The 531,672-nt window shown below is 32.8% G+C and overlaps 9 protein-coding genes across 12 annotated transcripts; 3 read left to right on the top strand and 6 right to left on the bottom strand.

Annotated features, from left to right (window-relative positions):
* Window positions 1-13,405: 13,405 nt before the first annotated feature.
* LOC140445633 (dopaminechrome tautomerase-like) lies at window positions 13,406-44,491 on the top strand. The gene is made up of 8 exons (XM_072537843.1): window positions 13,406-13,697; window positions 19,079-19,294; window positions 27,066-27,250; window positions 33,531-33,626; window positions 39,167-39,410; window positions 41,672-41,853; window positions 43,562-43,753; window positions 44,077-44,491. The coding sequence occupies exons 1-8, from the start codon at window positions 13,685-13,687 to the stop codon at window positions 44,242-44,244; spliced, it is 1,296 nt and encodes a 431-aa protein (XP_072393944.1). The 5' UTR covers window positions 13,406-13,684; the 3' UTR covers window positions 44,245-44,491.
* Window positions 44,492-53,401: 8,910 nt separating this feature from the next.
* LOC140446566 (uncharacterized) lies at window positions 53,402-160,217 on the top strand. The gene is made up of 20 exons (XM_072539130.1): window positions 53,402-53,554; window positions 71,589-71,777; window positions 77,593-77,783; window positions 77,868-77,963; window positions 79,614-79,851; window positions 85,409-85,584; window positions 91,983-92,171; window positions 94,766-94,983; window positions 102,394-102,754; window positions 107,782-107,970; window positions 110,562-110,779; window positions 123,163-123,358; window positions 123,545-123,689; window positions 126,973-127,155; window positions 128,575-128,765; window positions 130,448-130,543; window positions 141,660-141,897; window positions 148,523-148,698; window positions 149,748-149,936; window positions 159,940-160,217. Exons 1-20 carry the CDS (start codon window positions 53,539-53,541, stop codon window positions 160,162-160,164), a joined length of 3,720 nt encoding a protein of 1,239 aa, XP_072395231.1. The 5' UTR covers window positions 53,402-53,538; the 3' UTR covers window positions 160,165-160,217.
* A 3,438-nt stretch (window positions 160,218-163,655) lies between these two features.
* Window positions 163,656-316,744, top strand: LOC140445628 (dopaminechrome tautomerase-like). 3 transcript variants are annotated; one of them, XM_072537834.1, is made up of 8 exons: window positions 186,659-186,946; window positions 214,019-214,072; window positions 219,058-219,210; window positions 229,252-229,524; window positions 231,751-231,897; window positions 309,791-310,158; window positions 314,026-314,269; window positions 316,327-316,744. In XM_072537834.1, exons 3-8 carry the CDS (start codon window positions 219,078-219,080, stop codon window positions 316,659-316,661), a joined length of 1,500 nt encoding a protein of 499 aa, XP_072393935.1. In that variant the 5' UTR covers window positions 186,659-186,946; window positions 214,019-214,072; window positions 219,058-219,077; the 3' UTR covers window positions 316,662-316,744. The 3 variants fall into 3 exon arrangements, with proteins under 3 accessions (XP_072393936.1, XP_072393935.1, XP_072393934.1); XM_072537835.1 differs by lacking the exons at window positions 186,659-186,946; window positions 214,019-214,072 and adding an exon at window positions 163,656-163,827; XM_072537833.1 differs by lacking the exon at window positions 214,019-214,072 and having other exon boundaries at window positions 186,664-186,946; window positions 316,327-316,743.
* LOC140445629 (15-hydroxyprostaglandin dehydrogenase [NAD(+)]-like) lies at window positions 238,108-258,923 on the bottom strand. The gene is made up of 5 exons (XM_072537836.1): window positions 258,734-258,923; window positions 245,294-245,420; window positions 243,624-243,730; window positions 240,421-240,758; window positions 238,108-238,428 (listed from the first exon to the last, which is right to left on the bottom strand). The coding sequence occupies exons 1-5, from the start codon at window positions 258,830-258,832 to the stop codon at window positions 238,281-238,283; spliced, it is 819 nt and encodes a 272-aa protein (XP_072393937.1). The 5' UTR covers window positions 258,833-258,923; the 3' UTR covers window positions 238,108-238,280.
* LOC140445631 (15-hydroxyprostaglandin dehydrogenase [NAD(+)]-like) lies at window positions 266,785-280,903 on the bottom strand. Its single transcript, XM_072537838.1, has 5 exons — window positions 280,728-280,903; window positions 273,230-273,356; window positions 271,589-271,695; window positions 269,087-269,424; window positions 266,785-267,013 (listed from the first exon to the last, which is right to left on the bottom strand). The coding sequence occupies exons 1-5, from the start codon at window positions 280,824-280,826 to the stop codon at window positions 266,866-266,868; spliced, it is 819 nt and encodes a 272-aa protein (XP_072393939.1). The 5' UTR covers window positions 280,827-280,903; the 3' UTR covers window positions 266,785-266,865.
* LOC140445630 (15-hydroxyprostaglandin dehydrogenase [NAD(+)]-like) lies at window positions 288,751-306,882 on the bottom strand. Its single transcript, XM_072537837.1, has 6 exons — window positions 306,737-306,882; window positions 301,073-301,187; window positions 295,189-295,315; window positions 293,548-293,654; window positions 291,046-291,383; window positions 288,751-288,979 (listed from the first exon to the last, which is right to left on the bottom strand). The coding sequence occupies exons 2-6, from the start codon at window positions 301,169-301,171 to the stop codon at window positions 288,832-288,834; spliced, it is 819 nt and encodes a 272-aa protein (XP_072393938.1). The 5' UTR covers window positions 301,172-301,187; window positions 306,737-306,882; the 3' UTR covers window positions 288,751-288,831.
* Window positions 316,745-323,842: 7,098 nt separating the features above from the next.
* On the bottom strand, window positions 323,843-370,016 carry LOC140445627 (15-hydroxyprostaglandin dehydrogenase [NAD(+)]-like). Of its 2 annotated transcripts, XM_072537830.1 has the most exons (6): window positions 369,799-370,012; window positions 356,703-356,829; window positions 350,247-350,353; window positions 339,212-339,415; window positions 329,059-329,183; window positions 323,843-324,206 (listed from the first exon to the last, which is right to left on the bottom strand). In XM_072537830.1, exons 1-6 carry the CDS (start codon window positions 369,898-369,900, stop codon window positions 324,053-324,055), a joined length of 819 nt encoding a protein of 272 aa, XP_072393931.1. In that variant the 5' UTR covers window positions 369,901-370,012; the 3' UTR covers window positions 323,843-324,052. The 2 variants fall into 2 exon arrangements, with proteins under 2 accessions (XP_072393931.1, XP_072393932.1); XM_072537831.1 differs by lacking the exon at window positions 339,212-339,415 and having other exon boundaries at window positions 369,799-370,016.
* A 17,205-nt stretch (window positions 370,017-387,221) lies between these two features.
* On the bottom strand, window positions 387,222-485,950 carry LOC140445626 (uncharacterized). The gene is made up of 7 exons (XM_072537829.1): window positions 485,749-485,950; window positions 429,856-429,920; window positions 400,849-400,949; window positions 400,477-400,564; window positions 394,383-394,456; window positions 392,200-392,353; window positions 387,222-390,831 (listed from the first exon to the last, which is right to left on the bottom strand). The coding sequence occupies exons 3-7, from the start codon at window positions 400,927-400,929 to the stop codon at window positions 390,719-390,721; spliced, it is 510 nt and encodes a 169-aa protein (XP_072393930.1). The 5' UTR covers window positions 400,930-400,949; window positions 429,856-429,920; window positions 485,749-485,950; the 3' UTR covers window positions 387,222-390,718.
* Window positions 485,951-494,595: 8,645 nt separating this feature from the next.
* On the bottom strand, window positions 494,596-530,909 carry LOC140446888 (alpha-tocopherol transfer protein-like). Its single transcript, XM_072539472.1, has 6 exons — window positions 530,690-530,909; window positions 527,586-527,748; window positions 524,476-524,722; window positions 516,146-516,256; window positions 503,926-504,028; window positions 494,596-494,846 (listed from the first exon to the last, which is right to left on the bottom strand). Exons 1-6 carry the CDS (start codon window positions 530,832-530,834, stop codon window positions 494,698-494,700), a joined length of 918 nt encoding a protein of 305 aa, XP_072395573.1. The 5' UTR covers window positions 530,835-530,909; the 3' UTR covers window positions 494,596-494,697.
* Between the last annotated feature and the right edge of the window lie 763 nt (window positions 530,910-531,672).

The raw sequence follows: 531,672 nt of genomic DNA, 5'->3' as shown, positions 1-531,672 counted from the left end.
TACTTCAGTTACTTGTACCGGGTGGTCCAATAGGCCGGTCTCTCGGCTATATATCAGAAATTATTCATGTTATAACCTTAGGAGAAAAAATTCCTTAGTAAAAGTCGCCAAGAAAAATCGCTGGAAATAACTTTCAAGTTTCTGGGTTAACCGCTAGGGGCGTAACCTGCGAAGAAAAATTTTAAAACCAGTAAATTAGAAAAAGGCCTAAATTCTGCACAAAGTTGTTCAAGTACTTTTTTTATTTTTTCAAGTAAAGGGTGGGGGAGAGTGGGAAAGTATTTGTGGATAAATACCTATAACTTTGGTTTGGATCAATCGATTTTAACAAAATTAGTGTCATTAGAAGGAGTGTGAATGAATTAATTGACATCTACTATAAAATATTTGCATTTAGTTTTAATTGTCATAGGTAGAGGGTACTTTCGAATAGAAAAAATTAAAATTTGTTTTTCTTTAAAATGTTTAATAGAAACACCTATTTATTGTATATTATAATAGAACTGGATTAAAATCGTAACAAAATGGCGCAAACCGCATTTTACATGTTTAAAACGATTTCTTAAAAGTTACAGAATAGATCTGATTGTATTGCTCTTTTTTGTAATTCAAAAATAACATTTGGCAGCTGTACTGGAACCCCAAAAAGGAAGACCATATCGAAGATGAGACTCGAACAAAGAAAAATATTTTATTTTGGAAGGTGCTTAGTTAATTTCCTTCGAAACAGATCTTATTGCATAGCAGGCTGAGGTTAGTTTCTTACTTAACAAATCGATATGAAGGGACCATTTAAGGTTGCTTCCAAGAAAAAATCGTGGATGACAAATGGGATTCTAGATATGATGGAAGAGAGGCGAAAGATCAAAGATCAGGATAGGACATTATATAAAAGAATACACAAAGAGATACAAACCAAACAGAATGGCTAAGGACACACAACTGAGAGAACAATGTGCGGCAATACAGCTGTTACAACAGAAACACGATTCATTCAACATGCACAAAAAAGTTGAAGAAGCTGCAGGCTTATACAAGCCTAGAAGAGTTGGATGTTTGGCAGACAACCAAGATAATCCACTACTAAGTGTCTAAGAGAGACTAGACACTTGGAAGAAATATGTGGAAGTAACAATCGCAGATGAAAGGCAGATTGCAATTGAAGACATATAATGCCAAACAGGAATCCCGATTACCATTGAAGAAGTCACGGCAGCTATTAGAAAAACTAAAGATGGTAAAGCTGTAGGGCCTAAAAATATATATATCTGGAAATCTAAATGTATATATATATATATATATATATATATATATATATATATATATATATATATATATATATATATATATATATATATATATATATATATAAGTTATAGAGCGACGCCTATGGGTTTATTCAGGCCATGGACTCAGGAGTGCTGACATTGTCAAAGACATTGAACTTAGGAGTGCTGACGCTATGTTTCATAATATAGTGAATTGTATAATTGCAAATGTATATTTTTTATTTTAACTAATATTTTATTCAGTTTAGAATCTGATTTTATTGTAATTAGTCGTTTTAGCTCTAATAAATTCTTTTTTAAAAAAAGGACTTTTGGCATTCCCAAATTTGAGTGGCGCAGTCAGTAGGATGGTCAAACGGGTTTAACGAATATAAATTCGGTTCGTTTCAACGATTTATTGACCTTAATTCGGAAGTGTTATATTCCTGTGGGTGGATTGTGTTAAGTTGTTAAGTGTTAAGTGGACTTTTCGAGTGAATATCGAAGATACCTGCCTAGTCAAACCTTCTGAGTAAACCAGCTTACATGGAGTGGACAATTCTTCTCTGGTAAGTGCTTATGTCGTATAGAGAGCCTAAAATTCTAATAAATTCTGATTCATCAGACTCAGATTCTGACTCAAAACTCCCTATTAAAGATAATTTTTGTTCTTATTCCTCCTTAATAAATAATCGTACTTTTAATTTAAATTTTTACTCAAAAAATAAAATAAAAATGGCAATCCCACAATTAAAAAAGGAATATCTTGACATGATTCCAGATTTCCACGGAGAAAATACATTACTTCCTAGATTTGTGGAAATCTGTGAAAAATTGATTAATAAATTTTATAATACAGTTGATTCAGATGATTTTCAGAATGAATACCTTATGTCTAGCATATTAGCAAAAGTAAAAGGTGAAGCTGCTATTAACATTTCAGCATGTGTAGTTAGGACATGGCAAGATCTTAAAGATGCCTTGCTAAATACATACGCTGATAAAAGAGATATTTATACTCTTAGTATAGAAATGTCAGAATTAAAGCAAAATAAAGAAACTCCCTTTGAATTCTTCAATAAAGTCCAACATCTTTTGAATTTACAAATATCTTTAATTACTACACGTTCTAATGACCAAGAATTATTAATTTTATCAAACTATTTTAGAAATTTAGCCCTACGAGTATTATTACGTGGTCTAAAAGAACCACTTGGCACCTTCATGCGAACTAAAAACCCTAAAGATTTAAATTCTGCCCTAAGTATTTTAACTAACGATTTTCAAATTTATTTAAATGAAAATAATTCTTCACAATCTAGGCAAACAAAGCCAAATTTTCAAAATAATCGTAATCCAAGACCAAATCTTAACTTTCGACAAAAATTTCCTCAAACGAACAGATCCTTTACATTCAATGAACCTCGACAAAGAATTCAAGCCCCACCTATAACAAACTCCACACAATTTCAACAAACAAGACAACCATTAGCATCAACCTCTTTTTCAAATAATAACAGAGGAACTAATATTTTTACAAATAACAGAAGTAGTAATGTCTTTAAATCAAATCCAAATCAAAGATTTCAAGCCCCAACTCCAATGAGTACCACTAGTCAAAATACTTTTAGACCAACAAATTTTGGAAATCAAAGACGCTTCAATAATACATTTTCAAGTCAACCACAAAATATCATAGCTGAGGAGCTACATAATATTGGCGATACCGAGGAAGTTGAATTAACTAATGAGAATCATTTTTTAGAGAACAAAGCCTCGGAAAATCCATAATTACTCAAGTTGAACTTTTAAATCTGATAAATAACGAAAGTGAATTGCCGTACATTGTATTTCCTGAGCATAATCTTAAAGTACTAATAGACACTGGGAGCACAAAATCGTTTGTAACCCCAGAAGTCGCTGAAAAATATTTTAAAAATTCAATTTTTCGTAAACCCTTTCAAATTTCAACAGCACTTGGAGCAAAACAGGAAAATTACTGTACTGAAATTCCCTTATCGAAAATTTTTAATACTAAACATAAATTAAATTTAAGTTATTGCGTTTTTAAATTCCATGACTATTTTCACTGCTTATTAGGCCTTGATAATTTAAAAAAATTAAATGCAAAAATTGATTTGGCCAATAATGTTTTAATTACTTCGCAGAGTAAGATAAAATTAAATTATTATAAAGCCGGGAATAGTGGAAACACGAATTGTATAGTAGTGCCGCCACGAACCGAGCAAGTTATCAGTTTAAATGTTGAAAATATAAAAAATGGTGATGTAATTATACCATATACACAAATCGGTAAATTAGAAATTTCGGAATGCCTTACGACGGTAGAAAACAATAAGGCTATTTGCACGATTTTGAATTCTTCTGAATCTTATTTTAAATTGAATGTAACTTCCCCAATCATGGTGGAAAAGTTCGCTGAATACGAACAAATTTTAAATCCAAATTTTAATTCCATAAATGCTGAAGAATTCAAATTCGATATTTCTAAAGTTCGAACAGATCATATGAATTTTGAGGAAAGAAATTCAATATTAAAGTTACTAAAAGAATATTCCGATATCTTTCATGTCAAAGGTAATCAATTAACTTTTACTAATAAAATTAAACATACAATAAAAACAACAAACGATATACCAGTATATTCAAAATCCTATAGATATCCAGAAATTTATAGGAAGGAAGTGCAAAATCAAATCCAGAACCTGCTGGATCAAGATATTATTAGACCTTCAGATTCCCCTTGGTCCTCTCCTATATGGGTGGTCCCAAAAAAATGGACGCCTCCAAGAAACCTAAGTTTAGAGTCGTAATAGATTATCGACGTCTTAATGCTATCATACTTGGTGATAGATACCCTTTACCTAACATTAGTGACCTATTGGATAAACTTGGACGGTGTCAATACTTTACGACACTCGACCTCGCTTCAGGGTTTCATCAAATCGAGATGGATGAACGCGACATTCAAAAAACTGCATTCAATACAGAAAATGGTCACTACGAATTTTTGCGAATGCCTTTCGGACTCCGTAACGCCCCAGCGACATTCCAACGGGTTATGGATAATATCCTAAGAGGTATACAAAATGAAAAATGTTTGGTTTATCTTGACGATATAATTATATTTAGTACAAGTCTACAGGAGCATCTAGTTAATTTAAAAGAAGTGTTTCAAAGATTAAGAGAATCAAATTTCAAAATTCAAATAGATAAATCTGAGTTTTTAAAAAAAGAAGTAGCATATTTAGGTCACATTGTAACGCCAGAAGGTGTTAAGCCGAACCCAGACAAAATAAAAGCGATAAAAAATTTTCCAATACCCAAAAATACTAAACAATTAAAAGGATTTTTAGGACTTTTAGGTTATTATAGAAAATTTATCAAAGATTTTTCTAAACTTACTAAACCACTAACTACTCGCCTGAAGAAAAATGCTGAAATCAATGTAAGTGATTCAGATTACATCCATTGTTTTGAAACTTGTAAACAACTTCTCATAAATGAACCCATATTACAGTATCCTGACTTCTCCCGTCCTTTCAATCTCACTACAGATGCTAGTAATTTTGCGCTAGGAGCCGTACTTAGTCAAGGAAAGATTGGATCCGACTTGCCAATTGCTTATGCAAGCAGAACTTTGAACAACTCAGAAATCAATTACTCAACAATTGAGAAAGAGTTACTGGCAATAGTATGGGCTGTCAAATATTTTCGACCGTATTTATTTGGACGACGCTTTACTATTATTAGTGATCATAAACCACTACAGTGGTTATTTTCATTGAAAGATCCCAACTCCAAACTAGTAAGATGGCGCTTGAAGCTAGAAGAATATGATTATGAAATCATTTATAAAAAAGGATCTTTAAATACAAATTGTGATAAATTATCCAGAATAGAGTTAGACGTCAATGAAACAAAAAATTTGGAAAACACAAAAAATATTTTTGAATATATGGAAACACTTAATGAACAAGCTCAACAAGATCTTAATAATGAACCAGATACAGAATCGCTGATTGTTGAAATAGATGAAGATAATAGACAAGAAGAAAATCCTGATGACGGTGAGACGATACACACTAATGTAGAAAATCCTACCCCCGGAATTCCTATTTCCGAAAACCCTGTAAACACGGGAATTAACCAAATTTTTATCTCTGAAGTTAATTTTAATCCTGCTAGTCCCACTATAATCAAATTATTTGATAAAAGACAAAGAATTCTTGTCCAGTTCTCAAAAAATAATTTTGAGCGTGATGTTATTGATTTTATTAAAGAATATACCATACCCAAAGTAAAATATCACCTTTATTTTGAAGACCCAGTATATGAGAAATTTAGCGTTGTTATCCAAAAATATTTTAAAAATTCTTAAATATCATTTATTAATTGCACTAAGAAACTTATCGATGTTCCTATAAACGAAATTAAAGAAATAATTCAAAACTATCATGAAGGTAAGCAAAATCATAGAGGTTTAGATGAAACGGATAACCGAATTAAATCATTATATTATTGGCCCAATCAACGAGCTTCTATACAAACTTATATTAATGAATGCGAAATATGCCAAATAACAAAATATGATAGGAATCCCATAAAGCCAATATTTAGCATTACTCCCACAGCAATTAAGCCATTTCAGATTTTACATTTAGATTCCATAACTCTTGAAAATACCAAATTTCTAACGATAGTCGATTCTTTCTCTAAATATGCCCAACTTTATAAACTTAATTCTGCTCAAGGTATCGAAGTAGCAAACGCTTTGATTAGATTCTTTACACATCATAGTATTCCAGAACAAATCATTTCAGACAATGGTACAGAACTAAAAAATTCAGTCATTAAAGACTTATTAGCATTACACAAGGTAAAAATCCACTTTATCTCCTCCCAGCATCCAGAATCAAATGGTATAGCTGAAAGATTTTATTCAACTATTATAGAACATATCAGGTTACTAAACAATCAAAATGAGTATAAATCCGACCCAATAGAACAAAAAGTAAACTATGCATTATTAGCTTACAACAGTACTATCCACGCCGTAACAAAAATGAAACCCCATGAACTAGTCACGGGACATTTAGACATCAACTCCCCATTTAACATTGACCTAGAGCAACAATTAATTAATAATTATATTTCTAATCATAAGGATAAAATGAAATTACTTTATTCTAATATTAACAAAAAACTTCAAGAAAATAAAGCAAAAGTTATAAATAAAGCAAATGAAACACGCGAGGAATTACCAAAAGAAATTCCTACCGAAGTATTTGTGCGAAACAGACAAATAAAAGGAAAAACTAAAAATAAATATCAAAAAGAAAATATTAAATCCATTAATAAATTTAAGAAAACAGCAAAACTCATTAAGCGGCATAAAAATACTACCGAAAACATTCACCTTTCAAATGTAAAACGACCTAAACGGAAAACTTATATTTTTCCAGGTTCGTCACAATCGGACATACAACAGCCGAAATAAAAGATATCACCCACAACCTAGGCATTCTACCTATAAAATTAGGAACCGCAAAACTCCAAAAATCTAGTCATACATTTTGTAAATTTTTATAATTTAAAACCACTTGTAACTGAATATGACAACCTGAACAAGCAATTTGAGTATCTTAAAAATAACATTTCTAACAGCGAATTCTTTAGATCAGAGACGTACAACTAAGTTAATATTATTCAATATATCAAAAATAGCATACAAAGAATCTCTTTATTTTACAAAACACAATTACCATTTGAATTAAAACACGAAAATATTTTAGATTTTGAATCCATTCTGGAAATCACCTGTAAAATAGAGGAAAACCAAATTCAATATTTTCTGACAATTCCTATCGATTTTGAGAACATCTTTGATCTCTACTATTTATTACCTATACCCACACAAATTGAGTCAGAATTTGCAATAATAATACCTAATACAAGATATTTGCTAAAAAATAAAAATACAATAATACCTCTCAACGACATCTGCACCCACGGTAAAATTTTCCAATGTCCAAGCCGTCTACAAAATAATCAAGAACACATATGCGAAAAGGAAATAATCTTACAAGAAAACTCCAGTAATTGTCAATATATTAAGGCAGACATCCAAGGCAATCACATCGAAATCATACCAGAGATGAACCAGTTTTTGGCAATATTTCCTATGGAGGAAAAATTAACTTTCAAATGCTCTGAAGGAATTCAAATTAAAACACTGACAGGCATCTTTCTGATGGAAAATACACAGTGTACAATCCTTTTCAGAAACCAAGAATTGTTGTTCCAAGATCGAACCTTTGGACAACCAATATTAATCACCGAGCCGAAATTAAAGTTTAAAGAGTTAAGCGTTTCACCTATGAAAATAACTTTGAAGAATTTAAAATTTGAAAAAAATCCCACAAACAGAATCACACCCATCATGGAACAAAGAGAAAATTACCACATTCCCAGCATTTGGACGATCATATTATATCTTGCCATCGTTGTAATAATCATCTACATTATCTATAAGAAAATAACGATAAGAACAAGAAAAGAAACCAAAAGAAAGGAAGACATAAGAATGTCAAACATACAGGACCCAGACGATTCCAGTTCGAAAATCCACCTCCCACAAGGAGCTTCAATCTAGGGAAAGAGGAGTTATAGAGCGACGCCTATGGGTTTATTCAGGCCATGGACTCAGGAGTGCTGACATTGTCAAAGACATTGAACTTAGGAGTGCTGACGCTATGTTTCGTAATATAGTGAATTGTATAATTGCAAATGTATATTTTTTATTTTAACTAATATTTTATTCAGTTTAGAATCTGATTTTATTGTAATTAGTCGTTTTAGCTCTAATAAATTCTTTTTTAAAAAAAAGGACTTTTGGCATTCCCAAATTTGAGTTATATATATATATATATATATATATATATATATATATATATATATATATATATATATATTTTTCAAATGATTTTTTCGACCGTACTGTTTTAAATATTGATTTAGAGTATCAGCAATCGGTCAGTTTCCTGACCGATTGCTGATACTCTAAATCAATATATATATATATATATATATATATATATATATATATATATATATATATATATATATATATATATATATATCTGGAAATATATATCTGGAAATATTTCCCAAAGCTTTTGGATTCCGCGAAAAGCTTAGGCACCCGAGAAGCTGTATTCGCTATATAAGTGCTTATCCAGAAATGCAGGGATGTCAACTGTGATGTACATATTTTTCTTATCTACTACAGAAAGGCATTTGATAGAGTAAAACATGACAGGCTCATATCTATCTTAAAAATAGCGGGCTTGGATGATAGAAACTTCCGAATTATATATAAATTATATTACAACCAAACTTTCAACAATAAAGTGGATGACCAGTTGACAAAGGCAATCTCCATAGATAGAGAAGTGAGACAAGGATGCATTCTGTCTCCAGTGCTATTTAACATGTACTCGAAGCGCATACTCGAGCAAGCACCGGGACAACCAGAGTAAGGGGTCTTAGTTAACGGAGTGCGTCTAAACAACATAAGATATGCTGACGACGCAGTAGTTTTTGCAGATAGCCTAGATGGTTTACAAACAATAATGTCGCGCATATAAGATATAACTCGAGAATATGGGCTGGATCTCAATACGAACAAAACAAAATATATGGTAGTTAGTAAGCGCAAAATAATAAATACACATATGTCAGTAAACCAACAGCCAATTGACAGGGTAAACAGCTACACATATCTTGGTACTAACATAAACAGTCAACGGGACCACTCTACTGAAATAAAACAACGCATAGAAAAAGTAAGATCAGCGTTCGTCAAGACTCTTTTCAGAAGTCACAATTTACCACTTGATCCAAAATTTCTATCATCAGATGCTATGTATTTTCTACATAGCATACGGAGTAAAGGCAACGCCCTCGGAAGCTTCTAAACGAAAGTTTGAGGCCTACGAGATGTGGTGTTACAGGCGCATCTTACAAATTTCATGGAAGGATCGTGTGACTAATATTGAGGTCCTACGTGGAATGGGCAAGGAATGCGAGATCACTAACACAATCAAAGAGCGCAAATTAAAATATCTTCTAGAAGAATATCTTGGCTTCAAAACCCAAGGAAGTGGTTCAATAGGTCTACAACCGGACTATTCCGAACAGCTGCAAGTGAAGTTAGGATAGCTATGCTGATCGCCAACATCCGGAACGGATAGGTACCGTAAGAAAAGAACGAAAAAACTTATCGGAAAAATTTAGCTTATCATAAAAATTATAACTAAAAGCATGTTAATGCCTAACTCTTAATGCCCTTTATATGGTATCAAGATAAATAACGCTAGAGAGGATATCTAAATAAGACATGCAAATAATATGTTGAAACTCCAACGGAAAATTGACAAAAACCTAACCTAAAAACGACAATAAAACAACACACCCTCCACGATATCTCAAATGACAATAGACAAAGGCTCTTAGACCTAGCATCGGCTAATAATATGCTTTTACTTTGTTCCAACATAAAAACATTTATCTAAACAGACTTGGTCTCTAACGGTAACTCTACACGAAACTAAATTTACTACGTAGTTGTCCATACTAGACATGGAAGTAATTTTCTGGATATGAGAAGCCTCAGGAGAGTAGATAGATACACCAAACCATTACCCAATGAAAGCAAAAAAAATCAGGCTAAGAATATCATAACAGAAACTTAAAACAAACGAAGAATTAAAACAATGAAACATCGAAAAAATAAAAAATGAAGAAAACCGAGGAAATTACGTTCAAGAAATACAACACCAACTAAATATATTAGGTCAAAGCAATGATGTGAATAGGCTGTGGAAGCAAATGGACAAAACAGTTACAAACCCAGCTGAACTAATAATGAAAAAAAGTAGGAAGAGAAAAAGAAAATGGTTCGATTAAGAATGTCAAAAAATACCTACAAGACAGACAGAGAAAGCAAATCATTCTGATCCAATATGAAACAACAGAAAGTAAAGAAAACTATACAATACCACGACGAGAAACAACAAACTAATTAGAGAGAAAAGGATATATTAACAACAGCAATATGAGGAAATGACAAGGAATCGGCATGTGTCAAACAGCATTTTACAAATCGCTATCAAATAAAGAAAAATACTTCTAACGCGAGCAAAATACTTCTATGAAAGACTAAAATCAATTCTCTTACAACAAATTTCCCAACAACAATGCAACTTCGTCCTAGGTAGAGAAACAAGAGAACATATTTTTAATATTCGTCAAATTATCGAAAAATCTCGAGAGTTGAACATAGAAACATATTTATGCTTTGTTTACTATTCCAAGGCATTCGATACCATAAAATGGGATAAAATGTGGCATATATTTAGAGAAATAGAGAATTGAGTACGCCAGAACATCTAATCTATTTATTACAAATACTATATGTAAATATTACTGCTAATGCAAGAGTTAATAAGGTGGTTTCGAAAAACTGCCAATTAAAATCTGGAGTTCCACAGGAATGTAATATATCCCCTATTCTATTCAGTATATATGGAGAACATATTATGCGACAAGTTTTTGAGGAATGGCAGGGTGGAGCAACGATAGGAGGAAGAAAAATCAAAAACCAAAGAACTCGAACAAATTATAAATAGACTATGCTTCAGAAACTTGGACAATAAAGAGTCGATTCAAAGCGTATAATGGCATTTAAAATGTGGGTACCGTAGAATGTTGCGCATACCATGGACCGCCCATCGCACAAATAACTCAATTTTAGCAGAACTTAACATAAAAACTAGACTCATCACAACTATCAACCAAGATATACTGAGATATTTTGAACATATAACTAGAAGAAGAAAAGGCATGGAGCGAATGATAGTTGAAGATAACGTAGCGGGTAAAAGAACCAGAGGAAAATCTCCAGTACGATGGTCGGACCAAATCAAGGACATCACTGGTTACTCATTCTCCGAACTAAAACAACACGCACAGGAGAGAGATGATTGGACAAAAACAGTTAAACAAATTACATGGCGCCACTACATCCTTACGAAGGAGAAAAGGTAGAGGAGGATCAAATAAAGAAAGAAGTTTACTGTACGTACTCCAAGTAGACATTTACATTAATTAATAATGAAATATCAACAAAACGAAAATAAAGTAAAAATCTTTATCCATAAAACGGGAGACAAAACTAAGTGCTCCAATTATAGAAGAATCTCCCTATTTACTATATCGAACAAAATCTTATCGAATATCGATTGACCAGGGATTATTGGCAAAATAAAACACATAAAAAGAGAATGGTTCAATGACGAGTGTAAAAAGGCCATACACGAAAGAAACGAAGAATACAAGAAATATATGGAAAGAAGAACCAGAGAAAGAAGAGCAAGTTACGAAAATGGACGATGAAGGGTCTATAAAATATGCCGCATAGAAAAAAAATACGAAAACGTTATTGTACAGAACATGAAAGAAAATTTCTAAATCAACGATATAAGAGAAGCATATCTAAGCAATTTAAGAGAAGGATACAACTCTATGCTGAAATCAAGAAGGGCAAATAACCAGTGATCCAAAAGAAATTAAATAAGTCTGGAAAACCTATTTTAAAACTCTCTTATGGACGCAAGAAAATGAAGAGCATATGGACCAGAATCACATTAAGGAATCACCAAAAATATAGAACCCTCGATGATGGAAGAGGTAAAACAAGTAATACGAGCACAAAAGAATAACAAGGCTCCAGGTATTGACAACGTCCCCTCTGAGCTATATAAATTAGGTGGCCAACTCCTAGTAGGACAAATGCATATGCTTATGAACTAGATTTGGAAGAAGAAAAAGATCCCTAGCGACAGGAGAGCCGGGATTATAATACCCAATCTATAAAAAATAGGTTAAACTGAAGTGCGAAAATTCTCGCGGCCTAACCGTTTTGCGCACAGCTTACAAAGTATTTACTTACATACTAACAAACGACTTTAGCAACTAACTCAAAATTTTGTCGGAGAATATCAAACCGGTTTCAGACAAGAAAGATTTACAACTGATCTGCTATTCAAAGTGAAACAAATTTTAAGCTAATCGTGGTAATATGATATTGACGTCCACAAAATATTCATAGATTTCAAACAGGCCTACGACTCAATTATTAGACAAAAGTTATATCAAATATTACATAGCATCAGTCTAGTCATAGCATCCGACTGGTAAAACATACAAAATGAGCTCACAGAACTTTTCAATAGTCAAAGGATTAAAGCAAGAAGACTGGCTGGCACCAACACTATTCAGCCTGACTCTCGAATATGTGATAGACAGCTGAATATAGAAAGAGGTAATCTCCTAACAAATAAATCATTACAAATTGCCGCCTATGCCTATGACATTCGTATTATCGCCTGTCTACAGGTAGGAGGAGGTCACTTTAAACACCTTTTTAATTAAATTAATACATTTTCTGTTCCTAATTGAAAGTTAATAACAAACTTAATATTTATAAAAATGTATTATTGCCATTGCATCTAAAAAAATGGAGGTATCCTCGAAATTATTTTTTTTTAGTTTACGAACAAATACCAACAGACAAAAAAGTTGTAAAATAGGTATTTCATTCTACTGACGTCCCATTTTTAATCCAAAATGATACTATAAAAAAGTTGGGGAAGGGTAAGGTTTGGAGACCCTTCTGAAATCTAAAAAATTTAAGAATAAAAATGTTCGCTACTTCAGTTTTATTGGCCATGGCATGCTCACACATAATATAAATTTTCATAAAAAATTTTTAAACCATTTGGCAGCAATATTAAAAAATTCGGTTTTATTTTTTAACTTTTAATAGCCCGTAATTTTTTTTGGGTGAACTTTTGCATATATGTAAGTTAGACAAAATACACTTCATCCCTAAAAATCTTGGTATAATTTATAACCAATCTTTTTGGGACACCCTGTACACAAGTTCATAAATGGTGCAAACATATAAAAAGAGAATTTCATCCGCGATTATCTATTAACTACATTTCGCTAATTATAACTACATAAAAGTTGTATTTCCACTATCGTCATTCGCTTCTTTCAATGCAAATAAAAACAAAAATCTGAAATACCGAGTTTCTCACTGATAAGAGAACATCTTCCTACCACGTTCGAAGAATCATTATTTTCCGAATCCCGTTTCCGTTTATAAAACCTTAAACAGTTTCGTTGAATAGTCATTGTTTAAATAATAAAATTTGCGAACAAACGGGCAGTGAAGCTGCGGTATATAAAAATAAAAATTGTTAATTAGTTGTATGGTATTGTTAGTGCTTTTTATTGTTTAAGCGAGTGATAACTAAACTGCAACGATGGGTACACTAAGTAAGTTAATATTATTGTCCTTTATAATAATAACTATATGAAATATATATACCGAGATATACTCCAAGCTTTCGACATCGTCTTCGCTGTCTTCTTCAGAGCTTCCAAGGTCTCAGTCTCCCGAGTACTCAGACACTACTACACTGATCACTTATCAAAGCATTACTGGTAATCGCTCAAGCCTTCATTTCTCCAGCTTAGGACAGAGTTGGCGCTATCCGAACTCTGAACCTCCTGTCAGCTAGGTATGACGGGAGAAGACATGTCATCGCCTAACTATAACCATATTGGTTCATTTTATATAGCAGGCCTTCATGCCAGACTCTGTCGAATGATTTATTGACATCTAGAAAAGAGGCTGCTGTATATTTCTTTTCGTTGAATACTTTTGTGATATATTCTGCTAGACGCGGTACCTCAAGTTCACATGAGTGTTCGGATCTGAATCCGAACTGTTCTTCAGGTATTGTTCCGATTTCTTCTATTAGTAATGTGGTCGGGTCCTGGAGCTTTTTGGCGCTAGTAGGCTTGATCAACTGTCTTACCTCTTCAGGGGAGGTGTGGGTAATATATATGTTGCCCCTTCTCCTTTTTATTGTCCTGTATCTTCTTTCCATCTTCTTTCCACTTCTTCTGTGAAGTCGATATTTTCACCGGGATGATAATTTTTCCTACATTCTCTTTCTAGCGTGTTTTTAATAACTTCCGCTTTACCTTCTTCTGCGTATACAATTCCATTTGTTCCATGTAACAATGGAATTGGTTTTTTATCTTTTCTTAGTATTTTAGTTAGCTTCCAGAATATAGATATATTTGGGTTTAGTTGCTGGATATAACAATCTCATTTTAATCATCTAATAAGGCAGATAAAATTAAATTATTAATAGTTTTTTTGTATTACCAAGTAACAAAATGTCATCGAATGCCATAGTGTGTGGACTAGTACGCATTTCGATGCGCATCGCCCCGCCTCGAATTTTCCCATTGGCTCTTGACCTGGAAATCCCCATTTATCGCTCGAACAGCGCATATAAATATTGGCGATTTTCAGGTCAGCCAGGTCGGTCCCTCACGGGCTCTCCGAGAGCTTAGTGCTCTTGGGGCTCTGCTTCCTGCATCTATTTTCTATACTCTGTGGCTGAGAATTGTTTCAACTTAACTTGGTGTTTTTATTTCGACGAAAAAATTGTCATGTAAGAAATATCTTGCCTTTTTCAAGGCAAGAAACCGAAGATAAATATTTTCCAAGTTCATAACCCGAAAATGGACTTAAGTAGAGGAGCTCTCGACAGTATATTCAAAGCCCTCTACAGAGCACCCGGGGATATCAGAAGGTGGTTAGACCCTTATTTGTTCCCCGAGGTGACGAAAACAAAATAATTTTTGTTTACATAAAGTACCTCGATAACTGTGGTTATTTGTACCAAAATAGTTTGTTTAATTTGTATTTTAAGAGAGAGATAGAATTTCCATTAACCTTTGGGTAGTGGCGTCACTGTGTGAGAGACCGGGTATACTGTTTTTTAATGTTGGTATTAAACAGGTTATTGTAAGGAATCGAAGGTTTCAGTACCTTTATGTACCGTTGTGACTGACGGTTAGTCGTCGTGTGACCATTACAATGTAATAGTGTGCTATAGTAAACGAGCTTTCGAGTGTCTCAGACCGGCGCCACTAATATCGATACAAAAATATTCCGAGGTAAGCTCTTAGATATTTGTACATTTCTCTAATTCTAATTAAAATATTGTTAGATTTTAGCAATGGGCGATTACGAGCACGGAGCACAAGCTTACTTGCAGAAACTTTTAAAAGAAGTATGACTAGATAATAGTGATATTGAATCAGTGGCTTTCGAAGATGAATCAGTGAAAGAGGAACAGGACATTGAGGAAGTTATAAATTACGACAGCGAATCAGAACAGGAGATATCAGATGCAGATGAAATAGTTGCGGTTCGTCAGTCTGCCCTTACTATATAGGTATGTTAAAAAACTAGAATATTTATTAGCAAGTCATGCTAAATTTTTATTGTGATGGGCAAGAACCGTACAACTCACTGAAAGAAGCATCCGCCAAGAACCACTAGAACAAGACAGGATAACATAATAATTCGCCCTTACCAGGGCCTACAACAAGTACTAAAAATTTAAAGGACGCTGTCGGAATTTGGAATTATTTTTTGGATGGCACGATATTGGGTATCATTGTGGAAAATACAAATAAATACATAGCCTCCATTCTAGAAAACTATTCGCGAGAACAAAATGCTAATCTCACTGATGAAATGGAAATTCGTGCTTTTATAGGACTCTTGTATTTATCTGGGCTAGGTCACTGTAATCGTGCAAGGGCAGAAGATGTTTGGAGGAGAGATGGTTATGGTATAGAAATTTTTTATCTTACGATGACTCTACAAAGGTTCCGATTTCTTCTTCGTTGCATTAGATTTAATGATAAGGAAACATGTGCAGAGCGATCAACAAATGACAAGCTAGCTCCCATTCGTGTGGTGTTTGACCATTTCGTAAAAAATTGTCAAGATGGTTATAATCATTCATCATTTGTTACCATTGATGAGATGCTCTATGTTTTTAGAGGAAAATGTTCGTTCCGTCAGTACATTCCCTCAAAACCTAATAAATACGGACTCAAGATATTTGCAGTTTGTGATTTAAAAGTATTACATTTCAAAAATGGAAGTCTACGTGGGATCCCAACCCGATGGCCCATATAAATTTTCTAATAACCCTAGTGATGAGGTTTTAAGAGTGTGCAAACACATTTCTGGTTCACGCGGTTACTTGACAATGGATAACTGGTTTACATCAGTTCCACTTGTGGAAAAGTTGCTTTTGGATTACAAAATAACTACTATTGGAACGCTAAAAAAAATAAAACAGAACTACCAGTCGAGTTTTCAAACCCCACTAAACATCCAATCCATACTAGCATGTTTGGCTTTACAGAGGATATCACAATCGTTTCTTATAATACACATGACATTTTTTTTTCAATAACTATTCAAATCATTGTTCTGTTTAATGTAATAAAGTTTAAATTATTTTTTTTGCTACAACGTCTTAATATATTTACCTATTCTAAATTTCTACAAAATAAAAAAGAAAAATCTTCTATTTCTATTTTTTAGACACGCCTGGTCTATAAGACTGGGGCAACTAAACTTGTAAGAATCTAAAGCGCCACTACCCGAAGGTTAACAATATAAATAACATATTTGATTAGAGTTTAATAATAAACATGATTGATCAAAAATTAAATTATTATGCTGAACTTGAACTATATTTATTAAATGTATTTCATAAACAATAAACAATGAGTTTTTATACTACAAACTGTTACATTCTTATTCAGATGGAATATACTTTTCTCATGAGTGTGTAATCACTAATAAAATTGTTATGTTTTTTTGCGATAACTCTATGGAAATCCACTTCTGGTTTTTTAGGACCTTCTTATCATTGTTTGTATGACATGGATCAGTATTTCTAAACCATGATAAATGACGTCTCTGCATTTTGCTGTAAATAATTCACATTCCAAATATTGTGTGGCCCAAATCCATTTTTTACCTATCATGTTGTTTAATTCAAAGTAGAAAGGTTACCCTACCCTACGTTAAGATAGGCAAACTGCCCTCACTGCCAGAATTCAATTCTTATCATTTTTTTACGTTCTATGTGATTAAAAATACTGGTCAGTGCTCTTTTAGCCCAACATCCACTCCCCTCACCCCTTACCGCTAAAAACTTCAATTTTTCGGTTTTATTTTTTTTAACTGGGTAGCAATTAACTTAGAAATTTTAAAAAATTCACACATATAGTTAAGGCTTTTACAAAACTTGTCTATTAATTCTAGACCCATAGGTTATATGTTGTACATAACCTAAAAATGCATGTTTTTTTGAAAAAAAGCGTATAACTCTTCAAAAATCCGAAATATATATATATATATATATATATATATATATATAGACAATAAAGATGAAGATGAATAAGAAAACCTCAAAGTATGCAAATAGTATAAATATATAATATTATACATGTAACAGTAAATAAACTATGCAAATAAATGACCGGAGTGTTAAAAAAATACAAATTTTATGAATTCACAAAAAAATGCAAATAATACATAAAAATGCAAGTTGCATATTATCTGCCCTTTAGTCAGTGATTACTAATAACCAGTGCTTACTATTGTTTTAGTTGTTTGTGTTTAGATTGTGATATTAAATTCTTATGCTCCTATTTTAAATCTGTAGACTAGTTTTTGCAGACTATCTTCATCTTGCATATCAATATTGCGTCGTATGTATAACAGATTATATTTACTGTTTTGTTTCCCATTCTGTTTCCTCTTCCTTTGTTGACGCTTTCGATGATTTCATTCATGATGAAATTGATGAGCATAGGGCTCAATTATTCCCCCTGTCTTAATCGCTGCCTACGTCTACAAGTTCTGTAAGTTGTCCATCTATTCTGACTTTCATCGTGTTCTTTTGGTAATTATTTTTGATAGTTTTATAATATTTAGGAGATATAGGGGAACTTCTCTATTATACAAAAGATGGATTACGTCTTTGAGTCTAACAAAGTCTGTTAAATGCCTTTCCTTACTTTAATTGATTTTTTGATTGATTTCCCATACTTTATTGATTTTTCAGTAATTGGCTTTATGACGAATATTGCGTGTGTACGCGAACTTCCAGTTCGAAAGCGCTGTTGTTGTACGACAGATTTCCGCGGTTAGTACAATTAAACCTAGAACTAAGATGAATACTATTACAAGAATAAAATTAATTTTAAACTCAACAGTCTTCCGGGTTGAACCGCATCAATTATCATTGCCCCAAGCTTTCGACATTCTCTTTGATGTCTTCTTTAGTGCTTTCGAGGTGTCAGTCTCCCGAGCCCCCAGACACTACTACACGGATCACTAACCAATGCATTACGTAAAATTTTTATATTTTTATTGTTGTTTCAAAATCGGTGGCTTATTAAGATGTAATTTATTTGTTTCGTACTTTTCTACCTAATTATCCATCTTGAGGGCAGGTATTTGTAATGATGAAGTTATTTTCTTTTTTTTTCTTTCCCAAACCAAAGTTTCCGGTGATTATTGCGTTATTTTTTGCCCTACTGTAGCTTTAAAGTCTCGCCTACATATTGCTGTTTCATGCTTCTTTGTTATTTTTTATATTTCTTTTATTTGATGGTAGAATTCTTCTTTTTCTGCTCATCTACTCATGTGAAATCAGCTTAATAAACAGTATAGTTATGCCATTAAAAAAACGACCAAATAGTTCTTGTTAAATAGAACCGATTTGACCTTTTGTTTTAATGTTTGTTGTTTATTTTAGAGCAAGGACTTTTGCGCTTTTTGTTGACGATATGTCTTTCACAAACAATTTTCAGCGCTGTATCACCGTCATTATCGGATAAATTTCAAATATGGTACCAATTTAAACAACTGGATTTCGAGTATCCAAATTTTGCGAAAAGGAAATCAGATATAGCTGCTCGCGTCTTTATTCCAGGAAAACCAGCTCCGATTGATACCGATGTCTATTACCCAGGTAAGAACATATTATATTTTGTATTTCATAAAAAAAGTCATGTTTTTTTTGTTCTTATTCATAATTCTTTATTAAGAAAAATTGATTAATATAAGTTGTAAGATATTCTAAGAAACTTAAGGGGGTATGTTCACGCCGCAGTTAAAATGAGTGGCATTGAAATAAACTAACGTTTAATAATTCTTTGAGTTGATGGCAGCACGTACATCATTCTTATATTTTGATTTTCCCGACATTTAATTCTCTGAACAGCGACATTGTTACTAGCGATTCCAAGTACTGGAACTTACTATCGGTACAGTTCGCTCTCAATCGGCAGTATTCTTCAATGTAAGTTGATATTAGTTATTACATTAGTTGAAGTTTCACAAATTCTAATTTTCGGATTGGATGATTGGATCATTTGATATACCTTTAATCATTTACCTTTAAGGTTAAGTTGCTGTTTTGATTTTGAGTGTTGTTCTTTTAGTTTTATAAACATTTTAAATAGTGTATACCAGACTTGTTTCCTAATATTGAATATTTTTTAACAATCCTAAGTACTGAAAATAGATGTAAACACTAAAAAGTGTATTTATCCTACTATACACATTTTTGATTAATTTCAAACATTTACTGATTTTTCAAATTAAAATTTAATAAAAATAATCATATTTTTCTTCATTTTTTTTGTGTAGGTAGTTATGAGAATAGGCAATGCTAATGTAATATAAACAAAATTTTACTAATCTCTATGATCAATAACAAATATCTTTTTATAATGATTTTATGACCATGGTACTTCTACTAAAGAGGCTTTTTGATAATGTACCTAAGGGTGAATTCTCACTACATTTACATTTCTTGTACTTGCTCAAAAATATTTATTTCAAATTGATAAAGAAATTTGCAATTGTTTGAAATACTAGTAAATAATGATCAAAAGGGGATTATCCTAATGCCCAAGTGAATGAAGATTGAGTTAGTATTTATTTATAAGAACAGTATTTCTAAGGAATCTAAAATTTTTTAAGTAAGTTGAAACACGGTGTCACTAAAATAACAATTTTTTTCATATCGAATGTCAACAGGTGAAATCTGTTCCTAGGGTAATTTCACAATTTCATCTCATTTCTAATTATTACTACTATTAAATTATTAATATTGTTAAATTTCAATATTTTTTTTACTTACGTAAATATTTAAATGTACTGACAAAAATTAATCGATGATTACATAATATTGTTTTGTCTGTAAAAATTAAATTTGCCAGAAAGTGAATAAAACTGGAATTAGTTTTAGATAAGTCCCACGTGACATGCTAAAGCTTATGGAATCTATGTATTATGTAAAAACCAGTATTAACCCCTAGTAAACATTTCGAGACATTTTGAGCCTTGTTTGACTTTCAACCATGATTAGAGAGTTATCAAGTAAAATTTTATCCTTCCGTTATTTTGACACGTAAACGCTATTTTTTTACGGTATAAGTTTTAACTGATATGTATTTTAGAGTTATCAAATGGTCGAATTGGTGCTTCACGTTAATAGTTGGCAGCTGTCAGTCAAATGTCGTTTGTCACAGCAAAATGATTAATTTTTTTTTGTTTTATTTCACCCAAGGTATATATTTTGTCTGGTTTTGTACATTTTGGGTTTAAATTTTGTTCTACAGAAATATGGAAGATATTTTAGAACAAGCAATATTAGTTGAAGCAAATGACGATAGAAGATTTAATAGTAAATCATATTTTAAATAGTAACATACAAAATGTACATTCTGTGTTCAATTTGATAGCTTAGAGCCTGAGCAAGCCAAATAGTATTTTCGGTTGCAAAACAGGACATTCTAGAGGGTTGACTCCTCGCACTTCTTTTATTAGTAAAAGGTCATCAGTAGACTTCGGCAAATATGCAAATAAAAATGTAGAAAATATGCGCATAAATATGCACCTGTTTACCCGAAAATATGCAAATATTTTACAAAATATGCATACAAATAAATAAAAAAATCGTAAAATAGTAACAATTTTATTTAAAAAAAAAGTGTACATAACTAAATATTTCCTACTATTCATTAAGATTTACATTTATTTTAAGTAACTACATTATTTTTAAGTATGAATAAACTTATTTAGAATTATGGTAACAATAAATGACCAAGTGGTGTTCAAAATTTTCTAACAAAAACTTGTGGCTTCTGTCTGAGTACATATATTTATATATGGAAAAACTTCGTTCAACATCAACTGATGTAACGGGAGCATTTTTCAAACTAACCAAAACATTTGGTTCTAAATTAATTGTTTCCGAAATATTTCCAGCTAGAACACTGACTACTTCAGAAAGAATATGGTAACCTTTATTTTTTTCCATAGTAGCTTCAAATTTTTTTAAAATATCTTTTCCAATATTACCTCTAACGTTCCGACAACATGACGCAAATTCTTTTATTAATGCTGTACTTTCGAACAATGACAGTTTTGGTGATTCTAACTGAGTAATTGTTTTTTGAACAAAACTAAAATTTGATTTTATAAATGAAAGTTCTTGTTGAAGCAAGTTACTCTGAAAATTTTGTTTAGAATCCAAAAGAGATTGGGAACTTTCATCTGTTAACGTATCAATTATGTTCTTTATTTTAACAAAATGATCTGCATAAAAATTAGCTGCTTCTAACCATGTTCCCCATCGCGTTAAAATAGGTTGTGGTGGAAGAGGAATGTTAGGTAGCATTTCTTTATAAAGTTGAATTCTTATAGGAGATTTAAGAAATACTTTTTTGACACTGGATATCATGGTATTTACAAGAGGAAACTTTTTTCGTATTTCCTCTGCAACTCTGTTTAATCCATGCGCTACACAAGTAACATGTATTAAATCTGGGAAAAATATTTTTAAATTTTGTCCTGCTTTCACCATATAAGGAGCAGCATCCGATAAAATAAGCAGTAATTTATTAGAAGGAATAGTTGTCGGAAGAAAAAAAGTTGCTAATGTTTCTTGTATAAAACGCGAAATTGTCAAAGCATTTGTTTTCTCAAGTTGCTGGCATGAAATAAGATGAGATTTTGGTAAGGTATCTTCTTTAAGAACACCAATCAATAAATGAGCAATATACTTTCCTGAGGAATCAGTGGTTTCGTCTACAGATATGTTAAAATAATTATCTGCAATTTCTTCCTTAATATTAATTAACACCGACGAGTATAGTCCGTTCACATTATTTCTTCTTAGAGACCGATCACTTGGAACATTAAGTTTGCAATATTTTTTTAGGAACGAACTAAAATTTACATTTGCTAATTTTGAAAGCGGTATGTTTGCAGACACTAATGCGCGACACAAGTCTTCATTAAAAGTTTCTTGTTCATCTAATTTTTTTGAAGTAGATTGGAAACATTTAGCCATTGAAGTTTGATGTTTTCCTCCTATTTTTCCTTTTTTTGCAATGTGTGAAGCAGTTCTCACATGTTGGTCTATCTGAAATTTCTTCTCACATGCTATCTATAAATAAAAATAAAAACCTTTATTTTAACCCAACCTTTAAAATATAAAAATATACAAGGTGTTTTTGGTTAATCAAATAACTGGTTTGGAAAAAAAAAACACTCGCTAAGTGTTTTAAATGCAGTATTAATCCACAAATTAGTTTTTGTTACTAACCATTAGTACATCATATAACTTATTTTAAAATTCAACAAAAGTTTTTTTTTGTTAATTCAATTACAATAAAAATAATTGTGTTTTAGAATAGCTGACTTCATAAAAAAAAGTAAAGGTGAAAAATTTTTCTAAATACACACCATTGTATTGTACCATGGACAATTTTTTCTCACTAAAGGAAGCTATTTTTCATTTAAAAACAACCTACGAGTACTAAATTTCAAGTAAATACGTTTATTGGTTTTAAAGTTATTGTTGTTATTAACTAAAAGAATTTAATTTTTTTTAATTTTAACACCCTGTATCTCGAGAAGTAAATAAGTTTGACCCCTCATTAACTATATCGTTTTTTTCAATTTTTCGAGAAGTATCTACAGTCAAACGTTGTAAGTGTCATTTGGAAACACCCTGTATGTATGAAATATTAGATATTTAATAGAAAATATTAGATACTTACAATTTTGCCACAGACTGAACAGTAGATTTTTCCCATATCCATAGACAGCTCTTTATAAGGTTTAATCCAAGTTGAAGCACTGGTTGTTTTAGGCATTATAAAATCACAATCTTCCTTTTTGTTACGCACAACGAGTGTTTACGCTTTGAATATCAAAACAAAAATGATTTACAAATCTGAGCATCAAATTAGAAATGTTTAGGTACCTAATTCAATAAACTGGGAGATTTTGGAAAATCCCTAAATTAGGAACAAAACTATTAGCCGTTTACCTGCTGTTAAGATACAATAAATTGTAGATAGATTTGGGGATTAGATCATAAAATGCAAATGAGCGAACCCTTAGCGATTATCCAATAACTGAATGCCTCAGTGACCGAGACTTTCTAAGAATGTTGAGGGCTACTTAAATTGATCTTCTTTGAAATTGTAAATGTTTTGTACCTGTAGAGATTACGTACTTAGATCATTTCTTGATTAAAATGACTACAAAGTTTTATACAAGAATTGAAATAAATTGGTATGTTTAAAAATTTTCAAATACAGTATAAAAATCTGAACTTTTATGCACTTTATGCAAACTTTTATACAAATATGCCAAAATATGAAATATTTGCATAAAATATGCACAATATGCAAAATATGCAATATGCATATTTGCCGAAGTCTAGTCATCAGTGCTTGTAAAACGCAGCCTTTTTGTCTTTTTCACTATTTCCGTGTTCATAATTTATAAATATAATGAAATATAATGAAATGTTTTATTTGTCTCGCAGATGCTTAACCAAGAAAACACAAAACACGTGTTAACTAATGCACATTGCACAGAAATAAAATTACAGAACAGGAACTTCAATCTCCGAGTCCCGAGTCTTGACGAATTGGTGCGATTCGCTGCTAACGTTGCCGCATATTAAACCCGATATTCGACATACTGTAACGGAGCCCGTAAACGTTAAAATCACTTACGTTATTCAATTTTCATGCTGCGCATGCTCCATTGTTAAAATAACGTTACAGTATTCTCACTCTTTCACTTGATAACTCTCTATTATAACGTCACGGTGCCAAGGGTAAAAATAGTGTAATTGTATTGTTAAAACACTGTGATATTATACAGTCATGATTGAAGGTTACGAGACCAAAATGTTTACTGGGAGGGGCCACTTTGCTAAACAAAACCACGTGATTCGTATTTTCATGATAACCATATACCTACAAAACTCGTTTTCATTGTTTTGCAAATTTTTCTTAAAATCGGCAAACGCCCATCTGTCGCCATTTAATACATCACTGCTGCCTTCTATTAAATGACACGTAAACTTATGTTTCCATCTATTAAGTGACAGCCGAACTAATTTCTTACTACTAAAATGACAACTTGTTACTGTAGTATCAAAAAAATCCCTAGTTTGCAGATTTTAATTGTAATTTTAATAAAATCAGGAAAAAATACAAAATGAAAAGAATCAGAAAGTCACAATACAATTTTTTAATTTTATTATTGGATTTATGTAAAGCTAACTGCGATATAATTAAAATATGATTATTTAATTTAATTTAATCAACAGTAAAGAATTCAAGGCAACTACAAGACAATTCAGAAGTCAGAATGGCGACCTATTAACAACAATCAAAGATGTATTGAATAGATGGGTGGAATACTTTAACCAGGCACTTAATATAAAGGAAGAAGAAGAAAACCTGGAAGACGAAAGAGATGAGGTAAGGGAAACAGACGAGAGGGAAGAGGAACCACCAGCGATTCCTGAAGTTAAAGATGCAGTTAAAAAAACTAGCCAGAAACAAATCACCCGGAATAGATAATCTCCCAGCTGAACTATATAAAGAAGGTGGCCATAATACCATAATGGCCATATTGGCACTACAGCAGCTTATAAAAGAAATATGGACACATAAATCCCTCCCCAATTTTTGGAATACTGGAATACTTTGCACCATACACAAAAAAGGAGATATCCTTGAATGCTCTAACCACAGTGAAATTACGCTGCTAAATGCAGCGTATAAAATATTTTTCCAAGTACTATGTCATCGTATGGCACCATATGCAGAACGGACAGTAGAAAAATACCAGGCTGGTTTCGGAGGTGGTAAATCGACAATTCATTATATTGCAACCCTGAAACAAAATTTATGAAGTATGGCATTGAAATTCATCACATATTTATAGACTACAAAGCAGCTTACGACTCTGTCAATAGAAGAGAAATATTCAAAGCAATGAAAGAGCTAGGAATACCAAATCAGTTGGTAAATCTAACATAACTAACTCTTAAAAAAAGTTGAATGTAGAGTACGAATTCCGGGAGAACTGTCTAAACCTTTTAAGACAAATAACGGGCCAGGCCAGGCGCCAGGGAGACCCTCTCTCCTTTATACTGGTCAATCTGGCACTGGAAAAAGTAATACGTATGTCACAAATCACAACCACTGGTTCAATATATAATCAATCAGTGCAAATCCTGGTCTATGCTGATGATATCAATATTGTTGGAAGAACGAATAACACTGTACGAGAGGCGTATGTAGCATTAAAAAAATCAGCTACAAAAATGGGTACTACTAATAAACACCAACAAAACGAAGTATATGAAAATAAGCACGCAACCACAAATACTGCAACCACTTGTTATAGAAAAAGACGTCATTGACGCAGTGAACGAATTTGTATACATGGGAACGCTCTTTAACACTGAAAATAATACTACCGCAAAATTTGCACGACCTATTATGGGCTCAATCTCCTCCTTAAATCCACAATTATATCAAGAAATACAAAAATAAAACTCTGCAAAACAATAATACGTCCAGTCCTAACATATGGTTCAGAGACCTGGACTCTATCAAAAAATAATGAAAACATGTTAGGATATTTCGAAAGAAAACTACTAAAGCTAATTTATGGAGCAGTGAATGACAATGGAGTGTGGAGAAGACGATACAACTTCGAACTATATAGAATATACCAGGAACCTGATATCGTAAAACATATTAAGATAGGACGTCTGAGGTGGATAGGGCATGTAATGCGGATGGAACAAAATGACTCAGCTAGAAAAACCCTCCTTCATAGACCTATTGGTCAGAGAAGAGGAAGACCTAGAACCAGGTTCCTTGATAACATCGATGAAGACATGAGAAATATGGGAATAAATGCTTGGCGGAGAAAGGCGATGGATAGGAACAACTGGAGAGAAATTCTTGAGGAGGCTAGGACCCACGTAGGGTTGTAAAGCCAGAATGATGATGCTAATGGTTATTTAATAACGAATTATTAGAAGAACCGATGATTGAATAACCCAGAACTGAACGCAGCTTATTAAATGATTAAAATATTAAACTGCGTTCTAGAAAAAAAAATGACAACGTGAAAACCCGGAGAAGATATTAGAAATAACAATGGAAAACACCTTATACAGATCTTTAAAAAAATGCGAATTTGTATTAGTTTATACGTATTTTCAAAAGGATGACATTTATAAATATAAATGAATATAATCAAAAAAATAATGGAAATAATAATAGACCCAATCGTGATACAACAAAAGCGAAACCTATTTGTTAAAGATATACATGTTTAAGTAAAACCAGAATGTGGATTTAACCAACATCTCTGTTAAGACATCATTTTTTTATTTTCAGCTGGAAGAAATCCTGTAGTATTCGTTACGATCCCAAGATTCCAAGATGGTATTCCTGCTACGTTGGGTACCGTTGTTCTTGATAAAAGTCGAAATCCAATTATTAGACCTTACCCTGATTGGAGTTGGCATAAAAATCCAAAAGATTGTAACCCATCAAGAATTGCGTCTGTATACAGAGTAATGGTGAGTATGCAGTATTAATTTAGTATATTTAAGACCCTTATCTTCAATAGTCGTAACTAGTTTCTTTCACTTTTTCCTGTCCTTCACTCTTGTTCTCTCCAGTTGCTTGTTCCTATTTTTTCCATGTCATTACGAACGTCATCAAACCCCTTCCTTCTGGTCTCCTTCTTCTTTTCTCCCTGTATTCTCCTGCTTCTAGAACTCTTAGGACGTTTCTTATTTTTTGGCATTAGTAAAGTATGTCCTAACCATCTAACTCAATATGTCCTGTGTTATTTTGGGTCTCTTATAATCTCCATTTTTTTTGTTTCCAAAGGAAACAAAAAAAAGTTTTTATTTTTGTTTTTTGCGTTCAGGTTCAGGTTAACCATATGTTAGGAGTGGGCGTATTATTGTTTTGAAGAGGTTTATTTTTGTATTTCTCGATATAATTGTGGATTTAAGAAGGAGATTAAGCCCAAAATAGCATCTGTTAGCCGTGCAAATTCTGCGGTTTCTCTGCGGTAGTATTATTTTCAGTGTTAGGAGCGCTCTCAGGTATACAAATTCGTTCACTGCTTCGATGACGTCGTTTTCTATAACGAGTGATCGTAGGATTTGTGGTTGCGTGCTTATTTTCATATACTTCGTTTTGTTGGTGCTTATTATTAAACCCATTTTTGTAGCTGATTCTTTTAATACTACTTACGCCTCTCGTACAACGTTTTCCGTTCTCCCAACACTATTGATATCATCAGAATAGGCCAGGATTTGCACGGATTTATTATATATTGAACCAGTGGTTGTGATTTGTAACATCTTCTTCTTCACGTGCCATCTCCCCTAAGAAGGTTGACAACCATCATGGCAATTCGCACTTTCGATGCCGCTGCTCTAAAGTGGTCAGCAGAAGTGCAGTTAAACCAAGCTCTCAAATTATTTAACCAGGAGATGCGTCTTCTTCCGCGACTCCTTCTACACTGTATTCTTCCTTGCATTATTAATTGCAACAAGTTATAACGCTCGCCCCTCATGACATGTCACAGATACACTTTGGGCCAAAATTAACCGGCCACCTTAAAAATGGGTAATTTTTGATGTCTTATATCTCTTAAACCTGTTGTCCGATTTAAGTGATTTTTTTAATATATTATAGTCTTATTTCTTGACAATATCGTTATAATAATATGGTTGCTAAACAGGTAAATTTTCATTGTATACCGGGTGTACGAATTAAACTGTGTTTTTTCTGAAAGTTTGCATCACCCTGTGCAATATTCTAGCATTTATAAAATATTGAAATTAAAACCTAACTATGGCTTTATGTTTTCTCAACATTTTGTATTTTGATTTATTTGCTTATGTCGTATAATAAAAAAGTTAGGTAGTTTAACAACTAGCCATGTTTTTCATCAATATAGACGATTTAACTCACCAGAAAAATTAACCCCACTACCTTTATTATTGTTTTGTTTACATTACCTGTGACAGTTTCTTTCCTAAATTTGTGTCATTGAAGGATTTTTGACATATAGTCGTTGTACGACATTGTTGCAAATTAAAATTGTAATTTTATATCATTGTGAGCGAATATTGTTTAAGTTGAAATTTTGGTGCTTATTTATTGTTTGTGATTTTAAAAATGCCACTCGTTCCAACTGACGCTGTTAGGGCAGTGGCTTAAGTTGATGCTGGTTACATTCAACGTCATATCACTGGTATACTCGATGTACCCAGAAATACGATACAAGATGCCATCAGACGATTTCGGGAGACATGATCGTACAACCGCAGGCCAGGTCAAGGCCGAAAACGATGCACTTCAGTTCGAGATGACCGCTTCATTGTCACTAAAGTATTGAAAAATCGCTTTTGCACCGCCCCTGAAGCTCGTAGGTCTCTTTTTGAGGTGAGAAACGTTAGTGTGAGTAGACAAACGATTAGAAGAAGAATGTCAGATATAAACTTGAGGGCTTTTCGTCCAGCTCGCGCACCACAACTGCTCCTATAACACCGTCGGGCTAGACTTTATTTTGTGCGAGAAGATGCTAACTGGACTATGGCAAAATGGAAGAATATACTGTTCTCAGATTAGAACAGAATAGCTCTAAACGGTCCAGATAGACGCCAACGTGTCTATAGGCGTCAAAATGAAAGGTTTGCTGCATGCGCTATAACCGAAACAGTGACTTACCGAGGAAGGTCAATTATGATTTGGGAGGGTATTTCTTACTAAGCGCGTACTGATCTTGTTGTGTTCGGTAGAGGCAGTATGAATGCCCAAGTATACGTGCAAGAAGTTCTCCAAGACCATGTCATGTCTTTTGCACCATTCATTGGTGATAACTTCAGACTAATGCATGACAATGCACGTTGCCATACAGCAAGATTTACCTGTGAGTACCTTAATGACCTCGGGATTTAAGTTCTGCCATGGCCAGCACACAGTCCCGATCTTAACCCAATTGAGCATATCTGGGACAACCTTAGAAAACGGGTAAGAGGTAGAGTACCAGCTCCTGCAATCTTTGAAGAGCCGAAGACAGCTGCGGTAGAGGAGTGGCACAATATCCCCCAATCTGATATCCAGGATAGCATGAATGGATTGCCAAACGGGCTCCAAGAAGTCCTAAGGGCTAGAGGCGGCAAAACCCATTATTGATACCCAATTTTTTTCAATTAGACTTTGATTTTTAAAATATTGTTAATTTTTTTCGAAGATTTTATTCATTGGATTTTTACTGTTTAATGACGTTTTTTTAAAAAGATTAGTTTTTTCTCTTCCGCGGAGATAAAAATTGATAAAAAACATGTCTAGTTGTTAAAGCACCTAACTTTTGTATTATCCAACATAAGCAAATCAATCAAAAAAAAAATGTTTAGAAAGCATGAGGCTATAGTTATGAGGTATTCCACAGGGTGATGCAAACTTTAAGAAAAAAACACAGTTTGATTCGTACACCCGGTATACAATGAAAATTTACCTGTTTAGCAACAATATTATTATAAAGATGTTGTTAAGGAATAGGGCTATAACATATTAATTAAATCACTTAAATCGTACAACAAGTTTAGAAGATATAAGAAATCAAAAAATACCCATTTTTAAGGTGGCCGGTTAATTTTGGTCCAGAGTGTATTGCAATTTTCTGACTTTAATTGTATTTAAAACGTCTTTATCTTTTCCCATTCCTCTCAACACCTCGACATTCGTGACTGTATCCACTTCTGTAGGCCCATAACTCGAAGGCTTCCAATCTGTCCGAAACATCTTTCTTTAAAGTCCAAGCCTCTAAACCATATAATAATACGGAGAACACCTAGCTCAGAAGTCTTATCTTTAAAGAAATGGAAATGTCCCTGTTGCAGAGTACTTTTTTCAGTTTGTTGAAAGAATTCTTTGCCTGTCCTATTCTTGCCTTAATCTCTTCTGTGTACTCATTATTTTCATTAATTATTGTACCCAGATATTTATATTTTTCAACTTTTTTAATTTGTTCTCCATATATTGTTATGTTTTCTTGTCGCTGTTGGGTTTTGGTAATTTTCCATAAATTTTGTCTTTTTTGTGTTTAGGGACAGTTCGTTTTCTTCACTGACTTCTACCACTCTGTCAACCATTTGTTGTAAATCCTCAAGATATTCCGCTAATAAAATAGTGTCGTCGGCAAACCGTATATTATTGATTGGTCGACCATTTACTTTTATTCCCATAGTTAGTTCTTCTAGTGCTTCCTGGATTATTTCCTCTGAATACAAATTAAACAAAGTAGGAGACAGGACACTGCCCTGCCTAACGCCCCTCTCAATCTGTATTTCATTTGAAAAGACGTTGTTCTCTTTTATCACAGCGATCTGATTATAACAGATAGCACTAATGATTCTGATGTCTCTCATATCTAAGTTTTTCTTTTCAAGTAATTCGATAAGACGGTTATGTCTGACCTTATCGAAGGCTTTGTTGTAATCCAAGAAACACATATATACTGACTGATTAACATCCATGCACCTTTGCACAAGTACATTCACAGCGAACAGGGCTTCCCTTGTTCCCAGTGCATTTCTAAATTCAAATTGTGTGTCACTTACGTCCTGCTCAAGTTTGTTGTGTATTCTCCGGTGTATAATTTTTAAAAATATTTTGAGCGTATGACTCATTAAACTTATTATTCGGCGGTCTTGGCATTCTTTTGCAATTGGTTTTTTTGGTAGTGTTATGAATGTTGACATCAGCCAATCTCTGGGAATGATTCCTGTACTGTATATTGTATTGAATAACTCGACAAATATTCCAATTTGCTGTTCTTCTATTAACAGTATTATGTCTACAGGTATTTCGTCAGGACCTGTTGCCTTGTTGTTCGTTGTTCGCTTTATCGCCTCTAATACCTCATCTTCTGTTACGTCTGGGCCGTTGTCGAACTTTGCCTGCTCTAGTACTATCTCAGTACGTTCGTCTTTAAATAGCTCTTGAATATATTCCTGCCATCTTTTAAGCCTTTCACTGACGTTTATAATTATTTTGCCGACTTTATCCAGCAGTATGTTTGAGTTTTTCTTAATATTAGTGCCTGTTATTTCCCAAATTTTTTTATGAAGGTTTAAGTTATCATGTTTCTCTACCAACTATTCAATCTCTTCGCATCTGTCACTATACCATCTTTCCTTTGCATCTCTGATCATTCTCCTTATTTATGTGTGTATAATATTATACATGTTTTTGTCTTTGGTTTTATAGGATCTTCTTGCTTCCATGAGATCCAGGATCTCATCGGTCATCCATTCATTTTTGTTCTTAATAAGCTTAGGTGTTAGTGTTGTCTCACCTGTGCGTATAAGAGCATCTTTTAATATATACCATTTCCTGTTCGCATCTTCAGTAGGAATAATTTCTATTTTAGTGAGCTCTTCTTTAATTTTTAGTGTGACTTGCTCTTTTGTCGATGGATCTTTCAAACGGATACTTGTATCCTCTCTACTTTAGTTTTAGCCACAAGCTTTTTTAGATTAATTCTAAACCTTCCTACAACTGGGTTGTGATCTGATCTCACATCAGATCCGGGGTATGATTTTATTGATTTTATAGAATTTCGGTATCGTTTGCAGATGAGAAGGTAGTCAATTTGTGATATACGTATTACTTTTTCCCGAGTCAGATTGAACAGTATAAAGGAGAGAGGGTTTCCCTGGCGCAGCTCATTATTTGTTTTAAAAGGTTCAGACAGTTTCCCCTGAATTCGTACTCTACATTCAACTTTTTCAAGAGTTAGTTTTGTTAAATTTACCAACTGAGTTGGTATTCTCTTTCATTGCTTTGAGCATTTCTCTTCTATTTACAGAGTCGTAGGCTGCTTTGTAATCTATTAATATGTGATAAGTATCAATGCCATATTCCAGTGTTTTTGCCAAAATTAGTTTTAGGGTCGCAATTTAATGAATTGTAAACTTACCACCTCTGAAACCAGCCTGGTATTTTCCTGATATCCGTTTTGCATATGGTGCCATACGGTGACATAGTACTGTGGAAAATATTTTACACGCTGCATTTAGAAGCGTAATTCCTTTAACAAAAAATAATAAAAACATGTTAGGGTGTTTCGAAATAAAAGTACTAAGGCAAATCTATGAAGCAGTGAATGACAATGGAGTGTGGAGAAGACGATAAAACTTCGAACTTTATATAATATGCCAGGAACTTAATATCGTTAAATATATTAAGATAGGACGTCTGATGTGGATAGGACAATACGGATGAAAATGACCCAGCTAGAAAAATGCTATTTGATAAACCCATTGGTCAGAGAACAAGAGGAAGACCCAGAATAAGGTTCCTTGATAACATCGATGAAGACATGAGAAATATGGGAATACGTGCTTGGCGGAGAAAGGCGATGGATAGAGACGACTGGAGAGAAATTATTGAGGAGGTTAGGACTCACGCAATGTTGTAAAGCCAAAATGATTATAATGGTGATGATATAATCTCCATTAGCTCCTGGTTTGCTCTTCTGCACTATTTTCCGTTAGCTACCCGTATACCCACCACCAAAAGCTTTTCTTAGTGTGAGTGATTGATAAGTGAAGGAGATTGGTGGTTGCGTCTTGACAGTTATTCGCAGTGTCGACCGACTTGCGTAGGATTGCGAAAAAGTAACTAGGATGATTGCCAACAGGACACATGAAGAAGAAAAAGGATATTTTCATACTTTCTGTGCTCTAAATTACCATTCATCACTGTTATGTTTACTATTTTATCTGACTGTATAAATAATGAGATGTATATTATTCTTATTTTTTTTAGATCGACGAATGTAATAGACTTTGGGTATTAGACAGTGGAAAAATAGGAGATCAAGTCGATTGTAATCCTCAACTTTTGGCTTTTGATTTAAGGACAGTAAGTAATAAAGATTATTTTAAGGCAATACACTATTTGGTAAATATCCTATAAAGTAGATAAACTTTCAAATAATGAAAACGTAACAGTCTTTCATATTTTTGCTTTTGTTTAGAATAATACAATAATATAGTTACAGTGTTCTTAATACCACAATTGAGTAGCTTTGATGATACTTTGAAATTATTAATAAACAAAAACAAAGACTGGAATTACAATTAATCTTGTATGAGAATGAGAATCAGTTTTACTTTTCAACTGGAATATCTGGGTAAAGTCAATGGAAAAGGCGTACCATCTCGGTATAGAAAAAGTATAGAAATTTCTACTGCGTTATGGTTTTTTATTAACATTTAAACATAAATAGCGACTTTTTCTTTCATTTCAATATTGTGAAAAAACTACGCATTTTAAAATGAGGTATTCAAAATTAAAAAAGGTTTATAAACAAAAAGTTTTTGCAAATTAAACCCAAAAATTAGCATTTTATTTAATTATCTATAATTATTAAAATAAACACTGAAAATATTTTAAACAATTCTATAATAGGAGTTTTTTTTGTAGTTACTATATGTGCAAAAGATGGGCTCGATCTATTAAGTAGTTTTTAAACAAATCTATTTGACCTTTCTTTTGATTTACTAACTTAAACAAGTTTCCACAATGTTAATTTAAAAATTCTCTCCGCTTCTGTGGGTCTTACAAAAAACTTTATTTTTTTAAAAGATGTGTTTTTCATAAACTTTCAGATGGTAAATTTTAGTTTTTTTGTCAAGGTTAAAATGGCGCAGATAATTTAAATGTTTATAAGACTAAAAATGGTAATTTATTCTAAATCAATTATTTGTAAGTGAACAATTAAAAAATAAAAGAATTTTTTAAAAACAAAAAAATTTGAGATCTTACACAAAGAATGAGTCCCTTCTAGGTATTGACAAAGCACTAGAAATTTAAAAATGACCTTGTTTTTCTCAAATGGTATAAACAAATATAATTAAATTACGTGACCCATCGGGCCCATCTTTTGCACATATAGCAACTACAAAAATCTACAAAAAAAAATATTTTTATTGTTTATTGTAATACTTATACATAATTGAAAAATGCTTTCGGGTACACTTTGCAATAACTTTTTTGTTTATAAATATTATTTAATTAAGACAATCTCGTTTTAAAGATCAAGTATTTTCAAGAAAACTATCTGTTGAACGAGTTCATTTTCAAGTTTGTTCACAATATTAAAATGAATGAAAAAGTCGCTTTTTCGCCTTAATGGTAATAAAAACCTATAACGCAGTAGAAATTTTAATAACCACATGATGGTAATTTTTCAATTTTTAAATGCTTTTTTTCTTGTGGTGGTTAGACTCTTTGACGCAACGGGTGCATTCGCGATGTGTTGTGTAGTAAGTGGCGAAGAAGGCGCGCGTGGTGCTGGATTATTCGACATGTCGGTTTATTGAAGTGCCAAATTAGTGAAATTCTACTGTATTAAAAAATTAACTAGATATTCTATATTTTCTGTGTTAGTAAAATTCAAACACAAATGGGTATTTTATTCGAACATAGATTTGTCATTTTGAAACCAAAATAAGAAAAAAAAACAAAGCAGTAGATTGGATATTATAACCCTTTGTTGCTAACCTATGGTCTCTGAGACCGAAATCACCAAAATTTGCCGAAAATTGCTGATCCGCTTCGATCCAAATGCTCTACATTGCAGTAGCTACTTAAAATGACGTTTTCTATTTAGTGTAACAGCGTCGTTGACATAGTGTGTGCATTTTTCCCGCTTAAATTAAAATCGGTCTCTGTGACCGAGGTTAGTAAACCTGTTATTTTTCTATTATAAAATGTTTACAATAGTTCTCTCTTTGGCGTTTGTTTTTAGTGCTGCAACTTTGTGTTGCGCACATTTTTTATAACGATGGGAGATTATGAAAGAGAACAAGAGAGAATTCAAATACTATGGAATAAGTTAGAGAATCAATCTGACAAACAACAAATACAAGACGATGACGATAATGAGAGCCTCGTTATTGACGAATTGGAAACTCATGACCACAATACTGAAACTTAGGAAGAATTTGAAGAAAATAGTTCTGATGAAATAAGCATGTTTCCTCTCGAGTAGCTGTACGTTCTTGTGTCCAGAGGCTTGTAACGCAAGTGCCTGGCGTGGTGCCTGGCGTAAAAGGAGTTGTAAAACAAAAAACAGGAGCCCTCGAATTGAGTTTATTTTTTACGCTGAATTTATTGGAAATTATCGTCGAAAATACCAATAAATGTATTTTATTAAAAGAGTACGCTTAGACCTATAAAACAGCCTGCCCAATAGACGTAACTGAGCTAAAGGCATTTCTAGGAGTATTATACATAGCAGCTGAGAACAAGAGTAACCACCAAAATGCCGCTGACCTTTTTAGAACCAAATGGTAATAAAACTACTCGAAAAGAGTTCCAAAAATGTGACAAACTAGTTGCAATAAGAAATTTTTTTGACGTCTTTGCTTATCTGCCAAAGCATTATTCAATGTCCAACTTTACAACGGTAGACTAAATGCTGTTGGCATATTGTAGGTAGCAGGTTGTTGATTATTTTGATGCAGATGTGGGTTTTGGGTTTATATATACAACAAACTACGGAAATATGACGTAAAAGTATATGCTCTTGAAGACACGAAAATGTTTTATATCTCATCAATGGAAGTATACGTCGGTAAGCAGCCGAATGGACCTTATGAAAAAGATACTGTTTCCTCATTTAAGCGAAACTATAAGAGGTACAAAACGTAATGTTATCATGGACAATTTTTTACCGCTGTAAATGTGGCAACTAAACTTTTGAATGATTACCAGTTGACAAGTATAATAAGAAAAAATAAGAGAGCGATTCCTCCGGAGTATAAATATTCGACGACCAGTTAAAATAAATATGTTCAGCTACCAAAATAATTCAACTTTTATATCCTATATTCCGTGACGTAATAAAAATGAATTACTACTCTTAACTATACACTTCTCAGATGGAATTGATGAAGAAACTCAAACGTCGGAGATCATCAGAGAATATAATAGAACTAAAGGGGGAGTAAACGTCGTGGATAAACTGTCAGCTTGTTATAACTGCTTTAGACCTATCTGCCGCTGGCCAATGGTTTTGTTTTATGGTGTAATGAATATAGTTGGCACAAATGCATTCATAATTTACAAACGCATTAATATAGAAGATTTATAGAAAGATTTTTTTGAAAAAACTTGGATATGATTTTCTAACCGATCATATAAAACGAAGAGTTTAACAGGACACTAGTACTAAAAAAATTCAATCAAGACTTTCAGTAATATTTGGCACGCAAATTCATTATCTGTATTCGGAATCTATATTCAGAAAAGCATTAGACGAGGTTCAAGGTGGAATCAAAATTAACGGAACCAGCATAGACAACATCAAGTACGCTGATGATACCGTCCTAATAGCAAGCAACGCACAAGAACTACAAAATATAATAAATGCGGTAGTTTGTTATAGCCAACTGTTCGGTTTATATCTAAATGTTTCCAAAACTAAAATTCTAGTATTTTCAAAGATACCAACAAACGTACATTTGTATGTCAAGGGACAAATAATAGAACAGGTAATTTCCATAAAATATTTGGGAGCAAATATCAATATCCAGTGTAATCCAAAAAAAGAAATCTTGTCAAGAATCGAACAAGCGAGGAAAACTCTCATGAACATGAAAACATTTTTTACAAGATCAGACCTTAGTCTAGAGCTCAGAATTTGAAACGATCAGATTTTAGGTTTTTTCTGTTTTGCTGTATGGCTGTGAAAATTGGACAATGGACTCTAAAACAGAAAAAAGAATAGATGCATACAGACAGCTGCTGAGAATTCCATGGATACAAAAAGTTACCAATGTTGAGGTACTTCGGCGCATAAGTAAACAAAAAGAATTACTCAGCATAATTAAAGAGAGAAAAATACAATACTTGGGTCATGTGTTGAGATGTTAAATATATGAATTAATTCAAATCATATTGGAGCAAGTAAAGTTCAGTGCAAAAGATCAGTTGGAAAACACCAGAACTCGTGGCTGAAAGACCTGAGGAGGTGGTTTGACCGCTCATCCACAGAAATCTTTTGTGCAGCAGTTTCCAAAGCTACAATTGTCATTTGGATCACCAACCTTCGAAATGAGAGGGCGGAATAAAAAGAAGAGATTAATTATCATGTTGTTACTGCCCAAGTAAAAAAATCGTAAAGCCCGTTACTGTTGCTACAAGTGCCCCTTTATGTGTTTGGAGCATTTAATACCCTTTTGTGAAGAATACAGCCGCCAGGATGATACCGCAGAGCAGTGGCGCACCCAGGGGAGGGTTTGGGGATTAGAACCCCCCTTAGGGCATATATAGTAAAAAATATATAAAGATTAGTAAGAAAATATAGTTTTTCTGTCACACAAAATATAAAAAATCCAAAACGATAATTTAATAATTAAATTACCTGTAACGACCTGTACATGTGAAACGTTATTCTCATCGCTGAAAGTACTAAAGACTTATTTAAAAAGTTGTATTAGCGAAGAGAGACTAAATGGTTTAGCATTGATGTTTATCCATCAGGACATTCAAATAGATAAAGAAGACGTAATAAACCATATGGCTCTGAAGCAACGCCGTTTAGACATTTTATTATAAATTTAATTTGTTTACAAATTATTCAATACTCAGTGGAGAAAATATTCAATAGATAGTGGAGAGAAACATAATGTATAGAGAAATAGGTATGAACCCTGTGACTGTGAGAGAGATGATTGTGAAGATGATGGGAAGTAAGGAGGGATGGAATTATGTTTACAGTGACATCCGAACAATAATTAAAATGAACGAAGAAGAAGAGAAACACCCACCGGACCAACGGCAAAGATAAGATCTAGAAAAGAGAAGGGAGAGTTCCAAAAATGTCGTCAGTCTTACAGCGGCCATCTCATTTTCGGAGTACGGTACTTGCGACAGTAAACTGGGCACAAGTAGGAAAGGGTAGGATAGGATAGGATACGATAGAGGCAGGATAACAGATACCTGAATAGTTGGCACTGCTATTTTTAGTACTTTAATTTAAACTAAAACCCAAATTTTGGAGGTAGCATAAAAAAAATTTCGGTGCCTAACCAATCCCTCCGCCAGGAAAATTCTAGGTGTGCCACTGCCGCAGAGATCGAAGAGTAGTTTTATTGACATTTAAATTCAGGTGACAATATTTAGTTTGCTACAAAAACTAAATTTTGTTTATAATATGTTTATTGTACTCTTCTTAAATTATTTTAATTAATTATATGTAGAAATGCTTCTTTTTTAATTGGTTTCCTTGTTTATTAATTTGTTTATTTTTAACATTCATCCCACCGAGTATAATAAAACCATAAAAGCATATAAAAAATCGTGTCAATAATATGGCAATCTTTTTATAAAAAAACTAAAATCCAACAAAAAATTGTCTAAACATTAATGAAACTTTTGGCTTTTGCTTTTAGAATCGACTGATTAGTAAATACGAAATACCAAAGGATCAATGGACCATAAACTCAACATTTGTAACACCTATCGTTGATATTATAAGTAGAGAAAATTTTTGCGAAAATACATACGTATATATGGCTGACTGTATCTGGGATAACCCGTCCATCGTAGTATATGACCATCTCAACCGGAACTCGTGGATAGTTCAAGATGAAACTATGAAACCTGATCCAAAGTTTGAAAAGTTTACGATTGACGGTAAATAGTTTTGTATATTTTAATTTTAATTCTTTATATCCAATATACTTGAGATCGTGTAGTAGCAAACTAGCTATATTAACCGTTTTAACAAAAATTTAAAAAAAACGCCATCAAAAAAAATATTATGTCAATAACTTTGTTTATTGAAAGCTTTTAATGAAAATAATACCAAAACATTTTCATCCATTTCATCCATACAGAAAATCACCAAGAAAAAATTCAATGTAGAATCACTGGAACGACTTTATAAGAGAAATGTACCCAAGGAGACTAGCACAGAAGATACAGCTGAAACAAATAGACGATATCGAAGACATAAACGCGAGCTGGGAGAAAATGAAAAACAACATTGAAGAAGCAGCAACAGAAGTTCTAGGAAAACGAAGTTATACTGAACAAGAGAAACAACAACAATACACCATCGTTCAGAAAAGAAATAAAAGAGAAATTAAACATCAAATACTCCAGAATCCCGAGACACCTAGAGAAGAATACGAAATAAAACAAAGCAGTTGGTAAGAGGAACAAAAAATTAACACTGGGAACAGTTTAAAAAAAGGATGGAAAGCGACTTCTACGGTAAACAAAAACAAATATGGAGATTCATACGTATCTATACGATTCATTCATATCAAGAAACCAACGGAAAGAAATGGCAGAATTGAAGGAATACAATAACATACCAGCAAACGAATGGGAAATATACCTGACGGAACTGTTTAAAGGAAAGGAAAATAATAATCAACACAATAACGTACTTGAATTAAGACACGAAATAGAAATCAGTTTTCAGGAAGTAGAGATAGCCATAAATTTACTTAAAAATAGAAAGTCACCAATACCAGACGGAATAACCAACAAGCTTCTTAAATACACAGGAGAAAGTATAACCCTAGAGATGACAAAACTTATACAAGATATGCACTGCAAGATATTAGACTCATGGAGAAATAGCATAATGATACCAATATTCAAGAAAGGAGATAAAGAAGATCACAACAATTATAGAGGTATATGTCTACTCAACACCTCACTTAAGCTTACTACAACAGTCCTAACCAACAAAACCAATAAACTAAAAACTTTATCACATGATCAACAAAGATCCAGAAGATCCAGAGTAGACGCCGTATTTGTACTGACAAATTACAGAAAAGGCCATCGAGTACAATAAACCAGCATATCTATGTTTTATAGATCTAACAAAGGTTTCCGATCGCATACAAGTCAAAGATATCTTACACCTACTGTATAAAAGAAATATACCAATCAATATTACACAAACCATCAAAAACATCTGCTTACATAATTGAATACAGGCAAAGGTAAATGGAAAGCTAACACAGTGTATACCAGTACAAAGCAGAGTCAGACAGAGTGACACGGTGAGCCCACTTCTCTTTAATATAACAATGGACCAAATTATACAAGCAGTACGTGAAGGTTATGGTTACAGAATGGGGAACAAAAAATCCAAATATTACATTATGCAGATAAGGCCACATTAACCGCCGTGACAGAAGACGAGTTCCAAAGATTAACACATATCTTCAATACAACAGCCAAGAAATACAATATTATAATATCACCAGAAAAAGCCAAATGTATCTAAATACCCACTACGATGTAAAATCGAAATTGTTGGGAAAATAATAAAGCAAGAAGCAAGGGTTAGATATCTGGGAATAGATATAACTAGTTATGGAGATGTTGAAGAAGAAGTACGACAACAAAGCTTAAAAGCAAGTAAAGTGGCGGGATCTCTTAATGACACAATCTGGAACAACAAAACCTAAGACAAGACACAAAAACAAGAATCTGTAAAACAGCAATTAGGCCTATATTAACATACACGGCGAAGACAAGACCTAACACATCTAAAACGAGACGACTACTAGAAACAACTGAGATGAAAATACTTCGACGAATATCAGGGAAAAGTTTGTTGGATAGGGAGAGAAGCGAAAACATAAGAAGAGCATGATAGGAGAGCAACATAGAAGACATAAAGGGTTGGGTGACAAAACGGATATACGGAAACAGGAGTGGAACGAACACATTAGTAGAATGGCAGGGGATAAGATAGTACGAATAGCACGAGATAAGTCACAAAATGGGCGAAGAAGTATTGTGATCAAGAAAAGATGGTGCGATAATTTAAACAATTTATAAGGCTAATATTAAAGAATAAACAGGCTTTAAAGCCTACATACAAGAAGGAAGAAGAAGGAGAAGAATAACTTTGTTTTTATTTGCAGGTACATCATTTGACTTGCTGGACGGGATATTGGGAATGTCCCTTACTCCATTTATTCCTGGACTTGGTAGACGACTTTTTTATCACGCCATGAGTAGTGATACAGAACATTATATTAAAACTTCCGATCTGAAAAATAAGTATTTATGGGAACTCAAAAGACCTTTTCCAACTCTTTTTAAGGTGAATATTGTTTATATATGTTTTCAAAATTAAGAATATTACAACACATATTTTGGTTAATTGTTCGTGTTGTTTATAGAATAGAAAAATTAGCAAAACAAACCATTTTTTTTTGCTAATTTCTCTATTCAATAAGATATTAATATTTAATAAGAATAATATTCAAATTTTTTGCAAAGATTAAACGTCATTTCTTACTTCTAAATAATATACAGGGTGGCCCTTAAGTAATTGTAGAAAAAGAAACAGTAGATTCTACAGTTTTAAATATTACGATTTAAGTCAACTTTTTTTAATAAAATGTTATTAAGAAAGATACAGGGTGTTAAAGTAGAAATTTAAAATTTGATTTTTCGCTATAACTTTCATGTTTGAAGCATTAATGGCATAAATTTACGCTTAACTTTTTTGCTTTTCAAGTTAGCCCTATTTTTGTAAGTAAAATATTAAAGATACATTATTTTAACAAAAAAAAGGTATACTTCTTAATAACCTCAAAACTTAACAGTTTTCGAGATAATCGCATTTTATATTATTATTAACTCTTAGTTGTGATATTTGTGCGGTAAAGCACAGAATACCTGCGAATAAGCATAATTATTAGTTCATTTTTATAAAAACAACTCACAGATGTTAATGTAACATAACAAAATTCTTTTTTAAAGCTGCTTATTAGAGCGTTTCTATCTTCTTCTTTAGGTGCCGTGTCCGTATTCAGACGTTGGCCGTCATCATGTTTACAATTTTCTGAAACCTTTCTCTATCGCTTCTATAAGCTTCTATACTGGCTTTATATTACATTTTCGGTATAGTAAAATTCTAAGGCGAGCGTCACGGAAGCAGTACGGCGAGATGGCGTCACGAAATACCAGTCTTCACATCGATTTACTACTCTCCATCAATTCGTTTCTTGTGATCATATATTTTTTATGGTTAGTTGGTAATAAATTCCTTTTAAACTATAATTAAATTTTATTTTTAAACATCTTGTTCCAGCCATAAGATCTAGCCACTCGATCGAGCATTTTTCAAACCAATAAAAGCTTATTATGAGAGCGTTTCTGAGAGCTGGACTGGTTTCCATCCAGGACAGGTTCTCTCCATTTACCATGTGGCTGGTCTCTTTTCCACAGCATTTGCAAAAACTGCTACTGTAGATATAGCAAGAGAAGGCTTTCGGTCTACAGGAATCTACGCAGTAGATAAAAATATTTTTTCGGACGTAGAAAAGAAAGCAGAAAAAGAGAAGGATAGGAAAGCATTACTGAAAAATCAAAACATCAAATCTCAAAGTGCGAAAGTTTGTGCAGCCAAAAGAAAAGTTTTCGACGAATCATCATCTGATAAATTAATAGTAGGTAGTCTCTTATCAAGAAAGTATTGATTCTTATGACATTCATTCTTCCGATAAAAATGGAGGAAAACATTGAGGTTGTACCAAATATTTTACGTGATGATTTTGTCGTAGTGAAGGTTTTTGGAAAAAAATCATAGAGATTATTTGTCGCCAAAGTCTGCCAAGTAAATGATGATGGTTATGAAAGTATATTTTTTTAATTAAATTTATATACATTAACCTACTACATAGCCTCCTGTCACAATAGTAGTATTTTTTGTTTATATTTAAAATTTGATTTTAGTTGTCATTTTATAATCAAGTTTAAAAAGTAATAATATCAAATGATTTAAATATCTCTTTTCGTTTTAGACTTATGTTGGAACAAGAAAAACACAAAGTGCTGCAGAGGCAATTGACAGTACCGGAGTACAGTATTTTGGTTTAATAAAAAATATTGAAGTTGCATGCTTTGCCACCAAAGGAGAGTACGGCATTCCGGGAAACTATACAGATATTGTAGCGAATAATCAACAAACATTGCAATTTATTGGTGGTATGAAGGTAGGAATCATTTTTACTGTCATGTTTAAACTATTAAGAATTTGTTTTATAAAAGAAATATATTAAGGCGGATATTTTACAACATTGTTCTGAAGCTTTTTTTGTGGTATCTTAAAGCAATAACCATTTTAATGGGAATATGCCACAATTGAAGTTTAAAATAAGTGTATTGACATTTCAATTCCCACTTAGGAAATCGTTTTCAAAATACAAACATTAATACATTAAAGAAATTTTGCTTTTTGGTGAAAATTTTCCATTTTTAATAATTTTGGTGGGTATGTCAAATTTTTTAAAATTAAAAAAATTATTTGTCTGTACAGGTCAAAAATAACCCGCATAATGGAGACGAAGAGTTAATTATAATAACATCCAGATTCCAAAGAGTAATAACGGATACAGTAAAATCAGGGGAAATTAACTTTAGAATCCAAAAAGCTTCTACTTCGAACCTAAAAGCCGGCACAAAATGCGACCAACATACTACCTAAGACTACGGGGACACCCAACGTCACTCCAGCACCAGTCATTTTTACTTTTATTTATTTTTATGATTTTTACATTTTTAAAAAATTAAATAAAATGTTTTGCATATAAAATTATTTATTAATTTTATTAACTCTGTTAATAGAACTACAATATACGAATAATCAATTATATAACATGGATATTATGAATAACTCAATGAAAAACCTCTAGTTCTAGTCACATTGTCTAAACATCACTTACATGAAGGACACACCCCTTTGTAATATGAACATGTTTAAATAGGCGTGTTTATTGTTACGTACCATATCAATAAAAAAAAATTTGTAGTGAGAAAATATTAAGAAATAACTTTTTTTATTTATAATAGACAATAGATATATAAAATATAATGTGTATATATATATATATATATATATATATATATATATATATATATATTATAAGTTATCGACCCATAAATTACGAACTAAGCTTTAATAAGGTAATGACCCAAGTCCAGTGAACTGAAGAACGCTGATTAAGACAACATACGTTCTGAATGTTATACATTGCACTTTTAATATTATATTTTATTCTGTATAAAAATCATATTGTAAGTTAGTCTAGATTCTGCTTTTATTATAGTAAAACGTATTGCTACTATGCATAGGATGGTCAAACGGGCGTTAATGAATATAACTCTTGATTCGTTTCTACGATTTTTTTTACCATTTGAACCATATTCTAGAAGTGAATTCCAGTTGGGCGAATTGAGTAACCTGACGAGAAGATTCGTACTTCTATACCGGAGGGACTTTCAAGTGATAATTGTAAGTGTCTCTAGATCCAGTTCCAAAGCAAGGTATTTCATGGACAAGATCGCTACATTACTGTAAGTGAATTAATGTCATATAGAGAGCCTAATTTAACACTAGATACTGATTATTCAGAGAGTAGTAACTCAGATACAGATTCTGACTCAATTTTAACTAATTTACATTTTAATAGTAATAATAAAATAATTCCAGAAATATTAAAATTAAATAATAAATTTAAAATGGCAGTTCCATAATTAAAGAAAGAATACTTAGATATGATTCCAGATTTTTATGGAAATCATACATTACTTCCTAGATTTTTAGAAATTTGCGAAAAACTTGTAAATAAATTTTATAATGCTGCGGATGTAAATGATTTTCAAAATAAATATTTGATGTCAAGTATAATAGCAAAAATAAAAGGCGAAGCCCCAATTAATATTTCTTCTTGTATTCTTAGAACTTGGCAGGATTTAAAAGATGCTTTGATAAATTCGTATTCAGATAAAAGAGATATTTATACTTTAAGCATAGAAATTTCAGATTTAAAACAAGGCAATGAATCCCCACTCGATTTTTATAATCGAATTCAACACCTATTAAATCTTCAAATATCTGCTTTGTGTACAAAACCGAACATATGGTTGAGATTAATATTCTCGGTAGCGTTTTCCGGAATTTAGCATTAAGAGTACTGTTACGTGGGTTAAAACAACCTCTTGGAACCCTAATGCGTACAAATAATCCTCCTGATTTAAATTCTGCATTAACATCCTGACAAATGATTTTCGAATATACCTCGAACAAAATAATTCTTCTCACAGTAAACATCCCAAACTTTATCAAAATAATAATTATTCATCCAGGCCAAAATCTAATTTCCGACAAAACCAACAAATTATACATCAACCCCAAATTCAATACACACAAAGGAATCAATTTTCAACACAGAAAAACCCTATACATCCTCTGAATTCTCAATATATGAGACAATCTTCTTTCCAAAATAATCCTAGTACAAGCAAAAATTCAAATTTTAATGGAAACAATGATGCTTTCAAGCCAAATCCGAATAGAAAATTCCCAAACCCTACTCCAATGAGTACAACAACTAATAATACGTACAGACCAACGCAAAACTTCCAAAATAGGACTCATTTCCGTATCCCCAATAATTTTGCAAGCCAAAATAAAAATATTATCGCGGAAGAACTTTATAATATAGATAATATAGATTGTCCTGAAAGTCCATCCCAAGACCATTTCCTAGAGGAGCTAGCCTCGGAAGAAAACCACAGCATGTAGAATTATTAAACTTAACTAACAAAGAATGCGAATTGCCGTACATAATTTTCCGTGAACATAATTTAAAAGTTCTAATAGATACCGGGAGCACTAAATCTTTTATTACACCAAAAATAGGTGACAAATATTTTAAAAATTTAATATTTAAAAAACCATTTTAAATTTCTACTGCTCTTGGAACTACCAAGGAAAATTTCTGTATCGTAATTCCTTCTTCTTAAAAGCCGCTAAAATTAAATTATCATATATTTAAGTTTCACGATTATTTCGATTGCTTATTAGGATTAGATAATTAAAAATTATTACAAGCAAATATTGATTTAGTAAATAATTTACTAAAAACACCTACTTGCTCAATTAAAATGTCCTATTATAGACCGGCCGCTGGCAGCACGAATTGTAGAGTAGTGTCTCCACGTTCCGAACAAGTAATTAGGTTAAACATAAAAAATATAGAAAATGGTGACGTAATTGTACCTTATACAAAATTAGGAAAATCGGAAATTCCCCAATGTATTACAAGAGTTGTTAATAATAAAGCCCTATGCACTATTACGAACTCACCAGAGTCCCATTTTAAAGTTAATTTAAGTTCACCAATAGAAGTTGAAAAGTTCGATGAATACAAACAAATAAATCATCCCAATCTTAATTCTATATATAACGAAAAATTTAAATTTGATATTTCTAAAATCCGTACCGAACATATGAATACCAAAGAGCGGAATTCCATTTTAAAACTAATAAGAGAATATTCGGACATCTCTCATATTGAGGGCAACCAATTGTCTTTCACTAATAAAATAAAACATAATATAAAAACTTCTAACGAAATTCCAATATATTCTAAATTATACAGATATCCGGAAATATATCGTAAACAAGTCCAAAATCAAATTCAAGGCATGTTAGACCAAAATATCATCAGACCGTCTAATTCTCCATGGTCCTCACCGATTTGGGTGGTTCCTAAAAAACTCGATGCCTCCAACAAACCTAAATCTCGCGTTGTAGTTGACTACCAAAGTTTAAATACTATCACTTTAGGAGATAGATATCCACTTCCAAATATTACTGATCTCTTGGACAAATTAGGGCGTTGTCAGTACTTTACCACGCTAGACTTAGCATCTGGGTTTCACCAGATAGAAATGGCAGAAGAAAACATCCCAAAAACCGCTTTTAACACCAAAAACGGGTACTATGAATTTTTAAGAATGCCATTTGGACTTAGAAATGCTCCACCTACACTTCAGAGAGTAATAAATAACATATTGAGAGGCATACAAAACGAAAAATGCCTTTTCTATCTAGGTGATATTATAATATTCAGTACTAGCCTCCAAGAACATCTCATAAATTTAAGAGAAGTATTCCAGAGACTACGTGAATCCAACTTTAAGATATAGTTGGACAAATCTGAATTAAAAAAAAAGAAGTGGCCTACTTAGGTCATATTGTCACTCCAGACGGAGAAGAGCCAAACCCAGAAAAAATAAAGGATATAAAACACTTCCCAATACCTGCTACAACGAAACAATTAAAAGGATTCCTAGGACTATTGGGATATTATCGAAAATTTATTAAAGATTTTTCAAAAATTACAAAACCCTTAACAATGCGACTGAAGAAGAATAACGAAATAAATATTAAAGACGCAGATTATGTTGATTGCTTTAATATTTGTAAAGATCTTCTTACAATTGAACCTATTTTAGAATACCCTGACTTTACGAAATCATTTAATCTGACAAGAGGTGCGAGTAACTTTGCAATAAGTGCAGTTTTAAGTCAAGGAAAAATAGCTTCTGATCTACCAATTGCTTATGCGAGTAGAACATTAATGGTTCAGAAATAAACTACTCTACGATCGAAAAGGAACTCCTCGCTATAGTTTGGGCTGTTAAATATTTCCGCCCATACATTTTTTGTCGTCGCGTGACTCTCGTGACAGATCACAAGCCTCTTCAATGGCTATTTTCATTAAAAGATCCTGGATCAAAATTAGTTCGCTGGAGATTATCTCGAAGAGTATAACTATGAGATTGTTTATAACAAAGGTGCTCTAAACACAAACAGTGATTGTCTATTAAGAATACGATTAAATGCAAATGAAACTCAAGATATAGAACCCGAAACACCTCCAAATTTCTTCGATTATATAGAAAATTTTAATGGAACATTATTAGGAACCCCAAATAATGTAGATTCAGAGTCTTTGATTGTTGAACCCGATGAAATAATAAATGACCAAGATGCCAATGATGATTTCCATGATAACGGCAGTGTTACAATCCATATAAACAAAGAAAATCCGATTACAGGTATACCTATATCAGAAAGCTCGGTAAACACTGGAATGAATCAAATTATCATTTATCAAGTTAATTTCGAACCAGCAGTACCATCTCTTATAACACTTTATGATAAAAAACAAAGAATTCTTGTACAATTCTCAAAAAATGACACTGAACGCGACATAGTTAAATTTGTAAAAGGATATATAGCACCTAAAGTTAAATATCATTTTTACTTCGAAGATCCTATATATGAAATATTTAGTAACGTCATACAAAAATTTTTCAAATCTTCGCAATTATCTCTTATTAAATGCACCAAGAAGCTAATTGATATCCCACCAAATGAAATTGAGCAAATAATAAAAAATTATCACGAACGAAAACAAAACCACAGAGGATTAGATAAAACAGAAAGTAGAATAAAGGCCTTATATTATTGGCTGAATCAAAGAGCATCTATCCAAACCTTTATAAATGATTGTGAAATTTGCCAATTAACAAAGTACGACAGGAAACCTGTCAAACCCATGTTCAATATAACACCTACTGCATCTAAACCCTTCCAAAGAAGGGTTTAGATTGTATGTACACATAGATTCGATTACGTTGTACACATATATTTGATTACGTTGGAAAATACAAAATTTTTAACTATAATAGATTCTTTTTCTAAATATGGTCAACTATACAAAATTAATTCAGCTCAAGGCATTGAAGTAACGAATGCATTAATCCGATATTTTACTCATCACTGCATACAAGAACAAATAATATCTGATAATGGAACCGAATTAAAAAATTCAGTTGTCAAAGAACTGTTAAAGATACAAAAGGTAAAAGTACATTTTATAAGCTCTCAACATCCAGAGTCTAATGGAATTGCCGAGAGATTTTATTCTACGATTATTGAACACGTTAGACTACTAAATAATCAAAAAGACTATAAAAATGACCATATTGAACATAAAATAAATTATGCCTTACTAGCCTATAATAATAGCATCCATTCAGTAATAAAAATGAAACCATACGAGCTGATTACGGGAAATATAGATAATAATTCTCCTTTTGATATCAATATCGAGCAACAAGTTTTAAATAATTATATTTCAAAACATAAAGAAAAGATGAAAATAATTTATTCTAATATCAATAAATCTTTACAAAACGTAAAAGAAAAAGTAATCTCAAAAGCTAACGAAAGACGAGAAGAATTGTCTGAAACAATAAATTCCCACTAAAATATTTGTGCATAACAGACAATTCCAAGGTAAAACAAAGAATAAATACAATGCTGAAGAAATAAGCAAAATTAATAAAAAAAAGAAAAATCGCGAAAATAGTTACTCGACATAAAAATACTGCCGAAAATATTCACTTTTCTATCGTCAAACGACCTAAAAGAAAACCTTACAAATTTTCAGGTTCCTCGCAGAGCAATCCAAATAAAAGATGTTACCCATAATCTAGGCATACTACCAATCAAATTGGGACCTAAAAAACCGGCAAGACCTGCAAAACTCTAGCCACACATTTATCCATTACTACAATTTAAATCTGCTTTTAGAAGAATATGATAGCTTAATTAATATACAATATGATCACCTGAAAAATAATCTTTCTAATTGTAAATTTTTCAATAACGAAACAAAAAATTATGTTAATCTAGCACAGTACGTCAAAAATAACATTGAGGAAAAATTTGAAAATCTAAACATACATAGGTACATACAAAATTGCAGAGAAATAAAAGAGGTATAATCAATGGGTTCGGTTCAATTATTAAAGCTGTAACAGGAAATTTAGATGCCGAAGATGGCGAAAAAATTACCTTTAATTAACACTTAAAGACGAATGAAGCAAACTTGCAAAGCCAAATCAATAACCAGTATTCGCTAATTCACGAAATTATCAAGAATTTTAATGAAACAATTCAAAACATACAAGGAAATGAAATTAATTAAAAATCAAAAATTTTGGCAATAAAAAATATAGTAGACATGTTTAACGAAATTATGATAACATACATCCTAATACTCAATACAAAGGAAAATGTCCAAAATTCTGTTACATTTTGCAAACTAGCATTATTAAGTCTAGTGAATTATATAACGAAATCCAAAAAAATTCATCACATTATAAAACACAACTACCCTTTGAAGTAAAATGAAGAAAAAAGTTTGATAAAAGAAAAGGGAAAAGATATAATTGAAACGGGGGTGTTTGAAGAAGAAGTATGCGAGATGGAGAAAATGGAATTAATTTCCGAGTTAGAAGCTGTAAAATTTGAAAAGAAGAAATTGCAGATGTTGCTGGAAATGAAAACTTATGACAAAAAAAGACTTATGGATCGCCTAAATAAATTTACATTTATAGAAGAAAATTTAAACATGAAAATTGACAGATTGTTAATACTTTTAGCAGAAAACTTACAGAAACAACGATCTCAAATACCTGATTTATCTGCGCATACCAAAGAAAATATCGGTTACAAAAACTCACAAACAACATACAGGAAAGCTTTTTCAGGATCAGCTAAACTTGAATGTTTAGCTGATCTGGTAGCGAATGAAGCTAAAGAGAACTTAGATCAGATCAGTTTGTAGTACCATCCTAAAATGGGATCAAAGTGTTGTTGCGAATTTGGCGGTAGTATTAAATGGATGAGGGAGCTGCTTGAGAAAGATATGGCTTTGAGACAAGAACGGGCTTCCCAGAAAATTGAATCTTTACGAAAAGTAAAAGAAGTAGATTAGGATAAAATGATAACAAGAGAAAATTTTTTTTGTTTGAGAGAAAATATTTTTTTACTGCACTTATAAAAAAAATTTGTATCTCAAAACAACGCGGGGATTTTGTTATGATTCATTTTATCAGCCAAAGAGAAAAATAAAAATAAATACATAGACCATTTAAATAAATTTTCAAGACATCCTGGTAAACAAAATTTATGTATTATATTACGATAAGATTATATTAACAGAAAATTTTGCTTGTCAATAACTGATTTTTTAAAACACTCGCAGGTAAAATTTTTTTATATAGAATTAGAAAGTCCATACTCATTATAATCTTTTCATTGTTTGTATATGACCTAGGATTAAGATATTGAAATCAACCTTTTGTTATAGAAATGAATTAAGTATTTTTAACTAAAGAGAAAGCCAAGTTTAAAGCAAAAATTTTAGTTTCTCTGGAAACAGTAATGGGGTTTTTTTCTTAATGATTGTAAACAAAATAAAGCTTTTTGATTGGACAGTTTTTGTTTGAATGGGAGAATTGATAGTTGATATATGAGAGAAACAGGCAGTTGTCATTTGACCATCGAAAGGAAAGGTCGCGTCTCGATAGAGGGTGTGTTCAGGAGTTTGGATACCAGCATTGTGAAAGGAAAGTTAGCAGAATTGCGGAAGGAGATTACAAGTAGATGAAAAGATATCCTTGGATCTAAAGTGGGAAGTTTCTGGAGTACGTAGGAAATAGTTTGGCGGCATCAAGTTGACAGAAAGAGGTCCTTCTGTCATTGAGAAGTAGCTGAGTGTTTTGGAGAATTAAATTTAAAGTGTTAGTTGTTGGAGAATTAAGTCAGGTGTTTCGTACAGTCGCTGCAGGAGGATTGCAGATACGAAAAGAAGAAAGCCGAGGCGAATAGTGGCAGATCACATTGCTGTGGAGCGTGAATGATTCTGGGTATGGTCCAAATACAGGACAGGAAGGAAAGGTCAGTGATTTTCTGTTCAGAATTAAAAATTTTGTAACTGTAAATGAGGTTTGTTGACATCATTGTCGCTACCATTTTAACTCAAGAGTAGACTTCATGGGTAAAATGTTTTAAAGTTTTGTTTTTGCAATAAAGTAAATATTGAAAATCAGAAAGATAAAAAGTTTTAAAGATATTCTTTAAAATTCGCTTTAAATTGGTTTTGTCTTCAAGAAGACTTAAAATATTCTTTTTGTGTAAATTTTATTGTATTCTTTTACGCTGATTGATAAGATAACGGCAAAATTTGATAATTGTTTTATTCTTCTTTAAATAAAATAAATACCAAATTTTTGTAACATACCATTTTTATTATTATCCTTTTTTCTCTATCCCGACAAAGGACAACTAGGAAATCTTTGGAACCCACACAATATAGGTTAATATAAGGAGATTTTTCACCCTGAGAACAATTAAGTTATGTTTTTGATTTGCTAAATTAATCAAGTAAAAAAATTAATAATATAATAATATATATATATATATATATATATATATATATATATATATATATATTGTAAATTAATAAAGAGGCAATAATATACAGAAAAAAAAGTAGTAATATTTCGGCAAAACAATACCTTTCAGATAAACACTGTCATTAATACTAATTATTTCGTAAAAAACGTGAAGGTGATCGAAGATCATTATGATATCGAAAAAATTAAATGAATAACAATGGAATAAATATAAATAAAAAACCATATAGCAGTTCAATTTAGAAATAATCTACAGACAGAAAATGTTCAACCACATTCGAAATTAGTTAATATATGGAATGATAATTACGTAACAAATCTAATATTTATGCAAATTTATTGTGTTCCAAATCATTGTCTATTTTAAGAGTTTGAACTTATAGAAGAAAATAACAACCTTTAATAAAATTTGCTCTGCGGCAATGCAAAAATATTTTACGAGGAGAGCTATTGTTGGCAAAGCACTTAATATTCATCATTTCGATCTTATGTTTTTTTTTATTTGTTGAGAATTCCCTGACAGGTAATACAAGAACCAGAATCTCTTTATGTAACCTTAGGAGGCTTGCTTGAAACAGGTCATAAGTATTAATATTCCTACGTTAGTTGTGTTAAAGTGAAAGAAAGAACGGAAGGTAATTGTGTGTATTTTGAAATGTTCTCTTGTACAAGTAAGTCAGTGGCTATATTATTTTTTTAATTAAAGAAATGTGAACAGTTACCAAATTTTTTTATTAATACACATTTTAGTATTTTAAAAAATAGTGTCGTGATTTTTAAATGTCGTGATCGAAGTATGGTGAAAGCGTTAATCTTCAAAAATAATAAATAAAGACGAACCAAAATTATTCGTTATAATTAGGTATTTGATAAGTTTTTCTATTTAGACCAGAGAAATAAGCAAAGAAAGTACCCTTTTGAGACACTGAAACGGCCAGGCAAACGACAGTTGTTTTGAGTAGTATGGACCTCTGTAACAAAAATCTATTTCTCCTGCAGTCGATTTTTTTTACTTGATTAATTATTAACAAATTAAGGTCAAAAAACGGTAAATTTTGGCTTTTTTGTCTATCAGCAAATAATAAAACACATTTCAAACAAATTTGAGAAGATAAGAAATTTATAAGTCATACAAAAACCTTCAAAATGGCGTTTTCTAAACGTTTCTATCCTATCTGTTGCTTAGAAAGTTGCAAAATAAGTAAAAAATTTCGGTTTTTTATAAATGTTAATAACTTTTTTACAATAAATTTATAACTTTTATATTAGATGTAATGTTGGGTCTTGTAGTGCTTAAAATAATATTAAAATTTCAAGTCTATCAGTCAAAGAGTTTAATAGTTATTTAACCAACAAGTGTATTGATAAGGGCGATTAACAATTGAGATATATTAACGCGCGAGCGAAGCGAGTGCGTTAATGTTCGAGATTGTCAATCGCCATTTTAATTCACGAGTTCGTTACAAAACTTTTCCGTCGACCGTACTTTTCAGAAATAAAGATATCATAGTTTAAATATTTATTTACTTAACGATAAACAACAATTTTTTCAGCTTTCATTGACTTTATTCAAAGTTTCCTTAGTGGTAGTTTTATTATAGTAACCATTAATATTCGAAATGGTACAATTACTGAAATTAAAGGAAGATATTGATAAATGATTATCTGCTGTATAGCCTTTTGACAAATTTATATTTAAGTCTTCTTGGACTTTTGTAAATTCTGTGATAGAAGAAGTTAAATTCTGGTGGAGTTAAATTAAACTCTTCGTCAATATCCATCCTTTGATTTTTCAAATATACAGAATTTTAAACAATAAAGTAAATAATGACATACAATGACAGATAGTACTAACAGCGGCTACTTCATTTTAAATTAATTTTTTAGTGGGAAATAAATAAGTATATGTTTGGTTGCCTACACCACAGGTCACTGCCAATCACAGAGCGTTTAATTAATTTATGCAAGCAATGTATGTTGTGTTGCCTATAATGAAAACGTTCATTAATAGAAAATCATTCATTAATAGGGGTCATTAATCAATGATTTTGAGGGTGTTAAAATTGATCATAAATGGACGGTCGACGGAAAAAGTTATTAAATTTGTTTACCCCAAATTAAATTTTTTTGCAACAATATAAGAAGGAAAATTAAATGGGTATATTAAATATACGGATAGTTTCTAAAAGAAGATTTATTCAATTAATATTATTCCAAAAAAAAACAAGGAAAAATAATTTTAAATATTGTAAAATAATTTGGCAAAAACATGTCAATTTTTTTCTTATAAACAATTAGAATGACTTTTTAACCATTGACTGCAAAAAACTGATTTTTTCATATTTTGACAGAGCGAACTTTTTTACAAATTTAAAAGAAAAAAAAGTTGACCTAGGACATTTTTGGGAAGTTAGTGTCTTTTTTATAAATTGATAGCAGCTTTGTTTATAACAATTTAGACATTATTAGTCTCATCTGAAAGAACATACTTTAAGGTTTTAATGTAAATAATTCGAAAAAGATTGCATTGTAATGGAATCGTTCACAAATCTTCAAAATTGTGGTCCTCAAAATTGGCCGGCTTTGAAGCTAGTGAGAGCGCAGGAGCGGGAAGGAGCTGTTGACTGCATCTCTTTTTTTTGTTTGTAGATTTTGTTGTTTCTTTTTTTAATTTGTATATAGTTTTTGCGTAAATTACGAATATGTATTTTTTAATTATTATGTTGGTAAATAAACTATCTAATTTATTTAAACAATTTTTTTTCAGTTTTTGTTTCTTTTTTAGGAATATTTGAGGTAATATTTATGAGTAATATATATATATATATATATATATATATATATATATATATATATATATATATATATATATATATTTTATTTATATTTTATGAAAAAACAAATTATCCTATTCAATTATTTTTAAAAATATTATTGGTTTATGTAATGCTTGGATAATAAATAAGCCCAAATAAACTAGGTTTTATTCTTGCTAAGCATGGTAGGCGTGTGGCTTTTGTCGAAAAAGTTCGATTTCAAGACGAAAATGATTGTTATGATATTTATGTAAAACGTTTACTTTAAACGTAAAGAGCAAATAAACTACTAAATAGCCGAAAAAAAACAATTTTGGCGTTTTTCGAGGCCATTTTTTAATAGGTTGGACATCAGATGTAAAAAAAACAAAAAATACAAGATGAAAGCTTAAGTCAATTCGTTTAAAAATGCTCAATTTCATTTTTATGTTATATTGCAAAAGTCGGTTTAAAATATACATAAACAAATTGATATACCGTTGAGTTTTGGAATATAATAGACTTAATGAACGTCCAAACTTTAACGTTTGAAACACATTTCTTACCACAATCTTAATCTTATTTTAATTGGAAGAGTATGATGCTGCAATATTACAGTAAGAAGTTAACCCAAAGGTACGCAACCACAAAAAAATAGGTACGCAACCACAAACACTACGGCCACTTGTTATAGAAAATGACGTCATCGAAGCAGTTAACGAATTTGTATACCTGGGAACGCTCGTCAATACTGAAAATGACACTACCGCAGAGATAAACCGCAGAATTTGCACGGCTAATAGATGCTATTTTGGGCTTAATCTTCTTTTTAAATCTACAGTTATATCAAGAAATACAAAAGTAAAACTCTACAAAACAATAATACGCCCAGTCCTAACATATGGTTCAGAAACCTGGACTTTAACAAAAAGTAATGAAAACATGTTAGGATGTTTCGAAAGAAAAATACTAAGGCGCATCTATGGAGCGGTAAATGAAAATGGTGTCTGGAGAAGACGATACAACTTCGAACTCTATAGGATATACCAGGAACCAGATATCGTAAAACACATAAAGATAGGACGTCTAAGGTGGGTAGGCCATGTTATGCGGATGGAGCAAACCGACCCAGCTAGAAAAACGCTCCTTGATAGACCTATTGGTCAAAGAAGAAGAGGAAGACCCAGAACAAGATTCCTAGATAACATCGATGAAGACATGAGAAATATGGAAATACGTGCTTGGCGGAGGAAGGCGATGGATAGGGACGACTGGAGAAAAATTCTTGGGGAGGCTAGGACCCACACAGGGTTGTAAAGCCAAAATGATGATGAGTTAACCAAAAGCATACCACGGAAACTTGCTTAATCTAAAAGAAAGATTAAATAGTTCAAATGCAATTGAAATTTTTAATTTGGTCAAAAAATGTTATAAATAAACAGATTCCCGTGGTAAAATTTGGGTTAACTTTTCACTGCAAAAATTTGTTCATGAATGTTTTGAACTGACATGCTATATCAAATCAAAATGGACTAAATTTTCACCTCATATTTATTTTTTATTTTATGTATAACCTATTGAAAAATGGCCTCGAAATAACGTTAAAAACAGCATTTTTCGATATTTGTAATTGTTTATTTGCATTTTAAGTTTAAAGTAAGTATTTTACGAAAAAAAAAATACAAGAATAACGTCTAAGAATAATTCAAATTAATAAAAGAAAGTAATTTTGACACGAAAAATATATTTTTTTATAATTTGTTTATAAAGTGTTTATAAATATTAGTAGTACTTTAAAGTACTAAAAGTACTTTAAAGTAGAAATAATTGAATAGTATAATTTTTTTTTATAAAATCTATCGTAAATAAAATATTTACGAAGTTTATTAAAGAAGTATATATTTATTATAAATATTTATTTTTTACAATAAAAATTACCTCAAATATTCCGGAAAAAAGATTAAAAACTGAAACAAAATTGTTTAAACAAATTAGATGGTTTATTTACCAATCTTATTATTTCAATAGTACATATTCGTAATGTACGCAAAAAGTAAATAAAAAAATTAGAAAAAGAAACGTCGAAATCCATAAATAAGAAACAGAGATACAGTTAACAGCTCCTTTCCTCTCGTGCGCTCTCACTAGTTTCAGAGTCGACCATTTTTGAGGACCACATTTTTAAGCTTCATTTACGATTCCAATAAATTGCAATCTTTTTAGACGTTTTCACATTAAAACTTTGAAGTATGTTCTTTCAGATGACTCTAATAAGGTCTCTTAATTTTTATAAACAAAGTTGGTATCAATTTATAAAAAAAGGCACTAACTTGTGCTTTGTGACCAAAGTGTCCTACGTTAACTGTTTTTTCTTTTAAATTTGTAAAAAAATTCAGGCTGTCCAAATATAAAAAAATCCATTTTTTGCAGTCAATGGTTAGAAAGTTATTCTAATTGTTTATAATAAAAAAATCGACATGTGTTTGCCATATTATTTTGCAATATTTAAAATTATTTTTCTTAATTTTTTTTAATGTAAATATTAGAACATAACAATAAGTCTTTTTCTTTCAGAAACTACCCTTACAATTACAGTTTTTTTTAAATAATAATAATAGAATAAATCTTCTTCTTTTAGAATATATCCGTATATTTAATATACCCTAAATATTTAATTTTCTGGCTTATATTGTTGCAAAAAAAATTAATTTGGGATAAACAAATTAAATAACTTTTAAACTTTTTGACCAATTGATTTGAAATTTTAATCTTACTTTAAGCACCACAAGATCCAATATAGTGTGTAATATAAAGGTTATAATTTTATTTTAAAAAAAGTTATTAACATTTATAAAAAACCAAATTTTTGACTTATTTTGCAACTTTCTAAGCAACAAATAAGGACAGGAACATTTAGAAAACGCCATTTTAAAGTTTTTTATGTTAAGTTTCGTCTGTTCTCAAATTTGTTTCAAAAGCTGTACTTTTTGCTGATAGACGAAAACAGCGAAAATTTACCGTTTTTTGACCTTAATTTTTTAATAACTAATTGCTTATTTCCCTGGGCTAATTAATATAAACCTATATTAAGCAAACCTATACGTTTGCTGCAAAAATTTCGGCCTTGTTTTTTAATTATTTAATTTACTGCGAAAAATGCAATTTTTTCGAATTTTCCCTACTATTAGAAAAGTATCTAAGTATTTATAATTTTTTCCTGATGTTAATGGCTTTGTTTACAACCAATTATCTAGTATTTATACTTAAATAAAAACATTTTATCTGTTAAGAGATAGAAAAACCTTCAACATTCATATAACTTCAATGGACTACATAAGGTTTCGAATTTTTTGTGTGTATTTGTCCCATAAGCAGATGGAAACATTGATTTTTTAAATTTTTTGAAGAATAAAAAAAACCTTTGGCTATGAACATTCATTGTGTGCAAGTGGCATTATTTTTTTTATGAATTTTTGAGGTAAGAATATCAAAGTATTAAGATGTTTACTATGAATGTTCATATTTCAACTTTAATTATTTTTTTTAATGTACTTTAAGGTATTTTGTTGTTATATTCATTAACCCACATATTACTGAAACTATTTTTTTAATTTTATCTTTACTTAAAGGAAATATAAGGAAATGCGTCTTATTTAACAAAAAAAAAATACTAAAATAATAATTTTTGCATTAGCTGTCAAAATATGTCATGATCTTTTAAAAGGACAGCAGTAAGAAGCAATATATATTAAAAAGTAAAACTTTATTAATACAAGAATAATTACAAAGTATGGAAATCCTTAAAACATTGTTTAGGGTGTAATGGTATTTTACCTTTTTCGCACAAAAATTGAACCTTTTTCTTGCAAAATCCGCAGCGAGATTATTTTTCTTAACAAACAATTAAATCGTTCATACCATCATATTTTGAATGTAAGACCGTGTTGGGATTCCGTCTTGTTGGGCCGCGTTGGTATCTTTTTTGTAGGTTTTCCGAAGGTTGCAAGCTATTTGCTTTCTAAGTTTAAGGTGATCAAGGCTTCCCCCGTCTTTTCGGTCCAATTGCCACGCGTTTTGAATAACCATGTCAATTCCATGCACTATTAGCGGAAAATATCATTTTTTCCCTCTTATAGAGATCCGGTAAAGACTAATGTTTTGGTCACAGTGGTCTACGCCACCCCAAAAAAATTGTATTGCTTTATCATATTTGGTTGAGAAGCAAAAATGTGTTTCTTCTCCTTATGGGAAAACCGTTTGACTAGGTGATGTGGTTTTACTGAAAAAAAGTAAGATGCAATTGTAACAACACTATTGTCATGCTAGCAACAAACCACAATTCCTGTGTTTTTATCTAATCTGTAATAGTAAGTTTCCCTTTCCTTTTTTTTTTCAGAGCTGTTAGAACGAATAGGGGGCACTTTAGTGTTCTATTGTCCCCTGTTGTACCTGTACCGAAAAGACCTCTAGTTTTTAACTCATCTAGTAGATGCATGGATGAGAAAAAATAAGGTGGAATCTCGTTTTTGGCCAGCGTGATTGAAGCACATCTGCATAAGACAAAACAACCGACGAACCAAGACCCAAGTTTTTGTATGAGGCTGGTATTTGCACTGAGTTGCCTTGATACGGTGTAAACCATACAATATAACCTAGACGGAGAGTACCCATCCAACGCTTGTAACCCCAACAAATAGGTTTGTTTTGTATAAATTGTTTCGTAGGGTGCCTTCCGAAATATGGTACCATAGCTTCATCTAGACTATGTTCTTGTTCGAAAAAATTTTTATTCAATGCATCATATAATGGTCGTATCTAAGCAAACTTGTCTGTTTTGTCCAAACTATTATTATTACACGCATGAAGAATTTTCATTATATGGGAAAATCTATCTCTTGATAGAGCTCCAGCGAACACATATCTTGTTGGTAACATCACGTAGCCACTCACAATAAGCACACGCACAAAACATCCAATTTCATTATCTGTAACATCACTAGTCAAGTTTTTTTGTGTCGCGTATATATTTGTATATGTTGTTATCATATTGAATGGGTTGTCGTCAAAAAAGAGCCCGAAGAGCTATAATGGCGTGCGATTTTGTTTAGGTCCGATTTCTGGTCTCCAGTAAACATCTTTAGGATGCTGGTACAGATCACCTATAAGCCATTGTGCAGATTCTAGTTTTTCGAGAGTAATCGAAGGTTTTATTTCTTCTTTGAGTAGTGTGGCAAGAGGACGTCGTCGTCGTCGGAATTCGACTCTTCTGCACTCTGATCTTGATTATCGATAATAACCTCCACGTCATTTCTCAGCTAGCTTTCTGGTACATGGTCTATCATTATGACATCCTCTTCTCTTGAATCGTAATCTGTTTATTTCTCAATATTATCATTTGCATTGTCTGGAGGAAAAATAATTACACCATCAGGAGGTGTTGGAATCTCATCTGTCTCAAGATCTGCAATTAACTCATCCAATTTTAACGGTTTCCTAAAAAGTCTCCATTTTGTAGTGCTTTTTACTACTGTCCTTTTAAAAGATCAAAACAAAAATGGCCATACACAAGAAACTATCAAAAAACTCAAAGCAATATTTGCACTATAATTACACGTAAGTAAAGCTTACATGACTAGCAAATCATGTAAAACGCCCAAATTTGATTTGTAATTAAAAAAAACTTACCTCCAATTAGCAACATCCATGTATAATTAAAAAACAAAACGAAACAATGCTATGCCGGTACATAAACAAACTCTTAAAGCGAGCAACTGATGCAATATCTTGATCGATATGTTTGACAGTAAACCCCACAGGCGCCATCTATCAACGGTAAGTTGAAGTTATCAATTTAAGGGAAATAGATCGATTGCCTTTTAAAAGGACAATAGTAGTATGTGAGTTATTTAAAAATAAAATAAATCATTGAATTTATCTACGAAGTTAAAAAATATTTAAATTATTGTTTTATTTTTGTTTTCGTTGCCAGTGATTTTATCCTGTTAAATACTAAAGATATTCGTTTTCTTATAGGTTAAATTGTAATATAACATTCTGTTATATTATGAAACTTTTCTATTAACCCCCCAAAACCTGACTCCCTTAAAACTTATTCAAAAATGTTTTCCTTTTCAATTTGGCAATAAAATGGATTAAGATACAATATACTTCAGGCATTTTTGTTTCAAATATACCTAGGTGGTCGTAAATAGCTGTCTAAATATTCATACGCTAGGCTTTCACAACACCATGTTTTTATTAGAAATTATACAATAATAGAAACGAAACTAATGAACTAATGAACGTTTACAAAGAAAACTTAAAATTATAAACAAATAAATTTATCTCAAGTGGTACAATTTAAAACAGTTAATGTGAAGTCCAACATTACATTTGCTGCAAATAAAAGGCACGCATTTATGGCACCTTGCACAACGTCTCTGTGTTTGATTTTTGATCGGCCAATGATTCAGTCTGTCATATCGAACTTCATCAAGGACATTTGAGGTTCTTTGAGGTGTAGGAGTACGAAGATCATTCATTTCTTCAAGTAATAGCAAGGAATTGAAATACTTATCTAGGAAAATTTCACTTCCTTCAGGAACATATCCTAAAGCCATCCTTTTTGTAACAGAACTGCCTAAAGATATATTAGTATCTCTTTGGCTTTTCCCCTCATATAGTTCAAACTTAACGCAGTATCCATTAGGAGTATTTAAACACCAAAACTTAAACCCAAATCGAATGGGCTTTCCCCTAATGAATTGTTTGAAATGATGACGACCGTAATAGGGTTCCATCGCCTCATCCAGAGACCATACAGTAGGTAACGGGTTTGCATACAATTGAAACTTTGATGACATATGCTTCAAAAGGGGTCTTACTTTTCTGCATTTATCCTGTGGATCAGTTTCGTTGTTATCACTAAAATGAAGGTATTTAAAAATAACCAGAAACCTATCACGGGACATAGCATGTGACACAGCCGGGTTGTAGGTGTCAGCCGATTTCTCCCAATACATTTTTCGATTTGGAAGTTACACATATCCAGAAAGCAACAAAATAGCCAAAAATTTATAGAACTCTTCAGGAGCAATTGTAAAAGATTCGTTTCCATTTTTGTACTTCGCATATTTTTGGGACTCTTCGCAAATTTGTTGAACAAATTCCAATGGCCAGAAAAGCTTAAAAAATCAATTGGGCGACCTCCTGACTCGATCATATCATTTATGGTTTAAGGTCGATTTTGAATTTGATTTTTTGTTTTTAAATTAGAATCCTCTGGCAACTCTTCTACAAAATGCAAGGGTTTCCACGAACGTCTTGTTTTTTCGACTTTCAATTTTTTAGGCTTAGGTATGCTAATCCTCTTCTCATTTTTGAAGTAGAGGGTTCCAAATTCAATTCCATCCTTTCACGGTCGTGTGTAATTATTTCCACCTGAGAGCACTCTGCTAGTAGACAAGGGCCCAATAAATTTACGCTATTAGTATTCACCAAATTTTCTTCCTCTGGAACTTCATCGGTATCCGTGTCTCCGTCGTTTTCAGGGAGAAACAATGTAATGTCTATTAATTGTGCACCGGCAAGTTCATCGTCACTGTCGGACTCTTCCAGACACGCTATTAGCTCTTCGGTAGTGAGTGGTCTCCTAAAAAAAAAACAAATATAAAATTACAATGCCTAACTAAACTAATGGTCATAAAATCCTAACGTATGAATTTTCATACGCTTAATTTTTGAATACCCTCGGTAACACAAAGTGATTCTGTATACCACTAAATATAAACAGTAGTGTAATATAACCTCTAAATGAAAAAATAAACAAAGAATCTGACTAAAAACATAACAACTTAGCAATATTTTTGTATAAAGACTTACCTCCTCTCCCACTTTTGACGGAATTTAGTTGTCACGTCGTCAGTTTGATTTGATTTAGAAGCCAAATTTTTAACTAAATACACCAATTAACCGGTAAAATATAAACACCACACGTTGTTTAATTGATATTTGACACGTATGTGTCAAAATGGTATGTTTTGCGTATGGATATTTAGACGGTAGGTTTTGAAGGGTTAAATTGTCATAATGATTGTTTAAAAACATGTTTTTGTAATAATTTTTGAGTTTATTTTTTAGATCTGAGCATATAATGTCTAGTAACATGTGTTGAAGATATTTAGTATTACTGAATTTTTGAGTAATGACAAAACAACTACTATTAACTATTTAAACTACGAGAAAACGAATATATTTCTTCTTTTAGGGGATAAAATCACTAGCACTTAAAAAAGATTAAAACATTTAATTTAAATATTTTAAATAATTTAAATATTACTTCGTAAATAAATTCAATGATTTATTGATTAATTTTGAAACAACTCCAATAAAAACAACAACAACAACAATATACCTTGAAATAAAGTAAAAAAATAATTAAAGTTTTAATCATACAATAACATAACCTTAAAGCATGAACATTTAGAGTAAATATCTTAATCCTTTAATATCCTTACGTCACAAATTCATGAACAAAAAATAATTGCACAGAATGCAGTATCTATTTTGGATTGGGTAAATCGTATATGTTTATATATTTTTTGCTTTAATCGCTTCGTAATATTATTAGAAATGATAATTTTACTACGCGGACACTTCAAAATGTGGGCTAAATATTTTATTAAACAGTTTGTGAAAAAAATTTAAATTTTTTTTTCCTTTTTGTTGCTATATCTCGGCCGATAAACAATTTAGAAAAATTTATGAAAGATTTGTGAAGTAAAAAATTTTCAATTAAATTTAACATTTAAATTATCTAACAATATTTAAAGGGTTTTTACCCAAGTGTTTAGTGGCTCAAAATATGTACATCCAGATAGAACTGATGATGGAATATTAATTCCGAAATCGTTTTGTGATCTAGCCCGATAGGGTGTTTTAATATATACCTTTTATAACCCAATTTTTAAATAATTTTTTTTGTGATACATGGTATACAGCCAGATACAGGAACTTAGGGATCCTTGTGGATTTTAATTTGAAATAAGTTTGCGGTGAAGGGGTATACGAATTTAAAGAATGATGGGAAAATTCAGTTTCTAACTGGCCATCCCAATAAAATATATTGCCTACCTACCCAAATTTCAGAGAATATCATCGGGAGCCCATTCACGCAAACCCTTTTATCCGTAGAGTGCTTATTACCTGCGAGCGGGAACCAGTTCATTATGCATCCTTGACTACCATATTTATTTGGGTAAATAGCAACTAAAAGGTGGTTATTTTTGTAAGGAAATAAGAATAAAACAAAAAGAAAATTCATTAGCGTAAAAATAAAGCAATTGATGGCATCAGTATTGAACAAGTAATGGAAATAAACGGTGCCGGTTCGGTATGCGGTCTACCGTCCAATATGCGATCTACGGTAGTTTAGCTGATTCGGAATGCGGTCTACGTATTCTTCAAATAGGTACAAAAACAAATTAGAGAAACTATTACAAACTCATTATTGGTCAATTAGGATTGCAAAAACAAATTAGGGAAATTATGACAAACTCATTACTGGTCAGTTACGTTGTGCTAATATCAAAACTTTTAATGACCTATTTTGGTATAAAATGAGCCTCAAAATTAAAATTGATTTAGTTGCAAACAAAATGTTACCAAAAGAGTTTTATAGAACTGTCATTTCGAGCGAAGCAGAGGCAGTAGCATTTCTACGAGTGAACGTTTGGTTACAAAATGTTGAAGACGCTGGGCCGTGCCACTAATGTGGGGCAGAAATGGAAGAAGAGCGAAAACGAGATCGGGATGGTGAATATAGACCAGTTCTCCGCTACCCAAAGAGAGGATGCCCGACAACAAAGATCAGTTAGGCATGGCAACCGTTTTTTTCATTTCACCGAATTAAATGGAAAAAGTAACTTCAAGTTAACTTTATGTGAAATTTTGGAATTGATGTTCATGTTCATTTTGGAACTCGATTTTGACACTGTAATGAAATTAACAAAGAGAGGAAGAGAAGCTCTATGCGACTGGTACAACATGTGCCGAGAAGTCTGTTCCTCTGCGATGTCAGTGAATATCCATGGAAAGCTTCGAGGTACGGTAGAAGACGAAATCCAAATTGGCGAAGCCAGATTTGCCAGATAAGATGCCTTAATAACATTATATGACGAAACAGACACATTAACACTAAGATAAAGTCAAGAATTTATAAAGCCAGTGTAAGACCAATAATGTGCCAGTGTAAGTGTAAGACATATGCCAAAGAAACAAGACACAGCCACAACGCAAAGGCTATTGGAAACGGCAGAGATGAGAGTACTGACAAGAATTAGAGGAAATACAATGAGAGATCGAAAGAAAAATTAACACGTTAAAACAAAATGTAACGTACAGTGTATAAATGAATGACACGTAATAAAAAAAAATGGGATAACCACATGAGCAGAATGGGAGAGACCCGTGTCGTCAAAATAGCAGTGACAAGGTTCCATAGAGGTATTAATCCGCCAATAAACAATCAGAATTGCTGATAAAGAAGACGAAGAAGAAGTACCATAAAGCTAAAAGAAAATACATACAAACAAATAAAAATCAAAAACCAAAAATTTATAGCAACAAAACAAAATCTATTTTTTTACTAGAACTAAAGAAGAACTAAATTAAACTAAGCTGATCCCAAGTTAAAATTTAAAATAAAAGACCATTTATAACAAAACACCGGATATATTTTTTTTTATTTAAAGACAAAGTCGCATCCACGTAATGGTTATTAGCGACGGATCTGTACAATTTTACAAGAATAAGTATATTACATGGTTACAAAAAAGATTTTTTTACAAAATAGTACTAAAAAAAAGTAAGCAATTTTATATAAAAAAAGGTAAATCTATGGAACACATCGATAGCTTTCAAATAATCTATTAAATTTTTTGAATAACTATTTTGACCTAACACAACTGATAAATTTGAATCTATATTATAAAGAGCTTGCTGATGTTTAAATTTGTCACATTCAAAGATATGTTTTACTGTTAAGGTTGAATTGCAGCGCTCGCATATTGGTGGGTTACATTTTGAAAAAAGATAAGAGTGTGTGAGTCTAGTATAGCCTAATCGTAATCGGTCAACTACACTTTGTTCATGGCAATTTTGTAAAAAGGTTTACTTTCTTTAACTGTGTTTTTAATTTGTCGTAGTTTAGACGATGATATTTGCCATTTCGTTATGCCAGACTTCTAAGATTTTTGCCTTTATAGAAAGCTTTAAGTCTTCTGGACCGCACTTTAATATTATTTCTGAGTCCACACTAGACACTGCACTACGCGCACTTAAGTCTGCTTCTTTATTTCCGAGGATGCCCACATAAGAAGGAATCCATATGAAGTCATCTGTTCTTCTTTTTTCTTGACATGTGTGAAGTTCCGATTGGATCATTTTTTTAATTGGTTGTTTAGGATATACTCGTTGAATTGAAGTAATCGAACTCAGAGAATTAGAAAGAATCATCTCTTTGACGATATTGGTATCATTAATAAACTTAATTGCTCGATAAAGAGCGAATAATTCGGCTGTGTATATGCTACAGTGGGGAGATAGTTAAAATATATATTTACTTGAATTGATCACAAAAGCGACACCAACCCCATTGCTAGATTTTGAAGCATCTGTAAATATTTTGGAGAAATTTTCATAAGTTTGAAGTATATTTGACAAAATAGTTTTTATTTTTGAGGGACATATTTCCGACTTATTATATTTGTTCAAATATACATTACACTGGGAAATATTGATTGACCAAGGGATATGAGGATCGGTAAGGTTTGGATCCAATATGTCAAATGTAGGAAAATCAAAGTTTAATTTCTTACAATATGTTCTAATTTTTTCATAGTATGGTTTTCTTAGTTTTTCATTATAACAGTATACCGAGGATTAATGTATTAATGTCAGTTGCATTCGCCTGTGGTAAAGGGATGGCTCACCAAGTTCAGCGTATATGCCCTCAATAGGTGTACTCCTAAATGCTGGTAGTGCGATTCTTAGACCATTATTATAATAAGCGATGCATTCATAATCGAGTTTACACCTGATTAACGATTTGGATACTGATAATATTGTATTTTGGTCGTAACCCCATTTCCTCGTTGGTAATGTTTTTAAAATATTTATTCTCTTATGGCAAGTTAATTGTAATTGCTTTATATGTTCTCGCTGTGTCAGTTGATGGCTAAATGTATTCCTAAAAATTTATTATGAGGATCTACTGTTATTGGTTTCCCGTATAATGTAAGATTTGACGCAGTACTTGCATTTGCTGTTTTTGCAAAAACCACGACTCTTGTTTTTGTAGTAGAAAATTTAAAACCAGTATTCAGAGACCATGTTTCCAGTTTATTGATAATGCTTTGTTATTATTTTGTCATACTATCTATATTTTTTCCTTTTGTAAATACCACTAAATCGTCAGCATAAATCCGTGCTTTTAAAGGTTTTTCTATGTTTTTCAAAATATCATTAATCGCTATTAGGAAGAGTGTTGGGCTAAGAACAGACCCTTGTGGTACTCCATTTGTTAAGCAGTGAGTTTTCGAGCCCGAATTGTAAACTCTTACCCGAAAAGTCCGATTGGTTAAAAAATTGTTGATGAACAATAAACAGTGTCCCCGGATATTCCACTCATACAACGTTTTTAGAATCCTGTGTTTCCTGGTAATATTATATTTTTAAGTCAAAAAATATCGCGGTACATTTTAGTTGCAAACGATTCAATAATATTGCTTTCGAGTTCCATAATCGTAGATCGATTCTGCCTAAATCCATTTTGTTCAGTAATCAGTAATCGATTTTGTTCCAATGTCCACATTAATCTACTGTTAACTATTTTTTCTATAAGTTTGCACATGGAAGAAGTAATTGAGATTGGCTTGTACGATTCCACACTATATCGTGATTTTTTGTCTTTTAAAAGAGGTAGGACGTAGGAATTAGTTCATATTGAAGAAAAATGCTGCTGCGTCCATATGAAATTAAATATGTCAAGTAAATGATATTTGGCTGAGTCCGGAAGATGTTTTAGAAATATGGTTGGGAAATCATCGGGTCCAGGACAAAAATCTTTAAGGCTTGAAAGTGCTGAATTAAGTTCTTGAAATGTAATGAGACTATCAATTGCTACGTTAGGATTTTCAATATTAGTAAGAGTATAGGTATCAGATGATGAATTTATAGAATCTGCACGTGTATTTTTGTCATCTGAGAGGCTTAAGTAAAAATCCGCTAAAACGTTTGCAATATCTTCATCTTTGGATACTATTTTATTTTGTACTTTTAAGTGTTTAATAAAAGTCCTCTGCGGAGTACCACAAATTTTTCTAATTTGTTATCCAGACTTCCTTGGAGCTAATTGTGTTATTTATTTCCGATACAAACTTCTGCCATGAATTCCTTTTTGCTTGCTTTATAGTAAGCTGAGATTTGCCTTTAATTTTTTAAAATTAATTCTGTCATGCAGTGTCTTGTGCTTCTTATTTATTAAAAGCTGATTTACTATTTTTTATAATCTCTTCGCATTCTTTAGACTACCACGGTACTGGTGTACGTCCCTGTATTTGTTTCGTTTTACCAATATACAATATAGCACCTTTTAAAATTATGTCATTAAGTGATTTAATGGTCTCTTCAATATCATTGGTTATTTGGGCCCTAGATATGTGACTATCAATATATTGAGAAAATTAATCCCAATCTGCGTTGTTAGTTTTCCACTTTGGAATAAATTCTTGATGTTTCTGCGCATGGTTGAGTTTCGTAATAACTATGGAAGTGATGTGGGTATCTGATCAAGAAGTTTGCGGAGGTCTTCGTAACTAACTTGTATGTTAAGAGGCAACTAAATATTACAAATGTAGAATTTTCTATGTAGTTCTGAAATCTTTACCGCAATGGCTTCGAGATCTGTTATGAGTGGAAAGGCTTCATGGTCTATTGAATTTTTAACCAAGCCACTTCTCCACTAGCGCGATTGGTGTTCGTTCTATCTTTTCGAAAACAGTTGAATTATTTTGGTAAGTATATATTGGAAAGAGTAAGGTTAGTTTCTTGTAGGCGTATTATTTCTAGAAAGTATTCTGATTGAATGATTTGTAACATAGCTAGGCGATGGAATAATCCATCAATATTCCACTCTAGTATAGAGTTAGAAATTATGCATTGAGAGAGGATAATTCACTATCTGTAATATCGTTACCGAGGTAGTGTTGCAAGTTATTTTTAAGACGGGTGAAACGATGTTTCGTAGTTTGGTCGGATATGTATAGATAAGATATGGTTAACAGATTTATTAGACCAAGAAAATCGGATGTATATTCCATTGACAATTTCTATAGGTGATTGACTGCCTTGGATATTTTCAATTAGCATAATGAGTTGATCATAGTTTAATAAAAGTGATGTGGAATTTTCATTCATGAATTATTTAAGAGAATCAGAGGTTGGTGCTGTGCGTTTGGATTTTTTTGATTTCTGGGTTTTGATTTTGTGGGATATGGGCGGGGGAGTAAATAATTGGGTATTTGTATTTAGATTTTTGATCGGGGAAGATAATGTTTCGTCAATGCTTCTTTTCACGGAACAGGGTGAATCTTTTGTGGTTTCCAGTTAAGCTTGTGGGCCCTTTTCTTCCTGTGGTTTTACAGTTAAAGTTTTAGTGGAAATGTTTTCATCGGCAATTGTAGTTATTTTCATTTCACTAGGCGATTGTAAAATTTCTGGAATAAAAGGATTAAAGATGGTTTCGGAGTAGGTGTAATATTTGGATCACCTACCGCAACTTGATGTAATTGGCTATCAATATAGATAGAAGACTGCGAATTTGGCGTAGAAGTAGGATTCGGTATAGTTGAATTTTGGGCCTGAGTGGTTGATGGTATACTGTTGATGTTTGAACAATTGTTTGAAATATGCCCTAATTGCTTACACGTATAACAAGTCAGATTATCTTGAGATATGAAAATTCTGTAAGAGGTGTTTTCATAATTTATTTCAATAGAATCTGGGATAGTGATATTAGTGTACTGACAAATATCTGTCTTCTAAGCTTAATATTTTATTAAGGTTTAAGCCCATTTCTTTTAATTCTCGGATAAGTACATCATGGTGAATTGTTGGACTGACGTTGGATAACACTAGCCTTTCAGCAGGCGTTATATTCTAGCTCGTAAGATTTCTCCTTGCACTTTAATAGAATCATATTTCTCCATAAATTCATCTACGCTGAATTTACTATTTATATACATACATATTCTATTATTAGATAGTCGAGAAGATAATAAAATATTTTTTGAATTAATTAAAGTGCCTATCGGGATTAAATAATCCTGAAGACGGGCGTTATTTATAGCACTAAAAATAATTGCTTGATCTTTTCACAAATATTGTATCTCTCTGCCCCAGCAAAACCAAACACTGGTTGTTGTTTATTATTGATAAAATTATAATTATGTGCGATTGATAAACCATCCAAAAAACTAGTAAATCCAATTTAGAATGCGTTTTTAAGTTTAACTAATAAAAAATATTTAAACTTACAGTTTTAAATAATGTTGGTAAACTTTAACTGTAATTTATAACGTTTAATATTCACAGTTTAACACAAAAATATCAAGAGCCGAGACAAAAGGCTTGTTTACAACTTTTGTCAGGGCCGAACTCTCACCGGATATAATTATATACCAACTATGCAGGTAAAATTGTTAACCTTCAGAAAACATAATTCTGAACTACAGAGGTCAGCAGTCTCGCCTTAAGAATTTATACCAGGTTACACAAAAATTTACCAACACGATATTTTTTCTGAAATTAGTCAACTTTAGTAGAAAAATTGTGTATTAACTTTATTTTTTAGGGATAGTTATAATTGCCTTCTTGTGTAACGTAGTTTGTTCTACACAAAAACGTGATTTTTCCACTATTTTTGAATGGACCCAACTAGAATTTGATTATTCATCATCATATGAGAGAGACAAAGATATTCTATTGGGAAATTTTTTGCCTGGAAAGCCAGCTCCCATCGATGTTGACGTTTATTATGCAAGTGAGTACAAACTTAAGTAATTCTACGTTTATTTGCTTATAGTACAACTTTTGAAGGACGTTCGTTTAAAAATCCCTTGAAAAGTGGAACAGATGGGCTAGATAAATAAATCTTGACATTAAATAGTGTCTGAACTCACCACCAGAACACACCAGAAAAGTGTAACGAGATTTTGTTTCATAATGCTCTTGTCGATTCTTCTAGTCCGATATTTTTCTTTTTTTTTGCATGTCTGTTTGTGAGCATCCTATGTCCCATCCAACGTGCTCTTTGGGCTTTTATTTTTTGTAATATGCTTGGCTGATTGTAGAACTCCATTACTTTCTTATTTGTTATTTTTTTCCATACGTCGTCATTGTTCTTTGCTCCTCCATATATCTTGCGTAATATCTTTCTTTTCCATTGTTCCAATGTTTTTGTATTTTTCTGACTTAACTCCCAAGTTTCGCTTCCATACATAACCGAAAGTTGTACAATCGTTTTGTAAAGTCTGTAACATTTTTTTTTATAATTAAAACAGTAAATAATTTTTAATCCCTTTACCCCTGTTGCTGATACGCTCATGGCCGTATCCGAAAATAAATATGCTGGTGGGCTCTCTCATCCTTAGCAAATTTTATTGGTACATACCGACTATCACAGAGTTCTTAAAGTAGGGATAGGTCGTACTCATCAAAAGAGGCCGAAGTACAATATTTTATGGATGAGCTTTTTTTCGGTTCCAGGCGGGTCCTTTTTAATAACTTTGGTACACACAGACGTAAAAGCTCTTTATAGTATCTTTCTAAAAGAACCTAATTCAAAAGGTTGTATCTTTTCTCACGGTTCCCAACTACAAGAGACCCGTTACTTAACTAGAACCTTTCTATGTTCGGGTATCTTCTAAAAATGGAAAACGCCTGGCTTTCTTTTAGGCAAATTGTCATTTTTAAGTGATGGATATCCCACTTTTTTTGGAAGCTGGATAACTTTTGAGAGGAAGAAAATCACTCTGGGCAGGACAGTCTTCGAGTAAAGACGCTTGCTTATCTTACCGTTCTCTCTGAATTTTTTCTTTAAGTGTGTATACACTTAAATCTTTGAAATATCTTAATCTAGTACCATATTAGATTAAATATTGTTCTAAAGTAAATTCATTTTGATTAACTTCAGTGCTTGATACTAGTAAAGTATAGTAGAATCAGTGAAATGGTGCAGCAGTCATCGAGATTTATTGTAAGTTATCGTAATCATATTACCTTCAATTATCTGGGCGAATAATATTGTAATAATATTACCCAATCCTGGACGAATCTGAGTCAACCATTTCTTCACTTGTAGTTAAGAAAATTTACTACCAATTTATCAATCCAATTAAAAGAACATTTAATTCTTTTCTAAGAACTTTCAATTAGTTATTAAGAACTTTTCACAAATAATAGTTACGACCATTCAATATTTAGTGAGCACAGTTAATTAAACTAAAAACAGTGCGAGACAGACACTTAACTTACAACCAAGTGAGGGTTGGTTTCATTTTTATACTGCAGAATTCTTGTAATCTTTTTGTATTCTTTTGAATTTAAATTTAATTAATTTTGTTATATTTGCTATAACTGCTAAAGTTTGGGGTCAGAAAATCATCATCTGCAGTCGGACTATTTAGACTAATAAGAGGTATAGGAACAGCTGTATATCTATCAAAACATACCCGGGGGCAGACATAAATTCTGATCATGTACCAGTTGTAGGTAATTTCAAAGTCAGAATAAAGAAGGTTACAAGTAAGTCGATGAAGAAGTATGATGTTATAAAACTGAAAGATCCCAATGTTCGACTGAAGGTGAGTGAAAACCTCAATACAAAATGCATCACAGAAAAAAAACAAAGAAAATCTCCAAGAATATAAGACAATACATATCGTCAGAAAAAGGATAAACTAAGCCAAAAAGAAACAAAAAACAGAACAATGTCAAAAAATAGAGTAGTATATCAGAGTCGATATGATAACTTCAATGTCTATCGAAAGGTGAAGGAAACAGCTGGAAAGTTCTGAAAACGAAACAGTGAAAAAATAATAGATGATAAAGGCTTTCTTGCTATAACCAAAGAAGATAACAAAAAAGTATGGGAAGAATACTTGGAGAAACTTCTCCATGACCTTAGAACAATACAAGAACCCAGCATTGAAGAAAATTCAGGTCCCGAAACCCTACCAGAAGAAATAACGGTAGCCGTCAAACAAATGAAGAATGGAAAGGCACCGGGACTTAATGACATTTGTAACAAATAGCTCTTTCGAAGCGACAGACTCAGTAAAACACAGGTTGAAATAAAAATAAATCTATTAGTTTCAACGTATATACAAAAATAAAAAAATAAAAAGTATTCTATGTCCCTGTCTGGATCCCGCGAGAGTGAATTTCCCGGCAGACGCCTGTAAACAAAAAATTATTATTACTAACAAAGAAAATGGAATACGCGAATTCAATCGCACGCAGACTTGTGCTCGCTTCCACTTCAATCCAGCGGAAGCTCCAACCGCACTCGCAATCGAAATGTTCGGTTGTGCAGATCCACGCTATACGGTAACGTTCAATGCACGATACCCACGGGTTCTGCTTGATTGAGGACAGAGTATAATCCTCAGTACGGAAGTCTCTCTCTCTGTTTCGGCTCGCAGATTCAATACACCAGCGAGCCAGGAAGCCTAGAGCATTAGCCTTCAAGACTCCTCTAATTCCGCCAGTCGCTCGCCTTAAATAGCCGCTCAGGATCCCACCTTGTCGTGTCGTCGTGGAAATATGTAAGGTAGGAAAAATACCAGTAGAGTGGCTCAAATCGGTGTTTGTACCATTTCCCAAAATACCAGGAGCAAAAGTTTTTGAAGACTATAGGACCATAAGCCTAATGAGCCATTTTCTGAAGATGTTTTGAAAAGTCATTCACAAAAGAATTTACTGGAAATGCGAAGAACAAATTGTGCCGAATAAGTTTGGATCTGTGAACGCTGTTGGTACAAGAAAAGCTTTATTTAGCGTGCAGGTATTGTTTCAGAAATATAGAGATGTCAGCTGTGATGTTTTTACATGCTAGATTGGCTACAAAAAGGCTTACAATAGAGTCAGGCATGAACAGATAATGGAAGTGCTGAAGAGGACATAGATTGACGGAAGATACCTAAAAATCATAACTAACTTGTATTGGAATCAATCAGCGGTGCTTCCAATAACTGGAGAATATACAGATCCGGTCAAAATCTTAAGGGAGTGAAACAGGGTTGCTAATTTCACCACTGATATTCAATCTGTACTCGGAGCATATTTTTGAAGAAGCTCTAAAAGGTATTGATGAAGGAATCTTAATAAACGGAGTCAAGCTCAATAACCTGCGATATTCAGATGATACAATAGTGTTTTCCAATAACATAGAATGGCTGCAAAACTTAATAAACAAAATAACGGAAACTAGTAGAACATAATGTACTGGTTATAAACAGCAGCAAAACCAAGCTAATAATCATCAGCAAGGAAAACATAACTGGAGCAAATCTGTAAGTGAACCAAATGAGAATTGAACGTGTCTCACAGTACAACTACTTGGGAACTATAATAAATGAGTCGTAGGACAATACTCAATAGATTAAATGTCGCATCGGAAAGACAAAAAGTGCATTCTTGACCATTAGGTCTGTGTTAAAGAGCCATGACCTCACTTTAGAAACAAAAATAAGGCTCGTTAACTGTTACGCGTACTCAGTACTTCTGTACGGATTAGAAACGTGGACATTGAAGGCGGAAACTCTATCAAAACTTTGAGCTATTGAGCTATGTTTATACAAAAGGATCCTGAAGATACTATGGACAGATAAAGTCACCAATGAATAACTACTATGGAGGATGAACACAACCGCAGATTTGGTCAACATCGTGAAGGGCCGGAATTGGGATATATAATAAGAAATCAAGGCAGATATGAGCTACTTTAGTGCATTTAGCAAGGTAAACTTAAAAGAAAAAGGGCCTCAGAACGAAGAAGAATATTCTGGCTTGCTAACCTGAGAGCATGATATAAAAGGACCTCAACACAGCTATTCCGTATAGTAACTAACAAAGTCATCATAGCCAGAATGATCGCCAACATTTGGAACGGAGAGACACCCTAAGAAGAAGGACTTCCTTTAGTAATTCTGTTTTTATTTCAGCATTTTCTTCGGCTCAATCGTCACTCTGAGTTTCGATAAAATTTAATTTTTTAGATATTTCTATTACTTCTGATTTTGATCTCGCAATTAATGCTATATCGTCTACAAAAGCGATAACTTTTTGTCTCTTGTAGTATATTATATCATCTTTCTACACCTCTTTTTCGTATGATAGCTTCTAGGGCAAGGTTAAATAAAGTTGTGACAGTGGATCTCCTCGTCTTAATCCTTCTCTTACCGTAAAAGACTCGAATATACTTCCTTTTAGGATCACTTCATTTGACGTTTCTTTTAACTTCATTTCCATTAACGTTGTAGGTAACTTCAATAAGTTTGGTAGGTATTTTTAACAGATCTATTGCTTCGTATATATTTTTTAATCGATTAAGTCGTATGCCTGCTTAAAATCCATAAACAAAACGCACTAACCTAGATTTTGTTTGTAGCTGTTATACAATATTTGTTTTATCGTAAAAATCTGATTATTGCAGATCTGCTTCTTATAAACACTACCTCATATTCACCTATTATTTTAGATTTAAACTCTGTTCAAATATCTGTTAGCTGTAGCTGTTATACAATATTTGTTTTATTGTAAAAATCTGATTATTGCAGATCTGCTTCTTATAAACCCTCCCTCATATTCACCTATTATTTTAGATTCAAACTCTGTTCAAAACTTCCAGTTGTTTTTTTATAAAGCCAATATCTTATATGCTACATCTAATAGAGAAAGTCCTCTATAATTTTATTGATCTCCCTTTATCTCTTTTTTTGTGAATCGGGCATATGGATGCATTTTTCCAGCTTTGTTGTAACTTCTTATTTTTCCAAATCCATTTTATTAGGTTGATTAGTCGTTGGAGTAATAGCGGTTCACCTTCCTTATAAATATTTTTCTGTGATACCGTTTTCTCATGGATTCTAGTTATTCTTCAGCTGCTTTATTATTTCCTTTATCTTATGATCTGATGCTTTCTTTATTTCGGCCTCATTGTTGTTTTGCTTTGGTCCGGTTTACGATTGTATTTTATTGGAATTTTCCTCTAGGTTTAGCAGTTCCTCAAAATATTCTGTCCACCACTCTAGTTTTCTTGGTAAGTCGCCTATAAGCGTGCTTTCTTTACTTTCGTAGAAGCATGATATGAAATAAGTATGAACTTTTTAATCTCTTTGTTTATCATATGGTTTTCCATATCTTGTAACTTCACTTCCCAGTATTCTCGTTTCTTTTTCTGCAGGTCTGTTTTCCTTTCCTCTTTGTTGCTTCATAACTTTTCCCCATTTCTGTTGTATTCAGTATATTTATTTGCATTTTAACTTTTCTTCTAGCTTCTAATTGCCTTTTATTTTCTGTATCAAACCAATCTTTACTGTTTGCTTTGTTTATTTTTTCCTACTGTCTTTGCTCTCCATTCCGTTATTACCTTCTCTATTTGTGTCCATTCTTGGTCAGTATCTTTATTTACAGTTGTCTTTCTAATATTTTTGTTATTTCTCGTTTTAACTTGTTTCTGACCTTTTCTTCTGTTAGTTTTTTATATTATAATGCTTGTTTTATAGTCGCTACTACTATTGTTTTACCTTATATGATATATTTTAATTAGAAGCATTGCTTTTTTTTATTTTTAGGAGAATGGGAAGGAAACAAAATATTTATAACAGTTCCAAGATTTCAGCATGGAGTCCCAGCGACACTAGGTACTCTTTCTGCAAAAAAGTTTAATGGAAATCCAGTAATTAAACCGTATCCTAATTGGAATTGGCATAAAAATCCAGAATTGTGTAATAGGGAGAGAATTATTTCCGTGTATCGAGTTAAGGTAAGTATTACATCTGTAGCATATTAAGCAAATTATAATATATACCAGTTTGTTATACTATAGATTATTCATATATCTTATTAGGTTGATGAATGCGGAAGACTCTGGGTTTTGGACACCGGAAAATTATTAGAAACAACAATTTGTCCACCACAGATATTGGTTTTTGATCTACAAACCGTAAGTACTTATTGTTAAAGACACTTGATCTTGTACACTAGACTTTGTAAGTAAGTTTTGTTGTGCCAGAAATTTTCAGCATATGTCTCCTGTAGAACATATCGAACGTATCTTTGCTCTTCTGTCGATTTTCTGAAGGATCCAATGTTTCAATGCTATATATATATATATATATATATATATATATATATATATATATATATATATATATATCTGAAAAAACTGGTCATATGATAAATATTGTCTCTTCTTCTTAGTACGCCGTTTCCTTTCGAAGGTTGCCGATGAAAGTGGCAATTGTAGTTTTAAAAATGACTGCTCAAAGATTTCTGCGAATCTCGTCTTCAACCATGGATTCTCGTGTCTTCCTACTGATTTCTTGTCCTTTACCTTCTAATATTATTTAGAGTAATCTTACCTCTTAGAATATGACCCAGGTATTTTATTAACCTTTGTTTGATCGTGCTTTGAAGTGCCTCATCGTTGGCAACTTTTTGTATCCATGGAAATTTCAGCATCCATCTATATATACACTATATATGTATACATCTCAAATACATCTATTTTTTATGTTTCGTATTCCATTGTCCAACTTTTTATTCAACGATTTATTAAGTTTGCAGGTCTTGTGCATTGATTTCTATTAAGACGGTATTATCTACGTACCTTGTGTTGTTTATGCCAGCTCTGTTAATCCTAATCCCACTTTGGACTAATGTTTCTTCCAATAAGGACGTAGGTCCAAACCGAAAAGACGACTCTTACCACAAAAAATAAATCAGAAAACAATAAAAGCCTGATTTAGTTTTCAAAAAAATACAAAATTTGTCCTGTCAGTCTATATAGCCTGGATGAAAATTAAACAGACCAGTACCACAAATAGGCTTATAGTACGTGTCGGCAGAATTAGTCTGCTGCGGGTGGCATGTGCCTATGTCAGTCCTAGGACTGTGTCAGCTGCCGCTCTGTGCGTGATCACCGGCTGCGTTTTCTTACATATGCTGGCAGGTGAAAGGGCCAGGATTCATAGTCGTAGGGGCGGAACATTGGAGTGTCTAAAAGTTTAATAGAGAGTGATGTTTTATTCAGAGATAAATGGTAGAGAAAATAATGAGGGATGAGTGGTTGTGGACACAGATTCACAAATTCATCAGAGAGCTACTCTCTTCAAAAGAACGAGAGGAGAGGGAAGTCACAACAGAATTCTTAAACGAGCGAGTAGCATCTCGATGTTTTGCTTTAACCGGCCCTTCCATCCTGATGTCTGGAGTGACAGAGGAGAGTTTTTTAGTTAAACGCCTACCGTCTCGGAGTGGTCATAAAACAAAGTTTCGAAGGTCTAACCCCGTCGAGCATCTCGTCGTGGCATAACTGCGTTAGTGTATTAGGAACCCAACAATACCTGGGTGTCACAGATGTTTGTATGCATATTGTCCTTCTTCTCTTTAAATATGTAAAAAAAGTACCACAAATAGAACCACAACGATAGAATCCTCATCTAAATATTAGCGTGTGGCGTAGAGTTGGGAAGGATTGTTTCTGCAGCTCGAGACCATGGAAGTACACTTCTGGAAGTGCAATTAAAAACATATCATAAAACTGCAGAATTACTTTGCCGCATATAATATTAAATTTTTTAATTTGTTTTAGGATACACTGCTTCATAGGTACGAAATACCAAGTGATCAATATGAATCTCGCTCTATATTCGTTACTCCAGTTATTGAGATTCTTAATTCACACAATTACTGCCAAAACACATTTGCATATTTTGCAGATTGCCAGGCATATTCAATTGTTGTTTATGATTTGAAGAATGATAGGTCTTGGAAAGTAACCGATAAGACCATGTATCCTTATCCTGATTACGGAACTTATAATGTACAAGGTAAACATCTCAGGTATTTGGTTTGGTAAACATTAATAGAGAGCCTGTATCAATAGATGAACATAACATATTTACATTTTAATTAAAAAAAAATCAAATATATTTTTAGTATTTCTTTTATCTTTTAAAAATAGTCTTTGAATTTATCATTTAAATGTTCCTAATACTTAGTTTATTTAGCCTTTATTTACATTTATTTTAGTTTATTTATACTATCACTATTTACAATAAAACGTAATTTATATCCTCGACTTTTATGCCCATAGCTTGACAATAACTACGGTCCTTAGTTTTTGGTCTCCAATTTCTCTTTTACCTGTTCTTTCCTTTTTTGTGTTATCTATCTTTTTCTTAGTCCTTCCACTCTGCTTTTGTAACCGATCTTTGTATTTGAGGAGTCAGAGGGAAAACAATCATAGTCCACTTTTGGTCGAAATTGAGATGACGAAGTTTTCTAGTAATGAATACATATTCTTTCGGATGATACGGAGTAAAATGGAAAACATTTACAGTGCTTTTATTACAAATGTTAAATGAAACTGTGTACTGGGGAAGAACCATCATAGTCCGCGCGCAGCTAGGAAATTACCGTCAGGGTCCTAAGGCGCCAACCTTAGTTTAGCGACTTCGTTGGTGTGTTCTAGTTTACCAGTTGATTCTATTTGAGCAATAGTAAAGTAGTGAGTACATATTGATTAAATGGAAAGTAGTGGTAGTGATTGTAGTGATGTAGATGTGGGGACTGCTACTAAAAAAAAAGAAGAAAAACCGTTACGTTATGAAACTTCTGAGAGCTACCACTCATAAGCTAGGGCCAGATTCTAAGTGCCACCGTTTTCGTTGTTTTGGAAACGTCAATTAAGCCGAAAGACATGCGTTTTGACTTAATTCAATGAACTTGCTAACTACGATGATTAGAATCGGTATTTAGGTGGTCTGATAACCGTTCTCCCAGTTATGTGTCGATAAATTCGAGTGGGCACAGGGACACCTAATCTTGCTTCTTATTCCTATTGTGTTAGGAGTGGACCTGATGGAGACTTTTGCGATATGCAAGTATGTTTTAAAGCATTCTTATCCATTTATGGACATTCTGCTTTCCGAGTGCAAAGAATTCGAGAATCACTGGCCTTAACTGGCACTGTACCATAAGACGCTAGAGGAAAACACGGAAATAGGTCCCACAAAATTTTTGAAGATACTATCGTCAAAGTGACCAAATTTATTGGTTTCATCAAAGGAAGAAAATCGCATTACTTCCGGAAAAAAGTAAGGAAACTTATCACCCTGAAGAACTCAACATTACTATGAACTCAACTTTACTATGTACTATGTTACATACTATGTACTTAGAAAAAAATCCCGATAATAAATTATTGTGCGACAAGTGTCGCGAAATTTTTAAAACAAAGTTTAATATTGCATTTTCCTAGGAAAGACACCTGTAGCTACATTTCGCAGAAAATAGATGCCAGCAGTTATGAATATAAAACCCAAATCTTAAATTACCAAAATAGCAAGCATGCCCTCTTGTTGATTCAAAACGGTTCTTTGTACGTAACCTCTACTAGAGTGAAGTATGCATTAGTTTTAAAATTACCACAACTTGACAAAGATTTAAGTACCTAGAAAAAACTTTCTAGGTATTCTAAACTATTCTATTAAATCTTGGAGAAATTACAAGAAAAAAACAACGAGAAACAACTTCATCTTACGAGAAGTGAAAAATTTTATTCTGTGAAAAGAAAATATCAAAAATTGTCGTCAAAAGTAATCGATACCGAAGCCATAATCATAGACTTCCAACGATGTCTACTATAAACAGCAACTTAATTTTAGTTTTAGTAGTACATGTACTTTAATGTACATGTATTGGTCGATTCTACCTCTGTTTTCTAAACTTATGACGAATTGGTAGCAAAAAGGGGGCTAACGATGTGTGTTCGATGATTTATCACTTTGTGGATAACGTACTGTCATCTCAGGTTCAAAATTTGATAATATTTTGCGACTCTTGTGGAGGACAAAATAAAAAAAAAACACAGTTTTTGCTTCCTTCATTCTCTAGGTTTGAGTTTGTGAAAGTAATTTTTCCCATCAGAGGACATTCCTATCTAGATTGCGACCGGGACATGAGTTTCATTAATGACAAAGCTTATATGGAAACTCCGGATGAATGGAGCGCTGCTACCTCTAAACAGAAATAAATGTTAGCGGTGTTCGGTTGGGTAGGACGAAGAAAGGTCTTTAGTCAATACTCAAAGATCGGGAAGCGGTTGACAGAAGCGATCGATTAAAAATAAACTGCAAGAACAGGGAGGACGGATCAGTACTCTGGATCGATACTTCTCGTCGCTCTGCACGGATTTTTATACTCTCGGCCGTATCGATGGCTATCGATAGTAATATTCAGCTATTGGTGGGAGTGCTGGTACACAGAGAGGTATAGTACATCCACTAATAATTTTCCAACATAAACATGTCTTATTCTGGTATCAAAGAGACCGCCTTTCAAATCAAGGTTGTCAGACATATTTCCTAAAATTCCTAAGGTTATATTTAAAAAATATTCTCTATTTTCTATTCGTTATTATTCAATTGCTAGTCAACGAACGACACTCTTAAAAAATAATATGAACTTATTCTCAAAAATATATATATATATAAATTAATTAACTAGGTACTAATATTTCCATGGACTCTTCACTAATGAATTAAAGCAACCGTGAACTTTGTATATATTACTTATATTCTAAGTAATTTTCGAATATTGGCAACATTGTAGTCTGGAGAGAATTTGAACGTTCGACGTTGCCCTGTTGGTGAATTTAGCGGTAATACTTTTATAGATATAATGATCGACTTTTAAGAAATCAGACAACTTTTAAGAATCCAAGTTCTCAAAAACGGTTTCAAGAATTGTATTATTTTTTCCCAAATTTCATTGATTTTATACCTTACCTGGAAACATGAAAAATTGCAGATATATTAATAATGGTATTAAGGTTATATTCACTAATTTTAAACTCATGCATTATGGCAACAGCGCGAAGCGCAAACCAATAAATTCTAATGAACACCTGTTGTCTGCTATGCGATACCCTAAAATATTTCCTACTGCAGAGGCGGGGGCTTATAAGGTATAGGTAATATAAGTTATAAGTAATATTATATTTTTCTAGGATGGCATTTTTTAAGATGCATCAACTTCTGTGTTATCAATAAATAATGACAATTATGTTAATGACAGCTCTGAATTAAAAAATAAAGATTTGCACGTACAATCCCAAAGAATAGTTTTAAATATGTATGAGTGTTTGAAAAAAGAAAATATTGGGATGGCTGATAATGCAATTGTTTCGAGAATTCATGTATTAAAAAAATCGGGTATAAGACGATATATACAATTATTAAATTAGGCACAGTTACAGATCATTCCTTAAAACGAAAGCGACCAAATAAAAAATTGGGTAGGATTGACACTGCTGCAAAAGACGTTATTCAGCGAACAGTTTACAATTTTACAGGCACACTGACGATTCTTTTCAGTCCTTCTAATTAATTTCTTTACAGCTATCGCGATGCATCTTGAACACTAGTATTCATTATTATACAGTGTGTCGCATTTAAGATGAAGACAACTCTATATATCAGCTACTAAAATACATACAGATTTGACATTTTGCACAGTCATACATGTTGTTAGTGCACATTTTTTTAAGATAGTCATCTGAAATTTAAATTTTAAACGCGGCTTACTGCGAATCCACAAACAGGGTAAATTTTCGATATTTTGCTTCGCGTTAGAGAAATCGGAAAAACTTATTTGGAAAAGTTGTTCCACTTATTGTAAACGCACATACCAAATTTCATGACAAAATTCGCAATTTTAGTTTTTCAGTATTATTTGTAATCTCGATCCTAAATCTACAATTGGCTGTCTAAAGATGCATCTCGGGACAGCCAACTGTCCGTTTTAGAATCCTGACTACAATTGAAGAGCTTATTTCCAAAGTGTCTTACATCCATATAATGAAATCCATGAAATTACAGATTTTCATACAAATTTAACATACAAATTATACAATTTTACAATTTTCATATGCACTTTTAAATGGTAAATAAGAAGTTGTTTTGGTACATATAACTTTATTCTAGACTTGAAGAAATCTATAAAGTTTAAAAAAGAAAATTTAAAAAATCGAAATTTTGGATTTAAGACACTGGAAATAAGCTCTTCAATTAATGAAAAAAGTAAAAGTGCGAATTTTGACATAAAACTTTGTTACGTGGGGTTAAAATAATATTTGGAACATCTTTTCCAAATAACTTTTTCAGATATCTCTAACTCGAAGCAAAATATTGAAGATTCACCCTGTTTGTGCATTAACAGTAGGCCGTGTTTAAAAATTAAATTTCAGTTGACTATCTTAATTGCTGGATAGACAATGTTTTAAAATTTTCTGACAGAATGAGCCATTATTTACAGATAATTGTAAAAAAATATTATGGTTTATGTAAAAACTAAATAATAAGTCCAATATTCTTATAAATCACTAAAATTAACAAGCTTTAATTTGAAAGAATTAATTTGTTATTTATTCGGTGTTGTGAGCCCGCTCCCATTTGAAAAAAAAACTGATTCTGTCCTTTGAAGAGTCCTATTCAAAAATGCCCCGTTTAAACAAATCGAAGGTTGAAGGGTGCCGGACATTTTTGCCGGAAACAATTCAAATTCAAAAGATCACCTTTTTCTGCTACGGAAAATATTGCTCCGATTTCTCACCAAAATCAATGTTGATACTTTAGTTTAGATACTCTTGAATCTCAAAAATACTCATTTACATATTTTTCAAGCCTCGAAAATGCATATTAGGTATCGCATTTTTCGGATTTTAAATCGCTTATATCTCCAAAACTATTAACTTTTGAGAAAAATGACATAGATCTTATTTAGAGTCACCCAAAAACCTAAAAAATATTTTTTGGAGCACAAAAGGTGATATTTTGAATTTGTTTAAAAAATTGTTTAAACAATTTCTGCCCAAAAATTGAGAAATTTTCCTGAATATAATTATGCAAAAATTAATAAAAATTATATGATTTTTCTTGAAATATGCGTTTGATAACTGATCCCTTTTCTTAATTTCCACGCCAATGGTCGGCATCGACATCAAAGAACCTCAAAAGCCGACGCTTGGCAAATTGACAATGGAAAAAGTATAGCTGTTAGAAAGCGATGACGGCGTTCGGCGGCGTTATCGTTACAGGTTGTTTAGGTAGATCTTTAATCTTGTCAGTGATTGTGACAAGGACAGATAAATAATAGATCACTTAGCTCACCCATTACTAAATCAAGGCATTAATATAAACTTTTTTTATCCTTATAGAGATTAAAAATCCTATAAATATTTAAAAAACTCATATAATGAGGTCTATATTTAGGTTAATTTAGTGTTATAAATATAACAGTGCAAATAATATATTACCATATTTTATTTAAATAATATTTTCATAATCTGAAGATAAAAACATAATTGAAATTAAATAATTTTAGGAGATTCTTTTGATCTTATGGACGGTATCTTGGGAATGAGTCTGTCACCAAGCTCGGATGGAGGACAAAGAAAACTATTTTATCATGCAATGTCTAGTCCTACTGAAAACTGGATATATACAGCTCACCTTAGAAATGAAACCTTATCCCGTATCCCACAACCTCAACTATTTCATGTGAGTATTGTTAACAAAATTATTGATAATCTTCCATATATTTAGGGATTTAGTTTTATTCTTTATGTTTTCTTTTTCCTTGTAGGAAAAATATTTTGTAAAAATAACTAAAATACCTTATTCATGTCGTATAAAATTTAATGCGACGAAAATATGATCTAGGAGTAGGTACAATAAAAAAAATACTGGAGATAAAAGCCAAACCCGAACCAAAGCACAGACAAAAGATTTTACAAACAAAATATTTTAATTCAATTAGGTGTCTCCGGGCCTTAGGGTCACTGGGAATCCAACTACTATAAAATATTCATGTCGGGAGCCAATAAAACCTGTCAAAAAGGCGTAGCAATACTGGTACAGAAGAACCTGGCAAAATGTGTATATGAATACCTTCCAATAAATGACCGCCTAATTAAAATTACTCTCGATGGACAGCCAACAAAGATCCATGTACTACAAGTGTATAGGCCAACATGCAATGAAACAGATGAAGAAGTGGAAGGGATGTACCAATTATTAAATAGTAACATCGCTAATATACCAAAAAAAAAACAGTCATAATATTGGGTGATTGGAACGCAAAAATAGGCAAAACAACAACAGAAGATCTGCTGAAAGGAACAGTTGGTGAATTTGGAATAGGTGAACTAAATGAGAGAGCAGAAAGGCTAATTTGTCATCGACACTGAACTTAGTATCATGAACACCATGTTTAAGCATCATCCGCGAAAACTATCAACTTGGACTTCACCGGGGGAAGATGTAAACACTAAATAGATTATATTCTTGTCAGCAAACGATGAAAAAGTTCAGTAGTTAACGTAAAGACAAAACCAGCGGCTGATTGCGGAACAGACAATAAACTGTTACAATCCGAATTCCGTCTCAAATTTCGTAAAATAACTGAAACAAATAAAACAATTAAATACATACTTAAAGAGTCTAAAAATACAAAGAAACACTAAGACATAGTAACACACCAAACATTACTGGCGATCCCAATCAAACATGGAAACATACAAAGACGTGGATTATAGACGCAATAAATATTACAAACCCCAAGGAAATCCCAAGGAAAGAAAAACACTGGATGACTGATGAGACACTGAACCTAGTAGAAGAACGAAGAAAAATTAGAAACAATGCTTCAAATCCAACAGGAACTGAAAACAAGATAGCAAATGTAAACAGACGCATAAAGTCATCAAGTAGAAGAGACAAAAATAATCATATTAAAGAAATATGCAAACAACTACAAGAACACGCCGACCGTCAAGAATCTAGAGAACTGTTTGCCAAAGTAAAATACTTAAATAAAGAGTTCAAACCACAAACGTAGATAATTAAAGATAACTTGGGAACGATCATTACCAATCCAGAGGCCATAGCAGCGACATGGAAATAATATTGTGAAATGTTGTTTCATAGTGACCATGAAGACGTGAATCCAGAAGAAATAAATGACGAAAAAGAACCACATATTTTAAAATCGGAAATAGAAACCGCAATTAAAAAATTAAAAACTGGAAAATCTTAAGGAGAATCATGGTGGAAGCACTTAAAGAACGGGGAGACATAGAAATTTAAGTAATGTTCAAACTGTGTAATGAAATTAGGAACACAGGACAATGGCCAGATGATTGGTGTAAGCTCACTTTCATACCCATTTATAAGAAAGGCTCACCAACTGACTGTAATAACTACCGCACTATAGCAATGATCTCCCACGCAAGTAAAGTTCTGCTAACTATAATTAACGAGAGATTAAAATCAATACTTCTACCACAGACTCCACAAGAACAATGTGGATTTGTCTCTGGAAGAGGCACAAGAGAACAAATTCTCAATCTCGGACAAATTATAGAAAAATCTAGAGAATTTAATCTAGAAACATATTTGTGCTTCGTCGACTACTCGAAAGCGTTCGATAATGTAAAGTGGCATAAAATGTGGGGAATACTGAGAGAAATGGGTACCCCCGAGCATCTAATATACCTACTGAAATAACTGTATATCAACAACACAGCAAACGTAAGAGTCAATAACATTCCGATAATTTTTAACTAAAAGCCGGTGTTCGTCAAGGATGTATTATCTCTCCCACGTTATTCAATATATATAGCGAACACATCATGCGCATTGTATTCGACGAATGGCAAGGAGGAATATCAGTCGGAAGCCCTAAAAATCAGTAATTTCAGCTATGCTGACGACACTTTAGTACTAGCATCATCAAAAAATGATGTTGAATATATCATGAACAGACTAGATACTATTAGTCGTGAATATGGACTTAAAATGAATGTACAGTGAAATGGTAAGCCGTTTCAATTACTTAGGTTGTGATATCACAAACAATGGTGGACGCGAAGAAGAGATACGTCGACGCCTTATAATGGCCAGATCAGCAACGGTCACACTTACTAAAATCTGGAAAGATACGGACATAACCATGAACACGAAACTGCGCCTAATACGGATGCTTTCTATCGCTACCTATGCGTCAGAAACTTGGACCATTAAAAAGTCTGACTCACGACGTATAATGGTCTTTGAAATGTGGGTATATCGTAGAATGATGCGCATACCCTGGACAACACATCGCACAAATGTCTCAATATTGACAGAACTCGATATGAATACTAGGCTTACCACAATATATATATATAAAGAACCCGAGGAAGATCGTCACTTCGATGGTCAGACCAAATAACCAGATATATATATATATATATATATATATATATATATATATATATATATATTTTCTTATATATATATATATATATATATATATATATATATATATATATATATATATATATATATATATATCTTAGATATCTTAGACAGTGAAGCATGTTAACTTAATTATTAATTATTTCATTCAAAACTTTTTTTTTGCTACGTCTATTGCTACTAAAACGACATGATCATCGTATCATCGTCCCTAAATTGTCGGATGCCTTTTTTATCTTCTAAAGGCAGTGTCCCATTAAGGATGCCTTGGCGTGTGGATGATAGATTTAGGGTGGAAGGCTACATCTGTACTCAGACCTCCCAAAGGAGTCGTGCTCACAGATAAAACCATAGCACCATGCCTACCAACTTAAGTCCACCTCCTCAACCGGACTACTCATCGGTATATCACGTAAATATCTCGTCATTTCTTACTCTCTCTCTGTATCTCTCTCTCCCTCTGTCTCTCTCTCTTTCTTAGTTTTGCAGTACACTCCTCTCTAGTATTTCCTTCCGCGCATTTCATCCAGCCTGGAATATTAGAACTTAATACCCTCGTCCAGGCCGCCCTATGTTCGTTTTTCTATTCTTCCTGATACTTGTTTATACTGCTATTTCTAGTTACTATTTTCTCCTGCTCATCCTTTCTGCAGGTTTTTGCCCTTTCCTTAGCCATCAGGTAGATGGGTAACACCTCTGCGATCACTTGCATTGCCACCGTTGATGTTGTTCTGTATGCACATGCTAACCCTAGCGGTACTTTCCCTTGGGCTTTTTCTAGCATTCTCCAATATTTTTTGATGTTAATTATTTTATGATGATACTTTCATTAAAATTCTTCTTTTGGCAGTTTGCCTCGTATCTAGAACTACCCCCAAGTACTTTACTTTTTGGCAGGTAAAATCCTTTCTCCCTTCAATAAAAAAACTATATAGTCTCTGGCCCTCGGACCCTTAAGGATCATTGATTGAGTCTTTTCAGCCACCAGTATGAGGTCGCTGCTGTCCAGCCACGTCTTTACTTTGCTGAGATCTCGGTTGTCGGATGCCTGACGCTGCTATTGTAGCTTTAAATCTCCAAAATTGCATACCCCCTTGTTGATACGAAACGGTTCTTTGTATGTAACCCCTACTAGGGTGAAGTATGCATTAGTTTTGAAATTACCACACCTTAACAAAGATTTAAGTACCTGGAAAAAACCGCGAGATATCTTTACTTCTGTGTCATACACGAAGTGAATAAGACTGTTTTTAACATAAACCAGTAATTTTATCTATCTATCTAATTTGTAAGTGTCCCGCTAACATAAATTATCTATTATTATTACAGGCCTATGGATAATACTTTTTGCCTTGTTGTTGCGGCACTTTTATTGTTGCATTTGATATACCTGCTGCGCGGCACGTGCAGTATTGTGCTATAAGTAATTTCACTCAATTACAACTGTTAGTACAGTTGGCTGATATCTTCCGTAGATAGATAGATAAATTTAAAGAGTTGGCCTTTTGGCCTATTCCACTGCGACCTTTTTAGATCTATTGTGGTCCTCTAGTCCTAAATAACATTTTCTAGCCTGACCCTTTTTAAAAAGTCTAATAGCTTTGAGACTGTACCTTCCATGTAGCTATCTGTCGATGGATTTTCTTCTCCTAATGCAAACAACCGCACATTTGTCAGACTGTCACACTGACATAGAATGTGCTCTGCTGTTTCTGCAGGTCATCATCTGATAATCCCATCAGCTTCAAGTGCCTAATTAGCTTACCTGTTAGAAGACCTACTATGGCTTTGTTGACTGTTTTCCTGGCTTTGCTTATTAGGTCTGCCGTAAATTTTGGCCTTGTAGCCGTTCTTGTTACTGTCTTTGCAACGCCGCGAAAAGGGTTCCGGTCCAATGAATGGCGTTGCTGAACCGTGTTTGGCCATTTCATCTACTTTTTCATTATCTTTATGATCGTCGTGCCCTGATACCCAGGCTACCGTAACCTTGCTACGGTCTCCTAGTTTATTTAGGGCACTAACACAATCCCATACTAGCTTAGAATTGACCTCTACAGAATTGAGTGCCTTAAGTGCTGCCTGACTATCTGTGAAGATGGCAACTAAACGAAACGTTCTTTCCTGCCTTTCTGTTTCTTCCACGCAGTGATGGATTGCCGTTATTTCCGCTTGAAAACTGTCACATCCTTAGATAAACTTTCCGGGAAATATATCTCTTAATTTGTCCCTACTATGCCGGCTCCGATTTTTTTGAGCCATCCATGTACCAGGTAGCATCAGCTTGTATGGTTACATCTTCATTGCAGTCTTCCCTGCCTAGTATCTTAATTGTAAACTTATTGTTAAAGCTATATCTCGTAGCTGTTGTATCGATAGGTTGCCCCATCATAATATCGGCTTTTAGCTCCTTGGGTAGCTTTCTGTTGTCAGCATCATGCATCTGGCTTATATGTTGCTGACTACTGATCACTGATCTGGCTTTGCCCTGTATAAATATATGCAGTGGTGGTAGATTCAGCAGGACTTCCAATGCTACTGTAGGAGTTGTTTTTATGGCCCCCGTAATACAGCCTTTGTGTATCACCTGGCAGCCTTATTGCTTCCACTTGCTGCGTCTTAGTCCACTACTTCACCGAGCCATAGGTTTAATAACCCTTGTGTATCACCATAGAGTCATTTTGGGTTTAAGTCCCCAATTCTTACCGCACATTCTTTTACATCTGCCTGTATTCCATGTAAGCCTGTGATCAAAATACATCCCATGGTATTTTATTTCTTTGGCAAATGAAATATCTGTGGTAGTTTTAGGCCTTATAGTGTTGTTTTTTTTTTTGGCGAAGTTGACGATTTGTGTTTTCTGAGCATTAACTATCAGTCTTTCTTGTTTACAGCAGTCGTCAACTATATTTAGGACTGCTTGCATTCTCTGAGACACCACCTGGGCAAACCTGTCCCTGACAACGATTGCTATATCGTCAGCCTATCCTAAACAGTAAAAACCTTCTACGCACAGATTTCTGAGGAGATCTCTATCAAGGTTGCCCAAAGTAGAGGGGACAGAACTCCTTATGGACAGCCTCCACCTAATTTTGCTTTGATCGTTGCTTAACCCAGAGTGGATATTAGTGTCCTTTTCCCCAGGGATGCCCTTATCCATCTGAATATTACCGCAGGTGCGCCTCGTCTACTCATAGCCCCTATCAAAGAGCTGGTAGTGACATTATTAAATGCCCCTTCTATATCTAAAATAGCGGTTATTGCTATCTCTTTGTCTTACATTGACTTTGAGATAAACCTATTTAGATCATCCAACGATCATCTTCCGTAGTACTATAATGTCCTTGTTTCAAGCTGGTATCTGTATGTTCCCTTAAAGTGAAAGCCTCTTACATCGACGTCGTGTGATAACAATTTTAAAATTTAGTATTTTTAATATATAATTAAAGGATTATTTGACCTTGCTATATGGCTAGTTCCAATTAATTTTAAGATGTTTTCGTTGATGATGTTTTCAATTACTATTAAGACCGAAAACGTTATGAAATTTTTAATCCTTCTGGATAATTTAAATATTATAATTAATATATACCATTATAGATTAGACGCTTTTACTTTATTTTATATAGTAATAACTAATAAGTTACACTTCTGTATTTTAGACCTTTAGTGGAAAACGAAGAACTCAAGCTGTTGCTGAGGCGATTGATTCTAACGGTATAATGTACTTTGGATTAGTCGGTGAAGTTAAAGTAGCTTGTTTTAATACCAGGATAGGAGACTATGGTGGTCAGGGTTCCGGAATAGTAGCAGATAATCCTATAACTTTGCAATTTCCTACTGGCGTAAAGGTAAAACACATATTTTATTTGTTAAAATATTTTATTATATTTTTAATTAAGTTTTACATTTTGAATATTAATTATAAATTTGTAGCAACGAAATCTTAAAGAATTTAAAGCATACATTAGATTAAAATAGAACTCCCTAAAGCAAGTGTAGACTCTTCTATATTTATCAGCGAAAACTTGTATAAGATCATTTCTACTTAAGAACTAAATTGGAACTATTGCTGTTACTGTGTGCTACTCAAACAAGCCCACAAATTGTTGTATTTATATTCCACTTGATTATAAATTATTAGTAGAAGAATTAGATGATTTTAGTTGTAAATATCTAGCTTCGATTAGAATTGTAGGGTATTTTTATGGACACAATATAATATGGAGATCCCATCGAACATTTAGTAGTGATAAAATTATTGAAAATATTATTGTAACAACATGCGTTTACTAATCTATACATTAAGCACATATTTTATCATATCGTTTATGTTGGGTAGTAAATAATATATATTAAATTATTGAAAAACAAGAATAAATGCACAACCAAATTTAAAAAGCTTTGGTAAGTTAGCAATCAAAAAATCTAAAATCAAACAAATCCTTTCAATTCGATTCCTAGGTGTAAAATAATAATCACAGGTTTTTTGAAATATTAAGTGAGAATATTAGCAAATAAAGTTGTTGGTCTTAGATTGTTATTTGTTGATTGCAATTGTGTCTTAGATGCAAGCTCATTTTAGTAATGCATTTTTAGATAATTTGGTACAATAACAGCCAAACCTTTCTAATCCGCTTAGATTTTGGAATATCTGAGATTTTGAAAAAAAAAATTCTCGAAGAATGTATAATATAATTTTTTCCAACCAATCTTCCATTACTTTTAAATTATTAGAAGAATGGCAAGGAGCGAAGTAATGAAATAAAGAACCAGTTGGGTATGTCCACACTGGTGTGATTTCACTTTCAACATGTGTTTCAACGTTCCTTTAATCATTCAAAAATTCAAAAAGCGTCAACGTATGCTTTCGCGTGTACGCTTAGAGGCAAGCCATTTACCTGTCCACATATAGTGCCTTTCAGTCTAGTCACGATGGATTAACGTGATGCTATTTTGCTAGGAGGACTTTATCATCATCATCATCATCATCATCATCATCATTAATCTGTATGCGTCCATTGCTGGAGGTAGGTCTTCCTCAGCTCTTTCCATCTGTCTCTGTCTTGTGCTGCTTGCATCCAGTTGTTGCTAACATGCTTCAGGTCGTCAGTCTAATTAGTTGGTGGGCATCCTCTGCTCCGTATTGCTTCTTGCCTTGGTCTTCATTCTAAAATACGTTTTGTCCATCGGTTGTCTTATAATCTGGCGACGTATCCTACCCAATTCCATTTTAACGATGCGATTTTTTCGATAGCATCTGTTGTTTTTGTTCTACGACGTATTGCTTCGTTTGGAATTTGGTCTTTCAGAGAGACACCCAACATCTGGCACTCCATAGCCATGTGAGTTCCGCGAATCTTATTAACTACCTTTTGTGAGTGTTAATGTTTCCGCTCAATAAGTGAGTACAGGTAACCCACATTGGTCAAAGATGTTCCTTTTGAAACATATTATGGGTAGATCCGAGTTAAATACATAGTTTAATTTACCAAAAACTGCCCAGGCTAATCCTATTCGGCGTAGAAGCTCACTTGTCTTGTTATCTCTGCTTAACCGAATTTCATGTCCTATGTACTTATATGATGTAGTCTGCATAGTATCCCTTTCATCAACAGCAATATTTCGATTTATTTGCGTCTTGTCCATACTAATCTTTAGTCCGACCTCCAAGGAAGCGTGATATAATTTTTCAAATAATATTATTTCATCATCCATATCGATCGGCTATAAGGACAATGTCATCTGCAAATCTCAAATAACTGAATTTCTCTCCTTTATATTGATACCATGCTCGTTTAGATGTGTCTTCTTACAAGTATGTTCTAAAAGCGTCGTAAATAGCTTTATAGAGACTGTCTTCTTGCCGTACTTCTCGCTGTATACAGAATTTATTTGTTTCTTGTTCAGATAGTCGTACGCCAGCTGTGCCAGTTTGCTAGATATGTTTGATTATGTTAGTGTAGCGATGTTCTATTTAGCATTCTGTCAATGCTTTTAACATTTTCTGATGGCTTATGCTATTGAATGCTTTCTCGTAGTCGACAAATATCAGTGCCAATGGTTTGTTGTATTCTGCAGACTTCTCTATCAGGTTCTTTATCACTAGGAGGACTTAGTACTGCATATTTGGTGTTAAACCTTTTGGTGCTCTTTTGAAAAGTGTGATATCAAATTTGTGATCTTATTTCTAACCGCTTTCTCATTAATTCCATACTTTTTAGCTAAATCTTGGTAAGCATCATTCCTTTTATTTTTGTTCGTGTAAGACCGTTTATTCGTTATTCATCTTACCACGACACTGCGGTGGAATTATCTGCGCTATGATAAACCGAGTCCAGGACTGGCCAATAGCTTTGAAATCACAGCTTCTAAGTCTCGTCTAACTTAACTAAATTCATTTATTTGTTATATTACATGATTATCTTTTCTCTTTTTGTTTTAGGTTGTGAGAAATAAACGTGGTGATGACGAATTATGGATTCTAACCTCTCGATTTCAAAAAGTTATTACAGAAACGCTTAATACGAATGAAATTAACTTTCGAATCTTGGCGGTAAAAATTAAACATTTAATACCAGGAACGCAATGTGCCCTAGGAACCTTTAAAATACAAAACGGAGAAGGATACAACCTATTTATTAGAGAATATAATGCACCTAGGTAGTAATTTTACGATATACTCACATATATTTTTATGTATCAAGTAAAATAAAGATTTTAAGACTGAATGTACGGGTTTTTATTAATCATCTATAAAACACAAAGATATAATGTACTTAAATTTTAACTGTGATCTTATTGTCCTTATTTTTTCTTTATTCGAAATTTACGATTTATATACGAAATTTACGTATTTACGATTTTTAAACTATATATATATATATATATATATATATATATATATATATATATATATATATATATATATATATATATATATATATTATAGTATTCTTCTCCTTCTAAGAAATCCAAAAGGAAAATGTTTTTTTATTTTATGATATCCAATATGTACCTACCCGATGAAGCTCTGAACCATGTATGTGTGTATGTATAGCGTTAACAGGAAGTTTAGGCCCATTACTGCGTGGATAGTTTCCATTGTTTTCTGTTCTTAGCAATCAGCTTCCAATTTCTGATTCCCATCTCTGTGAAATCTTCCGTCACTACATTTCTCCATTTCTTTCTTGGTCCTTTGCCCTTTTTTGCCCTTAGGTACTCTCCAACCAACATTTTTGACTAGTCTGCTACCTTGCATTCTTTCTAGATGTTTAAGCTATTCTAGTGTTCGTTTTTTTACCACTTTTGTTATTGTAGAGTTAGCAAACAATCGGTATACTTCTGCATTAGTTCATCTTCTCCATTCTCCCTCTACTACTTTTCCATCAAACATTCTGCGAAGTATATTTCTTTCGCATGCTTCCAATCTGTTCTGTATGGTTTTGTTCATAGTTCATGTCTTGGCAGCGTATAGCATTGTGGGTCTAATTATAGTTTTGTATACTCTTATTTTTATATTAAGGAATATATCTTTGGCCTTAATTATTTTGCTTATGGCTCCAGCACATCTTTTGCTCTTGGTCAGTCTCAGGTTGACTTCAATCTCTTCGTAGTGATGTAGATGTGGGGACTGCTACTAAAAAAAAAGAAGAAAAACCGTTACGTTATGAAACTTCTGAGTTACGATGATTAGAATCGGTATTTAGGTGGTCTGATAAACGTTCTCCCAGTTATTTGTCGATAAATTCGAGTGGGCACAGGGACACCTAATCTTGCTTCTTATTACTATTGTGTTAGGAGTGGACCTGATGGAGACTTTTGCGATATGCAAGTATGTTTTAAAGCATTCTTATCCATTTATGGAAATTCTGCTTTCCTAGTGCAAAGAATTCGAGAATCACTGGCCTTAACTGGCACTGTACCATAAGACGCTAGAGGAAAACACGGAAATAGGCCCCACAAAATTTTTGAAGATACTATCGTCAAAGTGACCGAATTTATTGGTTTCTTCAAAGGAAGAAAATTGCATTACTTCCGGAAAAAAGTAAGGAAACTTATCACCCTGAAGAACTCAACATAACTTTACTATGTACTATGTTACATACTATGTACTTAGAAAAAAATCTCGATAATAAATTATTGTGCGACAAGTGTCGCGAAATTTTTAAAACAAAGTTTAATATTGCATTTCCTAGTTTTTCCTAGGAAAGACACCTGTAGCTACTTTTCGCAGAAAATAGATGCCAGCAGTGATGAATATAAAACCCAAATCTTAAATTACCAGAATAGCAAGCATGCCCTCTTGTTGATTCAAAACGGTTCTTTGTACGTAACCTCTACTAGGGTGAAGTATGCATTAGTTTTGAAATTACCACAACTTGACAAAGATTTAAGTACCTAGAAAAAACTTTCACTATTCTATTAAATCTTGGAGAAATTACAAGAAAAAAACAACGAGAAACAACTTCATCTTACGAGAAGTGAAAAATTTTATTCTGTGAAAAGAAAATATCGAAAATTGTCGTCAAAAGTAATCGATACCGAAGCCATAATCATAGACTTCCAACGATGTCTACTATAAACGGCAACTTAATTTTAGTTTTAGTAGTACATGTACTTTAATGTACATGTATTGGTCGATTCTACCTCTGTTTTCTAAACTTATGACGAATTGGTAGCAAAAAGGGGGCTAACGATGTGTGTTCGATGATTTATCACTTTGTGGATAACGTACTGTTATCTCAGGTTCAAAATTTGATAATATTTTGCGACTCTTGTGAAGGACAAAATAAAAAAAAACACAGTTTTTGCTTCCATCATTCTCTAGGTTTGAGTTTGTGAAAGTAATTTTTTCCATCAGAGGACATTCCTATCTAGATTGCGACCGGGACATGAGTTTCATTAATGACAAAGCTTATATGGAAACTCCGGATGAATGGAGAGAAGTCCACCGCAACAGCATAGTGAAACCGAAACCGTTCCAAATGGTGAACTGTGGGAAAGATATCAAATTTCTGAATTGAACTAACTCCAACAAGTATCCCAAGGAATGCCCAATGCCTACTAGACCTATTTGGGTGCCATAATATTACAACTCCGGAAGTTACTAGCCACAATCATCCCGAATCTTTGTACAACGGCCCACTTCCGAGCAAAGCTGCTAAGTTACAAGATCTTCTCCACTTGACCAAATATTTGGAAAAAGTAAACTCTAGAAAGTTATACACTGATTTACAAGGTACTGAACAGGAGGGAAGTTCGGAGGAAGAAACATTTTGTGACGCAGAAGCTTGAAGGTACTGGGGAAGAAAGTTCATGCTCCATGCCGGCACACTCAATTTTTTGTATGAGTTTCGCAAATAAAATATTTTTTTGTCTTCTCTTGATTTTTTCTCTGTAAACATGTCAACGTACCACTGAAAAATTTACCGATTTATGAGGTTGAGTTAAAACAATAGGGAGTTTTTGTAACTACCTAACGTAACGTATCTCCCTGTACGTAGAGAACTAACGTATCGAAGAAGATGAACGTTAAATTGAGAGTTAAAGTTCTGCACGCAACGTAACGATGGTGTTGCCCTCATCGAATTAGTGATTAACCAATAAATTGTCAGTGCCAGTCTTGTCCTTGTCATTTAACCCTATTTTTGATATTCAAAATAAATAAAAAATATTTTTTTGAACAATTTTTAATTTTTGAGATGGACGCGATATTAAATGTAGGTGCCTTTATTTATGATGAAGAAGACGAAGACATAGAAGATGCCCTTCTTCTCCACATCTTACACGACTATACGGCCGCTTTAATTTTGATACCATGTCTGATATAAAATGTTAAAATATTTTTCGCTTTTGGATTAAATTCCACCTTTCTGGATGGTCGTAAGAGTTCTTGCCTATGACTTCCTTCAACAAGAACAAATCATCCTCATTGCTGAAGTGAAGTCGTTTTCTACTGCTTTATTGCCATTATTTATAAAAATCAAAACAAATATAGGTACTTAATCACAAATGTGAAAAAACACGTACCATGTGTTCGGGCATTCGGTTACCTTCGGCTCAATAGGGATGCGTATGAACGTAACTTACCAGGCCGTTACGTTAGGTAATACGTATCTAGATACGTTAGTTCAATCATTAATGCGCATACTTATATGTTAAAAAGATACGTTACGTATCCGTATTTTGCTTGCACAAAAACTCTCTTAATTTGTTTTAATTTAAAACATTTCGGTTTTCATGAAAACTGTTTTTGTGGACTCAGATTGTTTTCCCCTGACCCTGAATTATTAATATCTTCGGTATTCTTCCTTTTTGATCCTTTTATATGTCCTAACCATCTTAATTGATGCTTTAACAATTTCTGATATCGTAGACTATTTAAAAATACTGATGACCTCGGCATCGGTTCTTCTTCTATATACTTCCCCCGTGTAATACCTCAAAAAATTCTCATCATTTTTCTTTGTCATACTCATTTATTCAGTTAGACATCAAACTTAGTAAAACCCAAGTTTAATTTAAATAAAAACATATTCAAATAAAATAAAAAACAAAATAAAATTGTTTTCTATAAAATAGGTAAAATAAAAAAACGAATCCTTTTAACTAAACCGAATGGATTTTGATACCTGGCGCTGCTACCTCTAAACAGAAATAAATGTTAGCGGTTTTCGGTTGGGTAGGACGAAGAAAGGTCTTTAGTCAATACTCAAAGATCGGGGAGCGGTTGACAGAAGCGATCGATTAAAAATAAACTGCAAGAACAGGAAGGACGGATCAGTACTCTGGGGTCGTATTTTCGAATTCGTTCGAGCATATTTCGCATACGAAATTAGAAGAAATTCGCTCGAAATCCAGTTTTTTATATTTTCGAATAGTGCGTATACGAATTTTTTCGTATACGACGACACGAATGGGTATGAACCATTCGAATTTCGATGCTAGTATACGATCAAACTAATTTTTGTCATTTCAGTTGTCACTGGGCCCGTGTACGTCAGATAAAATTTCAGCTGATAGTTTTTAATCGTTGTTTTAGATTGAACAATACAATAAAATTTACATTAATACCTACCATATTTTTACATTGAACTTTGTTTTTAATGGGTGGTTTAAATAATTTTTTAATAGAAAGAAATAGTTAACTCCCTTGCCGAGGCGATAATATTAGCGAAACGAAGAGGCAAGTTTACCAACCGATTCTTAACCATCTAGAGGACTATTCGGATGTACAATTTCAAAAATTGTACAGATTAACAAGGCCCCTCACAATGGAGTTGGTAGAATGGCTTTTTTTTGTTCGGCCGACACTGAACCACCATATTTCATGCCCTTTTTTACTTCTTGTTTTAGATAACAAATTCACCATAAACTAGGTTAAGTAAAACTGCCAATTATTCTTCTTTTTTTATTATTTAAGTTTTGGTTGTTCGAATTTGCAGTGTTGCCGGTGCAAATTCTTTTAGTATACGTATAAAATTTCGAAGGACGTTCAAAAATACAGATTCAAATTCGTATACGAATTTTTTCTTTCGAGTTAACTCGTATACGAAAAAATTCGATTGAATTCGAAAATACGACCCCTGGATCAATACTTCTCATCGCTCAGGGCCCTGATTCTATTTCATTTCGATGTCGAAATTTAAAAGCGACTACGCCATGACAGTCGCAATCGCTAGCGATTCTCATTCATTTCGATTGTAGTTAAAACTGGGGATATTTACTTTATCATTTTGATACTGCTGAAAATTTGGGTTGGCCCTGTTGTTTATTGGCTGCACTACGCTTGTTGAATGTTTGTTTTGTTTACGTTACGTGAACGTCTTTTTTTTCTTGTTTGAGTTGTTAAATCATAAATATTGGCCATTCTCAATTATATTTTGAATTGAAAGAAAAGATGTCAAGAAAAAAAAAGGCGATGTGGGAGATCCTTAAGTTATAACCACTAAGATTTGACTTAGTGGTTATATTCTAATATATTTTTAAATTTACTGCAGCTTAGTAATACTAACCCTAAACATTTTGGGTATCCTAGAGGCATAAACACCTTCTTCCAAATATGGTTCTAATACCCTTATTAAATAATTTGCAGCTTGTTTATTAAGCCGGAATTGCTGCCTAAATTGAGCATCACTTAGTGAAAAAGAATTTTGAGTATCCCGTAACATTCTTCTTATCCTCCGTTATGAACGTCGGATATCTAACCTCTCTAATTCCTCCAAAACTAGCAAATGTCCGTAAAACACAGCCATATTGATACTTTTTGCCTCAGTTTTCCTTGCAAGGATCAAAACACCGCCTACTTAAACTGAACCTAAGTTCACTTCTCCCAGTCCAGTCAGTCATGTCAGATTAATTTAGACTCGAAATGAAATTTCAACCACTTTCTTGTGGTTGAAATTAATTTCGATAAGTCGAAAACTAGTGACGTCGTTTGGTTAGTTCAGCTGAAATCCACAAGGTTCGCAAAGTCGCATTTCGACGTCGCCATATTAATTTCGACATGTTTTGAGTCGAAATCTCAATTAGAATCAGGACCCTGCACGGATTTTTATACTCTCGGCCGTATCGATGGCTATCGATAGTAATATTCAGCTATTGGTGGGAGTGCTGATACACAGAGAGGTAGCTGTTAGAAAGCGATGACGGCGTTCGGCGGCGTTATCGTTACAGGTTGTTTAGGTAGATCTTTAATCTTGTCAGTGATTGTGACAAGGACAGATAAATAATAGATCACTTAGCTCACCCATTACTAAATCAAGGCATTAATATAAACTTTTTTTATCCTTATAGAGATTAAAAATCCTATAAATATTTAAAAAACTCATATAATGAGGTCTATATTTAGGTTAATTTAGTGTTATAAATATAACAGTGCAAATACTATATTATCATATTTTATTTAAATAATATTTTCATAATCTGAAGATAAAAACATAATTGAAATTAAATAATTTTAGGAGATTCTTTTGATCTTATGGACGGTATCTTGGGAATGAGTCTGTCACCAAGCTCGGATGGAGGACAAAGAAAACTATTTTATCATGCAATGTCTAGTCCTACTGAAAACTGGATATATACAGCTCACCTTAGAAATGAAACCTTATCCCGTATCCCACAACCTCAACTATTTCATGTGAGTATTGTTAACAAAATTATTGATAATCTTCCATATATTTAGGGATTTAGTTTTATTCTTTATGTTTTCTTTTTCCTTGTAGGAAAAATATTTTGTAAAAATAACTAAAATACCTTATTCATGTCGTATAAAATTTAATGCGACGAAAATATGATCTAGGAGTAGGTACAATAAAAAAAATACTGGAGATAAAAGCCAAACCCGAACCAAAGCACAGACAAAAGATTTTACAAACAAAATATTTTAATTCAATTAGGTGTCTCCGGGCCTTAGGGTCACTGGGAATCCAACTACTATAAAATATTCATGTCGGGAGCCAATAAAACCTGTCAAAAAGGCGTAGCAATACTGGTACAGAAGAACCTGGCAAAATGTGTATATGAATACCTTCCAATAAATGACCGCCTAATTAAAATTACTCTCGATGGACAGCCAACAAAGATCCATGTACTACAAGTGTATAGGCCAACATGCAATGAAACAGATGAAGAAGTGGAAGGGATGTACCAATTATTAAATAGTAACATCGCTAATATACCAAAAAAAAAACCAGTCATAATATTGGGTGATTGGAACGCAAAAATAGGCAAAACAACAACAGAGGATCTGCTGAAAGGAACAGTTGGTGAATTTGGAATAGGTGAACTAAATGAGAGAGCAGAAAGGCTAATTTGTCATCGACACTGAACTTAGTATCATGAACACCATGTTTAAGCATCATCCGCGAAAACTATCAACTTGGACTTGAAGATGTAAACACTAAATAGATTATATTCTTGTCAGCAAACGATGGAAAAGTTCAGTAGTTAACGTAAAGACAAAACCAGCGGCTGATTGCGGAACAGACCATAAACTGTTACAATCCGAATTCCGTCTCAAATTTCGTAAAATAACTGAAACAAATAAAACAATTAAATACATACTTAAAGAGCCTGGAAATACAAAGAAACACTAAGACATAGTAACACACCAAACATTACTGGCGATCCCAATCAAACATGGAAACATACAAAGACGTGGATTATAGACGTAATAAATATTACAAACCCCAAAGAAATCCCAAGGAAAGAAAAACACTGGATGACTGATGAGACACTGAACCTAGTAGAAGAACGAAGAAAAATTAGAAACAATGCTTCAAATCCAACAGGAACTGAAAACAAGATAGCAAATGTAAACAGACGCATAAAGTCATCAAGTAGAAGAGACAAAAATAATCATATTAAAGAAATATGCAAACAACTACAAGAACACGCCGACCGTCAAGAATCTAGAGAACTGTTTGCCAAAGTAAAATACTTAAATAAAGAGTTCAAACCAGAAACGTAGATAATTAAAGATAACTTGGGAACGATCATTACCAATCCAGAGGCCATAGCAGCGACATGGAAATAATATTGTGATATGTTGTTTCATAGTGACCATGAAGACGTGAATCCAGAAGAAATAAATGACGAACAAGAACCACATATTTTAAAATCGGAAATAGAAACCGCAATTAAAAAATTAAAAACTGGAAAATCTCAAGAAGAATCATGGTGGAAGCACTTAAAGAACGGGGAGACATAGAAATTTAAGTAATGTTCAAACTGTGTAATGAAATTAGGAACACAGGACAATGGCCAGATGATTGGTGTAAGCTCACTTTCACACCCATTTATAAGAAAGGCTCACCAACTGACTGTAATAACTACCACACTATAGCAATGATCTCCCACGCAAGTAAAGTTCTGCTAACTATAATTAACGAGAGATTAAAATCAATACTTCTACCACAGACTCCACAAGAACAATGTGGATTTGTCTCTGGAAGAGGCACACGAGAACAAATTCTCAATCTCAGACAAATTATAGAAAAATCTAGAGAATTTAATCTAGAAACATATTTGTGCTTCGTCGACTACTTGAAAGCGTTCGATAATGTAAAGTGGCATAAAATGTGGGGAATACTGAGAGAAATGGGTACCCCCGAGCATCTAATATACCTACTGAAATAACTGTATATCAACAACACAGCAAACGTAAGAGTCAATAACATTCCGATAATTTTTAACTGAAAGCCGGTGTTCGTCAAGGATGTATTATCTCTCCCACGTTATTCAATATATATAGCGAACACATCATGCGCATTGTATTCGACGGATGGCAAGGAGGAATATCAGTCGGAAGCCCTAAAAATCAGTAATTTCAGCTATGCTGACGACACTTTAGTACTAGCATCATCAAAAAATGATGTTGAATATATCATGAACAGACTAGATACTATTAGTCGTGAATATGGACTTAAAATGAATGTACAGTGAAATGGTAAGCCGTTTCAATTACTTAGGTTGTGATATCACAAACAATGGTGGATGCGAAGAAGAGATACGTCGACGCCTTATAATGGCCAGATCAGCAACGATCACACTTACTAAAATCTGGAAAGATACGGACATAACCATGAACACGAAACTGCGCCTAATACGGATGCTTTCTATCGCTACCTATGCGTCAGAAACTTGGACCATTAAAAAGTTGAGCATGAGCACAAATGTCTCAGTATTGACAGAACTCGATATGAATACTAGGCTTACCACAATATATATATAAAGAACCCGAGGAAGATCGTCACTTCGATGGTCAGACCAAATAACCAGATATATATATATATATATATATATATATATATATATATATATATATATATATATATATATGTATATATATATATAAATATCTTAGATATCTTAGACAGTGAAGCATGTTAACTTAATTATTAATTATTTCATTCAAAACTTTTTTTTTGCTACGTCTATTGCTACTAAAACGACATGATCATCGTATCATCGTCCCTAAATTGTCGGATGCCTTTTTTATCTTCTAAAGGCAGTGTCCCATTAAGGATGCCCTGGCGTGTGGATGATAGATTTAGGGTGGAAGGCTACATCTGCACTCAGACCTCCCAAAGGAGTCGTGCTCACAGATAAAACCATAGCACCATGCCTACCAACTTAAGTCCACCTCCTCAACCGGACTACTCATCGGTGTATCACGTAAATATCTCGTCTTTTCTTACTCTCTCTCTGTCTCTCTCTCTCCCTCTGTCTCTCTCTCTTTCTTAGTTTTGCAGTACACTCCTCTCTAGTATTTCCTTCCGCGCATTTCATCCAGCCTGGAATATTAGAACTTAACACCCTCGTCCAGGCCGCCCTATGTTCGTTTTTCTATTCTTTCTGATACTTGTTTATACTGCTATTTCTAGTTACTATTTTCTCCTGCTCATCCTTCCTGCAGGTTTTTGCCCTTTCCTTAGCCATCAGGTAGATGGGTAACACCTCTGCGATCACTTGCATTGCCACCGTTGATGTTGTTCTGTATGCACATGCTAACCCTAGCGGTACTTTCCCTTGGGCTTTTTCTAGCATTCTCCAATATTTTTTGATGTTAATTATTTTATGATGATACTTTCATTAAAATTCTTCTTTTGGCAGTTTGCCTCGTATCTAGAACTACCCCCAAGTACTTTACTTTTTGGCAGGTAAAATCCTTTCTCCCTTCAATAAAAAAAACTATATAGTCTCTGGCCCTCGGACCCTTAAGGATCATTGATTGAGTCTTTTCAGCCACCAGTATGAGGTCGCTGCTGTCCAGCCACGTCTTTACTTTGGTGAGATCTCGGTTGTCGGATGCCTGACGCTGCTATTGTAGCTTTAAATCTCCAAAATTGCATACGCTCTTGTTGATACGAAACGGTTCTTTGTATGTAACCCCTACTAGGGTGAAGTATGCATTAGTTTTGAAATTACCACACCTTAACAAAGATTTAAGTACCTGGAAAAAACCGCGAGATATCTTTACTTCTGTGTCATACACGAAGTGAATAAGACTGTTTTTAACATAAACCAGTAATTTTATCTATCTATCTAATTTGTAAGTGTCCCGCTAACATAAATTATCTATTATTATTACAGGCCTATGGATAATTCTTTTTGCCTTGTTGTTGCGGCACTTTTATTGTTGCATTTGATATACCTGCTGCGCGGCACGTGCAGTATTGTGCTATAAGTAATTTCACTCAATTACAACTGTTAGTACAGTTGGCTGATATCTTCTGTAGATAGATAGATAAATTTAAAGAGTTGGCCTTTTGGCCTATTCCACTGCGACCTTTTTAGATCTATTGTGGTCCTCTAGTCCTAGATAACATTTTCTAGCCTGACCCTTTTTAAAAAGTCTAATAGCTTTGAGACTGTACCTTCCATGTAGCTATTTGCCGATGGATTTTCTTCTCCCGATGCAAACAACCGCACATTTGTCAGACTGTCATACTGACATAGAATGTGCTCTGCTGTTTCTTTTTCGAGGTGATAGAACCTGAGCAGGTCAACATCTGATAATCCCGTCAGCTTCAAGTGCCTAATTAGCTTACCTGTTAGAAGACCTACTATGGTTTTGTTGACTGTTTTCCTGGCTTTGCTTATTAGGTCTGCCGTAAATTTTGGCCTTGTAGCCGTTCTTGTTACTGTCTTTGCAACGCCGCGAAAAGGGTTCCGGTCCAATGAATGGCATTGATGAACCTCGTTTGGCCATTTCATCTACTTTTTCATTGTTTTTATGATCCTCGTGCCCTGGTACCCAGGCTACCGTAACCTTGCTACGGTCTCCTAGTTTATTTAGGGCACTAACACAATCCCATACTAGCTTAGAATTGACCTCTAGAGAATTGAGTGCCTTAAGTGCTGCCTGACTATCTGTGAAGATGGCAACTAAACGAAACGTTCTTTCCTGCTTTTCTGTTTCTTCCACGCAGTGATGGATTGCCATTATTTCTGCTTAAAAACTGTCACATCCTTAGATAAACTTTCCGGGAAATGTATCTTTTAATTTGTCCCTACTATGCCGGCTCCGATTTTTTTGAGCCATCCATGTACCAGGTAGCATCAGCTTGTATGGTTACATCTTCATTCCAGTCTTCCCTGCCTAGTATCTTAATTGTAAACTTATTGTTAAAGCTTTATCTCGTAGCTGTTGCATCAATAGGATGCCCCATCACAAGTCGGCTTTTAGCTCCTTGGGTAGCTTTCTGTTGTCAGCATCATGCATCTGGCTTATATATTGCTGACTACTGATCACTGATCTGGCTTCGCCCTGTATAAAGATATGCAGTGGTGGTAGATTCAGCAGGACTTCCAATGCTGCTGTAGGAGTTGTTTTTATGGCCCCCGTAATACAGCCTTTGTGTATCACCTGGCAGCCTTATTGCTCCCACTTGCTGCGTCTTTGTCCACTACTTCACCGAGCCATAGGTTTAATAACCCTTGTGTATCACCATAGAGTCATATTGGGTTTAAGTCCCCAATTCTTATCGCATATTCTTCTACATCTGCCTGTATTCCATGTAAGCCTGTGATCAAAATTTATCCCAAGGTATTTTATTTCTTTGGCAAATGAAATATCTGTTCCTTTCAGCACCGGTAGTTTTAGGCCTTATAGTGTTGTTTTTTTTTGGCGAAGTTGACGATTTGTGTTTTCTGAGCATTAACTATCAGTCTTTCTTGTTTACACCAGTCGTCAACTATATTTAGGGCTGCTTGCATTCTCTGAGACACCACCTGGGTAAACCTGCCCCTGACAACGATTGCTATATCGTCAGCATATCCTAAACAGTAAAAGCCTTCTGTGCACACTTCTGAGGAGATCATCTATCAAGGTTGCCCAAAGTAGAGGGGACAGAACTCCTCCTTGTAAACAGCCTCCACCTAATTTTGCTTAGATGGTTGCTTAACCCAGAGTGGATATTATTGTCCTTTTCGCCAGGGATGCCCTTATGCATCTGAATATTACCGCAGGTGCGCCTCGTCTACTCATAGCCCCTATCAAAGAGCTGGTAGTGACATTATTAAATACCCCTTCTATATCTAAAATAGCGGTTATTGCTATCTCTTTGTCTTACATTGACTTTGAGATAAGCCTATTTAGATCATCCAACGATCATCTTCCGTAGTACTATAATGTCCTTGTTTCGAGCTGGTATCTGTATGTTCCCTTAAAGTGAAAGCCTCTTACATCGACGTCATGTGATAACAATTTTAAAATTTAGTATTTTTAATATATAATTAAAGGATTATTTGACATTGCTATATGGCTAGTTCCAATAAATTTTAAGATGTTTTCGTTGATGATGTTTTCAATTACTATTAAGACCGAAAACGTTATGAAATTTTTAATCCTTCTGGATAATTTAAATATTATAATTAATATATACCATTATAGATTAGACGCTTTTACTTTATTTTATATAGTAATAACTAATAAGTTACACTTCTGTATTTTAGACCTTTAGTGGAAAACGAAGAACTCAAGCTGTTGCTGAGGCGATTGATTCTAACGGTATAATGTACTTTGGATTAGTCGGTGAAGTTAAAGTAGCTTGTTTTAATACCAGGATAGGAGACTATGGTGGTCAGGGTTCCGGAATAGTAGCAGATAATCCTATAACTTTGCAATTTCCTACTGGCGTAAAGGTAAAACATATTTTATTTGTTAAAATATTTTATTATATTTTTAATTAAGTTTTACATTTTGAATATTAATTATAAATTTGTACCAACGAAATCTTCAAGAATTTAAAGCATACATTACATTAAAATAGAACTCCTTAAAGCAAGTGCAGGCTCTTCTATATTTATCAGCGAAAACTTGTATAAGATCATTTCTACTTAAGAACTAAATTGGAACTATTGCTGTTACTGTGTGCTGCTCAAACAAGCCCACAAATTGTGGTATTTATATTCCACTTGATTATAAATTATTAGTAGAAGAATTAGATGATTTTAGTTGTAAATATCTAGCTTCGATTAGAATTGTAGGGTATTTTTATGGACACAATATAATATGGAGATCCCATCGAACATTTAGTAGTGATAAAATTATTGAAAATATTATTGTAACAACATGCGTTTACTAATCTATACATTAAGCACATATTTTATCATATCGTTTATGTTGGGTAGTAAATAATATATATTAAATTATTGAAAAACAAGAATAAATGCACAACCAAATTTAAAAAGCTTTGGTAAGTTAGCAATCAAAAAATCTAAAATCAAACAAATCCTTTCAATTCGATTCCTAGGTGTAAAATAATAATCACAGGTTTTTTGAAATATTAAGTGAGAATATTAGCAAATAAAGTTGTTGGTCTTAGATTGTTATTTGTTGATTGCAATTGTGTCTTAGATGCAAGCTCATTTTAGTAATGCATTTTTAGATAATTTGGTACAATAACAGCCAAACCTTTCTAATCCGCTTAGATTTTGGAATATCTGAGATTTTGAAAAAAAAATTCTCGAAGAATGTATAATATAATTTTTTCCAACCAATCTTCCATTACTTTTAAATTATTAGAAGAATGGCAAGGAGCGAAGTAATGAAATAAAGAACCAGTTGGGTATGTCCACACTGGTGTGATTTCACTTTCAACATGTGTTTCAACGTTCCTTTAATCATTCAAAAATTCAAAAAGCGTCAACGTATGCTTTCGCGTGTACGCTTAGAGGCAAGCCATTTACCTGTCCACATATAGTGCCTTTCAGTCTAGTCACGATGGATTAACGTGATGCTATTTTGCTAGGAGGACTTTATCATCATCATCATCATCATCATCATCATCATTAATCTGTATGCGTCCATTGCTGGAGGTAGGTCTTCCTCAGCTCTTTCCATCTGTCTCTGTCTTGTGCTGCTTGCATCCAGTTGTTGCTAACATGCTTCAGGTCGTCAGTCTAATTAATTGGTGGGCATCCTCTGCTCCGTATTGCTTCTTGCCTTGGTCTTCATTCTAAAATACGTTTTGTCCATCGGTTGTCTTATAATCTGGCGACGTATCCTACCCAATTCCATTTTAACGATGCGATTTTTTCGATAGCATCTGTTGTTTTTGTTCTACGACGTATTGCTTCGTTTGGAATTCGGTCTTTCAGAGAGACACCCAACATCTGGCACTCCATAGCCATGTGAGTTCCGCGAATCTTATTAACTACCTTTTGTGAGTGTTAATGTTTCCGCTCAATAAGTGAGTACAGGTAACCCACATTGGTCAAAGATGTTCCTTTTGAAACATATTATGGGTAGATCCGAGTTAAATACATAGTTTAATTTACCAAAAACTGCCCAGGCTAATCCTATTCGGCGTAGAAGCTCACTTGTCTTGTTATCTCTGCTTAACCGAATTTCATGTCCTATGTACTTATATGATGTAGTCTGCATAGTATCCCTTTCATCAACAGCAATATTTCGATTTATTTGCGTCTTGTCCATACTAATCTTTAGTCCGACCTCCAAGGAAGCGTGATATAATTTTTCAAATAATATTATTTCATCATCCATATCGATCGGCTATAAGGACAATGTCATCTGCAAATCTCAAATAACTGAATTTCTCTCCTTTATATTGATACCATGCTCGTTTAGATGTGTCTTCTTACAAGTATGTTCTAAAAGCGTCGTAAATAGCTTTATAGAGACTGTCTTCTTGCTGTACTTCTCGCTGTATACAGAATTTATTTGTTTCTTGTTCAGATAGTCGTACGCCAGCTGTGCCAGTTTGCTAGATATGTTTGATTATGTTAGTGTAGCGATGTTCTATTTAGCATTCTGTCAATGCTTTTAACATTTTCTGATGGCTTATGCTATTGAATGCTTTCTCGTAGTCGACAAATATCAGTGCCAATGGTTTGTTGTATTCTGCAGACTTCTCTATCAGGTTCTTTATCACTAGGAGGACTTAGTACTGCATATTTGGTGTTAAACCTTTTGGAGCTCTTTTGAAAAATGTGATATCAAATTTGTGATCTTATTTCTAACCGCTTTCTCATTAATTCCATACTTTTTAGCTAAATCTTGGTAAGCATCATTCCTTTTATTTTTGTTCGTGTAAGACCGTTTATTCGTTATTCATCTTACCACGACACTGCGGTGGAATTATCTGCGCTATGATAAACCGAGTCCAGGACTGGCCAATAGCTTTGAAATCACAGCTTCTAAGTCTCGTCTAACTTAACTAAATTCATTTATTTGTTATATTACATGATTATCTTTTCTCTTTTTGTTTTAGGTTGTGAGAAATAAACGTGGTGATGACGAATTATGGATTCTAACCTCTCGATTTCAAAAAGTTATTACAGAAACGCTTAATACGAATGAAATTAACTTTCGAATCTTGGCGGTAAAAATTAAACATTTAATACCAGGAACGCAATGTGCCCTAGGAACCTTTAAAATACAAAACGGAGAAGGATACAACCTATTTATTAGAGAATATAATGCACCTAGGTAGTAATTTTACGATATACTCACATATATTTTTATGTATCAAGTAAAATAAAGATTTTAAGACTGAATGTACGGGTTTTTATTAATCATCTATAAAACACAAAGATATAATGTACTTAAATTTTAACTGTGATCTTATTGTCCTTATTTTTTCTTTATTCGAAATTTACGATTTATATACGAAATTTACGTATTTACGATTTTTAAACTATATATATATATATATATATATATATATATATATATATATATATATATATATATATATATTATAGTATTCTTCTCCTTCTAAGAAATCCAAAAGGAAAATGTTTTTTTATTTTATGATATCCAATATGTACCTACCCGATGAAGCTCTGAACCATGTATGTGTGTATGTATAGCGTTAACAGGAAGTTTAGGCCCATTACTGCGTGGATAGTTTCCATTGTTTTCTGTTCTTAGCAATCAGCTTCCAATTTCTGATTCCCATCTCTGTGAAATCTTCCGTCACTACATTTCTCCATTTCTTTCTTGGTCCTTTGCCCTTTTTTGCCCTTAGGTACTCTCCAACCAACATTTTTGACTAGTCTGCTACCTTGCATTCTTTCTAGATGTTTAAGCTATTCTAGTGTTCGTTTTTTTACCACTTTTGTTATTGTAGAGTTAGCAAACAATCGGTATACTTCTGCATTAGTTCATCTTCTCCATTCTCCCTCTACTACTTTTCCATCAAACATTCTGCGAAGTATATTTCTTTCGCATGCTTCCAATCTGTTCTGTATGGTTTTGTTCATAGTTCATGTCTTGGCAGCGTATAGCATTGTGGGTCTAATTATAGTTTTGTATACTCTTATTTTTATATTAAGGAATATATCTTTGGCCTTAATTATTTTGCTTATGGCTCCAGCACATCTTTTGCTCTTGGTCAGTCTCAGGTTGACTTCAATCTCTTCTTTCTTGGATTTATTATTATTTACTTTAAGTTTCATTTTAGAGCTTTTCCGAATCAGTCTTTTTGCTATACTTGCCAGTTCTTTTCCATTTCTTGCAATAAGAACCACATCATCAGCATACGCTAAGCATTGATGCTCTTTGTAGAAAAGAATGCCGGATCTATTTATCGCACTAACCCTCACAATTTTTTTTAGAACTATATTGAATAGCAAGGTACAACGGGGAGACCCGTCTCCACGGGTCTGGCGAACACCTTTTTTCACTTCGAATTCTTCTGAGACTATACCGTTGCATTTCACAGCACAAATGGTTTGTCTAATTGTTATTTTTACCAATATTACTATTTTTTCTGGCATTTGAATTTTTTTTAGCGTTTCTATTAATTTGTTTTTGTCTATTCTATTGTAGGCGGCTTTGTAATCAATAAAAAGTACTTGTGGTGAAATGTTGTATTCATAGCAATTGATCAGGATTTGTTTTAGCATAAAAATTGAATCCGCTGTTGATATTCCCTTGCAAAATATACCCTGGTATTCTCCAAGATTCTTCTCTATATATATTTCTAATAGTTTTTAAGTAGTAAGGCGAGTACTCTGTATATTACCTCTAAAAAGGATATTCCTCTATAGTTTGCGCATTTAGTTCTATCTCCCTTTTTGTGTATAGGAATTATAATGGACTTGTTCCATTCTTAAGTCATTTCTTCGGTATCCCACTTCTAGTATTAGCTTGATAAGTTGGTTTATTAAAGTTTCTTCTCCATATTTTAAGTTCTCTGCCACAATGACACTCTCCCCGGAGCTTTTTTGACTTTTCATAACTTTTATTATATCTTCAATTATTTCTCTTGTGGGCTTTGGTATTTCTTCTGTTACTATTTGAGGTAAAAAAAAGTAAGAACTAAATAAGAATACCAAATGGGAGAAAATCAACTTAAAATAATCTGCTATGCAGACGATGCAATAATACTCTCTCAAAGTGAAGATAATTTACAACGTATGCTGCACCAATTTAATATAACCGCCAGGAAATCTAACATGTTAATTTTTCCAAAAAAAGACAAAATGCATGGTTACAACAGCAAATTTACCAAGATTTTAATTGGAGTCAGGATAGTCATTTTAAAAGGTCAGATAATAAAACATGTGATGGAGTTTAGATATCTAGGCATCACATTATCTAGCTACATAAAAGCTCGAAACTGAAGTAGAAGATTAAGTGAATAGAGCAAGCAGAGCTGCAGGCTGCCTGAATGAAACAATATGGAGAAATAAAAATATCAGGAAAGAAACGAAAGGCAGAATTTACAAAACGGTCATCAGACGAATAATGACATCTACAGGAGAAACAAGACCTGACACAGGCAGGACAAAAAAGGTGTTAGAATCAATAGAGATGAAAACACTTTTCAAAAATTGGTGGTAAGACACTATGGGACAGAGCTAGAAGTACAAATATACGACGTAGATGCAAGGTGAAGAACATTAAGAACTGCGTAAAAAATAGAAAAGTAGAATGAAATGATCATATAAGCAGAATGACAACACATAGAATAGTAAAGACGGCAAGAGACGGTTCCCCAATAGGAACACGATCAGTATGAAGACCACGAAAATAATGAAACGACAACTTTCTGGAGGCACATAGAAAAAAATGTCTATATAAAAAATAAAAAGAAGAAGACTATTTGAGGCTTAGGAACATTACAATTTTCTTCAGTAGTCACTCCGTTATTTAGCATATCTTCGAAATATTCTTTCCACCTTTCACATATTTGGTCCTCGTCCACTCTCAGGTTTCCTTGGATATCTTTTACATTCATTGTTCTTCCCTGATACCCAGTTTTAATGTATTTTGCCTCTCTGTAAAAATTATTTATTTAGTTTTTCTTGTAATTTTCTTCAATACGCTTTACTTACTAACAAATATTCATAGCTATTCATGCTCTTCGATGTTGCTTCCTTTATAGTGTTTGTCATTTTTAAGAACTAGCTATGAACCATAAGTTTTCAAAAAACATAATCCAATAATGGCTATGGGAGATTTTTATACACTAAAAATATTTACTGTTCAGTAGGACTTGGTAGTGGACTTAGTAGTCTATGCGGTAGTACTTATTTCCCGTTTCTCACTTATTATTTTCACATCTCTGATTTTATATATTGCTCTGATTTTCATTTAAGTCTCACAAAAAAGAGAGGATGCTCCGAAGTAGCTTATTCTTTTTAACAGTTTCCTCTTTAATTATTCATAGTCAATATTCGCATTCAAGCCATATCCCTTCAACACTCAAGTAATCAGTTCCCTTTTTCTTGTTGATTCTCTTACCCAGTATTATGATGTGTAGAAGGTTATACCTCTCTGGATGTCTCATTACATGACCGAAATATTGAAACTTTCGAATTTTTATCGTTTTTGTTTGTTCTGTGCTCTTTTTCATTGGATGTAAAACTATTTCGTTTCTTATTCGATCAACTCAACTTGTCTGTAATACTCTTTGATAAATAATCATAAAGGTTTCCAATTTTTTCATTAATGTCTCTATAATGTCCAGCTCTCCATACCATACAGCAATGTGGACAATATGTAGCAGCGTATTAATCTGATTTTAAGGTTTAACGTAATATCTCTATTAATTAGAATTTGCTTTAATTTATAGAAGGCGGCTCTGGCTTTTTCAATGCGTATTCTTATTTCTTTATTTATATCCCAGTTATCGTTAACGTTTGCGCCCAAATAGGTAATATTGTGGACTCTTTCTAACTCTATTCTGTAAGTTGGATTTGTAACTCCGTTTTGATGAAAACCATAAGTTTTGTCTTAGAGGTATTAAGTTTTAGCCCATATTCATCACATGCTTCGGTTACCCTATTTATAAGTCGTTGCAGGTCTTCTTCATTGGAGGCAATAAGTACCGTGTCGTCCGCATATCTGAGATTGTTGACATTAATTCCGTTGATTTTAATGCCTGTATCTTCAACTAAGGCTTCTTTGAAAATAAATTCGAAGTAGATATTAAAAAGTAGATGCGATAGAATAGATCCTTCCCTCACTCCACGTCGTATTTCCACTGCTTCTTAAGTGTACTTCTATTTTGTTATAATTTCTTGAGTGCAGTATTCTTAGGAAAATTTTCAGTCCATGACTCATCAGACTGATAGTGCAATGATCGCTACACTGTTTGACATTTATTTTTTTCGGTATCATTACAAATGTTGACAGTAGCCAGTCTGTGGGTATATGTCCTGTTTCGTATATTTTATTAAAGAGGCTTAGAAGAGAATGTTTACCCTTTACGTCGAGTAGTTTGATTATTTCGATTGGAATTTCATCTGGACCGGTTGCTTTCCTATTCTTTGATAGCTTTATAGCTCTTTCCATTTCATCGACTGTTATGTTTGGACCAGTCGATATATTTTCGATTTGAATTTCTGTTCTATCGTCATCAAACAGCTCCTCAATATATTCTTTCCACCTCTCTAACCTGTCTTGTTCATTGACTATAATATTTCCTATTTAACAAGTAAACTACTTGCAGTTGATCTATATGTTCCAGTTATTTCTTTCGGCTTTTTGTACTTTTTTAACGTGTCATTGTTTTTCTGCAGTTCTTCTATTTCAAGACATTTGTTGCTGTACCATTTTTCTTTTGCGTCCCTTTTCTATCTCTTGTGTAATTCCATGACTATTATATTGAATAGTCAGTGTTTATTCGGTTAGTCGGTTGTTGGCATTTTACTTTTTTAAGTTTGAGTTTTATGTCACTGATTAAGAAGGTATGATCTGAGGGGACATCGGCTCCAGGTAGTATTTTACTTATTTTGATTGAATTTCGGTACCTTTTTGTAATTTTTATATAATCGATCTGATTTTTTATGATCTTCTCTTTAGTATCTGCAGGTGACTTTCAAGTATATAAACGACGCTTGGGTAGATTGAAGAATGTATTTGTCACATTCTTCTAGATTGTTTACTACGCAGAATTCTACAAAACGTTCTCCCCTGTCATGACGTTGTCCAAGTCAAAAATTCCCTACAATGTTTTCTTGTCTACCTTCTCTTACTTTTGCATTTTGTTGCCCCATTATTATTGTAATGTCTTTATTTTTCAGCTGACTCATTATCTTCTTTATATCATCATAAAAATTCTCTATCTCATCTTCACTACTGCTGGCTGTGGGCGCATAAACTTGGACCAGATTTGTTGATAGCATATCTATACCGTGTGATTAGCAATCATACGGCTTTATCCCTTTATTATTCACAAATTCCCTTCATTCTATGTATGTGGCATTTTTTTTACCCTTTTTTTAATAGCCTTATTAGTGGTACAGGGTTAGTTGCCATACTCCTCCGAAATCGCTGCACCGATTTTTATGAAATGTTACACATATATTCGATAGATCTAAGAATAGATCGTTATATATTTTTCATCAACCTCACCCCTAAGGGGTAAGGTGGATTCATCTCAAACGTTTTTTTGTTTATTTTTTGGACAAAATCATTTATTTTTATATTTTTAAGATGTGGCTTTAAAAAATATATATAACTTACCCTTTTTAATAGCCATATTTATGTCATAGAACTAGTTGTCATACTCCTTCGAAATGGTTTGACCGATTTTTATCAAATTTTATATGGTTAATCGGTATATACCACTCTGAATTTTCTTCCAGGAAAGTTGTTTTAGTTTAAATCAGTTGACACTGTTATAAATGAGGATGACGTATTCAAATATTCTACAGAGTTTTTGAATTTATTGGAATTGCCTGGAATCCCACTTAACAATTTACAATTAAAATTAGGATCACTTGCCAATATGCTGCATAGCATTAAATGATCTCGACTATTTACTACAATATAAGGTGACTGACTGAAAAGAATAATGAATCATATCATTAAGGCAACGATTATTAAGGAAAAAACTTAAAGTAGATCTTATACCCGGTTGTACCCTTGAGTTTGGCGTTTGCATTATAAAACAATGAGTAGCAGTATGAGAGACAATAAACAAGTCACAAAGTTTTCATGTTTCGTGAATTAACAATTATTCGCGTGTCAGAAAATCGTCATCGTTGTATATTTATGCAACACAAAAAATATTAAAACATTTTTATCAGATAGCTAGCTTTCTTTGTATATAATATGTTTTTTTTTGTTTTATTTTCGATTAAGTTTTTAGACCAATTATTTAATTCTAAGGCGGTACGGAGTTGGCCGGGTCAGCTAGTTATATTCAAAAATTGTGATGACACAAGGTCGATGGGAGATAGGATATCACTTTAAGGAAACATAGATTTTCCCTTTTCGAAAAAAGAACAACTTCGTCCAACGGTTCATCATCATCATCCTGCCTCAAAAGCCTACTGCTGAACTAAGCCTCTTCCTCTTATTTCCAACAAAGTCTATCCTGCGCCATTCTTATCCAGTTTTGATTTTTTCTTCTTAAATCGTCAGCCCTCTTGTCTTTCCTTGGTCTCCATTCCAATAAGCTCATTTGTCATTCACCTCGTCATTTTAGCTATGTGTCCTGTCCATCTCCATTTTAGTCGTTATCCGTTCGATGTCGTTAGTCACCTTGGTTCTTCTCCTGACCTCTTCGTTTTTTATGTTGTCTCGCAGAGTTACTCCTAACAGATATATATATATATATATATATATATATATATATATATATATATATATATATATATATATATATATATGTGTATATATATATATATATATGTATATATATATATATATATATATATGTATATAGTAAACTCTTAAATATTGGGGAAATCTGCAAGAAAGTCTGATAGATAGATCTGCAGATTTCCCCAATATTTAAGAGTTTACTATATATGTATATATATATATATATATATATATATATATATATATATATATATATATATATATATATATATATATATATATATATATATATATACAAGGTGGTCCAGAATTATGTACATTAATTTCTAGAGCTCATAGTACGTCCAAAAATAAGGGTACTTCTTTATGTACACTTTTTTAAAAAACTGAATAATAAGGGAGATACAACCCTTTAAAGGGGTGAATTATTTTTTCAAATATCTTCCAAACGGTTTTGAATACGGAGTTCATATTTTGGGAGTGATTATAAGACATTAGGATAATTAATTTCATGTCACCACCTACCACATCCTATATTAATACAGGGTAGTTTTGGAGGGTAAGTGGGGATTATTGCGTCACATGTTTTTTAATATTTACATATTTTAAAAAAATATTTTAAAATCGTTTCCTTAGACTTTTTTACGCAAAAAAGGTGCTCTTGTAATATTTCGATAGATATCACCGTTTTCGATTTATTTAAACTCGAAGGTATACATGTATTTTATTGTAATCGTTACATTTCTTAATATTCATCAAGTATGCTTTGGAATTGACACTTGTGTTAGCAATAATATTACAAATTAATGGAAAACTTGATTAATACTTAATATTTAATTAATGGCGAAAATATTATTTCACAACAACTGTTCAAAATGTCCTCCATTTTGTTGAATACATAATCTAATTCTTTTATTTAGCGAACGCATTAATCCGTTTAATGTTACTGGATCGTTGTGTAAATCGGTAAATACTTGTTCAATTTTGTCTCTTAACTCATTTACTGTATTAATTGGAGTGTTATACACTTTTGATTTCAAATAACTCCATACTGTAAAGTCCATTGGATTAAAATCACAACTACGAGCAGGCCAATGAATCGGTGCATCCGCACCCCGACCTATCCACCTATTAGGGAAATGTTCATGTAACCACCTTCTACAAATTCTTGTGTAATGTGGTGTAGCACCATCATGCATGAAAAACATGTTTCTTCGTACTTGTAATGGAATATCTTCCAAAATATCATGTAAAATATTGTCTAGAAAATTGTAATACATGTTACCATTTAAATTTCCGGGAAAGATGTGGTATCCTATGAAACTATTTCCTAAAGTAGCTGCCCAAACGTTTATCTTGAACGTGTGTTGGAAGTGAGTTTGCATTGTAGCCCTTGGATTTTCTTCAGCCCAGAAGTGCATATTTCTAGAATTGAACATACCTTGTCTTGTAAACATGGCCTCGTCTGTAAACAGAATGTTGCTTAAAAAATTTGGTGCAGTTTCAACTTTATTTTGCAATACTTGACAAAAATCAACTCTAAGTGGTATATCGTCATGTAATAATTCCTGCACTTGTCGATAGTGGTAAGGATGTAATTGCTCTTCATGCAGAACTCTTAAAACGCTTGGATGGGAAATATTCGTTCTTAATCCTAACCTGCGTGTACTTATTGTGGGGTCATTTATTACAGCATCCAATATTTGCTGTTCAACGCGAACATTTCTTGCTTCTCTACGACGACCAGCATCCTTCTTTGAAGACAACCGGTTTCTCTCAGTCGTCCTTCAGTACTTACAAAAGTCCTGGCATTGGGAATATTTCTGTTCGGATACTTTTTTCTGTAGCGTCTTACAGCGGCAGCAGCATTTCCCGAACATTCTCCTAATACTAAAAGTATGTCTGTCATCTTAGAATTTGAATAGTGTGCCATATTGCGGGTAAACAAATTTAAAAATATAGCAAAAGAGACGTGTTAAACAAATTTCACTGTCGAGTACAATAAAAGTGTAGATAAAATAATTTAATTGTTATTAAACGTCACTGACAATTCATAGACTACTTGAGATTAAAGTGTTGTTGCTAACACAAGTGTCAATTCCAAAGCATACTTGATGAATATTAAGAAATGTAACGATTACAATAAAATACATGTATACCTTCGAGTTTAAATAAATCGAAAACGGTGATATCTATCGAAATATTACAAGAGCACCTTTTTTGTGTAAAAAAGTCTAAGAAAACAGTTTTTAAAATATTTTTTTAAAGTATGTAAAAATTAAAAAACATGTGACGCAATAACCCCCACTTACCCTCCAAAACTACCCTGTATTAATATAGGATGTAGCAGGTGGTGACATGAAATTAATTATCCTAATGTCTTATAATCACTCCCAAAATATGAACTCCGTATTCAAAACCGTTTGGAAGATATTTGAAAAAATAAGAATTTCAATTCACCCCTTTACAGGGTTGTATCTCCATTATTATTCAGTTTTATAAAAAAGTTTACATAAAGAAGAACCCTTATTTTTGGACGTACTATAAGCTCTAGAAATTAATGTACATAATTCTGGACCACCTTGTATATATATATATATATATATATATATATATATATACAAGGTGTATATATATATATATATATATATATATGTATATATATATATATATATATATATGTGCAAAACGTTCCTCCAAAGCTTTAAACAGTAAACGATGTAATTGCTGATGCTAGACCTTCCAGGCCTTACAAAGTGTTAGATATGAAAGAATGTACTTTTTTTGATTTCCATAAAATATCATCAAAATGTATAGATACAAATAAAAAACTTGGCATTACTCAAGCATCGTGGTTACGTGTGACGAAAGAAGATCCAGGATCAGTAGTGTACAAGAAAAGTTTCAGTGACTTAATGGGATGGGAGAAGTGTCGTGTATTGAAAAAAGGCGTGAATGTCCAAAAGTTAAAGTCAACGGAGCTCTTAGTCTTTCCTGGTGTTCAGCAAATAAATGGAAGTAAGAAAAATGACCTTCGCGCCATGCTAGAATTCATTAACCAGAAAAATAGAGCATTTTTCACCTCTATTTTAGATTTTTAATCATATATTATTTCTGTGGACTTAGATCGTTTCCATTTTTTCATTCATTAACAGCGGTACAGACCTTGTAGGTCCCTGGCTTCTAAAAACTTGGTTATGTTTTCTCTCTCCAATTTCTCACGCCTATTTCTGACAAGTCTTGCTTTACTGATTCCAACCACTTCTTTTTTGGTCGTCTTCTTCTTGTTTTCCCCATTTCTCCCTCCTTCAGTATTGTTTTAACATTTCGATTCTCTGACATTCGTATAATGTGACCTATCTAGCTCTTTGGGCTCGTATTTTTGCCGTAATTGCTGGTTTTCCATACATTCTCATTATTTCTTTTTTCGTTCGTCTTCTCCAAATATTCTCTGTCGTCTTTATTCCTCCGAAGGTTTTTCTGAGCATCTTTCTTTCACAGATCTCTACTTTCTTTTCTTCCTGCTGGTTCATAATCCACGTTTCACTGGCATACATCACTGTGGGTCTGATTATTGTCTCGTAGACTCGCAGTTTAGCTGTTCTTGACACATTTTTTGCTTCCAGTAATGTATTTAGTGACTCTATCGCTCTACTTCTTTTCATTTATCTATTGTCTATCTCTGTTTCTTCTTTTCCCGTGTTCGTTGAGGTTACACCTAACTATTCAAATTCTGACACTTTTTCAAAACTGTAAACAGACTCTGTCCCATTAATTTTGATATATTTGTTTTATTTGTTATGTCTCCTCTAATTTCCATATATTGCGTTTTTGTTTGGTTTATTATTAATTCGTCCAATCTTTTCACTTCTTCTTCAAATTTCTGGAAAACTTTCTCTAAATGTTTTTTTTATTCTTGCTAGTATCAGCACATCATCCGCGTACGCTATGCACTGTTCCCTGCTATTGAAAATAGTCCTGTTTGTGCTAATATTTGATCTTCTTATGATTTCTTCTAATACTAGGTTAAATAAATTCGTTGATAGCAGATCCCCTTGTTTTAAATCTCTATTCACTGTGAACTATCTTGAAAAGCTTTCTTTCACTGTTACCTATTCATCGTGTTCCTAAGCATCATTCTCACTAGCCTTATAAGCTTTTCTGGTATTTCTAATGTTCTCATGGCCTCATATAGCATCGTTCGATTTAGAGAGTCATGTGCTTGTTCAAAATCGATAAACAGTATATGTAATCCTAAGTTTTGTTGGTAGCTATTCTTTTGTATTAATTTTAACATACTTATTTAATTAGTAGTTATTCTTCCTGATCTAAAATCTCCCTGGTATTCTTCAATCACTTTGTTATTATATTTTATTAATCATTTCCTAATAATTTTTTTAAGTGTTTTATAGACCTCTTCTAATGGTGCTATACCTCTATAGTTTTCGCACTCCGTTTTATCTCCCTTTCTTTTATAGATAGAAAAAATAAGAGCACTATTCCATTGTTTCGACATATCTTCCTTTTGCCAAATTATTAGTGTCAAGTGAAATATCCTTTCCTTTAATCTTTAGGCACCTTCTCCTGGGATATTTCTCCTGCACTTTTGTTATTTTTTAGGTCTCTTATTATTTCTTTGGCTTCATTCAGAGTTGGTTTCTCGCACGTTCCTTCTTCATCTTCTTGCCAATTCTCATTTTCCTCAAGTTGCCCTTGTTAGTCTGTATTTAATAGATCTTCGAAATATTCCGCCCATCTGTTTAATTTTTATGTTATTTCACCTAGAAGTAAGCCTTCTTTGTTTCTGCAATACTGTGGATTATTCCTTGTAGTTTCTCTGGATTTATTCACTTCTTGGTAGAAATTCTTTACCCGTTTGTTTAGGTAAGCTTCTTCTATGTTTTTCAATTGATTTTCTAGCTGTTCTCTTTTCTTCTTTCTGCAAATTCTTTTCACTTCCCTTCTTCTTGCCACATAGTTTTCGATCGCATTTTGGAACATGGGTCTAACATTTATAGGATTTACTTCTAACATGGATCACTATATTCTTCTCTGTGTGACTCTTAGTGTGGTACACGAGGTTTTTGTTAGTTTAAGTGTTTCTGCTGCGTCTGTCAACACTTGGAGGACGCAATTGATCAAATACTTTTCTCTTTATGCATGTGGGTAGCTCACTTTTAAAAGTTTCTCTTTAAAAGAGACTTCTAAAAGTCTCTTTAAAACTTTTAAAAGTTAGTTTTTCATATGCTGCCCACTCAAGATCGATTCTTCTCTTTATTTCATGGGTCTGATTCTCCCTAACAATCATAATTTCACGTCCTAGATATTGATATTTGTCTACGAGTTCTAATTCTTGCTCAACAATACTGATGTTCTGGTGGGGTACCAAATTTGTCAATATTTTTGTTTTTGAGATGTTTATATTTAAACCTACACTTTCTGTAGCCACAACGAGTTCCTGTACCATCTTTTTTGCCATTCCCAAGTCCTCAACTATAACTACAATATCATCGGCGAAACGTAAGTTGTTTAGATATTCTCCATCCATTTTTATTTCCTTTTACAGCCAATCCAAATTCTTAAAAGCATGATCCAGCACAGCATTAAAAAGTTTAGGTGACATTGGGTCTCCTTGTATAACCCCCGCTCTATTTTTATGCAATTAAGCGCCTGAAGTATTTTACTTAGCTCAACTGTGTCAAAGGATTTGCGACAAATATTATCACTTGAGGTTTATTGTATTCCACGACTTTCTCTATAGGGTGTTTATGCTGTGTAGATGGTCATTAGTTTTGTAATACTTTTAGAATCATGCCTGATCTCTTGGTTGATAAACCTCTAACGGTTAGAACGATTAGAATCAAGCAACTAAGAGCAGCCAAGGGGTTGAAGGTAGAACGGATTGGGCAGAAAGAAAAACTCCTGGCTGAGAGACTTAAGGGAATCGTTTCAAACACCAGAACCTTCAAACATAATATACGGTACAAGACAAAGAAACGTATCGTACGATGATTGCCAACCTTCTATAGAAGACGGCACGTAAAGAAAAGATCCAGTAGATGATTTAAAATACCAGTTCCCGCAACATACTTAAATACTTTTATAACCGTCTCCGCTTAATATTACTTAATATTCTGAATAAAGATACTTAAATATTTTTACACTCATTCTTTGCTTTTTATCTATTAGTTTGTAAATACATTAAAAATTCATTATACTGTTAATTACCAAAACAAAGAAAATATTAATGAAGTCCATAGTCTTTTATTAAAAATTTTAGACAAGTTACATTCAAGTAGTAGTGATATATGGTTTAAAATGGTTTACTTACAAGGTACGTAATTTTAATTTTTTTTTTGTTTTTGGTGGGCAAATTTAGATGAATTTTTGTTTTCGAAGCAATAACTCAAAGAAACGTTCCTTATATTGTGGTTTTCTCTAATTGGAGGAATTATTTAATTAAGAACTGTAATTTATTCTCATGTCATTTAAGATGCTGATTGCAATATTGGTTTCACCTTGTTTATTGTCATTTTCTTTGTTTTTATTCATATGCACAAATTATATTTCTTCATAGCTTCAAGCCAATAATTAATGTCATGGGGCAGTGGGCAAAAGCTACTTGCCTAATTATCGTCCACTAATCAAATCAAATTAAATTCTTTATTTTCTTTCTGACAAACATAGTTTGTATAAAATTAGTCATAAATATACATTGCTAAAAACTAAACACTAAACTAGACTAAACAAGACATGAAATGAATTTAAAAGCTAAATGAAATACAGCTAATATCTAAGATCTAAAAAATTCTTCGACTGTATAAAATACTTTTTCACATAAAAATTGCCTAAGATTCCTTTTAAATAGATATTAGATTACTAGATACTGGTTTTCGTCCATTTTCTTCTTCTTCTTTTTGTTTAGATATATTCTGTCTGTTTTTCGATGTGCCTCCAGTAAGTTGTCGTTCCATCGTTTTCGTAGTCTTCCTACTGATCATCTTCCTATTGGGGAACCGTCTCTTGCTGTCTTTACTACTATATTTGTTGTCATTCCGCTTATATGATCGTTCCATTCTACTCTTCTAGTTCTTACCCAGATCTCAATGTTTTCCACTTACATCTCTGTTCCATAGTGTCTTACCACCGATTTTTCTAAGGGTTTTCATCTCTGCTGTTTCTGCCGCGTATGTCATTATTAGTCTAATTGCTGTTTTGTATATTTTGCCATTTTCACAAAAAAAACCTTTTTCCCCCAGTTTCAAACCTTTTTTCATACATTTTGGTTTCATTAAATTACAACACTACCTTTTTGAATCTGAATTAATTTTCGGACCTACAGATTTGTTTAACTGCTATCAAGTTTACTAAAATAGTTTGATTTATTTTTTAACAGTTACAAAGATTATAACGTAATTTGTCAAGAGATAAGTATTGTTTAAAACACAACAATTTGGCCCTACTCCATAGGCAACCACAGTAACTAACTTGTATCAAATTAAAAACAACTACGTAGTCAACTAACAATACACCTCGAAAAATTATTTCTTCTGTCTTATTGTCAAAAAATTATTATTCGTGATTTTTCTGTTACAAAAAACTCACTTCTTTGTTGAGTAGTCATCTGCGTGAACCATCCGCAGTAAATCCGGTGTAATTATCATAAAACTCACTAAGAGATCTCACTCATCTCACTCATAACCACTTAGAGATAAAATAGGACGGTTTATTTTTACCTCCAGACAGATACAAAAAAGCTACAGACAGCAGGTATTTATCCAACTTATCAAAATTAAAAACGTTTCGAAAATAAACATCTTCCATTTCTACAAATTAATTTCAAGACAAATGTATTCATTAAAAGCAACAACGTTATTGTGTATTAGTTAAACTCATTTTGTAATTTAGTTAGTCAGTAATAATAATAATTGTAATTATTTCTCCCATTTGTTAATAGTAGTTATAAATATTTATAAAAACAATTCAAGTGTTTCTATTACTTTTTTTATGGTGATCCCCCTAGCAAGTAACAAATTTACTTATCGAATATACAGAGCATGTCTGAGGAAGAGTTACAACAGTAGCTCTGGTCTTGTGTGAGTCATACTACAGACATTGCCTGCACAAGTATTGAGAAACATGTAGATATCATTTATTTTAATTAAACTAGGTTCTTTTGACAAATTATTGTTCCAAAGCTATTTTTTTGTGGAATTTTAATACAATTTACTATTTTCATTGGGATTAAGCCACAATTTTACTTTAAAATAAGTTTGTTTTGACGTTTAGATTTGCATTTCTGAAATGTATGTGTAGTTCGTGTATTGTATTTGTGTGTTGGGTGTTGCATAAGAATTTTGTATAATTGACGACTATGTGTTTCCAACTTTCTTAATCCGCTATTGTCGGTATGCTCTTGTTGTTGACAGCTTCTTTTAATATTGGTAACCAAAGCCTGCTACATTCTGCTGATAAGTTTGCTTCACATTTTTGTTTATTAAGTATAATGAGAGCTGCTTCTTTGATTTTTCTCTTTTTATGTCTGTTTCTTTCATGACTATTGAAGCATCTATCCATTGTACTTTGTGTTCATTGTCCTCGGCATGTTTGCATATCTGTGATCTGTCAAGGTCCCTATTTTTGATGTATATTTCATGGTCATTTATCCTGACACTTAATGGTCTTGCAGTTTTTTCCATATAAAAATTGATTTTCATTGATCTTGCATTTATTTTATAGATGCAGTTTTTCGATCTGTCTTGTGTGTTGTTAAGTTTGGTTTTGGACAGGATGGATCTGAGTGTATTGGCTGTTTTGAAAGTTGTACTTATTTCCTTTCCTTTTTAGTTTTTTTGATAAGACCTTTACATGTGGTATTGTTGTCATCTTTGAATCTCTTTTCGTGTTTCTGGATTGCTAGTGATGTTTTGTTGTTTACTTTCTTTAATTTTGTGAAATTCCTTAATAATAAACGACAATTGGTAATCATTTTTCGTTAAAACCTTTGTAAGTAGGTTGTTTTTTACAGAAATGCATTTTTATTACAACAGGTATTTCAGGCTCTATCATATAGTGATTTGATAATTTTTTTTGATGTGTACGTTGTGGTTTGAGTGGTAATTTAAATATCTGATGGTGTGAGTTGGTTTTCTGTAAACTTTGGTTGCATATCCTGTATCCCCTTTTGTGATTTACACATCCAGAAAAGAAAGTGAATTGTTGTTTTCTTTTTCGATGGTGGATTTGATTGATTCTTCATTATTGTTGATGTGAAGATGTGAGGTTATGTTTTTTTTCATCCCCAAACTTTTTTGCCAAAAGCATGGCCAAGTAAGTTAACTGTCAATGTTACAACAGTTTCCTTTATAAGTGTTACCTACAAAATTAGGTAACACTTATAAAGCCTTTTGGTTTTATAAGTGTTACCTAATTTTGTACCTATGAGAGTACTAATAAACATGGTTAAAAATGCAAAAAATTGTATGTAGTTATTGGATGAAAATAAGAAAAGGTTGGCGACCCGTGTTTTAGAAAATAGAGTTTCAAGGGAACGATATAATAAATTCAAATCACTCTTGTATAAAACACTTTTTACTTTTCTTCTTTACTTATTCTAGGTTTACTTTCGCTGGTTTTTTTATGTGACACAGTTTTTTCTAAACAAGAATTTACTATCGTTTATCAGTGGAAACACTTGGAATTCGACTATTCATCAGTATATGAGCGGGAACGGGAAATTCAACGTGGGAATTTTGCACCTGCTAAACTGGTTCCCATTGACGTAGATGTCTATTATGCACGTAAGTAAGACTAAAACTTTAGCAATTTATGAATGAATTAAAACGTATCCATTAATAATACTAATACATACAGTACGTTAAGTTTTATATTAGATATACATCCTATAAATGGCAACACTGCTCGCCGTCGACTTTCCACGAACCTCCGTTTGCCCCTCACCAATAATTTGTCAGTATACCGTAGTGGTTTAAAGCAATAATAGCGTAGATTCTGGACAACAGTTTGTAGATTTTTTTTCTGTATTTTTGAGGGGAGACCAATTCCTGGCGTACAGTCAATTTATATTGTTAAAAATTTTGGGAGTTTTCATTTGGGAATTTTCACCAGAAAAAATTAAGGAAAGGCAATACCAAGATACACAAATTTGTGCAATAATCGAGGTAGATACAACACGTTCAAGTAGAAGGATTGCTAGAGAGTTACATGTTAGCAATGTTACTGTAATGAAAGTATGAAAAAAAGCACGGTTACAAGAATGTTAAATATTTGAAAACACAGCAGCTTTATCCAGACGACTACTTTCGAAGAATGGAGTTTTGTGAAACTCTAACGAAAGCTAATAAACCAAATTTTATTACAAACATTTTATTCACTGATAAATCTTTTCTGTTTAGTCAGTAGGGAGACACATTCCTTCCATTTCGAGGTATTGGGCACGGGAAAACCAGCACCGAAGTGTTATTTACCTAATTTAACGTCCTCAAAAAGTTAACGTCTGGACCGGCATTTAAGGAGACCACATAACAGGTCCATATTTTATTGAGGGCAACTTGAATAGTAGAGTATACCTTGATTTGTTACAGAACCATGTTCTTCCCGCTTTTCTGAATCTTCCTGATATAATCTGTTTGGTTTCATTAAGACGGCTGTTAAGTTTACAACGCTCGAATAATAATTAGGGAGTACTTAAAGAATACTTTCCCGAATCGAGTTATCAGTGGAACAGACGACATTAAGTAGCCTGCGAGATCTCTAGATCCTATATCTCATGGACTTCTTTCTTGTTTTCTAGAAATTTAAAAAGTATAATCTTCAATCATCCTGAGGCTAGAGCAAAACATTTGGTTTGCAAAAGTTTTTATGACAGATTGGAGTACTGTTCAGCCGTAGGTCAAATATTTGAATCATTTCTGTAGGGCATAAAGAATTATTTCTTATTTTTTATTAGGAATTCTTTTTATTTTCAAGATTAGTTGATTAATTGATTTGTTTACAGTAGTAAGTTCGGCTCCGTAGAGCGACTGCACTTTAACAAGAATTACCGTTTTTGTGTAAAATGTCTGTTGATAATGTTTAGTAAATATTAAAATGATCCATTCAGATATACTAGGCCATATCTGCACTATATCTTTATCGTTTAAGTATTATTGTTTTAAAATGTATGTCTTTTCGTTTTTCTTTTTTTTTTTATATTTTAGGTCATTTTCCTGACAACAAAATTTTTATAACAGTTCCCAGGAATAAGCCAGGAACGCCTGCTTCTCTTGGTACTATCTCCGGAAAAAAGATTAACGAAAATCCTGTAATTACACCCTATCCAAACTGGGACTGGCATATAAATCCAGAAAGTTGTAAAGAATACAGGATTGTATCAGTATTTAGAGTGATGGTAAGTACTCTTAAATAGTCAGTGTATAAAATTCAGCAAACCAAAAATATTGTATACGTCAAATAAAATGTTCTAAGATCTGTATTTTTTTTGTTGTAAACATAAAATATATTCAAACGTTATTTATTATTTACAAATTAGTTTTTTTCTTAATTTAATATAGATCGGTACACCCTAATAGTGTTTAAAGAAAGCACACACATATACGTATTCATAAACTTTTTTACGTTCCATGTACATATTTTGAGTTTTTGTTCTTCCTTTTTATCCCCGGGAAAGCCCTCAAATGTTCCTCTGTTGGATCTTGAGATCTCAGTCCATAATTAGTAATGGTTATTATGTGACCACTAATTGACATGATAATTGCTCTTGAAATCAAATTCCCGAATCCTATTATACCATATTTTCTGAAAATGCAAAATGTTACAATTTAGTGATCGATTAATGCAAAATCTTACGATTTCTTAATAAAATTATTAAAATGTTTTTCATAGTTTGACAGTTATTACTTTTATATTATTAAATTACTCTTATGCGCATGCATAATAGTAACAACCGATATACAAGGTCAATTTACAATACAAACAAGAACGCAACTGTGTCGGTGAAACTACATAAAAACACGGATCATATCCCAATCGGCAGAGGAGTCCGACAGGGTGATACCTTAACTATGAAGAGAAAGGCCTGAACATTGACCAAACATAGTTTTGTTCTCGGACAACTTCATGGAGATATGTATAAATGCTACATGAATTCAGGTAGTGTGTGCCAGTGTGGGTCTTAAAATAAACATCTCCAAAATAAAATTCATGACAAACCTACTACCTTACGGAAATATCGATATTGGAAAAAACGAAGTAGAGCTGGTGGAAAAATACATATACCTTGGACACGAAATAATGATCACAAGAGACAACCAAACATGCGATCTACGAAGAAGAATAAACTTATCATGGGCAGCCTATGGAAAACTCAAAGATATCTTTAAAAGCGATATACCAAATTCTTTAAAACGTAAAACATTTGACCAATGTGTATTGCCGGTGATGACATATAGTGCCGAAACTTTGTTTCAGTGACAGCTACAACTTCTAAAACGCTGCAAATAGCTCAGAAGAAAATGGAAAGGTCAATGCGAGTATATCGATTCGTGACCGAGTTAGAAATGAAGACGAAAAACAGGAGTTATCGATGTAATTTCCCGAATTGCCATACTAAAATGGAACTGAGCCGGACACGTCGCCCGAGTCAGTGATGAAGACGAAGAGATTGCTTGAGTGGAGGCCTCAAAGGCCAGTAGTGGACTTAAAGGGCTGGGTGATGATTACTCTTATACCTTTTTCATCTACTTCTAAGTCTTTAACGATCAGTACACTATTTTAGTGTGTACACCATATCATAAGCTTTGTCATAATATACAAAGAAAATTGCAAAGCAAAATTGGTTGGTTTTAATATTGAGTTGTCCATGGATCTCTTCCAAAATAGTCAATAGAAGACTTTCTCTGAGGATTAATTGAACCATTTTGTAAATACTGTGTTTTCTTTTCCTAATTTAACTAGTTTTAATTTTCATATACCTTCCCTATGTATATGAATAAAGGAATACTGTACAGATACTTCAATACTATAAGAATATCCTTAATAGACAACTAAAAGTTATTTAATAATTTTATATAGGTTGATGAATGCAGCAGATTGTGGGTTTTGGACACCGGAGTATTGGGCCAGAAGATGGTTTGTCCGCCACAGCTATTAGTATTTGATCTAAAGTCGGTATGTACTCGTATTTTAATGGCAATCATATTTATTTAATAGTATAGCAATAAATAAAACATTGCCAATTTTGAAATGTATATATATATATATATATTATTGTGATATTTACAGTCTTGGTGCGCCAAGCAATAATTAGCTAATTAATTTTTTTTTTTTTGATTAATTAAAATTATCTAGATGATATGATTATGACTCTATCACAATTTTTAATTCTTTTATCTCAGGGTTAAATTCGTGCTTCAATATCTATGCTATTACATGTGAAAGGTAAGGTCCAGAGAATACCGGAATAATAAAAAACACATATGATCTAACACTATATATTGAAATAAATAATGAAATAATTCACACTCAAAAGTTTTCAATAAACAAATCTCATATAATGATTCTCAAAAATTTTGTTCTACGTACGTGAACAATCAAAATTAATGGTACAAACAATATTAATTGAAATCTCAAAATTTCCAAACTATTCTAACTCTCCTAATCAAAATATTTATATCCTTTCTAAATTAAGTGTAAAAATTGTGTTATCAATAAAAGAAAAAACTGCAGAAAACAAAATATCTCTCTCTGATGATGAGTGGTCCAAATCCTTGTTCCTTGTAGACTGTATTATCTCCTCTCAACCGCTCCCTATGTAATCAGCAATCTTACAACAGATTGTTGCAAGTATATCGTCCTTAATGATCTCCTTCAAAAGCAACAATCATTCAAATTATGATAGCCTTTCTCCTCTCGATAAACTGAATCTCTCGTTGGCCCGAGTGAAAAATGACTCTTGGAATATCTTCTCTTTACGATAAACTGAATCTCTCGTTGGCCTGAACAGTGACTCTTGGAATATAAGTAGGAAAATATGACTTACAATATTTTGCTGCTTCAGCTACTGTCAGATACACTAACTCCACAAAACTCACTAACATTCAACACTACTGCTTGCTACTTCTTTGGAACCACCAGAGAACAATCACTGTTCCTCTCTAGACTTGGAAAATCAACTGATGCTCTCTTCTCTCTGCTCAATCTCACTAAACTTTTTCCTACATACTTATCCCACCTTTTTCAATCTCCGCCAATCAAAACTGTGAAATAGTTGAGAAATTTATTTTCAAAATCTGTCCAATTTTCAAACTCATCTTCCTTGCTTTCATACCATAACGCTGCTCCTTCTTTCAAATGGTTTCTAATTGTTTCTTTGCAATCGTCAAAATATCTAATATGTTGTAATTTGGTTTTCAAATTTTTAACAAACGGTACTGGGTGTGTTTTCTGAATATCTCCGCCAAATTGTATTTTCGCCTCGCTTGTTCCATGGATGATAACTTCTTTTCTCTCTACCCCTCTTAGTTCAATTTCTGCCATTTGTTTTTCATTTTGCTTTAATCTTCTTTCTACTTCCTTCCTGTCTTCTTGTAGCGCCATTTCAAATTTTTCTTCTAACTGTTCTAATTCCTTTTTCTGGCCAATCTTGATTTCCTTCATCTTATTTTCTACTTTCTTTTCTTGTTCTCCCATTTTCTTTTTAATTTCATTAATCTCTTCTATTTGTTGTATCAGTTCTTTCTTTATCCCCTCAACACATCCTTTAATTTCCTGTTCATAGTTTTCCAAACGCTGCTCTATATTGCTCATTGTTTGTTTTGTTTCTTGTTGATTTCTATCCATTTTTAGTGATGTTTCTTGTTGGTTTCTATCTATTGTTTTTGCTGTTTCATTCATTATTTGTTTTGTTTCCCTTTGATTCTCTTGTATGGCCTGTTTTGTTGATTCTTGTATTTGTTGTGTCTGTAATTGCATTAGTTGTAATATTTTCTCTATTCCTGATAATTCTTTTTTCTCCTCAACTATTGTAACATTTCCTTCATTATCCGATCCTTCTTCAACAATTGTTTCCTCTTCTCTGTTATCCTCCTTCCTTTCTTGCATTTTGCTTTGACTCCTTGTGGTCGACATGTTGTTTCTTGTCGTTACTGTTTTTGTCCCCGCCAAATGTGAAATTTTACAACACTCTATATGTTTCAGAACACGACAATATTTCTCCCCAAATGTATTAAATTTTCACGACAAATATCAAATATGCAATCAGTAAAATTCAAATAATTCAAAATAAATATCAAATGTACGATTGGTAAAGAAAATAAAATCAAATAATTCAATAGCAGTAAATATCCACTAACTACGATCAATCAATAAATCAAATTTATATTCCCTGGAAAAATTGTCAAAATACTTTCAAATTCAAATTCCCTCAATGTTATATGTTTTTATCTCTGGATCACCTGTACTTATTCCAGATCTCTTTCCCTTCCTTCAAATGTAAAGCTGCGATATTTTCAAGCCCCACGTTTTGGAAGCCAGTTATTGTGATATTTAAAGTCTTGGTGCGCCAAGCAATAATTAGCTAATTAATTTTTTTTTTTTTGATTAATTAAAATTATCTAGATGATATGATTATGACTCTATCACAATTTTTAATTCTTTTATCTCAGGGTTAAATTCGTGCTTCAATATCTATGCTATTACATGTGAAAGGTAAGGTCCAGAGAATACCGGAATAATAAAAAACACATATGATCTAACACTATATATTGAAATAAATAATGAAATAATTCACACTCAAAAGTTTTCAATAAACAAATCTCATATAATGATTCTCAAAATTTTGTTCTACGTACGTGAACAATCAAAATTAATGGCACAAACAATATTAATTGAAATCTCAAAATTCCAAACTATTCTAACTCTCCTAATTAAAATATTTATATCCTTTCTAAATTAAGTGTAAAAATTGTGTTATCAATAAAAGAAAAAACTGCAGAAAACAAAATATCTCTCTCTGATGATGAGTGGTCCAAATCCTTGTTCCTTGTAGACTGTATTATCTCCTCTCAACCGCTCCCTATGTAATCAGCAATCTTACAACAGATTGTTGCAAGTATATCGTCCTTAATGATCTCCTTCAAAAGCAACAATCATTCAAATTATGATAGCCTTTCTCCTCTCGATAAACTGAATCTCTCGTTGGCCCGAGTGAAAAATGACTCTTGGAATATCTTCTCTTTACGATAAACTGAATCTCTCGTTGGCCTGAACAGTGACTCTTGGAATATAAGTAGGAAAATATGACTTACAATATTTTGCTGCTTCAGCTACTGTCAGATACACTAACTCCACAAAAACTCACTAACATTCAACACTACTGCTTGCTACTTCTTTGGAACCACCAGAGAACAATCACTGTTCCTCTCTAGACTTGGAAAATCAACTGATGCTCTCTTCTCTCTGCTCAATCTCGCTAAACTTTTTCCTACATACTTATCCCACCTTTTTCAATCTCCGCCAATCAAAACTCGTCACAATTCCCCCATTTTTTCATTTCGATAACAAACAAATTTTTACCTATAATTATAAATTTCCTAAAACTTATTTACAAATAATATTTTTCTATAATTCTTAAAAACTAACAAAAACCTCTTTCTATAATTCCTTCTATTGTCTTTAATCACTGCATTAATGTATTTCAATTGTCTTTGGGATTTCACTTAAAATTATGCGGGTCACTCAAGTATAACAAAGAAATAATTTATGCAAAGCTTACATTTTGTTTAGTACAAGGTAATCCAAGAATTTAATAACTTTCCTTCTCCGAAATGTTTGTTGGATATTATCCTACTTATCTGAATTATTTTAATGTTTTTTTGAACTTTGAAATATTTTAAACAAACCAATATTTTTCTCGATTTTACATATCATAACAAATCCCCGCCATTTGATTTGCCGAAAACTCTTTGTTAAATTTTAAAAATGACAAAAGTTTTCTAGGATCAAATTATTTCACTATGTTATTAAAATCTACTTATGATACTGACAAATGTCGTGAATGTTAAAATACCCCGTATATTGCCTGTCTTTATACGGGATTGGATATATTTTCGTTTTAAATTTTTCCAAGTATTTTCCCTTAAAAGAAAGTTCATAATTTTTAACCACTTGATTTACTTTATTAACAAAATCTCCATGGTTTCCTAAAATCTTCTCTATTTCCTTCTCCATGTTTTTTCCACAATTTATTTTTCTTTCATCCACCTTTTGTTCACATGTGTTCACTGTCCATAATACTTCTTCACAAAATTCTGGATTCTCGTCCATCAGTGCCATTTTTTCTTCTGTTTTCTTTTTATCCTCTAATTCCCTTTGGTATTCCGAGCACCATGTTTCTATTCCTTTCATTTCTCTGATGATACCTTCTTTTTCTTCCTGCTTCCATTCTGTTTTATCGTCGGTTGCCAACAATTCTTCTGTACCTTCTATTTCCTGTTTTTCTCTGGTCTCCATCTTATTTTCCTGCTTTCTTTTCGAACTCTTCTTCTTTTTCTTCCTTCTCTTTTTCTTTTCTGTTAGATCTTGTTCTTGTACTTTCGGTTTATCCTCTACAGTCATATCGATTTCTTTGCGTTTTTCCTGTGCATTGATCCTTCCAGAATTTGTTTTCCTATCTGTTTGCTTTTCTTCTCCTGTGTTGTCTGGTTCTGCTCTGATTTCCAGTTTATTTTCCGAAAAATTTATGGTGATATCTTTTTTCCTCAATTCATCAATTCCCGCTATCATATCATGATTTAAATCTTCAATCACCACACATTTCATAATATGAAATTTGTTTCCCACTCTTATCTGTACTCCCAAGCCTTCGTTTACTGTCGTCAAATTTTTATTGTTTGCACCCACTAAATCAACCCTAGGAATCTTATACACAAATCTGTCCAAATTTAATTCTTTTACTAGTTTTTTATTGATTAGCGATATCTCCGATCCAGAATCAATCACAATTTTAATCGCTTTATGTTTTATAAATGCATCTAAAAATATTAGATTAGAATTAGAAATTTGTCTGTCGTTTCCTATTGCTACATGATTCATCTCCCTTCTATTTTGTTGTTGGAAGCTCTGGTTATTTCTATCGTCCCTTTGTTCGTTAGTATTCCTATTCGGAGGATTTTGTGCATCTCTATTCCTGTTGTGATTTTCATATGTTCTCTGTTGTGTGTCATTCCTGTTATCGTAATTTTGTTGTCTATTGTAATTATTGTAATTTCTCGGCCTATATTCGTTTGTTGATCTGGGATGTCGGTTTCTCTGGTCATAATTTGATGAATACCTTCTTTCCGCTCCATTATATTGGTCATGTTGTCTTCTATTTCTCATTTCTTTTCTTTTCGCTTCTTTTAATTGAAGGAATTGGCACAAACTATCAATATCTTGATAGTTTCTCAAAATCACGTGATCTTCCAACGTTTCCTCAAAATGTCTGCTGATCATTTCTACCAGCTGTTCGGTAGAATATTTGTATTCTAGATATTTTGAATTGTTATATATCTGCAAAGCATATCTTTCTTCAGATATTCCCATTTTTTCGTGATATTTTCCATTCTGTAGCTCTTGGTTGATTTCTCTCTGTTTATTTTTTCCCCAGAAATAGTTGAGAAATTTATTTTCAAAATCTGTCCAATTTTCAAACTCATCTTCCTTGCTTTCATACCATAACGCTGCTCCTTCTTTCAAATGGTTTCTAATTGTTTCTTTGCAATCGTCAAAATATCTAATATGTTGTAATTTGGTTTTCAAATTTTTAACAAACGGTACTGGGTGTGTTTTCTGAATATCTCCGCCAAATTGTATTTTCGCCTCGCTTGTTCCATGGATGATAACTTCTTTTCTCTCTACCCCTCTTAGTTCAATTTCTGCCATTGGTTTTTCATTTTGCTTTAATCTTCTTTCTACTTCCTTCCTGTCTTCTTGTAGCGCCATTTCAAATTTTTCTTCTAACTGTTCTAATTCCTTTTTCTGGCCAATCTTGATTTCCTTCATCTTATTTTCTACTTTCTTTTCTTGTTCTCCCATTTTCTTTTTAATTTCATTAATCTCTTCTATTTGTTGTATCAGTTCTTTCTTTATCCCCTCAACACATCCTTTAATTTCCTGTTCATAGTTTTCCAAACGCTGCTCTATATTGCTCATTGTTTGTTTTGTTTCTTGTTGATTTCTATCCATTTTTAGTGATGTTTCTTGTTGGTTTCTATCTATTGTTTTTGCTGTTTCATTCATTATTTGTTTTGTTTCCCTTTGATTCTCTTGTATGGCCTGTTTTGTTGATTCTTGTATTTGTTGTGTCTGTAATTGCATTAGTTGTAATATTTTCTCTATTCCTGATAATTCTTTTTTCTCCTCAACTATTGTAACATTTCCTTCATTATCCGATCCTTCTTCAACAATTGTTTCCTCTTCTCTGTTATCCTCCTTCCTTTCTTGCATTTTGCTTTGACTCCTTGTGGTCGACATGTTGTTTCTTGTCGTTACTGTTTTTGTCCCCGCCAAATGTGAAATTTTACAACACTCTATATGTTTCAGAACACGACAATATTTCTCCCCAAATGTATTAAATTTTCACGACAAATATCAAATATGCAATCAGTAAAATTCAAATAATTCAAAATAAATATCAAATGTACGATTGGTAAAGAAAATAAAATCAAATAATTCAATAGCAGTAAATATCCACTAACTACGATCAATCAATAAATCAAATTTATATTCCCTGGAAAAATTGTCAAAATACTTTCAAATTCAAATTCCCTCAATGTTATATGTTTTTATCTCTGGATCACCTGTACTTATTCCAGATCTCTTTCCCTTCCTTCAAATGTAAAGCTGCGATATTTTCAAGCCCCACGTTTTGGAAGCCAGTTATTGTGATATTTAAAGTCTTGGTGCGCCAAGCAATAATTAGCTAATTAATTTTTTTTTTTTTTATTAATTAAAATTATCTAGATGATATGATTATGACTCTATCACAATTTTTAATTCTTTTATCTCAGGGTTAAATTCGTGCTACAATATCTATGCTATTACATGTGAAAGGTAAGGTCCAGAGAATACCGGAATAATAAAAAACACATATGATCTAACACTATATATTGAAATAAATAATGAAATAATTCACACTCAAAAGTTTTCAATAAACAAATCTCATATAATGATTCTCAAAAATTTTGTTCTACGTACGTGAACAATCAAAATTAATGGTACAAACAATATTAATTGAAATCTCAAAATTCCAAACTATTCTAACTCTCCTAATCAAAATATTTATATCCTTTCTAAATTAAGTGTAAAAATTGTGTTATCAATAAAAGAAAAAACTGCAGAAAACAAAATATCTCTCTCTGATGATGAGTGGTCCAAATCCTTGTTCCTTGTAGACTGTATTATCTCCTCTCAACCGCTCCCTATGTAATCAGCAATCTTACAACAGATTGTTGCAAGTATATCGTCCTTAATGATCTCCTTCAAAAGCAACAATCATTCAAATTATGATAGCCTTTCTCCTCTCGATAAACTGAATCTCTCGTTGGCCCGAGTGAAAAATGACTCTTGGAATATCTTCTCTTTACGATAAACTGAATCTCTCGTTGGCCTGAACAGTGACTCTTGGAATATAAGTAGGAAAATATGACTTACAATATTTTGCTGCTTCAGCTACTGTCAGATACACTAACTCCACAAAAACTCACTAACATTCAACACTACTGCTTGCTACTTCTTTGGAACCACCAGAGAACAATCACTGTTCCTCTCTAGACTTGGAAAATCAACTGATGCTCTCTTCTCTCTGCTCAATCTCGCTAAACTTTTTCCTACATACTTATCCCACCTTTTTCAATCTCCGCCAATCAAAACTCGTCACAATTCCCCCATTTTTTCATTTCGATAACAAACAAATTTTTACCTATAATTATAAATTTCCTAAAACTTATTTACAAATAATATTTTTCTATAATTCTTAAAAACTAACAAAAACCTCTTTCTATAATCCCTTCTATTGTCTTTAATCACTGCATTAATGTATTTCAATTGTCTTTGGGATTTCACTTAAAATTATGCGGGTCACTCAAGTATAACAAAGAAATAATTTATGCAAAGCTTACATTTTGTTTAGTACAAGGTAATCCAAGAATTTAATAACTTTCCTTCTCCGAAATGTTTGTTGGATATTATCCTACTTATCTGAATTATTTTAATGTTTTTTTGAACTTTGAAATATTTTAAACAAACCAATATTTTTCTCGATTTTACATATCATAACAATATATATATATATATATATATATATATATATATATATATATGAAAATTACTGAGTTCTCGGGAAGAACCGCGTTGAGAATTTAAAACTCGACGTTTCGGCACCCATTTTGGAGCCATTATCAAGAGGGATACGGTTCGGTTCGAGTTCGGGGTCTCAATCTGCCTACTCCCCTCACTCGAGACGTACCAGTATCGTGTTCTATATTGCAAGAACTGTCTCTCGGCACTGAGGTCTCAATCTGCCTACTCCCCAGTGTCGAGTGACAACCGGTCTTACCCTGTGTGGCTGCTTTTATACTCGCTGTATGCGCGGGAACGGTATGCGCTGACGTGGTCTGAACTGACGTGGCCTGAGCGGTGTGGGCGGGAGGTCGCTGAAGAAGGGGTCGCCATGTTGCCGGCAATCGTTTCGCGTCATCGCGCGTGTTCAAGCTGTGAGGCCGTTTTTCGATTTCGATAGCTTCACGAATGATTCTCGCTTTTAATGAGCGGATGGGAGCGATGGTTTTTGCTTTTTCGAAATCTATTTTGTGGCCTGTCTGAATATGATGTTGGGCTAGGGCTGAAGTGGTATCGGAATGTTTGACTGATAGAGAATGTTCGTAAATACGGTTATGGATTCGTTTTTATTTATCTGACCGCGGAAACTTATCCGAACATATATATATATATATATATATATATATATATATATATAGTTTTTTTTAAATTATAATCTAATATACAGGATGAAAAACCTTTGTACGACGACGTGATCACCATTTTTTTTAAATTGAACCCCCCTTTTTTCAATTTATAGATTTCCCTTGCTGAGCTGATTCCAACAATTTATAAAACGTTGCTTTAAATTGGTAACGTCGGTGCTTCAGTCAAAAAGGAATCGAGGGACACAACGTTCAAGAATTCACGAGAGGCCTTCATAAAAGAGCTCTCTACTGGACTGAAAGCTTCAAACCAAAGAGATCTTCAGTTTGTTCTTTTTATGCTGGAAGCGAAACTGGTTTTGTGGCATGGGTCGAATTAACTTTCTTGGCCAAGAAGGGAACCGCTGATTACTTACTTATTTACTTAGTCCTAAGCCTTTCTACCGTTAGGTGTAAGGCTGGTGGCATTAAGTTTTGCACTGTTGTCTCCATGCTATCCGGTCTTGTGTTAGATTTCGTGCACTTTGCCATGTCAATTCTTTCTTCTTAACTTTTTTTCTGATTTCGTCTACCCACCTAACTCTTGGTCTTCCTCGTTTGTTTTTCCCTTGCATTCTCGTTTCAAACACTCGTTTTGTTAATCTTTCATTCGACATTTTACACACGTGCCCGAACCATCTTAGTTGCCCCTCTACTATTTTTTCGTTTATTGGTTCTAGTTTTAGGTTTTGTCTGATTGTTTCGTTTCGTATTATGTCTGTCCTCTTTCTGTTTGCTATTTTTCTCAGGAACCTCATTTCCATAGCATTGACTCGAGATTTTTGTCTCCCAGTCAATGTCCATGACTCGCTATTATACATGATTGTAGGTCTAACTACTGATTTAACGACTGCCGTTTTTACCTTCGCTGGTATTTCTTTTTTCCCCAAAAATGTTGTTTTCATAGTGTTAAATAAGCTTCCTGTTCGTCCCATTCTCTCATTTATTTTCATGTCTTGTTTACCGTTTGATTCAATTAAATTGAACCGCTGATTACCATGACGAAATGGACGGGGATCTATATGAAGAAAGATTTGAGAAGACGTTAACTTCAAACTTGCCGAAAGACAAAGAAAATGTTGTCGTTTTGGACAACGCGTCATACCATTTTCGCAAATTTGATTTCCCGAACAAATTGTGCTACAAAAGACAAATCAAGAATTGGCTAATCTAAAAGAACATTTTCTTCGAGGAAGATTACCTAAAAAGTGAATTACTGGATACTGCGACCGCATTTACAGACGAGTACGACAAGTACAAAATTGAAACAATTGCGGAAAAATATGGCGTAGAGATTTTGATACCGCCGCCTTACCATTGCAAGCTGAACCCGATTGAAATAGTGTGGTTTTAAACAACGTCGATTTTAAAGAAAAAATGGTAGAACGGTTGTAAAAGAAGCTTACCAGCGAGCATCTAAATAACAGTGGCATAATTATATGAACCACGTCAAGAAATGAGAAGAAAAAATGTTTGCGGTGGACAATTTGCAGGAAAATATTGAACCGGTGATAATTAATATAGAAGATGATTCAGAGGATGAGAACGATTAAGATATGGATTGCGATTAGTATTAATTAACGAGAAATATCTCAGATTGAAAGCTCATTTGTTGTTTTGTTACTGTACGTACAGTCCATTTCAGTTATGATCACCTTGTGTACTTTATATATATATATATTTATGTCGTATAGTGTAAACTACTTGAATTTTTTTGGTATATACGTATATAAGTATTTACGAGGTATTAGATATTTTAATGGATACAGGAATTTTTTATAGAATTAATTTGTTGTTTTTTTGTTAAATCTCTTATTCAACTCAGTTACATTTATGAGTAAAAATTTTTGAAACTAAGGGCGTATGGTCCTGATTTCTCAGTATATCGTCAAACTACCACATACCTACCACTGCACCGACATGAGCGGCATCGCTGCGTGCCATAAGACCAACACTGCATTCTAACTGTGGTTTTTTCTATAGTTCTCGGTATTTTGTACAGTTTTTTTCGTGTTATACTGCTTTTCTATTTTTATGAAGCAATAAACTACTTTTTTTCTACTTATATATTTATATTATTTAAATTTTTGTAACTTTTTCTAGGTTCTTTATTTATTATTTTTATTATAAACCTTTATTATATTGTTAAACCTTTTTTGCAAAATTGATTGTTTTGTTTTATTTAATTGGATTTCTATTTTATTGTATATATTTTTGCTATTTGTCTTTATATAATGATTTTAAACTGCTGATAAAAACAGTAAATAAATTAAGTTATTTTTAAGGACACACTACTTAATAAATATGAAATTCCAAGTGATCAGTATGATCTCCGTTCCATGATGGTAACTCCAGTTGTAGAAGTTCTGGATAAAACCCGATTTTGCCGTAATACTTTTGTCTATATAGCTGATTGCCAATCGTTTGCTCTTATCGTTTATGACTTTAAAGAAAACAAATCATGGAGAATATTCGATAAGACAATGTTTCCGTATCCCAATTACGGAACTTATACAGTATTAGGTAAGTATATGTTGTTTTCACAATGTAACTAAACTATTTTTTACCAATGAATATTGTCTATAAATGGATACGTCAATTGTTTAGTATTTAAGCTGTTAAATTATACTATTATTGTACGTAAAATAGCTTCAATTTATCAAGGTCAACGTCACGCCTGAACATAGATATTTTAGGATGCAGGGAAGTTTGATGGCCAAACTCTGGAGTAACATTTAGATGAACACCATATCTATTATTCGGGCCATGACACAACAAGAAACAGAAATGACGTAGCGATAATGGTAAAAAGTAAAATAGCTAAAGCAGTTATAGGATTCACGCCCATATCAGACAGAGTTATGTTATTGAAGATTAACTTAAGTCCCTCTAATATAAACATTATTCAGTTCTTCGCACCTACATCCGAATGTACTAAAGAAAATCTACTCTAGAAGACTCTCTAAAACTGACAAAAAAACATGAACTAACTATTATCATGAACAATTTTAACGCCAAAATAGGACACGGTGCAGTCGAGAATGTTGTATGGACATCTTGTCTTGGCACAAGAAACGAAAGAGGAAAGAGGCTAATCTAATTCGGCCAAGAAACAGATATGGTTGTAACGAATACATTTTTTAAATTTTATCCAGAAAGGCTTTATAAATAGTAAGCACCGTGTGATACCCAAGGAATAATCAGAAGAAACTAAATTGATTTTATCAACATAAACCAAGAATTTCGAAGTTCTAACACCTCAGCCAAAACATATCCAGGCGCAGATGTCTTCTCGGATCTTAGTAATGTTAGTTACAAATATCAACATACGATTAAAAATAATTAAAAAAAAAATGAGGCCCGAAATAGATATAAAACTAAAGAAAACGACATTCAGAGTTTTTTAAAAATAGTTGAAAACATTACTAGCTGTAGAGAAGAACAGTGGAATGAAATAATGACATCTCTTACTATACTTTCGCATGAAAATGTTAAATCAAAAAAAGAAGAAAAGCAAAAGATAGATAAAATATTGCAGATGATGAAAGGGCGAAGGAAATTAAAAGATATAAATGTCAATGAATACAAACAGCTGAATAAGAATATATTATGTATTTATAATAGAAATAAATAGAGTAAAAGAAGCATGACTGATAGAGGAATATACGGAAATTGAAACACTACAACTCAAACATAATGATTTCCATACGTACAAAAAGATTAAAGAGATGCAGATTACCATGAACAACGTAATACAGGCATAGTTGTAGACATCAAAGACCAGATTTTGATTACAGAAAAATTGAACAAAGAAGATGGAATACATGTAAGAATTATACGAAGATACAGCAAGATGACCGACTGAAATCGACAATCCTTACAATCAAGAAACACCAAACAAAGAAGTAACTATGGACATTAAGCGGATTAAAGATGGGAAATCATCAGGATTTGATGAAGTGCATAGTGAAATGCTTAAGCTATTAGAGGCACACCAAATCATAAGTATTACGAAGCTATTCAACAACAACATAAAATGGGACATTATCGGCCTCAGTGAAATAAAACGAAGAGGAGAAGCCCAAATTACTTTTAAATCAGGACACGTATTTAATTTTAGAGGTGAAGAAGACACTTCAGTAGGACACAAAATATAGTTGAAATTATTAGCGTAAGCCCCAGGATGGTACATCTCATCTTCAAACTAAATGCAAGATATAACCTTAAGGTAATCCAGACATGTGCTCCAACGACTACCCACTCGGATGAAGAAATTGAAAAATTTTATGAGGACCTAGAAACAGCGTTACTTGCCACACTAGAATATTACACAATAATTATGGGCAACTTTAATGCGAAAATGGGGTTTAAACACGATGATGCAGAAGGAGCAATGGGTAAGTATAGCTATGGCGAAAGAAATGTGCAAGGTCAAAGATTACTGAACTTCTTACACCAGGAAAATTTATTCATGATGAACTCTTTTTTTGATAAAAAGTCTCAGCGTAAATGGACATGGATCAGCCCAGATGGCAGTGTTAAAAATGAAATAGATTATATCATAACAAACAGAAAAGAAATCATCAAAGACATAGAAGTACTCAACAAATTTTCAATAAACAAAAAACAAAAATGATCCTAAAAACAAGAAAAAAGAAATGGATTCCCTCAGAAAACAACGACCTGTATGAAGATACACTAACCAGATATATACAAGACTTGCAAGACGAAATAGAAGATGTAGATCAAGCAAATGATGGCATAATGAAGGCTCTAAGAGGGTTTTCAGACGAGGATACTGTATGCGAGATACAGAATTTTCGATGGCGGCTGTATCGGATTCACGGGCATGCTCGTCAGTATGAAAATAGTAGCAGTGCAGTGCGGTTATATTTTTGGATTATGGATGTAGAAGAGTGTGTTATGCTGTGGTACATATTAAATAAAAAGAAACTGAAAAGACGACGTAATTTGTGGGTTCATCCTATTGTAGAATTAAGAGAAACCAAGGGAACGTATAGTTTGCTGTATCAAGATTTATTGCAAGATCCATCGAAGTTTTTTAATTATTTTCGAATGTCTGTGAAGTCGTTTGAAGAACTTCATAAAATTTTGGAAATTCAATTGAGTAAAAAAGACACAACTATGCGTAGAATTATTTCATCAAAAGAACGGCTTTCTATGACTTTTTAAAGTTAAAGTCTATGACTTAAATTTAAAATAAATATGTGTACTTATCTCCAATTTGTAAATTGTTTACCTCGCCCTAAATAAAAAATGACCGTACTCCTTTCACAATAATGTAGTTTGATATTCGTTAAATAATCAAAATTCCAATTAGCAAACTTTTAAAACTAAACTGTATACGTATGAAACAAAATATTAAACTATTCTACTATGTATTTATAATAAAAACATGTTTATTTCTTACCATATTCATTTTGCTGTACTGCAGTCATGGCCTCAAAATTGTCGCTTAGAATTTTCGACCCAGCACTGCTGCTTTTTATTTCTATTGCAGTAATCTGGCGATGCTGTATCCCATAGACAGGGATTTGATTATACCAAACAAATAAATTTGTCATTATCAAATACAGCATGCTCCATTATTTAACTATATTCAGAAAACACCTTCTTTCTTTCGTTGCTCATTCACAATTATTCGACAGAAAATCGCGCGTCTATGGAATGTGGTGCAAAAGTATTCGTGTCTGAAAGCGTTCATTTAACGTAATGGTTCTTCTGTATCTGGCATACGCATTTAGTCGTCGGCGACAGGAAGGTCCGAGATACTGAATTCGGTATCTCGCATACTGTATCCCTCGCGCGTCCCGTCTGAAAAGCTCCATTTGAGTCTATGTAATATCTGCGTCTCGGATACGCGTATCTCGGATACAGTATCCTCGTCTGAAAGGGGGCTAAAAGAAACGAAAAAGGAGTGCCACCAAACCGTTCTGACCCATAAAGAAAAACTAAGCCAAAATATCATAGAGCCAATAGGTAAAAGAAAACAGATGACATAAAATGCAGCTCCAACTACACAACAATGAAGAAATGAAATAAAAAAATCCACCGGTTAATCCGAAAAGACGTAAGAGAAAATAATACAAGAGAAATAACTAAAATATCTTAAGAAAACAAAAATTTAAAAGTTTTGACGCAAAATACGCACAACATAGGCAATAAAAATATGTACAAAATAAAAAACAAAGATGGAAACATTACTACTGATAGAACCAAAATCCTTGACGTTGTCGAATCCTTTTATCGCGAAATGTATGAGAGCACCGACGAAAGGCAAGTCCATGCCCAAAATTACAAACCAGGGATCAGAATTAATGCCAGAAATAACTCCATATGAAATCAAAATGGCACTTTTGGAAATGAAAAATAATAAATCACCTGGTGATGACGGAGTAGTGATCGACGCGATCAAACTAGGTGGAAATAAAATTATAAAGGCTTTGTCCAAGATTTTCACCGAATGCATCTACCAAGGAAAAACTCTTTCTCAATGGAATAATGCAGTCATTACTTCATTATACAAGCAAGGAGACATAACAAATATACATAAAAACATTAAAAAACTACCATCCTATCAGTTTGATTTCACTCATATATAAACTTTGCACAAAAATTATCAAAAAAGACTGGACGCTAAATGAGACTTCTATCAGCCTAGAGAACAAGCTGACTTTAGATCTGGATACAGCACTAACGACCAATTACTAGTGATAAAGAACCTGATAGAGAAGTCTGCACAATACAACAAATCATTGGCACTGATATTTGTCGACTACGAGAAAGCATTCGATACCATAAGCCATCAGAAAATGTTAAAAGCATTGACAGAATGCCGAATAAACTATCGCTACATAACATAATCAAATGTATCTACCAAAATGCCATAACTAGCGTAAGACTATCTGAACAAGAAACAAATAAATTATGTATACAGAGAGGAGTACGGCAAGGAGACACAGTCTCTCCAAAGATATTCACAGCGCTTTCAGAACATACTTGTAAGATGTCACATCTGAACGAGCATTGTATCAACATAAATGGAGAGAATCTCAGTTATTTGAGATTTGCAGATGACATCGTCTATATAGCCGATCGTATGGATGTTGCAATAATAATGTTATTAAATCACGCGTGATATATTTAAATTATATCACGCTTACTTGGAGGTTGGAATAAAGATTAATATGAACAAGTCACAAATAATGACTAATCTAGTGCTAAATGGAAATATTGTTGTTGATGGAAGGAATATTGTGCAGAATACATCGTATAAGTACCTAGGACATGAAATTCCGTTGGGCAGAGATAACCAGACATGTGAGCTCCCACGTTGCATAGGAATAGCTTGGGCAGCGTTTGGTTAATTAAACTATGTATTTAAATCTGATCTACCCATATGTCTCAAAAGAAAAATCTTTGAACAATTTGTATTACCTGTACTCACTTATGGAGCGGAAACATTAACACTCACAAAAAAGGTAGTATATAAGATTCGCGTGACTCACATAGCTATAGACTGCCAGATGTTGGGTGTTTCTCTGAGAGACCGAATCCCAAACGAAGAAATACGTCGTAGAACAAAAACACCAGACGCCATCGAAATAATCGCGTCGTTAAAATGGAATTGGGCAGGACACGTTGCCAGATTATCAGACAACCGATGGACAAAGCGTATTTTATAGTGAAGACTAAGGCAAGAAGTAATACGGAGCCGAGGTTGCTCACCAACTAGATGGAGTGACGACCTGAAGCGTGTTAGAAATAACTGGATGTAGGCCGCACAAGATAGAGACAGATGGAAAGAGTTGAGGGAGATCTATGTCCAGCAGTGGACGCTACAGGTTGATGATGATAAATGAGACTGGTCATTCACTAAAATACTGGCTACTATCAATATTCATTTTACTTCTTCTTAAAAAAGCCAAAACTAGGAAATGTGAAGAACATAGAATAATTAGTTTCGTGAACCATGTACTTAAAGTACTCCTTACTATCCTTCACTCTCATATGTACATCAAATTAGAATAATACCTAAGTGAAGTTCAGTTTGGAAGGGTTCAGAAGACGGTATTGTAGCAAATGGCTAACTTACAAATAGTATTATTATATATTCAGACGATACCGTAATACTGGCAGATAGTGCGCAGGGGCTCCAAAGAATGATGGATAATCTTGTAGAAACATGCTACAAATAAGGCCTAAAACTAAATTGTAAGAAGACAAAAAAAAATGTTAGACAGAAAGGAGAAAAAAAATGCTATATTGGATGTAATATTAAGAATACATGGGATCATAGCTACAAAATAAAAACTCGTCTCGAAAAAGCCAGAACCTCTTTTAACGGTCTTAGAAAGATTCTCTGCAACTTACCTCTAAGTATCCTTATCCTATAGTGTCCTTCTCCACGGAGTAGATAGCTGAAGTCTCACAGAAGATGCCATAAAAAGGGTAGAGGCATTTGAAATGTGGTGCCACCACATATGTTACGACGTCATATATACATCACATAACTAATATAACTATTCTCTAGAGGCTAAGAGACAAAGAAATTATTACCACTGTGAAGAACAGAAAATTGGCTTAATTTGGCCATAGTATACGTAATAATAAATACCGACTTCCACCCTTAATTCTACCAGGCAAGATTGAGGACAAGAGACGCCCCGAAACCAGGAGGAATATCCTGACTGGCCAATCTTAGGAAGTGGACTGGTCTAACGTCAACTTTTCTATTTCGAGCTACTGTGAATAGAATAAGATGGGTCAATGTAATCGCCAAAATCAGTAGAAGATAGACATCTATAGAAAAAGAAATTATATCTCCAAAGAATGTTATTTCAATGAATATTTTCGAATATTCAATGTTAATTCAACAAAGAATATTTTCGAATATATGGAAATGGAGAGGCGTTGTGGATTTTTGAGCTTAATAATTATCTCTTCTGTAAATATTAGGATAACCTGTATTAGAAAAATATGTATTTTCATATTACAGTATTTTATATGTATGTAATATTTAAATTACTTATTAATACACACTCTTTAGTAGTTAACTTTACACTTTTACTATTTGATACTATTTTAACATTATGTTTGTTAACATTCATATCGTAATTTTTTTCAGAGGATAGGTTCGAGCTTATGGACGGCATTCTAGGTATGAGTTTGTCACCAATTTCTGATGGAATAGAAAGAAAATTATTCTATCATGCGGCTTCTAGTCCTACTGAAAATTGGGTATATACTGCTCACCTGAGGAATGAATCATTATTTTCTGTTGATCAACCTAAATTATTTCACGTAAGTATTCCTACATTTAAATCTGCAACATTACAGTCCATCTAATTTACAAACCGTTGCACATCATCGGCGTCATAGCCCGTGACATCACATGATACCAACACGAAATATTTAGGCGGTAGGTGTGTTCTTTTTTAGAATCACTTTTCCGAGTACACTGGCATTACAGCCACTAGACATATTTTATTATATAGGCGTAGAACTAATATTTAAAGATTTCTATTAATGTTAACTTAAAGAAATAGACAAAAATATGTTTCATTTAATTTGTATAAATGCATTATAAAGCGTTTTTATGAAGAACATTTGTTCGGAACACACTGTAACTGTAATCGAACGAAGGTGAAATTTTGGCATAAATTGGTAACACTTATTTGACAGTTGCGGTGTTGACACTTTTTGTACTTTATTATTTTAAATTTTAAAGTGAATACCTCTTGTTTTATATTTTTACCTATTTAATAAAATCTGTTCTTTTTAGAACAAAATTAGTGTGTTTTATTTCAAAAATGTCACGTAAGAATTTAAATAGTCGTTGTAAAGAGTATAATAATAATTATGTGACCTATTTGATTTAAAATGGATTCAGTATTTTTTTATACTTTGGCAACTATGTCAACTTCGATCTCTGACGTAGATAATGACGTGCAATGGTTTTTAAATTAGATGGACTGTACCTCTGTATAGGATTTGATACTGTAAACGCTACAGGAAGATCCAACCTCGCGCATGTGACGTGTCCCGACTGTATTCGAAGAGGTAGACAGTGGCGTGATTATGCTTTTTATATAATTAACGGCACCGAATAGTTACCGCTGTGCTACTGACAGCGGGGATAAATATATAAACAAGGCGCTCGGATCGAATCGGTACGAAAACAAGGATTTACGCTGGATCTTCGTAACTTGCGCCTTCTGTACACACTATATAGTCTAAGTAGCAGATTTATTTAGAATTTTAAACGGCCACACTATCCTTTTTGTTTTCTGTGCAGGCTTTGGACCATCTTCGCCTGCTTGGCTATTTGACCGACATTTATTTTGTTTTAGACTTTAAATGGAGAACGAAGAACTCAGTCATTCGCGGAGGCTATAGACTCAAATAGTATAATGTATTATGGATTAGTGGAAGATATTAAAATAGCCTGTTTCAATACCAAATCGGGATACTATGGTGGTTGGACTTCAGATGTTGTAGCAGATAATCCTGTGACTTTTCAGTTTCCTAGTGGGATGAAGGTAATATAAAACGTTAGGAACTAAGTTCACTACATCGGTTTTTACTACTTCTATTTGTTTTATATAAGGCGACGAGTTATTCATCCGACGGTATGAATGCATGTTTTCCTCTTTAAAGGTCTGTTCTTTGTTCACACTATGACATGTTTCCGCTTAGTTGTACCTTATAGGGCAGTGGTAAAATCTAAGGGAGACTAGTATTTTTCTGTAGGCTCTATTCTTAACCAGGTTTCTTTCACCTAAAGTAGATGGGCCTACGTATCGTGAGTGAACATTCTTCTGTTGCTTTCTGTGTAAATCACATAAATTCTGTTTGGAAGATAGAGGTTGTTTAATACTCACAATATTATATTAAAGGTCTTTATTTTTTCTGCAAATACATACAACACAACAACACAAAATAAATCAAATATTAATGCATAAAATACTAATAAGAACGAAAAAATGCCAAGCATCAGTTGATTGGTACTGATTTCAAGAAATCGGTACCTCTGCTTTTCATCTTAATCAAGAGAAAAAAAATAATATATTTTTTTACATGTTCTGTAACAATAAATCAAAAACCGTAACTAATAGGATATTTTGTTATTAAATATTATCCAATAACTATCACATAGTTTATAAATGCTTCATAACAGGTCATTAACTAGTGGTACATATGTTACTCAGCAATTTAGATTTAATAAATGTCTTAAAAGATACAATCGGTTTTAATTTTAATTCTGTAGCTAATGTATGATATATTTTTGATATTTGATACTTAAATCAGTTTTTGAATTGATCTGTACGATGTGACGGATCTGTAATTGTATTTTTTTTATCTTGTATTGACATTATGTATGTAAGTTCTTTATTTAACTGTTTTAAAAAGATAAGCTGGTAATGAGTTTTTGATAAATTTTTGGAATACACAAGCAGAATGTAAAAATCTTCCATTTTCCATGCACAACCATTTTACATATTTTAATTTGTGAGAAATAGGCTGGCGTCTTCCTACACTACAGATCTGACGAAGACACGAATTTTGAACGATCTGAATTCTTCTCCTGTCATCTGAACTAATTCAAGGCCCATACACAACATCACCATAGTTTCATGTTGATAAGACTAAGCTTTCGCACAGTATTCTTTTTACTTTGGATGACAGACAGCCGCGATTATGACAAATTGTTCTTAAACTAAGAAATGCTTTATTGACACAGACGTTAATACGTTTTGTAAATTTTAGATTATTATCTAAAGCTAAACCTGTTTTTTACACTAGTTACAGGTGTAATGATTTTATTATCAACAACTATTTCAATAGTGTTATTCATCTCCAAACACACCCTGTTTGGACCAAAAACCACCATATTAGTTTTTTTAGAGTTTATATTTAATTGCTTGCCCAATCAACTAATGATTTAATATTTATAATTTTGTGTATTGTCTACATATAGTTGAAATTTTTAGATATTCTAGGAAGAAACACTGGTGGTGTATAAAGTAAATAAGATTGGACCTAAAATTGAGCCCTAAGGCACCACTGACAAAATGTTTAGAAAATCGGAACTTCTTTCGTCCACTTTGACGCTCTGTTTCCTATGGCGCAAGTAAGACTCAATTTTACACAATGCATTCATGGAAAAACCGATTGACTTTTGCAAAATTGCATAGAGTAGTGAATTATTGAGAGTGTCAAACGAGAATTCGATCAAAACTATAATAGTAACCTTACCTAATCTCTTTTTCCCAAAATGTTACATCTTTACATCAGTACGATATAGTTCCAGTTCTTGGTAACATGTTTTTATTGGAGCCCCATCCATGAGGTTACTTATCGATGTGTGCTCGCTTAAAACATCGAGGATTTTTGGTTTTGCCTATGATAAGTGGTTCCTTCTTTTCTTCTTTCATATCTGCATAAAATAAAAAAATAAATCATTGTTTTGCAGTTTTTCTTCCAGGACGCTTATCATTTTTTTTATGCATAGATTTCACAGATTTCACATTTTCGACATTAACGTCAGCAGATTTGCCACATATTGTCTTGAAAGTAATATCGTTTCGACGATGAAATCTTTTTGACCGACCATTTGATGTCTTTAAATCACTTAATCGGTTAAATTGGCTTGAATTCAAGGCAACTTCATGTTTCGAGCCTTACAAAACCAACTGAACAGAGCTTGATACACAGCAAGTCCCTCAGTTTTAGTAAATTTTCTTTTTTTGTCAGCGTCACTACCTTCTTGAAACAAATTTCTGACCTCTTCTTTATTTTGTAGCAATATGGTCACTTAAGTCTTGCCTACTTTAAATTTTTCGGCCATATAACTTGTACTTACTGCTACCTGTTATCAAGTATATCCATTTTTTCTTTGACAAAGAGGCATTTCCTTTTTCCCTTCATACTTCTTAATTCCAAAACAACACTAATACCATAAAAAACTGTCGACTATTATCCACCAAGCAGAAAAAAATCAATAAGGAGTAGGCAACACTATAGCCACGGTTAGAATGCAGTGTAGCTAAGATAGACAATACATTTCTTACAAGAGAACGGCCAACCACGTTGTCGGTTTGCCCCGAGCGGCGCATCAGGACCGGATTCAGGAATCATATCACTGGAATATACGTGTACACAACAATTGCCTATGGTTGTATAAAAGACTATTATTATTGTTTCAACTAAAGCATAATTCAATCATCGATGTATAAATAAGAGAGTTACATTGTCGAACTAAACAATAACATGAAGAAAAATAATATAAAAAAAATAAAATATATTAAAAACTCATTGTTGTGTTGATAGCTTATCTATATTTGTTTCAATTTTCAATAGCTTGCATTGTAAATACATTCTTTGGGAAATAAAGATCTATGATAAAGTCATTAGGAGAAGCGAATCAGTTTTAATCCACATTAGACCAAAAACTTGTTGGCAAAAACTATAAAAGCTCAGTTCTATTTCATTTTCGCAAGCGGATGAAAGTACTTACATCATGGAGCCGTTGCCAGTATCTGTCGTGAATTTCAAAAAGGGTAGCACTTTTAGTGCGCAAGTAAAACGTGTGGTGTTAGATGTATTGAACTGTCATCTAAACTCAAAAAAATGGTGTCAGCTTAATTATTACTGTGGAAAAAGTTTCGAAAATGTGCGGTGTGAGTATTCGCAAAAGTTATGAGATACGCGAAGAGGCCCAGCAAGGTGAACGAAAACCAATACAAAAAAGAAAAAAAAAACACTTTCCAGTCCAATTCACGCGAGAATACTTACGATGAGGGAGTGAAATCTCGAATAAGGAAAATTGTCCATGATTTTTTTTTTAAACATACCACCAACTATCTACCGCATAATAAACAGAGTAAAGGATGATGAGGATATACCAGCTTTTTTCAAAAACCACATTTCGTATACTACCAAATGACATAGGTTTTAAATATGGTAAAAGAGGTCGAGATTCGATAATGATAGAAAGAAAAGATATCATATCCTGGAGACACAAGTAACTCAGACAAATAAAAACATTGAGGAAGAAGGATAATGTAAATCTTGTTTATACCGATGAGTCTTGGACTCACGTCGGTGCTTCAGTCAAAAAGGAATGGAGGAAGACAACAATCAAAAATCCACAAAATGCCTTCATAAAAGGGCTCTCTACTGGACTGAAAGCTCCAACCCACAGAGGTCCTCGATTTGTTCTTCTTCATGGTGGAAGTGAAACTGGTTTTGTGGCATGGGTCAAGTTACCTTTCTTGGCCAAGAAGGAAACCGCTGATTACCACGACAAAATGAACGGGGATCTATACGAAGAATGGTTTGAGAAGACTTTATTTCCAAACTAGCCGAAAGGCAAAAAAAAACGTTGTCCTTTTGGATATCGCTTCATACCACTTCTGCATATTTGATTTTCCGAAAAAATTGTGGAACAAAAGGCAAATCAAGGACTGGCTAATCGAAAAGAACATTTTCTTTGAGGACGATTACCTAAAAAGTAAGTTACTGGATACTGAGGCCGCATGTAGAGACGAGTACGACAAGTACAAAACTCAACCAATTGCGGAAAAATATGGCGTTAACATTTTACGACTGCCGCCTTACCATTGCGAGCTGAACCCGTTTGAGATGGTGTGGAGTCAAGTGATAAGGTATGAGGCTTCAAACAACGTAGATTTTAAAGAAAAAACGGTAGAACGTTTAATAAAAGAAACTTAACAACGCGTATTTAAAGAGCAGTAGCATAATTATGTGAACCACGTCAAGAAAGTAGAAGAAAAAATATTTTCGGTGGACAATTTGCAGGAAGATAATTAATATAATAATAAACCGATGATAATTAATATAGAAGATGATTCAGAGGATGAGGACGATTTAGATATGGTTTGCGATTAGTATTAATTAACGAGAAATATCTCAGATTTAATGCTTATTTGTTTTTTTTTGTACTGTATGTACAGTACATTTCAGTTATGATATTTTGTGTATTTTATGTATATATATTTATCGTGTCGTATAGAGTAAACTACTTTAATTTTTTTTGTATATATGTATATAAGAATTTACCAGTTATTAGATATTTTATGTATGCAGGAATTTTTAATAAAATTATTTTTTTTTTATTCTCTTTATTTAACTCAGTTAAATTAATGAGTAAACATTTTTGAAACTAAGCGCGTACGGTCCTGATTTCTCAGTCTACCGCCGAACTACCACATACCTACCACTGTGCTTGTCGTCTCCGGTGTAATTAATAAACGTATGAAAAATGTGTTAGCAACTTGGTGCAAGTTTCCATGTTTATTAATTGTTCTAACTATTGCGCAATATGGTGTAATATTGCGTAGTTAGCCGGTACGCTCTTATTGTGGCATTGTCTTGAAGAGACAATGCCTTTATGGTTTTATTGGTGGTGGAAATAAAACACAGTCTTTCTAAGAAGAAAAAAACTCAGCTTCAGAGTCTTAGAAAGTTTGCAGAGCCCTTCGAGCAAAGTGCTCTAGGGAGCTACCCTACACGGGTAAAACCATGTACTAGACACTACTGACTTGAGATCCGAAAATGTCCCATATTTAAAGATAAATTAACTTTTATATGAAACTTTTTCATTTCTCAACCAATTAAATTTAATTATAAGTTCCAGAAGGAAGGGCGATGCACATCGAGGTGCGTGATTGGAGGCACCTGATAACATCCCCCCTACTGGAGACTCTGAGGCTGATAAAAAAAAGCTGATTTTATTAAAGAAACTTAAGAAAAACAATTTTTTTTACAATTCACATATAGAAAGGAAAAAAAATGCATAAAATATATTAAAAATGTATATGTCCATATTGTCAAATTAACTTACAGTTCTCTAACACACACTACACTCGCGTACACTCGCGTAGCGCGCACTTGCACTACACAAAACACTCACAGGCGGTGGTCGGTGTTGTTGACAGCATCTGCAGGTTCATCCTCGGCAATGTGCTCGTTCTACGGCGGCTTCGTCCTCTCTAGCTGTACGTTTCCCATCTGCATGTCGCCGGTGAGTTTGCCTGAGCCTCCGTGGTGACTCTGGACCACATAATGGTAGGCAGGCAGTGACTGGCTACTGCGGAGACATCCATCACATCAGGTACTTAGCATCAAGTAGGCTAGCTCGTCGGAGATATGGCACATCGACGGTTTCGGGGCTGCAGAAGGTGGATATCGGCCTGTTAGTTTGGTGTACTAACATCCGATGCTTCTCCCCGCTGTTTTCTTGAGTGGTTTTGATGCAGGCGTCGTGTTGGAACTTTTGCGATTTTCGATCGCGGAGCATGAGAACTCTGACATCTCGGAGTCGTGGTAGAGTTCGTTAAAAGGTTGGGCGCCATGTCGTCTCCGGTGTAATTAATAAACGTATGAAAAATGTATTAGCAACTTGGTGCAAGTTTCCATGTTTATTAATTGTTCTAACTATTGCGCAATATGGTGTAATATTGCGTAGTTAGCCGGTACGCTCTTATTGTGGCATTGTCTTGAAGAGACAATGCCTTTATGGTTTTATTGGTGGTGGAAATAAAACACAGTCTTTCTAAGAAGAAAAAAACTCAGCTTCAGAGTCTTAGAAAGTTTGCAGAGCCCTTCGAGCAAACTGCTCTAGGGAGCTACCCTACACGGGTAAAACCATGTACTAGACACTACTGACACTACTGACACTACTGACTTGAGATCCGAAAATGTCCCATATTTAAAGATAAATTAACTTTTATATGAAACTTTTTCATTTCTCAACCAATTAAATTTAATTATAAGTTCCAGAAGGAAGGGCGATGCACATCCAGGTGCATGATTGGAGGCACCTGATGACATGCTGACACGAGCGTGAGCATCGCTCCGCGCCATAAGACCAACATTGTATTCTAACTGTGGCTTCTACTATAGTTAACACACAAAAATATAAAATTGAACACAATGCTAAAACCAGATCTTAAAAGCACCAGAAATAAATTTTATCCGTCTACCATTAGGAAATTTTTACTGTACCCTTTTTATAATTCTTAAAAATGGTTGAATTTAATTGCCATTTATTGAGGGTGCTTTGACCGTTGACAAGTACTAAAAAATTCAGATGATGGGTGTCTGCGATCGGTATAAAGATTTATAACGGGGATTTCCATTTTTCGCACCTTGAAAACCATAGGGCAGTAACTGCAAAAATCATAATGTTGAGTTATGAGCTTTTCAATTTTTTTTAAACTTAATATTATTTACTGTTATTCCAAAAATTAAGCTACAAATCTGGTATTTAGCATAATTGTCTTTAATTTTGCATATTTTTATATGCAGTAAGGAGTATGTGAAATTTATTTCAGCAAATAGGTATTTTAGCACATACGGCCATATGGTTTTAAAATATATATCAATTTTGGAAAATAATGCTGTAAAAATTCATATCAAATAAAAGTTTTTTTATTTAAGATTGTACTTATTTATTACAATTTTTTGGTTTTAACACTTAATCAAAATCATGCATATTGTATTCTGTTTGTTCGGTTTCTACTGTTCAATTGTTCACATGCAAATCTTCATAAAACCTATGGTAGTGCTCTTGAATAACATTAACCTTACACAGTGAGAGCAGATCTTGTTTTTTTAGATTGGATATTCCTGGTGAATGAATATGCTTTACTTAGTTCCATATTAGCCACCAACCCTCGTTGTCTTCGCCTTATATTAATGATTCTGAACTCTGTATCATTGTAGCTTGTCTTAACTTGAAACTTATTTTCAAGTGTCTTCTCCACCTTGATTATCTTAATCTCATTCCAGACGAACCGATTTCCTTCTTCGTCAATATTATAATTGTTCCCCATTTCCTTACATAATTTTTTAAAGTCCAATATATCCGATGTAGACATTTCATTAATTTTGTAAGGTTCACCTGTTTTTTTTGCTGTTTGAACTACTGTGACCCATTGCGCAGGCACATAAATTGGTCCTTTTTTTAATGCCCTTTTTTTGTTTCTCAATCAAAGAATGCATGTTATCTCCCTCATTTTGAGAGTGACCTGTTATCAAAAATTTGTGGGTAATTTTAGGTATGTTCAATTTCTGTACTGCATAGAGATAAAGACAGACAATATACTTATTCTTATTTTGCCCACTGCAGTTATCTGATTATAATATTATTTCCTGTTCTCTGGCTCAGAAATTGTAACAGGTATGAGGCTATTTCGTTTGGACCACGATTAGCAATTCCCTCGAACCAAAGGTAGCAGTGTCCTGCATTTGTGGTCAGGTCAAAAATTGTGAAATTTAATGTTGATAATCTCCTTTTGCAATTAAATAAGGAGACATCGCCTGAAGTTGTCGGTAATACGGCTTGTAAGTCAAAACAAGCAGTAATGCAAGTATTGGATTTTGCAGATTTTGAGTCATTTTCTTTTTCTTTTCTACCAAGTTCCACTTCTTGAAGGTGAGTATTATAGGCTGCTTCTAATGTAGTTTTATCTAATGAATTTTTGTAACTTTCACATATCGAGCAGAGGTCATTTTTGGGCTTAAAGAAACTTATTAAATTCCGTGTTAAATATGGTCCTAAACGTAGCGTAATTTCCGAACACCGAACGTTTTTCTTCGCAAAATATCAGCCAGAGTTTTATCACCACTCTGGTAGTTTGTTTTCTTAAGTAGTGAGATTTCACTCTAGGAATGGATTCGATGTAACTCATTATGTTTTGTTTCACGACTTCGTCGATTCTTTTTCCATTCTTGTGAGTTCCTCTTTTCTTGTTCTCTTGTCTTTTGGGATAAACCCATCTACAGTACGACGTTGTATATTTGTTACAGTCTTGTCGCTTATTCCCAGTGTTGCAATAAAATTGTGCTTACACACTCTGTTTCTTGCTTCCACTTCGAAGAAATAGGCATAGTTTGCTTCACGATTACTGTCTGGATTTACTCTTCTATATTTCACATTAGTTTTTCCATTCCATAGTTTTGCCATTAACATAATCCATTCCTGAATTGCGTAATTTCTTTCTTTTAGTTTTGCCCCATTCCTCCGGTTGACATTTCCTCTTTCTACTTTTCTTTTGAGGGCTTATCTCCACAACACCTTTATTTTTAAGAGTATTAGAATTAGTAACACTATTCAGTCTTGGACAAATTTCCTCATCTGTGTTGTCATCCGAAGGTGAATTCGATTTGGTTTGAGGGTGCCAGGTGCGATCGTCGTCACTGAGTTCTCCAAATAATGACTCGGGTGAGCATATTTCCTCATTATCACTTGATTTTGATGACGGTTGAATATCACTTGGATCGTTATAAACAGATATTTCATTTTGATCACCAATGTTGTATGATTTAATAACCGTGTTGATGCCCTCATTTCCTCTCGTTTCCTCAAGTATAGTAGTGATTAAATCAACCGTAATGTTTTTCGTTTCCACTTCGTCATACTGCAAGAAAAAAATTAACCGAAGGTAATAACAATTTTGATTTAAAGAACGTTATATTAGAGGGAGCGCATAAAATGCAATACAAAAAGAAGGCGTGTAAACTCCATCTCCTCACGTAATTGAGCGAGAGACGCCCGTGCTCCTCAGTGGCATAAATGGAAAAAAAGTAGTTACCTTCTCATAGGGGATGTCAAATTCATGTGCTAAAAGTACTCGTGAAGTACTAGGCCAGCTGCTACTACGAGATGTTACGTTTAACTAAATTAAAAACGATTGTTTACTCACAACACTCACAACACAACAGATAAAAGTAGTTACAGGCAATGTTACATTTTTGCCAGGCTTAATTTAAAAACCATTTGGCATTAACTGCTGATATTGCCAGATGGATCTGAGTTTGTGTTCCTATTTTAGAACCATAGAGCAACAACTGCAGATAATGCCTGATGGTATAAAAAGATAAATAGATTTTTTACAAAAGCCATAAGGACGTATCTTTCTGGTGCCGAATTTAAAATTCGTTGCAGATGCTCCTAAATAGCATTAAAAAATAGATTTTTTTTTCTATTAGACTGCATTAAAAGGTCATTTTACGAAAAAATTGCAGATATTGCCATATGGTTTTCAAGGTGCGTTTTAATGACCGACCGATATACGCAGGTGGTCACTTTATAGAACTAGTTGCTAACAAGGTTTTACTGTATTACTAAAATTGTTTTATATACGTTTTAGATTTTAATTGTATTCTTGCTATACTATTTTAAACTTTCTAACGATGTTGATTTTTTGTTTTTAATTATATTAATTATTTAATCATCGCTTTTGTAATAGTTTTTGTTATTGTCATCTTCGGTAATTCTATGTTATAAACCTACATTATTATGTATGTTTTATTAAAAATCAAAGTGAAATTTTCCAAGCTTCTTCCTACTGATCTTTGTTTCCTTCTCATTTTTTTCTGATGTTGAGTTACAACAACCTAATCATGGTCTAAGTATATTATGAGCAGTACTTTACGTTGGTATTAATGTCTGATATAGCAGTCTTAATTATGATTTGGATAGTTTTGTTAAAATAAATTTAATTCGTATTTTAGATATCGCAAAACAAACGACAAGAAGATGAATTATGGATACTTACTTCTCGTTTTCAAAAACTCCTTACAGGATCTTTAAAAATGGACGAAGTTAACTTCAGAATATTGGCTGTAAAAATTAAAAACTTAATACCTGGGACACGCTGCCAACCGACAAACACACGTAATGAAGATGATGGATACAATTTATTTATAAAAATTTATAATTCGAATAAAAACGCGTGAATGCACTATCTTGATTATTAATGTAATTAATAAAATACATTATGTGTTTTAAAGTTTTGTTTTATTATTAAACATATGGTAATAGTTTTACCATACACTAAAACACACAAAGTAAATCAAACATCTGTCCATATTAAAAATGGTTATCAAAATCGATAAAATAAAAAAAATATATTACAGTAGGTGATACAGTAGACTACCGCAAAGCTTTTTACTGTTTTCTGTAAGTATTTTTAATTGTTATTAATTATGTCTTTATCAAAATTAAGTCGGTACTTAAATTTCACAAAACGGGAAACTTTTACTTATTGAGAAAGTTAAAATGGAGACTGAAGCTATTCCAGTATCAACAACAAGAGCTCGTAAGAGAATTCAACAAAAACGAAAATGGAAAAGGAATATTGCTAAAGAACTGCTGTAAGCCATTTTTAAACTGTTTTTGGTACAGTTATACAGTATACAGTTAATAGATTAATACAGTAAGTAGGAAATAAATATATGAAATAAATAAATTCCATGAAAGTAGAAACAATATTTTTGCAGGCTTTTTATTATTAATTTTTTATTATTTGTTTCGGGGCACAAAAAAGTGTGTTCAACCGATAAGGTTTAGACACGTAAAGTTTTCTTTTAATATAAAAATAAATAGGAATATTGTAATTGTTGACCATAATAATCTTTGCTTTATTACATTTGCCACTTTTTTATTTAATATTTAAGTGGAAACAAAAAAAAAATAGTTACCGCTATATTTTTTATTTTTTACAGATATGCATCGGTGGGACTTCTAGATTTCCCTGAGTGCAACCATAATACGGAATTTTATCGATGTGCTAGCTTCAAAATGGCAGATATTGCTAATTTTCACAAGAATTTTTATGCCTCACGAAATAAACAAATCCAGGATGCATTTCTTACTAGATTGTGTAAAGTTACATCTTGTAAAAGAAGAACCTTGTTAAATGTTTTGTTAGAGCGCAAAACGGTATTGTGCTTCCCGTTTGTCAAGCAAAATTTTTAAATATTTTGCATATTAAGAAAAATAGATTTCAAGGCATAATGAAAAATGATCTTATGACGAGTCAACACCATCGGAAAAAAGAGAAGGGGACCGAATCAGCTTTAAGTTTAAAAGTAGAAAAAAAGTGATGAATTCTTTTAAAAAAATCAAATATGTAGAAGCTCACTACACAAGAAGCGCAACAACTATTAGGCGATATCTTTTATCTAAGTTGAATATAAGAAAAATGAAAAGGATATATATTAACGAGGTAACAGACAATCTTAAAGTTAAAGATTATTATTTTCGAAATATTTTTAACAAATGCTTCAACTTGGGGTTTGGAACACCACGAACGGATGTATATTCTACTTGTTTGTCATTTGATGAGCAAATCAAAGTTGAAACAAATAATGCGCAGAAAAAGAAAGACCTATTTATCAACAAACGCGTTCATAAACTAAGAGCAAAGACTTTTTATTCACTACTATGAGAGACTAATAGTTATTTATTGTACAAGACGATAAAATTGTACTTTATCTTCGAGAGCGTTTTTTTAGCGTCGAGACGTCAGTCGAGACGCTAATTATGCTCGAGAAGATAATGCGATTTTATCGTCGTGTGCAATACAACATTTTTTTCTATAGCAAAACTTCAAGTTCAGGTGAAAAATAGAATTTCAAAGAAAATTGTAATTTTTAGCACAAAAATCGCAATTGTGTTGCTCCGTTGCTAGGGAAATGAATTACTCTGTCAACAAATGTCAAACAAATGTTACGTTTTGGTTTTTGCGGAGAATATTGTTGAGTTTTGTTTACAAAGTGAATAAATAGGAAATGGACGGAAAAGAATTAATCCAGTACCTCGAATCAAGTGTTTAAGCAAACGAGTACAGGTTGTGATGCTCCAAAAATAGATATTTCTAATAATGTTAATTGTAAAATTTCAGTTGTTTTTAATTCTTAATGTGTTTGAATTTGTAAATTTTATTGAATAAAAAAAAGTTAAAACATTTTATCTACTCTTCCTATTAAAGTGTCACTTTATCTACCCTTGCGGTTAAAGTGATAATTTATCTACTCAAAACAGTTGTTATAGCAACACTTTAACATAGGCTATAAAAAAAAGATGATTTAATTACAATCAACTTTGACTGTCAAAAAGAATCAAGTACTGCCAAAGGTCAAAAATCGAACAATTGTCGAATAAAATAGAAGTTATTACCAGGCCAGAGAGAGGTCAATTTGGCAAAGTAATTCGTATGGGAAAAAATTCTGAAGTTGCTAATTGGAAAGAAAAAGCCTATAGGGTGTTAAAAGGCACTACCTCTTGGCACTTTAAATTTTCAATTAATAAACGTATTATGTTAACCAAGACTAAAAATGGATTAAACGTTTCGGTACGAGATGAGCCGCACTATCGAAGCGATATTGAAAAACTAAAAAGTGTTTGTAAGACTGGAAAATATATCAGGATGATTAATCCTGATATTATTGAATTGGGGGCTATTAAAGTTAACTCCTTCAAATTTCGGGACGTTAATAAACTCCTAACAAAACATTTTGGAGAAGAGTAGAAAAACTTAGTAAATCTTGAGTTTTACCTTTTACCATAACGCCTTAAAAACGAATAATGATATGATAGAAAACATTATCGATTCTGAATAAAATAAAGAAGATATTGAACATATTGAAGGAGAAGCCAATAATTGAGATGAAATTTTAGATTTGGTTGTTTAAAACTTTTTTGTTTCTTAGATATCTGATTTTTTCAATAAAAATTTAGTTTCAAGGAAGATGTGTGTTTTTTTGCATTCATATATTGTTTTTTTTTTGTTGCAAAATCGGAAATCTCCAAGTGTTTAAATCAAAACCAGAAATCTCCTTAACTTATATTGGTAATTACTTAAAATTATAGAAACACTTAGGTTAATTTTGTGAATAACTAAAGCCAATGTACAAATAAATATAAATAACAAAAAAAATAAAACTTTAATAAAACGCTAAAATTTTATTAAAAAATTCTATTTCCTGAAAAATTTGTTAAAGTGGAGATTGCTGGTTTTGCTTCTAGTAGTCATATGATGACTAAAAACGACCCAATATACAAGCTTCGCTTCAAAATGTTTTACTTTGTGATATTTCAAATGTAAATGCACGCTTGATTTACTGTACCCCACTTAACCATCATTTTTCCCTACGCATAATAATTACGCACAATATAATTACTATGATTGTTTTATATTATGTTATGATACGTAATAACAACAATAGCTTGATAGCTCTACCTCTAGGACTAATAAAATTTTCTACAAGCACATATTTTCTGTAAAATGGCTAATTAACAACTTTTTCTGCTAATTACAGGTATGAGCTAAATTCATCAGACGAAAGTGTTTTCCTCATTTTAATTCTCTATTAGCAAATAGAATCGTAAAGAAACTGCACATTTGCCGGCACGAGCCATTTAGCTTTCACGCAACGTACAGTTATGATCGTTTCAAACAATCGGTCATTCAAGTAAATCAAACCACAAAATCATTTCAGTTTTTTCAATTCGGTTAATCAAACAAAATCGTTTTAGTACGGATATCGGTAAAATATCCAATGTTAAATAACGGATTAAGTGTGTAGTAGTTTTTAAATAATTTCGTGTTACAAATGGTAAGTTATGTTGGATTTTAAAGATGCTGATTTTGTATAAATTTTTCAATATGTGCTACTATATCACTAAGAATGATATGTTGTTTTAAACGAACAGTTACCATAATCGCCTGGCGTATATGCTTTCTTTTTCGCCTCTGAGAGCCTATTTATGTTTCGACATTTGCGATAATTGCAGATATTAACTAAACTGCGAGGTATAAGTTAGATATATAGCTAAATATTAAATAAACAATAATACAACTATTATACAACTGTATAAATCAATTAAGCCACTTATCTACATCAACAATGAACACTAGTTTTTTGTTTTTTTTTATTCAAACAAATAAATCTTTAAATTAAATTAAATTTATACGTTGGTTACAGTTTATTACACCTTGAAACGAAGCCGAAAAATCACTTGAAAAATCGAAAAATTACTGGGGAGTTTTTTTTTTAACTGGAATATCTGGGGAAAGTCAATAAAAAAGGCGTATTATCTCGTGGTTGTCGAAATTTTGCTACATCATAACATTAAGAAAAAAAAGCGACTTTTTTCATTCATTTCCATATTGTGAAAAAACTACGCATTCTAGACAAAAACGTTTATACACGACTTTTTTGAAAATACTCGCTCTTTAAAATGCTATTTTCTAAATTAAAAAATATTTATAAACAAAAAAGTTATTGCAAATTAAACCCGAAAATAAGCAAGTTTTTTACTGGTTTATAATTATTAAAATAAACAATATAATAATAGTCTCCCGTTTTATACCGCTGTCGCGGCTTTGGGAGTATAGCAGGGTAGTCTGCTATATCTAGGGCCTACGGTATACAAGGAAGGTAACATGGCCAGTGCTACGCTTCAACCGTCTATTATTACCCCTGGTTTTACCCAAGGTACTCATTTTTATTCAGGCTGAGTCGACCTGGGGCCTATAGACATTTTTAAAATGTCTAGATGTTCTTGCCGGCGGTGGGATTCGAACCCCGGACCACCGGCTTGCGAGTCAAGCATCCTACCGCTTGCGCTACGCAGGCCCAAAAAACAAACAATAAAACAAAATAAACAATAAAAACATGTAAATCACATTTCATAATGTGAGTTTTTATGTAGTTGCAAAAGATGGGAACAATCGGTCAAGTAGTACAATTATATTTGTCTATACTGTTTGAGAGAACAAAGGTCATTTTCAAATGGCTGTAAAGGTGCTTTGTCAATACTTAGAATGTTTTTTTTTGGTCTGATTCTCTTTATAAGGTCTCAAAATTTTTATGTTTTTTTTTAAACTATAATCATTTTTACTTGTTTACTTATAAATAATTGATGCAGACTGAAGTACCATTACCATTAAATTGGCAATATCCCTAACTTATACCACGTAGTATATGTATTTTTATTACGTTTTATTTGGTGAGTACTATAATATATATCTCAGTGTTATCTTTTTAATCATTTTAATACTCACATTTTATTTTAGTCATGTTTTAATGGTAAAATGTTCGATGTCTTTCGATTTTAAGTCTGTATTTACGAATTTTCTCCAATAGGTATTTTATATTATTTTATGTACTGGACTGGGCGACTGGAGTATTAATTGTATGGGATAAAACTAAATGAACCACCCCAACTATTCCCCCCAAAAATATGTAATAATATATATATATATATATATATATATATATATATATATATATATATATATATATATATATATATACAACAATAAACAAACTAAACAGATTACTCTCCTATAAAATTAACGCAAATTAAAAAACGAACAAGTAAGAAAAAGAAAAATTTATTTTAAAAACTATTGTTTATATTCTAATTCAATTCGGCGATTTCCTTTATTTGCAAAAATGTTAATCCAACAGAATCGTAGAAAGAGGGTTTTGACATTAATCTATTTAAAAAGCGTTTCTCAATAAAAATTAAAGAAAACGACGACATTCGATCTTGCAGTTGGGTATTTCTTTGACATGTTTTAATACGTTTCATTATTGAAAAACTTCTTTCAACAGATGCACTTGTTGCCGGAATTGTTAAAAATATATTTGCCTATTTAAAAGCTTCCGGAATTGCATTATCACGATCTGAAGACTTTAAATATTGATACAATTCTTGTACATTTTTTTTAATATAGTGTGGATCGCTATAAAGAACTGTCAATTCTGTTTTTAACTTCAATGTGTCAATTTTTTGTCCATATAGCTTTATGAGTTGATGAAAGGCGCTATTTGGGAATTTGTTTGCATAATTTTTAAAATTGTGAAAATCATATAGTGCCAAACACTCTAAATACTTTAAATCAGAAAACTTATTTTTAAGTTAAATAATTAATAAAATAATAAGTCAAAATAAATAATAAGTCAAAAATTTCAAAAAAAAAAGTCGTCGATAAGACGTTTCTTTATCATCGTTAATATTGGTAATTTGTTGGCTCTTATTGGGTTTGAGGACATCATCATTTACAAAATTTTCTTGTTTTGACCATAGACTTTCAAAAATATTCCGCTCTAATTGCAAAAATTCGAGAAATTCATTAACCTTTCTTGTGCAAAATCCAATGTCATACATTTCTTTAAATAGTTTGAGAAGCTTTGAATGAATACAAGAAAAAGCCTCAACAAGTTTATCAGCATAAATCCACCTTGTTGCTGCTAATTTGATTAAACGGTTTTGTACTAAGTTATCCAAAGCAGCAGCCCTTTTGGAAGATTTAAAAAAAAATGCAGCAAGCCCTGGTAACGTTTGAAAAAAAAAATTACATTCTTTAATATGTTCCACTGATTGCTGTAAAATCAAATTCTGTCTATGCTGATAACAATGAACAAAAATTGCATCTTAATAATTATCTTTAACCAGTTTTTATAGGCCGTCGTGATGTCCATTCGTTACAGCCGCACCATCGTAAGTCTGTGCAATTAGTTTATTTCCACACTGAAACTGATCTAAAACACTGAACAAAATTTGCGATAACGGTCCCGCTGAACGCTCTTCACTAACATTAACAAATTTTAAAAATCTTTCACAAACATCACCGTCGGGGCAAACATATCTAAATACAAGAAAGTTGTGAGTGGTTTGAAACATCAGTGCTTTCATCCAATATAATAGCTACAAAACTTGCTTCGGTAATTTCTGACTTAATTTCATCAATCATTAATGTAGATATGACTTCAATATTATCGTTTTGTACATCACTTGAAACTTCCGAAAAAACAGTTGATGTTTCTAGATATTGGCAACATTTTTTATCTTTTTTGGCAATAAATGTTAACAATTTCCTGTAATTGCCTCGATTTTCCTAGTCATCGCCTTCAAAATGGCCCCGAAATGCTAATTATTGTTTGGCCAAAAAACATACGGCATCTATAACTGTGCTAACGATATATCTATTTTTTTAACAATTCCATTATTTTTAGCAATATTTGCTTTAAAAGCTTGGTTAAGAGAACTTGTTGATTCTTGTTTTGCCAAACTGGTTTAAATTGGCTACACATTTTACATGTAACGGAGAAACTTCATGTCTCCTTTTTAAAACTCTAAAACTATTTAAATCGTGGACTCCGCCGTAGGTCCACTCATTTTTTTCTGTAGAAAACAGAAGATATGGCCAACAATACAGTATATTTTCTTGCAACCACACAACCAAGAATTTTCACTGTACCAACTAAATTTAAAATATCGAACTGATTTTTTCGATTCCTTTTTTAAATTTTTAAATTGATTGAAATTGCGCTGCGACACTCATCCATGTTTCTAGTCTCTAAGTACTGTACTCTCCAAGCTGTACTCTCTAAGTAATTTGAAACTCCACAAGAAAACTAAATTCCTGTAGCTGGCTGTATACCATGTATCACAAAAAGTGTTTTTAAAAATTCCTTTATAAAATGTATAATATTAAAAACCCTATCGGGCTACATCCCAGAACGTTTTCGGAATCAATATTCCATCGTCAGTGCTATCTAGTTGTACATACCAAAAGCCACTAAATACATGGATAAAAACCATTTAAATGTTGTTGAATTAACTTTGAATTATATTATTTAACTTAATAAACTAAACTTAAACATCATAGTTTATAAAGTTAAATAATGTAATTCAAAGTTCATTCAACAATATTTAAAGGATTTTTACCCATGTATTAGTGGCTTTTAACATGTACAACTAGATAACACTGATAATGGAATATTAATTCCGAAAACGTTCTGTAATGTAGCCCGATAGGGTTTTTAATAATATACATTTTATAGGATTTTCTAAATAATTTTTTTTAATTTGGAACTCTCTAAGTAACCAAAACAAAAAATGGTAACAAGCCTACTAATATCCCGAGAGCGCCCACGCTCTCTCGTTTTAAAAAAATTCAGACACTGTCCGGCCCCGACCGATAGCCGACAGACCAACACGTGTATCCACAAACAAAAGTGGTAACAACGTAATTTGCAACCCAGTCCCATAAACTCGTCAATATTTTCGTGCGTCTAGTTGGCTTTTTATTGAATTACTATTAACACACATTTTTATTAGTAAAAAATATAAATGAAATTATTTCGCAGTAGTCATAAAATATTTATTTGCGAGATTTTTTAACTGTTACCAATGGTAACAATGGTTACATAGACGCTTCGCCAGTGCTTTCCAAGTGTGGTGTAAAGTCATTGACTGATTCTTTCTCTCCAATGGCGCTACAGCCCAAATCGGGCTTTGGCCTCTACTCTGGCTCCAAACTATGCCTCCAACCTTGTCGGTCCGCGCCGATCTTCTCCAGGTTCTCACGTCTAGCAAATTTTGCGCGTCCGCTGCAACTTCATCCTCCCATCTTTTCCGTGGCCTTCCTTTTGGTCTTGCGCCCTGCATTTTACTATCAAGGACTCTTTTCGGAAATCTTTCTGTCTCCATTCTTACTACATGACCAGCCCAGCGAAGTCTCTGAAGTTTAGCGAATTCTGAGATCGGTGTCTCTTTGAACAGTTGGTAGAGTTCATGGTTATACCTGGATCTCCATATTTCGTTTTCGTTTCGACTGATTCTTTATAATCTTTATATTTTCCAATCTGTTTTAGTCCAGTTGTCAGAGACGAAAATGATACTGAACCCGTAAAAATCATACGAACAAGCTAATTTTGCTGAGAATGTCAATTTTGGGATATCAAAAAGATTACTGCATGTAATCCCCGGGCTTTTACCTATAATCTCATTCGTAGGAAGAGATACCTAAATCATAGATTTACCAAAAATTTGTACGCCGCGCCGTAGAAAAAAATATTTCAATCAAAAATATAGCTGAGATAATTATGAACAAAAACGTTTATTAGCACTTTTTCTCTCAGAAACAACGCTTGAAGCGACCGGCGATTTGAATGTCAGTTCCGAGCGCAAAATCAATTTTACACAAAATTTATATCAATTCGATGGTAAAAATCTAATATCTTTTAATCAGAGTATCCTATCGACAAAAATTAAGAAGCGTTTTAAAGTGTAAGAGTGCAGTTTTCGTTTTTGGTAAAATTAGGCGTAGAGCCTAATCTTTTAAACTTATGACATGAAATTTTGATTTTTAGCTTTGGTAACAAACATAATGCATGTGAAAAAACGCTGAATTTAAACTTTTACAGTACAAACAATCTAAAACGATAAAAATTGCTTCTTTTCGATAGCACAAGTAAGTTTTTTGTAAGAACACTACTTTGGCTACACCTTCCAACCAATGCCATCTTTGTGGAGGCATTTCCGTGACGAGAGCTCGTCTTTAATAAACTCTATTTAACAGTTAGTCCCCTTCTTCTAGAGAAAATCAACTAATAAATACACAAAAGATTTTTCATGTTTCAGTGTGCGATCTCATTATGTCTTTTACATTACATGGGCACTATTAAGGTCCATTCGCTCAACTTGGGCATATTTTGACAGATTCATAGCTGGAAACCTACAACACAAAAGTTCCTAGCTCACAGTATTAACAGCTTAAATAAACTTTTATTACAGACTTCTTTCATCGAAAAAAGAAGAATTATAATAAATAATGGAAGTGTATAAAACCCATAAAATTTTGAGTAGTATATATTTAAAAAATATATTTCACTTGTTATAATTTAACATAACTATTTATTATATGGTGAAAATAAATAAATATTGATTGCCGGTAATTCGTAAAGTTCTATTTTATTTACTATTTAGTTTGTTTACTATTAATATTGGGTATGAGTACGTGTGCTTGGTTGTATAGTAATTTCCAGCCACTTCTAGTCTGTCAAAAAGTAACTAACTTCGCAAAAAATAATTACTAAATTTACTATTGTCCGTTCACAAATATTTTTCACAACGAAAACAATTTTTTTGTTTAGTACGTTTTTGATCGCATGTAATTTACGGCTCGTCGGTGTTTCCGCGTCTACGGCACAAAAGACTATCACGAGGAGATGACAGCTGATATTTTCGAAGAATATTTTGAGCAGATGGTTGAACACATACCACCAAATTCAATTATAGTATTAGATAATACACCTTATCATTCATGACTAGTAGAAAGACTTCCAACGACTGCGTGGAAGAAACAGGATATTCTTGACTGGCTGCGGAATAAGTATCTGCCTTACGAAGATGCAATGGTAAAAGTAGAACTTTTAAAAATTCCCCGCCAACACAAATCTAACTTCCACCCTACCACTGCGAAATAAATCCAATTGAACTCATTTGGGCACAAATGAAAAGTTAAGTGGCAAAAAAAATACGTCCTATAAAATACAAGCTGTACGTGAATTGTTATACGAGTCTTTACAACATATTACAGAACAAAACTGGAAAGATGCAGTAAGATATGTAATAGAAGAAGAACAAAAAATGTGGGATCTTAATAACATAATTGATGCGACCGTAGAGACACAACCGCTAATTATTAACCCTCAAGACGATTCGGATTCCGAAGTTGATCCTATTTATTTTGAATTTGAATAGTTTTCTAATCGTAATTATATAAGGTAAGTAATAGTAGTTGTAATCGTAAGGTATTAAAGGGGAAAGGCGCAAAATTACGCCTGTCAAAATGTTCAATGTGTTTTAAATGTATTTATTTTTTTTTTCAAATCCTGAGAAAACTCAAAAGCATGTTTGAAAAATTTAAAGGCAGAATGAAATATTTATTAGAATAAATAAAAAGTTTCTTTTGCACGCAATATTTTCAATTAAAAATTATACTATATTTTCTCTTTTATTTTTACCCCTGTTACATAAGATATTAACATAAACATTGTAGAAGTTTTCAGGGACTTTCTGCCCCCAGTAATAATGTAATCTTTCATTCTGCGTTTAAATTTTTCAAAAATATTTATTAGTTTTCTCCGGATTCGAAAATAATGGATACATTTAAAACACATTGGAAATTTTGCCAGGCGACATTTGGCGCCTTTCCCCTTAATTAAATAAATGTATCTTTTACAAATGGCAAGAAACTTTTTATTTTTGAATAAAATAAAAAAGTTTTATTAAAAAATACAATTTACATAAGTACAATTTAAAAAATATATTTATTTAGTTTAAATAAATGTTTCAATCATATACTCTACGACACTGGTCGGTCATCTCTAACCATTCAAAATACCCTCGTAATAGGATTATAAGGTATTGTTTTCCTTCAGATACAAGGTGGGTTAGTCGAAAACATCTTAAACCGTCAGTTTCAGGTTGGTTTTTACTATTAGATCGTATTACCTATCCTCTCTGTATTTTAGTTCTCTAATTAGGGTTAAACTTGTAGTGAGCTATCGACAAATTGTGAACCGATTATAGACAGTTCGAACTGGGAATAGCGAACCGACTATAAGTGTGGTTATCTTTTCATGTACTATACTTACAATTTGATTGGTGAAACTTTTTGTGACGATCTAATATATTCATATCTGTGTATATAACTATGTAACTTATCCTAAGACTTCATATGTTTTGAAACAAGAAAATGATATTGTAAATTATTTTTGTTGCATCACAAAAATAGATAATTATAAATTTAGTTTAGATATTATTATTTCAGAACTGCAAAGAAAACAATTAACGGTCTGAATAATTCATATTCTGAATAACTGGCTACAATTGGCCTATATACTTTTGTCTTTTTAGTTTGTTATATCAAACTGTGCAAGTGTGCAGTGCATTTCCTATCTTATTAATTCTGCATAATTATATATTTTGATAGCATTATGTAGATATCGATCTCAAATGTAATGTGTATACTTTCTATTCAAGTACATTATTTTGATTTTAAAGTGGTTTATAATAAATACAAGGAGTAACTTTTGTTATATGTATTAGTTTTATTGTAAGAGTATGTATCCAGTATAGTATGGTATCCAGTATGGTATGTCCTAAAAATTTACGCATAAAAGAACGCATTGCAACGTTTTGCGTGGTCTTATAGAGATTTTCACTAATATCATGCTGTTTGATGTTGTCTAGAATGTTCCTGTCTGCTTATTTTTATCTCAAGATCTCTATACTTGGGGATCTTTTTAGTATATTTAAAACGCGTATTATTTTTTTCGGTATTGATACATTAATAAATTTTGTTTGTCTAGTTAATTTAATAACTAGTATGCTATCTAATATCTAGTAGTATGTAAGCGTAGTACAATACCAGTATAGATGTAGTTGCCATTCTCAAGCGTACTAACAAGGACATATTATTAATAAGGGAGATGGTTAGTTTGGAGAAATATAATTTTTTTAGCTATCTCCTAATTGAGCTTTTTTTATCATGAATCATGCAGTTTCTAATCTTCAGTTGCAGCAAATGCCTGGCAATTTTCGGTAAGATGTTGGAGGTTTTCTTGAGCCTGTCCTTCATATATATCAAGTAATTTTTTATTGTAATAACCATATTCTATCTTTCGTGATATCAACCAATAGTTCGACGCTGTACTTGATTAGATTAGTGCATACAAATCTACCGCTTTAGTAAAAAATATTAAGGTAGACTTTCTTAGTCTTAATCTCATTAATAGTATATAAGTAAGTATATATAATGAGTATACCCATTAAGAATTTATTAATTTCATACTTTGTTCAACATTACTATTTTATTCTTCAACAATTTACAAAACTAGCTTGCTCAGGTTCAATTGATCTATAGTTGGCGTTAATTACACTCTCCATACCTCTGCGTAATTTAGATATACCATCTCAACAGTTGTATATTTCAACATCTCCCACTATTGGTCAGTTGTTCTTGAGTAACGCTTTTACATATTAATTTTATAGTTCTCCCATTAACTGGGGGTTTAACTGAACTACTTGAATTATACCCCATTTATACATTGCTTTCAATTTTGTTTTTTAATTTTTAGTATTTTAATTTCATTGTCAGATTTCTTTTTTTCTACAGTATTGATAGTGCCTGGTAGACCCTTTTATTGTAGTCAACCATCCACTGTCTAATAGATTGTTTAGTCTATTTCTTGCATTCATACTTTATGTCCACTTCAATTGCTCTTAAACTAACACCCTAATTATTATAGACAGGTTTAAGTCTGAGATCTGGATTATCCAATCTAGTTATAATATTCTATATGTCATATTTAATCAGTTGATTTCCTGTAGTAGTGTCAGTTGGACCTTTGGCCAATGCTTAGTTACATAGAATTTTGAAATATGCAGATCACATCTACATGATTGTGACTGCCCATCCAAGCTGTCATATGTCACATATCACCTTAACATTTCCGTTATTACCGGGAGCCATTCTCTCGCTTCTTGCCGACAAAAATGTAGCTTCGACTATTTTAAATAATTTTAAACCTTGTTTAGTGTAGTGTTATGTTCATCTTTATGTTCAATTTTATGTTTATGACATTCTGGGATTGTTGAATAGCCCGAAATTGATGAAGTAAGTCTAAAACGTTAATCACAAAAAAACTTTTATCATCCATTAACTTCGAGTTTTTATCGAGGTTAATCAATTTCTTCATTTAAAAAAACGTTTCTTGGCTTATTTCAGATGCACCTGAGTATGCTCTAGTGAGCGAAAGTACTTAAGCAATATTTAATTATTAAAACTGTGCTCGATATCTGCCTTTATTTTATCAAAGTTGCGTTATTCGAGCATTCAACCTTATATTAATTAATCTTATATAATATATTGATTTTTAGTATAAATTAAAACAATTAATCAAATCATTTCTATGGCAGCTAATCTGAAAAGCTCAACGTAGGTGGCGCTTGTGTAGTTGGAGGTCACGTCAACTCTTCAAATCAATTTACTTGTAAGTAAATATTGCGTTTATTTGGCTGTGTGAATTTAATTTGATAAAATAAAATGCCTCAATGTTGTGTTGTGCCTTTGTGCTCATCGAGAACATCAGGACACAGGTTCCCAAAGATATTCTGGTGACAAAAAAGTGGATTCTAGCAATAAGAAGGGATAAATATGTGCCGACAATAAATGCATGTATTTGTTAAAATACTTATGTTTTTCTGGAATATTTAGTTGAAGCCATATTTACTAAGAATTTATCAGGGAAAACCTTGTAGTTATCTGTATGCCATAGGTATAACATATTAAAATGAAGTAAAGACTTCTGTTGTATGTTTTTATATTAAATTAATTTAATATACTAACATACAAAAGAAGTCACCACTGTTACGTTACATGACTGTATTAGCTCAAACTCAAATACAAATACTTCACTATAAAACTCAGATGAACATAAATATTTTTATTTTGGTCTGAGCTATAGAAATAAAACATTAAGAAGATGATTAATATAGTTTACCTTGCGATAAGAGCTTCCTTTTTTTAAGTAACTTTGGCATTCTTTCTCCTTAATTCGTTTTTTAACGCACAAACAGTCCAAGATCCGTATTTTTCTGCCATAATTTATTATTTATTAAATCGTAAACAAAAACACCATATACAAACTTTACGAACTGTCATAACGTTAACCATAGATAAATAATATTAAATGACGTTGACCCCAACTACACTAGCGCCGCCAAGCGGGAGCAATGGCGTACATAGCTGCCATTCCTGTAGCAGCTGTAGTTTAGTTGGCTACGTTACTCGCTTAAAACCCTTTGACGACTGTCGGTATGCTATACCTTTACAAACATTTCTTTTAAACTTTTCAGCGGGTTTACCATACCAGTATGTAAAATTGGTTGCCATTTTTATATTCTAAGTATCTAACCAGTTTAGAACCGATTTAATTAAATCACATTGACTGGATAACACAATTAGTCAAGCACACATTTGAAGTAGACGTTCGGTGTTGACAACGCGACATATTTTAATTGTTTTCTTGTTTATTCAATTATTATTAATTACAAAAATTACGGCTAGTGATATTTTTGAAGTCTGTTTCACACTAAGTACTGTTATTTGCATGAATGCATTTCAATTTTTCTGTAGATCACTGTCTTTTATGTGGTATTCTGGCACGACCACAGAGCACTTCCTATATGAATTCTGCCAATATGCAAAATCAAAAGTGGAGCTTCAGGCATTTGGAAAATATGTCCCGAAACGAGGTTAATGCCTTATTGGATGAAATTTTAAGTAACCAGGAGTCAATTGTCTGTGATTAAAAGCGTCTTGGGAGATGAATTGGATGTAGATGAATTTCAGCGACCAAATAATGAGGATGTATTTGATATTAGAAATATGGACATCGTGTTTGAAGACTGAATTAACAATCAAGATGAAACATCCAATATTCCAAATAATCAAGAATCGGAATCGGATAGTCAAGACGATGTACCGCTAACAGTACGGCTGGCAAAGCGAGATAACTCTATATTTTGAACCCGAAATGAAAGTTATATAGAACACAAACAAATCAATTTATTGAAACTGTAGTGCCAAACATTCCAAATTCAGCAGAGAACCACACAGATGTGTTTATGGAACTATTTTCTAAGGATCTAATTCACCTTATTGTATTTCAAACCAATCTATATTACGTTTAAAATCACAGAGGAGGAAATGGATTTACACCTACCACAGAAGACGAAGTTAAAACATTTCTTGGAGTAAATTTATTAATGGGTATAAAGGAAATGCCCAGTTACAGAGATTATTGGTCGTTACGTGATGAATTACGAAACCCTTTCATCAGTTTGGCTATGTCACGTAACAGATTCGCTTGGTTACTAGGCAATTTACATCTGGTTGATAATACAGTGCAGCCAAAAAAAAACTGATCCCGGATTTTACAATCTTTACAAAGTGCGACCTTTACCGGCCAAACTCACGGAAACGTTTCTTGCAGCACTGAATCCACATGAGTTTTAAGCAATTGATGAGTCTAGGACACGATTCAAAGGTCGAAGCAGTTTCCGACAGAACATGCCCAATAAACCTATAAAACATGGCTACAAAGTATGGTTAGAGCAGATTCATGTGCGAGTTCCGGATATATACCGGTAAAGTGGAAAATTCCACCGAAAACAAAATTAGGGCAACGAGTCGTACAGGATCTAAGAACAGTCTTAGTAAATCAACACCATCGAGTGTTCTTTGACAACTATTTCAACTGTATTGATCTCCAGAGATCTTTATTGTCAGATAAAATTTACGCAAGTGAAAGCGTTAAAAAAAAGAAAGGATTTACCAGAGTTCAAAAATGATAAACAAATGAATCGAGGAGATTCAGATGACCGTATTTCAACAGATGGACTACCTGCGTTGAAGTGGATGGATCGCAGAAGTGTGATTCTTTTAGCAAATCACCAAAATCCAGCAACAAAAGAAGTTGTAAAGAGAAGACAAAAAGAAGCTACTCTGAATGAGGTTTCATGTCCACAAATGGTAGTGCTCTACAACTCAAATATGGGATATATTGAATAATTTGACATGCTGAAAAGTCTTTAAGGTGAATCGTAATGTAGCGAGATTAAATAAAACGAGCGGTTTGAATTTATATAAATATATTTATTTATATTTATAAGTTTACAGTTCGGTACCCTCTTATCAACTAAACTCAACTCCTAACATCGTTACATATATATACCAAAAGTATTATGTTCGAGAATATTCTGGAGTAGTCCCACCTCTAATTCGTCTCATCGAAAGCGCATCGAAGACGGGCGGTATTGAAATGCCAATTCTTGAGTTCTCTAAATCTTTCCTTCTAAGAATTATGACGTATCGGAGATGGGCTATTTCGTTACACTGCTCTCCTCTTAGATCTAAGCGTCCCGATCAGCAACTCCAGATGTAGGCCCAGGATGGCGAAATCTACAGAGCTCTCCAGCTCTGCATGAACCCCTCAAGAAGAAATAACAGTCTACAGACTTTGAAGGACACAATCTCTTCGGGTTAATAAAACACACAATAATTCGTACGCCGGTTTCTCGGAAGATTACTTCAAGCATGCTTCTGACAATCTTCCAGTCCAGATTTTCTAGTGCATGCCCTATTTTGGGTAAGGCCAAATTCTTGATGTCATAATTGCACACGATTTTCCTCAAATTAGTTAAAGCACGCCATATATCCTCGTAGCCTGCCCTGTCTGTATACGACTTCCTGGTCACCATATACAGCAAAGATCGAGGACCATCTTCTAATCTCAGTACCCTTCCAACTTTGGCCTGCTGGTTTTTTAACTCGTCCAAACGACCGAACTTCCTATAGAATACAGATGAGATTCCTTTAGTCATTATAAGATCTTGGGCAACACAGTGGGCTAGAGAGACGTTATGCGGAACACTAAAAAGATCCTGCTGAACTTCTGTCGTCACGCCGAATCTAGCACTCTTTCTGTCTGCGTAATTTGACATAAATTCATTAAAGCTTGGTCGTCGATCATCTTTGATCTTATGTTAAAGGGTTCGTGCTTCTTCTGTTTCATTTGAGCCAGTATATGGAGCAAGATGATTTATGTGAACTACTTTTGGTTTACCTTTCGGCAACTTCTTAATTCGATATATTACGTCATTTATTCTCTTTTTGATTTCATACAGACCTTCCCATTGTCTTTGCAGTTTAGGAGACAAGCCTCGACTGACGATTATAAAGCCAAACAAGATCACCTACTTCATAGCTTTCACTCTTGCATCGAGAATCATATTGATCTTTCATTCTGTCACTGGCTAACTGGATGTGTTGTCGGGCAAGTTCATAAATGTTATTCATTCTTAACTTCAGGCGGTCGACATAATCTTCGCTTGCAACATGTTCTTCAGAAGGTCTGCAGCCAAACTCTAGGTCGCAGGGCAAACGAACTTCACGACCTAACATCAGGCAGGCTGGAGTTTGGCCTGTAGTTTCATTCACGGCTGAGCGGTAGGCCACTAGGAATAAATTAATGTGCTGGTCCCAATCTCTTGGATGTTCTGATACAACTTTGGACAGGTGTTTACCCATCGTTCGGTTCATTCTCTCGACCATTCCATCTGATTGAGGATGCAGGGGTGTCGTTCTGGTCTTATTGACACCAATCAATTTACAAACGTTTTGGAAAAGGGTTGACTCGAAATTTCGCCCTTGGTTGGAGTGGATCTCCAAGGGAACACCAAATCGGCTAAATAAGTCTTTAACAAGTACCTCTGCAACAGTAGCAGCTTCTTGATTTGGTATCGCATAGGCCTCAGTCCATTTCGTAAAATAATCCATGGCTACCAGGATATATTTATTTCCATTATTTGTCTCTGGAAGTGGACCTGCAATGTCGATTGCTACTCGTTCCATAGGACTACCAACATTGTACTGTTTCATGGGTGCCCTCTTTTTACCAACTGGGTCATTACTGGTTGCACACAGTTCACATTTTCGGCACCATCTTCTTACATCATCTTTACAGTTCACCCAATAGAACCGTTCTCGAACCTTTTGCAGAGTCTTCGTAATACCAAAGTGTCCACCTGATGCACCGTCATGTAACTGACCCAATACTTCTGACACTTTACTTTTAGGTACAATCAACTGAAGCTTAGATTCTGTACCATCATCGTTCTCAAAGGTTCTATACAGAAGATCATCTTTTAGCACTAGGCAATTCCATTGGCTCCAGTAACACTTGACTTCTGGACTACATACACTAATGTCTTGTCAAAAAGGTCTTTCACTTCGGCGCATCCAATCCAATACTCTTTTAATACATGGATCATCTGCTTCAGCGTCTTGTAGATGTTGAGGCTGCCATTGATCATTAATGACGGAAGTTCGTCTCACGGGGCAAAGTCGTTCTTCTAATTCAAGACAATGATTACGGTTTGCACTGTATGGCCGTCTTGACTGAGCCTCAGCATTTGAATGACTTTTTCCAGCCCAGTGTTCGATCTGTTCTAGCTTTCTGACTGTTGTATTATTTTCATGCAATTTACGACGAATGTGACCTACGTCGTTACCATTCCAACATCTGGGTTCACGTCTCTTCGGCATCGTGTTACGAACTACTTTTCGTACCATTTCTTCCAGACGTTCATCGTTTGGTTCGTCGCCTTCTTCAATGGTTCTTACTCGATGGGTCTGTGAAGTTTGACTAGCTGTTTCATGGTCCAAGGCAATAGCGAGCGCTTTATCTAGAACTTTCGGTCTTGATAGTCGTAAAGCTTTCTGTAATTCATTGTCTTTTAACCCATTGACGAAGATATCTACAGCAATTTCTTCCAACATGTTGTCTGGTGCCTCTGGATAAGAAAACCGCACTATACGACCAACATCTGCTTCAAACTCTTGCAACTTTTCACTTGCTCGTTGAATTCTACTTCTCACTTGCGCCTTGTAGACTTGTTGTAGATGGACATCTCCGTAACGTTTGTCTAGTCGGGTGAACAAGGTCTGGTAACATTTTTCTTGACCCTTAGGAATCGATCTTAGGATATCTGCAGCATCACCTCGTAAAGCAGCAGTCAAGGAAACAGACTTTTCTTGTTATGTTCAATGATTGGCTGTCGCAATAGCTTCAAATTGTCTAAGGTATATGGACCAAGAGGACTTTCCATCAAATGATGGCAATTTGAATCTCATATGATGTGTCGTTTCGTCTCTCGGTGACTCTTCTTTCACTACCGTATCTAAGGCTACTGTATTAACTGGTGGTAGCACTTTTGTGTTAGTTATCATGTTCTCTAATTGTTTGATCTTCTCTTCTACGTCTTCTATCTTGTCGTTTACATTTTTCTGTATCTTATCGAATGTTCTTGTCTTCTCATTGTTTTGATTACATACTTCGTCGAATCTTCTAGACATATTTTCGAATTTCTCGTCGTTTTGTCTAGCTGTTTCTTTAATAATTTGAGAAGTTTCTTCGATCATTTGAGACGTTTCGTCGAATCTTTTGGAAACATTCTCGAATTTATCATCATTTTTTTAAGTTTCTTCAATTTTTTTAGAAGTTTCTTCAATAATCATTTGCGACGCATTTTTTATTTTCGTTAAAACTGCTTCTTCTGCTGACTGGAACTGGAATGTCTCTGGGTCTTTTCCATTCTTGTTGAGAACAGTCTTCAGTCGTTCTTGGAGTATCTTCTTGGACCCGCTGCAGTCTTCATCGCGTTCTTCCAGTGGCTCACGCAACTGTTTTACTGAAAGTTGTACTAGCAGCATCTTTGGTCAGGCACACACGTACTTTTTAAATGTTCTTTCGTACAAAGATCACTACCGAACTACGCGGATGTTCCCGACGAACAATACTTTTCAAAAGTTCAAAAGTCTTTTTCAAAAGGCACTGCTGAATTTATTTTTTTTTTACTCACACCGTAACACCAACTGTGGCGAGATTAAATAAAACGAGCGGTTCGAATTTATATAAATATATTTATTTATAAGTTTACAGTTCGGTAATCTCTTATCAGCTAAACTCAACTCCTAACATCGTTACATATATATAATAGAAATATTATGTTCGAGAATATTCTGGAGTAGTCCCACCTCTAATTCGTCTCTTCGAAAGCGCATCGAAGATGGGCGGTATTGAAATGCCAATTTTTGAGTTCTCTAGATCTTTCCTTCTAAGAATTATGACGTATCGGAGATGGGCTATTTCATTACAGTAAATTGCACAAGTGGTGGCATAGAATATTTTTTTATTTTGTAGATGCTTGCGTTGTAAACGCATTTATTCAGTTTCAACTTAGAAGCCAATCCAAAAGTACATCTTTGAGGGAATTCCGGCTCTCTGTGATTAGAGGCCTTAATGGATCCTTAAAGCAAGTAAAAAAGGGAAGACTATCAGCAGAAAAACCAGTGAGTAAATTCAAAAGACATATTCCCTTGGAACTGCGCCATTCAAAGTCTTTTCATATGCCCCAAACAACTACTTCTTTGTGATGTGCCAACTACAGCACGACAGCAAATTTTAGTAGAACACAGTGGAAATGTTTATCTTGCAATGTCGGACTTTGGCTCAAATACGACAAAAATTGTTTTGCAACGTTCCATGCAAAACAATAGGAAGAAAGAAGTGCTACCTAGTTTTTATTTCTCGTTTAATTTTTTGTTACGCTATGTTCTTGCTGGTATCTTGAGAATACCACATCCTGCAGGATATAATTTAGGATCGGCATTGTTTATTTTGACTGAATTTGTTTTAAGAATATACTAAAATAAATAAATTTAACAAAAATCCCGTTTTTGTTTTAATTTAATAAAAATCGGGCTTCAAAGGGTTAACAAGCTAAAGGACCCGGGTTCGATTTCTGGCACTGTCATTTCCCTAATGAGTTTTAGGGGCGCATATCGCAGTCTTTTTTCATTTTAAAATTTAAAAGAAAATATTTTTATCCTAAAGTGTATTTGTAATCTGTTTAATTTATTCAGAAAGTGTGATTTCTCAATCAATATAGGTAATATTAAAATGGCGCCAGAAAAAATTCTCAGAACCATTTTAAGAACAAAGTCGACACCTTAAACATAGTTAAAGTATTGGTAGAAAAAAACAAATTCAAGAAAATTTCTCTAAATTTAATTAATGAGTGTCTCTAATAATTTTTACGGTTGCAAAATGTGAACATCCTGTCAAACAATTAAATAAATTAAATAATGACTTTCCAAAAGTATTTCACAATAGTAAAAACAAATATTAGTAGTTTTAAATCTCAAATTTCCTTTCAAGATCTTCCAAAAAGTGTTAATAGGCTCGTAAAGACTGTACATAATATTATAAGTATTTAGTTGTTAATGAGATATTTATTATATAACTATTTCCTGATAATTTTACCTTCCCAAAATTATAATTGTTCGATAATTAAAAATATACCAGTGCTGTCGGAGAAATTTTTGATATTATATCCTTTATTGTCGTCGAAATAAAGACTAAATCAATATTTGCTTTTTATATATTATATATGGTGTAAATGTAAACATAGACGTTGTGCAATATAACAAAAAAAGACAAGATCAGAGCACTAGATAAGAACGATGAAAATTTCCTTTGCAAGAATATTTACAATATAATAAAGTATTAGATTACATACAGTAAATTCAACCAACTTACACCTCTAAACGATTAATGGAATTCGCAGAAAGACTTTCATTGTAGTAAAAGGTACGGTAAACTGCACTGGAGTTCTTCATAATCTTTTTAATTACTTACTTTGTTTGGAATATTTTTGCCTGTATTATCAGTAAGAGTTAATTGATATAAAATGAGGAGTAAAAATTAAAATGGAATTTTAAATACTATTGTTTATTTGGCTAATAATGAATGTATAAATATAATGGTTAACCCGCTGTACAATTACTTTGTAAATAACATTATATGTGCTCAGTTGCATATTTTAATTCCTCATGATCCAAGATGTTATCTTTAATTATGATAGCGCTTCCTCCTTTAGCTGCATTATCTGGGTGTATAGTAGAATATACTCTATACCTCCTAAATTTTACATATGACTGTTTAGTGAAGTGTGTTTCAGAAACGAGACAGTTCAATTTTCTTAATGTCTAGTACTGCTTGCAACTTAATTTGATGTTGTAACAGTCCATTTGCGTTCCACGCCATTATTCGGAGGTCCTTAGACATTTTTGATTTTCGGAATAGCTCCTTTAGCGCTATGCTCTAGTCGAGTAACTCTGATATTAATTTGAGCTATTTTGTCATCAATCTTGGTGAGCTTTTCCAATATCATTTTTAATGCAATATCAGTTTCTTTTTCTAGTTTCTTGTTTTCTTGTTGCGATGATGCTTGCATTCTTTGTTACATCGCTGTAACTTCTATTTTCACTTACCTTGCAGGATGGTTTTCTCCACAATGAACACATTTTGGTTTATCTTCCGGTGGTTTTTGGCAATCTTTAGTAAGGTGTTTACCAATACATTTTACACATCTTGGCTCCTTTTTACAGTATTTCCACGTGTGACCGTAAGCCTGGCATCTTTTACATTGTGGGACTAATCTGGAACTCCTTAATGGCTTGATTTTAACTCTCGTACTAAGTATGTCTATTATGCCGTAAATTCTATTTATATCTGTTATATTTATATCCTGTCCAAATGCTAGGATGAACATATATATTAGTTTTAGTTTGCCATTTGAATTTCTTGTCAGATTTAATGGCTTTATATTGTCGTTTTTGTAGGTCTTTTACTATTTTCTGTGGTGGCCATGTGTAATGTAAGTTCTTAACAACATCTCTAATTGGCCTCTCTTGCTTTTTCTATTAAAGCTCTGTAATGATCGCTATTGGCTGTATTAATTTTTATAACTTTACTGTTTATGATTTTCATAGTGAAGGTAATACCAGCCTCAGTCAGGAGCTTGCTCAAGTCAACAGCACTTTGAAAACCTTCTATTACAACCGGGGGTGGTGGTTTTGATTTTTTGATTGGTTTTTCAATTTGTGTTTCTGCACTTGATTTTTGAGGAGAGGGAGGAGATAATAATAGGGAGGTATCCATTTTACGTTTTTTGTTAGTTTTCCTGTTTTCGGTTCTTATCCAGTTCGTTTCATACGCTAAATCTTCTTCATCGGTGCAGTATTCAAGTTAATCTGCTTTTAATTTCTTTTGTGATTCATCAGCACTTGCGGTTAACCCTGTATGTTGTTCGGCTTTTTCCAGCTGTGCTAATCTCTTTTCCATATCGGCGATTATTTGACTCAACCGTTGATTATCCATATTAAGTCTCTTAACATTTTCCTCTGACTGACACAATGCATTATAAAGCGACTGCTCATTTTGTGAAAGTTTTGTATTCTCTGCGAACATCGCATTATTTTGTCGGACTAGTACTGCGTCCGTTTCAGTACAGATAGGAAACATTATAAATATTTAAATATTTCGCTTACCTAATTCTACTTAAATTTATCGTGATAGCTTACAGCCATGGCCATTGACATCACTCACGAATAATGATATATTAATTACTACTTAATTAGCACTGATTAGATAGCGAAGCTCTGAATACGTCTATACACATTGAAAAGATTAAAACCAATAATAGAAAGAAAAAATCACAGAATAACGAATATATTAGAAAAAAACATTAGAAAAAAAGGAAGTCTGCTCTACAATCTTCTTAGACGTAGCACAGGCATTTGATAAAGTCTGGCATGAGAGTTTAAACTATAAACTAAGAACGTTCATGCCTAAAAAGTATTCAGAAATCCTAAAATCATACATTGCGAATAGATATTTCAGAGTAAAACAAGAAGCAGTGTGCACCGACTTAAGGGAGATCAAAGCTGGCGTGCCACAAGGGAGTGTCTTAGGTCCGGTCCTGTACCTATTGTATACGCGTGACATTCCAGAGCTAAAACAAAACACTATTGCCACCTTCGCGGATGATACAGCCATACTGGCGATAGGAGACACTAGTGAAGAAGCGACTGATAAGTTGCAACTATCAGTTAATAAAATACAGAACTGGACCAGAAAATGGCGAATAAAATTAAATGAGACTATATCTGCGGACATTAACTTTACAAATAAAAAAATAAAAAAATTACCAGTTAGAGTAAATGATACCCAAGTTCCTTATGCAACATCAGCAAAATACTTGGACATCACCCTAAACGCGAAGCTGCGCTGGAAAGTCTATCTCAAAAAGAAAAGAGGGGAGCTTGATATTAGATATAAGAAATTGTATTGGCTGATTGGAAAAAATTCAACATTATCCATTCATAATAAATTATCCATTTACAAGCAAGTACTGAGGCCAGTATGGGTATATGGTTGCCAACTCTGGGGCTTTATCAAAGCTAGTAATCTACATATTATCCAAAGATTTTAAAACAAAGTACTCAGAAACATTTTTGCTGCTCCTTGGCACATCCGTAACAACAACCTCCACCAGGACCTGGGTATGGAAACTGTGATCGAAATAATCAAGAGAACAGCAGCAAGTCACGAGCAGAGGCTGCATAGTCATGTGAATGTCGAGGCAATCCAGCTTCTTGACAGCACTGAACTAAAGAGAAGACTCGTAAGGACAAAACCATTTGAGTTAGTGTAAAAGTGTAACAGTTTAGTGTAAAAAGCAGAGTATAGTGCTGTGAGGTTATTGCATGTTAGTTGTAGTGCATTAGTTGATAGATAAAATAAGAGTAAGCCATAGGGTAAGCCTTTAGATTTAAGTACTTGCTGTTTATTAAGTTAGGTCATAAAATAACTGATAATTGGTCATTTGTGACCAGATAGCAGTATACAAACACCGCACAGGTGTTATACAAAAAAAACTAATTTTATTTTCCCAGATCCACCACTCTTTTATTAACCCTTTAACTACCCTGTGCGTCATATCGACGCACACGACTTTTGTATTAAACACCATGTGCGTCGATAAGACGCACACGTAGTATCATTAATTTTTGCTATTTGTGTCTAAAACGCGCACAGTTTCCATGCATTTATATGATGTTTTCAATTGCCCTGGCGTAGTAAAACTTACACTAAAAATGACTTTTATGTAATTTCTTCTCACAAAAAGGAATAAGCACAGTTAATAACGAAAAAACAAAGGAAATAAATATAGTCAAGCAATTTTGTGAATAGTATAAAAACAATCTTGGCGCATATGTGGTTTTTCAGGACATCCAGGGATATGCCCCCGATCGAATTGTTGTGCTTGAGAGGTAAAATATAATATAACCGCTTACAAAGATCCTAAACACATTAAGAAAATTAGCCTAATGATCATTAGGAATGCCGATTGTAATTTAATTATGTTTTAAAAAAGTTTAGAAATGTTTGGAAACCGTACATAAACAAATTAAAATGTTTTTCAATTATTTTATTTTTAGTACAAGTATTTTTATTTGAAAATAAAAAGTTAAATATACTTACCAAGACCCTAACTTTAGCCCGTAATCGCAGACGTCTCAAAAACGGTACCCTCTAATAGACATGCGGTAAATCTAACCACCACTATTTAAATTGATAAAATGTTGTAGTTTACTCCGAAGTATTTTTTAACAAAAATTAAAAGTGATATTTTAGTGCTTTGTATATCTACTTTGAATATAAATTATCCTTAACACGGTAGTATTTGTTTCAGAAAAATATTATTAAACAAGTAGTAGGTGAAAGAAATTTACGTTAAATAACACTATGCAAGAATATTATTTATTCAAAAAAAAATGTAACAAAATATGCAAAACTATGAATAACGGGTTAATGACACATATAATTATTTTATACCTAAAATTTAGCAAAGTGGTAAATATTATGGAGAACACAGAACACCAGTGCAGTTTACCGTGCTTTTTACTAGAAAGAAAGGTTTTCGTTGATCGTAGTCATAGCTTGATCGTCAGCGAAGGTGCATACCTATCACATCTTCAATTTCTGGACGTTTTAGAACTTACATTTAAGCGTCATACTAAGTGTCTCAGGGGTACACCGCTCGCGTATACTAGCTATTGTTGTTTTCTAAATATCTTCTACTAAGAATTTATAGAATTATCCTCGTAATAATTATCCACTACTCTACTTTTAACTCTCAAACTAAGGTTGCAACACATACCAAGGTTTGTTTATCACTCACGATTTTTTAATGAGCGATTTAAAATTCTTATGGTAATTTATTTGTCTCTGACAGAAGAGTGTTAGCGTTAGTTACTCTGGTTTTAATTTTGAAGGACTATTGTCGATATCATCAAGAATCGGCGCCCACGATGACAATGTGAAGCCAACTTTGCTTTGTTAAAGTTGTTTTGGTGGTGCATAATAAAATTAGTTGAAAGAATACGATTTTTGTTTGGTAAGTTTTTATATTAATATTTCGTTTGGATACGAGTAGCCAAAATAATTATAATTTTTTTCTAAAAATTTATTTAAAATTCTTTAAAAACTATAATCTTCTAGTAAAAGGTCTTATCTTTTAATCTATAATACTGTTTATATTGATGTCCGTTTTCGTATATTGATGCCCACATTTAAAAAAATGGAATCGTTGCATATGTCATTTTTTTTATTACCTTTTAGATCTTTCACGAAGGGTTATCTAGCATAGCCTTTAGCACACCTCAAATAAATGCATCTAACGATGTTTAGTCCAGAAAATGAGATGAAAAAAAAAAAAATAAAACATTTCTCGTAGGTTCTTGTAACCTGCTGTGCGCATCTTGCTGAAAAACTAGCTACAAGAGGCTTTAAAGTACCTTTGTTTCTGGATATAAAAACCGTCCGAAGGTCATTTTCATATATATATACAAGGATTTCCACAGTTTTCACTGTATTCCTTCACTCAACCGTTTCCTCCAATTTTTCCTGTTTAGCCAGTCCCCTTCCTGTAGGTTTCTTCTACTCATTGCTTCGTCCACCTCATCTCTGAAAGATCTTCGGGGTCTGCCTCTCTTTCTTCTTCCTATCGGGCTCCACTCTGTTATTCTATTTATCCAGCGATTTTGGTCTGCTCTTCTGACATGTCCGTACCATGTTAATCTCTTTTGTTCGATGTAGTCTATTATGTCGGAGTTCATTCCCATTCTCCTCTTAATCTCCATGTTATTTATTCTGTTATTTATTCTGTTGTTTATTAATTCCATCTCTGTTGCTCTTATTTTGTTTTTGGTTTTCTTATTTATTGTCCAATTTTCACACCCATAAGTGAGGATACTTCTTGTCATGGTATTATATATTTTTTTCTTTGTTTTCATGCTGATGTTCTTATCCCATAGTACCGGGTTCAATTTTCGTATGCAGTCTCTTGTTTGTCCTAGTCTATTTTTTATCTCTTCCTCCGTTGTTCCTTTGTTTGATATTATGAAACTTAAATACTTATACTTGTCTGTTCCTTTGATTTGTTTACCTTCGTCTATTTCCAGCTGTTTTATTTCTGTATTCTCCGTTGTTAGGTATTCAGGTTTCTTTAGGTTTATTTCCATCCCATTCTTTGTATATTCCTGCTCCAGTTTTCTCATCATAAAACTGAGGTCATCCTCGTCTTGTGCGATCACTATTTGGTCGTCGGCAAAACTTAGCGTATATAGATATTCGTTCCTTACTGGTATACCCATTCCTTCGCACTTTCTTTTCCATGGTTTCAGGGTTTTTTCCAGGAATATTTTGAACAGGGTGGGGGATGTGGAGCAACCCTGTAGTAGTCCCTTTGTCGTCTTAAATGGCCTGCATATTCTATTGCCCGTTTTGATAGCTACTTCGTTATTCTTGTAGAGTGCTTTTACCGCGTTTATTAATCTTCGTGGAACTTCGATGTCTTCCATTGCTTCCCATAGCTTGGTTCTAGGTATTGAGTCATATGCCTTCTTAAGATCAACAAAAGCCAGATGGACGGATCTATTTTTGGCCATTCTTTTTTCTATTAGTTGTTCGACCGTGTAAATGTGATCTAAGCATGCTTTCCCCGCTGTGAAACCTGCCTGGTCTTCTCCGATTTTATCTTGTATATATATTTCTAATTTTTCCTTTATGGTCTTTCTATACAGTCTGCCTATAGACGATATAATGCTGATTCCCCGATAGTTTTCGCAGTTTTTTCTATTTCCTTTCTTGTATATTGATGTCATATATGCTTGGGTCCATTCTGCCGGTAAGTCTTCTCCATTCAGTGCTCTCTCAAACATTTTATGTATCATACGGAATAACTTTTCCGATCCGTTTTTTATCAATTCATTTGGTATTCCGCCGGGACCTTCTGCTTTTTTGTTCTTTAAAGTTTTGATCGTTCTTTTTACCTCAGCTAGGCTTAATTCGATTTCGTCATGTGTGTAGATTTCTATTCCGTCTATTTCTGATTGTTTGAATTCGGGGCGGTCTTCGGTTAGCAATTTTTTATAGTATTCTTGTCATTCGTTTTCTTTGATTTGACCGATCTTGATTTTCTCTGTCTTATTTCTTTGGAGCGACTTTAAGATGCGCCATGACTCTGAATTTCTCGTTCCTCCTATGTGCTGTTCTATCTCTGTGCATGTTTTTTCCCATTTCTCATTTTTTTCATTTGCTACTTTTCTTTTCACTTCTTTATTTTTTTTTCTGTATAGTTCCAAGTCCTCATAGTTTTTTGTGTTCAGGTATTTTATATGAAGTTCTTTTTTCTCTTTTATGCATGTTAGTGTGTCTTCGGTTAATTTCGTAGTTTGTTGGGTGTATTTTTGGTCCACTTCTCCAAGAGCTTCTAGGGCTGCTGTCTTCATGCAGGTTTTTATGTGTTCGTATGTTTGTTCTAATGATTCATACCGAAACTCTTCTAGCTTTTGGTCCAATCTTCGCTTATATAGGTCTTTTATTGAGTCTTCTTCTAATAAATTGATTTTGAATTTCTTTTCTTGTGTTGAGCACGTATTGACAGGTGTAACCGGAGCCGTAACTTGGTCAGACTCTCCCTGGGTCGGTTTCTGTTGGATCCATATGAAGGGGAATTCCATCCAAGCGATTACTAGTTTGTGATCTGTGCCGCATTCTGCGCCTCGCTTTACTGTTACGTCTTTTATTTTTATCGAGCTTTCGTGGTTTACTATAACATAATCAATAATAGACCTCAATTTTCTTGTTTCTTGTGTCCAAGTGTATTTGTGTATGTCTTTATGTTTGTAGAAGCCGTTTGTGATCTTTAAGTTGTTTATTTCGCATAGCTTAATCAATCTCTCCCCGTTATCGTTCATTATATCTTCTCCAAATCTACCAACTGTTCTGTCGTTTTCTTTTCTTCCTGTTCTTCCATTTAGGTCACCGGCGATAATTATTTCTTGGTTCTTCTTTCTCTTTTCGATTTCTTCTTGCAGTTGTTCTAGGAATTGTTCTTTTTCTGCAATTGAGCTGTCTTCTGTTGGACCGTATACTGCTAGTAAGATAATTTGTCTTCCGTATACTTTTAAGTTAAGCTTGGCAATTCTTTCGTTTATTGGTTCCCAGTTTTCGATTGCGTGTTGCCATTTCTTTTTCAGTATAATTGCAATTCCTGCTTTTGCCCTTTCTTTCTTATCTATTCCGCTCCAGCAGTGAATGACTTCTCCCATTTTTTCGGTACCGTACAAGGTCATTTTCTCCCGGTACAAGGTCATTTTCAAACGTGTTCAAACTTAAGTAATATACAAGTAGAGCATTGGTGCGCTTTTGATTAACAATCGACGAAAAAAGGTTTTCCTCAATGAAGTAAGGTTACATAATTTCTCTCCCAGAAACCATGTACCAGACTGTAATTTTTTCACTATGTAATTGTATTGATTGCACCTTTTGTGGTCGTTGGAAATACTAAATTCTATCTCTCCGTCTATTTTTCTAACCCGACAAATGAAACCGACATTGGTCACAATCTTAGATATTACCAATGAAACTGGGCTAATCATATTGCAATACAATGATTCTACAACGATAGAGAATTAGCATTAAACTCGTCTTCCTATTTACATTTAGTTTTGCATCAGATCTTTGTTTACTACGGCTTTGGAAGTCCCAAATTTGAGTAAATATTCGATAGTAGTCTAAAGTAAATGTTCGACATCAGTCTCGTTATTTCACATTTTTCACTTTTTAGAAATGTTCATAATGCTGGTTATGAACTTTTCTTATGAAGTGTAGAATAACGAGACTGATTTCGTCGAACAGTTATTCTATTAGTCTGCCTGCCAGATTCATACATACTCACTTTAAATGAAAAAATGAGAAAATAATAAGACTGATTGTCAAACATTTACTTTACAAATAGTCTGCCGTGTTTTTGTTTGCCCATCTTTATCTTTTCCGTCATCAAGCACACTTGTAGTTTTTTTACAATAGGTTATTAGACTCAGTACCATATTATATATTATACAGTGTGTCAATTTTAAAACTGAAAATGGACTATATCTCACGAACAAAAGCTGATATGGAAAAATGCTTAAAACTGTTTCTAGGATAGTAAGGGGGAACTACAATGACATGAAAGAGAACTCACCCCCATCAACCCCTAGGACCCACCTTCTACAACCAAAAAATTTAAATTGCAAACCGCTACTTGTGATACATCATTGAAATGACTATAAAAAATGCTATCCAATGGTATAAATAATAATTATATAGGGTTATTCAATAATTGTGCAACTTTGGCTTAAATGGAAAATTAAATGTTCAAAGTGGGTTCCGTTCTTTTGTAATCAATAATAAAGCCTATTTTCAAATTCTGCACGAACTTTGGCAAATGTTCTAGTAATAGCGCGACATGGTTGCGTAAGGGTGTTGCTTATATAGGGTGTTAATATCAGCCGGCTTACTATGACTTTTGTATGTGTAATGCTATCTCTCGGACTATTATTTTTAATGATAAGTGCCCGTCGGAATTTTTTTTTTGTTAAATAAAAACTTAATTTGCCGTTTTTGCAAAACAAGTAGAAAACATCTGTTTTTTGGGTTCTATCAGATTCAATAATTTTTGGTTTATTTGAGAATTTTAAATGTCATTAGTATTCATTATTTGTATGATCGGTACTGTCATTCAGCTATAGTTGTCACGATGGGTTACAGTATACCTAAACGCGTGGAGATCAATTTCATGTATGCTCTCCAGAACCAGTGTTATTTACGAACAGCTCAAATATTCCATGAAACGCATCTGGAAAAAAACGTAAGTCACGTGTACGTTTAGTAGAAAAAGAAACGGGATCAGTGCAAAATAAAATAAGGGATACCCCAAGATTACTAAATGAAGTATTTCAAATTGAGGTCCTTGGAAATTTTGCAATAAAGCCTACTGCATCAACACGTCAAGTATCTGCAATGACAGGACTTTCATATGAGTCAGTTAGAAAGGTGTTGAAATTACATAAGACCATCAACCAGACCGACTAATTGTGTTTTGTGAACTCATGACTGAAACAATTCGTGTTGAACCTAGAATGTTAAAAAATATTTGTTTTACTGATGAATGTATTTTTATGCTGAATGGCAATGTAAATAAACAAAACTGTCGGTACTGGAATGATGCGAACCTGCATCGATTCAGAGAAGGTCACACTCAATATCCTAAAAAACTGAATGTTTGGGCAGGAATATTAGGCGATGCTATAATTGGCCCCTTATTCATACCAGGCGATTTAAGTGGCGACATTTATCTCGATATGCTGGAAAACACTATCGAACCTTTAATTGTGCATGAATTAGAAAACCAAAGGGACAATCAAGGCAATCTAGCTCTAGACGGCGATTTGCTGCACTCTAACAAGATGGAGCACCTCCTCACTATGCAGCTCTAGTTAGGCACTGGTTGGATACTAATTATCTGAACAAACGGATTGGAAGGAGAAGTCATATTGAGTGGCCACCGAGGTCACCAGACTTACTGCCACCTGACTTTTTTCTATTGGGTTACCTTAAGTCAGTTGTTTATAAAACCTAATCTGCGTCACTTGGGGAATTGCGAGAAAGAATTACGCAAGCATGTCGCGCTATTACTAGAACAACATTTGCCAAAGTTCGTGCAGAATTTGAAAATAGGCTTTATTATTGATTACAAAACAACGGAACCCACTTTGAACATTTACTTAATTAACATTTCTAACAAATTTGCGGTTCAACAAAAGCCTCATTAAATTTTCCATTGAAGCCAAAGTTTCACAATTATTGCTTCACCCTGTATAATTAATATTTATACCATTGGACAGTTTTTTTATAGTCTTTTTAATGATGTATCACAAGTAGGAGTTTAAAATTTAAACTTTTTTGGTTGTGATGGTTGGGGCCTAGGGGGTTGATGGGGGTGAGTTCTCTTTCATGTCATTTAAGTTCCCTCTTACTACCCTAGAAACAGTTTCAAGTATTTTCCATATCAGCTTTTGTTCGTGAGATATAGCCCATTAAAAATTTTAAAATTGACACACTGTATACAGTATTATTGGTGTCTGAAATATTCCGAAAATAGTTAGTTGACAAATTTAATCCTTGTACTATTTATCAACCTAAACCAAAAATAAGAGGTAGATATAGAGCTTGACTAAAAAACTTTTTTCTTCAGTAGACAACATTATTTACGAACTTTCATACTTATTACTATTGTCAAATAACACAGTTCTGAACATTAAAAATAAACACTATTGATATTTTAAACATATTGTTATGGTTTGGTTAAAAACGTATATTTATGTGTTAATAACTATTTTGAAATAATGATGGGTATTTTTATATTATCAATCATGTCATTTTTCAATCACTTTCGAAAATAATCTGGAAAAGTCCATTATTTAGAAATTTTTTATTTACATCAAAGAGGCATAATTTGATGAGAAATGGTAAAAAAATTAGTTAAAAAATAGTGACTCTTTAAAATATAAAAATATAATTCCTTACTAAATGGAGAGTTGTTGTTTTGATAAACCTTAATGTAAATGGTACTTTTTTTCTCGTATTATTCCTTGTGAATGTTGGAGGATCCCGTTCTAAGTTGTTCTATTTTTTTTTTAAGGTTTTTTCCTGGTTTTTTCATAATTTTTTGTTCCATTTAGTCTATTCTTAAAAATTCCTTACTTATAAATGGCAAGGGATAATCATTTTTTAATAAAACAGATGTTGACAAATGTTTCTTCTCTAAGAATGAATTTTTGTTAGAACACGTAATTTTGGCTCTATCATATGAGGATTTATTGATTCCCCTTTTAATACTGATGTAATTTGATTTGTAATTTAGATATCTGTTGGTGTATGTTGGGTTTCTATACACCTCAGTCTCATATCCAGTAGCTTCATTTGACATTAAAACATCAAGGAAAGGTAGTGTGGTATTATATTTCTTTTCTGTTGTCTCTGCTTTATCGTTTATATCATTCAGGAATGGGTCCAACAACTGTGTTCCATAAGGCCATATTCAGAATACATTATCTGCGTATCTCGATCATACAGTGTGTTTAAAATTTTGCTTGGAAATAATATTTGTTTTAAAATCTTTCATAAATATATAAGCTAATAATGGACATAAACTAGAGCCCATTGCTAGACCAAAATTTTGTTTATAGAATTCATTAGTTTGTTGAAAATAGGTATTATCAGTACATAATATCAATAACTCCTTTATAGCTGATATACTAGTTGCCAATGTATAATCACTCTCTAATTTTGTCTTGACTATATTTAAAGTCTTATCTAATGGCATCTAATGGCACATTCGTAAATAAACTATTTATGTGAAAAATTACCAAAATGTTATTTGAATTAAATTGACCATTCGATAATTTATTTAAAAAATGTTGCGTATATATATATATATATATATATATATATATATATATATATATATATATATATATATATATATATATAATATATAGTTACAGAGGAAATTCCTTTTAACAATTGATCTAACTATATGTGAACATGCCTAACTCACGTTGCATATGTCATATTTTTTCTTTTAACTATTAGATCTTTCACGAAGGGTTATCTAGCATAGCCTTTAGCACACCTCAAATAAATGCATCTGACGATGTTTAGTCCAGAGAGTGAGATGAAAAAAAAATAAAACATTTCTCGTAGGTTCTTGTAACCTGCTGTGCGCATCTTGCTGAAAAACTAGCTACAAGAGGCTTTAAAGTACCTTGGTTTCTGGATATAAAAACCGTCCGAAGGTCATCTTCAAACGTGTTCAAACTTAAGTAGGTAATATACAAGTAGAGCATTGGTGCGCTTTTGATTAACAATCGACGAAAAAACGTTTTCCTCAATGAAGGAAGGCTACATAATTTCTCTCCCAGAAACCATGCACCAGACTGTAATTTTTTCACTATGTAATTGTATTGATTGCACCTTTTGTGGTCGTTGGAAAGACTAAATTCTATCTCTCCGTCTATTTTTCTAACCCGACAAATGAAACCGACATTGGTCACAATCTTAGATATTACCAATGAAACTGGGCTAATCATATTGCAATACAATGATTCTACAACGATAGAGAATTAGCATTAAATTCTTCTTCCTATTTATATTTAGTTTTGCATCAGATCTTTGTTTACTACGGCTTTGGAAGTCCCAAATTTGTGTAAATATTCGATAGTAGTCTAAAGTAAATGTTCGACATCAGTCTCGTTATTTCACATTTTTCACTTTTTAGAAATGTTCATAATGCTGGTTATGAACTTTTCTTATAAAGTGTAGAATAACGAGACTAATTTCGTCGAACAATTATTCTATTAGTCTGCCTGCCAGATTCATACATACTCACTTTAAATGAAAAAATGAGAAAATAATAAGACTGATTGTCAAACATTTACTTTACAAATAGTCTGCCGTGTTTTTGTTTGCCCATCTTTATCTTTTCCGTCATCAAGCACACTTGCAGTTTTTTTACAATACCATATTATATATTATACAGTGTGTCAATTTTAAAACTTACAATGGGCTATATCTCACGAACAAAAGCTGATATTGAAAAATGCTTGAATCTGTTTCTAGAATAGTAATGGGGAACTACAATGACATGAAAGAGAACTCACCCCCATCAACCCCCTAGGCCCCACCTACTACAACCAAAAAAGTTTAAATTGCAAACCCCTACTTGTGATACATCATTGAAAGGACTATAAAAAATGCTATCCAATGGTAAAAATAATAATTATAAAGGGTTAAGCAATAATTGTGAAACTTTGGCTTAAATGAAAAATTTAATGAGGTTTTTGTTGAACTGCAAATTTGTTAGAAATGTTAATTAAGTTAATGTTCAAAGTGGGTTCCGTTGTTTTGTAATCAATAATAAAGCCTATTTTTAAATTCTGCACGAACTTTGGCAAATGTTGTTCTAGTAATAGCGCGACATGGTTGCGTAAGGGTGTTAATATCAGCCGGCTTACTATGACTTTTGTATTTGTAATGCTATCTCCCGGACTATTATTTTTAATGATAAGTGGCTGTCGGAATTTTTTTTGTTAAATAAACACTTAATTTGCCGTTTTTGCAAAACAAGTTGAAAACATCTGTTTTTTGGGTTCTGTCAGATTCAATAATTTTTGGTTTATTTGAGAATTTTAAATGTCATTAGTATTCATTATTTGTATGATCGGTACTGTCATTCAGCTATAGTTGTCACGAAGGTTTACAGTATACCTAAACGCGTGGAGATTATTTTCATCTTTGCTCTCCAGAACCAGTGTTATTTACGAACAGCTCAAATATTCCATGAAAGGCATCTGGAAAAAAAACGTAAGGCACGTGTACGTTTAGTTGAAAAAGAAACGGGATAAGTGCAAAATAAAATAAGGGATGCCCCAAGATTACTAAATGAAGTATCCCAAATTGAGGTCCTTGGAAATTTTGCAATAAAGCCTACTGCATCAACACGTCAAGTATCTGCAATGACAGGACTTTCACATGAGTCAGTTAGAAAGGTGTTGAAATTACATAAGTTTCACCCGTACAAAGAACTAGACGATGATCGACCATCGCCAGACCATCAACCAGACCGACTAATTGTGTTTTGTGAACTCACGACTGAAAGAATTCGCGTTGAACCGAGAATGTTAAAAAACATTTGTTTCACTGATGAATATAGTTTTATGCTGAATGGCAATGTAAATAAACAAAACTGTCGGTACTGGAATGATGCGAACCTGCATCGATTCAGAGAAGGTCACACTCAATATCCTGAGAAACTGAATGTTTGGGCAGGAATATTAGGCGATGCTATAATTGGCCCCTTGTTCATACCAGGCGATTTAAGTGGCGACATTTATCTCGATATGCTGGAAAACACTATCGAACCTTTAATTGTGCATGAATTAGAGAACCAAAGGGACGATCAAGGCAATCTAGCTCTAGACGACGATTTGCTGCACTTCTTACAAGATGGAGCACCTCCTCACGATGCAGCTCTAGTTAGGCACTGGTTGGATACTAATTATCTGAACAAACGGATTGGAAGGAGAGGTCATATTGAGTGACCACCGAGGTCACCAGACTCACTGCCACCTGACTTTTTTCTATTGGGTTACCCTAAGTCAGTTGTTTATCAAAACTCAACCTGCGTCACTTGGGGAATTGCGAGAAAGAATTACGCAAGCATGTCGTGCCATTACTAGAACAACATTTGCCAAAGTTCGTGCAGAATTTGAAAAGAGGCTTTATTATTGATTACAAAACAACGGAATCCACTTTGAACATTTACTTAATTAACATTTCTAACAAATTTGCAGTTCAACAAAAGCCTCATTAAATTTTCCATTGAAGCCAAAGTTTCACAATTATTGCTTCACCCTGTATAATTAATATTTATACCATTGGATAGTTTTTTTTAGTCTTTTCAATTATGTATTACAGGTAGGAGTTGGAAATTTAAACTTTTTTGGTTGTGATGGGTGGGGCCTAGGGGGGTGATGGGGGTGAGTTCCCTTTCATGTCATTTAAGTTCCCCCTTACTATCCTAGAAACAGTTTCAAGTATTTTCCATATCAGCTTTTGTTCGTGAGATATAGCCCATTGAAAGTTTTAAAATTGATACACTGTATATAGTATTATTGGTGTCTGAAATATTCCGAAAATAGTTAGTTGACAAATTTAATCCTTGTACTATTTATCAACCTAAACCGAAAATAAGAGGTAGATACAGAGCTTGACTAAAAAACTTTTTTCTTCCGTAGACAACATTATTTACGAACTTTCAAACTTATTATTATTGTCAAATAACACAGTTCTGAACATTAAAAATAACACTATTGATATTTTAAACATATTATTATGGTTTGGTTAAAAACGTATATTTATGTTACACAAGGAATCTACGTCCCTGTAGTTGGCTGTATACCATATATTAAGAAATTTATTAAAATCCTTTTACAAAGGATTTTAATAAGTATATTTATGTGATAATAACTATTTTGAAATAATGCTGGGTATTTTTATATTATCAATGATGTCATTTTTCAATCACTTTCGAAAATAATCTGGGAAAGTCCATTATTTGAAGAAATTTTTATTTACATCAAAGAGGCATAATTTGATGAGGAATGATGAGATTAGTTACAATAGTGACCCTTCAAAAAATAAAAATAAAATTCCTTACTAAATGGAGAGTACTTTTTTTCTCGTACTTATTATTCCTTGTGAATGTTGGAGGATCCCGTTCTAAGTTGTTCTATTCTTTTTTTTTAAGGTTTTTTCCTGGTTTTTTCTTATTTTTCTGTTCCATTTAGTCTATTCTTAAAAATTCCTTATTTATAAATGACAAGGGATAATCATTTTTTAATAAAACAGATGTTGACAAATGTTTCTTCTCTAAGAATGAATTTTTGTTAGAACACGTAATTTTGGCTCTATTATATAAGGATTTAATGATTCCCCTCTTAATACTGATGTAATTTGATTTGTAATTTAGATATCTGTTGGTGTATGTTGGGTTTCTATACACCTCAGTCTCATATCCAGTAGCTTCATTTGACATTAAAACATCAAGGAAAGGTAGTGTGGTATTATATTTCTTTTCTGTTGTCTCTGCTATATCGTTTATATCATTCAGGAATGTGTCCAACAACTGTGTTCCATGAGGCCATATTGAGAATACATATTCTGCGTATCTTCATCATACTGTGGGTTTAAAATTTTGTTTGGAAATAATATTTGTTTTAAAATCTTTCATAAATATATAAGCTAATAATGGACATAAACTAGAGCCCATTGCTAGACCAAAATTTTGTTTATAGAATTCACTAGTTTGTTGAAAATAGGTATTTTCAGTACATAATATCAATAACTCCTTTATAGCTGATATACTAGTTGCCAATGTATCATCACTCTCTAATTTTGTCTTGACTTTTAAAGTCTTATCTAATGGGTCCTATTTAAACAATGCTAATGGCACATTCGTAAATAAACTATTTATGTCAAAAATTACCAAAATGTTATTTGAATTAAATTCACTATTCGATAATTTATTTAAAAAATGTTGCGTATATTATATATATATATATATATATATATATATATATTATATATATATATATATATATATATATATATATATATAATATAGAGTCACAGAGGAAATTCCTTTTAACAATTGATCTAACTATATGTGAACATGCCTAACTCATATATTACCATAGGATGTAATTCCTTATATGGTAATGATAATAATATAATTAGAATCTCTTTTTATTTAGTAATTTTAAAATTATTATATTGTAGGCTAATAATCGGAATATAAAAAACACTAATAAGAAAAATATTATGAAAGGCCAGAAAGAAATATCAGCACCTTACAGGTATCACTCGCATAGATGCTGATTATTTAAATTAATTAATTTTCTTAATTATATTGATATGACAAGAACCCATTTAATAATAAGAAAAAAAAAAAAGAAAGAAAGAGAAGGAAAACAAGTATGTAACATTACTTTCAGTAAACATATTAATTTATCCAGGTGTGTTCTAATTAAATCCCTTAGTTAGTTTTAAAAATTATATTAATTAATATTTAATCGCGCATATATTATTTAAATAAACGTTTATTACAGGAATTTCAAATCATATAAATTTTATTCCGGCAACACTTTCTTCATATTATATGTAAACTTCATCCTTGTTACATATATCAAAATGCAGATAAAATTAACCATATAATAATAAACATTTTAACGTCTTATATAAGACACAAGGGAATTTATGGGAAATCTACATTTATAAATATTTGTTATTTTTAGAAAAAAAACTTTATAATTAGGTCTTGTAGACCAGTAACTGAGTCCACAAACGAAAGTCATGGACGTATCCTCAATCACGCCTTGGTGGATTGAATATTGTGCACGAATTTGGCCATAATATACGAGTCTCCAGATTTTTTGCTTAACATGTGGTTCTCTTAGGAAAGTCACATTTATTTAGACAATTTTATCAATCGCCAAACAGCTCACTTTTCTGCTTTTGAAAAGCTAGGCGTTATTGTTAAGAAACTATTACATAGTGTGTATGTGACGATTTGGTGAATAGTGTCAGAAAACGGTGTGCTAAGCCAGTATTTCATTGAGGATAATGATACACCTCTTGCTGTTGACAAGAAACATACTAATATGGTAATCAGATCATTTATTAATGACCTTAGAAGGTTTTATCAGCCCAAAAACAATCTTGTAAATAGACAGGGGTTCCAACAAGACAGTTCGACGGTTTTTTTAACTTTTAAAAAGGAAAACATTGTGTATTTTTCCACCAATTGGATCCCTCTATAGTATTGGTGCTTTATAGACTTGCACAAAGAAACTAAAATCTAAACAAAATGCGCAAAGAGTTTAAGCCAAGAATAAGGAGCTGAGGGGATGTAGAAGGAAACATCCTAAATGATACGGCCTCAATCCTAAACAGATGGGTTGAATTTTTCGATGCAAAATTTATTGGCTATCATATCGAAGAAGCAGATAACACCCTAGCAAATCGAAATGATTGGAATCCTTTTAACCCAAACGAAAGACCACCTACCATCGAAAACGTTGCCCAAGCCATTAAAAAGCTTAAAAATAATAAATCACCAGGAATTGATCAAATTTGCAGTGAGCTCTACAAGAATGGTGGCGATGCCCTACTATAGACACTGCATAAGTTTTTACTTCTTGTTTGGCATAATGAGACCATGCCTTGTGAATGGTCTCAAGGCGTGATATGCCCGTTACATAAAAAAGGTGACCAGCTCCAGTGTGACAACTATAGAGGTATAACCCTGTTAACAACTGCTTACAAAATACTAGCAAATATTCTCTACGAAAGGCTGCAAGTTTACACAGTGGGCATAGTTGGTAAATATCAAGCTGGATTCCCTCCAGAAAAATCAACAATTGACCAGATTCATTCAATAAGACAGATTCTCGAGAAAACATTAGAATTCAATATTAAAACCTATCACCTATTCGTCGACTTCAAGACCGCATACGACAGTGCCAAGAGAACAGTGCTATACCAATCAATGCATGAGTTTGGTATACCAGAGAAACTTATCCGACTAACGAGAATGACAATGTCTAACTTAGAAGCCACTGTTAGAATACAGGGAGAGAATTCTAGATCCTTTGAGATAAAGGATGGACTCAGACAAGGTGATGCTCTGGCTTGCCTCCTATTTAATATTGCCTTAGAAAAGGCAGTCCGAGATACACGAATTAGGGATGGCAGTACTATTTACAATAGATCGATATAAGTCTTAGCATATGCTGATGACATTGACATAATAGGGCGTAGCAAGCGAGATGTTGAGCAATATCTCCTAGAATTGGAAACAGCGGCGAAACAGGTCGGTCTAGTCATCAACGAAAACAAAACCAAGTACATGTTAGTTACAAAGATCCGATAGCAAATGAGGAACGAGAAACAGTCTTTGGAAGTCATACCTTTGGACGTGTTGACAACTTTTACATACCTTGGGTCGCTATTGACTGCTACCAATAAAACAAGCGAAGAAATCAAAAGACGAATAAATCTTACAAATAGGGCAAACTATGGACTCCAAAAGCATTTCCACTCAAGAAACATTCAAAGAAGAACTAAAATTATTATATACAAAACATTGCTGAGGCCGGTCCTCACATATGGAGCAGAAACATGGACTCTATCGCAGAAAGATGAAAGACTTTTGAGAATATTTGAGCGTAAAATACTCCGCAAAATATTTGGAGCTATAAACGACCAAGGGCAGTGGCACAGAAGATATAATTTTGAATTGTATCAGCTCTTTGATGAGCCAGATGTCATAACGTTCATTAAAACACAGCGACTTAGATGGGCTGGACACATAATACGAATGCCAGAAAATACGATTGCTAAAAAGCTAACCACAGGAACACCTGTAGGAAGAAGAAGCAAAGGCCGACCGCGAATTAGGTGGTTAGATGGAGTTGAAACCGACTTACGGATATTAAAAATCAGAAGATGGCACATGTTGCCAGAAACCGAACAGAATGGCGACGAATCTTAGAGCAGGCCAAGATCCACAGAGGATTGTCGAGCCAAAGATGATGATGACAAGGAAACTAAGTTCCTGTAGCTGGCTGTATACCATGTATCACAAAAAATTTGTTAAAATCCTTTATAAAAGGTATATAAATTAAAAAACCCAATCGGGCTATGTCATGAAAACAAAACGTTTTCGGAATCCATATTCCATCATCAGTGTCTAGGTGTACATGTTTTAAGCCACTAAATATCTGGGTAAAAACCCGTTAAAAGTATAGTGGACAATTTAGTTTACATTATTTAGTCTTATACATTAGGTCTTTAGTCTTATACATTAGTCTTTAGTCTTATATATTAGGATGTTAAAGTTATCAGTGGATTTGATAAAATGGCAAACTAAATTGTAACCTATAATTTTTAACGGGTTTTTACCCAGATATTTAGTGGCTCAAAATATGTACACCTAGACACTGATGATGGAATATGGATTCCGAAAACGTTTTGTCTTCATGACATAGCCCGATTGGGTTTTTTAATTTATATACCTTTTATAAAAGATTTTAACAAATTTTTTTATAGACTTTATTATAGCCTAAGGATGGCTTTGTAGTAGGGATGAGAAAAACCTACCGGTTATAACCTAAGATCGGTTTTTTTTACTTCTCAATAATTGGCTCCTCAAAGAATAGTTGGAGTAAGGAAGTTGCCCGGAACGAGCAAAAACCTGCATTGTTTTGCACACATATTAAATTTAGTTGTTGCAGATGGTCTAGAGCATATAAACAATGCGGTATTAAAAAAAATTAGCGAAGTTAAAACCATAATCACTTTTGTTAAAGGTAGCAACGTGTTTATGGAAAAACTTCTATTCCATACCAACTACTTGGAATGCCATTTACTGTATGCTTCAAAGCTTCGCACTAATGTCATTTTACATAGCTGCAATATTGGCAGATCCCTCAATTAGAAAAGCACTGAGAATGCTTGCTTGTAAGCATTTTACAGCCTTTCGATGTTGCCACAAAGGAGATCTTAGTTTCCCAGTAGATTACTGCTAACCTTGCAATCCCTTCTGCGTTCATCATCGAAAGGTTATTGTAAAAACTCTCCCTAAAACATAGTGCAGCTCAGAGCCTATGCCAAAAACTTCTATCTAGCCTTCAAGAGAGAGGCACCAAGCTTTTACTAAACCCTTTGCTGTGCCATTCCACACACATAGATCCAAGTTTAAAAAAATTATTTATGGGTCCGTTGATAGCGGGCGAAGCCACATCCAATTTAGGCCCAGAAGTCAGAAAGTACCTTGCCGAAATTTGAAAACTTTTTTCTTTCTGCTTTTTTCAGACAGAAGAGGCAGAACTGGGTTTAAAATCAAACCTGGGAGTTGGTGAGCAGTAGTTTGAGTTAAGGTTCGTGCAGCAGCAGCACAACCTGTATGCCAGGTTTGGCTTTTATAGCCAAAAAATACATGTAGTTGATCGGAAGTTCGGTGGTATCAAATAGAATGGTGTCATTGTCACGCTGGTTGGTTGGACAGTGACTGGTTTAGGTGGCAAAGGGACACCGGGAAGTATTTTTTTATATATCTGCACCGTTAACAGAGCCTTTACGAAAACTTTTTTCATAAAATTTATAAAATCATTCACCAACGGAAGCTAATTTCTTATTTCTTCTGCAATTATATATACCTCCTGGAGTACAAAAGTGCAATAAAATTAAGTTATTATAAAAAATATTTAAATTAACAGCAGCCTTTAACATATGCTACAGCGTCTGAAAGCATTTAAACTATTTAGTCAACAGTACAGGGTTGGGTAAAAAGAGGTTTGTTATATCTTATATATCTTCAAAAAATCTACTTATAGTTAAATTGCTTGTTTTTTTTCCAATTCTTTAATGGCAACTAAATAAGATTTTTTGACAAAATTTTCGTTTGAAATTTCAATCATCAAATTAGCTTTATACCTCCTATATACATCTACGTTTTATCCACAATAATATGCAAGAAGTTGCCCTCTAACTCCTGCTTAATTTTTAAAATACTTTCCACATAGTATTTTTCCATAGTTTATTTTCTCAATGTACTCTCCTCTGGTAAGGATTTGTTAAAATGTTTTTTAAAAAAGAACCTAAAACTAAGGTGATTAACTTTATACAAAGGAATATTGGATGTAATGATCATCATCTGGCAAAAATCAAATTTAAAGATGTCCTCCTTTTTTTTAACTGCTTAAATTATCCCGTAGAGATATTTAAAAAAATAACAGAGCAATTAATCTTTTTTTAAATCACCTTTATGAAGTGGGGTTTTATAATGCTGTTCAATAAAGTATTTTTTACTAGCTGAAATTAAAAAAAAAACAATAATTAGAATTTTAATACCACTTTGGAATTTAGTTATGGGATGATAAAAAGAGAAAAAAAAATAAAACTTAAGGATTTGCCGTATGGTTTAAAAAAATGCTCTACCTCCTTCTCGAGAAAGTTCTGAATATGGTTCGAACCATGCACTTAACTTGAAAGTCATCTTTCTAAACAAACGTCTAAAACTTTTTAAAATATGCTTTCTTTGCTTTTCGGTATACGCAACAAAACGAAACTCTGATACAGAAACCGACTATACCACTGATAATTGTTTTTTAAGTGAAGAAGGTTAGGTATTTTACAATAGTTAAGCCTCCAGTCTGAATCAGGTACACTTTCCTAGAAATCTATTATAAACAAAGCATTGATATTTTATTAATTACCTAAAGTTTATTTATGGTAGTATGAATAATATCATGAGTAGAAGCATACAATTTTAAAAAAAAAATTCCCTTTCCGCTTTGTAACCTTAAACTTACAGCATATAACAAAAATAACGTAATACCCAATTTTTTTAAAACTCACTTTCTCCGTGTTCTCATACAGTACAAAAAATACCATCTTACATACACGGACTCATCTAAGACCATAAATGGAATAGGAGCATGATTTGTGATATCACATGAACATTCCATCTAGAAATTGTCTTCTGTGGCAAGTATTTTTACAGCAGAACTATTGGCCATAATTAACCTAACCTTTAGGTTAGGGCCTTAACCTTAATTAAACCTCAGATTTATCCCTCTCATCCAACATTACAGCAGATTAAGTTAATTTTATACCGTATATACCAAAACAATTTGATAGTAGAGTTCCTCTGGGTACCGTCACACGTTGGCATAAATGGTAACGAAAAGGCAGATAGTCTAGCTAGGTCCGCAGTAACCAGTACAGCCGCATCAGTGGAAAATCTAACAGTGCATTTAGATTTTAAACCCTACTTAAAAGCAAAATTGCACGATGTTTGGCAAAACCAATAATGTAAACACCACTAAATTGATAGAAATAAAATCTTCCGTCCTTCCATGGACTTCTGGCCTTCAAACCGACAACATTAAGTCCTAATAACACATCTCAGATTAGGTCACAATTCTATAACACATGAATACTTGTTGAAGAGAGAAAAGGAACCAGTGTGTTTTGTTTGTGAATTTAAAGTGACACTGAAGCACATTTTGATTGACTGTCCAATATACTCAGTTCTAGGAGAATCTAAATACATATTGATAGAATTCTTAAAATCTATAAACTTTTTTAATAAGATTTAACACAATACATCAATAAATAAAATATATATATATATATATATATATATATATATATATATATATAAAATAAAGTTTTATTTTGGGGTTGCAGTCATTAATAGGGCAGGAAAGTGAAACTCTTTGTTCTTTATCTAGCTTTCGCAAAATTTATTTGCTTCTTCAGGATATGCTAAAATATGGTATCAGTAAATACAATGAAATTAAAATTAAATAGCATTGTATAAAACTAGTATAAAAACTTACGACATGAGGTTAATCCATTAAATTTTCAAATTTACAAAACATTAAAACTTAAGTTATTTGTTTTTTAATTTTAATGTTTTGTAAATTTGAAAATTTAATGGATTAACCTCATGTTGTAAGTTTTTATACTAGTTTTATACAATGCTATTTAATTTTAATTTCATTGTATTTACTGATACCATATTTTAGCATATCCTGAAGAAGCAAATAAATTTTGCGAAAGCTAGATAAAGAACAAAGAGTTTCACTTTCCTGCCCTATTAATGACGGCAACCCCAAAATAAAACTTTATTTTACATAACGTGTCAGTCAATAATACCTAACTACTTTATATATATATATATATATATATATATATATATATATATATATATATATATATAAATATATATATATATATATATATATATATAAATATATATATATATATAGATATATATATATATATATATATATATATATATATATATATTGTATACCTTATTATGTAATTTTGATATTTTGTATATGCCTATGTATGTCTTTATCACTTTTTGTATTTTTCTTATGCTAATAACCCTAAGTGGTTGAAGAAAAATAAATAAATTTTTTTTAAAGGCACATATATGCGGAATTTATGAAAAAGGGCAAAATGTGCAAAAAAGTCATTTTCCCTATAATCCGAGCATTAGTTATTCCATTATTAAAATAAAATGAATAAATTTAAGCTATGTTTTTGACAAAAGTTCTTTGTGTTTACTTATTTTTATATTTACAAGACAAGTTTCACCACTTAGGTAGAACTAAAACGATAAGTTGTTATGATATTGGAATGATCACCCGAAAACACGTAAATATGGGAATACCCATCATCGACGAATTTTTATAAAAATATTTTAAAATGGTAAAATATTGATTTATGTTTGGCTGCTATAGTTGGTAAGGGGATTATAATGGTATGTTTTGTCTTTTGAGAAAATTTAAAAATCAATTGGGCAATTACAGTTTTTATATTGCTTAATACTTTTCACAATCAAAAAAAAAAGATATCGGAAGAATGGAGAAAGAACGAACAAATTATTCTGCTATTCAAAAAAGGAGATAAAAACAGGCAGAAAACTATAGAGGTATAAACTTTTTAAATACTACGCTAAAACTTACAACTAAAATTTTACAAGTGCTAATAAATCAGAGGATAAGTTTAGCAGATAAACAACATGGTTTTCGTAGTGGAAGATCGTGTACAGATGCAATATTCGTTATAAAGCAAATAACTGAGAAATCGTTAGAGTATAATAGGCCAGCATTTCTGTGTCTGATAGACCTAAAGAAAGTGTTTGACAGAAAGACTCAAAAATGTAATCCATCTTCTGTATAATAGAGAAGTTTCCCTAAATATTATAAAAACTATCCAAAAATGCCAAAATAGATGGACAACTTACAGAACCTATAGAAATAGGCAGCGGAATAAGACAAGGGGATTCATTGATTCATGCTCTTCAATTTGATCATGGATGAAATTATCAAAAACCATTAACAAAGTAAGAGGATACAGAATGGGAAACAAAGAAATCAAAATACTCTGTTACGCAGATGATGCAATATTGATAGCCAAAAATGAAGACAATCTGCAAAGACTGGTCCACAATTTAATATGACAATTTCATCCCAGAAAACTAAAACAATAGTAGTCAACAAAGAACCAACCTGATGTAAAATAGAAATTGATAGCATCAGTATTAAACACGTAATGGAAATAAAATACCTGGGAATTACACTGTCTAGCTTTGGAGACTTGTGACTGATCAAGTGCAAAAAGCAAATTAGACTGGCAGGATGCCTTAATAAACTACTGGCGAAACAGACACATTAACACTGATATGAAATTAAGAATTTATAAAACCAGTGTAAGACCAATAATGACATATGCCTCAGAAACAAGACTAGACACAGCCACAACGCAAAGGCTACTGGAAACGGCAGAGATGAGAATACTGAGAAGAATTACAGGAAATACGCTGAGGGATCGAAAGAGAAGTGAAGACATTGGAAGAAAATGTAACGTACAGTGTATAAATGAATGGACACAAAATAAAAAAAAGAATGGAATACCCACATAAGTAGAATGAAAGAGACCCGTGTCGTCAAAATAGCAAGAGATAAGTCACCAATCCGCAGAAGAAGTATCGGACGACCGCGTAAAAGATGGAGTGACAACCTTCCATAGAGGTATTAATCCGCCAATGAACAAGCAGAATTGCTTACAAAGACAAAGAAGAAGAAGAAAAAAAAATATCAAATATCAGAGGTAAGAGAATCCGATGATATCAAAATCAAATGTAGTGTCCAACAGGGATGTATACTATCACCCTTGCTGTTTAACATATACTCTAAGAAAATATTTCAAGAAGCGGTAGAGGATGTTGAAGCCGGAATTAAGGAAAGTATTCATTATTCCGAAAATCTTATTAAATTTTAGGTCGCCACAATTCACACTTTTCCTATTTATTTTCTAGCAGTGTATTAAAAATTATATTGAGCACTGTAACAAAAACTGTAATTTATTTGCGCGTGAAAAAAATGGATCATGAAGAACAAAGGACTGACGGCAGAGTGAACCTACTAATTCTTTTTAAGAAACATACTGCTTTTTAAGCAATTCTTTTTAAGCAATATACTGTGCCCTCAGTTTAGTACATACAATAAAGTAACTATATACAAATAATTCCATAAGGTATCTAATTCAACAACAGTTACATCTTTTAAACGAAGCCAAACAACAAGTTCTTACTAACAGTGACAGTGCGACAGAGACGCACCACATAGTGACAGTAGAACCTAAAAAATATTATTTGTAGCAAAAAAGGTGATTTTTGCAATTTATTAAAAAAACTGTTTAAACAATTTCTTCCCAAAAATTCTGCCCGACACCCTTCAGTTTTGTTTAAAGGGGACATTTTTTAACAAGACTCCGTAAAGAAGCCGAATCAAAAACATTTTTCTTATGGGAGCGGTCTCACAACATGGACTAATATCGTCTTCCTATTGGGGAACGATCTCTGGCTGTCTTTACTACTGTATTTGTTGTAATTCGGCTTATATTATGATCGTTCCATTTTACACTTCTATTTCTTACCCAATTATTGATGCTTGCATCTACGTCGTACATCTATAATTCTAGGTCTGTCCCGTGTGTTTTACTTTCAATGTTTCCAAGTGTTTTCCACTCTACTGTTTCTAACATCCTTTTTGTTCTCTCTGTGTCAGGTTGTGTCTCTGCGGCGTTTGTTATTATTGGTCTGATGACTGTTTTGTAAATTCTGCCTTTCATTTCTTTTCGGATATTTTTATTTCTCCGTATTGTTTCATTCAGTCAAACTGCGGCTCTGTTTGCTCTATTTAGTTGATCTTCCACTATTGTTGCAAGCTTTCCGTAACTACGTAGATAATGTGATGGCTAGATATTTAAACTCCATCACTTCATGTATTATCTGACCTTCGAGCTCCAACTTATATCTTAGTAAATTGGCTGTTATAACCATGCATTTTGTTTTTTTTTTTAAGAAATTGACATTTAAATTTTCTGGTGGTTATTTTAAATTGATACAGCATACGTTGTAAGTCATCTTCACTCTGAGATAGTAGTATTGCGTCGTTTGCATAGCAAATTATTTTAAGCTGTTTTTCTCCCATTTGGTATCCTTTTTTAGTTCTAACTTTGTTTATTATGTCATCCATAATCAGGTTAAACAAAGGACTGTTTAACTTGATCCGATTAAATGCCTTCTTAAGGTCCACAAAACATAGATATGCCGATTTATTGTATTTTATATTGTATTCGTTAGAATGCGTGAGTCAGACTGTGGGGAAGGAGGAAATGCCCGTCTGGGAGTGATGTCGTACTAGGAGTGATGAGAGTCTTCTACGCGCTACCTGGAACGTGACAGGCGGCCTCCTTGCTGATGAATGGAGTGTGGATATGGATGAATGTAGAATGAATGAATGAAGGTAGTGCTTCGGAAGTAATGCTGGCCTTACAGGGGCCATTCCACTTCCGAATATCTGGATCACAGAGGATGGTCTGGTTTAGCAGGTAGGCATTTGTCGTAGACTCAACAACGAGAGGGCATTTTAAACTACCTCGGGAACTATCGCCGGGAGTACGAAGAACGAATCCTGCACTAAGGTCAGAGGTTTATTGTATTCTATTGATTATTTCTCTTGCTTCATTATAAATATAGCGTCGGTGCTTAATCTTCCCGACCTAAAACTTTGTTGTTCTTCTGCTAGTGTTATAATTTTATTCAGTTGACTTGTTATTACTTTGATTGTATGTTGTGTTTAATAAATTAATTGTAATTTTCTGGGTCCGATTTGTCTTCGGTTTTGAAGAGAGGTATTACCATGCATGATCTCCATTTTTGAAGAATTCTGTTTTGTTCTATTAATTTTTAAATTAGTTTTAATAGTTGTTTGGTCAGATCTGGTCCACCGTAATTTAGGAGTTCGTTTGGTAGTCTGTCCTCTCCTGGTGATTTTCTTTTTTTAATTGACTTAATGCTTACTTTACCTCTTCCTTCTTAATATTTATTTCTTCAGTTGTTGTCACCTCTGGTGTTCATTGTCGACAACTTTAGCAAATAGGGATGGAAAGTAGTCTGCCCATGTTTCCTTTTGAATTTATTTTGTTTTTATTGATTTGTTCATATCTTTTATTTTTCCTCTGATCATTTCCCATATTTCTTGTTGTGTTCCGTAAAAGTCGTGTTCCATCTGTTTTGAGAAACTCTGCCAGTGTTCCCTTTTTATTTGTCTAACTAAAGGATTCGTTTATAGTGGTTGTATGACTGATGTGTTTGTTGTGTTCTGTACTGTAAAAAGGCTTTCATCTTTTCTTCACACTTTGTTTTCACTTCCTCTTTTCACCATGGGGTTTTCTTTTTTGATATGTTAGTGTTCGTTACTTTCCTTTCTCCCAGTGATTCTGTTGCTGCGTTAATTATCTTATTTTTGAGTTTTTTCCAGCTCTCCTCGATGTTATCGTTTTCTAATATTTGATTCCCAGTAATTTTCCTGATATTCTTTTTTTGAATAAATATTCCGTGGATTCCGTATTTAGTCCTGCTGAGTTGAGGCATCTTACGTCGATTATTTTCGATGGATATATATCTCTGTTGGTTATAACATAATCTATAACAGGTCTTTGTTCACAGGTGTTATTAAATGTATATTTGTGTTGGTCTTTTTGGTCAAAAAATGTGTTGTTTATTCTAAGTTTGTTATTTGTGCAGCTCTCCATTTTCGTCATTAATATTCTTATTATATTTTTGGTTAATTCCGGGTATTACTTGATTGTTTATTGGGGCCTTTAAATCCCCCAATATTATCATCCTTCCTCTGACTTGATCTACTACTTGGAGTTATTCGTCATAAAACTTTTCCACTATTAAAAGGTAAAAGAAATAATAAATTAGACTTACTCACAATCAATTTAATTTAACTAATCAGACGACCGGTTTCGCTTTCTACAATATGCAAAGCATCTTCAGGTCACGAAACAAAGTTAAATAAATGCTGAAAATAATAAACCCATATTAGGGTGTTGTCTAATAAAGATAAAACAAAGATAGGTGATATAAATTATATAAATTACAGTAATTATGCCAATATTACATGCCTGTGGTTTTTCAAAATGAATAAAATGTTTAAGCAAATAAGGTAAGACCCACAAATTGGTAAATTAGTCTATTAAACTGTAATGAATTAATAAATAAACAAATAAATAAAACATTACTTACATGCTGGTACTCTATTAATTGATGGTTGAAAGAACATGGCTCAAACTATCTTGTATGTTGATTGGAGAACTCAAGTCAACTATTATAATTGTTTAACAGTAAACGGGGAAGTTCTTGAGGAGACAGATTTTATCCAATGAAGTAGAGATAGGTAAATGTAATTGTTTGTTTGATGAAAGTAATGTTCTATACTATTAAGTTCTTTAAAGGTATTTATATTTATTCTGGAGATATATTTATGAAATGTGTGTTATTTAGCTTAACTTACAGTTTAACTTACAGCATTTAAAATAGAAGAAGAACTGTCACACTTTAACCTACATTTGTCAAGTTTACCTCTAAAATCTGATATATAACATAAAAAACTTATTGTCCACAAGTAAGAGATGTAGTTCTTTTAAAATCCTCCCCCTTTTTAAATTTAATGTCTGTCTCGTTCCGTTTTTTAAGTGTTTTCTGTGTGTTTTCTGTGTGTCTTAAAGTGTCTCAATTTTAATTTTTAACTTTATATATTGGACTTTACAACCATTTGCCATATATTGCAACATAACTTTATCAAAGAAATTTGATAATTACAAGCTGATATAATTGCACACCCACACAATTTGTACATATATTCTTATTCATTGTCTCACAACTGTCACCTTTCAAAACCAAAATAAAAATCTTAATAAATAACACACATTTCATAAATATATCTCCAGAATAAATATAAATACCTTTAAAGAACTTAACGGTCTAGAACATTACTTTCATCAAAGAAACAATTACATTTACCTATCTCTACTTCATTGGATAAAATCTGTCTCCTCAAGAACTTCCCCGTTTACTGTTAAACAATTACAATAGTTGACTTGAGTTCTCCAATCAACATACAAGATAGTTTGAACCATGTTCTTTCAACCATCAATTAATAGAGTACCGGCATGTAAGTAATGTTTTATTTATTTGTTTATTTATTAATTCATTAAAGTTTAATAGACTAATTTACCAATTTGTGGGTCTTACCTTGTCTGCTTAAACATTTTATTCATTTTGAAAAACCACAGACATGTAATATTGGCATAATTACTGTAATTTATATAATTTATATCACCTATCTTTGTTTTATCTTTATTAGACAACACCCTAATATGGGTTTATTATTTTCAGCATTTATTTAACTTTGTATCGTGACCTGAAGATGCTTTGCATATTGTAGAAAGCGAAACCGGTCGTCTGATTAGTTAAATTAAATTGATTGTGAGTAAGTCTAATTTATTATTTCTTTTACCTTTTGAAATGGACTTACACAAGCAAGACATTCATGATTTTCCACTATTGTTTGAGGCTTGTTATTTTCTGAGCCGTATAGTCCGATGATGTTCAGGTCTTACTTCGCCATTATTATCTTTGCTGTTACAATTCTTGCTGATATGTATTGACTCTCTTGGATGTGATTTTGGTATCTTTGGTGTATTAGTAAGGCTACACGTTCTTTGGCTCTGTTTTCTTTTGCGACTCCACTGTAGATTAGTATGTATTTGCCTAATTTTGATTGTCCCTTTCATTCCTTTTTTGTTTCTAATAAAGTCTATTTTTGTTTTTTATTTCTAATAAGCCTAATTTTGTTTCTAATGGTCGTCTTCATAGTATCAATCCGGTTCGTAGTTTGTGCATTGTACATTGCCCATAATATCGATATGCTTGCACTACATAGTTACCATAGATAAGACAATTATACTAATTACTTTTGCAATACTCATTTTAAGTTCGAAGGTTCGAACAAGACGGTAGGTTATAATTTTTGCCAAATATATGAGTTAGGATTTAGCTAATGCTATCCCGATTTAATTTGACAAAGAAGTGAACTATTTTTAAAATTAATCACCGTAGCATTCCTGTATACACGAAAACATTTCAGATCTCTACCGTTTTCGACCGCAGAATATAATATTATTAAGTTGTTTTAATAAATCGATTAGAATAACTAATAATTATGTGGTTTGTTATAGCATTTACTTCTGGAATCTGTTTCGTGCCGGAAGATTGTTTGTGTAATAAATATAATACAAATATTTTTTCGCTTCGTGACGGACATTTTTCTTTACGCACGCTAAAGCATTCGCAGGCGTAAGTTCACGGAACAATGTGTTAATTATGGTTACAAGGAATTTGAAACTTATCTGTCGCGTATGACATGGTTTCATATATTATATGAAGTAAAAAAACATGTAGCGAGCTATTCAAATTTATAGAGAAAATAATTTATCATATTTATAAATTACATCAATTAATTCCGCGATTAATTAAGCATGAATAAATTTATATTAAAAGTCATACATTTACTCTTTTCAGTTAGTCTAGTGGCTATAAGTGGAAAGCAGAGAATAGTTCGTGTGTATATGTAAAGTAAGTAAGAATGATAAGTTTATTTGACAGATTAATAACAAAAATATTAAATGAACGTATTTCATCTGGACTACTACTGGCGTTTACCGTTTTAAACATTTTTAAGTGCACTGGTGACTTTGCGGTAATCTGTGATCTGTCAATTTGCGGTGCAAATAGGACTTATTACTTATTTATGGTAGCATTTTTCCCGCTCTGTAAAAGGCTTTAAATTTTCGTCTTAAATATTTTCGAAGAGAAACACTATAGTGTCTCTTCTAGTGGAATAAACAAAATCCAATTGTTTATTTACACAGTTCAATTGCCTCGGGTTTGGAGAACCTGACGTTGTAAAATTCATTAAGGTAGCACGCCTCAGATGGATAGGTCATGTAATCAGACGAGAGGAAGATGCCATAGTCAGAAAAGTTTTTGACCGAAGAGGGCCGATCGGACAACGAAGAAGAGGAAGACCGAGACTTAGGTACCAAGACAACCTAGAGAATGATTTGAAGTCTATCGGAATTAGAGCATGAAGAAGAGTTGCCAGAGACAGGGGCGAATGGAGGATTGTTCTAAAGAAGGCTTTGGCTCATAAAGAGCTGTAACGCCACTGATGATGATCAATTGCCTCGGGATAAAGCAATTAATGTTTTTCTTTTTAATTCGTTTTCTTGCTTCGCCCACAGTAATTTTAATATATTAACTGAGTTTTTAATTAAGATAGGCGTGAGAATTGAAATATATTACTAGCTGATCCAAAAGAAGATCCAAGGGTAAGAGATTTAGCATTGCATTCCCGACTAATTTTCATTGTATTCCCGATTAGATCGTGTTCTTTTCGCCGTTTATTTTTATATATTCGGCGTCTTAATTCATCAAAGCCGTAGCAAAGCTCTTGCTGAAATTTGTAAATCTTTTATACAGTTCATACAGCTCAAAAAGACAGAAGACGAAAGTCGTTTTCGTTTAAGGCTATCAAAATAGGTGGTGCTTTTTACAGCATTACACTAGAATAGTGGAAATAGCAGGACACATTCGCTGGCTTTATGTGTTTGAGTTTGTATCTTCCTGTCTGAAGACGTAGGGCATACAGAAATAACGTTATACCAGCCTATAGATACCAACCCATACATGGAAAGTTTGACGAATTGTGTTTTTTTCGCCGTTTATTTTTATATATTCGACGTCTCATTTCATCAAAGCCCTAGCAAAGGTCTTTCTCATTTTAAAATCTCATTTTAAAGAGAAAGTACTTTCAAGGCAGTCGTTCGTTAAACGTTTTTATCTAGAATGCGTAGTTTTTTCACAATATTTAAATTAATGAAAAAAGTCCCTTTTTTGCTTAAATGTCATGACATAGTAAAAGTTTCGATAACCACGAGATTATAAGGCCTTTCGACTGACTTCCCCCAGATATTCCAAATAAAAAATAGCGCCCAGTAATTTTTCGATTTTTCATGTGATTTTTCGGCTTTTTGTCATGGGGTAATAAACTATAAACAACTTATACATTTAATTTAATTTAATTATTTATATCTATGAATAAAAAAGTCAAAAAAATAGTGTTAATTGTTGATGTAGATAAGTGGCTTAATAAGTAAAATAATAATAATCGATCGCACTGTGCTCACAGATCAAACTGTAGCACATAATAGACCAGATCTCGTGCTAGTTAATAAACTAACGAGACAAACAACACTAATCGATGTGGCGATACCTAACAACAATAATCTGCGTGTTAAGTACAACGGAAAGATCGCCAAGTACAGAGATCTGGAAATACAAATAAGGAGACAATGAAGAATGGAAACTACCCAGACGATACCTATTATTCTTTCTACCACTGGAGTCATTCCGAAGAAACTCCTAGAAAACAAAAAAGCTGGGCATAAATGAACATCTATATAAGATCATGCAGAAAGCTGTGCTACTTTCGACGTCCAGATGCGTTCGAAATTTTTTGGGAGATACACCGACGTACCAAGTCACCTAGGTCTCGAGAACATGGAAAGATTCCCACCAGAGTTCAATTCTTTTGATACCGTAGGTATCTGGGATGAGTGAATTTTTTCTTAAAGGAAGTGTAAGCCATATGGCTAAATCTGGGATAATAATAATAATAGAGTTTATTTATTACAAAAAAATGTGTTACAATATGAATTTAAATATTTTATACAATATATAAATAAACCCAGTATCTCACAAAAATTGTGTGTCACATGGACTACAACTTGTACGTGTGGGTTGAATTTTTCTTTTAACATACATATTGGCACAAATTACAATTATAAAAACTTTAAAATAGTAACATGCAAACTGTTGACAAAATTACAATAAGGCAAACATAAAATTTAAAAATATAACATTTATTTGAAATTTAATCTCATTAATTTCTGTTCATTAATTCATGCAATTTATATCTATTACCATGGATCCATTTTTTTTTAAGTTTTATAGTTATTTTAGGTGTCTGTCTATTACAATGCCAAGGTACTTAATGTTTTCTGCTTCTGGAATTGTTGTATCGTTGTCAATTTCAAGTTGGTTAAAGTTTGGTAACCCAGTGGTGGATGACGAAAACGGCAAATATATTTAGGTTTTTCAATATTTAATGTTAACTGGTTATGTTGAAACCATTTTTTTTTTATTTTTAAAAAGTCCATTTTGACATTTTTCTTTTAGTTTTTTTCAATTATAAGTGCTATAAAAAATGGCTGTATCATGAGCGAAACTTATGATCTAACTTGAATTCTGTAATGTGTTTATATAAATAGTAAATAAAAGCGGCCCCAAAACCGTTTCTTGCGGGTCTCCGTAAGTCACAGTTCTGGTAATGCTGATTTTATTATCTACAGTTACCTTTTTCTGTCTGTCACTTAAGTAGCTCTCTAAAAATTTAAAGGACACACCTCTGATGCCATAATTTTCTAGTTTATGTAACAATATTTTGTGGTTTACCGTATCAAATGCTTTAGAGAGATCTATATTTCTTTAAAAAATTATTTAGACGAGACTTTATATTTTTTCCCAAGTCACTGAAATAGTTATTAAATAGATCTGCAATTTTTCCATGATCTGTTATTAGGTAAATTATCATGTGTCTTTGTCTGTTAAATTACCGTTTTAACTACTGTTCCACCAAACAATTTTTTGACACATGTCCAAAGAGCCATTGAAGTGCTAGTATTTTTATCAATTAAGTTATTAAAATATTTCTTTTTTGCTTTTGTTAATAATCTGCTGAGATAATTTTTATATAATTTATATTCATTACTGATATTCATGTCACTGGGGTATTTCTTAGATCTTTTATACAAATTAGATTTTTCCTCAATAGCTTTTAATATTTCTAAATTGATACTTCCTTAGTTGTTATGTCAATATTTCGTTGTAGTGCATTGATAAACTCTTCAGTTGTATAATTTATGTTTGTGGAATTATAAACAGAGTTCCAATTTTCGCCTTTTAAATTTAGCTTTAACTGTATGTATCAGTATATTTTTTTAACATTGTGTTTTTTTGTTTATTGTGACTGTGATCAGTTATTTCGTAGTTAAAAATGTAAGAGCTAAGTTTATGTTTACTTTTTTGTAAATTTTAAATAAAGAAATAATCAAGGCACGTTTTACTTTGACATCTTGTGATTTGGTTTATATATGATACATATCCATGCATGTTAAGTAAGTTTTTATACTGCGATACATAGTTATCATCAACTAATAAATTGATATTAATATTTCCTGCAAAATATTAATGTCCGACTTCTTTGTATTTCGTAAATAAGTGTTAAGGCATGAATTAAATACCTTTGGGCATGAGCTTGGTGATCTGTATGTAGAAACGATTTTAATATTTTCATTTTTTCCGTAGATGTTCGATTGCTGTCATTTCAGAGATCTTAATAATGTTGTATTTATAGTTTAGATTGTTTTTTACATATACAATAACACCATTATTTCTGTTAAAGTTACCTCTACTATATATGATTTAGTATTCCTGTATTTGAAATATATTGCAATCAAAGAGCTGTAAAGTTTCCGTTAAAATTATAATTTTAAAATCAGATGCAAATTGATTAAAAAAAAACGATAAATTCATCAAAGTTTATTTGAACGCTTAGGATATTCATAAATATGCAGTATTTTAAGGGTAAATTACTATTTTTACTAATATGAATAAATTCTACTATTGTATTGATTGTTTGAGCTTTATTTTCATTGTTATTATAATTGCGTATAAATGGATCCATGTTCAAACTTCAGTAAATAGGTATATTAGTATTAAACACCTATTTATTAGAAAACTGACCCAAAAACTGACTTGACTTTTGGAGTTGGTTCTCAGTAGACTTATTTTTCACTTCTTTTTCTATATTCTTTTTTGTGTTGTTACTCCTAATCGAATTTGATGAATATTTTAGTCTTCCTATTGGTATATATGTATATATATATATACATATATATATATATATATATATATATATATATATATATATATATATATATATATATATATATATATATATTGCTTCTAAAATATTTCTTAATTGAGATTGTCAATAATAATAATTTAACATTTCGATCAATACTAGCGCAATTAACTCTCCCATTAATTTAAATTGCTAATAATTTTATTTGCAAATATCCATATTCATTAGCTGTCATTTTCTTAATGAAATATTTACTTAACTTGTTTCTGTGGTCTAATTCTAAAAGAAACAAAGTAAGAAAATGTAGCTACGAGATAGTAAGGCTTCGTAATTTCTGCTTAATTTTTGGCATTATCGATATTATCGAAACTGGCTATCTTTTTTAAAAAAAGTAAAAATATTGGCTATAATCGAGTTTTCGAAAGACAAACTTTAAAAAATATTAAAGCTGCGTGATGAAAAACTTTTGAAACAATTGATCTTATATACTTAACAAAGCATTTGTTATGTATCAATTGCGCACATAGTGAATTTCTAATATTGCTTACAATTTATTATTGATTTTTATTTTTAGATGAGATTTAAAAAATAAACATGGTGACAACAGAAAACTGGTTTCAAAATTGGCATCCGCCAACTACATTGTTCACAGAACAGCAGCCTTTCCAACCTCTTCACTTTAAAAATGTCAGTCCTGAATATGACTATGGCTATCAATTAACTCAAAGTAAGTAATAATAAATAAACATTAATTATAAATTAGACGTAAGAAGTAGTTATTTATGCTAACAAGGAATTATTGATACATACAAAAACTTTAACTGGTATTAATGATTTAAAAAAGCAAAAAACAGCCAAGAAGTTGATAAGAGTTTTTCAGTTAGATGATATTTCCAATTTCGTAAGTTAATTACGATTATTAATTTAGATGTACATGTCCTTTTTGTAATTATTTATGTGTAGTATTGACATGTCTTACCAAAACTGTAAATACCTAATCGAAAACGAGAAATTCTTAATTGAAGAGATAAGTGGAGAAAGGTGTTACGTCACAAATTAAAACTTTGGAGAAAACAGCAATAAACGGTTGTTATTTGGAACTTTTTAACCCTGTATTGCCCCTTGTAACTCTTAAGTTACATACTGAATAAAAGTCATAAAATATTTTCTAAACCTTATATTTCCGTAAACGTCCGTTGTTTCTGTAAGGTTACAGACAGCTGTCTACCACAAAGCATTCCAATCATACACAAGGTCATATTTTATGCATAGGTTCTAGCAGTTGTCGTGTGTCGTCGTTAGTAGTGTTACAGCGTTGTAATAGGTAACTTTGATCACAATTTCAAGTATTTTCTATACTAGCTGACGACATAAAAAAAATAAAACTAAAAGTAAGTACAATCTGACCCTTATTGTAGCAAATATATGCTCTGATAATAAAATATTAGGTATTTTGTGAGTAAAAAATGTTGTGTAACTTTAAAGTTACAATGGTCCATAATGTATAACATATTTTTTTTTGCAGGTCGTAACAGAAATGGAACCTATCTGTGTAAAATCATTTTATGGCAAGAAAGGACTAAATAATATTCAAATAAGAGACATTGGTGGATATGACTCTGAAGATTCCATTCTAGAATCCGACAGTGACGATGATGAAGTGGTACATATTTCAGAAAATGTTTTGTTCGGAAGAAGTGTGCCTGGAAGATATGGAAGACAATAATGAGAACCAGGAAGATGATAATGAAAAGGAGGATGACAATGACATCGAAAATGACGTACTCAATCATCAGAATATCACATGGAAACGAATTACTAGTCGTTCTGCACAGCCAATTCAACCTTGGAAAGGTAGTTTACCGCCAGAACCTGAAAACCCGTATACTCCAATCAAGTATTTTAGAACGATGATAGATGACAATATTTTGGACAATATCGTTTATCAAACAAATCTGTATTCTACCCAAAAGAACACCGAAAAATCTTTAAATGTGGACAAGAACGAAATAGAACAGTTTTTCGGTGTATGTTTGTTCATGTCAGTGTATGGTTTACCCTCAACTAGAATGTACTGGAAAGCGTCTACTCGAATTTCAGTTGTTGCAGAAACTATGAGTCGAAATCGCTGGGAACAAATAAAAAACAATATCCACTTCAATGACAATAGTCAGATAATTCCCGGAGATAAGTTATACAAAATCAAACCGCTTTTAGAACCAGTTATAGAAAATTTTCGGAAAATTCCAATGACAGAAAAACTATCAGTGGATGAACAAGTTATTCCTTTCAAAGGAAAACATAGTCTAAAAATGTATATAAAAAACAAACCAAAAAAGTGGGGCTATAAAGCGTTTCTCCTATGCAATACCAACGGAATTGTATATAATTTTGAACTATATACTGGTAAAGAAGAGCATCGAGAATCTTTACCAAATGTTGGAGTCAGCGGAAATGTGGTTCTTCGATTAGCCACAATAATTCCAAGAAATGCTTACCATAAGATATATTTTGATAACTGGTTTACAAGTATGCAATTGCAAATTGAACTGGACAAGTTGGGTATTCCTTCTGTAGGTACGGTGCGTCCTAACAGATTAAAAGGATGTAATTTTTCTACCGACAAAGATATGAAAAAGAAAGGAAGGGGGAGTTTCGAAGAACTTGTCTACAAGAAAGAAGGAATAACCCTTAGAGCAGTCAAATGGTACGACAACAAGCCGGTGCATTTACTGAGTTCGTTTGTAGGCACGTATCCTACAAGTCAAGTTCAAAGATGGGACAAAGCAAAGAAAGAAACCATTCTTGTGGAATGTCCTAACATTGTAACATTTTACAATAAATGTATGGGCGGAGTGGACTTAATGGACTCGTTGATGGCTTTATGTAGAACTAGGATTCGTTCTAAAAAGTGGTACCTCCGCATTGTGTTCCATATATTTGATTTAGTAGTTGTGAACGCTTGGTTACTTTATAGAAGAGACACTCAGTTACTTGGTATAAGAAAAACCGATGAACTAAGTCTTTTAGATTTCAAAGCATCTATTGTCGCTTGTCTTTGTCAAGAGGGTAAAGAGAGACTCAAGAAGAGGGGAAGGCCCAGTCTATCTATAATAGAACAAGAAATCGAGCAAAAAAGGAAAAGAGGACCTATCGCTTCTCTACCGGAGAAAAATATACGGAAAGACGGAATAGGTCATTGGCCTAAATTTTTAGAAAAGCGCGGACGTTGCAAGAAACCGGGATGCCTAGGCGTACCAAAACTATTGTGTGAAAAATGTAATGTAAATTTGTGCTTTACGCCTAATTCTAATTGCTTTGTGGACTTTCATAAAAATTAACTTTTTTTCCCATTGTAACTTGAGAGTCACAAACCCTTATGAAACAAAGGAAATAAAGAATTAAAAAAAAATCTTCAAAAATGTTTTAATTTGATCCTATTCTGGAAGTATGTAACAGAAGAAATTTTTTTTGCAGTTAAAAAAAAATTGGGCAGTACAGGGTTAAATTGATTTTCTATTTCGATTTATGTCATGTGGTCGATGAGTATGTAAATTAAATTTTTATTTAGTTCATTTACAGGTCGAAACAAATTTTGGACATTTTTGTACATAACACGTTTACTCACTAATAAGGCAGTAAATCTTATAAGGCTTTTTGAAGGTTCTAAAAGATATGGGGGAGAGCTGATGAAAAATTCTTGAAGACGTACAGCTGATTTTGCTTTGTTTTTCTTCAACAATCTTAAAAAGTGTAAAAAAATAATTTTTTTGTCTAAATTTTGCAGTAATTTAAAAATGTTAATAACTAAAAAATGTAATATAGCTACTTGAAATTTTGACAATTCACTAGTTATTGAAGTGTGCTAAATCTCATTTAGATAGTTTGTAAGTTATTTAATTTGCCATAAGAGTTTACAAGACTCGTTGACCCAAAAAACCGTTAGAAAAATCTAATTTTTAGCTTTTAAAGATTTACAATAACTTCGATATTTTGTTTGTAATGCGCTGGTAAATAGGCTCACTGAGGAAATGGTGCAAAAACACAATCTTAAAAAAGAATCTTCTATGATTAATAAGAACCAAGATGTCAATGTTTATTAACCTTAATAGCTCAGAATTGAACAAATTATAAACAAAAATCTATATTTTATGATCCATTGTATAGATAGCAAATACCAAGAAGAAGTAAAAAGGTGATGGTACTTATAAAATTCCGGATAGTCAAAGTGGAGATCGCTGGAAACATTTGCAATATCTCGATTTCTATGGAACGCAGAAGCTTGTATTTTTTAAATTGTGGTAGGTCGATTAAATAATAAGAACAGTGCTATTTTCACCACCCGTAAAAAAACGGAAAAATCATTTAGTTGAATTTTTCGAAAAAATAGTTAAATTTTACTAATATTTAGTAGGAAATATTTAAATTTTACTAATTATTGTATATTATTTATATAAATTCTAACCAACCCGTCGAACTTCATAAGCTCCTTTTTCGAATCTGTTAAATAACAAAATCTCTGGGTAATGAAATGAATTAGGTCGAGGTGTCAGTTTATTTTAATTTAATTTTATGGTATTTTATTTTATTCTATTTTCTATTTTACTATATTTATTTTATTTTATGTTTATTTTATTTTATTTTATTTTATTTTATTTTATTTTATTTTATTTTATTTTATTTTATTTTATTTTATTTTATTTTATTTTATTTTATTTTATTTTATTTTATTTTATTTTATTTTATTTTATTTTATTTTATTTTATTTTATTTTATTTTATTTTATTTTATTTTATTTTATTTTATTTTATTTTATTTTATTTTATTTTATTTTATTTTATTTTATTTTATTTTATTTTATTTTATTTTATTTTATTTTATTTTATTTTATTTTATTTTATTTTATTTTATTTTATTTTATTTTATTTTATTTTATTTTATTTTATTTTATTTTATTTTATTTTATTTTATTTTATTTTATTTTATTTTATTTTATTTTATTTTATTTTATTTTATTTTATTTTATTTTATTTTATTTTATTTTATTTTATTTTATTTTATTTTATTTTATTTTATTTTATTTTATTTTATTTTATTTTATTTTATTTTATTTTATTTTATTTTATTTTATTTTATTTTATTTTATTTTATTTTATTTTATTTTATTTTATTTTATTTTATTTTATTTTAGTTTATTTTATTTTATTTTATTTCATTTACTTTTAATTTCATCTATTTTCTATTCTACTGTATTCCATTCGTGAAAAAAGTACCACTTTTTAAGCACTTTTTGCATAAATTACTAAATAGAAATAGTAATTGTCACATTCAAAATTGCAGCACATTGTAATGTGCACATAAAAAAAGTTACAGCCCATTGAAATTAAAAAATGAAAATCAATTTTTTCCAATATATCAAAAACTACTGGAGATTTTATATTGAAAATGGACATATGGCTACCTCATGGCAGGAATATCTCAAAAAATAATAACAGTGAAATTTGTACACCCCATAAAAATTTTATAAGGGTTTTATTCCTTTAACCCCCCTCCTCACAAATGTTTGTATACGTTTTTTGCCTACTATTTCTTTTTCCATAAGCCAGTTTTTATCGAGATGCTGCTTCTTTTTTAATATGTTTCAAAATTTCTGAGTACCTAACAAAATGTAAAATATAAATAAATTTTCATATTATTACCAGGTCTCTATAATCTTAATTTACAAATATGTGGTAGATTTTACAAATGTTCGAAATAACCTCAATTTTCTTGAATACACATTCGACACTATTTTAAAAAGGAAAATCGAATATTTTTGAAAATCATGGGCTTCCGACAAAACCGATTTGTAGCTCACATGATTCTATACCTTAGTTATTGTTCGTTCATAATTGGTATTGACTATACGTACCCTTTCATAAAACCTCAAAAGAAAAAGTCAATTGGGTTAAGATCTGCACCTCCTGGTGGCCAAGAAATAGGCGCATCAGGGCCCCTTCCAATCCAACGTCCAAGATACAAATCAAAAAGATATTCTCTTATTTCATAATGGTAATGCGCTGGAGAGTCATCCTGTAAAAAACACATATTTTTTGTGACTGCGAGATTGACCTCGCCTAAAGTATTCTGATAACACGTTTTGTAGAAAGTGTAAAGAATTTTCAACGTTTAAATTTTTTGAAAGAAATACTGGCCCTAGTAGGTTATGATCCACAATTCCTGCCCAAACATTGTCTTTAAAATTTCTTTGGTGATGAGAGACTTTTTCTGCGGGGGAATTTTCTTTGGCCCAGAGGTGCGTGTTATGATGGTTCGTAATACCATTTCTGTTAAAGGTAGCTTCGTCTGAAAACAAAACATGAATAATAAAATTGACAATTTGTGTGTTTTTCGTTAAAAACCAATCGCAAAACCCCATTCTTTTACGATAATCTTCATCCAGTAATTCTTAAATGGGTGTTACTTGATAAGGATGAAACTTCTGTTCCTTGAATCGTCTCCAAATCATCATGCGAGAAACATCTAACTGAGCGGCTACTACTCTTGTACTGCTTCCAGGCATTTCTTCAATTGCTTCCAAAATCTCTTCATCTTGTATCTACGTTTGGTCGACCATTATTACCAACAAGTTGCGGTCGCAAGCCTACGACGATCAATGAATAATCGTCTGCCTGGTGCATTTCGATTAGGATATATTTCTGCATAACGCCTTGCAGCTGCTGCACCATTCCCTTGGCATTCACCTGTAATTACCAAATTACCAATAATTATCTAAAACCCTAATTTAGTCTGCTCAAACTTACCCAGAATTAAATGCATATCTGCTATTTCTGAAAACATGTGCACCATTGTAATAGAAAATTTAGTTTTTCTTCATAATCTTAAGTGCACAATAATTGGAATATTTATTACTGACAATATGTATTGTTGATGCTACTATTTAATACATAGTAACCATAGCGATGGTACGTCTTCTCTGTCCTTTTTTATGGTGTTTGAGATGTGGCTGTATTGAAGAATGCTTAAGATCCCGTGGACTGACCAAATCACAAATCAGGAGGTCCTCAAAAGAATGAATAAGAACCGAGAGGTACTGACCATCATCAAATCTCGAAAGTTACAGTTCTTCGGACATATTATGCGAAATGAATGCAAATATGCTCTCCTTCAAGTCATCCTGCAAGAAAAAATATTTGGAAAACGAGGTTCAGAAAAAAGAAGAACATCTTGGTTAAAGAACCACAGACTCTGGTTCAATATAACATCTGTGCAGCTTTTCCGCGCTGCTGCAGATAAGATAAAGATTGCCATGATGATCGACAACATTCGTATGATTCGTAACGGATAGGCTCATTCAGTGGAAGAACCATAGCAACAAGTGTTATAAAGCCGACTAAAGACTTTTTAAAACATAATAAAAAAGTAGCCCCATCTCATTAAAAAATGGCTTATGGAAAAAGTACTAAGAGGCAAAAAAGTTTTAAAAACATTATGATTAAGTAATGGTATCACAATAATAATTTAATTGGAACGTGTACAAACATTTGTAACTTTAAAGGGCTGTAACTTTTTAATGTGCTCATTTTATTTCTGGTCCCAGAATACGTGATTTAATTTATGAAGTACCTTTTTGTTACACCCTGTATATTTATACATGTATATACATGTATATATATATATATATATATATATATATATATATATTATTTACATGTATATATAGTATTTTTTATATAAAAATGCGTGCACGTCATTCAAGATTTACGACGTCAGAACCCCTCAGCGTTGCCAAAACATCAGAATAGTTAGTAAGTGAGGAATTTTTAAAATGTCAACTATTTGTCAAACTATTATATTAACAGTAAATACACTTACTTTTAAGATTACTGCAACACACCTAAATACATAAGAAAACATTTTAATACAAAATTATATATTCTAAATTTTAAAATTACCACTTTTAGAGCATTAATAATAAAAACGTCCCGCCATTATTTCTTGTTCAAAATAATCTATCTTATATGAAAGACTATCAGCTTTCTACAGACTATTTAGTTGTTTTGGCATAGCACAATCACAATACACAACAATAATTAGTTTTTAACGCTATTAATCTAAATTTAATAGGTATTTATAAAAATAATTTATTAATATATATTATATTAAGATCAAATTGTGCAAGAAATCAAAATATAAAAAAAATTCTTACTCTAAAAAAGCGGCAACACTTTATACACTTTTGCCACACGCTGGATACACGCTTTCTGACACACTATTTCATAAAATTTATATTATTAATAATAACAAACGGTTTTTGGTTATTTAATCAATATAATTCTAAAATTTCCAATATAATGATGATTTTATTTTTCTGATTATTACACCATGTTGACGTCTATGAAAGATCGAGCAAATCCGTATGGGTTTCGTATTATTAGCTGTGTTAGGAAAATTTGAACTCTAAGGTTGACGTTCTGGAAACTTTAAATATAAGTGACGTCACTTGATATAAATTGTGACGTGCAAGCATTTTTATATGAAAAATGCTATACATACATATATATATATATATATATATATATATATATATATATATATATATATATATATATATATATATTGTTATGATGTGTTTTTTGTTTGAATGATGAGCAATGAGTATTTTTAATAATATAATATATAGGGTTTTTATCGCGGTTCTCAAAGAATTAGCTTGTAAGTACTTTTTTAAATTATCTTTATTATAACTATTATGAAACACACATATATATCTAACCTAGCCAATGTAAATTTAAAATAAACTATGTTTAAATTGATATTCTTATAAAACTAATTAAATTCTATAGACAATGTAAAATTTAAACAAACTATCTTCAAAATTGAAATTGTTATGACACTAACTAAATTATATTAACAAAATTTTGTACCTTTCTTTCACTGAATGCCTAAATGAACTGTTTTCCACTATATAGATTCTAATCACCACTGAATGTCTTCGTACTTCGGTTATCCTTGTTTTTGTGAAATTACTTTTTCCAATTATCAGCTTCTACCAATTTAAGATATAGTTTTCTTCACCAGCATTTATACACCACCAGCAAACACCATTTATATTTATTCTTCTTTTCAATATACCAATATGCAATTATTATAAGTTGATTTATACTAATCTCCAATCATAATATAATTTTAATTCCTTCCAATGTCCATCCAATATTCTTCTAATATACTTTTATAATTATATTAAACAATTGGACTATCTCCAACTAACTTTCATATTTCTTATTAAACTGCTTGACTGACTTACTAAAACTGTGAACAATTGACTTCACTAACTAATCTACTAACTTTCATAATAAACTGCTTGACTTCTGACTAAAAACTTCCATCTTGAATCCAAATCACGGGTATTTATATCTTTTTTGGATATTCCAGAACCATCTGGTAAGAAATCATGTTCTATTTAGTTCTATTAAATACTTGTCTGAATTTTCTGGAACAAACCATTTCGCAAACATGGCCATCTCCGGAGATCCAGAGAATTCCATTCTTTTCTATTAATAATTTTGTTTACATTTAGGCTTTTCAGATCAGAATATATAATTAAATTAGTAACTTAACATTCTAATTTAATAAAATACACATTTCAAACAATATATTATTATAACCCCACTTTATATTCCCAATTATGATTAATTTCTATCTGTCAATCACTTCGAGAGTATTTTTGGTTGCCTATGCACATGGCTCACTTAAATCTATTTACAACATTAAAATACAACTTTTTACAATTATTATATGCTAATTTCTTAAAATTCCCTCACATAAATATATTTTTATAAAATTCTCTAGTATATCACTTATTTAAAATAATCAAATACTTTTTTATATCTAATATTATGTAGTATATAACTTATAAATTATTTTCTATAAACCCCAATTGTCACAATATATATATATATATATATATATATATATATATATATATATATATATATATATAATACTTTCTTTAATAGTTCGTTGTGTGGAATGTTTAATGATATAAATATACATAGATCAAATTTTATAGTAGATAAAATCTACATACCGTATTTCTTAGCCATTGCATAATTAAGTCTTGTATTATCTGTAATCAATATACCATGTCGTTTGAACTAATAAACAAAAAATTTTTATTTTTTTATAACATCTAGTTATACCGTGTGGCATAATATTGTAATAGTAAGTCCTTATTGAAAGTATTAATTGACATGTTGTCTACTTAAACTTCAATTACCTTCTCCTATTCTAATACTTTGAAAAATTGGTGTCAAAACTTTGCAAGGTGCTGTGTAGATTGGTTTGTATTTTCAGAGTTTTGCCCTTCGTTTTTCAGAATAGTTTTTTTGTGTTGCTTAAATAGTTTTTTTGGCTGGTGTGAATATCCATGTAGCTTCTTAAATCTTTTAGTTAAATAGTGAACTTCCAGAATGTGTGATCCAGCTTTAGATTTGATTTAATATTGCCATACGTATCAAAAAAACAAACCTTTAGTCTAGCAAGTCTGAAATTATATTACTTATGATTTGTTTTTGAATAAGTCGAAAGTTAAATAAACAGAACTAGAGTTATAATTACGTTCAGAAGTTCAGACTTTAGAATATGCGGTTTTTGGTATTTGTACTCACTAATATAGAAAATTATTGCTCATAAATTAATTAAATCACTGTTCTTTTATTATGTTCATGATATGATCTAAAATCTATTTACCAAATAATTGTTTTAGATTCTCCCCATGCTGGCCCAAATTCCTTTCTTACATATTTAGTTTCTCTAAGTATGGTCAAGCCGCCAAGTTCTGATTACATAGACAATAAAGCATCTAGACATTCAACACATGGATATGGTAATAGAAATAAACTATTCTCTTTAGAATCTACTGGTCCATTTAAAACATGGTATTACTGGAATATGTTGGATTTTGCTTACCCCAGTGAAACTGAAAGAAATATTGCCATACAGAATGAGGAATTTATTCCAAAAAACAATCTTCCATTAGGTACGTTATATAGTTTTAAAAAATATTATATTTTTAGAATGTTGTACAGTAAAATTTAGCACGTTTAAAGTGATTAATAAATAAAAACTTTACCAAAAGAGGTGAACAATACTCTCAATACTGTTCGTTTTAAAGATCCAGCTGTGTTTTCTTCCTATTTATAGTAAGGAAAAAGTAGTAAAGTATACTCGTATTACACAAATTTGCGACTCTTATGGATTATCGTTAGATACTCGACAGCCAATTGTTTAGTTTACTGTACATAAGAAGTATGAAAGTATATTGATTTAGTAATGAAAAAATACAACAAGTAACTTTTGATCGTTTTGATACAGTTTTACCTTTTTCGCTCAACAATACAGACACTATAATGTTAATTATTAAGGTTATGAAAATTTTTGAAATATATTTTTATTTTACATTTACCTGCAAAATCTTTGTTACATCCGGATTATTGATTACCTAGAACTAGGCTGTCTTGACAGCCGTTCGTTTTCTTTCACGCCTGTGTGTCATGTTACCCATACTAAATTAACTTTTATGGTCAACGCATTACCACAAAGTGCTCACTTGCACTTAAGAACCAGCTCACAGCTGATTTAAGCGCTTTCAAAGCCCCTAACGTTGCTTGATTGTAAGAGCAGATAGAGATGGTCCTGGCTGGGCAAAATCTATCTATTATCTCTCAGTATATACCAGGATTGCAAAGATCTCGGTCTAAAAGACTGATGAATGAAAGCCGAGAGCCTGGTCAGATTCAAATCCGATTCCGCACCATCTATTAAACTAAGAAGAAGGATAGAAGCACAGGACAACAATATCGATGTCCTGTCTCCAAATATCACAACGTCCCATCCACCCAATCATTCCCAACCAGTATCCAGAGCAGTTAAGGCTGCTGTCATGGCTTCGTGCTCTACAATAATATATAGAGAAAGTTAATCCAGCAGAGCCTCAAAAGCCGTTTTGGGAGTAGTCCCCATCTCTCCTGAGATGCCAATGTGTGCCAACCGCTGGAAGTGAGTCAACTGGGCATGTTCGCTGAAACTAGTCCAGCCTAGGGCTACCACACAACCGCCGTATACGTCAGTATAGACTTCATCATGGATAGGTACATATAATGTAGAATTTTCGGCTACATATTCCATTTGGTTCCGACAGCTCTTCACTGACTTGGACGCCGATTAAGCTTTACTATAGACAGTAAGCTCTCACATAGGTCAGCTGGCCCTTCTCCGAGTAAACGGAATCACATCAGTCATTTCAGGATTAACCCCGAGTGACCTTCCGGCACCATACCTCAACGAGTCTGAGGCTTACCTGAACGACCTCGTGCACAGTTCCCGGAAAGAACCCGCAACCAGTATAACTATGACATTGGAGTAGGCTTGCGCATATATACTTTGTTTGGACAGTCGCTGAAGGAGACCGTCAACCACCAGGCACCACAGCAGGAGGCACAAAACGCCTCCCTGAGGGTAACCACGAGATGCCGACATCCGAAAGCATCCAACAAATTCCTGGACAGTACATAAAATTAAAAAATGGTAAACGAATTAAATTATTTTATTTGCTCAGACTTCTTTCAAGCTGAAATTACTACCGTTGGCCAAAAGGAATAAAAAAAATCTTTAAGATGAGATTATACAAAGTTTTGGACAGTTATGATACAAAGACTGCCTCCTTACCATTGTGAATTTAATCCCATTGAATATATTTGGGGAATGTGCAAAACTTACTACGATAACCATATTGGACGCAACGGTTACAGTGACGCAGCAGTTTTGGAAATATGGCAAGAAGCATTAAATACTGCTACTCCTGCAATGTGGGTAAAAAGTGTACGGAAATGTGAAAAGTTAGAGGAATGTTGGATGCGTCCAAATAGCATCGAAGCAAATAACCCAGTCATTATTTACAATCTAACTGAGGATACCAACTAAAGTAATTATATGTATGGATCTTATTCTTCATTACATTGTAACGTACATAATATGTTTTCATTTTCTCATTAAAAAATGTTAAGTGTTATTGTTATTATTTCATCAGTAAATACTTACCACTATAATTTAGAAACAATATAATTTGTAATTTTCTTCTATTTTTGCAATATTAATTGTTCATTTCTCTAAATGAATGGAAAATACTTTATCAGATAAATTGATCAACAGTTTGTTCAATAATGTTCAAAAAAATATAAATATTATGTAAATGATACTCTTTTAGGTGTGGAAGTATATGAAAACCGAATATTTGTATCTATGCCAAAATGGAAGCCGGGCGTACCGGCAACTTTGGCAGTTATACCAAGAGTTCCAAAAGAACCGTCGCCGAAATTAGTACCTTATCCAAACTGGGAATGGCATACCACAGGTACGATGACACCATTTTTCTCAAATCTAAAATACATTGATTAAATGTATTTAAATATTATCATATGCCTAATAAAAGAAAGTGTAGTAATACTTCATGTTGTAATTTGCATAAATCGACTATACTAAAAACAGTTATAGCCAAAAACCGTGTTCGATGAAGTATTAACTGTTGAATGAAGCAAAATAATCAGAATTACAAACAAAATTTAACGCAACGAAGAACAAAAAGTATTTAAACAAAGGTTCAGATATTAATCATATTTAAGAGGTTTTTTTATTTTTGCTTTAAACGAAGCTTAAGAAAAACAAACTGAATTAATTTTTTACAGTTAAATTGAGGGATATATATTTATCATAAAAATAAATTATACTGAGAGAAGTATTCATAAATTATGGAACATCTTGGATTTGCCAATAAACTTTCCCTTGCTTTGTTTTTTTACTATAAAAGTCAGCCATGTTAGGTATCTAATCTTGTTTTTGTAGAATATTAACAATGATTCTAACACTAGAGCAATAAACACGCGTTACAATCTTGTAAATATTATATGTGTTAATTTGGTTAAACGTTAATCTACCATTTTCAAAACCATTCATCCAGGTTGTATGTTGTAGTTTGATAATAGATAGTTGGGGATTGCTGTTTACTTCAAGAACACTAGTATCGTCTGCAAGCGTACCGATAGTTGTTTCATCCATTATCGGAATATATGCCTTAAAAATAAGGTATAATTAGAATGGGTCTAACACACTATCCTGTGGCATACTAAACTTTATTTCAAATGTCCGTGCAGTAAAGAAATGTAGGTATCTGCGGCTATATTCCACAAGCGCACTATTTCAACATTCTTTAGGGTTTCAGCTAGGATCTATAAAATATTATATACTTTTTATATATAATATTAAATCAATACCTATAAATAAATGTACATTAAATATAATCCCATATATTTTTTTAGTACGTCTTTACGATATCTATTACAATATAATAATTTGTACTTAATGTGCATGAGCAATTATTCAATTACTTTCTAATGTAATTATTTAATTACTTTTAAAGTGGACAACTTCCAAATGTAAACACCGTACCTATATACATATTACATATGTATATAGTACTATATAAAAATGTAAAAATGACAAGTATTATCTAAAATGTTAACAACGAATACTTAAATAACATTAGAATTACAGAATGAGAAAAACACAATACAAGTAAATAAAATAATTAAAACTGGTGAATTAAAATAGTTAAAAATCTAACCTATATCACTCATATATCTGGATGACAATTTTTTAATTCCTAAAATATTTTGTTTAAGCAGGAAAGTGTAGATGGAACTTTAATTATCCACATCCTTCTTTTGATTGATGGCATTTTTCGCATTATAAATGTAACACATCTCAAGGATTTTTCGTTGAAAATCTCTATTAGATGCATCTAAGATGAATGTGTCATTATAGAGGACTCTGTGATCTTTGCTATTAACGTAAATACTAAGAATTGTATAAAATATTGTGGTTTGAGTTTACAATCACTTTTATGAAGGGCCAATCTTTTGCTTAATCTTTGGCCAGTCTGACTAATATAAACTAAGCCACATTTACATGGGATGCCATATATTACGTTAGAATGTTGTAAGGTAGGAGTAGGATCTTTTAATCTGGTGTAAAACAAGTAAGGCGTTTTTTGGTTATAAGTAGATATTTTGATATTAAATTTACTAAATAAACTAATAAGTGATCTAGATAGATTTTGTATAAAAGGTAGTTTACCATATCTCGCAGGAGTATCAACTAGAGTAACATTGTGATTTGCATCATTGTTTACAATAGGATTCGGGAATAACAATTTGTTAAGCAGTTTTTTTGGATATTGGTTAAATAACAATATATCAAATAAAATTTTAATGTTTTTTTTAAAAAAATTCGGATGGCAAATCTTAATTCTATTTTTCATTGCTAGAACAACATTAATTTTCCGTTTTTCGGGATAATAGGAATTACTGTTTTTACGATACCAATGAAGACAAATCAAAATACTGTCAGTTCTAACAACTAAAGTATCTGAGAAAGGGACCAAGGAGTTAGACTCCTCCTCCACTGTGAATTTTTAATGTGCATTGAATGAGTTAAAGATATTAAGTGTATATATTGTACTTTGTTATGTTTTGGACCCATCGGTAAACCTATGTTTTGTTTGTAGAATTTGTCTTCAAAACAGAAAAAAGTATTGCTATACAAGTATGTAATAATATTAACAAATTGATCCTTAGGAATAGTGCAAAAGGCTTCAATTAGATTAAAATCTTCTTCAACTATCGATGTTATGAGAATTAAAGGTATGTTTGTAAACAAAGATACTACATCGAATGAAACAATCACGTAACCTTCCGGTATCGTCATGTTATTTATCTTTTTTGTAAAACCAAAAGTATCTTTTATACTAAATTTGTTATATTGTACGACAGCTTTATCAAGAATGTTTGATAGAAATTTGGCCAAAGCTTGAGTGGAACTTTGTACACATGATATAATAACTTCTATTGATATTATAATAATATTAATAACTTATAATGATATTTTGTGCTGTTTCTGGTACATACTAAATAATGTTTTCAATGTCACTAATCATTTTATAAATGTCCAGATCTTTTGGTGTTACAAGCAAACTAAATTTTGGACCTAAAGATAAAAATTTCAGAACTGGTTCTGGTATGATGGTATTTGAGATGTTCTTTATCCACTTACTATTAGAATTTGTTAATAAATTATTTTTATTTCTTATCAAGTTGTTTAACTTTTTTATATTGTCGTTTTTAATTCTGTTGAAGTGTTTATTGTATGTGATTAATTGTCTTGGCAAAAAAACATTAAAAATATCGGAAGGTAACGATTGTTGCAATATTGCTATATAATGGTTGGCTTGCTTTTCCAATTTAATAACAAACAAATGAGTATCACGTATGGTAATATTATGTAATTTAACATTTACCTGTTGAGTTAGTGCATTAATCTTTTGTATGTTGTGGTTACCAAGATGTTGTGGTGTGGTTCATAGTTGTTTGGTGTAGTACTTCATTCTTTTTACATTCGAGTAGAAAGATCTTTCTGTTCTTCTGCGCCGCTAATTTTCTTTGATTTTAGTTTATTTGGTGAATGTATTATACACATCTCTACTTGTAACCAAAAAACACTTAACTTATTTTACACCAGATTAAAAGATATACTCCTACCTTACAGCGTTCTAACGTAATATATGGCATCACATGTGAACGTGGCTTAGTTTATATTGGTCAGACTGGCCAAATATTAAGCAAAAGATTTGCCCTTCATAAAGGTGATTGCAAACTCAAACTTCTACAAGTTTTAGTATTTACGTTAATAATAAAGGCCACAAAGTCCTGTATAATGACACATTCATCTTAGATGCATCTAATAGAGATTTTCAACGAAAAATTCCTGAGATGTGTTACATTTATAATGCGAAAAACGCCATCAATCACAAGAAGGATGTGTATAATTGCTTAACCAAAATTTTTCAGGAATTAAAAAATTGTCTAAAATGAAAAAGACAGCAAAGATTTGATTTCACGTACAAAGCGTCTATGTATCTGTTGATACGTATTTCGACTTATTAAGTCTCATCAGAACAGTTATTCATAGCCGTTCTCAACGTGAAAAATAATCTTTTCTGTCTTTTAAGAAGCAACAATAAAATGGCTTCGTTATGGACACAATAGCGACATCTGACAGAAAAATTGCTATTGCGTCCATAACGAAGCCATTTTATTACTTACTTACTTACTTACTTGATGATGTTAAAGAACTTTTTAAACACGCTTTACACAATGTCACTGCCTTAAACTGGAACAAATGCATTCAACATGTGATAAAAGAAAAAGAAAAAAATGTGGGACTTGGACAACACATTAGACAACGGGGTGGAACCGTTAATTATTAACGTGACTGCTGAAGACAGATCCACAGATGAAGAATAAGTCAACGCAGAATATGAATAACGTGATACTTCTTATATAATTAATCTTTTAGCTATTTAGTATTAGTTGACATTTTTATTATAGGCATATGAATTATTTTCATTAACTTTATTAAAAATTTTCAAAATGATTAGAATTATGTACAAAATTAAAATTATTACCCATTGACAAAGTAAACTGATTGTTGCGAAACTGTCGATAAAATAATTATGTTTTTTTGTTTAAAAAACTGACATTTGTATTACTCAAATAACAAATTACATTCTTCAATTATTTGCATATATACATAATATATAAAATGTGCTAAAAATAAAAACAAGTGATACTTCTTCTTCATATATAACTTTTACAAATGCTGTGAAATCCATTTGCACGCCCATGTACGTTTTACACTTGTAAATAAAACCATTATAAGCTCATTAGCTATTGCCTAGGAGATTCTTTAACCCTTATTACTATGGAGCCTATTTATATAAGTACTGGTTCAAACGGAACTTGCACGTTTCTTTACTGCACGGATATCTGAAATGAAGTATAGATTATATTGGATGATGTGTGGATGGATGTTTCAAGGTTAAACTTAGTTTAGAAAAACCGATTACTAAGGTATGATTCAAAGACTAGATAGCAATTATTAGAGACAGCGTTTTTCAACTCATAAAGTAGTCCATGATGCCATACACAGTCAAATACTATTTCTACGTCGAAAAATACTGCAGTGCATATTTTCTTTCCCTCTACACTCCTTATAATTTCGTTTACGAGTCTATGATAAATGATATCATCTGTAATGATGATTTAGACATGATCATTCTAGTATTGTAAAGTATAGTGCTCATGTCCGAAACCGATTTGATATTGACAAATTGTGTAGAAGAAGCCAATTTAGCATTTAAGTCCTTTTAAAAATGGTTTCCCAAATATTTTGGTTAATACTGATGCTATTTCAGTAAATGCTAATCCATAAATTTCATAAGAACCTTAACTGGGACAGTGAACTAAAATTCACTCTAAACAGGGTGCGAAAGGGAGCTAAATTCTTAGGAGCGCTATCTGGCAGCAGCCAACAAAAAACTTTCCTGCATACATACAAAACCTATATAAGATCGATTGTTGAGTACAGTGCGGTTTTTACGCCTTGCTTAACAACATAGCAACAACATGGCATGAATGCGATCATGGCAAAGGAAAGAAAACTCCTAAAGAAAATCATTAGCAAACGGGCAGACTATCCGTCGGCATTCATCCACCAAATCTCTGATATACCCCTTGGACCTCTTTCCTCTCGTACAAACTTCTCAACTTGGCTGGAAACAAACATCCTGATAAGTACTTCGACACCCAAGAAGCGACACCACTAACATATCGTACATACTAATATATCGCAGATACTAACAAGCTGCAAGCCAAAATTCTTAATTAAAAGAGCCATTTCCACATGTATAGCTGGTAATAACCGAAGATACCTCTCAAGACGGCATGGCTAAAAATGTTCCTCAACTAACAATTCTGACTACTGCTCTTTAGCAACCCAGTCGTCTCCTAATCTCTGCAAACTACATCCAGTATAATTACATTCGTAAACTAATGTCTGCTCTTGGCCCAATTCACTCCCTGGCAAGGGAGCTTCCACACCTTGAAGAGACGCTCCACCTAAACAAGGTATAATAACGTTGTCATTCATTCATTCAACGGAGGGTCGATCATTCAACGAAAATTGATCTAGTAAGAATTCAAATTTTTGCCTTTGAGTTTTGATCAAAGGTCAAACCGCCCCGGGAGTTTAAGCTGGAGTATTAATCTCAAGCTGATCAAAAGCCAAACCGTTCTACCCGTCGGCAACCAGTTATTGATTGATCACTTTTCGTTACTTGTCTTGGTATTGATTAGATTCGGTCTAATATCGATTAGTCTTGTCCAATGTTTGGGTACTGACCAATACATCATAATTTTATTTCAGCTTTTGTGGCATCTGTTTCATTTTGCTTGGTTTTATTCTATCCTCTCTGGTGATTTGTAGACATCGTTTCATAAAATTCGATTCAACCGTTTTCTAAATAGGATAATATTTATCATTATGCTCTGAAATATTATTTTTTTATTTTGATGTAGATCTGTCACCTATCGGGATCATATATGAGTATCTTGCCGCTACCCTTATATAGAATATACAGAATAGTTGATGCAGTTACATAAAAAAATAGAAAAAAAGTAAAAAATTAATATATTACAAAATAGATATAACAATAAAAGTTAATTTAGCTAGAGAAATGAACTACTATCCTGACATTAACCATGGACAACTGAAAATAAATATTTGCTTATAGCAAGAAATATACTAAAAAGATAAGTAAGTATCCATATCCAAAAATTGCTAAATTTATTCAGTTTTCAACAAATTTCCCTTTTGTGTGAGTCTGTCTGCTGGAATAAACTCGTAACATGGTTCTCCACCTTCAATCAACCAAAGTGTTCCATTTGGTGCATATTTTAGTACCTTGATTGCTTCTTGAGCTACATGTTCGGGCCTAAAATATTAATAAATATCGAATAACTTTAGGCAACCTTAATTTAAAACACAAAATCAAAGCATTAAACAATAAAAATTAAGTATGCATAAGTAACTACGTAAGTAAATACTACTTTTTTTCTACTTTTTTTAGTACAACCTTTTTTATTAACACGAATAAATGATGGTGATTACAGCTCGGATGTTGAATGTGCAACGAGTATTCTATCCTCGGAAAGACGTTTCTTTATAACATTGCTCAGTACATTCATACGTTTCGGAGAACGAGTAAAAAAAATTACATAAACCCAGGTTAGCAAAAGAGACTTTTACCATTTTATGCTCAGAAGCTGTCTTCAAAACAACTAAATTGAACTGGTTTGCACAACAATGGATAAAATGAGCATACAGAAATGAACGCCGAATTATTCCTTGAACTCTATTAATTTTTCCTGACATGACAGCAGCGCCATCATAACTTTGGCCAATTAACTTATTAGGAGTACCGTTCAATTATAAATTATTGAGTTGCTCCTAAATACACTTATTGCTCGTCTGTATTATGTGAATCATGTAAAAAATATCCCCAAAATCTTTCAACAATTTGGTTGCCAAGGGTATATCTCAAATTTAAAACCATTTGATCTTAAACGGAAGCGTCCGTAGTCTCATTGCTTATTAGTCCATAAGCGACATATAACATTGAATCCAGCAGTTTATTTTAAATAGTTTCTTAGGTTTCCAAAAAGGTTGTAATGTGTTTGGTTACATGTTTTTGCAAAAGTGGCAACCTCTCCCATTAAGTTGATCCCCGAAATACTCCGGTTTCGTAAATCTCAAAAACTAATATCTCTGTACCATTAGTCTGATGTCCCATACACAAAAAGCATTCCTAAAGATCACACACAAACGTATATATTATCAACTCGACATACATGTAAAGAAATCGCAGTTTCAGTATGGGCGTCGGTACAGGAGATCCTCTCTTTACATTAAATACATTATTCCAGAGATGCTTGGTTGTAAACCAAGATATGTACGTCTGCTTTATAGATTATAATAAGGCGTTTGATAAAGTCAGTACAAACAGCTTATGAAGGTCTTGAAAGCAAAACACATGAACTACAATGATCTTTAGATCAAAAAAAATCTATATTATAAACAGTAAGCAAAGTAAGCATTAACGAAAATACATCAGAAAAAATCGAAATTAAAAGAGGGGTAAAATAAAGCTGTGTGCTCTCACCATTTGTCTTCATGTACATATACTCTAAAGAGATTTTGATAAGGACTTTTTGGGGGAAAAGCTACTAGAATAAAAGTCAATGGAACACCAACATAAAAGTATGCGGGTGATGCTATTATTCTGGTAGAAAATCTCGATTTACAGAGACTGATGAACAAATTAGTTGATCATGCTAAAGAGTATGGCCTTTTAACAAATATTAAGAAAATATGAAGATTTTAAAATCATCACAAAATATCACAATAATAGGTCAACAGTTAAAGGAAAAACTCTTAATTACTTAAGAAGATAATTACAACTATCTTGGCACCATAATCAATCACAGAAAGGATTACTCTAAAGAAATTAAAGTGCCCTTAAAAAAAGCATGTACAAATTGTTACAGCCTTGTATCATATTACAATTCGGCCCTCACATATTTCCTTTATTTCCACATATTAACTTAATACGGCTCCATATATTTCTTGATCGACAAACATAATCCAGCCGTGAACTTTATCGACCAAAAATTCGAGTTTTGTTACATGTCTTTCTAAGTTTTTATTAAGTCATAAATCAGACCCTTTTATATATTTTTTAAGAAACATTATTTAGGTAATTATTCTAGGTCAAACACTATTTTATCGGTATAAAAAACAATTTGGTAAAATAAAACAAACAGTTAACTGTTTTGAATTTTAGCGTGAACACGATTTTTGACATGATACAATATGTATTCAATTTAGAATTCTTACATATAAATACTGAGAAGATATAACTACTTACTTTTGTTTTGGCCATCTATCTTCTTTTAATCCTTGTTTCACATACTCATCGTAAATTTGTCCAAAATGTCTTCCTCTAATATTCTGAATTAATGGGGTTAATGTCACTCCCGGACAGAGGGCCACGAATCTAACCTTTAGTTTATCATAAAAGTATGGAACTCCCCAAGATTTAGTTAGAGCTGAGACTGCAGCCTTTGAGGAAGAGTAAACTGGAATATGAGGATAACAGTCGCAAGCTGCAGTTGAAGAAATATTGACGATAACAGCTTCACGACCTTGCTTGAATTTAGGAAAGTAATCTTCTATAGCCAGAAGAATTCCTATAATTGTCCCTTTCTAAAATACATTTTTCTAGATTAGACAACAGACATTTAATTACGACAAATGTTATATTTATGTCACTCAAAATTAGGACAGCCAAAATGAAGAAGGCAATTCATTGTTTTAATTTTAATATATTAAAAATAAAATAAAATAGATTGTGGAAATTACATTTGGTACTTTGGTTACATGAGAGAAAAAATTCAGAGCATTATATCAGAAAGTTGACATCAATAGAAAAGAATTCAAGGCAACCACAAAAAAATGTAGAAGTAGAATGGCGACATATTTACAACAAGGAAAGATTTATTGAATAGGTGGGTGGAATACTTTAACCACGCACTTAATATAGAGGAAGAAAACCTGGTTGACGAAAGAGATGTGGTAAGGGGATCAGACGAGAGGGAAAAGGAACCAGCAACAATTATTGAAGTAAAAGATTCAGTTAAAAAACTAGCCAGAAACAAATTACCCGGAATAGATAATCTCCCAGTTGAACTATATAAACAAGGTGGTCATGATTGAAATATTGAAATACTTTGCACCATACACAAAAAAGGAGATATCTTTAAATGCTTTAACCACAAAGCAATTACGCTTCTAAATGCAGCGAATAAAATATTTTCCACAGCACTATGTCACCGTATGGCACCATATGCAGAACGGATAGTAGGAAAATACCAGGCTGGTTTCAGAGGTGATAAATTGACAATTCATCAGATTGCAACCCTAAAACAAATTTTGAAAAAAACACTGGAATAAGCATTGATACTCATCACATATAAATACATGAAAATAGGTACGCAACCACAAACACTACGGCCACTTGTTATAGAAAATGACGTCATCGAAGCAGTTAACGAATTTGTATACCTGGGAACGCTCGTCAATACTGAAAATGACACTACCGCAGAGATAAACCGCAGAATTTGCACGGCTAATAGATGCTATTTTGGGCTTAATCTCCTTTTTAAATCTACAGTTATATCAAGAAATACAAAAGTAAAACTCTACAAAACAATAATACGCCCAGTCCTAACATATGGTTCAGAAACCTGGACTTTAACAAAAAGCAATGAAAACATGTTAGGATGTTTCGAAAGAAAAATACTAAGGCGCATCTATGGAGCGGTAAATGAAAATGGTGTCTGGAGAAGACGATATAACTTCGAACTCTATAGGATATACCAGGAACCAGATATCGTAAAACACATAAAGATAGGACGTCTGAGGTGGGTAGGCCATGTTATGCGGATGGAGCAAACCGACCCAGCTAGAAAAACGCTCCTTGATAGACCTATTGGTCAAAGAAGAAGAGGAAGACCCAGAACAAGATTCCTAGATAACATCGATGAAGACATGAGAAATATGGAAATACGTGCTTGGCGGAGGAAGGCGATGGATAGGGACGACTGGAGAAAAATTCTTGGGGAGGCTAGGACCCACACAGGGTTGTAAAGCCAAAATGATGATGATGACTCATCACATATTTATAGACCACAAAGCAGCCTACAACTCTGTGAATTGAACGGAAATGTTATAATAGAATAGAAATATGCTTTATTGTCATTGAAAATTTTACAATTTTAAGAACAAAGCTTACGAAAAGTAAAAAAAATAATAACAATTAAAACTTACTTAAATTACATAAATCGTCAATATTATAAAATAAAACATAGTAAAATATACAATCCATTGCAGAATTTCACTAAATTGCAAATTGCATAATAAAACCTTACGAACTAGTTTACTAGTTTAAATGTTCAAAGCAATGAAAGAGCTAGGAATACCAAATCAGTTAGTAAATTTAACAAAACTAACTCTTGAAAAAGTTGAATGACGAATTCAGGGGAAACTGCCTGAACCTTTTAAAACAAATAACGGGTTGCGTCAGGGAGACCTTCTTTTTTGTATACTGTTCAATCTGGCTTAGGAAAAAGTAATACGTATGTCACAAATCACAACTACTGGTTCAATATATAATAAATCAGTCCAAATCCTGGCCTATGCTGATGATATCAATACTGTTGAGAAAACGGAAAACGCTGTACAAAAAAAAAACGAATTAAATGAAAATAAGCACGCAACCACAAATCCTCCGCTCACTTGTGATAGAAAACGACGTCGTCGAAGCAGTGAACGAATTTGTATACCTGGGAGCGCTTCTTAACACTGAAAATAATACTACCGCAGAGATAAACCGCAGAATTTTCACGCCTAACAGATGCCATTTTGGGCTCAATCTGCTCATTAAATGCACAATTATATCCAGATATACAAAAATTAAACTCTACAAAACAATAATAGACCCACCCCTACATATGGTTCAGAGACCTGGAGTCTAACAAAAAGTAATGAAAACATGTTAGGATGTTTCGAAAGAAAAGAACTAAGGTGAATTTATGTAGCAGTGAATGACACTGGAGAAGACGGTACAACTTAGAACTTTATAGAATATACTAGAAACCAGATATCGTAAAACATATTAAGATAGGACGTCTGAGGTAGATAGGGCATCTAATGCGGATGGAATAAAATGACTTAATTAGAACGCTCCTTGATAAACCCATTGGTTAGAGAAGAAGAGGAAGACCCAGAACAAGGTTCCTGGATAACATCAATGAAGACATGAGAAATATAGGAATACGTGCTTGGCGGAGGAAGGCGATGGATCGGGACGTCTGGAGAGAAATTCTTGAGGAGGCTAGGACCCATGCAGAGTTGTAAAGCCAGGTTACATTTAAATTTTGATAAATTTCTAACACTCCGGCTTCCTAAATAAATTTTTCTATCCGCTACCTAATAAAAAAATTTAACTGCCATAATTTAAGCTTAAAAGATTAACTATTAATCTTCAAATGTTAAAAACATTTTACTTACAACATTGATATCCAATTCTTTCTCCCATGTAGAATCATTCAAGATACCAGCGTTGTTAAATAAAATATCGATATATTTAAAGGTTTCCACAGTCTTCTTAAAAGCACCTAAAAATAAATTTTGAAAATAAATATATTAAAATTGCTTCCGTATCAAAAAGTAATAATCATTGTTTTAATACAAACTCAAATGCCTTTACTCTCAATTTAGAATTTTATGCTATGTTTTGTATAGACCAGTGTTTTTCAATTTTTTTGATTTCGCAAACCCTTTGCATCATCATCATTCTGGCTTTATAACCCTGCGTGCGTCCTAGCCTCTTCAAGAAGTTCTCTCGAGTCGTCCCTATCCATTGCCTTTCTCTGCCAAGCACATATTCCCATATCTCTCATGTCTTGATCGATGTTATCAAGGATTCCTCTTCTTCTCTGAGCAATGGGTCTAATAAGGAGCATTTTTTAGCTGGTTAATTTTGTTTCATCCGCATTAAATGCCGTATTTACCATAGACGTCCAATATTAATATGTTTTACGATATCAGGTTTCTGGAATATTCTATAAAGTTCGAAATTGTATCGTCTTCTCCATTGTCATTCACTGTTCCATAAATTCGCCTTAATACTTTTCTTTCGAAACATCCTAATATGTTTTCATTACTTTTTTGTTAGATTCCAGGTCTCTGAAACATATGTTAGGACTGGGCGTACTATTGTTTTGTAAAGTTTTATTTTTGTATTTCTCGATATAATTGTGGATTTAAGGAGGAGATTGAGTCCTAAATAGCATCTGTTGCGACTCATTTACAGGTTGAAATATTCTGGCGCCCCCTTGTGCCATAGAGAGCCAAAGAAATAATTTAATAAAAATACTATATACATTAGGTAATAATTGTTTTTTATTTTGGTAATTTTTCTGTTATTCCGGGCCAAACTGCATCGACGAGGGCGACATTGACACACTGCATTGGCGCCATCTGCAACTTAGTACGGACTTCATATTTTGCTTTTTCGCTTGCCCCGAGCGTTTGTAAAATAAATATGATAAATTTCTCACAAGATCGCAGCCTTTAACATCTGTACGACTGTCAATAGGGGTGGTGGTGAATCAATCCCAAAGAAAAATAGACATTATTATGACTTAAAATACGGAATTAATGTGTAATGTGTAATTTGTCGCCATATTTTATTACGTGAGAGTCCAAAGCTTATGCTGGATTTTACAATTAAGTATCAAAAAGAAGCTGATAAGCTCTTGGATTACTTTGAACGAAAGTTGAAAGCTAGTCAGCAGCAAAATACTATAATTCAAGTAAGTAATAATATAATAATGTTTTCATAGTCTCCTAGTCTTTTGGTGTTGTTAAGACCCTCAATATATTTAAACGATACGATCCTTCTTCTTCTTGTACTTTTGAAACTGCTGTTTGCCAGTGCATTTCGGTGCATTTGTCGTCTGTTTTGTTTTGCAACGTTATAAAACACAGATTTGGATCAAATCCTGAATTCGTTTTCCAATTTATATTCTAGTTGTAAGATGGGTGTCTAACTGTCTAAAATTTAACACTATTAAAGTACATAGTTGTTATTTATTGAAACATTTTATACCAATTAACTGTTTTAATTCTGATTTTCCTAATCTTACGTTCATTTAAAATTAATAGTCTACACTCACCTTCAAACTGTTGCCGATTCGTTACATCTGTCTGTACAAATATTGCCTTATTGGGTCCAAATTCCTTTTCAAGCTCCTCCAAAGCACTTGCACCAGCAGATGGATTTACATCAGCCAAAGTGACGCCCTAAAAGTGTTTCATTTTGATTTATTTAGACGTTATTAGGTATTTTTTCTTTTAAATATTACTATTTAGAATTGAGATAATAGACAGCAATTAATCAGCCATAACGTCATCTCCTATTCTAAAACTAACGTAAAATAGACCTAATAGAAAAATATGCTAAGAGTTCTGCGAAAGGATCGCCAATTTAATCCCCATGATGTGACTTCAAAAAGTTAGCTCTAGATTCCATTCTATCGACATTCAACGGCTTTAAAAATAGATAGCCATTTTATGGAAATTAAAGAGAAAAGTATATGATGTTTTCGAAGATGCTCTGCTATTTCACACATTCTTTTTGAGTCAGGTCGTGTTTCTGCCGCGTATGTAATTTTTGATTTGATAACTGTTTTGTAAATTTTCATTTCAGACTTTTATTTTTTTTACTATATTTTTATTCCTCCACATTGTTTCATTCAGGCAAACTGCGGATCTGTTTGCTCTATTCCCTTAATCTTGCACTTCTGTTTCAAGCTTTGCGTAGCTAGATAGTCTGATACCTAGACAATTAAACTCCATCAATTGTTCTATTATCTGACCTTTCAGCTCCAATTGGTACAGCATACGTTGTAAATTATCTTAATTTTGAAAGACTAGTATTGCGTCGTCTACTCAGCAGATTATTTTAAGTTGTTTTTCTCCCACTGGTTATCGTTTTTTAGTACTTACTTATTTTATTATTTTATCCATGATCAGGTTGCACAATAGAGGACTCAGTGAATCTCCCTGTCTTATCCCATCCGATCGTTTTGATTATTCCTAATTTGGTCAGATCTAGTCCTCCGTACTTTAGGAGTATGTTCGGTATTCTATTCGCTTCTGATGATTTTCTATTCTTCAATTTCCTTAATGCTTTCTTTACCTCCTCTTCCTTAATATTTATTTCTTCGTTTATCGTCACCTCTGGTGTTGGTGACTTATTATCATCACCTGTAGCAAATAGGGATCGAAAGTAGTCTGCCCTTCCTACTGAATGTGTTTCATTTTTATTATCTTTTTTGATATGTTAGTGTTCGTTACTTTCCTCTCTCCAAGTAATTGTGTTGTTGCATTAATTATGTTATTTTTGAGATTTTCTTAGCTTTCTTCGATGTCATCGTTTTCTAATATTTCATTCCCAGCAATCTTCTCTAATATTCTTTTTCTGTAAAAGTATTCCGTGGATTCCGGATTGAGTCCTTGGACTTTGATTTTTGTTTGTGTTGGCGCCGTTCTCTTGAGTGTGAATTATTTCATGCTGATTCTTATTTTAGATAATACCAGACTATGGTCGCTACCTACACCTGCTGAGTTAAGGCATCTTACGTCGATTATTTTCGATGGATATATATCTCTGTTGGTTATAACATAATCTATCATAGATTTGTGTCTACGGGTGTTATTGAATGTATATTTGTGTATATCTTAGCTACAATAATAGAGATAAAACAGCGCAAAGACTTTTTTTGTATGAATTCTAGGTGCAATGCAATTTTGCTTCACTTTAGGCTTAGAGGTAATAAAAGTCACTATAAAAGAATCATAATTATTTTGTGAAATCTATGCTATGAACTGCAAAAAAAACCTTGCATTCCGGACAAAATTCCTAATTTAAACCACAAAGGAAGCTAAGAGCACTTAAGGAAAAGGGAAATACCTATAAACATACGGAATAAGAAGATTGTAAAAAGATATAACATGTAAAGCTATCGTCAATACTTAATCTCTATTCAGATGGCCTTAGATTATTACGTGGTTATTTATTAGTTGTTGCTGTAGAATATAGTCTTCCAGAAATAGTTCCAGAAAATGGTTGTGCTGTTCTAGTAGTGATACTTTTTCAAGTTTTTTTTTTAAACATGGCTGCAACTTTAGGTTGCCTTTTATCTTTTTATACTTGTCTTCAATCACTTTTATTTGCAAGCTATGCCAATATTTTTATTCTTTATTTGATACTATTACTCGCGTTAATACTTCTTTATATATATATATATATATATATATATATATATATATATATATATATATATATATATATATATATATATATATATATATATATATATATATATATATATATATATATATGTATATATATCAACTAAGGAACACTCGAAGAGTGGTGGGTTTTTCGGTCAAAGTGGAGAAATAAAAGACAAAGAAGATGGCTACTTCATCTATTTATTAAAGACGTTTCGCTTTCTACTCAGAAAGCATCATCAGATTATCTAAAAAGAACAATATGAAAAACCAAACATCCATAGAAAAGTTATAACATGTGTGTTACCTTAAAAAGACATGTAGCAGTCAATGATATTAAATGTGTGAAAAAGCTTACGACAAGGGACATTTAGAGATCAAGTTGTATAAACAATTAATTGAAACTAGGTACAGTTTATAAATTAACAAACTTAGCACAGCAAAAGAACATGTGATAATCATACATGTACATAAAAAATTATTGTAAAAACTTAAGTAAAAACATTAAAATTCATACGTAGAGAACTAGAAAAATCATAAGATGCACTTCCAACAATATATTATTAGTTAAATTTAATTTTGACTTTAGGTAACATTATTGAATAGGTTAAGATTAAAATATAATATTTAAAAGTAAAATGAAGTTACCAGTCTTTAGCTTACTAGGTGCCGCAGGTAAATGAATCTAACAGATGTAACACCCACGCCAACAACGTGAAAAGATAGTGGCCTTGAGGTCAAAATATGACAGAACAGCAGGCGAAATACCAACCTCTAGTGCAATAGAGCGGTACATTTAAAGAATATGATAAATTTGGGTGACAACTTGTGATAAAACCCAAAAAATGAAAGGAAAAGGTGATTAAGATCACCATTTCCCCCCCAGTGATTGGTTTAGAAAACCAATGAACAAAGCAAGCGAGGTCAATCCAAAATATCATATATTATAATATCTACGTTGTGAGTGGTTAGCCAGCCAACAGGTGAAGATTGATTCAACTTCCACAGTCCAAGGTTCATAGCATTTGGAACTGTGAATGAAACAGATTCTATGAATCAGTTTCAATTAAACAATTTTACTAAACAAGTCAACATATGACAACATCCCCTTAACAAAACTGTAGACAACGTTGAAAAGATCTAACATCAACCACACATTGATAAATGCTGTACAAGAACTATATAGAGACTCTAAGGCACAGATAAAAACAGGAAAATATCTAACGGAAGAATTCCTGGTTACAGGAATGGCTTGCGACAGGGATGCTGTATCTCACCAACCTTATTCAAGATATATGTTGCAGCGGCATTGGAAAGATGGAAAAAAAAGGTACATAGGATGGGTATAGAGCTTCGCAATGAATGTATATATACACTCCAGTTTGCTGATGACCAGGTAGTGCTAGCGACCGATAGGGAAGACATACAGTACATGCTAAGAAAACTGATAAAAGAATATAACGACTGGGAAATGAATGTCAATACAACAAAAACCAAATATCTTTGTATTGGAAATGAGTCAGATAACATAGACCTCGAAAACGGACAACATATTTCCTGCTGTCAGAGCTATGACTACTTGGGTGTTGCCTTTGACAATACAGGAACTGATACACGGGAAATAGAAAAACGAATCACTCAAGCAAAGAAAGTCTTAGGATGTCTCAATAGTATACTGTGGAGTAAAGAGATAACGAAAGGAAGGAAATTTAATATATATGAGACTATGATTAAAACTACTCTTTTTTATGGCACTGAAACATGGAGAATTAGTGAAAAGAACAAAAAGCGAATAGAAGCAGTAGAGATGGATGCAATGAGAAGATCTTTAGGTATTTCCAGACGAGACCGAATCAGAAATGATGTAATAAAACAACGTATGTGAATAGAAGGAAATATAACTCAAGATATAGAGAAGAAACAATTAAGGTGGTATGGGCATGTTCAACGGATGACAGCATCAAAACTCCCCAAAAAAGTAATAGAATGGCAACCGATAGGTCGACGGAAAAGAGGAAGACCCAGATTAGAATGGCAACACGGCGTAAACAAGTCCATGAGCGAAAGAAATTTACCAACAAACGACTGCGAAGATAGGAAGAGATGGTGTTTAGGTATCGGACAACGTCGAAAGACGTTCTAAACCGATGTATATATATACTAAACAAGTCAATCAAAAAACAATTACTTAATATATGTAAATGTGATATTGACAAAATAATTAATAAAATGTAAGTTGATGAATCTAAGTTAAATAAAGTAAATCTCTGGTAAATATCTGTAACGAAATTAATAAAAACAAAATTATATACAACCGAATGGAAATTTCTATTAGCGAAACTCACATTATATTAGAAAATACAACCAAACAATACAAATATTTTAATTAATATACAAATCACAAAACAACTGTTTCTATTTTCCTTTTTTACCTAGTTTATAGGTAAAGAAGAAGAGAAGGTATCCAGCATAAAAAGAAGAAAACTAGAGTATTTGGGTCACATAACCAGTGGAGAAAAATATGAGCTGCTGAGAATTATTATGCAAGGAAGGATCCAAGGAAGAAGAAGCATAGGAAGAAGACGCATCTCCTGGCTGAGGAACCTTAGAGAATGGTTTAACTGTAGTTCACTACAACTTTTCAGAGCAGCAGCCAACAAAGTGACCATAGCCGTTATGATATCCAACCTCCGATAGGAGATGGAACTTTAAGAAGAAGACCTAGTTTATGCATTTTAAAGATAGTTTCGTTATCGACCCATCACAAAAAGCAGTAATTCTAAACGTCCAACCTTCAAAATAGTCTTTGAACCAAATCCTTGCAATGAATCACATACTTGGATTTAATTAGTTGTCTACCAAACATATAGAAAGCATTATAGACGATATCAGGAAGTAATTAGTCAAGTAAATAACCAATTACCTGCTGTAAATTGACTCATTCGGATCATTTAATGAATCATCATCACTCAGAAGTTTCTTCTAAAGGATCACTCCCACATGGAGGCGGACACTGTCCATGCGCTGATAGAGCGAAAGAGAAAAAAACTTAGGACTGGCAGCAGTTAAACAAATCTCAATAAAATATACCGAACATGATATGGAACTGGAAGATTTTAAACATTTTAGGTCTTTGTATCAGTTGTTCGGTAGAATTCAAATCGATCGGACGTGTGTAAATTATCGGCGTTAATAGTATCGATAACAAAACTTTTTTCCTATTTGTTTTGTTGTTTTGCGATAAACAATTAATTTTGGTGAAACTATAGGTGTTTTTTCATAAAGATGAGTGAATTAAATGGGGGCAGCAAGCCCCCCGACCCTCCCCCTTATGATAAAGATGAAAATCAGGTTGGTATGATGGAATTTACAAATATGGAAACAATTTTACAAAAACAAGAGAACCAGAATGTAAGTACTAATTTAATGTCTAATTCTTTGGGAAAAAACGATAATGGTTCTAACGTTAATGAGAAGGTAAATAATAGACAGGTTTATTTATATACAAATAAAGATACCGGACCATATCATGTTTACGTAGAAAATTTCTCGGGATCTTTCACCGGTAAGTTAAATGCTTTAAGAGTTGGTGACATTATTCTTTCTGCGTTTCCTGAATTGGACTCAAAAATTACAAATATTGATTCTATTGGTCGTAATAGAATTAGGATTAAATTAACAGACTACAAAAATGCAAATTATTTAATAAATCAAAAAAATTCATCAGTATTTGTTAAAAATAACTTAGAATTGTATATACCTAAATTCATTCTGTTCCGACAAGGGATAATTAGAGATATTGATACCGAATTTTCTGAAGAATATGTAAAATCAAAAATTAAACAATATGATAGTCATTGTAACTTTGAAATTGTAAACGTTCGGCGAATTAAACGCAAACAGGAAGTAATTGAAAATGATTCAAAAAAAATAATTTACGTTCCCACAAAATCGTGTATTGTTTCCTTTAAATCTCAGATATTGCCGCGTTATATTTCAATAAATAAAGTTATTAAAGAGGTTGAACACTATACACAAAAAGTTTTAATATGTTTTAATTGCCTCAGATATGGGCATTTAGGTAGTCAGTGTAAAGGTCGCCCAAGATGTGGTAAATGCCAAGAGTCACATAATACAAAAGAATGCCAAATAAATGACTATATCCCAAAATGTTTCAGTTGCCAAGGAAATCACTATACAACAAATTTATCAGTGTGTCCAGAGTTTAAGAGACAAAAATTAATTAAGGAAGCTATGAGTTTTTCCAACATAAGCTTTTTTGATGCCAATAAACAGGTTCCCAAAACTTCCTATGCAGATATTTTAAATAAAAGCAATACGAGCCATCCATTTGACTTACTTGTTCAACCCACTTCTTCTACCTATTTACATTCTAGTTCTTCCTCTACTTCTGTTCAGAATATTCCAAAAGTCAACTCCTCTAGAAAACAATTTGCTTCCCATTTGCTTTATAACAGTAACTCAAACGAATTAAAAGATAAATCTAATAAAAGGCCAAGGCCAAATACTCCTGATCCATCTGAACAGATCAGAAAAGAGATTATTTCTCAGGTTAATGTTCCCAGTACTTCGGGAGGAATATTAAGTAGCCCTCAATACAAAAAAACAATTATCACAGATCGACAGTCAGAGGTCCTAGATCCTAGTATAATTAATGTAATTTTAGAATTGGTTATGAAAATTGTTAATTCTCTACAACAAACAAATAATTTAAATGTTTCTAAATCAGAAATCATCCAACTAATTAGTAAACATGTAAATCCAGATGTGTTATCAAATTCGCAGACCTAAACTCAAAATTAAATGTTTTGCAATGGAACTGTCGTTCGGCAGTTTCAAATAAAGTAAATTTAGAATTTTTACTCCATCAAAATCAAATTCATATTGCCTTATTATCGGAGACATGGTTTAAGCCTGGTTTGTATTATAACTTTAAAAACTTTAATTGCTTTAGAACAGATCGTATAGATGGATATGGTGGGTCAGCTATTTTATTGAAAACAAATATTAAATGTCAAGAAATTAGATTTAACATAAATATTCCTATTACATACACATGTATTTCCTTTAAACTACCATCAACAAATAAAACCATTCATCTTGTATCCCTATATAATGAACCGAAAAACAAAACTACAACACAGCAATGGCTATCCTTTTTTAAAATTATACCAAAACCCTTTATTTTGGGAGGTGACTTTAACGCGCACAATGTCGCATGGGGCTGTGAAGTTGATGACACATCTGGAAAATCATTGTTGGATGCTATCGAGCAGTGTAACCTTGTATTTTTAAATGACGGTTCACCCACCCTTGTTCCTTTAACCACACATTCACGAGCATCTGCAATAGACCTCACAATATGTACTCAAGATATTATAGCGCTACTGAATTGGAATGTTTTACAAGATCCCCATGGATCAAACCACCTACCCATTATCTTTTCAATTTATCACCCAAAGGGAAAAGAAACCCAGAGACTACACAAAATCTGGAATTTCAACAAAGCAGATTGGAATTTGTATTCATCACTCTTTACATCTCTAAACCAACCCAGGACGTATGGTGATCTAATTGAAAACTTCTACTTCTCAGCCAATACAGCAATACCACAATACACGAATATTACCAACAAACATCACATTCCAAAACCTTGGTGGGACAAAACGTGCCAGGAAACAGCCCGACGCAGAAAATTAACTTATATTAAATATAAGCAAAATCCCACAATAAGTAACCTAATAGAATACAAAAAGATGGACGCATTAGCAAAGAAAACCTTTAAGGAGAAGAAAAGGAAAAACTGGAGGGAGTATTGTGAAAGTTTGAATCAAAATACTCCCATCATGGAGGTATGGAGGAAAGTAAATTGCTTCAAAAATCGCAAACAATCCAATAAATTGCCTATTGACCCGGACGAACCATGGATAACAGAGTTTTACCAAAAAATTTCTCCAGATTGGGTTCCGAATGATATTACCAACTCCATAGCCACTGTTTCTAGAGATAACCTTTGCTTAGATCGTCCGTTCTATCTATGGGAACTAAGAAGGGTCCTCAAACAAAATAACAATACTGCTCCTGGTAAAGACAATATATCTTATTCTATGATTTCTAACCTGACAAATGAACATAAAATCCATCTACTTCATATTCTAAATAATATTTGGCAGAAACAAGCACCAATTCCAGAAAGCTGGAAGGAGTATATTATAATACCTATAAGAAAACCTGGCAAACGTGATGACGATTACAATTCATATCGCCCAATATCTCTAGCTTCTTGTCTTCTTAAAACCCTGGAAAGACTAATTAAAAATAGATTAGAGCATTGGTTAGAATTTAATGACATTCTCCCACACTCCCAATTTGGTTTTCGCAAGTTCAAATCCACGCAAGATGCCATAACTGCTCTCGTAACAACAGTTCAAGTCAATTTCACGGAAAACTCATCTACTGCAGCTGCATTTCTGGACGTATCATCTGCTTTTGATAATATAAATTTGGATATCCTTGAACAAAAGTTATTGTCAGTCGGGATACCTATAGGTATAACATCCTTTTTGAAAACTTTGTACTCAGAGAGATTGATTTACTTAAAAATCAATGAGAAATTTTTTTCTCCTCGACTGTCCAATATAGGCCTGCCGCAAGGAAGTATTTTAAGTCCACTTTTATATATTTTATATAATATAGATTTAGAAGTCATTGTTCCTATTAACACAAAAATACTACAATTTGCAGATGATGTGGTACTCTATTCATCAGACAAATCAATCGATGTTTCTAAAAATAACTTATTATAATAAAAATAATTTAACAACAGCTATATTAACAATACATGCATATTATCAATCAAATGGATTAACATTATCAGAATCCAAAACAGAAATCTGCTTCTTTTCTAGAAAACATAGAATTCCAGAAGGATATATAAGTTGTGGTCAATTCAAATTTCCAATTAAAAACTGTATCAAATACCTGGGAACTTATTTAGACAGAAAACTTTTGTGGAAAGACCATATTCATCATATCATTAAAAAAACCGAAAAAACTATGAATATCCTAAGAGCTTTCTGTAAAACAAACTGGGGTGCAGATCCCAACATTAGTTTAATGTTTTATCGATCTATGATACGACCAGTTTTCGATTATAGCTGCCACTTGTATGGAAACGCATCGAACACCCATTTAACAAAAATTGAGGTACAGAAAAATAAGTGCCTACGCTTGTGCCTTGGGTATCTGAAATCTACACCAATTAATGTAATGGAAATTGAAGCTGTTGAACCGCCATTGAATTTACGGAGGCAGTATCTTACCGACAAATATATAGCTCGTACCATTAGCAGAGACCAAGTATTTCTTAAAGATATACACAATCTGGCTGTTTTAGATTTGACTAAAAGGTATTGGTTTAAGAAAAAATCTCCACTCGTGGCGGTAAGCTATAGAAATCTGTCTAAATTCAAAGAGGTACTTTATAAGGGTCATCTTCCACCAGTTTATACTGAAAAGCCTCATGTACTGTTCTCAATAAAAATCAAGACAGAATTTCTCAATGATGTCCAAGGCCCCATGTTTAACGCAGAAATTCAGAAGAAATGGCCTAATTATTATTATATATTCACTGATGGTTCAAAAAAAGGAAATAACACTGCTTGCGCAATATACCAACAGAATTCTGGACTACAGCATAAATATAAGTTACCTGATGAAGCCACCATCTACACATCCGAAATGCTGGGTTTAAAGTTTGCTCTTTCTCACGCTTTGACAAACGAAATGAAGAACTGTGTAATATTTACAGACAGTAAAAGTGCAGTAGAAAGATTAGGTATAACAAATAAATCCAAGCAATTGACTCATCTAGATATAGAGATTTTAAAATTGTACTACGAGGTTTCAAAGCTCGGAGGAGAAGTTGTTATCGCATGGATCAAAGGCCATTCTGGGATAATGGGTAATATAATAGCAGATGCTCTGGCAAAAGAAGCATTATCAAGCGGAGAAACCATAGACAACAATATTTTACCGGTATCAGATATAGATGTATATAATAAACATCGGCTTAAATTAAAATGGCAAGCCAATTATACGGAATCCGAAAGTCAGTCATCATTTAAATATTGGCAACCCACACTTCTTAAAAAAAGGTGGTTTCATTCAGAGTCGAACAGAAGTTTTATTAAAACTATTAATAGACTAAGGTCAAATCATGCTCTAACACCTTCAAGAATGTGCAAAATGAATTTAGTAGACACTCCAAACTGTACTTGTGGTAAATATGGAGATTTAACACATATCCTGTTAGAATGTGTAAACCAACAAGGAAATATTACGTGTTTATATGAAAATTTACGAAAACTAAATGTCTGTTTCCCATTTCACATAAATGAATTAATTTTCTCTGGAAACGTAGAAATCTATAATTGTATTTATCAGTTAATAAGAAATTGTAAATATAAACTTTAAACAATATAATTTACTAACCATAGAATTAAGATGAAACTTGTAAGCAATTTGCGAACTCCAATCATGTAATAAACCTTTTAATACGAAAAAAAAATAAAAAAAATAATAAAAAAAAAAAAATATAAAAAAAATGTAAAACAAAATTATTACAAAGGATGACCAAAACAAAATAAAAAATATATATAAAGAAAAATAAGAAAATAAAAAGAAAAAATAAAAAAAAAATAATAAAAAAAAATAATAAAAATAAAAATAAAAAAAAATAAAAATAAAAAGAAAAATTAAAACTCACATTTAGTACTAACTCGAACTCTGATTGTTGTTCTGTGAATACAAATTACAAAATAGTCTGGTCAATTGGCTATGCCAAGGCCATAAAAAAAAAAAAAAAAAAAAAAAAAAAAAGGTCTTTGTATGGTATCAAAAAATCTCCAAATCCGCCTTTGATTAATACAAAAGGAGACATTAACAAACAACAAGTTCTTCTGACAAACTGTGTCTAACTGCAAGTAAAACAAAACAGCATGGGAACTCTAGTATTGAAAAGTAACTTTCATGATGAAAATCAGGAGATTGACCTGATTAGGTTTCGAAGGCGACACCTTACATTGCCAAAAGATTTGCAACTGGTATCACAAAGTCGGTTACCTATATCACATCAAAAGTATAATGATTTATTGGCATTACTGCCATCTGTTCCTAAATTTTGCCCTGATTTTTATAAAAAACTTAGAGCATACTAGAAATACAAATAGTGACTATCCAGAAGGAGACTTACTTGACGATGACTGAGTCGTTTGTACATAAAATACCATTTTGGTTAAAGACATAGATGTATTATTTGTATTTGTAAAGGTGAATTGTATGGTTAAATAAATTTTGGAAGTCAAATAGTATTGTAGTGGTTATTGAATACACCAAACTAAGTCTTACACTTAAATAACCATGAAAATGGATATAGTATTGTATCCTTTCGAGGTACACACACACACATATATATATATATATATATATATATATATATATATATATATATATATATATATATATATATATATATATATATATATATATAGGCGATTCGCTCAATTTGACAAAAGCTTTGACGTTTGTTAGAGTGTCCTGCTGCATTTTTTTCGCATCCTAATTGTCGTATCTTCTGTGGATTTTAGCAGTTACTTGACACTGTCCCATTATTTAGTTGTCACTAATTTATACATATTTTGATGATCCTTAACCCATTAATAGGTTATGTGGATTGTATAAAGCAATAATAATTATTACCAGTTAAACGCCTGAATTTTTATATATTTTACTTTGTCACATTATATACACTGAACGACAAAAAAGTGGATACCCTACAAATTTCCGAAAATAAAAATTCATTGGAAGTTTTATGCACTGTTTCATATTGAGACTCAATTTAAATATTTATTGCGATAATTGTTAGCTATAAACTTGTTTTTGACAGTTTTGATGTTTATGTTGTTATTTTCTGTAGGCGATATTTATCTTCTAAGTTAAAAATATTTAATTAAACAGTAATTTAGTCAGTAATTAAGATATGGTGTTATCTACAGTAGATGCTGCTTGAATTATTGCATTGCTATAAGACGAAAGAAGTCAAGTTTATGTATCTGAAACTTTAGGTATCCCAAAAACTACAGTACGGTTTACTTTCCATCGCTTTATAAAGAATGATACGAGCAACGAGCTGGTTCCGGTCATAGAAGAGTTACCTCGCAAAGAGATGATCAAGCCGTCTGCAGTGGGTTCAAAATGTGAATTTTAAGTGAGAAATGGGTTACAAGACGACCTAATGAAAGGGTACTAATGGCCAAGAAGGTCTATCTCCCAAACCACAAGCCAAAGACTAGGTATCGATTAATTTTTGCTCGACAACATCAACACTGGAATATACAGGATTGGAACCGAATTCTCTTTAATGATAAATCGCGGTTCTGTGAAGTCTGGCAATGGGCAAGAGAGGGCTTGGAGATGGAGAAATGAAAGATATGCCCAAGCTTGTATGTCCCAGAGAAGAAAGTTTGGCGGTGGTGGAGTAATGGTTTGGGCTGGAATCTCATTTGAAGCTCGAGCTGAACTTATTTTCGTCAATGACCCCCTGAATATTCATCGGTGTATAGAGGATATTTCGGCAGAAGCTGTAGTTTCATTTGGTCCATTTATTGGGAATAATTTCGTCGTTATTCATGATAATGCACGACCGCATACTACCAGAATTCTGACAAATTACTTAGGGGAAGTAGGAACTAATACTCTAGAATAGCCAGCTTGTAGCCTTGATCTAAATATCATCGAACATCTTTAAGATGAACTTTATCGTAAGGTTAGAAGTCAACCAGACTAGCCAGAAAGTTTTGCAGAACTTTAAAACATGCTAGTGAAGAATATGAACGTACTGCTCAAGTTTTTATTCAAAATTTGTTCCTTTCTCTGCCAAATCGTATGCAATCAGTTATTGATGTTTTAGGGCATAATACCCGATATTAGAAAATTCTGTTTAAGTTCACGCGTAATTTTTATTGTTTGTAATTCTTTTCGATATTACACTATTTTCTTTTGTAGCCGAATAATTAAATAAATTATGCTAATATATATAATAAATAAAGTAATCAAGCAGTAATGGCCATTTTTTGTTTTAAAAATGAAAGATCTTGAGTTTACAACATGAAACAGTGCATAAAACTCCCAATGACTTTTTATTTTCGGCAATTTATAGGGTGGCTACTTTTTTTGCCGTTCAGTGTAGTTGTTAGTGCTCGTATATCCTTTATGATAGGTCAAATAAAAAAAATTACCTGTAAGCCGTTTCGTAACAATTCTTTTGCATAGTGAAGACCGATTCCTGAAGCTCCTCCGGTGATTAAAGCAATTTTTCCACTTATATCGAAAACCATATTGAAAAAGTTTTAACTAGAATTTAAGAGACAAACAACTGTATTATACTGCAGAAGTTTTACCTCTGATTTGAATAAAGTAACTTTGTAAACACATAAATAATGAAAAAAAAATTGTAAATGATAACCCAATTAACCTTTTCTGACCATTAAAGTTATATCGTAATATAGATAAAATAATAATAGTACGAGATCCCACTGCAAGAACATTTTTACATTTTTGCATACATTTAAGAATAGGAGAATACATTGATAATAGATTTTACTAGTCAAAAAATGGCCGCAAATATTTTTAATTCTATTAATGGTAATAATTTTTTAACAAAAATTTCGTTCATTTACTTTTTAAATAAAATACGCAGCTTTTGACGTATATGCATGTTTCTTAAATCAAATTAAAGCAATTTTTTTAATATGATGACATTATAATGTTGCCTGTGAAAAAGTGGTCGCAGATTATTGTTGCTAGGTGTTAAAAAAGAGCTATCGCGCAACGCCACCGGTTTGACATGACTATCAGTTATGTGAGTTATTAAAATGTTCATCAATAGATAGTGTTAATAATAAAATATAATAAATAATTACATTGTCAAATCAGTCTCGGCGCGTGTTAACTCTATTTTACTTTATCTTTGATAACCCACGGTATTAGGATAAAGCCAAATTTTACTATAAGGAAATTTCAAAAGGTGGAATAAATTTGTCATTAAACAATTTGTGAAAAAAAAAATTGGAAAATTTCAATTTTTGTTCTCCTTCCCGTTACTATATCGTGGCAGCTATACATTTTAGAAAAAATTTGTGAAAACAAAAAGGTTTTGCTATTACATTTCTTACAAAATAGAGTTAATGTTAAATTAAAAAAATAGGTATTATTATCGCAAATTAGCAAAAACCATTAAAAAAGAATCATACATCAATGGTTTTTAAATAATTTTTTTCAGGTATTTAAAAACCATATGGAACCTTCATAATTTATTTAATTATTTTAATTTAATTCTTTTAGTCTAAAAAAAAACACTACACAAAAGTTTAGCCCATCGATTAAGTAGTTTCCGCAAAATAATTTTGCAATCTAAATTACTGCAAAAAAGTTATTAATTTTCAAAATTATGCAGAGCCAACAAAAAAGTTTTAAATACTTGAATACTTTTTTCCATATAAAAAGGCACTTAGGCTTTCAAATCATTAAAATCTATTGAATAGAAGAGTCTAGAGAATTTTTTAATTAACTGTACAATTTATAAGCTAATAAACAAATAGAATAACTTTTTTAATTTTCCATTAACTTTTTTTCTAAACTTATATCGAAAGTTCAAGAAGAAATAATAATGATGAAAGGCTTAGAGAATAGATTTTATAGTTGTGTATTATAAAATTATTTAATTTCTTATTTTTAATTTATATCATTTAACAATATTTAATTATAAAAATATTTAATTTTTTTGCATTTAAATATAATATGACTACCTGATCTGGCGAACTTCGAACATCCTTAGAATTAAATAATACGTCAAAGTTCAATAGCTAAAAATTAATAAAAAATTAAAGGAAGTAAATATTATATAAGAAAAAATTAAATCATTTTAATGCTTTCTAATAAACAATATTTTTATTTTTTGTGGTGCGTAAATATCCAGCGATAACTGGATCCCATAGAGTTGATTTGGGCCCAAGTAAAAGGGGACGTGGCAAGAAATAACACCACTTACTTACTTACTTACTTGATGATGTTAAAGAACTTTTTAAACATGCTTTACACAATGTCACTGCCTTAAACTGGAACAAATGCATTCAATATGTGATAAAAGAAAAAGAAAAAATGTGGGACTTGGACAACACATTAGACAACGTGGTGGAACCGTTAATTATTAACGTGACTGCTGAAGACACATCCACGGATGAAGAATAAGTCAATGTAGATGATGCATAACGTCATACTTCTTATTTAATTAATCTATTAGCTATTTAGTATTAGTTGACATTTTTATTATAGGCATATGTATCATTTCCATTACCTTTATTAAAAATTATTAGAATTATGTACAAAATAAAATTATTGACACATTGACAAAATTTTTGATCTTAAAAAAGTAAACTGATTGTTGCGAAACTGTCGATAAAATAATAATTTTTTTTTTGTTTAAAAAACTGACATTTGTATTACTCAAATAACAAATTACATTCTCCAATTATTTATATACATAATATATAAAATATGCTAAAAGTAAAAAAAAGTGATACTTCTTCTTCATATATAACTTTTACAAATGCTGTGAAACCCATTTGCACACCTATGGGCATTTCACACTTGTAAATAAAACCATTATAAGGTTATTAGCTATTGCCTAGGAGACTCTTTAAACCTTATTACTATGGAGCATATTTATATAAGTACTGGTTTTCAAACGGAACTTGCACGTTTATTTACTGCACCGGTTACTAAGGTATGATTCAAAGACTAGATAGCAAAAGTTAGAGACAGCGTTTTGTACCTCATAAAGTAGTCCATGATGCCATACACAGTCAAATACTATTTCTACGACCAAAAATGATGCAGTGCATACTTTCTTTCCTTCTACACTCCTTATAATTTCGTTTATGAGTCTATGATAAATGATATCATCTGTAATGATGATTTAGACATGATCATTCTAGTATTGTAAAGTATAATGCTCTTGTCCGATACCGATTTGATATTGACGAATTATGTGGAAGAAGCCAATTTAGCATTTAAGTCCTTTTAAAAAGGGTTTCCCAAATATTTTGGTTAATACTGATGCTATTTCAGTAGATGCTAATCCATAAATTTCATTGGAACCCTAACTGGGACATTGAACTAAACTTCACTCTGAATAGGGTGAGAAAGGGGGCTAAACTCTTAGGAGCGCTATCTGGAAAATTCGGCAGCAGCCAACACAAAACTTTCCTGCATACATATAAAACCTATATAAGATCAATTGTTGAGTACAGGGCCTTGCTTAACAACATAGCAACAACATGGCATGACTGCGATCATGGTAACCGAAAGAAAACTTCTAAAGAAAATCATAAGCAAACGGGCAGACTATGGGCATTCATCCACCAAATCTCTGATATACCCCTCGGACCTCTTTCCTCTTGTACAAACTTCTCAACTTGGCTGGAAACGAACATCCTGATAAGTACTTCGACACCCAAGAAGCGACGCCACGCAACATATCGCACATACTAACATATCGCATATACTAATAAGCTGCAAGCCAAAATTCTTAATTAAAAGAGCTATTTCCACATGTATAGCTGGTAATAAGCGAAGATACCTCTCAAGACGACATGGCTAAAAATGTTCCTCAACTAACAATTCTGACTACTGCTCTTTAGCAACCTAGTCGTCTCCTAATCTCTGCAAACTACATCTAGTACAATTACATTCGTAAACTAATGTCTGCTTTTGGCCCAATTCACTCCCTGGCAAGGGAGCTTCCACACCTTGAAGAAACGCTCCACCTAAACAAGGTATAATAAGGTTGTCATTTATTCATTCAACGGAGTGTCGATCATTCAACGGAAAACTGATCTGGTAAGAATTCTAATCTTTGCCTTTTAGTTTTTTTACTTTACTTAATCAGTAGACCCATTTGTACCTTTCGGTGTTGGGCCGTTTAAAATACAATTCATTACATTTCAATATTTGACAGTCTTCTGAGGTGTCCTAGCTCTTAACGAACTTTCTCCATTCCTTCCTATTGGATGCCATCTGTGTTGCTTCCTGCCAAGTCTTACCCTTACTCTGCAGTATCTGCGAGATGTCACTATTCCATTCTTTAATGGGTCTTCCTCTTCTGTTCTTCCCTATTGGTTTGGCGTCCCACACTCTTTTAACTTGTCTATTATTGTCCATCCGGGTTAGATGTCCGAACCATGCCAATTTTTTCTCTTTGATTGACTCGAGTATTGGTTTGATTTTGAGTCTTTCTCTTATTTCTTCATTTCTGATTCTATCAGTTCTTTTTACTCCTATCGTTCTTCTGAGGTATTTCATCTCTGCTGCCTGAATTCTGCTCTGATGTCTTTTGTTTAATACCCAATTTTCTGCTCCATATGTCACTGTAGGTCTATATATTGTTTTGTATATTGTCATCTTGGTCTTTGTTGATATTTCTTTGTTATTAAGGAATCCTCTATTTAGTGCTTGGAATAGTTTTCCTGTGTTTTCCAATCTGTTGTTAAGATCATCCTCGATGTCTCCTTTGTTGTTGATTACTGTTCCTAAGTATTTGTACGAATTTGTCTGTATTATTTTTTGTTGGTCTATCATTACTTCTATTTGATCTTCCGTCCCTTGTTTCCTTGATATTTTCATTATTTGAGTCTTCTCTTTGTTTACGTTTAAGTTGTATTTGCTTGCTTCTAGGTTCCATTTCTCTAAGTTGTATTTCAGTTTTTCTGCAGTTTCCGCAATTGACTATGTCGTCTGCAAATATACACATCTCAGCACATACTAACATATCGCATATACTAACAAGCTGCAAGCCAAAATTCTTAATTAACCCTAGAAAGGTGGACTATCGTAAATTTGACGACGCTCCTCGGTTTTCGCCGCAGTTCGGGTGCAGTCGCGTAACCTCTGCCCATACACTTCTCAGTAGCTGTTTCTTTAGTCTTGATTTAACAGGCGGTGAGTGCGTTTCTCCACTACTGTATTTATGTATTAGATTTTTTGAGGGCACGTCGTCAATTTTACGAAAGTCCACCTTCTACGTTAGTTTTTTTCTCTCAAGTTTATTTGGACGCCGGTGACGTTTTTGGTAAGTCATTATCTAATTCTTTTTTATATTTGTAGTAAATATTATTTTATTTAATTGTAGCACTATGTCATCACGAAAACCTTTAACGGCAAGTGAAATAAACGATGAAATACAGCGTATAATGAATGGTGAAGATAGTGAGCAGGAACCTTTTGAAGATAGTGGAAGTGACTGGGAGTTAGAAGAAGATGCTTTGGAGTTTGAATCGGACGATTCAGATGAAGAAGATGACTCTAAAAATAGTGATAATTCCAAAATTTTCCAGCCATCCAGTGTATCCAGTTCATCTGTAAATTTAATGGATGCAGATATAAAAGCAATAGTGGTGGAAAGCGAAAAATCTACAGAAGAAGTACCTGGAACATCAGGTGAGAACTCCACTGTTTCTCAGTTTATTGTAAATCCCGGAAAGGCTCTAAAAGGTAAAAACGGGCATAAGTGGTCAAACAAAATACCTTCATTGTCAAAAAGAACGGCAGCTAGAAATATTATTCATTTTATAGCTGGTCCCAAAGGAAATGCCAAAAACTACACAAAAGTTGAAGAATATTTCTTACATTTTTTTTCAGAGGATATATTATGTCGTACTCTGTTACACTCAAATACTGAAATTACAAGACAATCTAAAAAATATGCCAGTCGTCCTAATATTTCTGACATGAGTAAAAATGAGCTACAAGCTTTATTGGCAATTTTGATAATGTCTGCAGCAAATAAAGACAGTCATCTATCTGTGAAATATATGTTTGACAGTAATATATCAGGAAAATTTTATCAGGCTTGCATGAGTGGTCAGCGTTTTAAATATCTCATAAACTGTCTTAGGTTTGATGAAAAAGAAACACGAAAAGAAAGGCAGCAAGATGATCCTTTTGCGCATATACGCGAAATATGGGACATTTTTATTACCACCTGCAGAGAATCATATACACCTTCATCCTATTTGACTATTGATGAAAAGTTAGTAGGATTTCGAGGACGTTGCCCTTTTCGAATGTATTTACCTGATAAACCTAATTCGTATGGTCTCAAAATCGTAATGATGTGTGACAGCTCTTCGAAATATATGATCGATGCTATTCCTTATTTAGGCAAGAAAACCAATACAAATGGTTTGCCGTTGGGTACATATTTTGTAAAGGAACTTACAAAATCAGTTCATGGTAGTAACAGAAATATTACCATGGACAACTGGTTTACATCAGTTAGCTTAGCAGAGGAGTTATTAAAAGATCAGTACAAACTGACAATTATCGGAACTCTTCGCAAAAATAAAAGAGAAATTCCACAGGAATTGTTAAATGTAAAGAACAGAGTCCCCAATACATCTATGTTTTGTTTTGATAAAAGAAAGACATTGGTATCATATATGCCAAAGAAAAATAAGGTAGTTTTACTTCTTTCAACACTTCACGAAGGTGCTGATGTTTCCAAAATAAATGGCAAACCCACTATAATAACTGATTATAATGGAACAAAAGGCGGAGTGGATACATTTGATCAAATGTGTTCGAATATGAATGCGGGTCGTAAAACGAGGAGATGGCCTTTGTGTATCTTCTATAATATGATAAATATTGCAAGTATTAACTCGTATGTTATTTACACCACAAACACATTAAAAGCAAACAGAACAGTTTTATCCAGATACGAATATATGGTTGAATTGGCTCGTCATCTCGCCGAACCCTGGCTGAGAGAACGATTGTGTATTCCAACTTTACGTCGAAATCTTAAGCAAAATATTAAAGATGTCCTCAAAATTTCCGAAGAAGTTGAACGTCCGTTACCTGAAAAAAAGAAACGCAAGGCATGTTTCCATTGTCCGAGTTAAAAGAGGCGCATGACTACCACATATTGCAACCAATGCCATCACGCTATATGTGGCGAACACCGAGGTAATATATGTACAATGTGTGCAAACGAGTAGTGTACATCGACTTTATTTATATGTGTACCACTTACTAATACTTACATTTTTTCTAATTTATTGTAATAAAAGTGTTTATAATTATATTTGTATTTTTTTTTCAATTTTTTGTTAGATGTCGTAAAAATTACGATAGTCCACCATAACTGTCAGTAAATAATAGTCCACCTTTCTAGGGTTAAAAGAGCTATTTCCACATGTATAGCTGGTAATAAGCGAAGATACCTCTCAAGACGACATGGCTAAAAATGTTCCTCAACTAACAATTCTGACTACTGCTCTTTAGCAACCTAGTCGTCTCCTAATCTCTGCAAACTACATCTAGTACAATTACATTCGTAAACTAATGTCTGCTTTTGGCCCAATTCACTCCCTGGCAAGGGAGCTTCCATACCTTGAAGAAACGCTCCACCTAAACAAGGTATAATAAGGTTGTCATTTATTCATTCAACGGAGTGTCGATCATTCAACGGAAAACTGATCTGGTAAGAATTCTAATCTTTGCCTTTTAGTTTTTATCAAAGGCCAAACCGCCCCGCTTTTTTAAGCTGGAGTATTGATCTGATAAGAGCTCTTAATCAGGGTCTGTATTGATCCAAAAGCCAAACGTCAAACGAAAAACGTCGGCGACCAGTTATTGATAGGTCACTTTCCGTTACTTGTCTGTGTATTGATTAATATTTATTAGATTCGATCTAGTATCGATTAGTCTTCTCTTAGTTTGGGTACTGACCAATGCATCATAATTTTATTTCAGCTTTTGTAAAATCTGTTTCATTTTGCTTTGTTTTATTCTATCCTCTCTGGTGATTTGTAGACATCTTCTCACAAAATTCGATTCAGCTGTTCTCTATATAGGTTAATATTTATCATTATGCTCTGAAATATTCTTTTTTTTATTTTGATGTAGATTTATCACCTATCGGGATCATATTATATGAGTATCTAGCAGCTACCCTTATATCGAAAATACAGAATAGTTGATGCAGTTACGTAAAAAATAGAAAAAAAGTAAAAAATTAATATATTACAAAACAGATATAACAATAAAAGTTAATTTAACTAGAGAAATGAACTCCTATCCTGACATTAACCATGGACAACTGAAAATAAATATTTGCTTATAGCAAGAAATGAGAATAATATATATATATATATATATATATATATATATATATATATATATATATATATATATAAATATATATATACATATACATATATATATATATATATATATATATATATATATATATATATATATATATATATATATATATATATCAAATATGTAATATCAAAAATTGCTAAATTTATTCAGTTTTCAACAAATTTCCCTTTTGTGTGAGTCTGTCTGCTGGAATAATCTCGTAACATGGTTCACCACCTTCAATCAACCAAAGTGTTCCATTTGGTGCATATTTTAGTACCTTGATTGCTTCTTGAGCTACATGTTCGGGTCTAAAATATTAATAAATATCTAATAACTTTAGGCAACATGAATTTAAAACACAAAATCAAAGCAATAAACAATAAAAATTAAGTATGCATGAGTAACTACGTGAGTAAATACTACTTTTTTTAGTACAACCTTTTTCATTAACACGAATAAAGGATGTCAGGAAAACTCTTTCTATAAGATCGTACTTTTCGTTCGATCGTTCTTTATGACTGAAGATGGTGATTACAGCTCGGATGTTGAATGTGCAACGAGTATTCTATCCTCAGAAAGATGTTTCTTTATAACATTGATCAGTACATTCATACGTTTCGGAGAACGAGAAAAGAATTACATAAACCCAGCATAGCAAAAAAGACTTTTACCATTTTATGCTCAGAAGCTGTTTTCGAAACAACTAAATTGAACTGGTTTGCACAACAATGGATAAAATGAGCATACAGAAATGAACGCCGAATTATTCCTTGGACTCTATTAATTTTGCCTGACATGACAACAGCGCCATCATAACTTTGGCCAATTAACTTATTAGGAGTACCGTTCAATTTTAAATTATTGAGTTGCTCCTAAATACACCTATTGACCGTCTGTATTATGCGAATCATGTAAAAAATATCCCCAAAATCGTTCAACAATTTGGTTGCCAAGGGTGTATCTCAAATTTAAAACCATTTGATCTTAAACGGAAGCTCATTGCTTATTAGTCCTTAAGCGGCATATAACATTGAATCCAGCAGTTCATTTTAAATAGTTTCTTAGGTTTCCAAAAAGGTTGTAATGTGTTCGGTTACATGTTTTTGCAATATAGTGTTAAACCTCCCCCAATAAGTTGATCCCCGAAAGTGGTCCCTGGATAAATACATAAAATTATGAATGAAAATCCTGCAACCTTGCCCTAGTAAGATGAACGCTACAAAGTAAAGTGATCACTGTACCATTAGTCTGATGTCCCATACACAAAAAGCATTCCTAAAGATCATACACAAACGTATATATTATAAACTCGACATAAATGTAAAAAAATCGCAGTTTCAGTATGGGCGTCGGTACAGGAGATCCTCTCTTTACATTAAATATATTAATCTAGAAATGCTTGGTTGTAAACCAAGATATGTACGTCTGCTTCATAGATTATAATAAGGCGTTTGATAAAGTCAGTACAAACAGCTTATGAAGGTCTTAAAAGCAAAACACATGAACTACAATGATCCTCAGATAAAAAAAAATCTATACTATAAACAGTAAGCAAAGTAAGCATTAACGAAAACACATCAGAAAAAATCGAAATTAAAAGAGGGGTCAAATAAAGCTATGTGCTCTCACCATTTGTCTTCATGTACATATACTCTAAAGAAATTTTGAGAAGGACTTTTTGGGGGAAAAGCTACTGGATTAAAAGTCAATGGAACACCAACATAAAAGTATGCGGGTGATGCTATTATTCTGGCATAAAATCTCGATTTACAGATACTGATGAACAAAGTAGTTAATCATGCTAAAGAATATGGCCTTTCAACAAATATTAAGAAAATATAAAGATTTTAAAAGCATCACAAAATATCACAATAATAGCAGTTAAAGGAAAAACTATTAATTACTTAAGAAGATAATTACAACTATCTTGGCACCATAATCAATCACAGAAAGGATTACTCTGAAGAAATTAAAGTGCCCTTAAAAAAAGCATGTACAAATTGTTACAGCCTTGTATCATATTACAATTGGGCCCTCACATATTTCCTTATTAATTTAATACGGCTCCGTATATATTTCTTGATCGACAAACATAATCCAGCCGTGGACTTTATCGACCAAAAATTCGAGTTTTGTTACATGTCTTTCTAAGTTTTTATTAAGTCGTAAATCACACCCTTTTATATATTTTTTAAGAAACGTTATTTAGGTCATTTTATATAGGCCAAAAACTATTTTATCGGTATAAAAAACAATTTGGTAAAATAAAACAAAAAGTTAACTGTTTTGAATTTTAGCGTGAACACGATTTTTGACATGATAAAATATGTATTCAATTTAGAATTCTTAAATATAAATACTGAGAAGATATAACGACTTACTTTTGTTTTGGCCATCTATCTTCTTTTAATCCTTGTTTCACATACTCATCGTAAATTTGTCCAAAATTTCTTCCTCTAATATTCTGAATTAATGGAGTTAATGTCACTCCCGGACAGAGGGCCACGAATCTAACCTTTAGTTTATCATAAAAGTATGGAACTCCCCAAGATTTAGTTAGAGCTGAGACTGCAGCCTTTGAGGAAGAGTAAACTGGAATATGAGGATAACAATCGCAAGCTGCAGTTGAAGAAATATTGACGATAACAGCTTCACGACCTTGCTTGAATTTAGGAAAGTAATCTTCTATAGCCAGAAGAATTCCTATAATTGTCCCTTTCTAAAATACATTTTTCTAGCTTAGACAACAGACATTTAATTACGACAAATGTTATATTTATGTCACTCAAAATTAGGACAGCCAAAATGAAGAAGGCAATTCATTGTTTTAATTTTAATATAATAAAAATAAAATAAAATAGATTGTGGAAATTACATTTGGTACTTTGGTTATATGAGAAAAAAAATTCAGAGCATTATATCAGAAAGTTGACATCAATAGAAAAGAATTCAAGGCAACCACAAAAAAATGTAGAAGTAGAATGGCGACATATTTACAACAAGGAAAGATTTATTGAATAGGTGGGTGGAATACTTTAACCACGCACTTAATATAGAGAAAGAAAACCTGGTTGATGAAAGAGATGTGGTAAGGGGAGCAGACGAGAGGGAAGAGGAACCAGCAACAATTCTTGAAGTAAAAGATTCAGTTAAAAAACTAGCCAGAAACAAATTACCCGGAATAGATAATCTCCCAGTTGAACTATATAAACAAGGTGGTCATGATTGAAATATTGGAATACTTTGCACCATACACAAAAAAGGAGATATCTTTGAATGCTTTAACCACAAAGCAATTACGCTTCTAAATGCAGCGAATAACATATTTTCCAGAGCACTATGTCACCGTATGGCACCATATGCAGAACGGATAGTAGGAAAATACCAGGCTGGTTTCAGGTGTGATAAATTGACAATTCATCAGATTGCAACCCTAAAACAAATTTTGAAAAAAACACTGGAATAAGCATTGATACTCATCACATATTTATAGACCACAAAGCAGCCTACAACTCTGTGAATAGAACAGAAATGTTAAAATAGATTAGAAATATGCTTTATTGCCATTGAAAATTTTACAATTTTAAGAACAAAGCTTACGAAAAGTCAAAAAAATAATAACAAATAAAATTTACTTAAATTACATAAGTCGTCAATATTATAAAATAAAACATAGTAAAATATACAATCCATTGCAGAATTTCACTAAATTGCAAATTGCATAATAAAACCTTACGAACTAGTTTACTAGTTTAAATGTTCAAAGCAATGAAAGAGCTAGGAATACCAAATCAGTTAGTAAATTTAACAAAACTAACTCTTGAAAAAGTTGAATGTAGAGTACGAATTCAGGGGAAACTGCCTGAACCTTTTAAAACAAATAACGGGTTGCGTCAGGGAGACCTTCTTTTTTGTATACTGTTCAATCTAGCTTAGGAAAAAGTAATACGTATGTCACAAATCACAACCACTGGTTCAATATATAATAAATCAGTCCAAATCCTGGCCTATGCTGATGATATCAATACTGTTGAGAGAACGGAAAACGCTGTACAAAAAAAAAACGAATTAAATGAAAATAAGCACGCAACTACAAATCCTATGCTCACTTGTTATAGAAAACGACGTCGTCGAAGCAGTGAACGAATTTGTATACCTGGGAGCGCTTCTTAACACTGAAAATAATACTACCGCAGAGATAAACCGCAGAATTTTCACGCCTAACAGATGCCATTTTGGGCTCAATCTGCTCATTAAATGCACAATTATATCCAGATATACAAAAATTAAACTCTACAAAACAATAATATGCCCACCCCTACATACGGTTCAGAGACCTGGAGTCTAACAAAAAGTAATAAAAACATGTTAGGATGTTTCAAAAGAAAAGAACTAAGGCGAATTTATGTAGCAGTGAATGACACTGGAGAAGACGGTACAACTTCGAACTTTATAGAATATACTAGGAACCAGATATCGTAAAACATATTAAGATAGGACGTCTGAGGTAGATAGGGCATCTAATGCGGATGGAATAAAATGACTTAATTAGAACGCTCCTTGATAAACCCATTGGTTAGAGAAGAAGAGAAAGACCCAGAACAAGGTTCCTGGATAACATCAATGAAGACATGAGAAATATAGGAATACGTGCTTGGCGGAGAAAGGCGATGGATCGGGACGTCTGAAGAAAATTTCTTGAGGAGGCTAGGACCCATGCAGAGTTGTAAAGCCAGGTTACATTTAAATTTTGATAAATTTCTAACACTCCGGCTTCCTAAATAAATTTTTCTATCCGCTACCTGATAAAAAAATTTAACTGCCATAATTTAAGCTTAAACAATTAACTATTAATCTTCAAATGTTAAAAACATTTTACTTACAACATTGATATCCAATTCTTTCTCCCATGTAGAATCATTCAAGATACCAGCGTTGTTAAATAAAATATCGATATATTTAAAGGTTTCCACAGTCTTCTTAAAAGCACCTAAAAATAAATTTTGAAAATAAATATATTAAAATTGCTTCCGTATCAAAAAGTAATAATCATTGTTTTATTACAAACTCAAATGCCTTTACTCTCAATTTAGAATTTTATGTTCAAAATTTATATCTCTATCGATATCCGTGCTTTCGGTATTGTCTAGGCCAGTGTTTTTCAATTTTTTTGATTTCGCAAACCCTTTGCATCATCATCATTCTGACTTTATAACCCTGCGTGCGTCCTAGCCTCTTCAAGAAGTTCTCTCGAGTCGTCCCTATCCATTGCCTTCCTCCGCCAAGCACATATTCCCATATCTCTCATGTCTTTATCGATGTTATCAAAGATTCCTCTTCTTCTCTGACCAATGGGTCTAATAAGGAGCATTTTTTAGCTGGTTAATTTTGAATTCATCCGAATTAAATGCCCTATTTACCTCAGACGTCATATATTAATATGTTTTACTATATCAAGTTCCTGGTATATTCTATAAAGTTCGAAATTGTATCGTCTTCTGCATTGTCATTCACTGTTCCATAAATTCGCCTTAATACTTTTCTTTCGAAACATCCTAATATGTTTTCATTACTTTTTTGTTAGATTCCAGGTCTCTGAACCATATGTTAGGACTGGGCATACTATTGTTTTGTAAAGTTTTATTTTTGTATTTCTCGATATAATTGTGGATTTAAGGAGGAGATTAAGTCCTAAATAGCATCTGTTGCGACTCCTTTACAGGTTGAAATCTTCTGGCGACCCCCTTGTGCCATAGAAAGCCAAAGAAATAATTTAATAAAAATACTATATACATTAGGTAATAATTGTTTTTTATTTTGGTAATTTTTCTGTTATTCCGGGCCAAACTGCATCGACGAGGGCGATGTTGTCACACTGCATTGGCGCCATCTGCAACTTAGTACGGACTTCATATTTTGCTTTTTCGCTTGCCCCGAGCGTTTGTAAAATAAATATGATAAATTTCTCACAAGATCGCAGCCTTTAACATTTGTACGACTGTCAATTAGGGGTGGTGGTGAATCAATCCCAAGGAAAAATAGACATTACTATGATTTAAAATACGGGATTAATGTGTAATGTGTAATTTGTTGCCATATTTTATTACGTGCGAGTCCAAAGCTTATGCTGGATTTCACAATTAAGTATCAAAAAGAAGCTGATAAGCTCTTGGATTACTTTGAACGAAAGTTGAAAGCTAGTCAGCAGCAAAATACTATAATTCAGATAAGTCATAATATAATAATGTTTTTCTAGTCTCCCCGAAGTATTGTTAAGACCCTCAATATATTTAAACGATACGATCCTTCTTCTTCTTGTACTTTTGAAACTGCTGTTTGCCAGTGCATTTTATGCAATTATGTGCAATTTATATTCTAGTTGTAAGATGGGTGCCTTACTGTCTAAAATTTAACATTATTAAAGTACATAGATGTTATTTATTGAAACATTTTATACCAATTAACTGTTTTAATTCTGATTTTCCTAATCTTACGTTCATTTAAAATTAATAGTCTACACTCACCTTCAAACTGTTGCCGATTCGTTACATCTGTCTGTACAAATATTGCCCTATTGGGTCCAAATTCCTTTTCAAGCTCCTCCAAAGCACTTGCACCAGCAGATGGATTTACATCAGCCAAAGTGACGCCCTAAAAGTGTTTCATTTTGATTTATTTAGACGTTATTAGGTATTTTTTCTTTTAAATATTACTATTTACAATTGAGATAATAGACAGCAATTAATCAGCCATGACGTCATCTCCTATTCTAAAACTAACGTAAAATAGACCTAATAGAAAAATATGCTAAGAGTTCTGCGAAAGGATCGCCAATTTAATCCCCATGATGTGACTTCAAAAAGTTAGCTCTAGATTCCATTCTATCGACATTCAACGGCTTTAAAAATAGATAGCCATTTTATGGAAATTAAAGAGAAAAGTATATGATGTTTTCGAAGATGCTCTGCTATTTCACACATTCTTTTTGAGTCAGGTCGTGTTTCTGCCGCGTATGTAATTTTTGATTTGATAACTGTTTTGTAAATTTTCATTTCAGACTCATTTTTTTCACGATATTTTTATTCCTCCACATTGTTTCATTCAGGCAAACTGCGGATCTGTTTGCTCTATTCCCTTAATCTTGCACTTCTGTTTCAAGCTTTGCGTAGCTAGATAGTCTGATACCTAGACAATTAAACTCCATCAATTGTTCTATTATCTGACCTTTCAGCTCCAATTGGTACAGCATACGTTGTAAATTATCTTAACTTTGAAAGACTAGTATTGCGTCGTCTGCTCAGCAGATTATTTTAAGTTGTTTTTATCCCATTGGTTATCGTTTTTTAGTACTTACTTATTTTATTATTTTATCCATGATTAGGTTGCACAATAGAGGACTCAGTGAATCTCCCTGTCTTATCCCATCCGATCATTTTGATTATTCCTAATTTGGTCAGATCTAGTCCTCCGTACTTTAGAAGTACGTTCGGTATTTTGTTCGCTTCTGATGATTTTCTATTCTTCAATTTCCTTAATGCTTCCTTGACGTCCTCTTCCTTAATACTTATTTCTTCGTTTATCGTCACCTCTGGTGTTGGTGACTTATTATCATCACCTGTAGCAAATAGGGATCGAAAATAGTCTGCCCTTCCTACTGAATGTGTTCATTTTTATTATCTTTTTTGATATGTTAGTGTTCGTTACTTTCCTCTCTCCAAGTAATTGTGTTGTTGCATTAATTATGTTATTTTTGAGATTTTCTCAGCTTTCTTCGATGTCATCGTTTTCTAATATTTCATTCCCAGCAATCTTCTCTAATATTCTTTTTCTGTAAAAGTATTCCGTGGATTCCGCATTGAGTCCTTGGACTTTGATTTTTGTTTGTGTTGGCGCCGTTCTCTTGAGTGTGAATTATTTCATGCTGATTCTTATTTTAGATAATACCAGATTATGGTCGCTACCTACATCTGCTGAGTTAAGGCATCTTACGTCGATTATTTTCGATGGATGTATATCTCTGTTGGTCATAACATAATCTATCATAGATTTGTGTTTGCGGGTGTTATTGAATGTATATTTGTGTATATCCTAGCTACAATAATAGAGATAAAACAGCGCAAAGACTTTTTGTGTATGAATTCTAGGTGCAATTCAATTTTGCGTCACTTTAGGCTTAGAGGTAATAAAAGAGTCACTATAAAAGAATCATAATTATTTTGTGAAATCTATGCTATGAACTGCAAAGAAAACCTTGCATTCCGGACAAAATTCCTAATTTAAACCACAAAGGAAGCTAAGAGCACTTAAGGAAAAGGGAAATACCTATAAACATACGGAATAAGAAGATATTAAAAAGATATAACATGTAAAGCTATCGTAAATACTTAATCTCTATTCAGATAGCCTTAGATTGTTACGTGCTTATTTATTAGTTGTTGCTGTAGAATATAGTCTTCCAAAAATAGTTCCAGAAAATGGTTGTGCTGTTCTAGTAGTGATACTTTTTCAAGTTTTTTTTTAACATGGCTGCAACTTAAGGTTGCCTTTTATCTTTTTATACTTGTCTTCAATCACTTTTATTTGCGAGCTATGCCAATATTTTTATTCTTTATTTGATATTATTACTCGCGTTAATACTTCTTTATATATATATATATATATATATATATATATATATATATATATATATATATATATATATATATATATATATATATAACAAACAACACAGTTTATTAGGGCTGCAGTCAGTAGGTTTGGCCGGGATGTTATAAAAACACTCTTCGCAGAACACATCAGAGCTACCACAATCTAAAATAACGTATGGTTGCCTACCCTATATTCCAAATCTCACACCTAAGCTATTGAACATTTTCAAAAATGTTAGTGGCTTAAAAATTGCAACTAAGAATGTGAAAACGGTATCGAAGATGTACACAAAGACAAAGGATCCTTTCACAATACAGGAGTCATCGAATGTTGTTTATTCTATACCGTGTGCCAATTGTAAAAAGGTGTATATCGGAGAATCATCTCGTAATTTTCACAATAGAGTAATATCACATCGCAGCGACATAAAAACCAAAAAGATAAACGCATGTGCGCTCACAGAACATGCATTAACTTTAAAACATGAATTTAATATCGAAGATTCCTGTATTCTGACAAAGGAAAAAAACCATTTAAAACGTGTTTTCTTGGAAATGTGTTTCATAAAATCTAATACGTCTTGTATAAATAAATAGTCAGACATAGATAAATTGAGCATCATTTATTGCTACTTACTGACAAAACATCAAAAATAAAATAAAGATTTACTTTTACATATACACACCGTAATACACCTGCATACAAAACATGTTGCATACTATCAAGACAGGTTTAATATACTGCTTCCATTAATATAATAGCAAGAACTCCTAATTACTCTTTAATCACACTATTTTTGTTGTTTATTTTTTCGTTCTCTATGGATCAGTCCAAAACACACCATGAAAAGATGTCACTAACAAAATTTTAACTTTCCAACTAAATTTTAAAATGTATATTGTCCATTATTTTAAATGTTATATTTTATATGTGTGTTTTTAATGTTGAGTGTCGTAGCTTTAGAAAAATAATCTCAACGACTAGTAAGTTGTAATGACAATTTGAGATATGTTGTAAATATTTACACTTTCTTCTAATTACAGTGTCTTGAAGAAGGAATAAAAGAATTCCGAAAGCTCGACCAAAAGTCAAAAGAGTGTTTTTATAACATCCCGGCCAAACCTACTGACTGCAGCCCTAATAAACTGTGTTGTTTGTTTATATCAACAGTCAATAATATCCAGTATTTCTTATATATATATATATATATATATATATATATATATATATATACATATATATATATATATATATATATATATATATATATATATATCAACTAAGGAACACTCGAAGAGTGGTGGGTTTTTCGGTCAAAGTAGAGAAATAAAAGACAAAGAAGATGGCTATTTCATCTATTTATTAAAGACGTTTCGCTTTCTACTCAGAAAGCATCATCAGTTTATCTAAAAAGAACAATATGAAAAACCAAACATCCATAGAAAAGTTATAACATGTGTGATACCTTAAAAAGACATGTAGCAGTCAATGATATTAAATGTGTGAAAAAGCTCACGACACGGGACATTTAGAGATCAAGTTGTATAAACAATTAATTAAAACTAGATACAGTTTACAAATTAACATACTTAGCACAGCAAAAGAACATGTGATAATCATACAAGTATATAAAAAATTATTGTAAAAAACTTTTATTTTATTAGTTAAATTTAATTTTGACTTTAGCTAACATTATTGAATAGGTTAAGATTAAAATATAATATTTAAAAGTAATATGAAGTTACCAGTCTTTAGCTTACTAGGTGCCGCAGGTAAATGAATCTAACAGGTGTAACACCCACGCCAACAACGTAAAAAGACAGTGGCCTTGAGGTCAAAATATGACAGAAAAGCAAGGCGAAATACCAACCTCTAGTGCAATAGAGCGGTACATTTGAAGAATATGATAAATGTGGGTGACAACTTGTGATACAAGCCAAAAAATGAAAGGAAAAGGTGGTTAAGATCACCATTTCCCCCCCAGTGATTGGTTTAGAAAACCAATGAACAAAGCAAGCGAGGTCAATCCAAAATATCATATATTATAATATCTACGTTGTGAGTGGTTAGCCAACAGGTGAAAATTGATTCAACTTCCACAGTCCAAGGTTCATAGCATTTGGAACTGTGAATGAAAAAGATTCTATGAATCAGTTTCAATTAAACAATTTTACTAAACAAGTCAATCAAAAAATAATTACTTAATATATGTAAATGTGATATTGACAAAATAATTAATAAAATGTAAGTTGATGAATCTAAGTTAAATAAAGTAAATCTCTGGTAAATATCTGTAACGAAATTAATAAAAACAAAATTATATACAACCGAATGGAAATTTCTATTAGCGAAACTCACATTAAATTAGAAAATACAACCAAACAATACAAATATTTTAATTAATATACAAATCACAAAACAACTGTTTCTATTTTCCTTTTTTACCTAGTTTAGAGGTAAAGAAGAAGAGAAGGTATCCAGCATAAAAAGAAGAAAACTAGAGTATTTGGGTCCATATAACCAGAGGAGAAAAATATGAGCTGCTGAGAATTATTATGCAAGGAAGGATCCAAGGAAGAAGAAGCATAGGAAGGAGACGCATCTCCTGGCTGAGGAACCTTAGAGAATGGTTTAACTGTAGTTCACTACAACTTTTCAGAGCAGCAGCCAACAAAGTGACCATAGCCGTTATGATATCCAACCTCCGATAGGAGATGGAACTTTAAGAAGAAGACCTAGTTTATGCATTTTAAAGATAGTTTCGTTATCGACCCATCACAAAAAGCAGTAATTCTAAACGTCCAACCTTCAAAATAGTCTTTGACCCAAATCCTTGCAATGAATCACATACTTGGATTTAATTAGTTGACTACCAAACATATAGAAAGCATTATAGACGATATCAGGAAGTAATTAGTCAAGTAAATAACCAATTACCTGCTGTAAATTGACTCATTCGGATTATCTAATGAATCATCATCACTCAGAAGTTTCTACTAAAGGATCACACCCACATGGAGGCGGACACTGTCCATGCGCTGATAGAGCGAAAGAGAAAAAAACTTAGGACTGGCAGCAGTTAAACAAATCTCAATAAAATATACCGAACATGATATGGAACTGGAAGATTTTAAACATTTTAGGTCTTTGTATGGTATCAAAACATCTCAAAATCCGCCAAACAAAAAATAACAAACAACAAGTTCTTCTGACAAACTGTGTCTAACTGCAAGTAAAACAAAACAGCATGGGAACTCTAGTATTGAAAAGTAACTTTCATGATGAAAATCAGGAGATTGACCTGATTAGGTAAAAAACTTAGAGCATACTAGAAATACTAATAGTGACTATCCAGAAGGAGACTTACTTGACGATGACTGAGTCGTTTGTACATAAAATACCATTTTGGTTAAAGACATAGATGTATTATTTGTATTTGTAAAGGTGAATTGTATGGTTTAATAAATTTTGGAAGTCAAATAGTATTGTAGTGGTTATTGAATACCCCAAACTAAGTCTTACACTTAAATAACCATGAAAATGGATATAGTATTGTATCCTTCCGAGGTAAACACACACACACACACACACATATATATATATATATATATATATATATATATATATATATATAATATATATATATATATACATATATAGGCGATTCGCTCAATTTGACAAAAGCTTTGACGTTTGTTAGAGTGTCCTGCTGCATTTTTTTCGCATCCTAATTGTCGTATCTTCTGTGGATTTTAGCAGTTACTTGACACTGTCCCATTATTTAGTTGTCACTAATTTTTACATATTTTGATGATCCTTAACCCATTAATAGGTTCTGTGGATTGTATAAAGCAATAATAATTATTACCAGTTAAACGCCTGAATTTTTATATATTTTAATTTGTGACATTATATACACTGAACGACAAAAAAGTGGCCACCCTATAAATTTCCGAAAATAAAAATTCATTGGAAGTTTTATGCACGGTTTAATATTGAGACTCAATTTAAATATTTATTGCGATAATTGTTAGCTATAAACTTGTTTGTGACAGTTTTGACGTTTATGTTGTTATTTTCTGTATGAGATATTTATCTTCTAAGTTAAAAATATTTAATTAAACAGTAATTTAGTCAGTAGTTAAGATATGGTGTTATCTACAGTAGATGCTGCTTGAATTATTGCATTGCTATAAGACGAAAGAAGTCAAGTTTATGTATCTGAAACTTTAGGTATCCCAAAAACTACAATACGGTTTACTTTCCATCGCTTTATAAAAAATGATACGAGCATCGAGCTGGTTCCGGTCATAGAAGAGTTACCTCGCAAAGAGATGATCAAGCCGTCTGCAGTACAAGACGCCTTAATGAAAGGGTACTAATGGCCAAGAAGGTCTATCTCCCAAACCACAAGCCGGAGACTGTAGGTATCGATTAATTTTTGTTCGACAACATCAACACTGGAATATACAGGATTGGAACCGAATTCTCTTTAATGATAAATCGCGGTTCTGTGAAGTCTGGCAATGGGCAAGAGAGGGCTTGGAGATGGAGAAATGAAAGATATGCCCAAGCTTGTATGTCCCAGAGAAGAAAGTTTGGCGGTGGTGGAGTAATAGTTTGGGCTGCAATCTCATTTGAAGCTCGAGCTGAACTTATTTTCGTCAATGACCCCCTGAATATTCACCGGTGTATAGAGGATATTTCGGCAGAAGCTGTAGTTTCATTTGGTCCATTTATTGGGAACAATTTCGTCGTTATGCATGATAATGCACGATCGCATACTACCAGAATTGTGACAAATTACTTAGGGGAAGTAGGAACTAATACTCTAGAATGGCCAGCTTGTAGCCTTGATCTAAATATCATCGAAAATCTTTAAGATGAACTTCATCGTAAGGTTAGAAGTCAACCAGACTAGCCAGAAAGTTTTGCAGAACTTTAAAACATGCTAGTAAAGAATATGAACGTACTGCTCAAGTTTTTATTCAAAATTTGTTCCTTTCTCTGCCAAATCGTATGCAATCAGTTATTGATGTTTTAGGGCATAATACCCGATATTAGAAAATTCTGTTTAAGTTCACGCGTAATTTTTATTGTTTGTAATTCATTTCGATATTACACTATTTTCTTTTGTAGCCGAATAATTAAATAAATTATGCTAATATATATAATAAATAAAGTAATCAAGCAGTAATGGCCATTTTTTGTTTTAAAAATGAAAGTTGTTGAGTATACAACATGAAACAGTGCATAAAACTCCCAATGACTTTTTATTTTCGACAATTTATAGGGTGGCTACTTTTTTTGCCGTTCAGTGTAGTTGTTAGTGCTCATATATCCTTTATGATAGGTCAAATAAAAAAAAATTACCTGTAAGCCGTTTCGTAACAATTCTTTTGCATAGTGAAGACCGATTCCTGAAGCTCCTCCGGTGATTAAAGCAATTTTCCCACTTATATCGAAAACCATATTGAAAAAGTATTAGCTAGAATTTAAGAGACAAACAACTGTATTATACTGCAAAAGTTTTACCTCTAATTTGAATAAAGTAACTTTGTAAACACATAAATAATGAAAAAAAAATTGTAAACGATAACCCAATTAACCTTTTCTGACCCTTAAAGTTATATCGTAATATAGATCAAATAATAATAGTACGAGATCCCACTGCAAGAACATTTTTACATTTTTGCATACATTTAAGAATAGGAGAATACATTGATAATAGATTTTACTAGTCAAAAAGTGGCCGCAAATATTTTTAATTCAATTAATGGAAATAATTTTTTAACAAAAATGTCGTTCATTTATTTTTTAAATAAAATACGCAGCTTTTGACGTATATGCATGTTTCTTAAACCAAATTAAAGCAATTGTTTTTAATATGATGACATTATAAGGTTGCCTGTGAAAAAATGGTCGCAGATTATTGTTGCTAGGTGTTAAAAAAGAGCTATCGCGCAACCCCACCGGTTTAAAATGACTATCAGTTATGTGAGTTATTAAAATGTTCATCAATAGATAGTGTTAATAATAAAATATAATAAATAATTACATTGTCAAATCAGTCTCGCGTGTTAACTTACTTTATCTTTGATAACCCGCGGTATTAGGATAAAGCCAAATTTTACTATAAGGAAATTTCAAAAGGTGGAATAAATTTGTTATTAAACAATTTGTGAAAAAAAAAATTGGAAAATTTCAATTTTTGTTCTCCTTCCCGTTACTATATCGTGGCAGCTATACATTTTAGAAAAAATTTGTGAAAACAAAAAGGTTTTGCTATTACATTTCTTACAAAATAGAGTTAATGTTAAAATAAAAAAATAGGTATTATTATTGCAAATTAGCAAAAACCATTAAAAAAGAATCATACATCAATGGTTTTTAAATAATTTCTTTCAGGTATTTAAAAACCACATGGAACCTTCATAATTTACTTCCTTTAATTATTTTAATTAAATTCTTTTAGTATAAAAAAACACTACATAAAAGTTTAGCCCATCGATTAAGTAGTTTCCGCAACATAATTTTGCAATCTAAATTACTGCAAAAAAGTTATTAATTTTCAAAATTATGCAGAGCCAACAAAAAAGTTTTAAATACTTGAATACTTTTTTCCATATAAAAAGGCACTCGGGCTTTCAAATCATTAAAATCTATTGAATAGAAGAGTCTAGAGAATTTTTTAAACAACTGTACAATTTATAAGCTAATAAACAAATAGAATAACTTTTTTAATTTTCCATTAACTTTTTTTCTAAACTTATATCGAAAGTTCAAGAAGAAATAATAATGATGAAAGGCTTAGAGAATAGATTTTATAGTTGTGTATTATAAAATTATTTAATTTCTTATTTTTAATTTATATCATTTAACAATATTTAATTATAAAAATATTTAATTTTTTTGCATTTAAATATAATATGACTACCTGATCTGGCGAACTTCGAACATCCTTAGAATTAAATAATACGTCAAAGTTCAATAGCTAAAAATTAATAAAAAATTAAAGGAAGTAAATATTATATAAGAAAAAATTAAATCATTTTAATGCTTTCTAATAAACAATATTTTTATTTTTTGTGGTGCGTAAATATCCAGCGATAACTGGATCCCATAGAGTTGATTTGGGCCCAAGTAAAAGGGGACGTGGCAAGAAATAACACCACTTACTTACTTACTTACTTGATGATGTTAAAGAACTTTTTAAACATGCTTTACACAATGTCACTGCCTTAAACTGGAACAAATGCATTCAATATGTGATAAAAGAAAAAGAAAAAATGTGGGACTTGGACAACACATTAGACAACGTGGTGGAACCGTTAATTATTAACGTGACTGCTGAAGACACATCCACGGATGAAGAATAAGTCAATGTAGATGATGCATAACGTCATACTTCTTATTTAATTAATCTATTAGCTATTTAGTATTAGTTGACATTTTTATTATAGGCATATGTATCATTTCCATTACCTTTATTAAAAATTATTAGAATTATGTACAAAATAAAATTATTGACACATTGACAAAATTTTTGATCTTAAAAAAGTAAACTGATTGTTGCGAAACTGTCGATAAAATAATAATTTTTTTTTTGTTTAAAAAACTGACATTTGTATTACTCAAATAACAAATTACATTCTCCAATTATTTATATACATAATATATAAAATATGCTAAAAGTAAAAAAAAGTGATACTTCTTCTTCATATATAACTTTTACAAATGCTGTGAAACCCATTTGCACACCTATGGGCATTTCACACTTGTAAATAAAACCATTATAAGGTTATTAGCTATTGCCTAGGAGACTCTTTAAACCTTATTACTATGGAGCATATTTATATAAGTACTGGTTTTCAAACGGAACTTGCACGTTTATTTACTGCACCGGTTACTAAGGTATGATTCAAAGACTAGATAGCAAAAGTTAGAGACAGCGTTTTGTACCTCATAAAGTAGTCCATGATGCCATACACAGTCAAATACTATTTCTACGACCAAAAATGATGCAGTGCATACTTTCTTTCCTTCTACACTCCTTATAATTTCGTTTATGAGTCTATGATAAATGATATCATCTGTAATGATGATTTAGACATGATCATTCTAGTATTGTAAAGTATAATGCTCTTGTCCGATACCGATTTGATATTGACGAATTATGTGGAAGAAGCCAATTTAGCATTTAAGTCCTTTTAAAAAGGGTTTCCCAAATATTTTGGTTAATACTGATGCTATTTCAGTAGATGCTAATCCATAAATTTCATTGGAACCCTAACTGGGACATTGAACTAAACTTCACTCTGAATAGGGTGAGAAAGGGGGCTAAACTCTTAGGAGCGCTATCTGGAAAATTCGGCAGCAGCCAACACAAAACTTTCCTGCATACATATAAAACCTATATAAGATCAATTGTTGAGTACAGGGCCTTGCTTAACAACATAGCAACAACATGGCATGACTGCGATCATGGTAACCGAAAGAAAACTTCTAAAGAAAATCATAAGCAAACGGGCAGACTATGGGCATTCATCCACCAAATCTCTGATATACCCCTCGGACCTCTTTCCTCTTGTACAAACTTCTCAACTTGGCTGGAAACGAACATCCTGATAAGTACTTCGACACCCAAGAAGCGACGCCACGCAACATATCGCACATACTAACATATCGCATATACTAATAAGCTGCAAGCCAAAATTCTTAATTAAAAGAGCTATTTCCACATGTATAGCTGGTAATAAGCGAAGATACCTCTCAAGACGACATGGCTAAAAATGTTCCTCAACTAACAATTCTGACTACTGCTCTTTAGCAACCTAGTCGTCTCCTAATCTCTGCAAACTACATCTAGTACAATTACATTCGTAAACTAATGTCTGCTTTTGGCCCAATTCACTCCCTGGCAAGGGAGCTTCCACACCTTGAAGAAACGCTCCACCTAAACAAGGTATAATAAGGTTGTCATTTATTCATTCAACGGAGTGTCGATCATTCAACGGAAAACTGATCTGGTAAGAATTCTAATCTTTGCCTTTTAGTTTTTTTACTTTACTTAATCAGTAGACCCATTTGTACCTTTCGGTGTTGGGCCGTTTAAAATACAATTCATTACATTTCAATATTTGACAGTCTTCTGAGGTGTCCTAGCTCTTAACGAACTTTCTCCATTCCTTCCTATTGGATGCCATCTGTGTTGCTTCCTGCCAAGTCTTACCCTTACTCTGCAGTATCTGCGAGATGTCACTATTCCATTCTTTAATGGGTCTTCCTCTTCTGTTCTTCCCTATTGGTTTGGCGTCCCACACTCTTTTAACTTGTCTATTATTGTCCATCCGGGTTAGATGTCCGAACCATGCCAATTTTTTCTCTTTGATTGACTCGAGTATTGGTTTGATTTTGAGTCTTTCTCTTATTTCTTCATTTCTGATTCTATCAGTTCTTTTTACTCCTATCGTTCTTCTGAGGTATTTCATCTCTGCTGCCTGAATTCTGCTCTGATGTCTTTTGTTTAATACCCAATTTTCTGCTCCATATGTCACTGTAGGTCTATATATTGTTTTGTATATTGTCATCTTGGTCTTTGTTGATATTTCTTTGTTATTAAGGAATCCTCTATTTAGTGCTTGGAATAGTTTTCCTGTGTTTTCCAATCTGTTGTTAAGATCATCCTCGATGTCTCCTTTGTTGTTGATTACTGTTCCTAAGTATTTGTACGAATTTGTCTGTATTATTTTTTGTTGGTCTATCATTACTTCTATTTGATCTTCCGTCCCTTGTTTCCTTGATATTTTCATTATTTGAGTCTTCTCTTTGTTTACGTTTAAGTTGTATTTGCTTGCTTCTAGGTTCCATTTCTCTAAGTTGTATTTCAGTTTTTCTGCAGTTTCCGCAATTGACTATGTCGTCTGCAAATATACACATCTCAGCACATACTAACATATCGCATATACTAACAAGCTGCAAGCCAAAATTCTTAATTAACCCTAGAAAGGTGGACTATCGTAAATTTGACGACGCTCCTCGGTTTTCGCCGCAGTTCGGGTGCAGTCGCGTAACCTCTGCCCATACACTTCTCAGTAGCTGTTTCTTTAGTCTTGATTTAACAGGCGGTGAGTGCGTTTCTCCACTACTGTATTTATGTATTAGATTTTTTGAGGGCACGTCGTCAATTTTACGAAAGTCCACCTTCTACGTTAGTTTTTTTCTCTCAAGTTTATTTGGACGCCGGTGACGTTTTTGGTAAGTCATCTAATTCTTTTTTATATTTGTAGTAAATATTATTTTATTTAATTGTAGCACTATGTCATCACGAAAACCTTTAACGGCAAGTGAAATAAACGATGAAATACAGCGTATAATGAATGGTGAAGATAGTGAGCAGGAACCTTTTGAAGATAGTGGAAGTGACTGGGAGTTAGAAGAAGATGCTTTGGAGTTTGAATCGGACGATTCAGATGAAGAAGATGACTCTAAAAATAGTGATAATTCCAAAATTTTCCAGCCATCCAGTGTATCCAGTTCATCTGTAAATTTAATGGATGCAGATATAAAAGCAATAGTGGTGGAAAGCGAAAAATCTACAGAAGAAGTACCTGGAACATCAGGTGAGAACTCCACTGTTTCTCAGTTTATTGTAAATCCCGGAAAGGCTCTAAAAGGTAAAAACGGGCATAAGTGGTCAAACAAAATACCTTCATTGTCAAAAAGAACGGCAGCTAGAAATATTATTCATTTTATAGCTGGTCCCAAAGGAAATGCCAAAAACTACACAAAAGTTGAAGAATATTTCTTACATTTTTTTTCAGAGGATATATTATGTCGTACTCTGTTACACTCAAATACTGAAATTACAAGACAATCTAAAAAATATGCCAGTCGTCCTAATATTTCTGACATGAGTAAAAATGAGCTACAAGCTTTATTGGCAATTTTGATAATGTCTGCAGCAAATAAAGACAGTCATCTATCTGTGAAATATATGTTTGACAGTAATATATCAGGAAAATTTTATCAGGCTTGCATGAGTGGTCAGCGTTTTAAATATCTCATAAACTGTCTTAGGTTTGATGAAAAAGAAACACGAAAAGAAAGGCAGCAAGATGATCCTTTTGCGCATATACGCGAAATATGGGACATTTTTATTACCACCTGCAGAGAATCATATACACCTTCATCCTATTTGACTATTGATGAAAAGTTAGTAGGATTTCGAGGACGTTGCCCTTTTCGAATGTATTTACCTGATAAACCTAATTCGTATGGTCTCAAAATCGTAATGATGTGTGACAGCTCTTCGAAATATATGATCGATGCTATTCCTTATTTAGGCAAGAAAACCAATACAAATGGTTTGCCGTTGGGTACATATTTTGTAAAGGAACTTACAAAATCAGTTCATGGTAGTAACAGAAATATTACCATGGACAACTGGTTTACATCAGTTAGCTTAGCAGAGGAGTTATTAAAAGATCAGTACAAACTGACAATTATCGGAACTCTTCGCAAAAATAAAAGAGAAATTCCACAGGAATTGTTAAATGTAAAGAACAGAGTCCCCAATACATCTATGTTTTGTTTTGATAAAAGAAAGACATTGGTATCATATATGCCAAAGAAAAATAAGGTAGTTTTACTTCTTTCAACACTTCACGAAGGTGCTGATGTTTCCAAAATAAATGGCAAACCCACTATAATAACTGATTATAATGGAACAAAAGGCGGAGTGGATACATTTGATCAAATGTGTTCGAATATGAATGCGGGTCGTAAAACGAGGAGATGGCCTTTGTGTATCTTCTATAATATGATAAATATTGCAAGTATTAACTCGTATGTTATTTACACCACAAACACATTAAAAGCAAACAGAACAGTTTTATCCAGATACGAATATATGGTTGAATTGGCTCGTCATCTCGCCGAACCCTGGCTGAGAGAACGATTGTGTATTCCAACTTTACGTCGAAATCTTAAGCAAAATATTAAAGATGTCCTCAAAATTTCCGAAGAAGTTGAACGTCCGTTACCTGAAAAAAAGAAACGCAAGGCATGTTTCCATTGTCCGAGTTAAAAGAGGCGCATGACTACCACATATTGCAACCAATGCCATCACGCTATATGTGGCGAACACCGAGGTAATATATGTACAATGTGTGCAAACGAGTAGTGTACATCGACTTTATTTATATGTGTACCACTTACTAATACTTACATTTTTTCTAATTTATTGTAATAAAAGTGTTTATAATTATATTTGTATTTTTTTTTCAATTTTTTGTTAGATGTCGTAAAAATTACGATAGTCCACCATAACTGTCAGTAAATAATAGTCCACCTTTCTAGGGTTAAAAGAGCTATTTCCACATGTATAGCTGGTAATAAGCGAAGATACCTCTCAAGACGACATGGCTAAAAATGTTCCTCAACTAACAATTCTGACTACTGCTCTTTAGCAACCTAGTCGTCTCCTAATCTCTGCAAACTACATCTAGTACAATTACATTCGTAAACTAATGTCTGCTTTTGGCCCAATTCACTCCCTGGCAAGGGAGCTTCCATACCTTGAAGAAACGCTCCACCTAAACAAGGTATAATAAGGTTGTCATTTATTCATTCAACGGAGTGTCGATCATTCAACGGAAAACTGATCTGGTAAGAATTCTAATCTTTGCCTTTTAGTTTTTATCAAAGGCCAAACCGCCCCGCTTTTTTAAGCTGGAGTATTGATCTGATAAGAGCTCTTAATCAGGGTCTGTATTGATCCAAAAGCCAAACGTCAAACGAAAAACGTCGGCGACCAGTTATTGATAGGTCACTTTCCGTTACTTGTCTGTGTATTGATTAATATTTATTAGATTCGATCTAGTATCGATTAGTCTTCTCTTAGTTTGGGTACTGACCAATGCATCATAATTTTATTTCAGCTTTTGTAAAATCTGTTTCATTTTGCTTTGTTTTATTCTATCCTCTCTGGTGATTTGTAGACATCTTCTCACAAAATTCGATTCAGCTGTTCTCTATATAGGTTAATATTTATCATTATGCTCTGAAATATTCTTTTTTTTATTTTGATGTAGATTTATCACCTATCGGGATCATATTATATGAGTATCTAGCAGCTACCCTTATATCGAAAATACAGAATAGTTGATGCAGTTACGTAAAAAATAGAAAAAAAGTAAAAAATTAATATATTACAAAACAGATATAACAATAAAAGTTAATTTAACTAGAGAAATGAACTCCTATCCTGACATTAACCATGGACAACTGAAAATAAATATTTGCTTATAGCAAGAAATGAGAATAATATATATATATATATATATATATATATATATATATATAAATATATATATACATATACATATATATATATATATATATATATATATATATATATATATATATATATATATATATATATATATCAAATATGTAATATCAAAAATTGCTAAATTTATTCAGTTTTCAACAAATTTCCCTTTTGTGTGAGTCTGTCTGCTGGAATAATCTCGTAACATGGTTCACCACCTTCAATCAACCAAAGTGTTCCATTTGGTGCATATTTTAGTACCTTGATTGCTTCTTGAGCTACATGTTCGGGTCTAAAATATTAATAAATATCTAATAACTTTAGGCAACATGAATTTAAAACACAAAATCAAAGCAATAAACAATAAAAATTAAGTATGCATGAGTAACTACGTGAGTAAATACTACTTTTTTTAGTACAACCTTTTTCATTAACACGAATAAAGGATGTCAGGAAAACTCTTTCTATAAGATCGTACTTTTCGTTCGATCGTTCTTTATGACTGAAGATGGTGATTACAGCTCGGATGTTGAATGTGCAACGAGTATTCTATCCTCAGAAAGATGTTTCTTTATAACATTGATCAGTACATTCATACGTTTCGGAGAACGAGAAAAGAATTACATAAACCCAGCTTAGCAAAAAAGACTTTTACCATTTTATGCTCAGAAGCTGTTTTCGAAACAACTAAATTGAACTGGTTTGCACAACAATGGATAAAATGAGCATACAGAAATGAACGCCGAATTATTCCTTGGACTCTATTAATTTTGCCTGACATGACAACAGCGCCATCATAACTTTGGCCAATTAACTTATTAGGAGTACCGTTCAATTTTAAATTATTGAGTTGCTCCTAAATACACCTATTGACCGTCTGTATTATGCGAATCATGTAAAAAATATCCCCAAAATCGTTCAACAATTTGGTTGCCAAGGGTGTATCTCAAATTTAAAACCATTTGATCTTAAACGGAAGCTCATTGCTTATTAGTCCTTAAGCGGCATATAACATTGAATCCAGCAGTTCATTTTAAATAGTTTCTTAGGTTTCCAAAAAGGTTGTAATGTGTTCGGTTACATGTTTTTGCAATATAGTGTTAAACCTCCCCCAATAAGTTGATCCCCGAAAGTGGTCCCTGGATAAATACATAAAATTATGAATGAAAATCCTGCAACCTTGCCCTAGTAAGATAAACGCTACAAAGTAAAGTGATCACTGTACCATTAGTCTGATGTCCCATACACAAAAAGCATTCCTAAAGATCATACACAAACGTATATATTATAAACTCGACATAAATGTAAAAAAATCGCAGTTTCAGTATGGGCGTCGGTACAGGAGATCCTCTCTTTACATTAAATACATTAATCTAGAAATGCTTGGTTGTAAACCAAGATATGTACGTCTGCTTCATAGATTGGCGTTTGATAAAGTCAGTACAAACAGCTTATGAAGGTCTTAAAAGCAAAACACATGAACTACAATGATCCTCAGATAAAAAAAAATCTATACTATAAACAGTAAGCAAAGTAAGCATTAACGAAAACACATCAGAAAAAATCGAAATTAAAAGAGGGGTCAAATAAAGCTATGTGCTCTCACCATTTGTCTTCATGTACATATACTCTAAAGAAATTTTGAGAAGGACTTTTTGGGGGAAAAGCTACTGGATTAAAAGTCAATGGAACACCAACATAAAAGTATGCGGGTGATGCTATTATTCTGGCAGAAAATCTCGATTTACAGATACTGATGAACAAAGTAGTTAATCATGCTAAAGAATATGGCCTTTCAACAAATATTAAGAAAATATAAAGATTTTAAAAGCATCACAAAATATCACAATAATAGCAGTTAAAGGAAAAACTATTAATTACTTAAGAAGATAATTACAACTATCTTGGCACCATAATCAATCACAGAAAGGATTACTCTGAAGAAATTAAAGTGCCCTTAAAAAAAGCATGTACAAATTGTTACAGCCTTGTATCATATTACAATTGGGCCCTCACATATTTCCTTATCAATTTAATACGGCTCCGTATATATTTCTTGATCGACAAACATAATCCAGCCGTGGACTTTATCGACCAAAAATTCGAGTTTTGTTACATGTCTTTCTAAGTTTTTATTAAGTCGTAAATCACACCCTTTTATATATTTTTTAAGAAACGTTATTTAGGTCATTTTATATAGGCCAAAAACTATTTTATCGGTATAAAAAACAATTTGGTAAAATAAAACAAAAAGTTAACTGTTTTGAATTTTAGCGTGAACACGATTTTTGACATGATAAAATATGTATTCAATTTAGAATTCTTAAATATAAATACTGAGAAGATATAACGACTTACTTTTGTTTTGGCCATCTATCTTCTTTTAATCCTTGTTTCACATACTCATCGTAAATTTGTCCAAAATTTCTTCCTCTAATATTCTGAATTAATGGAGTTAATGTCACTCCCGGACAGAGGGCCACGAATCTAACCTTTAGTTTATCATAAAAGTATGGAACTCCCCAAGATTTAGTTAGAGCTGAGACTGCAGCCTTTGAGGAAGAGTAAACTGGAATATGAGGATAACAATCGCAAGCTGCAGTTGAAGAAATATTGACGATAACAGCTTCACGACCTTGCTTGAATTTAGGAAAGTAATCTTCTATAGCCAGAAGAATTCCTATAATTGTCCCTTTCTAAAATACATTTTTCTAGCTTAGACAACAGACATTTAATTACGACAAATGTTATATTTATGTCACTCAAAATTAGGACAGCCAAAATGAAGAAGGCAATTCATTGTTTTAATTTTAATATAATAAAAATAAAATAAAATAGATTGTGGAAATTACATTTGGTACTTTGGTTATATGAGAAAAAAAATTCAGAGCATTATATCAGAAAGTTGACATCAATAGAAAAGAATTCAAGGCAACCACAAAAAAATGTAGAAGTAGAATGGCGACATATTTACAACAAGGAAAGATTTATTGAATAGGTGGGTGGAATACTTTAACCACGCACTTAATATAGAGAAAGAAAACCTGGTTGATGAAAGAGATGTGGTAAGGGGAGCAGACGAGAGGGAAGAGGAACCAGCAACAATTCTTGAAGTAAAAGATTCAGTTAAAAAACTAGCCAGAAACAAATTACCCGGAATAGATAATCTCCCAGTTGAACTATATAAACAAGGTGGTCATGATTGAAATATTGGAATACTTTGCACCATACACAAAAAAGGAGATATCTTTGAATGCTTTAACCACAAAGCAATTACGCTTCTAAATGCAGCGAATAACATATTTTCCAGAGCACTATGTCACCGTATGGCACCATATGCAGAACGGATAGTAGGAAAATACCAGGCTGGTTTCAGGTGTGATAAATTGACAATTCATCAGATTGCAACCCTAAAACAAATTTTGAAAAAAACACTGGAATAAGCATTGATACTCATCACATATTTATAGACCACAAAGCAGCCTACAACTCTGTGAATAGAACAGAAATGTTAAAATAGATTAGAAATATGCTTTATTGCCATTGAAAATTTTACAATTTTAAGAACAAAGCTTACGAAAAGTCAAAAAAATAATAACAAATAAAATTTACTTAAATTACATAAGTCGTCAATATTATAAAATAAAACATAGTAAAATATACAATCCATTGCAGAATTTCACTAAATTGCAAATTGCATAATAAAACCTTACGAACTAGTTTACTAGTTTAAATGTTCAAAGCAATGAAAGAGCTAGGAATACCAAATCAGTTAGTAAATTTAACAAAACTAACTCTTGAAAAAGTTGAATGTAGAGTACGAATTCAGGGGAAACTGCCTGAACCTTTTAAAACAAATAACGGGTTGCGTCAGGGAGACCTTCTTTTTTGTATACTGTTCAATCTAGCTTAGGAAAAAGTAATACGTATGTCACAAATCACAACCACTGGTTCAATATATAATAAATCAGTCCAAATCCTGGCCTATGCTGATGATATCAATACTGTTGAGAGAACGGAAAACGCTGTACAAAAAAAAAACGAATTAAATGAAAATAAGCACGCAACTACAAATCCTATGCTCACTTGTTATAGAAAACGACGTCGTCGAAGCAGTGAATGAATTTGTATACCTGGGAGCGCTTCTTAACACTGAAAATAATACTACCGCAGAGATAAACCGCAGAATTTTCACGCCTAACAGATGCCATTTTGGGCTCAATCTGCTCATTAAATGCACAATTATATCCAGATATACAAAAATTAAACTCTACAAAACAATAATATGCCCACCCCTACATACGGTTCAGAGACCTGGAGTCTAACAAAAAGTAATAAAAACATGTTAGGATGTTTCAAAAGAAAAGAACTAAGGCGAATTTATGTAGCAGTGAATGACACTGGAGAAGACGGTACAACTTCGAACTTTATAGAATATACTAGGAACCAGATATCGTAAAACATATTAAGATAGGACGTCTGAGGTAGATAGGGCATCTAATGCGGATGGAATAAAATGACTTAATTAGAACGCTCCTTGATAAACCCATTGGTTAGAGAAGAAGAGAAAGACCCAGAACAAGGTTCCTGGATAACATCAATGAAGACATGAGAAATATAGGAATACGTGCTTGGCGGAGAAAGGCGATGGATCGGGACGTCTGGAGAAAATTTCTTGAGGAGGCTAGGACCCATGCAGAGTTGTAAAGCCAGGTTACATTTAAATTTTGATAAATTTCTAACACTCCGGCTTCCTAAATAAATTTTTCTATCCGCTACCTGATAAAAAAATTTAACTGCCATAATTTAAGCTTAAACAATTAACTATTAATCTTCAAATGTTAAAAACATTTTACTTACAACATTGATATCCAATTCTTTCTCCCATGTAGAATCATTCAAGATACCAGCGTTGTTAAATAAAATATCGATATATTTAAAGGTTTCCACAGTCTTCTTAAAAGCACCTAAAAATAAATTTTGAAAATAAATATATTAAAATTGCTTCCGTATCAAAAAGTAATAATCATTGTTTTATTACAAACTCAAATGCCTTTACTCTCAATTTAGAATTTTATGTTCAAAATTTATATCTCTATCGATATCCGTGCTTTCGGTATTGTCTAGGCCAGTGTTTTTCAATTTTTTTGATTTCGCAAACCCTTTGCATCATCATCATTCTGACTTTATAACCCTGCGTGCGTCCTAGCCTCTTCAAGAAGTTCTCTCGAGTCGTCCCTATCCATTGCCTTCCTCCGCCAAGCACATATTCCCATATCTCTCATGTCTTTATCGATGTTATCAAAGATTCCTCTTCTTCTCTGACCAATGGGTCTAATAAGGAGCATTTTTTAGCTGGTTAATTTTGAATTCATCCGAATTAAATGCCCTATTTACCTCAGACGTCATATATTAATATGTTTTACTATATCAAGTTCCTGGTATATTCTATAAAGTTCGAAATTGTATCGTCTTCTGCATTGTCATTCACTGTTCCATAAATTCGCCTTAATACTTTTCTTTCGAAACATCCTAATATGTTTTCATTACTTTTTTGTTAGATTCCAGGTCTCTGAACCATATGTTAGGACTGGGCATACTATTGTTTTGTAAAGTTTTATTTTTGTATTTCTCGATATAATTGTGGATTTAAGGAGGAGATTAAGTCCTAAATAGCATCTGTTGCGACTCCTTTACAGGTTGAAATCTTCTGGCGACCCCCTTGTGCCATAGAAAGCCAAAGAAATAATTTAATAAAAATACTATATACATTAGGTAATAATTGTTTTTTATTTTGGTAATTTTTCTGTTATTCCGGGCCAAACTGCATCGACGAGGGCGATGTTGTCACACTGCATTGGCGCCATCTGCAACTTAGTACGGACTTCATATTTTGCTTTTTCGCTTGCCCCGAGCGTTTGTAAAATAAATATGATAAATTTCTCACAAGATCGCAGCCTTTAACATTTGTACGACTGTCAATTAGGGGTGGTGGTGAATCAATCCCAAGGAAAAATAGACATTACTATGATTTAAAATACGGGATTAATGTGTAATGTGTAATTTGTTGCCATATTTTATTACGTGCGAGTCCAAAGCTTATGCTGGATTTCACAATTAAGTATCAAAAAGAAGCTGATAAGCTCTTGGATTACTTTGAACGAAAGTTGAAAGCTAGTCAGCAGCAAAATACTATAATTCAGATAAGTCATAATATAATAATGTTTTCCTAGTCTCCCCGAAGTATTGTTAAGACCCTCAATATATTTAAACGATACGATCCTTCTTCTTCTTGTACTTTTGAAACTGCTGTTTGCCAGTGCATTTTATGCAATTATGTGCAATTTATATTCTAGTTGTAAGATGGGTGCCTTACTGTCTAAAATTTAACATTATTAAAGTACATAGATGTTATTTATTGAAACATTTTATACCAATTAACTGTTTTAATTCTGATTTTCCTAATCTTACGTTCATTTAAAATTAATAGTCTACACTCACCTTCAAACTGTTGCCGATTCGTTACATCTGTCTGTACAAATATTGCCCTATTGGGTCCAAATTCCTTTTCAAGCTCCTCCAAAGCACTTGCACCAGCAGATGGATTTACATCAGCCAAAGTGACGCCCTAAAAGTGTTTCATTTTGATTTATTTAGACGTTATTAGGTATTTTTTCTTTTAAATATTACTATTTACAATTGAGATAATAGACAGCAATTAATCAGCCATGACGTCATCTCCTATTCTAAAACTAACGTAAAATAGACCTAATAGAAAAATATGCTAAGAGTTCTGCGAAAGGATCGCCAATTTAATCCCCATGATGTGACTTCAAAAAGTTAGCTCTAGATTCCATTCTATCGACATTCAACGGCTTTAAAAATAGATAGCCATTTTATGGAAATTAAAGAGAAAAGTATATGATGTTTTCGAAGATGCTCTGCTATTTCACACATTCTTTTTGAGTCAGGTCGTGTTTCTGCCGCGTATGTAATTTTTGATTTGATAACTGTTTTGTAAATTTTCATTTCAGACTCATTTTTTTCACGATATTTTTATTCCTCCACATTGTTTCATTCAGGCAAACTGCGGATCTGTTTGCTCTATTCCCTTAATCTTGCACTTCTGTTTCAAGCTTTGCGTAGCTAGATAGTCTGATACCTAGACAATTAAACTCCATCAATTGTTCTATTATCTGACCTTTCAGCTCCAATTGGTACAGCATACGTTGTAAATTATCTTAACTTTGAAAGACTAGTATTGCGTCGTCTGCTCAGCAGATTATTTTAAGTTGTTTTTATCCCATTGGTTATCGTTTTTTAGTACTTACTTATTTTATTATTTTATCCATGATTAGGTTGCACAATAGAGGACTCAGTGAATCTCCCTGTCTTATCCCATCCGATCGTTTTGATTATTCCTAATTTGGTCAGATCTAGTCCTCCGTACTTTAGAAGTACGTTCGGTATTTTGTTCGCTTCTGATGATTTTCTATTCTTCAATTTCCTTAATGCTTCCTTGACGTCCTCTTCCTTAATACTTATTTCTTCGTTTATCGTCACCTCTGGTGTTGGTGACTTATTATCATCACCTGTAGCAAATAGGGATCGAAAATAGTCTGCCCTTCCTACTGAATGTGTTCATTTTTATTATCTTTTTTGATATGTTAGTGTTCGTTACTTTCCTCTCTCCAAGTAATTGTGTTGTTGCATTAATTATGTTATTTTTGAGATTTTCTCAGCTTTCTTCGATGTCATCGTTTTCTAATATTTCATTCCCAGCAATCTTCTCTAATATTCTTTTTCTGTAAAAGTATTCCGTGGATTCCGCATTGAGTCCTTGGACTTTGATTTTTGTTTGTGTTGGCGCCGTTCTCTTGAGTGTGAATTATTTCATGCTGATTCTTATTTTAGATAATACCAGATTATGGTCGCTACCTACATCTGCTGAGTTAAGGCATCTTACGTCGATTATTTTCGATGGATGTATATCTCTGTTGGTCATAACATAATCTATCATAGATTTGTGTTTGCGGGTGTTATTGAATGTATATTTGTGTATATCCTAGCTACAATAATAGAGATAAAACAGCGCAAAGACTTTTTGTGTATGAATTCTAGGTGCAATTCAATTTTGCGTCACTTTAGGCTTAGAGGTAATAAAAGAGTCACTATAAAAGAATCATAATTATTTTGTGAAATCTATGCTATGAACTGCAAAGAAAACCTTGCATTCCGGACAAAATTCCTAATTTAAACCACAAAGGAAGCTAAGAGCACTTAAGGAAAAGGGAAATACCTATAAACATACGGAATAAGAAGATATTAAAAAGATATAACATGTAAAGCTATCGTAAATACTTAATCTCTATTCAGATAGCCTTAGATTGTTACGTGCTTATTTATTAGTTGTTGCTGTAGAATATAGTCTTCCAAAAATAGTTCCAGAAAATGGTTGTGCTGTTCTAGTAGTGATACTTTTTCAAGTTTTTTTTTAACATGGCTGCAACTTAAGGTTGCCTTTTATCTTTTTATACTTGTCTTCAATCACTTTTATTTGCGAGCTATGCCAATATTTTTATTCTTTATTTGATATTATTACTCGCGTTAATACTTCTTTATATATATATATATATATATATATATATATATATATATATATATATATATATATATATATATATATATATATATATAACAAACAACACAGTTTATTAGGGCTGCAGTCAGTAGGTTTGGCCGGGATGTTATAAAAACACTCTTCGCAGAACACATCAGAGCTACCACAATCTAAAATAACGTATGGTTGCCTACCCTATATTCCAAATCTCACACCTAAGCTATTGAACATTTTCAAAAATGTTAGTGGCTTAAAAATTGCAACTAAGAATGTGAAAACGGTATCGAAGATGTACACAAAGACAAAGGATCCTTTCACAATACAGGAGTCATCGAATGTTGTTTATTCTATACCGTGTGCCAATTGTAAAAAGGTGTATATCGGAGAATCATCTCGTAATTTTCACAATAGAGTAATATCACATCGCAGCGACATAAAAACCAAAAAGATAAACGCATGTGCGCTCACAGAACATGCATTAACTTTAAAACATGAATTTAATATCGAAGATTCCTAATTACTTAATATATGTAAATGTGATATTGACAAAATAATTAATAAAATGTAAGTTGATGAATCTAAGTTAAATAAAGTAAATCTCTGGTAAATATCTGTAACGAAATTAATAAAAACAAAATTATATACAACCGAATGGAAATTTCTATTAGCGAAACTCACATTAAATTAGAAAATACAACCAAACAATACAAATATTTTAATTAATATACAAATCACAAAACAACTGTTTCTATTTTCCTTTTTTACCTAGTTTAGAGGTAAAGAAGAAGAGAAGGTATCCAGCATAAAAAGAAGAAAACTAGAGTATTTGGGTCCATATAACCAGAGGAGAAAAATATGAGCTGCTGAGAATTATTATGCAAGGAAGGATCCAAGGAAGAAGAAGCATAGGAAGGAGACGCATCTCCTGGCTGAGGAACCTTAGAGAATGGTTTAACTGTAGTTCACTACAACTTTTCAGAGCAGCAGCCAACAAAGTGACCATAGCCGTTATGATATCCAACCTCCGATAGGAGATGGAACTTTAAGAAGAAGACCTAGTTTATGCATTTTAAAGATAGTTTCGTTATCGACCCATCACAAAAAGCAGTAATTCTAAACGTCCAACCTTCAAAATAGTCTTTGACCCAAATCCTTGCAATGAATCACATACTTGGATTTAATTAGTTGACTACCAAACATATAGAAAGCATTATAGACGATATCAGGAAGTAATTAGTCAAGTAAATAACCAATTACCTGCTGTAAATTGACTCATTCGGATTATCTAATGAATCATCATCACTCAGAAGTTTCTACTAAAGGATCACACCCACATGGAGGCGGACACTGTCCATGCGCTGATAGAGCGAAAGAGAAAAAAACTTAGGACTGGCAGCAGTTAAACAAATCTCAATAAAATATACCGAACATGATATGGAACTGGAAGATTTTAAACATTTTAGGTCTTTGTATGGTATCAAAACATCTCAAAATCCGCCAAACAAAAAATAACAAACAACAAGTTTTTCTGACAAACTGTGTCTAACTGCAAGTAAAACAAAACAGCATGGGAACTCTAGTATTGAAAAGTAACTTTCATGATGAAAATCAGGAGATTGACCTGATTAGGTAAAAAACTTAGAGCATACTAGAAATACTAATAGTGACTATCCAGAAGGAGACTTACTTGACGATGACTGAGTCGTTTGTACATAAAATACCATTTTGGTTAAAGACATAGATGTATTATTTGTATTTGTAAAGGTGAATTGTATGGTTTAATAAATTTTGGAAGTCAAATAGTATTGTAGTGGTTATTGAATACCCCAAACTAAGTCTTACACTTAAATAACCATGAAAATGGATATAGTATTGTATCCTTCCGAGGTAAACACACACACACACACACATATATATATATATATATATATATATATATATATATATATATATATATATATAATATATATATATATATATATATATATATATATATATATATATATATATATATATATATATATATATATATATATATATATATATATATAGGCGATTCGCTCAATTTGACAAAAGCTTTGACGTTTGTTAGAGTGTCCTGCTGCATTTTTTTCGCATCCTAATTGTCGTATCTTCTGTGGATTTTAGCAGTTACTTGACACTGTCCCATTATTTAGTTGTCACTAATTTTTACATATTTTGATGATCCTTAACCCATTAATAGGTTCTGTGGATTGTATAAAGCAATAATAATTATTACCAGTTAAACGCCTGAATTTTTATATATTTTAATTTGTGACATTATATACACTGAACGACAAAAAAGTGGCCACCCTATAAATTTCCGAAAATAAAAATTCATTGGAAGTTTTATGCACGGTTTAATATTGAGACTCAATTTAAATATTTATTGCGATAATTGTTAGCTATAAACTTGTTTGTGACAGTTTTGATGTTTATGTTGTTATTTTCTGTAGGCGATATTTATCTTCTAAGTTAAAAATATTTAATTAAACAGTAATTTAGTCAGTAGTTAAGATATGGTGTTATCTACAGTAGATGCTGCTTGAATTATTGCATTGCTATAAGACGAAAGAAGTCAAGTTTATGTATCTGAAACTTTAGGTATCCCAAAAACTACAATACGGTTTACTTTCCATCGCTTTATAAAAAATGATACGAGCATCGAGCTGGTTCCGGTCATAGAAGAGTTACCTCGCAAAGAGATGATCAAGCCGTCTGCAGTACAAGACGCCTTAATGAAAGGGTACTAATGGCCAAGAAGGTCTATCTCCCAAACCACAAGCCGGAGACTGTAGGTATCGATTAATTTTTGTTCGACAACATCAACACTGGAATATACAGGATTGGAACCGAATTCTCTTTAATGATAAATCGCGGTTCTGTGAAGTCTGGCAATGGGCAAGAGAGGGCTTGGAGATGGAGAAATGAAAGATATGCCCAAGCTTGTATGTCCCAGAGAAGAAAGTTTGGCGGTGGTGGAGTAATAGTTTGGGCTGGAATCTCATTTGAAGCTCGAGCTGAACTTATTTTCGTCAATGACCCCCTGAATATTCACCGGTGTATAGAGGATATTTCGGCAGAAGCTGTAGTTTCATTTGGTCCATTTATTGGGAACAATTTCGTCGTTATGCATGATAATGCACGATCGCATACTACCAGAATTGTGACAAATTACTTAGGGGAAGTAGGAACTAATACTCTAGAATGGCCAGCTTGTAGCCTTGATCTAAATATCATCGAAAATCTTTAAGATGAACTTCATCGTAAGGTTAGAAGTCAACCAGACTAGCCAGAAAGTTTTGCAGAACTTTAAAACATGCTAGTAAAGAATATGAACGTACTGCTCAAGTTTTTATTCAAAATTTGTTCCTTTCTCTGCCAAATCGTATGCAATCAGTTATTGATGTTTTAGGGCATAATACCCGATATTAGAAAATTCTGTTTAAGTTCACGCGTAATTTTTATTGTTTGTAATTCATTTCGATATTACACTATTTTCTTTTGTAGCCGAATAATTAAATAAATTATGCTAATATATATAATAAATAAAGTAATCAAGCAGTAATGGCCATTTTTTGTTTTAAAAATGAAAGTTGTTGAGTATACAACATGAAACAGTGCATAAAACTCCCAATGACTTTTTATTTTCGACAATTTATAGGGTGGCTACTTTTTTTGCCGTTCAGTGTAGTTGTTAGTGCTCATATATCCTTTATGATAGGTCAAATAAAAAAAAATTACCTGTAAGCCGTTTCGTAACAATTCTTTTGCATAGTGAAGACCGATTCCTGAAGCTCCTCCGGTGATTAAAGCAATTTTCCCACTTATATCGAAAACCATATTGAAAAAGTATTAGCTAGAATTTAAGAGACAAACAACTGTATTATACTGCAAAAGTTTTACCTCTAATTTGAATAAAGTAACTTTGTAAACACATAAATAATGAAAAAAAAATTGTAAACGATAACCCAATTAACCTTTTCTGACCCTTAAAGTTATATCGTAATATAGATCAAATAATAATAGTACGAGATCCCACTGCAAGAACATTTTTACATTTTTGCATACATTTAAGAATAGGAGAATACATTGATAATAGATTTTACTAGTCAAAAAGTGGCCGCAAATATTTTTAATTCAATTAATGGAAATAATTTTTTAACAAAAATGTCGTTCATTTATTTTTTAAATAAAATACGCAGCTTTTGACGTATATGCATGTTTCTTAAACCAAATTAAAGCAATTTTTTTTAATATGATGACATTATAAGGTTGCCTGTGAAAAAATGGTCGCAGATTATTGTTGCTAGGTGTTAAAAAAGAGCTATCGCGCAACCCCACCGGTTTAAAATGACTATCAGTTATGTGAGTTATTAAAATGTTCATCAATAGATAGTGTTAATAATAAAATATAATAAATAATTACATTGTCAAATCAGTCTCGCGTGTTAACTTACTTTATCTTTGATAACCCGCGGTATTAGGATAAAGCCAAATTTTACTATAAGGAAATTTCAAAAGGTGGAATAAATTTGTTATTAAACAATTTGTGAAAAAAAAAATTGGAAAATTTCAATTTTTGTTCTCCTTCCCGTTACTATATCGTGGCAGCTATACATTTTAGAAAAAATTTGTGAAAACAAAAAGGTTTTGCTATTACATTTCTTACAAAATAGAGTTAATGTTAAAATAAAAAAATAGGTATTATTATTGCAAATTAGCAAAAACCATTAAAAAAGAATCATACATCAATGGTTTTTAAATAATTTCTTTCAGGTATTTAAAAACCACATGGAACCTTCATAATTTACTTCCTTTAATTATTTTAATTAAATTCTTTTAGTATAAAAAAACACTACATAAAAGTTTAGCCCATCGATTAAGTAGTTTCCGCAACATAATTTTGCAATCTAAATTACTGCAAAAAAGTTATTAATTTTCAAAATTATGCAGAGCCAACAAAAAAGTTTTAAATACTTGAATACTTTTTTCCATATAAAAAGGCACTCGGGCTTTCAAATCATTAAAATCTATTGAATAGAAGAGTCTAGAGAATTTTTTAAACAACTGTACAATTTATAAGCTAATAAACAAATAGAATAACTTTTTTAATTTTCCATTAACTTTTTTTCTAAAGAGGCTTTTAAGGCTTAGAGAATAGATTTTATAGTTGTGTATTATAAAATTATTTAATTTCTTATTTTTAATTTATATCATTTAACAATATTTAATTACAAAAATATTTAATTTTTTTGCATTTAAATATAATATGACTACTGATCCGGCGAACTTCGAACATCCTTAGAATTAAATAGTACGTCAAAGTTCAATAGCTAAAAATTAATAAAAAATTAAAGGAAGTAAATATTATATAAGAAAAAATTAAATCATTTTAATGCTTTCTAATAAACAATATTTTTATTTTTTGTGGTGCTTAAATATCCAGCGATGACTGGTTGCTGGATTGATTAAGGTTGAAAAGTCAGTTGATAGTTCAGATTTCTTGTGGTGGTGCTAGGAGTGATCGTCCTGGACAAACTGCGTCTCCGTGTGACTATTGGTGCTAGCCTTTTATTAGATTATATATAATATTAATATTAACTGTACTACTTTTAAACAATTAATCTAAAAACATTAATTTGTAAATATTAATTTTAATTAAATAATAATTTTATAAACAAACTTTATGAAAAAATCATTCAATAAAAAAAATTAATAAATTACGGATGGATTAGTTATTAAGTCATTTTTTAAACTATTTAAATGCAAATAACTAGTAATATTCATTAAAAAGATTACTTTTATGGATTTTTATTTATTTTCAACAATAAGAAAAACATTTTCGCCAAATCGTCGTTTTTCATTCAATTACATCAACAAACGTTGATTTTTCCATAATTATCTTAAAACCAGAGGAAAAATAACATATGTCAATTAATGTCAAAGGTATTTTGTAATATTGTAAAGCTTCTTGTCGTTTGTCGATTTTAAAATATGTCGAGGTTAAGCTATTGATGAGAAAATTTGTTCAACCATCATTAGATTTTTCAATTCTCAAAAATCCAATTCAGAAATCGCGAATATGTCGTTTGACATATGACGTTTCTAGTTTAAAATGTCACCGAGAGGTCCACAAATTAGGATTTGGTATATACAAAGTAAGATATATAGTTGAAAAAATCAGTACGAAATATTTTTAAAAAATTTAACTTTGTTGTAGGCTAAGCAAAAGCTACTTTTAACATTACAATAAAAGAAAAATACGTTAGAATTGCCAAAAAAGCACAAAAATTAAATATATTCACGATGAATTAATAAAAAAAAAAGATGAAAGTTTTCTTCCCGACGGTCTCAAAACAAAAGTCAAAGCGTCTGTATCGATTTTACCGATGGGATTTTAACTACCGACAAATATATCTAGATTTTAAAAGAATCTTTTTTACCGATTAGGAACAAAGTTTAACATCAGTAGAAGATATTGTCTTTCAACAGGATGGCACAGGTTACTATACTTAAAAAGAGTTTAAATGGATTGAAAAATGGATTGAAGACCATAATATACCACTTTTTAAATGGTGTTCTAACAAGCTTGTTCCTATATATTCCCTGAAAACGAGAAACTGTGTATCGAAATAAAAAAGCATTATATATGTAATTACAAATAATTGGATGTCAGTTAGTGGTAAACTTTCACATTTTTTTTTGTTAACATTACATATTCTATGCGTTTTTTCATATATTTGTTGTTATTTGTGTTTAATTAGCTCATTAATTTAAAATATATTTTCCATAATTATGGAATTTCAAAAAGTTTGTTCAATGAATTTAAACTTAGAAATAGTTCAGACGGAATCTGTTTTGACCTGGGTATTTTTCAAAAAAGTCTATTTTTTTGCTAGAATCGTTTCAGGATGTACCTTGTATCAATAATCACGATATGCGACAGTCTCAAACATCGTGCTTAATTTTCTAATAACTCAAAAGATATTGTGCCTACAAAAAAGTATGGCAAGTAAAAGTTTTCTTTTTCAATTATACATAATATTTGACTACCTAGAAACTGAAAATTTAATGTTTATTGTTTAAAAAATAGCAAAAATTGGAGAAAAAAGTAGATTTTTCCTCTAAAATTTTTCAACCCCTTAAACTTACAACCTTAACAATTCCGTCAACAAAAACTTTAAAATACGACTAAAACATACGATAAATTTCATTAGGATGGATCTAACAGTCTTTGCATAATAATTCTGCAATCCAGGGTACGCAAAAAATTGCTAATTTACAAAATTATGCTGGAACCAAAGTAAGCACTTTAACTCTGCAGTACTCGTGTGGGATACCAGCGTATCCCTTTTGCCGGAAAACCGCGCATGCGTTCTTATACAGCGCATGTGATACATCAGATTCTAGTAGTTTAAGCATAGTATAAAAAAGAAAAGCATTTGTGGTTAAACTGAGGTGCGTATGTGTGCGTTTTCTGTTCAGAGTTATTATTGTTGTAGTAAATTTGGATCTAGGACACATACGTATCGACGCAACGTATCGTGGGAGCATTTCATTGTAAGTTTAATATTTTTTGGTGGGTTATCTGTATATTTTTTTGATGTGAATTATTACTTAGGGCTTTCAAAAACAAGCAAGGTAAAATGGCTAGCGTGGTACAAAGAGCAAGAAGTACTCAAAGTAGCAGATACAAGATGGTGTAAACTTTTCATTGTCAGACTTCCTGATGAATTTTGACCACTGTTTCTGAACTATAAAGTGAGTTTCATCTGTAAATAGGACGTTTCTTCTGTCGTCTACAGTCCAATTGGAGTACTTATCTTCTTTGTTTCTTTATTCGTTCAGTTATAAGCTGTTTTTTTTCTGTGGACGCCCTTCTACCATTCTTCAAAAAAAAATTTCCGAACAGTTGAGTCATGAATCACTATACTAGATCTTGCTGGAGCTCTTGGTTGGTTTTTATTGAGTATAATTTGCTTTTTCAAAGTAAAAATTTTTCACCTGCTGGTGCTGTTTTTCTCTTTCTGCCGCATTTTTCTAACCTTTTCACATCCATTGTTTCAGTCTCTCGATTACGCTTCAAGATCTTGCTTACTATCCCTTGAGTCTCTTCCAACGTTCCTGCGATTTCTCTTTGTGACATATAAGGTGTTCACTTAACGTGATAATCTTTTTAAGCTTCCTAGGCCTAATATCCATGATGAAATTAAACCAAACAAACTCACTTATTACCGAAAACAACACAAAATAGTATAAAACAACACAAACTTAGTGGAAAATGTCCTAAAACACCCTCAAATAAAAGGCAGAGAAAAGTAAGGTTATGTTTTCAATGCTTCGTCAGTTGTTAATGCGTGAACAATGTTGCCAACTGTGAATATTGAAAAATATAACAATGATTCCAGTAATTCGCACATTACTGTATATATAAAATAATTTACATATTAAAATTAATTTGTTTCAGCAGTTTTCTAATAATTATTAATTTATGAAATTTGAAAATATCTATTTATATGAAAATGACTATAATTTGAAAAAATTGTTTATAACTTTAAAAAATTCTCTAGACTCTTCTAGTTGACTGATTTTAATCGTGTAAAGTGTATTTGAAACTTTAACCTTTCTGTATGTGTAAAAAATTCGACTATTTAAAGTACTTATTTTGGTCCCAGCATAATTTTTGCAAATTTGCATTTTTTTGCTGATTTTGACTGCAAAATTATAATGCAAAAACCGCTAAAATTATCCTTACCAAATTCACACGTTTCAGATTTATTCTAAAGTGTTTCCAGATAGAATATACAGGCTGTAAGTTATATTTAAGGGGCCGAAAAATTTTAAAGGAAAAAGTCCATTTTTTAAAATTTTTTTTTTGCTATTTTTTAAACAATAAAAATTAAATTTTTAACTAGTCAAATATTGTGTAAAATTAAAAAATTAAACTTTTACTTTATTTTTGTAATATTTCTTGTTATAGGCGAAAATATGGGCGCAAAAAGCAAAAATTTTCGATTTTTTCAGATTTTGTAAAATAAAAAAATTAAGCATAAGGTTTGCGACTAGTGCATATCGTGAGTATTTGATATAAGGTGCATCCTGTAGTAATTCCAGTAAAAAAATAAACTCCTATGGAAAATTTCCATTATGGTCCGCTTTTGGACAGATTCGGCGTGGACTAAAATTATTTTTCGGAGCTTCAACATACTAAGTACTTAACAAAAAGCTAACTAAAGACATTACCCCAGAAAATTATAATAAAAGTTGATTAAAATATCTATTGTACATGAGTGTTGTGCTTAAACTTTTTATGAAATATTAAAACTTTCTTCACACCATATAAATCAATAATCAGACTCGTATTTTAAAAACAAACAAGATTAACAAGTATTTTTAAACTCATACCAATAAGTGGCCACAGCTTTTCAAAGGTCACTACTTCACATTTGACAAACAAACTGCTTACTAAAGCTAATTGAAAATCATCAAATTAGATTCGATCAGAGACATTTTGGTCCGACCGGTCTATGACCTCACTTGATAGTAAGGCAGGCAAGCGATACTGAGCTTTAGAAATATCAGTACGTCTAATTAATAAAAATAATTGATAAAAATAAATAGATTTCTATTTGTAGTATGTAATATTTTATAATTTTGGTTGCACACAAAGTGCAGATAGCAATTCCTATTTGATTGGTTCGGTATATATATATATATATATATATATATATATATATATATATATATATATATATATATATATATATATGTTGTTATCAACAACAAAAAATATAATAAAGAGAAACGAGTGTCTAGAAAGATATGACCAACTGTCATTGGTTGTTGCTTCTTCTAGATTCCTTACTAACATTGCTTCATCGATATAGTAACATCGATTTCTCCGACGTTGTTCTTTCTTTGTTTTCTTATTAGGACTCCGTTTTAAAATTCTTTGGGGGTATATTCGAAAAGGCTTTTATGGCCTTTTCTCAATCTCCTCGCCTATATCATACAATACTTATCATACTATCTGTATACGTATATAGAAGTAGAAATATGCTTTATTGTCATTGAAAGTTGTACAGTTTTATGGATAAAGCTTACAAGAAGTCAAAAAAATAACAATAATTTAAAATTTACTAAAATTACATTATCAAACACAAAATACACAAATTGACAATATCGCAAAATAAAAGATAATAAAATACTCAATCCATTGCAAAATTTAAATAAAAAGAGCGTTATTATTAAGGAAAGAAACTGCAGATTTAAGTTTTAAAGGAAGATGGTTATATAATTTTTTTGCTGAATATAATATAGATTTCTTTACTAACTCAGTGGACGGGATCGGTAAATACACATCAAAGGTTGAATTTCTGGTGGAAAATTCAATTCGTGATTAGGTTTTGCTGGAAAAACATGTAGGTGTTTACGAATTAAGCAAACAGTTTCTAAAATATATAAAGAGGGAAGAGTTAAAATCCTGTGATATTTTAAGTAGCTTCTGCAATGTGTTATTCGACTGAGGCCAAAAGGATACCGTATTGCTCTTTTTTGTAATTTAAAAATAACATCAGATCGGGCAGCTGTACTAGAACCCCAAAAAGAAGACCATATCGAAGGTGAGACTCGAACAAAGGAAAATATATTATTTTGGAACACGCTAAATTGATTTCCTTTAAAAAAGATCTTATTGCATAGTAGGCTGAGGCTAGTTTCTTACGATGTGAAGGGACCATTTAAGGTTGCTCTCGATAAAACTACCAAGAAATTTTACAGAATTAACGATACTGATGTAGCTGTTATTAAAAAGCAAGGGTTAAAGAGCTTCTTTATAGTATAATGTTACTGTCTTATCCACGTTAAAAGAGAGTAAATAATTAGAGTCGGACCAGGTTTTTATTTTAAGTAGATCAGTTATAGTTGCATGAAGAGTTGCAATATTAGAGTTTTTCCAGGTCATACTGGTATCATCATCAAAAAGAAAAATTTTTCCATCGATTTTTAAGTTAGTGATGCCATTTATAAAGATAAGCAAAAGTAGAGAACCCAATACTGAACTTTGTGGTACTCTAAATACAATGCTTTTATGACTAGAGTCAGTATCATTTGCTCTAACTAGTTGTTTCCTATTTTCAAGTAAGATTGAAATCAATTTAAATAAATACCTCGAAATTTAGTTTTTCTATCAAAATGTCGTGATTTACACAATCAAAAGCTTTGACATAGTCACAAAAAACAGTGGCACACTGTTTTTTTAATCACATTGTTTTTTCTTTCTGTTCTCTATGTGGAGTTAAAACATACCATCAAAATATGTTATGAAATAAACTAAGTTTTACTATTCTGACCAAAATTTTTAGAATGTATTGTCCAATATTATATTTTAAATTTGTGTTTTTAATATTGAGTGTCAAAGTTTATTTTAACTAATCTCAACGACTAGTAAGTTGCACTGACGAAATGTGATATTTTGTAAATATTTACACATTTTTTTTATATACAATACAGTGTCTTGAAAAAGGAATAAAACCATTCCGAAAGCTCGACAAAAAGTCACAAGAGTGTTCCTCGGCCACATCTCGGCCAACCTTCTGACTGCAGCCCTAATAAACTTGTGGTTTTGTTTATATCGACAGTCACTAATATCCTGTATTTCTTATATATATATATATATATATATATATATATATATATATATATATATATATATATATATATATATATATATATATGTAGATTAAAATCTTATAGAACGAGTATTAATTAGAACCATGCTAAAGTTTTCATCATTAAAATAATTTGAGGTTTCTAGTCCCACAGAACACGTCGTATTATTTAATCTCGTTATAGAGAGACAACGGTATAGTAGTTTCGGTGACTTTCCCTTGATTTTTTTACTTATAATGTTTTTTGCATACACCTAAGGTTTTTTAATATGTCTGTTCTTTGAACCCCTTTTTTAAATTATACAAAACTGACTTAGTTCCTGTTTTTTTATTAACTCAAACTGAATGTATTCTATTTTTTAATCTTCATGGTTCATAAATTAACCGATTTTCGTCACTTCCATCATAGAATTGCTGCATATCTTTTATGAGGTAAACCATGTGCAATTTTTTTTGTAGCTATTGATGTTTGCTTCTTTAAAAAATTTTGTAGATAAACTGATGATGTGTATAAATTGAATACACGAAACGTCTACAATAAAACGATGAAGTAGCTGACATCCTTTCTTTTATTCTCCAACTGTTGACCGAGAACCCTCCAAGATCTTAGTGAACTACATTTATTATATGTACCTGTACAAAAATATGTACCTGTATAAAGACTTTTATAGTTAATTTTTAATTAAATCGTATTAAAATTATTGTAACAATTCGTATAGAAACAGTCTAAATGGTCAATAAATCAAGTATGAAGATTATATGAAGTAGTTAACTTTTATTTATTTTTTAGGAGGTTGTGACAGCATCACTTCCGTTTTCAGAGTTGACGCTGACACATGTGGCCGACTATGGGTTTTGGACAGCGGTCTTATACACGTTACAGTAAAACCTCTGCAAGTTTGCCCTCCAAAAATACTGGTTTTTGACTTAAAAACTGACGAGTTATTATTGAAATACGAGCTACCACAAGAGTTTATCAAGCAAGATAGTTTGTATTCAAATATAATTGTTGATGTACGAGATGACTGTGAAAATGTTTATGCGTATCTTGCCGACGTTTGGAGATACGGTATTGTAGTTTTTAGCTTGAGCAAAATGCGCTCGTGGAGGGTCACTGATCATTTATTTTATCCTGAACCCTTAGCTGCTGCGTATAAGGTAAGTTTATTTATATTTATAAAAGACTGATATATTTTTTATACACTTGACAACAAATAAATAACTTGAAAAAAAAACAAGTACTTTAAAAGCGTGTAAAGCATTCAATCTTAGCTGAGCCTACTCTTAGAGCTATGTTACAATCTTCTTCTTTGAGTACCGTGCCCAAGTTTTAGGCATGGGTGGCTTCCATGACGATTTGCCGATATCGTTCTCGATCTTGCGCGGCATGTAATAATTCATCTGATAAGCCAGTCCTTTGACGAAGGTTTCGGAGCCATTTCTTCCTAATAATTCCTCTTTTTCCGTCGATCTTTCCGTTGAGTATCAACTGCATTATCCTGTATCTGCTTTCTCTCATTATATGCCCCAGATATTCGAGTTTTCTCTTTTTTATCATCTTTATTAAGTCGCCTTCACCTTGACCTACTCTGTTTAAAACTTCTCTGTTTGAAATGTGTTGAACCCATGATATTCTGAGCATTCTACGATATAACCACATCTCGAAGGCTTCTAATTTGTTCATCATGTTAATCTGCTAATCCTGGTTTCACATCCATACAGTTATACAGGATACACATAACATTTTAGGAACTTTATTTTCAGCTGTAAGTTTAGCTGAGAATTGCTCAGAATAGATCTAAGTTTCATAAATGCTCCTCTTTAAATTTCTTTACGAATTTTAATTTCTTCATCCGGATTTAGTGTCTCGTTTATCCAACAGCCTACGTATTTAAAATGGTTAACTTTTGTTATCGGTTCACTATTGACAATTAGTTGTGTAGCGCCGAGTTCTTGTTTACTAAGTAACTTTGTTCTTGTTGTATATATGCTTAGTCCGTTATTAGAGTATTTTCTATTGACTCGACTATAAGGAATTGAAGATCTTCGATAATTTCAGCAATGCTCGCGGTGTCATCTGCATATCTGATGTTGTTAATCTGATGTTGTTAATAGTTTCTTCCCCGATTCGAACTCCACATTGCCCTTCCAAGGCTTCGTTAAAAATTATTTCTAAGTAAACGTTAAAAAAGTTGGAGACAACACACAACCCTGTCTAACACCTCTTTGAATAAAAATTTTGTCTGTTTCTTTGCCGTCTACCAGAATAGAGGCTTATTGATTCCAATATAGATGTTGTAAAAGTCTCAAATCTCTATCATCTACTCCAATCATTTCTAGATATTCGAACAGCCTACTATGTTGAACCCTATCAAACGCCTTATTCAACTCCAACCATATTCGTGGCAGTGTTCCAGTTTCGTATATGTGGTTATAAATGTTTGTTAGTTCTGAGATATTGTCGTTATCTAGAAGTTTGGGCCAGTCGAATGCTATTTGGTCAGAGCCTGGGGATTTCCCATTTTTGCTTTGTTTGATGGCTTTCTCTACTTCTGCTTTTAAAATACTAGGACCAGTATTCGTATACTTTGTGGTGTTAAGTGGTGGCCTCGTATCCAGGAAGAGCTCTTTTATGTAGTTGGTCCATTCTTTCTTTTTTTTTAAGTCGAGAATAATTTTACCTTTGGAGTTTTTCATAAAGTGAGGAGTTCTTTTTCTTTGAGTGTAGGTAAGTTCTTTAAGTTTTTTGTGTATATTAAACTCGTCATGTTTTCTTTGTAGTTCTTCCATCTCAGGGCATCTCTGTTCCATACAGGCCTCTTTTGCTCGCTTAACCTCGTATCTTATTTGTCTATATCGAGTTTCATCTTTATTTTTACAATTTCTTCTTTGCTGAATAAGGTCTAGTATGCTATCGGTCATCCAATCCTTTTTCTTTACTGGCTCTTTTTCTGATTTCAAAACTTCGTCTGCTATGGTAACCATGGCAGAATTCATTATATCTATATTTTGTCAGATATTTTCTTGTTCAGATCTTTCTAGCTGTTTTTTAAATTCATGATTTATCTTATTTCCGAACTCATCTGCTATTTCGGCATTTCTTAGGAATCGATTATTATGTTTTTTCTGAGCTGTCGGGGTTTTTATTATTTTTAATTTTAGTTTAAATTCAGAACAGAGCAGAATATGATTAGTTGCTACGTCTGCACTTGGGAATGTTTTTGTAGATGTAATACTGTTTCTAAACCTTCTGTTAATGATAATGTAGTCGATTTGATTTCTGACTACCTTTCCTTCTTGATCAGCTGAAGATTTCCACGTATATAGTCGTCTTTTAGGTTGTTGAAACAAAGTATTTGCTATAATGCAATTCTCTTCTTGGCAGAACTGTATTAGTCTCTGACACCTTTCGTTCCTTTCTCCAAGTCCATACTTTCCGGTTATATCTTGTGTTATTTCGGCACCAACTTTTGCGTTGAAGTCTCCCATAATAATCGTAGCTTCATATTTTTTGTGCTCCGGAGAATTTGTTTAATTTGGTTGTAGAATTGCTCAATTTCTTCATCTGGTTTGCTAGCTGTTGGTACTAGACTTGTATTATATTAATATTCATTAATTTATTTTGCAGCTATATCATCATGATGCTATCATTGAAAGGAACGAAATTTATAATACAGTTACGAATTTCTTCTTTAACAATAATTGCGACTCCGTTACGTCTGGGTCCTTCTGCCTTTCCCGAGTGGTAGACAATGTATCCATTGCTCTCGAATATGTTCGACCCTAGCCATTTCATCTCGCAGATACCTAGGATAGGAATGTCTAGTCTGGCCATTTCCAGCTGAATATTGTGTAGCTTCGCGCCTTCGAACATAGTTGTGACGTTCCACGTAGCTATCTTGTGAACTTCCACGGCACGTAGTTTTCGTGGGTTTACGACCTGAGAGGCCCCGCGGTCTGGTTGTGATCTTCCACCCCTGTCGGATTTTGGATTCCGAAGTCCATGGTCATTAAAAGTATGCATACTTTCTTCCTCTATCATGGGAAGCTGTACTAGAGATATCCACAAGGATCTTTAATGTAGTGGTTTCTCCTGGTCTTCTACATCCTGATGCCGTTGACCATTTCTTGGTTTCTCCGCCTTTGAGATCGATTTCTCGGTTTCAGGACAACAGAGACAACTGAAACATATTTTTTCATCAAAATTAAGAAACTTTAAAAGTTTTTAAAAAATTCATTAACAGAACAGCACATTAAAAGTACTTCATTATGGTATGGGTGCAAGTTCCCATATATCTGGACAAAGCATGAGCTAAGACAAAGTTTGCCTGTCCCAGATTTAGCCATACGGCTCTCACTCCCTATAATCGCTTATCCTAGGGACCTACGGTATCGAAAGGATTGAGCTCTGGTAGAACTCTTTCCGTATTATAGAGACCTACATGACTTGGTTTGTTGGAGTATCTCCCAAAAATTTTCTTACGAATCTAGATGTTAAGAGCAGTACTGTTTTCTGCATGATCTTATAGAGATGTTTATTAAGACCCAGCTGTTTATATGTTTTCTAAGAGGCTCTTCGGAACAACTTCAATAGTAGAGATAATAATAGGTGTTATATTTTCCAATGTCTCCTTATTTTTATTTCCTTATCTCTGTGGGCAATAATTACATAACGATCTGTACTTTTAACAAAAGCTATTCATTTTTCTATCGTTCTTTGTTAACATACAATGTATAAAAGAACAGTCTTTTGTCTGCAACAGTGTATTACAGCCGTTTATTGTTGTATATTGTCTGTGTTTTTGTACGCGGAATCTTGGCTAAATATACAAGGAGAATCAATACTAACAAAAAGTCAATATTTTATAAATGTTTATATACAGTTGCGAAACTGCAACACTCGTTGCATAAATAGCTATTATGTTTCCTCTCATTATTAACGCTTATGGAATAATTTAATTCTAGAGTTTTATTTTTTTATGAATGTAGATAAATTTAAATATTTATTTTTTGTTTATTTTTAAGGTTCATCATTTAGACTTTGAATGGACCGACGGAATATTTGGAATGTCTCTTAGTCCGTACAATCCTAGACAGCCAGACAGAATACTCTACTTCAATCCAATGTCCAGTTTTAGAGAATTTTATGTTCAGACGTCAGTAATTCGTAACGAAACCGGGTGGTCTAAAATAAAAAATGCATTCAAGGTGATCGGTCAAAGCAGAGGAAAATCGGGACATATGTCCGCTTCACGGATTTCTAAAAATGGTAACATAGATTATACATATATATCGATATTTTGGGTTTTGTAGTCAAATACTGGCCTTTAAGTAAAACTCCTTAAGGTTTGTTAAGCTTTCGAGTTTATTTATGTAACTCTTTCTCAAAATATACTAAAAATGAAAACAAAAAACTACATTAGACAATGAAGTTGTATTTTCAACAGGCTTACCCTTGTGAGGATGTTACTATAAAATTAACAGAATTACTTAACATTTGACAATTTGACGACATTTTATTAATTTGCTTTTTTTCTCCTTTCACTCATAACTTATTGCTATGGTTTCCATGTCTCTTCTATCTTTTATATGCATTTTAGGTTAGTTTGACAAAGGCAGTGCCTATGCTTATGCAGACCTTCATCGCACATTTTGACATAATATGTAAAAATGTTTCGTTTGCACGTATTAAACAAACAACAGAGTTTATTTTGCTAAGCAATTAAGAAGGGAAAAACCAAACACAAATAAAAAAACATTATTTTATTTGAACTTGGAATAATCCCTCTAATCTGTGTAATTTTTATAAGAACTTTTATATAGTTGTTGTTTTATTCATCAAAAGAAGATAAAAAGAGGATATATAGACTAGAAGATTTTCATTGTATTCTCTTTTTTTAAGGTGTTTTATGTAGTTTAATTTAACACATTTCTAGAAACAGTCTTTTGTTGTAATTTGTTTTCCTCCTCAATATTTCTGCTTGATTATAGTTAGTCGTGTGGCCCAGCATAATAGAATGTTCACTTAATGCCCAGGCTTGTACTTTATTCAGATTAATGTAACTCGTGTGCGATGGTAATCTTACGGACAAATTTCAAGACGTTTCTCCAATATATACTTTATTACAATTATTACAAGGTAATAATTGCAATAGGAGAGTACACCACATTAAAGCATTCTTTAATATTTAAGGGTGTTTTAAGTTTGGTGTGTAAAGTTTAAAATTGTTGATAAAGGAGCTGAAACTAAATGAATGTTGTATGCATTTGTTAATATTTCTGTTAAGAGCTTGGTTGATTTATGTATTTTTGGTAGAGAATCTAGGTGCTTTAGAGTTGTAAACTCTTAGCTTTTTTGCTCTTAAATTCGATATTTTTAATGTTTTGTTTAGATCTGTTACTAATTTATTTGCTATTTGTTGAAGACTACAAGTTGGGTCTTAGCTTTTTGTAGTATTTTGTATCTCTAAGCATGATTTAATTTTTGCTGATATAGTCCTGTTTATAATAGCTACTGTGACATTGCCTTTGTCACTTCTTACTATATACAGATCCTGATGATTTCTTAGGAGTTGTTTGCATTCATTAAATATTGTACTTATGTGGTCGTTCCTGTTTACTTCCTTTTGTAAGTAGTTGGTTATGATGTTAGTAGTTTTCAATTTATATTCATCCCTTTTCTCCTCTTATACATTAATTATGATATTTTTGAGATATACTAGTATTGTATTTACGTCTACTTCTCTAGTTTCAAATACTAGACTAAATTTAGGACCAAGCGCCAAGAGTTTTTAACATTATATGGTATTTTGATGTTGGTTTAGTTCTTAAACCATTTCTCTTGAAAAGATAGATTTGTAAATTTGTCTTTTTTTATTTTATTAAATTTTCTGATTTTAACAATTTTAAAATTTTGAATTTCCGGTAAAAGAACTTGCATAGTGTCATACAGAGCACAAATATACGTGCAAGAAACGATACAAGAAAACATAAATAACTTTTTATATTAGAAACGATATAAGAAATGATACAAGAAAATGCATAGTGTCATACGGCCTTAAGATTTAAATAGACGTGATGGTTGCTAACATCTGCCGCTAAAATGACACGTAAAGAAGAGTATTTACTAAGCTACTATATCATATGCTCATCTTAGAAAATACTTGATAGAATTTTTGACAGAACAATAATCTTATTTCAATATTTCAATACATATTTTAGTATCGAATTAACTTTTGTCATTAAAGCATATTTTATATATTTTTAAATAAGTATATTAATAATTTTATACAAGTTGGTATTTTATTTGTGTCTATGATGTTTTAGGTATAATGTTTTACAACTTAGTAACAAGAGATTCAGTGGGATGTTGGGATATAAGAAAGCCGTACAAGAGATCAAACTTGGGAGTCGTAGCTCAAGATTCGGAAACAATGGTATTTCCCAACGATCTTAAAATTGACAAAGAACGAAGACAAAGCGTTTGGGTGATAAGTAACAGGCTGCCATTTTACCTTTATGAAGGACTAGATCCCAATAACATTAATTTTAGAATTATGTCAGCATATGTAGATGAAGCCTCTAGAAATACTATTTGTGATCCCAACTTTAGTTATTACGATACGTACAATGAGTATTTCAATGACGAAGATTGTTATTAATTATTTGTATTATAATCTCACAATATTACTGATTTGTAAATATATTACATATTTTTTGTAAGCAAATGAGTCGTTTGTTTTTCATTATATCTCACAATTTTATTATATAAACACTACAATTATCAATAAACAACATTTTCAGAACAAATATCAACGTAACTTTATTCAGAGCAGAGCAAAAACTTGAAAGTTGAAAAACAACAACAGACAAATGAAGATAGGCCAAAAGATATCCAAAGGGTTTGTGGTAGACAAAGGACTCAAACAAGAATGTTGTCTGTTCCCGACTTTGTTTAAGATCTACTTGAATCAAGCACTGACGACGGCGACATGGAAAAGTAACTGTAGATGTATGGGAACGCCTCTAAACAACACCACATTGTACGTACTATGCTTTGCAGATGACCAGGTGCCCTTTACTCAGGACTACGAAGATCTAGAATATATGTGACAAGCAAACTTATTCAGGAATATCAGAAATTAGGCTTAGAAGTAAATTTCAAAAAAACAGAGTACATTTGTATAGGAGGAAAACAACTTAATCTAATTTTGAAAGAGCAACACCAACAAACCACTATAAATTGTATAAATATATAAACACACATAACCAATGACGGCATTTTTTTTAGAAACATCCTATATATTCGAACAAGGTACGGAACTCCAACCTAATCCTCCTTAATCTCGGACTCTCTGAAGTTTTCATATTTAGGAATATTACATTTTTCACAGCTTTAGCCACAAAATTTTTTCCATGTATTACTGTCATTCCATTCTCCGCTTCCCAAACCCCATTTAAGCATGACTTCATTTACGTCCTTTCTCCAGGATCTTCCAGATCGACCTCTCTTCCTTTGGCTAAGAGGCTCCATTCTTCTTAAGTATTTATACCACTTCGAATATTTCTCTGCTATATATGTTAATACCCTTTTTTCTAGTGATGTTTTCTCGGCAGCATCTTCAAAAAGTTTTCATCTCTTTTGCAGTATCTTATTGCTGCTTCTTTTTTTTATAATCCAGTTTTTATGCTCAGATGCCTATTACACCAGATGGGGTTTAGTTGACTAATTTTTGTCTTTGTTCTTCCTTGGTTTAATCCCATTCCTTGATTTTCCCTTCTTTATTATATATCTCTTACAGACCCTGTACTCACAATCGTTGGTGTCATAACAAACTACTAAATAAAGGTCAAAATAATTTATGACTTGGTTCAAACCCGAATCGTTCGATTGTGTTATAACGCATACTGACGTTTTTGGGCGAAAGTGGGGTAAGTTGTCATGTCATCAAAACGTAAATACAGCTTTTGTTTAATTTTCAGTGTGTATTTTTAGCGTTGATATGGATATAATATTGTAAAATGGTTACAATGACTACGTAGCTTACCTAAATATGTATAAATAAATTAAATCTTTTCGTTACACGTTCAAGTTCCAAAATTAACTTAGATGACATACGAGCCAATCAGAAAGGAATCTATGACCTTTTTTTAAGAAATTGAACCACTTGAACCTACATATCCTACTTATAAATCAGAAAATAGTGACTCTGTTGATGATAACTTGATAAATGGAAATGTTGCTTCAATAAGTAATACTTTAAATCCAATCGCAAAAAAATATGAAAATTAAAACAAGAAATGTCATAAAAGAGAGCAAAGTTTTACATGGGAGAAAAGAACATTTTATCAAGTAGATGTTTAAAATGAAACACTTGAGGCTATTAAAGAAATATTATCGCTATTTGAATATTTTAATAAATATTTACCACAAGCATTTTTTGATTTGGCCGCAGTACGTACAAATCAATACTACGTACACAAAAATGGTAATCTAATAAAACCACATGTAACTTCTGAGGAAATTAAAAAGTTTTTGGAATGCCTGCAGTTATGGGGTGCATCAAATATCCAAGAATACGCATGTACTGGCAATCAAATTTTAGACTTCCTGTTTTAGCTGATGTGATGTCAAGAAATCGTTTTTTTACACTGCGCACAAACTTCCATGTTGAAGATGAAAAGAGGGTCTCCAACGAAAACAAAAAATCGGTTGCCTGTAAAGTCGGTTTTACGGGCGAAGATTTTACGTGACAACGTCTTTTTCTCGGTAGAATATTTATTGATATGAATATTATTAAATTGCACAATAGGAACAAGGAATTGAATGAAAATAAGAACTGCACAAATTTTAACTATAGAAATATATTTTGTTTACGCCAAGAACGCTCGAGAAAGACAGAGACACAAGCACGCACTGATTTAACGCGCCTAATTCTCTAGTGCTGCGCGCGCAGCGGACCGATCATGTTTGAGTGGGAGAGAGACGCAAGGCATTCGCCGGTCCGGCGGGCCTCTCTCTCGTTCGGTGACTCATCGTAACAGACTTGAGCGGGCGTTACACTTTTTCATGAGTGACTCCGAGCCACAACCTAATTTAAGACGTTGTCACGTCAAAAAAAAAATAATAAATTGTGAAAAGTTCAACCTATGATAGATTTTATTAGAAAAAATATAGGGACATTGAAAGACCACAGGGAAATTATTCAATTGATGAACAAATAATTATATATAGTTTACCATTTTTAGGTAGATGAGAACTGAAGCAGTACGTCAAAAACAAACCTAGGTCCGTGGGTTTTAAAAATTTTGTAATGACTACTTCGACGGGTATTGTGACGGACTTGGAAATATACCAAGGCAACACATCTGCGTTCGCAAAATTCAAGAACTGTGGCCTAGGCTCCTCTGTTATATTACATTTTGCTAACACTCTTCCGAAAGGAAGTCCTATATTTTTTGACAGATATTTCAATTCTGTAACATTCATGGAGAGAATAAATAAAGTTGGAGTGTATAAAACTATATAGTTAGGACAAAAATGGTATTTCCTTTTAAATCTAACAAGGACAATAACATTAATGAGGAACCTCAACAAACAGAAGTGATAACGAACAAACGATATAACTTAAACAGCCTTATCAACGAAAGCACAAGAAACCTATACCAGCACAGATTAGACGAAAAGTTGCTACATAATATAGAAGACCAGTCAGTAGAACAAATTTACGAAAACATAACGAGTAGCATCAAAGAAGCAGCAGAGGAGGCCATTGGACTAAAAACTAATTCGGCTAGTAAAAAACTTTGGTGGAATCAAGAAATTGAAGAACTAGTACTTCGGAAGAAAAAAGCATACCACAAATGGCTAAATACAAAACAGGAGTTGGATAGAGAAGAATACAAAGATATTAAAAAAAGAACACGACAACTAGTAAACACAGCTAAACGAGAAATGTGGGACAAAAAATGCAAAGAGATAGACACATATATGGGAGGTAGAAAATGCTCAGAGACGTGGAAATTCCTGACAAAAGTTAAATCAAATGAAAAAAGAGAAACAAACATACAATTAATAACAACAGAGAACTGGATCCGACATTACGAAAATCTATTAACAGAAAACAGAGAGGAATATAGAGAAATGTCTCCAACTGAAATACACATACAGGGAGAAACGATAAACATCGATGAGAGGACTGTCATAAAAACGATACAACTACTAAAAAATGGTCGAGCTGCAGGTCCGGAGGGAATTCCAGCAGAACTAATCAAATGCGGTACTAACAAACTGTTTGAACGATTAACCTGGTGTATAAACCAATATCTAAACGGTGCACCAGTCCCGCATGAGTGGAAAGTATCCTTCATATCATCTATACATAAGAAGGGAAGTAAACTGGACTGCTCAAACTATCGAGGTATATCAGTAACCAGTACCTTAAGTTGCCTATATGGAAGGATACTTCGAGACATTATCGAACAAGAATATAAGGAACAAGAAGAAGAGGAACAATCTGGCTTTAGAGCGGGAAGGAGCTGCACCGATAATGTGTTTGTTTTGAAACAAATAATAGAAAAAAGATCAAGTACCAATCAAGAAACCCACCTTATGTTTATAGACCTTCAGAAGGCCTATGATACTGTACCCGCTAAAAAGCTATGGAAAGTTTTGCAGGAAACAAACATTAACCACACAGTAATTAACGCCCTTAAACAGCTTTATGAAGGATCAACGTCGGGAATAAAAATTGGAAATAGACTTTCAAAAAAATTTCCTGTAAACAAGGGACTCCGGCAGGGGTGTTGCATATCCCCCACATTGTTTAAAATCTACGTGGCGAAAGCACTGTATCAGTGGAAAAGAAAGTGCAGAGGAATGGGCATTGACCTGGGAGAAACTTGCCTATATACCCTACAGTTTGCAGACGATCAAGTCCTTATAGCCAACGATAAAGAAGACCTGACATATATGGCCAGAAAACTACAGGAAGAATACAAGAAGTGGGGTTTAGAACTCAATACACAAAAAACAAAATATCTCCCAATAGGCGCAGAACTATCCAACATTCAGATGGACACAACCGAAATTGCATTCTGCACTGAATATACCTACCTAGGAATTGATTTCGACACCACAGGCACAGACAATAGGGAAATTAGAAAACGAATAACCCAGGCCCGTCGAACAATTGGATGCCTTAACGGAGTTCTTTGGAGCTCAGAAATTGGTAAAAGACGAAAATACAATATATATGAATCTCTCATAAAAACCAGCTTAACCTATGGTACAGAGACATGGAGACTAACAGAAAGCAATAAAAGAAAACTCGAAGCAACAGAAATGGATGTATTTAGACGATCACTTCGAATATCTAGAGCAGACAGAATTAGAAACGATGAAATAAGAAATCGGATGGGGGTAGATGGATCACTGGCAACAGACATAGAAAGGAAACAACTTATATGGTATGGCCATGTTCAAAGAATGCCAGAAACAAGACTACCAAAAATCGCCATGAAATGGATACCACCAAATCGTAAGAAACGAGGAAGACCAAAAAGAACATGGAAGGAGGGAATAACAAAGGCAATGAGCTCCCGAGACTTGACCGAAGAACAATGGAACGATAGAAATTCGTGGAAATTAGGCATCGGACAACGACGCAAGACGTTTTGAAACCGATATATATATATATATATATATATATATATATATATATATATATATATATATATATATATATATATATATATATATATATATATATATATATATGTATAAAACAGGTACAGTTATGATAAACAGATTACAAGCACCTGTAGTCTTCAAAAATGACAAAGAAATGCTTAGAGGAGAATCTAAACAGTTTACTAGATGTGATAGTTTGATGAGTCTTGTTAAGTGGAAAGACAATAAAGGTGTCCTGATGTTGTCTAATGCACTGAATATCAAGGCAGAAGCCGTAGTAAAAAGATATTGTAAATCTGAGAAACGTTTTGTCGAAGTATCATGCCCTAATATTGTTAAAACATTATACAATCAGAATATTGATGGGGTCGATGTATGCGACCAAATGATGGAATTATATACAACATATTTCAAAACTCGTAAGTGGCCATTCAAAGTAATCCTACATTTATTCGATTTAGCAGTAGTAAATAGTTGGATAATAGCTGAAGATCTAGGTATGGCAAGAGAGATGGTACAGGAACTCGTTGTGGCTACAGAAAGTGTAGGTTTAAATATAAATATCTCGAAAACAAAAATCATGACCAATTTGGTACCCAACCAGAACATCAGTATTGGTGGGAAAGAAATAGAACTCGTAGATAGATATAAATACCTGGGACATGAAATTATGATTGGCAGGGATAACCAGACTCATGAACTGAAGAGAAGAATCGGCCTTGGGTGGGCAGCATTTGGAAAACAGAGAAACTTTTAAAAGTGAGCTGCCCACATGCCTAAAGAGAAAGGTATTTGATCAGTGCGTCCTCCCAGTCTTGACGTACGGAGCAGAAACACTTACCTTAACAAAAGCAGCAGCTACCAAACTGAGAGTCACGCAGAGAAGAATGGAGCGGTCCATGTTAGGAATAACTCTGCGAGACAGAATAACCAACGAAGACATCAGGTGAAGAACCGGAGTGACTGACCTCATCGAGAAGATAGCCAGACTAAAATGGAGATGGGCAGGTCACGTAGCCAGAATGACAGATGGGCGATGGACAAAGAGGTTATTGGAATGGAGGCCAAGGGAAGACAAGAGAAGCGTCGGTCGACCACCTACAAGATGGACTGACGATTTAAGAAGACTCAATAAAAACTGGATGAGAGCGGCGCAAGATAGACGGGGTTGGAAACATGAGGAAGAGGCCTATGTTCAGCAGTGGACTCTTGAGGCTGGATGGTGATGATGATGAAACAGTTGGATGGAGTAAAAGAAGTAATAACACAGAAGGTGCAGGGAGCGAAACCGGAGAAAATAAAGAGAGTTTGGGAAATCCTCAAAAGAAAATGAAACGATTTCCTGTTAAATTACCTAACAAGATAAACGTTACGATGGTTGTGAACATTGGCCTCTAAATGATGATTTACAAAACCCACTTTGTTGTCGGTTGAAAGCTTGCCAAAGCCGTTCACGCAGACGTTGTAGTAAATGTAATGTTTACTTATATTTAAGTTAAAACAAAAATTGTTTCAAAGCATTTCATATGCGATAGTTTTAAGTAATATATGTTTACATTATGTGCTAAGTTGTTCAATATATCTGCTGTCAATATTTTTGAATAAAATATTTTAATATCAGAAGTTTTTAAAACCCATAGTATACAATTGTGAGGGTGTTTTGAATGGAACCAAGGCACACATTTGTGAGGGTACTTAAAAACGTCCTGAGGGTCCTTAAAAAATTCTGAAAAAAATTGAATGTCATTTGCAACCAAAAATTGGTATTCTTCTGCAAAACCGTATCTTGACGTGGGTCTGTAAGGTATATGAAAGTATTTATACCTAAATCTTCTATCTCATCTACTATGTGTTGTGAGATATTCTGTGTTTGCTAAGTTAATCTCGAGATCTGCTTCAGTATATTCTTCTTGTGGCTTCCCCATCATGTAATTCAGGTCCTCGGAGTTTTGTGCAATTAATTATTTATCATCTGCAAACGTTAATGTGTACTAGTGTTCGCTTTCCGATATCGATACCGATTCAATATCTCTATTCCTTTGCATTTTCTGACATTTTTTTTTGTGTTTTTTCTTTATACATATTTAAAATAATACCTACGGAGCTATGAAATATATCTGTAAAAAAACAATAAAAATTACATGTGTTAGAATGAAGTGTTTTATTAACAATTAAATGTTCACAATTTTAAATTAAATATACCAAACTAAATATTTTAAACTAGATATACCTAAAAATGGCACCAACAACAACTTTCTACTTAAATCTACAGAAAAGTTGTTAAATTTTAAAACTTTCTACAATACTTTTTATTCTTAGAAGCAAATAACTACCACAATAAAATTTAAAATATAAATAATTTTAATTATAGTACCTAGAAATAACATTCTGTTTCATAGAACTTTTATCAGGATGTATGTATTGGTACGCAGGTTCTCCCCCTTCTATTACCCATATACTTCCGTGTGGGGCATATTTAACCACTTCCATTGCATGTCTTGCTAATACATCAGGGCTGAAACATTATACTTTATTATAAGTATGGAAGCTTCGAATTTACAACCAATATTACAATAATTGAGTAGTAACTCATATATCGCAGAATATGTTTACTGAAATACTTGTTAGTATTAGAAATACAATGAAGGCTATTGCTAGTTTTATAAATTATTGACAAAATCACAGCACTCTATATTTTGTCGCCGAAGAACCAAAACCACCTAAGTGACATTTATCCCTAAATGTACTTTATGGTTCCTTTACATAGATTCTCTTCTGCGTCATTTGGCTTGAAAACTGTCTAATTTCGACAAACGACACATCCTCCAGTGACGCTATTTTAATACCGCCTAGCCTATGTACCGGGTGGTCCAATAAGCCGATCTCTCGGCTATTGATCAGAAACTATTCATGTTATAACTTTATGAGAAAAAATTCCTTAATAAAAGTGGCCAAGAGAAATCGCTGGAAATAACTTTCAAGTTTCTGGGTTCACCTCTAGGGGGCGTAACCTGTGAAGAAAACTTTGAAAACCAGTTTTTTGGGAAATATGCCCAATTATACCAAGTGTTAAATAAGTAAACTAGAAAGAGGCCTAAATTCTGCACAAAGTTGTTCCAGTAGTTTTTTTTTATTTTTTTAAATAAAGGGTGGGGGAGAGTGGGAAAGTATTTGTGGATAAATACCTATAACTTTGGTCTGAATCAACCGATTTTAAAGAAATTAGTGTCATTAGAAAGAGTGTGGATGAATTATTTACATCCACTATAAAATTTCAAAATGTTTAATGGAAACACCCAATTATTGTAAATTATAATGGAATTGGATTAAATTCGTAACAAAATGGTGCAACCCGCATATTAATAGCTTTTGTCGAACTCGAGATATGAATAAAAACGCATAAAATAAGTAAGTATAGTATTGACTCACCCTGTATTATAAATTAAATTAAAAAATAAGTCAGTAGGTACTTTCAAATTTTTTATAGCAGAAGAATCTTAATGTTGATACCTATTTTGTTATTTCATATGATTAAAAATAGTTTTTTCGAAACTAAGTAGGCTACGACAATGAATTTGACGGGGTTCATATTGTTTATTTATTGACAGCAGTCAAAACATTGTTAAGAAGTGTTATATTATAATTCGAATTAAAGATTGCACTTTTTTCAATAGATATTAATATTGGTAATATTAGCAATTAATTATCAGTTCTAATAATTCGTGATGAGTATATCAAATGCAGAATTGTATGATATGATTGGAGTTTATTTCGAATGTCACCAAAATGTCGATATTGCGTCACCTATATTATATTCTGTAAGATATCCTGACAGGAGACATTATGGCAAAGAAGTATTTGAAAGAAAGGCAAGAAGATTAAGAGAAACTGGTAGTTTTCATCGTCCTTGTTTTAAACGACGTAGTAGAGGTATGACCGAAGATAATTCAATCAATGTTCTTGCTTTAATTCAACAGAATCCACATATAAGTAGTCGGCAAATCTCTATAGAGTTGAACATACCCAAAACTACTGTTATGAGGATTTAAAGACATCACAGGTTGGTTTTTCATATTATAAAGTGAACGTTTAGGTCAAAAACTTGGAATTCCCTTTAAACTTTAGATTCAACTGTTATTTTAATATTCTGATAAAAACGGCAACACGGCGCTGTTATTCTTTTATCAGTTTCTTAAAAATACTTATGAACGATTTATCTTGTGAACAATTGTGGATTTTTCAAGATTTTTTGAGTTTTAGTAAATATAGTGGTTTCTTTTTCACCAATATTTGTTGTTCTGTTTTTTAGACTGCATCCTTATCATATAGTTCTCCACCAAGCTTTACATGAGAGAATTTTGATGCAAGGCTGGATTAATTCAATTGGATGTTAGGTCGGCTAGAAGAACAACCGCATATCATGTCAAAGATTTTGTGTTAATCTCCATAATATGCATTATTGGGCTGAAGAAAATCCGCACTGGATACATGAGGTGCAGGTTCAAGGTAGATGGAGTCTTAATGTTTGGTGTGATATAGTTGATGGAAAAATCGTAGGTCCATATTTCTTTGATAGAACTTTAAATGGCAAAACATATTTGGATTTTCTGGAAAATCAGTTGCCTGTTTTATTGGAAGATATTTCCTTACAAACAAAAAGAGATATGATATTACAACATAACGGCTGTCCTGCGCACTTTTCCAGACGAGTTCGAGATTATTTGTATGCAAGTTATCTAAATAAATGGATTGGAAGGGGAAGTATATTTTCATGACCAGCTAGATCTCCAGACTTAACATGTCTGGACTTTTATCTGTAGGGAAGATTGAAGGACTTAGTGTACCAAACTCGACCAACCACGCGAGACGACATTAAACAGAGCATTATAAACGCAATAAATAGTATATCAACAGCTGAGATTGAAGCAGCGGTTATGTCTACGAGCGAAAGGTTACATCTTTGTGTGGACAACGATGGAAAACAATTTGAACATTTAATTGGACATTAAGTTTTAATGATCGAGATATTTGTATGATCTTTAACATATTTAATTTTAAGTTATAATAAAGGGTGAGCCAATACTATACTTACTTATGTTTATGCGTTTTTATTCATATCTCGAGTTCGACAAAAGCTATCAACATGCAGTTTGCGCCATTTTGTTACGAATTTAATCCAGTTCTATTATAATTTACAATAAATAGGTGTTTCCATTAAACATTTTTTGAAGAAAAACAAATTTTAATTTTTTCTATTCGAAAGTACCCTTTACCCATGACAATTAAAACTAAATGCAATATATAGCCGAGAGATCGGCTTATTGGACCACCCGGTACATTCTGTTAAAAATACCGCCGTTCTCTTGTCAAACAGGTGTAATATTAATGTTAGGTTGTATCGCTCCGTGTTTTGTGCCCAACTACAAGCGAAAAAGGTAAGTTTAATTAGTCAAATATATTTAACTTAGTTTTTAGCTAGTTAATTAACAACATTTTAATAAAATATTCTCATAATAATAACAAAGTTTACTTGTAAAAATTGTACTGAAACTTATCCACGGAGTTTGGCGGTATTGTTCTTTGTAAAAGACATTACATACGTATCAAAATTCAAATAGATGAGCGGTATTATATAACATCATCAGATTTTTCGTTAGACAAGGGAATTTTAACCATACACAATAAAGAAATTTATACCGAAAATGCATTAACATCATTTGCTGAATTGAAAACCGTTCCTTTGGTTTTTAGTATATTTGAAAAAGAATATGAAACATTGAATTAGAGGAAATTCCTACAAATAGAACTAATAACCCTGAAAAAGATGGTACTAATATAGAACCAGCTAGTTCATCTTCTGAAGATGCGGAAGGGACACTTTTTGATGGAAATGCACATGCACTAAAGAAAAGAAAACTTGTCAACAAAAAGGAATGGAAAAAACCTAAACACAAAAATTTGAGGATGCAAGGAGAAGCGTATTTAGGGTATCAAAGAACCAAAGAGGGAAAAATATATGAAGATGTTGAGAGAGGTCAACGAAAAATGGGATTACCCTGTTCTTCTGATATGTGCCGAAAATCGGAGGTTAGAGCCTGTAATGAAATTACCGAGAAGAGGAAAGAACTTTTTAGTTCGTTTTGGAAAACCATGACATGGACCAACCAAAAGCATTTATTGTAAATACAGTTTGTTATAAAACACTATCAAACGACGAAGAAGCCAAGCTGATAATTATAGACGCCACTCATCGCTACAATATTAATTTCCTAATTATTAATGGGACTAGAAAACAAGTTTGTTGTAAAACTTACTTAAGTACATTTGGTTTTAAAAAATAGACTTTACGTTACTGGCTTGACTTTAAAGAAAATAGAGATAGTATTACTTCTGTTTCTTGTGTTACTTAGAGCGAAAAAATCGAAATATTTCTCATCCCGGTCAGTATTATGATATTACAAAAGAGGCCCGACGTAAACTATTTCTATATAGAAGTTACTATCTGGACTATAAGTTTTTTAAAGGTTATTCTCAGAAAAATTGTTCAATTTATGACTCCATAAGACCGGGTAGATCAGCTGGTAATCCAACCGTAGTGGATATTAAGGTCATAAAATATAGTAACGGAGAATTAACTGTAAAAACAAATCTTGATGACTATTTTGACTATTCTGCTTTACCAAGACCAAAAAAAAATCATTCATGATAATTCACTCACGAATGCTCCCCCTTTAAACCAAGAGAAGCGAAAGTTGACCTATTCCAAATGGAACAACCTTCAAGAATTAAAACTTGTTTTGACGCATGATTATTATTCGTATTACGATCAGCTGCCACATGATTAAAAAGATAGTTAAAAAATCTTTTTCATTATCAATGTTATTTTTTGTTTAACAAATAAATACCTCCTTAATTTTGTGTTTATTTATTGTATAGGACACAAGACCGCCTATCTTACTTTTCTATAAATTTATAGTACAAAATACCGCCTAAGTAACAAACTGCAATTATGTTATTTCGCTAAAATAATGATATACTCTTTTAAACAATCAAGAACTTAATCAATTAGGACAAAATTGTGTTATTTTATTGGTAACTTTTCCAATTAAAATTAGTTTTTGCTGGTTCCTGAAAAATTACCCTTTTTGCACTTACGCGGTTTTGGTTCTTCAACGACGATTTACTGAATGACTTCAAAACTATGAGAGCACTAAGCACTATTTATTTGAGATCTTCATGACTAGATAAAATACCAAGTATTACATACTGAAGTGAGAATTCCAATAATAATAATACAATATAGAGAGTGTAATAATACAATATTCATTTGAATAAAATAATTAAATAATGATAGAAAAAGGACTTACTCTTGTGTGGGCCATGCAGCGACATCGCTTTTACAATCTTCGTGTGTTCCTCCTAAACTTTTGCCATCAATTTCAGAAACTAGTGGCGTATGCGTAACACCAGGACATATTGCTACCACTCTAACCTTAAAAAAATGGTTTTAAAACAATTTTCCTATAGTACGTTTAGCATGAAAATATATTCAAAATAACATAGTTGTATTCTTGTGGTTATTCGTAAAACATATTTTCACAATACAAAAATTAATATTTCTAGCGAAATTATTCCACCAAATATAGGCTATTAGGGTAGCGCCGGGAGGGTTTGGACAGCGGGAGGCATTGGACACTCTCCATTGGACAATTCCCATTACACTAGACAACAAACAAGCGTAACCGCAAATATAACTTGAACCATGATACTATCTTCTTCAAGTGCCATCTCCGCGGCGAAGGTCGGCAATCATCATAGCTATTCGGACTTTTGAGACGGCTGCTCTGAAAAGTTCATTTGATGTACATCCATACCACTCTCTTAGGTTGCACAGCCATGACATTCTACGCCTCCCTATGCTTCTCCTTCCTTGGATCTTTTCCTGCATAATCGGTTGGAGCAAGGTGTATTTCTCTCCACGTGTAATATGTCCGAGATATTTTAATTTTCTTGTTTTAATTATATTTAAAATTTCTTTATTCATCCTTCTCAGAACCACTTTGTTTGTGACGTGTTCTGTCTAACGATATTTTCAGAATTCTTCTATACACCCACAGCTCGAATGATTCCAGTTTTTTCGTTGATGTCGCATTCAAGGTTCAAGATTCCATTCCATTAAATAAAGTAGAAAAAACATAGCACCTCGCCAACCTAACTCTTAGTTCCAGTTTTAAATCCCTTGTACATAGCACTCTTCTCATTTTATTGAAATTTGCTCTAGCCTTTTCTATTCTGGTTTTAATCTCCTGAATGTAATTATTTGTGGGGTTAATCATTGTTCCCAGATATCCATATTTGTCCACGACGTTGGTTCCGTTTATTAGAAGATTCTCGTTATTTCTTTGAGTTTTCGATATTCTCATAAATTTCGTCTTCTTGATATTCATTTTTAGACCATACTCTTTTCCATACTCCGCTATTCTGGTGACCAGTCTCTGAAGATCTTCAATATTTTCGGCTAAGATCACAGTGTCGTCCGCATATCTAATGTTGTTAATGGGAACTCTATTTACCTTTATTCCAGCTGTTTCACCCTCAAGAGCGTTTTTCAGGATCTCTTCGGAGTAGGCATGAAAAAGAATTGGCGACAATACGCATACCTGTCTCACTCCATATCTAATTTCAATTTCTTCTGACAGCTGTTTGTTAACACGTACTTTTGCTCGCTGTTTATAGTATAAATTTGATATGATCCTGAGGTAGTTGTAGTCAATCTTCTTTGATTTCAGGACATTAATTCATTGTTTATGTCGTACTTTATCGAATGCTTTATTATAGCCAATAAAACATACGTATATATCTTGGTTGACGTCCAGGCATCTTTGTATCAGTGTATTAAGTGAAAAAAGAGCTTCACGCGTTCTTAGACCTTTGACTAACATTAATAGTATCATGACTTGATACTATTTATTACTGAGGTTATTGAAGTTACTTTGGTTTGATGCTCCGCCATTTTCAAAATTTTCCATGCTGTTGTTCTAATACTTAGCAATTTTAAACTGTGTTTTTAATTAACTGGTTTTGTTTGTTTTGGGATACTGATTGAGTATTACTATTAGATAAGCCTAAATAATGAAAGCTTGTTGTTATTTTTACGATATATAAAGATGCTTTAATAAATTTTGGATTTATTTATCTCAACTGTCTTAAGGGAGGGTATGAAAACCTGTCCAAACTTACCCTAATTTATAAAATTGTTACAGAAAACATGCTTTATAAATATAAGCGACTAACCGAAGAACGATTTCCCGAAGAAGCCATGCGAAGTGCAACAGCTGATGTTTTATCTGGAAAGTTTTCTATTAGGAAAAGCGCTCAACAGCATGAAGTTAAAAAATCTACACTGGCTTTATCATCATCATCATTGGTGCTACAGCCCTATAAAAGAGCCTCGACCTTCCCAAGTTTATTACGCCAGTCAGTTCTGGCTTTATATGTAAAGAAATATAGAGAAGTAGGAATTGACAATACGACATTTTCTCCACATTTTGTTACATGCCAAGTGTTTTTTAATGAAATGGAAGCCTCCCTTGCGTTGTACCTTCAGAGATGTTCTAATATGTACCATAGTTTACCTCCAAAAGCGACTCGCAGATTAGCATACGAATTTGCCGAAAAAAACAAAGTCAAACTTCCAGAGTCTTGGAAAGTAAACAAATCAGCTGGAAAGAACTAGTTTACAGGATTTTTAAAACGGCAATCTGAACTATCCTTACGAACCCTGGAGAATACAAGCTTAGCGAGAATTTCCAGTTTTTATAAATTTACAGTTGGTAAATTTCAAGGTAAGTCACAGCTTCACTGAATAGGACATATTTAATTTGGACAAGACGGGCGTAACCACAGTTCAAAACACTCAAAAAGTAGTTGCTACTAAAGGTCAGCATTAAGTTGGTAAGGTAGTGGCGTGTGAGAGGAGAACTGATTACTTAAGTGGGTATTATTGGAGCGAATGGAACAGCACTTCCGCTAGTGTGGGTGTTTCCAAGGAAAAAATTTGGCAAACATAGAATGCTAAATGTTATTCCAGAAAAGTATGATGCAACCAAATTAGTGCATTAATCTGGATGGATGACCAGCGATAATTTGTAAAATTTTTAGAGCATTTTGTAACTCATGTTCGGTGTTCTTAAGAACGCCAAGTTATTTTATTAATGGATAATCATGAATTCCATTTTTTGTTTCTGTAATTAATTACTGCAAAGATAATGGAATTTCAATTCTAACTCTTTTGCCCCACACATCTAACAAATTGCAACCATTAGATATGACTGTTTTTGGACCATCTGAAAAGGTGTTTTAATGAAGGAGCAGATGACTGGATGCTCTCTTCCAGGGAAGACATTATCAAATTATGACCTTGCACCAATATGTATAAAAGCTTGGGATCGATCTGCAACTCCTTCTAACGTAAAATCTGGATTTCGTTGGACTAGAATTTGGCCATTGGATAAAAATATTTTTGGTAAAGAAAACTTTCTATGCTCGTCTGTAACAGACAGAATGTTTTGTCATCAAGTGAATTTTCAAATCAAAATGTGGAGCTACACTAGCAATTCAGCCTCTCTGCATTGTCACAGCCCAACACTCTAGTTTAAAACGAGCACAAAAAAGATTACTTATTTCCATCCCAAATAAAATCATACCCGAAAGCTCCAGAAAAAAAATTAACTATAAAGGGTCCAGTGAAAAGAACAACCATAATAGCAACCAATACCCTGGAACGCAATGCAATTGCAGAAAAGAAATTGAAAAAAGAGACACCACAAATTAATAAAAAAAAATAGAGATGGTAAAGAGGAAAGTAATGAGCGAGTTTTCTTCCAATGAGGAAGAAGTGATTTACAAACACTCATCTTCAGATTTAGATTTGTAAAATGATGAAGATCAGGATGAGGACCTTACTAGACTTTTAATTGATAGTTTCGTGGTTTTTGGAAAAAAATCGGTTCGACATTATACCGCCAAAATTAAAAAAGTTGTTGTAAATGGCTACAACGTAAAATTTTTAAAAAAGCAAGTTGCTTCCAACCGGTTTATATATAGTGAAGAGTCACCAGCATTTGTAACATACGAAGAAGTGATTGTAAGGTTACTAAATTCTTTAACAGATCAAAGTGCCAGATGTAAAGACATGATATATTCTAACATTGATCTTTTCCTTCCCAGTGCAGGTTATTATAATAATGAATATTTTTTTGTTTCATTGATAATCTAAAGCTTTTTTTGGCAAATAAAAACCTTAAGTAATATTTTTTTACTTATTCGTTTATTGTCCAGTCCCTCCCGGTCAGTCGGGAGGGTCTGGACACATTACCTCAAGTATGTATATGCGAATATTTCATTCACATTGTTATATTTGTACACTAACTATGCAAATATATAGTGAAGAGACATGCATTAATTAGTATGATTTCAAAATTTTAGATATTGCTTATTAAAAATAGTCCAAACCCTCCCGGCGCTCCCCTATACCAAATATGCCTTAATAAAATATTGCTGTGGAAAAACAGCAACTTTTGATAATAATTTTATAGTATATAAACTATCAAAATCGGCAGAATGGTATAGAGGTTTTTGTGATACATGGTATAGAGCCAGCTACAGGAATTAAGTTTCCTTGTGGATTCTACATTTTATTATGGGAGCGTTACTTTTTAGCAATTTTTGTTAGAAAATATGACATAAACTAGACATAGAAAATATGATTATAATATAATGTAAGAGCTCGGTAGTTTGTACAATGAGAAAGATCACCTTGCTTAGGTTTTGGCACTACGAGTATTAACCCTTCCATTTTAATAATTTCTATTAAGTGTATTTTTTTGGTGTAGGACATACGATAAGTGCTTAGCCTCACTGCCCGATGGCGCCATTATCTCGAGAGAAATCTACTATCGTGTAATATACTTTCGTAGACGGCTAATGTCAAAAGTTCAGCCGAATCAGACTCGTAGTTTTGTTTTGACCGCAAAAAAAGGAAAAAATTGGAAAAAGAGATATCGATTGGTTCTATTCTTGTTTTTGGAAGGGAAATCGAGCAACAAAATCAATTCACATCAGTTTTTGATGAGCCACGCCTCGGTATCCCGAAAATTGCTACCATAAAAGACAACGTAAGAAAAATCCACGATCTCGTATTGGCAGATCGCCGACTGAAGGTGCGCGAGATAGCTGAGACAGTAGGCATCTGAAAGGACTACGTATTTCATATCCTGTATACAATTTTGGGCATAAGAAAGCTGTCCGATGATTGCCGCGTTTGAGCACTCCGGACAACAAGAGCAATTGCGAGACACTTTAGATCAGTTTTTGTCTATATTTAAACCAAGGAGGTTTTACATCGTTTCGAAACAGTAAAAGAAACCATGATCCATTGATACATACTAGATATCAAGAACAGTCGAAACAGTGGATGACATCCAGCGAACGCGCTCCAAAAAAGGCGGAGTTTGTCCTATTATCCGGAAAGGTGATAGCCACCATTTTTTGAAATTGACAAAGGGCGATCTACATTGACTAAGTAGATAGATGGTTTATTTGTAAAAAATGAATACAAAAAGTATTTTTTACAAGTCAAAGATAAAATATTGTAAATGTCAATATAGTTAATATACACAAAAATATAAATATAAAACGTAAAACATAGATACAGTGTTTTAACTTATATTGTTGACAATTACAACAAATTAAAATTGGAAGTAAAATACTCCTCATATGTAAAAAAAGGCATTCACTATAAGGTAACTCTTAATTTTTGCCTAAACTGATGAAAATTAAGAGATTTTATTTCTAGCTGACACTAAGTTGTAGAATTTTATCGCTAAATACTTTGAACCATTTCTGGATCTCTCAAGTCGGCCTAATTCTGGTATAAGATTATTGTTAAACCTGGTGGGATAATTGTGAAAATCTACATGCGCACTGTATTTTTGTTTCATGTGCAACAGACACTGCATAATGTATACACAAGGTAAAGTTGAAATTTTAAAAGCTCTATAGGAGTTTCTACAGTCTGCAGAGCCCAGAGATAATACGAACACACTTTCTTTGTTGTGCAAACACTTTATCAATATGACAAGAGTGGCCCCAGGAGAGAATAGCATAAATGTCAGATAAGAATGGAAATTACTATAATAAGCTGTTAAAATAGTTTCACTGGAAGTTACTTGTACAAGGTTCCTGAAGAGGAAAAATTGTCGGGAAAGCTTTTTTGATAGATTAACTATATGTTGTTCCCAGGTTAATCTTGCATCCAAATATATCCCCAGAAACTTCGCTCCAGTTATACATTGTGATAGAGCAAGGTTTCCAATACCAGTGTTAGTTTTAAAGTTAAATTAACACTATGTGATTTAGAGTTGCTCAAAGAGAGACGGTTAGTTAAAAACCAATTGAATAAGTTTTTTTCAGATGTTTGGTAATCAAGGGTGTCGAATTCAGAAGGGTGATAGATTACATAGAAAGTAGTGTCATCTGCAAATAAAACAGTGTTAACTGTTTCATTTTGAGAGTACACTAGATCAATATAGATAAGAAATAATACTGGACCCAAAACCGAGCCTTGAGGGAAACCAAACAACAGAGATTGTTTTTGAGAATCACACTGGTTAAAGTGAACATATTGATCACGATTTGATAGATATTAATCAATTAGTTGAAAGGCATCACTATGAAAATTATAATAAGGAAGTTTTCTAAGCAGAATACTATGTGTGACACAATCGAAAGTCTTAGTAAGATCTAAAAACGATGCAAAAGTTGATACTTTTGCAAACCCTTTCAAAATATTGCTAGTGAAATGATCAATAGCTAAAGTTGTTGTTTTATTTTTTCGGAATCCGTACTGGTTTACGGCAAACAGTTTATTAGATTCAAAATGTAGATTAATTTGATTTTTTAAAATTCGTTTATAAACTTTTGATAAGATAGATAACAAAGAAATGGGTCAATAATTGTTGTACTCATCAATAGAGCCTTTATTCTTAAACAGAGGTACTACCTTTGCAGTTTTGAAAACTTGAGGATAAGTATTACAAGTATTGATTGATTTATTAAAGTTGTTAGAGGTTGAACAATTATATTTTTAATTGTTTTATTCATTTTAAGGTTAAATCCATCAGGATCTTTGCTGTTACTATTTTTTATTTCTAAAATAGCTAAGTCAACTTCAGTAAAGTTCACTGGCTGAAAACTAAAACACGGGATATTTTCGTGTGGTATACACTTTAAATAGTCATCAAGAATTAGCTGAGGAACCTCAAGTTTATTTATCACTCTCTCAGCAGTTGAGCAGAAGTAGCTATTAAAACTATCTGCCTTGAGTTTAGAATTATCAGTAAAAACATGTTTATCTTTGTTACCATTAATAAGTTTCCACATAGCTTGTTGAGAGTTGCCAGAGTTTTTTATAAACCTATCATTTGCCATTAATTTTTGCAAGCCTGATGGCTTTCCTGTACTCTTTTCTAAGTCTCTCACGTATTTTTCTCAAAGTGTCATTGAACCAGTTTACTTTTTTAACTGGATTATTTTTATTCTGCAATTTCGATTTTTCTTGAAAAGAGATATTTATGGAATTTAATAACACATCAATTAGCATTTTAGATTTTAAATTAATATCCAAATTATCTTTGCATACAAAATTAAAGTTGCAATTTAGCAAAATCTGGTTCAAATTGAAGACTCCTTCATCTGTGATAGGTCTATAACAAACTCTGGTTGCACAATTTGTGGATGAGTAAGCTATTTGAAAGAAAATACCTCTGTGGTCAGATGTGTAAGTGAAATCCACAGGTTTTGTGGCACCATCAATATTTGCGAAAACATTATCAAGACATCTATTATCTCGAGTATTAAATTTAACTTTTTTTGAAATATTGTAAGATATAAAAAAATTACAGAGTTTAAAAGCTCTGATGTTTGTTTCATTAAAATGAACATTAAAGTCACCCGTAATTATAAGCCATAATGGTATGGAATTTGTCTAAATCACTATCCGGAGTACGATAGACGGTGACGATCATCTGCACATTAGATTTATTTAATAAAATACTTGTAATCTCACAATGCTGTTCAGAAGAGAGATTTTCAAGATTCAAATGATTAAAACTTACGTTATTCCTAATATATATATATATATATATATATATACCTACACCTCCATGATACTTTACCGTCCTGCAAAATCCAGAAACCATACGATAGCCTTTAATATTGACAGTATGTAGCTCATCGGGTAAAAGCCAGTGCTCATTAAGACACAAACAATCAGCTGAAATAGCATTGAGCAGAACTTCAAAATCTAGAAAAGAGTTACGCAACGATTGAGCATTATAGTGAATGACCTTTAAATGATTTTTAAATTTAACAATACTTTTTAAAGAGGATCCAGTTACATTGGCATCCTCCTCTTCACAAAAAACTTCTAAGTTTTTTGGATACCACTGCACCCTTTGGCCAAACATCTTTGTTCCAAGCTCTCTTTAGGTTTTTTTAAATAATGGTGATCTTCATGGAACTATATGGCATTTTCTGGCATTCTGGCATTTTTGATTTGTGTACCATACATTGAACTTCAGGAAATGATACAGCTAACATTTTATGTAAGTTATCAGGGGTTGTTTGTGGTTTAAGACGTGTGACATGCAGGGACACAAATTTTGGAACGGACTCCACCGATTTTTCCTTTTCATTTCCACCAATTAAATATTGACGTCTACGTTTACGACGATTCTGAGTCAACTACTCATCTCTATTAATTTCACCATCAGTTTTTTCTAAATTTTGTGTATCTAAATTTTTTTATTGATTAACAGCATTGTGAATAGCGCGGCTAGCATCATTTTCGTTAAATATGTGATTTCTATTATTGTTTACAATTTGGTTGTTTTCAGCTGTTTTAAATTGAGTTTTAACCTCACCGGTATTATCACCAATGACAGTCACGCCAGGTGAAGGGGACTTTGAATGACTGGGTCTGGCATCCACATCTGACACTTTCCTATTATTTTCAGCTACTTTAACATTCAATGACCTTAAGCTTGGTTCGAGGTCACTTAAATTGCCAACAGAGGTTTCGCTCGACAGATGGGAAAGAGGAAACTGGTTGTTTACGTATTTTACTCCATTATTTTTGATTAATTTAATTTTTTCTTGATGTTCACGAATTAAAAAATTTTTGTGATTAAGTATAATTTTTAAATATTCTACCCTCATTTTTAAGACATCTTCTTCAATAATATTCACATCTTCAGTAATTACGAGTTCAGCACTAGTCTCACTGTCAACCTTTAAATTTTAATCACAACAAATCATACTTTCTTCGACAATTTTTACATTTTTCATTCTTTTAGCACAGCTGGGGTAAGCTAATAAGGTACAACTCACACATTTCAGCCCATTACTTACTTGGATGTATGACTACCTGAAGAAGGGCAAAAAGGTCAATTGGCCGAATTATTGGGTCGATTTGACGCCGAAATGCAGACAAAACGACGCCATCTGGTGAAGATAAAGTACTCTTCCACCATAAGAACACACCTGTTTATACGTCCGCCTTCGCCTTCCCAAAATTGGTCAAATTGGGCTACAAATTGTTGCCCAATGTATTCTCCAGATTTGGTCCCGTGCGACTTCTTTTTATTTCCAAAGTGGAAAAAGGCACTCGCCGGGCAGAAATTTAAGTCAGAAGAGGAGGTCATCGTCGGTACGAAAGCCTACTTTGCAGAGCTCGAAGAAACGTATTTTCTTTACGGTTTAAAGAAGTTGGAGCATCGCTGAGTCAAGTGTATCGAGCTGAAAGGAGACTATGTTGAGAAATAAATCTTCACTTTTCAAATCAGAACCTACTTTTTATGACATACAACTCTGATTTTACTTAATACTTCATAAGTCCACCATGTTTGCTTTGTTACGTAGTTTTTATTTTGAAAAATTAACATTTTTACTCGCACAAAACTCAAAAAGTATTTTAATAAATAATTAAAAATTTATTAATGTTTGTATTTTAAGAACAATTTCCAAAGTGGAAATTGAAAAGTCAAGAAAGTTATTTTACCCTTCAATTGTGGTTTATTCCCATTAAAGATGTAATTACTTTAAAATGCCACAAGGAAATAGTTTCAGAACAATATCAAAAAGTATTGACTTACTGAAAAAACTCTATAAAAGAAAAGTTGTTTAGAATTGGTCAATTTATCCATTTCCGGACTAACTTAACGTATGTTTTTTCACCCCCGAGAAGGCGTGGCTTTCACCCCAAAACTGGAGTACTAACCCACTTAAGTGAAGCCTTTGTACCAATTTTGATAGGAAGTTATACATATATTTTTTATAATATATATATATATATATATATATATATATATATATATATATATATATATATGTATATATATATATATATATATATATATATATATATATCGTATTTCATTACCTTACCTTATTTTATCGTACCTTATTTTTATCGTAAAATACTGGCTCCCCCCAAGATCTTGTTAAGCCTATTACAGCGTGTTTTGTACTGCAATAGATGGGTAAGTGCCCTGAAGATTGAATCCCCGCTATAGAAGATGTGTTCACAATAAGGCCTTCCGCTCCATTCTTATGAGCCGGAAGATACTTTTCAAAAGCGAGCAGCATTACATTGACGGTACCGTTCTATAAAATAATTAAATCTTAACAAAGAAACAAAAATATAGGTAGGTTAAACTTAAAAAAATGTTGCTATAAGAAAACCACTGACTTAATACAAATAAAGTATTCTTCTTCATTCTTTAAAAGATAGCAAAAGTATTGACGATAAAAATCAACTTTAACAATAAAACCAATTGAAAATTTGTGACATATTTAAAATCCCATTGACGCTTTTACCTGCAATAAAAAATTCTGGACGAGCTTCGTATAAAAAACAGGCTATTTAAATAAGTAAACTATGCATACCTAATTTAATTCGGCCACATAGTGGCCGAAGAAGAACGGGAACTATGAAACTGGTGGAAGTGGAAGGAAAGGTAGAAGGCTGAGACGTAGAGAAGATCTTTAGGCAGTCCAAATTAATACTCCTATGAGAAAATCCCATCTAACACAGGAACGCAAGTATCACCACTTCCTCACAAGGGCTCAAGGAATGAGAAGAGGATTGCATTGCCATGGCACATTAATTATTTTTGTGTAATGGTTTAAAGTGGTCTTATACATGCATTATGTTTTAACTAAATCATACGAAAACAAATATTTGGAACTGATGAAGAATGGCTGCAATGAGTTCTTCTGAATATGAACTTTTTTAGTAAAATATGGTAAAACATTTTAGTTTAGTAATAATTTGATCCAGTCCATGACGAAGAGTAGAAGTAAAATCATAGCCAAAGTCTTACCTGGGTCTTACCTAACCACATACCAAGGAATGTTTTCAATTGAAGTTCTAGCATTTTTTAAGCTTTGTTTAAATAATCTAATAAAGAAGGTAGTGAGATATATGGATTTTTACATAACAGCAAACCGAAATCACAGCTAAGTCTAATACATAAATGGCAAGTTTACTACAAATTTAGAAGTATGCGCTCTATTTAGGATTCTTTATTTATAAATAAATGTACCAGAGCTGACGCAAAGTGATCTTGGAATACAAAACGAACTGATTTGATGATATGTAGCTGCGTTTGGTATCACCAGGTTCCAATTCATACTACAGTCAAACCCGCTTATTGGAATACCCTTCGTGCCAAGAAAAAATATTCCTATAACCGGGATATTCCGATAACCGATCATTGGTGTCTAGTAGAAATAGGTGAACCGAACATACGTAAGTATATACATACTATGTATGTTCATTCATACGTATATGTATATGGCTTTAGGTCTTTTTATGTCAATAATACGGAAATAATATTCCTTAAATCGAGATATTCCTATAACCCGTATTCTAATAAGCGAGTTCTACTGTATTTTCATTTTGATTTGATGATTTATCAACTGGACGAAATAGGTTAGTTAGAAATCTATGTTTTATAGACCTGAGAAAGGCTGTCGATCGCATCCAAGTCAAAAACGTCTTACATCTACTGTGTAAAAGAAACATACAATCAATATTATACAAACCACCGAAAACATCTACTTCCATAATCGAATACAGACTTAACTTCTTCTTCTTCTTCTCGTAGCACTATAACCCGGGGTGGTTTTTGGCTGAGTGCACAACTTGCTTCAATCTTGAACGGTCGTCCATAATAATTGGGTCAGTGGGTAGCCCCATTGTTCTTTGATCTGACCATAAATTGTCTCTCCATCGCATTCGTGGACGTCCTAAGGGCCTTCTTCCTGTGGGGGCTTCCTCCCATAATAACTTGGCAAGGCGGTTATTAGGGAGTCTATGAACATGGCCAGCCCATCTTAGACATTGGGATTTAATCTCTTGGACTATCGCTCGCTCTATACATCTGCTTGACCACAGCATTTGTTCTCATTCGGTATTGGTTACTAATAATGTCGTACTAAGACTCAAAGATTCTTCTGATGATTTTCCTTTCAACTGTCTTTCCTCATCCTTCCTTTCAACAGTCATTCCAGGCGGAACTCCGCCAGAAATGACTGTTGGGCTTCGAATTCTATTTCACAGACCCACAACGTAACAACGGTCTGCCCCGAGGATTCTGGGGGGGGGGGGAAGGGGGCAAGTCGACAGTGAAAAAGAAGAAGAACAAACAATTCCATATAGCAACATCCAACATCCGCTTCATGGCAAAAGATGAAAAACTCTACGAACTAGAAGAGGGATCGGGGAACTTGAATTGGGACATAATGGGACTGTCAGAAGTTAAAAGAAGAGGTGAAGGATATGTGGACTTACATTCAGGCAACAGACTCTATTGTAAAGGAAGGGAAGACCACAAATACGGTGGAGTAGGTTTCTTAATAAACAAGAAGAGAAAATCTCAAATTCAAATAATTGACAGCATATCAGACAGGGTTACATAAATGGTCTTAAAACTAAGTCCAAAAACTAAAATAAAGATCGTGCAAGTTTATGCTCCAACTGAAAAAACAACCGATGAGGAAATAAATTCTTGTTACGAAGACCTTAAAAAAGCTATAGACAATAACAAATAATCCAAAATAATAATAATGGGAGACTTTAACGCCAAAATTGGAAGTAAGATTGAAGACTCTGAAAGCAAGATTGGAAATTTTGATTCGGCTCAAGAAACACAAGAGGAGAAAAACTCATGGAATTCCTGAAACAAGAAAACATGTATGTTATGAATACCTTCTACAAAAAGAAACCTAACAGAAAATGGACATGGGTCGAACCTAACGGAACTACCAAAAATGAAATAGACTATTTTCTCTCAAACAACAAAGGACTATTTGAAGACGTCACAACAATAAACAACGTAACAACGGGTAGTGACCATCGTATAGTTAAAGCAAAAATAAATATTAACATGAAAGAAGAGAGAAAAAGGATTTTTAAAAAAACAACGAGGATAGATGCCTTTAAACTAAGAACAAATGAAGAGCAATTCCGAGAGGTCTTAGCAGATAAGTTTGAATCTGATTCTTCAGATAATTAAGATCAAATTGAGGAGATTAATAAAAACATAAATAAAAACCTTCTCGCAGCAGGACTACATATCGCAAAGAAAACAAGGACTAAAGAAGAAAAAGTAAGCAATGAAACTAAACAGCTAATGATGGAAAGAAGACAACTACTAGCGCAAAACAAACGCCATGCTCAAGAATACAGAGAACAATTAGAAAAGAACTAAAACGCGACATACAAAAATGGAACGAGAACTTAATAGAGCGAGTCATTGAAAACAACAGGGGCTTAAAATGTCTAAGACCCGCACTGGGAGTTCAAAAAATTATCAAAATTAAAGACGCCAACAATAAGGAAAAGAAGGACAAATATAAAATAGCAAATATTGTAGAAGACTTCTACACATCCTTGCACAGCTCGCAAGGCCAGCCTAATGAAACAACGAAGGAGAACGTCAAAAGAAAAAAAAACGTGGGATCGGATGTATATCGGAAGTACTACCAAATATAAAGGGATTTGAAATAGAAAGAGCTTTAAAAGAGCTAAAAAATAATTAAGCTCCAGGACACGACGGTATAATTGCCGAGATCTTGAAAACAAGCAAGATATTACCAATCCTTGTACTAACAGAGCTATTTAATAGATGTCTCCATAATAGCAAGATCCCTAAAGACTGGAACGAGGGTCTAGTAATACTCTTACACAAAAAAGAGGACAAATGTGATCTACAAAATTATAGACCTATATCGTTGCTCAGTCAAGTATACAAACTATTTATGAGAATTAGCAGAAATAACAACCGGTTAACCTACAAAATGGACAATTACCAACCGGTTAAAGAGGCTAGCTTCCGCAAAGGATATAGTACATCAGACCATCTGCTGGCAATGAAAACATTGATAGAGAAGGCAAACAAATACCAACTACCCGTATTTCTTGCCTTCGTCGACTATGAAAAGGCGTTAGTATCGAGATAGAAGATAGTATCGAGATGTGGGCCATAGAACAAGCTATTATTAATTGTAGAATAGATTCGAGATATAGGCAACTAATACATATAATATATGAAAATGCAACTATGATAGTACAACTAGACGAAAATACAAATTCCATCCTCATTAAGAGAGAAGTGAGACAAGGAGACGTAATATCGCCAAAGCTTTTCAACCTAGCCCTAGAAGACGTCTTCAAAACTACAAGTTGGTCAACCTATAGCATTAATATTAATGGCAACAAGTTAAACCACCTCAGATTCGCTGACGACATAGTGATTATATCGAGCACATTCGAGGAACTGCAAATTATGTTGGGGGAACTAGCAGCCAGCTCCCAATACGTCGGCCTAAAAATGAATATAAAAAAAAACAAAAATAATGACAAACACAGATGATCCCAGACGTATAACTATAAATGGCAGTGAGATAGAACAAATTCAGGAATATATCTACCTAGGCCAAATCTTGAAACTTGACAAAGAGAACCAAAGTGCGGAAATTTCTAGAAGATCAAGACTAGCATGGGCAAGATTTGGAAAACTTAGTTGGATACTTAAGAACCGCAAAATACCCCAATACTTGAGGAGCAAAGTGTTCAACCAATGCCTCCTTCCTATCATGACATGGATGTCAAACCTGGACCCTAACCAAGGCAAACATGGATAAACTAGCCACAACAGAAAGAACAATGGAAAGAGCAATGTTAGGTATACGACTGTCAGGTAAAAAGAGGAACGATTGGGTAAGATCCAAAAAAAAGTCGAGGACATAACAACAAAATTGCCAAACTTAAATGGAGCTTCACGGACCACACTGCTAGACAAAAAGACCAACGTTGGAATACTACAATACAATATTAGAGACTTTACGAAAGTAAACGACCAAGAGGAAGACCACAGATGAGATGGGTTGATGACATTAAAATAATAGCCGGAACAAATTGGAAATATGTTGCTCAGAGAGCGATGGAAGGAGTTGGTAGAGGCCTATGTCCAAACATGGACGACAGAAGGCTAAGAAGAAGAGGAAGTCTCATGTCCTTAAAACTTTTCTCAGAATTATCCATACACGAATTTACAAGAAGTGCGAGTTCCAGATGAGTGACACTGAATTCGTATTTCGAAACGGATTGGGAACACGAGAGGCTCTTTTTGCTTTCAATGTGTTAACGCAACGATGGAGAGACATGAATGTAGATGTATATGCATCTTTTATTGCATCAGTAATTCTGAGAACAACTGGAGTTGACGAACAAAACTTGCGAATTATCTCAGAACTATACTGGCACCAAACGGCAACAATTGAAATAGAGTACACAATATTCCGAAGATATACAAATCCAACGAGGAGTGAGACAGGGTCGCGTCTTATCACCGCTACTGTTTAATTTGTATTCGGAGTCTATATTCAGAGAAGCATTAGACGAGGTCCAAGGCAGAATTAAGATTAACGGAATCAACATAGACAACATCGAATATGTTGATGATACCGTCTTAATAGCAAGAAACGCACAAGAACTACAAAATATAATAAATGCGGTAGCTCACCACAGCGAAATGTTCGGTTTACATCTAAACGTTTCCAAAACTAAAACTTTAGTATTTTCAAAGACACCAATAAACGTACATGTGTATACCAAGGGTTAAATAATAGAACAGGTAAATTCCATAAAATATTTGGGAGCAAATATCAATAGTCAGTGTAATCCAAAAAAAGAAATCCTATCAAGAATCGAACGAGCAAGAAAAGCATTCATGAGCATAAAAACATTTTTTATAAGATCAGACCTTAGCCCTTAACTGGAGAGACCCTATTTGAATACACACAGAGAGACATGCCGTCCGACAGACTACAATGTAGGAGAGGGGATATGAACTAAACTTAAAAACTTTTTTAATATATTTAATAGTACTCTAAAAGCTGTTTGTATTTACAATTGAACACAGTAAAGAAACACAAAATATTGTCAGAGTATAAAAAAATAACTACGACTTTCTAACAGCTAATCATTTACAGTTCGTGACAGTCACATTTTTTACTTTTCATTACAGTGAAAAAATAAATATACATCAAGTAAGTTTTTTATATGAAAGGCACTAACACATACTGGATTACGTAAAAATTAACTCGCAAAATTATTTTGATGTTGAAAAAAATGTCCAGCAACTGTAAATGTTACATACAATCGGTACAAATTGGTTTCGTACACTAAACACACAGGTTTTCTACATCGGCCACAAAGGTATTTTGTCATACAATTCTTTTTGCGAGGGTACAAATAACATATTTTTCGCTTCTCTAGTACTAATGGCTACTTATCATCTTCTTGGTTATTCTCAGGAAATAAAAGAATACTCGCTATACTAGCACTAATTAGCCGCGGTACGTGAAAATTATCCATTCTTCGCTTCTTATGATCTTCTACTAATTGTTTTGCTAATATTTTAGCAAAAGCAGATTTTTCTTGTATTTTAGAATTGTTCTTGTAATTTTGGTGCAGTATGTATGCATTTACGCTATCAGATGCTATTTATATGCTATCAGATTCCAAATAAACATCACTAGCGTCACTATCTAATTCGTCAAACCACTTCAAAGCTGTATCTTCAAAATCAGTATCGGTAAAACGGATTTTTTTTGATTGACCGTCCAAGATTGTAACAAATACGCGACGTTTTCAATGAAACAAAATGTAACCTGAAATGAGACGTGCGTCTAACAGACTAAGTAAAACTGATTTTCGGTTATAACTTTTCCAAATATGCGTATTTCTTTACCTAAGTCGGGTCACTAATAGTTAACGAATAATATAAAGAATATATGAAGAGATATGCCGATGGGCAGAGTTATTTGTACAGGGTGTTAAAAATTCTTTATGCTGTAGTCTGTCAGACGGCACGTCTCCAGTTAAGGGTTAGTCTGCAGCTTAGCTTAGAATCCGAATGATCAGATGTTACGTTTTTTCTGTCTTACTGTATGGCTGTGAAAGTTGGACAATGGACAATGAAATAGAAAAAAGAATAGATGCCTTTGAGATGTATACATACAGACGAATGTTGAGAATTCCATGGGTACAAAGAGTTACTAAGGTTGAGGTACTTCTTCGCGTATGTAAACAAAAAGTATTACTAAGAAAATCAAAGAGAGGAAAATGGCGAAAATGCAATACTTGGGTCATGTGCTGAGAGCCGAAAGATACGAATTACTTCAAGTTATACTGGAAGGAAAAGTACAGGGCAAAAGTACGGTAGGAAGACGCCAGAACTCGTGGCTGAAAGACCTAAGGAGATGGTTCGACCGCTTGGCCGCAGAAATCTTTCGCGCAGCAGTTTCCAAAACTACAATTACCATTTGGATCGCCAACCTTCGAAAAGAGACGGCGCTATGAGAAGAAGAATTGGTTGACAATTCACAGTGAGTCTTTAAATTTGCTGTTCCTTCTTAGAGATCATCATACATTTTGTTTTCATAATGTTCAGTGAAAGTCCATATCTCTAACTTACTTCTGTGATTCTATTCATTAACTCCTGGAGGGCTTCATAACTGTCAGCGAATACCACCGTGTCATCTGCGTATCTGATATTATTGATACATTCTCCGTTAACTCGACTTCCGACTTCAACATCTATACTGCTTCTTGAAAGATTTCCTCAGAGTATATGTTAAACAGCAAGGGTGATAGTATACATGTCTGTCGAACACCACGTTTGATTTTGATATCATCCGATTCCAGTAAAGATTGCTAATAATTCTTAGATCATAGTTGTTTATTGCAATATCTGTTAATATCTCCATCAGCTTGTCGTGTTTTACTGTATCGAACGCTTTATGGTAATCAATGAGGCATGCATAAATATCGGAATTCACGTCTATACATCATTAAAATAGCACTTATATGCTAAAGAGAGCCTATCTCGTACCCATTGCGTTCCGAAAACCAAACTGTATACGGCTGATTTTTTCTTTACATAGCCTATTATATCCTTTGATGCATGATTTTTAGAAATAACTTTAAAATGTGGCTCATTAAGCTGATGGTCCGGAAACATTGCAAGATACGGATTTTGTTTTCTTTGGTAGCGTAATACACGTTGACTTCACCCATGATATCGGTTTTACTCCTTTTAAATATATGTTATTGAATATTTTTGTTAGTCGTTGAGTATCGTCGGTGTTAAACAGCTTTATGAGTTCAGCATATGCATTGTCAGGTCCAGAAGCTTTGCCATCTTTTAGTTATGATATTGCTTTTTCCACTTCATCTGATGTGATTGGTAGGTGGTAATTACATATATAAGACGGAAGTTGTTCGGACCTATTATTATCAAAGAGTTCTTGTTTCTATTTGGCCCATATGTATATTTCTTGATTTTTATCTGTAATGATTGTTGATCCCTGTAGATCTTGCAGTTTGCTAGGTTGTAGCATTTTTATTTTCTTTCGTATGTATTGAAATCACCTTGGATGTATTAAAACACCGAAGAATATTTTCAATATAATTCTATTTCCTATCGTATGTGTTAAAACACCGAAAAAGTATTTTCAATCCTTTTGCATCGCTAAAGTTGATAATAAACACATTTTAAAGTTTGTTTATATATCACAGCTGCGTATTTCTTCAGTATTTCTTTGATCAACAGCCACTTTAGCATATTTTGCGTGTCAAATAAACAGAAATATTTCCGTTTATATGCTTTGTTTATGTCGAGTTGAGCGAATGATTTTTAAAGATTATCACTCTGCAATAGATCACCGAAGTGGTCAGTTCATTATTTCGAGTCCGGATTTTTTTAAAAGTCGTAATGGCTTTTCGTTTTTCGTTTTTTTTACGGAAATGTGTATTGTGTCAGTTAATTGTGCAGTTAGAGAAGTTGGGTTTGAGATTTTATAGAGAAAAGACGCGGCGTGTGGAGTTTGAAGGAACCGGCAAATTTGTTTGTAAAAAAAGTGAATTATACTCAAATGTAATGTGTCAATTTTTGTAAGAGTAATCACTATTTTGTTTCGTGCCGTCTCTCACTTAAGGGATTTGTAAAACGCCATTCCAAACAACTTTAAAAGTTACCTACATGGTTCCAGGCAAAGTCTAGAGTGTTCCAAAAGCTAAGTTTTGAAGATTGCCTCCCAGTGCCCAGCTACCACCCCCATTTTGTTTGTCCCAGGTCATTCTAGACTATATTCGCAGTGTGAGATACATTTGTTTGTGGTGCAGTGTATTTGAGTCCAGTTCCAACCCCAGAACTTTTAAAGAAAAAATCAACATTGTGAAAACCAGGTACATACCTAATCATAAATTAAGATTTTGTTTGGTTTTGTTTAAAAAAAGGTTAACGTCTATGCGTAGTTCCTTTTAAACAGATATTTTTCATTTGTAATAATTTATTTCCGCGACAAAATGTCGCCAATAATAATTTAAGTTCTTATAGTATCTCCAACTTCTTAAACCGATAGCAACATTGTAAGTTTGTTTTTTGTTATTTTGTATTACTATTTATATTTGTAACTGTTTGTGATGAGATAACAATAAATATGTAATTTTGTCTCCATAAAAAAAGAGTATTATTTCCTTTAAAAAGTTTCTAACCCTTTTTTTATATTTTTCAGGAAATAAAAGCCTTTCTTTGATCCAACAGGAAGATTCTTGTAATTAGCGTCCATTTCAAATAGCTTAAGAACCTTCTTGTGTTGTTTTGTCAAGGAGATCCATGTAAGCACCCCTTTTTGATTCATTTTTGTAGTTACCCCATTCCAGTCTCCTTGTTTCATTTACTTATCTACGGCCCAGCTCTCCAAAAAAACCCTGAGTAGCCATTCGCAAACGTTCCGGTTTATTTTGCTTATTCTATCTCCACCCCAGTGATTTCAGTATCTAATTTTAAACCCCCTATAATGATCCCAATTTGGTAGGGAAAATAATCGTTACAAGGTGTGATGGATTTTTAAAGACCAGCTGCTTGTTTTACTTTTTTATGCATATTAAATGTATCGTGTTTTTGTTACAACAACTCTATCTCTTTTCGTTTTTAGCCAATTTTCTGTATCCTTTCGGATTTCGGTTCTTGTTTGTCTCTGAATATTTGTGTACATTCTTTTGTTATTATTTGATTTTCTTCTTTCTTTCATGCGTTGCAGTATGTCATTCTTCCAACTTTTTCTCATCTCCTTATTTTCTATAAGATGTTCTTCTCTGATCTTGTTAAAGGTTTCACATATATTCTGGAGTGATTCTCTGTTTTCTTATCTTTTAGTCTTCTCATATCACATTTTTTGTTACTATTATTTTTTGTAATCTTTTTAAATCTAAACCTAAATTTACCAATAACAGCAATATGATCTGACAATACGTCAGCACCGGGGTAACTTTTAACTGAGAGGAATCCATTGCGAAATCTGACTACTGATAACTCATATACAAGCTATAAATTGGCAAGGTACCTTTTGAAAACGGTATTTTACTAGGCAATACGAAACAAAATTAAATCTCAGATTCCACAATCACCAAAACCAAGAGACCCTGTGGTACATTACAAAAGGTTGTGTAGACAAAATTTGCCAGTATAAAACAAAACTACTCGACCAGGAAATGTACTCGAAGATGGCTAATTGCGCTCTTTTACAGATTTTTAGACACGTCAGATGTCAACAAATGTGATATATTTGTAGCTAATAATATAAATAACAAATATGCTCAAACAAGATACGGTCTACAATGCTTTTTGTAAAGGTGTTACCGTTCGTCTTAATAGAAAATAATTTAAAAGAAAGGGTAAAGATAAACTTTTTACTAAAAGATATAAAATTATTGCTTTACAATTATAAAGAAAGCCCACAAACAGCAAGTGTCAGAGTTCAAGCACAAGGCAGATCTTGACCTTGCGCCGAATGTCAGAAAAACAAAAATAATAAAACAATAGTAATAAACACAAATTATAAATAGAACTTTCGTACGTACCACATTTATAGATATTTCTTTTTCCCAAATTGCATCATTTAATATTCCCGCATTATTAAATACTATATCCAGAGACTTGTAATGTTCCACAGTTTTCTTAAAGGCATCTGAAAGTGTAAATATTATCATATTTAAACAATGATATTATTAAATAACAGTGCAGTTTGATAAAAAATCAAGGATTTAATTTTTTATTTGCTAATCCAAGTGTTGCATTGTTTACTTGTGATAAATATATAAATGAGTCTTTTAGTTATACAATTATATTGTTGGTAATATAATTTATTATCTACAATTTTAGTACAATAACATTTTATTTTCGTATACTTTGTTTACTGTGAAATTGGTTTTTTTATGACCTCTCTCCATGACTTTTAAAGATAGAAAACTGCATAAATACAATGAGTGATTAAGGTATCAACATTATAGTTGAACTTTTTATTTAAAAATAGTTTATAATTAAGCTACAAACTATTTACATGCTTTGTTTTATTATTATATTCTCGAATTTTATAATATATAACAGTACATAGTCTGACAACAATATTTGAATGCTACATGGTATATTCATATTTTTTTTATTTGCAAAAACGCTTCAACCCAATAAAGATATTAGCGAAACGGTAACAGTTAATTAGACTCTGCTTGTTAAATTAAAGACCGTTTGGTAAATGGTATTTAATTTTGTGACGATTGAACTTTTCGCACTTTTACACTAAACCCTATTCATTCTACATATTCCCAATCGTCAATAAAACCACGTGTAAGCCAAACAGGGTCGTACTGATGTACGACCTATGTATTATATGATTTTTAAAAATATTTACTTTTGAAACTGTTAAAAAAGAATTTCTTGAAATTTAATAATTATATCACAATTTAACTAAACTCTAAAAAATAACACGACCAGTAAATACCTTAACAATAACTATAACATAAATATAACACAATATATTAACTTAAAAATCAACACGATACAATTTGAATTTAAAATGCTCGCAAGTGGGGATCTGTAACATGAGAATCTGTCTCGCTTAAGGTAATAAATTAAATTTAATAGGCTTTTGACGAATGAGACGGCGAATATCAACACGTGCTCATGTTTACTGATGGGAATTTGGTAAACGAATAAACCATAGAACCTGTTTTACCGTAAGGAGTGAATCGCACTCATCACAAATTGGGTGTTCTTCTTTCTTAAACAAACATTCATGAGAAAACTAAGTATGTCCAAGCCGTAAACGGGAAATAATTATCTGCTTTCGTCTGGATACCTCGGGTGGTTGCCATGGTCCAATCTTATTTTTTATCTCCTGAAGCTTTAATTTCCATTTATTATTCCAGTTCTCGAACAGGTTCTTTATGCAATAACTTCTTTTTAGGTCCATACTTACAGATTGGGGTAATATGGGAATACTGTTGTCGTTTATAGCTTCTTTGGCATTTTTGTCTTCTGCTTTTTTACCTGCTATTCCATCATGTGATGAGACCCAGAGAAACTTGATGCTTGTATCATTAGTATGCACTTTATTTAGTTCTTCTTTTATTAAGCTGATGGCTAAAGCTAATGGATGCTGCGTATATATTTCCCTAATTATTTGTAGTGATGACATAGAATCTGTCACGATTAATATTTTGTTAATCTAATTTGCATTTGCGTGTAATAAAGTGTTTGGTAAACTGCATAGAGTTATCCTATTAGTTTAGTTGCAGTATCTGGAAATCAATATTTGAAAATCTCTGTGTTATAGATTGTCTCAAAGTGACTAGTCTGTACAGGGTAAATGCAACATCGATGCCATACTTCTTTGCAAACTTGTATTAAAATAAACGTCACTTCTTACTACTTAGCCTAATCCTTTTTTTGTGTTGAGGGTAGCTTGAGTACTATTGCCTACTAACGACCCTGCCTGGCTTCCTTCTGTCAGTGGTTCTCAAACATAAATAATATTTGCTACAATATACTCGGGTTAAATTAAAATAAAATAGAAATTAAGAAATGCCTTTTATTTATGTCACACAAGCAGTTTGTTTTTAATTCTACAGTATGTGCTAGCGATACAACCCATTTGTGTATAGATTTAAATAAAATCAAATCAAATAAAACTAAAATATAAAGAAACATTTTATTTATGTATTGTTCCGTTCAAAAGTTAAGGGTGGAAGGACTTTTAAAAACCGCACTTTATATGTTGGCAGTAACAAAACCTAGAAATATAAGTTGAAACTAAAAGAAGTCATTGTATTTAATTTCGTGTGTAAGTAATCGTAATTGTAAACAATTATATTTAGTTCCTTTTTCTGTCAATCGCTGTCACATTTAGTTTCTGCTTCACTATTATCATTCTCATTAATCTTCACTGTCATCACTATCTACGTTATTTATATTTATAATAATTGGTTCGATATCATCCAACAAATTGTCAATTTCCCACATTTTTTTTCTGTTGCTATTACGTGGTTTACGTAGTTTTTCCATTTCTCTGGCGTAATGACCTGGTACGCTGCTATAATTAAATGTTGCATTTCAGCTTCTTTAAAATTTGCGTTGCGGCCAGCTATATACCGTTTCACTTCACTCCAACCACACTTCAAACCATTTCGATGAGATTGAGTTCACAGTGATAGATAGACTAATAAAAGATAAAAGTTGATGTTACTATTAGAAACAAATAATGTATAGTATTATGTAAAATTATTAGCAAACGATATTTGTAAATTACATAAAATTGTACGTGAGGACTTGTTGAGAACACCTGGTTTATTCCGTTTATTTTGAAAGATAGACAATAGAGAATGCCATAGCTCACTGCATAAAACTGGCAAGGTCTTGGCGAAATTCCCATACGGTTAGCATTGCATATCTTACCCTGTACAGACTAGTCACTTTGAGACAAAGTATAGTAATTATTGCCACTCCGACTCCATTTTTAGTTTTAGACACGTCTGTATAGTATACTGTGTAATTGGAATGGGAGTTAATTAGATCTCTGAAGAGTTGTATTATAAGATTAGGGCTGGTGCTATTTTTTGGAATTGAAGAGGTGGATTTTAAAAGATCTTAAATCAAAAAAGTAAATTTTTCAGGAATGAATTTGTTCTATGTTTAAGAATATAATTAAATGTTACTTTGGAATAGAATCAATCATGTAATTTGCAGGTTCAAATTCTTGTATCAAGACAATTGAAAGTAAGATTGAACACAAAATCATGGCTTTTAAGAAGTTAAATATTTGGTTTTTTTTTAAACTACCTTAAGTCAGTGACTTAAGCACTTTTGTAAAATTCATATAGGAGACGACTTTATTATTATTCATTTGTAAGTTTATTGATAATCAGAGCTTGTCTTTAAGATGTCAGCAAAGGTTTAATAACTATCTAAGTACATAATTAAAAATTAGTTTTTATTCGTCAAAATCAATTATTCACATTTTTGTCAAAATTTAAAAAGTAAAGTTGAAAAATCTTTTAAATAAAAGAGTCTAGTATATCATACACTACAGTATTGTTATTGTTGGAACCATTTTGCACACTGATAAATGCAGTATTATAAAAATCTTTTGAACTGTCAGATAATGAAGTAAATTTGAAAAGGTTTTCCAAACCTTTTTTCTTCTTTTCACTTACATGATTCACTAATGGCATATACTTCACTGTACTGTATAGTCCCAGCAACTTGCATCCTTTTTTTTTACAACCTTAAAAGTACTAGAATCACCACAGTAGGTATTTTTAGCTTCAACGTCTTTATTACTTTTATTTGAAAATGAAAAACTCATTGTTCAAAGAGGGAACTCTTTCAATAAAACTCGTTTTGCAGCATCCATAAAATAAAAAAGTTCCCAGTCTTTTCCTAAAACTTTAACTGTAGCTGAAGACGCTAACAGTTTGTAGTACTCCTCTATTTCAACTATTGGTTCTTATCGTGTAAATATTTTTTCAAAACGTCCAAATACTCTATCAGGAGGTATATAGCTATGTCCCCTGATCGGAAAGCAATGATGAATATCACTAAACGCTCTGGAAGTCTGCACATAACTAAGTAGGAAACCCAAAATAGTTTGATTTTTATTTTGTTGAAAACAGTTGGAGTGTCAATGATTTCGCTGGAACATTTTTAAACTTGTCTTCCAAAATCCCCAAAAAGTTATACAGAGCTGAAACTACTTCATTGGAGCCTCGCCCACTATGATTTTCAATTCATGTGTACATAAAAGTTTTAGTAGGAATCTTGTGTATCTTCCAACAATACAAAAGTAAGGTTATAAACCCAAATTTGTCGAGAATACAAAAACCTCACCAACTCTTAGTTTTGGAAGAGGCTGGTTTTGTTCCATGTTAAAAGATACCTTAACTACATTAGCTTCTGTTCTTTTAAGAAGTTTATAAAATTTCTTAGCTCGTAACTTGTGCAATCTGTACTTAGTAATAAGGAAAGCTTTTTCTTGAAGGTCTTTGCATAAAATTATTTCACTCTTTGTTAGATCACAAAATTGAATTTCGTCTGGAAGATCTTGAAGAACTTTGAGTAAGATGCAATTGACTTTTTCTGTTCTTTTTGAGTCTGTTTCCAAATACATCACAATTTTCTAATAGATAACTCAGGGCTAAGATAACCGCAGACGCTCTTCTTCTTCTTCTTGATGTGCCTATCCGTTACGAATGTTGGCGATCATCATGGCAATCTTTATCTTATCTGCAGCAGCGCGGAAAAGCTGCACAGATGTTGTATTCAACCAGATTCTAAGGTTCTTTAACCAATATGTTCTTCTTCTTCCTGGACCTCGCTTTCCAAATATTTTTCCTTGCAGGATGGCTTGAAGGAGAGAATATCTCGATTCATTTCGCATAATATGTCCGAAGAACTTTCGAGATTTGATGGTGGTCAGTACCTCTCGGTTCTTATTCATTCTTCTGAGGACCTCCTCATTTGTGACTCGGTCAATCCACAGGATCTTAAGCATTCTCCGATACAGCCACATCACAAATGCTTCCAGTTTTCTGCACATATTTTCGTTCAAGGTCCACAATTCAACACCATAAAAAAGGACAGAGAAGACGTAGCATCGCAGCATTCTTGCTTTTGTATCAAGAGAGAGGTTGTGACTCTTGAAGAAGGCCCCCATCCGATTGAAGATGACTCTAGCTTTTCCAATGCGTGCTCTAATCTTCTGGTTGTTGGTCTTCATTCTTCATTTAAAACGGTGCCGAGGTAGTTGTAGTGCGTCACTCTTACTACAGGGGATTGGTTGACGTAGAGATGACTTTCTGCTATTCTTTTCTTGCTAATTATCATAAGCTTTGTCTTCTTAACGTTTATATTGAGTCCATATTGTTGACTATAATGTTGACGTGATTTTACGCTCTTACCTTGACCATAATAACTTTCACAGCACTTACCCCGACCATGATAACTCATAACTTTCAATCATTGATTGAGCTGTACTTGAATCTTTGGGATTTATCCTAACTCCACCTCTTTTTTACGAGCACATTCTCCTGACTCTTTTAAAGCTTTAGCTAATCGATTCAATATTTTTGATGAAAATTGTGTGATGGACAGGAATGTGGAATTACAAACACTTAATAAAACACAATTTGTCTGTCGTATGAATTATTTTGTAACTGTTCAAGATCGTGGATTTGTTTTATTTCTAGGCCTGTGTTGCTTAGACTCTTGATTAAGAAGGTATTTAAATACGAAGTTGTTCTGATCAGCAGCAGTCTCATGTGAGTAGATTTTATCATAAACCCCCTTACATCATTAGGAGTCAAAAAATATGCCTTACAAACATCACCGTTATGAGCACAAACAATGCGAGGATCTGGATGAGCATCTTTCCTATTTCTTGCGAATTTCTTGAGATTTTTTTCTCTCGATCCTCTTCTTGGCACTATTAATGTCATTTACAGATACTGAAAAATCACTTGTTACAAAATGTAAACTCATTTTACACTTATAACACACGCTTTCGGTTACTCACTTGGTTTACCTCAAACAGTCCACATAACCAAAAACTCACAGCAAATAGATGCTAACAGTTGGAATCGCGCATGCGCAAACACTTAACAACTGACTGAAGCCTGTTTGCAAAAGAACAAAGCATGACTAAAGCACTTTTGGAAACATTACTGATTTGTAATCTGTATAGTATACTTGACTTTAGCTATTATCGCATAAATTGTTTTTCTAATGTTAGAAATGATGCTCTAGAATCAGATCCAACTAAAACCTCAAAATGTGAAAAAAAATGACTTAAGCCCTTTTAGAATCCACCTCTTCAATTGTAATAGAATGCAATTGACTGTTGGAGTCGTATTTACTTTTAATTTTGGAGGTTTAATTAAATTTGAAATAATAACAGTTTTATTAGAATTATCTTAAATCATTTTGAAGTTTAACATTTGTTAAATGTAGTAGTAAAAAATTTTATTAAATTTAAAAAATAATCTTACCGTCTAATTGTTTTATATTTGTTACGTCAGCTTTTAGGAATATTGCTTTGTCCTTGCCAAATTCGGACTGTATTTCTTGTAGTGCTTTTTCGCCCAAACTGGCATTTAAATCTACCAATGCTACACCCTGCAAAAAGGCTCAATGTATACTATATACGAGACCTAACAAACAAATTTTCGGATAAATGAAACTTTATTGGACACGTTTTTATCTTCATGATCTTTATTATTGAACCAAAGAATGAGATAAATAATATATTAAACTCTATCATTAATAACAAAATATTAAAATGGTTCGGTCTCTATAAACTTTGAATTGCAGTGTTGGTGGCAAAATAAACGAAAATGTTGAATAACATCGTGACAACTAAATGTTTCGACAATTCAAAAAATTACTATTTTAATATGGAGTTACATCGCCACGCGCCTTTACAACTGCGGCAACCTTGTCTGGCATTGTTTGTACTAAGGATTCACATAAGTCAGGGTCAAAACTATCCCATAATTCACCTAATTTACTTTTTAAATCGGCGACGGTTCTGTGGTTATCATTATGAAATTTGTGTTTCATCTTATGCCACAATGTCTCAATAAAATTAAGGTTTGGACTGTTCGAAAGCCATGAGAGGACTTTAATGTTATTGCCTTCAAACCATTTTTAGTTGTTTTAGTTGTACTTATGGTATGCAGCACCGTCCTACTTGAATATAAAATTCAAGTCCTAGTAGAGATCGTGAGCCATTGGTACAAGACTATTTTTTAAAATTTCTAGACACTCCGCTGCGTTAATTGTGCCTTCCACCACCTTATATCTTCCTAGACCCTCTAATGACATGCAGTCCCAAATCATAATTACTTTGGGAAACTTCACAGTTCTTTTGAGGCAATCTTTATGGAATGCTTTATTTTGACTTCTGATAAATCGTGTTCGAAAGTCTTCCACTCAAACATCAAGTTTCGATTCGTCACTGAATATCACTCTTAACCAGTCATCAACGGTCCCTGAAAACTTCAAGCAACTGCTTTAATTGGGCAAGATCAAAGATTTTATGGACCGTTGATGGCTGGTTCAGAGTCATATTCAGTGACGAATCGAAATTAGATGTTTGCGTGGGAGACTTTCGAAAACGGGTAATCAGAAGTAAAAATGAAACATTCCATAAAGATAGCCACAAGAGAACTCTGAAGTTTCTCAAAAAAATTATTATTTGAAAGTGCGTGTGATCAGCTAGTCTAGAAAGATATGAGGTGGTGGAAGGCACAATAAATGCAGCAATTAAAGTATTAGGAAATTTTTAAAAATAGTCCTGTAGCAAGTGTTTACGATCTCTACCCTTGAATTTTATATTTCAGTAGGACGGTGCTGCATACTATAGAGCTAAAACTAATAAAAAATGGTTTGGAGACAATAACATTAAAGTGCTAATTTCTTGAATTGTCTGAACATTTAGTTGTCACGATGTTATGCAACATTTTCGTTTATTTTGTCACCAACGCTGCAATTCAAAGTTTATAGAGACAATCATTTTAATATTTTCTGATTAATGATAGAGTTTAATGTATTGTTGATCTCGTTCTTTGGTTTAATAAGCAAAGTTGTGAAGATGAAGGTTTTCAATAAATTTTTCTTTGTCCAAACAAGTAGTTAGGGCTCGTATATTTAGAAAATGTTATTGTTTAGTAATGTTATAATGCATTAAACTACACCTGAGTGCAAAATAATCGAAACAAAATTATTTTGCGAAAGTACGTATCCTGTTTCAATCTAAAAAGTGTAAATTAACAAATATTTAGTGTACAATCATTAACCTTATTATTGAGTTTTAAAAAAATTTTGTTTTTTGGTGAATTGGATGACTTATTACAAATAAATAATGCAACAGTTAGAAAGGGGATCAGAATTTGACTTATTAAAATCGACTCGCACCAACTTAACGCGTTCGGTTAACATCGTACGCATCAATTTCCATAGCAACCCGCTAATACATCAGTCACTTAAGTTTCAAATACATTAAAATGGATACTACATCCGTCAAAGCAGCTTAAGCAGTAGCATTATTGAGAGAAGGCCTAAACCAGAGGGCCGTGGTATATATATACCCGGTATTTAGGCGGCACACGCCCTTCCGGTAGGGATCTATGGAGGAGTATCACCGAGCCGCAAGCCCTTATCTCTTGCCGTACTGCTTCACCACAGGCCGATCAGATACCAGCATATTCTAGACTAAGCCGCAGATTCATTTAGAATTTTAAACTGCTGCGTTAGCCTTTTTGTTTTCTGTACACCGAGCTGAGGATTAAACTGACATCTCTCGCATTGAAGCGAAGGAGAAGCCAGCCGCCCAGCCCGCTTGGCTATCCGATCGACTAAAAGGGCCGTGGTAAATCGACTAAATTTAAACCAATCTGCTGTGTCCCAAGTATACTGTCGATGCCAAGATACTGATGATTGTGTCCAACAAGGAGGAGGCCGTAGACGAATAGCAACGAAGAGAGACGATCGATTTCTTGTATCGAAATTCCTGAGAAATCGACTGGTGCTAATCTCAAAGAACAGCTTAGAGAGGTCCGAGTTGTGGTCACCAGCATTTGGACAGTCAGAAGGAGACAAAAGGCAGCCAACCTGACACCAAAAGGGCAGCTAGGGCCTCAAGCTAACTGCAGCCCAGAAGCAAAGGCGATTAGAATTTGCTCGCGAACATCTGGATTGAGACGACTATCAATGGAGTCAGGTATTATTCTCCGACGAAAGTAAAATCTGCCTGCATGGCAACGACAAGAGGCGTCAAGTCTATAGAAGGCCGAGAAAGTGATTTGCTCAATTTTGTATACGACAAATTGTGTGTTGTGGAGGCGGTTCTTGTATGTTTTGGACAAGCAGTTCCATGGATGGGAAAACCGAGTTAGTTTTCTTGCCTGGTGGAGGACGTGGACAACGATTAACTGCAGATCGTTACATCAGAGACATTTTGGAGGAACATTTCGTTCCATACGCGGGATTTATTGATGATGCTTTTATTTTAATGCACGATAATGCACGATGCCATACCGCACGAGTGACCACCACCTATCTGACTAAGATCACTATACCTACAATAAATTAACCTGCGTCCAGACATAAATCCAATAGAGCATGTATGGGATGAGCTTACACGAAGCGTCCGCGACAGAAATCATGCACAAAGGAGCATAATGAAATTGAGAGTTGAGTTTAATGATGAATGGGAAGCAATGCGTTAAGAATTTATTATTTATTAGAAGAGTCACCCGATACATTTGAAATCGATTGGAAAGTGTAATAAGGAGTAGGGGTGATAATATCAAATACTGAAAAATAAAGAAATTCAATTTGTAATTGATAATTTCCCTGTTCATAATTTCTTTCTTTTGTTAGTTCCAATGATGAATATTTAGGGAACTCTCTATTGCATATTGTTTTTATAACAAATATTGCAATTTTTCCAAATATTGCAATAGCAGTTTTTGTAAGTTCAATAATAAACTTTTTATTTTCATACTTCTTACATTGAAACAGAAGGTGTTATTTCAAATATAGCTTTTGAGTCGATTGTTTTGCACTTTAGTGTATTAATAGTAATGACATCCACATTCAAAGCCGATATATTACAGCAGCACTCACACAAAAATGGCGAAGTTGGTTTGAGTACTAATGATACACTGATCAAGCATAATACCGAACATCTCATTTAATTTATTTAGAAACAACAATTAGTAGTTTTCCTCATCTTATTTTTTCCCTTATTCTCCTCTTTGCAGTATTATTAGTCTAACAAGTCTTTTTTTCGGCATTTCTTTCAGTCATCATACGGAATGACAGTGTGACGCATGGGGTTTGTCGACTAAGCTGTGCCTGGGCCTGTTGACTTAGTCGACAAACTCCATTATGTACTCAAATTTCAGAATGTGTGTAATAAGTATGTATTCAGAACGGTATATAACGTTAACGAGACGGGTATCACAAATGTTCAGAAGCCGAATAGAATAGTGGCACAACGTGGCTTCAAGCGAATAGGCAAACTCATGTCCGCAGAAAGAGGAACCCTAGTAACCCTCACTATTGCAGTTTTAGCCAGTATCAATACTGTTCCTAGGTTATTCATTTTCCCGAAGGTTAACTACAGGGACCACTTTATTAGAGATACACCTGTCGAAAGCCTAGAAGATGCAAATCCTTCAGGATGGATGAAAGAACAACATTTTGTGAAATGTATCAAGCATTTTGTTTCACACAAGAGGTTCTAAAGAGCGCCACATACTTCTGCTGCTCGACAACCATGAATCCTTTCTATCGAGGCGTTAGATATTTGTAAGGAAAACGGAGTATCAGTTTTATCTTTCCCTCCGCACTGCTCTTATAAATTGCAGCCTCTAGATAGGAGTGTTTATAAACCCCAAAATAAATACTGTAATTCAGATATGGATAACTGGATGGTGAACAATCCAGGTAAGACATTTTCTATATATGATGTTCCTGGCATTGTAAATTTGAGCCTCTAGCTGCTATGCTAACCAATATAATTGCTGGGTTCACTAAAACAGGGATATGTCCTCTAAATGAGGGTATCTTCACAGAGTGATTTCTTACCATCATATTTGACAGACAGAATAGAACCTCCAAGTTCGATATTGCTTTCCTCTAAAGAAGTAAGGCCATTTTCAAAAGAAAGTCTTCGACAAAATCCGAGAAAATCGCCGAAGAAGAGACAAACTGCTATTTTAACAGATACTTCAAAAGAAAGGTCCACATAAAAGAAAAATATGCAACCAAAAGAAAGACATCAATGACACGAAAATTAGAGAAGGTAAAAATTTCTTTTCTGGAAAGAAAGTCCGATTCCATTTACGTATGCAGCTTATCATGACCCTACATCCTCGGAATCTTAGGGTGAAACTGAGTGACTGACTTTAGTGCTATTGCGTTGCACCCATTGCAGCAGATGGGCTAACATCAAATGCACGAACAACAGTAATATCACTTTTTTCATATGTACCAATTGTAATTTATATGATGATTTGTGAGTTTCGTTTTTAATTGTTAGATTTTATTAAAATCAACTGTCAAAATAAAAGTGAAAAATTAAATGTGTCTATATTATTACCCTTACGCCACAGAATAAATAACAATCAGAATGTCCACTCTGCTTGTCAAGATAAGTACGCGCAGACGGAATCGGCCATGTTTTACACGGAACCATTGTTGTTCAGTGAAATTTTATGTGGTGTGCATAAAAAAATTAACCCAGTTTAATTGATTTACGGCAACCATAGACATAATATGCAATATTTTAGGTCGTACTTTTAGTTGAAGAATATATTAAATTATTTCAAATTTACTAAATTATTAATCTCTAAAAATTTAAATTATGGTTCTGTCGTAGCTTGTTACAAATTTCTCATTCGGAGTCTGTATTTCCGTTTAAAATATGGCGATCGCGTGCTGACACACTTCAAAAACGGCATCTGAGAGTGAGCATTCTGATTGTTATTTATTCTGTGCTTACGATATCACTACAAAAATAATCAGTTAAGTAACCCTAGGCCATTAGTCAACTAAAACCACACCCGGAACTTATTTTGCAATGCAGTCAAAGTCTGCTTGAGCCTTAGTTCTATGAAGAATAAGAATAAATTGAAAATGTACCTGCAATACCTGAAGAAGTATAGAACTAGCTGACGTACTTGAATTTAACAGTATGCAAAAAAATAAATCTGCAAAAATTAATTATTATTAAAAAAATAAGTCAACAAACGCTACTTACGTCTCCCCTACTTGCAATTTTTCTTCTCTCTAGTTAGAAAATCACTTTAATTTCATTCTTAGTAATAAACCTGTTTTTAATAGTTGGCATAAACCAACAAAAATTACTTTTTATTTGGAGCTGAAATTATATTTTTACAGTCTCCGGATTTTTTAATTCAATTTATAAATTACTTGTTTCATATTTTTTCATTAATAGAGCAATTTACTTTCGTACTTCTTGTACCATACAGTAAAGTGGACCATTGGCTGTCGAGTGTCTAGCGATAATCCAAATCAGTAAAATAGCAAATTCTAAAATATTAGGCGACTTCTTCTTTAAGTGCCATCTCCGCGGCGGAGGTCGACAATCATCATAGCTATTCGGACTTTTGAGACGGCTGCTCTGAAAAGTTCATTTGATGTACATCCGTACCACTCTCTGAGGTTGCGCAGCCATGACATTCTACGCCTTCCTATGCTTCTCTTTCCTTGGGTCTTTCCCTGCATAATCAGTTGGAGCAATGTGTATTTCTCTCCACGTGTAATATGTCCGAGATATTCCAATTTTCTTGTTTTAATTATATTTAAAATTTCTATTCCTTATTCATCCTTCTCAGAACCTCTTTGTTTGTGACGTGTTCTGTCCACGATATTTTCAGAATTCTTCTATACACCCACAGCTCGAATGATTCCAGTTTTTTCATTGATGTCGCATTCAAGGTCCAAGATTCCATTCCATAAAATAAAGTCGAAAAAACATACCACCTCACCAACCTTACTCTTAGATCCAATTTTAAACCCTTGTACACAGCACTCTTCTCATTTTGTTGAAATTGGCTCTAGCCTTTTTTTATTTTGATTTTGATCTCCTTAATGTAATCATTTGTGGAGTTAATCATTGTTCCCAGATATGCATATTTGTCCACTTGTTCAACATTGGTTCCGTTTATTAGAAGATTCTCATTATTTCTTTGAGTTTTCAATATTCTCATAAATTTCGTCTTCTTGACATTCATTTTTAGACTATACTCTTTTCCATACTCCGCTATTCTGGTCACCAGTCTCTGAAGATCTTCAATATTTTCGGCTAAGATCACAATTTTGTCCGCATACTCCGCATACCGGGAACTCCATTAACCTTTATTTCAGCTGTTTCACCCTCAAGAGCGTTTTTCAGGATCTCTTCGGAGTAGGCATTAAAAAGAATTGGCGACAATACGCATCCCTGTCTCACTCCATATCTTATTTCGATTTCTTCTGACAGCTGTTCGTTAACACGTACTTTTGCTCGCTGTTTATAGTATAAATTTGATATGATCCTGAGGTCGTTGTGGTTAATCTTCTTTGATTTCAGGACATTCATTAATTATTTATGTCGTCTAGTACTACAGTAATAGACGACTTTTCCCTATTAGGCAGTCCAAAAAGAGCATTTTAAGAACAAACGAAGGGCTTGGAGTAAAAGAAGTCCAAGTGCAATTTTTTTGATATTAAGTTAAATACAGATTTGAATACCCGCCATCTACCGGGGTTTGAAAAAAGTTTTATAAATAAAAGTATAACAACCTTCAGTTTAAAATGGATCCAAGTGCAGTTGGTTCCCTTATTTTCCTACTTCCAACTTAAATTTAATTAGTATACTTCGACTTATATGAAGTAACGTATATTATCACCTTTGATATTTATGGCTTAAATTGTGTATAAAGCGATAGAAATAGTTTAAAAATATTATTATAAAATGCATTATAGCAGTGACAGTGAAGGTAAACAGGTTTTTATTTATTTAAAGTTTTAAAATGATAGTTCAATTCGGACGGAGTATTTTGTCATTTTGAGCTAACCTTAAAATTGACGTTATTGATTGTACATTTTTCATTACGATTGCTATTACGGCTAAATCGTACCGCTTTTGATACATAAATAAAATTTAATTTTTTTACCATCATCTGTTGTAGTATTATTTAAATATCTTAGCAGTATTTTAATAGTTATTTAACCAACAAGTGTATTAATAAGGGCGATTAACAATTGAGATATATTAACGTTCGAGATTGTTAATCGCCATTTTAATTCACGAGTTCGTTACAAAACTTTTCCGTCGACCGAACTTTTCAGAAATAAAAATATCTTAGTTTAAATTTTTATTTACTTAACGATACAATGACAGACAGCACGTACAGCGGCTATGTCATTTTAAATATTTTTTTAGTGGGAATATAAATAGGTACCTATATGTTTGGTTGCCTACACCACAGGTCACTGCCAATCACAGAGCGTTAAATGTGGTTAAATTATTATACAAGCAATGTATGTTGTGTTGCCTATAATAAAATCGTTCATTAATTGAAAATCATTCATTAATAGGGGTCATTAATCAATGATTTTGAGGGTGTTAAAATTAATCATAAATGGATGGTCGACGGAAAAAGTTTTTTAATAAAACACATACACAAATGCATATATAAACAAAGTTTTTTCTTCTCTGAAGTTTTTTTAAAACTACGGTATACAGCCAGCTACTGTAATTTTCCCTTCTAATTTTTTAAAAATATTACTTTTAAACCAATTTGGTAATCAGTGCCTACGTTTTGTTTCAGAGAAAATAGACCCGTTTGAAACAGGTGAAGAAAGTGAATTTAACGAAGGTAGTTCATCATCATCAGAAGAATCCTTATCGTTATTAAATGTAAACTTAAAAAAACACGTAAAACGAGTAGAAATTAAGGCAAATGGAAAATTTACAAAAGAAAAAATTACGTAACACTGGAATGGCATATGTGGCTCATAAAGGGAAAAACCATGCTGGACGATCTGGGCAGGAATAAAATCATAACTGCAGGTATAAGTGCAACGAAAAGGAATTCAAATTTGAACCCACGATACTTGGCTCCGGATTTGAATTTAAACAAAATGTACCAGTTATATGTTCAACAATGTGAGGAACTAAACATTTCACAGGCCAAACTCAGATACATGCAGTAGATGTGACGCTTACAGAAATATTATAGAATATTCAGCAGATGCATAAAAAGTAAAAATAGATAATGTTGATCAAGAGCTTCATCAACGGAAAGCAAGGATGGCTGAAACAAAGAAAAACAAGATAGTGATAAATACAAAGCATATCTAGATATAAACGTAATCTGTTTTGGCCTTCAGCAAACCCTTCCCACTTCCTTAATAACTACTTTCAAAGCGTTTTATTTGCGACAGCTTTGGACGTATAATTTTTGTGTTCACAATGTAACCACAGGAAGATCAGAAATGTACATCTGAGATAAATCCATTTCAAGCAGGGGATCTCAAGAAATTGGTTCGTGCCTCATTCATTTTGTAAAAATCATACTCTCTAAAAGTGTTACCAAGATCATCGCATATAGCGATTGCTGCGGTGGGCAGAATAAAAATAAAAACATTGTAAAGCTGTTTATGTTCTTAGTTAAATCGACTCATATTCAAGAGATTACCACAAGTTTTTGGAACAAGGCCATACATTTATGGAGTGCGATAGAGATTTTGGTATTATTGAAAAAGTGAAGCGTAAGAATTCACAGGTATTTATTCCAGAGCGCTGGGCCCAGCTAACTCAATCAGCTTGCAAAAAGTTTAATGTATACCGAATGAATCAAGAAAACTTTTACAGTTTTTAAAAAATAAAGAAAGTTATAAGTGATCTCAAAAAAGACAGTAAAGGAGACCAGTGCGTACTTTTTGTATAAAAAATCTTCCGAAACATTTTCGTTTTCTTTTAAGGAAACAATAAATGAAGAGTTTTTATTTTTTACATGCATATGTGTACAAAAAGGAGCTGGACGTCCTGTAAAGTGCCATAATATCAGATAGTTGCCTATTATCGAATAGTTATGTTTTAAAGAAACCTGTAATCTAATTAACAAGAAACCTATGTCCAGTTTAGCATGGAGTTAAAGCCAGGTCGCCGAATAATATTTTAGCGTCTCTAGTAAAACATAGAGGGCACTAGAGTAAGTTATCCGAATTTTTGCATTACGAGTTTTTACACGTGCTAGTCGTAAACGCAATTTTTACATATTCAGGTAAGTTTTTAAATTTGACTATGTAGTTTAAGTTAGTCTATAATATGCCTACTTGAATTAAGTTCATGTAGACAGTGGATTACTAAAGTTTTTTTAATCCATAAACATAACCTTCACAACAGGTGATCATTTGCCTAATATCAGATGGTCGCACTGTCTTAATATCAGATATCCGATATTAGGACAAAATATTTCTTAATTGTTTTTATATAGAATATCATTTCTACGTAGTGGTAACAATTACATTTTAATGTTTTCGTCGACAAAAAGAAAGAATTGTGCTATAATTTTTGCACTATGTGTGCTTATTTTATCTCATTTCTTACACTTTTTTTTTATTTCAGAAATAAAATGTCATCGAAATCCAAACAAAAACGAAAGAAATGGGATAGTAAATCCTTGCATGCAGCTGTTACTGCAGTTAAAAACAAAGAAATGGGGTACTTGCGAACTGGGTTACTTCAAAAACTTTTAAAGTACCCAAGGGCACGTTGGAAAACTACGTAAAAAATAAAATAAAGTCACCTGAAGAACTTATTTAAACCAATTTGGGACGTCCACCAGTGTTTTCCAAAAAAATTGAAGCTGATTTGGTCGATTATTGCCTAGAAATGGATAGAAGATTTTACGGACTACGATCTTCTGATATTCGAAGATTAGCCTTTCATTAGCTATTCGAAACAATTTAAAACATCTGTTTTCAACTAATCAGAAAAAAGGAGGTTACAAATGGTTGCTTTTATTTTTAAAGAGGCATCCTAAAGTAACGTTTAGGAGACTACAGAGTTTATCAACTGCCAGAATTAGAGGATTCACAGAAGAAAAAGTAATTTTTTTTTTTTAAATTTTGGAACCTGCCATGGAGAAGGTGAAATTTAATCCCTGTCGAATCAATTAACCAAAATAACTACCTTAAAAGGTAAAACGCAGGTAGGGGCCGTTACTTCTGTGGTCATATTTCCCTAAAAAAATATAAAGGCAGAATTGCTCAACGGCGCTCCACCAGGGACAATAGCTGCCTGCCATGTGTCTGGCTGGATTCAAAGTCACATTTTCACCAATTGGTTATATTTTATTAGCCACGTCAAACCAAGTTAAGCTGATCCAGTTGTATTAATATTGGATCGTCACTACTCCCACACGCGGAACATTGAATCGATAAATTTGGGGTGGTATTCTTGTTATTATTGTATTAACTTATTGTATTGTATTGTATTGTATAATTGTTATTGTCGTATTAACCATGTGTTATTCTTAGTCTGCCGCCGCATTCTACTCACAAAATGCAGCCGCTGGACCTTGCTTTCATGGGGCCTCTTAAAACCTACTACTCGCAGGAAATTGAAAATTGGCTCAGAAACAACCCTGGAAGAATACTCACCTGCTATCAAGTTTGCGAATTGGTTGGAAGAGCTTATGTAAGATGTGCTACAGCTGCTACAGCAGATGTGAAATCGCTATAAATGGTTTTTAAAAGAGCGGTATCTGCCCATTTAATAAACACATTTTTCGAGAACACGACTTTGCTATTCACCATCAAGCGGAAGATGACCGAGTTCCAGTTCCAAATCTACCAGAGGCTGAACAAGAAAACCAAGTAACTTCTACGAAGCATGTAACTCCTCCAAGAAGTATTGATGTGACCAAATGTGTGGAAGATTTATCATGTAAGAACATTTCTAATAATAGAAATTCAACAGTGCGGCTACAAGATATTAGCCTTTTACCCACCACTTCATTTTACAAGTCTAGTATTAAAGAAAGTCCAGAAAAGGATCTGCTGCCTTGATTACGGGTACACCATACAAAAATGCTTTAGAAAGTAGTTTTTCAGAACAGAAAAGCAATAAAAGTATTTTAAATGGAATTCCGAAATTAAAAATAGACAAATGTGAGCCTTTTAAGAAAACAAATAAAAATAAAGAAAAATCTATTGCTAAGAAGACAATGACAACCAAGGTTAAAAACAAAAGTGCTAAAAAAGAGGAAGCTTTTAGTTTATCTGAAGAAGATGAAGAATTCATTTTAGATAATGATTCTGACATGGAGTGTGACATTGGGGAAGAGGAAGCAGAATGTATGTTTTGTTTTGGACTCTTCTCTGAAGATACCTCGGGCTAACAATGGATGCAGTGCTTAAAGTATTTTAACTGCGCTCACACCGACTGCACCAATGTAGACAAAAAAAGACACATATATTTGTGATTTCTGCCTCGATGGCTAATTTTATCCCGTTATCCTAATATCCGGTATTAGGAACATTTTTACAATTTTACTTTTTTACTTCGTAGCAATGATTTATTACTATTACTTGTTTTGCTCTAAAATATTCATAAATTAATTGACGTATTAAAACTAATATTAGGGTTCAAAAAAAATATCCGATATTAGGGCACTTTACTCTACCATGGAAAACATGTTTAAAAAAACCTTAAAGCTCAGCCGATAACAATTAATAAATTGAAATAGGACAACATTCAAAAACTTCTTGATTTTATTCCACCGGTTTACCACGAGTTCTACAACAGCCTTCCCAATGAACACAAGAAAAAATCAAAAACTAATACCGTCGACGAAGGATTTCAAAAAAAAACTGAAACGTTGGAGTCGGCATCGCAGCAAACTAAGTTTGGCGAAAACATGGAAGAGAGAGAGCAGTGCTGGACTCTGATTATGAGTGAAACTTGCTTAGTGTAAAGATATTTTTGTCGATTTTTTTTTATTTTAGCATTTTATATGATAAATAAATAATTTACCCAATAAAGGTATAAACAAACATTTTTTAGAATTATCTTTTTTTCCTGTAGATCCTACGGATACATTTTAGTCCAGATAATAATTGGTTGACTATTCAGAATAAGAAGGGTCCAAGTGCTTTTTTTCAAAATAAAGCTCAGTTGGATATTTTTTTTTTTTGAAAATTTGTGTAGGTGTAATATTTTTCTGATTCTTTAATATTATAATAATACTATGTAGGGCCGTAGCTAATGTACAAGGAATTTTAATTATCAAAAAACTTTAACCTTAAATATTCCAAAACTTATTCTAAGCAGCTCATAACAATGTGCATATATAAAATATCCAGCACAAAAATAAGATGAATAAGAAATATTTAAATAATTAAAAGCTAAATGAATTATATATGTACTATGTTATGGATATAATGTACTATATGTCCGCTCTCTAATTTAAGAATATAAGGCAATATTGTACTCCGTTGACTGTAAAAGATTCTGAATAAAAATTTGTATAAAATTAAAAATGACTAAATAAAACTTACTTTTAAGTTATTTCGTAAGAGTGCCTTACTTAATTCTAATCCAACTCCACCTGCCCCGCCAGTAATTAAAGCTACTTTTCCTTTAATGTCGAACATGTTCATCCGAAACTGTTATCGTTATAAACGGTTTTCTCGTTTCCCCAAAACTTTTATATGTGTCAAGAAAATGTTATCATAATTTGAAACACTTCATTCATTCCACAACAAACACTGACATACTTTTGTGAAGGTTAAATTTAAATAATCAAAATACATGCTTAAAAATAAATTAAATATACGAGTATCTTTTACAATATTGCAGTTGATGCTCCTTTGTATTGATAACTGATATTTTTATTTGATGAGTATTTCCTACTTTAAGAAAATTATATTTTATACGATTACACCATGGTAGGTTACCAGAAAAATGAAAAAATATAAGTATTTAAAATTTCTCTAGCAAAAACATCTTTATGAGGAATTCCGCAGACAATATTGACTTTTTTTTGTGGCAAAAGCATTAATTTTAATATTTGAGAGCACACTCTTGGGATCAATTTTTTGGGAATTTTTGAGAATTTTTTCCCGGGTCTTTTTTGCGAGATTTCAAAAAAATGAGAGAAATAATCAGATTTTGGAGTGTAAAAATGTTGTGACTTAAAATCACTGTATAGTCTGTTCAAATTAACCTACAAACCTTTTTAAAAGCAAAAATAAATGCCTTTTTCTAGTTTTAAAATATTGCTTTTGTTTTTCTCTTCATTCGCAATCTGCAGGGTGAGTTTTTGGTATGGAACGCCTCAAATATCTGGGATTAATAGTATACAGGACGTGTTGTGAATTTCGATTGAAAATTCTATTCGTCATAACTTTTGAACCATATGTTCGATGTGTCTCATATTTTGGTTGACCGTTACTAGTAGAGTAAATAGACTGGCAAAAGTCTTCTAGAATAGATTTTCGTGGGCACTTTGTTGCTAAAATGTAAAACCTATTTTTTTTGGTTTCTAATATTTTTGTAATGCAAAATCACTTGGTCGTCCAAAAATCGTAGCGGGAGGGGAGTGGTGGGGAGCCTTACAAAAAAAAATGCAATTTTTTTTTTCATCGTTTTTCGGATGAACAATATCCGAAAATTCATTCCTCAAATTTGCATACCTATCCGGACATTAGAAATATTCTTTTTTTATTTATAAAAATACGTTAAACCATTATTGTATACGGAGCGCCTTCATGCAAAATCACTTGCCCTGAAAACCCATATTTTTAAAATCGTTTACCTCGCTCTACCTCGAAAAATATTGGGTTTAGCAAAAAATGGCTTCCTATAAACGTTATAGACCAAACATCAGAGAACATGTGGTTTTTTTTTTAATTTTGATTGGATAATTAGTTAAAAAAAAAAATTAATAAATCGAATGTCATGTCACGACGGACAGTGGCGAACGCAGAGATGCGAGGGAGGGCGAGATTCCTATGCCATAGTCAACCGCAAATCGACTCTACTGATGGTGATGTTGTTACGGTCGTTTTTACCTCGAGACACTGTTGTGTTATATGGTTGTATATATTCTAGCGCAACAAGTGTATCGTTTTATGTGCATTATTTTTCATAAGCTTTGTTTTTAGCGCGAAATCCACTGAGATTATTATAAGTGAGATATAATAAAGTTCTTATGTGTTAATTATATTATTAACAGTGATTAATTAAACTTATTGGCAAGTTAGCAATATTTAGTACTTACTTATTATTACAGTTAGTATTTTTTTTGTATCCATCTAGAAATGGATTTAACGAACTTGAGTCAAAAATCAGATTAAGGCATGTTTCTTTCCATAAATCTGATGCCGAAAAAGACGTTCTTATTTAAAATGTGTGTCTTATTTGTTTGGAAGGAGGAAGGCTGGTTAACTCTAAAGAAAGATCAAAAAAAACTTTTATTGAATGCACGAGCGAACGTATGAAAAATATGCATATATTCTCAAAGTTTGATGATCTAAAAAATCAAGATTTTTTAAAATGGCACAAAAACTGTTATAAATCTTATACGAGCTCAAAGAACATTGCCTCGTACAAATCAAAAGATACTAAACTACCGTTTGATTTTCGTAGAGACGATATTTTTCAAAAACGGCCCTTGAACGGCCCTTTAATTTACAAAAGTGCATCTTTTGTCAAAAGCGCTCACCGAATCAAAAACTATGCCAAGTTATGACTAATAATATGCAAGAAAAAATAAGAGCGATATCACAAAGCAACCCTGTGTTCTTGGCGAGAAGTGGAGAAAACGACTTAATTGCCGGAAATAAAATATCATGCCGCTTGTGTTTCGACTGAATTACGCAATTTAAATAAAAAATTTGTTGGAAATAGTAATGTTAACAAAACAGACAATAAAGCATTTGGAAAACGTTTGGAGGAAATGGAGAAGTGTTTTGAAAAAGGTAAAGGATACAGCACAAAGTCAATTGGCAAAAGGTATCGTGAAATTAGTGGCATTGAATTAAAAAAATGAAAAACCATTTTGGGGATGGTGTTGAATCAGTAAGGTCTCCTAGACAAAATGAGCCTACAACTACAATTAAGACAATCGTGCACAACCACGACGAATCTGACACTTTTAGTTTCGGGGCATCGGAGCAACACATTCTAGTCAAAATGTGCCAAACTATCCGAAGCGAGATAAACAAGATGTCAACTGAGTTCGATTAAAAAAAAAATGAATGTTAGAGACTACAAAAAGTCTATTCCTGAAAGCTTGTATTCTCTTGTTTATCTTATTGTCTGCAATGAAAGCGATAATGAAAAGAAAATTGAAACTGTAAGCATTTTCCAAGACATTATTTTTGCCTGTTCAAATGAAAAAATAAAAACTCCAAAGCATATTGGGCTAGGACTTTTAGTTCATCAGGAAACAAGGTCGAAAAAACTCATTGAAGCAATACACGTTTGCGGTCATTCAATTTCATACATCGATACTCTTAGAGTGCGTAACAGCATCGCCCAAGAAGAAATTCAACTTTACTTGGAGAATAATCATGTGACCATACCGAGACAATTGGTACCCAATCGATTCATTTAATTTGCTGCTGACAACATTGACATTTTGGAAGAGACTTTGGACAAAACACCTACTTTTCACGGAACACAAATTGCTGCCTTCCAGAGAGGACCATTTAATAAAAATATACCTGGACAATTTAAATTTTTGCCGTATAATCAGAAGCTGGTAATACCAAATGATCTTCATTCCCTTGACAAAATTTATTTTGACAAATCAAAAAGAAAAGTACAATCTGAGGAAAATAAACTGAGCATCATAGAAAAGGGTCAGAATCTTAATAATAACATAAGATATCGTAACATGGCATGGTGCATTTGCAAAATGAGGGACTCTGTTAGGGATGAAACCGTTATCCCACAGTGGTCAGGATTTCATAAACGGACTGTGGGTGGAGGATAAATCACATGTAACGATCTATGGCTACTTACCTGTACTACCCCATGTCTCATCAGAATATGATACCGTTTGGACTGTTATCATAAAGTGCAATGAAATTGCTAAGAAGCTAAATAACAGATACACCGTACTGACGTTTGATCAAGCGATCTATTATAAAGCTAAAGAGCTCCAATGGTCCCAGCCAGAAGACACAAAAAACGTAGTCATTCGTCTAGGTGGATTTCACATGGTTATGAACTTCCTCAAAATAATTGGTCGGTTCATGACAGATTCTGAACTTGCTGATGTATGGTTGGATAGTGGTCTCTATGTTCAGTCCACAATTGATGGTATTTTATCTGGCAAAAAATACAATAAAGCTATACGAGCCCATAAGTTGACGTACGAAGCTCTGTCAAGATTATTAATAAATCTTTATAAGAAGTGGCTTTTAGAGCGTGGCAGTCCTTCTGTACATTATATTAACTTAATTCATCTTTGTACATCGGAAATCATCGATAACTTCAGGAGAAAAGAAGACGTTATGCAACTCTCCGATAAAATCTCAACTTTAACTCGTGAACTTTTGACAGAGTTTCCAGAATTCATTGCAGCTCAAACTGCCACAGGCAAATACTGGAATGCATACTTGGAAATGGTAGATATTCTATTAGAATTTGCCATTTTAGATATGTATATCACAAGCTTTTGAAATTTAACCACTTTACTACGTCTTTAGTAAGCTTTATAATAATAACAATAATCTGTAAGAACATTTTTGGGGATACGGGATACCCCTACATACCAAGTTATCTAGGGCTCGATAACACGGAAAGAGTCCCACCAGAGCTCAATCCTTTTGATATCGTAAGTATCTGAGATGAGTGAATTTTCCCCTTTGAGGGAGTGCGAGCCGTATTGCTAAATGTGGATAATATTAATAATTTAATAATAATAATAATAATAATAATAATAAGTATAGAACCTTAAAGGTATACAACAATAACTTTTATGATAATATAAATACTACTATCACTTAACAAATACAGTATTTTAAAACTGTTAATAATCTGACAACAAAACGAGCCAAAGAAGTCACTATTTACACTAGAGTATTCATCCTCCTTAAAATCAGCATCACAATGAAAAAACGACCATAACAACATCGCCATCAGTAGAGTCGATTTGCGGTTGACTACGGCATAGGAATCTCGCCCTTACTCGCATCTCTGCGTTCAGCACTGTCCGTCGTGACATGCCGTTCGATTTATTAAATTTTTTCTTAAACTAATTATCCAATCAGAATTCCAAAAAAACCAGCATGTTCTCTGATTTTTGGCCTATAACGTTTATAAAAAGCAATTTTTTGCTAAACCCAATATTTTTCGAGGTAGAGCGAGGTAAACGATTTTAAAAATATGGGTTTTCAGGGCAAGTGATTTTGTATGAAGGCGCTCCGTATACAATAATGGTATGACGTATTTTTAAAAATAAAAAAAATATATTTCTAATGTCCTGTTGGGTATGCAAATTTGACGAATGAATTTTCGGATATTGTACATCCGAAAAATGATGAAAAAAAAAATTGCATTTTTTTTTTGTAAAGCTCCCCACCGCTCCCCTCCCACTACGATTTTTGGACGACCAAGTGATTTTGTCTTACAAAGATATTAGAAACCAAGAAAAATGGGTTTTACATTTTAGCAACAAAGTTCCCACCGGATAGCACAATAGGATCCTGTTTAAACTCTACTATACACTACTACCACTTTATCAACGGATTTATTCAAACAACATAGAAAAAAATCAGGTCAATTTTTGCCAGAAAAATTACATTTTTTTAATCTAAGATTCGCTTTGCCAAACTTTTAATTCATAGTCACATTTTTTTTAATGAAAAATTTAGTAATCGTACGGAGAAAGAAAATATCGTTTTAATTACCTATTTTCTTAATTTGTAAAATTTTTATTAGAGTTTTCAGAAAAAGTATACAGGATGAAATTTTTGAACAAAACTAACTAATTTTTTAAAATCGGACTCGATTTATATATATATATATATATATATATATATATATATATATATATATATATATATATATATATATATATATATATATATATATATATATATATATATATTGTTATGATGTATTGTTTGTTTGAATGATGAGCAATGAGTATTTTTAATAATATAATATATAGGGTTTTTATCGCGGTTCTCAAAGAATTAGTTTGTAAGTACTTTTTTAAATTATCTTTATTATATCTATTATGAAACACACATATATATCTAACCTAGCCAATGTAAATTTAAAATAAACTATCTTTAAATTGAAATTCTTATGAAACTAATTAAATTCTATAGACAATGTAAAATTTAAACAAACTATCTACAAAATTGAAATTGTTATGACACTAACTAAATTATATTAACAAAATTTTGTACCTTTCTGTCACTGAATGCCTAAATAAACTGTTTTCCACTATATAGATTATAATCACTACTCAAATGTCTTCTTCTCAGCTTCGGTTATCCTTGTTTTTATGAAATTACTTTTTCCAATTATCAGCTTCCACCAATTTAAGATATTTTTCTTCACAGCATTTATAAACCACCAAGCAAACCAGCAAACAGCATTTATATTTATTCTTCTTTTCTATATACCAATATCCAATCACCAAATATATTATTTAATTTAATATTCAATTAATACTTCTTCCATTATCCAATTATCATTTATACATAACATAATTTTTAATCTTCAATATTATTTTCTTTATACTGTTTCTTAATATTGATTTAACTCACTATATTGAACAATTGTAACTGATTGACTGCCTCTAACTAATTTTCATACTAAAAAACTCATAACTGATTGACTAACTGAATGGACTTTCTTACTAAACTTTCTGACTGACTGACTGACTTTCTGAATCCAAATCACCGGGTATTTATATCTTTTTGGATGTTCCAGAACCATCTGGTAAGAAATCATGTTCCATTTGTTCTATTAAATACATGTCTTAATTTTCTGGAACAAACCATTTCGCAAACAAGGCCATCTCCGGTGATCTAGAGAATTCCATACTTTTCTATTAATAATTTTGTTGACATTTAGGCTTTTCAGATCAGAATATACTCTTAAATCATTAACTTAACATTCTAATTTAATAAACTACACATTTTTTTATTATAACCCCACTTTATATTCACAACCATTCCTTAAATGCCACTTCAGAGTATGTATATCTGGTTGCCTAGTCACATGGCTCACTTAAATATATTTTACAACATTATAATTATATAAAAAAATACTTTTTATATGCTAATTTCTTAAAAATGCCCTCACATAAATAATTTTTATAAAATTCTCTAGTATATAACTTATTAAAATAACCAAATACTTTTCATATCTAATATTATGTAGTATATAATTTATAAATTATTTTCTTTAAACACCAATCATATCAATATATATATATATATATATATATATATATATATATATATATATATATATATATATATATATATATATATATATATATATTTAGGGATTCTACAGTATTCACTGCCTTCCCACGCTCAATCGCTTCCATCTCTCTCTGTTGTCCCATTCTCCATCGTTTAGGCCTTTCTTACTCATGGCGTCGTCTACTTCGTTCCTCTAGGATTCTCGGGGTCGTCCTCTTTTCCTCCTTCCTATGGGGCTCCATTCGGTTATTCTCTTTATCCATCTGCTGTCACTAGTTCTTCTTACATGTCCATACCACTTTAGTCTTTTTTGTTCTATGTCTGTTGTATGCCTGTTCCTATTGACGTTCTTTGCTTTATTTCGTCATTACTTCTCCTATCCATTCTTGTTACTCTGCAGCATATTCGCAGGCATTCCATCTATGTTGCTACTATCTTACTGCTGTTTTTCTTGTTTATGATCCAATTTTCAGCCCCATATATCATAATACTTCGCACTAATGTTTTATAAATCTGTGTTTTTGTCTTCATATTTAGGTGTCTATCCCACCATACTGAGTTAAGTTGTCGGATTGCTGTTCTTGTTTGTCCTAATATTTGTGTAATTTCTTCCTCTGCTGTTGCCTTTTTCGTGATTATAAACCCCAAGTATTTGAATTTATCCTTTTCCTTGATTGTTACGTTGTCATCAATCTGTAGATCTTCTATGTCTTCTTCACTTGTAGATAGGTACTCTGTCTTCGCGAGGTTAATATCTAGGCCAGTCGTGGTATATTCTTCTCGTAGTTTCTTCATTATGTAGCTGAGGTCGTCTTGGTCTTGTGCCATCACTACTTGATCGTCTGCAAAGCTTAACGTATATAGGTATTCGTTCCGTACCGGTACTTCCATGCCTTCGCATTTTCTTTTCCATGTAGTCAAGGATTTCTCTAAGTATATTTTGAATAGGGTTGGAGATGTAAAATAACCCTGCAGGAGCCATTTTGTTGTGGTAAAGTCTCCTATGATTCTTGTTCCCATTTTAATGGACACTTTATTTTCTTTATACAGAGCTTTTGTAGCTTCAATGAGTACCGTCTGCATTTCCAATTTGTACATTGCCTCCCATAGTTCTGACCTTGGTACAGAGTAATACGCCTTTCTCAAGTCCACAAATGCCAAATGTATATCTCTATTTTTTGCTCTTTTCTTTTCCAACAGTTGTTTCAGTGTGTATATGTGGTCTATGCATGATCTTCCTGCCGTGAAGCCTGCCTGATCCTCCCCGACTTTGCCTTTTATTGCTTGCTCTATCTTTTCTCGCAGTATCTTCCCATATAATCTTCCTATTGATGATATTACGCTTATTCCTCTGTAGTTTTCGCATCGTTTTCTATCTCCTTTCTTAAATATAGATGTCATATATGCCTCCGTCCATTCCTTTGGGAGTTGTTCTCCATTTATGGCTTTCTGAAATATCCATTGTATTATCCGGTATAATTTTTTTGATCCATATTTTATAAGCTCAGGTGAGATGTCTCTAGGTCCCGGTGCTTTCTTATTTTTGATTGCTTTTATGGCCGTTCTCATTTCTCTATCTGTTATCTCTATTTCTTGTTGTGGGGATCTGTTTCGTCTTCGCCTGTTTTCTTTTCCAATGAATTGTGGTCTTTGTTCTGATAACAGTTCCTTGTAATAGTCCTTCCATTCTTTGTCCTGTATATTTTCCAATTTAATTTTTTCTTTTGAGTTTTGTTTCAATCCTCTCAGTACTTACCATGACTCCGAAGTTCTTGTACCTCCTATGTAGGTTTCAATATTTAAGCAGGTTCTTTCCCATTCTTCATTCTTTTGTTGTGTTATTTGTTTTTTCACTTCTCTATCTTTTTCTCTATATTCTTAATAAATTTCTTCGTTGTTTGTAGTCAGCCATTTTCTGTATAGTTGCTTTTTTTCTTCAATTATTCCTTTTGTGTGTTCATTTATTTCATAATAGTGCTGTTTATTTGTTATATGTTCTTTTTCTCCAAGGGTTTCGAATGCTACTTGTTTTATACTCGCCTTTATATGCTCGTATATTTCTTCGATGTTGCCGTATCTAAATTCTATTAATTTTTGGTCTAGACGTAGTTGGTATAGTTCTCTTATTGATTATTCTTGGAGTAGTTCTATATTGTATTGTTTTTCTCTTACAGTGTTCAACGGTTCTTCTGTAGAGGGGGTCTTGTTATGTTTCCAATTAATGCCCACTTTTGCTGTCAGTAGTTTATGGTCCGTTCCACATTCTGCTCCTCTTCTGACTAGCACATCTTTGATCTTTATTGTGGTATCTTATTTGATTATTATGTAGTCTATTATCGATTTCAGCTTTCGTGTTTCTTGCGTCCATGTATATTTATGAATATTTTTATGTCTGAAGAATCCGTTGGTGATTTTTAGGTTGTTTAGTTCGCATAATTCAATCAGACGTTCTCCGTTATTGTTTTGTTCATACTCTTCAAATCTCCCCACTACTTTATCGTTTTCTTTCCTTCCGGTTCTGCCGTTAAGATCTCCTGTTATAATTATCTTCACGTTCTTCCTTATTAGCTCTATTTGATGTTGAAGTTGTTCCGTGAAATGTTCTTTTTCTACTCTCGGGGAATCGTCTGTTGGTGCATATACTTCGAGTATCACTGTCTCTTTATCGTGTATGTCTATATGCATTTTAACTCAATTTTTTTCTAGTTTGAATAAATAAGTTGATTAGCTGGTAGTAGTGTACTGTTTGACACAAATATGAGACAAATCGAAGTTACCATTCAAAAGTTATGACGAATACTAATTCCAGTCAAAATTCACAATTAATAAAGAAAGGACCATACACATTATTATGGTCATTTGTTATTCTCCACAGGGGCTTCCATACTAGGTAGGTCTTTGAAATGACCCTAATAAGATCTTTTAGTTGTTATAAACAAAGCTGCTATCAATTTAAAAAAAAAGGATTAACTTCGTCACAAATTGTCCTAGTTCAACATTTTTTTTAATTTTTAACAAAATGTAAAAATAATTTGAAAATATGGAAAAATCATTTTCTTGCAGGTAATGGTTAAAAAGTTATTCTAATATATATGCTTGTTTACAAGCACAAAATCGACCCAAATAATATTTAGCGTGACGCGTAATATCCAGACGCGTGCAGAAACCTTGCTGTATACAGTAATATACATAATATACCTACAGGCATATTGTAGATAACTATGCAAAGTACTTGCTTGATGCAAACTTTGGTAAAAGAACGAATACTTCTTCGCCAAAGTCATCTCTCGTGTATTAATCAACGAAATAGTAAAATAAGCCAAATTATTTGGTAATGCTAGATTTTCTAGTTTCAGGATTATGAAACTATTTTTTAGGTGTCGATATTGTACTCGACGCAAAGATTCAGTTAAGATGCGTTCTTTTTGACTATTTTTAGCAAACTAAACTAACAAGGCTCTAACGTTCTGGTGTTCATTATAAGCAACACAATTAGAAAATCATTGCTAGGTGTGGTTCAATTCCCAGAAAGAATAATATTGCTAAAAATTCGGACGGAGCTGCAATTTTAATATGATTCAAGTCCATGATCTCACAGCTGATAACACCGAAAATGAGATCGAACAGTTTTATTCAGAATTGCACAATGTAGGTACTGAAGTTAACAAATTCAAGAGACATTACGCATATTTTAGGAGACTAACGCAAAAATTGAAGTACGTATAGTTAAAAATATAGCAGGACAGTTCGGATTAGAAACTAGAAACGGGAGAGAAAAAAGGCTCATGTAATTCTACCAAGAAAAATATATGGTAATTGTCAATACTTGGTTGCAGTTTGCTAAGAGAAGACTATATACATGGAGGCCTCCTTTATATTCCGAAAACCACATTGTCAGAAATCAGATAGATTCTATACTCGTAAACAGCAGATATAAAAACTCCATAAAAATCAGTTAAAACTTATCCGGACAATGGGTAAAAAAAACAGAAAAGAATGAAGAAAATTCATCAAAAGCTATAATCACCCCTCTCGACACCTAACGTTAGAAGAGGAACGATTCTGTATGTATGTAAGATAGAGAGACAGAAGATCACAATAGATAAAATCAAAAAATAGGCTATCACGGAAGTATTGTTTATATTAAAGACATTTGTTTAGAAACATTTTTATATTCAATTTCTTGGTTACATGATCACAACTGAATTATAGTGAAGGCTCAAAAGAAAGAGAAAGACAATGCTTACTGGTCAATCCAACGTTGACACATTTTTAACAAATAGATTATTGATTTATTGTGGCAAAACGAGTCAAGCTGTTCACAGACGATCAAACTACCATACCACATAATGATTACTTAATATATTAATAGATTAATTTATTGTTAATTATTATTATTATAATGTAGAACAAAGTACTAATTGATAAAGTTTAAGTCACATATCTGATTACGGAAGACAGTGTAAATTTTCATAAATACGATATTATGGTCTTATATTTCTCAATCAGGTTATGTTTCCCTAATAAGGTGCGATCGTGGTTTCCTGTTATAGTTAATAAATAAATAAAAGTATTATGTGAACCGGAATGTTTATAAAATATATTTTATAAACGCCACATGTATTTACATTTATATTTCATTTCTTTGTATTCAAAGACTGTCTTTCTGAATATAGTATTTATAAAATGAATCTCATTTTAATAATAATAAAGGAAATTTTGGACCAACATTTATATATTTTATTAATAGAAATTTTAGAATTGAATGTTGTGGTATATCTTCAATTGTGTATTGATCAAGTAAAGGAAATAAAATACCTTGGAATTACACTGTCCAGCTATGGAGACCTGGACAAAGAAGTGAGAGATCAAGTACAAAAAGCAAATCGACTGGCAGGATGCCTTAATAACACTACATGACGAAACAGACATATTAACACTAAGATGAAGTCAAAAATTTATAAAGCCAGTGTAAGACCAATAATGACATATGCCTCAGAAACAAGACCCGACACAGCCACAATGTAAAGGCTAATGGAAACGGCAGAGATGAGAAGAATTACAGGAAAAACGCTTAGAAATCGAAATAGTATCGGATGACCGCGCAAAAGATGGAGTGACAACCTTCCATCGAGGTATTTATCCGCCACTGAACAAACAAGAGAAGGAAAAAGAGAAGAAGATCTTAATAATAGATCTAAAGAAGACATTTGAATATATTTAACAAGAAAAATCCTACAAACATTCTAAACTGCGAAAAAATAATAATGGAAACTGTATGCCAGCACCGACACGAGACAGCAGTAACAGGAAGAATAAGTGATCAATAACATCTAGGTCTAAGAGTTCTGCTGGCCAGAAACGTTCTAGCAGTTCAATGTTGAAAGTTGATTACCAGCTACGGTTATCTTTTTTCAGACCTTCCAGTAAAAAATATAACAGTTTTTAACTGATGAAACAACATTTACCAGATGAGGAATATTTAATTGGGAAAATATTCGTATTTGCGATTCTGAAAATACTCATGCTAAGGGAGAAACCCATTTAAAGCACGACTTTAAGGTTAACATTTGGCGTGAAATAAAGGTATGTGACTACTAATAAGTTTTTTTGAACTGCCAACCAATTTAAATGTACCTGTGTATTTAGATTTTTAACAAGAACATTTACACGAATTACTTCTTGACTTAAAACAAAACATGTGGTTCTTGCAAGACGGGGCACCGTCTTGCAAATTATTCTTTAGGACTTCGTTAATTTTAGCATCGACGGATTGGTCGTGAAAGTCAGTTTGCTTGGATACCAGACCAGATCCTTTAGATGTTTCAATTTAGTAGCAAATACGGGCATTAGTTAAAAAAAAAAATTAGTTCCCTTTTAGAAATGCGACAGAAAAGCGAAGAAGCCGCGAATATGATTACAAATAATAGACAAGGGATTATTCGATATTAAGAGATCTTTGCGCAACCAGCTCATGAAGTGGATTGAAGTAAATTGTTGACATTTTGAACATTTATTAAAGTTTTTTAACATAATAGCATCTTTTTTGTAGAATTTAACACTTATTTATATCTTTAACTAGCGACCTCTATTAGCAATGCTTAATTAGAGTTTTAGCAATCCTCATTCAAAAAAACGTAAAATTATCAATTTTCAAAAAGAAATTGCGAAAACATACTATCTTCATTCTTATGTATTAAATAAAATTCAACACAATTACTTAGAGAGTTACATAATTTAACGATGAGCGCTTGATGAAGCGATATAGCAATCCTATCAAAAATTCTGATTTCAATGTCTTTGCAAATGTGGAGGATTAAAAAAACAATAATTTAAAGTACGAACTTAATGTATTAAATCACTTAAATTTGTAAGATCAATAGTAAAATTATCTTATACTCGTATCAAAACCAAACTGTATTCCTGTATAGTAATTGGGTTTTTACACAAAATTATTAAATTATATTCATTTCATTACCCCTAAATAATTTTCTTTTTTTAACGACAAATATCGGTAAATAATGCACTATTTGACCTCAAATCACTGCGTCTCCTTGTGTTTTGCTTCTTGTTTGCTTTTTTGTTTAGTTTTCACTATTTTTCATCTGCAAATCATCCTTTTCTCGAGCATTTATTTTAGCATTTTCCAATTGGTCAGTGTATATAATGATTTGATATATTTTATAACGAATTTAAGTTCTTTTTTTACACAAAACTAGCTTCAACCAATAAGGTTATTAGCGGAACGGTAACTGTTAATTACACCTTGCTAATTAAATTACAGTCTTTTAAAAACAAAAGTAGGTTATCTATAGTGTTTTTTGAATTTAAAATGTCTTTGAGATTGTTTGGTAATGTTATTTAATTCTGTGATGATTGAACTTTTCGCACTTTTCCACTAGCACATGTTTTAATGTAAGGGGTGAACCGAACTCATCACAAGTTGGGCGTTCTTCTTTCTTGAACAAATGTTCATGGGAAAATTGGGTATGTCCAAGTCGTAAACAAGAAATAATTACTTGCTTTCGTCTGGATACCTTGGGTGGTTGCCATATTGGTCCAATTTTTTTTTATCTCCTCAAGCTTTGATGGTGTGGATTACCATTTATTGTTCCAGTTTTCGAACAGGTGTTTTATGAAGTAGCTTTTTAGATCCATACTTACAGATTGTGGTGATATGGGGATACTGTTGTCGTTTATAGCTTCTTTGGCATTTTTTTCTGCTGCTTCGTTACCTGCTATTCCAAAATGTTATGGGACCCAGAGAAACTTGATGCTTGTATCTTTAGTATGCAATTTATTTAGTTCTTCCTTTATTAACCCTGCGGTGCAAGGGTTGGGTCTGTGGGGCCCATTCAGTTTTTCTAATATCTCTATTCGGTCAGCGAGTCTAAGTACGGTCCCGACGGTCTAGGTACCTTTCGACGGCATGGCCAGCTATAATCCCTCAGTTACTAATGCGTATTGAAGCGATAGTGTCGAAGTTATATCTGTTTTCGTTCTCTCAGACTCAAACCGTTCCTTAATGTAAGTATTTTTTTATGAAAGTACAAAACAAAATTTGCAGTGCATTGTTTTTATAGCTTAGAAAAACAATGTATTCTTACGAGGGAGAGATAAAACGTTTGCAATGTCTCTACGAGGAAGTTGCAACCGACGAGGAAGAAAATTATGAAGATTTAGATTCCGATGAGTCTATTGTTGGAAAATTAGAAAATGAGGATGGTAATCATAACTCAGAGTCTGAATTCAATTTATTAGACACCAAACTAAACTTACAAGAATGTATTCCACAAGGTCGGTCAAACCAACACCTTTATTACAATACCAAAGATGGAATGAAATGGAATAAGATATGCGGATCACGAAATGTTAGAACTGTTAGAAATGTTAGAACTGGACGAGAAAATATCATCACAAAACTTTCTGGAGTTATTCGTGAAGCGAAAAGTTGCACAACTGAAAAGGAATGCTGGAAACTGTTTTGATCTTATTGCACGTATTAAAATGGAGGCACCAAAGAGAGTCGTTGCAGTTTGTCGAAGTTTAAAAAAAAAACACGTGCATTTTCCAAAAAGTGTCACTTTTCTTTGAATGGTCAAGACATACAGGTATGTGAGAAATTTTTTTGTAAGACCCTTTGTATATCAGCATCGTTAATACAAAATGTTGTAAGAAAACTGATATTCTAGGCTGTTATGCAGATACGGATAAAAGAGGCAAACATATAATGCCAAATAAAACAAGTAGTGAAACCCGAAAAATCCTGAAGGCTCATATTGAGTCTTTTCCAACCATGGGCCCACATTATATTCGCCAAAGTTCAAAGCGTAGATATTTGGACAAAAATTTAAGTATAAGAAAAATGTACCAACTTTATATAAATGACTGTAGACAGAAGAAACTGGAAGGTGTTAGCGAAATTACATATCGAAGAATATTTTCTAACCACTATAATTTAAGCTTTTTTGTTCCTAAAAAGATCAATGTTTAGTTTGTAATAAATATGATAGGGCTAATCGAACTGACAATTAGAATTTACAAGACAGTTACAGAGAACATCAGAAAAGAAAAGAAGTGTGTAATCTTAAAATACAAAAATCTACAATTTGTGTGTATATGAAACCGCATTACCAAATGCAGCAAAAGGACTTAAGCGACTTTATGATGCACATTTACCAATTAGCATAGCAAAAAAGAGAGATTTGGTACAGTAATATGATAAGGGAGTGATACCGGAGGAATATCACGGGTGGTATCGTAATTTAAAAACGGGAAATGATGTAACAGACATCTTGCCAAAGCCCGCTTTCAGTGACGAATCGGACGAGGAAGCCTCATCATAATATTGTTATTATTATATTCGAAATAAATTTGTTTTTTCTATAAAACTGCCTATCCTTCATATAAATAATAACTATAACTACAAACAGTTGTTAATATAATTTTCAGGGAAAACCAGTTAAATGTCATAAATATCGACTAATACCTTAAAACATTGCTATTACCTAGTAAAAGCCTCATATATCGATTACAAAACTGGAAAATATTATACATGGTTTATTATATATGTGTTAAATATATTATTTGAAGAGTAACTGATTTATTTAGATTTACAGGTAAAACCAGGTAAGTGATAGCATTTCCAACTTAAATTTAGGACTAGTCAGATAGGTGTCTCAACTTTTTCAAACTAATGATAGAATATCATTTCAGATATATTATGCATCTTTCACTAGAATACCTAATATCAAAAACAATCTACCTGCTTAATTCACAATAAAAAACTAAACTTTAAAAACGTTTTTTCTCGATTTCGGTATTCCGACATTTACCGGGTTTTCGCAGTATACCGACCATTTGTTTTATTAGAGCTAAATATGAAACCGGTACTTAGGGACTAGTTTATTTAAGTGTTCTTGTAATATTGACGCCATACGATTAACGTTTTTGCTTTTGATGTAAATAATTGGGTCATCAGCCTATAGCCTTGCCTGAACAGGCTTTACAATGATTTTTATTATATCGTTTATTGCTAATAAAAATAGAGTAGGACTGATAATCGATCCTTATGTGATTCCGTTTCGTTGTTCTTTAAGTTAGGATATAGCATCATTTGCTCGGACTTGAAATGTTTTTTAAGTTAAAAAATGGTTTATGTAGGCCAAAATATTTCCTTGATATCCCATTTTTTAGAGTATTTAATACAAGGTGTTTCCATACTGTATCAAATGCTTAAATTATGTCAAAGTAAATTGCCATACATTTTTGATTATTTTTAAAAGCTTCGTGAATAGCGTTTTTTAAATATATAATGTTGACGTTTGTAGATCTGCCTAGTCTAAGCCAGCTTGTTCGATAGTAAGTTGATCATTATGTTCTAAATTCCACATTAATCTTTGTTGACTATTTTTTCCAGTCTTTAGTTTACATGAAGAACATATTAATGATATAAGACGATATGATTTTGGATGTAATTTATCTTTATTTGGTTTAATAATAGAAATAACAATGTCATGTTTCCAGATTTTTGGAAATGATTTTTGTGACCACATAATATTAAAAATTTGGAGTACAAACTCTTTTGTTTCTATAGGAAGTTTCTTAATCAATTGTATTGGTAAGTCGTCTGGACCTGGTGAAGTATCTTTCATGCTATTAAGTGTTTCTTGAAACTCCCCATAACTGGTGTATTGATATGGTTAAATTCGTCGGAAATTGTAATAGATACTGCCTCTTCCTGTTGTTTGTAGGTTAAGAACTCGTTACTGTACTGTTCTTTATTTTTGATATTCATAGAGTTTTCCGATTTTTTTATAATAGAATGAATTTGATTCTTCCATAACAGTTTACGATCCAAAAATGTGCCAAGATATTTTACACAATTTTAATAGGAAATTTCAGTCTTTGTAGTTGATAAGGATAAGCCTAGCGCCTAGAGAATATTAATGATTTTTTACACAATCTGTGTAAATTCAAGTTGACGTCTACAAATGTCTAGGGAAGCATGGGAGGTGTACACATTGTAAATTAAAATAGAGTTTATTCCATTTAAAACAATACAAAAATAATGTTAAATATAACAATAACACGTAAAAATTACAGGTATTAAAAATAAACTGTAGGAAATAACTGTCAGAGATTCAATTGGTTAAAGCTACCTTATTCACTAAAAAATAAATATACAAAAAATTTCGATATTTTTAGTCACGTTGATTAAAATTAAATGGCGTATCTTAAATATATGAACAAGTTTTGGCTTTAATTTAATATATCACGCTATACTAAAATTTCGTTTATCATATTATAGCGATAGCTATACAATATTTTTTGCTATATTTTATGGAGAAGCACTAGCGGAAAACACATATAGGAAATCACGAACGACAACGATAGCAAAGGTAGGTAACTTAAATGTCGTGATTACGCTACAAAGCATTCAAAAATACACGATGGCCCTATATGCCCGTACATTTATACATAAGTAGTAAATTTAAAGTAACACAGAAAATACATTGCTCGTCAAAAGTTGGGGATATTATTAAAAATTGTGCAAATAAAATTAATTTTAAAGCTCAATTAAATGGGAAATAATTCTCTATTTTTAATTAAATTAAATTTAGCATATCTGTTTTATATCAGAAATTTGCAGAGTTCAAAACTTTCTATCACTCGATTAACTTCAAAAATTAAACAATATATTTTTAATTGTTAGTATAACGTTCGAGAGTTTCACTAACTATTTGGAAATAAAGTTAACTCAATAAGTATCTTAGCTGCTGAATAATTTTAAGGCTTTGGTTTATGTGTTTCTATTGCTATCTAATGTTAATGCCAAACATGTTTATAACAACCAAAACCGAAGATTTCTAACTATTCGAAAACATATTCAGACTAATATCTAAATATGTGCCTTCTACAAATTTTAAGGCTAACAGATGGTGAATTGGACCAACATGGAGAATCTAAAATTGCTTTCCACGACATATCGATTCACCTAGGTAAGAACCTTTGGTGAATTGCGGGCAAAACGAGGAATAGCGTAGTTTTAGCAGGCTTTAAGTACAATGACCTATGACGACAGTGATGAGTTACATCATAGTCATTAAAAGGAAGTTTTAACCGAAATGTCGCTCGAAAATTTGAAGTGCTACTGTTAACAATTTTGATACAAAATAATCATGTTTTAAAGATATAACATGTTATGCTTCCTTGAAACAGTTACTACTAAGACAGCCCACAAAATTGTAGAGTTATTCCAAAATATTACGCCTGGTTGTAACAGCCCTGGATGGGGAGTGAGCCAATAAAGTGTAGTCTTGTACTGAGCAAGTAACGCTTAAAATCTGTGTTTCTAAAGATTATTCATTCCTTATATTACGCTTCTTTTACGCCTAGTAGGTCTAGTTTACCCGATGCGACAGATCAGTTTTATATTAACATTCCATATCGCTACCGATGGCTATAAATCGCCGTTTATGGTGTTTGTACTTGATCGTATATATGTATATATGATCTCCGCTTTACATAGACAACAAATTACGTGTCAAATATAAGACAGTCTATAAACATGTATTTTATTTAGTGCTAATAAGAAAGTTTCCATACTATGTTTGTTTAATTAGGATATTAATACGTTTTTATGATGTTAGTTGAAGTTTGTGCTTAATTTAATCACTATATATGTACAGGAAACGTGAAATAAACGAAGAAACTGCTGTACATCTTCTATGTAAATGTAAAATTTCAGTAACGTGAGGCTGATATACACTGGCAAAACGAATATAAAGCAAAAAGCAATCCTTAAAACTCTTTTAAGAAAGTTGCTAACGGTGACCAAGTATTAAAGAGACGTAATGTCCTGCCTGGATCAAAAAGTAAAAGAGATACATACATCTTTATTGAGTTAAATATAATTGTATTTTTAATACACAAGTCGGTGCTGTTTTCCTGATTTCCATTTCCAATCTTCTCCGTCATATACTATTTCTTCATCGCATTGGCATTGCGCACCTGATTTCCACGTTCCAGAACTGCCTAGATTTAACTCGTTTTTATCGACCTAGTGTAATCCAATGTAATATTTTTTGCATCCGTAATAGTTTGTGTCAAATCATGTTAGTCATATGGATTCTATTCTATCCAATTTTTTTACATTGCTCTTACTTGGTTTCTAATTACTTATTTTGTTTGTCGTGTCCGAAGTCCAGTAGTGGGCTGTACCCAATGCTAGTTGGTTGCCTGTCCAGAAGTTGTCGAGAGTGCATATATGTGTTCTTGTTTGGCTAGTAGCATTTGATATTTTTTGACTTGGTCGATGTTACAACAGTTCTTAAGCAGTTCAGCATGCACCAAGTCTACCAGTGGCTTGAAATTTCGCTTTGAAGAGTTTTTTTAGTGGATATAAAATCACCAGCAATAGGCTGGTAATTTTTAAAATTTAAGTCTGCCAAGATACGGTTCGTGGCTAACAAATGAGTGGTAGTTGTCGAAGGTTTGTTTGGAGTTTTCGGTGAATTTGTGGATCCTACAAGAGTCTGAAGCTCTATGGAGTTTATCCAGAGAGGTTGGTCTCATGCTGTAGGTAATGAGTAAGTTTAGGATAGCGCCTACTATCTTGGAGTCTCCTACTACTAGTCCTACTATCTCTTCTATACCAGACATGCGTATTTTGCCATTGACAATGCGTATTCTGCGCTCTTTATCATAGTACTGGGGTTTGGCGCCCGAGTTTTTTTCGCAGTGGAACCTGTATGTTAACGAGCGGTCTAGTGGGACCTAGAGATGTGTGCGATCCTGAGATATATTGAGTTTTCGGTGTGCTCTACCATGGTGTCATTACAGATGATATTGTGTTTCGTTTGGGCCTGTCTAACCTGACTCGTACATCAAATTAGGGGCAGCTTCACTGATTGGGTTCGTCAGCAACTTTTCCTCTCCTATTATTGGTTTCTAATCACTGGTTTCTTATATTTTTGTTTGTTGCATATTGAAAATGGCTTGCACCGCATTTTAAATGGTCTCAAAATACAAACATTAGTAAATTGACTAATTTACTAATGTTTGTATTTTGAGAATTATTTTCAAAGTGGAAATTGAAACGTCAATAAACGTACTTTAACCTTTAATTGTGGCTTATTCCCATTTAAATATTAATTAGCTTTATTTTTGTTTTAAATTTTAAATGTTCTACGAAAATATGTAATGTGTCCTGTTTACGTTCCTTACATCGCTTAAGTCTGATACTAAATTAAATATAATAAAACATTTTAGGAATATAGAAACTTTCTTGTTGTAGTACTCTTTTAATGCATTAATATATTATTTATGAGTAGAAATTGATTTTAATTAAAGAATTTTATTCGACAGTCTGTTTTATTGAACAATTAGACACATGTGGAATATTTGTAAATACTTCCTCGTACTATTTTTAATAATATTATCAATGAATTAAAACAGACTATTACTATACAAATAATTTTCGATAAGCGCAATAATTGTGAAGTCCTTATTTTAATGTTTAAATCCTATTGCCTCGCCTAAATGGGTCTCTGGTATAGGCACCTTTTTCTGACTCTTCACGAAGATTAATAAAGAAGCTAAAGGAGACGTACCACATGTAACAGTAGACAACTAAAAATAAAAAAATATATTATTATTGTTGAATACTCTAGTCGTCAGAGACGAAAACGGCACTGAACCTCTAAAAATCATACGAACAAGCTGAATTTTGCTGAGAATATTAATTTTAGTACCCCAAAAAAGATGCAATAAAGTTTATTACTTTTACCTCCGGGCTTCCCCCTAAAACCCCTCTCACAGGGGGGTAAAAACTCAAAAAAATTCGATTTTCCAAGAATCTGTACACGGTAGAAAAAAATGTTTCAAATAAAAAATGTAGCTGAGATAATTTTAAATAAAAAGGTTTATAAGCAATTTTGTATACCATGGACCGTTCTCTTAGAAACAACGCTTGAAGAGACCGTCGATTTTGCGTCAGTTACTCGCGCGAAATCAATGTTCAATAAAATTTGTATCAGCGGGACGGTAAAAATTCGATATCTTTTGATCTAAATGTCCTATGGACAAAAATTAAGATGCATTTTAAAGGCAAAGAATGCAGCTTTCGTATGCAGTTTTGTGTTTTGCCAAAAATAAACTCAGTTTTTATAAACGTGTTAAATAAATTAACGTGGTGCGATTTTTGCCATTTTTTACGATTCTTGTGAGATTTTTTCGGTTTTACTCCCCTGCGAGGTAGATTTTAGGGGAAAGCCCGGGGGTAAAAGTGATAAACTTTTTTGCATCTTCTTGGGGTATGGAAATTAATATTCTCTGCAAAATTTATCTTGTTTGTATGATTTTTAGGGGTCAACATTCTGACGACTGGACTTTGAAACAAATACACTAAAAGGCGATTAAGTTAAAGTATATCAATGTATTTAGATCAATAGAAAAATAAGTCTTAATTACGGTGGTAATTAATTATTGATTGGAGTTAAAATAGATTTTAGAAATAAGACTTTAAAAGTGTAGATTCAGTATAAAAAGTTCTTAATCTACGAAAAAGATTATTTATAATAAAATATTATTAATGATTACGGTGGAATTTAGTAAACATGTATCTCGAGGTATGATATTAAACTCTGGTACTAAAAAACAGGCTTGGACTGGCCATATGGGACATCGGGAAAATTCCCGAAGTGAGGTGGTACTTCGGAAAGTTACTTTGTAACTAGTAGATACTTTTTTACATTACTTGTATATATAAATAGTGCCTGGTTCACGTTGAAAGTGGCACCTTTGCTTAAAGTTACATCAGTGCTAAATTTACGACGGAGCACTTAAATCCTTGATTGCCGCCAGTTTTTTCATGATTTCCCGGACCTGAAAATGTCCACTATCCAAGCCTGCTAGCAAAGTAACTCTAATGAAATCTTCCTATGACCTTAACTCTTGCTAAAATAAATGAAATAATAATTTTGTTAATACTGTTCTTACCTAGTGATATTAATCCTATTACAAGCCACAAAGTTCCATTTAATGTATCTCCATCAATATAGAAATTAATGCTGTTAATTAGTATCGACACCAACAATCCAATAGCTAACATACCACCAAGAACAACCCATGGAATCATCAGATACCAGTTTCTCTAAAATATGAAATAAGTGTTAAATATGTATAAATACGGTTATTGCGAAAACTTGCACAAACTTCAGTAGAATCTTTAAAGTAACGTAAATGTTGTTATTCACCTCGAAATAAAATAAACATATAATTCACAAATTTACCCTTAACAGGTTTTTTGTACTTTTTTATCTATTTTTTTAACATTTCTTAGCTAACTCGCGCATCAGCACGCTTATCGGTTCTGGTACCAAGGCACAAATCTTTTCAGTATAGTATAGATAGCTACAGAGCATTTGTTTTTTAAGTCATAAGTGCTTCTGGTCTCAGAGACCGGTGTTAGATTTTATGTTATTTTATTGGAGTATATAAACCTTAAGTTAGTTTTATAATAATATACAGAAAATAATGCAGCAAAGTTGTTTATCGAAAATCTTATGATATCAACTCCTTGAAAGCCACAATCAAAAACCTCTAGGACTTCCAAGAACAATAACATTGAGAGAGATTTATAATATTTTCGATAATGAGCAGCAAGCTCCAACTAATACTACACTTGGTAGAAGTTTTTACTGTTCATCAAAAAAAAAAACATGAAAACAATATTCAGCTGCTATAAATGTAAAAGATTGTATTCTAAGCATTCCAAAAATTTAATATAAGGTATGCGTAGGCGTATTATTTTTTCCATTTACAAATGCAGATATTTATGGAGTTTATTTTGTAGAAAAAAAAGAGATGTTTGGGTACATGACATTAACCTGAGGCGCAATAAACAAGGATAATTTCATAAATTGTACCCATAATTTCGCAGAGATGAGAACCGTTTCTATACACATTTTAGAACGAATTTTGAAAGTGTTGATGAACGTTTGGATCAGACAAAATATCACAAATTTTAGGAAACCAGTTGATGCTACAGAACGATTTTATTTTTAATACGTACGTTCTTGTAATCTGGGTTCGACAGATCGAATAATATATATATTTTTTACAATTTTTCGGTTATAAGTTTTTCGATATCCATTTTTATTTACATTGACGCGATCAGCGATAAACCTAAACTGCAGCGTTCTGAACGGTAAACTAATTATATCGCCGCGATTGACATCAGAACGCTGCACAAATTCCTTTGATCGCCAACAGATCGATTAGTAATACCTATGTGCTGATTCACTTCAACAAGTCGAATCACGGTCGCCATCGCGTCGTGATCGCTTAGGTGTGTTTTCCGCTTAGTGATTTTTCCCTTTACTTCCAAGTATTTTCAGTATTTCTGTTGGTATTTCATCTTGTCCTGTAGCTATTTTTAATGCATTTTTGAATAATTCCATTGTTTTTTCGGACTTTTAATAAAATTTTGTATGTCTTTTACTTGCCGTTCATCGCTAAATAGTTCTATAATGTGCTCACCCCACCTTTTTAATTTATGGATATCGTTTACGATAAGGTTACCTTCTTTATGGACATGGTTGTGTGATCTTTTATTTCGTATACGAGTAGCCTTGTGTAGTTGAATTCAGATTGCGTCTTTTGCAGATCTTCAATTTTCAGAAATTTTTTCTCAAACCACGCTTCTTTTGCTGATTATATTTTTCTTCTCATTTCTTTCTGCATGTTGTTGTATTTTTAAGGTCCTCAGTTTTTAAATTTCCTACTTGCTTCCATAAGGTTTAATTTATCATCGTTCAAAAATTAAGAGTGAAAATCCCAAATGTTAGCTGTATACCATAGTTAAAAAAAAAAAAACTTAGAATGAAGTTCAGAAACGATCAGTGAAAATCAGTTATCATGGAAAAAAAGTTCCTTGGAAAAACAAAATTCAAACAAGACGCAGCAGGAAAATTACATGATGAATGGACCGAAATATATAAAATATTGCTCTTTAACAATACCATGAAAAGAATGAAAGAAAGAATTCTAGAATGGAAAACTTCTTAAACTAAAGACAATGTTTTAAGTTTCTCAAAGGGAACATAGAAAATTTCATACATTGCGGTATTACATCCTGACTGTAAATAATATAATTAAAAAAAAAAACAGTAATAACTTACCTTTATAACTCCAACAAGCATCAATGTAGATAATAGAATCGTCATGCACAGATTTATGATGATAATTACAAGAACTAAAAAATATGATATGTTAATTATTATTTTAACTTCCACCAGATCAAATAAAACATATTAAAACCAGATATATTAGAAATAAACTCCCGCTAATCTACATTTTAGGTAAATTAAGTTTTAATTAAAACATTTTCAGAAATTTGAATAAATTAAAACTTTATGTTACCACATATTTCTAAGAAATCTTTCCATTTTTTTGCATATAATTTTGCATCCTTTTCATTTGATGGCGCTTTCTTCGCATTAAGGCAAAGATACTGGCGAATAAAACTTTATCTTTCGTTGTGTGTTCAGTCGACAATTTTTTTTCTCTGTGCTAAAACTTACTGTGATCAGGTTTCTTGCGTTTTGTTAGTGCTTTAATCCTGAGGTGGTGGCGCAAGTCCCCCAGACTTAACGTTGTTTATTTTTCACTTCTTTTAATTATTTCGTATATGATGAGTAATTTGTTAATATGAAAAATTATATTATGATAAGTCATATCTCTTATAGTGGCAAATAATAAATGAAATGAGTCATGCTCATGATCTATTTATATAAAAATAGAAGAACGTAGTACTAGCAGGGAGAGTATAAATGTGAAAAGTTCTCACGAACCGTTAGAAAAAGGTATGACCGGAGTATCGTCATCCACTGTTTACAGGATTGTCACTGTCTACAGAATTCAAATCACCGTAACTCCGCACAACCGCTTCACCTGATTTAGATGGTTTAACACCAAAACTGTTAATAAGATGAGCAGACACGCTTCCAATAAGCTTAACGCTAATTATGAAAACTTCTTTTATCCAAAATTCCTTATCCCTTAGTTGGAAATTAGCATCCGTCACCCCTATCTTTAAAAAGGCTACAAACTCGACTTCAACAATTATCGTTCGATTAGCTTACTGCCAGTAGTTGGCAAAGTCATAGAAGCCATTATTTTTGAGGAAATGGCGAAATTCCTTTTCTATGAACATCTCCATGAACGAAATTGCTGACAGATCGATATTACAAAGTTAAAGTTGGCGAATCTTTCTCACAAGACAGGTTAGTGGAAAGTGAAGTGCCTCAGGATTCTGTCCATGGACCTCTGCTTTTTACGGTTTATACCAGCCTGTCGGTCTATACCGACATATGACTCTACATTAAGTTGCAAGTCCTGAGACGGTATGTCTACGAGGACTTTCTCGTCTACGAGGACTTTCTCGTAGAAGTCCTCGTAGACATACCGTCTCAGGACTTGCAACTTAATGTAGAGTCATGTGTCGCCATGTTACCAATCCAACAGTAACTTTACCATCTTAATTTTAAATTAGACATAATGTAAACTAAATTTCATTTAGTAATTTTTAAAGGGTTTTTACCCCCATATTTAGTGGCTACATCCATGTATTAACCTGACACTGATGATGGAATACTTATTCCGAAAACGTTTTGTCAATTTAACATAGCCCAACTGGGTTTTTTTATATACCTTTTTATAAAGGATTTTATTGAAAAATTCTTGAATACGCTGGATCAACGTGATATCCTGATTTGGTTCAGGAGACAAAACTTTTTTGGAAAACGTTCAAAGGAAAGCCACTCGAATTCCTTTGGGACCGAGAAGACCTTCTTGTGTAGGAAAACTTAGTATGGCTAACTAACTTCTTTTGAACTTTGCCGACATCGTATAGACTTAATTACCACATACAAAATATTAAAATTTAATGTTGGAAATCTCGATGAAATGTTTACCATAAATCAAGATAAACGTCTTAGAGGTCACCAGTTTAAACTTAAAAAAGAGGACTTTTCTACAAGATCAAGACATAACTTTTTACCAAATAGAGATTTTGAGTGCTGGAATAACCTTAATGATAACATTGTCTCTGCTCCCTCTAACAACGCGTTTAAAAACAGGCCTTATTGTAATTCAACAGACAAAAATTGTAATTTTGTAATTACTAGTAGGCTACTAATGTATTTTCTTTGTTTTTGGGTATAATAGGGACTTGTCCTTCTGCTCTTACTTATGTAGAATATTAATAGTAATAATATACCTATATAGAAGAGTGCTTAAAGGAACAAAATTGACTATATAATAATGCAAAAATTCATAGAGGAGAAATATCTGAAACATGCTACGCGGCACAAGTTACATTACTGTTGTGAAGAGACAACCGTAACAATTGACAAAACTATCAGTCTATTAAATACACTTTATAAAAATATAAATAATAGATTAAAAAATACTACAGAAGCCATAGGAGACTGACAATACGCATATTCTTGAAACAATACGCATATTCTTGAAAAAATTAATTTAGTTTGCGCTTCACTGCATAGTAATTAAAAAATTAAAATACCACAAAATAGCTTCAGAACAAAACAAACACTTCAAATAGCACAAATATATCAAAAATCAACACGCACATTAGCTATCTCTGTTAGACACGTTTAAACTGAAAAATAATAATCGAAAACAGAAATATATAATATAAATGAAGGTAAAACATTATTAAAAACGGCAAACTAATTGAAGCATGTAAAATGCAAACCATAATTCAATTAAAAGCTGCTAATATTGATGATGAAAAAAAGAAAATATTAACTGCAACCGCATTCAACGAAGTACGAACCTTGCATTTTATATCATCAAGGTTACGTATAAGAAAGGTTAAAGGCTGCGAAAATGTAGAAGATTCTGACTCCTCATTCACTTAACTCATATAAAATAGTGGGGAACTCGCTAAGGTGATAGACATGTGTATATTTAACTTGAAATTTTGGGTATTGATATTGTTCTACAAACTGCATTTTTAGCGGGGGAATTTGGGAAACCATTGGAAGGGGGAATTTAACTTATGTTAAACTATACATAAACAATTAGTTGTTAAAATATTGATATCAACTAAACAAAATTTAAATATTAGCTCTATACGTCATTTATAGGAAGTTAAGATGTGCTACGAGCACCGAGCTTGTGAAGCGGCTTTTAGTAGAAAGCGATAATTTGTGAACTTTACATTAAAAGAACAATAATTAGTGATAATTTATCGAAATAATACATTGGCGTCCAGGTGAAGAAGTGATATTATCAAATATTAATACTTGAGGGCAAATTCGCTATTAAAAATGGTTATAAGATTTATTTATTATATCTAACAATATGACTACTAAGAAAAAACTAACCCAAATTGAAAGTGTAGAGACATCCACCGAAAATGTAAAAATGCTTTCATAAGAAGTAAACAGCTATTTAGGTACCAAATTAAGAAAATAAGATCAACTCAATTTTTAAGATGAAACATATAATTTAAGAACTAAAACGTTACGTTTTCTGGAAAGCATAAATAAATTGAAGGGTATATTTGCAAAAGTCACATTCTTCACTTTTTATCCAAAATGTATTTTTAGTTTTTTCTTATTCGCCACATTGAAATACACAATTTTTCAAAGTTTGAGAGAGCAGAACTAACAGTCTCTTGTACAAATTATTGAATAAAAATCGCGTTGTTATCCCAAAACTAACATTCTCCGCCGTATTAACTTGCAGAACTCACGTTCTCCTTTTCAGCCTGTGAGACTGGAGTGTTACGGTCACGTGCCACCTAGTCTGTTTGTTAGAGGCAGTATTCGCCTATCGGCTTAGTTTATTATGAATTAGTTACACACAAGCGAAGTACTTCTATTTTTAGCGAAGCTAAGTTATTCTCGCTTTTTTTTTTTTTTCGATATTTTAAGTAACAAAGTACAAAAACAATGGATACAACCAGTAAACAAAAGTATTGGTGAAACTGCTAGGAAACGAGTGAAGGCACCGGAAAAATGGAAGAGAAGTGAGGCAAAGAAATGCAGGTATTTAACCTAACTTTAATCTTAACTGTGCATTGTTAAATTCAAGACTTGAATGTTCAGATAAAAAATAGACGATAGCAAATCTAACCGATGTTTATCTTCCGTTTTTTTTTACATACGACAAAAGGCTTCCCGAACTTCCCGACAAGCAACCTCCAGAGTGGCGCACTATTATGCAGAACAATGTCAGCCCATAATATTAGACGCTTTCACTCAAAGTTTTATGCAACACAGGATAAAATATAGGAAGATAATTTTATTTTAAAATATTAAACTATGCAGCAAATCCAAAGAAGGCGTCCTAAAAATAATAGAAATACAGTACCACAAGCTAGAGCGAAATATTTTAAACGAAACAATGAAAAGAAACATGTTCCAGTTTGCTATATTACATTTTTGGAAGCCTTAAATTTTTCCAGGTTTAGGATGAATCGCTTAGCCCAAAGGTACTTTACTACCGGTTATATGCCAAAAGAGGGAAGAGGAGGAGACAGAACTTCTCACAAATTTACAGCCAAAAAAGCTAGTGTTATGCATTTTTTAAATAGCTTGAACTGTAGCGAAAGACATTATTGTACAAATAAGATGAGTCGAAAGTATCTCTTAGCTAAACTTAATATATGAAAACTTTGGCGAATGTACATAACAGCTATTCAAGACAAAACTGTTGAAGTAAAAGTGCAGTACTTCAGATATATTTTTAACACACAATATAACTTTGGTGTGGATATAGGATTTGGTAGCCCACGGGTGGATGTTTGTTCAACTTGTTTGTCACTTAATAAGCAAATAAATAGGTCGAAGATGACTTGTTCAGATTAATCCACTTATTATAGTCGACAGTTATACTTTAATAATTTTTGTGTTGTAAAAGGGCCTTCGAAATTCAAACTTACCAAGGAAAACATAACTTCCTACGTATGGACTGAGAACAAGAAAAGGTTCAGATGTAATAGCATCCTGTTAATTTGATTTATTAAGTGCTATTTATATAACCCCATACACGGCTGTTCGTCCTATTAGCAATGATGGGTGTTGGGGTCAAAATAAAAACACAATTTTACTTGGCATGCTGACCATATGGTTGCTAAATGTGTCAAATCATATAATGGAGCTCAAGCTCGTTTTTATGTACATTTATTTGAATACATTCAAATAATAGAAAGATTTGCTACTGTTAAAAAGCTTGGAAATGACGTAACAATTGCAAATTGGAAATCGGTAAGAATGGAAGTCATAAAAGCTCCTGGTTCTTTGCATTTTCGCATGCAGTCATGTAAGCGACTATACTTTATCCGAAAAAATGTACAAAACGTTACCCGTGTTTTGGTTTAAGGTGAAACAACTTACAAGTGGAGAAGTGAAGTTTCGGACACTACAGGAAGCATCATTAAACGAGGACAAACTTTTCGTTGCTTAAGGTCCAAGACTATTGCTGTATAGCGAAACCTTAAAAGAAAGACGACGTAAATTCTCTTTTAAAGAAGCATTATGAAGATCAGTGGAGACATTTTGAAAAATTACATTTTTACAAGCATATATTACACGATCCAGAAGAAGGAGTTACAACTAAAGAAGATAAAGTGTGCCTTGCTGTTAATGAGACACCTCTTTTCCAAATTAATTTTTTATTGGCAAGTTTTATATTTTAAAGTTTTTCAAAAAAAAACTGGATTTTTTTATACCTAAATCATTTTAACTTTTTTATCTAAACATTCTCATTAAGTTTAGTTTCAAAACTAATTGTCTTCACCTTGTTACAATACAGACCTCACATTCTCAAAATTTTAGTGACAAAAGTAGCATTAACGAAATCAATAAGTAATTTTTTTGTATTCAGCAGTTTATTCCCCTCCATATTTTTATAAAATCCATTATTAAGTTACTTTCTAAACGTAAACATACAATTCGTTATAGTTGACTTTATAATATTGTTTGTAGACGTTTTTTTATTTCCTTTAAAATTTTAAAAAGTGGAGAATGTGACTTTTGCATCTATACCCTTCAATAATTAGAAAATAAAATAATATAATCACAGAACACGATTTTAATAAAGAAATTAAACATAAATACAAACAAATAAATACAGTGCGCACGCGCGGTGGATTTAATTGGTTTATCAAAAATGTCTATCACTTTTGTGTAGAAGCGCTAAATACATTTAGTTAAAAAAAATAATAATAAAAAAATCACTCACCTGCCCATTGAGGTAACCAATCAAATACTATAGTTTTAAATTCCACTCGTACTAAAAGTACTACAATTATTCCGATTAAAGAGAGAATCTAAAAATAAGAAAATAATTATTGCCTTACTTCTTTTCTATGGAGTTTAGAAAATGTTATAACATTACGTAGTGTAATCACAAAAGGGATATGAATTACAGTAAAATATAATTATCATGATAAACATATTTCCTTTCAATTACAATTTATGTTCATACTTGTATCTCCACGCTTGTTTATAGCTTCTACCAGTTCTCCATTAACTCTCTATTAACATTTCGCAACTAACATAGATTTTCTAAACATTAAAGATAACATCGGCCTCAGAGTCCGAAAATACTTACGATTGCTGCCATTCCTGCTACAAAGGTACCAGTCCTAAGCGAACCACATCCGCAGCAAGAAGATAAAGCGTATTTCGCCATAGTGCTAACGTATGTTTAATCTGAAAATAAAATAACAATATTATTTTTAATTTTAAATTAAAAAATCTTAAAGATCTCTAAGTAAATTGTTGAATATGTATTCCCTTTTTATCGGATCGACTATTTTCGAAGTATGGTTACATTCATGATAAATAATTTATTATATAAGCAAATAAAATAGAACATATTTGGGATTAGAGCTACGAGCAGAAAAGTAAGACTACTAAACCAATATATATAGAAAACAACGACGTTGTCGTCATGGAAATGGGCCCCACAGACCCGACACATTATCCAGGAAATGGACTTCCCACCCACATAGATATAGTTGTCGCTAGAAACCTAGGACTACAAATGGAAATACAAACACTAAATGAAAGTACTGCGGACCACAACCCTATATTACTGGAACTAGGAACAAATCAAAGAGTAGAAAGAGAGAAGTACAATTAAAAGAATAAAGAAAAAAAAAGTGGACAAACTTCAAAATACTTGTGAGCACTGGAATAAATATAGTCCCAGTGATAGACAACCCACAAAACATAGAGAATCTGGTCCTAGAGTTAAAAACATAATACAGCAAGCACTCAGAAACAGCACTACAGAAGAAGAAGTAGAGATACACACCAGAAGATTCAAAGATATACCAATAAGTAATAAAGTATTTGATAAGGGGATAGAATAGAGCAAATCAGACAGCGAGAATGACAAGGAACGAGGTGGACAAAATAGAACTGTAGGACAATGTAGAACCAACAGACTAAACAGAGAGGTCAAAACAGCATTACAACAACACCGTAGTCAAAGCTGGGAAAACCACATTCGAGACATGGAAGAACAAGGCCCAAATATGCAAAATATTTGGAAGCTCCAAAGAATACTCAGAAAGGATAGAAAACCAATCCCTCCAATACACGGAGAAAATGGAATAGTATACACCACTGAGGAAAAAGCAGAGGTAATGAGGTATACTGTCGAAAGAGAGTGTACATTAAATTATCACCCATACGAGGACATCAACTTCATACAAGAAGTCGAATAACAAAGAGAAAGACCCAGGTATCTAAACGAAAACATCCCTCCTACATCACCGGAGGGGTTAAACGAGCTAATTAAAAACAGCTCGTCGAAAAAATCATCTGGACTAGATCAAATAACGAACAGAGCTCTAAAATACTTACCATCGAGATGCATAGTATATCTAACGAACATAATAAATGCGATGCTAAGATTCACGAGGCCCATGCCATTATGATACCAAAGCCAGGAAAAGATAGCACATTCCCGCAAAATTACAGGCCAATAAGCTTACTACCTGCAATTAGTAAGATTGGAGAGAAAGTCATACTCTCCTACTACAAGCCTAAACAGACAGACTAGACATAATACCAGAAGCACAATTAGGCTTCAGATCAGACCAATCCAGCGAGCTACAACTACTTAGATTAACAGAGTACATAGCAGCTGGATAAACTAATGATAAACAATATACAGCAGCAGCCTTCCTAGACGTAAGCAAAGCTTTCGACAGAGTTTGGCATAAATGACTAATTTATAAAATGAGAAGATACAGTTACAGAGGGGCAATGCCGAGACTAATCTCTTCGTATTCGAGCAACCGTAGTTTCAGAGTTCGTTTAGGACAAGTCCTGTACACACTAGTCTAATTACAATTTTGTTCGATGTCTACCGATATTTTTCAATGATGTTAATATATGTTGAAGTTGATTATTTTCATGAGTTTTTAACACTGAGATGTATGTTTGAAGTTCTATAATTGTGATTATTTACGTTCGAAGAAAGTAGTAAAAACAACTATTTAAATTTTTATCCACAGTACTAATTGCCACCCACAATACTCACGAGCATTGCCACATTGATTGCACGGTCACGGTCCATGACTAAACCATGTGATGGCTTCTCAGAAGAAATGCGCTCACGTCATTTTACAGTTTCAAGCAAAGAACCATTTGTACGTTTATGGTTATGACAACTTTTTGAGTCACAATCCCATCATTAAAACCAGATATGTAAGTTTACATTCGAGGAAGACCAAGGAGACCATTAATACGATTTATGGGAACACGCGAAGAATAATAAAAATGTGTGGACTGTATGGCGTAGAACGTATTTTATAAGCTTATTTTTATAATAATACATCTGTTATTGCTATGTTTAAAGAAGTTAAGGTAAACAATTTTATGCTTATATGAGTTTATGCAAACAAATATTGTTTGTGTTAAATTTATTAAAGTAACCAAATAATTGGAAAACCAATATTTTATTAATACTGATAAAGTGTAAGTATGCATATATACACGAACGAATACAAGGTGTAAAAGTATATTCTGCAAAAGTATTTCAAAGACGATTAAAAGAAACGTTTTCAGAATAAAATAGGAATACAGCAAATATAAAATGTACTTACTACCCAGTCCACCTTTGAAAAAACCATCTACTTCACGTAAAAATCTTATAAAGGTTTTTAAATGGTCTAAAACAGAGCTTTCCAACTTCAAGTATTTTATGGGCATATATATATATATATATATATATATATATATATATATATATATATATATATATATATATATATATATATACAGGGTGAGTTTTTAGTGCGACATCGATCGATAATTCCATTGTGGAACAATGTATCCAAAAACTTATTTAGAAAAACTGTAGACAAGGATATTGTCTATACTTGGAAAATATGTGGAATTTTACAGGATAATTAATAACTACATGGTATAGCAAAAATTTTTGTTTAAATGGGACATCCTATATATTTTTTCATATTTATATTCCTCTCATAATTCTTGTTCTTATATTATTGGGCATTGCATTACTATATAGAGTATTTAACAAGTTATGACCATTTTTATTTCGAAATACCTCGAAAGTCAACACCATGTATATAAAGAAGTAATGCATTAACAATTATTTATTTTATATAATAAGATAAACAATATATTGTAGTTTTTAAATTAAGTTTAAATGAAATCATTGACTAAAATAGGTATACAGGGTAAACTCCAAAACGAAATTACGATTTTCTCATTTTTTTTAATGGATCACCCTATATTTTATTTTTTTAAAAACTTTGTATTTATGATACCATTCCATTATATATCTATACTATTCCTATACCTAAACTCATTATTTTCCGAGATATTTTTTGTTTTCATCCAATTTTGGAAATACATTTAATTTTTGTAAGTAGAGATAAGCATTGACTATTGAGTGATAATATAACAAAATTACTTTTATTTATTAAGTAACTAGTAAAATTAATGTGATATTAAGGAAATGAGTCTGAAGTAAATGTTTAAAATGTCTATCTTTAACGTCTATACAAGTTTGTAACCGATATTCAAATGACCGAGCCACATTTCTTAACATTTGTTAGCCAATTTTATCAAAAGCTTTTCTTATTCTATTTTTAAACCAAGTGCGAACAAAATGATTAATTAATTTTTCAAAAAAGCTTGCGTTTGGCTTCCTCCGATCAGAATATTGCTCGTGATATATTCTGGATGCAAGTAAGCAATTTCTCGAACTTTCTCCTAATACCCAGATCATATCTGTTAACTCTTCTACAGAAAAAATCTATTCTGTTTTGTGTGCTATTTTTTAAATAAAAATAATCTTGTTATATTATTATACAAAACATATTATCTTGTAGGAATTTTAGAAATTTTGTATTTCATTAAGGAAATATGATATTTCCATAATATCACATTTATTGTTACATTCATTGCATATTGTTATTGTTATTGCTAAGTAAGCAATTTTATGAACTTTCTTCTAATACCCACGTCATATCTGTTAACTCTTCTACAGAAAAAATCATTTTTAACAATAAAGACAAGCCACACAAATCGGTTAAAAAGATAATAATATGAAACCTATTATTTTCAAAGCTTACCGTTTACGATTTTATAATACGAAAACTGTAATTTTTTCAAAGCCTACTATTTTACCTTTGTAACTGATACAAATGTCCTTTTACTTATTAATAACTGCGTATCACAATCGAAAGTTGGGAATGTTTTATTAAAAATTTCTGGCTTAGAATACTGTTGACATAACAATCTTCTTCTTTTTCTTCTTCAAGTGCCCTGTCCGTTGCGAACGTTCGCTATTAACATGGCAATTCTGATCTTGTTTGCGGTGCTTCTGAATAGTTCGACCGATGTGAGCCCGAACCACTTCCTCAGATTTTGGAGCCACGAGTGTCTTTTCCTGCCTGGCCCTCGCTTACTGTCTATTTTTCCCTGGACAATCAATTGCAGTAGACGGTACTTATCGTTTCTCAATATGTGGCCTAGATATTCAAGCTTTCTTTGTTTAATTGTATTCACGATTTCTTTCTCCTTTCCGATTCTTTGGATTACCTCTATGTTGGTGACATGTTCGGTCCAGGATATACGAAGAATGCGTCGGTACACCCACATTTCGAATGCTTCTAGTTTTCTCGTGAGCGTCTCCGTCAGCGTCCAGGCCTTCACACCATACAGTAAGATCGGAAAAATGTAGCATTTAACTAGACGTAGTTTTAGGGGAAGAGACAAATCCTTGCTTATGAGGAGCTTTTTCATATTGCTAAATGCTGCTCTAGCTCGTTCTATTCTCGCCTTAATTTCTGTGGCCTGTTCCCATTTTGCATTTACGTTGGTGTCAAGGTACACATAAGATTCTACATGGTCAATTAGTATGTTACTTATCCGTAACTGTCGAGCAGGCTGTTGCTTCCTGCTTATCAGCATCCACTTTGTCTTCTTGAAGTTGAGGCTCAGGCCGTATTCCTCACTAACTGAATAAACTCTTTCCATTACCTGCTGTAATTCGTCTATGGTACTGGCAAGGATCACCGTGTCGTCGGCATATCTTATATTGTTCGTTAACTCGCTGTTTATTTTTATGCCCTCATTTGCATTTTCCATACATTTGTTAAATATTTCTTCGGAATAAATATTGAATAGGAGTGGGGATAATATACACCCCTGACGGACACCTCTTTTGATCTGCACACTTTCAGTGAGTTCGTTGCCAAACTTTGCTTTTGCTGTTTGACCCCAGTATAGGTTTGCCACAATTCGAATGTCCTTGTCGTCAATACCTGTCTTTCGCAGAATATCTATCAATTGTTCATGATTGACATTGTCAAAAGCTTTTCTAAAATCCACATAGCACAAATACGCGTCCTTATCAACGTCTCTACACCGCTGTATAAGCACCTGGAGAGCGAAAATTGCTTCTCTAGTTCCAAGTGCTTTCCGAAAGCCAAACTGCGATCTATTAATATTTGACTCACATTTATCATATATTCTTCTATGAATGATCTTAGTGAACGATTTAGTGACATGATTGATCAAGCTTATAAGCCGGTAGTCATCACAGATCTGGGCATTTGGTTTCTTCGGGATTGTAATAAATGTTGACTGCAGCCAGTTCTCCGGGATTTTACCGCTATTATATATGTTGTTAAAAAGTTCAACTAGATTATCAAGGAACTGTTTGTCTGATTTACATAGAATCTTTAATATTTCGCAGGGTACATTGTCCGGACCTGCTGACTTATTGTTTTTTAGTGCTGCAATGGCATCTTCTATCTCCGATTTAAGGATTGAAGGTCCTGTTTCTCCTTCTCCATATGGGTGATCATCAGTCCTGTCAGATGCAAATAATTTTTCTATGTATGATTTCTATTTCCCTGCATTCGTTGGAAAACCATTTTTCTTTGGCTTCTCGAATTTTCGTTCTTATGATTTTGTGGATCTGCTGGTATTTTTCTGCATTTTTATTCTTGAATTTACGTCTTTCATCCATCATATCCATTATCTCATAAGACATCCATTCTTTCTTCTTCCGTCTGTCACGCTTTAATAGAGTCGCGCATGTTGTTTGGATTGCTTCCCTCGATTTATCCCATCTCTCTATTATGTCCGACGTGTTCTCGTTGATGTCGTTTATTTTCTCACCTAGTTGTTCTCGTACTTTTATTTCGGTTTCTGGGTTAGTGAGTTTCTTAATATCAATTGTGTTTAAATTAGATTTTTTCTCGAGCCGTTTTACTCTCATGACCATTCTGCATACCAACAGATTGTGGTCCGTAGGAACATCGGCACCTGGGTACGTTTTTGATGATGTTATCATGTTTTTATATCTTGTTGGTACTGCTATATAATCTATATGATTTCTTATGATGTTGTCAGGTGAGTCAGCGGGGGATTTCCATGTGTAATGTCGACGTTTGGGGAGCTTGAAGAGTGTATTACTTAACAGCAGGTTATATTCCTGGCAGAAGCATATAAGTCTATCACCTCTATCGTTTCTCTCTCCTAGGCCGAAGTTACCCACGATCTCATTCACCTTGCCTCTGCCAACCTTTGCGTTAAAATCTCCCATCACTATTGTTACTTCCCAGTTGTTCATAGAATTCTTCGCTGGTTGCCTCATTTTTATCTGCCGTTGGCGCGTATACCTGTACTATGTTAATATCCACCGGTGTTGCTTGAATTTGTAAAAGCATTATTCTATCTGAATGGGGAGTGAAAGATTTTACTGCCGAATTAATACGTGGGGCAACTATTATTGCGGTGCCGTTTCTGTGATGTGTTGTGTCGTTTCCAGCATAGTAAACTTTATATTCAAGTATGTCGCATTGTTCAGAGTTTTGCCAGTGTGTTTCACTAATTCCCAATATATCAATTTTTAATCTTTTCATCTCTTTTACAATGTTATGAGTTTTGCCGCTCTCGTACATACTTCGTACATTCCAAAATCCAATCCAAGGTGTTGAGGACTTGCTTCCTTTTTTAGGCCGTAGGGATTTCGCTGGCTGACGACCAGGGAGGCCCTACTATTTGTTTGTGTGCATCCTCCCCTGCCGGTGTGCATCAGTAATGTTTTTGTTATCGCTAAAAATTGTTATATCAATTGTATATTGTTTTGCTTTCTGTTTTGTGCGAGTTATTTATTAAATAAAAATAATCTTGTTATATTATTATACAAAACATATTATCTTGTAGGAATTTTAGAAATTTTGTATTTCATTAAGGAAATATGATATTTCCATTTATTGTTACATTCATTGCATATTGTTATGGTTTATATTTTTTGTTAGTTACTTATTTAATAAAAATAATTTTGTTATATTATCACCCAATACTTACAAAAATTGAATTTTTTTTCGAAATTTGAAGAAAACTAAAGATATTACAAATTTTTTTACGTTTTAATACACTCTGGACCAAAATTAACCGGCCACCTTAAAAATGGGTAATTTTTGAATTTTTATATTTCCTAAACCTGTTGTCTGATTTAAGTGATTTGTTTAATATGTTATAGCCTTATTCTCTGACAATATCTTTATAATAATATTGTTGCTAAACAGGTAAATTTTTATTGTATACCGAGTGTACGAATCAAACTGTGTTGTTTTCTTAAAGTTTGCGTCACTCTGTGGAATATTCTAGCATTTGTAGAATACTGAAATTAAATCGTAACTATAGCCTCATGCTTTCTTAACATTTTGTTTTTTAATACAAAAGTTAGGTGCTTTAACAACTAAACATGTTTTTTTATCAATTTTTATCTTCGCGGAAGAGAAAAAATAATCTTTTTGAAAAAAGTCATTTGTTACAGTAAAAATCCAATGAATAAAATTTTCGAAGAAAATTCAAATTAACAATATTTTGGAAATCAAAGTCTAATTGAAAAAAAATTGGGTATCAATAATGGGTGTTGCCTCCTCTAGCCCTTAGGACTTCTAGTGGAGCTGGTGGAGCCAATTTGGCAATCCATTCGTAATATCCTGGATATCAGATTGGGGGATATTGTGCCACTCCTCTATCGCAGCTGTCTTCAGCTCTTCAAAGGATGCAGGGGCTGGTACTCTTGCTCTTACTCGTCTTTTGAGGTTGTCCCAGATATGCTCAATTGGGTTAAGATCGGGACTGTGTGCTGGCCATGGTAGAACTTTAATCCCGACCTCATTAAGGTACTAATAGGTAGATCTTGTTGTATGGCAGTCTGAAATTATCACCAATGAATGGTGCAAAAGGCATGACATGGTCTTGGAGATCTTCTTGCACGTATACTTGGGGATTTACACCGCCTTTACCGAACACAACAAGATCAGTACGCGCTTCGTAAGAAATACCTCCCCAAATAATTATTGACCCTCCTCGGTAAGCCACAGTTTCGGTTATAGCGCATGCAGCAAACCTTTTATTTTGACGCCTATAGACACGTTGGCGTTCATCTGGACCTTTTAGGGCTATTCTGCTCTCATCTGAGATTAGTATATTCTTCCATTCCGTCATAGTCCAGTTAGCATATTCCACAGGGTTATGCAAACTTTAAGAAAAAACACAGTTTAATTTGTACACCCGGTATACAATGAAAATTTACCTGTTTAGCAACCATATTATTATAGCAATATTGCCAAGGAATAAGGCTATAACATATTAAAAAATCACTTAAATCGGACAACAGGTTTAGGAGATATAAGACATCAACAATTACCCATTTTTGAGGTGGCCGGTTAATTTTGGCCCAGAGTGTATCTCGGAAAGTAATGAGTTTAGGTATAGGGAATGCTATATAAAAATGAAAGAGTATCATAAATACAATATTTCTGAAAAATAAAATACAGGGTGATCCATTTAAAAAAGTTGAGAAAATCGTTCTTGTTTTGTAGTTTACCCTGTATACAAATTTTTGTCAATGATTTCAATTAAACTTAATTTAAAAACTACAATATATTGTTTACCTTATTATATAAAATAAATAATTGTTTATGCATTACTGCTTTATATACATGGTGTTAATTTCATAGCGATTTCGAAATAAAAATGGTGATAACTTGTTAAATACTCATTATAGTAATGCATAACCTAATAATATAAGCACAAGAATTATGGGAAGGATATAAATATTCAAAAATATATAGGGTGTCCCATTTAAAAAATTGTATGTTTGCTATACCACGTAGTTATTAATCACTGACATACTTTCCAAGTATGGAGTATTAGACCAGGGTCGCTAATTTTTAAAACCAAAAAAAATTATAGTAGAATGAAACCTATTGGAAAAGGAAGAGAATATCCTAGAAATGGAAGAAAAAATAAATTCCACTCCATCCGAGGTCGGGAAGTGAGAGGGGGTGAGTTTTTAAGGGTAAAAATTGGTTTATCGCGATTTTCGGCGAAACTACAAGTGCTATGTAAAAAAGTAAGTAAGTAAATACAACTTTTGCATTTACACTTTTTTCACATAAACTCAAATTTTTTGTAGAAAATTCAAAAAACTAAGTTTTTGGTTTTTTATTTTTACGATAATTTTAATTTTTTTACGATATTTGGTGAAAACTTGCCTTAGTATGTACCAAACACACTATAATTTTTTGGAATTAAAAAATTAATTTTTTTACCTGATATTGATTTAATATCGAAAAAGCACCCTAATTTTCAATGGAAAATTCACGCGTCAAAATATCGGCTTTTTAAAAAAAATCGGTAGTCTTTTTGTTTGTTGAAATCTCTACTTTCCGATAGTGTAAAAAAATACATTACTATGGCAAATTTTTTCAAAAGATGCAAAAAAACAAAAAAACAACTCAAATAGAAATAGAGATACAATAGATACAATTTTGAGTTATTTCTTATAATTAATACTGTAATTAGTCATGTAGCTTAAGATTTCATGATACATTGATAAACAAACAAATTATAAATCCACAAAACATTAAAATTGCAAAAAGACATGTGAAAATAGCTGTTAAAAATATTCAAGATTTAAAGGGAATTTCATCAAAAAAAGTGACTGCTATACGATTTTTTTTACAATTAAAAAGCTGGTTTATTAATGTTTAATTACATTTCGGTCATGGGCAATCTTACAATATATATATATATATATATATATATATATATATATATATATATATATATATATATATATGATGTATATAATTTCTCATAATATTTTTTAGGGCATTAATTTTTGCCTCTTTGATGGCATTCCTTCGTCGCCTTCTGATTCTAGAAGATTTTTGAAATCTTCAAGACCGTCACCGTCTTCATCTCCAATACTGTTTCCTGTCAGCGTTACTTCCTCATCCACAATTTCATCAGAATCATTATCATTAATTTGTTCGTAGGCTTTTTCCTCCACATTAGAGCATTTTTCTGAGCCGTGACAACTTGAACATAAATTTGTGCATTTCAAACCATGTTTTCGGCAACCATATTGTAAATTGTTACATCCAGTTTCACAGCTTCAGCAAATAGTTTTGAGCAGTATTTCCGGGATTAATTCCTTTTCTGTAAATTTGGGCATAATGCCTCGTTGATGTTGTTTCCAGCTCCAATCTGTTGCTGTCAGTTCGTTGCCCAGCCATGTTTGAAGCTGATAATATGCCCTGTGACAATGTTGTTCTGCTGCACCTTCTGTGGGTGGGAGATTTGCCAATACGAAAGATGATTTGATTTTTGCCAATTGATATTTTTGAAATCGTAATTGATTCAGCGTTAGTTTATCATTTTTGCACTTATAAATAGATTTGTTAGTATTTGTTTGTAGTTAATTGTAATCCATTTTTTGCGATATCTTGTTTATTTGCATCTTTTTCATAAAAAATGTTAGCCAAACTTGACAAATTTTTAGCGTCTAATAATGAATTTACGATAGTTTTGCAATAAATAAGTATGTACGTTTTAGTTAAAAGAAAATTCTTCAACTTTCTTATAAAGTTGTAGATGTCTTATCAAATATAAACATTATTAATTTAATTGTTTGTTAAATTATAGTAGAATATTTTAATTTATAATTTTTTTATTTGTCAATGTACCATGAAATCTTACTCAACATGAGTAATTACAGTGTTAATTTTAATAAATATCTCATAATTATCTCATTACCACATAATAGTACATAATGATGAAAAAAAAATTTTTCAATTCGAGTTTTCTTCGTTTTTTGCGTTTTTTTGAGAATTCCCATAGTAATGTATATATTTTTTTACACTATCGGAAAGTAGAAATTTCAACAAACAAAAATCCAAACAGATCAAATTGGATTACTAATATTTTCTGTATGTTTTTTTTTAACATTGTTGTTTGTTAAATATTACAATGTATTTTTCCTTTAAAATGGAATATTTACCTTCGAGTTACCTATTCTTACTTCGTTTCAAACTATGTAAACTAAAAATAAAAGAAAGACCAGCAAAAAAATCAAATAAAGACAGTCCTGGGAAAAATTAATGGCACCTAAATCAAAGACTCTCACTGCTTCAAAATCACCTAAAGCTAGAAAAGCTACTCTTTCTAAAAAGATAAGGAAATAATTGGACTAATACCTGCAAAATATTCAAAAAAAGTTCATCTATTTCCCATTTTTCAGAGGGTACTTATTTTGAATTCATTATCTATTTGTGTTATTTACTTGATTATTCTGTTATATTTAATATCAGAGCCTTTGTATTTAAAAGAATCAAATCCACAAAACCATTCTTACGTTTACCTATCTACTATATTTCCTTGACAAATAGCCAGCAGGTTTAAATGTTCAAGACGAAAAATTTTATTACTATAAAAATGATAAAAGAGAAATACGTTTCAAGAGCAATATCCTTTACTATAAAAGTTAAAGGATGTCAAATGTCACAGCCAAGGCGAACTTGACCTAGTTCTGCTCAATAATAACGCCAGCAAAGTATATCTGAGAATCGAGCCCGATGACTTTTTGCAGGCGGAATAAATCGTGACCTTTAACGGCCTTTAATGGCCTTTAATATAGTTTATTGATTCAGACCAGGACTTGGTTTTGTGCGATATTTTTTTTAACTTGTTGACTAATAAACTAGATTAAAACTTTTTAATGTAACTGTTAAATATTTCATTATAATTAAATATTAATTACAATATTAATCTATAAAATGTAATCGTGGATGATATTTGGAATAAAACCAAAAATGTCTATAATACTTTGTTTACAGTTTACAGAAACTTAAAAATTCTAAAGACTCTTTATTAGGGAAGGTAACAAGAAATAAACACTAATGTAAATATATACTAATACTTAATTTCTTATATTCTTCGAAAAATTCTTTTATCCACACAAAATAATATATGAAGGCGTATATTTATAACTAGGCAAACTGACTAAAATAATAATAAAGGTCATTACCATGACTAATCTGATGACCAACAGACGTAATATTCCGTCTAAAATCTATAAATACATACACAGCAAAAGATACACGTATTGTACAGGGTATTTTGAAATTCGATTTTTCCGTTATTAGGATACATACAAAGAATTAATAACAGCTACGCTATTTAATGGTGTGTTTAAAATTTTACCGAAAATGTTCACCTTTTTATTTATAAAAATGTTTAAACAAATTATAAAAAAATACTTTTCTGGCTTCGAAATTATTTGTTTAACCTCTTAAGAAGCTATCCCGAGATAATTTGTCTTGCACTTGTATCTAAAATAACCAACCCGAGATATCTTGTTTTGAGCTATTTCGTGGAAATTTAAGCGATTTATTTCGTTCTTTCGAGTTAGGCTTTCGGAATTTGAACGAATTTAGACGGAGTAATTGTTACTGGTCCTGGTTGCATATAAGACAATGGACAGAGGTCGAACAGTCAAGGATTTGTTTCATACCGGCCTGGTATAGCTGCCGACCGAGAAAAATTTCATCAGCTTGAGTACGACGATAGTCAACGCTTGAAAACAAGCACAGCATAAAGAAGCAGTTATTACCAGGTTGCATGGCGTCAATAAAACGCGTAAAGTGAGAAGGGGGCTTGTAAACGACCTCAGTGTGTAAACAATACATGTTGCGTCCGGTTGTGTATAAGTAAAGACATTTTATAAAATTGAATGGTTATCTAATTCACTATGAATAATTATAGCCAGGGGAGTGAAGATTTAGATAACAGTTTTAAACTAGATGTATCCCAGACAACAGAAAGTGATGGTAAAAGTGAAATGATATCAAGTGACTCAGATTCCAATGAAAATGATAATAGTGCAACCGGTTTACTTCAAGCAGTCCGGCAATGGGTTAGAGTGGATGTAGACCGGCCAGACCCGACTCCACCGAGGTTTCCTTTTACTGGGAAATCGAAGTGTCTTTTCGACATACAGAATGTTGAAAATAAGGTTTTCAATATGTTCCTCGATGATGAACTACTGGATAACATTGTTCAAGAAATAAATCGTTTTTCTAATCAGAAAAGGAGATCAGGCTTTAGCAGAGTTATAAAAGAGAACAAATGGACACCAACGGATAGGGATAAAATGCGAGTATTTTTTGCAATTATATTACTGCAGAGCTTGGTAATGAAACCAGTGCACTGGCTTTATTTGTCCAAAAACCAATAATTGAATCGTCTTTCCCGAAGATTATGAAATATAAAAGGTTCCTCAAAATAAAGCAATATCTGCATTTTTATAATAATGAATCTTCCGATAAAGATACTCACCCAAGTCAGAAACTGTATAAGATCTGGGAAGTTTATGATTACCTAAATGCTAAGTACAAATCTTTGTATGATTTGGAAAGGGGTGTAACAATTGACGAGAGCTTACTTCTCTACAAAGGCAGACTCGGATAGATTCAATACATTCCAAACAAAAGGGCACAATTTGGTAAAACATAATTTATACGGGAAAGGATACAAAGTTTGACGAACAATATAAAGATCTTCCAGTGTCAATACGTATTGTTATGACGCTAATGAAACCTCTACGTCGAAAGGTCACTGTTTAACTACAGACCACTTTTATATATCCCTGAACTAACTGACCTATTATTAGCAGTTCGCACAGATACGTACGGTACTATTAGAATACAAGCAAAGGATCTACCAGAAATGAAGAACAAACTTAAGAAAAATGATGTTATCGCGTTTCAAAAAAAAAAAATGCAATAGTAATGAAGTAGAAGGATAAACAGGAGGTTTGTGTGCTCTCAACACTGCAGACTACCGAAATGGTTACTGAAGAAAGGTGAGGAAAGGAGATGAAAAAACCTAATATTGTTCAAGACTACAACAATACATCTTGCTGATTACCCTGTAACCAGGAAGCGTGGTAAGAAATATTACAAAAAACATTTTTCCACCTTCTTGAACATGTTGAGTGAAATGCTTTTTAGCTCTACAAGAATTTCGAATGATAAAACAACTAATTGAAGTTTGCTACAAAGATAGAGGTGTATCAGGAGAAAGGCCTTCAACGCTTCCAAACCCCTTAGACTTACTGGTCGACTTTTCCTAGAAGTTGTTCCTGTCACATGGAAAAAAAGCTTTTCAAACTCGAGTGTATTTTGTGCAGTAAGACGAAGGTGTTGAGGCGCGAATCAAGGTAGTGCTGTCCTGATTGCGATGTGAGACTTTATGTGACGCACTGCTTCAAGACGTACCATACGGTAAGTACCTTTTAGTTTCTCTTGTTTGTGTTCATTATTATAAAAATATAAATACATATATGCATGTCTTGTTCTTTACGCTAAAATGCAACTGTAAGCTCTTCTGAATAAATACTTTTTGATTATCATCCACAGCGCGCACAAAAAAACAAAAATTAACATTGTATTACATTTTTGAATTCTGTAAGATGTGAAGAAGTAAGTGCATTAATAAAAAAATCGGGTTTTGGACCGTTTTTGGAGAAATAAATGGTTCGTTAACGCGTTAATAAATTAGGTTATTTTATGACGAAAGTTATTCTTGTTATTTTATCATAAAACGCTTACTTTAACCGTAAAATGCAAATAAATAATTAAAAATGCCAAAAAAAATTTATCATTTTTCTAGGTCATTTTTCAGGGTTGGACTTCGAATTAGAAAAAAAAAACAACAACTACTACAAGAAAGCTTAAGTCAAGTAGTTTAAAAATATGTAATTCTATTTTGATTTTATATTGGAAAAATCAGTTTAAAAAATCTATATAAATAATTGATATACCGTTGCGTTTCGGGATATTCTAGACTTAACGAACTGTTTCTAGTAGTCTAGTACTGCACTAAATTTAAAGTTCACCACAGGAATTGTTCCCAGTGCCCTAAAAATGGCTAACGTTGTTCTAGTATATAATGGAGGAGACTGCTCAATGTCTAGTAGTTATCGACCCATTTCACTATAACCAAATTTGTACAAGATTCTGGAAACATGTGTAAATAATAGAATCATACGCTATTCAGACAATAAAAATTTCTTATACACCTATTTTGATGATTTGTTAGCACACTGTGTACAAATTTATAAATTTTAATTTAGTATAGTGAGTTTTTTAATAAAATTTTGTATTTGACTTATTATACGGGGTTAATCGAAAGGTGGTTTTTTATGCTAACTTTGAAACATCCTGTGGAATGTCTTCTAAGTATTATGTTTTTTGTTTCATGTGAAAATATGGATTGGTTTATTTTTAGGAGCGAAATGACTGCCACTTACAATTTATGACTTTTCCTATTATTACCATTATCTTCTGTATTCATTTGTAATACAACGATGGGGCTTTGGTGAATGATATCGAAGGAATGTCATATCGACATCCCAGAAGCACTGTATTAAAATAATGATTAAAAGCAACGACATGATCTTTGTTTTAATTAACAATGATAATAATAACAAAACATAAAAAAACAACTTAAAGGTAACTTAACCTATGTACGCAAATAACAAAGAAAAACTACTAAAAAATAACTTTGTATTGCTTCCTCTAGCCTCTATAACTGCCTATACACGTCGGCTTATGCTATCTATGAGGTTGCGAATGTCATCTTGCCGGATGTTTTGCCATTCTTCTTTTAGATCCAAGCGAAGTTCGTTGATTCGATGAGTCTGGTGCGACTTCGCGACCTCTAATATTTCTACCAAGCATGTCCCAAACGTGCCTTATTGGGTTCAGATCTGGCGAAAACACAGGCCAGTTCATTTTATTAATACCAACTTCCTCTAAATATTACGTAACACACATTGCAGAGTGGGGTCGCGCATTATCTTGCATTAATAGAAAATCATCGCCGATATATTGAGAAAAGGGTACTACGTGACTCACTAAAATTTCCTCAATATACCGGTGTGCAGTCAACGAACCCTCAATAAATACCAATTCAGTGCGCGCCTCTAGAGATATTCCTGCCCATACCATCACCGAACCCAATCCATGGCAAACGCGGGGACTGAAAGCGCACTCCGCAAATCTCTCTCCAGATCGACGCCATATTCGTTCTCTCCCATCTGATGAGTGAAGACAGAATCTCGACTCATCCATAAAAAGAACATTACACCATTGTCCTAAATTCCAATGTAAATGTTTCCTAGAAAATTGTAGTCTAGCCACACTGTGCGGTGGAAGTAATTTGGGCCCAGTTGCTGGTCTGCAACTATGCAAACCAAATTCACGTAATCTTCGACCAACTGTAAATACACTTACATTATTGCCTCGAACCTCTTGAAGCTGATTTCTTGTTTGCATCGCTGTTAAAGGACGATCTCGCAAAGCGTTGATTCGTATAAAACGATCATATTAATCGGTAGTTTTGCGCTTCTTGCCACTTCCAGCTTTATGCTTGTTTGTTACAGTTCGTATAAAACGTTCTACTGCCCTTTGGATGGTAGAGCGATGAGTGTGTATTACTCTAGCCACATATTCATAATTTCACCCATCTTCAACCAGAGCAACAGCTTTCTCACAATCTTCGACACTAAGAACCATGATCAACCATAGGTAAACAAAATGTAAGTGTCAGTATGACGTAATGATAACAGTCACCAAAGCTACCTCGTCGTATGACAAAATAACTCCAAAATAATCATAATTTAAAAAAGTCTTTAATTGTGGATAGCAAATTCATTTCGCTCTAAAGAATGAACCAAGGCATATTTTCACATAAAACAAAAAACACAATGCTAAGCAGACATGGTTGCAACCAAAAAATACGGTTTTACTAAAGATTCGCAAACAATAAGTCAAATATAAAATTTTATCAAAAAACTGACTATACCAAATTAAAATTTATAAAGTTGTACATAGTGTGCTAAAAAAATCATCAAAATAGGCCTAAAAATAAAAAAATTTAAAAACTTTAAATTTGACCAAAATTCCTCCGTTGCGTTTTTATTGCATCTGAGTATATAAAGGCCAATATGGATTTAGACAGGGAAGCAAATATTATTATTTGTAAAGCTAATACAGGTATATGTCTATATTTCTATCGCTTGGCTGGAAGAACGCCTTTGATACAGTTGATTACATGCTGTTAATATCTATATTGCAAACTTTAAGCAGAAGGGGCATAGTGTTAAAGTGGTTTTATGATTACCTATCGCAAAGAACACAATTTTTTACCTTTATTAAAAGGGTGAATAATCAATTGTCGAATATTGAGTGAGGAGTTGCTCAAGGGTCGATACTTGGACCAACGCTGTTCCTGATTTATGCTAATTCAATTTCCAAATTGCCCGAGGTACACTATAAATGTATGCTGATGATACCTGCATTGTATACTTTAGCAAAAAACCCCACGAGGCTAAAATTGGTGTTGTATTTACTTAACTACAGATAGTAAAGAGATGATTAGATCATTATAAACTTACAACTAATACAGATAAATCAAGTTATATGGTGATAACAAGGAGAGAAAAGAGAAAAAGAAAAAGCAACAATAATTAACGATAGAACTTTGATCAAGGGCTTTACAAAAAAGGAATGTATTAAATATATGGGACTTTACATTGACCATTAGACTTAGTTGGGATATTTCCGATTTAGTAAAATTTACTAAAATTTTACTTCTTTCTGATTTTTTTGATACATCCTCGATCTATTTTTTCAATTTTTAAATTTTTATTCCAGCCCTGTAATCGACCGGCGACGATGAAAAGAAGGATATTAAGTTAAAGGTACCGCTCCTCAATCAATTAATAAAGATGTACATGTATCTCATCGGACAAATTGCTCTGTCAATATACTAATAAAGGTAATTGAGTTTAGGTACGTAATTGACTAACTGGCTGAAAGACGACACGGTATGGTCGTAAACAATGGGAAAATTAAAGCTTAGAGAAGCAAATTTGTCCTGCGTTTAGGACTAATTTATTTGTATTTTTAGCATACTTATTGAGCCAATGTTTTCGTCTGGCTAAGTCGTTGTTGTAACATATTTTGTTTTATTATATGACAATGTTATAATGCATTGAATTTCGTATAAAACATTTAAGTATCCATAAATACAATAATAGAATTGATCTCGAAATAAAATGAGCTTCAAACGATAACCTATTTTCAGAAAATGTCAGCATTAAATCGAATATACCAATGGAGGGGTCAAATATCTTAAAATAAGCAAAATGTAAGGTAATTAATATTTTACGAAAAAATATAAATTAATAACTGAACAAAATATCAACAGCGTGAAATAAAAATTTATCGAAATAGAACTGAATGCATAGGTAAAATGGTTAATAAGAAAATATAACCAAAAAAGTTGTTAACAATTGTTTTTGAGTATAATAGCACCACATTATTTATTAAAATAATCTTTTATAACCTTTCAGGGACAACGTGACATGATGGTACACAAAATTAATGTAATGTCGTACTAGCAGTCCGCAAATCTAGAAAAGGTAAAAAAAACAAATATTTTCGGAAAAACGGTCCGAGAACTTATCGATTCTTTAAATATATAATTAAAGGCAAAAAAACATTTGCACACGAATTTATTATAACTTGTATTTAAACTCATGCTGTGAAAAAAAAGTTAACAGATATATCTTTTTTACATTTCTGTACATCGGAACCATAAGACACCATGTCACATAAATGAAAATGTTGGTAAAGAGTAAAAAATGATTTTGTCACGCTTGTTTTTATATATTTTTAAGTTTTACGAATTATTTTGTATTTTATTAGTAATGTAGTTAATGTTGTACTAAATAGTTGTACTATACCTGACAGTAGTTTCGATTTAATTTTTTTTTGTAGAACTTTAAATCACATGTACACTGAAATACGAGCAATGAAGCTTAGAACTGTTAATTTGGTTCCATAACGTCGACCTCAACATCTACGTCTGGCAGGGGCAATCATAATGAGTGTTATCACCATAACTCAAATTTTTGTAAAAATCATGGCAATATGACGGAATAAAAGGTATCAGTGATAAAATATCTTTATAGGTATTTTCGGTTAGAGGTTTTTGTGTACTACGTATAGCTGGTAAGGAATAAGGCAATTTAAATGTACCTCTTTTCTTTTTTTTTATGATCAACGACTCGAAAATCTTCCTCAAAGTTTTGTTTGTAATATAATGTACCAACTTCGCCTTGCCTGACTTGAAAATAAACTGCTGACGAAATTAGAAACGATTCTTTGTTTGAAGTAAGTTTCGGTGTAACAAATGCTGCAGACGTGTTATCGTAGAGAATTTCAAAATTCAACATTATCTGAAACCTCCATGTTACGTACCTGATATTTAGTTGAGCACTGTCTAATGAACTGTTGCCAGTCCCAAGGTGTCATAATTTCCAAACAACCCGGATGTTTACGTTTTCGGAAAATTAAAGCATGACGGGTGTCTACTTCCATGTGAGTATTACCCTTTAATAAGAACTTTTGATTTATTACTCTGATGCTGGGAAATTTCCATAGTATCCAGTAGAAAGCCATTTTAAGCGCCATGTTCTTGTTCTGGCCGTAACAGTTATCAGACCATATTACAATGATTTCTTTAGTATTGCCAATATTATTGCAAATCGACTTAACAAGCGCAGACGCCAACCACATGATAGTAAGGGTGTTGGAAGACACTTCTGTAAATCCATGGTTAAAACAGTGCTTGTATTGCTGAATTTACAAGTGTCACTATCATCATTCTTCATCGCATATTTCTTTGTAGACTCATCAGTATGGGAACGATAATTGGCTTTAACAATAAGTTCAACTTCAGCGGACAAACCACTTTTCAGTTTAACGTGAAAAGTGTCACAATCGTCACATGTGTCAATCCCTGGTGGCCTAAAAGATAAATTAAATTCTGCATTAAAGATCTCTGTATAGACTTCTTAGCCACTAACCCTTTTTTAAGTTTTTGTTCAATACATGATTGCACATACAAATTATATAGCTTGTTTATAGTCACTTCATTGCCTAAGTATTTTTTTTAGCTTTTTCTCTGCTGTAACGACTCTCGTAATCTGGAATAAACGCAATATGCATCCTGACACTTTCCTTAACCGTTTCAGATGTTTTAGTTGCTGGTACATGTTTTCCTCTTCTATTGAGTTAAATGAGACCTCCTGCCAAGCGTTTTTTTAATGTTTTGACAACAGCGGTGTTTGAAATACAAAGAGTATTCAAGAATATTACCTTACAATGTTTTTTCCTGTACAAGCAATTATACTCAATTTCTTTAGTAGCTCGTGCCAGCAGTACAAGTTTTTTAGCTCGGGAACACATTGAATTATCAAAGAAAACACTTACAATATAAAAGTAAAAGTTATAATATTAACAAACGTCAACAAAGCATTGTTAATGCGTGTTGCCAAACTCTCGTTTAATTTGAGCATGTGGACATAACGTTCTTAAACGGATGTGACCTTGTTTGTTACTTTAGGGGCATAAGACACTATGTACTCATAGCGTTGTATGTCTCTAACTAGAAAAGGCACATAGTGTTTTAATTTTGGTTCTAAAATGGAATCTAGTAGGGCTAAAACATAGTGTCATATATCTCTGAAAACAGTATTAAAAAGTAAAACAGGATACATAAAATATTAATTGTAACAAAAAAGTGTACATAGTGTCTTATGGTTCCGATGTACAGATTTTGAGTACCTACTATAAAACACAAAAACCCAAATTAAACAAATACAAAACAACTATTTCTAAGAAATTAAACAAAGACTAGACAAAAAAACAAATATTTGAGATGCGAAAGTAGATACATGAATAAACGGAAATAAGTCAATCTTCGCTGCTGTCTTCAGAAATACTATCCTCTAGGCAGTGGGAGCAATTGGAGGATTCTAAGGATACAAATTTTTGGAATTTGTGACAGTTATATCTGGGTGACTTATTTTTTTGTCTACTACAGTAAAAACAACGACCTCAACAATTAGGTTGTGGATGTGTGGCATAAAAGAAATTTGCCGTATTGAAGACAATACGGCAAATTTCTTTTATTCCTGACCTAATTGATCTAGGAATACGTTTATTCAAAAATCAACGTTGCAGATGATCGTTTACTAGTTCTATACCAAGAGCTTCTAGAAAATGTCTTCTAGGCATTTTATCTATCTTATTAGATTTATATTCGTTTATTACAAATGAACTGATACCGATTACATTCATTCCAGAATAAAAATGACCATAGACCATTAGGGAGTGTCTCGGGCGCAATTGTAGGCGGCACACATTTTATCAACTAGATCCACTCCTCTTTTGGATTTATTATAGTCAATGATGATTTCTGGCTTGCCCATTAATTCTTATAACAAATCGTCATGGTGCAGCGTTAAAAGTAAAATATTGATTTTGTTTGTTCTGGGTATATACGACACAATCGTACATTTTTCTCTAAAAGAAAACATACTTGTTTTTTTTTCTGGCCTCTTAGGATCAGTAAATTGAAGTAGAAGCTCTCTTTTGTTTTTTCTCATCGTGCCTATCATAGTCAGATGATGTTCGTTCAAAAGAAGATCGGCCAAGCTGAGGCTCGTAAAAAAATGGTCTATTATTACATTTCTGTCAGAACCAGACATAGGACTGCAGAGGAGAGGAATGAGGGAAATATTGCTCATATCAACTTTATATCGGCTAGGTGGTCGTTGTCCAACGTACACCTCTAGATTTGCGGTATAAGGAAACTTAGCGTCTATTAATGCGTAGATTTTTATGCCGTATTTATTAGGTTTATTGGGCTAATATACCCTAAAATCACACTTGCCACGAAAAGCTTCCAGTTTTTCATATACCGTTGTATATGCTGATAATGAAAAATGTTAAGGTAAATTTGAATTAAACAAATAGAAGAATTCTCTCACAGCTGCCAATTTATCATATTTTTGCCTCACTAATCGTCTTTGTTTATCATCAAAACGGACAAGTCTGAGCAAAAACTTGAACCGTGCAAGCGACATTGTCAATCTAAAAATCTCTGGCGATGAGCTGTTTGCCTTAAAGAGATCTTCAGCATTTCTGTGGTTATTTTTGGTTACCCAGCTATATAATTATAAGAGACCCAATAGTACCCTAAGTTCTAAAATATCTGCCTTTTTTTCGAGATTTGTTACTGATATTGTAAGAACACAGTTCAATAAAGATATTCGTGTTGTCTACAATGGTTTTCAAAATCTCTTCAGTAAAAAAAAAACAACTGCAAATCTTTGATGCGCTTTTCATATGTCGTATTTCCCTAGTTACTCCAGAAATTTTTACCTTCATTAAATTGTCAGTGCGAGTTCGTATTCGACGGTTTTCGACATGTTTCTTCCATTTAGTTGTTCTATCATTACCAATGAAATGCGGCAGTCTTTGTGGAACATTCAAGATCGTCATCGTCATGAAAACATCGTCATCGTCAGATTCAACTTCTGGCTCAGAATCAGATAGAGATTCCGCATGAAGCTTTTCAAAATATGCTTGTTGCTTTTCATCATAAAGTAGATCTCATCTACTTTAAAATATGCGTGCAAAATTAAAACGAATAGAGCAAAAAAGCATCATGAGCAAATTTTGAGATATTTCTACAGATTGCCCTTCTATCCCAGTCTGGGTCAGAATCAGGCAAATGTAAATACATCTTTTTCAATAGCTGCAATAATTCATGAATATATTGTTGTTACAGACGATCAACAAATAACTTACATACTTGGACAACATTTCCATGACAAAACGATAGCCAGCAGTTTCATTCCCTGTCCAATCAATAATACACATCTTGCTTTAGATCAGTCGAATTCAGTTAACCTCGCTTTTACCGAACAAGAACTAAATCATGCTATCTCTTCTATAAAAAATTCCGCGAGAAGTGCTGATAATATTCCGTCAATTTTTTTTAAATCCCCACCAAGCAGCATTATCCAAATTTTTTGAATTTTACTATTCCCTTACAAGGGCAAGAATTCCCTGCCCTTGGCAATAATCAATGATTATACCTATTAAAAAAATTGATTGATTATCATACTATTTCAAGTCTTTCAGACCAGTCTCATTAACATGTGAGCTTCATAAATTATTAGAGATAATAAAAAACGTGAGCTTTGACACCTGGAGGAGCATAATATTATAAATGCTGCTCAGTCAGGAGTTAGGGCTAATAGAGGCATGGTAGATGATTTGGTTGTTCTTCAATCAGTTTCTGAAGCCATGAGAAATAAGTGCGATGTAGCCTTGGATTCATAGAGCGCCTTTTTTTAATAAATCCTTTAAAGTAAACAATTAAAAATCTAAATAAAATAATATATATATATATATATATATATATATATATATATATATATGTATATATATATATATATATATATATATATATATATATATATATATATATATATATATATATATATATATATATATATGTATATATAAAACCTTTGTTATCAGACATAGATCTGACAACCATCATTCTCATAACTATAATATGCCTTCATAGACGAAAACGCTACCTACTTTCAATACTTGCCTAACTTGACATAAAAAAGAGGAAACTCTCAGCCGTGTTCTTAGACAAATATTTCAAGAAGCAATATAAAAAGATTGTAAATATAAAATATGCCTATATTCAGAAGTGGATGAGTAAATACCAGGAAAAGTGAAAGAGAAAGACACAGATAGTGAACGAGAGAAAGATATTCGTAAATATACTAAACTTTTTATGGATAAACATTCCGGAAATTGCGCGAACTATTACGACAATCGTAGTTTACGAAAGCCTACAGAAAAAAGTGCGTACGGCTGAAACGCTCCAATTTCATATCTGGGGAATAATCAGTCTTTTTTTTTTGTTTTTACTCAAGATCGAAAGAAATTTCAGCAAAATAGTCTAGTCAACAATATTATGAAATAATTCCGTTTATTAACCAAGTCTACATCTATACATAATGTTTATATACAGTTTGAGAAAAAATGAAACTAAATCTACTGCACTATACAAACGAGGTGAATCAATAAAAATTACTGACTTATCAGTTGCACCAGTTAATTAACTGACGTTAATTGCTAGTCGCTAGTGAACGGTCAATTAGATAATATCCAACACGTGTTCTGGTCAACTTACGACTCTTACGAGTAGTATTAATGAATAAGAATAGTCATCTTTTGTTTGCGTTTTATTTTTATGAAATATTCAAGGCAGCACCACATTCCAGCGTGTGGGAGAATAATCAATAGGTACATACATATTTATGTAATTTAAATAATATATATACACAGACACACGCATATATATATATATATATATATATATATATATATATATATATATATATATATATATATATATATAGAACCTAAAGCTAAAATAAATACTATTATACTATTACAAGAATTAATATTAAACTCAACGGGCTTTCGGCTTGAACCGAATCGATTATCACTGCGCATTTTTCGACATTCTCTCTGATGTCTTCTACAGGGCTCCCCAGGTCTCAGTCTCCCGAGCCCCCAGAAACTACTACACTGATCACTAATCAATGCATTACTGCTAATGGGAACAGCGATTCATAAATACCGTCGATGCTGACGTGGTTAGGGTGGAGGTTGGCGTGCGGATTAACACATAGATTGGCGTGGAGGTTGGCGCGAATATTTCTGATGGCAGGATTTTAATTGGAGGGTGGAGCAGACGATATTTTCTTTATAAGAAGTCTCCATATCAAAGGTAACCGGATGCTGTCATTTCTTTTATTCAGACAATTTACCCTTTTTTCAATTTCTATGGCTTCTAGAATAATTATTGGTTTATAGAAGCGGATGGGGGCTATGTTATGAAGTTTTAAAAATAAATTTTGTGACCTGTATAAAGGTGGTGGTGCTAGACCTGAAATTGAATCGGAATTGCAAACAGAAACGAAATGTTCATAAATCCTACTTTGGATTCTACGATTTGTGTGGCCTATATAAGATTCGGGTCTGCACAAGAAATTTCATAAATTCCGTATTGTTCGTTAGAAATGTTGTCTTTGTTTGATCGGACAAGGGATGAAAGGTTTTGTTTGGGGGTAACTGTTGTCTTTATTTCTCTCAATTTCAGAATTTTTTCGATTTTGTCACTGGCACTTTTGATGTCGAGAAGAAAGCTTTCGTGTGATGAGGGTCTAAGTATTTGGGTTGAGATTGAGTGGGAGATTGATTTCTGTGGTGATGTTCTATTGATATGGATTTCGCGGTAACCGTTTTGGAAGAGAGCTTGTTTTAAACTATAGAGCTCAGCGAGTTTACTCACATCGTAGAAAACGCATATTGATCTAGAGACAAGGATATTAATGACTGAATTAATTAATGATGAGAGTTGGCATGCCAGTAACGATTGGTATGGGTGGGTTTTCGTTAAACAGACTGACCAATCCTTTGGGATCGGTTTTTCTTTATGATAACGTCGATGAACGGTAGGGATGAATCAATTTTCACCTCCATCGTAAACTGGATACTAGGACGTATATTACTCAGATGGGTTTAAAAGACACCAAAGCATCTCTGCCGTGGGGCCCAATAACGAATGTATCGTCAGCATATCGTAGCCAACATGTGGGTTTTAGCATTGATGTGGATAGTGAGAAGTCTTCCATAAAGATATTAACAATTAACAATTACTGGATATAGTGGGGAGCCCATTGGAGCACTATTTATTTGTCTGTAAAATTGATTTTGGAAGCTGAAATAAGTGTGGGATATACAATGTTTAATAAGAGATAAGTGGTCTTGCTGGTTACTGTATTTGGATTTCAGAATGTTTCAATTACGTATATAGGAATGTTTTTTAAAGAGTTTAACGATATCGAAACTTACTAGAATGAATGGCGGTGAGATAGGGTATTGCTTAAGAAGAAAAATTGTTGACAAAAGATGAAGCATTTTCGACGAGAAGTTGTAGAGTTTTGGCCAAGTACTTAGACAATGGTTGAGTAGTGCAGTTGTATGCACTGACAGTGATATATAGAGGAATTACTATACCAAACGAGTCTCTTCTTGTTTGGTATAGTAATGTAACGATCTCGCAAGACTTCGTTTCAACTCTGGTTCAATCATTGTCGATATTGCAAGATATATGAGTCTTCGAATTTCGGGTTCGTAAGTGTCCGTGTTATTAACAAAGCTCCAAGTTATATCATAGAGGAGACTACCTCGCATTACGCGATAGTTCATGGTTGGCGGGTAATACCATGATTTTGGCTTTGTTGTAGTTAATCATGAGTCCAAACTAGTCACTTCAACCTTGAGTTTTTTAGTTACAGATGTATTCTGGAGAAGAGGATAGTGTTTTATAGTGTTTTCTGTGAAACGCAAATTATATATCTTGACAACGCATAGGTTGACTCCTTCCTTTCAACCATTTAAAACATTGAACATTATGAATTCTGTATTGATGTTAAACAATAAGGGAGATAAAACGCATCCTTGGCATACTCCCTTTTCCAAAATGCATTCATCAGACAGGCTTATCTCGATATAATCGGCTAATAAGATGAGTCAATTGTTTAGGTATACTCATTGTCGTCAGTATGTTATAAAATTTGTCCTACATTTTCAAATGCCGTAGAATAATTGACATGCGCCTAATTTATAATAAAACAACTATGTACCAATTAAACTAAAATAAAATCCATATGATAATACAAGCTAATAAATAGCTATTAAAACTATTTATATCTGTTTTATTGGAATACTTTCTACAAAATGATAATATTTAAGTTATTGTCCTTGACATAGCGTATGATATATTAGACATCATGAACACAAACACCATGTTCTAAAATTGAAACCCACAGAGAATTGATATTGTAATTCGGGAATATAGAGATGGGTCAAGAGCGTTTATAAATACAAAGTTTTCTGTTAGTTCTTAGGTGTGTTTTTGTGCTGTAATTTTAAAGCCAATAGCGTTTGATATATATCAGAATGTGATTATTTTTAATATTATTTGAAATAAACTGATAATTAGAATATAAATGTTTTTTTCTCTGTTGTTCAATAATAAAACTGCTAAGAAACCGACCACGTGGGCTGTACAGCAGGTTTTTAAAGTCCTATTCAGATAAAAAACGAATGACCGTTCTTTTCTAAAGACATGTGTTTAACAGATCCACGCATCGGTTTCACAGCATGTAAAATAAATGTTTTGTCCAAGATTTATGTCCATTTCCACAAATATGTAGTATAATGCGGTCCAGAGCGAAGTTGGCCAATCTATTACCGTCAACGACGAACGCTATAGATTAATGAATACCAACTTATTTTGGTCTAAATTGGATTATATGGGCACCAACGACAGGTGGTTTCAAGGGTACGGTTCTACGTGCCATACAGGTCATGTAATATTGGACAGTCTGCACGAGCAATTTAAAAGCATGGACTTTGGCTTAAAAGCATCTCTTAGTTAGAGGTGATGTGAACTGAGATCGTACGATTTAACTTCATTAGACTCTTTCTAGTGGGGTGTGTTATGTGAATAATCTTAAGTCGCAGTTCTTTGCAAATAAGTCACATATACTTTTTACCATTCCATACACAATGATATCGAGAGGTGTTTGAAACGAATAAAAACTTCCACACCCACTTTGATTTATTTAAATTTTAAAAAATAAACCGCCTAATTAAAGACCCCTTACGTTTCCGATTATGTACATATTTACATTAGAATTTTAATTATTAAAAGACGGTTTCCTTTTAAATTCTGTGTTACAATTACTAAAAAAAACAATTGCTTCGTAAAAATACGACCACATTAACATAAATTGTATTGCAAATATTGTATTGTTGTCGTAATAAATTTACTTTTAAAAATAGAAATTATTTCACATACCATGTATTTTAATTAAAACTGTAGGTTATATATAAATTGTACACGTTTGCTAGTCAATTTAATTTTTATTTACTTTTATTCGGTAAATTAATAAGGTTGACTGTGTTTTCAGTTATATTCAAGTATATCTACACTATATACAGAGTGTTCCAAGGAAAATTTTACCCCCAGAAACTCAGAATTTTGTATTGGGAGTGGGACGAATTTTCATGCAAAATTTATGCCCTCAAATGTAACCCCCTACTGCCCGGTATCAACTGGGTGGTTAATTGCGGGGCAGTAGGGGGTAACATTTAAGGGCATAAATTTTGCATGAAAATTCGTTCCCCTCCCAAAACACATTGACATGTTGTCTTAAATTTTGAAGGCTCTCTTGGTTTCTGAGTTTCTGGGAGGGTCAAATTTTCGTTGGAACACATTGTATAAATTAAGTAAATCTGGTAAACGTTTTAAATAATGTAATACTGCTTAAAACTTTATTTATTAATCATAAATTCCGATTGTTAGTGAAAGTACCTGGAATTTCTGTTACCCGACATTTAATATTTGAAATTTGACACTAACTTTTTTTTTCTCACCAATATCCTATCCTAAAAGTTTGATATTGCTTTGATGAATTAAAAAGTAAAATATATGGCGCTGGAGGACAATTCGTCAAACCTTCCGTGTATGAATCAGTATCATTAAAATCTTATATCGTAATTTCTGCATCCCTGCGTCGTCAGAGACTCGACCTGATACAAATTTACACATAGAACTGCCAGAGAATGTCCCCTGCTTATTTCTAACTTGTGGAATAGCTACAAAAGTTTTGTAGCTATGAATCTTTTTACCATATCCTTATTAGATCTATATGACCATAATTACTTACCCTATATTACTTTTTCAGAATTTATGGGTGTACAGGCTGTACAATAAACGGGTACTGATGACAATCTGAAAAAAAAATTATATTATAGTAATACATTTTTTTAAAATATTGCATAATTATTTGAAAATTTATTGTAACTATAGAAAGGAACACAATTCGCCAAACTTTCCGTGTATGAATTGGTATCAATAGACTGTTATTGTAAATAACGTTATTTCCGTATGACCTACGTCTTCAGACAGTCGGGTAGATACAAACACAAACACGGAAAACTAGCGAATGTATCCTGCTATTTCCACTATTCTACAGAAATAACATTATAACGGTCTATTGATACCAATTCATATACGGAAAGTTTGAAGAATTGTGTTGCTTTCGCCGTTTATTTTTATATATTCGGCGTCTCAATGCATCAAAGCTGTAGCAAAGCTCTTGCTGAAATTTGTAAATCTCTTACATATTTCGTACAGCTCAAAAATACAAAAAACGATAGTCGTTTTCGTTTAAGGCAACCAAAATAGTGGCGCTCTTGCAGCATTACACTAGAATAGTGGAAATAGCAGGACACATTCGCTGACTTTCCGTGTTTGAGTTTATATCTTCCCGACTGTCTGAAGACGTAGGGCATACCGAAATAACTTTATAACAGTTTATTGATACCAATTTATACACGGAAAGTTTGACGAATTGAAACAAGGTGAGAATTTTCATAATTACAACTAAAAGAGTAAAAAATTAAATTTTGTTAACATATCTAAATGACATTTGCTTGATTTTATTTAGGAGTTATGGTAACCGCAATACCTAATATTTTATAGAGTGAATTCTTATATTGGACAATTTTTTGTGAATAAGTTAAAGTAAACAATTATTAGGACAGTATTATTAATATTATAAGGTGGAAAGATGCAATTAATAGTAGAGGAATAAGAAAGAATCAGGAACATGTTAAATTGATCTATAAAATGTAATTGATAGTACATAGTCAGTTATTGTAATACTGATATTTAGAAATGGAATAAAATTATAGGTAGAGTTACTAGAAGCTTATTAAGTGAGTTTGGTTGATCTATCATATCACATATTTTATATATTGTTTAGTATGTTGCATTAGATATTACTTAAATGGTTGGTGTCAGTCTTTATAAGTGTCCTGTCTTCAAGTGATGGTCCACTAAGACTCAAGAGTTTTTTCTTATGTTACAGTCACTTTTGTGTTGAGTGACACGTTGTTTAAGCCACTGTTGACTTTGACCAATATAAAAACTAGGACATTGACTGCAATTTATTCGGTCTATGTTACTCATTAGTGAGTTTAGACTTTTAACTTTTATTTTTAAAAATAACCTTAAATTAAGAAGTGTATTTAATTAATTTAAGGTTTGGAAATGTTTTGAAAAGTGGGACCATTTGGTCTGTTTAATTTTATATGTAAGGTAGGTATTTTTTTGTATGAAACTGGTTGTGGATTATTTATTAAAGCTCTATTATAAAAGTGAGTGTTTCTTCTTCTCTAAAAGTTTCTTTAAATTGACATCTAGGAGACTCCGATCACAGATTATCATTACCGGATTTTTCATAGATGTAATTGTGTTGAATTTTTGATTTATAGGATGTTAGAATAATAATTCATAAATCTGCCGGATGCAGTATTATTAGATACTAATATAATATGATTATGTTGTGATTTGTTCTTATGACTTAGGTATCTAAAGAAGATATAGGTACTATTTCTTATTTTCATACTCGACAGTGAATTGAATATTTTGATGAAGTGAATTAAATATTGTTAGCACTATCTGAATATAGCTGAATGAATTTATCACAAAAACAAAAATATGTGCTGTCAAAATAAGAATGTTAGTATTTTCTTGATAAGGATGTAAATTGTTTTATTTTCATCAGATGTAGTGTCATTGTTTACTAACATCCCAATAAAGTTAATTATTGAAATCATATAAGAAAAATTATCTAAAATATACCAAACATATTTGGAAAACATTTTTTTTATTTGGAAAACTTTTTCCACATTTTCGACAATTTAACACGACATTTATACACAAAGATTAAGATCGGTATATAGATTATTTTTTTGCAATGCAGTACATTTGGCTGGAGCAGGGGTGAAATCTCTAAGGCGCAACCCTTAACTTAAAATCCACAAGGAAACTAAGTTCCTGTAGTTGGCTGTATACCATATAATAAAAATTTTTCCAATAAAATCCTTTATAAAAAGGTATATAAAAAACCCCGTCGGGCTATGTTAAAAAGACAAAACGTTTTCGGAATAAGTATTCCATCATCAGTGTCAATATATTACATGAATGTAGCCACTAAATATGAGGGTAAAAACCCCTTTTTTTACCCTCATATTTAGTGGCTACATTCATGTAATATATTGACACTAATGATGGAATACTTATTCCGAAAACGTTTTGTCTTTTTAACATAGCCCGACGGGGTTTTTTATATACCTTTTTATAAAGGATTTTATTGGAAAATTCCTTAACTTAAACCCCATGCTTTGATTACCGATAAGAATTGGCGGCATACCTTCTAAAGTTAATATTATTGCATATTGTAATCTTAATTTACATGTAATTAATGTTGGGTCAAATGACCTCCTAAAATATCCCATGGACTTTTAGTCTAATAATTCTGCAGTTATTTTAAGTCATTGATCGGGAATGATTTAGCGATTTATATCATTGGTGCAACGTTTTTAAAAACCAGTTTATAAATAACTTACAAATCGGTTTATTTCTGAACTTTGGCAAATAAACAGCACACAACGTAGCTATAAAGAATCCAGCAGGAGGGTGTACCTGCTTCCGTTTTTCCTTGACATAATAAACTCAGAGCTGCACATTTTCAGATACCGATTTGTTTAATGGGTTATAAGAAAGAGGGCACGGTGCTATTTGCTTCTATATTTATAACCCTTTATGCTTTTTATAGAGAACACGAAGCTAACGTAATTATATCTTAAGAAATTTACTCTGTTTTTTGTATTAGAAATTTTGTTAGGAAGGATATGTGTGGATACATATCCTTTAGAATATATCCAGAAATTGTAAAATACACATCTTTACTAATCTTATTTGATTATTATGTTATAGAAAATAAATTTTCTACTTTTAAATTGGAAATCGTTGCCAAGATATATTATTTAAGTAAACATCTTTCGATTTTGATTTACAAGATGAAATTTAAGAGTATGCAAAGTAAAATCTGAAATTGGTGATTTATTCTAAAAAAAAAACGTTAACTAATGGTTGAAAATTGCGACGTCGTGCCATAGTAGTGTGATCTGATGATTATTTAAATTTTTATATGTGGAACTTGGTTATAGCGTCATTGAAAGGTCCAGTAAAAAAATTACGCTATAAATCAGAATGACGTTATAATAGAGGTAGAAAAAAACTAAGAAATTTTAACTAGGCAAAATTTTATTACAGCATTATTTATTATTACAGCTACATTTAGGATAAAAGATTAAAAACTAAAACATAACATGTATATAAAACTTACATTTTTTATGAAAAAGTTCTCTAATGTTGAAAAAGTCAGTTGTTTTCTTCTGCTCAACTCTTTCCGAAAAATAAAGTTTTCTATAGTGTCCTTAATAATCTTAGATGCTTCTTTCCTAGTTGTGGATGTCTCCCTGAACTGGTAAAACCTGGATTTGGTCTCAACAGCTCTCATTGCTTCTTGGATTGTAGGACAATCAATGCCGTCTTCTTCTTCTTCATTATCTTCATCAATATCCATTTCCACATTTTGCACTTGTTACACAATTTCTTTATTACTTAAAACTTGAAATATTTCTACCTGATCGTCTACTGAAATGTAGGAGTCAAGATCAGTTCCAAACTCTCTCTGGTTTACATTAAATTTTGGATCCACTCTGACAAAGACATTTCGTCATCCTCGTCAACATCCTGAACATTGGGAGAAACTACAGTCAATTTAGCTTAACGAAAACACTTACAAATTGACACTGACGTAACCGCAACTTACGCAATGTCTAAAATCTGAACTGCATTAAGGATGGTAATGTTTACGAATTCTTCATTGTCCATACAAAAATTACCCTTTTCAAAAGCTGTTTCCCATAATGGCATTTTAAACTTTTTATGACTCCTTGGTCCATAGGCTGCAAGACACTCGTGCAGTTGGCTGGTAAGAAAACTAGGTTGATATTGGTCAAATTAAGCTTGGGATAGTCTGCACAGTTGTCAATTAAGAGAAAAATTTTTCTTTTTTTTTGAAGAGAGTTTCTTGTCCCACTTTCTCAATTCTTCTTCAAAAATAGCCGAAGTCATCCACGATTTTTTGTTGGCTGTGTAGTTTACAGACAGTGTTTTTATGTTTTTAAAACATCTAGGATGAAAACTGTACCCAATAACCAAAAGCTTTTTTTCTCTATACCTGTCATGTTTACACAAACAAAAGCCGTGACTCTTTGTTTTGAAAGCTTTCCACCGACACATTTTTGATTTTTAAAATTTAAAGTTTTTTCTGGCGCTAATATGTAAAACACACCAGTTTCATCGCCATTAAAGATATCTTCATCCTTGTATGGTTGCCATAGTTGTGGCCATGTGTTTTGTCAACAATCACATGTGACGTTCTCGTCCACATATTTTGCCACTCCAAAAATATTCGCGAAGGAAATGGAGTGCCGGGCTTTAAACCGATCTAGCCAGCCGTTAGAGCATGTGAAATCTTTACCAAATAGTTTTCCAAACTGTAGCTTTCTCCTTTAAAAGTGGGCCGGGCGCAGGAATATCAGAACCGCGACACTGCTTCAACCATTTGACTAGAGCTGAATCTACATCATCACGAATGCACTTCCTAATCTTTTTAATATTTTCTTCCTCCTTATTAAAGGCTTTTAAAATGTTGTTTTTGTTTTTTAGGATTGAGCCGACAGTCGAATTAACAAGTCCAAATTGCCGACATACATCAGTAATTTTTCGACCACTTTCAAATTCTCTTGTAACACGCAATTAATCTTTAATATGCAAAGCCTTTCTTTTAGTACTTCAACTTACCATATTAAAAAATAAAAACTTAATTACTAAATTAAAATTTAGGTATTCACGGTAGCGAACATTTTGTAAACTGACTGTTCTTAAACAGAAAATTTGACTGTTAGGATGGCACTCTAAAATTTTATGACACTATAGACGAGGCTTGCTTTATTTTTAGCCGATAAAACCCGGTTTTTAATAAGGTTATGGAATATTGCAAGAATAAACTGAAAAATCAGAATAATCGTAGACTGGTCACTTGTGTTTTGGCCACTATATAAAAGAAAAGCGACAAAGTTCGGACTGAAAGTTTATAAACTGTGTCTATATGGAGAATTTACCTACAACCTAATGATATATTGTGGTAAGAACACAAATGGACGACCTGTTACGGAATCTATCGTTATGAGAATGTTACAACCGTTACTTAATAGTGCAGAACCCTATTTGCAGATAACTAGTACACCTCAGTGTCTATTGCGAAAAACTTGCAGAATAGAGCAACAACTAATCTGATTGGTATGATTCTTAAGAACGGACGACACCTGAAAGTCTACGGTGAACACAAAACTCAGGAGATGAGAAATTGTTGAAAAGGAAAACCAAAATATATTTGTTTTTATGAAGTGAATAGATGAATTAAATACAAAACATAGATGAATTAAAAGAAGTACGTTATTGGGAGGGTCCTATGCTCAAACTGTCGTTAATAGTTTACTAAAATAAAGCTAAGTCATTTGATGATTCTTCAGATCAAGTAGCAGCCTATTTAAATTCTCTAAGAAAAGAAAATTAAATGGTAGGTATAGAAAATTAGCTTTCGAATTTATTACATATACATCTGTGGTAAATGTATTACTCTTGTAAAACAAAATAAAAGGGAAAATTGTCAGTAGCGGCATTCAAAGAAAAATTTGTCATGCAACTTTTTGAAAGCGTAACCCCAAAACATAATTGATTCTGCAGGAGTGCACATACTTGCCAAAAAACTGGATAAAGGGAAAAGACTTAACGGGAAGAGGTGCAAATATTGCTACGAAAAAAATTCACACCAACATGGGTTTAACTATGCGTAAAACATTCGAAACTCTGCTAGCCTAGGTTGTTATATATATTTACGTGTATGGATTGGTTTCTAAAAATCATGTTTTCATGTGTGTTCTGAAATTTTAAATGTTTGAGAATTAGCTTTTCCAAATGTTTTAACCCTTTACCGCATACGAAACCTTTTATGGTTTCAAAATTTCAAAGTGTTGTAGTATGCATAATATCCATCACCCATCGAAAATTCTGACTACATCATAGCTAGTACTCATTATACTACGCATCTGTATGTTTGGTTGCCTATCAGTCAAGAGAAAGATCGTTATAATCTTATTCGTTTTTACACGTGTAGTGAATGACCGGTACCTTACGTATGACTCCATTTGAAGCAATACTTTTTATCGAAAATTCAATCTTATTTTGGTCATACCCTTTTTAGAAAAATTATCATTTGGTTTTTGTTCTCAGAATGGATTCTGGGAAGTTTTATGGCTCATCTATAGACGTTAACTATATTGCTGGTGTGGAGAACTAAGTGAAGACGATTTAGGTTCAGATCCAGATTGGTTGAAAATATACCTATTTGCTGTGGTATAAATAGAATTGCCAACAAAAAAGAAACCTGAAAAATGTTTATGAGAATCAGGCCATTTGAAGCATTTTAGTAAATGTGATTATGCATTTAAAGGCGTTGTCGAGCTACCAGAATGTATCCTTGAGTTAGAAACTCCTGCAGAGCTTTTCTTGTTTTTGTTTCCAAAAGAATTAATATCCATGATTGTTGAACAATCAAACATAAGAGCTCTGCAGGGTAACATAAACAAACCTGCGAATATTACCGAAAACGATTGTTTTCGGTAATATTGGCAGGTGCAGCAATAATATTGTGCAGGTGGCAGCAGTAATATTTCACATTGGTGAAATTACTATCATCAAGGTTTTACTGGAATGAAACTGTAAGTCAACCACAAGTATTTGGATTTATGACTTGCAATAGATTAAGGAATATAAAGAAACACCTTCATTTTAGTGATAATAGTAACTTTGTTTCTGTTGGTAATCCAGGCCATGATAAACTGTTCAAAATTCGACCTCTATTAGACATGATTAAATAACGCCTTTTACTGGTTCCCAAGGAGGAACATCTAGCTGTTGACAAACAAATTATCCCTACGAAATGCTAGCACCACCTCAAACAATATAATCCGGTAAAACTCACAAGTGGGGCTACAAAAATCAAGTACTTAGTGGTGTATCAGGTTTTACTTATGACTTTGATATTTTTGCCGATGAACATAGCAATACTTTTCCAAATGGAGTGCCTGATTTAGGAGTCAGTGGAAATGTTTTCACTGGACTGACAAAGACAAGTACCGAAGAACGTTAATCATAAAATATTTTTTGATAACTGGTTTAATAGTCCAAAATTACAGATTTATCTTACAAAAAATGGATTGCTGCCTTTAGGTACGGTTCGATTAAACCGTGTTCCAAATTCAGGAATCCCATCCGAAAAAGAACTGAAGAAAAAGGAACGTGGTTTCATTGTAGAAAAAGTTGCCCTTGTTGAAGACGTTAACATTAAGTCTAATAACTTGATTCGATAATAAGCCAGTAAATATGTTATCAACTTACGTTGGTAGTGAACTTAGAACCACAAAACGTAGGTACTTCCGAAAAGAAAAAACGTACAAAGAGATTCCATGCCCTCAAGCTGTTGAAGTTTATAATCAGCAGATGGGCGGAGTGGACTTATTAGACTCGACGCTGGGGGTTTACAGAATGCATCTAGGATCAAGAAAATGGTATAAACAATTTTTTTTTCATATGTTGGATCTACGTGTTGTGCACATGGATACTCTGGCGTAGCAAAAATGAACAAAATTGCTATATGTCATTATTTGACTTTAATCAAGCCGTTTCTGAACATTTATGTAAATCTGGGAAGTCACTACCAAGAAAGAGAGGTGGTCCAGTAGGACAAAATGGGACTACAACGTCTAGTCATCAAGGAAATCCAACGTCTAGTTGTCAAGGAACTGCACCTGTATTAACCAATGGCACAACCTCAACACCAATAAACAAAACAAGAAAAACTCCTGCAAGACATCAAGAGATATCGTTAAATTCTGTGCGTACGGACAATATTGGCCACATGCCAGAATCGCAAAAATATCGCCAATAGTGTCAAATATGTAGAAAAAAACTTACACAAAATGTATAAAGTGTAAAGTATTTTTATGTTATAATAAAAAAAAGAATTTTCTATCACAATTTCATAACTAATGTATTTTTGTGTGTCCACATTTTATTAGAATATGTTCGTATAATGCATGCGAAACCACATATGGATTTTTTAAAAAATCTTACAGTTTGTAGTTATTGCATATGAAACCATATATCAGTTTACAAAAAAACTTCTATATGTAGGACTAAACAGTTATTTTAAATGTACTAATGCCTTTTATATGCCTTAATAAAAATCACAATATATAAAAATATTTTTTATGTCATGTTTGCAATAATTCATGCAGTAGAGGCTTAATAGCGTAAACTGAACTTTTGTATTTTGGAGATTTAGTTTTCTACAATTAGGTATTACCGATATTATATGTAAATTTATACGTTATCGAAGAAATAAACGAATTATTTACAAACATTAATATTCTGCGTCATATTTTTTTTACAAAATGAAAATTTTTCTGAACCATTAATAATAAGTTCACGTTCTACACAAGGCCAACAAACACATCTCTTTAGGGTTACCTTTTCCGGGCAACAAATTTTACTTGCGTAACCGGGAAACTCAGGCCCGTTAGGCCCACCACTGTTTTTGAATGTACTATTCATACACACATGTCCAAAAGTTTGGAATACGTACAAATAATATATCTACGCCTATGGGGGTTTTAAAACTGTTGTTGATATTCATTCTATAGGGTTTTTAAATGAAATTGATAAAAAATTTGAATCGTTTTTGTATGATTTTGGTCACATTCAACTGATTAGCGTATTTACACATTATTTCAGTCTTCGTTTAAATTTGAATTGAGCCGTTTAAAAATGTCTAAAAACGTGATATCTCATTTTGACAGATCCAGAGTAATTGCTTTGTTACAACAGAACTTTAGTCAAAGTTATATCGTGAATATTGCTGATGTTACTCGTGTTGTATCGAAAATTAAAAAAAAAATTGCAAGATACAAATAAAGTCAAGTATCATCTCAGAAGTGGTAGAAATCGATGTACAACAGCAGCACAAGACCGGCAAATAACATTTATAGCTCGTAGAAATCGTCTGGAATCTACAAGTGGTACATCCAGAGAAATTTCTAGGCTTCAAGGACTGAATATTTCACGGCAAACAATAACACGCAGACTAAATGCGGTAAATTTGTATCGTAGAAGACCGCTACGTGTTCCTAAACTAACCTACCAACACAAAATAGTAAGGTTGCAATGGGCTAGAGAAATGGCGCATCATGATCCTAACTGGAATAACGTAATGTTCTCTGATGAGTCAAAAATTGACTTGGTATCTCGCGAATATGATTCGCGAAGAACACTGGTTTGGAGGGCCCCAGGACGACAAGCCCCACTAGAAACAGCTAAACCGCGTGTCCCATTTGAAGATGGCAGTATTATGGTTAGGGTGGTATTATGAGTGGTACACGGACGTCACTGCTGGTTCTGGAGAGAAGAATCACTGGTTCTGTATACATCAAGGAAGTTTCAAATCCTGTCGTACGTCTATTCCGAGGGGCAGTAGGTGATGAATTTGTGTTTATGCATGACAACGCACCTCCTCATCGAACATCAGCAGTACAAAATTGTCTTGAAGAAGAAGGAATATCTACATTACAGTGACCCTCGAATTCCCCCGACATGAACATTATTGAACATGCTTGGGTCATTCTCAAAACACGCATCAAGAAGCGAAACAATCTCCCTATTACACTTTCAGAACTTAAAGATGCTGCTCGTGAAGAATTGGAGAGAATTCCGCAAGCCCAGCTCGACCAGTTAATCGGCAGCATGCCAAATCGCCTACAGGCTTGCATATAGGCCAATGGAGGAAATACTTATTATTAGTTTTATTAAAAATTATTTTTTTCTATACTAATTTATTTTTAAATGTAAGTTGTACATTGTAAGTTTTTCACTCCAAGAAAATAAATATTTTTTTCGCATATCGTTTATCCGGTTTTGAGATTTATTTAGTATTGTTGATAATTGAAACAAAATGATGTTTAACTATTCAGAAGATTTTATATATAAAAATCAATAAAAAGATGAAATATTCCAATATTCCAAACTTTTGGACATATGTGTATTTACTCATATACTTCTAATATTCTTTTTTGATATTTTATTAAAGTTAAATTTAAATTGTCTAGATTAACAAAAAGGTGCTACTATAGTATGCGGTCTACCTCGAGGCTGCGATCTACCTGAAGGATTTGCACAAATAATGAAATGCAAGAAAACTTTTACCCTGGAAAAAGATTACGGTGTTGTTGCAATTGTGTTGTTGTAATTTTACTTTTACAAATTAATACTTTGTCATATCAATTTACTAGTTTAGTTGGGACTAAGCCACAAGATTAGCTTATTCCCAACTAGAATAGTAAATTGCTATGACAAATTAAATTATTATTAAGTATTAGATTAAAAAAAAAAACAATAAAAATAAAAAACCATAGATTAGTCATTTATTTTTCTTTATTGCAATACTTACAAACTTTTTTAATTATACAGTGATCGTTACACACATTTCACAATTTTGTTGTTTTTTCCTGTCCTTTTTGGTTAGACACCTTTTCCTTGTTAAAACTAGAGGTTTTTCTAGTTTTTGCTTTTTGTTGTGTGGTTCAACTTACTGTAAGCATTTTCCAATACACTGTTTTGTTTCCCATTGTAGTTCCCTTGATTTTTTTTCTCAAAATTTGAGGCCACACCATTTATTCTGCTGTCGTTGTAAAAAACAATCTTCGCTTTTCATTTTTGTTTTCGTTCCATTTTGGACATAAATTTGTTCAAGTAATAAATGAGATTATCCCAGCCACATCTAAAATATTCATAAAACATGCAAAAGACAGACCAACGGTTAGTTCATCTTTTGCACATATATTTATGTACCATTTGGTCTAGCTAATCGACACCACATTTTGTACTATTATAATAGAGTATCATATCTGGTTTTTTGTCAACATCATCTGCACAGTAAGAATTGTGATGCATGGTAGACAGGACTACGACACTTCTTGGTTTTTTCGGAACGTAAGAAATAGGAAATGCTTTTGGAGTGAATCTAAAAATTGAAGATTTCTCTAAACAGTTCTTGTTTGGTAGAAATTCCCGAGGAACAAATGTCTTATTTTTTTCACTGTACCCACAAGAGTTAGTGAATTTGCCAGTAATTCATATGCAAGAGCAAGATCAGTGAAATAGTTATCGCAAGTCACATTCCTCTTGGATTATAATAAGGCTCAAAGAGTTGCTTTACAACTTGAGATGCAAGACATTTGGCTACTGTATTTCCGTTTTTCCTGTATATGATATTCCACCTAAAGGGTAATGTTTCCGAGTCACAGGTCCATCATATTTTTATGCCATACTTATCTGGCTTTGAAGGCATATACTGCTTGAAAGGACACCTACCTCGACACGGAACAAGTTGCTCATCTACCGTTATGTTTTTTCTTGGTAAATCGTATTTATGAAGTTTTGGTTAACTTGATTCTACACATCGCGTATTGCTGCTAATCTTATCAAATTTTTGAATCGTGGTAACCCCATGGTAGCTTTAAATATAGGAGGTCCATAAAACTTACTCCAAAATATATCTACATTATGGATGTTGGCACTCAGATGCTCTGCAGTTAGTAGTAGGCCAATAAAGGCTTATAGCTCTGTAGATTCGCAATATTTTCATTTCTCTATCCACATCCCTTTTTCGGCTTCTTTATTTGTATACTTCACTATTTCGCTCAAAATTGTTTCGTCCACAAACAAAAAAAAGAAATCAACAGGATCATCTACACTTTGACCAGGGGCTAACATTACTTTGTGCACTTTGCTTTTTATTATATCGCAGGATCGCATACGTCCTGTGGTTGACTCTTTCAGTTAACTCCATCCTTAGTTTCAAAAATTAAACTCTCTGAAATCTGGAAACTTGTAGCTACACATTCTTCTTCATTATCACTCAATACTACTTGCTGATCATCCTCTTCACTTGCTTCCGAAAGATGATCTTCAATTTCAGAGTCACTTTCAATGCCACCTACTTCAGGAGATTCCTCATCATCGGAATCCCATAAATCATTAGCAATATCTTGCAGTTCCGCAGCTGATAATGGTTTTCGGGACATTTTACTCGCACTATCTACTTTCACTGTAATTCAATATAATTTTAGGAGCTTAGTTGTCGACTCTAACATCGATAGCAAATGACTGTTCAAACGACTGATAGCAGATGCATTATTTATTTCAAAATATGTATTGGTACTTACCTAACAATATTATTGCATTCCAACAATGATTATCAGTTTTAAAAATTCAATAAAAATAGATATAACATTGTAAGCATCTCTTTGATGTTCACATGTTTACCTTGTTTCTTACACGTTTAGACTTTATTATTGGATTTCCGGAATTATAAAATTCGTTTAGATAATCCACAAAACATTACCTGACTGCCAGATTAACTTCTGTAACAAGATTTAGACTTTAGATATAAATACAAATAGGGTCCGATGGGCCCGTGTTACCCGTTTAAGTGACAAAATTTTTTCGGCGCAATAATTTCAAAAATGATAATGAATATTTTAAATAGCTCATGACTATCAGTGCTAAATATGGCCATCTCACATACATGGTTTTGAAAGTGGAACGTCATGTGTCAACTGGTGGTACAAATGGCGCTGAATAAAAGTCGACTTTGTACGTACATGGCAGTTAAAGTGTTAAATAATAATGGTACAAGGAGATAGGTTTAAAGTTAGCACCCTATTTACCCGACTTTGTCGAGGCATTCTGTTGGAGGAACTAAATTACTGGACATAGAAGCAAGGGTAGTGACTATTGTGTATAATAAAATATTTTTTTTATTTTTAAAAACAAAAGAACAATAACACACACTAAACACATCAAAAAAAGGGGAAAGCAGTTATGTTTCGCTGTTCCCATTTTTTTTTAATATCTTGTTATCTAAGATCCAAAAAGGCAAATTTGTTCTTTATATCACAAATATAGATGAAGTCTAGTATGTATATAATAATAACTGACTTCTAATATCCGGTTACGCCTAGTATTTTATAAATTTATTTTCCTGTCGAAATCTTAAAATAAACTCAAATACTCACTAAAATTCTTCTTATGCATCGAAATCGGGAGTGTATATACACGGACGTGTTGTTAGATTTCGCAACTAATATTTAAATAGCCATTCAGCTAACATTTCTGTTTGAAAAGACAGGATGCGTGCAGAGCCGAACTTTATTTACTCAAAAAGCGAAAAAGAGAAGATGTACTCGAAAAGATTTGAGCGTGTCATTTCTTGTTAAAACATTTGTATACCGCTGTTTGTACTGATTGGGTTTGTAGCTTTGTGTTTCAGCAAAAATATCTTATAGGCTTTAAATTATTTAAATTTATAATAAAACATGGAAGATCTAAAACTAGTAAGCTTTTACAAAATAGAAAAATAAAAATAGATACAAAAAACTATACAGTTTAGTACTATATCCAGGGTTGGCCACTGAAAAGAGTTCCTCCCTGTTAGTTGTATACTTGGGCCTCTCCGCAATATCAACCACGAATATTATCTGACGTTTTGTCAGATAATATTCGTGTTATTGGTAAATTTAGGCTTAGATTTAAAAAGGTTACAAAAAAAATAGTAACAAAAAATGTGATATAAGAAGACTAAAAGATAGTAGAAAAAACTAAACAAAGGAGATAGTCGCACGAATTCTTTCAGAAAAGCTTAGTAACATGGAGCAAACATATGCTCCAGAAGAATTACACCAGAATATATGGGGAACCTCTAACTAGATCAAAGAAAAACATCTAATAGAAAATATAGTGAAGAGAAAAAGTTTGTAGCATTTGCATTTTCCTTGATATATATTTTGAAATCTCCTCGTATATGTTTCTCTGTTCCTATCGTACGAGTTAAAACCCAAATAGTATTTTGTTCTTTTTACGTCGTCGAAGTTAATGTAAACCATTTTAAAGTTTGTTTTTATCACGGACGCAAATTCTTCGATATTTTCTTTAATCGAAACCGCTTTTAGGATATTCTGCGTTTCAAATAAATATTCCAGTTTATATGTTTTGTTTATGCTAAGTTAAGCGAATGAATTTAAAAGATTATTAGATCACTCTCGCGTAGGTCGCTGTCAGAGGCAGTGGTCTACAGTGTGGGTCTAAATTTTTCGTCCACTTTGTATTGTTCTTGTGTTTCTTCGCTTTTTATGGAAATCTAGTGTTTAGTGGCAGTTAATTGTGCAGTATGTGTAGTTACAAAGGTCAAGTTGAAAGATTTGGTCAAAGCGAACGGTCGTTATTTGAAGGATAACAACATGTTCCATTGTTGAGTTTTTAAGAAACCCAGTCTGAAGTCTGTATCCCGTATTTCAACCTCACTTTATTTATCCGTGGTCGTCGTTCCAGATCATAGAAGCAGTCCTTTTGTTCGTGTGGCAGAAAAGTCAACCCCAGAAGTGCTAGTGCAATGTTTTTGGTGAAACCAAGGTAACTTTTTTTGTTTTAAACTTTCAAAAAAAAAAATAAATAAACATTAAAATAATAATTGCTTTCATAATTTAAATAATAAAAATAAAGGTTTTCTTCTTCTTCCTACTTTATAAATAGGCTTAATGCCTATTTTACTTCGGTTTTTAGCCTCAATTGACGTTGTCTGATGGTCATCTTTTCCTCGGTCGTCCCAATGATCTTCTTACATTTGGCGATTTGTCTCTTGCTATTCGTAGTATTCTATTTTCTGTCATTATTTCGATGTGTTGATTCCATTGCACTTTTCTTCTTTTGGTCCACGCGTTTAGTTCCTCTATACTACATCTCGCTCGTATTTCCTCACTTCTTACTCTGTCTCTTAGAGTTTAGTTTGTTATGTTTCGTAAGACTTTCATTTCTGTTGTTTCCAGTAGTCTTTGTATTTTCGCCGTATCTGCTCTTGTTTCCGCTGTATACGTCATTATCGGTCTTATTGTTGATTTACATATCCTGGTTTTCGTTTCCGTTGTGAGGTATTTGTTTCTCCAGATTGTGTTATTGAGACATCCTGCAGCTCTGTTTGCCATGTTCACTTGTTTTTGTACTTCTTTTCCACTTTTCCGTAGCTTGACAGTTCTATTCTCAAATATTCAGTTTCCATCACTTGTTCTATTATTTTGTTATTTACGACTAATTTACATCGTCTCAGTTCCGCTGATATCACTCTCGCTTTAGTTTTCTTGGTTGAGATCTCCATGTTGTATATGAGCGCCGTATCTTCGAATTCTTTAATTAATCTTTGTAGGTCATCTACATTTTCGGCTGTTATTATGGCGTCGTCGGCATAGCATATTATCCTTATTTCCTTTTCTACCATTCTATATCCTCTTCTTTTTTTAACTTTCTTTATGATTTCATCCATTATCAGATTAAATATTAATGGGTTCGGCGAATCTCCTTGTCTAATGCCAGTTTCATATTTGATAGGTTGCGATAGTATAAATAAAGGTTTTAATAATTGATATTGTTATTGTTCTGAAGCTATTTTCTTGTGGCATGTTAAAGTAATTACTATTTAAATGGGAATAAGCCACAATTAAAGGTTAAAGTACGTTTACTGACATTTCAATTTCCACTTCGGAAATCGTTCTCAAAATAAAAACCTTTGTATTTTAAATATATAAATACTTTTGTATTTTGAGAACGATTTCTGAAGTGAAAATTAAAACGTCAATAAACGTACTTTACCCTTTAATTGTGGCTTATTCCTATTTAAATAGTAATTAATTAATATTGTAAATCTTAGGATGTGGCCATGGTGTTATTTTAATTGTTCTCTGTTAGATTCAAGGTTGACATATGACAGCTAGATTCATATTTTTGTGACATTAGCTTGTTTTATTTTTAGAAAAGGTTGATCTTTATGAATAGTTTTTATTTAAAAAGATAATTCTTTACTTGTAATAATTTTTTATTAGCCACAATTAATAGCCCAGTAACGTTTGTAAGTTATGTAGCAATTCCCACTTGTAAACGAATAGGACACATGTAAGTTTTTCTTTGTTATTTTTATATTTAATTTTATGACTAATAATATACTCTTTATGTATTATCTGTATTTGTAACTGTTTGTGCGAGATAGTAATAAATGTTTAATTTATCTCTCTGAATCATTTTGTTTATAGAAACAGACATACTAACATATATAGAACAAAAAAGACTAAAGTGGTATGGACATGTAAGAAGAACTGGCGACAGCAGATGGATAAAGAAAATAATCGAATGGAGCCCCATAGGAAGAATGTTGTTTTTTAGAAAAGTCTCCTAGCCCCTGTTTGTGTTCTTTATTTTAGGAAAGAAGAGCCTTTTTCTTTTATCCAGCAAGATAAGGATTCTTCGAAGCGGCGTCCTTTTTCAAATAGCTAGAAGTCTGTCTTGTTGTTTTTATTTGCCTTTTTGTTTAGGAGATTCATGTAAGTATCCATTTGTTTCATTTTTTGTAGTTGTCCCAATCCGACCCCACTTATCCACGACCCAGCTCTCCAAATAAGCCCTGAGTGCTGTTCGCGCAGTACCGTTTATTTTGCTTGCCCTATCTCTACCCCAGTAGTTTCAGTCCCTAGTTTTCGAACCCCCTATAATTATACCCGATGTGGTAGGCAAACTACGTTACAAGTTGGATGAATAACAATATACTGCAACTCATGGAAGAAAGAATAAAATCAAAGCATAACAAAAAAATGTACAAAAATGTTCATAGATAAATAAGACCCGAAGTACGAAAGGTCTAAGAAAATTGGTTAAAAACACAGTGTAAAAAGATAGAGTTGCTGGAACAAAACACGATACATTTAATATGCATAAAAAGATAAAACAAGCAGCAGGTCTTCAAAAATCCAATACAGCTATCAAACTGCAAGATCAACAGGGGAACATCATTACAGATAAACATAAAGAAATATGCACATGGACCAAATACATACAAGAACTTTTTGATGATAATAGATCCGAACAATCTCCGTCCTACATATGTAATGACCACTTACCAATCACATCAGGTGAAGTGGAAAAAGCAATATCACAACTAAAAGACGGCAAATCTCCTGGACCTGACAATGCATATGCTAAACTTATAAAGCTATTTAACACCGACGGTACTCAACCACTAACAAAAATATTCAATGACATATACTTACACGGAGTAATACCAAGCACATGACTAAAGTCGGCGTTTATTGCTCTGCCAAAGAAAACAAAATTCGTATCTTACAAGGATTTCCGGACCATCAGCTTAATAAGCCACATTTTAAAGTTATTTCTAAAAATCATACATCGAAAGGATATATACACTATGCGAAGAAAAAATCAACCGTACATAGTTTGGTTTTCAGAACGCAGTGGGTACGAGAGAGGCTCTCTTTAGCATACAAATGCTATTTCAACGATGTAGAGATCTCAACTGCGATATTTATGCATGCTTCATTGATTACAATAAAGTGTTCGATACAGTGAAACACGACAAGCTGATGGAGATATTAACAAATGTTGGAATAAACACCTGTGATCTAAGAATTATCTTTACTGGAATCAGACATCATCTATCCGTATAGAGGCAAGAGAATCCGATAATATCAAAATCAAACGTGAGGTCCGACAGGGATGTATACTATCACCCTTGCTGTTTAACATATTCTCCGAGGAAATCTTTCAAGAAGCAGTAGAGGATGTTTAAGCCGGAATTCGAATTAACGGAGAATGTATCAATAACATCGGATACGCGGGTGACACAGTGGTATTCGCTGACAGTTATAAAGCCTTCCAGGAATTAATGAAAAGAATCACACGTTTACTGAACATTAAGAAAATAAAATGTAAAATGATCTTTAAGAAGGAACAAGCAAAAATTGAAAGAATCAGTATGAATGGCCAACCAATAGAAAGAGTAAAAACATGCACCTACTTTGATACGAACGTCAATGAAAATTGGGACCATTCCATAGAAATAAAATGTAGGATAGAGAAAGCAAGATCTTCATTTTAAAAAATGGCTAAGCTATTCAAATGCCATGATTTATCAGTACCCATAAAAATCAGGTTACTACCATGTTATATCGTTCCTATACTGTTGTACGGAGTTGAGTCATGGACTCTCACAGACGCTACCTGCAAGAAAATTGAGGCTTTCGAAATGTAGCTTTATCATCGAATCCTGAAAATATTATATACCGACCACGTTACTAACTAATATGTTTTATTAAGAATGCAAAAAGTAAAAGACTTGTTTACCATAATAAAAACAGCCAAAATCGAATACCTCGGTCACATCATGAGGAACAGCGAAAGATATGGGTTGATGAAATTATTTCTACAAGGAAAAGTAGAAGGAAAACGGGGACCATGAAGACGAAGAATTTTCTGGCGAAAAATCTACGTACGCAGTTTAGTTTAACACAACAACCACAAATCTTTTCAGAGCAGAAGTTTGCAAAACACAGATTGCCATGATGGTCAACAACATTTGAAACGGAAAGTCAATACAAGAAGACGATTTGGCAATATTCATTGGATTTTGTAAAAACGCTAAAACAGCAATATTTTCCAAGGGACGCCATTTTATATGATATAGACATCTTATTTATCAATCTCCCCCTTCCTCCCCCCCCCCCCCCGCCTTCTTCCTTCCACTACCACAAACTCTGTTCTCTGTTCTTGTACCTCTTAAAAACATAACGTAAGCCCAAATAAGCATTTTTATCACTTCGGTTTTTGCAGGGGCTTTAGTATTTTTTATTTCCTTTAGAGATTTCTGATTTGATGATTAAAAGTTGGAGTTCATTTTACCCATTTTTTTGCTTCGATTTTTAAAAACATATCGTAAGCCCAAATAAGCATTCAGGGGAGTTCATTTTACCCACTTTTTTGCTGCCATTTTTCCTTCAATTCTTCACTCTTATTATTTCTTACATTCATTTAGTCTTGTTATATAAAAGGATTAACAATATAAATCATGCTATACACAAATCACACCAATTAATAACTGGTCGAACAACCTTCTGCCGTACAAAGTTTTTAAGTATTATTTCAACGTATCGGTTTACTTGTCTTTTGGATCTGTTTACGAATTTTTTATATAATTTCAGCACAAAGGGAATAAAAATAGGCTCTTATTTAAAATATAGTCTCTCATACCTGACCTGTACAAGTCAATATAATATACAAACCAAGGCAAATCAAGATTGCGAAGAGTAAATGTAATTTATTATTTCCGGATTGATATTCACACTTCCAATAGTTTCTGACTGCCATCTAAAAATACATCTATGAACGACGACATATATTTTGAAATCAAGTGAAGTTGTTTAAGCAAATGCAACTTATACCAGATTTGAAAGAAAAAGCCATCTATTGAGTTTTATAGCAAGGTATACTATTTAAGATTAAGTAATTTCCATTTATCTAACCACAATATTAATTTAAAATACGTTTATTTCGACGTTTCGATTTCCACTTCGGAAATCCTCCTTAAAATACAAATTACACAAAGTTTGTTTTGTTAATATATGGTAGTACAAAAAGCTCTTTTAATAATTTAATTTTTATGTGCCTTATTCATGTTGACAATTCAGACATATGTTATAGATTTTAAAGTAGATGACTTTAAAATTGTATTGTCAACATCTTTGAGACGCGTTCCTGGGACGACTTCATTCCTTCATTCATATAAGATAGTTCATTCGATTACGTGAAATCAACTTTAGCTTTACAGCATCTGTCAGAAAAACCATTAGCATGTAGTTTCTCTTCCAACCACGACAGTAAAATTTAAATCGTACGGAAAAACAAGGAAAAAATTCATGATGCTATCCTGACATGGTAAATATTTCTTACATCTAGTTTACCCGTCAACTATACAACTCTTTAATAAAAAGGGCGCCATTGTTTTTAAATGTTTAAATAAAAAAAAATAGGAAATATAATGTTAATAAAACAGAAAAAAGGAAAATATAATTAACATAAAAAATAGAATTTACTATATCCAATATATTCAAAATTATCAAATACTACAAATATCACAAAGCAATCAAATAAAATAATTAAATAGAGTAATTAAATATCATATCAAATATCAATACACTTATATATCATAAATAAAATGAGAACTGTGTTATAACCTAAGTCCTATTTGCAATTGACTAACTGTTAATCCAAAAGCTTATTTTATTTCAGTACCTTATCAGGCAATTGTTAATATCTAGTGACTATAATAGTTAATAATTGTAGTTCGTCATAGAATTGTTCTTTTGCTTCTTCTAGTTTTCATATTCTGGAACATATTTTTTCTTAATCGATTTAATCCTTGTCAATAATTAATGGTCTTTTTTAGAGAAGTAAGTTGGTAACACTTTTTTAACCGTCGGCCATTTTGACAGCTGTCAAGTGATTTATGTTAAGTTTGGTTTGGTTTAGTTTGTACAACGCTTCCAAATTGTACAAATTTATTTTAAAAATTGTAGTTCTGTTCGAAATCGATCGCGCATTACGTCCATTTTATGCTTAATATAATAGTCCATTAGAGCAAGTAATTCGATTAACCAATTAGAGTTGTTGTTAAGAAATTACATCACACATGGCCACCAGAGAAAATAGTAAAAGACCTACAAATACGACAATATAAAGCCATTAAAGCTGACAAGAAATTCAAATGGAAAACTAAAAAATAAATAGATATGTTCATCCTAACATTTAGACAGGATAAAGATATAAATATAATTTACGGGATAACAGACATACTTAGTATGAGAGTTGAAATCTAGCCAGTAAGGAGTTCCAGATTAGTCCCACAATGTAAAAGATGCCAGGCTTATGGACACACGTGGAAATACTGTAAAAAGGAGCCAAGATGTTTAAAATGTATTGGTAAACACCTTACTAAAGATTGCCAAAAATCACCGAAAGGTAAACCAAAATGTGTTCATTGTGGAGAAAACCATCCTGCAAACTACCGCAGATGTTATGTAGCTAAAAAATTACAAACAATGAGAAACGAGAGAAAAAACAAAGGCGATGTTATAAAAGCGACCCATAGAGTTATTGAAAGCAAAAAACTAAAAACGGCAGAGGTCAGTGAAGGTAGAAGTTACAGCGATGTAACAAAGAATGCAAGGAGACATGCATCATCGCAACAAGAAAAATAAACTGATATTACATTAAAAATGATATTGGAAAAGCTCACCAAAATTGATGACAAAATAACTCAAATCGATATCAGAGTTACCCAACTAGAGCATAGCGCTAAAGGGGCTATTCCGAAAATCAGAAATGGCTAAGGACCTCTGAATAATGGCGTGGAACGCAAATGGACTGTTACAAAACAGATCGAGTTGCAAGCAGTACTAGATATTGAGAAAACTGATCTGTGTCTCGTTTCTGAAACCCACTTCTCTAAACAGTCATATGTAAAATTTAGGAAGTATAGAGTATATTCTACTGTACACCCAGATAATGCAGCTAAAGGAGGAAGCGCTATTATAATTAAAGATAACATCTTGCATCATAAGAAATTAAAATATGCAAATACAAGCTACAACAATCTGTATGAAGATGAAAACACATACCGTAAATATAAGTTCAATATATTGTCCTCCTAGACACTCCATTAAAAGAGAACAATATAAAGAGTTTATGAACAGTTTAGGAAAAAGATACATTATCGGTGGCGACTTTAATGCAAATAATACCTACTGGGGCTCTAGGCTAACTACAACTAAAGAAAAAGAACTATTGTCAGCTGTTAAGGAACAAAAGGGTAAAGTAATCTCTACTGGTAGACCAACATACTGGCCTACCGGTAGAAACAAAATTCCAGATCTGATAGATTTCTTCATTTACAAAAATATCTCAGCTAACTATCTGGATATCAATGACGGCTGGGATATCACTCACCGATAACTTTAACTACAAGTGATACATACAGTGATTAAAAAAGAGTTCAATCCAATATTGACTAATAAAAAAACTGACTGGGAGAGCTTCAAAATAGACCTTAACACAAAATAATCTTGTTGTGCCTTTGAGAAATACAAGGTAACTTGATGACGAATAAGAAGTTTTTATAAAAACTATCCAACAGGTAGCTTGGGAAAATACTCCCACAATAACTTCTAGAACAAAAGGGAACAACTATCCAAAAGAAATCAGAGAACTCATAGTAGAAAAAAGAAAGTAAAGAAAAAAATGGCAGCAATACGAGACAAAACTAGTCTAAGTAATGCTACACAAAAACTAAAAAGGAAGATACAGAATATAAAAAATTCAACAATTAATTATTATTTAAGTAATTTAACAGCTGACCAGAATACAGATTATTCGTTATGGAAGGCAACAAAAAGAATGACGAGACCAATTATTCGTTCTCCTCCTATTAAGTAGGAAAACGGCAACTGGGCTAAAAGTAACGAACAGAAAGCAGAACGATTTGCAGATAATTTCGAAAGCACGTTCAAACCCAACGACAATGATGGTGAAGAACTGAGATGGGAAGAACCATTTCAAACTGAAGAAAGAATAACGTTGACATCGGAGATAAAAGAGAATAGAGAAGTATCAACAGAGATAAACGAGAATATAAATCCTAAGAAAGCTCCAGGATATGATCTCATAACAGGAGAACTATTAAAAAATCTACCAGCCATAGTTAAGCCGAAACACCTAATAAATGCTACTTTTAAAAACATTGTGATCGCCAAACCAGGTAAATCTCCTAATGGAGTGATATCGTATCGACCAATATCACTCCTTCCGGTGATGTCAAAACTATGTGAAAAACTTCTATTGAAAAGATTAAAACCAATAATAGAAAGAAAAAATCTTATACCAAATCATCAATTTGGTTTCAGAAATCAATATTCCACTATAGATAAAGTTCACAGAATAACGAATATAATAGATAAAACATTAGAAGAGAAGAAAGTCTGCTCTACAATCTTCTTGGGCGTAGCACAGGCGTTTGATAAAGTCTGGCATGAGGGTTTAAACAATAAACTAAGAACGTTCATGTCCAAACAGTGTTCAGAAATCTTGAAATCATACAATGCGAATAGATATTTCAGAGTAAAACAAGAAGAAGTGTACACCGACTTAAGGGAGATCAAAGCTGGCGTGCCACAAGGGATTGTCTTATGTCCGGTCCTATACCTATTGTATACGTGTGAAGTTCCAGAGCTAGAACAAAACACTATTGCCACCTTCGCGGATGATACAGCCATACTAGCTATGGGAGACACTAGTGAAGGAGCGACTGATAAGTTGCAACTATCAATAAATAAAATATATAACTGGACCAGAAAATGGGGAATAAAATTATGTGAGACTAAATCTGCACACATTAACTTTACAAATAACAAAATAGAAAATTTCCCAGTTAGAATAAATGATACCCAAGTTCTTTATGCAACATCAGCAAAATACTTGGGCACCACCCTAGACGCGAAGATGCGCTGGAAAGTTTATATCAAAAAGAAAAGTGGGGAGCTTGATATTAGATATAAGAAATTGTATTGGCTAATTGGAAAAAATTCAACATTATCAATTCATAATAAATTATCCATCTACAAGCAAGTACTGAGGCCAGTATGGGTATATGGGTGCCAACTCTGGGGCTGTACCAAAGCTAGTAATCTACATATTATTCAGAGATTTCAAAACAAAGTACTGAGAAATATTGTTGATGCTCCTTGGTACATCCGTAACAGCATCCTCCATCAGGACCAGGATATGGAAGCTGTGATCGAAATAATCAAGAGAACAGCAGCAAGTCACGAGCAGAGGCTGCATAGTCATGTGAATGTTGAAGCAATGCAGCTTTTTGACAACACTGAACTAAAAAGAAGACAAAAGAAGACCCATAAAGACAAAACCATTTGAGTTAGTGTAAATGTGTAACAGTTTAGTGTAAAAAGCAGAGTATAGTGCTGTAAAGTTATCGCATGTTAGTTTTAGTGCATTAGTTGATAGATAAAATAACAGTAAGCCATAGGGTAAGCCCTTGATTTAGGTATTTGCTGTTTATTAAGTTAGGTCAGAAAATAACTACTGATAATTGGTCATTTGTCCATACCATATAGCAGTACTCATATACCATATAGCAGTACTCAAACACCACACAGGTGTTAAAGAAAAATCCAATTTATGAAAGATTTTTCGGAAAGATCTTGCTTTGTGTGCTTTCAAAATCAAACTCATGCAAGAATTGAAGGTACATCATCACCTAGCAAGACGTAGTTTTGTAGATTAGGTGAGTGGCTCCAAAACGAGATTGCCGTTGATTCCGATTATCATAAACGAATTTTGTTTAGTGATGAAGCTCACTTTTGGTTGAATGGCTACGTCAACAAACAAAACTGTCCTATTTGGAGTTAAGATAATCCTCAAATGTATGTTGAGAAACCATTACATCCAGAAAAACTGACTGTTTGGTGTGCTTTATGATCTGGTTTAATCATTGACCGTACAACTTTAAACCGAGGCTGACCAGAACGTTACAGTCAATGATGACCGCTATAGAGCCATGATTACTGCTTTTTTCATTCTCCAATTAAATAACCATTATATGCAGGAGCTATCGTTTTAATAAGACGGCGCAACATGTCAGACATCTCGTGTCACAATTGATTTATTGAAGGAAGCGTTTGGTAACCGCAAAGTATCAAGTTTCGGACCGTGAATTGGCCTTTAACATCGTGAGATTTAATATTGCCAGACTATTTTATGTGGGTATATGTAAAGGTGCTAGTCTACTTTGATAAGCATGAAAAGATTAACGACTTGGAGGACAACATTTGCCGCGTTATTGTCGATATACGGCGACAAATATTGAAAAAAGTAATCGCAAATTGGACCTCCAGATTAGGCTACGTCAGAGACAGCCGTGACAGTCTTATCCAGATATCGTATTTATATTATAATGTCAAAGAATTATCTTTCAAATAAATTCAATTTCATGTCAATTTATAAAAACCATCTTTGTTTTATTCTATTTCAATGTTCTTATCCTCTAAAAAAAAACACCATTTACTTTAAGTTTTTCAATTTTGTTTGATTTTTACAGCTAAATGGTAAATAAAATGTTTATATTATCAAATACCTAATAATTATTAATCTGCCACAAACATTTATTTGCCATATAAGCACACATACTAAAGTTCGCTTATAGCACCACCAGGTCGATTATTCATTTGAAGGAACTGCTGGAACAAGCTTATATTCTTTACAAAACAAAACAAAAAATTTCCACGAGCCCGAACATGATTCATGTTTTCGCTCTACCGTAAAAATTTAGGTAATTGCACTTTTAATGGGAAATTAAGAGTCAATTAAATCAGGTAAGGAGTAAATCTCGTGCTGTGCACCGCAATAGTTCGCGAGAAATAATTAAAGATTTACAGGATGGAAAAACAAAGTTAAAATTACCTGTAAATAATATTCCAATAGTAAAGTTTTAAATAGTATGAAGCTTAAAGAATAGAACAGAACTAAACAATATATTCATTTCCAAACGCCATTATAATATGAAAACTTTATTAATATTTAGGAAAACATTAGTCCAGTCGTCAGAGAGTTGACTCCTAAAAATTATACGAAGAAGCTGAATTTTGCAGGGAATATTAATTTTAGGACACCAAAAAAGGTGCAAAAAAGTTTACCACTTTTACCCCCAGGTTTCTGCTTAAAACCCCCTCGTAGGGGGGTAAAATCGCAAAAAAAATCGATTTACCAAGAATCTGTACGCCGTAGAAAAAAATGTTTCAAATAAAAAATGAAGCTGAGATAATTTTAAAGAGCAATGTTTGTTAGCAATCCGAAAAAATGCTTGAATCAACGGTCGATTGCGAATGTCATGTTGCGAAATCAATGTTTAATAAAATTTGTATCAGATCGACGGTAAAAATTCGATATCTTTTGATCCAAGTGTCCTATCGACAAATATCAAAATGAGTTTTAAAGGTAAATAGTGCAGTTTTCGTATACATTTTTTGTATTTTGTCCCGAATAAACTTAGTTTAGGGGGAACCCATTTTAGTCACTGACGACTGGAGTATATTAATATATGCTTGGATCAACAAAAAGTATAACTGACAAAACCGTAGAAACTGTTAGGATGATATATATATACATAATTATCTTTAAAAGTTGTTTTTAATGAAGCCCAAAGAATAATAATTTTTTTATTTAGATTAACGAGCATGTGACATCTATGGTCAATAGCAAAGCAAATAAATTAGTAATCATTTTTTATTAAGTCACGGGCGTTAAATACGCGCCTTTTTAAAACACTCATCGATGTGGAAAGTATAATATATACCTACATCTTTACTTAATTCCTATACTATTTATTCCAAAATTCTGGAACCCTATACCGGCTTGTACAGGCCTAGTGGTACCAGTTTGTCTAGTTACTTGGTACTGTCTAGTACAACAAGTATTTGATCTATAAAGCGATCTAACGTCTTCTAATATTGGACGAAATCACGATCCTCAGTAATGGGGTAACGACGAAAGAGATTGAGCTACAGAGTGAACAACTTATGTCTTCATGAAATTGTACTCCACTTGTTAAGAGCTCCACTACTTAAGAGCCTGAAGATGTTGTAAAAATTAGTAAACAGCGAAATCGATAGCACGGTTTTTCCCAATTATTTTTCAATTTTAATAAAAACCTATTGCGGATTTTGAGCAGAAGACTTATTTCCCTAACATTCATTAGCGAAAATTTAGTTTCTCTTTTTAGGAAGCTATTGTACAGCAAAGCATATAAAGTTGTTAGTTATTTTGTGTTATTGTATTGTTGTATGATTTATATAATAAAGTTAAATTCATCCGTTCTCTATCCCGAAACGGATGAATTTAATTAAAACGATCTTGGCATAACTCCGATGAGATTGTAAGAAGTATTTTAGCATCGCAATTAATTCCAATTTAGGTAGTAAACGTGTAAACTCTCAATTTGTACGCAAATCTACAACAAATCGAGAAAATACTAGTAGAAGGTCACACCAACCTTTTGTGTAAAAGTAAACAATCGGAATAACGTACAGAAAAAGCAACGTTGAACCTTAACTTAGATGAGGAATGTTTTTCTAAAAATAAAAATACTTATATATTAGCAGTCTAGAGTGATAAAGTAAACTGCTTTGCACTTTGTGTTATTGCAATGCAAAAACTGCTACGCTATCCGATCCGTAGGCAATAACATGTGAATTGCGAACTTATATACTAATATAAGTACACGTAAGGACAAAGATAACAAAAAAGAAAACAAACCTAACCCATTATAGGCTTATAGGCTTATTTATAGATCACTGAAAATTTAATGATTACTATTGTTTTGGTTGCCTGGATTGAGACCGCCATATTAAATTATTTTGCGGTAGTGTCGAATCTATGACTAATTTTTCTAAGCTATCTTCATCTTCTTCTTCTTTCTCTTTATAAGCAATTCTGCTTATCCATTGGCGGATTAATGCCTCTATGGAAGGTTGTCACTTCATCTTCGTTTTGATAATTTTGTGTCCATTCATTTATACACTGTACGTTTCATTTTCTTTTAATGTCTTTACTTCTATTTTGATCTCTCAGCGTATTTCCTTTAATTCTTCCTAGTACCCTCATCTCTGCCGTTTTCAGTGGCCTTTGCATTGTGGCTGTATCGGGTCTTGATTCTGAGACATATGTCATTATTGGTCTTACACTGGCTTTATAAATTCTTGACCTGCCAGTCTATTTGCTTTTTGTACTTGATCTCTCACTTCTTTGTCAAGGTCTCCATAGCTAGACAGTGTAATTCACAGTTATTTTATTTCCATTACTTGTTCAATACTGATGCCATCAATTTCTATATTTTACATCTAATTGGTTCTTTACTGACTACTATTGTCTTAGTTTTCCGAGATGAGATTATCATTAATATTGTTCTGAAGCTATTTTCTTGTGGCATTTTAAAGTAATTACTATTTAAGTGGGAATAAGCCATAATTAATTAAGCCGTTCTCAAAATACAAACATTAGTAATTTATTAATAAGCCACACGAATAAGCCACAATTAAAGGTTAAAGTACGTTTATTGACGTTTCAATTTCCACTTCGGAAATCGTTCTCAAAATACAAACATTAGTAATTTACTCTCAAAATACTAACATTAGTAATTTACTAATGTTTGTATTTTGAGAACGATTTCCGAAATGGAAATTGAAACGTCAATAAATGTACTTTAACCTTTAATTGTGGCTTATTCCCACTTAAATAGTAATTGAGATTGTCATATTAAATTATTTTGCTCTTATGTTATATCCGTGGACCAGTCTTTGCAGACTATCTTCATCTTGGGCTATCATTATTGCGTCGTCTGCGTAAAGTATTTTTATTTCTTTGTTTCCCATTCTGTATCCTTTTACTTTGTTAACGCTTTTGATGATTTTATCCATGATCAAATTAAAGAGAATGGGGTTCAATGAATCCCCTTGTTTTATTCCGCTGCCTACTTCTATGGTTTTGTAAGTTTACCATCTATTCTGACTTCCATTTTGTTGTTTTGGTGAGTGTTTTCGATAGTTTTTATAGTATTTAGAGAAACTTCTCTATTATACAGAAGATGGATTACATCTTTAAGTATTACTCTGTCAAACGCTTTCTTTAGGTCAATCAGACACACAAATGCTGGTCTATTATACTCTAGTGATTTCTCAGTAATTTGGCTTTATAACGAATATTGCATCTGTACATGATCTTCCACTATGAAAATGTTGTTGTTCATCTACTGAACTTATCCTCTGAGATTTATTAGCACTTAACAAGTTTATACCTCTTTAGTTTTCTGGCTGTTTTTTATCTCCTTTTTTGAATGATAGAATTAGTTCACTCGTTCTCCATTCTTCCGGTATTTTATTGTGTTTTATAATTTTATTATTTAACGTTGTTAATGGTTCTGTCATTTCTGTTCCACAATATTTCAGTAATTAGTTTGGTATCCCGTCTTTGCCTGCTGCTTTTCTGTTCTTCAGGTTTTCAAATATTTTTCGTACTTCCTGTACATTTATATTAAGTTCTTCATTTGTGGTAATTTCTGGGTTTTCCGGTTCTAGCGTCGTTTGTTCTTCCTCTGCATAGAGCTTTTTAAAGTAGTCAATCCACGTATCCTTTTTTATGTGTTTTGATTCTATAAGTTCTTTGCCTCTTATGAAGCGCCATATTTCCTTTGCAGACCGTAAAAATCATATTCCATTTCTTTTGAAAAGAGGTTCCCAGTGATCATTTTTCATTTTTCTTACAAGTGCATGTGTTTCTATTCTAATTGTCTTGTAATTATGGTATGCCTCTTGTGTTTTGTTGACATGTATTTCAGGTAAGCTTTTTTCTTTTCTTTACATTTTTCCTTCGCTTCTATACAAAAATTCTTCGCCTTGGGAACGATTTATTTTTATTTATATTTCTTTCACCAAGAAATTCCTTGGGATCTTCATCTTGGGATATTTATATTGCGTCATATGGATGTACAGTATTTTTGTTTCTGTGCTCTGCATTCTGTATCCTCTTCCTTTCTTTATGCTTTTGATAGTTTTATTCATGCTTAAATTAAAGAGTTTAAGGCTTCTTCGTCTTATAGTGCCCATCTGTTTCGGATGATGGCGACCATCATTGCAATATGTATTTTGCACACGGCTGCTTTGAAAAAATTTGTGGTTGTTGTGTTAAACCACGTACGTAGATTTTTCAGCCACGAAATCCTTCGCTTTCCTTTTACTTTTCCTTGTAGAATTGCAGTAACACATATTTTTCGCTGTTCCTCATGATGTTTAGGGCTTACTGAGACATAATTCTGTAGAGTATATTTGTTTATAGGCAGCGTGCGTTGCCTATTTTCTTCAGTCTTGTCATTTTAGTACATGATTTGAATAGTGTGTATAATATAAAGAGAAGTAAAGAGAAATTAGAGGCCTACACGAAGTACAAAACATCAAATACTCCAGAATCCCGAGACACCTATAGTATAATACGAAATGAAACAAAGCAGTTGGTAAGAAGAACAAAAAATGAACACTGGGAACAGTTTACAAAAAAAAAATGAAAAGCAACTTCTACGGTACACAAAAACAAATATGGAGATTCATAAGAAACCAACGGAAAGAAATGGCAGAATTGAAGGAATACAATAACATACCAGGAAACGAATGGGAAAGATACCTGACGAAAATGTTTAAACGAAAGGAAAATAATAATCAACACAATAATGTACCTGAATTAAGACAAATAGAAATCAGTTTTAAAGAAGTAGAAATAGCCATAAATTCACTCAAAAATAGGAAGTCGCCAGGACCAGATGGAATAACCAACAAGCTTCTAAAACACGGAGGAGAAAGTATAACCCTAGAAATGATAATATTTATAAAAAAAACTAATATTGCACTGCAAAATACCAGACGCATGGAGAAACAGCATAATGATGCCAATGTTCAAGAAAGGAGATAAAGCGGATCCCAACAATATAGATGTACAAATCTACTGAACACCGCATTTAAGCTTACCACAAAAGTCCTAACCAACAAAATCAATAAACTAGCAACTTTATCAGATACACAACAACGATTCAGATCCAGAAGATTCCGCAAAGATACCCTATTTATACTAAGACAAATCACACATTAGGCGATCGATTACAATAAACCAGCTTATCTATGTTTTATAGACCCGAAAAAGGATTTCGATAGCATCCAACTCGAAGAGGTCTTACATCTACTGTATAAAAGAAATATACCAATCAATATTATACAATCCATCGAAAACATCTACTTCCATAATCGAATACAGGCAAAGATAAATGAAAAGCTAACACAGTGTATAATACCAGTACAAAGCGGAGTAAGACAGGATGCAAGCAGTACGTAAGCTCATGGTAACAGAATGTGGAATAAAGAAATTCAAATATTATGTTATGCAGACGACGCCGCATTTATCGCCGAGACAGAAGACGAGCTCCAAAGATTAATACACGTCTTGAATACAACAGCCAAGAAATAGAATATGATAATATCAGCAGAAAAAACCAAATGTATGACAACATCTAAATACCCACTACGATGTAAAATCGAAATTGATGGAAAAATAATAAAGCAGGAAGCACGGTTTAAATATCTGGAAATATTTATGTAACTAGTAACGGAGATGTTGAAGAAGAAGTACGACAACAAAGCATAGAAGCAACTAAAGCGGTGGGAGCTCTTAATGACACAATCTGGAAGAACAAACACCTAAGACAAGACACAAAAACAAAAATCTATAAAGCAGTAATTAGATCTATATTACATACACGGCGGAGACAAGACCTGACACATCTAGAACGAGACGACCACTAGAAGTAACAGAAATGAAAATATTTCGACGAATATCAGGGAAAAGTCTATTGAACATGGATAGAAACTAAAACATAAGAAGAGCGCAATATAGTAGACATAAATCGATGGGTGACAAAACGGAAACAGGAGTGGAACGAACACATTAGTAGAATGGCAGAGGATAGGATAGTACGAATAGCACGAAATAAGTCACCAAATGAACGAAGAAGTATTGGCAGACCAAGAAAAAGATGGTGCGATAATTTAAAAAAATTAGGACGATAATATTGAAAAAGAACCTGCTTTAAAGCCTACATACAAGAAGGAAGAAGAAGAAGAAGTACGATATCCAAGGGAACTTCTTTATTATACAAAAGATGGATTACATGTTTGAGTTTTACTCCTTTGAAAGCTTTTTACAATTTAATCAGGCATAGAATAGCTGGTCTATTATACTCTAATCATAATGATTTCTTGGTAGTTTGCTTTATGTAGTATACTGAATCCAGTTCTTTCAAAATGTTAGTTGCACGTTTCAGAGTAGTATTAAAAAAAAATTTTGAGTGCACATGATTCAACTGAGTAGTATTTTTGGGACATCATGTATATTGACGATTTAGTGACATGCTACTCGACTATACTATAAAATTTTATTGGAATGCATTTGTTATCGATAAAATATTTAATATTTGAATTTCGTAATTTCGTAAAGTGAATTTCTCTGCTATTGACTTTTGTGGCCACTCCTTGTACTGACCTCTATCACTTTCAACGGTCTTAATAAATTTAAGAAGTCCTTGAAGATACGGATAAGAACATCACATGTTCACATATGGCTTTAGTTAATTATTTTACAGAAGCAAAGAAAAAATGGAATGTTGAGATAACTTCTAAAGTAGTAGGATGAAATAAAGGTTCAAATGTTAAAATTTATTGCTCCATTTCATGCCTAGATTTCTTAGAAATCTTAATTGGGATTGATTTACAGAGTGAGCAAATTATTCTATTCTTAAGTATTCTATTTGGGTTTTATTAAGAAATATTGTAATTTTTATTGTCACTAGACTAACTTATGCGATTATTCAATAAATTAAATTTTTCGTATAAAACCTTTCCTTGCTTTTAGATAAAAGTTTGATTATATTTTATCTCCTTTTACATTAAATTTTTCTTTTCATTGTAAAACTAAAAATATTCTTTGAATGAAAAAATAGCATAGGTACTATACATAAATAAACATTATAAAATAATAAATTAATTGTCGTTTTTGGTATAGGTAATGGATTTTGACAAGAGCTGTGACCTTGTAAATAACAAGAAAACTTGTTTACTGCATCGACATGACTCAGCTCTTGTCAAAATCCATTACCTCTAGGTCTATAATTCTTACATGTTCTTAATCGGTTTATATTTCCAGCATCTGCCACAATTCTTGGTTTATCATATAGTATGTATAACTTTTTAAGCTTTTAGTCATTACATGGTAGTTGTAAAACTATTTTTTATAAGATATTTTACTGAATATTTTGTGACAAATTGTGATTAATTGACATAACCTATAAATTACTATTATTATAATATATATTAACCTATATATTACGACTTACTACTACTAATTTACTTAGTGTTATGTTACTAGACATTGTGAATACGTACAAAGTAGATGTTTTAGCAATGCAGGAAATGCGGTGGACGAGAACTGGCACTCTTGACAAGAGAACCCATTCCATATATTACAGCTGCAAAAAAGGCCAACACATAGATGGAGCGGGATTTATTGTAAAGCGAAAAACCAAAGGCCTTATTATTGACTTTAGAGCCTACAGTCAAAGAATGTGCCACTTGCGCTTAAAAGGGAACTCCTTTAATTACAGTTTGATCAATGCACATTCTTTAACTGGTGACAAACCAGTCGAACTAAAAGAACAGTTCTTCGAAGACCTAGAGCAAGCCTACAGGAGATGTCCCAGAAATGACATTAAGATTATATTAGGTGACATAAATGCAAGAATAGGACGAGAGCGAGTTTTCATGCCCACGATAGGAAAGTATAGCCTACACAATATCAGTAGCGAGAATGGATTACGACTGACAAACTTAGCAGCAGCACTCAATATGACAGCCGCCAGCACCTATTTTGAACACCAGAACATACACAAGGTTACCTGGACCTCTTCTGATGGAAGAACAACGAGTCAGATTAATCGCATCTTAATAGATTCAAGGCATGGAACAGTCGTAATAAACTGCAGAAGTTATAGAGGCGCAAACATAGACTCAGATCATTGCGTAGTGATCTGAACATTGAGAGCTAGAATTTCAAATACCAGTAAAGAAAATAAAAGGCCAGACAGATACAGACTCCTACTGGACCAGAATAAAGGAATGACATTAAAGTGCCTGTAAAAATTATTGGTTTGACGATGAATGCAACAAAAGAAAAAAATGAAGCCTACAGAAAGATGCTTACCCGACGAACAAGAACAACTGTAGAGAATTACCAGACAAAGAGAAGAGAAACTACCTAAATGAGGAACTAAAAAAACTTTTTTTACAAAAAAATCCTACGACGACTTGTTTTAGAAAACGACGTCATCGAAGCAGTAAACAAATTTGTATACCTGAGAGCGCTCCTTAATACTGAAAATAATGCTACCGCAGAGATAAACCGCAGAATTTGCACGGCCCAATTTTCCAAACCACGGATGCTATTTTGGGTCCAATCTCCTCTTTAAATCCACAATTACATTGAGAAATATAAAAATAAAACTCTACAAAACAATAATACGCCCAGTCCTAATATATGGTTTAGAGACCTGGACTCTAACACAAAATAATAAAAACATGTTCGGATGTTTCGAAAGAAACGTACTAAGACGAATCAATAAAGCAGTGAATGGCAATGGAGTGTGGAGAAGATGATACAACTTTGAACTTTATAGAATATACCAGGAACCTGATATCATAAAACCTATTAAGATAGGACGTCTTTAGTGGATAGGGCATGTAATGCGTATGAAACAAAATGACCAGCTTAAAAAACGCTCCTTGATAAACCCATTAGTCAGATAAGAAGAGGAAGACCCAGGAAAAGGTTCCTTGATAACATCGATCAAGACTTGAGAAATATAGGAACACGTGCATGGCATATGAAGACGATGGATGGGGAGAAATTCGTGAGAAGGATAGGATCAACGCTGGAATGTAAAGCCAGAATGATGATGATGAGCAGTGGAAAGAAAGTTCCCAATACGAAAATTTCTTGAAAAAGTACTTATTATTCTTCACAGACAATACTAGCACTGCCATCTAGCGAAACTGCGCTGAATCATTTAGTGACGATATTACGTGAGTATAAGTATAAAAAGTTAAGTTTGTCATTTTTTGAATATTTATTCATAATTCATAAATAAATTGTTTTCTAAGCCTTTCAACAGTTTTACAAGAGAGAATAAAAAGTATTCTATTTTCTTGTAAATGTAACATTTTAAGGGCCGGTTGTTCGAACGCTAATCAAAACTTGTTTGTAATCAAATATTTAATTCCAAGGAAATACGTCACAGCAGCTGTCAAAATTGTTAAAAATTGCTTATTATTATTACTGATTTGTAAATAAAAACACGAAATTAACATCAGAAAGAGTTTAATTAGGCTTTTTTTTTTTTAAATGCAAAATAATAAAATTGAATAAACTAAATCAGTCAACATAACCACAAAAATGTGACGTATTTGATTTTAATTAAATATTTGAGTTTTGATTAGCGTTCGAACAACCGGCCCTTAGATTACTTGTTATATTTTTTGGTTAGAAGATCGATTTAATTTGGTGGGAAGTATGTATCTCAAGCAACAAAGTGTGGCTTTTCTTTCATTAAATTTCTTACACGTTAGCAGCTTTTTATATTTCTTTTCGTAACATGTATAAAATAACAAGAGGTTTTATTACATCTCCTCTTTTTAGATGTGTAAGAAGTGGAATTTTAAAAGTAGTGGTCATGTGGAAGAGACCTCGTACTGTTTTTTCCCTCCTGAAGATCATGTTGACTCACACTGCAGAATGTGACCCGAGCCGACCAAGAATTGGCAGAATTAGATAATACACATTTTTATAATGGAGTGGATTTAACACCTGAACCGTTCCAAGATTTTAATTTACCAGAGCCTCCGGTTACCTCAACATGTCAATGACGTCGATGAGAATAATAAAACTCTATAGGGTAAAATATCTAACTTCGCCTCTGGTAGATGCTGGGTGAATTGAGTAGCTCTGTAACTACCAGTGCCGGTCCCAAGTTCGGATAAACGAGGAAGGTTTGCGTCAGGAAGGACATCCATCAAAATGGTTTAGAGACTAAGGCATACCCCATAAGCGACGAGCAGTTGAAGCTTCGCCTAACCCCGTCAAAAGTGAGTCTCAACGTCGAAAGAATGACAGGAAGAGGAAGAGGAATGGTTGGGGACGTAGACTTGCTTGGAGAAAAGCTAAGACGAGTAGGAGAATTTAAATACTTGGTTCCTGCATAACAGAAAATGGGACACTAGATCAAAAAATTGTCCAGATGATACAAGCTGGTTGGTTTAACTGGAAGCGAATGAGCGGGGTACTTTGTGATCGAAAAATCGAGGAAAGGCTGAAAGGAAATATATACAACAGTGTGGTGAGACCTGCGTTGGTGTACAGCGGTGAAGTGTGGCTTGTTAAGAAGATTCAGGAAAGAAAGATGGAGGTAGCTCAAATTAAAATATTACGGTGGTTGTTGGGTAAGACTAGAAGGGAGAGAATAAAAAATGACCTGATTAGGGAAAGAGTCGAGGTAAAACAAAGATTGTAATAGTTTGGTCGATCAGACGTAGGGATGAAAACTTTGTGAGACGAAGGATAGAGCTGTTAAAAGTTGATGGAAGAAGAGGTAGAGGAAAACCGAGGAGAAGATGGAAGGACTATGTGATAGAGGACTTGAGAGAGGCAGGTTTAGGCGAAGAAGACCCGATGGATAGAAATAAGTAGCGACGAAGAGTAAGGCACAGCGACCCTGAAAAGGGAAAAGCAGAGGCAGAATAAGAAGATAGGGTAAAAATATGTATAAATAATAATAATGAGTTCTCTTGCACTTGCCTAATAAAAATGTAGCGTCAGTGCATGATTTTCTCGACCTAAAACCTTGTTGTTCTTCTTCTACTGTTACAATTTCATTCAGTTTATTTGTTATCACTTTAGTTGTTAGTTTTCTTATTGTGTTTCTCTCTAATTCTCCGTGTCCTATTTGTCTCCCTTTTTGAAGAGCTGTAGTAGGATGCTCAATATATATTCTTGTGGTATTTTGTTTTGTATTATATATTATTTTTGGAATTAGCTTTATTAGCTTCTTAGTCAGATCTGGTTCTCCGTACTGTAGGAGTTTATTCGGTATTCTGTCTTCTCTTGGTGAGTTTCTAGTTTTTAATTTCCTCAATACTTCCTTGACCACTTCCTCCTCAATGTTTATTTCTTCTATTCTCATATTTTATTCTGAATGTGTTTCGTTTTTATTAGTTCATTCATCTCTTTTCCTTGTCCTCTGATCATTCTCCATACATATTTTTGTATTCCGTAGAAGTCGTATTCCATCTGTTTTGAGAAGCTCTGCCAGTATTTTATTTTTATTTGTCCGACGAAATTATTCGTTCCATTTCTGATTTGTTTATAATGGTTGTATTGGTGTGTTGTGTTGGTTATGTTCTGTATTATAAAAATGCTTTCTTCTTTTCTTCACATTTTGTCTTCACTTCCATTTACAATAAAATATATGATAACATCATTCTTATTGATTGAAAGTTGGCTTCTTGTCTATTTGTTAATATTCTCTCATATAACTTTATAGGTATTCACACTAAAGCATATTTTCCCACATTCCAGTTTCTCTTTTGAACTATGCACATTATAAAAATAACAACATTTCTTGTCCATATTAGTCAACATTTTATAATCGCACACTCTGTAAATAAGATTGTAAAAAATTGCCGCGTTTCTATGATAATTCTTTTACGCGACAACAGGTAGGTAAAAAAGAAACTAGAAACCTGTTACCATTATGAATTCCTATTCTGACCATGACGTCATTATTTTAAACTATTGACTTGCTGTTTGATTCCGTGACACCTACTGACTGACTGTGTGTCTGTGTTTAGTGTGTTTTAAGAATTATTCTAAATTTTAAAGGTCAGGCCCGCCAATAGACCAATACGGTTAGGCAGCAAAATGAAATAATTGAATTGAATATTTAAAAATATGTGGTATTTCTAAAAGTTATGCAAATACATAACTATATGGAGTTAATTCTGATTTACGTAACTGAATCTCAGGAGGTTAAAGTAAGAAAGTAAGCCAGAGATGCAATGGAAATCTGATAAGAAGTAATAGCCCCATGATTGTATATACATTAGGTGTTAATATAACACTGGATTTGGTAGACAAGACAAATAAAAATGTAAAAATAAAATAATACCACTAATTCATATTACATGTCTTAAAATAATGAGTTGGGCATGGTAAAATGTAGCGCTGTGCTTAAAACCTATATCACATCAATAAAACACTAATTAGCAGTATGAAAATTAATAATATACGTTATGTAGGCAGTGCGTTGATGCTCTTGTAGGACCAACTTTGAAGAGATGTGTCGCATCACTCACATACATGCCGCTAAGTTCTTGCTACTAAATCTAGAATCAAAATTTAGGTCCAGATTTTACTTTTCTGTAGAGTAACTTTTATTTAGACAGAAACGACAGAAATGAAAGTACTGAAAAGAATTACAGGAAATACGCTGGGAGATCGAAAGAGAAGTGAAGACATTAGAAGAAAATGTAACTTACATTGTATAAATGAATGGACATAAAATAGAAAAAAAGAATAGAATAACCACATAAGCAGAATGAAGGAGACCCATGTCGTCAAAATAGCAAGAGATAAGTCACCAATCGGACATGGTGTCAAAGATGGAGTAAAGATGGAGTGACAACCTTCCATAGAGGTATTAATCCGCAAATGAACACTCAGAATTAATTGCTTATAAAGAGTAAGAAGAAGATTAGCTATAATTTGCTGGCACATTCATAGATATTCCAGATAACTTAAGTTTACAAGATTTTTAAAAGCGGACACAGGCTTTACAAGATGCTTCTACCCTTTGAGCTTCTGGTGAATATCCTTTAGGAATCCATTTTGCAGAACTTTTTCTCTTGTCCAACTCGACGTGAGCTATGTGATGGACTTGTTCGTATGGTATATCAAGTGCCTTTATTTGAAGCTGTTATTCGCCGTTGTTTTATAACAGGACTAGTGATTTTGCCCGTCACCATAAGATCCAATCAATTGCATCTACAATCGCTCCACTTACTTTTTTCTGTCTTCCTCCTATTTAAGGCTAGGACGACAACAGAATAATATGTTAATCTGTTGTACAACTTTCATAGCAAATAAGTAACTTTGCAATCGACCTACGTATAAAACCAGCGTAATTCTAGTTTGCCAATTTATTTGTTGAGAAAGCTCGAGTTTTGTATTAAATATTTTACCGATCACCAAATTCTCAGCTAATCTTATAGGATCAACAAAATTTTCAAAAGAATTAAAAATTCAATTTTTAAAATAATAAACTTATTACATGACAGGGCCGGTCTTTTCACCTCTAGATAGATATTATTCTATTTGACAGATAGCTATCTGAAGGTTAGACATTTATTTATAAAATAAAATGTACCCGTCTTTTCACGTCAAATTATGTTTGATTATGTTGAATTATAAATGTAAAATTTATTTTGAAACGCACCAATATTTAATTAATAATGTTTTAATATTTCTTTTCCAGATAACTTTTTATTCACTACTTTATTTGCCAAATAAATATTTAATATTTTATGTCAGATAATTTTAATTTATTTTATCTGTCAGTTTATCTGTTCAGATATCTTTCCTAGGTAACGCTAGAATTTTAAATCTAAACTAACATAAAACTTTAAATTATTTTATATTAAATCGTACCTTAAAAATATTAATAATATTATTTATTATTTATATTAAGATATAAATAATATGTTTTGTATTATTAATTAAACGTATCGTTTTAAAAACAAAATATGATTGACTCATAGGTTGAAATGTCAGTAGTTCAGATTACTTTGTTCAGATGGCGTTAGGATTTTAAATGTAAACTAACATAAAGCTTTAAATTCTACCTTAAAAATATTAAAATTAATTATTAATTATATTAATATGTGATTAGTATTAGTAGTAGTGTAGGTTTCTTTCCTAGATGGCGTCGTTAGTTTCATAGATGGCATCATAGCCTTTTATATAGATAGATCGTCAGTCTATAGTTGAGCATATTGTGAGTAAAAAAAAATTAATTCCACATTTGTTTTTCTTTGAAAATAGGTTTAGATAACGTCATGGATACATAATTGTTTATTATAAAACTTAAGAGGTCGCTGGTTAAATGATATTAGATAAATAATAACGAAGATAAAATGTAATATTTTGTTGGTAAATAAATTAGCGGAAAATAGCAACTATCAATTGTGAATAAATTACGAAATTAACTGGTCTTACTCATTATTGTTGTCTGTACAAAGAACATAGACTTACCCTCTGGTATATTCTGATGTATTCGGAGCCCATGTGCAGCTTTGACCGTCGCGATGTAGGGGACGTCCGGCGCCGAGGCTCGATGGGACGATTACCGATCAAAGTAGATGCGTTTCGTTCGCTGTCTTGGGATGAAGTTTAGTGTCGTCTTGAGATCGTCAGCAACCACCCTCTGTCCACACTTCGAGGTGGTTGGTAGCAAGAGGGTATACCCATAAATCACTCTATTGTATTGCGATTTTGAGTGGCAATAATTTAAGTTAATTGTCACCGTAATACGATATTGAACTCTTGTATGTATTGGCGACACAAAAATAACAAAAGAAGTCAAATTCTCTGTACTTAAAACATAATAAATGAGATAGCCAGTTTAACAATTTTACGAAATAACAGGAAGCAATATATTTTAACAAAGTCGTCAGAATACAGCATTGAATTAGATCACATTATAGTACACTAAAAGAAAAATATTAGATGTAAAAATATGAAAAGAAATAGTGCATACTTTCCCAAATAATAATTATACAATCAATTCGGGAATATCGTGCAGCGAAAATAAAGACTTATTTGGCAATATTAAAAAGTAACAAATGCTTAGCAAATCTTTGTTAAATGTTTATTGACGGAATTTCGAGCAGCATCTCTACCATCAGATAAGGTCCAGCGTCGAATTGTCACCCATATTAGCAGCGAATAATTTTTCTGCAAAATGGCGTCTTATTTTTATATCGAAGAAAATAAGGGACTATTGTAAAGACATGAACTACACATGCTTCAAGAAGTAATTGGAGAAAATTCTCTTCAGGGTGTTGATAGTAAACTTTGTCGTACAGTTGGATAATGCATCTTATCACAGCCGCCTTGCTGAACGCATTTCAACGATGACAGATCGAAAGTCCGTCAAACAGAGCTGTTTCCGATTGTCCTTATAAATTTTTTCAACGATTTATTCTTAGTTCTATAACCTTTTTGTGTATTTTATTTACCTTTTTTTTAATAAAAAAATTTAAACCTATTTTTTAATTGATAATAGTTTTAATGAAGTACTTTTGTGCTTAACCCAGATATGTCCAACGTCCTGCATATAGAACGCCTGAAACAAGTCCGATCCTGTCTCATTCTTGCCCCGTAACTAAATGCTGACTACAGGTAATCGATCTCTAGGAACTACCCAATGTAATAAAATATAAAATGACTATTAGTTACACCATAATATTTGTGTAGTTAACATAAAAAATTGTGTAAATTTGAAAATGGCAGAGTATGGTGTTTCGTTCGCAAGGTAAGCAAAATTTTTATTTTTAAAACTATATAAATAATATTTTGGGGTGTGCATTTTAACGTAAAAAAAGTATATTTAGCAATATAGTATTAACAGTAATGTACAAATATGTTATGATATATTTTTGAACCTGTTTTCCACAGCGTCCTACATGTAGGACGTTGGACACATAACAGTACTACATCCAAAACTTTATTTTTGCGTAAATTACATACTTTTATACAAAATATATCAGTAATTTAGCATATGTCATGTATATTTACACTTCCAGGGGTTTTTCTCTAAATGATGCACTGGCTATGCTGGAGGACGAGGAAGATATGATAAAGAATGTTGAGTCACTGACTATTTCTCCGCCAGAAAATGCCACGGATTCTGGTGACAAAGACACACTTACCATAAATAATCTACCTGCTAAACAGCTTAGAGCGCCTGCTGAAATCTTCTTCTTCAAGTGCCATCTTCGTTCCGAAGGTTGGCGATCATCAGGGCTATACGTATTTTCGAAACTGCTGACCGAAACAATTCGTTGCTGCTACAGCTATACCATTCCCGTAGATTCTTTAGCCAGGAGTTTCGTCTTCTTCCTATGGACCTTTTTCCTGCTATTTTTCCTTGCATAATTATTCGAAGCAGTTCATATCTTTCGCCTCTTGTAATGTGTCCCAAGTATTGCAGTTTTCGTTTTTTGATCGTAAATATGACTTCCTTTTCTTTATTCATTCTTCTCAAGACCTCGACATTTGTGACTCTCTCGGTCCATGATATTCTCAGGATTCTGCGATACATCCACAGTTCAAATGCCTCTAATTTTTTGGTATCAATCTTTTTCAATGTCCATGACTCCATTCCGTAGAACAGCACAGAAAGTACGTAACATCTCATCAGGCGAAGTTTCATTTCAAGGCTCAAATCTCTTCCGCAGAACACTCTCTTCATTTTAGTGAATATGGATCTGGCTTTTTCTATTCTTATTTTGATTTCTGCTGAGCTATCGTTGTCTTCATTTATAAAAGTGCCTAAATATTTGTATTTGCTAACTCGATCGATAATTTCATTGTGTAAATATAAATTTTGGACATTTTGTGTTGATTTCGATATTACCATAAATTTAGTTTTCTTTATGTTCAAAGATAGTCCATATTCTTCGCTGCAGTCTGCTATCTTATTCACCAATGTCTGTAGCTCTTCAAGTGTTTCTGCGATCAGAACGGTGTCGTCGGCAAATCTCAGATTGTTTAATCTAACACCATTTATTTTAATACCTACGGATTGCTCAGAAAGTGTTCTATTCATTACGTCTTCGGAATAGAGATTAAACAGGGTTGGTGACAGTATACACCCTTGTCTCACACCTCGCTTTATTTCAATTTCTTCAGTGGTATTATTCTTTACTCTCACTACTGCTTTCTGATTGTAGTACATATTTGCTATTAGTCGGATGTCTCGTTTATCTAAATTCTTTTCTGTCAGGAGTCTGATTAGGTGATCATGCCGCACTTTATCAAAGGCCTTGTTGTAATCTATGAAACACATGAATACATCTTGATTTATGTCAAGACATCTTTGAGACATAACGTTCAGTGCAAACAACGCCTCTCTTGTTCCAAGTCCATTTCGGAATCCAAACTGGGTATTATTGATGTCCATTTCCAGTTTTCTGTGTACTCTAGAGTGTATAATTTTCAGAAATATTTTCAGTACATGGCTCATCAGACTGATTGTACGGTAATCACTACATTGTTTGGCATTTATCTTTTTTGGTATAGTAACAAAGGTGGATAAAAGCCATTCTTGTGGTATTTTTCCTGATGTATAAATGCTATTGAAAAGTTCAACTAAAATGTGAATCGAGTCTTTTTCTATTAGTTTAAGGATTTCCGTTGGTATTTCATCTGGACCTGGGGCTTTACCATTTTTCATTCTTTTTAGTGCGTAATAAATGTTCATAAATATAATACAAGACAAAACATTTTCTCTAATACAGAGGATGACAAAGATGGCCCATCAGTTGCAGAATATAAAACTCCATCAAAGAGAACAAAAACAATAAAGAGAAAAAAGATTTATAAATGGGAAACCGAAGATTTGGTGTATGATGGTGAAGAATTTAGTAACGATGAAGAAGAAATAGCTCTGCAAACCCCTTTAGATATGTTTTCTTTATTTTTTGATGACAAAATATTGGACCTAATAGTTGTCGAATCAAATCGATATGCAGGGCAACAAAACCATTGCCTGAAAATAGAAAAACGTGAGATAAAAGCATTCATTGGAGTGTTATTACTCAGTGGATATGTGCCAGTTCCAAGGCGGAGAATGTTCTGGGAAAACGAAAGAGACAGTCAAAATGTACTGGTTTCTGAAGCTTTGTCAAGGAATAAATCTGAATATATTTTATCTCACTTTCACCTAACTGACAGCGTCACTATAAATACATCCGACAAATTTGCTAAAGTTAGGCCATTGTTTGATCACCTCAATGCTGCATTTTTGAAATTTGGTAAATGTGAGGAAATGCAATGTGTTGACGAAGCCATGGTACCATATTTCGGCCGCCATGGCTGTAAACAATTTATTCACAATAAGCCAATTCGCTATGGCTACAAACTTTGGGTAGGGGCAAGTAGATTAGGCTACGTAAATTGGATGGAACCTCACCAAGGTGCTACCACTAATATTAGCGAAAAGTATATTGATTATGGAGTAGGGCCATCTGTTGTATTGGAGTATGCCGACGTTTTAAGAACTAGGTGGCCTAATAAACGGATGCACCTATTTTTTGATAATTTCTTTTCTACGTTATCTTTGTTAGAATTGCTATCGGAAAAAACTTTCAACGCTACCGGCACAATACGTGAAGATCGCATACCTAATGGGCCACTAACAAACTCAAAAGAAATGAAAAAGCAAGCTCGAGGCGTTTTCGATTTAAAAAAAAAACAGAAAACCAGAACATTATTGTCGTGAAGTGGCATGACAACAGCATTGTCACTCTGTGCTCAAATGCAGTAGGCGTAAACCCCCTGCATAGGGTGAAAAGATTTTCACGAAAAGAACGGACAAATATCCAGGTAAGTTATAGTTTTTTAGATTATTATTACAAACGCATTTACTTTTTATTTTCAACAACATGCATAGTTTCATGACATTTTACAATACATATTTTAGGTGTCGCAACCACATCTGGTAAATTTGTACAATGCAAACATGGGAGGAGTAGACAGATGTGACCAAAATTTGAGCCTTTATAGAATTTCGCTGAGGGGCAAGAAATGGTATTTTCCGCTGGTGGCACACTGTATTGATGTTGCTCTGCAAAATGCTTGGGAGTTGCATAGACAAAGAGGTGGGACCTAGATCAGTTAAAATTTCGAAGACGAGTAGCCAGTGCGCTATTAATACAAAATAAAAATAAAATAAAACACATTCGAAAGGTCATAAGTCAATCACCGAAGGTTTAGACATTAGGTTTGATCATATGGATCATTTGGTAATTCCTCAAAATAAGCAAACACGCTGTGTACATTGCCATGACAAAACAACCACCAGATGTTCAAAATGCGACAAAGGACTCCACGTCAAATGTTTTTTGGTATACCATACAAAAAGTAGAGAATGTCTGGAAGAATTTGTGGTTCCTTATATGCATTTTGTAGGTGAAAATTTTCTTCTAATGCAGGACAATGCTCGGCAACACCTAGCGAGGGTAAAACGCAATACTTAAGAGATGTTGGTATTCGGGTACTAGACTGGCATCTAAGAAGTCGAGATCTTAACCCCATACAGCATTTGTGGAACAACTTAGGACGAGTAGTTTAGCAAAATTATGGCGAGCTTGAAACTGGTATTGAATTAGTTTTGTAGTAAGCCGACAGTTACAATCTCAGCTTAAAAACACAGGTGGCATTCAAGTAAACATTGTCTCCTAGAAGAAACTTTCCATCCTTATATTGCTGCCCGATAGCCAGCGTAACGATCATCGTACAATATGATCAATTTTGGCAGGAAGCATAATATGAATTGGGAAGAAGTCAATTTAAAATGAGTCAAGCTTTTGCTTGCATAGACGTGAAAGATGAGTTCGTATTTTTAGAGGGGCAAATGGGTTCCTTTGTAGTGTAAGAAGTAATGTGATATGACTTGGTGATATTGAATAATGGAAATCTCTTATTGCTGAAGACTACATATTGGACATTCCTCTTGAACAAAAAAATATTTTGTTAACATACCATAATGCTAGACTTCATGCAGCCAGATTATTTCGAGATTACCTCTTGGAAGTTGGTATTAAAACAATAGGCTAGCCAGCACGTAGTTTCGACCTTAATCACATCGAACTTATTTGGGATATGCTTGGGAAGCAGCGTTCGAAATGTTTTCAATCTTTTAAGCATGAATCACAGATGTCAGGACTTGAGTATATATAGAAGTAAAATTTACACAAGAATGCTCCTTTATAGAAGCAATATCAGTTTTGTTACTTCAGTGCTTACTTGTAAAAGTATACATAAATAATAATATAATCTATTGATTTATAAACTGTTTAATAAGGTATTCTCATTAAGATCAAGATTTTACAAATGTACCAATAATTTTAGGAATTATTATTTATACAGACTGTGTCTAAACATTGTAAGTTATGTTATGAAGAATATATTAATTTTTAATTAGGAATAAAAAATGATGACGATCAACAATTTTGTTCAGATAGTATTTCATTATCATCATAACTTATGATAACCTCCAAAATTTTTGTCCATACAATAAACATATTCAAAATAATGTAACCTCAGCATCTAAGTCGACAATAAACAGTGGCGGGTAATGTGTGCATTTACTCTTTTATCATAATATTACTAACTATAATAATAATATCGGCGACAATAATGTAGTTCAATCAATAATAGTACGAGAACCCACTGCAAAATCATTTCGTTCATAACGTAGTTAATCAAACTCATATTTTTACATACATTAAAAATTAGGAGAATACATTGATAATAGGTTGCCAGTCAAAAACTGGCCGCAAATATTTAATGGTAATTAATTTTTGGACAAAAATTTTATTTCATTCGTTTATTTTATAAAACAAGCTGACCATGATGTATATGCTTGTTTTTTTTATAGAATTAAAGCTATTTTTTTTTAAATATGATTATATAAGGTTGTCTGAGAAAAAATGGTCGCAAATTAGGGTTGTCAGCTGTTAAAAGCACAAGGTATTAAAAATAAGGGGAAATAAAGGTAGTTCGCAACACCACTGGTTTGACAAGGATAGCGAGTGTCAGATTATTCTGACTCTCGCACACGTTTTGAGACTAGATAACTGTTATTACGTTGATTACCCTTTCAGAGTTAACGTGCGGACTATGAGTCCGCTTGTCGAATTATTTGTCGATTTCTGACAATTAATTACGATTTCGGTCGTGGCGTGCTCGCTAGCTTCAAGCGAGGGGATACTCTATTTAGTAAAGATGTGACAGTTGTCTAGTGTATTTAGTTCTGCTGCTATATTAAATTGCGGAACGTGAGTCCGCACGTTATACAAGTTGTCACAAATTTTCAGTTAAGATTAAGGTAAATAAAAAATATTTATGTAATTTATAATTGGAAGTGATCTACTGAGTATATTTTCTGTATATTTGATTGATATAAACATATTTTTTTACAGATTTTTTAAAGAACAACAAGCATATCTTGATAAGCTTTATGCAGAATTGCTCTCTGGAGCAACTAAATGGAAGAAACACGTAGGAAACCGCCGGATACGAACTCGCAGTGACCATTTAATGAAGGTAAAATTTTCTTTAGGAACTAGGGAAATACGACATATGAAAAGCGCATCAAAGATTTGGATATGTTTTTTTACTGAAGAAATTTTGCAAACCATTGTAGACAACACGAATATCATTATTGAACTGTGTTCTTATAACCTCAGTAATATATCTGCAACAAAGATAGATATTTTAGAACTTAGGGCACTACTGAGTCTTTTATATATAGCTGGGCTAACCAAAGATAACCACAGAAATGCAGAAGATCTCTTTAGGACAAACGGCTCATTATGGCTTTTAGATTGGCAATGTCCCTAGCACGGTTTAAGTTTTTGCTTATACACATCCGTTTTAATGATAAACGAACACGATTAGAGAGGAAAAAATATAAGAAATTGGCAGCTGCGAGAGAATTCCTAGATTTCTTTAATTCAAATTTTTCGAAACATTTTTCATTATCAGCATATACAACGGTAGATGAAAAACTGGAAGCTTTTCGTGGCAAGTGTTGCTTTAGGGTATATGTGCCCAATAAACCTAATAAATACGGCATAAAAATCTCGGCATTAGTAGACGCTAAGTTTCCTTATACCGCAAATCTAGAGGTGTACGTTGGACAACAGCCACCTGGTCCATATAAAGTTGATACGAGCAATATTTCCCTCGTTCCTAGCCTCTGCAGTCCTATATCTGGTGTTCACAGAAATGTAACAATGGACAATTTTTTTACGACCCTCAGTTTGGTCGATCTTCTTTTGAACGAGCATCATCTGTCTATTTTGCTATCTGTTTGCTTTTAGAGAAAAATGTACGATTGTGTCGTATTCGCTCCGTGCGTGACTGACGCGACACCTACCGCCTTCATCTGACAGTTTTGGAGTCTACCAATTTTCAGGTTAAACATATGACATTAATGACATATGTTTGACATTGTTAAATACAGGCGAAATTGACAATCATTAATAATTAACTTTTTAACTATATTTTTTCAGTTTATGTACAAAATAAATGTAGTATTAAAACTGGGTTTCTCAAAATTCATCATAATATATCTTTTTAAGCCCAAACGGAAAAGAAAAGTTAAAAATCTAGTACAGGCAAAACAAGTTTTTCACGTGAAAGAGCATATAATTAAAAACAGTAATAGTAAAAGTTATGATATAAAAGCTAAAGTCATCAGGCACTCTGCAGTTAGCTTGAAGCCGTATAAAATATCATTTAAGGTAAATTATTTAAATATTTCAATTGCATAAAAATGAGGTTACGTGATATTTCCTTTTTCATATTAATAGCACGGATCCATCTTTTTCTTTTCTCTAATTTATATGTAATCTTTGGGAACCTATAAAAACTACACTTACTATTTTTGCTATTATTAGCACAACTAAATACGCAACATGTATTTGCACACATTTTTAATAAAATTTATGCGTAAAAAGGTAGGGCCAATTGTGTCATATTTCGCCGCTACGCACGCTGGCATCGTTTCAAGGTACCCCTACCATGGTCACGCACGGAGCGAATATACCCAGAAAAAACAAAAACGTTATTTTACTCTTAACGATGCACCACGACAATTTGCTAGACGAATTAACGGGCAAGCCAGAAGTCAATCATCAGTGACTATAATAAATCCAAAGTAAAAGTACATCTAGTTAATAAAATAAAATATAAATCTATTGAGATAGATAAAATCCCTAGAAGACATTTTCAAGATGCTCTTGGTATGAAACGAGTAAACGATCATCTTCAACGTCGATTTTTGAATAAACGGATTCCATATCGTTGTTTTTACTGTAGTAGATAAAAAAATGGACCAACCAGAATACCTGTCAAAAGTACCAAAAATTTGTATGCTTAGAATACGCAAGATGCACTTGCTCCGACTACCTACAGGATGGTATTTCCGAAGACAGCAGCGAAGATTGACTTTCTTATTTCCGTTCATTCATGTATCTACTTTGCGCATCTCAAACATTTGTTTTTTATTAATCTTTGTTTAATTTCTTAAAAACAGTTGCTTTGTATTTGTTTCATTTCGGTTTTTGTGTTTGATAGTACTCAAAATGTAAAAAAGATATATCTGTTAACTTTTATTTTCAAAGCATGAGTTTAAATACAAGTTATAATAAATTTGTGTGCAAATTTTTTTTTGTCTATTTTAATTATATATTTAAAGAATCGACAAGTTTTCAGACCGTTTTGCGAATATATTTGTTTTTTAGCTTTTCTAGATTTGCGGACTGCTAGTCCGACTTTATTTTTTGTGTACCATCATGTCACGTTATCCTTGAAAGGTTAAAGTAAAGTTTGTGTTTTAGAAAAATGAAAAAGTGTACCTATTTTTAATCATATGTATATAATATGTATATTATTAATCCTATCTGACACAAATGACACTCGCCATGTCAAACCAGTGACGTTGCGCTAGCTTTCTTTACTTTATCTTTGATACCTCGCGTTTTCAACTGCTGGCAACATTAACTTCCGATCATTCTTTCTCAGGCAATCTTATATCATAATAAAATAATTAGCTTTAATTTTATATAAAAAAACATGCATATACTTGTACGCCATAAGCAGCGTATTTTATTTAAAAAATATAACGAAATTTTTATTCAAAAATTAATTATCATTAATTTAATTCAAATTATTCGCGGCCACTTTTTGACTGGTAACCTGTTACTAATGACTGTATTCTCATATTTCTAAGTGTGTGTTAAAAAAGAGGTTTTGAATGTACAGTAACGCAACGAGGGGGGTTTTGGGGGTTAAACCCACCGTCCAGGACATAAAAAGTAAAAAATATACAGTGTGACCCATTTAGATTGGAAACACCTCCATAAAATTTGAAGTTGTTAACCGATTTTAACCAAATTTTTTTTTAATGTCATGTAATAAAAGGTCTATTGCGGGACAAAATATGAAATATTTAGTTAAATTTTCAGGGCATTCTATGATACTTTTTCTTCGTCGAAAATGGAGAATTTGTATTAGCGATTTTTTTATTAAAAAAATTTCTACGCCACTGGATTTAGCGTGGCTTCAAATAGCTATGACAAAAATTTCATTAACATATATTTATTAATAACAAACTTATGACAACTTAAAATTTTAAAACTCACTAAGAAAAAAACACTCTGTATTAACGTTAAAAAAAAACTATGTATTAACAGAAACATGGAAACATAAATTTAGTTTAAATCCTAGTTGCCTCTACCAATCCACCATCTAATTGGATACATTTGTCGTAGCGTTTATGAATATTTCTAATTACATTTCTTAGTTGTTGGGGAGTAATTTCTGCACATGCCTGTCGAATTCTTACACGAAGTTCGTTTACGTCTCTTGCACGGGTTTAGTAAACTTTTTGTTTGATAACTCCCCAGAGAAAGAAGTCTAAAATTGTGAGATCTGGAGATCTGGGTGGCCAATCTATCAACGGACTACCCCGGCCTATCCAACGGTTCGGAAAATTTTCATTTAGCCATTGCTTCACGGTTCTGGCGTAATGAACAGAACACCCATCTAACTGGATATACAAATTTAATCGTTCATAAATTGGGAGCTCATGAATAGCATCCTACAAGTCGGTGTTTAAAAATTCTAAAAAGTTCTGTGAGTTCAAGTTTTCTTCAAAAAGGAAAGGACCTATAACTCGCTCGTTCAGTAAACCACACCAGACATTGATTTTTTGAGAATACTGGCTTTTACAGTTTATTACCCAATGGGGATTATCTGCTGCCCAATAGCGACAATTCTGTGATGATACTACTACATTTGTAGTGAAAGTGGCTTCGTCGGTAAACAACACGTTTTTTAGAAAATTTATATTGTTTAAATATTCCCCTTGGGCCCATAAACAATATTCTAAACGTTTTGCTTCGTCGCCTTCTTGTAATGTGTGTAAGAATTTTGGTTTGAAAGGTTTAATATTATTTACCTTAAGACATCGCCGAATACTCTCTCGAGGCACATTCAAATATAAACTGGCATTCCTTAAACTAACATTAGGGTTATTTTTGAAATTATCTACAATGATTTGATCATTTCCTCTTCTTCTTTGTAACGGGTTATTTTTTAAAATTAGTTTGATACTGCACCATATACATTAAATATTCTATTTATTTTGTTTACCGTAGCGCAGCTAATATTAGACGACATATCCACATGTCTGTCATTCAATATTATACAAACTTCCCTGGCACTTCTATCGTTATCTCCCAAAAGACGTATAATTTCAATTTTTTCTCTCAAACTTAATCTTGCAGCCATGACACAAAATATTATTAAAAGAATTTGAAGTAAATATTGTTGCAGATATTATGCATAAATTTATGCTAGCACTGAAATTTGTATGACACAAATAATATCAAACAGTAATATCGTTGTCATGGCAACTGAGATTTAGTTGTAGCATGTAAAGTTAATAATAATGTAAGTGCGTTACTGGCATTAAATTTTTATGCTATTTTAAACATTTTTTTTGTCTAGTAGTGGTTTATTATTAAAATTATTTGAAAAATAGTTAGTTTTATGGTTATCTGTTGCTAACTTCGTTTTTAATAAATATATTTTAATGAAATTTTTGTCATAGCTATTTGAAGCAACTCTAAATCCAGTGGCGTAGAAAGTTTTTTAATAAAAAAATCGCTAATACAAATTCTCCATTTTCGACGAAGAAAAAGTATCGTAGAGTGCCCTAAAAATTTAACTTAATATTTCATATTTTGTCCCACAATAGACCTTTTATTACATGACATTAAAAAAAAAATTGGTTAAAATCGGTTAACAACTTTAAATTTTATAAAGGTGTTTCCAATCTAAATGGGTCACACTGTATAAAGAATATTAGGAAAATGTAACTTGTCTTTCACATACAATACAAAAAATTCAAAACGCTAGTTTAATATACCGACCTCTACATGCGAAAGGATATTTTCATCCCTGAAAGTACTAAAGACTTATTTAAGAAATTGTATCAGCGAAGAAAGGCTAAATGGTTTAGCTTTAATGTTTATCCATCAGGACATTCAAATAGATGAATAAGAGCACATAAACCATATGGCTCTAAAGCAACGCCGTTTAGACATTTTATTATAAATTTAATTTGTTTACAAATTATTATTTAAAATACAGTTTAGGATTTAAATTAATATTTTTTATTATATTTAGATATAGATACCTAATATTAGGCTCATGATAAGAGTAGACAGAACGAGTCTGTTGTGAGTAGCATGCGCCTGCAGGACTGTATCTGCGGCGGTCTTGTGGACTATCACGGGTTGTGTTCCTCTACAAGTGTTAGCAGTAGAAAGGAGACATCTCTATAAGAGAAGGGAGCATTTGACAACAGCCATAAAAAAATAAAAAATGGAAAGATCAATGGAAAGATGGCAAGAAAAGTGGAACAACACGGAAGATGTTGCCGAGTGGACCAAGATGTTGATCCCGAGCCCAAGGAACTGGACATATTGTCTGTTTTAGGACGTATCTTCATAGGTGCAGAAAGACAAATACAGATAAATGCCTATACTGCGAATATTCCGACACTGTTACTCACACAATCCTGGAGTGTAATAGATGTGCAGTGGAGAGAAAAAGAATGTATAGAGAAATAGGTATAAACCCTGTGAATGTGGGACAGATGATCGTGAAGATGACGGGAAGTAAGGAGAGATGGAATAGTGTTCACAATTCGCGATAGCCAATTCCGACAGGGGTCGGGAAAACAATTTTGTCATTTAATCTCGAAGCTCTAAAACGTTTAATATAAATCATTTACACGTGTGTTTTGCCAAAGTAAAAGTTGGAGTACGTTCTTCAAAGTTTATTTGTTTGTGATTCGAGTTTATACATACGGCAATTGACTCCCAAACCTGAATAAAAATAAAATTAAATGTTTGTTATTTTACAGTATGTCTGAAACACGGAAAGTAAAATTTATATTGTCTCAATTATTTTTGTGGTTGCAATATCGACAGAGATCTTTAGTTGAGGGTGAGGCAGTTTTTGGAGCTGGCCACGTTATATTTTGTAAATTACGCCTTACGTTTTCTACTAATAATCACCGAACAACAATAACTTCATGAGACCTTTGGGGCAATTTATCTGATGGAACAGCAGCTTTCTTCAGTCTTCTCAATTTAGTTTCAGGTGTTACTATAAATTAAATTAAATATAAATATATTAAAATATAAATAATATTTTAATCAACATTTACTTGGAAAGCATTCGTTCTCAGTAAAATGTAAACTGCATACAGTCATGTACTTGGTTATAGGTTTGCCAATTCGCAAAATGCATTGCCAAACTTTTATGTATGGAATTGTTTGTGAATTATAATAGGATGAACATTGAGGAACACTGCAATAGTTTTTTGAAGTCGAAGTCATTGTTAATTACAATATAAACCGGTCGCTAATATGTATACAAATTAATGATAATTTCAAGGTTTTCCCGAAGTGGATGTTTTTGAAATCTACCACCAGGTGTCGCCCACTTTGCGGTTCCTCGCGAATTACATCCGAACAGTAATTAAAACGAAAAAGAAGAAAAGAAACACCAACCGGTTCAACGACAGAGATAAGATCTAGATAAGAGAAGGGAGTGTTCCAAAAATGTCGTCAGCCTTATAGCTTCCATCTCACTTACGGAGTACGGTACGTGCGACAGTCAACTGGCACAAGTAGGAGAGGGTGGTTTTAGTTGGTAGACAGGATAACAGATACTTGAATCTTTGGCACTGCTATCTTTAGTACTTTAAATTAAACTAAAACCCAAATTTTAAGGACTCAAAATGGAGGTAGCATAAAAAAAATTCGGTGCCCACCAATCCTCCCACAATGAAAATTTTAGGTGCGCCATTGTGAAAGAAGTTATTTTGCAGTGGGATCTAGACTATAAGGACCAATCAAGAAATATTTGTTATATTATTAATATAAATTTTATTTTTTGAATGATTTCAGTATACAATTAGTATTATTTGTTTCAATATATTTTTTAATGTAATTTAGATCCAGAAGTCGTATTTTTAGACTAATATCTCAATACAGAACAATGATAGTAGTCCAGTCGTCAGAGAGTTGACCCCTACAAATCATACGAACAAGCTGAATTTTGCCAAGAATATTAATTTTCGGACCCCAAAAAAGATCCAAAAAAGTTTACCACTTTTACTCCCGGGCTTCCCCCTCAAACAACCCTCATAGGGGGGTAAAAACGCAAAAAAATCGAAAGAAAGCTGAACTCCTTACCTTTAAAACGCATCTTAATTTTTGTCGATATGACACATGAATCAAAAGATATCGAATTTTTACCGTCGAACTGATACAAATGTTATTGAACATTGATGGTCGCTTCAAGCGTTGTTTGTGAGAGATCGGTTCATTCTACACAAAAAGTACCAATAAACATTTTTGTTTAAAATTATCTCAGCTCCATTTTTTATTTAAAATATTTTTTTCTACGACGTACAGATTATTGGTCAATCGATTTTTTTGCGTTTCCCCCCTACGAGGGGGGTTTTAGGGGGAAGCCCGGGAGAAAAAGTCGTAAACGTTTATGCATGGTTTTTTGGGACCCCAAAATTAATATTCTTGGCAAAATTCAGCTTGTTCGTATGATTTTTAGAGGTTTAGTGGCATTTTCGTCTCTAACGACTAGAGTATAGGAAGCTGCATCAAAATATGTTCTGCCGTTTTTTTTTTAATTTTTACTAAAACGATCGTTCTGTCTAAATTAGGTACTCACTATATTAAGATAAAACCTCATATTGCAATTTGCAGTAAGAAGAATTGTTTCTAATTTAATTGATGTCTGTTTTTGATTTCAGAAAGACACTTGAACAATTTCAAGTTTTATCCAATAATTTTCCAAACATTTTTGCTTTCCTAACGTATTAACAAGTATTAAGTCAGTGAAATCGTTATTGATTGTATTGCCAGATAAGGAACTCCCTTTTTACCTGACTTTTGGATTAGTCCACAAAACGGTCTCGGTTCTACGAAAGGTGATTTTTCCTAAATTAATAACTTTTCAGCATCGGCAATAAGGTTCCTTTTTTTACTGCTAGTTTAATAAGAAATTGTTTACAGTCCCAAATATCATAAGTAAAAACATCCCTTAAAGCGAATTAGGTGTCTAACAGAATATACAATAATTTGTTTATACAATTTTTAACAGGTACTTAGACAAAATGTAAAATTTGTAAATGTGTTAGAAAATAAATAATTTTATTTACTAATTTATAATAATTATTAGGAACATCTAGACAAAAATTGTCGAAAATGTTTAAAAAGGTAAATATGCATTTCTAATAAAACTGGAAGCGCTATTTTAACGTTACAATGTTAATTTGTAGATCTTAAAAAAACAATAACTATAAATGTAAATGTTTAAAAGTGTATACCTCATAAAAACCGAATATTTATTACATGGTCTTGGCAACCACACCAAAATTTAACACAAACTGAGATCATCCAATTTTAAAAATAAAACTCACCTTCAACCTTGGTTGTGCAAAAATAAACTATTTACACTGTGTAACATTCGTATCACAAAAATTAAAAATAACAAATTTCGTTAACTAAGCAAAATGTTTAATAAAAACAAACAAATTGCGGTGGTTAGTGCGCGATTTTCGTTTAACGAAGTTCGCAATTGAACTGAATGGCGCGCAGTTTGACTTTTCGTAAGAGAGCGGGCTGTCAGGAAGAATTCTGCGATTGTGTTTTGTTATTTGACGTGACGTCATGGTCGTGGTTTTTCGCTCTTTCTCGTTTACCTTTTCATGCCCATAATAATTTGTTGACCAACTTTAATTGACCATGAAAAACGCATCACAAGGAATTGACCATGTCGAGATGTGGATGTGTGTGTATATTTTTAGTGGCCATGTGCGGAATAGGCCAGGTGTTAATTGAATCTTAGTATTGTTTTTAATAAATCACGTAAAATATTAAATATATATTATTGTTATATTTATTTTGATTTTATAATAGGTACGTTCAGTGTAACATAAAACTTTTAAACGATTTAAATTATTACACATACAGTGTGGGGCAAAATTACAACATTTTTTAGAGACAAATCTCTAAAAAGGTGAATTTTTATTTTTAAATTATAAATCAAAACTGGTCCATATTTCTGTTCCTTTTTGTGACTATTTATATTTATAAATATAGTGTCGATAAACAAGAAAATAGGGGAAACTGTTTATTTTACTAGTATTGTTGAAATTAACCTAATTATTTATGAACTTGTCTACAGGTGGATGTTTTCCAAAGTTGTTTCGTTCTAAAACGTGGTTAAAATAGCTTAATTCTTCATTACTCTTCGAGTTTAAATCATAATGTTTTTCTTTCAATTTTCAACATCAACTGGTTCTTCTTGTTTTACTTGTAAACTATAATTTGTTATTATACCAGGACAAAACTGGTCCATATTTCTTTTCCTTTTTATGACTATTTATATTTATAAATATAGTGTCGATAAACAAGAAAATGGGGGAACCTGTTTATTTTACTAGTATTGTTGAAAGTAACCTAATTATTTACGAACTTGTCTGCGGGTGGATGTTTTCCAAAGTTGTTTGGTTTTAAAACCCGTTTAAAATACCTTAATTCTTGAATACTCTTCCAGTTTAAATCATAATATTTTTCTATCAAGTTTCTAACATCAACTGCTTTTTCTTGTTTTACTTGTAAACTATCTGCTTCCAGGGCCGCCCAGAGCCAGGCCGGGCCCCGGGGATGAGACCTGGCCGCCCCCCCCAAACCCAGTTGAACGAAAATTCCCAAAAATCTAATAACTCATAAACTGGAATATGTAATAGTGAACACTTATGCTATTGACACAGGAAGGAAGAAAATTAAAACAGTTTTAACAATTAAACTTTGTTTTTAATTATTTACAATAGAGCTGTTAGTTACAACATAACTTTTCTTGCTTTCATATCCGCAAAGTTTTGGATCACGTGGTCGAAATCAAGAGTTTTTGCAGGTTTCGACTCTATGCTTAACAGTCCCAAATCAGATAATCGTTGTTGACCCATAGTAGATCTTAAACAATTCTTAATTCGGCTCAAAACACTAAATGATCTCTCGGCCTGAGCAACGGATACTGATAGGCAACAGAATATGCGAAGAGCAATGCACACATTGGGGAAAAGATTTGTCACATTAAGAGACACGAGCTTGTTCAAAAGTTTTGCTGGTTTCAGCGACGTATCTGAGATGTTTGACTAACGGCCGGGCACGGGCCCCCTTGGGCCCCGGGCCCCGGGGATTTTGCCCCCCTGCCCCTCCCTCTGGTCGGGCCTGTCTGCTTCTTCTTTAACTGCCGTCTCACGATCGGAATTTGGATATCATCAACACTATCTTTACTCTATCTACTGCTGCTCTGAAGAGTTCTATAGAACTGCATTTAAACCAGTCCCTTAAATTGTTTAACCATGACACTCTCCTTCTTCTTATACTCCTTCCTCCTCTTATCTTTTCCTGTATTATCAGCCTTAGCAGTTCATATCGCTGTCCCCTCATTACGTGTCCCATTATTGTAAGTTTCTTATTTTTATTGTGTTTATTATTTCGCATTCTTTGCCCATTTCTCGCCATACTTCCGTGTTAGTTTTCTTCTGTGTCCATGCTATTCTAAGCATCCTCCTGTAACACTACATTTCAAAGGACTGTAACTTATTTATGCGTTCTTGCTTTAATGTCCAGCTTTCAAGTCCATATTGCAGTATCGAAAACACGTAGCATCTTAGTGCTCTTACTCTCAGTTCTAATCTAAGGGCTTTGTTGCAGAGAATTGTTTTCATTTTTACAAACCCATTTCTTGCTATTTCTATCCTTGCTCTTATTTGGGTTGTTTGATCATTATTCCAAGGTATTTGTATTTATCAACCCTTTCGGTACATTTCTCAAATGTATGTTTGTTGGTATATTTGTTTTCTTTGTTATTATCATGTATTTGGTCTTTTTTATATCCATTGTTAGTCCATATTTTTCACAGAAACTGTTTGTTTTGTTTAGCAATAATTGGAGTTGTTCAGCAGAGCTTGTCATAATCACGGTGTCATATGCATATCTTATGTTGTTAATAGATCTTCCATTAATTATTATTATTCCTTCACTTTGAGATAGTAATGCTTCTTCAAAAATATACATTATATATGCTGCACTATATACATTAAATAGTAATGGGGATATAATACATCCCTGACTAACTCCTCTCGTGATTTCAATTTCTGGACTAGGTTCGTTATCTATTTTGATTTCAGTAGAGGTTTGTTATTATTCGTAAGTCCCTATGGTCTATGTTTTTTGTCTTTAGAATGTGGACTAATTTTTCCTGTCTTACTTTGTCAAATGCTTTTTTAAAATCAACGTAACAAACATGCACATCAACATTCATATCCATGCATCTTTGAGCTAACACATTAAAAGCAAATAACGCTTGTCTGGTTCCTAGTCCGCTTCTGAACCCAAACTGACTATCATCTATTGCTGCTTCCAGTTTTTTATTTATACGACCATGTATTATTTTCAGGAATAATTTGAGAATGTGACTTATTAGTGATATTGTTCTGTATTCAGTGCAATCTTTAGCGTTTGTATTTTTAGGGATAGCACAAAAGGTGGAGAGTAACCATTGTTTCGGTATGTGTCCTGTTTTGCATACTGAGTTAAATAAGTCTACTATAATGTCTAAGGTTTCATCATTTATGCATTTTAAGGTTTCTATAGGAATTTGGTCTGAACCTACTGCTTTACCATTTTTGCTGTTTTTTAATGCCGTCTTAATTTCCTCGTATTCTGTCCATCTTTTTAATTTGGCGTTAGTGTTCAACACAAGTTTCCCATTTGCATCTTTCAGTATTACCGGTTTTCTTGTTCTATTGTTGTGAGTTAATTCTTTAATTTTTTTATGTGTGTTAAAAGTTAAAACTATCATGTCTTTTCTGGTATTCTTCTATTTCTGCGCATTGTTATTTTAACCATTGTTCTTTCGCTTTCTTAATTCTGTATTTTATTTGTTTATCCGCTTTTTTGTACATCTGATTATCTTTGTTTTTATATTGACGTCTTTCTTCCATTAAATCTAAAATTTCTTCCATCGTCCATTACTTCTTTTTATATTTGGTTGGTATTAGAATTTCTTTTTGACATTTATCTATTTCTGTCTTTATTAATAACCATTTTTTATCCGGCTCAGTATTTTGTAGAATTTGTTCTTTAACATTCATTATTCCGTTGTTGATTTCATCTGCCAGGCGTTGCTTTATGTGTGGGTTCCTTAATTTACTTGTATCGATTTTTGCATTTGTTGTTCAATTGCAATTTTATTATTTTCATTTTGAGCCTAATTTTGGTCACTACTGGGTTGTGATCTGATCCTATGTCGGCACTTGTATAGGTTTTTGCGGATATAATTGCGTTCCTGTATCTTTGTCTAACTAATACATAGTCTATTTGGTTTCTTACAATTCTCTCTTCTTGATCTGCTGGTGACTTCCAGGTATATAGTCTTCTCTTTGACATTTTGAATAATGTATTAGCTATAACAAAATTATTACTTTGGCAAAATTCGATAAGCCTGTCACCCCTTTCGTTTCTGTTGCCCAGACCATATCCTCCTGTACATTCTTCTACTTTTTCTTCCCCAAACTTTGCGTTAAAGTCTCCCATTATAATTGTTACATCTTGCGTTTTAATAGATTTTAAAATGTTGTCTAGGTCTTCGTAGAAAGTTTCATTATCGCTCTCTGGTTTGTCCGCAGTTGGAGCATAAACTTGTAGGATGTTTATTTTGGGGTTTTTCTGGTTTAATTGTTAGAGTTGAACTGTTGAAGTATGGAGTGAAATTTATTACAGCTTAATCAATGTTTTTGTTTAATATTATCCCGACACCATATCTGTGTGAACCGTCTTGACTTCCTGAATAATATATTGTTTTATTGTTTATTTTTATCTTTCCTGAGCCGGGCCATTGGACATCGCTGATTCCTTAAATATCTATATTCAGCCTTTCCGTTTCTTTAACGGCAATATGTACTTTTCCGGCTTGATGTAGACTAATCTTTGGTATTATATCAGGACAAAACTTGTACCCTCTTTATAAACAAAAGGAAAGTTTACACAAAGAAGGATATTCAAGTGCGGGGTTCAGTCTGGTAGAGGTATCTTGGTCGGGGTTCGACAGGCGATCTTTCGTTTTTCTTTATTGGTTTTTATGAGAATGACTGAAATTATACGCCACTCCGCCTGCAGATATTGCAGAGTTACGACAAATAATTGTGACAAAATGCCGATTATTGACACCAGAGTTATTTGAAAATGTACGAAGAGGCTTTCAAAATAGACTGTATTATTGTATGTAGGCCACAGGAGGTTTCCAATTAAAGGTTCATTTCGAACATTTAATTGGTTAATTTGATGAACTTTTATGTTTTTTGTTATTACTAATGTTCAACTAATAAATTATATAAATCCGAAATTATCTTCAAAGTTATTCCGTAAATTAAAAAAATAGAGTGTCGTGTAGAGAGACAAAAATACCTTGCAAATGATGTGCTACCCTACCACACTTACTATTTAAAAAAACTTGGGGTTGGTATGGGGCAGTAGGGGGTTACATTTGGGAGCATAAATTTTGCATAAAAATTTGTCTTCCTTCCACTACAAATCTACGCGTTTTTTTAAATTTTGAATAAAATTTCTTGTTTTCTGAGTTTTTGAAGGGGTCAAATTTTCGTTGGAACATATTGTCTAAACTAAGTAAACCTGGTAAACGTTTTAAATATTGTAATATGGTTTAAGACTTTATTTTTACCTAATTCCGATTGTAAGTGAAAGTACCTGTTTTCTGTGAAAGAAAGTACCTGCAAATTTCTGTTACCAGATACTTACTACTTGAAATTTGACACTAACTTTTCTTTATTCTTGCCAATATCATAACCTATATTCTGAAACAAGCAACCACAGACAAAAAAGTACGACGTCATCAAAAGAATCACGACACATAAGTGGAACTAGGTAAGGCGCTTATCGAGAACACAAAATGGACGGTGTACAAGACGAATCATGCAATAAAGGTCCAAAAACTATAAAAGAAGCCGAGGACGACCACCAATTAGCGACGACGAACTACGACGTGAGAAGTGTAGCGGGAAACTGGTTAGAAGCGGCCAAGTGTAGAGAACAATGGAAGATACTGAGTATCTGTGTCTAGTAGTGGATGCGATTGGCCGAATAATGATGATAAATCCGATTAGTTTTGTTTTAAAATGATATTTAAAGTGCCTATGGCAGTCTTGGTTGATACTTACAGAAGACTATCCTGCAAGAGAATGATTATATTCTTGAACATTTGGTTCGTTAGGCAGTGCATTTCACATTAAGTCACTCCTACTTTTGCTAAGGTTAAAACATCAAAAAATGTACTTGAGAAGGAAAAACAGATTTTGGAGAAAAAGATCCTGAAGAGAGAACTTAAGAAGCACTATACCAAGCCTCATCATATTAATGTTAAACTTAAAATTACTTATGATCAAACTTTTCAACAGCATCCTTGGTTTCTTATTAACGACTCCTTTAACAACATAGAAGATGAGGTCTCCCGCTAGAGAAAGTAGAATATTTCCTTTCAGCTAACAGTTTTGTAGTTTTGGAAAAAAATCCACTTAACACCTTTATTAATAAAACAAAAGCAATGGTTAAATTGTTTAATGATACTATTACTAAATATAACAACAGAAAGTTAACTGTATCTAATCCTATAACAACTAGGTTATATGGACTTCCTAAAATCCATAAACACAATTGTCCCATAAGGCCTGTTGTAAGGTTTTGTAACAGTCCAGTTTTTATATTATCAGAGTTTATTTACAACACAATTCAGTCTATCACTAATTTTAAACCTAAGTTCTCCATTACAAACTCTTTAGATCTAATAGAATGTTTAAATAACATTAAAATAGAAGAGAGTTTTTATTTAGTTTCTGTTGATGTTTCCAATTTGTTTACTTCTGTACCAAGAGATAAAACATTACCTTTAGTACACAACCTTCCAAATAATTGCAACATACCAGCAAAAGACAAAGATGCCACCTTAACTATGCTTAAATTTTGTCTTGATCAGGACTTCTTCCAATTTAATCAAAAAATATATAAACAACCAATAGGTTTAGCGATGGAATCTCCATTATCACCTTTTCTAGCTGATATTTTCTTAGACAGCTTAGAACAGAAATTTGTTAACAACAACAGCAAAATAGTCTTTTGGTCAATATATATTGATAATTGTATAGCTCTCATACGGGGAACCCAAGATGAAGCCTTACAGATTCTGGATGATCTTAATACCCTCCATCCTAACATTTCTTTTACACTAAAACCAGAATCCGACAATAAGTTGAACTTCTTGGATATGACTATATCTCGTAATAAAGATTCTCTAGAGTACAATATTTACAGAAAACCTACTCAAAAAGATCATGTTATACATGAAACATCTAATCATCCAACCCGCCATAAAATTGCTGTTTTCTACAGTTACATTCATAGGTTACTCAAATTTCTACTTTCTAATGATAATTTTAATTTAGAACTTAATACTCTCAAGCATATTGCTTTTAATCATGGTTATGATCCCAACATTATCCATCAGCTTCTAAATAGAGCTAAATTCAAAATTGCAGAAAAGCTTGCATATTCATCACAAGGTTTGCTTCAAATAACATCAGATATTTCTTCTGTACTTATATTAGCAACATTTCCAATAAAATATCGAAACTTTTTATTTCTACAATTGAAAACATCACAAATTCCGTTCAAGTCACAAAACACTTTAGGTTCATTTTTAATCAACACCAGAGATAGGATGAACACACTTGACAAAAGTGGTATTTATAAATTAAAATGTGATAACTGTAATGCTTCTTATATAGGTAGAACCATTCGAAAGTTATCTACTAGAATTTCAGAACATTTGAAAAGACCAAACTCTTCAAGTTTTGGTCAACACTTATTATCCAGTAAACACAATTTTAATATCAATACTTGTTCATCTATTTTACATGACATCAGAAGAAAGACAAACTACTTGGAGTTGGATTTATTGGAAGTTTTGGAGATTACAAGGGAAACAAGTGAAAACTCTCACTGTCTTTATACTAATTTGAGTATTTAAATTTTACTAAATTTAAACTTATTTTTTAAAACTTTATTGCAGCTTCTCCTCGTGGGGGACCCAGCTCTTCCTGCTCTGAGTATACCCATTATTGATTTCATATTTTGATTAACATTACTTTATTCTTCAATAATTTACAAAACTAGCTTGCTCAGGTTGAATTGATCTATATTTGGTGTTGATTACACTCTCCATATCTCTGCGTAATTTAGATATACCATCTCCACAGTTGTATATTTCAACATCTCCCACTGTTGGTCAGTTGGTCTTGAGTAATGCTTTTACATTTTAATTTTATGGTTCATTGACTGTAAGTTTAACTGAACTATTTGGATTATAACCCATTTATACACTGTGCTTTTAATTTTGATTTTTAATTGTTAGTATTTCAATTTCATAGTTCTATTTCTTCCTTTCTACAGTATTGATAGTGCTTGGTAGACCCTTTTATTTTAGTCCACCACCGACTATCTAATAGATTGTTTAGTTTATTTCTTGCATTCATACTCTACGTCCACTTCAGTTGCCCTCAAACTAACACCCTTATTATTATAAACAGGTTTGAGTGTGAGATCTTTTCTATCTATTTCATATTTCAGCAGTTGATTTCCTATAGTAGTCTCAGTTGGACCTTTGGTCAATGCTCAGTTTCATAGAATTTTAAAATGTGCAGATCACATCACCATGATTGTGATGGCCCATCCAAGCTGTCACATGTCACTTTAACATTTCCGTTAGACCAGGAGCCGTTCTCTCTCCTGATGCCAATCAACATGTAGCAAATTTTAAACTGTTTGTCCTTGTGTCGTGTAGTTTTAATGTACAATTTTGTGTTTATGACATTCTCAAAGATTGTTGGATAGGCCAAATTTGACGAAGTAGCTCTAAAACGTTATATTATATAAAAAACTTATATCAACCATCAACTTCGAGTTTTTATCGAAGTTAATTAATTTTCTTCAGTTGGAAAAACGTCTCTTGGCTTATTTCAGATGCTCTAGGAAGCGAAAGTACTTGGGCAAGATTAAATTAATAAACTGTGCTCGATATCTGCCTTTCATTTAATCATAGTTTTGTTTTACCGGGTATAATACTAAATTTTTGCTAGTGTTAAAGTGTTAAATGGTGTGAGGCTATATAGTATATAAACAAAATATTGGTTTTCAGTTTTACTTAAAATTTTTTATTGTACTACCAGCTGTAATAATGAAATAAGGTTTTATTTGTAATTACTGAAACAAAAATATTATATGGTGGCTTAATCCACGTCCAATTTTTTGAAATTCCCATAGTAACCCAAAATTTCCGAATTTTCCAGTGGTACCGGCCTAAGGCCTTCGTTTACCCTCATTTTTGATTTTTTGTCGAATCTATCAGACCATTTGACAAACTCCTCTTTCCATAATTCTAAAAGAACAATAAATTGAATGCTTATTAGAGATAAATTATTGAAAAATAACAATCAACCTTCACTTATAAAAAAATTCACAAAAATCATTACTATGATCAAAATATATCGTCTGAGCACCTGAGTAACAAAAACATTTGAACAAAATTTTTGACATAAATATATTAAAAATATTATAGTAATAATTTGAATGCACAATGAGAATTTTCTCTTTTCGTATTTAAATCTCCATGTCCTTCTATTTTCCAATGACCCTCCTACAGGCCTCTTTGTTACATATCGAGATCAACTTCTTTCTTTCATCACCACGATGGTGTTCCTCTTTTTGGTTTTCTTTAGAATATATGTTAGTATTTTCTTTCCTTATTGCTCATAATCCTCTTTGGATGCTCTGTAAAGAAAAAGGACTTCTTTTTCCAATGTGTAAACGTCACCTCTTTATTAATTTATATTTAAATAATTATTTTATTTTAATTTCTTTATTAATTTATTAATTCCTTTGCCTTCAGATTCGTTTTTAATTTTTTTTTCTTCAAATAGTAGTTGGCGCCATCTGTCTTTCTTTTCTCTCTCTTTCTGTCCCATAGAATAAATATTCGCCCTCTCTCTTTCTGTCCGGTAGACTGAATATTCTGTTCTATATTGACAGAAGTGCTAATTCTATAGGCACGTCCTATGTCATACGTAGACATACGTGCTATGTCATCTGTGCAAACTTCATTTAGTCTCTCCATCCATACTTTCTGTCAATCAACTTTTCTAACGCAGTGGGAATATGATTTTTGCCTTCTTTTATAAATTTAAAAAACAGAAAAACATTACTAGATGTTCATTCTAATGATAGTAGACCATATATTTCTATTTCTGTAGGTAATGAGAAAATTTCTGCACTTCTTGATAGTGGTAGTAATGTTGGTATTATTGGTTTTCCTTCTTTATTTTTACTTAAAAAGCTTAATTTAGCACTTAATTATGATGTCTCAGTTCAACTCACTACTGCTGATGGATACATTCAAAGTACTTTAGGATATGTTTGGTTACCTGTTACTTTATTGTGTAAAACTCAATCACTTAAATGTTCCTTCAGTTCCTTCTATTTCACATAAAATGATATTAGGTATGGATTTTATTCATTTGTTTCAACTTTCTTTGGATTTCTCAAATTTTTCATTTAAGGCTACAGATTTATCTACTTGCGTAGTTAATACTATTATAAGTTCTGAAAATCTTTCTGACATTCAGCAATCACAACTCAACTCTGTTATTAAGTTGTTTCAAGAAGTGGGTCCAACAGATTCCATTGGTAGAACTTATCTATATTCCCACTACGTTAGAAAAGTTGATTGACAGAAAGTAGGGATAGTGAGACTAAATGAAGTTTGCACAGATGACATAGGACATATGCCTATAATAGAATTAGCAATTCTGTCAACATAGAACAGAATATTCAGTCTACCGAACAGAAAGAGAGAGGGCGAATATTTCTATGAAGGGCGGTACAATAGACACAAGTCCAGACTGCAACTTTTACAGGAGAGACCTTTAAAGTTTATTTATTTTTTCCTAAATCGATTTTTTTGTCTATGATCTTTAAATGATGCGCATTGTTATTCATTTATGTATGTTTGTGAAACTCTAGTATGTAACCTCGATAAATTTTAATATTGTAGGTATTTTTGTGACTTGTGACTTTTCTACCGGTCAAAGTTGTATTGTATAGCTTGGTAATAAAACACTAAGTCGAGAAATACATATTTATTAAAAACCATTTAGAAGCAAAACATTATCAAAATTTGAAATTTATAGGTACTTACGTATAGTTGAAATAAGTAGATAAACTAAATTACATTATAAAACTAAAACACATACGCACACGTCACTAAAGTTCATCTGTTTCATCTTGAAGATCAAGGTCTTCATCTGCAATATTGTCACATATGTCAATATATTATTATAAAACTTGTGGAAAATAGGCGGATCTTAGCCTTTTTCTCTTTAGATATACGTAGTTGTGAATCATATATGTGAGATACAGAGAGAGTTGAAAATTTTCCACGACGTCTAAAGTTGATCACATCAAAGGTATCATCAGTCAGGTTTTTCTTATATTTGATTTTCCTTGGCTCGTTAACATCATATTGCAACCACTTCACATCATGCCACTTAAATGCCACACCATTTTTATTATTTTCCTTCATAACTAGCTGGTTATTGAATAGTTTGGAAAAGCCATAAAAGTTTTCTTGCTTCATTTCACACACCTCAAATTTGTTCTTTCTCCCCGTGGATCGAATAAGCTGACGCCAGTCATGTGGATGGTATACTGGAATTTCACTTTTTTTCTTTTGTTTTTCTATTAGGGCGTGGTCTATGTCACACTCCATATGTGTGTGCCCAGGAATTAAGAACTTATGGTTTATAATCTGTAAAGTGGTGGATTCCTTTATAAATTTCAAAAACATCGTCGACACATGAGAATTTTTGTTCTGACCACCACAGGTATCGGAATAAATCGTTACAAACTTTACTGAGGGTGATAGATGATTTTTTAAGAAGTGGTATACGCATGACGCTATTTCATTTCCTCCGCGACGAGCTATGCATTCATGCCACATGTAATGTTTGGATTTCCCTGAAGCTCCATCATGATTAGTGAGATTGTATGTCGACAACTGCCTTTTATAAAACACAACGGAGGATCCAAGAAAAGGTGTTGGTAAACATTACTGTAGATCAAACGTATAACGTGCTTTTTCTTGACTTGATTTTGATTCTTCTTTGTCGAATTTTTTCATATTATAAGCCTTATCTGCACTGGAGTGATGCTCTGCGCGTTGAACTGTAAGGGCAGCTTTGTCGGGATCACTAACTGCCATCTTTATTTTAATGTTCAATAAATCGCATGTGTAGCATGTATCCTGTTTAGGTTTCTTAAATGATAAATTTAGTGATCGGAAAGTTTTCTCATAGATTTTTCGACTAACTGGATTTTCCTTGCCTTGGCAGTATAGGTCGTACATAATTCGTAGGTTAAAATGAGATTGCAAGTATTTTTTGTCGTTGTATGTCTAGTGTAATGACTTTCGTACGATGGGAATGAAATTATATGATTTTTAACACCTCCCATCTCTTCTGGCATCTTTGTACGTGGTGGTGGGTTGTGTCCTCTTGCGTCAAAGCTTGGAATGCCTGATACACTTGAGTTTTTTTTGCTTATAACAGTACTTATAAATCTTGGTTTCTCATCTAGAGTTGCACAAAAACATGCTTTGCGTACACGAATTTTCCTTCCACTTATTTCAAAAAAATATTAATGTCACTTCACGTTTTTTGGGATTATCCAAATTTCTCGAACGAATAGTTTTTTTTGGTGCACTATTGATGAGAGCCGCAATGTAGGTAACTCTCATCATCAATCATAAGAGCCTTCCAGTATTCTTGAAAAAGTGAACTTCGTATTTCTGGACTCAATTTCAGATAACACTTATTTCGATATTCTTTTAACTCTAGCATTTTTCTTGCTTTTATTTTCTTGCCTTTTGCAGTTATAAATTCTTTACCGCTATGCGCAAACATTCTTTTCTATTTTTTAGCACTTTTCTAGCAAATGGTTTGATAATTCTTTCAGCTTTGGAATGGATCGATGGAATACTATTAGCATGAATATCATTGTTTGTTTGACTTGAGCTCTGGATGCAGTCATCCACCTCCATAAATGGTCTTTCTAATATACTGGGAGAACAGTTGTTCACTTCTATAGACGAATAGGCCTTAGCTGTTGGTATTGGGTGTGATTCTTCACTATCGGAATCTCCGTCAGGACCATAGCTTGTATCACTGTCACTAAATGCATCAAAAATGTCCATTAATTCGGGATCAACAGAGGGAGCTGGTGAAGAATGTACTGTATCCGATTCCTGATTTTGTGATGTATCAGGTAAATACCTCGATTGACTCGTCTCCCTCAATACCATGTCTATCAACTTTTTACCTCTGCTTCCCATAACTGCACTTGTTTACTTACACACTGCTAACAGAGAACTGCGTAATTTTGTTGCCAATTCCCAAACTTTCTGAGGGATATTAAAAAAATTCCATTCTCAGTACATTGCTAGTGGCGATTAACTATTATTGGTTAGTAGTTTGACCTCCAACAATAAAACAAATCTCATTTCTTTATTACAATTATTTCTTTTATTATAGAAAAATTATTAAAAGCTTTAATTAATCATTTTGTGTATCATTTTGTTGTAGACAAGTGGAAAGCGTGTTTAACGGGGATCGACTTAATTTTTGAAGAAGAAAGTTCATCTAATGAAGTTAAAGAGTCAGCAGGGACTAAACATAACGAAAAAGGATTTGTTGAATGAAGAGTTAGATCTGGTCCACTGGGGATTTTAGAGCACCAAACTACAGTATCTGACGTAAGATTGAAATATAACACTCGTCTGTCGCTGAATAAATATATTCTAAAGTCTTTAGTTGCTTCGATTTTACAAAAGTGATAGATGATGCTAGCGATAGTAGCTTTACAGCTACTGTAACAGCCAATTTTGTAACTACGTCCTTGTTATCTCGATCGAATGATAATTTTTTTACACTAAATCCTTTATTGCAATTGTAGAAATAATATCTATTCATCGTTTGTGTCTAATACTGCTTTAACATGATCTGAACATGGCTTGTCAGGAAATACTTTTTATATTACCAATTAGCGACCATTACAAAAGCTTCATGTATGATCATTGTATCTATATACATATGTACTTAAAATAATACTTAAGCAAATTTATCAAAAAAATCTAAAGAAAGAACAAAAGACACTCAATTTAGTTTCCAAAATGGCTTGGAAACAAGAGAGGCATTTTTTTGCTTGAATTTGCTGTTGGTGGAATGGTACGACTAAAGAAAAGTTGTGGTCAGACAACATCAGACTTCAGCAATTGATACAAACGTTAAACGAAATTGAGCTCAATGACAAAGATATGAGAATTATTCACCAACTATATTGGAATTGAAAAGCGGAAACAAGTATCACCAAAGGTCTACACACAGAAGAAATGGAGATAAAGAAAGACGTAAGAGAGGGTCGTATTCTCTCCCCACTATATCTGTTTAACATTTATATAAAAAGATACGATATTTCAGCTTGCACAACAAAATAAAAAGGCATAACAATTAATGACTCTATTAATAACGTAAGATATGTTGACGATACTTCCATAATAGCAGACAGCATAGGATTACCACTGTTATAGCAAAAACCAAATTTATGGTAATCGGCAGACAACCCCATATGGCAACTCAGTTTAATACAAATAAGAGGACTATCTCTTCTTCTTCTTCTTTTTATATAGACATGACTTTGTCTGTTTTTCAATATTCCTCCAGTAACTGATCGTTTCTTATTGGGGAACCGTTTCTTGCCGTATTTACTTCTCAGATTTTGATGTTCACCAACTTGCACCTACGTCGTAAATCTGTACTTCTAGCTCTGTCCTATAGTGTCTTACCATCAATTTTTCTAAATGTTTTTATCTCGGCTGTTTCTAACATCCTTTTTGTCCTCTCTGTGTCAGATCTTGTTTCTGCCGCATATGTCATTATTGGTCTGATGTTCTGCCTTTCGTTTCTTTCCCGATATTTTTATTTCTCCATATTGTTTCACTTAGGCAGCCTGCGGCTCTGTTTGCTCTATTCACTTGATCTTCCATTTCAGTTTCGAACTTTCCGTAGCTAGATAATGTGATGCCTAAATATTTAAATTCCATCACTTGTTTTATATTATTATCTGTCCTTTCAGCTCCAATTTACATCTTACTAAATTTGCTGTTGTAACCATGCATTTTGTTTTTTTTTTTCGAAATTGATGCGGCATACGTTGTAAATCATTTGCACTTCGAGAGAGTAGTATTGCATCGTCTGCGTAGCAGATTATTTTAAGTTGTTTTCCTCCCATTTGGTATCCTTATATCCTTGGTATCAGGTTAAACACTAGAGGACTCAGGGAATCTCCCTGTCTTATCCCATTGCCAGCTTCAATAGGGTCGGTTAGTTCTTCAACTTTTACTTTGTTGTTGTTTTGGTAGATATTTTCGATTGTTTTGATTATTCCTAGAGGTATCCCTCTTGCGTTCAGCAAGTGTATAACGTCCTTTAATTTGACGTGGTCAAATGCCTTCTTAATGTCCACAAAACATAGATATGCCGGTTTGTTGTATTCTAATGATTTCTCTTGCACTTGCCTCAATATAAATATAGCGTCGGCCCATGATCTTCCCGACCTGAAACCTTGTTGTTCTTCTGCTAGTGTTATAATTTCATTCAGTTTATTTGTTATCACTTTGGTTGTTAATTTTAGTGTTGCGTTTAATAAATTAATTCCTCTATATTTTTCCAGGTCCGATTTGTCTCCCTTTTTGAAAAGAGAGATATTCAGATGCTTGATCTCCATTATTGAAGAATTCTGTTTTGTTTTATTATTTTTTGGATTACTTTTAATAGTTGTTTCGTCAGATTTGGTCCTCCGTACTTTAGGAGTTCGTTCGGTATTCTGTTTATTTTCTATTTTTTAATTTCCTTAACGCTTCCCTTACCTCTTCCTTCTCAATATTTATTTCTTCGTTTGACGTTATCTCTGGTGTTGGTGCTTCATTATCGTCATCTTTAGCAAATAGAGATCGAAAGTAGTTTGTCCATATTTTCTTCTGAATGTGTTTCGTTTTTGTTAGTTCTTTCTTCTCTTTTCTTTGTCATCTGACAATTTTCCATATTTCTTTTGTTCCGTAGAAGTCGTGTTCCATCTGTTTTGAGAAGATCTGTCAGTGTTCCCTTTTTATTTGTCTAACTAAAGTATTCGTGTCATTTCTGATTCGTTTATAGTGGTTATATGCCTGTTGTGTTTGTTGTGTTCTGTATTGTAAAAAGGCTTTCTTCTTTTCTTTACATTTTGTCTTCACTTCCTCCTCACTAAACCATGGTGTTTTCTTTTTTAATATTTTAGTGTTCGTTAGTTTCCTCTCTTCAAGCGATTCTGTTGCTGCCTTAATTATATTATTTTTGAGTTTTTCCCAGCTTTCCTCGATGTTATCATATTTTAATATTTCATTCCCAGCTGTCTTCTCTGATTCTTTCCCTGTATAAGTATTCCGTGGATTCTGTATTTAGTCCTTCGACTTTGATTTTTGTTTGTATTGGCGCCGCTTTTTTGGGTGGGAAGTATTTCAGGATAATTCTTATTTTACATAATACTAGGTTATGGTCGAGTCATACATCTGCTGAGTTGAGGCATCTTACGTCGATTATTTTCGTCGATGGATACATATCTCTGTTGGTTATAACATAATCTATCATAAATCTTTGTTCACGGGTGTTAATAAATGTATATTTGTGTTGGTCTTTGTGGTCAAAAAATGTGTTGGTTATTCTTAGTTCGTTATTCGTGCAGAAGTTTATCATCAGTTCTCCATTTTCGTTTTTGACATCCTCGTTATATTTTTGTTTAATTTCGGGTATTACTTGACTGCCTATTTGAGCGTTAAAATCCCATAATATTCTCATCTTCCCTCTGACTTGATCTATTATTTGGAGCTATTGAATGGGTTGAAAGAATTAAATACCTTGGAGCTACATTGATATTTCACTGCTCAAAGAGCAAGTGGGACTGTGAGCAGGAAGTGAAGATGTAGAGAGTAAGAGTAGAGAAGAAGAGAGTAACAATGACTAGAAACATTTTCGTTATATTTCCGGTCTTGCAATGCTATATATGGTCTATCGTTATATAGGGAAGTGAGACCTGGTCACTTAAAATGAGATCTCGGAATCGTGTCGAGGGTTTCGAAATGTAATGTCTCAGAAAGCTGCTTAGAATTCCATGGGTGGACCATGTACCCAATGATTAGGTTCTGAGAAGAGCCAAAGAAAATTATTAGATCTCGTTAAGCAGAGAAAGGTTTCATACTTAGGCCATTTTCTACGAAATAACAAATTAACAATATCACCTTGGTGGGTAAACTTGAAGACCAAGGAGGCCCTAGACTAAAGCAACATTCGTGGTTTTAAGAAAAAGAAATAGGTGTGGCATACCTCACGTGAATATGATAATAAGAATAACGGATAGAGGACAAACTAGAGAGAAAACACTACAAAAAACAACAATAACAACGCACAAAGAAGATAGTTCGTAGCTCAAAAAACTCGTGAACAATCGCAACGTACAGCGTGGGCTCAGTTGCCTTAAACCGACTAACACTATATTGTCATATTGTCATTTACTTGCATATATTTTTCAATATTATAGTATATACATTGTACTAATTAAGATTTTTATGTTTTAGGCAACCTACAAAAAAATAAAAAAAATAAAAACACACAAAAAAAAGGCCTCGGCTACCAAAACAATTAAAAAATACTAACAAAAACCGGAGCAAGCCAACAAAAAAAAATCAACAAAAATCCCAAAACCCGGGCACGTAGGGCCTAACCCCTTGAGCACCAAGTCTCCGAACTGAGCCTAGCTCAGAGCGGAGACTTGAGGCCCAAGTAAGCAATTTTTAGTTCGAGGAGAAGCTACATTAAGATAGCAGGATCATAGCGACAATGCGCTGTCCTGAGTTTGATTTCGGTTAGAAAACCATGTTGGAGTTCTATTACCCAGGAGTCCCACATGAAGAACATTTGGTTGATAGTTGTGCCCCTATCACGCATCAGAGTGCTAAGTACTATAGGGGGAAAAGGGATAGTCTGGAGCATTGGAGCGCGGTGGAGTGACTCCTGTTTTTATTTAACTTAATACACCTCGCTCCAATGAATTGTTACTCCCGAACGTAATTAGGGATGAACATATCTCACAGGCTGGGTTTAATTAAATGCTTGCTCGCTTGCGGATGAAGAATCTTTGTACATTCGACAACCAACATGAACATCTACACGTTGCATAGAGTATGGCAGCCAAAGAACAAGTTTTTTGATATACTATACCATACCTTCAAAAAATTATAAATCTGACCTATGTTTTATTATAAAGAAAGTGATTTTCTATCAAATTTAAAGAATAAAATTACATTTATACTTTATTACCGTTCAGTTCGTCCATTGACTTTTGTTTTCCGCCATAATCTTTTGGCAGGACTTCGGGAGAAATATGTTTGTAGAGACTCTCCAAGTTTTTATGTAAATATATCTGAAACCAAGGTATATAAAAATAGTATGCATTTTTAATAATTACAGCATTTCTACAAAGAAGTTAAATCGGGCGTTCATGACGAATGTCAAACTCTTTACAGATTTATATTTTTTTTTTGTTTATTTTAAACAAATTTTGTACAATTTTATCATAATTATGTTTAATAAATTAATACAAAGAAGTATCAAAAAACCTGACATCATTCCCATAAGAAGCGTTCCCATAAGCTGTTCTCTTAATCATTATTAACGATAATTCAAAATTTTAAAAAATGAAATAAAAATTGAAAATAACTTATATACATAATATATAAATGTTTTGATCGAATGTTGCATGTGGGTAGATTATCATCTACTCCGTATCCTTAATAATGTATATAATATCACACAGCTTCTCAGCCTCTAGTCGATATATCTTCAGCTTGTTTCTTATATTCCTTTTAGACGAATCGCTTTTGTGATTGCTTATCCAATATCACCCCTTGGTTTTTCAGAACGTATTCCACTCTCTGTACGAGATATTGCAGTGCCGTTTGTGTAGAGAATCCTGGTCGATACGCATGCTGTTTCTAATGTATCAGGCTTTCACCGAATAAACCATTCTTATTGTGCCAATGGAGCAGTTTTTTAGAGCCTTTAGTACGAAAGACATCAGACTTATCAGCATCAGGGACTTAGCTTTTTCCTATCCAATTTTGTCAGCTTTACTGGCTCCCATACTTTTACTATGTTATTTATATTTTTCGCTGTATTAATGATTCAATCATTCTCTACCTTATTACTCTACTCTAACTCTTAGTAATAATTCCTACTTCCACTTTAACCCTACTCCTTTAGACATACATACAGTTTTAAAATAGCAAACGAAAGACTTTCTCTCGGTTGTTGACTGCCGATAGCAACAGACGCACTTTCTCTCGACTGTTGACTGCCGCTAGCAACAGACGCACTCTCTCCCGAGACTAGACGGTGAGAGCCGCTACCGAAAAGACGCTCTTGGTATCACAGTCTAACTTCCTGCACACTAAAGTCCAAGCGACTGAACGTGAACAGCTACCCCAAACAAGGTCGGTCGGACGACGAACTGAATGGTTCAAATCCGACTTCTGAGTTTTCGAACGAAATTAACACTCAGGATATCTCTAAATTAGTCTTTTTCAAGACTAATAAAGACGATAAAACTGAATTTGTAAACATAATAACAGATTTAATTTCAGGATCCAGCCCATTCAGACGGGAATTCTCACTACATAGGACATTATTCAAGAACAAGAAATTCAGGCCCACCTCGAGGAGAAGTGGACCCACCCAGGAACTACAGCGACAAAATAACGAAGCGAAAGAAAATACATCAGGAAAAGGCATAGAAGAAAATATGGCCCAAAATAATATTGAAATTATGGACGAAGAACCATTTCAGCCAGTGAAATGCACAAGAAGGAATTCCAACGAAGATGTAAATGAAGCTAGACAAAGGGCGGCTACAAGCGCGGGAACAGGACCAGGAATTGTTACGAAGAACTGTTACCAAGTTCTAGAAACGGTTAATGTCGAAGAAAGTGCTCCAGTCACCAACAAAAAGGAAAGAATACCACCAAACGTCATCTCAGGACAAATAGGAAACTACACCGCATTCATCAAGGAAATACGAACTCTCCTAGGACACAAAAATTTCCAAATAGCTCCAGCCGGCAAAGCGGGTACAAGAGTGTACCTGAAAACTAACCAAGATTATGAAAAGCTGAAACAGGATTTCATAACTACAAGAACAGCATTCCATACCTACACTAAGAAGTCGGAAGTAACGAAGAAAATTGTGATGAAAGCAGCCCCCGGCATGGATTTGGACGAGGTGGAAGCTGAATTGAGAGACCAGGGAATTGTCGCGAAAGTGACGGAAATGAAGACCAGGCAAAACGGAAGGACGAGTAAATCATACCTACTCCAGGTCGACAAGCAACAGGACCTCAAGGAAGTCAAAATAATCAACGGACTTCAAAACATTCGAGTCAGGTGGGATGCCTACTCGAAACCAGCACGTGAAACACAGTGCTACAATTGCCAGGAGTTTGGACACTCCGCGAAAAACTGTTTCAAGGCTCCAAGATGCATGAAATGCGCTCTTGGACACCAGACCAGGAACTGCCCACTTCCAAAAGGCAAGGAAAACAAAGTTAGATGTTACAACTGTAATGAAGGACACACATCCAATTATTCGATGTGCAAGAAGCACATCGAATATTTAGACCAGCAAGCAGCACGCAGAAACAGGAACCAACCTCAAGCCAACGCAGCTCTAGCTCCACCTCATCCATCGACGTTCAGGACAACAGTAGGCGGACTCTCCTACGCTCAGACGACCAAAGGTACCCAACAGCCAACCTCCAGACCAGAAGGAGTGAAGAGTGCATGGGCAGAAATCAACAAGATTGTAAACGTGGAAAAGATGATGGCCATTCTTCAGGACATGAAAAATGAACTTTTAGCGGCTAAATCATTTGCAGAACATGCAATGATTTTCCTTAAATACGAAGACATCTACAATGCCAATTAAGCATTTAAGGATCCTACAATTCAACATGGCATCACTCCGGCTAAGGATACATGAACTTCGAGAGACGGTAATAAGGTACAATCCAGATGTCATCTGCCTGTCTGAAACACGATACATGACGGAAACGCAACTACCAAGGATAACAAACTATGATGAATACGGAAGAAAAGACGTGCCCAACAACAGCGGAGTAGCCATCTATGTTAAAAATAACATAGAATGGAACCAAGTAGTCATGGAAACCAACCACTTTGAGAACGTAGGAATCAAAGTAGGAGGTACTAATATCTTTTCTATTTACAGGAAACAGTCACAGGAACTAGCCATTAAAGAATTAGATGCCATGCTTAACTCAGCACCAACCGTTGTCTTAGCAGGAGACTTCAACGACAAACACACAGCATGGGGATGTGTAACGGACTCAGCACCAGGAACAGCACTACTTAGGTACTGCGAAGACAGGGACAAGATGTTATTCGTACCAGACGAACCAACAAGGATCAGCCCAGTAAGAGGACACAACAATTCAACGTTGGACCTATTCATCACAAACGACGTCATTATAGAAGATGTGAGAGCCAACTTCGAATGCAGTTCGGATCACAAACCAGTCACAGGAAGGATGACATCAAGAGTAGACCTACCCACCATAGAACCAGTAGAAAGATGGCGATGGAAAGACGCAAATTGGCCCAATTACAGACGACAACTCAACCAAATCGAGATGAAAAGGGAATTCAATTCAATAGAAGAAGTCGAAAGAAAAATAGAAGATATTACTAGAAGAATTCAACAAGCCATGGAGGACAACATACCGAAATCTATGACGAACAACAGAGGACTAATCATTCCAACAGAACTTCAGGACATCATCAAGGACAGAAACAAGGCCAGAAGAGCATTCCAGAGGACCAGAAGACAGGAATTCAAGGAATACGGAGACACCCTATCCGAAGAAATAAGAGTAAGACTGAGAAGTCTTACTGAAAACCAGCTACACAACAACATCAGGAAAGCTGAAGAAACCACGGAAATGCCTGGAAAATGCTGAAAGCCAAAAGAAGAGGGAAACAAAAGATGCCACAAATCATAGACAACGAGGGAATATACTACGAAACCCAAGGAAAGGTGGATGTCATTGCAAGGAACATGGCAAACATACATAGACAAAACCAGGACATGTCGGATATAAGAACAAGAAGAGAAGTCAACTTCGAGTACAACAGGATCAAGGGAAGAAACGAATTCCAAATAGAAGAAGAAGACTACACCAGCCCATACGAAGTAGCAAGGATCATCAGAAAACTGACAGGAAGCAGAGCACCAGGACCGGAAGGAATCCACAACATCACCCTCAAGGAGCTTCCAAGGAAGATAATAGTACAACTGTACTATATCTTCAAATTCTGCTTGGAGAAAGGACACTTTCCGAACAACTGGAAGCACGCCAAGATCATCCCCCTCCTATAACCGAGGAAAGACGGAAGAAGACCAGAAAGCTACAGGCCTATTTCTCTCCTAGAAACCATGGGAAAAATTCTTGAAAAGATCATCTACAAGAGACTGATGAAACACTCAGAAAGAAGAGGAATCATGCAAGAGGAACAATTTGGATTCAGAAAAGGAAGGAACTGCGAACTTCAATTAGCAAGAATCATCAGCGACACCAAAATAAAATTCAACAGGAAGCAAAGGACAGGACTAGCCATACTGGACATAGAAAAGGCATATGACATGGTTTGGAAAACGGCATTAATCTTCAAGATGGACAAGGCTAGACTTCCCCACAACCTCATCAACATCTGTGACACTTACCTGTCCAACAGAACATTCCATCAGCGGACCAAAAGATGTCAGCAATTCAAGGTATTCAGGAAGGAATGCCTCAGGGCAGCATTTTATCTCCAATTTTATATAACATTTTTGTTTCAGACCTACCTACAGATCCAAGAACTTCAACAGCTCTTTATGCAGACGATACAGCAGTGTATGCATCCGGAAAAGACGAAGAAAGAATCATAAGGAATACAAAAAATCACTAGGTACACCGAAAAATGGAAGATAAAAATCAACACCCAAAAGACGCAGTTCATAGTCTTCAGCCAGAGTTCGAGACCAACACGAAACCAAATCAGAATAGGAGGCAACAGGATCCAGGAAGAAGACTCAGTCAAATACCTAGGAGCCCACCTCGACAGAAGACTCAACTTCCGGATGCATATACAAAAAACTAAGGTAAAAGCTAATGCAGCTAAAAGACTAATTCTCCCTTTCATTTTTAGGACCAGCCCGCTGTCCAAGGCCAAGAAAATCCAGTTGTACCAGGCCTATGTTAGATCGGTGATGCTGTACGCAGTTCCAGTGTGGAGTTCCATTGCAGAAACATACTGGAGAAGATTAAAAGCCACGGAAACATCATGCTACCGGATCATCGACGGAGCATCATGGGAAGACAGAATCACGAACGCAACCATCAGAAAAAGGCTCCAGTATACACCACTAAGGGAGGTGTCCGAAAAAAGGACCAGGTATTTCTTCCACCAAGCTACAAGAAGACTCCTTAAGACCAGGGGCATCCTCGAGAATAACAGGAACCAGAGGATGCATAGAACTACCCATAGACTAATCGACCACCTGATCAGGGTCTAGCCGGATGGTTGCCGGAAAACAGCCAAGCAGGGAAGTAGGTACGGTGCCGTAAATTAATACCTACAGAAGAAGACGAGGATAAATCCACACAAAGAGGTCCAGGATGCCGAGAGGACGAAGAATCAAGAAGCTGGCGGTGCAAGTGCGGGACGCTGAAAGAAGACTATAATGAATGATATACTCAATGACATGTTAAATTTTATTAGGCAATAAACGTTTTTATTTTATATCTCTCCCGATTGTTGACTGCCGCTAGCAACAGACGCTCTCCCTCTTTATCTCTATCTCCCTCTCTCTCTCTGATAATTACGCGAAAAATACCGCGAATTCTGTTTTGAATCGTATAGACAACAGATGCAAATGTGCTCTATCTCTTGATCTTAGCGTTGGTACCGGGAGACACGTGTGTAGAAACATCTAAAAACAGCTCCCTTCGTACGAAAAACAACCACGTGTAAATATCGCGAATGAAAACCTATAAGTTTTGCGAGTATGTGTAACAGTTATATTGGCAAGACTTTTTATAAACTTGATTTGGCTATTATCTATACCACCATTTACTACCTCTCCTAATTATTTTGAACCAGCCCTATTTAATACAGTTCTCATACTCTGCAATTTCACATATTATGTGCACCCTTTTTTATACACCTTCATTATCATACATAATTTTTGTACGTGCCATTTCTCTTCTACAGAAGTATTAGTTCCCGATATATTAGATAGAAGAATTAGATAGAAGTCACATCTGGACCCGGTCATTTATACGGCTCAAATGAGTCTATTGTTTATTTCATTTTGTCCGTCTTTTGCCACAAGCTAGTTTTCCTTAGAATCATGTCATAGTATCCAGTCCAGTATGCTGTGATTTTTCTAGTGGCATCAGTTTTGATTTGGACTCAGGAAAGTGTACCCTGAAAAGTTCTTTCATGGATTTTTTACCATTTTGTGTATTCTTGCGATAGTACTGCAGTAGTATATTCCCCAAACATTAGGCTATTTTTAGGCAATTTTGAAGGAATATATTTTTCGACACATGACTTACGTAATTAAGTATTTTTCAAAATTATAAATCTTCTTCTTCTTCTTCCTTTTTATAAGCAATTCTGCTTGTTCATTGGCAGATTAATACCCCCATAGAAGGTTGTCACTCCATCTTTTGCGCGGTCTTCCGATACTTCTTCTGCCGATTGTTGTTACTCCATCTTGTTATTTTGTCGACACAGGTCTCCCCCATTTTGCTTATGTGGTTATTCTATTCTTTTTTTTTTCTCTTTTATGTCCATTCATTTATATACTGTACGTTACATTCTCTTCTAATGTCGTCACTTTTCTTTTGATCTCTCAGCGTATTTCCTGGAATTCTTCTCAGTACTCTTATCTCTGCTGTTTCCAGTAGCCTTTGTGTTGTGACCGTGTTGGGTTTTGTTTCTGAGGCATATGTCATTATTGGTCTCATACTGGCTTTATAAATTCTTGACTTCATCTCAGTGTTAATGTGTCTGTTTCGCTATATAGTGTTATTAAGGCATCCTGCCAGTCTATTTGCTTTTTGTACTTGATTTCTTACTTCTTTGTCCTGGTCTCCATAGCTGGATACTGTAATTCCAAGGTATTTTATTTCCATTACTTGTTCAATACTGATGCCATCAATTTATATTTTGCTTCTGGTTGGTTCTTTGCTGATTACTATTGTTTTAGTTTTATGAGATGAGATTGTCGTATTAAATTCTTTTCTGTCTGCGTAACAGAGTATTTTTATTTCTTTGTTTCCCATTCTGTATCCTGTTTCTATGTTAAGGCTTTTGATGATTTCATCTATGATTAAATTGAAGAGCATAGGGCTCAATGAGTCCATTTGGCTTATTCCGCTGCCTATTTCTATAAGTTCTGTAAGTTGTCCATCTAGTCTGACTTCCATTTTGTTGTTTTGGTAAATGTTTTCGATAATTTTTATAATATTGAAGGGAACTTCTGTATTGTACAGAAGATGGATTACATCTTTGACTTTTACTCTGCCAAACTATTTCTTTAAGTCAGTCAGACACAGAAATGCTGCTCTATTTTACTCTAGTAATTTCGCAGTAATTTGCTTTATAACGCATATTGCATTAGTACACGATCTTCCACTACGAAAACCCTGTTGTTCATATGCTAAAACTTATCCTCTGATTTATTAGTACTTGTAAAATTTTAGTTGTAAGTTTTAGCGCAGTATTTAACAAGTTTATATCTCTGTAGTTATCTGACTGTTTTTTAACTACTTTCTTTAATAGTAGAATTAGTTCGTTTGTTCTTCATTCTTCCGGTATTTTATTGTGTATTATAATTTTATTAATTAATGTTGTTAATTGTTTTGTCATTGCTGCTCTACAATATTTCAGTAATTCGTTTGGTATACCATCTTTACCTGCTGCTTTTCTGTTCTTTCGGGTTTTCCAGTATTTTACGAGCGTCGTGTAAATTTATATTAATTTCTTCATTTGTGATCATTTCTGGTGTTTCCATTTCCAGCGTCGTTTGTTCTGTCTCTGCATAGAGCTTTTGATTCTTTCAGTTCCTTGACTTCGTTCTTTCTTTGACTTCTTATAAGGCGCCATAATATGTCCTTTTGCAGATCGTAAAAATCATGTTTCAGTTCTTTCGAAAAGCGTTCCAGTAATCATTTTTTATTTTTCTTAGAAGTGCATATGTTTCGTTTCCAATTGTTTTGTAATTATGGTATGCCTCTTGTGTTTTGGTTGACATGTATTTCGGATAAGCTTTTTTCTTTCCTTTACATTTTTTCTTCACTTATGTACAAAACCATGGAGTTCTTCGCCTTGGGAACGATTTATTTTTATTTATATTTCTTTCACCAAGAACTTACTTCGTCGAGGCTAAGATATTAGACTTAATTTTTGCCCATTTTTCTTCGACTGCATTACTTTCTGTGATGTAGAATATAAAAATATAAATAATTCATGTAAATGATGTAATTAAAATCTCTTAGGATATATAAATGTATCACATAAACTTCCTAGATGGAAAACAGTGGCTGAACGTTTACGTTTGTACGTACTCAAGCAAATAATATATCGTCGCTGCCACGGCGAAACCTCCTATGTGACTTTTTTTTCTTTTTTAACTTTTTCATACCATTTCTAGATATTATTACGTTCTATGACTTAACGAAACCACCGAAGTACTAACTTGCCCTTGACAGTTGTAAAGGAGTAAAACGAAACGTCCTATGTGCTCAGGGTTTAATTTATAAAAATCTGCAGTCTTGAATTCGTCCATGTGCAACCAATGTCACATAAGATCTCTCTTGATATCACTTAGAGGACAGTGCAGCCATACAGCGTGTGGCTGAAATCTCCGATGTGAAGTCAAATTCACATAGGTGGTTTCTATCATACCTATTCCATACATTGTTGTCTACCTTATTATTACCAGCCGCTAGCAAAAATCAGCTATTTTATGTGTTTGATCCAGCAACACTCAAGAGGTTTTTTACTGACGTAAACAATGTTTTCCCGCTAGTTCTTTCATGGTTATTGTCACATGGTTTAGAGACAGTGTTGTGTTCGTATGAGAGTTCAAGTTTTAAAAATTATTCTTTGAAAACCTAACGTTGGTGGCGATTAATAATAAACGTGAAAACGGTAAGTAATATTTAATTAATGTATAGTGTAATAATAACACCGGTATATAGGTATAAGACCGGATAACTAACTCAAAGCTGTAAATACATTATAAATTCTGTCACTTAACTTATTATCTAGGAACACAAGAAAGCCGAAAAGCGTATCTATACAAACGGCAAAGTTTAAGGCACTCTCAAGCTTATAAAATAAAAAATATACATCGTGATAATATCTACATAATTTTATAGATACAGGGTGTTCTAAAATATGTATAGCAATTCATTGTTTCTAATCAAGCAGTTCATAACATGTACATAATTTTACTGGATACACGGTGTCCTAAAATGATGTTTTGAAAATGTCGTGCATATTTTGTCGAAATTAACAGTAAATTTCTTTTCAAAAAATGTCTCGAAGCAAAAAAATTGTTCAACTCGCCCTGGACAATCAAGCAAATATAGAACCGACACAATGTGGAGGTGGCTGTAATACCAATGCAGAATCGCTCACCACTGCACCAGACAATCAGCTCTTGGACGCCATTGTTTTGGCCCTAATTGCTCAAGGTGACAATTTATTAATATCCGAAAACGAAACAACTGATAACTTGCAACTAAATTCTATAGAGCTAATCACATTACAACCTGTTAATGTCTTTGAAGGTGAAGAGGAAAGTAGTAATGTAGATATTTGTTCAGGAAATCATTCTCGTGAAAGTAAAGGTGAGACTGCAGTAAACGATGAAAACAACACTAAAAATTTTAAAAATAAAATTGAAAGAGAGGCCACCCAACGAAGTTTTAATTCAGCTACCACTGATATTCAAGAAGATATTGCTCAAGAAGTTGAAAATGAAAATGAGGCTGAAAACAAAAATGAGACAGAATTAAATAAAAATGACTGTTCTGGAAAAGGAAACATGAAAGATGGAAAATTCAAAAATAGTGCGAGAATTCAGCAGGCGAACCGCCTTAAAGAATATGAGTATACAGGTTGTCATAGAAAAGGGAATGAAATAACTAAATATATTTTAAAAAATACAAGACAAATCAAACAACGATGCAACTATACATCTGTACAACAAAAGAGCAAACGATGCTACCCATGTGGGCTTTTCAGTGAACAGGAAAGAAAGATTATTTTTAAAAAGTTTTGGAAGATTGCATCGTGGCCAGAAAAAAAGATGTTTGTGAAAGGATCAGTGACAACACTTAAAGTGATGCGAAAAAGAAAAGATGCCAAGAACCATAACAAGAAATATGAAGGACACGATATTTTCTTGCAGAAAGTAGATGGTGAGAAAATTAAGGTGTGTCGTAAGTTTTATATAAATACCTTATCGATAGGAGAAGATACATTCAAAAGGTGGGTTAATAAAAATAATTATCAGCTAGACAGCTCGTCTTCGGATGCAGAGGATAAAGATCTGCTGAATGAGTCTGAAATACAGTCAAAATCGAGACCTGATTTCGGTTTAAAATTAGATATTAAAAGATGGTTAGATATATTACCGAAGGTTCCTAGATACTATTGTTGTTCCACTTCGACAAAGATCTACTTGGAGTCTACTTTTCGTTCAATGAAGCATTTACATGAGGTTTTCAGGGACTGGTGCACAATTCAAAAGTATTACACCAGCGGGAAAATCTTTTTTTAAAAAGATATTAGCAGAAGAAAATATAACCACGTAAGTACCAGTATGACGTATGTACTAGCTATAAGCTGAAAAAGATTTTCAGCATCACTTAAAGAGAAAAGATAAAGCAAGGGAAGTGAACAATTTGGCGAAAGGCAGGGCCTCTGCAAGAACATTAGTTTTAACCATGGATCTACAGAGTGTACTTTTGTGTCCAAAAGTACTTGCCTCTAAACATTATTACAAACAAAAACGTCAGCTCCATAATTTTAGAAGAATTTACAACTTGCATTACGGATTTCATTGTTACAAAGATAAACGAATTTGACTACTTTATACTAATTTCAGATGGATGCAACTATCAAAATCGGAATCGAATTTTCATTAAGTGATCTCGCTGTTCGAGAACAAATTACAGTTGAGCAGTTGTGTTTGGAAATGGGCCACACCATGATAGAAGCCGATAGCGTCCATGCAACTCTTGAGAAATATTTTATTTCGCCAATCAACTCGCTATCTGATTATGTCGCAAAAACTAGAGCTGCTCGCCCTGCTCAGCACTACACCGTTATTGTTATAGATTACTCATTTTTCAAAAATTTTGAAAAACAACAATCCATTCTTAAATCATTAAGACCTGGAAAGCCTGGAGGTCCAACAGTTACTGACATAAGGGCACTCAGCTACATTTCAGCGGGTGAAATATATTTTAAAATTAACCATTCAGATGAATACACACTTTTGCCACAAAGACGTCAAAATTCTCAAAACACACCCACTCAGTTATATGCCAGCCCAATTCCTATATCTGAATCTAAGTTCATGCATCTACAGGATCTTAAAGATGTTATAGAAATTGATCACTATACCTTCTACGATTCCCTGCCCTATAATGGCAACAGCGAAGGATCTAAAAACAGAAAAGGAGACGAAAAAGAAAATTCAAGCAATATTGCCAAAAAAATAAAAGGAACAGGAGTTAAGCCGAAGACGGTTAAAACATAAAATCTAATCTTATAGGTTTAAGTTTTCATTTTGTATTACTTTTCAATAAAACTGTTGTCTAGTTGTATCACAGCTCTAAAATAGAGTTTTATTTTTTGTAGGCGAAACCTCCGTTGTGTTCATATCGGAATCAAAGGATACTCCCAGGTGCAAAATTTCACCAAAATATTTCATTTATCAATTAATATAATTCAGTTGAACGGGAAACGGATATGTAACCACATCTGTCTGTGCTATATCTATGGCATACAAAAGAATCGATCACTTCTACCCCGTTCGACAAAATCTATAAAGTTTTTTATTCCTCCTGAACATAGGAGGATATTCTATTCTATTCTAGATATACACATAGGAGGTTTCGCCGTGGCAGCGACGATATTGTATCAGTTTTTATACTCACTAGGATATAATAGCGCTGTCTTATACATTGATTGGTCGCTTAGTCTACGTGTACAAGTCTCACAGCGTTAGACAATCAATAGAATAATTCTTCAGTCATTTGCTTCTGGTAGAGGCTGATTTCATTATTAATTTTATTTAATATTTTAACTTAAAATAAATATATTTTGCTTATTATTACCAAAAAGAGTACCGCCCAAAATCTCTAATTACAAATTAGAAAAATATATCTTCTTTACTTACCCTGTCGTATAGCTTCTTCTTTAAAGTACCTTTAGCAACTGCCATTACTATATGGACATATTGGGGATAATTAATAATATGAATTTCTTTTACCCGATTTCTCATTATGTCCTGTAACAAAAAAAGAATATTATTAGAACCGGTTTTATTTTTATCTATCGAAACAAAATTAAAACATTTTAAGTTTTATTCTAATTAGATAATATGGAAATGCAAGATAAGTAGTATATATACTATGTATCGGAAGAGGAAGGATAGGATTATCTCATCGAGTTATATGGAGAAGCTATGAGCATATTAACGTGTGTATTAAAAACGGCGTCAGTAGGTGTGGCTAACGATCATACCAATATGGCGGTGGGATCAGAGCCTGACTCAATAATATTAAAACTACTATACAAATATGACTAGTTGTTACGAGGATTTAATCATAATCTAAAAAAGTGCAATACATTTTTAATAAACTATGATTTATTTATCCTGCGGTAAACACTAAAAACACGACATATTATGCATAAAGATAAATTAATACAGTCAAATAACAAGTTTATCTGAAAGAGATAATAATATAAACAATATTTTAAAGGGTAAAATGAATATACGGTATGAAATAAAAGAAATACGTTCGTTCTACAACTTATATATTTGATAACTACAAATTAACTGACACTTAAAAATTTAATTCAATTAACAAAGTTAGAAAAGTTATTATTAAAAAAACAAAATTGAATATCTGCCAAATATCACAATGGAAATACTGTGTGGAAGTAAAAATAATTATGTGGCAGTAGTTAATAAGAAATTTTAAGATATTTAGGATGAGGATATTTGAGTATTCTCAAGAATAGCACGATCTACCTTACTTATAAGATTTTTTATGAATACTATTAATATATTTTCTGAAGTACGGGTCATTACTTTGTTTACATATTTGTATACTAACCTGTGGAACGTTATTCCTGAACATTCTTTATTAACATTGCTTCGGCTACTGAAACTACGTTGAGAACAAGAAACCGCATTATTATGCACTATCACAACACACACACACATATATATATATATATATATATATATATATATATATATATATATATATATATATATATATTGATATGATTGGTGTTTATAGAAAATAATTTATAAGTTACACTACTAGATAATATTAGATATAAAGAGTATTTGGCTATTTAAATAAATTATATACTAGAGAATTTAATAAAAATTATTTATGTGAGGGCATTTTTAAGAAATTAGCATATAATAATTGTAAAAAGTTGTATTTTAATGTTGTAAATATATTTAAGTGAGCCGTGTGATTAGGCAACCAGATATACATACTCTCGAAGTGACAGATAGAAATTAAGAATTATTACGAATATAAAGTGGGGTTATAATAATAATAGTTTAAAATGTTTAATTTATATATATTTACTGATTTAAGTGTTTATTCTGATCTGAAAAGCCTAAATGTCAACAAAATTATTAATAGAAAAATATGGAATTCTCTAGATCACCGGAGATGGCCTTGTTTGCGAAATGGTTTGTTCCAGAAAATTCAGACATGTATTTAATAGAACAAATGGAACATCATTTCTTACCAGATGGTTCTGGAACATCCAAAAAGATATAAATACCCGGTGATTTGGATTCAGAAAGTCAGTCAGTCAGAAAGTTTAGTAAGAAAGTCCATTCAGTTAGTCAATCAGTTATGAGTTTTTTAGTATGAAAATTAGTTAGAGGCAGTCAATCAGTTACAATTGTTCAATATAGTGAGTTAAATCAATATTAAGAAACAGTATAAAGAAAATAATATTGAAGATTAAAAATTATGTTATGTATAAATGATAATTGGATAATGGAAAAAGTATTAATTGAATATTAAAATTAAATAATATATTTGGTGATTGGATATTGGTATATAGAAAAGAAGAATAAATATAAATGCTGTTTGCTGGTTTGCTTGGTGGTTTATAAATGCTGTGAAGAAAAATATAGGAAAAATAAGGATAACCGAAGCTGAGAAGAAGACATTTGAGTGGTGATTATAATCTATATAGTGGAAAACAGTTCATTTAGGCATTCAGTAACAGAAAGGTACAAAAATTTTGTTAATATAATTTAGTTAGTGTCATAACAATTTCAATTTTGTAGATAGTTTGTTTAAATTTTACATTGTCTATAGAATTTAATTAGTTTCATAAGAATTTCAATTTAAAGATAGTTTATTTTAAATTTACATTGGCTAGGTTAGATATATATTTGTGTTTCATAGTAGATCTAATAAAGATAATTTAAAAAAGTACGTACAAACTAATTCTTTGAGAACCGCGATAAAAACCGTATATATTATATTATTAAAAATACTCATTGCTCATCATTCAAACAAACAATACATCATAACAATATATATATATATATATATATATACATATATATATATATATATATATATATATATATATATATATATATATATATATATATATATATATATATATATATATATATATATTGTTATGATGTATTGTTTGTTTGAATGATGAGCAATGAGCATTTTTTAATAATATAGGGTTTTTATCGCGGTTCTCAAAGAATTAGTTTGTAAGTACTTTTTTAAATTATCTTTATTATATCTATTATGAAACACACATATATATCTAACCTAGCCAATGTAAATTTAAAATAAACTATCTTTAAATTAAAATTCTTATGAAACTAATTAAATTCTATAGACAATGTAAAATTTAAACAAACTATCTTCAAAATTGAAATTGTTATGACACTAACTAAATTATATTAACAAATTTTTGTACCTTTCTGTCACTGAATGCCTAAATGAACTGTTTTCCACTATATAGATTATAATCATCACTCAAATGTCTTCTTCTCAGCTTCGGTTATCCTTGTTTTTGTGAAATTACTTTTTCCAATTATCAGCTTCCACCAATTTAAGATATTTTTCTTCACAGCATTTATAAACCACCAAGCAAACCAGCAAACAGCATTTATCTTTATTCTTCTTTTCAATATATCAATATCCAATCACCAAAAATATTATTTAATTTTAATATTCAATTAATACTTCTTCCATTATCATCATTTATACATAACATAATTTTTAATCTTCAATAATATTTTCTTTATACTGTTTCTTAATTTTGATTTAACTCACTATATTGAACAATTGTAACTGATTGACTGCCTCTAACTAATTTTCATACTAAAACTGGCCATCATAGTAACTGTAACTCATAACTGATTGACTAACTGAATGGACCTAACTTTCTTACTAAACTGCCATCTTGAATCCAAATCACGGGTATTTATATCTTTTCAATCTTTCAGAACCATCTGGTAAGAAATCATGTTCGATTTAGTTCTATTTCTTCTATACGGATGTTCTCGAAAAAAGTATATGTTCGATCCACAGACATAACCATTATTTCGAGAATGTTCCACCGTAAACAAAGATCAAATTCTCTATTCTGGAGAATTCTTTAGTTTTCTATTGATAATTTTGTTGACATTTAGGCTTTTCAGATCAGAATAAACACTTAAATTAGTAACTTAACATTCTAATTTAATAAACTACACATTTTAAACAACTATAACCCCACTTATATTCGTAAAAATTATTAATTTCTGTCTGTCACTTACTGTATAGTTGGTTGCCTATGCACATGGCTCACTTAAATATATTAACAACATTAAAATACAACTTTTTACAATTATTATATGCTAATTTCTTAAAAATGCCCTCACATAAAAATATTTTTATAAAATTCTCTAGTATATAACTTATTAAAATAACCAAATACTTTTAATATCTAATATTATCTAGTATATAATTTATAAATTATTTTCTATAAACACCAATCATATCAATATATATGTATATAAAATATATAAAAAAGTATTATATAACTAAAAATATTCGAAAAATAACAAACGTAAACAATCATACACGATCTGTCAAAACGATCATAACAATATGGCCGAAGTGAGGTCGTTTTTACTCACGTGATGCCCTCTCCATAAATTCTACTTATTTGACAAACGTCGATGTTACAGGCGATCTTTGATAAGTTTTGTTCTTATCGGTGAATGTTTTCATCTTTCAAATATTTGTCTATAATGTGGTAGGGATAGAATTGTGTATTTGTCTAAGTAAAGAATCTTAAACCATGCTTAAACCCGACTGAACACGAGTATAGAAAACTCACGGGGCTACACGAGCACAGTCGAAGTGACCGGGTCGTACAATTTTTATTGGCGTGGTTTTTCAACAAGAAAAATCTCTATAGGAAACCCACACAGACTGACCAGGTAATACCCTTCTCATCTAACCAGCCCATGTCTCATAAATATGCAGCTTTTCATAGTTACATCCATCGCCTGGAAACCATTCCACTTTCTCATTCAAACTACAAAAAAGAACTCAACATTATGAGACAAATATCAGTCAGTAATGGTTATGATCACAACATCATCAATAAACTCATCCATAGAAGACGTCTTAAGAACCTGCAGGAGACTGCGTTCCCCAGAGACCCTACCAACAAACCCAATTACATTTCACTTCCATACCATCATGAGAGTCGTTCTGGAGATATTCGAAATCTAATCAAACGTTCGGTTGAAAATCTCCATATTTTTTTAAAGTACCCAATAACGTGGGTCAGTATATATCCAATTCCAAAGACCCCATCAATTATATGAACCGTAGTGGTGTTTAAAGACTCAAATGTTCTGATTGTGATGTCACCTACATAGGAAGAACATGTAGATCATTGTCTTCACACTCTCTAGGGCACACAAAAAGAGAAAATACTTCCACCTTCTCTCAACATCTTAAAGAACATAACCACACTCTCAATATCCCAGAAGACGTTTCACTTATTCATAATATTCTTTAAAAAAACTTTCTCAAACTAGACTTATATGAAGACCTAGAAATTATTAAAGAAAAACAGAGAAGTCCAAATTGTGTCAATCGCCATGTCTCATTCAATCGAGACTTCCTTCCGCTCCATCGTCAACTGTTCTCATAACCCACATTCTTACTTTACTTCTTCATTAGTATTTAGATTTTTCGTTCTTCTTCTATCACCTATTAATCCTCCTTAGTCCTCTCAAACTTTTTTCAATATATCCAACTCCCCCTCTTTCCTCACTTCTTTTTAGGAATCTAAGCATCAAGTCTGACACCGTACCTAATATTCTCCATGCTTCTTTTCTACAAACTAAATTCAGAGCAGATTATTCCATTTCCCCTTCAAAAAAATTTTTTTTCTCATTACCATACATCTTTACCTACTTAACAACACATTTTCATACTGTTTTCACTACACTTTATTTTACTTATCCACTTTCCCTCAGGGTTTGGTTCCGGATCTCTGAAGACTTCAGCCTGTTGTAGAGTCGTTTCTCCTTTCACAATAATATTAAAACATCACATAACTTTAGTAAATTTAACAGAGCCACCTAAAACCCAACTACTCTTGCAGTTTTTACATATCGTTACAATACACACCAAAAGCGTATTAACTTCATCTACCTACCTTAAACTCAAACTTATAACTCATCCATTATATATTTCTTTGGTACCAAATGTTCCTTTTAACAGATAGGGCCTTTTTCTTTTTCTTAATTTATAACTTGAGCAATGTTTGAACAATACAATACCAAACCACCTTTCAGTCATCAATTTTCTGTTTGTCTTGCATACTGGTCAACACACAAAACAACTTACCATCTTTGTTCTTCACACCAAACCAGTAATTTATGTTCATGAACTTATAACTTAAAAAATCTATTATATTTACCAGGTACCAAATGTTGTTTTTTGACATAGAGGGCCTTCCATGCTTAAGTTGTAAGTTAAGCACTACATGAACATTACATTACAAAAACATTATTTTCATATTCAAATTTCATCTCAACAGCACATTCAAACATATCATTTACTATATCACTCCTCAACAATAAATTTTATAGAACCATCTTCCTACATATGTCTTTTTTACTATTTCCTAGGTCCCAAATGTTTCATAACATACAGGACCTGTTGTTAAAACAAATAAATATAGACACATGTATAGTTGGTTGCCTATCGATACGTACAAAATTTCGTGTACTCTAGTCTACCCACATTAATTTATAAAACTAATTTTTTGTTTTTTTTTATAAATAAAATGTTTTTTAACATAAATGTAGGACAAATTCACATTAGAGACTACAACATTGATGGTTGATACTGTTATATTATTATCATTTTAACTTATTCAATTTTAAATAATGCTGGCTTCTGTCATTTTTAGACAACTACCGTTACAACAGCGCAACTAAGTTGCACTGACTGCATTGTTCCGACATCCGTCCTAATACATGTCAATATTGTCATTTTTATCAGTTGTTATAAACAGGTCGTCGAAGACACTTTGTCTCAGGACCATGTAACCTATGTAGAGCCATACGTTGCCATGTTTACAATTCCAACGGTAACTTAAACATCCTAATTTATAATAATATAATGTAACGTACACTTCCCGTCCATCGAGTTAGAATCTATAGAGAGGGCATCACGTGACTAAAAACGACCTCACTTCGGCCATATTGTGTTGCCACTTTTGACAGATCGTATATGTTTATTTACGTTGGTTGTTTTTCGAATATTTTTAGTTTTATAATACTTTTATAGAAACTGTAATAGTATATTGTGATAGTGCATAATAATGGTTTCTTGTTCTCAACGTAGTGGCAGTGGCAGAAGCAATGTTAATAAAAAATCTTCAGGAATAACGTTCTACAGGTTAGAATACAAATATGTAAACAAAGTAATGGCCCGTACTTCAGAGAATAAATTAATAGTATTTGACTGTATTAATTTATCTTTATGTATAATATATCGTGTTTTTAGTGTTTACCGCGGGATAAATAAATCATAGTTTATTAAAAATGTATTGCACTTTTTTAGATTATGATTAAATCTTCTGAATAACTAGTCATATTTTTATAGTAGTTTTAATATTATTGAGTCCGGCCATGATCCCACCGCCATATTGGTTTCACAGTTAGCCACGCCTACCTACGCCGTTTTTAGTACATACGTTAATATGCTCATAGCTTCTCCATAGATTCTAACTCGATGCTTCCCGTCATATAAAACTGGTACACTTTTTTTTCCCAATGTAAACCTGGGTTCAGACTGGATACAGTGGTTCGTGAATTAATTCGCTGTTGCCATCACAGATAACGGAATTGCACTAAATCTAATTAAAAAAAATTAAGTTATTATTAGATAGGTATTATTTTTATCATTAACAATAAAAAACCGTATTTAATAAATTTAATAACCAGAGATAGGGTTCAGCTAATATCCAAAATATTTGAAGGATCTTTAAACCTAGATTATTGGCACAGGGAACATTGGAACGCATCTACTGTATCTAATTTTTTACTTCAATTACCTAGCGAACACGAACTGTATTTTGTATCAATAAGTTTAGTCACAGGCCAACTACCAAAATTAATTTACTATTTGTTATATGAACGATAACATTAACAAAAACTAACATTATACTTTATCCTACGTAGATTATAAAGTGACAGATCCAATACCTCACTGTAATGTTTTATTATAATAATTTAAAGTTATGTCTAGATTGATTTTATCTATCACTATATTTGAATTGAAATATTTTCATAAATTATAATAAAACACAAATCAAGGTATAAGTACTTAATTGAGATAATGAAAAATTACAAAATTAATGTGAGAATTTTTTAGGATGCATATTTAAACAAATTTAATGTGACTGACTGATCGAGAATGCTAGATGTTTTAGTTTTTAGAATACTCAAAACTGGCGGTCTGTCACACAGCCCTGCTTTTAGCTGATTTCATATAATATTTTCGTTGAACTGGCAACAGTGCCCTAGAAATTAGAATGACACATGTGACAAGATCAACTGACACAACTTGAAAAACATGATTTTCGGTAATAAGAGTTGTACCAGTTTTTTATGACGCGAACGGTACCTATAAATTAATAACATTTAAAGGGTTTTCACCCATATATTTTAGTGGCTCATAGCATGTATACTTCGTAAGTATTAACCACATTTTGCATAACCTTAGTCAACATTTTAAATTTTACGTTCTTTTTAATTAAAGTGGTTATATACTTTTAGGTTACACTGATGATGTAATTTACATTCCGAAAACGTTCTGTAATGTATTTGTGATATAGCCCGTTTGGGTATTTTATTATATACCTTTCATAAAGAATTTGAAATAAAATAATAAAGGTTGTCTAAGAACTTACTTGCAAAATTAAAACCATTGTTTTAAACACAATTTGTGTGTATTTGACCACATGACCCAGTTTTACATTACTTCCATCCATTATAAGAATTTCGCCCATTACCAAATCAACGTGCGTCCTTATTTCGTATACATTTAGTTGATGAGCTACCATCATCATCGGATCAAAGTGAGTAGAGTCTTCTTTAAATGCATACATTGTTATTCGTTGTAAAGATTTTGTTAGCTTCGGCATAGTTACTACCATTCTATAAAACATAATTATAATTCAGCGATACAGCTTTTTCAAATTTATGAATACGGTATTTTGGGCCAAATTGAATGCCTAACTGAACAAACTTCCCACAAAAAATATTATAATAATATGTTAATAGCCCCATCAATTAAAGACATACTTTCATCGTTATGTCTATTAATTTTTTTATTTTCCTTTCTTTGATTTTATCGGCTCCTGGTGGTTGTCCAAGTTGGTCTAATCGTGTTTCTGTTTATCTAACTACAGTGTTTTTTTGAATTTTATCTTCATTGTCTTCGTATGAGGCCTCTTACATTACGATTCGACAAGCCGTTTTAACCTCACCAAGCTAAAAATTCCGCATATGAATTTTCTGATTACCCCTGTATATCAATATATTTACCTAATGGTTCCGGTTTTGACTAATGTTTTGAACTGCGCTAAGGTTATGCAGTTGCAGATCCAATGCTTGCCGACTTTGACCATCTCGTCCAATATGCCCATACTCTACTAATAAAGGTAGAGTTATTTTCTCTTGGTCTTATATGCTTACTGATTGTTAGTAGTATTAGAAAGTGATAAGAACTGGGATCATCAGCTTCTTTTATTTTCATAAAAATTGTTGTAACTTTTCTTGAAATGAAAAAGTCAATTAAGTCGGGAGTTTTATTTTTATCATGTAGGTTTTCCAGTTGAGTGCCATTTTTCATTTATTTTTTCTATTATTGCATGTAATTCTCTACCCTTCTGTTGATTAACTAGTGTTTTTAGCATTAAAGTCTGCACCAAACATAGATTTGTCTCTGAGAATGTTGAGCAAATGAACTTATGTTTTTTAGGATTATGTTTTGAAGGAAAATATGCAGCAGCTATTGTTACGTCACATTTTCCTTTGTTTTAAGACCTATAATAGCTGCCTGGATGACTTCAGCTTCTATACTTTCTTTTTCGACGTGAATTAGATTATCTTTTTATTGTATACAATTAATATAATAAAAACCGTACAGTATAATTGAAGGTATCAGTGCAAAAGTCCATATTTTTCTAAAATTAAGTTAAGTAGCGACATCTATATAAAATTATGTGTACTATAAGCTGACAAAGTCAGATTTCTAATAAAAAGTGTCTTACTGACTAAAACGCCATATCTTAAAATTTCCCTTATGTCAAAAAGCATTTTTAGCTACACATGGGATTTTTAGATAAATCAAGGTTAGACAAAAAGGTTAGAACTGCAGCTCATCCAGCAGACAATAGAGGCCATCATGCCACTGGGCCTAACAGAACACCACCAGAATCTCTTGAAAATATCAGAAAATGTATTCCTGAATTACCATCTCGAGAATCACACTTTACAAGATCTGATAGCCGTAATAGAAAATACCTGGGCCCTAATCTACTAATCACTAAAACACATAAAAATTTGAAAACACATTCTGATTAAAGTCTCATATGGGATTTTTATGAAGGTATTTAATGAAGAATTTAACATTTCATTTGGATATCCAAGAAAGGATATATGCAACACCTGTAAAAAATTCCAAGTTAGTATAAGGCAAGCTGAACTGTAATCAAATGAGGAAACCTTAAAAACACTTAAAAGGTAAAAGGAGATTCATCTTAGAAAAGCAGATGTATTTAAAACACAACTAGCTGAAGTTCAAAAATTAACTGTTTGTTCTGAAATGATTATATATTTTGATTATGAAAGAATGTAACTATGCCTGTAACTAAGGTACAAGGTGAATATTATATTAGTTAGGGTATTAGTTATTGAGGTTATAACCTGCTTGAATGATTATATTGAAAAACACAAAGATTCGCTGCACACAAAGTTAAAAATTTTTTGTTACAACGGATTTAGCCAAAACAAAAATTCTTCCGATTTCAGGACAATCTATGATGTCAGTGGATAGAGACTTTGGCGCCATGCAGAAGAAAAGACTGAAACTGGAAGTGATTGACAATCCTGAGACTTACGTTGAGCTGATTAAGACATGTAGAAAAAAGAATTCCTTTGATGTTGTATTCGTTCAACACACTCTGAGATCAAGCGAAAATCTAGCTCCAGGTACAGAGTACTTAAAGTAGGAGATTATAAACAATGGGTGATACCATATGTCAAGACTTCCATAACGGGTATTTCCAAAACTAGATTCGTCAAATTTGAAAGCGGTTAACCCATTTAAACCAGAGAATCTATGACAGGAATATGTAGCAACATGACACTTTGTAAAGTAGGTATGAATAGAAAAATTTCTAGCAGTTCTTCATTGGAATATGGGAACAGATACTTAAAAATAAAACCCAAAAAGTTTGAAGCTCTTATAAAACTTATCAAACTAGTTATTTCAGGTAATATTGAATTCTATAGGAGGACTCTTTTTGATGTCGAAAATGCGACTACCGCTAGCCGCCACGACACTGTGAATAAATAGGAACATATCGAAAGTGATGTTGATATATATATGAGTAAAATTTGATGTATACTTAAGATTTTCAGAAATATATTTTTGTCATAATTCCAGTTTTTAATTTTTAGACGTTTTTTTTTCACAAAAAGTGGTTAACTCCATATTTAAAAATATTTTTTTCTCATAAATAAATAAATTTATAATTATGTTGTCTCGTTTAGTATATAGCTTAAAGGTGTACTTTGTTTATAAAAAAATCACACGTGTTAGTTTTTAAAAATCCAGATGTGGGAACCATTTAAAACTTTCAAACACCTATAACTCAGAAACATAAAAATTAGCTTACTTAGCCACTTTTTGCACTTACCCCTTCAATTACATAAGTCCAAGAAATGACGATTTGCCAGTCACTTATTACTCTCCCAGTACCAAATACAGCTTCGAATCTCTTGAAGTACTTACCCACAGTTTTCAACTTTTTCTTGGTAATCAGATAAATTGGGATTTCCTTTTTCGTATACCTCCGGTATTAATGGAGTAAGTGTATAATACATATCAATATTCTTTTTTGCTTTTTCTATACTATACTTGCAGTTAGTAATAAAAAACTCTAACATGTTGTCATCTTAAAAAAAATTTAGTACTAGTAATTTTAATATAAATTTTAGGACAGTATCTTGATAGACAACTAATTTAGTTTAAATATAAAACCATAAAAAAAGAAATAGAAAAAAAAAGAAAAAAAAATTATTTTTTTCTTAAATCACTAAAAATTCTACGTAGCACACAACACATTGACGTGTTTTGTTTCGTTCGACACTTTCAACGCAATGGCAATGCAATGAAAGAAAAAGTCGATGATGAAAAAAGTATAGAAATGTAATTCTAATTAGTGTTACAGAAATTAAGATGAAAAAAGAGGATCAGTGTATTAACAGGAGAAAAAGATTAGATGAGTTAGATTAACCAGGATTATTATGAGTCATTGATGAGTAGAAAAACAAAAGAAACAACTGTGGATGGATGGGAACAAAGTTACGTTAGAGCCAAGTCTGTCTGTTGATACAATTAGGACTGTTCTTCATGTCTTTAATGATCTGTGAATCTTGTTTATATCTCTTTTAAAAACCAACTATCAGTCTTGTTTCGAATGCCATTGTTATTGAAAACAGTCAATTACAACTTCCGGCAACTCAGGTTAGTTGGCTTTGTCCATCCCGAGTGTTTAGATTTAGAAATAATTTTTTCGATTAGGGACTTGGTACATTCCCGGTTGGTAATTCGATCTCATCGGCATCTCTATCTATCTATACAGCCCTTACTGTCCAATTTTGGACATAGGCCTCCTCTTCCTTCTTCCACGTCTCTTTATTGTAGGCAGTTTGTATCCACTTCGGACCTGCGTGTTTCTTCAAGTCATCTGACCATCGCATTTGTGCATGGTCAGATGACTTAGGATGTGGTATGCATCGGCATACTACCGTATAACTTAATACTTTAAAGTATGGTTTTATCAATGTAAACCCAACCACTGTTTGGTTTTGAGCTAATTAACGCAATTACTACACAAGTAAGTAATATAGACCACACCTTTGCAGATAACAGTAAAAATTGTATTTCTTAATTTTATGTGGACAGATTCCAACGTAGTTATAAGGATCGAATCGTTTTGTAATGTCCCTTTGACCGCTTCTTCTCGATCGACGATGATAAATACAATAAAACGTTAAAGTCGTTGAGTAAAAATGATAGTTTTATTGACAGCTACTGATAATTACACTATAGATCTTAGTTAAGTAACTATCCATAATAGACTGCGCTCAAATGAGCTCAAATCCCCAATTTATAATCTCACAAATAATATATACCTCAGCACAGAGATTATTGCTTCTATCATACTAACAAACTTTGAAGTATGAGCTTACAATACAATTTAATCTAGGCCGTAATTGTAACACTTAGGAAGATCAATTGGAAAATATATTATTCGGCAATTTATTACGTTGTAGGTAAATGAACTAATTATTAAAATATTACAAGATATGTTTTCACAATGTTTAAATTATACACGGTGAAACTTTAAAATATTAAGAAGTTAAGAATAATGTGAGATTACAAATTAAGGGATTAATTTGTGATTGAACATGTGGGATTACTTCCTTTTAAGGTATTAAGGTACAGGACACTTATTGGTGATGTACTTCAGCGCATAAGTAAACAAAAATTACTCAGTATAATTAAAGAGAGAAAATACACTACTTGGGTCATGTGGTGAGAGGTGAAAGATATAAATGACTCCAAATCATATTGTAAGGTAAAGTTCAGGGCAATAGATCAGTTGGAGCTCGTGGGTGAAAGATCTAAGGATATAGTTTGACCGCTCATCCACAGAAATCTTTCGTGCAGCAGTTTCCAAAGCTACAATTGCCATTTGGATCTTCCTTCGAAACCGATCGATCTTCCTTTGGTTGCCAACCTTCGAAAGGAGACGGCTCAATAAGAAGAAAAACTTACTTTTAGGTTCACTGAAGATGGTTCTGGTTTCGGACTGGATACTAGTCCGAAAACGTTCTGAACTTTTAATCTGTTTACATAAGTGTTTTACTTCGATGTTCGAGTTTGTGTAACTATATGATATACAGCCAAATCCTGGTAATAATCTCTTTAGGATATAAAAAAAATACTGAGAACAGGAAGGATATATTATTATCAATTCTTTGGCCGTGCCAAATCATTCACAGATTTCAGAATATAGTATTAAATAAAATTGCTGATGTTTTCTGGTAAATCTAAATTATCCACCTCTACAGGGACCTGGATATAAAAAAATCAACAAAAAATCAAAAAGATATCAGGTGGCAGGAACTACAACTTCATTAACATATAAATATAAAGGCTATCCTGTTACATAACACTTGGTTAGAAAGAAGACCCAAGAGGACAAAAACAATCGAGTTACTGTAGAACAGTGTTTGGAAAAAATCAGAGCCAAGTTAGTTACATGCTAGTCAGTTACGATAGTTATTAGATAAAAAGTACATTATAAGGTAACTTCTTAGAATTAGGTATCCTTTAGTACTTTATGATAAAGAAAGCACTGATAATTGATGATGAGCTAAGTTTACTTTAGATTCAAGCTTTTGATTATCCACCACATAGTCTGAACTTAACTCCGGTAAACCACGTATGAGTAGAACTAAAACTTTGCCTAATAATAAATAATCCTGTTCCAAGTACAACAAAAGAACTTCGATTTACCGTACAACATGAATAAAACGCTATTCCCTAGAAAAAAATCTGACCGGAAGTGAAAATTTTGGTTTAAAAAAATCTATTTTTATTTTGTAGGATTGGTATCGCCCTAGGTACTGCAATAATTTGGATATATAAACCGACTCTGTAAAGATAATGAAGCCAACTTTATTTTATAGCAAGGCATCTAGTCAACACTCCTTAAAAAAACAGTTATCCTGCTCATAACCTTAGTAGTTGATGCAATTAATTGAAATAAAAAAAAACAACAACATTTTCCTATTTAATGTATCTGAGTTAGTTTAGTGAATTACCTGGAATTTCTGGAAAATGTTGTTGACTTTCACACCACTCCTTTAATATCTGAATATCCTGGAGAACATCATTTAAAGATTTGTTCCATTGTTGACGCACTTTAGAATGTTCCGTTAATAACAACTCATTCGTAATCATACTCATGGTACTTATTTTGATCACGAATAATAGAAATACATTTGGTTTTATATCTCTTGATTTAGAATAAAAAAAGTTATCCTTTAAATAGCGGCTAAACGACAAAAACCAACTTTTCTGCATAATAAATATTGTGGTGGTTTTTAACGTAATTGAATAGTACGATTACAGTGCCGTATCAATTTTTATTTTAAATTTAAACCATATCAATATCTCTTTTTTATATAGATTCATTATGCTTAGTTCTGGATAATAGTTGTACAATGTACGGTTCTGTACAATATAACAACGACTTAAAAGTATTAAATTGTATACCTGCAATCAAAAGCACTGAAATTATGCTTAGATGACTTTATCACTCAACCATGTCATTCTGATTAAGTCTCAAGAACCCTCCTCCCCCGTCGTAGGCAGTTTATGGCCACAAAACATATAATTAAATTCAGATATTTAATATGTTTTTGACCGATAAAATCTCCATGTTCAACATAGAATCTATATTAGACCAATTTTTTCAGTAGATGTAGTTTTACCTTTTCTTTTATTTTTTCTTGTATCTCGTATGTTCATTTAAAATAGTTTTAGTATTATCTCTAAGGACTTCGTTTTCTTTTTTCAAGCAATTCAAGTTTCAAATATTCTGAATCATACTGAAATACTCTGAATACAGTGTGTTTCACAAAGGTATGTCATAAATTAAGTCACGCATTCCAGGATGCGTGGACAAAAATAAATTTATTGAATCCAACTTACCTTAGTACAAAAGTGTATACAAAAAAAGTTACATCCCTTTGAAGTTACAAAATAAAAATTGATTTTTTGCATTATCTTCTAAACTACTTGA

This window comes from Diabrotica undecimpunctata, chromosome 7, assembly GCF_040954645.1.
Source record: "Diabrotica undecimpunctata isolate CICGRU chromosome 7, icDiaUnde3, whole genome shotgun sequence".
NCBI lineage: Eukaryota > Metazoa > Arthropoda > Insecta > Coleoptera > Chrysomelidae > Diabrotica > Diabrotica undecimpunctata.
The sequence above is the reverse complement of the archived record's forward strand: the minus strand, read 5'-3'. Positions and strand labels throughout refer to the sequence as shown.

Coding starts and splice junctions, on each gene's coding strand:
- LOC140445633 (XM_072537843.1), top strand. Junction 19,295..27,065: donor TACCGATGTCTATTACCCAG/GTAAGAACATAT, acceptor TTTTATTTTCAG/CTGGAAGAAATCCTGTAGTA. Junction 39,411..41,671: donor TGAAAAGTTTACGATTGACG/GTAAATAGTTTT, acceptor TTTTATTTGCAG/GTACATCATTTGACTTGCTG.
- LOC140446566 (XM_072539130.1), top strand. Junction 102,755..107,781: donor CTAGAGAACTGTTTGCCAAA/GTAAAATACTTA, acceptor TCTGTATTTTAG/ACCTTTAGTGGAAAACGAAG. Junction 149,937..159,939: donor AGTTTCCTAGTGGGATGAAG/GTAATATAAAAC, acceptor TTCGTATTTTAG/ATATCGCAAAACAAACGACA.
- LOC140445628 (XM_072537835.1), top strand. CDS start 219,078: ATGGTGACAACAGAAAACTGGTTTCAAAATTGGCATCCGCCAACTACA. Junction 229,525..231,750: donor AAAAAACAATCTTCCATTAG/GTACGTTATATA, acceptor ATACTCTTTTAG/GTGTGGAAGTATATGAAAAC. Junction 314,270..316,326: donor TTCACGGATTTCTAAAAATG/GTAACATAGATT, acceptor ATGATGTTTTAG/GTATAATGTTTTACAACTTA.
- LOC140445629 (XM_072537836.1), bottom strand. CDS start 258,832: ATGGTTTTCGATATAAGTGGAAAAATTGCTTTAATCACCGGAGGAGCT. Junction 245,421..258,733: donor TGTTACGAAACGGCTTACAG/GTAATTTTTTTT, acceptor AAACACTTTTAG/GGCGTCACTTTGGCTGATGT. Junction 240,759..243,623: donor AAGAATTGGATATCAATGTT/GTAAGTAAAATG, acceptor AATGTATTTTAG/AAAGGGACAATTATAGGAAT.
- LOC140445631 (XM_072537838.1), bottom strand. CDS start 280,826: ATGGTTTTCGATATAAGTGGGAAAATTGCTTTAATCACCGGAGGAGCT. Junction 271,696..273,229: donor GAATCGGCAACAGTTTGAAG/GTGAGTGTAGAC, acceptor ATTTATTTTTAG/GTGCTTTTAAGAAGACTGTG. Junction 269,425..271,588: donor AAGAATTGGATATCAATGTT/GTAAGTAAAATG, acceptor AATGTATTTTAG/AAAGGGACAATTATAGGAAT.
- LOC140445630 (XM_072537837.1), bottom strand. CDS start 301,171: ATGGTTTTCGATATAAGTGGGAAAATTGCTTTAATCACCGGAGGAGCT. Junction 295,316..301,072: donor TGTTACGAAACGGCTTACAG/GTAATTTTTTTT, acceptor AAACACTTTTAG/GGCGTCACTTTGGCTGATGT. Junction 288,980..291,045: donor GATAGATGGCCAAAACAAAA/GTAAGTCGTTAT, acceptor TTAATATTTTAG/ACCCGAACATGTAGCTCAAG.
- LOC140445627 (XM_072537830.1), bottom strand. CDS start 369,900: ATGAACATGTTCGACATTAAAGGAAAAGTAGCTTTAATTACTGGCGGG. Junction 356,830..369,798: donor TCTTACGAAATAACTTAAAA/GTAAGTTTTATT, acceptor GCCTTTTTGCAG/GGTGTAGCATTGGTAGATTT. Junction 339,416..350,246: donor AAGAAATATCTATAAATGTG/GTACGTACGAAA, acceptor ATTATTTTATAG/AACGGTACCGTCAATGTAAT.
- LOC140445626 (XM_072537829.1), bottom strand. CDS start 400,929: ATGGCGAAATACGCTTTATCTTCTTGCTGCGGATGTGGTTCGCTTAGG. Junction 400,565..400,848: donor TAGCAGGAATGGCAGCAATC/GTAAGTATTTTC, acceptor TCTTATTTTTAG/ATTCTCTCTTTAATCGGAAT. Junction 392,354..394,382: donor TGCTTGTTGGAGTTATAAAG/GTAAGTTATTAC, acceptor TTCATATTTTAG/AGAAACTGGTATCTGATGAT.
- LOC140446888 (XM_072539472.1), bottom strand. CDS start 530,834: ATGAGTATGATTACGAATGAGTTGTTATTAACGGAACATTCTAAAGTG. Junction 527,749..530,689: donor ACATTTTCCAGAAATTCCAG/GTAATTCACTAA, acceptor ATTTTTTTTAAG/ATGACAACATGTTAGAGTTT. Junction 504,029..516,145: donor AGAAGAAGCTATACGACAGG/GTAAGTAAAGAA, acceptor CCTTGGTTTCAG/ATATATTTACATAAAAACTT.